This window comes from Pleurodeles waltl, chromosome 7 (genome assembly GCF_031143425.1).
Source record: "Pleurodeles waltl isolate 20211129_DDA chromosome 7, aPleWal1.hap1.20221129, whole genome shotgun sequence".
In the NCBI taxonomy this organism is placed as follows: domain Eukaryota; kingdom Metazoa; phylum Chordata; class Amphibia; order Caudata; family Salamandridae; genus Pleurodeles; species Pleurodeles waltl.
The window spans coordinates 594,899,046-595,475,761 of record NC_090446.1 but is presented as its reverse complement, the minus strand read 5'-3'; the positions used below and the strand labels follow the sequence as shown (position 1 = coordinate 595,475,761).

At 46.2% G+C, this 576,716-nt stretch overlaps 1 protein-coding gene across 3 annotated transcripts; it reads right to left on the bottom strand.

Moving 5' to 3' along the window:
- Positions 1 to 181,735: 181,735 nt before the first annotated feature.
- Positions 181,736 to 560,517, bottom strand: BRD8 (bromodomain containing 8). 3 transcript variants are annotated; one of them, XM_069244463.1, is made up of 22 exons: positions 560,434 to 560,517; positions 526,421 to 526,517; positions 510,804 to 510,873; positions 510,194 to 510,243; positions 504,350 to 504,472; positions 500,593 to 500,673; positions 417,596 to 417,660; positions 391,734 to 391,870; positions 390,825 to 391,040; positions 379,443 to 379,578; positions 378,535 to 378,768; positions 378,111 to 378,385; positions 331,712 to 332,209; positions 330,971 to 331,067; positions 330,797 to 330,882; positions 295,351 to 295,610; positions 286,209 to 286,301; positions 256,144 to 256,212; positions 255,640 to 255,817; positions 252,204 to 252,308; positions 188,377 to 188,421; positions 181,736 to 186,338 (listed from the first exon to the last, which is right to left on the bottom strand). In XM_069244463.1, the coding sequence occupies exons 1-22, from the start codon at positions 560,507 to 560,509 to the stop codon at positions 186,279 to 186,281; spliced, it is 3,051 nt and encodes a 1,016-aa protein (XP_069100564.1). In that variant the 5' UTR covers positions 560,510 to 560,517; the 3' UTR covers positions 181,736 to 186,278. The 3 variants fall into 3 exon arrangements, with proteins under 3 accessions (XP_069100564.1, XP_069100565.1, XP_069100566.1); XM_069244464.1 differs by lacking the exon at positions 188,377 to 188,421; XM_069244465.1 differs by lacking the exon at positions 378,535 to 378,768.
- Positions 560,518 to 576,716: the final 16,199 nt, after the last annotated feature.

Sequence of the window (576,716 nt, the reverse complement as noted above, 5' to 3'; positions counted from 1 at the left end):
TCCACCAGCCCGCTGCTGTCCTGAGCCTGAGTGTTCAGCAATCATCAAAGGATATAAACAGATGTAGGATAACTGATGATTAGTATACTTGCTAAAGAGCTTTATGTTTTGTCTGGTCACGGTTTCGCCTCATCATAAGGTAGTGTAGAGGTTTAATGTGGTTGCGGCAAGGCACCACTTGTAGGGTATACCACCTTTCCTAGGGGAAAACTATGGCCATATTTTCACAACTGAAGATTCGGTAAGGGCCTGCCATGACAATTATACCTATACATGCAATGCCATGCAAAAGCAATTTTTATTTTCAAGATGGCTTTGCTTTCTTTGTTCCAGTTGTCACTCAGGCATGATTAAGGAATCTCTAGAACAGATCATCTCTGGAACAGAGCTTGGAGCACTGACACTCATTCCTTTAAAAATCAAGCACTGCTCTTAACATATAACGTTAATCATTGCATTATGTAAAAACCCCTGGTGCATTGATTTGTACACTCACACGTTTTATATTATCTCTGTATAATATGTTTGTGTGATGTATTGCCATGACACCCTACATTAGGATGAATAGCACTATAAAATAAATTGAATAAAGAATACATTTTTTAAGTGGTATTTATATCATTAGTGTCATTACTCATTCCAAGATACATTTGACATTCTTACAGTACATGCATACCTCTTACGCACATGGGATAAACAAAGTCAAAAACCTCCCTCCAATTCTACTGTTGCTTAACCTCTTAGCTGCTGGGCCTCCCCCCCCCCCCCCCCCCCCCCCCCCCCAGTGCTGAGCCCTTTTTTGGCTATTTGGGATAGTTCGCGCTTAGGCCTTCATAACTTTTTGTCCACATAAGCTATCCACGCCAAATTTGCGTCCTTTTTTTCCAACATCCTAGGGATTCTAATGGTACCCAGAGTTTGTGGTTTCCCCCGGAGGAGACCAAGAAAATAGCCAAAATACAGTGAAAATTTATTTTTTTCCGAAAAAATGGGAAAAAAGGGCTGCCGAAGAAGGCTTGTGGTTTTTTCCCTGAAAATGCCATTAACAAAGGGTTTCTGGTGCTGAAATCACTATCTTCCCACCTTTCAGGAACGGGCAGACTTGAATCAGAAAACCACATTTTTCAACACAAATTTGGCATTTTACTGGGACATACCCCATTTTTACTATTTTTGGTGCTTTCAGCCTCCTTCCAGTTAGTGACAGGAATGGGTGTGAAACCAATGTTGGATCCCGGAAAGCTAAACATTTCTGAAAACTAGACAAAATTCTGAATTCAGCAAGGGGTCATTTGTGTAGATCCTACAAGGTTTTCCTACAGAAAATAACAGATGAAATAAAAAAAATATTGAAATTGAGCTGAAAACAACAGCCATTTTTCTTTATGTTTTACTCTGTAACATTTTCCTGCGATGTCAGATTTCTGAAAGCAATATACCGTTTTGTCTGCTGGACTCTTCTGGTTGCGGGGATATAAAGGGCTTGTAGGTTCATCAAGAACCCTAGGTACCCAGAGCCAATAAATGAGCTGCACCCTGCAGTTGGTTTTCATTCTATACTGGGTACACAGCAATTCATTTGCTGAAATATGAAGAGTGAAAAATAGGTATCAAGAAGACCTTTGCATTTCCAAAATGGGCTCAAGATAAGGTTTTGAGGAGCAGTGGTTATTTGCACATCTCTGAATTCCGGGGTGCCCATACTAGCATGTGAATTGCAGGGCATTTCTCAAATAGGCGTCTTTTTTACACACTCTCTTATATTTGGAAGGAAAAAATGTAGAGAAAGATAAGGGGCAGTAACACTTGTTTTGCTATTCTATGTTCCCCCAAGTCTCCCGATAAAAATGATACCTCACTTGTGTGTGGGTAGGCCTAGCGCCCGCGACAGGAAATGCCCCAAAACACAACGTGGACACATCCCATTTTTTTGACAGAAAACAGTGCTGTTTTTTGCAAAGTGCCTAGCTGTGGATTTTGGCCTCTAGCTCAGCCGGCACCTAGGGAAACCTACCAACCCTGTGCATTTTCGAAAACTAGAGACCTAGGGGAATCCAAGATGGGGTGACTTGTGGGGCTCTGACCAGGTCCTGTTACCCAGAATCCTTTGCAAACCTCAAAATGTGGCTAAAAAAACACATTTTCCTCTCATTTCGGTGACAGAAAGTTCTGGAATCTGAGAGGAGCCACAAATGTCCTTCCACCCAGCGTTCCCCCAAGTCTCCCGATAAAAATGATACCTCACTTGTGTGGGTAGACCTAGCGCCCGCGACAGGAAATGCCCCAAAACACAACGTGGACACATCACAGTTTTTGACAGAAAACAGAGCTGTTTTTTGCAAAGTGCCTACCTGTAGATTTTGGCCTCTAGCTCAGCCGGCACATAGGGAAACCTACCAAACCTGTGCAGTTTTGAAAACTAGAGACCTAGGGGGATCCAAGATGGGGTGACTTGTGGGGCTCTGACCAGGTTCTGTTACCCAGAATCCTTTGCAAACCTCAAAACATGGCTAAAAAAACACGTTTTCCTCACATTTCAGTGACAGAAAGTTCTGGAATCTGAGAGGAGCCACAAATTTCCTTCTACCCAGCGTTCCCCCAAGTCTCCCGATAAAAATGATACCGCACTTGTGTGGGTAGGCCTAGCGCCCGCGACAGGAAATGCCCCAAAACACAACGTGGACACATCCCATTTTTTGACAGAAAACAGAGTTGTTTTTTGCAAAGTGCCTACCTGTAGATTATGGCCTCTAGCTCAGCCGGCACATAGGGAAACCTACTAAACCTGTGCATTTTTTAAAACTAGAGACCTAGGGGAATCCAAGATGGGGTGACTTGTGGGGCTCTGACCAGGTTCTGTTACCCAGAATCCTTTGCAAACCTCAAGACGTGGCTAAAAAAACACATTTTCCTCACATTTCAGTGACAGAAAGTTCTGGAATCTGAGAGGAGCCACAAATTTCCTTCCACCCAGCGTTCCCCCAAGTCTCCCGATAAAAATGATACCTCACTTGTGTGGGTAGGCCTAGCGCCCGCGACAGGAAATGCCCCAAAACACAACGTGGACACATCCCATTTTTTGACAGAAAACAGAGCTGTTTTTTGCAAAGTGCCTACCTGTAGATTTGGGCCTCTAGCTCAGCCGGCACATAGGGAAACCTACCAAACCTGTGCATTTTTGAAAACTAGAGACCTAGGGGAATCCAAGATGGGGTGACTTGTGGGGCTCTGACCAGGTTCTGTTACCCAGAATCCTTTGCAAACCTCAAAACGTGGCTAAAAAAACACGTTTTCCTCACATTTCAGTGACAGAAAGTTCTGGAATCTGAGAGGAGCCACAAATTTCCTTCCACCCAGCGTTCCCCCAAATCTCCAGATAAAAATGATACCTCACTTGTGTGGGTAGGCCTAGCGCCCGTGACAGGAAATGCCCCAAAACACAACGTGGACACATCACATTTTTTCATAGAAAACAGTGCCTACCTGTGGATTTTGGCCTCTAGCTCAGCCGGCACCTGGGGAAACCTAGCAAACCAGCGCATTTTTTAAAACTAGAAACCCAGGGGAATCCAAGATGAGGTGACTTGTGGGGCTCTGACCAGGTTCTGTTACCCAGAATCCTTTGCAAACCTCAAAATGTGGCTAAAATAACACGTTTTCCTCACATTTCGGTGACAGAAAGTTCTGGAATCTGAGAGGAGCCACACATTTCCTTCCAAACAGCGTTCCCCCAAGTCTCCCGATAAAAATTATACCTCACTTGTGTGGGTAGGCCTGGTGCCCGCGACAGGAATAGATCACACAACGGTCAATGTTGGTCCTTACATGAGGCAGCTGTTGACCCTGGGGTGATCCATTCCTGACGCAGGCACTAGGTGTAGGCACTCAAGTGGGGTAGTGTTTTTATCAGGACAGGTGAGGAGTCACTGGGTGGTAGGAATTTTGTGGATCCCAGCATATTCCTGTAGTTTGTGTGACAGAAATGCGAGAAAAATAGAGTTTTTATTCAACATTTCAGCTTTGCAGGGTATTCTGGGTAAGAAAACTTTGGGGAATCCACACAAGTCACACCTCTGTGGACTCCCCCGAATGTCTAGTTTCTAGAAATGTTTGGGTTTAGTGTGTTTCTCTATATGGCCGCCGAACCAAGGACCAAAAACACAGGAGCCTGCCTTACAAAACCAGTTTGTTTTGCCATGGATAATTTTGATGTCTACACAATACGATTTGGGTGGTGGAATTTGGGGCTGAACTAAATTGGGGAGCTCCCAAGAGAGCACTCTCTCTCTCTGCTTGCCGCCGCATTCACCTGCTCTCTGGGTTGGGCTAACCCACTATTACCCAGTTGCACAAACAGCTTGCGAAGGGACAGCAGGACTGTCCTCATCACCTCCCTCATGATGTACTGGAAGAGGAGTTATCGAATGGGACTCCTCCGACTGAAAAATCACTCCCAGAGTCTGCGCCATTGTCCTATCCCTCAGATGCTGTCTCAGTATCTGATGTCTCAGTCTCTGATCCTATGTCAGAGCTGTCCTCTATAACCCGAGTGCCGGCAGCAGTCATACATCAAGATGCCATCTCTGCTATTGGCTAAACTGGTGCTCTAAAACACTAGCCTACGTAGACAGTCACAAAATCGATGGTTTGTGTGAGATACGTGCAACAGTAGAGGCCACCTTACCTGCGCTTCTTCCCTCAATCAGCACGTTCTTTCAAGACCCTCAAAAAACACCTTGTCACATACCATTCGTCACAGTCTTTAGCACCTCCTGCGCCCAGTCCAACAAGCATTATTGGTGCTCCCACTCCCTCCTCCTCGGATTCCCTCATTACCACCCAGCAAAAGTGCCCTTCATCTCTCCATAGCCGCCCTCCACCCCGCACATACATTTCATTGGTATTATAGCGCAGGTAATGGCTAACTTTACTAATGTACTCAGCTATTTACATAAAATACAGATTTGCTCTTTGCAGTAGGCATATAAACCTTCTGCACTTCTTTATGGCACTAAAACTGCCACTAGACAAGTCTGATCCTTTTCCCCCCAGGGAAACCACACACATATTGACAAAAGTGATATATATATGACAGCCAACCACCCGAAACTCAACTCAAGCAAAACCGAAATAATCCTCTTTGGCCCACACAAAAACACCTGGGACCCCTCATGATGGCCCACCACGCTAGGCCCTGCACCCACCCCCGCCAACCACGCACGCAACCTCGGCATCATCCTAGACTCCTCCCTCTCGATGACCCAACAAATCAACGCTCTCACCTCCTCATGCTCCAACACACTCCGTATACTGAAAAAAACATTCAAATGGATCCCCACAGAGACCAGAAAAACTGTCACTCACGCACTCATCAGCAGCAGACTTGATTACGGAAACGCCCTCTACGCCGGCACCACTCTAAAACTTAAGCGTAAACTACAGCGCATCCAGAACTCAGCAGCACGACTCATCCTCGACCTCCCCCGACACGAACACATCTCTCCACACCTCAAATCCCTCCACTGGCTCCCCATTGACAAAAGGATCACCTTCAAGATCCTCATCCTCGCACACAAATCACTCCACAACACAGGCCCTGCCTACCTAACGAGAGTCACCTTCCACACCCCCACACGAAACCTCAGCTCAGCTGACCTCTCTCTCGCCTCTATCCCCCGCATCAAACACACCACCACCGGGGGCAGTCCTTCTCCTACCTTGCACCCAAAACCTGGAACGCCCTCCCAACCCACCTTCGCAAGACCCAAAACCTACTTCTTTTCAGGAAGGGCCTCAAAACCTGGCTTTTCGAACAGTGATCCTCCCAGCCCCTTCCCCCTCCCATCCCCCCCCCAGCGCCTTGAGACCCTCACGGGTGAGTAGCGCGCTTTAAAAATCTCTTTGATTGATTGATTGATATATATATAGATCTATATCTCTCTATATATATCTATCTACATAGATATATCTATAGATATATCCATAGATATATCTACATATATATATCTAGCTATATATATAGATCTATATATAGATCAATTTTTTTTAGTTGTTGTATGGTTTCCTTGGGGGCCAAAATGGCCCCCAGGGAAACCCTACAACATCTACAAAAAATATTACCCCCACAGGTGGTCGCCCTGCCCATGGGCGACCCCCTGTCCATTAATTTTTATTTTGTAGGGGGGGCGCAATCATGCCCCCCCCATGGGGCATCTACCTATTTAAAAAAAAAAATATGCCCCCGGGGGGGGGGTCCGGCCCGTTTTCCAAGGGGGCCGACCCCCCCCAAGTGAAATCCCTGGCGCCTAGTGGTGTTTCCTGGCCCCCGATCGCAGCACAGCTGCGATCGGGGGCCAGGAACCACTTTCAGAAGGTCTTGTAAGAACCGGGGAGAGTCTCCCCTTTCTTACGAGGCCTTCTGAAAGTGTTCCTGGCCCCCCGATCTTACGAGGCCTTCCCGAACGTGGGGAAGCCCGTTTTCCCCATCGGAGCAGGAAGCGGCCGCAAGGCTGCTTCCTGCTCCGATGGGGAAATCAACTTTGTAACGTCAGCGCCCCTCGTGGCGCGCTGACGTCACAAAGGGGCGGGTGGGGGGCAGAGGGGGGGGAGACACGGAAGCTTCCGTGTCTCCGGGGTTAGAAAAAAAAACTAAAAAATCCTCGGGTGCAGATTTATTAACCCCCTCCCTGGTGTCGGCCACTGGTCGTGACCCGCACTTGGGAGGTAGTGCGGGCGTCGGCCCGTGGCCGACGCCCGCATTGAAGGGGTTAAGCACCTATGAAGTGATAATAAGCTGAGTGTCTGTTTACCTCCACTGCATAAATATTTAGCTGTTAGGCTCCAGATAGCACATCAGGACAGGACTCCAACAAAAGGATGGCTGATGACCCATTAAGTGAGGCCATTGTTTTAGGCCCAGATGGAAGTGAGAATAAGAAATCCCCTACAGATTGCTGCTCCCAAATTAAAGCAGACAATGTGCGGCTGCTGCAGAATGTGTTCTGTGTCGGCAAATTACAACAAGACACTGACTCATGGGACTCAGTTCTGAATATGTACTAAATAATAGTCATGTGTTGCATGAAAATAAAACTACAGAAACAACATCTGGAAAAAGCAACATTTCTTATGAAAAAGGTAAAGCATGTGAAATGTAAACAGGGACTGCTTTGTTGCCATGGATTAGTGCAGGGCTTTTACAGTTATTGTTGAGAAATGGATCTGTACTTTTGCCTTTAAAGTTGAGAACATGAATGTAGGTATCCATTTTAAAGTCAGCTTTAGGACCGACACCACGTAAATTCCATTGTGGGTGACAGGTACAGAGGAGGCCCATTAGATTGCTTAGGTCAGCATCTGTGGGATATCAGTACAGCCCAAATGATAAAATGGAATGGATTGGGACGGGACAAGAGGAATGATTACAGTAGTAGCAGTGTTGAGGGAGTGTCAATTTTCAGATCTTGGGGAGAAGGTGTTGTATGGTCTGATAAAAGTGGTCTTTTAGAAACCAAACAGACTTACTTGCTTTATGCCAAGTGTGAAAGCTTTAGCCTAGTTTTGGCTGCAGCATGAAGGAAACCACACACTCCCTAGTTAATGGTTGGTGCCAGTGTACGTGGCCATGATGAAGGACTTTACAGTGGAGGCCAGGGTAGGAAATTAGTCAGTGTAAGTTAAAGTCACCTTCTGGAATTTTCAGTACATTTTAACTGAAGGGATGTGGGCCTCTCATCTCTGCAGCGACCCTCACAGCTCTCAAACAGGATACTTCTCCTTCTAGTATTTTAAGTTTTCACATGGTCCCTTCATATTTAAGTGCACTTGTTACTTCTCTGCCTCAGTGTTTATTTTTAATGTTGTCCCATACTGCCATGAATGCCTTGTAAAATATGCTTTTTTTGTTTAAGTATCCTAAGCCAAATAGATATATCAAACCTTGCCAGAAAAGTCATACTGTGTCATTTCATTATACATTTATCATTGTATGGTGTTCATCTATCATTGTGTGGTGTTCATCCATTCAATGTTCTTTTTTGAAGCCACATTGCTGAAATAGCTTTGATGTTCCCATTCTTAGATCTCCTTAAATGTTGATTATAAAGTGCTCTCGTAGATGTAATTCATGAGTGCCAGGCTCGAGTTTGGATTTGTAATGATAGATGGGCCAATTAGAAGGTCACAGTGGGGAGTGGTTTCCAAAATGAGTTTTTTTGATAGACGTTTGGTATGATTACAGAAGCCCATTGGTGTCCATCGTACCTCCTCCAACTACATGTATTTTAAATAGACTTTAGAATGATCCTAGAAATGTTTCCTGAAAGCTTTTTGCGTAATTTAAGAGTTGCATTTTTGGGCTTATACTTCTCTGCACTGGACGGAATTTGGGTTTGTACTTGGGACAGCTTTGGGCTGTGGACGGGTTTCAAAATCTGGCAACGCTGTCTGTACCAATGCACTGTGATGTTTATAAAGCAATCAGGGCCGGCTTCAGGGCAGTGCGACCAGTGCCACCGCACCGGGCACTGACTACAGGTGGGGGCACCTGTTTGCAAGTATATTACGGTTTTTAAAGCACCTGTGTTTCTCACCTTCACAATTTCCAAGCAAAAATAAAAATGTCACGACAACACCAGTAATTAACGTTCGTCCTTGAGAGAGATCAGAGTTTTGTCTAGTGGAAGTTACGACTCATCGCAAGGTAGCATAGAGGATTAATATGCTTGCTGCAAATAACGTGTCCCATGCAGATCACAAAGTGCATATAATGTAAATAGGTCAGTGGGTTACTGCTTTTGTCTGAGAGATTGTTTTGTTACATGCAGTTTATTAGTTAAAGTCCTAGTATAGAACAGTAAGCTATTAACCGTCATCAAACAGCCACATGCAGACTGCTAGGTATATATTACAGTATTATAAATTTGCCCCAATCTTTCATTATCCTTATGAAGCAAAAAGGGTTAATTCGGATAGAAATCTATTATTATTATTAAGGAGGACTCACAACCATGGCGTTACATTTTCAATTTTGAGTTTATGCCTCTCCAGACCAAGCACTCTTAAACTATACTGCTTATCAGTATGGATGACATGTGACTCCTACACCTTGTAGTCCTCTGTCTTATTTCCTATACACCGATTTACACATGTATGATTGATTGTCTCTGTGTAATGTGTGTGTGTGTGTGTGTCTGTATGTGAGATGTAAAGGGCTCGGGCACCCTGCTCTGATTTGAGTGGCGCTATAAAACTAATTAAATGCATCTGAAATAGAGTGGTTGTAGAGACTTGATAGCCACTGTTACAGGGTGGTAGTGAGGAAATCCATGGTTGAGTTTGTCATTGGGCGCACCAACAAACATTGTCGCACCGGGCTACACCAGCTCTAAAGCTGGCCCTGAATGCAACAATCGGGTAAAGATGGTTGTGTGGACAAGGTCATGAGGCTAAAACGCGTCATGGGTGAATTTCATCAATGAACGGATACTGCACCTCCATAAACCTTAGTAGAATGACTTCTTCTTTGGTATACTGTTTGAATATTATTTCCAAGTGTGGCTCTCTTGGGTGTCGTCACACTTCCGGGTGGTGGGTCACACAAGGAGCTGTCTGGGTAATTTGAATATATACAGTAAACAGGACAGGCCAGACATAGAATTAAGACTAATTTATGGATCAAATCTGTTTATTAGTTTTCAATTATAGAACATCGCATTTGCACTACATCACAAGAATTAAGACTAATTTAGCCTTTTATGTCTGGTTGTCCTGTTGTTGCATCTCAAAATCTGGTCACCGTATCTTTTTTGCTTCACCAATAAGCCAGGAAACCCCCAAAATCCCTGCCTTTTTTGTTAATGTGCTGGCAGATTTCTGCTCAGTTACTGAGCTACTCTTCTTGCTCCGGCTGCAATTCAGGAGGCTGGTGTAAAGCAGGTTCAGGAGTGAGCCATAGACAAAAAGCAAGGCAGTGAGTAGCTTTGAGCAATACAGAGGCGGACAGGAAATCCTCATTATTTTTACCCTTTATGAAGACCAGAAACCTGATGGATACAAGTCAGGGCAGTGCCTGTCCTGCTCCATGGTTCGCTCGCGTCTGAGTAAGCAAAGGATTGGGTTGCACCTGTGCTTCTGCTCAGAGCTTGCGTCTAACACGTTAAGTGGAACTGATGTCACTGCCTGTGAAACTGCATAGAAAGAAACAATTGACATAAAAAGTGGGAAAGCGCCAGCAAGTTTTCGGTGTAAAGTTAGTACAGATGTCCATAGTTTTAGCATTCACAAAGATTTCCAAGAGTACGCTGTTAGAGGAAAATCTATCTATAATGTAAGATAGAACAATGTTACACAATAATATGGTTTTATGCAACTGAGCAATTAGGAAAATCAGTCAGTCTCAAAAAGAGATCAAAATTCATACAGCAAAATATATTGTGGTATCACATTTTCAACCGAAAGGGCCAACACCATTTATCGATTCAGGTACTATGGTGCTCGATAATTTCACACACCTTTTCAAACTGTTTTAGTCTGAGTTTGAATGTTTACATGCATATTTATTATGTTTTCATCCAAAACCAAGCACATCCATTTTGGAAGTTTTTTTTAAGTTAGTGAAATCTTCTAGAAAGCAAGACGCAGGGTAATTTGTTTTAAAAACAGAATTTAAATGTTACATTAGTTAGGAAAACCATATTTGCAAATCATTATGCAGTCCAAATACATTGTTTTAGTAAAATACTTTTTTTCAATTGTTGTTTGTGTTATGCCTCTAGATTTCTAAACTTACACTAAAACATGTTTGCTGCATAACGCTTCATCAATTTCAGAGTATCTGCCAGTCTGTTGTGAGGGCACAGAAATATCCGTATTGTATTGTTTTGTACTGATTGTATTGTGGCATACGTATAGCAACTTTGCACCCTTAATGCAGATATTTTGAACAAGTTGCATATTCTGATTCGCGTTTTGGTCCAAACCAGAACTACACCCTCGTTGTAATGAGACCATAAGCATGGACAGCCAGATTGCAGGGCTGACAATTCAATATAAAGGATGAGGACTGGAGAAAAAGTGATGATTATTAAAAAGGGAGGGAAACAAACAAAATGCAAGACACAACAGGAGTCTGAAAGAAGGCACTTTAGCATACATCTTTATTTACACAAAGTATAAAAGATCAAATGACAAACTGCTAAGCACAGCATCCTCTGCTAAAATGTATGACTCACACCTGAAACCTATACTGGAAAAAAAGGATGTCTTCAGCTCACATATCATCCATCATCTATACCCAAACGACCCCAAAAACGTCTTCTGCAAGATAAGGAATGGCATCTTGGTCACCATGTCCTCAACAACCCAAAATGCAACTGATCAGCTAAAAAAGAGCAAGCAAGAACCTGAAAGAACAGTAACAACCTGGGTGACAGGCGGAACAACCCCAAGGAGACTATCAACAAGGCAGAGAGAAAGCAACAACTTCAGAATGCATCCAGGAATTTAAAAGGAACTTTACATATGCTAAAGTGTGTGCATATTTACTACCCGTGGAGCTCTCTGAGTGATACGTGTGAGAGATAAATGGTTTTGCATATTCCGAGGATTTAGGAGGAGGATTCTCTGCTTAGACCTAGGATCCTATTTGCTATAGAGATTGGAAACCATTCCCCATCATAGATTAAAAAGAGATAGGCTCAGCTGAGATCCAAGAACCAATGCTTTGCCGGGGTTCAGGACTGCATAACCAACTGCATTACCAACTGAGGCAAACATCCAGGTGCTCTATGCTCTGCTAAGATCAATGCATTCTGCTCCCTGCTGACAACTCCATCAACAGTGCCAAATACTCTGCATATATCCTAAACGCCATGCCCTGCCAAACTACAGGATATCCCATTCTCTCCAGAGATCTAAGAGAGTCCTTTGCTCTGCGGAGATCCACAAGCCATGTAACAAGCACTGACAGTCAACATCCTACCTACAGCAAAGGTGTACATATGCCCAGAAAAATACTCTTTGGAAATTTCAAAACTCCTGTCCTGAGAGTTGTGTCAGTTCTGTACAGACATGCAGTGCCACCCCAAACACCAACTAAAATACCACACACAACACACAACTTAAAGATGTTCAAGCGCACCAAATAAAAACTAAGGTCCCACAGGAATGTTGAGACTGCAAGACCTCCAGGTGTCAGAGCAATTCTGACAGCAATCTTCACAACGTTGTGATCATCACATACAGAGACATTCAATCAAGTGTGCACCAGAGTAATTTATCATTGCTATGGCCAAATTTAAAGGTGACAGACTGCAGCATATGTTAATAGAAACCCAAATGGCGGAGTGCACTCTGGAGGCCTCATTCCACAGAAACCAGCCTGTCTCACTGCAGACAATCGCTACACCTGCAGTTCATTCAAGACTAAAGGCTTTACTTTGTTGAGTGATCCTTAGTTTCAATATTCGAGATAGACTGGAGAAGAGGTCACTCAGTGTCGCCAATGATACTGGAGTCCATACGACTACTCATCACCTGCAGAGAGAGACGGACACAATTTTAAAATCATTGTATGCACAACGCACACACACCCTGTTCACAACCTACACCAAAGTGCATGTTGAACTGGCTCCCAGCTCCACACGAGAAGCCCAATGTATTTTACTAACTCCTCTCCCACCTGACCTGTAGTATCTCAGAGATGTCCTTCTGCATTTCCACAGCTTTGAGGTAGACCTCATGGTCAGCAGAATTATACATGATGGCATTTTGGAAGACCAGCATGACGTCCCGCTGGAACTCAGCCATGGTGCGGATGACTCCCTTTGACAGGCTACGCTTGATGGTGGAAAGGTCCATGGGCCTGGGGAAAGCAAGTTACAAATGAGAAGTGGTGGGTATTGCTCTCCAGTATGCTTTAACAGTTTATGGCATTTTTTTCAAGTAAACATAAGTGCAGAGAATATCTTGGGGTAGAACAGCCAACCTCACCTGTCACGCTGTCGATCTTGAGCTCTTCAGTAACTGCAGAGATGAAGAGGCAGGCATGCATGAAGCTTGTCCAGATTACACCTCGACATACAATCAATCACCTTTCACTGTATGGTGTACGCCTATATAACAAAACAGACCAGTACCTCCAAAAGGCAATCAAGGCTGGGGTAGAGTCAGTAATGTCAGGTGAGAGTCTGGCATCTACATGACTAAATCCTATCCAGTCTTGGATGCCTTTCAGAGCCATCAGTGGTTTTTAGAGCCACAAGTGGCTTTCAGTGCCATCCGTAATCCACCAGTGGATCACTGTGCAGGCTAGCCATTTTTTTGACAACTGTTGTTCAAAAAGTTCAGACCCATGGGATTGCACCCAGCAGATCCTAAACAGGCTTCACTTGTTAACTCTAGATAACAGATGACTTCCCCATACCTTTGGGACATGTTAAGCATAGCAGTGACAATTTGTGTCACTTGTACAAGGACTTGAATAAATAACAGCTATTAATATCACAAAACACATTGTTAATGCTCTCATCGACTGCAGGCACAAAGTGACAGGTGGGGTGGGGTGGGTGGTTCAGACTGACCGACTGGATGTGTAATTGATGAACAAAACTAACCTCAAACAGATCAGAATGTCCTGATTCCTTGTCTATTCTCTTCGTAACTCCTAGTCCTAGTTTTCCTCATCCCTGCCCTTACTTGTTGAAAAGTTCTTCCTCCCTGAGACACATAACCCAATAAATCTAGATGGACAGAAGGCCTTTTCTTATGTCTTTATATAGTCTGTCTTGCCTTTCTATATTAACATTTTGCCCTTTATAACTGCCTTCCCTATCTTAAACATCACTTTGTAAAAGCAACAAGAAAGAAATCCCAGATCCAAGCTGTTCAGAGAAGCAGATAAGGGTGGGAAGGTGGGCAGGGGACTGGGACAAAGTAGACCAAGACTTGAAGAAATGGAGATTATGAGTAAGTAATCTGGAAATTACCTCCTCTTCTATCTTTCTTGTCCCAGTCCTTACTTTTTTTTACGACGTGGCCAGCAACTATTTAAGAACACCCAACAGAAAGCTGGGATGAAGTCATAAAGACATTTTATTTATTTATATATCAATTAATGAGCTTACACAAAAAAGGCTTTTGATGAAAACTGACTCATCCTTAGCTGAAATCATCCTAATGATGATAATTAACAACATTATGTCTATCTAGCGGCTCCGGAAGTCTCTCCACTGACTTTTGCTCAAGAGGCTGCTACCCCTTGATGTGAGTTGAATTCCTATTGAAGGGACATTTCCTATTGCAATGATATATCAAATCCATTAACAGAATGTGATTGTTGGGAGCTTCTTCCCCTTTCCAGAACCCTCAAAGGAGACAAATAAGGCATCTGAAAAACAAAAAGAAACAAAAATATGTCTAGTCTAAATAAATGGATAAAGCTCTAGAAACATCTAGAGAATGAGAAGAACCTTGCCCACCATACAAAAACAGGCAAAGTTCTCATCTGAGAATAAAGAGACTCAAATGTGACCTTTTGAATTAACCTTTTCCCATGAGCTAGAACCAATCCATAAGGGAAAATTTGGGACATGACATCACTAAGAACACTATCTCACTTAATCTCCAGAGCACTCAATTTGTCTGTCTGAATACAATGTAACAAATGTATTCCATCTCCCTGAATAGAGTGATTTAGTTGAGGGACAATGAGCTGACAAAATCAACCAGGAGGAATCGGAAAAGGACACAAATGACCCTGTTCCATCTCCATGCATGAAGGTTTTACCACAGGAGATTGTGAGCACAAAGGGAAAGGTAGAGAAGGTCTGTGTACCACACGCCTCTTGGCCAGTCTCGGATGATGAGAATGATGATGGAAATGGCTCGGACCTGATGAATCTTCATTCAGAACCCAAGGAACCAAGTGTATGGGAGGAAACGCATAGTGAAGCGGAAACATAACATCCATTTCAACTGAAAAGCACTCCCCAAGCTCTCTGCAACTTATGTTGCAGGGCATAGCATGCACATCTGTCAATGAGCGCCAACGTGAGAAGTAAAAAGATCCATCTGATGAGTGCCCCACAGGACAAAGATATCTTGAACCAACTCTAAGTGGAAATGTCACTTGTGGTTGGCAAGATGACTGAGGCTATTGACTTTGACAGTGAGTGAATCTGCCAATTGGATTGATAACAGTTATAGCCCCTGTTGCCACACCTAAATCCAGTCTCAGCGCATCAGGACAGAGGATGTGAGACTCCTCCCTGCTTGCTGACATACCACATTGCAGTCATATTGTACATCAAGATCAGGACAGACTGACTACAAAGTGATGAAAGGAAGGCCTTGACTGCCAGCTGCGTTCCCTGAGTTCCAGTAGAATGATGTGCAGTCTCTGCTCTTCTACTGACCAGATGCCTCTCAAACAGTTCCCTGAGATGCACACCCCTTCCAAAGGTGGACGCACCCACAACCACTGTGGTTGCTGCCGGCCAGGGATAAAAATACCTCCCTCTAGACTTTCCTTTATTCCTCACCACTGAAGTCCTCTGCCACGTCTCTGGAGATCACAGTGGAAGCTATCAAATCTCCCTGATACTGGAGGAGCCACTGAATGCTGAGGTACCACTGGAGGGCTCTCAGATGCCAGTGTGTGTAGATAACCAGGAGGATGCAACAAGCCAACAGACCAAGCAAGTGTACAGTCATCAGGACTAGAATCCAAGCTCCTGCCCTGTACCCTCTGTAGAGGAGGGAAGGCTAGGAAGAAGACTGAATTCAGACCACTCTTATGAACAAGAGGCACTGAGAGTGATCAGGGTGAGACTTGGGTACATTGATTAAGAATCCCAAGTCGAACAGCGGGGATACTGTAGCTGGAGGTGGAACAACACTATCTGCATCTAACCAGCTTTAAGCAGCCAGTCATACCGGAATGAGAATACTGTGACTCCTGACTACCCTAGTCAACACCGTGGTGAAGACCTGACGTGCCAAAGTAATCCAACGGAAAGAACCACAAATTGGTGATCAGTGGAATCCCACCACAAACAATAGGTACCGTCTTTGTGACCGCAGGATCAGCACATGAAAGTATGCATCCTGCAGGCTAAGGGACATCATCTGGTCTTTCACATCCATCAGCCAAAGAACCTTACCCAGAGACGGGCTCTTGAACTTTTTCCTGTGCAGGAAAAAGTTTAGAAGCCTGAGATTTAGAACTGTATGATGACCTTCTTGGGGACTAGGGAGTAACCTGAGTAGCCCCCTAATCATTTTCCTGCTAGTACAAATTCCAAAGTTCCCTAGGGAACCACTACCACTTCCTGCTGAAGTATCCTTACATCATCCTTGGATGGAAGGGAATGTCGAGGAGTGGTAGGGGTACACAGCTGGAATGGTGAGGTGTTCCTATTTTCCACAATCTGCAGGATCCACAGGTTTGAAGTTATGGCCTTCCAGGTCCAGAGAAAAGAGAATACCCAGCCTCTAACCAGCATAACATGTTTCTTCGCAGACACACTACTGGAACTTCCCTGGTGGTCCAGGGCTGAAGAAAGAGAAGGAGGAGAAAGAAGGCGGGACTGGAAGGCCCTTCGCTTGTCTCTGCCCCTGTGTGGCCAGATGGTGGGTTTGCAGTAGCAGGCCAACCGGGGTGGATTGCTGTTGCCTGAATGGGAATCCTCTTCCAAAACCTTGGGTCTATGACACAATCAGAAGTCCGTTGTTGATGACTGCTGTCCTAAGGGTCTCACAGTGGCATCACCCTTCTTGAACCATTCCAGCAAGCATCTGTTTCCTAACCAAAGAGACACCTGAAGCAAAGGGCACATCCATTTATGCGTTTTAAACACCCACCCGAGAATCCTGTTGACCACAGCCAGGCATGTCAGCTTAGTGTCACTGGAGAACTCAGATTCCTGGTAATGAAATCAGCTGTTTCCAGGCCCGTCCTGATTATACGGGGGATGCTTCTTGCCCAACTTCCACCAAGTGGCCCCTATGATGCTTAGGTAAGGTAAGGACCACCACACTGCCATATCCCTACCATCCCCACGTTCCTCCCTGGCAAGGGCCATAAATAGCTTTACTACCCACTCATTGATGGCCTTTAGATTAATTTGGGGGAAGAGGTCCTGTGATGAAGAGTTGTGCCTCAAATCAAGGCACCATAGACAATCATCATGTGGGTTTGTAATTGACATCTGCCAGTCACACTTGTAGCAGTGTTTTAACCCTGATTTATTTGGTTTAGACATGTCAGTAGCACTGCACCAAAAAAAAGTTTGGAGACCAAAATTTTCTTACCTCAGAGTTGAGGCAGGAAGCGCAGGACCTGCGTTAAAAGGGGCAGAAAGAACTGAACTAACATCAGGGAGGGTGATGAAGCTTCAGTGACATCACCACAAAGTTACTCCAGTCATTGAAATGGAGCCAGCACTCCCTACTGGCACCGGAGCGCTATGTCAGAAGTTTCCACATACAGCCTGGCACAAGGGATCTTCAATGGTGATAAATCAGCATACAAATTTAATCATCAGAAACCTTGAATTTTTCAACAGTTCTCTTTCAGAAGATGATACAAGGGAGAACAGATGACACAGGTGTTGGGAACATACACCTCTGTTTTCTTGAAGTAAAACTGATGTGAGCATGGTTGTGAAGAGAGTTCCCATAAATATCTAAACCTTGGCTAGAAGCAAGCATGAGTATTTTTATTACAGTGAGAAATCCAGTTATGTCAGACATCAGCACGCTCTCTCGGCCAGAACCAGAAATTAGCCAGTAATTTAAGTCAGGAAAATATTCCAAATGTAAAGCAGCTGACACTGGTGTGAATATCTTGGAAAACTATCCTAAAGCAGATAAGAGGCTAAGTGTACACTACAAACGTGAAGAATGTGCAAATAAGCTTATTTGAGGTCCGAAATTACGCAAAACATCTCTCCTGGCCTCTAAAGGGTATTACTGCCTGTTGAGTCACCATCTAGAAAGGGATGTGGCGTATACAGATGTTCATACCTTTTAACTCCAGGATTGGTGGATAACCTTCCTTTAGTTAGGGAACCAGTAAGTGGATTCAATAGAAACCATCACCCCACTTTTTTTCAGGAACAGGGACTATTGTCTTGTTGGCCCACTGCAGAACTTGACAGTTTTTTGTTCTTGAATAGTCAGGATATGCACTGCTGCTGCACTTCTGACTGGGATTTTCAAACTAGTGCTGCCCCCCCCCCCACCTCCGGCTGGGGCTCATGCATCCAAAGGGGTATACCATATTCTGAGATATTTGAGGTGGTTTCATCAGCGGCTGAAGATAGTAATTGTAGAGTTTAGTAAACTTCTTTTCTTGAGCATACTCTTATCTAACCACAGATTTCTCACGTTGAATATCTCCCATGTTGGGACCAGAGAATTTGGTTGCTGCGCCCTCATGTGCAGATAGGTGTTTCTGTGTGGATGCCCACTTACACCATACTGCCCGAAAGTGGCAGGGCGGTTGCCACAAATAAGCGTTACCCCTGTGTACTTAGGTCAGTTTCTTGGCTTTATCCTTTCAGTGCCCTCAGATGTCGAGCTTGAACAATTTTTGGTAGCAGTGTGCTGAGTAAAAAATTGGGACCTTATTAGATGTTAAAAGTGGTCACTCAATAGGAGGGCGAGTGGGAGTATAGTGAGGAATCTGTGGTTAGAGTATCCACCAGAAAGGGCGTTACAGAAGGCAACTTGTCCATCTGATGGATCCTTCTAACTGTAAATTCCTCACCTCAAAATAGACACCTAAGGAGTACCACCCCAAGGTAGAGTGTCTGTGGAGTGGGCTCAGATCAAGAAGTCTTGCAGAAATGAATGGATAAACTGTCTTCCCGCTTAACCAGGATGTGAAGGCAGTAGTGCTTCGTGAATGCATGCACCAACACCCACATCCCACCTGCAAGATATCAAGGATAAGCACTCCTCAGGCCAATGCAGTGGTAGCAGCTTAGCCCTAGTGGAATGGGCTCTCAGACCTTCTGCGTGCAGCTTCTTGGACAATGCGTAGAATGTCTGAATGCAGAGGACCTTCTTCTGTATTACCTTCTCTTTGTTTGTTCCAGGAAAAGCCCCGAAAAGTTGATTCTCTACTCAATGGTCTTTGGTACAACTGGTGTAAAAATCTAAAGTTTTTTTGGGGCCCAATGAATGGAGCTTCTCCTCCTCATTTGAGAGATGAGAAGGAGCAAAGAATGCTGGTAGAATAATCAATTGGCAAAAGTGGAGTCATGACATTCAGTAAGAAGGCTACCTGAGCCCTTAGCACAAATTTGTCACTAAAAGTGCCTGTAGTTCACTCATGCAATGAGCAGATGTAATGGCAATGATGAAGATAGCCTTCAAGCTCATGAGACATAGCGAGCAGGTCTGCATAGGCTTGAAAGACATACACATGGGGAATGTCAAGAACAAGTTAGGATCCCGCTGTGGCATCACAATAGGTATGGGATGGAACATGAGTCTCGACCTTTTAATATACCTCACACACCAGGTGATTTAAACAACAATAGTTGGTCTGCCAAGCATAGAAAAACCAAAAAGGAAAAAAAAGGTAAAAAAAAGTAACCTTACTTGTTGCCCACTACAAAGCTTTACTGGGCTAAGGAAAACATAAACAAAATGATGCCAGGCAGCCTTGCCTCCAGGGGTCAGTGATCTTGCCACTGTGTCAGTTCTCTGTTCACCACACCAGGGTATTAATATGTTGCAGCTCTCACCATAAATGGATTTTGTGGAGGGGGGACTGGCAGCAAGGATGACATCCATCACTTCAGGAGGTAAAATGAAAGCAGTCAATTGCTGCTGCTTAATCTCCACACATGGAAGTGTAAGTTGCAGGCATTCGGGTGGCAGACCCTGCCCTGCTGCTGAGAATGGAGTGACTCTCGAGGTGCTATCCTGATCGGAGGGCAGATGCCTATGCACAGGAGTTCTGGGTACTGCACTTTCCTGGCCCAATCCAAGGGCACTAAAATGTAGTGGACTTGGTCAGTTCTGACCTCCTATTGAAATCGAAACAGGAGAGGCAGTGTCATGAAGGAAGATAGGAGTCCCTTGTTCCTTTCCAGCCAGAATGCATGCCTCAATTTGTGGAACCTTCAACATTCAAAATTGTTGACACTGCACATTTTTTCTACCCAGGTCTCTTCCCACTTGTGAAAGATGCTCTGCACCACCTTGGGAAGTTGAACTCAGTCATGATCTGCCAAACAGTGCCTGCTCAGTCTGTCCTCTCTGATATTCAGGGACCCTGGTGGTCTAGCCACCTCCAGAGAAGCAAAACATGTTGTCCATGAGACCTACACCAGGCTATCTTTCATGGATAGCAGGAAGGCCTTAAGGGTCAGATGAATGGCCCAAAGCTCCAGAAGGCTGATGCGGACCTGACCCTCTGTAGTGTACATAGGGAAACATTTGCAGAAGACATTGTGACGCAGAAGGGTTAACTAGCTTAGGTAGTCTTGATGAGTGGAAATGTATGCAGAAAACCTGGGCACAGTGTTGAACTTGTGAAACTTGTGGTTTTTTCACATTCCACAGTGTTTTTGACATCTCACAGGTGCTCAAGAGAGACTGTTTATCGTATTAGGCTGCACCAAGTGTATGACGCTTGTGTTTTTAAGATTCTTAGACCATTGCTATCTTATTCACCTCATACCAATGAGGCTATGATGACACCAAGGGAACTTGGGAATAAGATTGATGGGTACCAGGAAGAACGGATGGAAAACACTGATAACAATGCCAGAACCTGAGAGAAGTGAATAGAATATTGTAGAATATTGCGTAAGACAGCTTTTAGTGTATAAAAAGGCTTAGGTGTCAAAGTTCAGGGAAGCCTGAAGATGGAGACCTTTAAAACCGCTGTTGCCCTACTAGCTGCCCCTGCCACTGTGTCCGAAGGAGGGAGAGCAGAATAGTCGCAAAGGGCTTCCCGGTGTTAAGTTAAGTTCCAGGGGTGAAGGGTAAGATTCTCATGCTTTATCGTGATCTATATAATTGTTACGCTGTTTCAGATTAATTGCATTGTGAATGATTACTGTTTCTTTCTCATGTTATCACTGTGCTAGCACTGCACTATAAACACACATGCCACTGTTCTGCATTTATTATTGAATCTAGTGCTTTTTATGCAACCATTCTGTTGTGTTAGTAGTTAGTTCTGTCATATTCCTTCTCGCCTCTCTGATTAACTGCATTACAATTAATTAAAGACCTTGTGTTTTGCTACCATCAAGCTAGTAGTGTACTGTACACCTGATTGTGACCATTGGGTTCAGTATCTATAGTGAAAGGTTGGATTTTCTTGTGTTTGTCTAAGTAACAGATTTACCTTTGTGCCTTAATTCACTGCATCAAGACGGATTACAGCATCATCCTCTAACCATGCTGCTAATGTATACATATATAGATTCATGCAATCAGTCTGCTGTTTGACCATCATGTCGTGGACCAGGACTTCTCAAGCTAAAGGAGTGGCCACAGTTTGGCTCTGGTAGAAGGAGCGTTCAAGTCCTCCAGTGGTTGCTTCTTGGCCAGTGCTTAGCAGATCTTTATGCAGAGCACTATCCATAAGGAGATGGTTAGTTTCTTCCTTCACTTGGCCCCAATGTACCCTACGAAGAGTTGATCGTCCAACTGAAACTCCTGTCAATCAATCCATCAATCAAATATTTGTAAAGCATGACTTATCACCCGGGGGGTCTCAACGTGCTGAAGGGGGATGCAGTCAGCTGAAGAGCCAGGTCTTCAGGTCCTTTCTGAACTGAGCCAGCGAGGTCTTTGCTTGCGAATCCTTCTTAGATGTCCTGGATTTTTCAGTGGAAAAAGGTGGCGAGGTTGTCGCAGAGGTCTTGGGAAGGGGGGATGTCTGTGGTGCCCATGCCGGGTTTTGCGAATTCTTTGACTATGGTGAAGAGTTCCTTGCTGGTGTGCGTACTGGCATTGATGCAGTCCTGAATGGCTGAGTTTCTGGCTGATCTGATAAGCCGGTGGTGCGATGTGACGGCGTCTTTGAAGGCTTTGTGGTCCGTCTTGCTCGTCCTGCTTCTCCACTTTCTCTCGAGTCATCTGCAGGTGCTCTTGGATTCTTGGAGGTCGGGGGAGAACTAGCTGTGTCTCCTGTGGAGTTGATTGCCGGTGGGTCTCCATGGGGGGGGGCTAGAGTTTTGGCGGAGTCAGCGATCTATTGGTGGAGGTTGTGGGCTGAGGTGTTGCTGTCCGTGGTGTCTGGTGGTGGGGAATGCTAGAGAGCGTGGGTGAGTTGGGCTTCGGTAACCTTGGTCCAGTTTTTGCGTGGGGCGGTGTGGTGCCATTTGGTGGTCTTGGTGAAGGAGAAGTGGATGCAGCGGTGGTCAGTCCAGTGGAGTTAGATGTGTGAGAAGGAGATGTGGTTTCTGATGGAGAAGACAGGGTCAAGGGTGTGTCCTGCTGAGTGTGTGAAGCGGGTGACCAGTTGTTTGAGCCCAATGCTGGTGAGATTCTCCATGAGGGTTAATGTATTCGGGTCACTGATGTTGTGGAGGTGAAAATTACGGACACCAAGAAGGATATAGTCCAGAGGAGAAGGCATGGGGAGCGATGAGGTCAGTCAGTGCTTTGCTGAAGGGGGGCATGGTCTGGGGGGTTTGTAGATGAGGGTGGCCTGAAGGGAGTTGTTCGGATTTGTCTGAATCTGAAAGTGCAGGTGTTCAGAGCCTAGGGTTTGGACATTGATGTTGGTTGTAAGGCGGAGTGAGTTTTTGTGGACGATGGTGATGCCTCCTCCTGGTCAGTTGGAGCGGTCTTTATGTATGATCTTATATCCATTGGGGATGGCAGTGGGGATGCCCGGCGCTGAGGTGGTGGTAATCCATATGTCCGTGAAGAAGGTGACATCGGGGCAATGGAGTCGAGTAGATCCCATACTTTTATTGCGTGTTTGACGAGGGACTGAGTGTTGAGTAGTATGCATTAGAGGTGTCTGGGTGGTCTAGCGGTGGGGAGGTTTGGTGTGCGAAGGCAGGTGAAGGTGCAGTTGCGGCCAGAGAATGGACCGTGAGTGTCCTTCGGTGAGACATGTTGGCATGCGGGGATCCCGCGGTGTTGAGGGCATGCAGAATGCAGGCGTCATATAGATGGATGGTGCGTGAACCAGGGTCTCTGGCGCTGGGGGTGGACGGACACAGACAGGCTTGCTTTTGGCACGCTCACTGCGTGTAGCCGCAGAGTGGCTGCCATTAAGAAGGGGAGGGAGGATTTGCTCAGCTGAGAGGAGGGAGGCAAGAGGGGGGGAAATATAGTGCTAGGAGAAGGGCGGGGCCAACGGGGCAGCAGGGGCCGGGGGAAAAGTTGGAGAAAGGGCAGGAAAAAAACAAGAGAAGGAGGCAAAAAGAGGGAGAAAAGTGAAAAGCAAAAGACAGAAAAAAGGAGCAGAAAGGAAGCAAAAGAGAAGACAGAAAGGCCACCCCTGGCCACCAGGGATGAGGTGCAGGCAGGGGCCTGCGGGTGAAGGAGGGCCACAAACGCAGAGAGCCTTTCTTGGGCACCAGCAAATAGTAGGAATATCAACCATGAACTACTTCCGATGCCAAGACCCTCTCTACAGCTTCCTTGGCCAAGAGAGCAGACACTTCCTGGTGGACTAAGAAAAGGTGATGCTCTGTCAACCGGGCATAAGTGGGTGGCACAGGTGAAGGGGTAGCCATAAAGGGGATGGAGTAGCCCGTTAGTACAATTTGGAGAACCCAATGTTCTGATGTTATTGACCTCCAGTGGAGCAGGAGATGGCATATCCTGCCCCCCACTGGATGCCAGTGATGGTTGAAGGGCAAACTAAAGTGGCTTGAAGACTGTGGCTTCCACAGGGGTAGTGGGCTCACCTGACCTCTGGCTACCTTTCCCAAGTGGTCTGTGGGAACCGTGTCGTCAGCCACAAAAAGGTGCAGAAGCTTGCTGGTCGTGGTGGAAGGGAGGGTACTGATGTGGTTGGAAACCCCTTCTATGTCCACAAAAGGAGCAAAACACAGACTAGGGCTTAAAGGGGCCATAGATAGGAGCAGGGACCTGGCTGTAGCCCTGGAGTCCATAAGGCACTCTAGTGCTGGGACCACCTTCTCTCTACGAAAAGGCGGAAGGTATCAAAGTGCATGTCCATAAGTGATGCTTGGGCAGCCCTGGAAAAAACAGTAGTCCTCAGCCAGGTGTGGTGCCAAAGGGCTACCAAAAATAAATTGCTCTGCCAAGCGAGCCGGTTGTGTCCAGACGACAATGAATGGCAAACTTTGCAGCATATCTACCGTCAGCAATAGCCTGAAAAGGTATGGTTCAAGCCTCCTCCGAGACCATAGGCAACACTTGTGTGACTGAGTTCCTGATCATTGGGAGTAATGGCCCAAGAGGCACACCATGTTCACTGACCACAGTGCTAAGATAGCAGAAGAGAAAGTTCTCATTCCAAAGGTGTCCAGCCTCTTGGATTCCCTATCCGGTGGAGTGGAAGGGAACGCGCCAGGGTTGTTTATGGAAGTGGAGGCCTGGACCACCAAGCTTTCCGGGTGTGGGATGCTGAGTGAGGAAACTGGGGTCCCGTGGAGCGGGATATGGTGGCAGGCAATTGTTCTGTGCACAGGAGCCCCTATGCAGGGCGTGGACCCCACCCCTAGGAGGACATCAATGAGGGCTTCATTAACAAAAAGCAATGGTTCACAGGGCCAGTCACAGCTGAAGCACTTCTGTCAAGTGAGTCCCACTGAGGGCAACTGGAGGTCAAAGACCTCAGCTGCCTTATGCTCTACCACAGCAAAAGAGACCCCCCCCCCTCCTCCGTAGCCACAGTAGGACAGGAGACCAGGCCATCGTCAGGTGAGGTGTTTAACCAACTGGCATCCACCATACCAGATGTCCTCAGTATCATAATAACGGCTGGTTATATTCACCAGGGTTGCCATATCCCTTCCATTTGTCCCCTGTTCCAAGCCTGTCAAAGACAAAATGCCCTAGCTTCAACCTAGAAGGCATGGCTCTGGATGGCACTGGAACATGCAATTTGTGACACCGGTCCTTCTCTGTGTCAGAATCGAGGACAACGGGGATGGCGTTGTTGATGGGTGACGGTGCTGCGGGCAACGGTACAGGAGTGGGTGCTGGAGAGGGTCTTGGTCTCGCTAGCAGCACTGCTTCAGATCCAGCACCAGATCCAAGGGGCCCGACTGGCACCAAGGCCCTACCCTCTGTCAGGAATCCAGTAGAAGTCCCTTCCAAACACTTGGGGACGAAGGCCCTTCAAAGGGGTCAGGCTGCCCAAAAATGAGGTGCATGACCTAGTAGAATTCTCTAAGTTGGGCAGGTGTCACTCTGGCTCTGAGAATATCAAGTAAGCGCAGAGCTGACTCCGGGTGTGGCTCCGCAGGAGGTGCAGCACCTCCAATACCGACAATCCCTCATCTCATCAGAAGATTTAGAATGAAGCAGAGAAGTCAAAGGCCTCTTCTGCTTCTTAGATCTTTTTTTGTTACTTACCCGATGACGACTTCAACAAGGATGTCTTTGTGAGCAGTCCTGGGGTCTTACACACATCCAGGATCTAGATCATCATGGGTTATCTGACGGTGGGCAGCAGGGAGCGTGTCCTCAGCCCCATCAATTGCATGGTGTGGCATTCCTCATAGGCCTTCGAGTCATGGTCCTTTCCAAGGCACTATAGAAAGACCAAATGGAGGTCTGTCACCGACATCTGCCTGTGACAGGCACCACGTGGGTTGAAACAGACGTTTTCTTGGGGGACATCCTCTCACACCAGGAGAAAATAATTTATCAAAAAAGTGGTTGACCAAAATTTAAAAAAAGCCAGTCAAAAAATGACTGAGAGGTAGCTCTTCAAGGACCTGTGCTATCTGGCGTGGAAAGGAAAGAACTGACATCACTGAGCCGAGGTGGTGCCTATGTAGGTACCACATACATCACTTCCAATGTGGACAACACAGAGCTAAATGATGCCACCTACTGGTGTGCAGGGGTACTGCTTGAATATTTCTGGAGCCAGTCTGATGCTTGGGTAAAATCCTAAGGTAAGGAATCTGCAGCTAGAAGTATATATATGTCAGATAGTTGTTTTCACTAAATGAAAGGCAGGTCTTATTCTGTTACCTTTGCTGCCCTCCAAACCACCACTGCAAATGAGACATTTTCGTCCATTGGTGGCCAATATGTTTAGTGAAGCTCTGTCTCAGGGAAGGTATCACATCCACATTGTATAAATCAAGGTATGAAGCATAATCAGTATAATAAAGTGGGAGCAAGCCACCCCCTTCACCATCGTCATCATCAATATCCCGATGTCTACACTGCTCTGGCAAAGCAAAGAATCAGAGTCAGAACCAAAAAGATAATGGAGTTTCTCTAGATATATGTGACATGCTAGAGGTTAGAATCAGGCTGCATAGCAACTGTTTGCGCTTTTGTCAGTTCAACAGCAACATAGATCGACCTCCAATCAGTGTTGGATCAGGATGAGACATGGGTGTCAACACCATCAGACACCGGTGGCCTCGGCATTAGAGAGGTGGAAACCAGCATGGATCTCTGGATCCTAGTGGAAGTCCATACCTGAGTCGGTACAGTTGTGGAAACGGGTCGGTCCTAAGGGAACATACAGAGCCAGAGAGAGAACCACTTGCAGCAATCTAACTGGACACCACTGGGATTTAACGGGGCCCAAAGACATTTAAGAGGGAGCAAGGAGCCTCATTGTGCTTGTGGACTCTCCTCTCTCTATTCTGCTCAATCACTGGTTGACACAAATGCCTTCGCAACTCTCCTTTTAAAAATTAGGAGCCCAACAATCAAACTTTGCTCTCATGGTACTGGTATAATTATCCAAAAGAAAAAACATAGAGAAGAAAGTGCTGTCAACAGGGACTGAAATCTGCAGGGACTGAATTGTTCACCTTCACATTCCTAGTCATAAATTTAAGCCTCTGTGCCATTTGGTAACCAACCCACTCCACGCCCTCAATGAGACAGTGAAACTATTCACTTTTCATGTGTTTGAGAGATCCAGCAACAACTCAAGAAGGAACAGGACTACAAGCAGACACATAACAATGGATTCAGTGGGACTTGAGTCCTTAACATTGAAGGAAATAGTCTAAGACCTTACCACTCAGCCAGTGATACTTCACCTACAAATCATTGGCATCAGTTGAATTGAAGGCTCAAGACATCTCCCAGAATGCATCGCAGATACACAAGTGTATGCAATGACAAGGGGTGAGGTGGTGCCACTACGAGACTCTGCTTTGCAAGTCTTTATATATAAAAGATTAACTTTTTATCTACTTTTGTAAAAGAACCAGTTGTAGCTGGGTATGAAAATAAATGTAAATCCTTTCTCCAGAAAAAAGTGAAATGAAACCACGTGAGGTAAAAAATAAACAGAAACCCTGCAGCACTCCTATTTAAGCAAGGCTTTCAGAAAAGGAAAGTTCCAGCACAAAGGTAAAAAACCCTTCACGGAGTTTGTTCACAGATCTCAGAACATGTCTGAAGAAAGGTTTTTATTTGATTTAGGGCCTGAGTTATAGTTTGACAGACGGGTTATTCCAATCACAAACGTGACTGAGTTATCTCATCTGCCAAACTCTAAATCAGGCCTTAAGTCATGGTTTTAACGCTCTTTTAAAGCAAGGACTGGAATGTAATTTAATAAAGTTGTGTCCCCTCTTTAAAGAGAAAAGGCATGAAATAAATATACAAATGCCTTATTGCCGGCTATCAGCAGCGGCTGCCAACTTTTGAAAGTGGAGGGGAAGGTTTAGCATGGAAAAGTTAAATCATATGGTAAAGGACGGACCGACTTAAATCTGTATTGCAGAGGTGATCGGGGCACATTCTATTTACATAGAATGTGCATCGATAACCTCTGGAATAAAAAATTATTTTGCAGCATAATGGGAGTATTGGAATTAAATAAACATAAAAAATAAATTCTATGTCAGGACCGGAGGCTTCGATTATGCTTCTCAATCTTTACTACTCATAAACAGCAGCCAATGAAAAAACAGTAAAAACAGTAAACACGCTATAAACACTGAGGCTTTGGACCACACCTCTATCGTAACCCACCAATGGTAGTCCTGTAGAGCCTACAAAATGGACAGGCACCGTCTTGACTTCCTCTTTTTTTGCTGCTCCGCAGTCAAGATAAGTGCCTCTCTATTTATTTTGTTAACACTATTACAGAATAGTTATTACTATAGCACTGTATATATTTGCACTTGACTTATAGGTTATCCATATTCGGTGACTCGCCGCATTTAGGCCCTCATTACGATCTTAGCGGTTTGGCCCGCCATGCCGGCATTGGCGGCTGAAGCCGCCAGCCAGCATGGCGAGCCAAACGGCCATATAATGGACATGGTGACGGCCGCCAGCGGCAGCCATCACCCACCGCCAGGCTCCCGTCGTCAGGCAGCCTGGGGGCGGGTTGAAACACCATCCGCCAGGGTAGCTGTGCTACCCTGCAGATAATGTTTCATTTCCCGACAGCCTTTTCCTGGTGGGATATCCTACCAGGAAAAGGCTGGCGGAGGGGGTGCCCTTGCACTGACCATGCAATTTGCATGGGCAGTGCAGGGGCCCGGTGCAGAGCCCCGTCGCGCAGGCCACTGCCCGATTTTTGAGCAGTGATCTGCACGACGGGTGCAACTGCACCTGCCGCACAGAGGCATTGGCGGCGGTTCCATGTGGTGCTGCCGTCAATGTCCCGGCCGAGCCTTTCTGTGAGCCGGCTGGCAGAAACAAGGTTTGGCCCAAGCGATCATTCCCGAACACACTTACGCAGCAGCTGCTGCTCCCAAGCCATCTACTTCTCTTCCCCCCTTCTCTCTCCAATTCAGATTTCAAATCTTCTTCCTCTTCCAAAGAATCCTGGAAAGCCTGTAAACGCCCTAAGAAACGCAAACGCTCCTCTTCCCCCTCCATTCCGTCCCCTTTCACGTTTGAACCTTCTGAAATTGTGCACCCCAGGTCCTCTGATTGGTCCCCAGCCCGGCAGTTGCTGAGTACTTGCAAGCCCATCTCAGAAAGGGCTTTGGAAGAGAAGTGAGATCCAGATTGAAATCTGAGTGCCCTCGTCCTGATCTTCTGCATAAAACTGCTGTCACCCCTGAGATTGATGCCACCATGGTGTCTTTCCTAAAGCAATAGAATAAAGGTCCTAAGAAAGGCATAGATAGAACCCTTCAGGCATGTCAAGACAAGCTTCTGGATGTGTCAGGTCCTTTAGCAAAAATTTGGGAATTAGCTCTTCAAGCTAAGGAATCAGGGGCCGCCATTCACCCAGATGTGCTGGCCGGATTGACCCAAAGAGCCATTTATTTATTGGGCAATGCAAACTGTGCCCTAGCCTCTGAACGTCGCAAATCTGTTTTGTTACGCATTGACTCACATCTCGTGGATCTAGCATCTGCTGAAGCAGACCCTCTTGCTGAGGGGCAACTGTTCGGGATTGCGAAGTTCGTGAATACTTTCACCTCAGTAGTTAAATTGCAAACTTCCCTTAAACGTTTGTTCAACCCCCTTTTTGGAAGGGCCGGTCGTATTCGAGGACAAGAGGACCTGTCCCCAGACGCAGAGGTTTTACTCAAGACCCAGCTCAAGCAGGCTTGTACCCTACCAGAACAAGAAGTGCACGTGGCCGTGGGTTCCGTGGCTTCAACTGAGGTTATAAAGCCATTGGCTACACCCCCGCAGTTAACAAACTTTCCTGTTAAATACATTTCAAGGTTATTCCGTAGAGCTAACTGCTATTCCCTTTCAACCAAAAATCCCTCCTCCTCTCCTTTTTCCCCCAACAAGACAAGTCTTTTATTGACTCCAAAATTCAAGAACTATTCACAAAGCAAGCTATCGCCCTCACTTCACACCATCCGAAAAGTTTGTGCAGCAATGTTATTCTAGTACAAAAGAAAGGAGGCGGCCAGAGATTGGTTTCAACCTCATGGACTTCAATCTTTTTGGGCTTTACGGCTATTTCAAGATGGAAGGTATCCACCTTCTGAGAGATCTCCTGCAGAAGAGGGATTGGATGGTTCGTCTAGATCTCAAGGACGCTTATATAGCAGTTCCCATTTCTCCCTCCCACAGAAGATTTCTTCAATTCTGCTGGATGGAAAAATGGTACGAGTACTTGTTGCTCCCGTTTGGCCTGTCATCAGCCCTGTGGGTATTCACCAAACTTCTAAAACCCGTGGTGGAACACCTTCATGGGACCGGAATTCACTTGATCATTTACCTAGACGATATGATTCTATTAGCTCAAGGTCAAGCTCTCCTGCTACCGCGCCTGTCATGGACAACCTCCTTGTTGCAAAACCTGGGGTTTATGATCACCCTCAAAAAATCTTCTTTGATCCCCTCTCAACATCTTGAGTTTCTGGGGTTTCAAGTGGATTCCAACAAGGCTCAACTTCCTCTCCCAATGCAGAAAATGAAGTCAAGAGAGAGTTGAGAGTGACGTTGTCGAAACAGATGGCTTCGTTGAGGGCCCTGGCCCGGATTGTGAGGTTACTCGCTTCCTCGATACAAGTGGTCTTTCCAGGTCCCTTGCATTACAGAGCCGTTCAGAGACTAAAGATCCAATATATGCAACAGGGCCTATTGTACGATCATCTGATTCCTTTATCAGTCGGAGCCTAGGAAGAAATCCACTGGTGGCTTTCTCACATGGAGGCCTGGAATGGCAGAGCCATCTTTGGAGCCTCTCCGAAGGTAGTGATAGAATCCGATGCCAGCCATTGGGGTCAGGGAGCGAGATACGGACGCTTTTCCACAGGAGGTCGGTGGTCTTCCTAGGAGTTAGATCTCCACATAAAATGCCTGGAACTTCTAGCGGGTTCCTTCGCTATCAGGTCTCTCTCACCAGTCAGAAGCAACTGTTGCATCCTCTTGAGGAAGGACAATGTATCAGCGCTCCGGTACATCAACCGGTTGGGAGGGACCAGATCACTCCTATTGGCAAACATTACTAGGCAATTCTGGCACTTTTACCTGCCACAGAGGATCATGGTTGTAGCAGAATTCCTTCTGGGGAAAGACAATCTGGTAGCAGACTGGAACTCTCGTTTTCTGAGGGACTCCAGCAATTGGAAACTTCATCTATCGATCTTCCAGAAGATCATGTCCTTGTTAGGTCCTTGTCACACTGATCTGTTTGCATCTCGCCTCAACTTTCAACTACCAACATGTTTCAGTTGGAGATTGGATCCATTAGCCCTGGCAATGGATGCTTTCCTGCAGATCTGGGCAGGTCAGATGAATTACGCTTTTCCTCCTTTTGCCATGATTCCGAGGCTGACGGCACAAAGGATACGCCAATCTGCATCATTGATTCTTATCACTCCTGTGTGGAAGAGTCAACTGTGGTTTCCATCCGTTCTGGAGTTGTCCATTGCTCCTCCTCTCCTTCCCCCAGTCTTTCCCTGTCTCCTTCAGGACCCAGTAGGATCCCCTCATCCCCTCCTGTTATCGGATCAATTGACCCTTATGGCTTGGAAGATATTGGGAGACATTGCCAAGTGCAAGGCATTTCATCTGCAGCTGCCACTTTTATACAACAAGCTTGGGCTCCATCTACCCACAAGAGATATTCTTTGGCATGGAGGAAATGGGTGGGTTGGTGCCTTCGAGGGGAGGTGGATCCCGTAAGATCCAAACTCAAAGATATTCTAAATTCTTTGTCTGAGTGTGCTGAATCTGGTTTATGTTACAGGTCACTAAATAATTTCAGGTCAACTATCTCTGCAGGACATGACTTGATTGATGGTAAACCAATTGGACAACATCTGTTGGTATGTTAACTGCTTAAAGGCATCAGGGTGACCAATTCTCCTAAACCACGCTATTTGCAAATGTGGGATGTGAATGTAGTATTATCCTTTTTGAATTCCTGGCCGGACAATTTGTTATCTATGAAACAACTGTCAGCGAAATTGACTGTTTTATGTCTAATTTCATGTTGCAGAGTCTCGGATGTGAGAGCATTACATCTAGCAGGTAGGTTGTTTTCTCCTACAGGAGTTTCTTTTCTCATTTCCAGAAGGTGCAAATGTATGTCTACATCTGTTGATTATTCTGCTTTTCCACACAATGATAAGCTTTGTTTTGTCAAATGTTTGAAAGCGTTTGAGGAACGTACCCCCGTCATAGGAATGACCCTTTCGGTCCTCTCCTGATTGCGATTCAGAAACCTTTTCATCCTGTATCAGCTGCTGCTTTAGCCCATTGGGGCCGTTGGGTGATGTCTGAAGTGGGTATTGATATATCTCTATATGGTGCACATTCTAGCAGAGGAACCATGGCTTCAAAAGCTTTTTCTTTGGGTTATAGGTTGGAAGATATTCTTTGTGCAGCTGACTGGCCAAATGATTCCATGTTTACTCAGCTTTGAACCAGCATAATTGGAGACGCCAGTCCTGACACAGAATACAAAATTTTCTAGCTTTACAACAGCAATTTTAGATTCTATTAAGGACACGGAGGCGAAGATTATCCCACCTGTGGCTATGGTTAATCTGTCAGATTATTGGGTGCTTGTTCGCATGGAACTGTTTATATGTATTTCGCCCTCCCTTGATTTAGTCTGTTAAGGCTGAATTGGGATTCATATTTTCTTTTATTTTAGGTTCGGATTCTAAGCAGACGTGAGCTTCATGGACTTGCTGCTCTGCTGTGGAAGGAACGGATTATAAACAGACGTGAAGCTTTCTGAGACTATTGTTGAACGGGCTGGAAACCAGAGTTTGATTGGTTTGCTAGGTTTCAACTGGTTAAGAGAGTTTTTTTATGGACTGCCTTACAAAGAAAAAGAAAGTCAAGATGGTGACTGTCTATTTTGTAGGCTCTACGGGACTATCATTGGTGGGTTACAATAGAGGCGTGGTCCAAAGCCTCAGGATTTATAGTGTGTTTACTGTTTTTACTGTTTTTTCATTGGCTGCTGTTTATGAGTAGTAAAGATTGAGAAGCATAATCCTCGCCTCTGTGTCCTTAACAGAATCTAAAATTATTGTCGCAAAGTTAGAAAATTTTGTATTCTTACCTTGATTTGGCTTGAGGAGCTGATCCTCCCGCTTAGCGTTGATAGTCAAAGATGGGCATGCTGGGTAATAGCATCCCAGCCAATCCATTCACTGCTGTCATGCTGTTTTTACTACTAAACAGCATAACAACAGTGCCAGGATTGCTGGGTCAGGGAAACTCAACGCTCCGTCTGAGCTGCGTAGAAGCTCTTTCAGCTGCCAGCTAGCATTGATTATAGAAGCTTTACTTGTGCATGTCAGGCTGATCACTGTCAAAACACCGGCCAATCTGACATGGCACTTCATTATTACAGCCTCCTTCAGTCCTCGCCAGATTGCTCCGTGACCCCACCCCTACGGTACAAGAACAAAATGCACGAAGATATGGAGTCTGTTTGGGGTATAGTGGCTCGCATAGGGGGTCAACTTCTCCCTGCTCCTATGGATGAGCCTCCCCTTCCGTCTACAGTGAAGCCACAGCTTCTTGTGCGGTTATAACAGGCGCCCATTCCTGTTATGACAAAGCTTTTGCCTTTACAACACACAAAGAAAAAAATAATTAAATACATACATTAAGAAAAACACACCTGTTATGATGAGGTCATCAATCTCCAGGAGTCAAAGAACAAGGTAGTGGAACGTTACGTTCAGGGAGGGAGTTATAAAGAGGTAAGAGAGGGGCAAAATGTTAGGCTTCTTTCTAACTATAGCTATTGGGTAACCTGACTCAGAGAGGAGGGAAGCCTCACAAAAGTCTGTGATGAGGAAGATGGAACAGGAGGTAACTGCAGATTTCTTTCACAATGTGAACAATAAGAGCCCTCAAAATCAAACGGAACTGTAGACCAAGAAGGAGAAACCACAAATGAAATTGTCTCACCGGTGCTATAATGTGACAGAAATAACAGTGTCAATCAATGACAAGATTCAAGGATGATAGCCCGTGTGGCAAAAAACTGTAACATCTTCACAGTCAAGTGCAAAATATTATTTTGTGCGAATGAAGGTAATAGCAGAAATCCCACCCAAACAGTTTAATGGAAGACCAGTAACACGGAAGATATTGTTCAGCGGAGTGATCCATACATTCTGCCTGACATTCAATTCTGAAAAGTAGAAATCTGTATTTAACCGGGCATGACAGGTTTAACGGACAGGGCCCGGCCTGGCAGATAGGAATGAACTGGCCCAAGAGTGATTTGTGCATGGCTGGTGTCTATCTAAAAGGACATAGTCGGAGGAAAACATGATGGCCTAGAATGTGGCCTGACTGATTACAAGTAGCTGCGAATAATTCAAGCATTCCAATTATCACTTGTTTTTTTTTAGCTTTTCCAAAAAGTACAGTGAAACTGATATCTACAATAAGGAAACTCATTTAATTGTATTACAATTTGCAAGAGGGCTCTCTAACTGAATTGGAATATCTCAGAACATGGTGGTATCACTATAAACCTAGAATGGAATAAAAAAGATACAAGCTGGAGATTAAATGCAGAATTACTAAATAGTACAAACGATATTAACTCAATTAATTAAATTTTATGGCAAGAACGGAGGCTCCTATTATGCTTCTCTTACTTGCTTTAATTTCAATAGCAGCAGTCAAGAACTACAACTCCCAACAGGCTTGGAACCCCAAAGCCAATGGGAGCAAAAAACGAAATAACAAATAAACCAATCACAATCCTGAAAGGCAACATATGTCACACTTGACTGCGACCAGCCCTCTTTCTTGCTGCTCGCAGTCAAGATAAGTCACGTTATATTCTCTCTTTTACATGTTTGCTCTTATGTTTGTTTATACGTAAGATTTGATAATATTTTGACAGCTATAGTGTTATGCGCGTTTATTAATTGTATTTTAAGCTTTCCGCTTATTGTGCGCGCCGCGCAAGGCATATTTTTCCGGTCTTCGCACCGGTTCGGCACAGCACGCTCGAGCGCGTCGGAGGCAGTTCTTCTGCCTCCAACGTTCTATCGGACGCGCCCTTCATTCGAAGAGCGTCCGCTCCTCAGCGCGTTGATATTTTCCCTTCGCTTACCTCTCGGAGTGAATTTCCTTTGAATTTCCTTACTTCGAGGTCCCGGCTGGTTCCTTTCGGCACCGGTCCTCGCGTCTTCAACGAGGATATTCCCGGCTGGTTTTTCCTTTCGGCTCTCATTTGGCCACGCCTTTGGGGCGTGTCTTTTCTCTCTCTTTCGGCTGGGATAAGTTTTAACCCTTGCTTTCCCAGTTTACACAGATATGGAAGGGCAATCTCCTTTTGCAGATTTTACCACCAGTAAAGATGTGGGAGCCTTTATTAACGAGGCTGTGTCTAAGGCTGTTTCAGCCTCCATGACTAAAATGTCGAAGAACTTGGAAAGTTCAATGCAGAATATGGTTTTCCAATCCTTTTTGGCCCAGTCTGCAGGGGATAGCAGACAAAGAAAAAATAAGGATGTGGCAAAACAAAATGATGGCGCTTTGGTTGGTGAAGTCTCTTCACCCCTGACTGAGGATGATATGCCTCCCAGGCCTCCTTTGAAGGAGGGGAATATTGTTAACGCTTCTGGAAAGCGTAAATTTAAAGTAAAAAATACAGTTACAGCGCCAAAACAAGTGGTAATCACTCATATTTCTGATACCGATGAGGACATCGGGGATATTGATGAGGATGATGAGGATTCTGACGCATGGGGCTCGCTCTCACAGGCTTCCCCCCATAAAAAGCCTAAACTTGAGTCTTCTACCCCCTATTCTGCTAAACTCATTCTTGACTCTGATGGTACTCCCATGTTCGATCCCTCTTACCTCCACCATCCTAACTCTACCGAGTGGTCCCCTGCGCGGCACGTGGGACAATACATTGCGTCCAGGTTACGGCTTCCCCTGGATAAGCAGACGAGAGCCAAGTTAAGATCTGAATGCCCCAGACCATCTCTCTCCTCAAATATCACTACCACTCCAGTGATTGACGAATCACTTTTAACGTTCTTTTCAAAATTTGGCAAGGATCCCCGTAAAGGGGTGGATAAAGCCTGGTCCAACTGCCAGGATAAACTTTTGGATTTGGTGGGGCCACTGGCCCGTATTTCGGATCTGGCAGAATCAGCTAAATCAGATAATGCGGATATTGACCCTTCAGAGCTTTCCCTTTGGACGCAAAGAGCTTTCTGTTTGTTGGGTAACGCGAATGCAGCCATCACGCATGAAAGAAGAAAAGGGCTACTTCTTAAGTTAGATCCCAAACTCTCTAACTTGGCGTCCATGGACCCTGGAGCCAAAGCGGATGGTTGTCTCTTCGGAAAATCTTTTATCAAAGATTTAGGAAAGTTCGTGGCAACCTTTTCCTCTATTGATAAAGCCCAGCAAAACATCAAAAAAGTTTTCAATCAACGGGTTTTCACCAGGGCCGGTACAGGCAGGAGCCGCTCTACCGGCCGTTCCTCTCATCCGCAAGGATGCAGAGGCTCCTCAGTTGCGTACTCCAATTACGGATACCAATCATACAAGCCCCAGTTTTACCCTCAGAGGGGCCGAGGTTACAGAGGCCGTGGACAACGAGGATTCAGGTCCACCAAACACCAAGGTAAGCCTTTCCTCTGGTCCTCCTCCAGTTGGAGGCAGACTCAGTTTTTTCCTTCAAAAGTGGCATTCTTTAACTTCCGACCCTTGGGTTTTGAATACTATTCAGGGATACCAAATATAATTCTACGCGCAACCTCTCCAAGTTTATTTCCCTCCCCCGCCAGTTTTTTCGGCGGAAATGTCTCTTCTGATTTCAGAAGAAGTAAAGTCGCTCCTTTCCAAAAACGCCGTTCAAATCTCAACTCCAGATCCTTCAGGTTTCCTCAGTTCGTTATTCTTAGTCCAAAAGAAAAACAAAAAATTCAGACCAGTCATAAATCTCAAGTATTTCAACCAGTTTGTGGTATACCGACATTTCAAAATGGAGACAATTCTTCACTTAAGGGATATTCTTCTCCCGTCCGACTTCATGGTTCGGTTAGATCTGCAAGATGCATACCTCTCGGTTCCTATTCATGTAGATCACCGCAAATACCTTCAGTTTCAGTGGCTCGGTTTGACATACCAGTTTTCTTCCCTGCCATTCGGTCTCTCGTCAGCACCCTGGTGCTTCACAAAGCTGATGAAACCGGTGACGACTCATCTCAGAGCTTTGGGCATCAGACTACTCATTTATCTTGACGATATTCTTATTCTTCATCAGAACCGCAACACGCTTCTTTCTCACCTAGAGACAACTTGTTCTCTGTTATCCCAACTAGGTTTTCTAGTAAATGTAGAGAAGTCATGTATGATCCCTCCCAAAGAATTCAATTTTTGGGTTTCGAAATAGATTCTTCTTCCTCTACCCTCCATCTTCCCCTTCAAAAAGTAAATGCCATCAAGTCAGAGATTCGGAGAACTCTTCGGAAATCCCAGATTTCTCTCAGATCTCTAGCCAGGATAGTAGGCCTCTTATCCTCCTCAATTCAGGCCATATTTCCCGGCCCTTTACATTATCGGGCCCTCCAAAGACTAAAAATCCGTCATCTCAGAAAAGGCCTAGCTTATTCGGACATGGTCTTTATGGATCAGGAATACCGCCTCGAACTCCAATGGTGGACAGACCATTTAGATGCCTGGAATGGCAGAACTATCTTTCCATCAGCCCCAGATCTTGTGTTAGAATCCGATGCAAGCCTGACGGGCTGGGGCGCCCGCTGTGGACCAATCTCGACTGGCGGTACATGGTCATTACGGGAGTCCAGATTGCACATCAATTATTTAGAGATGCTTGCAGGTTCCTTTGCAATAAAAAGTCTGGCAAAAGGCAGGGTCCAGTGTACCATCCTCCTCCGTATGGACAATGTTTCGGCTGTCCGATACATAAACCATCTGGGAGGAACCAGATCGAAGCCGTTGGCGGATTTGGCAAAAAGCCTGTGGGAATATTGTCTAAACAACCAGATTTCGCTCAGGGCGGAATATCTTCCCGGTTCCCTCAACCAGACAGCAGATTGGCATTCCCGCTTCCTCAGGGATTACAGCGATTGGAAGCTTCATCCCTCAATTTTTCAATCCATCCTCCACAAGTGGGGTCCCTTCCAGATAGACCTGTTTGCCTCCCGCCTAAACGCCCAACTTCCTCTTTTCTTCAGTTGGCGCCCGGATCCTTCGGCGTTGGCTTCAGATGCATTTCTTCAGGATTGGTCCCATTCGACCAATTTCGCCTTTCCTCCTTTCATTATGATTACCAGAGTCCTGGCCCAAGTCAGGCGCCAAAGAGCGACGCTGGTCCTTGTGGTCCCCTTTTGGCAATCCCAGATTTGGTTTCCCCCTCTTCTGGAATTGGCAATAGATTGTCCCTCTCTACTTCCCTCTTTTCCTTCCCTTCTACTGGATCCCTTAGGGAATCCTCATCCCTTGGTGCTCAACAATACGCTCACTCTATCGGTTTGGAAGGTATCAGGCATTCCTCATCTACCATTCCAATTTCGGAAGAAGCTTCTGACCTCATCAACAAGGCATGGGCCCCCGGTACCAGGAAAGCATATTCTTCCGCATGGTCCCTTTGGTCTAGCTGGTGTCTGGGAAGGGACCTCAATCCCTTTTCAGCAGATATAAATTATGTAATTAATTTCCTGGCGGCCCAGGCTGGCGCAGGTAAGTCCTATAGAACAATTAATCTATATAGGTCTGCTATTTCCATGCGTCACGAATACGTCAACAATAAACCGGTAGGGGAACACCCCCTACTCTGTCGCCTGTTGAAGGGAGTAAGATTTTCTGTTCCTCCATTACCTAAATATTCCAAGTTATGGGATGTCAATTTGGTGTTGAATTTGTTCCTTTCTTGGCAGGACAATGCTGATTTGTCGTTAAAAATGCTTTCAGCGAAACTAACTATGTTGCTTTGCTTGGTCTCTATTAAGCGTTTATCTGACGTCAGGGCACTCGATGTTACTTCTCGGCAGTTTGCCCCCACTGGGGTATTATTTTCCATTAATAAACGCACCAAAACCAATTTACGTACAGTTTTTTATCCATATTTCCCGGACCAACCTAAACTCTGTATGGGACAATGTCTTAAATGTTATGAGGAAAGGACAGCCGATCTTAGAAAGCCCTCAGTTTCCCAACTTTTAATCTCTTTCCAGAAACCTCATAGCCCAGTGTCCGCGGCAACTCTGGCCAGATGGGTTCGTTGGGTTATGTCCCTGGCGGGTATTGATACTTCCTCCTTCGGGGCTCACTAAGTCAGGGGTGCTATGGCTTCTAAGGCCTTTTGGGTTGGATCCAGGTTGGAGGACATTCTGAGATCGGCTGACTGGTCCAATGATAATATATTTAGAACCTTTTATTGTAAACCAGTACATACAGCTACCTCAATAGTGATTAATATGCTTTAAAATAGCATAATAGGAGCCTCCGTTCTTGCCATAAAATGTAGATTTTCCTAGTATATTATGACGGAAAGTCTTAATTTTATTAAAGATACGGAGGCGAGTATTATCCCGCCTCAACAAGGAGATATTTCTGATTTGTCTTGTTTCTTCCCTCCCTTGCAGCTACTTCCACTCCAGCTCAAGCCTCTACTTGATCAACGGAAGGATTTGCTGCATGCCATCACATCGTCAGGAGGTCCAGTTTCTTTCCGAAGCTTTCCTTCTTCTTCTCCCCGGATTCCGGCTTCTTTACGGTTCTGCATTACATTGCTCCAAGACTTTTGTTCTCTGACTTTAGCAATTGCAATAATTTTTGCCATTTTCCCTCTGTTCTCTCGTAACTACTAGCTTTCTCGCATCAAGAAAGAGGGCTGGTCGCAGTCAAGTGTGACATATGTTGCCTTTCAGGATTGTGATTGGTTTATTTGTTATTTCGTTTTTTGCTCCCATTGGCTTTGGGGTTCCAAGCCTGTTGGGAGTTGTAGTTCTTGACTGCTGCTATTGAAATTAAAGCAAGTAAGAGAAGCATAATACTCGCCTCCGTATCTTTAATAAAATTAAGACTTTCCGTCATAATATACTAGGAAAATCTACATTATATCAAAGGACTTCCTAGCCAACTTGAAACATGTCATGTTGTGTAGCTCTGCAGAGCGCACTATCACTCTGGAGGGTATCTTGGTGCCGAGCAGGTGCGAGTCTAGACACGTCTAGGGCCTAGTGAGACTACATGAAAAGCCAGATCTTCAGCTTCTTACTGAATTCAAGAAGAGAGAAGGAGGAGGCTCTTAAATGTAACATGACACCCCACCACACATATTATGAGATGCTTTTAAAGTAACCAGTAAAGTGGTATAAGAAATCCAAAAGTTAGCAAAACAAAGAGCCTCCTCTGCTTAGATAACATAGAAAAAAACAATCAGAACCTAATTTAATACTTGACACTTAAAAAGGAACATTTTAAAAAATAACAGAATCCTCACTAATATAGTGGGTTTATATGTCACGAACCACAAATCAGTGGCACTGTTAATTTAACAGAGTATGTAAGATGCTGGAAAACTATTCAAAATGTACATACTCCAATCACAATCTGCTTTGATCGAAAACAATGTATGTCAATCAAAAACCCAATTAAACCCATCAATCCTCCTCAACAAATGTGCTAAAAATCTCAATAACCTATATTTTCCTTCGCCAAACAATGTTGGATATGTTTTCTACAGAAAACCAGAGCAAATAGCCCCTACTCCCCAGACTTGCCTCTGAGTTGATTATCGACTTTTCTACATATGGATGTTCGGAATCAGTCAATGGACTGGACAGCGCTGGGCGTAAAACTGAGGGACCTACATACTGTTGGGCAACTGCAAACCTTTGAGGAGCTACAGATCACTAATAATTTGCCAGAAAGGCAGTTTCTACTCTATGGAGAGATGATGGCGATGCTGAGAAGGCACTGGAGAGAGGAGAGAACGAACCTAGAACACATAAGGGATTCAACACCATTTGTACCACCACAGACAAATACAAAACATTCACAAGTCTATACAGTGCACTACGAGAGGACAGACTTGTTCCTCTTCATGATCTGAGACACAAATGGGAGATGGATATGGGCACCCCAGAGGCGTGCTGTTGCGTTCTGGATGAGCTGGAGTTTTCTCTGGAGCTTGGCTGTAGTTCCCGTGTAGAGGGCATAGCCGTAGTCCAGTCTGCTGCTGACGAGGGCGTGGGTGACCGTTCTTCTGGTTTCTACGGGAATCCACCTGAAGGTCTTGCAGAGCATACGGAGGGTGTTGAAGCAAGATGACGATATGGCGTTGACTTGCTGGGACATGGAGAGAGAAGAGTCTAGTATGAAGCTGAGATTACGTGCGTGGGTGGTGGATGTCGGGGGTGGTCCCAGGGTGGCCGGCCACCATGAGTCGTTCCATGCAGACTTGTTGGGTCCGAAGATGATGATCTCGGTTTTTCCTGAGTTCAACTTGAGGTGGCTTGCTGTCATCCAATTAGCGATGGCGAGAAGTCCGGTGTGGAGGTTGTTCTTGGCGGTTGAGGGGTTCCTCGTGAGGGAGAGGATGAGTTGGGTGTCGTCGGCATAGGAAATAATGGTGAGACCGTGGGGTCGGACGATGCTGGTGAGCGGAGCCATGTAGATATTGAAGAGGGTGGGTCTGAGTGAGGATCCCTGGGGGCTCCGCATATGGTCTTGGTGGCTTTAGACCGGAATGGGGGAAGGTGAACTCTTTGGGTTCTTTCGGAGAGGAAGAAGGTGAGCCAGTCCAGGGCTTTGTGGTGAATTCCGGCGTTGAAGAGGCGTGTGCGAAGGGTTTGGTGGCATACGGTGTCAATGGCTGTGGAGAGGTCGAGAAGGATGAGGGCAACGGTTTCACCCTTTTCGAGCCTGGTCCTGATGTCGTCGGGGCAGGCGATGAGGGCGGTCTCGGTGCTGTGTTTTTTGCGGAATCCAGACTGGGATATGTCGAGTATGTTGTTGTCCTCCAGGAAGCGGGAAAGTTGGTTGTTGACTATCTCCTCTATGACCTTCGCGGGGAAGGGGACTAGAGAGATAGGTCGGTAATTTGTGAGGTCTTTGGCGTCGGCTTCGGGTTTTTTGAGCAAGGCGTTGACTTTGGCGCATTCCCAGATATTCAGGAAAGTGGCGGTCTCGAAGGAGCTGTTGATGACGGACCGGAGCTGGGGAGCGATGATTTGGCTGGCTTAGTTGAAGACGTGGTGGGGACAGGGTTCTGTTGGAGAGCCTGAGTGGATAGTGCTCATGGTTTTGGTGGTTTCTTCATCATTGGTGGGGGTCCAGGTGCTCAGTACATTGGTGCGGTAGGGTGCGGTGGTGTTGACCGGGTCAGTGGTGGTGGTGGGGGACGGCGTTGCAAAGCTTTCCTGTATGTCTGCGATGTTGCGGTGGAAGTAGCTGGAGAGGGGGTCACAGAGGTCTTATGAGTGGGGAAGGTCGAAGCCGCAGGATTTGGGTTTGGTGAGTTCCTTGATGATGTTGAATAGTTCCTTGCTGTTGTGTGCATTGTTGTCCAGCGGCTCTTTGTAGAAGGATCTTTTGGTGGTCCAGATGAGCTGGTGGTGTTTGCGCATGACTGATTTGAGGGTGGTGTAGTTGCTCATTGATTGTTCTTGGCACCAGGCTTTCTCAGTTTTCCGGCATTCTCGTTTGGAAGCCTGGAGTTCTGCGGTGAATCAAGGAGCTTTCTTGTTGATGCGGGCATTGTTGTTTTTTTGAGTGGTGCGAGGGTGTTTGCGCAGTCGTCGAGCCATCCTTTGAGGTTGAGGGCGGCCTTGTTGGGGTTGTTTGTTTTGGGTGATGTAGAGTCGGCGAGATTGGAGATCAGCTATTCCTTGGAGATACTGTTCCACTTTCGGTAAGGGATCGGATGTTGTTGGTGGTGGGTCGTGGGCTTCAGGAAGGAGAAGTGAACGCAGTGGTGGTCAGTCCAAAGGAGTTCGGTGGTGTGGGTGAAGGTGATCTGGCTGCTGGAGGAGAATATAGGTCCAGCGTGTGTCCAGCTGAGTGGGTGGGCGAGGTGACAAGTTGCTTGAGGGAAGGTTTGCGAAGTTGTCCAGCAGGGCAGTGGAGTTGCAGTCGCTGGCGTTCTCCAGGTGGAAATTTAGGTCGCCGAGGAGCAGGTAGTCCGGGGAGGCAAAAGCATGGGAGCTGATAGTGTGGTGATGGCGTCACAGAATATGGGCCGGGGGCCTGGTAGTCTGTAGACAAGGGTTCCTCCCAAGGTGGTGTTGGCGTTGATGTGCATTTGAAATTGTAGGTGCTCTGCGGCATCCAGGGTGTTGTTGGTTTTGGTGGAAATTCTGATAGAACTTCTGTGTACTATGGCGATTCCTCCTACTGGTTTGTTGATACGGTCTCTTCGGGTGATTTTGTATCCCTCCGGGACGGCTATGGCAATGTCGGGTTCAGATGAGGGGTTCATCCATGTGTCAGTGAGGAAGGTGATGTCGGGTGAGGCTTTCGTGAGTAGGTCCCAGAGCTCGATGGCGTGCTTGTGGACGGAGCGGGTGTTGAGGAGGATGCAGCTGAGATGTTTGGGGTGTCTGGTGTTGTTGTGGTGTTTGTTGCTTTGACTGCAGGAGAAGCGGCATGAGTGACAGGCGAAAGGTCTGTGGGTGTGTCTGTGATCCGCCTGGGCACAGGCAGTGCGTCGTCCGGGGTTAAGAGCGTGGAGCTCTGCGGTGGTGTAGAAGCGTTTAGAGGCGCGGGAGATGCGTGTTCCAGGGGGACGGGCGCGGTCCAGGCGCGGACATGCACAGACGGGCTTGCCTCTGGCGCGCTAGCGGCGCGGCCACGCAGCGGTCGCCATTAAGAAGGGGAGGTGGGAGGGAGGAGTAGCTGGGAGGGTGTGTCGAATGGGGGCTCGAGGGGGGCGGGGCCACAGGGGACACAGCGGCGGGGAAGCCGGAAAGAACCAGAAAACAAAGGAAAAAATGGGCAAAACATGTCTAAACAGCAAACGGAGCAAAACGGAGCAAAACAGGCACAAAAGCAGGAATGCAAAAACACAGGAAAACAAAACTAAACACAATACAATACAAAGCCTACCACTAGACACCAGGGATGAGGCGCAGGCGGGTGCCTGCGGGTGGTGGAGGGCCTCGAACTCGCGGCAGCAGCAAGGGTGGGGTCAGGAGCACAGGGGCAGTCCGGTGGAGCTGCTCGTCGCTCAGAGTGGTTCCCGGCCTTCAGGCAGGTCAGGGGTCTCATTAAAAGTGCAACTTTTTATAATATAGAATGGAAGGCGGCAGCTTATGCTGAAAGAATTCTACTCTTTAGGGAGAATGCAGACTCTTCTATTCTACACACAAAAGGTGATGGGGAGAATGCTTACAATAAGCCTAACCCCTGGCAATTGCTCAGATTAGCATTCCAACCAATCGTTCTTTTGCCTACCATACATCACTATTTTGTACACTTCAGTGCAAGACCCTTAGAGGGATGAGTATGCCTAGATGTGGGTTCTCTGCACACTACGCCACTGGAACAGAGCCCTAATAAGGGTGAAACACATCTTGGGTTGCTTGTGTTCCTGTTTATGGAGGACCTGACCTGGCAATTCGGGCTGGACTGTTCCTAGTTAAGCAGGGTCAAGACTGATTTGCATATGGTTGGGTCCAACCTGAGGTGGCATGGTGTGCTAAATATCAATGGACTAGGACGCAACCTAGGTGGCTGGGATTAGTTCAAGCATCCCACCCATCACTTTTTTAAATGTATTCTATCCTAGCACTAATTATGCCGATCTGCCGCCAAGGGGGGACGAAACCACTAGACACCAGGGATTTTTATTTTTTTTATTTTTTACAGATGGAGAGCGACTCTTTAGGCAAGGGTCGCTACCTTGGGGGGCAATTTTATTTTAGGCCATTTCTGCCCACCTTGGTGGCAGATCGGCCTATTTTTCTTAGGCCAGTCTGCCCTCAAGGGGGCAGAAACCACTAGACACTAGAGATTTTTCATCGTGCGCCAGTTTCACGCAAGGGGAGCGACCTTCTAGGCAAGGGTAGGTCCCCTGGGGGGCAACTTTATTTTAGGCCATTTCTTCCCACCTTGTGGGCACACTGGCCTATTTTAATTAAGCTGATCTTGAAACCACTAGACACCAGTTTTTTTTTTTTTTTTACAGATGGGGAGCGAGCCCTTAGGCAAGGGTCACTCTCTTGCAATTTTATTTTAGGACATTTCTGCCCACCTTGGGGGCAAATCGGCCTATTTTTATTAGGCCAATCTGCCCCCAAGGAGGGCAGAAACCACTAGACACCAGGGATCTTTTTTATGACAATTCCACAAAAGGGGAGTGACCCCTTAGGCAAGGGTCATTCCCTGGGGGGAAAATTTATTTTAGACCATTTCTACCCCTGTTGGGGGCAGATCAGCCTATTTTAATCATCCCGATCTGCCCCCAAGGGTGGCAGAAACCACAAGACACCAGGAATTTTTTCTTGCACCAATTTCACGTAAGGGGAGCGACCTCTTAGGCAAGGGTAGCGCCCCTGGGGGTCATATTTATTTTAGGCCATTTCTGCCCCCCTTTGGGGCAGATCAGCCTATTTTAATTAGGCCGATCTACCCCCGGGGGCAGAAACCACTAGGCACCAGGGATTTTTAAATTTTTAAATTTTTTACTAATGGGGAGCGACCCCTTAGGCAAGGGTAGCTCCCCTGGGGGGGTGGGGGGATTTATTTTAGGCCATTTCTGCCTCCTTGGGGGCAAATGGGCCTATTACTATTGGGCCCATCTGCCCCAAAGGGGGGCAGAACAGAAACCACTTAGGCACCAGGGATTGGTGTGTGTGAATGTGTGTTTTGTTTGGGGGGGGCAGCCCCTTGGTCAAGGGGTGCTTTCCATGGGGGCACATTACTGTTGCCCATTTCTGCCCCCCTTGGGGGCAGATGGGCCTATTTTTGTAAGGCCCATCTGACCCCAAGGGGGACACAAAGCCCACCAGACACCAGGGAAGACTTTTTCAATTTTTTTTAAAAATGGGGAGAAAATTACCCCAGATCCACAACCTGGGGGGTGGGGGTGGGCAGAAAGCCTACTAGATGCCAGGGAATTTAAAAAATAAAAAATAGTGGGGTGGTGTCTACCAACCAATATGGGCATGGTTATACTCCCAACCCAAATGAAGGGGGTAACAGGCTTTCAGCTCTCCCCCCACACACTAAAAGATCTTATCAACGGCAAGCAAGAGGACATTTGATTATTTTGGGTTTTGACTTTACATTTGGGCCATGAGAGCTTGTCTAATTCTCAAAATCGTCCCACTTGGAACGGTGAGGGCACTTTTTGGATTTTGGGATGTTGCCATGTAGAAAAATCTATGAGATGTAGACACATTTGAAAACTAAACATCTCGGTGAGTCCAGGGTGGTGTGCTTCACATGCATCTTGCACCATTTTCTTACCCACAATGCCCTGCAAATCTCCAACTTTGCTTGAAATCACACGTTTCCTACATATTTGTGATGGAACCTTCCAGAATCTGCAGGAATCCACAAAATTCCTACCACTCAGAATTGTCTCATCTATACCAATAAAAATTCTGCCCCACTTGTCAGCCTAAAAAAGTTTTTTTTCAAACTACCCTTTTGGACCCACTTTGGTTCCCCCTAAATTTTGACATGTTTTTGGCTCTTCCATTTCACAGGCAATTCGCCCACCTACACAAGTGAGGTATGATTTTTATCAGGAGACTGAGGGGAAAGTTGAGTGATAGGAAATTTGTGCCGGTGCGGTGATCCCACACAGAAATGTGGGGAAAATTTGATTTTTTTAGCTACATTTGAGGCTTGCTGAGGATTCTGGGTAAGAAAACACTAGGGGATCCATGCAAGTCACCTCCCTGGACTCCCTCAGGTGTCTACTTTTCAGAAATGTCTGGGTTTGGTAGGTTTCATTAGATGGCTGCTGAGCCCAGGACCAAAAACGCGGGTCCTCCTCCCCACCCCTGCAAAAACAGGTAGTTTTGTAATTGATAATTTTGATGTGTCCACGTAATGTTTTGGGCATTTTCTGTTGTGGGCACTAGGCCTACCCACACAGTGAGCAGCACCAAAATGTGAGCAAAAAGTGTTTTTTTGGGCCAAATTTTGAGGTTTGCTAAGGATTCTGGGTAACAGAACCTGGTGAGAGCACCACAAGTTACCCCATTCTGGGTTCCCCTAGGTGTCTTCTTTTAAAAAATGCACAGGTTTGGTAGGTTTTCCTAGGTGCCGCTGAGCTAGAGACCAAAATCCACAGCTAGGCACTTTCCAAAAAACAAGTCAGTTTTCAATGTAAAAATTTGATGTGTCCATGTTGCGTTTTGTGGGTGTTTCCTGTTGCGGGCACTAGGCCTACCAACACAAGTGAGGTACCATTTTTATCAGGAGACTTAAGGGAATGCTGGGTGGAAGGAAATGTGTGGCTCCTCTCAGATTCCAGAACTTTCTATCACCGAAATGTTAGGGAAAAGTGGCCAAATTTTGAGGTTTGCTAAGGATTCTGGGTAACAGAACCTGGTGAGTGCCCCACAAGTCATCCCATTCTGAATTCCCCTAGGTGTCTAGTTTTAAAAAATTTATAGGTTTGCTAGGTTTCCCCTAAGTGCTGGCTGAGCTAGAGGTAAAAATCCACAGCTAGGCACTTTGCAAAAAACAGGTCAATTTTCTTTGGGAAAATGTGATGTGTATATGTTGTGTTTTGGAGCATTTCCTGTCAGGGGCACTAGACTTACCCCCACAAGTGAAGTACCGTTTTTATTGGAAAACTTGGGGGAATGCTGGGTGGAAGGAAATTTGTGGCTCCTCCCAGATTCCAGAACTTTCTATCACCGAAATGTGAGGAAAAAGTGTTTTTTGGGCCACATTTTGAGATTTGCAAAGGATTCTGGGTAACAGAACCTGGTGAGAACCCCACAAATCACCCCATCCTGGATTCTCCTAGGTGTCTAGTTTTTAAAAATGCACAGGTTTGCTAGGTTTCCTTAGGTGCCGGCTGAGCTAGAGGCCAAAATCCCCAGCTAGGCACTTTCCAAAAAACACATCAGATTTCAATGTAAAAATGCGATGTGTCCATGTTGTGATTCCTGTCGCTGGCACTAGGCTTACCCACACAAGTGAGGTACCATTTTTATTGGGAGACTTGAGGGAACACAGAATAGAAGAATAAGTGTTATTGCCCCTTGTCTTTCTCTACATTTTTCCTTCCAAATGTAAGACGGTGTGTAAAAAAGAAGTCTATTTGAGAAATGCCCTGTAATTCACATGCTAGTACGGGGACCCCGGAATTCAGAGATGTGCAAATAACCACTGCTTCTCAACACCTTATCTTGTGCCCATGTTGGAAATACAAAGGTTTCCTTGATATCTATTTTTCACTCTTTATATTTCACCAAATGAATTACTGTATACCTGGTATACAATGAAAACCCATTGCAAGGTGCAGCTCATTTATTGGCTCTGGGTATGTAGGGTTCTTAATGAACCTACAAGCCCTATATATCCACACAACCAGAAGAGTCCAGCAGACGTAGCGGTATATTACGTTCAAAAATATGCCATAGCTGGAAAAAGTTATAGAAAAAAACGTGGACAGAAATAATTCTTTATTTACTTCAATTTCAATATTCTTTTTTATTTTAGTAGTTATTTTCTGAAGGAAAACCTTGAAGGATCTACACAAATGACCCCTTGCTGAATTCATAATTTTGTCTATTTTTCAGAAATGTTCAGCTGTCTGGGTTCCAGCATTGGTTTCATACCAATTTCTATCACTAACGGGAAGAAGGCTGAAAGTTAAATGCCAAAATTGTGTTAAAAAAATGTGGTTTTCTGATTCAAGTCTGCCTGTTCCTGAAAGCTGGGAAGATGGTGACTGTAGCACCACAAACCCTTAGTTGATGCCATTTTCAGGGAACAAACCAACCACATGCTTTCTTCTGCAGCACTTGTTTACCACTTTTTTGGAAAGAAAACTAATTTTTAGCTGTATTTTGGCTAATTTCTTGGTCTCCTCCAGGGGAACCCACAAAGTCTGGGTACCTCCAGAATCCATAGGATGTTGGAAAAAAAAGGACGCAAATTTGGTGTGGATAGCTTATGTGGACAAAAAGCTATGAGGGCCTAAGCGCGAACTGCCCCAAATAGCCAAAAAACAGGTTCGGCACAGGAGGGGAAAAAGGCCTGGCAGCAGAGGGGTTAATGGGCCTTGCATTTGCTTGAATTATCGCTACTGGTGTTGTAAATTCATAACTGGACTTTTCTTGCCACATGAATTGGTCTACCCTTCCTCATATTTTGGTCATTTCCTGCCACATAATTCCAGTGGCCCTGCATATAACTAAAGAACTTCTATTTATCTTCTTCCTCTATCTGCAACCAAAAATGAAAATGTTACCATTTAGCATCCTAATTTAAATCTGCCCTGCTAATTCTAATAAAACACCACTTTCACCATCCCACCACCAGAGTTTCTGGCTGGCTAACACAATTCTCAAAACAAGAAAGCTACAGAGGAGTAATGAGAGAAATAAACTAGATGGGTCACCCAAACATATGAAGGGTGTTCAAACACATAAGAATTCGAGCATGCATAAATGTACGCTGCATACAATAACATTTAAAAATGTAGTAGCACGGATTTTGCACATGCTAACTTCTTCCCATATGTAAAATATTAACCCCTGTGGGGGGGGGGGACATTTTTTCCTACGTCCGCCCAGCACTCGTACGTCACTTTCCACCATTGGAAGCAGCTTTACACGATGCTGCCTTAATATTATGTGCAAGTAACTTGATTTATGGACGCAAATTAAACTTTTATGATTTAGAAATTTGAATTCTTACAAATGTATACATTGCTTTCCCTCTGTGAACTGAAATGTATTGGAAAGACAACAAACACAAACCAGCCATTTCCTTAAAGATCACATTTTGAAAAAGTAAGCATTTGCTTGTGTGACCTAAAAGGTCGTTTCACATTGTTTTAATTCGGCACGCGTTTTTTCATTAATCTTGAGAACATTAGGAAACTGCTGAAATCAAGACACTGAAAAATCCTGAATTTCCATTAAATTGCAAAAAAATTACAAACACAGGCGCCGTTGACAAAATGTTTTCAAGCTAAAATAAGTAAGATCTATCATCTCCTTCACAGCTGTCTGTTTACTAATTCTGCAGGATGCCTCTTCACACGGTAGGCTGGTCTAAATGCAATTACTGAGCTCATCAAAGCATGTATAATTTCGCAGCAGCGCAGTTTATATGAATTTAATAGATAAAAACAGTCCTCAGTGCTTTGTAGCCACGATTCTGATGGTATGATTTACCTTTCCAGAAGGCAGTTTGAGTTGAGTTGTTCCGATTCAAAGATCTCACAGTCCTCCGTTGCTAGCAACCAATAATCTGTTCCAAAAGCTGTAAGAAACAGCAGAACGCAAACACCACCGACAATTCCCACACACACAGGGCTGCTACTCTGACCTTCATGGTGGTACCTGGCCACACATTGGCAAAATGATAAACAGGCCCTAATAAAAGTGTCTGGAGTATAGAAGCGAGGTTTAGAGAGAGGGTGATATTTTAAGGCGCACACAAGTCTTTTGGGTTGGATGTGGATTACACAGGCGAGTGGGCAAGGGTCCATTAAAAGCAGATGACCTTCCTCAGTAAAATGCTTGTGGCATGGAAAACACTCTGGTGTAGGAATGTACCCTCTTTCTTGGCATGGTTACCCCCCCATTTTCTGCCCGTTGTCAGTGTGTTTGACTGTGTTCACTGGGATCCTGCTAACCAGGACTTCTCCCAGTATTCCACGTGAACAGTTTTGGAACAACGGATTTCCTTTGGGAGAGGGGGGTAATGTTTTGGAAACAGACGTTACATGGCTTGGGTATGATTTGAAGGGTACATTTGGTGCCCTCTGTGCATAAACCAGTCTACACCGGTTCAGGGACCACCTGCTCTGGCGAGAAACTGGACAATGGAAAGGGGATAGACTACTCCCCTGTCCATCACCACCCCAGGGGTGGTGCTCAGAGCTCCTCCAGAGGGTCCCTGGGTTCTGCCATCTTGAATCCAAGGTTGGCAGGGACCTCTGGGAGCATCTTAGTGGCCAGGCCAGTAAGGTGACGTCAGAGCCCCCTCCTGATAGGTGCTTACCTGGCTAGGTGACCAATCCATCTTTCAGGGCTATTTAGGGTCTTCATTTGGGGTGGGTCCTAAAATTCGGCTTGCAAGATTTTAGCAGGACTCCTCTGCAACCTTACTTTGACTTCTAGCCACTGTAACCACGACAGGACCCTCCAGGAACTGACAATCTGCATCCACGAAGAAGACTCTTCTTGCATAATTGTTTCCACGGCTCCTTCCAGCTTCTGCAACATTTCCCCGGCTGTGCATCCTCTAAGGGTGGCAAGTCTTCAGTCTGCATGAGAAGGAAGAAGGAAACCCCCACCTTGGAGTGAAGGAGTCACCCCCCTGCATCCCCAGGCACCTACTGCAACGACGACCGTCTGCGTGCTCTCCTCCTGAGCTGCGTGGATCCTGCATCATGGGTCATGTCCTCTCTGCCAGCTGTCCAACTTTGGAGGAGGTAAACCCTTGCCTTCCCACGCAGGACAGTACCCCTGTGCACCACGCCCCTTGCCGCTTCCAAGGCTTGTTTGCATCTCCTCCAAAGGATCTTCAGGCTATCTTTAGTTCCAGCCCCCAGCATTCCTTCCTGCGACGCACAGCCCTCTGCGTGGTTCTCCTGTGGCGTGGGACCCTTCTCCAGTCATGCTGTTTGGGCCCTTCTGCGACTCCTGTGTCCCCATCCTGTGGGATTCCTGTGGGTGCTGCCTCTGTTCCTGTGGGCTCTCTGTGTCACTGAGGGTCCCCTGTGTCTCCCACTCCTAGGTTCATTCCTCCTGGGCCTTGCTGGTCACTGGCAGCTCCACTTTCCGCAAAGCGTGACATTTGCCTTTGCCAAGGCTTGTTGGTGGAATTCTTGCACCAGAACCTGACTGCAATTCTTCTTCTTGCGTGTGATGTCGTCTGCATCCCCCAGGAAATCTTCACCGACTCTAAGGCTGCAGTGCTGACCTTCTCCAAATCACAGTTGACTAACTCCTGCATCCACAGCTGGGTGGGTAGTAGCTCCTACTCCTCCTGGACTCTTCTGTGACTTCTGGACTTGGTCCTCTTCTTCCACAGGTCTCATTCTTCGGGAATCCAACACTGATTTCCTTCAGTCTTGTGTGGGTGTTGCATTTTCTTCTTTTCCTTCCTTTTGGGTGGTTTGGGGAAAATTCAATAACTTACTCCTTTTTTCCTGGTCGCTAGGGGGCACTGTGGTATTTACCTGTGGGGGTTCCTGGTACCCCAAACTCCCCTCTACACATTCTACTTACCTAGTTATGAGTCCTGTGTTCGCATTCCATTTTTTTAGTATATGGTTTGGGTTCCCCCTGGGTTCACTATTGTGCAACTGCATTTGCACTGTTTTCTTCCTATGCCTATTGCTGACAACTAGTGTACATATTTGGTGTGTTACTTACCCCCTATTGGAGTCACTAAAATAAAGTACCTTTATTTTTGTAACACTGAGGCCCTCAATATAACCCTGGCGGTCGGTGACCGCCAGGGCTATAGTGGTGGTAGTACCGGCAACAGGCTGGCGGTACTGGCAGCCTTATCACGAACGTGGCGCTTCTGCCACGGTAATACCGCTGGGACCGGCGGTATACCGCCATGGCGGTCCTGGCGGTATATGACCATGGTGGGGAGGTCCCAGCGGTATACCGCCAAAGCAGTCCCGGCGGTCGTAATCCGCCAGGGCAGTGCTGCAAGCAGCGCTGCCGTGGGGATTTCGACTCCCCTTACCGCCAGCCTGTCCATGGCGGTAGACACCGCCATGGGAAGGCTGGCGGTAAGGAGACTCGGGGTGCCCCTGGGGGGCCCTGCACTACCCATGCACTTGGCATGGCAGTGCAGGGGCCCCCATGCACAGCCCCATTGCGCATTTCACTGCCTGAATTTCAGGCAGTGAAATGCGCGACGGGTGCTACTGCACCTGCTACAAATCAGCATTGCAGCCGGCTCGTTGATGTGATTTTTCCGCTGGCCCAGCGGAAAAGTCGAAATAGGGAGCCAGATATACTGCCAGCATACCGGTGCCTGCAGCCTCGGCAGTCTTTACAAAAGACTGCTGAGGTTGTAATGAGGCCCTGAGTGTTTTCTTTCAAGTGTGTAAGTGCTATGTGACTACAGTGGTATTGCTTGAGCTTTGCATGTCTCCTAGATAAGCCTTGGCTGCTCATCCACAGCTACCTCTAGAGAGCCTGGCTTCTAGACACTGCCTACACTACACTAATAGGGGATACCTGGACCTGGTATAAGGTGTAAATACCTCATGTACCCACCACACACCAGTTCAGCTTCCTACATTGGTGGTGGGATAAACACTTGCAATTGCCTTACCACTCTGTCACTTGGGACTTTCCACGGGAAAGATCACTTACTAGCTAGGGGTAAACACTGTACCTAGTGTCAGGGAAGTAGTCTCTTGTGTTTGGGTAAGCTAGGGGTCTAGGCATAGCCCTTGCTCAAGGTCTTTGGAGAGAACTTTGGTAGAGTAGTTAAGGTCCCTACACCACCCTAGCTAGCTGGCATGTGTTCAGCAGAGCACACCTCTAAGGCCATGGATTCTCCCCATGAGAATCTGACCTTCCAGGAACTTAGGTAGATGTGTGCTCAGAGGAAGCTGAAGACTGGAAGAAATCCCAACAAGACTTTTCTTCTAGGCCTGCTCTTCTGGGATGCCCAGGAACATGCTGGTAGCCAGGGGGAGGAGGAGGAAGTAGACTCTGACCCACCAGTGCTAGAAAAAGAAAATTTAGCTGCCTAGGTAGGTCAGGAAGAACCCAGGGAGGATCAGAGAAACTCTAGGTATACACACAGTCCTGTTGGGAGCACTGTTAGCAGTGTAAAGAGTGGTCACCAAAGTCGGTCCACCTTTGTTCCCAGAGGGCTGGTTGAGAGGGTGTCCAAAAGTAGAAATAGGTCCTCTCTGCCCACTCTCCCATCCCCTAAGTATCTGAGGAGACCCACTGTTCAACTCCAGGGGAAGATTCCCTAGACAGGGAACTCAGGCAACTGAGACTGGAGGAGGCCAAGCTGAGGGTGCAGCAGCAACAGCTAGCCCTAAATAGGGAGGTATTGGCAGTAGAGAGAGGGGCAGGGTTTGGGGTTAGCACCACATGGTGGCAGCAACTTTAGTTTCATGGAACCGAAACTCATGAAGCAATGCTGGGCATTCCAGGGCATATTTTAGCTTTGACTAGGGCATAGGCCAAGAAGCAAAAAGAGCAATGAAACTTGGAGCCTGGAACAATGGCCCAAGACCTTCCAAAACCCAAGGGTAGAAGCGCAAAAGTTGCCTCCCATCCCAGCCTCCAGTGAAGATTCCCCCTTTAAGTGGGAGGAATCTACCCCCTTGCCAGAACCTACACACGAGCAGCTGAAGGCTGATTTAGCTGAGCTCTTACGTGCAGGGGGGCCTGACAGGGAGGAATTCAGTATGGCTCAGAAAACCTGTCCCACACTGGAAGAGTTGAGGCAACAAGCTGTCTTCCAAGAAGCAGGGGGTGTCAATGGCACCCACAAGGTGTACTGGGAAGACAACCTCTTATATTCAGAGCCAAGGGAACCCAAACCTGGTGCCACCAAGAGATTGGTAGTACTTCTTCAATATAAAGAATTTATGTTGACCCTGGCACATTACATTCCCCTGGCAGGTCACTTGGGGCAAAGCAAGCCTTTAACTGGCACCACAAGTCTGAAGCTACTAAGGAGTTTTGTTGCTTCTGTGTCACCTGACAAGCCAGTGGCAAGGCAGGTAGCACTCCAAAGGCCCCCTTAATTCCACTTCCAGTGGTTGGGGTTCCTTTTAGAGGGTTGGGGTGGATATTGTTGGCCCCCTAAATCTGCCCACAGGCTCTGGGAACAGATTAATTCTGGTGGTGGTGGACCACGCCACTAGGTACCCAGAAGCTATTCCTCTAATGACCACTACAGCTCCTGCAGTGGCAAAAGCCCTCCAGGGAATTTTCTCAAGAGTGGGCTTTCCTTAAGAGGTAAGTATCAGACAGAGTTACCAACTATATGTCTGCATAGCTTCAGGCAATGTGGAAGGAATGTGGTGTAACTTACAAGTTCACCACCCCTTTACCACCCCAAACCAATGGTCTGGTAGAGAGGTTTAACAAGACTCTCAAGGGCATGAACATGGGAAAGAGATGGGATGTCCTATTGCCATGCCTCCTTTTTGCCTACAGGGAGGTTCCTCATAAGGGAATGGGCTACAGTCCCTTTGAACTTCTGTTTGGACACCCAGTTAAGGGACTTCTTGCTCTTGTAAGGGAGTGCAGGGAACAACCTGGAGTACATGGAAAAAGCCACTAAAACCTACAGGCCAGCCAAGAACTGCAGAAACAGTGGCATGACCAGAAGGCTGTTCTGACTGTTTACCAGCCAGGGCAGAAAGTGTGGGTCCTGGAGCCTGTGGCTCCCAGAGCAGTCCAAGACAAGTGGAGTGGCTCCCACCATAGTGGAGAAGAAGGGGTGAGGTCACCTACTTGGTGGACCTTGGCACTCCCAGGAGCCCCCTCAGGTGCTTCATGTGAACCACCTGAAGCCCTACTATGACAGGGCTGACATGACCCTGCTCATAGCCACTGATGAGAGACAGGAGGAAGAGAGTGACCCTCTCCTTGACCTCTTCTTCACTACTGCAGCTGATGGCTCAGTTGATGGAGTAATCCTGGCAGACTGTCTCTCTGAATCTCAGAAAAAAGACTGCAGAAACGTCCTGGGACAATTCTCAGAACTGTTTTCTCCAACATCTGGTAAGACAACATGGTGTGAACACACCATTGATACAGGGGACAGTTTGCCCATAAAAAGCAAACTCTATAGGCAACCTGACCATTTTAGAGACTGCATCAAGGCAGAAGTGCAGTAGATGCTGGAACTGGGAGTCATAGAGCACTCTGAAAGCCCCTGGGCTACCCCAGTGGCGCTGGTCCCAAAAAACGAATTCTAAGAATAGGAAAAGAGGAATGAGGTTCTGAGTTGACTACAGAGGGCTCAACGCTGTCACAAAGACAGATGCTCAGTCTATGCCTAGGGCAGATGAGCTAATAGATACACTGGCATCTGTCAAGTATCTCAGCACATTTGATTTGACTGCAGGCTATTGGCAGATCAAGCTATTAGATGATGCTAAACCTAAGACAGCATTGTCTTCCATTAGAGGGCACTACCAATTCACAGTAGTGCCCTTTGGTTTGGAAAATGCAACTGTCATGTTTCAGAGGCTGGTAAACACAGTCCTCCAAGGTTTGGAAGCCTATAGTGCAGCTTATCTAGATGATATAGCTGTCTTTAGCTCCACCTGGGAGGATCACCTGGTCCACCTTTGGAATGTCTTGGAGGCTCTGCAGAAGGCAGGCCTCACTATCAAGGCCTCTAAGTGCTAGATAGGTAAAAGTGGTATATCTGGGCCACCTTGTAGGTGGAGGACAGTTTCAGCCACTACAGGGGAAAATCCAAACTATCTTAAATTGGGTTCCCCCTACTACACAGACCCAGGTGAGAGCCTTCTGAGGCCTCACTGGGTACTACAGGAGGTTCATAAAGAACAATGGCTCCATTGTAACCCCTCTTAATGACCTCACACCCAAAAGAATGCCAAAAAAGGTTTTATGACAGCTAGCTGTCAAAAAGCGTTTGAAGATATGACACAAGCCATGTGCACTGCACTTGTTCCGAAAAGCCCTTTCTACTCCAAGACATTCATAGTACAAACAGATGCTTCTGACTTAGGGATTGGGGCAGTCCTTTCTCAACTTAACTCAGAGGGCTAGGACCAACCAGTAGCTTTTATAAGCAGAAGGTAGCCCCCCAGGGAAAGGTGTTGGTCAGCCATAGAAAGGGAGGCCTTAGCTGTGAACTGGGCCTTGAAGAAGCTGAGGCCATACTTTGTTGTTCGGACAAACCACAAGCCCCTTCTATGGTTAAAACAGATGAAATGAGAAAATCCCAAACTATTGAGGTGGTCCATATCCCTATAGGGAATCGACTATACAGAGGAACATACACCTGAGAGTAACCACTCCAATGCAGATGGACTCTCCAGATATTTCCACTTAGACAATGAAGACTCATCCTGGCATGGGTAGCCTTCTTGCCCTTCGTTTGGGGTGGGGGTCAGGGTGTAGGAAAGTACCCTCTTTCTTGGCATAATTACTTCAATTTTCTGCCTGTTGTTAGTGTGTTTGGCTTTGATCACTGGGATCCAGCTAACCAGGACCCTAGTAATTATGCTCTCTCCTTTCTAACTTAGTTTCTGCATCCCACATTTGGCACACTGGTGCCCCCATGTAAGTCCCTAGTATATGGTACCTAGGTGCCCAGGGCATTGGGGTGCCAGGGAATCCCCTTAAGCTGCCACATGTATGCCACCCATGGGGAGCCCATACAAACCTTTCTGCAGGCCTGCCCTTGCCACCTGCGTGAAAAGGTGCACACACCCTTTTCACTATAGGTCACTGCACCAGGTCACTGTAAGTCACCCCTATGGCAGGCCCTCCTAGCACAGAGGGCAGGGTGTAAGTACCTGAGTATTAGGGCACCCCTCCACTAGCAGAGGTGCCCCCATGAACTCCAGTTCCATTTTCCTGGACTTCATGAGTGCTGGTACGCCATTTTATGCTTGTACTGGACATAGGTCACTACCTATGTCCAGCTACATAGTGGTAACTCCAAACCTAGGCATGTTTGGTATCAAACATGTCGGAATCATACCCCAATACTGTTGCCAGTATTGGAAGTATGATTCCATGCACTCTGGGGGCTCCTTAGAAGACCCCCAGCATTGCTCCTACCAGCCTTCTGGTGTTTTCCGGGCAGCCCAAGCTGCTGCCACCCCTCAGGCAGGTTTCTGCCTTCCTGCTGCTTGAACATCTCAAGCCTAGGAAGGTGACACAAAGTGTAGTGTGGTCGTTTTTATGTATCCTTTGCGCGTTTGCTTCAGGCGTTAGGCCTTCGTGCACTTTGCCCTGGATGTATTTTATTCCTTTGCTCGCAGCATCGGGCCTCTGTGCACTTTGCTCTAAATGCATTTTATTCAGCTTCGTACTGTTATTATTCAAATAGCCAGTTCTATGGTCTTGTTTTATTTTTTATATCACACTGTTTAGCCTACTTCAGCACTGGAGTTCTCAATAACACATTCTTGCTCACTCTGTGCTTCAGTCAAGGATACAGTCTGGTACATTGCCGATAGACGTGGTAGGAGTTTAGTCTTTGGGTTACAGCTTGCGTAGGGACGTTTTGTTCCCACATCAACATGTTAGTTATAAAAACACTTCCCTGTCCTAACACAGGCAAGAGGGAGATTCCGACCAGGGAACCACAACTAGACGCTGACTGCCCTGTTGCTGATGCTGATCCAGATCACAGGCCTTTGCTCAGGTATGAGGGTTGATGTCTTCCCAGGGAATCTGAAAGGCAAGCTTAGAGCTTAACATGCTGTGCTCGAAATAGAACTTACTTAGGGAGAAAAGTAACCTATTAACACTATGATAGCGTTATTCTTATGTTTCACTCTCCTCGTGACTATTTCAATCCTACTGTGTTGTATGGTTCTGGTTATTGCGGCTCACGCCTTATTATCTAAAATGCAGTCATTTTATTAAAAATAATCTATAAAACTTAAACTGCCTTTGTCATTTGTATATGAGATCATACTGTAAATGAGAGAGCTGGTTGGGATCTGAGCGACCACGACTTCCCTGAGAAGTTCTAAAGATGTCATGCGCTCGGCTGCCCAATCATCCCTTCCCCTTGGAAGAGATGAGGCACTGCTAGTTAGCCGGAGCAAAACCGGATTGCAGGTGACAGAGGTCCTTCTTAGTGGGTCAGACTCAGTCCCCCACACCAGGAAAGGCCCTGCTACCTAGAAATCCAGTAGTCTCATTTAGGATAATGAGAGCCCACGCGACAAAAGGATTTCATTTGGGAGACGGGGGTAACACCCTCTCTCTTTGGGGAGTAGGTGTTACATGGCTTGGGTACGGTAACCTCCTTAAGTCACTGGTATGCTTTGAAGGGTACATTTGGTGCCCTCCGTGCGTAAACCAGTTTACATTGGTTCAGGGACCTCCAGCCCCTGCTCTGGCTCCACTCAAAAGCTTTGTCCAGCAATTACGTTTACTTGCTTAGAAAAGAGGAATTCAGTCCAAATTTCTCAGTTAATTTATTGTATAAACATGTAAGGACCATATGGGTGTGGAAACATAACCCATCATTACACATACCAGAAATCAGACACATCCAATGTTACAAAAACAATTTTTTGTCAAGTCTTCTGAGTAAATTAAGGAAGCCTGATATATCATATACTCGCAAGTCCTTGTTAGAGTTAGCCCCTAGGGACAGAAACACGATAAAGGGATGAAATGTCCCAATTGCATTTATGCAGGATGTCCCATATGCTTGATTCAATCTCTTCATTTCAACCAATTAACAGAATCCTCTAGGATGTTATATTGATGCGTTTCGGCCCTGCTGTGACTACAAAAGACAAAATAACAGTATGCCAGCTAACTGTGCCTGTAACGACTGGCTGCTGTGGGAGGAACACTATATGACAAACTTCTCCCAGTATTCCATGTAAACAGTTTTTATTGAGGGATGCCTGGATGCCAACATAACACCAACTACTTTGGAAAGAAGACTGAAAGCCATCAACTGCCACCACTCAGTCTGCATGCATGGGAGGTGTAGGTTGTGCAGGTTCAGGACCTTAGTTTTTCAGCTGAGTGTCTGGTCTTCTAAATCATATATGTAAATTCTGCACTATATAAGTGAATTTTAGAAAACTGTTATATTTTGGAAGAATAAGCAGTTGGCAACGTAGATGTTTGTAAGTTCAAATTTCCTTTAATATTGTTGGTCTCATAATTAGTATGAATCAACCTATATTACAGTCACATCAGGTTGGTACAGCCAACATGTTTCATCCCATTACAGTGCCTGTAAGGCTAGGGCTTTCTCAGGCTTGTATTCACTGTCAATAATAGTTCAAAGAATGTGATATAACATCCAAATGTTCATAGAGAACCATGATCATGAATCCACGTATTATGAGTCAGGAACGGCTTCCAAAGAAAATGTCACTGAGGTCCATTGCAGTGTGTGGTTCAGGACCTTGCCTTGCTGCTGCAACAGAAAGTCCTCCTGAAGAGGCACCTGGAATGGAGGACAGATGCTCATAGCAAGTAGTTCTGGGTACCACACTCTCCTTGCCCAGTCTGGGGCCATTAGGATAACTTGGGCCTGGCCCATCCTTATCTTCTTGGGAACTATGGCCAGGAGGTATAGCAGCAGGAAGGCGTACAGGAGTCTGAAGCTTCAATCGAAGCGAAAGGCGTCTCCGAGCCTGAACTTCCTTGGGAACTCTAAAGAGCTAAAGTTGGGACACTGCACATTCTGTGCGACAGTGAACACATTGACCCAGAGGTCTCCCCATTACTGGGAGATGCCTTGTGTCACACCAGGGCGCAGCAGCCATTCATGATACGCTAGGCAATGCGCCTGAATTTGTTGCCCTGGCGTTTGAAGATCATGCCCGTTGCTTTGCAACCATAGACATGCCCTGGCCATTTAACCACTTCCAGAGTCGCAGACCCTACGGCACAGAACCTATGACCCCACTCCGGCTTGTATGTTACAGTACCACACTGCAATAGTGTTGCCTAAAATAACCTATACCCATTGCCCCATTATGGCCGGGAAGAATGATTTCAGTGCCAAGTGGACCACCTACAACTCTAGCAAGTTGATGTGGAGAGGAGCTTCCACCGCAGACCTGAGTTCTCTGATCTCCATCTCTCCCAGATGACCTCATCAACCCAGCAACAATGCATCCATCACAACGGTTAGCTCTGTGTGGGATAGTTAAAGGGATATGCCACCACTCCAGTTGCAGTATAGCAGCCGCCAGTGCAGATCTTTCCCAGTCTCCTCTGACACCTGGATGGAATCCTAAACACTCCCCTGGTACTGAGCCCACTGAGCCTTGGGCCTAGAGAGCATGCATGTGTCACCTTGCGTGTCCACCAGTAGGATGCAGGAGGCCAAAAGGCCAAGAAGCCTCAGAGCCATTCTCATTGAGACCCATGTAAAAACAGCCATAGTACAAGGCGGCTTACGACTGTTTAGGGCAGGGCCGAGTTCAGTAGCCAGTCATTAAGATGTGGGAAGCCTGGTATCCTCAACCTGTGCAGATGAGCTACGACCACCACCATCACCTTTGTGATCACCCGAGGTGTATTGGAAAAGCCAAATGGGAGTACGGAGAACTGAAAGTGTTTATAGCTCATCTGAAACCGCAGGTAGCATTTGTGGGATACAAATTTGGAAGCATGCGTCCTGCAGATCCAGTGCTACTATCCAGTCTTCTGGATCCAAGACAGAAAAAAATGATCATGATGAGCATTTTGAACTTGTCTTTCTTGAGGAAGAAGTTCAGAGAGTGATGTCTGAGGACAGGACAGAGGCTTCCATCATTTTTCATTACCAAATAGTAACAAGAATAACAACCAGTCCCGAACTCTGATGCTGGCACCCTCTCCATGGCTCCCTTGGTCAAGAGAGCTTAAATGTCCCCTTGGAGTATGTGCCAGTGGTCCTCCGGGAGGCAATGGGGTGTCGGAGACATATCAGGAAGAGACAGGAAAGAGAAGGAGTAATGTTTCTGCACTGTTTGGCACACCCACTGGTCAGTCTTGATGCTCCTTTACCCATGGAGGTGAAAGGACATATGGCCTCCTACCGGGTGTTTGTGTGATGCCATAGGCAAGTTATGGTAGTTTTTCAGCAACTACAGAGGGAGGGGCAAGGAACTGGGTAGTATGTTGCCTGTGGGGCCCTGCACACTGGCATGTTGTTGTTGTTGAGGCAAGGTGTGACGTTACCTCTGCTTGTGTCCCCTTCTGAAGCCTTGAAAGGGGTGAACCTGTACGGGAATCTGCCACAGAGATGGTGCCACCCCAAGAGAGAACAGCTGACTCTGCCTTATCTCCAAAGACACGTGTGCCACCAAATGGTAAGTCCATAAGAGACTGTCCTACTCAACAGTTGATAGTGTCCAGAACAGAGCTGATGGAGCACTTTGCTGTGTCCTGCATACCTGCAGTGAGGTGTTGGAAGTTGGCCAGGATATCAACAGGCACAGCTGGTATGTCGTCTGCCTCCTTGTTCTATAATGCATTGGGGTTATCTCCCCAGGAGGCAGCGAGTGTTCACCGACCTGAGAGTGAGGTTGGCTGTCAGGAGAACATTCTTTTAGGGAATGCATCCACGTTTCGATTCTCTGTCAGGTGAGGTGGTCGGAAATGCACTTGGGTTGAGACAATTAGTGGAGGCCTGCACCACCAGGCTCTCTTGGATGGATTGCTGAAGGAGGAAGGCAGGGCCCCCCAAAGCAAGCCTATGTGGGCCTCATTAAAAGGGAGAACAGGTTTCTGTGTTGTTTGTCCTGGATGGAGCACTTCTGTGACGGCATTTGTTTTGTCCTCAGTGAGGTCTAGGCCCTCCGTCGCTCTCCTAAAAACAGTGACAAAGGAGGTAGATTCTTCAGTAGCCACAGTCGGTAAACGGAAGTGGAAGCCAGTTTCAGGAGAAGTATTGAGCCCACTAGTGTCCAGTAAGTCAGAAAAATAGGTTCTCCCCATTCATACAGGTTACTGCTATCATCATCAGGATCACAATCACGATACTGCATCTAGGGACTGGTGTAAGAAAAATGAAAAGGTGGATTTAACATTGGTGAAGGGTGCTCTTGGTGGGCTTCAGAGTCTGACATGACTGTTGGTTTCCCCTTTGGCACAGGCGGCATTGGTGCTAGCATCTATGTATGGGGTTGGAGCATGGAATGCAGCATCATAAGAGGTGTAGGGTTGGATATCGTGCCCAAAGTCAGGACTGACCTTGGTGTGATGTCAAGTGGCACAGTCGGGGACAAATCCGCCGGTAGCAGACTGACTGGAGCCCATCTTGAATCCTTAGGGCTCACTGGGGCTGCAAAATGATCAGGGTTGATATTAAAATGTTTGTCCATGGCCTCATTCAATTTGCGGAGTTGCTGCGGCATCACCTCTAGACCCAGGAAAATCGGGATGCAATAGAACGAGGACGGAATCGATTCCTAGGATGAAGACAGAGTTCGCAGTCTGGAGGGACCCAGGGCATCATGGTGAGAGGTAGAATGAAGGCGAGCCATGTTTCAACCATTTATTCATTTTCAATTTCTTCGACTTACCTTTTGACCTTGACCTCAAAGATGACAGTTTGAGAGAGCTGCCTCAAAGCGGGAGCATGTGTTTGCTCTCACCTTCGACCAAGAACAGCTTGTATTCAACTTTTGACTGCTCTACAATGTAAAGTTTAGCTTTGCAGTCATGGATAGCCTACGCACATTTGTCACACTACACTGAGTTGTGTTTGGACCCCAGACATCATTGACAGACCTCGCAGAGGTCTGCACTGACATATGCTTTTGGTGGTCCTTACACAGCTTGAAACTTGTTGTTTTTTAAGGGACATATATCTTCCACACGGGTGAAAATATAAAAAAATGCTCTCTGTTAACTTTACAGAATATGAGGGAGCGAGCTCTGGATCCGCGACGGAACTGGGAACAAGTTAAATGTATGAAATTAGAGCTAATCATAGTCATTAAGGAATGCAGTGTTAGGTCAAAGATATGTATCACATGAGGTGAATATGTATTTTTTACCTGGGTAGAAATTAATTAAGGGGCCTTTGTTGGCATGGTTACATTTTCATTAGGCGCGTCTGGGTTTGCATACAATCAGTGCTTGACACTTGATGATGTCCTTTTCATAATTTCTGGATGAGTGCTCCTGTTCCTAGAGCTTCACTTAGCATGACCTCCGGCAAACAGCTTGGGATGACTCACCACATTAGGGATGCCTAAACAACTCATCAGTGATATTAGCTGATGCTGGAAAAAGAATGTGCACTGCACTATGGTACTTCCTGCCCACCCACCACACATGACAGGCGTGAAAGCGCAATAAAATTTGGTAGAAATTCATACAGTATAAGGTTTAAGTCAAAACCTCCATTTCAATGAACAATACCGCCCCTTGAAGGTCTGGTCCGGCGATAGTTCTTCCCTCACACAGAGAACCAACATCTCTGTTCCTCTATCAAAAAGGAAGATTTATTGCAGATCTCCAGGAAACTTTTACACCTAAAGTCAAGTTGGCAGTTGGGTAGTCAACCAACTAAGAGTTAATATGCGAAAAAGAACATTACAATTTTGGCTGATAGTTGTTTTTTGTCAGAAGTGTCTTCTAAACTAGCAGATGAATCAGGATTTCAAAAATGTAATTGTGGCAGAACTCTTATGAAGTTACTTTTTTGAACATGTAGTCATTATAGGCACACTCACTGGAGCACAGTACAACTTAAAATAAATTTTCATACATGGTTCACATTTTCAAAGCAAAAACACGAACCAAAATGCCCCACATGTAGGAGTGCTGATAATGTGGATGTCAGGGTGAACCTAGAAACTCAAATAAGATCACTTTCAGCACAAGTCTTTTCAGTGTCCTATTCTAAACTACATTCCTTCTAACCTTTTGATGAGATCCTTGTAGCCTGGAGCCTGTCTGTCATGAACCGGTTTCATAAAAGACCCAGCAAATCTGAAGAGAAAAGTGAACAAATCATCATTAAAGGAAAAGCCATCAATATAATGCCAAGAATCATTGTAGCATGCACTCCAATGTCAGCAGTATCGCGCTCTCAAAGGAAAAGCATCAGGGAATAATCAACCAGATAACCAACAGCCTACCAGTCATCCAAACAAACAGTCAAGAAATAAATAAAGGAAACAACCAATCAACCAACCGAACAGCAAACCCAGCACTGTTAAGACATTAGGAGCTCCAGCATCAGCGCCAACCAACCAAGCTCTGCTACGATTATTAGACAAAGTACATAAAAAGATGGGACTCTATTGATGAAGAGTAACACAAACGAATCCACAATCTCTAAAATTGCTTGTGGTTCTTAGTTAACTAATGATTACAAAATGCGTGTACTGTGTGGGAGCAGGAATTACAATACTTCTTTATAAACCTCCCTTCCACAGTACTACTGTGATACTCTTAATGATCTGGCCAAGGCAAGGGCCCCCTTGCATAACATAAGTCTGTGCAAGAGGTCTGAGTAATAACCCTTAATTTTGAATAATATCCCTTAATCGGAAAATAGGTGCCATCAAATTTACAAAACGTATGTAAATATATACAAAGATTTGAAAGGCATGTGTCTCTGAAGAGTTGTGGTTGTAAACTAGACTTAGCCTGCAATACAGAACATTATAAAAAAAAGGAGATAGTAAAACAACATTTGGATAAGGTTGGCTTGAAAAGAAAGACCATGTATGTTCTGGAAAATATAAAAAATATCTAATAGGTAATATGACACAAGAGAAGAAACAGTAGTGTCGCTAAGGAAAGAACACACACTTTGCTTTACGATTCACCTTCAAGACAGCAGAACTAACTCCCTGAAAATATTATGAAATATATTTGTTCTAATTCGGAATAAAGTGGCAGATGTCCCGAGGAAAGTGGCACAAACGGGGTGGTCCAAGGAAACACTGTGCTGATGTTTGATACTCGCTGCACAGTGAATGTGCAATCTATACTGCTGGGGAGTTGACTGACTGACTGGAGAGGATGAGAATCAGAGGAGTATTTGTCATTTTAGACGAAAAAAGGCTGAATGTTTAAACCTAATTTTTATATTAATGGATGAAATGCCATTGTATGCTTTTGGGACTTTATAATAAACTAGAAAGCATTCATCAGCTTTCCTTTAACTGCTTCTTTAATAAGAGCAGATGACTCACACTATCATTTCTGTTTTTATTTATTTTTCATGTACAGATAAATATATGTGCATGAAGAATAAGCCCGGCAGAAGTGATTACAAAATTAAGTAACGAGGATATGGGTTTTGTGAGACACTGTACGATTTTTCTCTGTTAATCTCTTTTAGGTGTTCAGCTTTAAAATATACAGATTATCTGGCATACATCTGTCTCCTTAAGTAGTTAAACGCAACAACTTACTTTGGATCAAGACAGGATGTCCAGTTTGTGAATGGAATAAGTTGGTTTTAGAACTAGGATGGCCTAAGGACCTTTTTATCAAGCAAGAGAAACAAACGAATAGTCTCCTAAAAGGGTGAGGCAGTGAGAAGACTACAGGAAGAGAGACATTTTGAGAAAAATTTAGAAATAACTATCGGAAGAAACGAAGGTATTAGGCCACTCTATTCTAAAAGATGTATGTTGAAAGTGGACAGGAGGAAAGACCATTAAATTCGCCCAACCTCTTGGATGATATAATGGAAAAAAGTAAACAGTCTTTACTGTAATAAGCTTCAAGGGACAAGAAGGTATAGGCCTGAATGGAGATGGCATGAGAAACAGTGAGACTAAATCCTAATTATGTGATGGAAATGCACACTGTAGGAACAAGGGACACAGTTCTCAAGTTGTTCAAATGTTTTCATACGATAGATAGGCAATCGAAAAACCAGGACTGTGATCCAAAGAGCAGGCGAGAGCAACCTTTCACTGTTGCAAAGTTGAGACGCCTACTCCTTAAACCAGTTACTCACTGTCGGTAATGCTCTTTCTAGTGGAGACTCTATTGAACTGAAGATTCCTCACTTTTTGAATACTCTCCAGGCGTCAGACTGGATCCTATAACGTTTCAGCAATGCTCCTGGGCTCGGCTAAGTGGTGCCCTGTGGCTCCACACCATTCCACAAATGATGGAGCAGAGCAGCAAATATGAGGCACCCTTGCACGCTGACATCAGTTTCATGCTGGATTCATCTCAAGTCTTCAGAAAATCATTGAAACCAGTGTGCAGTTTCCTAACCTGGGGTTGTGACACCGCAGACTACTGAGGCATCCCTTTTTCGGGCCGTGGCAGGCCGGCAGTCCGCATTTCAGGATGCCAGAATCGCTGCGGCTTGTTTTTTGGTGCTCATTTGGTGTTTTGTGCCACAGTGCGGCCCAGGAGGCACATTTCGTGCTCCAGGTCGCGCTGCAGCCCCTGGCATCCGCCCTGACTTTCTCTTCCCACTTATCTTAATTGGGTCCTTTTTCTTTTTTTTTTATTTAAATTTTCTTCTGTCCTCACGTCTTCTTTCTTCTTGGTCATCCATATTGTCTTCTTTTGTGGTGATTGTCTTCCCAGTATGCCTTGTTCCTTTTCCTTTTCTATTTGGCTTTCTTTCTCATTAATTTCTATGTGGCTTTTCCCAGTCCAAGATGGTGTTGTAGGTTCTTCGTGTTTTGTCACTTCCGGTTTCATGGACTATAAGCACTGCAGCTCCCTCCTCCCTTGCGTTGCAAGCACTTCCGTCCTGGTGGTGATCCACGCTCCTGTTTCCAGTTTCTTCTCGCTCCTGCATTATTCCCTGCAGATTTGATTTCTATTTTTGTCTTTTTTAATTGTTTTTCCTCTTTTTCAGGAGTTCCTGGTATAGAGGTTTTTTTCACCATTACTTGGATTTTTCCTCTGGGACTCCTTCTGGAGGGTACGGTCTGCCTTGGCGTTTTTCTAGTCAGCATGACCCTGGCTACTAGAAGGGGTCGCCCTTATCTTGGCCAGTCCAGAACCAGTAAGGAACCAGGCATCCCTCCAAGTACTGCAGCCTACAGCAGTAAGAGATGTGCGGACTGTGACAGGGGTCTTTGAAGATATTAATTAAGAGGGCACTCCTCAGAACTTGGATGATGGAGGGTGGTGAGGAATCTGATGTTACAGAGTATCTACCAGAACGAGCTTTACCAAAGGTAAGTAACCTGTTCTTCTGAAGGATAATTCTAACTGCAGATACCTCATCTTTAGAATAGGTACCAAACTAGTACTTCTCCTAAGCAGAGGTTCTGTGGAATAGAGTCAGATCAAAAAGCCCTGCAGGATCAAACAAGTGAAATGTCCTTCAAGTATGACTTAGCTGTCAAGGCAGTAGTGATTTGTGAATGTGTGCACTGACGCCCATGTCGCAGGGTGGCAGATGTCAAGGACAGGTACCCCGCTTGCCAAAGAAGTGCTGGCAGCATTACCCCTGGTGGAATAGGCTCTCAGCTGATTTTTGGACAGTGTGTAGTAGATCTCAATGCAGAGGGCTATCCACCATGACAGAGCCCTCTTCTGCACATCCTTCCATTTATTTGCCATTAAGAATGCCACAAAAAGTGATTGCCCATCCAATGGTTGATGGTATTATCACTATAAAATATTAAAGCTCTGTTAGGGTCCAATCTATGAAGCCTCTCCACCTCTTTCAAGGGATCAGGAGAGTCTATTGTGATGAGAGAGTGATGGATTGCTCAGCGACAAAAGGAGTCACCACTTTAGGCAAGAAGGCCACTGAGTCTTTAGCATGAGCTTGTCCACAAAAAAAGAAGCTACAGTGCCCGATGTTCAGTCATGAGACAAGCCAAAGTGATTGCAGTGAGGAGAACAGTCAAAAGGGTCAAAAGAAGCAACAACAGTTGTGCATCGGTTCAAAGGGTGTACACATGAGAAACGTCAAGAACAAAAGATGTGCACATGAGAAACGTCAAGACCAAATTAAGGTCCCATTGTGGTCCCACTGTAGTATCACAATGGTTTGAGAGGAAATGTGTGTCAAACCTTCAATGAACTGCATCACAACAGGTGATTTAAACAAGGATGGTTAGTCTGGTAAATGTAAAAAGGCTGGAAAGACAGACAAAAACCCTTTAAAGGTGGCAGGTCAAATGCAGTCAACTGCCGCTGCTCAATCCCCACACATGCAGGTATAGATTGTGTAGGCCTGGGTGAAGGACCGTGACCTTTTGATACAATAGGAGATGCTCTCAAATTAGGGGCCTGATTTGAGAGCAGATGCCCAGGATCAGAAGTTCTGGGTATCACACACTCCTGGCTCAAACCAGAGCCACTAGGATTACTTGTGACTAGTTGCTCCTGACCTTTTTCAGAACTCATAGCAGGAGAGGAAGGAGCCCCATGTTTCATTCCAGCTGGAATTCACCTAGCAACTGCCTTCATTGAAATTCCAGTGCCCAAAACTTATGAGTCTGCATGTTCTCAATGGTGGCGAAAAGATCCAACCAGGTTCTCACTACTGCTCAAAGATGCCTTGTGCCATGTCGGGGTGCAGGCACCATCCATTGTTCAACAGACACTGCCAGCTGCACTCATTTGCCATAGCATTCAAAGATTCTGCCAGGTGGTACATTATCAGGGAAATATCCTGAGGCCCCAGCCAACTCCAATGGGGCACAGCCTCTTGGCACAGGACCCACGACCCCATTCTGTCCTGGTTGTTGCAGTACTAGAAGGCGCTGGTATTGTCAGTGGGAACTTGTATCAGACTTCGCTTGATGGATGGCAGGTTGCCATCAACGCAAGATGAATGGCCCACAACTCAACAGACTGATATAGAGCAGGGTCTCCATCAGGGATCAGAGTCCTTTGATCCCTACCTACTCCAAATGTCCTCCCCAACCTAGCAGTGATGTACAAGTTACTTACCTTCAGTAATGCTCTTTCTGGTGAGTAGTCTAGCAAACTGCAGAATCCTCACTTTCTGAATATGCTCAGGTGCCTTACTAAATGCGGAAACCAAAAAAGCAGTGCTCCTATGTGCAAATATGTAGCGCCATGCAGCTCGGTGCTGACTTTGCTCCATCCCAGAAGTGATGAAGGGAGCTGTATTTAAGTTCCACCCAGGCGTGCTGATGTCAGTTTCTTTCACAGGCTTGTGCACGCAGTCAGATGCAGAGCCCATCTGCAAACTGGAAGGACCACTGTGCAGATTGTTAAATTGGGACATTTGTTAAGTGCTAAAGTAGACTATTACCCAGAACGGGGAAGTGAGACAGCGGTGTGGAATCTGTGGTTAGGTAGATTATCCACCAAAAACAGCATTACAGAAGATAGGTAACTTCTTTTGATGGATATTTCTAACTGTAGATTCCTCACCTTGTGAATAGGTGTGAAAGCAGTACCTGCCAAGGTGGTGGGGATGTTAAATGGCTTCTTACTTCAGTGGTTCTTACGCCTTCTGACTTCTGTGGACCTAGACTGAATCATTAAGGAAAGCCCCAGCTAAGCAATTTCTATAATTTGAACCTCAAAACAATATACAAAATACAGAATGCGTCAAATGGTGCTGTAATCCTTTCGTCTGGCAATCTATGTATGTGTACCTCAAATACACAAATTATGAAATATTTTATTTATTTCACAAACATATGCAAACATATAAACATCTTTATTTTTATCAGAGGTTTGGAGTTATTCAAAATGTAGTTTTATGTCTTAAAGACAATGGCCCATATGTACAAAAGTTCCATCTTGTGGTACCTATATAGCATCCGAAGAAATCACTATTGGGGAATCACACATTGGAATGTACATAATTTGTGATTTCCTAATAGTGATTCCTATGAAATCACAATTTAGGAAATTGCCAAATTGCGATTTCCTTATAGGAATTCGCAAAATTTGCACAAATGGGCCTATAATGGCCACAGACAACGCTCAATGGCCAACAACATATCACACCATCAGGGTTGGACCATGACAAAGAAGTGGCTTGCGCACCAACATAGAAATGGCCCACATCTGCCAACCACATAGGCAAAATAGTGGCCGAATTAGCCAATAAGGCCAGTCTAGAACAAGTAATGACACACTGTAAGGGTATCATTAAAGGTATGGGACATTGCACCCATTTGTGTATGCTGGGGCAATGCATATGGTAAAGTCATGGACCTCAACAGTAAAAACAAGCATTGCCAATGCCAATAGGTCTGGCATTTCAATAACATTGTATGGCAGTGTAATATATTACCAGCAAATACCATTGTAACAAGTATGTATTTTTGTGGAAGTCAAGAACTGTAGAATAATATTGGTGTAAGTTAAAAGGTATGGTGACGTGTGCCGAAGTCACACCAAAGGCAAGTCTGTCTGCACAAGTCTGTGCCTAGACTGCACCCAGCGCCAGGGTTCTTGCCTACCCCCAGGTACTCCAAGGCGAAACCGAGCCCCAGACCCCAAACGGCGCAGCAACTGCTGCTTTGCCTCACCTCACTCAACGGCAGAGCCTTTCACCTACCACCACTGTCTCTTCACCTGCAACTCAGGACCTCCCACCTTCACAGATACATGTGCTACTCCCACTTTGCCGACCCCAACTCCCCCCCAAAACCTCACCAATGCCTTCTGCTTAACCCTTCTTCTGCCACTGCAACGCCCAACTGCTTCCAGATGGTACACAAAAACAGCACCAACAAACACAGCGGAAGCGTCGCCATCATCCACATACAAAACAATCCGATGTATCGCCACAGACAACGACATCACACCCACCATGGAACACCTTAATTTCCAAATACACACTGACAACAGAGGTGCTCTTGCCGACAGACCCACAGGATCAAGCACTGAGTACTGCGTCACTATCACAGACTTTATCCATCTTGTCTAGGCACTACATCTTCCTCAGAGACCTAAACTTCCACCTGGACGACCCCATGGACACTAACTCTGCCAACCTCCTCGGACACATGAGCAACATCGGCCTGATCCAGCTGGTCACCAACCACACACAAAGAGCAGGACACACAATGGACCTAAGTTTCACTGGCAGCGACAGAGTTGAATATAGACATGCCACAGAACTCACCTGGATCGACCACTCCATCATTCACTTCACCATCGCAGGCTCACCGACTAAGTCAACCCCAACAAACAAGCTAGGACCCGCAGAGCCACCAAACTAGCCAGCTGGTACATGCCAGAACTCAGGACAATGAAACACAGCTGCAAATTAATGGAGAGATGATTGAGCAGCAGCTAAGACACCACAGAGCAAGCAACTTTCGCACGCTTCCCCCCCCCCTAATTAAATGTTTAGGCCAGGCCCGGGGATGGGATCCCCGGGCTGTAATCGACCTGGGGAGGGAGACTGTGGGGGGGTTGGGTTCTTATAGGGGTTGGGCACAGGGACTAGCCTTAGGCCCTGCGGCCAATCCCATTGCACATAGCCAAAGGCTGTGTGCAGCACAGGGTTGGGTTGCTATAGTAGTTGGCTGCAGGCTCTGCGGCCAACCGTCACTGTACATGGCTGAAGGCCACACGGCACTGGTTGGATTAATGTATAATAATGAAAATTACTTTATGTTAAAAAAAATGTAGGAATTACTAAAAAAACAAGTTACAGAGACGTTATAGTTAGGAAATAGAATTTAAAAAAAACATTAAAATGTACTTTAAAACCAAAGGTTACAGGGACGTTATGGTTAGACTCACATTTAAAACATACAAAACCACAGCAATTCACCTGTTAATGTTATTTCAAATAACTATTACTCATTCCCTAAGGTAACTATAACTCGTGCCCTTGGCATGCACTGCTAAATACACCACAAATTATGGCATTCATGACATCTCTGATGAAATCATTGATAATATTAATGTAATATTTGCAGTAACATTTTTGACGAAAATACTGCATGGCGGCGGGCGCAAGTTATAGTTACTTGAGAAAACTGTGGCTCAGTGGTATAAGAGAAATTAAAGGAAAACCAAATTTGTATATCTAGAGGCGCGACGGCTTCGTGAATCCTCCCGATCTCGTGCAGAGATCTAATTCCCTGCCAACACTTCAACCTGTTACGACTCTGTCATCCCATTTGTAGGGGGCGATGTAAAGGGACTGTTGGTAGCCTGGGAATCACCTTGAACACTTACCTAGAGTCCCTTGCTGACTCGTGTTTGTTTCTCTTATCGCTATAGTATGCTTTTGTAGAATTACATATGCTTCCTGGGACTGCAAATCCCATAATTCACAGCCTGGTAGTCAGGAAAGCCTGGATTCTGTTATACATTGTTTTCTATGAGAGAAGTCCAGTTGCTCCTTTTCACCGGATCCTCTCCTCCAAGACTTGCGAGTGTCTGAAACTACACACACCGGAGACCTCTCCTGTGCAGCCCAGTCATGTGATTCCACCTGGGGTTTGCTGCAGGCTGGAACTGCTTATAAGCAGCTATTGCCTCAAGATCCTCATCGTGCATTGGAGTTCGATTCCTTTGTGTTACAGACCCCTTATCGGATGGTGTTCCGGTCTTGTTCCTGTTCTGTTTCAGCTTGAACCTGTTACCTGTTTCTCTGCCCTGTTCCTGATTGTTCCAGCCAGTGTCTGCTCCCTATCTCTTAGCCTTGCACCTGTTTGTTTCTTCCAGTGCCTACTCCCTGTTTCTCAGTCCTGCTCCTGCCTGCTTTCAGCCTGAACCTGCTCTCTGTTATCCAGTCCTGTTTACTGCTTATTCATTCTCCCTGTATTCCAGCCCTGTCCTTCCTTGTCCTAGCCAGTGCCTGATCCCTGTTTCCCATTCCTGATTCTGTTTGTTCCAGCCAGAAGCTTGTGCTCTGTTTTCCGGTCCTATTCCTGCCTTCGCTTTAGCCTGAGCCTGTTCCCAGTTCCTGCCCCTGCCTCCTAGTTTGTTCCTTCTGTTTCCATTTCCACTTGGGTATTTGCATCTGGTAAGTGTTCTATCAGTCTTCACCAGTGTATAACTGTTTTCCTTTGTTCTGGGGTTGGCTCCTGGGTTCCAGGAGGCATTTCCAGTCCCTATCCTTTGTCTAGTGTTATACGTTGTCTTTAGTGCCTAAAAGTGACAGTGTGCTATTGCTGTTTTTGCAGGAATTGGCACTGTGGTTCCAGCTGGACCCACAAGAGCTTGTCTTGTGTATGTAAGTACTATCCTTGTTTGAGCTCTAGGGTCCTGAGACAGAATCACTTCTGCTGCCTCCTTTCTATGGGGCTTGTGGGGTGACTATCTGTAAGAGCAAACTGCACAGAGGCATTGACATTCTCTGGTGCTGAGGGAGGTTCTGAGTCCTACCCTGTGTACAACCTTAGTGGTAACCCCAGTGTGTTTGTCTATTAGTAATCCGTTTCCTGTTTGTTCACACTAAGGTTGCTCTGCTTTTACTTTCCTGTTTCCTGTGCCTGTCCATTGCTGTCCTTTCCTGTGTATGCCTTTAGCTGCTCTTCTGCCCCAGTACACTACCTCTTTGGGTTATTCTGTGACCTCAAGGGGTGACCCAATCAGAGTCCTGATCAGACCGGCCTGAACCGTGACACAACCAGGAAATGTTGGCAGCCATTTTGAGCCTCGGCTTCAGCCAAGTCTAAAAAACAAAAAAGAAAGAAAAGTGAGCAGGGTGCTGTTACCATAACCCCCTATCCTTGGAGCTAGGGTCCTGCAAGAACCCCCAGGGTTAAAAAGCATTTTTTTTTACATTTGCATAAAAAATTGCAAACATTCATGAATTTCGCCATGGATTCCAAAAAAAAAGAAAGAAAAATAGTAAACCTGGTCTCCCGCACTTTCTTTTTATTATGCTCCCGGGTGGGCCAGATCCCAGGGGCATTCTCAAAATATAGGAGGGGCACCTGGGAGCCCCCTCCTAGGGCTTAACAAAACCCTGGTGGAATCAATCTTGATGTATGCAGGGGGGGCCCGCACAGCACGCTGGGGTCCACTACCTCCCCAGGACAATTAATTGTTATGTATCTGTGGGGCCCCTGTGGCCCCCCATGCCCCGGAGAACGCCACCTCCCGAGGGCAATCAATTGTTATATATGTAGAGGGCCTGCAGAGGACCCCCATCCTCCTGGGGCAATAAATGTTATGTAGGCAGGGGGCTCCCACGGCAGCCGCCGTACCCGTGGGACCACCACCTCCCCGGAGCAATAAATGTTATGTATGCAGGGGGCCCATGTGGCCCCCTCGGTGCCATGGGGCCACTTCCTCCTAGGGCAATGCATGTAATGTATGCAGGGGAGCTGCGCGGTCCCTCTGCCCCCCGGGAACCGCCACCTCTCCAGGATAAATAAAATATAAGGAGGGGGGATCCCATGGAGCCACACATGGCTCTGGGGACTGCAACCTCCAAGGGCCAGCTCCTGCTACCTCCCAAGGTGTCCACCCTCAAGAGGTAGCTGTTTGCTTGCTCCAGCCAAACAAAAGCAATCACAACTCAGCTTTCAGCAAGCCAGAGCTGTCAAACTGCTCCCTCTTGCTGATAGCGGATTCTTCATCTCTTTCCCTGCCCACAGTCAAGCGAGCAGGGAAGCAGATGAAATCATTGCTCCCGCAAGCAGGGAGCTGCTATATAAAGCATTTCTCTATTTGTGGGCGCAATGCCAGCTCCTGCATGAGAAGGCAGCTGGTTGGGCCACAGAGCACTTGAGGCTCCCCCTGTGGTTCCCATAACTGTTTGCAGGGCGCCCGAGGTGGAGTCCCTGGGGCAGAAAACACCCTTGCACTCTTTTTAAATTAAGTGTTTGACCCCAGGGAGATGGTAGTCCCCTGGGGGGGCCATGCGGCTCCCCTTAAAAAAAATTAAAAATAGCCCCAAGGAGGTAGTGGTCACTGGGGCCGTAGGGGGGGAGTGGTGGGTTCTGCATGGACCCCCTAAAATGTTTCAAAATGTAGCCCCAGGGAGGTGGTGGTCCCAGGAAGGGGGGTTCTTTCAGCCCCCCATGAATAATTTAAAAAGAGCTCAGGGAGGTGGTGGTCCCTGAGGCCTGGGGGTCAGCGCGGTCCCCGCATAAAAACATTAAAAATAGTCTTGTGGAGGTGGTGGTCCCCAGAGCCCGGGGTCTTTGCTGCCCTGCCTAAGTTTTTTATCAATGCAGCCCCATTTAAGTTTGGAGATTAAAGGGGATTACCGCAGGGCCTGGATGCAGGCCAGGCCTTGCAGTCAACCCCTGTCGCACAAGGCTGAAGGCTGAGTGTGGTGTGGGTTTGGGTAGTTATAAAGGGTTGACGGCCAGGCCCTGCTGCCAACCCCCGCTGCTCACAGCTGAAGGCCATGAGCGGTGGTGGTTGGATTAGCGTCTTGTAATTAAAATGACTTTACGTAAAAAATAAAAAAAACATAGAAATTCACTGAACAAAACACAGGTTTCAGGGACGTTATATTTAGGAAATAAATTTAAAACAAACATAGAAATGCACTTAAAAAAACAAAGGTTACAGGGATGTTATAGTTAGGCTGCCATTTTAAACATACAAAACCACAGAAATTCACCTGCCTTCACCATAAACTGTTAATTACCCCAGATATTACTGCACTCATGACATCCTTTATAACATCATGGATATTATCAGTGTAACATTTGTTGTAAAATTATTAATAAAAAAAACTCTGCATGGCTGGGACGTGAGTTATAGCTATCTTAGGGCACGAGTTATAGTTACATGAAATAACTCTAACTCTAACAAGTGAATTTCTATAGTTTTGTATGTTTAAAATGTGAGCCTAACTATACCATCCCTGTAACCTTTGGCTTTTTAAGTGACTGCATACATATATGTATTTATATGTGTGTGTATTTTACACTTAACCTTATCTTCCAAAGCCACCATTGGGAATGATCCTCATGCATTTTAGAGATCAAAAGCTTTCTGTAGCCTTCTTTAGAATATAAGTACAGAGTTTATTGTGACCAGATTTGTGTTTGACGTAAGTAGGTTTTTCTAGTTCCTCTAAATTTAGCTTGTTCAAAAGTTAATAAGTAGTTGTGGGGAAGATGATTTTAGCGAGGGTGGTTTTTGGTGTCTTGTGTTGGAAGGCAACGAGGTAGTAGTCTGATCAAGAGACTGGAGTAATTGTTTGGAACGTGACTATGTATGAGTTGGCGAAGATGATATCTAATGTAAGTCCAGCGATGTGTGTAGGATTGGGAACAAGCTGTCGTAGGTTGGGTGTGCCTAGGCCAGTGCGGATGATTCTGGGGTGTGGTATATTAGGTTTGTCAAACCATTTGTTGAGGGCACCAAGGATGCATATATAAATGAGTATTTTCCATAAAGGTTCGAGATTGTATCTGCAGTGTGTCTGGGAATGTTGCATTGCTAGGTGGTGGTCTCCAGGGAAGGAGGAAGTAACATGAAAAGTTTGGGATAGGATTGGATCTGACAAAGAGGGTCTCCTAACCTTGTAAAGAAACATCATTAGCTTTGGTGAGGCTTGTTGTTTCTTAAATAAGACAGCTCAGCCGCCTCTTTTTTTGCCTTCGTGAATTTGTGTTATAGTCTGGTATCCTAGTGGAAACAGCTTCATGCAATACTAGTGCCAAATCACCCCCAGACATAATTCAGTTATAAAAAGTAAGTAAAGTTTTGTGTCTATCCTCTTGATTCCATTCAGAAATCCTGGTTGGACAATTGTGTGAATAACAACATGGAGAAATGTTGATGTTTCAATCCTAATGGAAATGAATCCATGGGTATCTTTAGGACAGCACCAGCTGTCTAGAACTTCCACAGATGAATCCAGAGATAACTCAGTAACCAAGCTTAAGTTCTGAAACAGATAAAATTCTGTGTTAGTATCAAACATGTGTGTGTTGGCGGACTGGATGGGGCTGCAATTCCATAGGTCCTAGATCCCGCACTCAGAGGGGTGTGGGGAAGTCCTCTCTATTCATTGTTTTGTGATACTACCACACACCACTGTGATTGTTTGAGTTGCGTGTGTAGATCTGTGCATACAATTTGGACCTATGGGACAATTGTTATGGATATTAGTGGTGTGCAGGAGAATTGCTGAACAGTTTCCAGATCCAGTCTGATATCTGGGAAATATTTTAAAGATAAGTAATGTGCAATTGGGAGTATCCATCAAAATAAATTGACAAATGCTGGAGAAACAGGATATATTCCCCAGATGAAAGCCACAAATATAAAATTAGCCATCTATTAGAATGTGCAGCTTTAGCTAAGTGCCTACTAGCAGCTAGCACTGCTGCTCTAACACCAGATGATAGGGAGAAACATTTTAAGGCTTTCCACTCAGTTTCAAGGCAAGTAAATTGAGGACTTTTATATTTAGGTGAGGAACTGAACAGACAGAGACGGTTACGATAACAGATTATCACTCATTGGCAGAGGTCAAAGTGGCTCTAAACCAAGCTCCAGAAGTTCTCAGTTCCACAATCTCCTCACCTAATATTCATCAGTGAGGATTGGTCGGGCTGAATGCTCCCTGAACTTCTGAATTACCCTTATTATGAGGCAAAGAGACAGTGAGGAAGCATAATGTAGTCTGTGACAGCATCCCCTAGGGCCTTGATTCAAGAAATTACGTTATTCCCACTGCACAAGCAGATCATGCAGCTCGCTTTCAGATTCTTAAAACCTGATCACTGAATTGCAGTTAGCCAAATACTTTTGTCTATGTCCTAATGCTGTAGGTTTTGTATTAGTTTTGGCTTTGAGGTAAACTTTAAAGTATTCTGGGACCTGCACAGTTTTTAACCAACCTGAATGCCGCCAAACCATCCCTGATAAGATAACATTTGCAAAGAATTCAATGTTAGGCTAAAAACTAGTGCCTATCTCAAAGGAGCTACAAAGCTTTTAGGGTTGCGTCTCTGGCCTAAGGGTGCTAGGTTAATACCTTGCTGACCTGTATCACAGCTCAAGCACACTCTATTTGTAACCATAACATTATCCAGTGCCAGATGACCAGTCCATCACCACAAGCAGACATTACTAGAACCCTGTCCACGCGCTCTATCTTTCCTTGTCTTCACTCAGCTCTACCACCATCACATATTCTCTGTCATTTCTCTAGGCTCTCTGAGCCCGGTATCACACCTCACCTTTACAGAACACAGACCTGTGGCTGGCTATCATCTTCCAGACAGGCGTAAGAGCCTTTTTGAGGTTGGCATGGTCCGGCAGGGCATCGTCTGAACAAATGTCAACCCTGCAGTGAGACACAAAACTGCAAAAAATCAAATTATTGTTTTTTCCGTGAAGTCAGATTGAGTTTTGGAGGAATGGTGTTAACTCTTAAAAAAAGAAGAAAGAAGATGTAGTTGACGAATGGCTAAGTCCTTCTGGAGAGGAGGCTCTGGGGCTGGGTGTGAATATTTCATGGTGGAGAGTTGTGTGATCATGTCAGGAGGTGCTCTAAATGATAAGAGGTAGTGGTAGAAGTGTGCGGCATCAGCAGTTAATTGTACCTTGGATAGCTGTGCGCTTAGGGATGAAAATTAGTTACTTACCTGTAACTGCAGTTCTCCAGTATTGGTATCTTTCATAGATTCACATGCTTGAATCATCCCCGTCGTCGAGGTGGGAGCCTCACGGTAAACTTAAATATATAAAAAGCAGTAAGTCAGTAAAAATAAAACCAGTAGGCCCAAGTAGGCCTCATAAGGTATTTTACAGTCTATCCACTTTGTTTTGTGAAAAGACCCAAACTTGAGTATCAACCAATCAGGATTCAGCCCCTCCCAAACACTCCCAACAGAGGCTGAATTCCCTCAGATTTTCTATTAGGAGTGTGAAGTTTAATATCTGTATAATAGGGGAGCCTCTGAGGGGAGGAGGGTGGGTCGCATGTGAATCTATGAAAGATACCAATACTGGAGAACTGCAGTTACAGGTAAGTAACTAATTTTCTTCTCCAGCATTGGATCTTTCATAGATTCACATGCTTGAATCCGAGTAACGAGCAGTAATGTTTTCTTACTTACTGAATTACATTGACTGTAATTCCATCGTAATTCTATACGTGATGTGATTCACATTAGTTCAGTTTTAAATATGCACTTACATATAATTATATTTATATTCACAAACATACGAATATAAAAGCAATAAAATGTGTGTGGCAAGAAATCCTGACACAGTTTATGCTATTATTATGGAGAATACGACACGTTAAACAGTAGAAGAAAATGAACCATTAATGACCATACCTCGAGTGTGGTGGTGGGATGTGTAAGAGGCTCACCTTAACGAAATAGATGCCTCAGCACTGCTTGTCCCACTGCTGTATCGACCTGGTTTGTCTCCTCTAGACAGTAATGTCTTGTAAATGTGTGTTGGCTGGACCATGTTGCTGCTCTACAGATGCTATGTAGTGGTACACCTGCAAAGAGTGCCGCTGAAGTGGCTACCGATCTTGTAGAGTGGGCTCTCACCTTGGTGTGGAGCGGCTTTCCTGCTTTTGAATGGCAGAATTGAATCGCCAGGCCAATCCATCTTGCCAAAGTCTGTTTGGACACCGCGTGTCCCTTCTTTGTTCCGCCGAATGCTACAAATAATTGATCCGACTGGCGGATGGCCTGAGTTTTCTGTAGATAAAACTTTAAACATCTTTTAATATCGAGAGAATGTAATGTTTTTTCCGCCACTGTTTGCGGATTTGGAAAAACGATTTTTAAGATGACTGGTTCATTTAAATGAAATGTTGAGGGAACTTTCGGAATGAATTTAGGATTTGTCCGCAGGATGACACCTGAGTTTGTAAACTGGAGGAACGGCTGTTTGATGGTGAAAGCCTGAATGTCACTGACTCTTTTTGCCGAAGTAAGAGCTAACAGTAACGCTGTTTTCCATGCGAGGAATTTTTGGTCAGCTTTGTGGATCGGCTCAAAAGGAGCTTTCATGAGTTGCATCAACACAACATTCAATGACCATAGAGGCGGGGGTTTCCTAATTGGTGGGAAGACCCGAAAAAGGCCCTTCATAAATTGTTTGACAATTCTTGTGGAACACAAAGAGAGTCTATCTGGTGATCTGCGGTATCTGGAGATTGCTGCCAGATGTACCCGTATGGAAGAATATGCAAGTCCTGATTTTGCCAGGAGCAGGAGATATGGAAGTATCTGTTCCGGAGTAGAAGATAAAGGATGTATATTTTCCGCTGCACACCAAACACAAAACCGTTTCCATTTAAGTCTATAGGTTTTGTTGGTAGTGTCAGCTCTAGCTTTTGCTAAGATGTCTCTACACTCTGGGGAGATTTTGAGATTTAAGTATTCATTGTGTTCAGGAGCCAAGCCGACAAATGAAGAGACGACGGATGTGGGTGTGTGACTTGTCCCTGGTGCATCGTTAAAAGAGTCGGACTCTGTCTGAGTGGTAGATGTGGTCGTTCGGAGAGCATGAGGAGCTCCGTATACCATATTTGTCTGGGCCATCTGGGAGCTATGAGTAGAAGTCGACACCCCTCCGTCTTCATTTTCCTGATGACTCTCGGAATGAGCGGGATCGGAGGAAAAGCGTAGGCATAAACTCCTGACCATCTCATCGAAAACGCATTCCCCCACAAATCTTTTTGGGGAAGCCAACTTGCGTAGAACTGGCATTTCTTGTTCTCGAGAGTGGCAAATAGGTCTAAGTTTGGTTTGCCCCATAATAGAAACAGGCCATTGAGAGTTTTCTGGTCTAGCTCCCACTCGTGATAAGGAATTACTGTCCTGCTCAAGGTGTCTGCTAGAACATTGATCTGTCCTGGCACATGCTCCGCTTTTAGTGAAATATTGTGTTTGATGGCCCATGTCCAAATTTGTTGGGCTAGCTGCGAGAGTTGTAGGGACCTTGTGCCTCCTTGCTTGTTTAGATAAAACATGCTGGTCATGTTGTCCGTCCGGATTAAGATGCTTGAACATTGTATCTTTGGCAAGAAAGCTTTTAGAGCTAAGTGTATTGCTTTGAGTTCTAGATAATTGATGTGGAGCTGGCTCTCTTGCTGATTCCAGATTCCGCTGATTTGCAGGTCCTGGCAATGTGCACCCCATCCTTCGAGAGAGGCATCCGTTGTTACTATGTAACTTGGTGTTTGAAGAAGAAAAGACAGCCCTTTTGAGAAATTGGTTGGAGTCGCCCACCACCTCATAGTGTTCTTCATTAGAGGCGTTATGCGAATCTTGTCTTCGAAGGAGCCGAGGACCTGTGTCCATTGTATGTCCAATTGCTCTTGCAGGGGTCGCATATGGAGCCTGCAATCTGGGACTAGCGGAATGCACGATGATATCATTCCGAGCAACGATTTGTAGATGCGGACTGAAACAAACTTTTTTCTGGATAGGTTGTCTGCCAACGAGGTTAACTTTTGTTTCCTCTCGTGTGATGGGTACGCTTTGCTGCGTACTGTGTCCAAAATTGCTCCCAAGAAACTCAATTCTTGTTTGGGGTATATCTGAGATTTCTGGTAGTTGACTACAAACCCCAGGCTGTGTAACAAATGAAGGCAATAGGAAATATGATTTGTTACTTGGAATTTTGAGGGTGCCTTTATAAGCCAGTCGTCCAGGTAAGGGAAGACCTGGATACCTGCCTGGCGAAGATGTGCTGCTACTGGAGCTAGCATTTTTGTGAAGATTCTGGGGGCTGATTTGAGACCGAATGGTAGAACCCGGAATTGGAGGTGCATACTTCCTACCCTGAACCTTAAAAATTTGCGATGGTTGCGATATATGGGGATATGAAAATAAGCATCCTGGAGGTCTAGGGATGCCATCCAATCGCCCGTGTTTAAGAGACGCAGGACATCCTGCAACGTTACCATCCTGAACGATTGTTTCTTTAGAAACTTGTTTAGTGCTCTCAAGTCCAGGATGGGGCGCCAGTCTCCTGAGGGTTTCTTGAGAAGGAAAAACCGGGAATAGAATCCCTTGTTCCTTTGAGATAAAGGGACTGGTTCTATTGCTCCTTTTGTTAGCATTATCCTTACTTCCCTGAGAAGTTGGCTCAACCTCAGAGGCGGTGTACCCGATGGAGGGACACTCGGTGGTGTTTGGATAAATTCCAGAGTATGACCTCTGGTCACCACATCTAGTACCCATCTGTCCGATGTTATAGCCTTCCACTTGGGGAAATAAGAATTGATGCGACCTCCGACCTTCGATATTGATTGGGGAGGTGTTGAGATTATCCGCTGGTCATTGCTTTCTGCCTGTATCTCTTGCTCGGGCAGCTCCTCTTCCTCTAGCCGGATGTTTGTAAGCTGCGGCTGGTGGTAATCGATAATGCTGCTGTTGTTGATGGTGCTGATGTCCTGGTCCTGTGGAGGAAGATGTATATTGTGACCTGTATTGTTGGTATCCACCTCGAAAGGAGTAATTACCTCTACCCCTTGCTCCACGAAAAGATAGTTTTTTATATTGCAGGGTACCTAGGGATTTTGCCATATCGGTATCCGTCTTGATAGCCTGCAGCATATCATCGACATGTTTGCCAAACAAACTCTCTCCATCGAAGGGCATGTCGAGAACACGAGTCTGGACTTCTGGTCTGAATGAAGTAGCTTTAAGCCACCCTTGTCTGCGCAGGACTGCTGCTCCAGCTAATTGTCGAAAGCCAGTGAGGGAAATATCTATTGCACTGTCTATTATTTCTGCGGAAACCCTTTCTCCCTCCTGCAAGACCTTTTTAGCCTCCACCTTGAGATCTTCTGGCAGTGAATCTACAAAAACGGACATGTCTGCCCACATCTGCCGATCGTACCTTCCCAGGATGGCGAGGGAGTTTGCCGCCTTGACCGTTACTGCAGCAACCGAGGAGAATTTCTTACCGATATTGTCTAGTCTCCTTCCCTCTTTGTCTGGGGGAGACGCAATAGGTGTAGAGGGGTTTTTGGATCGTCGTTGAGCCGCCTGTGATATAACCGAGTCAGGTTTCGGTTGTGAGACTAAACAGGCCGGAGAATCATCTGGGGCCTTGTATTTTTTCTCTAGCCTTGGCATTTGTGAAGGCACTGTTGCCGGGTTTTTCATTGCCTTCAAACCCTCCTGCCATAAGAAATCCACAATAGGTATGGCTCTTACAGATCTCTTTGATGGCTCTTTAAAGTCATACAAAAAACACTCAGTTTCATGGGAAACAATTTCCAGGCCAAAACGTTTCGCCGCTCTCTCTATGATATTATGGAAACCTCCTATGTCTTCTGGAGGAGAATCCACTGGAGCTGCTGGAGGTGGAGATGGTGTGGGAACGAGATAGTCGTCCCATTCACTAGCCGCTGAATCTGCTAGCTCGCCCTCTTCCCTTTCGTCGTCCGACGAGAGGTAAGCTTCCGGAGCTTGGCTAGTTACAGGTCTACTAGCCTGTGGCGTTTCAGAAACATTAGTAGTTTGAGCTTGCTGGTAACTCTGAGGTCTAGGTGGCGTGGACTGAGTTGACGGTGGGAACCTTTTATAGTAGTCCTTCAACATATGTTGTAAATCTGTCACTAATGTGCTAGGCATAGCTAGAGGCGATGGTTGGTTTGCCTGTGGATAAGATGTTGAAGCATAACTATGCTGGTAATGTTGATCCTCTTCTTCATCAAACTCTTGACATTTGACATTTAGTTGAGACGGGCTACTAGCTGCCCCAAACATTCCTTGAACGTCATCATCCTCATCGTCTAAAAGATGTTGCGGTGGGTATGGCAGCACCTTACTTGGTGATGTATGCATCGGCAAAATGTCAGATGGCTTGTCCCCTATATTAATAAGGGAAAGGGGTAAGAATCTGGTGGAGTCCTCATGATGGTATGAGGAATGAGCTGGTGAAATGTCCAAAGGTTTGTAAACTGTTAATGCTGTGGTGATCGTCGGTTCCCTCGTCGACGGTTCCCTCGTCAACGGTTCCCTCGTCGACGGCTCCCTCGTCGACGGTACTGTCGTCAACTGTACTGTCGTCGACGGGTCTCTCGTCGACGGGTCTCTCGTCGACGCTTCCGTCCATGACTGCGTCTTTTCCTTAGTCGACGGTCCCTTCGTCGACGGGTATTTTAGCGACGACGGTCGCTTCGCCGACGTAGTTTGCGTAGATGGGAGTGCCCTGGATGATTTGTGAACCCAGGAGGCCTCCGCTGTCGACGATGTGGTTGCCGACGAAGCTCTTTTGAAGATTTTTGCAGTAATAATCGTCGTCGATGACAAAGGCGACGACGTCATAATCATCGGTGAGGATGGTGTTGTGAACGTCGACGATACCGTGGTCGCTGTTACCGTCGACACTGTCGTCGACGGGGCGGTCGTCGACGGTTGTTTTTTCACCAAAAAGAGTTTTTCTGACTCTTTTTGTGGTGACAGAGACAGGGATGGTTTCTTTGAGGTGCTTTTCCGGTGTAACGGCGTAGTAGGTTCTGAATGAACCTTTTTTGGTCCATGTTTAACTGCCTCTTCAGTTAAGACTTGTTTAGTCTTTTTGTGCATTTTTCTTGGTGGTTCATCCGCACCTCTATCTCTCTCACCTGTTCTTTTCTGAGGGCGAGAAGTTTGTGGTGACTCTTCGCTGTCTGATGAAGGATGCTCTAAGGCTTTCTGTTTTTGCAGCCATAAGAGAAGTCTACCCTCTCGGTCTTTGAGGGTTTTTTGACTAAAGGTGCAACAGATTTTGCAGTCTCTCACCTTATGGTCTGGATGAAGGCAGTAAATACACTTCTTGTGGGGGTCATCAATATGTAGTCTCTTCTTCCCACAGTTGTCACAGTCTCTGAACAGACCCTTCTTTGCCTTTTCAGACATAGTAAAGTTGTAACTAGTTTCCTGAGAGAGAAAACAATCTTCAGTCAGAAAATAGGAAAAAAACTGAGCAGAGCTCAGGGAGACTCCCTTCACACGACGTGCGGTAGAAAATCTGAGGGAATTCAGCCTCTGTTGGGAGTGTTTGGGAGGGGCTGAATCCTGATTGGTTGATACTCAAGTTTGGGTCTTTTCACAAAACAAAGTGGATAGACTGTAAAATACCTTATGAGGCCTACTTGGGCCTACTGGTTTTATTTTTACTGACTTACTGCTTTTTATATATTTAAGTTTACCGTGAGGCTCCCACCTCGACGACGGGGATGATTCAAGCATGTGAATCTATGAAAGATCCAATGCTGGAGAATGGGATATTCATGATGGTGAGAGGGGATAGATGGGCATGCTGATGTGGAAATGGTGCATGTACTTCCAAATATGTGGCACAGGGATTTCACATCACATGTGTTACTAGAGAGCTATATCATAGAAAGCCCAAAAGCACACAGACAAAACATGATTTGAGACAGATTTGCCAGAACAAAGAAACAAAGAGGTATATTATTGGTCAGTGGAGCATCACTACTCTGGTTCATAAAGAATGGATGGGGAGTGGCACGCCACTGTCATGAAACTCACAAATTGTAAAGAGAGTGGTGACCACTGAGGTTAATACTCATAGTACACAGGCCAAGGAGATGCTGACACTAGAGACAGTTTGGATACTCACAGAAGAGAGGAACTTGGGCTGTTGGAAACAGAACACACCAGTTGGAGGGGCACACATTGCATGCTAGCCAAGTCATCACTCTGGCTGATAGAAAGTTTACTGGTCCTGTGGAAAAAACTGCCTCTGCCTGCATCCTCCTCTGATGACTCCAGACTAAGGGCCTTGTTCATCTCATCACTTTCAGATGGTTCCTGACTGGCGGTGTGGTGCATATCATCATCTTCAGGATGTTCCAGACCTACTGTCCTCTCCACCTTATCATCGCTGCAGGGTTCTAGACTGAGCAATTTGTGTAATTCATCTTGCTCCATAGCTTTTACCCTGAGCCTCTTATGCATCTCATCATCCTTGCTGGGGTCTAAACAGAGTTTTCTTTGTGGCTCATTATCTTCTGTGGGTTTTAGACCTGTGGTTCTCTGCACATCACTGATCTCAAGGAGTTCCACAATGGAGATTTTGTGCCTCCCATCCTTCTCCAAAGGCCTCTACATTAAAAGAAGTTGAGTAATAATGAATGTTATCATTTGGAAATAAAACATTGCATTTCAGGAGACCAACCACATATTTTCAGTAATCTCATTTCATTGTTGCACTCCTCCCCAAAATTCCTGTTCCTCCCAGGGATATTCTGTGTCTCAATTTTACCTGTCTCCCAGCAGCACAGAACCTGATCTTCACCACAGAACGCACTCCCAGACCCCTTATGAAAACCAACCTAGTCTCAACTTTAGATCACAATATATATTGAAAAACGCTTCTTCTGAAAAATGAATGCAAGACTCCATAATGACACCCACTGCAATACTACAAATATTTGGAAATATATTTGTTCTCTAGATAAAACTAGTAACACTAATGTTGTACGTGCCATTGTGATGCTTCGTTCTAAGCTCGACTGAACCAACAATGTTGTTATGCTTTTTAAAAAATCAATAAAACTTTTCTTTTTAAATGAGACTTCATGAGCCTTCTTTTGAAAATGGAAAAGTGAAAACAAAGTGTTCTGTCAAACTTTACAAAGAGTATTAAACACTGGGTGTTGATGCTTCCAAACTGACCTTCGGAAGCCAAAGTAAACTCTTCTAGCGGTTCACTGTTAATTAATATTTCTTCTCAATGCATTTAGTATCCCTGAACAACAGACTCTGCCAAGTTTCTTCATATTTGGAGCAGTTGTCTATCAAAAACTGAAAGCCTCCTACAGCATCGGATGTGTTTTTTTCCAAAATATTTTAGTACACTCTTCAAAGGGACGTTGTTTCATAACATCACTATCTATACAATGGGACATATTCTTCTCACGTATATTCTGTTTCCACTTTGTTTTCCCACCCACTACTCTCCTCCATCGCCAAAACTAAAACTAACCCCCCGGGTAAATGTGATCTCTTGTTTGATGCTCCTAGATCCCAGAAATAACAATGAATATCAGAAAATGTTTTGTCTTTCAGCACACGTTTCCCCTGCAGCCAAGCAAACAACTAAAATGGTCTTAATCTATATAGGTATGTCGTATCCCTTTTATCCTTTCCTGTATTATATTGGTATTTGGCATATTGACAGGAAGTTGGTAAATTTGCTTTTCAAATGAGCAGTAAATCTTTCTGATGCCATCATGCCCCTTAATATTACAAATAGTAGCTTCACTGTCACAGCTGCCCCCCTTTTCCAGTGTTTGGATATGACCATTTTAGGAGGTCAGGATGCAGTCAGCTCTACCAACCTTATCTAAGGAGTCTGGCCTCAATTGCAACTGTGTCTAGCTTGGACTTTTAGGGACAGGCTATCAGACTATATTTTTGATAGCCGCCACAGCGCTTTCCATGATCCGGTATCTGAGCAGTTGCCCACCACATGAAGCTAGTGGCATTTCCCCACACAGTATCTCCAGGTTTAATGTGTTGGGTTCCGGTACATAATGCTAAGGACCTGAATTAGAGTTTGACATATGGTTTACTTTGTCACAAATGCAAGATAGCTCAGGTATCTCGTAAGACTTATTACAACTGACATTGGATGTAATACACTTATAATAAGTAGACAGCATACTGGTCATGTTTCCAATGCGGTACCAATCTGACGATTCTAAAACAAGCCCTAAGTCTATCTTGAGGTTAAATGCCACCCACTAGTGGTTTTGTATGCAGTTGTCTGACTCTGGGCTTTTCCCGATTATATTTTCCAAAGCCTGTTGCAATAACCAAGTGTGACCTCTCCTTCTAGCTTGCTCCCTATTTTATACTTCCATTTTTAGGTTAGCTGGCTCTGCTAGGGTTCAATGTAAATGTGAGACCTACCCTATTGTAACCACAGATTTCAAATGGTACCTCTGAGTATGTAGATACAACTCTTGTAGCAAGATACATGATCATGGGCCACATTTTATCATACCCAAGTCTTCCTTTTTCTTTGACGTAAAATCGTGTGGAAAAAGGACTCGAACGAAACAGTGCACACACCTACCAAATGCTCCAGAAATCCCTTTCCCTACCTCAAGGTTGTGGGAAGAACTCTGGGTTGAGGTGCAAGAGGGAAAAGTTGAGGGGACTCAGATGGGAGTCACAGGTGTCCAAAAGGGTGATCTAATAGCAAAATGTAAGCCTAATGTGATATCAAATTTCAAAGTAAACGAAATTATAATGCGCTCTAAAAAAATCTTGACCTCTCCTCTCTGACAAAAAAATGCCTCCAACGCATACTGGATGTGAAATTAAAATTAAGGATATTAAAAAATCGAAGCTAATTTTGTCAATTATAGCTTTTTCCAAACAGTGATACTTCAGCTCATAGCCTGTGCGATAACTTGTGACTATAAGGCAAACAAATCTGTTTTATGTACTTGGGGAAAAGTGGCTGCCACTCTCCTTCTTAGGAACCTTCCTACTTCAAATAGTCAAGAAGCTATCTGGATTTCAGGTTACACGACTGTGATACTCTAATGGCTGCTTGCTGATTACAAATCAGGTGCTCCAGTGCCCCAAGCTGCACTGAGGAATGTCTTAATAGCTGGCACTTATCTAATGACTATCTACCTACAGCTACTTTCCACTGTCTTGTTCTTGCTTTTTCAATTAGAGGATATGAGAGTGGGCTCGCTACTATATTCAATGATCATGAATGCCAGAGAAGAACCCTTGTCAGAGAAGGAAATGTTGTTTATTTATGATCTTAATTCTCCGTCCACCATGAGACTCTTCCTGAATTCACCCCAACCATCTTCAAAAGTAACTATGAGAGTGGACTTGGACCACCTGCCTTCTGTTAGGATCCTTATGCTTTGAGTTTGATAACGATCTGCCAGTCAACTGCTACTGCAGTGCCACCTGGGATTCGAGAGTTAGTCTGGGTGTTTGAAGGAACACTGCAGCCTTTTCTCTATATAAATATGTAACTTCTCTATGCTCAACTTGCTTTCATTATTTCAATTCAGAAAACAGGATATTTTTGTCTTAAGGCCAATGTTGTCTAATACTTCAATTTAAAAGCTGTAATTGTCTCCCTTTAAAATAAAGAAAAAAGGCCTCTAAATGTGCAAATATATTTCGATTAGGAATTTCTCATGCAAAGTGTTCCAAAATTTCACATGCATGTGGAGCTATTCAATGTTCATGAATCCAGTTCGGATTCTCAAAATGGAGGACTAGGATTACAAGTAAATAACTGTTCCTCACTCATCGGGGCGTATCTGATGACACGTGGGATGGTACAACCTCCAAATAAATTCTCATTTGGGTCACACAGCCTGGTGACAGTCGTGACCATTCATCGCGTCGCTACTGCTTGGAGCGTAAGTGATGACATTTTTAGCAGTAAGTATGTGATTTGCAAACGGGCCACACTTGCCATGACCACCCTGTCTGTCATTCATTGTGACCCAGTGATCTGGTGCTCAAGGAAGGACCTCTGAGTTTTGTCCAGCGCTGCAATCATTACATATTAGTGGTGATTTACTTTGGCCTGGGACTGGGAAAGACCTTGAGTCAGGCTCCAAGTAGTAGTATCCCAATGACTGCAGTGTCACTTACAGTTTTTACCAGTTTCTCAGGTGTGGTGCCGCTTTCCCTGTATGTCCCTGCACTTGTGATTTGGCAGTGGGTTACGGGGCCAGAAGTGAGATTTGTAGGAAGGAGATGCTTTTTTACAGAAACCTGTGGCTGTTATGCTATGACTGTTCTATGGCAAACTTGGTGAACAAACACACATGGGACAGAAACCTGGGTTAGACGGTTTGAAACCTCAATATGATGCATCTGTTGACCATAGTATGGCTGTCTATCAACAAATGTGTTAACAGTTCCTTCGGAAAATATGCATAATAGAGCCTCAGGACATATCTTAGTCATCAGGGTTAGGCTGGAGTAAGTGTAAAGTGACTTGGTGTACCCAACTCAAAGAACAGGTAGAGCATTGGGGCAAATACTGCGATGGATAATGGGTGGTGTGTGGAGTGAGCAGGGTATAAGCGTTATTTTGGATGGTGGGAAAGGGCAGCAAGTGCAAGTCAAGTAGAAGCCTGGCTGGGCAGCAGACAAAGGTTGGTAAGGACAGGATGAATCAGAGAGAGCAGGATAGATTAAAACTCTGATAGCAAGAAAATATGTCAAGCATCCAGCAAGGTAAAACTACCTAATGCACTCAAAATCCCGAGGAAAACCAGAAAGTGTGACAATATCTAGCCCATGAAGCTCTAGTACACTATGTTAAATTACATAGCATAGAGAAAGCACCCTCGTTTTTCTTTCTTTCTCTTATTTTACATACAATATAGGAATAATATTCCAAATGCATATATACGAACTAATAGACTTTGTAAAACTTGTGCAGTTAATCATGCCAAAAGGCGTTTTTTATATTTGTACTTTGAGCTCGTGACTGCATCACCCCTAACTATACATGAGCACTTCCCAAATGCAATGCTCAAGGACAGAAGGGGGTGCTGCCCCTTCCCACTTTCATCGGGTCAATCCTTAAGCTGCCCCTACTAGAACCACTATTATTCTGCATAACACTTGCCATGTTTCACAGAAAGTCCCATACACAAGTGTCTGGGACATGGAATCTATGTAACTAGTTCCGATAGTGATTTTGATAGTAGGTTCTATGCAAATTGACTTATCCTTGTTTACGAAAGAGGTATGTTGCAGGAATTAAGATGTTTTGGCAGGATTTGTTCACACAATGCTCTCTACATCCAATAAAGAAGCAGAAGAAAAAGTTGGAAATGTCTTAGACAAGAAAGTTCAAAATCATGCCAAAGTTGAGTTTGATGTTGGAGGCTTCTCTTTGCATCTCCTCTGCAAGTCAATGAACACTGCAAAAGGGTCCCGGGGAGTTCTAATTCAAGACATTCTTATTAATCGTCTTTTAGAAAATACTGTTTTGAACTGGATTAAGTCCTACCTGTCCAGGAATAAGTCCTACCTGTCTAACTGATCTCAAGCAGTTCATCTCCCTTCTCATCAGTCTGATTTCAAGACTATTATTCATGGAGTTCCTCAAGGTTCCATCCTTAGCTCGCCCCTTTTTTATCTATATCTTCATCCTCTAATTAAATTGATCCTTTCTACTGGTCTCAGGCTGATGAGCTATGCTAATGACACACAAATTCTTGCCTCTTTTGGTTGATGACCAGATTCAGAGTGACGATGATGCCTTCTGCAATTGCATGCTTTCAGTGTTTGACTTGATGAGGAAGAACTGATGAAAATGAACCGACAAAACCGAGATCATCATCTTCTCAGGCAAAAACAGACCCCAAAGAGCTCTGGTTAGTCTTTGGCTTCTCCAGGTTGACTCTAGTCCCATGCCTGCTTGAGTGGTAAGAAATCTGGAAGTGCTGGTCCACAGGACCATTCCTTGTCTCCACAGATTGTTAAGCAACTGTCTTCCTGTTTGTTTAGGCTAGAAGCCATTTGCAAGATTCTTCCTTTTATCCCTTGAGTCATGCCACTTAGTGATCCAGGCATCGATCTGTAGTTGCTTGGATAAGTGCAATTCATTGCTTCTTGGTTATCACTTTTTTACTTCAACTGCTTGAACAAATTCAGAATTTTGCTGCCAGGTTGGTGCTTGGTGACCCTGTTACAGCCTTTACATTGGCCTGTTTGAAAATGCTACACCAGATGCCCATCTTCAAGAAGATCCTTCAAAAGGCCACGTGCATTACATTCAAAGTTTACCAATATGGTCCCCGTCTATTTATGACACAAATGTATTAATTATTCACCTCTCAGAAGCTGAGACCCAGTAGCAGCCACAATCTTTCTCAGTTTTACTCCCAACATTGGAATAAGCTCCCTCTGCATCCAAGACCTTCTTAACAGTTATTGACATTCAGGAAACTCCTGAACTACTGGCCAAATGGCCACCTCCACTCATTTTCCTCTCTATATAGAGTTCAGCTGTCTTTAGCACCAGGATAACTTTTAGGTATTTGAGTGCTGTATAAAATTTGAAATCAATCAATCAATCAATCAAAACATGAGTGATACATATCAATTGAGGGGAAAGGAGTAGAGATATTGTGGTATGCCCTGGTCTTACAAGAATTGTTAACTATTTCATTTAATACAAATAACTGGCTCTACAATTTGAAAGGTAAAGCCACACTTGTGTCAATGGTTGATCACTGCAGATGTAAGAAGATACACCACTGGAGAGATGCTTACGGAACATCAACCGCCTTGAAACTGAAACAGGAACACAGAGCATCTCACATTGTCTGAGGTCTTACGAATGGTACTCACTACCATTCCCCGGCCTTCAAACCAATGTTCCTAACCCTGCTCCCCACAAACACCACCCACTGCATAACACACTAACTGTCCCAATGCACCAACTGTTCTTCTGAGTTTGGTTTGCCAATCGCTTGCTGAATTAGCTCACACTCTCATTCCTAATTTTATTGACTAAGATTTGCCCCGTTTCATACTGATTGGGCACGGTGTACTTTAAGCTCCCAAGGATGAAAGTGAAAAACATGCAAGGCATAAAGGGGGTCATTCGGACTTTGGCGGGCGGCGGAGGCCGCCCGCCAAAGTTCCGCCATCAGAAGACCGCCACGGTTATTCTGAGTTTCCCGCTGGGCGGGTGGGCGACCGCCAGAAGGCCGCCCGCCCGCCCAGCGGGAAACCCCCTTCCACGAGGATGCCGGCTCCGAATGGAGCCGGCGGAGTGGAAAGGGTGCGACGGGTGCAGTTGCACCCGTCGCGATTTTCAGTGTCTGCATGGCAGACACTGAAAATCTTGGTGGGGCCCTGTTACGGGGGCCCCTGCAGTGCCCATGCCATTGGCATGGGCACTGCAGGGGCCCCCAGGGGCCCCACGACACCCCTTACCGCCATCCTGTTCCTGGCGGCCAAAACCGCCAGGAACAGGATGGCGGTAAGGGGGTCGGAATCCCCATGGCGGCGCAGCAAGCTGCGCCGCCGTGGAGGATTCCCCAGGGCAGCAGGAAACCGGCGGTACACCGCCGGTTTCCCGTTTCTGAAAGCGGCTGTACCGCCGCGGTCAGAATGCCCAGGGATGCACCGCCAGCCTGTTGGCGGTGCATCCGCGGTCCCCGGCCCTGGCGGATTTTACCGCCAGGGTCGGAATGACCCCCAAAGTGTCTTCTGAGGACAGGCACTGTGGACTGTTTGAAGGATCTTGATTTGCCTACTAGTGTTAGGGCTAATCGTGTTAAATGGTTTGGTTATGCTCACAATGTAGAACGTATGTGGTCCTCTGTGCAAATCAAAGAAAGGATGCGGTCACAGAGAAATCAACTGTAGCTGCACATGCAAGGAGAAGCTGAAGTATACGCTTCTGTGATGGGCGGCACGCAGTGATGCCACCAAGAATCTACAAACCAGCACTGAGTTCTTAGTCATGTCGCACATTGCCGATGAAGGCACTGACTTTTGGTCGCCTTGGGTATTCAGAAACGTTAAGCTGGAAGATTGCTGCACACACTGTCTGCACGTTCGGATTCAGAGATGCTGGGCTACCTTTTGAATTTTGAGTTGCGTACATGCTTTATCTGAGGCAGCCAAGTTATAATGGAGTGTTTTAGAGATGTATTCTAAAGTAGAGAGGCCAGGTACTGCTTCTTACCTGGTTTGCAACTGTACCCGTGGCAGTAATCGGTAAAGGGAAGCAGAAAAGGCAAAGGATTTTGGGTCAGTGCACCGAGGCATGTCTGATCCTCTTCATTGTGACAATGGTTTACCAGCTGAAATGAAAAGTTGTCATACTTTTGTGCCATTGAGCATGCTATGCAAAGCATTCTGCTAGCGAGAAAAAAGGGGAGGTTCTGAACATCTCTGTGCACTGGCGGCGGGGAGGGGGGGCAATAAACTGCACGCTGACACTCTTTTATGCATGTGTGAAGGAGTGTTCTGATAGAAGGTGAAAAGCTGGCACTGGGCGTCAGTGGGAGAAGAAGCTGAAGATGGTGGGACAAGTATTTAACCTCATACGAAGCTCAGCTAGAGATAGTAAAGACGCTTTCCTCTTCTCCCATGTCAAGGAATGCTTCTTGAGAAGGGGGGCTTTGTCATGTTCCCTCTGGCCGGGAAATAACATCAGCCAATGAGTCCAAGGCCTCCGGGAGCAGTCGTAAGATAGCCGCCCCAACCACCACTTGAATGATCGGAGGCAACTTTTGCAGACTCTTTCCATTCTACACCAGTCTACTATACCTCACCAACTGGGTCTGACTCGCAGCGTCTCTGCCCCAATACAGTGCTTTAAGTGGGATGAAAAAACTGGGATGGTCATTTGAAAGGGCGTGTCCTAAAAACACGTAAGCTAAAATTCTGTGCTTAGCATAGTGTGCCACCCAACTGATATTTTGCTGCTTCTTTCTGTCATTGCATCCAGATATATCTGTGATACAAAAACTGACATAACAACTGCAACAAGTTTGGACTAAATCCTTTGTCAATGGTTGTTAATTGCTTAAGGTAAATAGGTAACAAAAACGTCTTTGTTGTATAAATATTGAAAATGGTTCAGTTCTGAAATGATGAGACTGTGAAAGAACTATAATGAGTCTCTTAGAAGTTACATCAAAGGCAGTGAAGGGTGGGACTGGTGCAGAGTTAAGGCTTTTTTTCACACTGAGGTTGAGGGCAAATATGGAGAGCCTGATAGGGACCCGTCTGAGCATGTGCTTTTTAGAGCTGTCTGTGATGGCTCACTTAAAGCTCTGCCCTAATCCCACCACTGAATGAAACCACCAGCCCTTAATTTGTAAACAAAAACATGCTGGTGCCCAAAGCTCTGCTCTGAAACACGCGGCTGCTGCAATTAAATGTGCGAGGACGAAATACTGAGACAGCGTAATCCTGAACCAATCTCGGGCCTCTTTAATCTATTTACAGCCACTCCCTGCCCCTTCAGCTCACTCTTGCAGCTTTCTGCTTTCTCCCTTTGTGACACTTTTCCGTCGTTCTCTTCCTCCGTCTTTCCCATAAGGGTTTTATGCTCGCAGTAAGTGCCTGATGCAGAAAAATAAGAGCAGGCCCTCAAAAATAAGTGCTGGTGCCCCCAACCGGCTCAAATTAAGCAACGGAATCCACTAAGCAGCTAATGGCACGATATTGGCAAAAAAGTATGTATAAAGTGTGGTTATGTATAAATCCACTTAATATCCAGCCACCTCTCATTAAAATCCCAAGAAATGTCCTCTGCCTTCACCACTCAAAACACTCACTCTTCTTCACCACTTAAACTACTCCACAGCTTTAGCATCCCAAACACCCAAACCACTCGTCTTCTTTAAACGTCACCACAAACTACTTCCTTCTAACCCAGAAGCTACTCTTGTTGCGTTACTCCGTCATGCCACTCCTCCTATTTCACTATCCAGCCACTCCTTCTCACCATCTCCTTCTCAACCACCTGCAAAGCAGGCTCCTCTACTTGTCACCCATCCCAGGTTTCACCTATCCATTCCCTTATTACGTACCTTCGGCGCAGGCCCCTCCTCCGCAGTGCTGGGTGAGGCCTCTTTTAGGGTGCAGGCACTAGAGAGAGGTATGTCTGTGGTAAGAGGCGCATTATCTTGTCTCTTCTGTCGCTTCTCACTCTCTCTTTGAGGCGGCCATTTTCTTTGATCTTCATCTGCCTCTTTTCCTCCCAGGCATGACTGTCCTTCGTTATTACTCATTGTTTCCCAGGGGCCTGATAGAGGCTGGAAACTCTCGCTCCCTCCTGGGCTGAGGAGGGATAGGGGTTCGATGAGGTGGCTCACCTGTTGCATGGAAGATTTTGTTAAAAACACCGCATCTGCCCCCTCCCAGTATCATCTGCCACGCAAAAGTCCCACATGTATGCTGCATTCCCTATTCCAAAAGAACTAAAATGTTGCAAAATATGTATGTTCCATCGTTTCTAAATGAAAAATGTACTATAAAACCATGTTTGCTTCAACTTGTTTGTGTTTTGTTAGCAGCATGTGGTGTCATCAGTATTTGAATGGTGCAAGTTTATCATTTGTAAGGCAAAATACTGTATTTGGAGTCTGGGTGCCTTTTCATATTGTTCGGGCTGACTGATTACCTTTTGTTAGTGAAGATGGGTTTGTCTAATGTATTACTTAATAGTGATGAAAACCAACACAGGAGAATGAGAAGAGAAGGCGTACCTACTTATCTTCCCAAAAATTCACAATCTAGTCAACTAAAGGAGGTACAAGGTCATTATACTCAGAGCCTGTTTCTATAATGGCATAGAAAGGATTCAGGCAACGGAAAGAATACCTTTTAGGAACATGACAAAAGAGGAATGGCCGGCACTAGATTAATTGAGCAAAGATGAAAAGCCAATCATAAAACCCACCGATAGGGGGGGAGGAGTAATCATACAAACAAGGCAGGACTACGATATGGAGTGCCATCAACTACTGAGCGAATTATAGAATTACAAAGTACTCGCAATCGATCCAGAACCAGAGTTAAGCAGAGAAATACAAGAGCTGGTGGAACAGGCTGAAGAGAATGGTTAGATTACCAAAAAAGAAGCAGAATTTTTACAACCTAAAAATCTGAGAATACCCTACTTTTATACTTTACCTAAGATACATAGGTACATAGATACATAGAACACTTACACCAGGATGCTCAATAGTTTCTGGAATAGGATCCCTACTGGAGCCTCTATCTAGATACTGTGATTTCTTTCTGAGACCAATAGTACAAAAAACGTGTACTTACTTTAAGGACATCAAAGATTTGTTGAGTCTATCAAAAGATGAGCAATTTTATCCTGAGACAGAATTGTTAATGAGTCTGGATGTGGAAGGCCTATATACGAGCCTTCCACAGGAAGAAACCCTAGAGGTCCTTAGATTTGACATTGGAAGGAGAAGACTTGGCCTTTTTGGCACCAAAAGCTTTGTGGTGGAAGGTGCACGTACAGCATTAACAAGGAATTTCTTTGAGTACAAAGGCACCCTATTTTTACAAACCTTTGGTACATCAAAGGGGAGTACCTTCGCCCCAAGTGTAGCAAGTTTGTATGTCTATAACTTTGAAAAACAATATATCTTCAATGACAACAATCCCTTCAAAGAAAGGATATTATTATGGAAACAATATATAGACAATATCCTGGTGATATGGGATGGGGAGTTGAACACTATTCCCCTATTCATATCTTGGATCAATGAGTGCAACACCAAGTTGGACTTCACTCATACAGTAGACAACAAATTAATAGCCTTTTTGGATGTCACAATATTTGCAGAAGAAGGAAAACTGTCCACCCGCACATTTCATAAACCAACAGGTAAGAACATATTCTTAAAGTATGACAGTTTTCAATGAGGCCCGTACGTGACAATTTACCTTATTGACAATTATTAAGGTTGAGGAGAAACTGTACCTACATCTCAGACTTTAGAGATCAGGCAACAGCTTGACACAGAAACTGAAGGCCAGAGAGGATCACAAGAGCATAATTGTAAAATCCTTGAAACAACCTAGGAATCAGAATAGGGAGGCCCTACTGGAAGATACACCTTGGGGGAAAAACCTACACCTTTGACGTGTGTGACCAATTATAGCTCAATATCCAATCAAGTGAAGAAAATGATAAATAAAAATCAGGCAATATTACGAACTGGGAAACTGGACTGGGAAAAAACTCTCTTTTCTTTTAATAGGGCAAGAAGCTTAAGAGATAGTCTAGTACGGACCAGTCCGCAAAAACACTCCAGCCCTATGACTAGTATACAGGACACCTGTGGTTTACCCAGGATTACAGGTCACTATGCCTGCAGAAAGTGCAGTGTAGAATTGGAACCAGGAAAAACTTGAACGATAAGGGGACACACAAACCGTAACGCAAGTAATGTGATCTACCTGGTAACCTGCCCATGTAACTTGCGTCACAACGGAATGACTAGCAGGAAGATAAAAACTCGTATCTGTGAGCACCATAGCAACATCAGGTGTGGTAGAAGCACTACAAAACTCTTCTTAGAGATGAGTCACACTCCAAATGACATTTGTTGGGTGATCCTAGAGCAAGTAGGAGGGCAAAAGGAAAGTCTGAAACAGAGACTGCTTGAGAAAGAACAGAGATGGATTTACTGCCTCTCTACCAAAGAGGGTTTGAATGATAACATTCCTTGCACTTCAGTGAACCTGGGGTGAGAGGACTTCTCCACTAGTATGATATTTATGTGGAAAATTGGGGAGGGTCGTATTAACTCTTCCCTTCTGAATGATAATAATGAATCCATGAATGATAGATCAAGAGGGAATCCCTAGCATCACCGTTAAATGCAACAGTGCAGATTAGAATATCTTTTAATTTAGGCAATGTTGAATATGCTACGGAGTCTGTTGAACAATATGTTAGGATGGAGTTAACGGCCCTCTTTTTGGAGACAGATGGACTACAACAAGAGAGTGTTACAGTATTATCACTTTGTACAAGAGATGATTTGCAGAGACTGTTCTGTCACTGGAGATGGGCAGGGCTTCAGTAGATTGATACCCCGTAGTCCGGTGAAGTACAACAAAATCATTTTTACAATACCATCACTCTGTACATAAATTGAGACAATTTACGTATTGGGTACGGGCAAGGCTATAGAAGTAGGACGCCCCCATAGACACTAACATTGATCAATATTGGTTCATAATGGGGTAAATGAAATACAAAAAAAAAAAAATGAATTCCATTATTTACATTTTGGACAATAAGAAATGAACACTGTTTTTTACCATCATTCTGGATCACGTAGTTGCCATTTATAAAAAAAAATCCTTTACTTTGGGCATCAGGAAAATAAATATGACATTTATTATCATAAAGGAAAGTGGCCAAATGTGTCACCATTAGGCACTCGCAATGTGCTTTTTCGCTTTAGAAATGTATTTGACAACATAATAGAGATTATAGAAGTAGAGGCAAACGGGACTCCACTGCGAAAACACTTTTTTCTAGGATGAGTAGGGCACACCGTTAAGGGAATGTGCTACTGACGTCATATGTCACCGCAGGTCAGACACGTCCCTAAGATGTCGGACGCGTTCACGCTGCTTTGGCATCTACAGAGCCGTAGAAGGATAAAAGCTCGGGGCAAAGGCAAGAGGGTCAATTTCTAGAGGACCCGGGAACCAATGCAGGTGTAAGGTGGGTGATACCCCTTGAAGAAGTAAGTGGGGATGGCAATATCTGGGCAAAGAACTTGTAACAACCGGATGATCTTAACACCATATACCCATTTGTAGTGTGTGACTACAGGGCTCAACCCTTCGGGACCCCAATGAACTGAGGCCAAAAAGAGGGACTAGTATGCAGAATTATTTTGAAGTATCACTTTGGCATATGCATGTCACGGTTTGCGGTTGGTCATATTTAAAGTGACAGGAGAGAAAATGATTCCCTTATTGTAACGAGCAATATTAAATGTCCAGAAATTGGACATTAGAGTTATATGTCGTTTTTCCGAGGGGGGTGGGGTGGGGAGGGAGGCTAGTTTTCGCACCACAGCCTGACTAAGAGATTCCTCTACACATAAAAAACAAGCAATTTAACATATGGGGGATATTATACAACGCTACTGTGGGGGCGCCTGAGGTCCATAAACACAATGTTCTGAGTTATGAATATTGCTTCGAGCTACTTTTGTGCAAGTGAGTATTGCAGTATATAAATTGACCACATTTTCAGAAGGCTTTAAGCCTTGGGACAGAGAGGCATGACTGAGTTTCCAAGGCCTGGGGGAATGATTGTTAACAATAATTTAATTATGCAGTAACCTGCCGTCTGTGTTTTTTTTTCAGATTCTCAAAAGGAGCTGTGCTACTATGAAAGGAGGATCCGTGAGTAAACGGAATACAGTATTACAACCAGTTTTGGAGAGCGGATGTAAAACGTTTAATAGGTCCTGAAGAAAGCCAAGCTGACCCCTTTAGGGCACATAGATGAATAGCTGAAAACATGTTGACCATGACCTTATATTAGATGAAGGAGCAAATTATAGCTCCAGGTACATCACACATAATTTGTAACCCTGCCCGAGAGCACCTATAATAAAGTGGTACAGGGCGCACTCTAGGCAATCTTAACATCACATTTCTTTTAAGTTGATGCACACTTCATGTTGTAGGTGCACATACACAAAAATATTTGACCTGCTCCGCTGCAGTCAGGCGTGGAAGCACACGCCGGTAGTATCAGGCTCCTGAGCTGGGGCCCAGATGATGAAGCATGCCACCGGTTAGATCGGTGGGTGAGGGGTCTTTTACAAGAGTAAAAAGATTATTTTAGGAACACAGAAACAGGCTCTGAGTATAATGACCATGTACCTGCTGTTGTTAATTAGATTTACTTAATAGTGACTCATATTGGTTAATGTAAAAAACATAACGTCTCCGATCTCATCAGACCACAATGAGTTTTCCAGGCACATCAATCCTAATTTTCTTTATGGATAAATACATCTGAAACGTGACATTATAATAGCTAAGCACAAAATATCGACTGAATAACGTCATAAAAGTAGGCGCTATATAAATACTATTACAATACAATACAATAAACAGTTACCTGGTTGCCAAAATATTACAAATTATGCGAAGTTAATATTCTCAAACCAGTGCTAGCATACTGCATAGAAATCAGTAGCTATTGAGTGTTTAGTCATTTTAAGGGAATACAATTGTTTGCACTAGTGAAACTGATTACAAAATGTTTTGCCATTCAAAACTGTGACCTTCTTATTTAGAGGAGCATGCGTAGTAACAGTACAGACCCAAAATACTGTCACTCCCAAGCCCACCCAGATTACAATTTACAAATGGAGAAAAATAAATATTTGAAATACACAAATATTACAAACATATGCAACAAACTTCACAAGGTGTTGTATAAATGGTCTGTAGTTCGGTACAGTCTAGTCTACAAGTCTCTAGAAAGGAGCACCTTCAAAAACACAAGTCAAATAACAGTGGCCTAGCAAGGTTGCCTAGAACTCAATGCAAGCAGCAAAGTGGTTGAGTGGTAATAGATTGTTATATTTGGGTGCAGTGGGTTCCTCACACTATTTGGGTCACAACCACTTCACTTGCTGCTCTATTTATAGCTATGTCCCTGTCAATCAACATTATGGACAGGTTTGTAGAGACATGGTTGGGGGGGGCAATTTAGAAACTGCATTCTGTAGTATTTTTTTAGTAGTACTACCATAGTACTACTTAAGCAGTACAAAATGCAATTCACTAACCTACGTGTGGAGGTACCATCTCTCCTATTTCTTCTGCACAGAGATCTCCACTCCAACTACAGAGTGTCTGTATATGTAAGTATATGTTTTGTACTAAATGTGAGACAAACAGAGGGGAGTGTGGAAAAATGGTAATAGTTACAAACAAAAAAAGTGGGTAAAAGGAGGATGAAGGACTGGTTTAGGAAGGGATGTGCACCCACCTACAAATGAATAGGCCAATTGCTATTCATAAACTGTACTTCTAAAGTCATTATAGTCAACAAGCTTTGGGTAAGCCAATAGGTCTCACCTATGCAAGAGCTAGTGGCTTGGCCACTGTGTTTTAGCCAAGTTGTACACCAGCGTGGCTGATGTTCAGCATGGCTAAAAGTTAGTGGCATAGAGGAGAATCGCATGGAGTGTCATAGTGGAATGACGAAGAGTGGAGTAGAGTGTTGTAGAGTGGAGAGGCAGATAGTGTTGTGTATTGGAGTGGCATAATGTGGAGTTGCATAGAGTGACATATACTGGAGTGAAAGAGTATAGTGGACTGGTGTTGCAGAGTGCAGTGGAATTGAGTGCAGTAACTTTGAATCTAGCAGCATACAAGGCAGCATTTTAGAATGCAGTGGTGTAGATTAGAGTGGTGCATAACAGAGTGCAGTGGTGCATAATAGAGTGCAGTGGTGCAGAGTGGAGTGGCTCAGAGTGGAGTGGCACAGAGTAGAGTGGCGTAGTGTGCAGTGGCGTAGAGTGCAGAGTAGGGTTAAGTGGCAAAGAGTGCAATTGCATAGAGTGATCCAGATTAGAGCAGCATACTGTGGGGCAGAGTAGAGTACAGTGTCATACAGTGCAGTGGCATAGGGTGGAGGAGTAGAGTGGAGTAGTGCAGAGTAGAGTGGCGTAGAGTTCAATGGCAGAGAATGCAAAGTAGGGTGTTAGAGTGCAGTGTAGCAGAGTGGCATAGAGTACAGTGATGCAAAATAGAGTGCAGTGGCATAGAGTGCAGTGACAGAGTGCAGTTGTGTAGAGTGCACTAGTGTAGAGTGCAGTGGTTAAGAGTAGAGTGGTTTAGGGTGCTGTGGCATAAAGTTGAGAGGTATAGGATGGGGTGGTGCAGAGTGAAGTAGAGTGGCGCAGAGTGCAGTGGCACAGAGTAGATTGTTTCAGAGTAGAGTGAAGTGGCATAGAGTGCAATGGTGCAGAGTAGATTAGAGTGTCGTACAGTGGATTGGCATAGACTGCAGGGGCATAGATTTGATTGTTACAGAATAAAGTGCACTAGCGTAGAGTGTATTGGCATAGAGTGCAGTGGCGTACAGAGCAGTGTTGCAGGGTGGTGTAGAGTACAGTGGCATAGAGTGGAGTTGTGCAGAGAAGATTGGTGAGGCCTAGACTGGAGTGGTGTTGAGTGCAGTGGTGAAGAGCAGAGTGGCGCAGAGTACACTGGCACAGAGTAGAGTGGTAGACGGTAGAGTAGAGACGAGTCGCATGAAGTGGCATAGAGTGGAGTGGTGCAGTGGCATGGAGTGTTGTAAAGTGGAGTGATGCACAATATAGTGCAATGGTGTGGAGTGGTGCAAAGTAGAGCCGAGTGGCACAGAGAGGACTATCCATGGTATGGTAGCGCACTGCCATTAAAGACAGCACATTTTGAATTGAAATGACCATTACATTTGTACAGACATAGTTTTACTAATAAAACTATACAGTGTACAAAAGAAAATGTGTGGAAATTGCATGAATGGTAAAGGTGTGTGTATGGTAAAGGTTTTAAAGGTAAGTACAGGTAAGTATTAAGTGGGTTGATTGATATATATATATATATATATATATATATATATATATGTATAGTATTTAGGGTGGGTAACAGTTATTGGTGGTAATTGTATTTTTTAAAGTTTTAGGGTGGGCATGGGTTTTGGGGTGGTAAGGGTATTTTTAGGTTTTAGGGTGGGTATGGCTTTTGGGGTGGTAAGGGCATTTTTAGGTTTTAGGGTTGGTATGGGTTTTGGGGTGGTAAGGGCATTTTTAGGTTTTAGGGTGGGTATGGCTTTTTGGGTGATAAGGGCATTTTTAGGTTTTAGGGTGGGTATTGGTTTCTGGGTGGTAAGGGCATTTTTAGGTTTTAGGGTGGGTATGGGTTTTGGGGTGGTAAGGTTTTTTTAAAGTTTTAGGGTGGGTATGGGTTTTGGGATGATAAGGGCATTTTTAGGTTTTAGGGTGGATATGGGTTTTGGGGTGGTAAGTGCATTTTTTGTATTTTAGGGTGGGCATGGGATTTGAGGTGGTAAGGGGTGTTTGGGTTTTAGGATGTGTATGGGATTTGAGGTGGTAAGGATTGTTTAGGTTTTAGGGTGGGTATTGGTTTTGGGGTGGTAAGGTCATTTTTAGGTTTTACAGTAGGTAGGGTTTTTGGGTGGAAAGGTGTGTTTGTGTATATACGTTTGTGTATATATATATATATATATATATATATATATATATATATATATATATATACACACACACACACACACATACACATATAGACATATATGTTTATATATGTTTATACACACACACACATTATATATATATATACATATATATATATATATATATATATATATATATATATATATATATATATATATATGTTATGCTTACCTCTACTTTTTACCATGCATATGCCTTCACCAACTATGCATTTACGACAACATTTTTGTGGTAAAGACGTGCGTGGTAAAAGCATATGTGTGGTAAAACATTTCGTGGTAAGTGCATGCGCATGCGTGGGAATGACCATGCATTGTACTTACCAGGTTGTAAGTGCATGCGTTGTTCCATCATGCATCCATATTAAACTATTTGTTTCCAACTCACTTCAGAAATAATACAAAATGTGCTTCACTAGTGTTACTAGTTCTGAGCTACTTACACAGTTAATTTAAATATTGTTGTGTGCCAGAAAAAATCTCTTTCATGCCCCCTCTATCCAGCAAGATTGTCACATAAATCCTCTCACTTTGAAGTCAGAGAAAGAAAAGTAAACAAGCACCCTTGGAAAACAGCACCTGACATTTGACCTTGGCCGTTGAATGCACAACAAATGTGACAAGATAAGAAAAAGATTTAAAGGCCTGTTTACAGAAAGGAAGTTCATGGAAGGATACCGTAAACACGGTTCAGGCAACAAGAGGGATTAACTGAACCTGGAGAGCCTAAAGCAAATAAAGCTAGCAAATAGAAAGTCAGAAAATGTGGGTTACATACCACAAAACCAATGGTACTCAACGGGTGGGATGCGTTCCAAGGTCAACTTTCTGAAAGTACCCAAGATGTCTTAAGCAAACCAGACCGCTGTGCTGTCTGGTAGGCTGCAACCTAAAAGCACCCAGCAGTGTAGTAAATGTACTCCAGATCAGAGCTGAAGTAAGTCCAGCACTGCACATGGCCAGCCACTGATATTGCAAAAACTGCCCATAGAAATAGGAACTAGGGACTCAAAATAAAACACTACAGGAAATGATAAATTAAATGAAATTATTAAAAAATTGAAATATAATTAATTTAATGTTAAACAATTATCTAAAAATAAGACATTGAAGAATTGAAAATATTTAATAACTTTTTACATTTAAAAATAGTGTACCATTATTTTGTATTAAATTAAATTCATTTGAATTAATTCTATTCCTCAAATTTAATAATTATTATTACATAATAAAAAATACAGTATTTTTATTTTGGTTGGATTTTTTTTTTTTTAACCTTCAGAAAAATAATGTTTATTTTTAATATATTTAGATGAATGAAATACTTAATTCAAAATTAAGGGCCTGGTTTAGATTTTTCAGTGATGGATGGCCGTCTGCTAAAATCTACATCCCCCAGGTCATGATGGGATTTATATTTCCGCAGACAGGCTATCGGTCACTGTTGTGACATGTCCGCTAAAATCTAAATCAGGCCTTAAGTTAATAGTGCAGTAGCATTTTTGTATAATTTTGAATGCATCATTAACTTCATTTCGACTTTAATATTTAAATATTACAAAAATGTTAAATCAAATAAAACATATTTTTAAATATTAATTTAGAAATATCCCACCTAATGTGAAACATTTGTGTATACTTATTAAGTATAGACAATTACAGAAGTATTTATAGAATTATTTTAAATGAATGTATTTTTAATTAAAGTTACATTTATTTTAAAATGAAAAAGGCTAACGCATTTAATCACTAAATAATATTATTTATAAAAAATATATTTTTTAACGTTCTGTTTAATTTATAAATACTTTTAAAAAGTTGAAGTAAAATATTTTAATTTAACCTTACCTCCTATGTTGTTCTGTTGTAAATCTCTGCCACCACTATTTTTCATGGGAGGCGTTACAGTATCTGTGGTTGGCAATGTGTGGTGCTGGATACTGCTCCTTTTTAGCTACAGTAAATTTACAACCTTAAATTAGGCTTCACCCCCTGTTTGAAGAGGAGGAGACATGTGAGTCTACACTTTTCAATAACTTTGCACTCGTAAATGGTGAATAGCTAAAAGCAGTAAAGTTACTCAAAAGTGTAAGAGTAAACTCAAATGTATACATTTACTCATGTGGGGGCCTGTATACAAAGGTAAGCGTATATGTGAGAAAATCTACACGTTTAAGTTTACTCTTACACTTTTGAGTAACTTTATACTTTTGGTGGAGGTAGAGATTTACACTAGTAGGTTTGTGAATTGCATTTTGTAGTAAGTAAGAAGTACTACTGTAGTACTACTTTAAATACCTGGAGGAAAGTACCCTCTTTGTTGGCATGGTTACCCCTATTTTCTACCTGTTGTCAGTGTATTTGACTGTGTTCACTGGGATCCTGCTAACCAGGACTCTAGTGATTATGGTCTCTCCCTTCTAACTACCATTTTCACCCCACATTTGGCACACTGGTGCCCCCATGTAAGTTCCTAGTATATGGTGCCTAGGTACCCAGGGCATTGGAGTGCCAGGGTATCCCCATGGGCTGCAGCATGTATTATGCCACCCATGGGGAGCCCATGCAAAGTGTTCTACAGGCCTGCCATTGCAGCCTGCATGAAAGGGTGCATGCCTCCTTTTCAATACAGGTCACAGCACCAGATCACTGTAAGTCACCCCTATGGCAGGCCCTCCTAGCCCAGAGGGCAGGGTGCAAGTACCTGTGTGTGAGGGCACCCCTGCATTAGCAGAGGTGCCCCCACAAACTCCAGTGCCATTTTCATGGACTTCGTGAGTGCGGGGACGCCATTTTATGTGTATACTGGACATAGGTCACTACCTATGTCCAGCTAAATAATGGTAGCCCCGAACCTAGGCATGTTTGGTATCAAACATGTCAGAATCATACCCCACATACTGTTGCCAGAATTGGAAGTATGAGGACCCCCACCATTGTTCCTACTAGTTTTCTTTGTTTTTTCAGGCAGCCCAAGCTGCTGCCGCCCCTCAGACAGGTTTCTGCCCTCCTACTGCTTGAACAGCTCAAGCCCAGGAAGGCAGAACAAAGGATTTCCTTTGGGAACGGGGGGCTAACATACTCTCCCTTTAGAAATAGGTGTTACATGGCTTGAAAGGGGTAGCCTCCCTAAGCCACTGGTATGCTTTGAAGAGCACATTTGGTGCCCTGTGTGCATAAACCAGTCTACACCGGTTCAGGGACATCCAGTCCCTGCTCTGGCGTGAAACTGGACAATGGAAAGGGGAGTGACCACTTCCCTGTCCATCACCACCCCAGGGGTGGTGCTCAGAGCTCCTCGAGAGGGTCCCTGGGTTCTGCCATCTTGAATTCAAAATTGTCAGGGACCTCTGGGAGCATCTGAGTGGCCAGGCCAGGCAGGTGAAGTCAGAGGCCCCTCCTGATAGGTGCCTACCTGGCTAAGTGGCCAATCCCTCTTTCAGGGCTATTTAGGGTCTCTCTCCTGGGTGGGTCCTCAGATTCGGCTTGCAAGATTCCATTGCCTTGGCTGCTCATCCACAGCTACCTCTAGAGAGCCTGGCCTCTAGACACTGACTACACTATACTAATAGGGGACACCTGGCCCTGGTATAAGTTGTAAGTACCTCAGGTACCCACCATACACCAGGCCAGCTTCCTACAATACTACAAAATGCAGTTTGTGAATCGGGCCTGTACAAGTTTACCTTTGGAATAGGCCCTGAATATTTTAATACATAAAGGGCCTCACAAGAATCCCGGCAGACCGCCAATACCGGCCAGTGGCCTCACTCCCATTGTATTATGACGCTTCCGCTGGTCAGCCTGGTGGAAACAGTGCAGTGGCATTGGCTCTCTTAGGGAGCCGGGGCCACTGCCGTCGCACATAAGCACCCTTGAAATCTGCACTGCCTACAGTAGCAGAGAGTGCGCATTCCGAGGGTACTGGCAGTGGGGCTCCTGCACTGTCCACAACATGGTCATGGGCAGTACAGGGGCCCCTGTGGCCCCCAGCACTGGCTTTCCACAAGCCTTTTCATGGCAGGGACCACGCCATGAAAAGGCTGGCAGAAAGTGAAGTCATGATCAACACGGCGTTGCCAAACTCGACTTCAACTGCTGCCAACCCCTCGGGATCCCTCACCCCAGCGGAGGCGGCAGTCTCCTGGCAGTCAGATCACCAGGATCACAATCTGGCGGTTGGATCGCCAGGAGTGCGGTGGTACGACCGCCACTGTGAGTTTGACGTTCCACGGCCCATAAGAAGGCCCACAGATGCTAATGCTGCCACCTGACCAGTAATTAAGCAGCATGGCTGTAAATCATTATGTCCAGGCGAGAAAATCATCAAAGGCATGAAGAAATCACTTCAAACGCATTTTAGCACTGTCTAAAAGATTTCCAAATGATTATTAAATCAAATAGAGTCAGAATTAGAATGTGGATGGTCAACACTAAATTAAGTACCGGCTCCTGGCCATTTTCGAAAAACATGGATAAATGGCCGGTATATTTTTCTCTGACATAGGTAAGGCAGCTTCTGCTGGGACAGAGACAGTCCCATGTCAGATGTGCCATGGAAAGCACTGGTTCTCCAGGGGTGGGTAAGTTATTTGGGCAGTCATATAAGGCATGAACAGTCGCATCCATTTTCCATGGAAAGTGTTTCATTAATTTAATCCCAAGCAGCCATCTAGGAGGTCAATGGAAGGGGGTGATAGGGCTCCTTTGTGTCTTTATCTACGGCGCGAAAACATTTTGTACTGCCTCAGTATCACGTCGCGCCAGTTCACCAACTACCCACTAGCCAGTCCAATTGGGGTTATGTGCTGAATAGCGAAAAAAGATGCAAACAGGGATCCTCGGGGCGGAGCAAGAGGCGCAGTGAGAGCATATATGATGTGGGACATGATAAGTACAGACGTAGGAGGGTGTAGGTAAAGGGAAATGCAACACTTCCGGTTAGACTGGTAACCTAAGTGGTTTATAGAACGCTGTTTGTGCCCCTTCTGGTTAAAGGGATATTTGCCAGGTTTAGTTGCACTAAGGATGACATTGCAAGAAAGGAAAACGACGTGGGGTTGAGGATTATGGATGAGTGAAAAAAAAGTCATCAGGTTCTCTGATTCCATGGCTACGCCCCTGTTCCCAATACAGAAAATAAGGAGAAAAAACACACTTGAAGAAGCACAGACCTCATAAAGAAGGCGCATCATTTGGTCCTGGTCCAGACACTCTGCTTGGTTTGTATCGGGCTCCACCGTCAGAGAGCCCCCTGGCTGGTAGTCTTCCAAGCCTCGGATGTCCTTCTCGCCTACCCGCGACGCTGGCAGACCTTTTCCGGGCTGCATCACTTCACCACTCTCTGTCCAGCAAGCATCGTCCAGGTCCAGGCAGGAGTCCCAGGAGCCGCTGATGGACCAGGGAGGGGACTGCAAGCCTGCGCCCCACTCAGTGCTGCAGGGACTGGCAGACGGAGACAGGACCCACTCAGACCCCATCTGTGCAGGAAGAGAACAGAGAAACCGTCTCAAGCTAGGGAAGCCTCAGAGGCACTCGACGTGCACCCACTTACTGAGCAATGTTCTGGGCCAGGCCTGTGTATACCATTTGTGTGCGTGTGTGAAAGTGAGCCTGTCTGTATTTTTATGGCAGACTTCTTAGCAATTGGTAACAGCACATGCCAGTAATACGCAACTCCCTTTAAAACATTAGCTACAAATCCATATTAGAAACAGAACCACAAAAACGTAAGAAGCTAGGACTCCGTGCATTATAGAGATCATTAGCAACGCCCTCGCTTATAAATTATAAGTAAACCTTTGGTTTATGACCAATGCAAGCAAAACCATCATGTTGGTCGTATGTAGATTCAGCACTGGCAGCGTGGAAACATGTTTAGGAGTAATGATCATGGAGTATGGAGGCACTCTCATCTGTGTCTTGCATTTTTTCTCTGGGCAAGTACCAAAACTAGGCCTACAAATGTGTAACTTTTTTCATAGCAGTGCATGATAAATAAGCACGTCTAAGGTAAGCTGAATGGAAACAACAGCTAATGCTTTTTAGAAAGAGTCAAGGCCTTTGTCAAATGCAAGATGTCAGCTGAAAAACAACAACATATCATGCAATTGTGCAGGACATGCAGGACAAATCTTACGCAGCCCTTCAGGAGTATATAGCGTCATACCCAAACTCTTGAAATACAGCTGTATATGTCTGTAATCAAGGATAACTTTCTTGGTTTGTTGACAGAAACTGGGCCATAAAAAAATAAGTTCTCGATTTACAGTCCCGAGTGCTAGTGGGTCATTTAACTATATAGATAACTGCTGGTGATTTGAGATCAGCAACCCCAGGAGCAAGTAACAGGGACAGCAGTTTTACTATCCCTTCATCCACAAGTGCATTGTGCAACACGTTGGAAGCAGCTGGCGATCAGGATAAGTTTAGGGACAGCTTCTTTAGTGTCACTCTTATTCAACGATGAACTAAAACCATGAAAAAGTATGACTGTGTTCCTAAAAGGAGCCGAGAGAGATACTCGCCACCAGCAGACACATCAAATATTAACTTCAGCACAACCTCTGACAGGATCTTTATAGAGTTTGCCTCAATACACAAGGGAGGCTGGGAATCCAAAACAAAGAAAAAAACAGGAGAGTCTAAAGACTGTGCTGCAACCTTGCGGAAGTCTACTACATGGATGCATCGTGCACTGAGCAATGTTGCTTAGTTGATTATCTGCTATCATAAGAAGGAAAACAAAACAAAGCAGAGTCTTGTGACCAGGAAATCTGCATGCGGCAATATAAACAATTACAGAGTTACAAATCAGTACAAAATGACAGGAGAGATGCAGAGAGATAGTATTAACATCTTTTTAGCATGTTCTCTCTGTTGACAGGATCACAACTCTTTGGGAGGTCGGACTCACTGCTTCTCGGTGAAGATGTAGTTGTGTCGGAACAGCAGCATGCCATCAGGATAAGACGTGGGCATCTGCAGACTACGGTTTACTAAATCTGGGACTGAGAGGCCTCTGGTCTCACTGGCTTGGCCTCAGGCTCACATAAGCAGGGGCCACAGAGGTACATACGCTTGAAAGAATCATCCACAGGAGGAACCCTCAATCAATCTAACCATGATGTGGTCGAACATTTGGAAATCTGACTTTGAAGACAGTCCGCTACCACAGCCTGCATATGAGCAGTTCAATATCTCGGCAGATATTGGCACCCAAGTATTCTACTACCATCGAAAACTCAACCCACTATCTACTGGCATGCCAGAGAAAAGGGGAGCAAATCTTAGGGGTACCTCAAGAGTATAACCTGGCGATTGTAGCTGGAGCAATATAAGCGTATTCTATCACTCCTGGGACATCCAAATGGAGCAAATGAAGGAGTCGAAAGCACGACTGCCCGGGAGCACACCTACTCAAGGGAAAAACAAAGTTTGCATTTATAAAACCACTGCTGTGTGCACCAATCATCGGTTAGGTATATACAAGACGAACACGAGACACACTTAGACATCTGAATCTCGAGTACTCCATCAAAAATGCAGTGTTCAAAGAGTGAAAAGCATTTCCTGCTTTTAGAGTCTCCAATACCGCTACTACCGGCATCAATCTGAAGCAATGGGGAAAGCACCAGGTGAAGACTGCTTGCTGCAACGCAGACTGGAATGAACCACCTCATGTGGGAAGATCGGATGTGGCCTTAATACCTAGTGAATGCTTAGACACCTCCATAGGTTGTACTTTATTGTCCAGATTGAGTAAAGGCAATGGTATGAAACACTGCTTCCTATGTAAACAAGCATTTGCAATGTAATAGGTCTCACATTTGCGCGTTAGAGCTGCTGCCGTTGTAAATGCCTAATCGGACTTTTGTTGCCACATAAATTGGTCAACCCTGCCTTATAACTTGGTCCTTTTCTGCCACATAATTAGACCAAGAGACGGTAAGTGTTGGTCTGTGAAAGGAAGAGGCATGACATAGACTCAATAATGGACAGGCTTGGTGTTTAGCAATGAGCATTCAGCAGTTTCCCTTTCCATGTCCATTTTTGCAAGGCAAGCCTAGGGACAAATGAAAGTGATTGGCGTGAGATGGGTGTGGTTAAACCCCACAAATAGATTACAACTCGTTGGAAAAGTAGCGCTTGTGCGCTGCTATGCTTGACCTAAAAGGGAATTATTTTAGCAAAAACAAAGTCCTGTTAAATTTGTTGATAAAGTTAAACACGTCTGAGGAAATGAAACTGTTTCATGGAAAATAACTTTTGATTATTTGCATCTTCAGGTGTTACTCCTTGTTGGACAACTGAAGTATTTCTTTTTTAAATGAATAATGAACAGACTTTGGAAAGACTGGCACCAACATGGCCAGATTTAACTAAAAGCTATGCCAAAATGCTTAGCCCTCACTCTGGTGTCCCCTTTACAGTCAGCAAAGGCAGCACAAACTAGGTGTTACCTCAAGTCCCTTGCAGCAGCTCAGTGAGTGTGCATCACCACCTCTCTTGCAACAGGACACAAGGGCTTTATCCGGTTACGTTTTTTTTTTTTTTTTGGAGCAGGATGCTTACATCAGTATTGTAAAGCAGTATTTTAAAAGGTAGCGGAGGCTCAAATGTCAGCTCTTATAAGCTCTGTTCAGGTGGCACTGAGCAGCAACAATTTCTGCATTAAAACAGGGGCAGCATATGGTTGTTGTTGAAAATGGCCCTTTTTGCAGGGTTATCCCCAAACTTTATGCCTTCTTCCTTCTATTTTTCAGATCTGTTTTTGCTGGTTTATTGTCTGCGCACTTTACCACTGCTGATCAGTGCTAAAGTGCAAGTGCTCCCTATGTAAATTGTATTGGTGACTGGTTTATCCATGTCTGGCATTTTTGATTTATTAGTAAGTCCCTAGTAAAGTGCACTAGAGGTGCCTAGTGCCTGTAAATCAAATGCCACTAGTGGGCCTGCAGCACTGATTGTGCAACCCACATAAGTAGCCTTGTAAACATGGCTCAGACCAATCACTGCAGTATCTGTGTGTGCAGTTTTAAACTGCCAATTGGACCATCACCTTCCCTTTTACTACATGTAAGGCACCACTAAGGTTAGCCCTAGGTAGCCCCAAAGGCAGGGTGCAGCGTATGTTCAAGGTGAGACATGTACTGTGTTTTACATGTACTAAAAGTGAAATACTGCCAAATTAGTTTTTCAGTGTTGCAAGGCCTAACCCTCTCATAGGTTAACATGGGTTCCATTTAATTATCCTTAGTGTGCAGTTTCCCTTTGAGAGCAGATAGAGGTGTGGAGTTTGGGGTCTCTGAACTCACAATTTAAAAATACATCTTTTGGTAAAGTTGTATTTTAAATTGTTTGCTTGAAAATGCCACTTTTAAAAAGTGGGCATTTTCTTTCTTAAACCATTCTGTGTCTCTGCCTGTTTGTGTATTCCACGTCTAGGTCAGACTGACAGTTGGGCTGTTGGGAATTCCCTCTAGACAGTGACACAAAGGGAGGTGGGGTGCAGCCTGCATATCCTGATGGGCCATCTGGGCTAGAGTGGAGGGAGGAGTGGTCACTTACACCTGAAAGGGCTGTGTCTGCCCTCACGCAATGCAGTCTCCAACCCCCTGGAGTGTCTGGGGCCAGGCCTGGGCAAGGCAGGATCTTGTGAACAACGGAGACGTTCCTTTGAAGTATGCCTACTTCAAAGGCAGAAAGGGGTATAAGTAGTACACCCAAAACCCCAGACTTTTAGAATCGTTATGAATGAAGAGGAACCTCTGACAAGGAAAAGAGCTGAAGAGCTGGAGGAGAAGTACTGCCCCTTTGCTGTGTTGCTTTGCTGGGTTGGGTCCCAGAGTTAACTGCACACACACACACACCACAACTACCCATTCATCCGTCATACACCACACAGCCCAACACATCATTCAACACCCTCTGCACAACACACAACACCCATATCCACACAAAGGCACCCCAATTTCACTGATGAGGAGTTGCGGGTGATGGTGGAGGAAATAGTCAGGGTAGAGCCACAGCTGTTTGGACCACAGGTACAGCAGATCTCCATTGCAAGGAAGATGGAGCTGTGGCGGAAAATCGTGAAAAAGTGTTAAAGGTGTGGGACATTACCCATGCACAAGGGACGACATTTGGAAGAGGTGGAATGACCTACGGGGGAAGGTGCGTGCCATTGCAGCAAGGCAGCAGCTCGCCATCAGCAAGACTGGCAGTGGACCCCACATCCACTCTCATAGTTGACAGCATGGGAGGAGCAAGTCTTGGCAGTACTGCATCCTGAAGGCCTCACTGGATTGGCCAGAGGACTGGACACTGGTGAGTCACCATAACCAACCTACCACCACCCATACCTGCATGCCATGTCACCCCCCCACCCTGACTCCCGTCACCCCACTCCATCCCACACAGTGCACCACCCCAATTACCACACCTAAATGTCTACCCCTGCATGCCATACCCACTGCAAGCACATCCCTCCCAGCTCTGCATGCACACCCACCAACAATGCATGGACAGCATGTAGAACTACCAATCCCACAATCCATCACCATACTCTACCAAAGGTGGGAGGACAACACCATTAACATTGGTAAAGGTAGAAATGCAGAATATATGACAGACAATTACCCTAACAGATCACTTCCATCACCACAGGTCCCCCAGCCAGTGTCAGCGGCGAGGAGGTGCCACAGCAACCCAGTCTCCCACCAGAAGATGCCATCAGTGATGACAGCAACTCTAGAGGTCTTGATCTGGATGAACTCCCTGGGTCATCCGGAACCAATGGCCAGTCGGCTACCACATCCCACAGCCAGTCCACCACAGCCCCCCCTTCAGACTCAAACACCACAGCAGCCAGCCAACGCCCCCAAACCTCTGTCCCCAGGACACGTCAATCAGTAGTGTGCCCACCTGTACAGGGACCTGAGTCGACACCACACAGGCAAGGCGATGAAGGTCCTGGCATAAGTGGGAGTGGGCACACCATTCAGGGGACACAGGCACAAGGGACCAGGGACAGTTGGAGGACAGCTGTGCATCAGGGGGAGGCCAGGCCGAGGGAACGGACTGCCCAGGAGGCACTCACAAATGTCCTGGGGGCATACCAACAATCCCAGGACAGGATGGGTCAGGTGATCAACATCATCCAGGAGAACCAGAGGCAGCAGGGGGAACACCACCAGGACGTCATGCAACAATTGCAGGCCTTGAATACCACCATGGCCTCCATTGCTGGGGTGCTGAGTGACATGGTGAACATCATGTGTGAGTACACAACACACCAGCAGGCCCCTTCCACTAGCTAATATACTGACCAGCCCTCCACATCTGCTACAGCTAGTGGAAAGGAGGTTCTGCCACAGGACTCACAGGCCACCAACATCCCTCCCTCGGCAAAGGTGAAACACCCCGCAAATGTTCCCTGTGACCCAGACAGACACCAGAGACAGTTGCCAAGACCAAGACCAGTGCCAGGAAGTGAACCCCTCCAGAATGTCCTTGTGTTCCACTGGCTCACCTTGTTCACGTTGGACTGCCATTGCTCCTCTTCCTATGACTCCATGGACAATGGACCTGTCCTACAAACAGACTGTGCCACTACACTGGACTTTTCCCAACCATCACCCCACTCTATTGCACTTTCCACTGTTTTTTTGTTATTCAAATAAACACCCTTGAACATAACTTGAGTAATAGAGCTTTATCAGAAATAAATGTGTAATGTATTGAACTGCATTGAACTGCATTATCCTGTGCAAATGTCCTGTAATGTGTGAATCCATCCAACAAATGTGTCTCAGTAGTCTGTAGTCATCACATCACTACTGTTGTAACCACGCCAACATCTGCAATAAAGGAAGGCATAGGTGACAGTCAATTGTGATGCAAAGGTAGTGACTGGCACAACACAACAGCCACACAGCACTTTACTAAAATGGAGAAATGTGTAGATCAACAGTCTTACCTGAGTGTCATTGGAAGTACTGCTGAATGATATGTGTCCTGTTGTCCACATCATCCTCCTCCTCACTGTCCTCAGTGTCCACTGCTGCCACTGGTGCATTGTCACCCCCTCCTCCTGCAGACAGGGCACATGGCGGCTGAGGGCCAAATTGTCCAGCATGCAGTAGACCATCACAATCTGGCAGACCTTCTCAGGGGAGTAGCATAGGTATCCACCTTTTAAATGGAGGCACCTGAACCGGGCTTTCAGGAGACCAAACGTACGTTCCACAATCCTCGTGGTACACCAATGTGCTTCATTGCATCGATTTTCAGCCCCTGTTCTTGGATTCCTAACAGGGGTCAACAGCTAGGACAGGTTTGGGTAGCCACAGTCACCTGGAAGAAGTGAGGGACACACATTAGCCATGCACAATGGCATGGGGTATGACTCCAGTAGGCATACACTGACATACATTGGGTGGGGACTCAAGCTTACCTATAAGCCACACTCTTTGCCTCTGTAGTCATGCCATCACCTCTGGGACACTGCTATCCCTCAAGAAATAGGCATCATGCACAGATCCAGAATACTTGGCAGAGAGATGTGAGATGTACTGGTCAGCAAGGCACACCACCTGGACACTGAGAGAGTGGAAACTCTTCCCATTCCTGTACACCTGCTCATTTGCCCTGGGAGGGACTAAAGCAACATGGGTCCCATCAATGGCCCCAATCATGTGGTATGTGTCCCATTGCATTGAATCTAGCCTTCACAGTGGGCAAATCATCAACCTGGGGGAATGCGATGTAGCTGCTCAAGTGCTTTAGTAAGGCAGCCAAAACCCTTCCAAGCACAATCGAGAACATTGGCTGTGACATTCCTGTAGCCAAGCCCACAGTCACCTGGAAAGAACCAGTTGCCAGGAAATGGAGCACTGACAGCACCTGCACAAGAGAGGGCATTTCTGTGGTGCTTCAGATAGCAGATATCATATCAGGCTCCAATTGTGCACACAGCTCTGTGATTGTGGCCCTGTCCAGACAATAGGTGAGTATGATGTCCCGGTCCTCCAGTGTAGCCAAGCCTACAAAGGGTCTGTACATGGGTGCTTGCCTCCTCCTCCTATTCCTCTGCAGTGGTTGGTATCTAAGTGAGCCAAAAGTAAAATGGGTGTGACAACAGGACCTATGGACACACAACATCATAGTACACAGAGCATGTATGTATGCACGACACTAGAATTGTCTAGATGTGTACAGTCTACACCAATGATGCACATATAAATTCAAAACATGAGTACTAGCAGTTGTAAATTGCAACCGCCTTTCCTGTATGCAGGGACAGGTGAAAGTGACCTCACTCTGTTAGGTGTCATGGCGGAATGCGGTCTGCACCGCCGTGCTATTCCTCATTGGCTAACATGGGGATCTATGGAGTATAGGAACCACTGATGATCAACGCTAGCAGTGACGGTATCCACTACCGCGGATGAGACCGCCATTTTCTTTCTACCACTTCACTTGATTCCTGACTTTCCACTCAACAACATCTCCACTGCGTGTGCTGCTGTGACCTGTGTCTGGAACCTGCCATGGACCGTGCTACAAGGGAAAGGGCCCCAGCCTTCACATCAGAGGAGTTGGAGAAGCTTGTGGATGGGGTCCTACCCTTCTATAGGCAGTTGCATGGGCCTCCAGACCAACAGGTGAGTACAGGACCCAGGAGGCAGAGTCCACTGACGCCGAGGCGACCAGTGGGTGAAGGGCGAGAGGAGCACCACGAGGGAGACTGGAGCAACGAGTACATACTCTGATTCCTCCTCCCATGGAAGCTTCCTGGTGGTGGCGGACCCCTATGGGATCATCTTCCGCCACCCCGTGCCAGTAACTCCCCATCCAGTTGCCCGTGCCCGCTCACCCAGGAAGGTGGGAGTCTCCTTCGCCCCAGGCACCTAAGGCCCTGCCCCAGTCAGCCCTGCTGCCCTCAGTGAGGAGGCTATTGACCTCCCCAGATCCATCTCTGTAGGGCCGTCAACCATGGTGAATGTCATCCAAGGGCTGGCATCCCAGATGCAGCAATGCAGTGGTTTTCTGGAGGGTATTCACAGTGGCTTGGTGGCCCTACAGAGATTGTTTCAGGCTCTGGCCTCTTCTCTGACGGCAGCTAGTGTCCCTGTCTTTTCTGTCCCACCTCCAACTACCTGTTCCCAGTTGCAAGATTCCTCTAGGACTCCTCTGCATCCTCTGCTTCAGCTTCTGACCGTCAGATCAACTGCAGATTGCTCTAGGAACCGCTGGTACTGCAACAAAGTATCCAGGAAGACTTTTGTGACCTGCAACTTCAGCTCCAGCCAGCAATTGCAACGGTTTCCAAGGTGTGCACGCTCTGAGGACTGCCAGTCTTCACCCTGCACCAGAAGAACCGAAGGAATCTCCTGTGGAGTGATGGAGTCACTTTCCTGCTTCAGCAGGCACCTCTCTGCGACGACAACCGGTACTCTGGGGCGCCTCTCCTGTCAACGAGCGTGATCCCTGGAATACAGGTGGTGGACTGAAGTGACCCAGACTGTCCAAAGGTCCAGCTGTCCAAATTTGGTGGAGGTAAGAGCTTGCCTCCCTGTGCAGCGACAGTACCCCTGTGCGCCATGTCTTCTACAGCTCCTTGGGCTTCTGTGCACTTCTTCCAAATGTTCGTTGTGCACAGCGTAGACCAGGTCCCCAGCACTCCATCCTGCAACGCACAGCTCTCTGAGTTGTTCACCAGCGGTGTGGGATCCTCCTGTGTAGTGCTACGAAGGCAGCACTTTGCAACTCCTTTGTCCCTGTGTCCTGGGACTCCCGTGGGTGCTGCCTGGTCTTCTGAGGGCTCTCTGAAGTGCTGAGAGCCCCCTGTGTCTCCTCAGTCCAAGTTGAGACCCCCAGGTCCCTCCTGGGTCCAGGCAGCTCCTCCTTGACACAAACCGCATACTTGCGTGAACCAAGGCTTGTTGGTGGAATCCAGCGACGCAAACAGCCTGCATCCAACAACTCGACATGGGGCATCTTATGCACCAAGCAGGAACCCACAGCTATCTTCTTTGGTGCATTTCTGTACTTTTCTTCCATCCGTAGAAATTACTTTTGCACCTTCTTCCAGGTGGGCAGGGGCTCTTGTTCTTCCTGGACTCTTAATCGCCTTCTGGACTTGGCCTCCTCTCTCCACAGTCTTCAGGTCCAGGAATCCATTGTTGGTTGCTTGCTGTCTTGCTGGGTTCTTGCATAATTCTTCATCACAACTTGTAGTGTGTTCTGAGGAAACTTGCTGTACTTTACTCCTGCTTTTCTGGGGTGGGGTACTTTACTTCCCTTTGGTGTTTTCTTACACTCCCAGCGTCCCTCTACACACTACACTCGCCTAGGGGGGAATTTGACATTCACATTGCACTATTTTAGCATAAGGTTTGTGTTTGCAATCGATTGTATTTTCTACTGTTTGCACTATTCTATGACTGTTTACTTACCTGATTTTGGTTACTAGTGTGTATATTGTGTATAATACTTACCTCCAGAAGGAGTATTGCCTCTAAGATATTTTTGGCCTTCTGTCACTAAAATAAAGTACCTTTATTTTTGGTAGCACTGAGTGTTGTCTTTTATTGTGTATAAGTACAGTGTTACTATACTGGTATTGCAAGAGCTTGCATGTCTCCTAGTTCAGCTTTGGCTGCTCTGCTACAGCTACCCCTAGACAGCCTAAGCTGCTAGACAGTGCCTACATTTCACTAATAAGGGATAACTGGACCTGGTATAAGGTGAAAGTACCTTAGGTGCCCACCACAAACCAGGCCACCTCCTACACTAGGGCCTAGAGCGGTCCCAGCATCCTCCTGCACCTCCTAGCAGCAGTGTATAGCTTGAGGAACCTTCCCACTGAGAATGTGCCCCAGGATTTTCATGGAAGCGGCCCAGCTAGGTCTGGGTGCGGCTTGTGGGACCCCGGTGAGACCTGCTCGTGACCCGACTTCCCAAACTCCCTGTTTGCACTACTCCAGGTCCCCTCCAGGATACCTTTCTAAAGACGGCAGATAACAGTTACCTAACCCTGCTATCCAGCGAACCACACGGCAAGAGTGCAACAAGGTAGCAAGGAACAGAAAGATCAAAAATAGCAGATAGGAAGGCATCTGCCGAATCGGCTAAAATGCATTCTGGAAAAACATGGGGCCCCCTACCTCTGGTCAGAGAAAGAAGCCAAGTCAGGGAAGGAGGGTTGAAACATCTGAAGCCCTAGCAGACATAACTGATCCAGCAGGGCCTTTGCAGGGCAGCAGCTCAATCCCGGCTGCTGAGGTGGAGCCACACATAAAGACTAATCAAACAGGCTCCAGGTCTTTGAAAGAGATCCTTACAGCCACTAAGCGTCAGTCTAAAATTGACGCCAAATTTATTTTCCTCAAGGATCTGATTTCAACCATGGATGTAGCAAACTCAAGCATTACAGGCCTGCTATCCCCTCTGGAGCCAACTATTATTAGTCAAGTAGCCCCTTTTGGTTTAGCTGCAACTACATCATGTAGCCTTAAGCCTGTCGGATGTCTACCAAGCCCACTAACTATCTCATTACCGGAGTCATTGGCTTCTCAAACGACAACTACATCTTCTACAGTGGCACAGGTGCACCGCTTGGGCCTGGAATAGAGTTTCTGTGTACAGGCGAAGCTGATAGTTGTGCAGACAAGCCCATCGTAGCAGAATCCACATATTTTTCTCCCTCCTCCTTGGTATTGTCAGAACCAAGGCAGCCGGCTCAGCTGGCTAGTTCAAACCACTCTCTATCACCAGGCTTGAATCAAAACTACTCATTGAGTCTGCTCTGTGATATCACTCCCAGTACAGGTCAAGTAGACCTAGTGCCTGATCAACATTTACTAAAGGACTAAACGGACAGATCTTGTCTCAGCGACTACCCTCTTGACAGCTCTGCAACCCAGGACAAACTAGTGAGTCGCACACAGCAGAATCCCTCTTCGCTCACCTTCTTGGAATGGGAGGCAATGGTGGCAATTTATGGTGACGGAGATTTAGGGCAGAGCCTGACCTGTTCCAACCTGCAGTCAGCTACATTAACTTGCTCCAACACCAGGCACGACCTGGCATCAGCAAACACCTTGACACCACTGCAGATCCAGATATACTAACGGTTCTGAACATTATACAGAGAACCCTCCAGCTCACTGTTGAAGCCCTTAACTCCCAGTCTAAAAAAATGGACACTCAGATCAAATTGTTAAACACATTGCAGTTTCTACTTCAGGAAATGGCTCAAAAATTGCAGACCTTAATAACTTGATAGTCAGAGCCCAGAAATCTGCCGACTCCTGGCTACCAGGCTGTTCTTCTACTTGTTCTCCAAACTTGGATAAGCTGAGATCCTTACCAGAAATCTTAAGGAGCTGCTTTGAGGATATGAAAAGAGTTTTGACCCAAAATGGGGTAGCCAATTCCAAGTTTGCTAGCAATACCAGGAGTGGCAATCTACCGCAGTCTCAAATAACATACCCCTTTACTCAATCCCCTCTGCCGGGAGCGAGACAGGGGTCTCCTAAGTCACATGAACAGGAACCTACCTACACTAGGGCATCAAACCTCAGCAATCAATCAATCAGCAGAGTCCCCTAAAACACCCTCACAAGTCTCTAACTCATTGAGCAGCCACTCTGGCAAACAGAATTTAGGTCCAGTTATAAGGACTGGGGCCTCTCTGCCTATCACAAGTGGCACTCCAGCCATAAATTGCTTGCCATCTACGCCCCGGAAGAAGTGCAGATGAAAAGGGCAAAAGCACAGGCTAAAAGCACTTGAGAAGAAGACGATTATCTCATTCTTCAGCAATCTAGTAGGGGGGACTAAAATGCCATCCAGTTCCCCACCAGGGTCACAGACAGGGTCTCAGATAGGTCATTTGGATGGCCAAAGCATGACTACCTTGTTAAATACACCTCCAACTCATGCACGCACCCCTCATGCAGGAGTCAAGGGCAGCATCTTAGCCAATCCTTAAGGGTTGATGGTAAAGTCCTCCCGGAGAACAATGCCCAGTCCTACCAAATTGGCGACCCAGTCTAGCTCAATTCCTCTACCAAATCAACCTCAAGTAGGTGTCTCTGATGGAGAGCACGGGAGCTATACCATAGCCAGTTTTCACAAGCTAGCGAACAAGTCAGGTATTTCCTAGATTGCTCCTCTTGATGCCGATAACTGCGTTTCATCCAATGCACTGCTCATTGTTACAACAAATTTCGACAAAAGGTCCCGCCTGGCCAAATTGTGCTTGAATACCTCACATCAGGAAATTCCCAGGTGGAGTGAGCAGGGGAGCAACCATACATTGGCAGTGCCAAGAACTCAGGAGGCTACCAGACTTCAAACTAGGACTTGCAGCAAAATACCCTCCTCTCAGGTCGCCCCCACGGCTCCAGCACCAACTTTCCATAACTATGGCATAAGCTCTACAGGAACTTTGGTGTGCCTGGAATATAAATCGAGGGGCACATTTGACCTGCTGAACCGGCTTCCGAGACAGCTCCCTGAGACGGCAAGTCTCCACTCAGCAGATATGGTATCAGTGGAATTCATTCCACCTTCAGCATCCCAGATGAATGAAGCAACCAAAGTGTCCTGGACCTCTGCTGAGGTAGCAGAGCAAGTACTTGGAGTTGGAGGGTCTTTTAGAAACTGCGGGATTCATGTCACCCCCCCCGTAAGTGACCTTGTCTACCACTATCTTCTACTGTCACAACAGGATGACAGGAAACTCAGCCACTGCCCTGTGCCCCAGAGGCATTTCAAGGAACTCTCAAAGCAAGCTGTTCTCTCCTCAAACAGCCCTGGTAATCAAAGCACCCTTGCCCAGCTCCAAGGCCCCCCCCTCTAATGATTGAAGCCGGCAACCCGGTACTCTGAGCACAGTACCAAGAGAACTATGAAGGAGCAGGCCAACTCCCAGCAACTAGGAAGATAAAAACCAACCTTGCAATATGCCCCTGGAATATCAATGTGCTGCTGGACAAACTGGAGGATAGGAACCTATTGAACTACTGAACATCATTCCAAATAATAGTGCTGCAGGAGACCTGGACGGAAACTCCACCTGCAATCCCAGGATTTGTGAGTTATCACGTCCCGGCAACAAGGAGAGCCCGCTTTGGGTGTTTGAGTGGTGGGCTCATTATATATCTCAGTAATGAAGGGATATCACTATATGTCCCAGACACATACAAAAACCTGATTAAAGTTTTTCTCTCTACGTCACAAGGCCCCTCCATCCTCCATCTAGCTCTAATGAACATCTATATCCCCCCCAGAGAAAGCTTGTAAATTGGAAGCTGTACGGCAACTGAGAGAGAAGACTGAAGAGCTGCTAAATTACACTCCTTGCCGTGAGCTGATCCTATCCGGTGACTTAAACATGAATCTATTGGGCATGGAGCTTTCTGAAGAGGCCACTACAGCGCAGAACACTTTTTGGCAGAACCCTGATCAAATTTAATCTGGAATTTACAAAAGGGACAGGTTAGGGAAACTGCTAATAAAAGACCTTGAAGCAATGGGTCTTCGATCCACTAATAGCCGTTACAGCACAGATTAACCTCCCTCATTCACGTTTTTTAATCAAAAAGCGAGAACGCTAATAGACTTTACGATTCTATCATTGTCTTTGTTCCATCTAATTTCAAAATTCCAGGTAGCAAACATAGGTGAAAGTGATCATCTACCACAAGAGCTGCATTTTGCTCATCCAATTGATCATCATGACCCTACAAATGCGCTGCAGCGTGCAATGTATACAAACAACGGGAGGAAAATCAAATAGTCATCAGATACCAAACAAGACCTGGCAGGAAAAGCCAAGCGAATGTGGTCCTTTAAACTGAACTACACTGACCTTGAGCAAACAGCACAAGCAACACAAGTAGCCTGGGATGAGTTTGTAGAGGAATTTCTGGCATCTTGTCAACAACAATCTAAAGGCACAAAACTGTGCAGTCCTCAAAGACCTCCATTCGGACAGCAAGCAAAGATACTTAAATGCAACCTACACAGAGCCCTTCGCCTCCTTCAAAAAGAGCCCAAAGATGACGCCTTGAAAGCACTGATGTTCACTTCCAGATCTGCCTACAGGGCCCACTTGTATGGTGCATCAAAGAAACAGGGCAGTCGGGTTAGCAGCAAAGCTCCTGCACACACTAAAGTCAAACAGGCATGCACACTTTTGGAAACATATAAATAGCCTAAGTTTTGTAACGCACTCTTGATCCACAATTAACATCTTTAAGTCCACCTGGTATCAATATCTCACGTGCCGCTTTGGCTCCCCGAGTCAGGGGCCCATAGGTGAGAGTCTTCGGCCCCAGCAAAAAACCCAAGTTCAAGGCCAAAGTATTGCTCGCTTTTCTTCACAACTACGCAGCTGCCGTCAAATTCTCTCAGAAACAGCGAGAAAGAGGATCATTAAGTGTCAGAGGGAGGGCCCAATAGTAACCCTGACACCTTGTATAAAGAGGACTCAGACATTTGGGCAAAACATCTTTCAGCACGCTACAACAGCATAATTGCCACCAACATCATTCCGCAATCATGGAGAGGCTCAATCATCTCCCCAATTTTCAAAGGGGTTCGACTGAAGGTCCAGCAAACTACTGACTGATTGCACTCTTAGGCGTCGAGTTAAATCTTTGCAGGGATCCACTTGGAGGAACTTGAAATATGGGCTGCTGACAACAACCTGATCCTGTTCAAACAAACTAGCTTCTCCAAAGGGGTAGGCACAACTGCTAACCTTATGGCTGTATCGTTATAATTCAACCAATGTCAGCACACCAAAAAGCCCCTCTTCCTCTCTTTCATAGATTATAAAGCAGCATTTGATCATGTAGACAGAAGGAAATTATGGTCCAAGCTTGGAAAATGGGGCATCCCGGCCCACCTGTTAAAAGTAATAACCCTTCTCCATACAAATACGTGGGTGAGGGTCAAATTAGGTGTTGGCACGCGCCTCTCAAGAGAAATTCCAACCTCTCAGGATCTGCGGCAGAGATGCGTGCTCACACCTCTTCTTTTCAACCTCTTTATGGCCAATTTACCAACAAGACTCGACAAGGTGAACTCTCATCCATTAAGATTGGGGAAACCTGCTATGGCATGCTTGATGTATGCTGACAATTTTATTCTCTTTAGCCATACCTGAAAGAATTCCAGAGGCTACTCAATACAACGGCTGAATTTTAGAAGAAAATGCTCTTCTCATCAACTTGAGGAAATCAAAAATCATGTCCTTCAGGTCGACAGCGCAGTCAAAGCAACATTGGTACCTGGGCAACAGCAAAATTGAATCAGTGCGCAAATACAAACACCTAGGCATCCTCCTTGATTGCAACGGATCTTTTAAGCCTCACCTGGAAAGTCTCAGCCGGGAATCCATTTCTCTTACTTTTGAATTTAAGCACATTAGAAATGCCACTGGTTGTTTAATATAGCTCCTGCAACTGAAGGTCATTCAAGCCAAACTAATCCCTACAATTACATATGGTAGTGAGGCATTGAGGGATAGAGGAGGGGATCATTTGTACAAAATTATAGTTAACCTCTTCAAGGGACTGTTTAGTCTGCCAAATCGTTCTTCACCGGCCCAGGCCCGTCTTGCGAGGAAGGGGGCATTTATTAACTGATGCTGCAAACTTAAGACAGCAAGACAAGGCATGCTAAGCTCCCTCATCTGGGCTGAAATCTCTGCGCAATCCAATTCTGCTTTCCATCTTTATTTGGAATCCTCTCTGACGGCACTGGGCCTGGCAACTATTTAAACTCAGCTCATAGCAGCTCGTCTAGCGAGTGACGAAAGAAAGTGCCAAATCTTTTTCACAGTTAGTGGACAAAGAAGCCCTATTAAAATGAAGCCCGTCTGTCTCATCTTGTCATCATATGACAGCCTTGTCCCATAGTCTTACCTGGGAGCAGCAATCAACCAACGGATTAAAGCAGCCTTCATGAAATACCAAATGGGGTGTCTTCCAACGTACGCCCATCTCACCAGGTGGATGCAAAATAATGTGATGGGCATCTGCTGGCTCTGCGTGCTGGCCTCAGAAACACTGATCCATCATATATGCCTCTGTAAAAGTACTATGGGGGACTGTAAAAGGCTTCTACGACCAGTATGGCTTCAAACGGGACTACCCAGGTGCAGGCTGGCGATTTTGGCTGGATTCAAAGGGGACGATGTGCAGCATAGCTGAAAACTGGCAAAATGTTTGGGTAAACTACAGAGCCAGCTCCCAGAGATCGAGCGCTTAGGACATGCGTGCATAATTAGTTAGCACGCAAACCTGTAATAATCCACAACTAAACTTGCATACTTTAAATTCGGCCTTTTAGTATTTTGTGATTTTATTACTTGTGTTTATTGTTTGTGTAATGGTTTTAATTAATCGAACACTGTTAAATAAAACTGAAACAGTGCTAAGAAAGATGGTTCAGTGTGAAGGCAGCGAATACCACCTTCTAACTCACACCTGATGAGCAGGGAAAATATACCACACAGCTGGGCCACTTTGCCTCCTTTGCTAATGTCATATTAAATGATGTTGGCTGTTTAATTATACTCTGAATCCCTGCTATAACATATCTTACCTTCCATAATAATCCTCAGAAGCCAAGGGTGTATACAGGGACACCTCTGACCACTGTTGTGCCCAAAATCTGGACCTGAGTAGGATGGTCTTTCTCTTTAGAAAATCTGTCACTTTTTGTAACTGCCCTGGCGACAGAGCGACTGACAAGACCTTCAGTAGAGGGAGAGGTTTGTTCAGTACCCAAATGTCAGGAGCAGGCTGAGCCGGGTTGACCGGTGCTGGGGATAGAGCCACCTGCATAAGCCCAGCCAGGAGGCCATACAGCTTCTTGGGATAGCAGGACAGTGTGAAAGCCACAGTATGTGTCGGGACACTGCCAGCAACTGGAACATTTGGAAATGGATATGGGGGCTCCAGTTTTGAATCTGGTTGATTCCACACCAAAACTGGCTCTGAATACAATGTTGAGGCAGCAGTCATGACTGGACCCACCACCTGAAAGACATAACCCTCAAATGGGAACAATGTTGCAAAGCCAGAGTCTCTCTTGTGGTGCTTCTAGGGTTTCTTTCTGGAGAACTTTTCCAGGCACTTGGAAGGAACACACTTTGTGGATTTGCTTGTCTAAGGAAAGAAAGAGTGGGAACTGATGTGGGGCTTGGACCTGGGCTGGAGATGGGTGCAGCACTCGTATAGGGCCAAAGCATGAAGAGCTTCACCCCCAGCTCCTTGAATTACCTACTGTGCAAGACGTCATGCTTTTTGCACCACGTAGAGTCCTGTTTGGACCAGAAGCAAACATCACAAGGGTCCAAGAGAGAGATCTGCTTGTGGTAGACTCAACATGGTTTAAACACTGAATTTTCCAGGGAGATATTTTGTTGAAAATACTGCAAAAAGACAATTACGGCAGAAAATGTCCAGACTGTTCAGAGGAAAGAAACACTGGATCTGCGAAGGTCACAGAAAAAAGGGAAATAACAGTGTGCTGGGGTGGATCCCAATTAATCCTTCAATTCCTTTGTTTTGCTGGGTGAATAATGTTCTTCATTGCTTGCTAACTTGTGAGAGTATAGTGCATGTTGACAAGACAGAAACTCTGTACAGAGCTTGTGTCTGAGTTAACTTACACAACATTGTTTTTTTGCATATACATAGATATCTGTGCCCAAAATCCACATCCACTTCAATATCACCGGAGAGATTACAACCGCAACAATACAAGCATGTCATCATGAATTTGGGAATATTATGTTACATACAATAATACTTTGGTCAATCTAACTACGTAACTGTCTCCAACCAGATCTCTAGTTAAGGAAGGGATATATGACTGCACAATATGTATTTTACCGTATGCAAAATGAGACGGGCTTCTTTAATAATCAAGCTCCATCATTTATGAAAATAAGATGTATGATGTAAAGCATTCGCTCTACTGCATGTAAATAATTAGCCCATTACAGCACCTGTGCCACATGAGCCATCGTCGTGTCACTACATTATCCTTCAGTCCATGGACTATTTAGGTACAGTATGTGCTTCACTGTAGAGTCTGCCCAATGCTAGCCTTCTTCTCAGAAAAATGAGGATGACATTACCCAGAACGGATATAGAACAATCCCACTTTCTACCTGTTTATGCGGAATCACAGCTGAAGCAATATGGAGCGATTGGTGCTATAGGCAAGAGGACTAGTCCATACTTTTGTGTCTCTCATCTCGACTGTAGGAAACTGGCCCTTGCTGCTGTTACCCCCCACACTTTTCACCTGATATTGATGTTGGCTTGACTGAGAGTGTGCTGGGATCCTGCTATCCAGGCCCTAGCACCAGTGTTATTTCTCTAAAAATGTACCATTGTTTTCACAACTGAAACACCTCTGGCACACAGCTAAGTCCCCTGTAAACGGTACTAGTGTACCAAGGGCCCTGTGGCCAGGGAAGATCCCTAAGGGCTGCAGTATGTGTTATGGCACCCTTAAGGACCCCTCACCAAACACATCCACACTGCCATTGCAGATTGTGTGTTTGGTGTGGAGAAAAAGGCAAAGTCAACATGGCATCCCTCTCAGGGTTCCATGCCCACAAAACACTGCCTGTGGCATAGGTAAATAACCCCTTTAGCAGGCCTTACAGCACTAAGGCAGGGTGCACTATACCACATGTGAGGGCATAGATGCATGAGCAATATGCCCCTACAGTGTCTAAGTCCATTCTTAGACATTGTAAGTGCAGTGTGGCCATATTAAGTATATGCTCTGGGAGTATGTTATTATGAACTCCACAGCTCCATCATGGCTTCACTGAATACTGGGAAGTTTTCTATCAAACTTCTCAGCAAAGTAAACCCACACTGATGCCAGTGCTGGGTTTATTCTAAAAAGCACACAGAGGGCATCTTAAAGGTGCTCCCTGTATTTTACCCAATCCTCTAGTGCAGGACTGACTGGTCCGTGCCAGCCTGCCACTAGCAGACACATTTCTGACCCCATGGGGTGAGGGCTTTTGTGCTCTCTGAGTCCAGAAACAAAGCCTACTCTGGGTGGAGGTGCTTCACACCTCCCACCTGCAGGAACTGTAACACCTGGCGGTGAGCCTCAAAGGCTCAGGCCTCGTGTTACAGTGTCCCAGGGCACTCCTGCTGGTGGAGGTGTTGGCCCCCTGGACAAAGCCCCACTTTTGGCATCAAGTTCGGCAGGAAACTTATGAAAAACAAGGAGGATTGACCACTTCAGCTAGGACCACCCCTAGGGTGTCCAGAGCTGAATTGACCCCCTTCCCGCAGAATCCTCCATCTTGGGTTGGAGGACAGGGACCAATAGGGTTAGGAATGTATCCCCCTCCCCAAAGGGCGTGGACACAAGGAGGGTGTAGCCACCCTCAGGGACAGTAGCCAGTGGCTACTGCCCTCTAACCCCTCTAACGCCCGTAGATCCTGTATTTAAGGGATTCCCTGAACCCAGCTCACAAGATTCCTGGCAACCTGAAAAGAAGGACTGCTTAGCGGAAATCACCAGCAGAGAAGAAGGAAGACGACAACTGATTTGGCATCAGCCCTACCGGCCTGTTTCTTGCCTCAAAGATTCTGCAAATGAACAGCGACGCATCCAGCGGGACCAGCGACCTCTGCCAAGCTCCAGAGGACTGCTCTGCACCCAAAAGGACCAAGAACTCCTGTGGACTTTGGCCCTGTCCAAGAAGAAAAAAACGACTAAAGACTCCCACCTCACTTTGAATGTGTGAGTCCTAATTACTCTGCACCCCATTCCCGTGGCCCATGTCCAGGTGGCCCAACCAGCCAGGAGGTTCTGAGCAAGTGCCCACCCTAGGTTGACCTCTCCACCCTTTCATGACGATGGCTGCAGAGGGAATCTCGAGGGCCCCCCTGACGGCAAAGCTCCGGACGAAGATATTCAATGCCTAAAGACACACTGCACCTGCAGCCCCCAGGCCTTGGAAACCCCGACCTCCGGTGCAGCAATGTTCAGCAGGCTGCCCTCCTCCCTGTCCAGCCTGTGGTCTGCCTGAGACGACACCCTGGACCTCGCCTGCAGCCTCTGAGTGATCCCCGGGATCTCCTCATGGACCAGCATTGGGAGCCTGAAGTTAGGATTGCACACTGCACCCTGCCGCCCCTGTGCCAACGAGGGCGTGTGTTTGGGGCCTACTTGTTGCCCCCCCCCCAGTGCTCCTCTAATTCCCCCTGGTCTGCCCTCCAAGCCATGGGTACTTACCTGCCAGCAGGCCTGATTCCGAGTACCCCCTGTCTCCATAGGAGCCCACGTTACGTTTGCTCATCTTTGACCTCTGCACCTGGCCGGCCCCGTGTTTGGGGTTAATTTAACCCCGAATGGTAGACTTCCTAAAACCCAGGGACTAGAACTGTAAGTCGAATACTTGCCTGTAAGACAATTTAACTTTTCTTCCCCTCAGGAACTGTTTCTGAAAATTGTACTGTGTTCATTTTTATAACAGACTATTGCCAATATTTCAAAAACTGTATCACTTATCGATTTCAAACAAATTACTGTTGATATATGTGTGAAATACAAATCTATTGAAGTACTAGCCTACCGCCTAAATCTGGTGGTTCTAAAAATAAATTAAGAAAATATATTTTTGCTATATAAAACCGTTGGTCTGGAGTTAAGTAATTGAGTGTGTGCTTCTTCTAACAAATGCTTTGCACTATCTCTGATAAGCCTAACTGCCCGACAACACTATCACAAAATAGAGCATTATTATTATCTACTTTAGCCTCTGTTAAGCCTCTGGGGAGCCCCTGGACTCTATGCACACTATATCTCATTTTGATATAGTATATACAAAGCCAGCTTACTACATTGACCAAGCTGTGAGGCCAAAGACCCTCTGGAAGCCAGCCACCGTATGTATATAACAAACACTGTGTATCACTCTACATTTTGGTCAAACTTCACCTGATGGAACCAATGTTTTTACTGTGTTGGATGGTAGTCCATGATTAAACGTTTTTCTAAAGATCCCAAAATTCAAGTTACTTAAGCATTTATGGTAGTAGATGAGATTGTGTGTAGAAACGGGTATCCTATCTGTACATCGAGTGGAATTACCTACTCTCTGCTGCAAACACACTTAACTATAGCTTGATCTAAATTTATTCCAAGAACCGCAAGGGGTTGTAGACCCTAATGCACTTCTAATATTACTATATTGAGGACACAACGACCCCATGAAACCGTTGGGAGTGTTTGGTGACTAGATAATGAGAAGTGGCACAATAGTACACCATCATCTTGTACAAACCTTAACCAGTATCAGCAACAAAAAAAAGGACAATACTTCTGAATTAACAAAATCATATTATCAGGACCAGTCATGACGCTCCAACACAAGACACCATTTTGTGTCTGTATCCATTTAACTGAAGTCTCGTCTTGCTAAAAAGTGCACAACTTAAATGATGCTGAAACATGTCAACTTCTGTGACATGATGAGCCTACACTATGGACCAGTTTGGTTTTAAATTAGTTTTGAGGACAGGAAAGCAGTACGAAAATCATACCAGACAGGCTGCAAACCCTCCACGTATTTCCATCTGCGCAGTTTCTTATACACATAATTCATGCCAAATGTTTACACTTCTTTATCCACTGCACAGTATATCACACGTCAAGTTCATAAGAAAGGATACTGCGGAGAGCTAGACTTAGAACCCGATGATGAAACAAGTCACAATACGTGGGTGAAGGTTTATCATTCTTTTACAATAAAGCTTCATTAACCATCCCTTTATGCAACAGCTTAGACTCTGACATTAGGTTGCCTGCTCTTACAAAAGTTCCATCTTGATAGTATTGCAGAGGACATGCAGTCTACATCTCCTCAGAGTGTAAAATGTAATATCTCATCCATAATTGTTTGACAAGGAGACAATGAATGATAATAGGTTTATAATTTACTAAAGATCACCATTCTGATGAGGTGTGGCGAAGTCCAATTCAAAAGTTCTCGAAGAAAGGAATTGTGGACTTTTTCATATTCTTGATCTCTCCCCATCCTAAACTGAATTGCCCTTGGATTCAGCCATATTAAAGTATTTTCCAAGGAATTGGTGACTTAGGATACTCTCTTCCTTTATTAAAATCTTGAAACCTGGGTATGGAGATAAGATCATCATTGTACACATGTCTTTGTACAAGGAACCATGCTTCCAGTTATAAGCAGACACATTGGGGGGGGGGGAGGTATATTCTTAGCCACAAGATACATGTGAATAAGACAATGTAAATATTGTTGTTTCTATGTACATATGGGTGTGAAAATAGGGATTTATGCCTGCTACTAACCTTTCCTAAGTGTTTAGTGAATACGTATGTATATTTAAAAAAAAAAAAAATTATTTACCTCCAACCTTTATCCCATCCCTCCTCTCTCAAACTTATCCCAACCCTTTCTAACCACTATCAACTCCCAAATATATTTTTCAAACTTCCCCTTCTTTTTTAGCCAATTCACTAAAATAACAGGCCTGCATGCCCGCTACTCCCACTAACAACATACAACTTCCCTTTTTTAACCCACACCATTACCCTGTCCCTTTTCAAAACAATACTAAACACACAAGAACTCAAGAGGACAAACTTAAACTCACCACAACTAATCCACAAGAAAAAGAAAGCATATATTACAAACTGCTAACTACTTAACTCTTAAATCTAAGCCTGGGTTCCGAAGTAGCATGCTACTCACTGCAAAGTGCCTCAATGCCTTTTCGTGGGCAATAAGCACTTTATAAATCCAATTTACAACTACAATCTAATGGTTCCTCACGCACTGTCTTCCTGTGATATTTTTTTCCTGTGGATCATATTGCTCTTCACCATCAGTCTGATCATCCCACTCAACTTCCTCTTCTAACTCTGAATCCCTAGGTGGAGGGACTGATATTTACAGAGCTACTGAAATTGTTGATTGCTAATCTCTGAACTAATTTGTTAACAGGACTATTTTAAAGCCCATCTGAAACAGCCTCATCATAAGTTAACTACTACTTCTTTTACAGTTTCCTCAGAGTATTCAAAGTACATGACTGAGTGCCTGGTGATGTTGTCACTACAGGATGTCTCTCTGGTTATATCTGTATTCTTCTCTGCCTTACTTTTTGTTTCACTGTTTCTTCAAGTATTTCCTATTTTCAAAGCTGTAAAGAACCTTTTTTAGGTCTTGTCAAAGACAGGATATGCCCTGTTGCAACATATGGTTGTCTTCCAGTGGGATTAGAGCCCACCCATTTCTTACCATTGGATGGCTTTACTATCACTCTCATTTGCTTGCTTCTTAGTTGTTAGCTGTGTTGCCTTTCCTATTTCTTCATGTGTCGGTCCCACCTCTTGAGCATGCACACACTACTATGTCCTTCCCCAGGTCTATCCCGCCTTTTGAGCATGCGCACATTACTATGCCCTTCTACAACTCCCTTTTTCAGGTCTTTTTGTTTAAGCACTGTTTGAGAATGCATGGGTTTTCCGCTTGTCTCCCTTGTGTACTCCCTAACCTTCAGTGGTGCTCCATGTCCCTCTATCTCATCCACGTGCTTCTCTTCCACTCACTTGCGCTGCTTTCTCATCTGAGTGTTTTCTCCCCTTCAGATCCTATTTGGTCTTTTGCCCATTTGCTCTGCCACCACTCGTGCCCCTGTGTTGCTTCCTGTACTCACACCCCTGTTTTGCTTTTGTTCCTTGTCAAGTGTTGCTTCTGCCCTACACCAGCGCCCGATGTTGCTTGTGTCACCCTTGTTGCCTTCCTACTGATTTTAAAAATCTGCTGCCTAATCTCGTCACCGATGTTGCTTCCAACACCCACACATCCCACCCACTTTCAAAATAAGAGAATGCTTTTGCATTTTTTCCATTTAGTAACTGATCCAACTCGGATCGGTAATTAAAAAGAAAACAAATAGGTGTGTCATGTTATAGGTTTGTACATGCGTGGTGCATACATCTGAAAAATTGAAGGCTGCATTTTTATAAATCACATTTTATTACACCACCAAGAATGCTGTGCTGCCTATCTAAAACCATTGGCAAAGCTGATGGGTTCCAAAGGCGAGACTTGTTGGCTCTGCCAGTGCTTGCGTGTTTTCAAGCCATTCTCCGATTTGATGCTCTTTTCAAGTTCAAAGCTGCTCCAGAATTCAAACTTATTTTCAAGGTCCAACTTCCTCTAGGGAGTCAATCCTTTATTGACGTCAACCTTTAATGTGGAGTCAGTCCTCTTTTGGAGGCTGAATCTAAAGTCAGTTCTCTTTTCAAGGCGAATCTCCAGGCCAGAGTTGATGCTTTTCTTAAGGATATTCCTTTTGATTATTATTGCCCCTGTCTGATACTTGTTCAGAAGAACCAGGTGGCTGAGTGTATGTGCAAGACTGATGGAAACTGTATGACTTGCATTCTACTTCGGTGCAGTCTCTGTCCTATGCCATATTGATTTTTGAAGAGTATTTTTTCACAATCAGAATCTTCTGCTTCAAGCTGTTATTGCTGTAACTCTGGTCCTCCTCATCCAGAAATATGACCATGGGCAGCTTGGTGAACTCCCTCCTACCAGTCAGCATCAGCCTTCATTTACGTCTTCCTCAAAAGGCACTTATGTAACCATATACTTAGCCCATAGAGGGCGTTTTTAGGGCTAACAGGCCTACTGCCTTCAAACAAAGCCTTTAAAACAAAACTTCTCCCAGCTCTAAAACAAAGCTATGAGAAAGCTTAAAAGACACTGGATGGTGGGAGGGGTTATTATTTTGGGGTCCCCCCTAACCTAGTGTGGGGATCCAGAGATGATGTAGACAGAAAGCGCGTTTTGAAGGTGGTCCAATTGTCCTAAGACCACCACAGGCTGAGTTATGAGCAAAAATGTTTTGTAAAAGTAATACCTTGCAAAGCATTATGGGGCAAGTTTCCTGCCACAAATATTTTAGTATGTTGATATGACTATAATGCTTAGAATAGCCCCCAGAGGACACCACACTGAAAATAGCATTTGTAAGAAACATGGTGTTTTGCTTTCACTAATGACCGAGCTGACAAAAATCTCTGGAATGCACTTCTCAGTTCAAAGAAGACATTTATTATTATGTCACCACGAGGTTCCTAAAAGGAGATTAGTAGGTCGAAAGCACACGTTTAAAAATAGTCACAGCAATGAAAGGAAAATATATCAAAATAATTCTCAACTGCAATGTACACAGCAAATATATGTTATTATATTATAGCATAATTTCAAAGCAAAGAATAAAGTAAAAATGTATCACCGTAGGGCCTGCCAAGCTCTTCATCTTTCTCATGCCAGCAAGAAGAGGACCCCGTTCAACTGCGAGAAAGAGATCCTCACCCTCACGGGACAGATGTCAGGCATTTGGCGTCCAATCCTGACCGAGTTCTCAGAATTCCCTCGCTACTGAGCAGGGCCACCTTATTTTATACCTTGAAAGAACTGAGAGGGCTTTCTGGAAACACCCTCCCATGAAAGAGGAATATTCAAACATGCTGGCTACTGTAGGTCAGAGTTGGAAGAAAAACGTTGAAAACAGGCCTGATTATCAAGGCTCTCCTCCAAAGGCCGCACCGTTCCCTGCACTGTACTTTCTTATAATGTTGACTGACTAACTGTTCGGTGAGAAAGAAATCCGAAAATCAAGCTCAGTTCACCATGTGGAAAAACACAGCTCAACTGCAATTTCTCAACTGCAATGTCTAATGCCACGATAAAGCCAATACGCAGCTAAACTGAATACAAAATGTAATCTGCACCTGGTGAACACTGAACAACTAATATGTAAAGTGGTGCAACACAAAGTCAGTGGTCAAACATACATATTTTCATCACACATGGTCATGTAACTATATAGTTAGCCCCTAGAGGTTATAACCACAGAAAAAGAAAATGGCATTAAATAATGCAGGGTAACCATATGGTTAGCTCCTAGAAGGCATAGTGCATTACACATTTTCAGGACCACCACAGTTATGAGCAAAAATGTTTTGTAAAAGTAATGCCCTGCAAAGCATTATGGGGGGAGGTTCCCTGAGAGCAGTGAATATTGTAGTATCTGCTCTCCCACTGTGCCGAGAGAGCTGCTTTTGCTTTGAGGATTTCTGTTTTACGTAAAGCATTTACCAATTTCAAGTGTTTTAAGGGGAGAGCCACAAGAAATTACTCTGATTAGGTAACTGTGAACAATGTGAACAGCGCTGCAATACCACCAATCGAGTTCACGATGTTGTGCCTGTTTGCGCTGTGAGCGCTATGGCCGCCATGCAGCACGAAGGAGAGAGACAAAAGAAAAATAAAAAAAAAGTAGTTTGCTCACGCTGAAGTATATCGTCAATCGTGCAATAACCCATGTAACACGGGCAGTCTGCAAGGCGAGACAAAAAAAGCCTCAAGGCGGGACAAAATTAAAGCATTTACCAATGACATCAAGTGATTTTTGAAAGGCCAGCCCAGGAACTAATGAAAGTGATGGGCATGAGATGGGTATTGTTAAAAGCCCACAATACTTACAACAGGTCAAAGCACTTGCGCGCTGGACCTAAAAAGGGTCCAAACACTGACCTGTCAGACCTGCCCTTCTGGCACTACCACACTGCCCTATATGCCAGTCCGACCCCGGGTATGTTTCCGCTGCCCACACCCTCCCTTCCACCGTGGAGCCTTCATTATACAATGTCTCAGGCTGTAAAGTTAGTGAGTCAAAAATACTTCAGAGGGAGGCGCTATTCAATAGCTCTGCAGGCAACGGACGAACAAATCTGAGGGAGACTCGTGTGTTCCTGTGCCTTTAAACAAGCGTGACTGTGAGTTATTCGACGTACATCCACAACCGAAACACAGAATTCTCAGTTAGCACCAGGCCCCAGAACCGCTATGTAGCAAGACCCACGAGTTATGCGGCTATCCGGGCCTCTTTGTATGAAACATTAACTGCCAAAGGCATGCTGGGCCTCCCTGTAAAACCAGGGGAGCAGCTTTGAGGGCTCCTCTTTAGGGGAGATGCCCAGTCAACAAAATTCACATCAAAAACTTAAGAATGCAGACGGTACTGAAGGTTTTCTTACAGATGTCGCCAGTCAAGCGGAGACATTTGAAAGTGCATGTATGATTGTTGTTTATTTAATGGCAAAGGTTTTTCTGTGAAGGAAGCGTTATTTATTCATTATGATCTTTTGAGGGCACTCTAATGGGATGCAACAGGACACAAGAGAGCTCAGGTAAGACAATCTGAATTACAAGCACTTCAGGCGCAACCCAATTCATTATAAATGTGCTAAAACAAGGAGCTCTAGGAGTGAAGCCTTACTGGTGAAAAGGCTTGCCCTCAATGAGCAGGACCTCGGTCTTTGTGCTGTTCAAACATAACCAAATGTTTGACATCCATTTTTGTTGACAAAGGAGACAATGAATTTAAGATAACCATGGACTCTTATTCTGCTTTCTAGTTCTTTTGGGATCATGGTGTATACTTTGCAGTCATCAGCACATGTACAGTAGCTGACGTAGCTGCTGAGGACTGCTCCAAAAAGAGTCATGCTGGTGTTGAAAAGTGTGGGTGAAAGGGAGGGGGTACTCAAAGTAGGGCATAGGGCATCTGAGTCATTTCTTTAGATGAATGGATCAAGTTTTATCTGGCGGGTGTAGTTGCTAGGAAATATTTGAACCGCTTCTAAACAATTTGTCTCCAGTCAGGATCAGAAACGGTTGTGGTAGACTGTGTTAATAGCTGCAGACAAGTCAAGAAGAATCAAGGTGCAACGTTGAAAAATATCCCTGGTACAGTCTCTTTCCTTCATGAGCAAGTTTCTAACCTTAGGTAATGCTTTTTCTGGTAGAGACTCTATCTAACCACAGATCCCTTATGTGTCCTCATGTGCAGATTCCATAGGTGTCACACTGAATATGGAAAATATTATGCAGTGCCTCTGCGAGCTCCACATCGGCATCATCTGCGTCAGAAGTGATGTTGCGGTGCCCATATAAGCTCATCCTTGCATACTAACACCAGTTTCTTTCGTGACTATTTCTGCCCAAAAAACGTGAATCCACATAAAAAACAATGTATTGACCAGTGTTCAAACTCTGTTCCCAGAGTGGGGAGAATGGGACGGTCAGTGAGGTTAGAGTCTCTACCAGAAAAAGCATTATCGAAGGTAATTAACTTCTGTCAAAGATTTCTAACTGCAGATTCCTCATCTTACCACAGATACCTAAGCAATACCTCTCTGGAGGTGGGTCTCCACACTTAATAAAACCACAAAGTTCTGTAGGACCAAATGTGCAAATTGCCCATCTTGATAGACCTGACTGTCCAAGCAGTAATGCTCAATGAGCCCATGGAGCGATGCCACTTACAGGTTTGGCAGAAGCCCAGTACAGGTACATCATGTGCTTATGCAGTAGTAGCGGTCTTGGCCCTGGTGGAATGGGCCCACAAGTCCTCAGGAGGCTGCTTCTTAGCTAGTGCATAGCAGGGTACAATCCACTGAAAGATGGGCTGCTTCTGCACAACTTTGCCCTTTCTCGCTCCAGTGAACTTGATGAAGAGCCCATTATCCTCCCGATGTTCTCTGGTGTGATCAGTGTAGAACAAAAGAGTTCTTTTTGGGTCTGGACGATGGAGTCTCTCCTCCATGGAAGGACGAGGGTGAAAAAAGTAGGCAGAGTGATACTCTGGCGGACATGGAAAGAAGTGACAACTTTCACCAAGAGAGAGGTACGTGTGCTAAGAACCAGTTTGTCAATGAAAATGTTGATGAAAGGAGAATGGACTGATAGAGCATGGATTTTGCTGACACTCCCGGGTGATGTAATGTCCACCAGGAAAACAGACTTTAGAGTTAGGAGCCGCAGAGCACAGATGCGTAGTGGCTCAAGGGACAACACATCAGAAATTTGAGGACCAGACTAAGGTCCCATTGAGGCATCATGTGAGGAAATGGGGTGTATTATATGGTGTGGTTGTGTAACCTCACCCTGTAATACACTTACCAACCCCTTTAGGACCAGTAGGTTTAGTTTGCCAAATCCTTAGCTTGGCCTTGCATTGCTATGACTCCAAGCAGTAAGGCTTACACAAAGATACAAATGTAAAACATTTAAACAACACCTAAACAATTGAAGAAGAAATACATGAGACACTCAAGAAACCAGACACCAATTTATAACAAGCATTGACACAGCCAATAGGTCTCACCTCTGGGATCTTAGAAGTGTTTAGCCATGCAGCATTTTATCCTGGGTGCTACAACATCTACTATTACTTAATTTCTCACTGGTGAACGGCCACACACACCCAAGGACGGGCTTTTGTGCTATATAATGAACACTGTAAATGCAAATCATGCCAGACATGGCAAGTCTGTCTGCAACTTAAAGAAGACATGGTGATACAGTGCTGCTGTCTGGTTATCTGGAACACATGGTGAGATAGTGCTGCTGTCTGGTGGTCTGGGGCACATGGTGAGACAGTGCAGTTGTCTGGTGCACTTGGAGACATGGTGAGGCAGTGCTGCTGTCTGGTGCACTTGGAGACATGGCGAGGCAGTGCTGCTGTCTGGTGCACTTGGAGACATGGCTAGGCAGTGCTGCTGTCTGGTGCACTTGGAGACATGGCGAGGCAGTGCTGCTGTCTGGTGCACTTGGCGACATGGCGAGGCAGTGCTGGTGTCTGGTGCACTTGGAGACATGGTGAGACAAAGCTACAGCCTCATGTGCTGGGAGACACAGCAAAGCTGTGTTTGTCTGGCAAGTTAGCAGACACTACATAGACGCTACTCGTTTCTGACATATATCGAGACCTGGCCTTCTAGTTAACAGCACTGTGTATTCTCAGATTTGTAATACAGCGTCTTTCAAGAAACAAATTTTCACTATTATTTTCCAGTAATCCCAGATTTTACAGCTGTACACTGTGGTAGTTAATGTTCTATTCAACTTTAAAAATCACAATTCTTTTTGAGGAACTTTTTGGCGACATCTTCAAAGGCACCTCTATCCCTCTCAGAAATGCTACAGAGGACTCCTAAAAATGTATATCTTACAGCACAATGTTTGCCAATTCCCCAACTACTTGGAAGCTCCCACATCAGTGACCCAACTATTTGTGTCTGCATAGTATTTAAGTATAAGGCTCTGTTGTGTACATTGCCAATATAAATGCTATGTATTAAAACGTTTGGTATTTTGCTCCCACCGGTTACATGTATGCAAAAATCTACACTTGCTTCAGGAGGGGGATTCAGAGGTTGGGGCTGGGGGAAGGTTCGGCCTGTCCTGTCAAGAAATTGAGACTATGGCCCTCATTATGACTTTGGCGGTCTCGGCGCCAGAAGCCTCCCAGTGCTGGCAGTCTTCCGCCCGCCATAATATGGATACCGCTGGATTTCCGCCACATTTAGGGTGGAAATCCGTCAGTAGCCATGCTGGCGGACGAGGCGGCTGGGCGGTGCTACCACCTGCACCGCCCCGCCAGTAGGATGCCGCCAGCTGTATTTTGACCATACAGACTGCCTGGTGGTGTCCTGTAGGCAGGGCGCTGCTGGCGGTAGCAGCGCCCCTTCCCGTTCCCTGCCGGACGACCTCCTCGCCGGTCAAGGTAAGTCATGTATCCATCAGGGGAGGGAGGTGGGAAGGTGCATGGTGTTGTGTGTGAGTGTGTGTTGTCTGTGTGTGTGTATGAATGTGTGCGTGCGTGTGTGTATGCGTCTGTGAGTGTTGTGGTGTATGTGTGCTTGTATGCATGTGAGTGAATGCGTGTATGGATGAGTGTGAGTCAATGTCTGTATGGAAGTGGTGGTTAATGCGTGGTGTGTGGGTGCATGATTGTGGAGTGCAGAGGTTTGGGGGGGCACAGTGATTCTAGAGTAGGGCGCTGTGGGTGGGGGGATGTTGTGATTCTAGGGGGGAAGAGGTGGGGGGGTTAGGTGATTGCCGGTAGCCCTTCCACCATGATTTGCGTGGCGGTGGTACTGCTGCAGAAAGCATGGCAGTAGGCCGGCTCATAATACCGCTGGTGGTCATATGTGGACCGCCGGGTTGGAGATGCACATCTCTGGTGATTCATACCGCCATGGTGGTATGATTGGAGATGTGGCGGGTTGGCCTCAGCCAACCTGCCACACTCATGATGTGGCGGTATACACCGCCAGCCTGTTGGTGGTGATACCGCCACATTAACCCTGGCAGTCAAAAGACCGCCATGGTAAAAATGAGGGCCTATATGCCTGTTCTACTACCTCGCCATCCTGAGGCTGCTATGAAGTTACACCACACCACAAACTTATGTCATCATATGTTGTCCGATTTACTATGCCAGCTGGTCTATACTGCCATTCACAGGTTCTTATGTATGAACATCCTATTTCTCACACTAAATCTTAAATCTGGCAGAAAGTAATGGCATAAACTGCAGAATTAAAGCTCCTACCAGAATGTCACATCATAGGGCACCCACTGTTGAGAGATGGGCTGCTGGTGACATCATTTAGCACATCCAAATATGTAAATATAACAGCAGAATATGGGATAGTCGATGGCATTAGAAATCACTTAAAGTCCACAGATAAAGCAACAGGCTAACCTGGCAGCAGCTGACAAACTAGCATAGGGCACCAAAAGTCTACGAGACAAAGGGACAATATATGTAGAAGCCACAAAAACAGTATGACACCAAAACAATAGTAGGATAAAGAACCTGTGAGGTCTGTGGAAGGTGTTGATCTGTAGAACACCTGGTCTAGGAGTTGACTTGCTACCGATGTTAGGAATTTTGGGCTAGTTGAGCGCAAGGGGAGTGGCAAGATTTATGAAGCTGACCCCCCCTGGAATTGATAGGGGGGCAGATGGGGAATAATGTGGCTAACTGGTTTTAGTGTTCAGGTTGTAAACTGTATTGCTCTAGAAAGAAGGCAGGGGCAGTGCTGGTCTTAGCAGTCCTACTTCCACTAAGAAGTAGATACTCAGACAATGAGAATCTTTCCTTCTATACTTTTATTTCAAGTTGTGAACCGGTCCACATGAGTACCAGTGAGGGTGATCTTGCACTTCTTACCTTGAGGTGATGACTCTAAACATTAGGAACAGAAATACCAACAACTCTGCCCTGCTTTTCAAGGCACACCTCCTGCCGTCAGCCGGCATCCCAGCTTCTACAGCCCTGGCAGCACCACGTGACTGGAGATTGGAGATCCGGTTTCAGTAACGTGACCAGACCCTGGACAGACAGAAAGGACTGTGGATGAGCTACAGCTGTGGTATAATGGCAGATCTTGTGTCCCAACAAGACTGACTTCAGTTCATAGCAGCGGTCGAAGTGCATAAAAAAACAGGAAGGCGACGATAAGCTGATCGTCCATCTTTGAACAGTGTGGTTTCCATTCAAATCAAGTGAACGTTCCCTAAGCAACCAATTCACAAACAACAGGGGAAGGATTCTTGAGTTGAAATTAAATATGTCACAACGTTTATAAACATGAAAAAGGAAACTAGGCAGAATCAAAAGCATACGTTGTGTAGGTAAAAGTTAGGCACACGGCTGAAACATGAAGCACAGTGGCTGTGTAGCGAGCACTGTCGAGAAAAATGCCACCTCCAAAATCACACATGCTTCCTCAAGAATTACAGCCCTGTTTACAGAAAGTCAGAGCTTGGGGCAATGAAAAGAACATAAAATGCAAACAGCTACGGGTTCAAAGCTGAACACAGGCAAACAGGAGCAGGAAAGAAGGTATAGAATAGTACCCTACACTAACAGATCAACAACCAAAGCATAAGGATACAGTACTTGGCTAGTGCTCTGTGGGAGGAAACAAAAGATAAAAGGGAGGGACAAAGAGGAAGGACTAACCATTAGCAAGCAGAGATTTTTAAAGTACACTGACATAAGCAAATGAAAAGCAATGGGAAGACTTGAAGCCCACAAAGTATATACAACAGGTGGCTAGGCAACAGCACAAGCACGATATAGCCTCACCCTAAAAAAAGATTGTATTTTTATGCAATTTTAGACACCAAAGTGAAAAACATCCACTGGAGGGCTCTGGAGATACAGATTTTACCAAGTACAGTAAATATGTATTTTTATTTACTTTACTGTGAACAAGCACTGGCAAATTCAACAAATCTGACACTTAGAAACCTTTGGAGGAAAACTTTAAAATATATCAATTCAGTACTTTGAGTCGCTTTAGGTGACCAACTCAGACAGGAAACCAGTCAGGGGGACCAGTAAAGTCCACAGAAACAGTTACCTCAGGGAAAGCCGCAGTCTACAGTCAGTTCCAGTTGTTGCTATAGACTACTATGGAAGGGGCCCTGACGCAAAGGATACAGATGTACTATGATGTAGAGAAAATTATTATTGTTTTGTATTATACTGTCAAATATAGAAAAGAGATACAAAGTTAAAAATATATTATTCTAATGAAATAAAAATATTTTTGAGAAGATTTTGTTGGGTCAGTGTTCATTTGGGATAAACTCCATGTGTGAATTATAAAGGCTAAGCAGGAATTCTTAGTAGTACTTTAGGTGCAAGGGACACAAGATGTTAAAGATCTCCAAGGATGCTGTGGATGCGGTGTGGTTGAAGGTGGTCTTCCTGCAGCTACTCCTCAGTCCACTGGCTTGGTAAGGAGGTCCTGGCCACAGAAGTCAAAGCCCCTCAAAGTCCTCTCAGGTCTGGCAGGAGTCCAGTCACCCGAGAAGTGGGGCTACCAAGGAGGCTCCTGAAAAACCAGTTTGGCAATTTGTTTCCACGCTCCTTCCGGAGTGCCAGCCTGTCTACCAACATAATAGAGTAGCTCCTCACCTACGTGTTCACCCCAACCCCCAAAAAACTAAAACTACCCTGACCCCCCCACCCCGCCCCTAAAAACTAAAAGAACCCCAATCCCCCACCCCACCATAAAACCTAAAACTACCCTGAACCCTACCCATCCCTAAAACTACCCCGACCCCCCACCCCTGCCCGTAAAAACTAAAACAACCCTGACCCCCACCCCACAAAACTAAAACTACCCCGACCCCCTACCCCACCCCAAAAACTAAAACAACCCCCACCCCTAAAAACTAAAACTACCCCAACCCCCACCTCCTAAAAACTAAAACTACCCGACCCCCTAAAAACTAAAACAACCCTGACTCCCACCCCAGCCCCTAAAAACTAAAACATCCCGGCCCCCCACCCCTAAAAACAAAACTACCCTGACCTCCCCACCCCAGCACTAAAAACAAAACCACCCCAAACTCCACCCCTAAAAATTAAAACAACCCGACCCCCGCCCCTAAAAACAAAAACAACACCGGCCCCCCCCCACCCCTAAAAACAAAAACTATCCCTAACCTCACCCTCGTCCCTAAAAAATAAAACTACCCCTGCCCCTAAAACTAAAACTACCCGACCCCTAAAAACTAAAACAACCCCGACCCCACATCCCTAAAAACAAAACTACTCCAACCCCCCCACCCTTGCCCCTAAAACTAAAACTACCCCAACCCCCCATCTAAAACTAAAACAACTCCGACCCCTCACCCGCACCTTAAAACTAAAACTACCCTGACCCCCACCCCTAACAACTAAAACAACCCGACTGCCAGCCCGTCCCTAAAACTGAACCTGCCCCACCCCTCCCCCTAAAACTAAAAGAACCCTGACTCCCCACCTCAAAACTAAAACTACCCCGCCCCTAAAACTAAAACTACCCCATCCCCCACCCGCCCCTAAAAACCACACTACCCCCACCCCTAAAAACGACCCAACAACCATGCCCCAGCCCCACTTACCTGACCGCGCCCTATCCCGATGATTACTTCGTTTTTCTGTGCCTTAACCATGTATATGTGTTGTTCAGCACATGCGTGGTTAAGGCACAGAAAAATGAAGTCGTTCAAAGCAAGTGATGTTCCGCTTGCATTGTTCAAGACTTCGTTGTTCCGGAGTCGTGGTTTCAGATGTTCCCCTCCCAGCACTAACTCCTGCTCGGCGATCTCAACTTCAACATTGATGACCCCAGAGACAAGACCACCACAACCCTCCTGGAGAACCTCAACATCGGCCTCACCCAACTAGTCAGTGCACTAACACACAAAGCTGAACAAACATTTGACGCCATATTCAGCTCCAGTAACAAGATCAAGTTCACACACACCACAGAGCTCACCTGGACTGACCACACCATTGTCCACTTCACCCTCATAGATGGCGATCAAAAGACTCCCACCTCACTCCATCTGTTGAGGCTGAGGAAAAATCACCAAATCACAATGGACCCAATCCCTTAGTACCTCACAACCCGAAACCGCAGCAGATTTCAACCAGGCTGTCAGGAATTTCACCACCTGGATCATCAACTGCGATGATGAAACCACCCCGCTGAAACCAGCCAAGCCCATCAAAACCTCAAAACGAGCCAGCTGGTTCTCCCCAGAGCTGAGGACTTCCAAGCACAGTTGCTAGCAACTCGAGAAACAGTGACAAGCCTCCAAAAACCCCTCCGACAGAGCCACATACAAGGCAGCCTTCAGCGAATAATACAGGCGCATCAAAGAAGCCAAGAAAACTGCTATCACTAACCACATCAACTCAGCGGCCAATCACACCAAGGAACTCTTCAAGATCGTCAGGGACTTTGCTAACCCTCCTCGCTCAGAGAACGCCATCCACCCCTTCCAGGAGCTCTATGACTCCCTCTCAGACTTGTTTCAGAGCAAAATACCCACAATCTACAACAATTATGACTCCCCAAACCCCCACTCTCAGTGCTGTCAACCACTGGCAAATTAGAACCACTGACAGAACACTCACCACCTGAATCCTCTCACGACACAGACAACCAGGACCATCATGTCATCCATCCACTCTGATGCCCCGTCCGACCCCTGCCCCCACCATCTCTTCAACTCTGGCACTGATCCCATCAGTACAGAACTCACCCACATTCATCTCCACAGCTACCTTCTCAAACAAATGGAAACACGCAGATGTCAGAACCCTCCTGAAGAAGTCTTTGGCCGATCCCAGCAACCTCAGAAGCTACCAACTGATATTCCTCCTTCCTTACCCAGCGAAGATGCTCAAAGAGACCATCAACAAGCAACTCACAGACTACCTGGAACTCAACCAACTCCTCAACTCATCCAAATCCGTATTTCTCACAAACCACAGCAAGGAGACCACGCTGATCGCCGCCACAGACAATATAAGGGCACTCCTCGACCACAGAGAAGCAGCCGTCCTAATCCTCCTAGACCTCTCCACTGCGTTCAACACTGTCTCTCACCACACCCTTATTATTAAGACTCCACGCCATTGGCATTCGATAAAACGCCCTCAAAAGCACCACCACATTTCTATTAGGACGATTGCAAAGCATCCGACTGCCTCCCTTCTCCTCCACACCCAAGAGCATCACCTACTATGAAACCCAAGAATCTTCCCTCAGCCCTACCCCTTTCAACATCTATATCACCCCCCTCACAGACATTGTCAGAGCCCACGGCCTACACATGATCTCTTACGCTTACGACACCAAGCTCATCCTCTTCCTCTTCGAAGACTCAACCAATGCCAGATCCAACTTCCGCAGAGCATTGACTGACGTAACTAAATGAATGAGAGACAGCTGTTTCAAGCTGAACACCGATAAAACAGAAGTGCTAATGTTCAGTAACAACTCCCACACTTGTGACTACAGCTGTTGGCTGCAGAACTAGGTCGCACACCAACAACCGAGGCTCGCAACCTCTGCATAATCCTTGACAGCCAACTGACCATGAAACACCTAGTCATGTCACGTTCTGCCTTTCGCTTACCGCCCTGGTCAGATGAAGCTGGAGGGTGACCTCAGTTCTTTTATGTTCTGGTCTGGCCAAGATTGGGGCGACCCCTTCTGGTAGCCACGGTGCTGCTGACAAGGGAATTCCACAGTAGTCCTGCCTTCCAGAAGGAGTCTCAGAGGAAAAACCCTAAGGGGGAAAAAAAGATTTTTTCGCAGGATCTCCCTGGAACAGAAAAAGGAACATGTCAGGGTACCAGGACTTCAAGGGCTGAAACTCTACAGGATGCGGAAAAAAAAACAAGCAGGAAAAATTGCCATAAGGATAGCAAGCCAGAGCGAGGGCCACCGCCAACTGGAAGTGTTGCAACGAAAGCAAAGCAAGAACCTGCCTACTGCAACAGATGAAAAAGAAGAGCAAAAAAGACTTCCAGAACCAGGACATGAGGTGAGTAAAGGGCTGGTGGGGAAAGGGGACTCAGGAGTTCTGTGGCAATCATCTGTGCTGCGCGTTGAATGCGGCGAGGCCCAACACCCTGCCCAGGGGCTCCGACCTCGCCACAGGCAACAACCAGTACTGTGCCTGAAGACAGAGGCCGCAATGGGCCCAGCAGCCTGAAAAATGGACCACCGACCCCACTGCAGCCTGGGGAGGAGAAACTGTGGGAATCCGCAGAGTAACAGTAGGTTTCCACAAATCCCCAGGTTTGTCGGCAAAAAGACAGAAAAAACGACAAACCAAGAGTGGAGTGTGAACAGAAGAGGCGTCTTCCCAAGAACACTCAGTAAGGGGATAACCTTTGTAATGAATAAGGAACTGGAGGCGGTTACGAAAAAGTCGGGAATCACAAATGTCCTGTACCTCATATTCGGGTTCACCATCGGTCAACAGAGGAGGGTGGCAAGAGAACTGTCTGTGAAGGGAATCAGGTACATAGGGTTTCAACGGGACACATGAAAAACTGGATGTATCTTCCAAATCTGAGGTAGACGGAGATGAAAGGAAACTGGATTTATTACTTGAAGAATCTTGAATGGTCCATAGTAACAAGGTTTAAAGTTGTTTTGAGAGGAGAGGCAAATATTTAGAAGAAGAAAGCCTGACTTTGTCTTCTACTTGATATGACGGTGCCATACACCGTCTAAATGTCTGCAGTTTTCTTCATATGTTGCTTTCATGGATGGGAGGTTGGAATGTATGATTCGTTGGATTTTATGGAGTTGTCAAGCAAACAAAGTGATAGCAGGGAGTGTAGATGATTCTGGGATAACTATAGGAAAAGTTTCAGGATGACAACCATAAGAACAAAAGAAAGGAGTAGCTCTAGATGCACTATGTACTGTATTGTTATAGGAGAATTCAGCGAGTGGTAGATACATGGACCAATTACTTTGTGTAGCATTGCAGAAACAGCGTAAATATTGTTCAAGGCCCTGATTTAGTCGTTCTTTTTGTCCATTGGTTTGGGGATGGAAACTGGATTACAAAGAAGAGTTTATGTGCAGGATTTTGCAAAAATGCTTCAAAAAGATATGAAACATATTGAGGGCCACTATCAGTGATAATAACTTGAGGAAGACCATGAAGGTGAAAGATTTCCTGTATAAAGATGTGACTCAATTCTTTAACAGTAGGTAATTTCCTTAGTGCTGTAAAATGGGCCATCTTAATTCCCAGTCAATGGGAATGAATTGACTGTTACCATTATTACACGATTTCCTGAAGAGGACGGTAATGAAAACAGGAAATTGGTAGACACAGTATGCCAAGGAGCTGGAGGCATGGGTTAGCATTGAAGCAGTCCTGCTGGTTTGGTATGAGGTATCTTGGTTTCTGCGCACACAGGACAAGAAGCAACATAGATTTTGGCATCTTTTTTAATAGTGGGCCACCAAAAAGAATTAAGGAGTAATTCTTGAGTGGTCTTAACGCCACAATGACCGACAATTGGTGAATCATGACACATCTGGAATGCTTCTGTTTGAGCCTTTTTAGTTGGGAGGAACAAAGCATCCATGTGATAGTAATATCCCTTATCCTCGTGTAGGTGCGGATGCAAGTCATCCATTTCTTCTCTGGAGAGGGACATATACTCAGATTTCACTTTATCAAGGAAGGATTGTACTACCCCAAAGATTCTATCTGGATCAATTACGTTTTGTGAGGGAAGAATGCCATTTTCAGGATAACATTGTGATAACACATCTGCCAATATGTTCTGGGATCCAGCGATATAGGTAATGTAGAAGTTGAATTGACTAAAAAAGAAAGCTCACCGGGCGTGACCACTGTTTCAGCATTGAAAATTACAAAGACATTGTAAATTCCGATGATCTGTTCTAACTTCAAAGGTTTCTCTGGTTCCCATTATGAACTTTCTCACAGTAACTGTGACAGGTCCTGAGGTAAGAAGGAAGCCATCACCGTATGAACCTCCTCTGGTGTTTCCTTATGTATCCGAAGGATCCCCTTCTCTTTAGCCCATATCTCATCAAAGTATATTCAGCTGGCTCCACAGTCTAATAATGCTAGTACTCTTTCTTCCCGGCTGTCCGGTAGCTGCAGCGTGACAGGCAAAAGAAAGAGAGCTGTTGTGTTTTCTTTAGAAGAACAAATATAAGGTATCTCAGAACATCCTGTTGCCTGCCTTCTTACAGAGGACGGGAGTTGGCATTTCCCGTTGACTTTGAAGGAAGAGTGGGACATGCACGGATCAGATGACCAGAAGCGCCACAATAAAGGCACAACCCTTTCTGTCATCTATTTTCACGCACGGGTGCGGTTAACGGTCCGTAAGCCGTGTCAATTTGCATAGGTTCCTCTTCAGGAGCCCCTCCGGCCTCGGATTGATTCTCTTCCGAGCGATGAGTGACTGTGCCTGTCTGTGGTTGAACACAACTCTTTCTTTTCTCCAATCTATGTTCACGAAGGTGATATTCTATGGATAGTGCTAAGTCCATTAGACCTTTCATGTCTTCCACTCGAGAGGAATGTAGTAATTCATCCTTTATTTCGTCCCCTTTGAAAATAGGTGACACGGGTGCCTTCTACCCAAGTGGTTTCTGCTGCCAATTGCCTAAAACGTGTAATGTATTGTAAGATGTCCTGGTTACCCTGCTGGATGTCACATAAGGCTTCTTCTGCAGAGGACTCCAATCCAGGACGCTAAAGCATTTGTCTGAAGGCATCAACGAAGGCGATATAGGTAGATAACCGACGATCGTCAGTGGCTACCAAAGGAGTCACCCAAGCCAAAGCTGGACCAGACAAGGCACTGATCAAATATCCCACTTTCATTTTGTCTTGAACGAATTGAGAAGGACGAAATGCAAAATAAACTGTCAAAGCATCAAGGAATTCTCAAGCCAGAGCGAGGACCACCACCAACTGGAAGTGTTGCAGCGCAAGGAAAGCAAGAATCTGGCTCCTTATATATTAATGAACAGGAAGTGACATGCAGGAAGAAGAAAGAATGCCATCTTAAATTGGGAAAAATCCATAGGAAAAAGGCACCATTTTGGAAAGGGAAGAAAAAAGGAAACAGGTGCCTGCAGGGAAGAGAACAGAATCCTGGGAAGGAAAAAACATGGCCCTGCAGCAGAGGAAAAAGAAGAGGAAAAAAAGACTTTTAGGACCAGGTCACCAGGTGAGTAAAGGGCGCTTGGGAGGGGCGCAGGAGACCTGCGGCAATCATCTGTGCTGCGCGTTGAACGCAGCAATGCCTGATGCCCAGCCCAGGGCCTCTGACTGCACTGCAAGCAACAACCTGTACTGTGCCTGAAGAAAGCAGCCGTGGCAGGCTCGGCAGCCCGAAAATCGGACCCTGGGCCCAACTGCGGCCCGGAGACGAATCGCCGTGGGAGCCCGCGGTGCAACAAGTCAACAGTCGCTTCGACATGCTTCCACATCCCTGCATGCACTGAAAGATTTCAGATGGATCCCCATCAGCTTCAGAATAACCGTTACACAGGCCCTCGTCTCCAGCAGTCTCGACTACTACAACGCCCTCTATACTGGACTGCCCACTCAACTTCTCAGGAGACTCCACGCCATACAGAACACAGAAGCTAGGCTCATTCTGGACCTAACCAAATGGACCCACATCATCCCCCCACCTCAGAGACCTCCACTGGCTCCCCATCCACAAGAGATGCCTGTTCAAGACACTCAAGCTCGCCAAAGCTCTACACGACCAAGGACCAACCTATATCAACCGTTGCATCAACTTCCACTAGCCCGAAAGACACCTACGTTCCACCACATTGGCTCTTGCACACATCCGCCAAGAGACCCTTAGGGGTGATAGCATGGGCTCTACAAATTACTGATGGATTACTGATTGAAAACACAACATAGCACACCTCCTGACGTTGAATGCAATATAGGTAAGCCACCTCTACAGCGGGCCTTACAGCCTTAACGCAGGATGCATTATACTACATGTGTGGACATAACTGCATGAGCAGATATGCCGCTGTGATGTTGCAATTGAACAAGGAAGCCATTCGAAGTACATAAGCTGGACATTGGTAATTACGAGTTTCCCAGCTACATGATGGCTTCTTTGAAACCAGAGATGTTTGGTATCAAACATCGTGTATTAATGAGCGCACACTGATTCCAGTAATGGATTAATTAATACATGCACCCAGAGGACACCATAGAGGTAGCCCCTGAAAACCTACCAACTACCTGTGTGCTGGCTTACTGGTCCTGACCCGTCTGCCATAACAAACGAGTTTCTAATACCCTGGAGGTGAAAGCCTATGCTCAATGAGGTCAGAAACAAAGTCTGCTCTGCGTGGAGGTGGTAGCATCTCCTCCAAGCATGATGGCTAGTTATCAGCATATCAAAGTAGGAGGCTTCAAATGCCTCTGCCACCTTTGTTATACGACCCCAGCTTCCCCAGTCAGTGGAGATGCCACCCCCCCTGCCTTGCATCCATATGGCATCAGGATAGGTGGGAAAATTAGCTAGTCAGTAGGCGTGTTCCCTGTCAGGCCAGTACCAACCCCTAAGGTGAGGTACCTGATGTGAACACGAAGCTTTGAATTCCATCACCTTGGCTTTTGGTGGAATTAGGCTCACTGGGTCAGGGTTATGCCCACTCCCCAGAGGAAGTGGTCATGTAGAGGGTGTGGTCACCCTAAACGTAGGCAGCTTATTAGTTACTACTTGTCACTCCTTTCAACGCCCCTAAATTCAGTATGTAGGTGGCACCCCTGATGCTGGAAATTAAAATTCGAAGGATCCAGATGAAGAGGACAAAGAAGAACACCAAGAAAGTGAGAACAGAAGACTTGCTGTGGACTTTTGCACCAAACACTGCCTGCCTGTACCAGTCTTGACAATCGCAAGAAAGTGACTTCTCCTGCATCTGAGCATCTGCCAAGAACCCCAGTAGACTGCCAGCCCTTCGCACATTACCAGCAATCTCCCTTGGTGTAGAGGAGGTACTCCCCTGCAGGCACCGAAGCAGCAGAGTACAAGCCACCATCCTGTAGTTCCCCAGCCAGCCCGGCCCCAGTCAAGAGGTACCTGTGTGCCAGAAGGTCAGCCCTGTCGGCCCATCAAGTGTAAAGACACCAGGACCAACAGGAGCTGTACAGCACCAATACCTAGGGAACAGGACCCTCTCCACCAAACCAAGCCTGTGTGAGTCCAAGCAGCCATCAAGGGGCATCAGCACCAGAGACCCATTTACAGAGTAGCCCAGCTGTCCTGCTCTTGCACCCTCAACCGGCAAGACAGACAACCACGAGGACTTTAGAAGCTCTCAGCCAATCTATCTACACTGCACCTGAGCGCTCCAGCCCAGGTATTGGAGAACAGACTGTGCTTTTTTGCTCCCAGGACCCTTGCGACTGCACCCCCCTTAAGGGAGCTCCAGCACTTGTCCCCAAGTTCCCCTCTGCAGCCTGTTTCCAGATGTCCCCCCTTCTTTCCACTGGCATAGAGTGCAAAACTGCCAACCTAACCAGAGCCTCTGCTCCCAGACTCCCCAGGGCAGGTACTGAGTAACTGCTGGTGGCACTTTGGACCTTGGCTCCCTTTGACCCTAAGTCCCAAAGGACACCTCCAGAAACCAATCGCAAATAACTGTATGCAACCTATGCCTTTTTTCCCCCATGGGAAAGCATCGCTGCGTAAAGACTCATTTAAGTAGGGGGGGCGTGGCCAACATGGCGACCGGAGCGGCAGCATAAACTGCAGCTCCGATCCCTGGCCCAAATAAACATCCTGTTCGCGTTGCCTGCACCTTGGAAGAGGTTCGCGGGCATTGCCTTAAATCGCTGACCCGGGCCCGCGCTGCGGGCCGTGTCCAGAATCCAGACAGTACGCCCGCTCTGCATGCTACGAGCGAGCTGCCGGGAGGCCGTAGCCGTGCTCGCGACCGCGGTCTGAGGTCTCCCAGAACCACGAGCCGCCAACTTCGAACCCGCATCGGCAGCCACATCAGCGACCGGCCCGGAGGCTGAGTCGCGCAAACAACTGCTGCGCTGGTGGAGCCGTCGGCGGCTCTGCTTCCACTGGTGCCCGCGATTACATTCCGGCCGCCGCACCCGCTTCGCACGCTGCGTGCGGGCTGCCGTGCGACCGGTTTTGCATCCACATCCGCGGCCGGGAGACTCGCGAGGACGCGAGCTGCCGGGCTATTGCCCGTTTCAATCACCGCACCCGCGGCCGGCCAGGAGGTCGTGCCGTGGTAATATCGACCCAGCTGGTGGGGCCAAGGGCGGCTCCACACCTTTGCCCACGCTTCGGGGCAGCCGCTCTGGACGAGGCTGCCCCGCTACGAAAACAATACTCCAAGGATAGGGGCCTGCTGCCCCTCCCTACAGCGCACTCCTCCTGCCATCCGCTGGACAAGCTTAACACTGATGTACCCTGGATACTCCGGCTGGTAGTGGGACCTACACCAGCAGCAGCTACTGTACACTGAGCGAAGCGCCCGCCACGCCAGTGGCGTGCGCCCTGCGTTGCGACCGAGCCCGTGACCGAACCTGTGGTTTATATAACAACGCCCCGCTGCCAGTGAACCCACATCGTGGACTGAACTAACGTCCGGCCTGGAGACCATACTACAAAAACCTCAGCCCTGCGGACTACGACCGAGGTGGGTGCGCACCTTTAACTAAGCTGTAAACTGCGTGTTGCGCACGTGGGCACGTGCTTCCATTCCGTACATCAACAACCCCCGTGCAGGGCTGTCACCATTCAGAGAGGGCACGTCTGAAATCCTACAGGGTCCATCGCTTGAGGCCATACCGATGTTCTGAGTGTGGGCTCGCTGGAGTGATGTGCCAGTGATGGAGGTGTAGCGGCCCTCCTACCTGCACTAACACTTGCTAATATAATTGGCCATTACCCACACATTCTTCCTCATTGACCCTCAACTGGGCAGCCTGCCCTTGGCACCCAGGCTGAACCGACCTACGACGCGCTCCTCATCCTACCCAAATGTGACATTTTCAATTATCCTACTGTCCCACTACACCTGTGAGACTCTGGGACAACACCATTTTTTCCGTCTACAGTGGCACAGCGTGCTCATCCCACCTGCTACCAGAAGTTGGGACATGTACTAAACTCGATCCAAGACAGCAGTGCATCCATTTCTCCACCAGATATTCACCAGCTCGCATCTCAATCACGCGCCTACAGACCCGATCCGGTGACGTGTGAATTGTCTCCCACGCTTGGTACGCTATCCTGTGGACGGCACAATATCACTTTGCTTTTAACTGTTACCCTCAGCCCCCCGGAACGGCGCCCTCATTGCATCACAGGTGGCATTTTATGAACGTCCCTCCTGCATCGCTTCCACCCGGTTCTATACTGTCTGGACTCTCCTGAAACCAATTTGCCAAATGGTCAAACCAAAAACCCCACGTGCACCTCCGGGTAAAATGGATCTTGACACCCCCCTCCCATTGACACCCAAGTGTCCATGCAACTGGCCTTGCAGAAGATGGACATCACATTACAATCACACACGTCGCAGTTCGAGAAGATACTGCAAGCTATCCTAGACACTAAGTCTACCCTAGAAGCCAAGATAGGCTCGGTAGCAGAAGACCTTAACATACTCCGAACGGATCAACACGCACTGTCCAACAGGGTATCTGAATTAGAGAAAGACACTGCAATACTACCCCAGTCTGTGAAGGATCTCCAATCGCAATTATCATACCTAACAACGGAGGTGGACCTCTTAAAACGCAGAGCGGAGGACGTAGAGAGCAGGTCTCGACGCAACAATATACGTCTGGTAGGATTTCCGGAGCGGGTCGAAGGCCCCAGCGCAGAATTATTCATAGAACAATGGCTTACGGACACAATTCTCAAAGACAATATCCCGAAGTTCTTTTCTGTCGAACGTGCCCACAGGGTTCCGGGAAGACCCCCTCCGCCTGGCGCTCAGCCTCGCCCGCTGATAGCGAAACTCCTTAATTACCGAGACAGAGACCTCATTCTACAATTGTTTCGCAAATCCGTCCCGATGCGATTTGAAAATGCAATGATCACTGCTTATCCAGATTTTACAGCGGAAGTCCAGAAGAAACGGAGCTCTTTCTATCGTGTCAAAGAATGCCTTCGCAAACACCACATCAAATATGCGTTGATGTTTCCAGCCAGACTCCGAGTACAAGATGACACTCGTGTACATTTCTTCACTACACCAGTAGATGCCTGGACCTGGCTACACGCCAAAGGCTTGGCCGACCCGATAGACACAGACACTCCAGGCAACAGCTGGTATCCACCTAAGACAAGGCGGAAGCAACGTAAAAAACAAGGCGCTAAACCATCACCGGAACAATTACAAACTGAACGCTCCCTTCTCCTGCAAGCCACGTCTAGATTTGTTAATACATCACCAACCGCCCTGTCTAATCAAACTGATGGGGAACCAGACCTCGACCCTGCTTCTGACTCGGCGGAATCCACGCGAGGCCCTACTCTCACGCCGCGCACAGCGGACGATATTTGTTAAGCTAACCGAGTTTCATTCATCCCTGCTTTTTACACCCGATAACGGGACTTCCTCCCCCCGGATGTCTGAGTGAAACCTGGCGACACTGCGGGCCCTTGGACGCGGCGCGCGACCCGATCGCGGGACTGGGCGGCGCACTCAGCATTATAAACAACCTGGACATGGGTGACTTTATCTTATCATTCTGCACTAACGCTTTTTGGCACCCCCCATGCGCCATATGGACTGTTCTCCCATGCCGGCAATAGCCGGAATTTTTTTAATTTTTTCACTATTCTTGTTGATGTTATACACTGTTTTCAAGTGCATTTGTTTTTTTTTTGGTTACTGTCTTTGTCACACGCTACTTCACCGCAAATGCATCCGCAAATACCCACCCCGCATACACCACACCAATAGGCTCACATTTAACAGAGCTGGGAACGCTGCCTGGCTGGTCTCAGAGGGTAATCGTTGTAATATTTCCATAATGGGACCGGGGGACAAACACCTCCCCGTTTTAGTTATATTTACAAACGCATTATGGCTTCTCAAACACAACGGGGAATCTTGAAATATAAGATACTCACATGGAACATCAAAGGTATGGCACCGCCGCAAAGACAAAGGATTCATACATTTCTTAAAAGACAACAAGTACACATTGCCCTGCTACAAGAGACACACCTCACTAAATCCACATTAGAGAATACACGCTTAAAATGGAAAGGACAACTACACGCCACCACCTCCTCTTCCTTTGCTCGTGGTGTGGCGATTTGGATTGCCCCTGGGGTCCCATTTGCTACGACTCACACACAATGCGACCCAGAAGGTAGATATGTGATACTAGAAGGCGTCCTTGACGGATCCCCACTAGCGTTGGTAGTGCTATACTCCCCTAACTCTAGTCAAGGTGACTTCCTGAATACGCTTACCACTGGCAGTCTCAGTGACCCTGCATTAGAGTGCATCTGGGGGGGTGACTTTAATAGCGTCCTAAATACTCAAATGGACCGCTCGTTCCCCCCTCTTGGTGCGGCTTCATCCAACCGAGCCTCACAAGCTTTAGCAAAATGGGCTTCTCACAATGATTTAAGAGACATTTGGAGGATAGGCCACCGCACCCACCGCGAATATTCTTACTACTCCCCAGTACACAAATTATACACCAGAATAGATATGATCTTTGTGTCCGCAACCGTAATCCAGAAAATGTGTAGTACCGAATATCTGGCACGTACTATATCGGACCACAACCCATTATGCGCAATAATGGCCTGGGGCCACATGCATACCCGCATCCCAACATGGCGACTGCAGCCAGAAACTCTCTTAGATCCCCCCTTCCATACAGAAATGTCCAAACAATTGGCTGATTACTTCTTACTAAATAAAAACCCAACAGCATCTCGCGCTATAGAATGGGACGCCCACAAGGTGGTGATACGTGGCCACTGCCTCGCAGCCACAGTGGGAGTAAAGAAGATACTCACTAAAGAACTACAAGACTTAGAGGTCAAGCTCCGTAAAGCGGAGATCGAGGTTTCCAGAGGTGTGGCCACATTAACTGGACTGAACTCGCTTAAAGCTGCCTACAAAGAAGCAGACACTAGACTGGGTAAGCATGACTACAGACACTACATGACACGGCAACACGCAGAGGGGGATAGATCAGGTAGACTACTGGTGTGGCTGACCCGCCAACCCTCGCAATCATCACCAATTGGTGCAATACGTTTAAGCTCCGGCGTCATTGTCAATACTCAATCTGAAATCAACGATGCCTTCTCAACATACTACCGTACTCTATATACACCTCCTCCCCCCCCCATCAGAGCAGCAACTGACTGATATATTAACATTTGTCTCTCACAACCAACATATTATAGACAATGTTACCACCTTGGACAATCCCATTACAATAGAAGAATTGCGCGCAGCACTAACACAAATGGCACGAGGCAAAACCCCTGGCTCAGATGGCCTGCCGGTAGAGTACTTTCACTCCCACGCTACACATCTTCTGCAGCCACTCATAGAAGTATTCAATGAGGCACGTAATAAATTACTATTACCGGAATCCATGCGCGAAGCTCTAATAGTTGTTCTCCCAAAAGCAGGCCGCGACCCTTTAGATGTTACATCATACAGGCCACTCTCTCTTCTCAACACAGACTGTAAACTACTGGGGAAAATACTAGCAAATAGATTACTTCCCCACCTAGACAGTTTAATACACTCGGACCAGTCTGTTTTTATCCCTGGGAGAAGCACCTTTTAAAACATTAAAAGACTGCTTCACATAATGCACAGTAACACAGAACCAAAAGCTGTAGCCCTCTCCTTAGAAACTGAAAAAGCGTTTGATACGCTGAGCTGGGATTACCTTCTACGCACGCTTAAAGCGTTTGGATTTGGCCCCGGTTTCTTACAATGGATCAAAACGCTCTACTCTAAACCCACAGCTCGAGTCAAAAACGGTCGTGTTATCTCTGAGGCGTTTCCCATAGGCAGAGGTACCAGACAGGGATGCCCATTATCCCCTTTATTATTCGCCATAGCTATGGAACCTTTAGCAATTAAACTACGCAGTTGCGCGCATCTATGGGGCATCTCCGAATCCAACACACATCATATTATATCCTTATATGCGGACGACGCCCTGATATACCTGCGTAATCACTCCACCTCCATGGCTGGGGTACTATCAATGCTCGACTCCTTTGCCCTGGCTTCTGGTCTACGCGTCAATTGGTCCAAATCAAGTACCTTTCCTCTCACCCCCATACCAACAGACCTTCACATAACACTACTGCAATATCAACTCCCATGGTCACACAATACCTTTAAGTATCTCGGGATCCAAATCTATCACTCCATTGCTGACTTGAAAGAAGGCAATATTAATAGAGCACTCAGCTCTACTCGCAGCTCAATGTCATTCTGGGGCTCGCTCCCCTTATCTCCCATGGGTCGAGTAGCAATAGCTAAAATGCTCATCCTTCCAAGGTTTTTATATTTTTTTACTGCCCTGCCGCTGTGTCTGCCGCGGGCGTTCTTTAACAAACTGCACTCATTATTAACTGACTTACTCTGGGGCAGAGACAGACGCAGGGTAGCGTTAGCCACGACACAATACCCGCAAGAGGCGGGGGGCTTGGGCATGCCCAACTTCGAGAGATATTATGCAGCTTCTCAGCTGCTATGGGTGTCTACATGGCTCAAAGAGACCCCCTCCCCTGAATGTATAATGCTGCAGACATATTTTGCCCCGCAAACATTGCTGTCCTCACTCTTATCTGGTCCTAACCGCCTACCCTCAGAACTTATATTGCTAGAGGCAGCTCGCTTCTGTTGGCGCAGATACGTTCAAAGTAAGACCTCTGTATCCCATTACTCTCCTCTGTTACCGCTGCTCCAGCTACCGAACACCCAAGCATTATCATTAAACCACGATACGCGGGACATAAGTACTCTAAACATAGGCGACTGCTACTCGAGCTCTAAATTACGCACCCTCGCGGACCTAGTGGCCGCTGGGGTTATGCACACAGGAGCCTTCCTGACGTACAACGCTATTAAACGACTACTTAACAACCTCTGGGGATCCGGCAATAATGAACCTCCCGAATCCCAACTACTTACTGTTATTCTTACCATGGGCAGAGCAAAAGGCATCATAACTAAATTATACGCAGTACTGATGGCGGAGGTCTGCTCCGCGTTACCGCTCGCTAAAGCACGGTGGGACTCTGTCCTCCCTACACCACTGTCACAAAAAAACATGGACTGCGGCTCTTACAACGATTAAGTCAATATCCCGCAACCCCCGGTTGCGTTACACCCAATTCAATTATATTCACCAGGCATATTTATCTCCGGCCCGCATCCAAAGAATATACCCGAACGCAAACCCGACATGCCCTAGATGTGCTACCCCGGCAGCAGATTTCTATCACATGGTCTGGAGCTGTCACCCCATAAACTCAGCCTGGCATCGGGTCACAAATACCACAGCAGACATTGCATCTCACACTCTGTCGCCTGCCCCTGACTCATGTTTACTTGGCATACGTCAAAGCGCCAAAGGCGATAAACATCTGCACAGATTTATTGATTTGGCATTTGTTGTCTTCAAACGCCTAATAGCCACGCACTGGAAAGCCCCACAAGCACCATCTCATTCTGCCTGGCTTCGTGACTTGCACAGCCGCTCACAAGCCAAAGCTCAGACATTACGCTTACTGCAATACAAGGGCCTACTACAGGATGGCCCCGAAGTCTGGGACACTTTCGTGGTAGCGATTGAAAACAGGGATGATACATACCCCCCTTAACAATTGAAATCAAATAAAATAACAACGGCAAAGACATCACCCTCCGGTTTAATAATTATAGTGGGGTACCCTCAAGCCCCCTGCCCACAATCTTTCTGTACATTAACCCCCTCATACCCCCTCCTAACGGCATGTGGCGGCACTTTTGGATACTCACGCAGGGACCACGCCTCCACGCACTCTATGCTTTGCTTTGTTTATCCCTAAAATGGCCCTACGCCCTATTATACCTCACAACCAACATCTCAACTATGTTGCCCCGATCTCCAAGCACAATAATCAGATCTTCTCTCTACTTCATCCCACCTTCCGGGGTTGGTGTATCCAGCATTAGGAATAATACCAGCGGTGTTTAGCTGTGACCTTAGTTAATTAATTAGTTGCATAATTTTCAATGGTGTTCTCGGAACTGTATCGCGCAACTGCGCTGTAGTGACTTATAAATGCGTGTAAACAATTTGAAAAATTATCAATGACTAAACATGTTGTTGTGTGTGCATAATGTTTAATAAACAGATTTAAAAAAAAAAAAGAATCATTTAAGTAAACATTTTACTTACCTGTAAAAATCGATATTTATTAAAGTACTTACCGGACAACGAAGTTCATGGTATCAAAATTTACATAAAAATACATGTTATTTTTCTAAACTGGTCTCCGATTTATTCTTTGAGTGTCTCATTTATTGCCTCTCTGAGAACAATAAACGCTTAGTGTAGGAAGCTGGCCTGGTGTGTGTTGAGCACCTATCGTGTTATCACCTTATACCGGGTCCAGGTATCCCCCACTAGTGAGGTGTAGACAGTGTCTAGGAAGCCAGGGCTCTCTTGAGGTAGCTGTAGATGAGCAGCCAAGACTTATCTAGGAGACATGCAAAGCTTATGCAATACCACTACAGTCACCCAGCACTTACACAAATGAAAGAACCACACAGTGTTACAAAAATAAAGGTATTTTATTATGGTAACACAACTACTAAAATAATGTATAGACAATACTCCACTAGGAGGTGAGTAAACACACTAATATATACACGTCAGTGATTAGCATAGAAAGCAATGGCAAACAGTAAAACAATGGAACATAGGGAAGGCCTTACGGGGAGACCAAGCCATTTACTAAGTAAGTGGAACGTGAAAGGCAGACCCCCACCTAAGGAAGTGAAATCTGTAGAAAGGAGCTGGAGGAGCTAGGAACACCAAAAGGTAAGTTCCAGGGTGCCCCCAGCGACCAGGAGAGAAAAGGTAAGTACCTGGTTTTTCCCCAAACCAACGGGAGAACTTTGGAAAAGGTATGTGCAAAACCCAGACTAGACTGGAAGAAACCAAATGTGGATCCTGACAGAAGAGGACCTGCAACAGAAGGGGACCAAGTCCAGTTCGAGTTGGCGGGTCCGGCTTTGGCAAGAGCCACCACCCACCCTTCTGTGGATGCAGGACCAGGTAGACGGTGAATGAAGAAAGTCAGCAGTGCAGCACAGGAGCAGAAGAGGAGTTCCAGGAGTGATGTAAGTGATGTCCATCGTCGGTGGTCGTGATGCAGCCAGTCAGTGGTGCTGGAGAAGCACCAACAAGCCTCGGCAAATGCAAGAGTCAGTGAAGAAGGTTTTGCAAGGCTGGATAGGATCAGCAAGGCCCAGGGGACTCGACCCAAGGAGGGGAGTCCAAGGTGACCCTCTTTCAGCCAGGAGAGTCACAAGAAGAGGAGGCATCCCCCACAGGTATGCTCACCCAAAATTGATCCCTAACAAAAACGTACCCTTAACACTATACACAGGTCTAAGTTCAAGGCAAAAATAATATTAATGGTTGCATTATATAATTTATTATTTATGTGTCTATAGGGGGATAATTGTGTCTGCAATAGTAAGTAGAAGGTGTTTGCCCAATGTGATTGATTAAATATAGATCCCCTGTTGAGGAAATATGGAACAAATTACAATTTGGATAAATAAGGAAATGAATTGTGTTCTTGTTTTTTTGCCCATAGATTTGAGAAGGAGAGCCAAATTAACAACAGATGACTCATTTTAAGTGACTTTATGAATTTGATGAAATAGTGGAACATAAGGTAAGAGAAGGGGAAAATATTTGGTGATGTTTTTTTGGTTCAATGGTTCCACTGAGCACCGCATGGTATTAACTGTATCCACAAACACTATAACTGGGGGTTAGAGACTGGGCCCCACATGTGGATGGTGAACCAAGGGAGAAAAAATATATAAAAATGGGGACCAACAGGACAGTAGGATCCCCGTGATATGGCTATAAATGTTTATTAATTTGCTCTGCCCATATAGAGGTCATTCGCCTTGGGACAACAGAGGAGTAAGAAATACTCTGGATAAGGGACGATTTGGTGACTATTACTGAATTTTGATACTGGTATAATTCATTATGGATGCAGGTGAGTGTTGTGATACAATGATGATGAACTACATGTTTGGTTTTATCTGAATTAGTATTGATTGGATTGATTACACACACTGGGTGTTCTTATGGAACGTTTTAATAAAGGAATAAGGGTGGTATCCTAAAGGGGTAAGTTTGCTGTGGTTTAAACTAAGCCCTGGTGGAATTGGGAGGATACCGCTGACGATTTTAGGGCTTCTTAAGTAATGGAGTGTAGGATTGGAATTCATGTCATGTATTTTTATTTGGTCATTTGTATTCTTGTATAGATACGGAATGAACGTGGATTGGGAGAATGTAAAATTGTCCTGAGGAAGGTGGTAAAAAGGACTAAAAAAACACTGAAATGCGTCAACGCAAGTTGAATTGCTGGACTCATTGGAATTTGTCAAGAATAGATGAGATATTGGTTGCATGAATCAACTGGCCACTGTATACCTAACTTGGGACAGCAAAAAGACAACAGACCAGGGAGGGTGTCTTGTGGTTGGTCTCCCAATTTCGTTAGGCCAGAAATTGTACAGAGGTACCCTGTGGGGCCTGTTGTCTTTTTTATGATTGTCTCTTTTTAGTGTTTGTTGTTTATATTTCTATTGTGTATGGGATTATTTATTAAATAATTATGTAGTAAATATTATTTTTTGATATTTCTTTATTAAGATTGATCATAAGATTGAATGAGTGTATGAGAAGAGAATTGAGTGGTGGATAGCATGATAATTTCCCCAGGGGGTTATTTCTTTAAATCACCACTATATAAAGAGCCAGCTTCCCACACATTGTTCACCAGCTACGAGGTTTGGCTGGTGGAAGAAAAGATGCACTTCCCAAAGGTATTGAGCTTCTAGGATTCCCTGTCCGATGGAGTGGATGGAAACATATTTGGGTTGACCTTAGAGGGTAAGGCCTGTACCACCAGGCCAAGAGGAAGCCTTGATCCTCTGGGGCAGGGCGATAGGCAATCATGTGGTACATTAAAAGGGATTGAGGGCTCAGCCAAGCCTGCTCCAGGATGAAGCACCTCGATTAAGGTGTTAGCCTTGACTTCAACTGCCAGTAAGTGCAGGTCAAGGACCTCACCCGCCCAGCTTATTATGGTGTTGAAGGATGCACCTTCCTTCGAGACTGGGTCAGGGGGGGAGGAATCATGCCACAGTCTGTGGAAGTGTCCATCCACTGGTGTCACCCGATCCTCATTCCAGTTCTCAGCTGGATCAGTGTCCTTCTGCACAAAAGCCATACTCTTCCTTTTCCACCCCTTCTGGGCCAAAAGGGTTAACAAGTAGGTGGAAGTCCAGGGGTTGGTAGGGCCTGGACGGCGCCTGCAACAACATTGGGCAACATTAGGGCAGTGCTGGCTCAGACTTGGGGATCAGGATGGGCTCATCATCGAGCGGTGCTGGCGACAGCGCTGACAGATGGAGGCAGGGTGGAAGAAGATCCCTGTGCCGGCTTCGCGACGGATCCGTGATCACAACCAAAGGGCCCAGCTGGTATCTGGGCTGGATCCCCCAGCGGTAACATGGGGCCTGAAGACACTCCTGAGGAGTTGATGGCCTAAAGACGGCAGGTATTGCATTATACAATTCTTTTACTTAGGTGGGCATCGCTCTACTTTCGCGAGACTCGGTTTAGAGTGGAGTAGGCCATGATGCAGACTCCGCAGGTGGAGTGCAGAGGCACAGTATATAAGTACAATGTTTGGGGTCTGAAGCTGAAGCTTCAACTTCTTTTTTTCTTGTGCTTTTTCGACTTGGGAGTAAAAGATCTTTGAACAAGTAGACAACCGTCTAAGGGAACAGCTCTGAGAATGGCCCCAGGAGCGCCTCCAAGAATGGCGAGGAGACTTCTTCTTCTGCAGAGCCACCAGGCGCTTCTTTGCCCACTCGCAATTCACCTTGGGGTGTACAGACTTGTGCTCGGTGCAGGCCTTGGAGTCATGATTCAACATCAGAGACAGAGTAAGTGGGGATCAGACACCGCCATCTGTCAGTGACATTCTCCACAAGGCTTAAACCCAGTAGATTTATGAGGGGACTTATCTTTAGCACACTGGGAGCAATAGCTCGAAAAAAGTTCAACTAAAGTAGCACAAAATTGGAAAAAAATGAATGATGTAGGTCTCTGGATCTGCGCTGTTGGCACAGAAAGAAATTAACTGATGTCAGCTCGCCGGGGTTGTCCTTATATGGGCACTGTGACAACACTTCTAACACAGACGATAATGAGCTGATCAATGCTACCTACTAGCACACATGGGTACTAAGGTGAGGAATATGTTTAGAAGTCTCTATCATAAGTTCAATAAGGTAGTTTCTGTGCTTCGCCTAAGGCAAGGATACTCAAAGTACGGCCCGCGGGCCTCATGCGGCCCCTATGACCTTTACATGCGGCCCCTGGGGCAGCTGTTTGCTCGACTCCGCACTAAGAAATATTAAATACACAATCATTTATTTCAAACTTAATTGGTGTTAAAGGAAGTTACTAGGGACTCCTGCACTTGACCTTAGAAACGCCTTCATGTTTAAAGACGTCTTGCAGCATAAGTGTAAAACTAAGACAGTCTCTTCAATATTAATTAAGTGTATTTAGTTAACATGCAGAACGTTTTCGCCTTAGTACAATTTATTTTATCAGTGCATTGAGATGTATTCCTCTTAAAGTGATAGTTTTCAAACATAAATTTGGAAACAGTTATTTCCCTAAGCCTGAGAACACCACTAGTAAATTAAAGAGGCAAGTCACTTGGTATGTGCACTTTATGTATGATAGGAACCCAGGCCACCCATAAACATTATAGTTAATTAAATCAAACATAGAAGCAGGTTTTTTGCAGTGCACACCATGAATCATGTATTTCGAAGTCATCTTAAATGTGATAATGCAGAAAAAGGAGGGAAAGTGACACTAAACAATTGCCTAGGATCATACAATTTGGAAAAGTGGGTAAGCTGGGATTCATTCACAGGTTTTCTGGTTTTCCATTGTTTATTTCAGCCAGTAGATGTATATCCTTTGCTTCCCCTACACCGACCTTGCCACCAAACCCCCTAGTCACCCCACACGACTGCCACCTCCGTGGCATCAATGCGGCCCCCAGGCAAGTCACAGATCAAACTTTTTGGCCCCTGGGAAAATGTTTGCGAGTACCCCTGGCCTAAGGTCTGACACATACCTGGTAGTTACAGAGTGTAAGCAAGTGAATTATTGGTTGTGGTGGATGGTAGTCCACCACAAATAACAAAGTAATGAACCTGTTAGGTCTAGGCAAAGGTTTTTAAAAATGTAAACCTGAACTCTACCCCTCGTATCTATGGCACAGCGCAGACATGCTTAGCTTAGAGAAAACGTGTAAAGCATTAAAAAGTACCCAAACGGTGAAGCAGTTAAAAACAAAACACAATAAAAAATCCCATTCCAATTTATAAAATAGAGTAACATTAAATAAACAAAATGAAAATAATCCAGTAAGGGGAACTGGAGATCGAAACTGTTCCTTATCCTGTAAACATCAGTTCACAGTGTGTAGTGCTCTAGATTCACGTGCTCTCCATACTCCTGTCATATAGTGTTGGGCTTGGAAGCTTGCACATTGACTCCTGTGAAGAAGTCTTTCTAGTCACAAGGAATATAGTGACTCCTCCCTGCTCAGGAATGGACACCAACTCCATGCTTGAAATTGTTTTTTTTTCTAAGGGACAATAAGTAGTCACTGTTCATAGGCAACTGGCCTGATTCCAGGCGGACAATGGTGGAGCATGGGTCGGAAGCGCCAATCAGATTCACTAAAAGATTTTACCTTAGGACCTAGTCTCTGAAATGGAAGTTGTATCCTTTAGTGGGGCAAGATGTATGCAGAATGTATCTAAGAAAATCCTTGAGAAGCCGGACAGCCATTTGAAGAGGCCCTGTTGAAGCTGTTGGTTTTAGAGAGGAATGTTCTGGATGGGAAAAGTTCGCTCCAGCGAGTTCCCACTTCAAATGGAAACCTTTAGCACCTTCACCCAGTCAAGATATCTACTTTCGGGCTTAACCTCTCTTTTGGACCTTAGAATCCTCCAGAGGGACAAGGCTGTACCCAAACAGCTCCACGATGTCAGATACCGTCTGGCCAAGGGCCGATGAGACATATTTGTTTCGGCAGAGATGTTCCAAGTTGGAGAAACTTGTTTCTTCAACGAATTGCACCTTGGCCGAATCAGCTCGACTGGTTAGTCCAGAATTTTTCAAAGTCTTTCAGCATTTCAGAGATTGTAGGAAAGGTCCAGTTAGACACAGCCAGGAGTACCAGGACCCGAGAGGCCGCACTTAGGGGTCAGGACTACTGAGGTACAGGCCACTAATAGGTCCAGTTGCAACTGGTCAGGTGGGCACTTCAGTAAAAATGTTTCTTGCAGCTTATGCCAATGTAGCCACAAAGGTCAGCAAACTGGCCCCTGAAGTCCATTTTTTGGTCCTAGATACAAGTAGAAGCAGGTACAGCCCTTCAGGTGCAGTCCCTCTTCTGCTCTTTCACAGGTTCTGAAATGGTTCTAAGTAGGGTGCCTTGTGGTGTTACATTTATGGTCAGCACTAACTAGTGGGTGAGTATGACCCCTAGCTTTTCCCTAACCAATAAGGTCAATGTTACCAGAGGCAACCCCACCAACTTTTTCAGCAGTTTCTATTTGCCCTACCGCAAACAATCCCACGGTGCACCTTAGTCCTGAAATTCAAGATGAGGAAACCCTTTTTGTCCTTGTGTTGAGCATGTCTGCCCACCCAGGGGTGTGCTCAGGGAAAAGAGTTGCCCTTTCATTAGTGGCTACTCAAAATTGGTTCTGGGGATAGCTTCCCTCCCACTGAGTTTGGAGTCTGCCTGGCTTGGGGAACAAAGGCTTGCTTTCCCCAGGCCTCAAACTTACATTTATTTGTGGAAGGACAGTCCCTCTATAAGTTGATGAAGGTCCTAAGTCCATCCTTACTGGCCTTCCTGCATGAGGAAGTAAAACAGTTTCCTACAACCAGGCCATTGTTTCTGCTCCTGGAGCAGTTTTCACACCTCAGTAAATTCAAGCACTGGTGGGACAGATGCAGTCAGGCTAATGCAAATTAGCCTTGGAGGACTGTAGGCAAATAAGGAAACATTTTAAAAGTCCTTTTCGTAAATATTTATTAAAACTCTGACTTCACCATTCAGCTGGACTTTTAATAAATATTAAAATTAGTGGATGGAATCATACTTGTAGCTTGTCCCAAACCCAAGATAGTATAATTAATGTTGTAATCTGTACTCATTTCCTCACAGGACTTCCAGAAAGTTCCATAGTCAAAATAGCTTTTAGGGGCTTGTCACTGCAGGGACATAATAACAATAATAATTTATACATGTCTCACTTTTAAATACCATGCACGCTACCTTGTTGGTAACAAGGCCTACACAGGGGTGACTTATTATATTTAAAAGGAAGGTTCTTCTCCTGTCAAATGAGATTTTCTGACATGTCAAGCTGCAGATGTAAATAGCAGCAGTCAAGCTACAATGGTAGGCTTGAAGCCATATTTTCCTGTTTCCATGTTAGGGAAATCTCCTGTTAGAGAAATGTTGATGAATCTTGTGAAGAAGGATGCCTCTTCATAGTATCTAGTATGCCTTTTGAGGATTGAAATGCTTTTTCCTAATGACCGTGACAAGCTCATCCTTCAAAGTAGTGGTTGTGAGAGGTTGTCAAGGATGTCAGCAGGGTTTTCTAAAGAAGGGTATCTCTTGTTAACAACAGCCTGAACTGGGTCTTTAGGATGGACTTCTTAATTTTCTAACCCATGATGAGGGAACCAAGGGGAGAGAGGCAGCGTGGCTGCCATATCTGAAGAGAGCTCTCCTCAAAGAAAAAAAGGAAGAGGAAAGAGTCGAACTATGATAGTGGCTGGTACTTAGTGAGGTGCAAATTTGGGACATGTAACAATAGAAGATCCAGCCCAAGACAGACATTGTGTGGGGGAGAATTAATCAATCAGGAGTAGCCCATATTGTCCCTCTTGTCCAGGACTCATTGTGCATTAGAAGTTCAGGAACTCACCAGTGTAAATTTTACATTTCCCAAGATTGAAAGGTCACTTTGAGGAAGATCTAAAGTACTGTGTCATGTCCAGGAGTTCAGCCTGGATGGATTCAGGAGCTTGTTTGGGGCCTGATGGTTGAGAGCAGACACAAAGGAGGTGTAGGACCAGAAATACATTTGACAAGCATGTCATTATAGGACTCGTAGAGGGAGCTTTAACTTCAGGGCAAGTAATGTATTAGTGATGGATTAAGGCCAATTTTCATCCCTATGGTAAAATGTCCGATTGGGGGGATGGTGTTGGCAACCATGTTTCAGTGTAAGAAACTAAAGAAACTAGTTTCTTACTTGTAACAATAGTTTCGCAGCTTGACTCTTTAGATTCACATACTATGCATATATCCCGTCATCTAGTGGTTGGGGTCGGAAATCGCTACTTGTTTTGTTTTAAACCATTTTTTAAATGGGTGTCTGTGAAACCAGATCCTTTTGATTTGGGCTATAACCCCCCTTTGTGTGTGTGCAAGCTCTCAGATTATTTTTATATGCCTCGTGATTGAGTATGCCTGTTAAATGAACATAATATCATATTATAACCTACGTCTGACCCAGGGCCTCCTGACCTTCAGAAAGCGTCTCAATACCTGGCTCTTCGAGCAGTAGCAACCCCCCCCCCAGTGCCTTGAGACCCTACCGGGTGAGTAGCGCGCTTAACATATTACTGATTGACTGAATGTATGTCTTCATTGTGCTGAGTGAGCAGGGTCATTTGAGGACCTACAAAACCCTTTTTTTTTTTAAGCAGCGCTTGTTGTGTGTTCCATATATGTTATAGAATACATATTTTTGGACCACTATCAAAACAATAGTAATATATGTGTTCTAAAATGTGTTCACAAATTTGTTATTATTTATACCTTTATTTATGAACTTTATATTTGAAAAGGTGTGACATCTTTAAGAAATGTCACCTGCTAATATAAGAGGACACATCGAGCATTTGTTTGCTATTAGTTTGTCCTTATAATGTACTTATATACCATCCTAGGTTCAGAAACCCTGTCTGGGTTTTTTTTTTTTTTACCATACCACCTTTATTTTATTTATTTAGTTAATTCATTCTTAAGTCTTCTCCTTCACCACTGAGGTGGGAATCTAGAAGAGTCAAGCTGCAAAATATTGTTAAGGTGAGTAACTAGTTTCTTTTGCAGCATAGACGTCCTCCAGGTTCACATAATATGCATCAATTCCTTAGCGGTATTTACCCATTGTGGAGAAGGGAGTGAAGTTCCAATAGTACCAACAGAAAACATTACTGTGGGGTTTACCACTTGTTCTCTTTGATAGAACATGTGTTCTCCACTGTGTGAACACAGTAGATATCTATATGTCCACACATACAGAGATGTACGTATATATATATATACACACACATAGGGGGTCATTTTGACCTCGGCGGTCTTTTTTAAAGACCGCCAGTGTTGGCGGTTTGCCGCTCGGCCTATTATGACCGTTGGCAGCTCTCCGTCCTTTTACGGACGGAGAGCCGCCAACAGCCATACTGGCGGGAGGCGGGGAAGTGGAGGTTGATCCACCGCCACGCCAACAGAACACCGCCCAGCGAATCACGTCCTGTGATTTGCCGTGGCGGTGTTCTGTTGGTGGTGTGGTGTCGGCGGAGCTGCCCCCATAGCTCCCGTCCCCTCCCGGAGGATCATCGGACCAGGTAAGTCGGTCGTCTGTGAGGGGAGGGGGTGGGGGGGTGTTGTGTGGGTGCATGGGGGTGTGCGTGTGTGTACGTAGACGGGGTGTGTGAGTGCGTGTATGCTTGCGGGGGTGTTGTGTATATGGGAATGAGTGCGTGTATGTCTGTGGGTATGTCTGTATGGATGTGTGGGTGTATGAATGTGGGTGTGCGTGTCTGGCTGTGTGTGTGGATGTAGGCATGTATGTCGGCGTGTGTGCGTGTAAGTGTAAGTGTGTAGGTGGTGCCTGCGTGCGTGTCGTGTGGGTATGGGTGATGTGCTGTTGGGGGTCGGGGTGGGGAGGGGGGCCCTGTCACCTTTGGGGGATGGCGGGGGGGTGGGGGAGACCCCTATCAGTGCCAGGGAAGGAATTCCCTGGCACTGATAGTGCTTACCACCATGGATTTCATGGCGGTTCAAACCGCTGGAAATCCACTGCGGTAAGCCGGGTCAAAATACCGCCGGCGGTATAGTGACGGCCGCCGGGCTGGAGACCCAGGTCTCCAGCCCAGCGGTCGTCTCCGCCCTGACGGGTGGAACGGAGAACCGGCGGATGACCATGGCGTCATAATTCCACCAAGTAAGACCGCCAGCCTGTTGGCGGTCTTACAGCCGGTTCTCCGCCTTCCGCCAGGGTCATAATGACCCCCATACATACATACCTGTATATGGGTGTGTGTAAATATCTATGGACGCAATCCCAAAACCCTTTATTTTGTGGTTACCACCTAGCAGTTAACCAGATGTATGTGGAAATTCTTATATTCCCTTGGCCCATACATCAGGGTAAAGTGCAATATGGTTATCTTATTCCGTGTGTATTATTTTAATATTCTTGTACCAACCACTAGCTCTTTTTTGTTACATGAGCATAGACTGGTTGTAGCTTTGATGACATAATGGGCCAAACCTAAATGCTTTGTGTGCATATGGCTCAAGGGATATTGGGTGCTTGTTTGTTTTATGTACTTTTTTCTTTGATACCTGCTTTTAGTAGCTACCATAAGCTATATGCAAGCCCCTAACGTGTTTTCGTCATATTTTTGGTCTTGCCATAACGTGGAAAGTATTGTATGATTATGTTACTTATACTTGTGTACATGCGAAAATCCCCAAAAGAAGTTGTGCTTCACTTTTTTATATGGACAATACCTTTGTATAGTAAGCCAGTGTTGTTGATATCTGGAAAATTTAGTTTGTACACATAAATATATATATATGATATTCTCCTGCCCAATGTATCACCCCTTATTTATCAAAGATGTCTATATGTACATCTATAGACATTGACCTATGTATGTTTGTTGAAATTATGTTTACATATTGTGTATTAAAGGCCTTTATGCCTGTTTGAGTCACCTTCGTTCTGCTTCTTATATGGGTTTGGAATGTGTCTAGTGCTAGGAAGATTGTCTTGAGTTGTAGTAGACGTATGTGTATAGTTTTTTGATTGTTGATGTATGCTCCCTATTCTGTGTGGGGTGCATCCCTTATCATGGTCCTAGCGGGAGTTGGATATTTGCTATGTAAAAATGTGCACTGTATGCAGATATGTTAGACTGATTCCTGGGCCAACATAAGTGACTATGAAAAAAACGGTTTATGCGATGTGGTGAAGTACTGATGAAGAAACAGTAACAACCGCCACCTGGATCATGGTTACCCTTAATTTGTACTGCAGATTTTGGGCTTTAGACCAAACTATTTGCAATAGGCCTTTTTTGTGGCAGATGAATGTATGCCTTTAGTTTCATTGAATACCCCACTGATAATGGCCAAAGGTGAGATACTGTAACCGTTGAGCATGTTCGGGCCTGACTCTGCATGCACTTATTACTTAGCACGACAGTGTGAAAGGCGCACCTTGTAATCTTTCTGCTTTGCCTTTATGTAGGTTTGTATTTGGTTTAACATAAAAGTAACCTAGTAAAGAACTGTGTTTGTATTGCATTGCCAGGAATAGATTATGTTGAGCAGAAGGCCAGATATTGTGAGGGGCCCTACAGTGTGGTCTCAGTAAGCTTTGCCTTGCTATGTAGTACGCATGTGCGTGCTTTGGAGTGACGTTCACTGTGTTGGTGCATGTGCTTTATGTGGTGGAGGGGTGTCATCCCATCACCTTATGTGACGATTTCAGTGGTTGCGGTCAAACCCTGTTGCCGGCCCTATGTGGCACATTTGGAGATCGAGGTCAAAATCCTTTCAAGAGTCGCCGGCCCCATTATGGTGTCAAATTCAGTTTCTGTGGTAGGCTGACTCACAGTTTCTAGGAATTCACCACACCCCAACCATGTGGCCGTGGTTGGTTGCTCTTTTTTTTTTTTTTAAATCGAAGCTGATTTGTCCCATGTTCTTGTGATAAATAATACCATCAGTGATACATTAGTGTGGTAGGGCCTGCCATGTAAATTTTGTGTTGTGGGGGCAGGCTCGCTTGGTAAAAGGTGCTGTGTTGCCTTTGGGGACGTGATCCCTTAGTAGGGGTTTGTAAGTTCTTCCTATGTGAGATCCATCCCCTCAGTAGAAGTTGACTGCATATATGTAATAGGACAGTGTATAGTTTTCCGTGTGCAAGCTTTTTTCACCAAAAAAAGGTTGGAATTCCACCAGGTGCATACAGGGTTGTGAAGAATGTTAACAGTATGTGTAATTTCCAGCACGACCTTTAAATGCTGTACATCTGAGTTTGTAGAGGGAGAGTTATTATATGTCCTCCGTCTGTGTAATTGCATATATGAAAAACAATCTGCGTTCTTTCGAAACTGTGATTGCATACAGCAATGAAATCAGGCATAATGGAGTGTGTAGCTGGTAAACATGTATTTATTTTTATAAACAGGCATTATCGTGCTTTCTTTGGCATCCCCATCTCAGGGTGCTGAATTTTTTCCATAGTTTACCCTAATGGTGCCATTTTGTTTTGTTGGGATCAGAGAAACCACTACAGTTATAACCCAGATTTTCCCTCCGTGTACATGTGAAAGGAATTTGTAGAAGGGGGAGGAGGGGTGTTTGTGTACACACATCTCTGGCCCATGTACCTATGGGTGAGTAACCAAGCCACACCTGTCCTTAAACCCTTGTTATTGGTTGTTAGGTGAATTTTTGCAATACGCATTGTACAGGTTACTGTACAGAAGAAACAACCCACTGCAACTAGTTTGCAGAGTTTTTGTGGCTCACTTGAATAAGCCGCCAATGTGCATGAATTAGTACTTGTCTTACGATCTTCTGTTCTCCCATTGCATGTGGTAAATGCTATGCAGCCAATTATTTTACCAAGTGGCAGTAGAAAACTGTAAATGTTGCAACTGCACCTCTATTGTGTTCTTTTGGCAAATATGTTGTGTTACTGTGAGTGCTACATGTTATATAGCATAGCTATGGGGAATGCACAAAAACCTATGTAAAATATACTTGTGCAGTTTGAAAGAAATAGTCCCTGCTTTGCCTTTGAGAAGCCCAGGCTAAAAATGTAAACACAATGCTGTATTAAAGGTCGAGCGAAAAGCGCTCTGTCTCTGGTGTAATCTCTCTATGGGCTTTTAACCACACCCATCAATTTGGTTGGTTCATGGGCTTGCCTTTTAAAATTCACTTTATTTCATTAGTGAAAGGCATGCACACCTCAAGCCTTTTCCGGTGTTTAGCCCGCCTCAAGCGCACCAGCCAACTACTGAAAACATTTGAGGCTCCATGTTTTCTGTATGGTTTCTGAACTACTTTTTCTCTTTATTTTGCAGGCAGCACAATCTCGCTGGGCAGTAGTAGAGCGCTTTGCATGACATCGACCCTGTTGCATGGCTAATTGCACTTTTGCCAGTTACATGGATAATTGCACTTTTGCCGATAGGTTTCACTGCGAGTGAACTTCTGTTTCCTTTTGTGTGTCTCCATCACGCCTCAAGGTGGCTGGGGCTCGCTTATAAACTGTTTTATTTTTCAGTTGATGTGGCAAAAAAAAAGTCCGGTCAGGAGTTTAAAACGCGAATAGCTCGTATCCTTTTACTGGGACCGTAATTCGACCTTTCTGTCCTTGTTTTGAGGGCAGCTAAGGAATGTGTTTCCAGGAGATAAGCACATGATTTATGAGGTATTTGTGCTCGCCATGAAGGCCATTTAACAATGTTTACAATCCCCTGATCAACGCTTCCCTAGTGTGGAGCCCCCATGTGTGCCAGACCTGAAAAGAAGTTTTATGATCTTCACACCCCCTTGCCAGAAGCCTTCCAGATCTGAGCTACATATGAGGCTGCATTGAAATTGTCTTGTGCCTACATTCTTGAAAAATCATTTGCAATGCAACAGGTCTCACATTTTCTTGAGTTAGAACTATTGGCATTGCAAATTCATAACTGGAATTTTCTTGTCACACAAATTGGTCAACCCTGCCTCATAATTTCATCTTTCCCTGCCATATAATTACACTGGCCCAGCATTTAACTAAAGCACTTCCTTTAACCTTCTTCCTCCATCTTAAACCACATACAAGTATCATATAAACATTTAACAGAAATAAACTTTTGGCATTAGAGTGTAATGCTCAGAACACCATAAAAAATGTGATTTGGGACGGACTTGACGGTAAAAGGAAAGAGGGAGTCTGGAGTAAAGATGGAGAGGGCAAGTGGCATAGTAACGGTGTCATGGGTCCTGGAGTAAGAAAGGAAAATGGTTGACTTCAATTTTGGTAAGAAAATACAGCAGTAATTTAATTAGAGTTGAGTAAGGTCCATAGGTCTCTGGGCCCTGGTGCCACTGCACCTGTTGCTCAATTGATAACTAGGCCTCAGGAGAGAAAGTGAATGGGGCAGAAAAAGAGAAGGGAAAGGAAGAAAACAGACAAAAGGAAGAAAAAGAAGGAATAGCAAAGAAATAAAAGAAAGAAGGGAAAGAAAGAACAAGAAAATGAAAAAACAACTAAGAGAAGAAAGAGTAAACGTGTGAGACACAAGAAAAAAGGGAAGGAAGCAAGTGAAAGATAAAGAGGAAAAAATAATGAAAAAAGTGTGAAAAGAAAGAAAAATTAACACTAGAGAAAAAAAGAGAGGGTGAGAGAAACAGGCAGCGAAAGAACCAGGGCATGTATGTACTGACACATTTCCCACAGACACAGAATAGGAAAACCACTTTGACGCTTCGGGTCCTGACAATTAACTTGTGGTTTCCACATACAGACAGGAAAAAGAGGGATTTATAGTAAAACATGAATTGACAGACAAAGATAAGAAAAACACCAGAGAAAGGAAGGAAGAAATATCTAAAAAAAATAATATAATGAAAGGACTCATACAGAGTAATAGGAAAGCGCAAATAAAAAAGACAAAGAAAGAATGAAGGGAAGAGAAAAAATAGTGAAATAACGAATGCCTGATGAAGAAAAAAAGAGAGGAACGAAACAAGGAAAGAAATAACCAAGTTTTTGCAAGTTTGAAAGAGGAGGTAGCAAGAGGAAGAGGGAAATAAAAAAGGGAGAGGAGTATAAATAAACAGTTGAGGGAAAGAGCAAAACTGTTAATGTGTGTGTAGGAACTTGTCTCCTTGTTGCGGTTAACTCCCCCCACACACTTTTGCCTGATATTGATGCTGACTTGACTGAGAAGTGTGCTGGGATCCTGCTAACCAGGCTACCATTGTTTCCACAATTGGCACATCTATGGTACACAGATAAGTCCCTTGCAAAAGGTACCAGTGGTACAAAGGGCCCTGTGACCTGGGAAGGTCCCTAAGGGCTGCAGCTTGTGTTGCGCCACCCTAAAGGACCCCTCACATAACACATGCACACTGCCATTGCAGATTGTGTGTGTTGGTGGGGAGAAAAAGGCAAAGTCGACATGGCATCCCCCTCAGGATGGGGCACACAAAATACTGCCTGCGTCATAGTTAAGTCACCCCTCTAGCAGGCCTTTAAGCCCTAAGTCAGGGTGCACTATACCACTGGTGAGTGCATAGCTGCATGAGCAATATGCCCCTACAGTGTCTAAGTCCATTCTTCGACATTGTAAGTACAGTGTGGCCATATTAAGTATATGGTCTGGAAGTCTGTCAAAACGAACTCCACAGCTCCATAATGGCTACATTGAATACTGGGAAGTTTGGTATCAAACATCTCAGAATAATAAATCCACACTGATGCCAGTGCTGGATTTATTACAAAATGCACACAGAGGGCATCTTAGACATGCCCCCTGTATTTTACCCAATCCTTCAGTGCAGGACTGACTGGTCTGTGCCAGCCTGCCACGGAGGGACGAGTTTCTGACCTCCTGGGATGAGAGCCTTTGTGCTCTCTGAGGCCAGAAACAAAGCCTGCACTGGGTGGAGGTGCTTCACACCTCACCCTGCAGTACACCTAGCATTGAGCCTCAAAGGTTCAGGCTTCGTGTTACAATGCCCCAGGGCAGTCCAGCTACTGGAGATGCCCGCCCCCCGGACATAGCCCCAACTTTTGGTGGCAAGTCCGGAGGAGATAACAAGAAAAACAAGGAGGAGTCAACCTCCAGCCAGGACAGTCCACTAAGGTGTCCTGAGCTGAAGTGACACCTTCCTTAGAAAATCCTCCAACTTGCTTTGGAGGATTTACCAAATAGGAATAGGGATGTGCCTCCTTCCCTAAAGGGAGGAGGCACAAGGAGGGTGTTACCACCCGAAAGGACAGTAGCCATTGGCTACTGCCCTCCAGCCCTAACACACCCCTACAATTTAGTGTTTAGGGGCAACCCTGAACCCAGGAAAACAGATTCCTGATGACCTGAAACAAGAAGAAGGACTGCTGACCTGAAAGCCCAGCAGAGACGCCAGAGACAACAACTGACTTGGCCCCAGCCCTACCGGCCTGTCTTCAGACTCAAAGACCCTGCAACAGCAACACTTCCAGCGGGATCAGTGACCTCTACCAACTCAGGGGACTGCCCTGCTACCCAAAGGACCAAGAAACTCCAGAGGACAGCAGCTCTGTCCACACAACCAAGAAGAAACCAACTTTAAAGGGACTCCAGCCTCACTCCGGAAGCGTTAGTGCTCAACACTCTGCACCCGACGCCCCGGCTAGTGTCCAGAAGAACCAACACTTCAGAGAGGACCCCCACGCGACTCAAACGATGTGGACACCCTGAGACGACCTCCCTGCACCCCCACAGCAACGTCTGAAGAGAGAATCCAGAGGCTCCCCCTGACCGCGAGTGCCCGGTAACAAAGAACCCGATGCCTGGAAGAAGCACTGCACCCGCAGCCCCCAGGCTGGAGAAAAACCAACTACCGGTGCAGGAGTGACCAGCAGGCGACTTTCATCTTTGCCCAGTTGATGGCTGGCCCGAGAAGCCCCCCTGTGCCCTGCTTGCATCGCCAGAGTAACCCCGGGTCTCTCCACTGATTTCTAGCTAAAACCCAACACCTACTTTGTACACTGCACTCTGCCGCCCCTGTGGGTGTATTTTGTGTGCCTGTTTCTGACCCCCTCCCCTTCCCTCCCCCCCAGTGCTTTACAAACCCCCTCTGGTCTGCTCCACGAGGACGCAGGTACTGCTAGCAGACTGGAACCGGAGCACCCCTGTCTCCATAGGTGCCTATGCTATTTGGGCCCTAGTTTAACCTCTGCACCTGACTGGCCCTGTGTTGCTGGGTGTTTGAGGTTGACTTGAACCCCCAACAGTGGGCTGCCTATGCCCCAAGGACTGAACTTGTAAGTGCTTTACTTACCTGCTAAACTAACTTGTACTTACCTCCCCCAGGAACTGTTGATTTTTGCACTGTGTCATAGCTTATTGCCATTTTGACAAAACTGTGTACATTACTGTTTTAATTCAAAGTTCCATATTTACCTATGCCTAGTACCTTACAATTTATATATTTACTTGAATTCTGAATCTTGTGGTTCTAAAATAAATTAAGAAAATAATATTTTTCTATATAAAAACCTATTGGCCTGGAGTTAAGTCTTTGAGTGTGTATTCCCATTTATTGCCTGTGTGTGTACAACAAATGCTTAACACTACCCTCTGATAAGCCTATTGCTCGACCACACTACCACAAAAATAGAGCATTAGTATTATCTAATTTTGCCATTATCAACTGCTGAGGGGAACCCTTGGACTCTGTGCACACTATCTCTCACTTTGAGATAGTACATATAGAGCCAACTTCCTACAGTGGGGATTTCAAGAGCTGGAATGAGAAAAGTGGGGGAGAAAGAAAACATTGAGAGTAAACAGAGTTAAGGAACGAAAGGAGTGAAATAGGTGAAACAGACCCTCCCAAATAAAGATGCAGCTAAGAATAGATTTGATTGGCTTCCCCGTGTCTTCAAACAGATGTTGAAGTGTGGAACAGCAGGGGGCACTGCAGAACAGCAGGAGGTGCATTAGCAGAATTGTATGTGAACCCCAATTCAGCAATTTTGGGGCACTTAAGATCAGGATTGGGGGGATTACAGAGCTGTGTTCCGGACCTGTGCTGGAATAAAAGAAAGGCAGCGGGTGAGGAATGAGAAACGGAGCGCCATAAATTCCTGGTATTGGAATAATAGGGTGCTGCAGGTCAGGGCTTAGGTGAACTGACAGTTGTATGTCGGCTGCAGTACTGGAATAGTAACGGGCACACAAGATCAGAAAGGAGGTATGTTAATGGAGCTGTGTGGAACCTAGTAGTGGCGTGCCAGTGTTGCTGAGTGTTAGGCTGCAGGTGTCGTGGTGAGGCTGCGAGTGGGGCCCAGTATAGGAGTGGCATTGCCTCTGAACCACAGAAGCAAGGAGTCCTGAAGGGCGTGTGTCTGAGCCTTAGTACTGACAAGAAATGAACACTGAATGCTAGAATTGATGGATTCTGGCAGAGCTGTGGTGGTTCCCACCAACAGTGGCGTTGGATGTTAGGCTTGAGGTGCACTGGCTGAACTGTGTTTTGCTCTTTTGGGTCCTGTGTTGGCAGTGGAACTGAATAATAGAATTGAGCTGCTGTAATGGAACTGTATGTGAGAGGGGTCCAAGTATAGGAAAGGAAGTGACCTTGCCGGGGAAGAACTGAGGTGCACTGATGGAGCTACACCCAAGGTCCCAGTACTGGAACAGCAGTGTGTACTGACTGTAAGAACCAAGGTGCCCTGGCAGACAGGGTGTGTGGGGTTCCTGGCACTGGCATGGCTGAGGGCTTGGAGTGTGTGACTGAGGAACACTGAAAGAGCTGAGCCTGAGGTCCCAGTACTGGAGCAGCAGAGTGTACTGACTGCAAGAACTGAGGTGCTCTGGCACACAGCGAGTGTGGGGTTCCTGGCACTCGCACATCTGAGGGCTTGGAGTGTGTGAACTGCAGTGCACTGATGGAGCTGTGGCTGAGGTCCTAATACTGGAGCAGCAGAGTGTACTGACTGCAAAAAACGAGGTGCTCTGGCAGACAGGGTGTGTGGGGTTCCTGGCACTGGCACGGCTGAGGGCTTGGAGTGTGTGAACTGTGGTGCACTGATGGAGCAGTGCCTGAGGTTTTAATACTGGAGCAGCAGAGTGTACTGACTGCAAAAACTCAGGTGCCCTGGCAGACAGGGTGTGTGGGGTTCCTGGCACTGGCACGGCTGAGGGCTTGGAGTGTGTGAACTACGGTGCACTGATGGAGCTGCGCCCGAGGTCCCACTACTGGAGCAGCAGAGTGTACTGACTGCAAGTACTGTGGTGTTCTGGCAGACAGCGTGTGTGGGGCTCCTAGCACTGGCCCGACTGAGGGCTTGGAGTGTATGAATTGCAGTGCACTGATGGAGCTGTGCCTGAGGTCCCAGTAGTTGAGCAGCAGATTGTACTGACTACAAGAACTGAGGTGCTCTGGCAGACAGCGTGTCTGGGGTTTTGGAACTGGCACAGCTGAGGGCTTGGAGTGTGTGAACTGTGGTGCACTGTTGGAGCTGTGTCTGAAGGCCCAGTACTAGAGCATCAGAGTGTACGGACTGCAAGAACTGAGGTGCTCTGGCAGACAGCGTGTGTGGGGTTCTTGGCACGGCTGAGGGCTTTGAGTGTGTGAATCGCGGTGAAGTGATAGAGCTGCGTCTGAGGTCCCAGTACTGGAGCAGCAGAGCCTAACTGACTGCAAGGAATGAGGTGCTCTGTCTCTAAGGATTGCAGAGCCCTGGTAGAGCTGGGTACCTAGGCAATCACAAGCGATCCTCCGCACTTGCTCTCAGCACGCAGGCAGTTACACTTGGAAAATAAAATTCAAGCCAAGGAAGGGCAGGGGCCAGGCAGCTTGAGAGAGGGTGCAGAGAGCCCACAAAGACCAAATGTGACCAAGATAACAGCCTGATTTATAGCCTTGTTTTCATCTAATCTCAGAGGAAGAATGCTCTGCAAATGAAAATGGAAGCTTCCCTGGACAGGAGCGGGCAACAAAGTAAAAAGAAAGTCCCCTGCAGACCAGATAAACAGGACAAAGAGTAATTATACAGTAGTTGGTCCCTGCTCCCACACAGAAGGAGGGACAAAGATGCATGACTGACCACTAGCAAGCAAGAATTTTTAAATGACTCAAACTAACAAATGAAATGGCTGGAAGCCCACAGAAGAAGTATACCTAAAAGTATGCAAGAGGGCATATGCTTATGCTCATCCTAAAAAGGCTTGCTTTGCAGCCAGACATAAGCCATATTTGGTGCATTATTGAATGTTTCTTACACCTACATGTTAGATACTTGGATAAAAAACATCGCTGAGCTAAGTATTGTTAAAGAGATCCCTAAAATCTCTTTTTAAGCAAAAACATCACAGCCTTTTTTCACCCAATTTTTGTACTGTCAAACTTTTTTAAGCATAGCGTGCTTATTTGGACTAAGTTTTCGGCGATGTTTGAAACTAAGGAAAGACTAGGAAATAAGTAAACACTCCCAAGAAACACCGTAGTATATAAAAGAAGCAAATTATTTATTTATTTTACAAGTGTTTTTCAGATGTACTTATTAAAAGCTTTAAGTGTGTTCCAAAGCAGTATAAAGCAGCACACGAAGTGTGTAACAGAACAATGCAGTAAGGACAGGAATGTTAGACAAGCTGTTTACCAATTTTTTTTTGCGCTCATAAATGGCGCAGTTCACCTAAGTTCCAGCTCCTAGAATATAGAAAAGGGCAAGTTCTTACCTTGTCCTTTATGGTTTTTGGATTAAGCTTTAGCTACCTGCATATCCTCTCCCAAATACCTTTGAGAGAGTATTTAAAAAGGTAGGTAAAGAGTACTTGCTTGTTGCATGAGAAATAATGTGAGCAGCGCCAAACAAGCTGCTTTGCTCAAGATTATCCCCGCATGCAACCTTTCTTCATACCATCTATCTCCTTGATGTTTCTAGTGGGCTTCCTTTCTTGCATCTCTATGCTGCTGTCTTTTCTTTGCAGTCTGGATGGCACATCAGATCTTCCTGGTGGAAAAAAACGCTTGCACATACTCAAAGAAGGTTGTAGCCCAAACCAAAAGGACCTGCTTTCACAAACACCCATTTAAAAAACAAGCATTGGCATAGCCAATAGGTCTCGCTTTTAGGACCTTATAAGTGTTTAGCCATGCAGAATACTACCATGGGTCCTGTACTGTCAGGGATTGAAGAGCTATACAATTACAACACACTGGATTGGGCAGTTGGATTCAGGAATACATGCTTGCCTTAATAAACAGAATTAAATCTTGCTTGGTGCAGTGGAGCATAGCAACTAGTGTATTTGTGGTCAGAGCCTGTGTGAAGATGTAAGCTATTATTTAAAATTTGCATTACACACAGTATAATATAGACTGCTACAAAATGCACAAACCTGTTTATGATAAAATGGTGCTTCCAAAATATAGTTTTAAATAATACCCAGACTGTACATAATGCAACTTTTGTTTCACAAAACTGTCCCTTCAACACCTAGCCAGGGAAAGAAAGATCTATATAAATACAATTTCAATTGAAAGCACGCATTTTACAAAAATGTGTTTTAATGTTTTGAATTCTTGAAGAAAATGTAAACAGACATGGCATACACAAGTGACATAAGTAATTATTACAATATTGTTTAAATATGGATTATTCCAGCCACCCAGTGTTGTAGAATGGCATGCAAAAATTGATGGAGTGCTATGGGTGAAGGGTTGCAAGTTACAAGAAAGAAAAGTAAAGGTGCAGTGGAATGTACCCCAAAAGCAAGCACTGCTGATGGCAGAAAGTGTATGAGGGGTATCACGAGTGGAAAGTGGAGGGGAGAAGAACACAAAAGGAGTCAAAGGCCTGTGGGGGAAACAGCAATTTGCCAACTAACCGGGGAGTAACGGAGTGGGGTCTCAGGTAGGTGTATACAACAGTCCTTTAGAAGAAACGTTTGGGGTGGGTTCCATTACTCTAACAAGAGGGGAGTGGGCATTCATGCACGACTAACAACAGCAGTATTTGATGCTTTGGGGGGGCTCTCAGAGAGAGGTGTAGAGCAGATACATTTGCGCCAGTGCACGTAGGGTGTAGACAATAGGGCCGCCAAGACTCCACTGCCCTATAATTAATATATACAGAACTCCGTTGTCCATTCTGATTGGAGAAATCCAGTAACACATAAAAACACACACTGTTGTGTGGCACTGCCCCCAAAGAGTTCTTCTAATCAGTGCACTAAGAAAGTCTCCTGGGTTGGACCGAAAGAGATGAAAGTCAACAAAAGCAATCAGGAAGGAAAGTGCCCCATACTGGAGCAAACATCTATCGTACGGTGCAGAAAAGCAGAGAATGAGGCCAGAGAGCACTTACACCACTGATGGAAGGGGGTGCTGTCAAGGCAAAATTAAGGGCCAAGCAGAAAATTCCTTCCACGCTTCTGCTCTCCCTCCTCTCCCCATACATATTTACTTAAAGGAATGAGACACCGCCTCAAGGAAATATCACATCCTGCAGCTAGGTACCATGCACACGCACACACACACACACACACACACACACACACACACAACACAAAGAGGTCCCTCTGCAGCAACATCAATTCAGCCAGGAGGGAGAGCAGCTCCCTTCCATCCATTGAGCAAGGCGGCCAGGGTTTGTAAGAGAGTACGACGGGAGGAGATGCCGAACCCTGGGAGAGTTGGGGGCCGGGAGGAGGTGCATTAGTTGTACTGGCCCTGCACTGATCAGCTGAATTGTGAGAGACAGCAATGCAGGCGAGGGTCAGTCACACTGGTAAGATGACGCTGAGCAGGGTGGGGTGCACAGAAGTGCATGGTATAAGAGTGACGTGGAGCCGGAGGGTGCAGGGGTTGAGAGAAGCATACAATGGCATACCCTGATCGTTGGTTTGGAGGCAGGACTGCCACAGGCCCATAATTTACATGCTTGTCAAGGGAAGCTGTGACAAGCAAACAATGGCATCTTGCACACAGAGGCAGTCTGGGGCTTTTACTTGTCTCTTTGTGGCAGACGCAGAAGAGCAGAGGGTGTGTCAGAGGCTGGTTGTAGTGAGGGAAAGTGCACAAAGGGCAGAGACGTCAAGAGTAAGAAAAACAAGAAGGAATGTAATAAAACAAAAAACAGTGCTAGCAGCTGCATGGCCATGTACCACAAATTGAGTGTGGTGCTGCGCTGGTGTGCTGCCGACACCCCAACAATCCAAGGCCGCTGGACCGTCCTTAGGAGAAGAAGGCACTTAGTTTTTCCTCCACTGTAAGGGGTCAGGAGAAGCAGAAGGAGGGGCAATATTATACAGGAGCCAAAGCTGACCAAGCACCCACAGTGTAACACGTGCAGAAAAGAAATAATAAAATAGTCCCCCAAATGAATAGATAAACAACAAACGTGTAAGAATACAGTACTTGGCCAGTGCCCCGTGGCAGGAAACAAAAGACAAAAAGAAGGGACAAAGAGGAAGGACTGACCATTAGCAAGCAAGGCTTTTTAAAGGACAATGACATAGACAAATGAAAAGCAATGGGCAGACTTGAAGCCCACAGAAGGAGTCAGAGGCCTGTGGGGGAGTATATATAATAGGTTTCGAAGCTCAACCTAAATAAGAGTTTAAAACAAAACAAGGAGCACTTTCCAACTCCAACCACTAGACGGTGGGAATATATGCATAGTATATGAATCTAGAAGACATCTATGCTGCAAAACAAGGAGTTACATCCGCAACAGTGTCCGATGCTGGTGGTATGTTTGACAGTAGGAATCAAGTTAATGAATGCTCCTCTAAGAGAGGCTTTGAAATATGAATAATGTGAAGGGAGGGTCATCATGGTGAGATGGGTGAATGAGGAAGAGTCACAAGCTCAATCTGGACTTTAATAGAAGACAGTGGTTCAGATGTAGGTTGGTGGGAAGGGGAATAGGTCTATATGTGAGTGTTTGTAGGGTTGATAGTTTTGAATGCAGTGAAATCTGAAGAATGTCAGTCATAAAGTCAACAAGAGGGGTAGAGGTCGAGTTGGTGTTAGGACGAGGAAGATTGAGGGCAGTGTCCTTCATAGAATCAAATCTGGTATGGAAACAAGGCAGCTTGTCATGGCTAGCTTGTACCATCACCTCTCGTTATTATACAGGTTAACAGCCAGGAAGAGGCAGGCATCAGGAGGGATGAAGAACAAGAGTTGGTGGCTTCTGGAATTCCTGATGATCTGCCTTGACTGTTCTCGGTCCTTATGACAGAAAGTGGCCCCCTCGCTACTTTTTTATGACTGGCCTGTGTGTATCCAATACAAGACATGGTCAAGAGGACCTGAAACCACCTACAACAAACGTTTTCCTATGGCAGATCAATTCCCAGCATTTCCCTAAATGCAGGCAAGCTCTAGTCCAAGCACACAATAACCATGTTAGCTCAACTACACTGGAGCATGCATTCTCACTGTACGTATCCGTAAGCACAGTAAAACCTGTGGAAAGTCACCCTTTTCTGTAGCTCCACAGCAGACACAATTGTGTAATACTGAAGCTCACTAACAAAACACTAGCTTTCATGTCCTGAACACGTTTATTTATTTTAATATACATATTTACAATTAACTGATAAAAACAGCTCCTGGTCTGTCTTTCAGATGCTGGGAAAGAAAAAAGTATATACTTCTGATCCTGTGCAAGGAATGCAGCTGACAATGTTCAGGTACTACTCTTTCCAGCACAGGGCAGAACTCTCAACTGCCTGCACGTGGACTATTCCCCATCTGGTTAAACCACTGGGTGTTTCAGAAAATGGCAAGCTGATCCTTCTGACCCTGTTCCTGCTGATTCCCTCACATAAGGGAGGTGTGCGGCAAGTGATCTAGCAATGGCCTCCATCACTGCACAGAATTTTCTTCAGTTGTGGTGGGATATGAACTAGGAATCTGGAGGTTTTCCTAGGGCCTTTGTGCACCCACTCACTACCAGAAATACACCATCAGCTTCTGTCAGGTTCTTCATCTGTCCTTATCTTCTGCCTTTACATAGCTCAGGTGCTCACTTCTTCATCTTCATATCAGCCTCGATGGCACAGCGGCGTCCCCTGGTACCTCCATCCTGTCCAATGGAAGAGCAGTGTGGAAATGGAAAGTAAAGAAAATGCAATTAAACATCAAATACAAAATGTGTGCAATCAAACAAACTAGTATTAATGTTCAGCATGGTGTCGGAAATTGTAATAATTTTAGAGGCACAATCTGCTGACATACCTGCCGTGATGGGGCCCTAAGAGGGCTGCTATTCTCTCTGATGCTAATGGTGCTTCGAAGACGCTAGTAGGGGGTCCACCAGCCAAATTAAGCCTGCCTGTAGAGCCTCTCAGCTTCTCTGTCCCAGGAGCTCATCTAGGAATACTCTTGTCTACTAAAGTAAATAAAACCAACACATCTCTGTCTGTTACCAGACAGTGATGGTTTGCCAGCCAAGGTCTGAGAGAACTAGAAAGAGTAATAGCAAATCCAAGTAGTGTTGGGAGACGTCCCAAAGGGAATCAGGCACCGTTCTCTACTTAGAACTCTTAGGCAGAGAGCAATACACCTTGACATAAAATGCTAGAAAATGTTCTTACCTCAATCAAATCCTAGCAAATGATGGTGGGTTGACCACAGTAATTCCAAAGAACAGACAGCAAAAATCCAGGCTGGACAACACTCATTCTTTGCATTTACCACTTCAATTACTAATGTAAAGAGGTGAGTTGGAACCTGAAGGCTGACCTCACTGTGCTGCACTTAGACAAGTGAAAAGTGTAGTGGCCTTTTCTTGAGCTTACTTACAACAGCAAGGAAAAATAGTCCTGCTATGTGTGAGAGTGTATGGCTATGCTTATTTAAGCACAGCTGCTGTTGGTTGGGGGCAGTAGGATTACTGGAATAAGTCCCCAAGAACACTGGTGAGGGGGACCCTGAGGCTACAGTACATGTACAGTTGCACTGAGTCCAGGTGACAAGTCAGGAACTCACAATATTGTATGCAATGAAGCAATAACTAAAGAAATAACTAAAACAATAACTAAAGCAATAACTAAAGCAATAACTAAGAAGTAAGCATAAGTCATTGGAGACATTCCTCCTGCACACCCCACCACAGAATTGGTTGCCTGAAAAAAAATGGTTAAAACCTTTTTATTCACATCACAGAACCCACTAAAGATGGATACACAACTCTGACAGATATCCACTGTGATCTCCTGGGAATCTGTGTACAAAGATGGCATTGCCTAACACAGAAGGCTCTACTGGTGACCCCTCAACCCATCACCTGGAATAAGAGCTTAAGTTATCAGGCCAATTGTTCTGCAGCAACTGCGCAGCTGAGAGCTTAAAAGGATGGCAGAAGAAGGAAATATGACCTCCAATACACCGCAGGGAACAAAAGGAGATCATGTGTGGTATGATTGTCTGTTTAACAAGTTTAGGACACTCATCAAAAGAATGCCCAGCACAGGTCCAGGGAGAAATTCTTTGAGCAGAGAGGAAGCTTTGATGAGGAAACCACTCTGTACGAGAGAAAAATGCAGTGAGCATCTGGGGCTCAGACAGAGATTCACATTATACAAGTGCCCTAAGGGAGGTTCAACACCAAAGTACACTATGGGAACTCAAAACATGCAGGTTCAACACCGGAAGTGACATCAAAATCACACACATTGAGAACATTAAAGAGAGGAGCAGAAAGCAAGCGCTGCCAATGTTGAATAAAGTGTAAAAAGTCACATGCAGCTATAAGGCCACAGTAATTAGCACAGTTACAGACTTCTTAGTGTCAGGCTCCAAGGCGCTGCGGTAAGAATTTGAAATCAACTTAAAGTGACTATCCATGAGCTTGAATTATTGCATCACCTGTTTTCTGCATGCAAACCCTTCAAAGGATGCTACTGTGCTACGACAGGTAAAAATAATCAATGCCATCCACCCTACCCAACAGTCCTGCTGAGCCTGTAGGTCAGTTTCACATGATATCCCAGAACTCTTATCCCACTGTAATTAAGTGCAATGGGGCTGCATCTCAACATCCCACTCTGCGGTGAGTCACCCACCCTTTCAAACACAAGGGGCTCAGCCCACAAAATACATTACTGCTGTGTAATACTTACAAAGAGAGACAGAAGGAAGGCAGGAGAGCCCATAGGGACGCTGTCCTGTGAAAGGACAAACAGAAGCACTCATTAGAATCCTAAGGTATGACTAAGTATAGGAATCGGCTACATGGATGCCAATGAAACTATACTGGTACAGTAATACATGTACACGAGCAACATTATCATGTACACATACAGATACTGTCCAGGATCACAAATACAAAAGGTACTGACATGCGTAACATTATCATGTACACATACAGATAATGTCCAGGATCACATATACAAAAGTTACAGACTTGAGTAAGTTTTGCAAACAGAGATGGTGTACAGGAACGCATGTAGAAGTGCATAGCCATGACCTACAACAAAATATGCAAAAATAAACTGTACTAGGAAACATTTGCAAATATAGGGATAAGGGCAAGGGGTGTGCACAGACATATTGTATAGGGTAAGGTTACCGCAGACACAGCCATGAGCAACACCACCATGTGAAGACAGATACTGTACAGGGACACACACACAGGTACAACATGAGCGAAACCTTGCTTGCAGAGATACTTTACCAATACATGTTCACATACATTCAGACAGGTGCAACACCAACATGTGTAAGGAGACATTATGTGCCAAGGCTCATGAACAGGTATAAAAAACTAACATGTGCAGGCAGGTATTCTAGATGAGAAAACGTCGGCAGGCAGAGACGTGAGCAACATCTTCATGAGGAGTTACAGTACCCACAGACACATGCATGGCTGCAGGCCCAAGCAATTCCAATATGTTGAGAAATATTACAGAAAATGCAGGCATGAGCAATATTAATATGTGAAGATAGAGAATAAGTACAAGGACAGCTACATAGGCCTACACAAGTGCATATAAAGTTACATATTTACATGTGATAATAGATGCACAGAAATAACAAGGACATATTTTGGCCTCTGTATATAAAAGGTCACCAAATGATTAACACTCATTTTGCATGTTGGTAGCTCTGAAGCTTTTTGCCTTTGTATTATATCATGAAACTGGATCTAGAACAGTCCCTTACATATGAACAGGCCGGTGGATGTCTTTAGGTCATTCATATTTTTTTCTGTTCACTATAGCATACAGCATGAGGCAATAGATCAGGGCAGTTCTGCCATTGCTTAGACATTGGTTAACTTTACTCTGAGTGACGGCATAATACTCTTTCATAAGGAGTACATCTGTACATGAAGTAGTTCCCGTCTGTGGCAGGGACTACTCTGGCCAAATGCATTTTTAGTCAAATTCTTTTTATATAGGCGAGAGCCCAGTAGCTGCACCAAAGATAATGTTTTACAAAATAATACTGACAAAGCTAAAAGACTAGCAGCCAAAACCAGACCTACTGGCTTTGACTATGCTTGTTAGTTTTGAGATCATCTACAAATTCTCAGTTGCACCATCAGAAAATAAGGAAAGTTAATTTTACTAACCACGTTTTCCTGTATAGGCTCATTTGGGAAGTATATGAACCTGTGGAGATACCAATCTGGAAAACGAAATGGGTTCTTAACTGTAGGAGTAGTTTTGCAGCTTGAAGGATTTTCTGGATTCACGTGCTGTGTATTATTCCGTCATCTAGTGGTTGTGTCCGGAATTCTAGTAGTAGTCCTTCTTCTCTGTGTTTGTTTGGTTTTTTTTGGGGGTGGACAGTCTCACCATTTGGTGTCTAATCCAGCCTATCCTGATGTCATACACCCTCTCTGGAAGCTTCCACACATGGTCACCATCTTCAGATTCTTTTTTTTTGTATCACTCCCTCATCTTCTGGGGAGGTGGTTGGGACGTATGTGAATCCAGAAAATTCTTCAAGCTGCAAAACTACTCCTACAAGTATGAAATCGTTTTGTTTGGAGCGTGAATGTTTCCTGGATTTGCATGCTGTGCTTTGATTTTGTAACAGTTTTTAACCTTTGGTGGTTGCGTTGAAGATGAGTTAGAACTTGTAAATACATGTTTTAAAACTTTTTGTCCCACATGAGCTTCAGTGTTCAACTGAATGTCTGCGCAATAGTGCCGCGTAAAAGTATGCACTAATGATCAAGTAGCAGCTCTGAAAATATCCTGCAATGGTATATTTACATGAAATGTTATGGTTGCTGCTTTTTTTGCTCGTAGAGTGTGCCCTTCGTTTGAACTGGAGTTGTACTCCTGCTGTTTCATGACACATTTATATAGTGTGTGAGATCCACCTAGAAATGGTACTCTTTGTGACTGGTGGTACTTTGTTGTTGTTTGCAAATGACACATAGTTGTTTTCCTCTTCTTGGTATACTTTTCTCCATGTAATACATTATTGCTCTTCTGGTGTCTTAACGTGTGCAGCACTCTCTACTCGAGATTTTGGATCTTGAAAGAAACTTGGTATTTGAATTGATTGACTGATGTGTAAATATGATATAACCTCTGGTACGAAATGAGGACCTGTCCTTATTACTTTCTTTGTGCATTTGCAAGTATGGTTCTTGGATATTGGGTGCCTGTAATCCACTTACTCTAAGCAGAGATGTAATTGAGATGAGAAAAGCTGTCTTTAAAGTGACATGTTTTAAGGACGTTTTGTGAAGTGGCTTTAAAAGGTTTCTTCATTAGTTGTGTTGGCACTAAATTTACTTCCATGTCGGAGATGGTACTTTTTTTTTGTTGGCACTAATCTTTCTTCTCCCTCCAGAAATCTTTTGATTGCTGGAGTTGTGAAAAAACTCCCTCCTATGTGACCTTTTGAGTAGGCCTCTATTGCTACCAAATGTACTTTCAATGAAACATAATTCAACTTGCTCTCCAGCAGATACGTAAGGCATCCCAAGACTGTTGTGTCTCTAGTATTGTCTTGTAGTGAGGCCAATTTCTGGCACCACCTTGAGTATCTTTCCCACTTGGCTGAATAGCATTTTCTTCTTGCTGTCTTTGTGCTTCCCTGAGAACAGCCATTGTGTTTTCTAGTAGACCTAAGTGTCCAAATTCTATCTGGTAAGGAGCAAAGCCATTGGACTTACCGTTTTTGATTCTGAATGGAGACCTCTATCCCTTGCCTGGAGAGCCGATCCTGTAGACCCAGTAGTCTCAGTATGTTGTCTTGTGCTAATTCTATCAAGTCTGAGATCGAGATTTGTCTTCCCCACTGTGGCAGGATGAGTATTAGTGTCATTCTTGATTGTTTGCATTTTTTGATCACCTTGTGTAATAGTAGGTTCAGGGGAAAAGCGTAAGCAAATTTCTCTGACCAGTCTATCGAGCATTCCCCAGAGACTGGGTGAGGTTGCCTGGACGCACAGAACTGGCATTTTGCATTCTCCAGTGACGCAAACAGATCTATGTTTGGCATTCCCCATTGCCTTAAAATCTGTTTGAGTATTGTTTGGTTGAGTTCCCATTTGTGTGAGGTTGATGATTGTCTGCTCAGCCTACCTTGTCCTTTTTCTGGAAGGTGTATTATGTTATATTTATCTGTCTCTGGATTGCCTACCTCCACATCTCTTGCGCTAGCCTTGACTGTACAAATGATTTTGTTTTACCTCGCTTGTTGAGGTAGAACATTTGTGTTGTATTGTCCGTTTTAATTAACAATGATCTTTCCCACAGCTATTTCTGAAAGGCCTTTAGGGTAAGGAACACTGTCATTAGCTCTAGTACATTGATATATTAAACTTCTTTGTGTTCTTTCCATATTCCTCTGATCTTGAGTCTCCCCATGAGAGCTCCCCAACCCACATCCGAGGCATCTGTGGCAATGGTTACTGTGGGAGTTGTCTCAGAGAATGGTCTTCCAATTGCTACATTTGTCTTGTTCCACCATTTCATCTCTATCTGAACTTTACGCATGACAACCTCTAGATCTTCCCTACTCCCTGTGACTTGTGACCACTGATTTTGAACCCATTCCTGTATTGGTCTCATATGTAGCCTTGCATATGGTATGAGAAGTATGCGGAATGCCATGCTTCCCAGCATTTTCCCCACAGTCCTCACTGTCACAGAATGAACCTTCTGGTATTGGTGAGTTTTTTGCAGTAAAGACACTATTCCTTTTCTTGCAAGGATATATTTTCCCCTCTATTGCTTTGATTCTTGCTCCCAGGATCTGATTTTCTTGTTCCGGATTGAATGATGATTTTTCTCTGTTTAGAGAAAACTCAAGCGTAGGAAGCTGGCCCTTTATGTAGTATGTGAATACCGTGCACAGGATCTAGGGGTTCCCCAGTGAGAAGACAGGGCTTGCTATACACAGTGCTCTAATTAGGGGTAGGGTGGTCGAGCAGCCTAAGGCTTAACACAGTGGTGTGCAAGACATCTACAAATACACACAACAGTCAATAAATGAGACACACGACTCAAGGAGATCCACATCAATTTATAAAAATAGCAAGTATCTTTATGTACGTTTAGGCCTCAGGGAAAAATCGTTCAGGCAAGAAAGTTTTAAAAAAGGAATTCTCTTCACTTTAAAAAGTAGACACTTTAGTGCAAATTCTGAGTTCTGCAATGTTAACCTATAGAGCTGAAACAAGTTCTGCAAACAGGTTGAGTATAGCGACTTACAAGACCAATCTCCTGCAGTTTAGGTGATTAGTGAGCAAGTTCCAAGGCAGCACCTGCAGAACCCTCAGCAGCACAGGAGCGGCCAGGTGTAGAGTGCAACACAGCATCAGGTGCCTAATGCGTTCCTATGGAGATCATTCACTGCAGAAACAGGCTGCAGGCTCTGGCCAGGAGGCCAGTCGGGCTGAACCAACAGTGAGGCTCAGGCCTCATGATGCTCGGGCACAGGTAGGCACATTTGGTCCTCTTCTCCATGGCTCAAGGGCAGCAGGTGAAGAGGTGTCCTTAGGTGTCATGTTTTTCTGACTGGAGTAGTCGCGGTAGATGGTGGTAGGTGCAGAGGCTGAAGTCATCGTTGGGGAGTCCAGGAGGGGTAAACCATGACAGACTCGGACTCTGGAGGGCTGGAGAACCTATTTGGCACCGGTATTCTACTTCAACTCAGGTAGGAGATGGCAGTTGTGACTTCAGGTGTCAGGTTTTGGTGGTTCCAGAGGCTTCAGAGTTCCTTCTTTAGGAGTTTGTTGAAGAACATGTCCGCTATTCACAGGAGGTCTTGAGTCTTTTTCAAAGGCAGACAGTCCTACTGGGTTTCTAGAGTCACAGCTGCAGGACGAGTTGCTTTTGGTGCAGATTTAGATGACTGATGCAGACAGGCTGGCGGGGTTGGTACCAGGTCAGCTACTTCTTTTCTCCTCTTCTGTTCATGCGGTTCTTCAGTGTCCTTGGTCATCTTAGGTGGCCACGATCTGTTTCTCTGGTGCCAGGGGCTTCCCTAAATACTGAATTTAGGGGCATTAGCGGTGAGTAGGGTAGTAGACAATGGCCTACTGACCTTTGGGGTCACTACGCTCCCTATATGACCACTTCCTGCAGGAAGTGGGCATAACCTTGTCCCAGAATTCCTACGTATGACATCACAAAGTGTTCACCTTGCAGTAGCCCACCTTAGGGGTGGTACCAGCCTGGAGTTGGCACACCTACCTGACTAGCTAATTTTCCCACCAGTCCAGGTGCCAAATTGACTGTACAGGGGGGTGACTTCCTCTCCTGTGAGAGGAGAAAGATTCACATTTCAAAGGTTAATCAGCAGGTCATCCTGTGGGAGGGGGTGTTACACCCTCTCCCAGGTCAGACTTTTCCAGCACATGTCTTTTAAATAGCTTCGCTGGTCACTTACTATGTCTGAGAATCGACAAAGACATTGCAGGGGCATATCTGCTCATGCAGATATGTCCTCACATGTAATATATTGCACCTTGCCTTAAGGCTGTAAGGCCTGCTAGAGGGTTGACTTGCATATACTTAATGCAGTGTTAGGGGACATGGCACACAGACTGTGTGCCATGACATGTTTTCACTTTTGTCTGCACCAAGACACACAACCTGCAATGGCAGACTATAATTTGCTTCATAAGGGGTCCCTTAGGGTGGAACAATTCGTGCTGCAGCTCTTAGGGTACCTATTTAGTACCCCAGGCCCTAGGTACCAGGCGTACCATTTACTAGGGACTTACAGAGGGTGCTAAAGGTTTTGCCAATTGGGAAAAGAACTGTGCAGTTTTGGGAAAGAGATATGGCAACTGGGACCTGGTTAGCAGGAACCCAGTGCACTTCCAGTTGGAAATACACCAGCTACCAGCCAAAAAGTGGGGGTAACCATGTCAAAAAGAGGCACTTTCCTACATGACCCCCTCCCAAACTAAAGAGGATGAAACTAACCTTTCCCAAGAGTCTTCAACTTGTAAGTGAAAGAACCTGGAAAGCCATCTGCTTTGGCATGGTCAGACCCAGGTCTGTGTTCCACTGTAAAGTCCATTCCCTGTAGGGAGCTGGACCACCTTAACAGTTTGGGGTTTTCAACTTTCATTTTGCATTTACCATCTGAGAGGCCTGTGGTCAGTGTGAACAAGGAAGTGAGAGCCAAACAAGTATAGCCTTAGCTGATTCAGGACCAGACCACAGCAAAGGCTTCCCTCTCAATGGCACTCCAAAGCTGCTCTCTGGGGAGTAACCTCCTGCTAATGAAAGCAACAGGTTGGTCATGACCATCGTCATTGATCTGGGATACGACTACTCCTATCCAATGTTCAGAGGCATCTGTCTGCACTATGAACTGCTTGGTGTAATCTGAAGCTTTAAGAACAGGTGCTGAGCACATTGCTTTCTCCAGAGTGTCAAAGGGTTTTTGACAGCTCACTGCTTAGTTCACTTTCTTGAGTATCTTTTTGGAGGTCAGTTCTGTGAGAGGTGCCACAATGGTGCCATATCCTTTTACGACCCTCCTGTAGTACCCAGTCAAGCCAGGGAATGCCTTGACTTGGGTGATGGTGATTGGAGCTACCCAGTCCAGAATTGTCTGGATCTTGGGTTTTAGTAGTTGAACTCAGCCTCCACTTACAAGGTGATCCAAGTATACAACCTAACGCTCCCCTATCGGGAACTTGCTTGCCTTGAAAGTGAGGCCTGCACTTTTCAAAGCCGCTAGGATCAGGTGATCCTGCCAGGTAGAGCTAAAGACAACAATATCATCAAGATATGCTTCACTTAAGTCTTCTAGCCCAGCCAGGAATTTATTCATCAACCTTTGGAAGGTGGCAGGAGGATTCTTTAGTCCAAAGGGCATAACAGTAAACTGATAATGCCCATCCGGAGTGGAGAATGCTGAATTCTCTTTTGCTCCAGGGGTCAGACCTATCTGCCAGTTCCCTGAGGTGAGATCAAAAGTACTGAGATATTTGGCTGCTCCTAACCTGTCAATTAGTTCATCAGCCCTAGGACTTGGGTGTACATCTGTTTTGGTCACAGCGTTGAGGCCCCTATAGTCCATACAAAACCTAATTTATTTATTTCCACCCTGGGAATGAGGCTTGGGGACTAAGACAACTGGGGTGGCCCAGAGGCTGCCAGAGTGCTCAATGACTCCAAATCCCAGCATCTTGCTTACTTTAGCTTTGATGCTCTCTTTGACATGATCAGACTGTTGCCAGATTTTTTTTTTGACAGGTAAACTGCCCCCAAAGTCCCCATCATGTGTACAACAGGTAGTCTGACCAGGGGTCAAAGAAAAGAGCTCAGCATACTGATGCAAGATGTGCCTGCAGTCAGTCTGCTGTTGGACAGTGAGGTTGTCTGAAAAGACCACTCCTTCAATTGAGCCATATTTGGGGTTGCTGAAGAGGAGATCAGGGGGCAGATCCACTCTCAGCTTCCTGTCGCTTATCAGTGACCATGAGCATGTTAATCTCAGGTCTTTTTGTGATAGGGTTTAAGGTGATTGATATGGATAACCCTGTTGGGGATCCTGCAAGAGCCAAAGTCCACCAGGTAGGTGACTTCCCCTCTTCTTTCTAGAATAGGGTAGGGTCCAGTTCATTAATCCAGGAGGGCCATAGGAGCCCCAGTCTCCAAAACCCACACCTTTTGCCCTGGTTGGAATTCATTCCACCAGTGCAGCCTTTTGGTCATACCAGAGCTTCTGGAGCTCTTGGCTGGCCTTGAGTTTTTAGATGCTTCTTCCATGTACTCAGCCATTCAAGAGGGAAGGCCAAGTGCCTAGTCCCCAATATCCTGTTTAGGCTGACTAAGAGGTCCCTCCCATTCCCCCTTCTCAAGAAAAAGTGGCCCCCTTACAGGATGCCCAAACAGAAGTTCAAAGGGGAAAAACGTACTCCCTTCTGTGGCACTTCCTTGTAAGCGAAAGGCAGGCATGGAATTAAAACACCCCGTCTCCTTCTGCGTTTTTCAGGGAGTCCATGCCAATCACACCCTTCAATGTCTTGTTGAATCTTTCAACAAGGCCATTGGTCTGTGAGTGATAAGGGTAGTAAACTTATCGGTCACACAACATTCAACCCACAAGTGTTTCAGGTAGCCAGACATGAAGTGTATACCTTTGTCGGACACCACCTCCTTTGGAAAGCCCACTCTAGTAAAGATACCAATGAGGGCCCTAGCTACTGCAGGGGCAGTAATAGTCCTCCGGGGAATTGCCTCAGTTTAACTGGTTGCATGATCCACTACACCCAGTATAAATTGTTTCCTGGTGCTGTTAGAGGGACTAGAGGACCAACTATGTCAATCACTACTCTCTCAAAGGGAACCCCAACCATGGAAATGGAATTAAGGGGGCCTTTGGGTGGCCACCATCTTGCCACAGGCTTGGCAGGTGGCACAGGAGTTACAAAAATCCTTCACCTTCTGGGACATACCTGGCCAGTGGAAGTGATTCACTAACCTACTCCAAGTTTTAGCCTGGCCAACATGCCGAGCTAGAGGGATGTCATGGGCCAATGTGATGAGAAATTCTCTAAATTGCTGAGGCACGACCACTCTCCTAGTAGCACCAGGTTTGGGGTCTCTGGCCTCAGTGTAAAGGAGGCCCTCCTACCAAAAGGTCTTGTGGGAGCCACTGCCTTTTCCTGATCAGCAGCTTGCTATCCCAGGCCTTCAACTGTGGGACAGGCCCTCTGCCCCTGGCACCGATCTTGCCTAGAGGGTCCCACTAGGTCCAAGAGCTCTGCAGTGTAAGGCCCAAGTTCCTGAGGCTCAGTTCCCTCTGGGGCTGACAGGTCCTCTCCCTAAGGAGAGGGGACCTGATCTGCTTTCTGTTTAGAATCTGGTTTCCCAAATTTCTTGCCCTTTCTCTTGGTAGGTTGGGCCATTATTCGTGATTACAACTCTACTTTTTCACCCTGGGCTTTGCACTAGACTCTTGGTTTTACACACACCCATTCAGGTATAGCCAGCATAGTCTTTCTGTCAAACTCAGCCCATGCTGAGGACTCCAGATCACTGCTGAACAGACATTGTACAGGGATTGCACGAGATACCATCCTCTTCTTTTGGCCATTAACCCCACCCCATTGTAAGGATACCACTGCCATGGGATGTACCTTAGCCTGATTATCAGCACTGAGGACTGTGTTTGTTTCACTAGTCATGTATTGGTTTGAGGACACCAGTTGCTCAGTCACCATGGTGACACTGGCACCGGTATCTCTCAGAGCTTCAACTGTAACCCCATTGACATGTGGCTGTTGCCTGTATCCCTCCAGATTACTGGGCTAGACAGCCAGGGCAGCTACATCCACCCCCTTCCTGAAACTAGAGCTGGCTCAGCAGGTTCAATGACATGGGAGGGCCCACCTGGAACTCCATATGGAGGCTTAACAACCATTTACTGCAGGTGCACTAGAGGCATTCTTTTTGTGGGGACAGGTGGGGCCTCCGGTTCAGTGTCCAAAAGCCAAGCCTTTTTGGGAACCTAATGTTTACCTTTGTACCAGCCCTTGGTTTGGGAAGAGTCTCTGGGCCCACCCTACTGAGAAGAGTTTTGGGGGCCTTTAGAAGACTCTTTATTGTTATCCTTTGCTTGGTCAGATATGTCCCTTGAAAGGCTTTTGGCCTCTTTCTAAGGGTTACCCACCCAACCAATTGTACTTCAGGTGACCCTTGTTTTGAGTCAGTGGTTTTCCTCCTTTCCCAACTCTAGAGGAGGAAGTGGACCTAGGTCTACCAGGTACTGATGTAACTTCTCTTGAACACAATTACTTAACAGATGCTCTTTCATAATTACATTACAAAGCCCTTCATAATCATGCACATTGTTACCTCTTAGCCAGACACCTAGTGTTGTCACTGAAAAGTCCAAAGATTTTCGACCCAGATCCAACTCTGGGTTTTTTGATTCTACCTGAACTTGATCCTGCACTCCTCAGTGGTGAGTCCAAACCCATCAATAAGGGTATCCTTCATGAGGTCACAGGACTCAGTATCTGCCTCATTTAATGTCAGGAGTCTATCCCTGAATATACCAGAGAACAGTTCCTCAAAAAGAGAGGCCCAATACTTCTGGCTGACCATCATGTCTCTACAGGCTCACTTAAATGCTGTGAACCATTTGGTGATATCACCACCTTCCTAGTATTTTGGAACAATCCATTTGAGGGATTTTAGTCTCACAAGATTCCTCCACAGATGGGTCATAGGCCCATCTCAGTGCTTTCTTTTTCTATAGCTAAGAGTTTAGTCTCTAGGGCTATCCTCTTGGCTAGCTTCTGAATATCTGCATCTTTAGTATCTATAGCTTCTGAGACACTAAATAGGAAAGTGCCCTTGTTGATATGGTTACCCGCCCACGTTTTGCCTGATAATGATGCCAACTTAGATTGAGACTGTGCTAGGATCATGCTAACCAGGCCCCAGCACCAGTGTTCTTTCCCAAAATCTGTACCTTTGGTTCCTCAATAGGCACACCCATGGCACACAGTTAAGTTCCCTGTAAAAGGTACCCATGGTACCAAGGGCCCTGTGGCAAGAGGAGATCCCCAAGGGCTGCAGCATGTATTATGCCACCCTGGGGGACCCCTCACCGAGCACATGCACCCTGCCTTTGCAGCTTGTGGTGTGTTGGTGTGGAGAAAAAGGCAAAGTCGACAGGGCACACAAACCACTGCCTGTGGCATAGGTAAGTCACCCCTTTAGCAGGCCTTATAGCCCTAAAGGATGGTTGGCCTGTGGGCTGGGGGGGGGGGCTTGTGTAGGAAAATGGCTCCTTGTTGCAGTTACCCCCCCACACTTTTTTGCCTGATATTGATGCTGACTTGACTGAGAAGTGTGCTGGGATCCTGCTAACCAGGACCCAGCACCAGTGTTCTTTCACACAAAAATGTACCATTGTTTCCACAATTGGCACAACCCTGGCACACAGATACATCCCTTGTAAAAGGTACCAGTGGTACCAAGGCCCTGTGACCTGGGAAGGTCCCTAAGGGCTGCAGCATTTGTTGTCCCACCCTAAGGGACCCTCTCACCTAACAAATGCACACTGCCATTGCAGATTGTGTGTGTTGGTGGGGAGAAAAAGGCAAAGTCCACATGGCATCCCCCTTAGGATGCCATGCACACAAAATACTGCCTGTGGCATAGGTATGTCATCCCTCTAGCAGGCCTTAAAGCCCTATGGTAGGGTGCACTATACCACAGGTGAGGGCATAACTGCATGAGCAATATGCCCCTACAGTGACTAAGGCCATTCTTAGATATTGTAAGTGCAGTGTAGCCATACTGAGTATATGGTGTGGGAGTCTGTCATTACGTACTCCACAGCTCCATAATGGCTTCACTAAATACTGGGAAGTTTGGTATCAAACTTCTCAGCACAATAAACCCAACAATGATGCCAGTGTGGGATTTATTGAAAAATGCACTCAGAGGGCATCTTAGAGATGCCCCCTGTATGTTGGTAAAACTGCTAGTGCAGGACTGACCAGTCTGTGCCAGCCTGCCAATTTCAGACGAGTTTCTGACCACATGGGTGAAAGCCTTTGTGCTCTCTGTGGCCAGAAACAAAGCCTGTACTGGGTGGATGTGCTTCACACCTCCCCTCTGCAGGAACTGTAACTCCTTAAGCTGAGCCTCAAAGGCTCAGGCCTCTTGTTACAGTGCCCCAGGGCACGCCAGCTAGTGGAGTTGCCCGCCCCCCCGACAAAGCCCCACTTTTGGCGGCAAGACCGGTGGGAAAATTAAGGAAAGCAGGAACAAGTGACCACCCCAGCTAGGACCACCCCTAAGGTGTCCACAGCTCAGATGACCCCCTCCCTGCAGAATCCTCCATCTTAGTTTGGAGGACAGGGACCAATCAGGTTAGGTTTGTGTCCCCTCCCCAAAGAGAGTGGACATAAGAAAGGTTCAGCCACCCTCAGGGTCAGTAGCCATTGGCTACTGCCCTCTGAACCCAAGTTGTCAGATTCCTGGCGACCTCACAAGACAGAAGAAGGACAGCTAAGCTGAAACCCCAGCAGGGAAGAAGGAAGACGTAAACTAACTTGGCCCCAGCTCTACAGGGCCAGCGACCTCTGCCAGGCTCCAGAGGATTGCCCTGAATCATAGAGGACCAAGAACCCCCATGGACAGCGGCCTTGTCCAAGACGAAGCTACACCTAAGGACTCCAGAGCCTCCCCGGATCTACAAGTCCTGACCATTCTGCACCCCACACCTACAGCCCATGTCCAAGTGGCCCAACCAGCTTGAGAGGATCCCCAAGCGATTCCGAGCAAATGCTCACCCTGGGTTGCCCTCTCTTGCCCCCCACGACGACATTTGCAGTTGATTCCAGCGAACACCCCCGGACCACAAAAGCTCCAAAGATATCTGACGCATAAAGGTACACTGCACCCGCAGTCCCCAGGCCTTGGAGAACCCGACCTCTGGGGCAGCAATGTTCAATAGGCAGCCCTCCTACTTGTCCACCCAGTGTTTTTTCTGAACCAACCCCCTTGACCCAGCCTGCAGCATTGAAGTGAACCCCGGGGTCCCCTCATAGGAAAACATTTGGAGCCTGTTGCCCTGTTTGCTCCCTGCACCCGGCTGCCCCTGTGCCGCTGAAGGTATGAGTTTGGTGCCTACTTGTGGCCCCCGATGCTCCTCTAAACCCCCCAGGTCTGCCCTCCGAAGACGGGGGTACTTATCTGCCAGCAGGTCTGAAACCGAGTGCCCACAGTTTCAATAGGAGACCATGTTAAATTTGCCTCAAATTTGACCTCTGCACCCGGCCAGCCCGTGTTGCTGGTGGTGGGTGTTTGGGGTTAACTTGAACCCCGACCAGTGGACTTCCTAACCCCCCAGAGACTGGAACTGTAAGTGTTGTACTTACCTGCAAATTGTACTAACTTTTCTTCCCCCCAGGAACTGTTCTGAAAATTGCGGTCAACTTTTAAAACAGAATATTGCCATTTATTGAAAAACTGTTCAACTTACCAATCCAATCAAAGTGGTATTGATACATTTGTGAAATACTTATTAATTTATGTAGTTACATGCAACATGAATCTTGTGGTTCTAGAAATAAATTAACAAGAGATATTTTTGCTATATAAAAACCATTAGTCTAGAGTCGAGTCATTGAGTGTATGGTGCTTCTATTGTCTGTGTGTGCACAACAAATGCTTTGTAATACCCTCTGATAAGCCTAACTGCTCGACCACACTACCACAAAAGAGAGCATTAGTATATTCGACTTTAGCCTCTGTTAAAACCTCTGGGGAACCCCTGGACTCTGTGCACACTATATCTCATTTTGATATAGTATATACAGAGCCAGCTTCCAACACACTACTAGTAGTGTTCTCAGTGGAGGTATTGTCTGAGGGGGTTGAAATGGAGTCATCGTCAACTTCATCCACCTCTGCATTTTCCTCCTCTTCCTCACTGGGAGGATATTTACTTATCATTTTCTGCCAACAACTGCTGCAGATGGATTTATGTGGGTTTAGGCCCTGTGGCAAGTGTCCATGGTTTACAGAGCTCCTTGAGTTGGGGTACCTTAAGGTGCTGATAGAGTGCCAGGTTTAGTTTCTATGGGAAGGCCCTTGCTCAGACATGATGTTTAAAATAGTTGGGAGTTTTTTAAAGGACTTACACACATTTGCTAAGGACCTTTCTAAAGGACCTAACTTACTTTACTCTGTTAAGTTCTGAACAGTTTTGCAAAGGCACTTCACAAAGGCCCTACAGCTATTATAAAACAATTAAGAAAAAAAACAAAAATTTAAAAAAATACTTAACTAAAGAAAATATTTTTATTTCTCTGTGGAATCACTTATCAACCAAGAGGTACAGTAGATGTCAAGTCTTGTATCCCAACCACTGCATCACCAATGCAGGAAGCTAGTTCTTTATGTGGTATGTGAAGTAGATGTTGAGTACAGCGACTAACCACCAATCTCCTGGGGATAAGGTGAGTAGTGGGCAAGGTCCAAAGCAGAACCCACAGAACCCTCTTCAGTGGCAAGTGGGTGGGGGGGGTGAGGGGATTGGGGTGGGATGGGGGGGCTGCATGTGCACAGTGCAAAACAGTGTTGGGTGCCTAATGCGTTCCTCTGGAGATCGGTCACTGAGGAAAGAGGTTGCAGGCTCTTGCCAGGAGGCCAGTCAGACTGAACCAACTGCTGGGCTCAGGCATGACGATGCTCGGGCAGAGGTAGGCACCGTTGATTCTCTTCTCCACGGCTCAGGGTGACAAGTGCAGAGGTGTCTTTAGGTGTCAGGCTGAAAGTGACAAGTGCAGAGGTGTCCTTAGGTGCCAGGTTTTTCTGACCGGAGTGGTTGCAATAGAGGGGGGCTGCATGTAGATGTTGTAGGAGTCATCAGGGAGTCCAGGAGGGGTGAAACCACGATGGACTCGGACTCTGGAGGGCACCTTGTTGGTACCAGTGGTCCACTTCAACTCGGGTCAGCGGCGGCGGGTGCAGTGGTGACTTCAGATGTCCGGTTTTGGTGGTTCCAGAGACATCCAAGTTTCTTCTTTTGAGTTTCTTGGAGAACATGTCTGCTTTTCACAGGAGGTCTTGAGTCTTTTTCGAAGGCAGGCAACACTCCCGGGTTTCTGGAGTCACAGCTGCAGGACAAGTCACCTTTGGTGCAGATTTCAACAAGGGGTGCATACAGGCCAGCAGAGTTGGTACCAGGTCAGCTGCTTCTTTTCTTTTCTTCTGCTGTTGTGGCTCTTCCGTTTCATTGGTCTTCTTAGGTCGTCAGAATCTGCTTCTCTGGTGTCAGGGGCTCCCCTAAATAATGAATTTAGAGGAGTTAGGGGAGTGTAGGGTAGTAGCCAATGGGCTACCGACCCTTTGGGTCACTACGCCCCCTATATGACCACTTCCTGTAGGAAGTGGGTACAATCCTGTCATAGAATTCCTAAGAATACCATCACAAAGATGGCTACTTCTGAAAAATCGTGTCCACCTTGCAGTAGCCCACCTTAGGGGTGGTACTAGCCTGGAAGTGGCACGCCTACCTGACTAGATAATTTTCCTGGCTGTTCAGGAGCCAAATGGGCTCTGGGCAGGGGGGGCCTTGACTTCCTCTAGTTGCATGTATTGGTAAATCCAACACTGGCATCAGTGTGTGTTCACCAACACAAGATGTTTGATACCAAACATCTATATCTTCAGTAAAGCCATCATGTAGCTGGAGTACTCATGTTGACCAATGTCCAGCACATGAATTTAAAATTGCTTCCCTGATCACTTACTATGTCTGAGAATCGACAAAGATATAGATGGTGCATATCTCCACTAGCAGCCTGTCGTGCTTGGTGAGGGGTCCCTTAGGGTGGCACAATTCATGTTGCAGTTCTTAGGGACCCTTTACTAGGGACTTACAGAGGGTGCTAAAGGTTTTGCCAATTGGGGAAATAGCTGGCAGCTTTGGGAAAGAGATCTGGCACTGGGGACCTGGTTAGCAGGAACCCAGTGTACTTTCAGTCCAAATTACATCAGATACCAGGCAGAAAGGTGGGAGGGGGGAGTAACCAAGTCAAAAAGAGGCACTTTCCTACTCCCAGCCTGTGTAACGTTGACATTACTGTGTTTATGCGTTATTTGCATTTGTGTTGGGAATTTGCTATTACCAGCCAATCGTCTAAAGAGGGGTATTCGTCTATTTTCTGTTTTCTTAAATGTACCGTCACTGCTGTCGGACACTCAGTAAACACTCCTGGTCCTGATTTTTTTCAGAATGTTAGCACCTTGAACTCATAATGTTCTCCAATTACCACAAAACACAAGTATTGCTTGTGCCTTTGGTTCACTGGGATTTGGAGATTTGCATCTTTTAGATCTACTGTTGCCCTAAAATCTCCTTTTTTGCAAGCTGCAGTATGACTTCCTGCAGAGTTGTTATTTCGAATTTTTGTGTCTTTATGAATTTGTTTTGGAATCAGAGATCTAGAATTGGACAAAGAGCTCCATCTTATTTTGGACTTAGTTTCCCCGGATGATCTGGTCTTTGGGCGCTTTTTCTATAGCCTCTTTTTAAAACAACTGTTGTACTTCCTGTAACAATCTGATATTTTCCATTTTTGTATTGACCACTTCTTTGATCCCTTTACTGGTGGGGTCTTGATTAGTTCTATATAGTAGCCGAATCATATGATATTTAGCAACCACTTCTCTGTTATTTTCTCTCAGTCTTGGCAGAGAGCGCCCTTTTCTCTAGAGGCACTTATCAGATGGTGTTGCAGCACCTCTTTGAGGCCGCGGTCTAACATTTGCTCACCCCCAAAAGGGCTGTTGTGGCGAAGATTGGAATTGCTACTGTTGCACCGGTGCCTGTGCTTGGCTGGAACGTTGCAGCCCTTGATATGAGGTTGTTCCTTGAAAACTCCCTCTCCCTACAGATCTTGCAGTATGAATACTCTTCTTAGGTTTCCCCTGAACTGCAATGCTTCCATGCATTTCACAGTTTCATTATCCTTTTTGACCTGTTGGGAGTATTTCATCCACAGCACTTCCAAAGAGTTGTTCTACATTAAAGGTGTGTTAATTATACTAGCTTGGACCTCACTCTTAAAACCCAACACTCTTAACCAAGTGTGTCTTCTGAGGGTTTCTCCCGTCATATGTCTGCTTTCTGTATCTGCAGCATCTAGAGCTGATTTTAGGCAGCTATTTGCAATATTTTTTACCTCCTCTACAGGGGATGTCACTCTCTTTCGGTAATGCTCCAGGACATGCTTCATGAGTTCTGCCATCTCCTCCCAATCATAAGCATACCTGTTTAGCAGTGCATTAGAGTTGGCATTGCGCCACTGAGTAGCAGCCCTACTTTCAAATTTTCTTCCCACCATGTACATTTTCTTGCGTTCTTTGTCAGGAGCAGGGCTGGACTGCTCTCTTTCTTGCAATTGCTGAAATAATAGAGTCTGCTGGTACAATCCCACTGATAGATGTAGGGTCTTTTGACATATGTTTATATTTCTTTTTACAAGCACCCATGTCTCTGGTTCTTTGAAGGCCTCTCAACTTTCAGCAAGTTTGCTTTGCAACACAGGGAGATACTGGGTCTTACTTTGAGATGGTTACAGAGTCTCCAGTAAAAAAAAAAAAAAAGGACTGTGCTTTTTCTTCTTCCAGCTGTACGTTGCACCTATCAGCAGCCCTCTTAATGAGCTGGTTATACATGCAGATGTCCTCTGGAGGTGAGGGCCTCAAAGGGTAAGTGTATATCCCCTCTTCTGGGGAGTCTGCTTTAAGGTCCTACCACTGGGTCTCGAGTTATTCAGACCCCTCTGTGTCTTAGAACATGCCCTGTGCCTTTCGGTCTTCCTCGAAGAAGATGTCTTGTTCTTCCTCATCCTGACGTTCTGGTATTGTTGAGGGCTTGAGTTCTTTGACGCATCCTTTGTCCTTTCTGATTGTTCCGCTGAATCTTTTAGTAGAGTTCTGGAAATTTTAAGAGATGTGTGGAATTCTCTCTTTTTCTGAAGAATTGCAGCCATTTCAGCTTCAAGATACCTTTTCTTACGTTCAATTTCAGTCAAACAATCTTCGGCTTCGAGCAGAGGCGTTGACTTCCTTTTCGATGTCGAGTCTGTCTTGCTTGATGACTTTTATGCCTTTTCCCGACTTCAGTCATCCCTCAACATCGTAGCCTTCTCTGAAGCCCGAGCGCCTGAGGTGCCCTTAGAATGGGACCTGAGGGGTTCTACCGGCTTCTGCTTACTCTCAGTTTAACGCCGAAGCAGCTTTTGTTGATTTTGAGCCTGATAAACAAGACTCACCCCTCCATGTTTTTTTGGTGTTCCCTGCATTCTTTTCTCCTTTTACTTTCATGTTCCTTGTTAATGTCGAAGACCCTCATCTCAAAATCCAAGCAGTCTTCTTCGGCCACCTTGACGATACCTCAGGTCTTTCAGCAACTGAGTTTCTTTCTGGCCAAGTATGGTGTGGTGTGCCTGCCTCTGTTTCTCACCTTCAAAGTCTTTGATTTAAACACTGCACAGGCGTCACAATCAGATCTTCGGTGATCTATCCGGAGACAGAGGTTACACACTTGGTCGCTATCCTTATGTGCAAACTTGTGATGGTACCTGAAGCTGAAGAAAAACAGTGATAGGGCGATCTTGGTCCTCTGGGGTGCAGGCAGTCTTTTTGAGGCTTTTAAGAGGTCACTGGTTCTGCAGGATGCGTCGCCTTTTGGTTGCAGGGCTTCAGATGCTGGAGACAGGCCAACCCTGTAGGGTTGTGACCAAGTCAGTTGGTGTCTTCAGTCTTCTCTGCTGGGGGTCAGCTTAGCAGTCCCTCTTCTTTCTTCCTGTCCTCTTCCTGAGGTTGCCAGGAATCTGGTAAGCTGGGTTCAGGGAGGCCCTTAAATCCTAGATTTAGGGGCATTACAGGGACCAGTAGCCAATGACTACTGTCACTGAGGGTGACTACACCCTTCTGGTGTCTACTACCTTTGGGGAGGGGGGGGACACAGACCTAACCCTATTGGTCCCTGCCCGCCAAAGATGGAGGATTTTGGAGGGAGGGGGTCACTTCAGCTCCGGACATCTTAGGGGTGGTCCCAGCTGAAGTGGTCACTCCTCCTTGTCTTTCCTAAGTTTCCCACTGAACTTGCCTCCAAACGTGGGGCTTTGACCGGGGGGACTGGCATCTCCACTAGCTGAAGTGCCCTGGGGCACTGTAACAGGAGGCCTGAGCCTTTGAGACTCACCGCCAAGTGTTACAGTTCCTGCAAGGGGTGGTGGGGAGGGGGAGGTGTGAAGCGCCTCTACCCAGTGCAGGCTTTGTTTCTGGCATCAGAGAGCACAAAGGCTCTCACCCCATGGGGTCAGAAACTTGTCTCTTAATGGTAGACTGGTCAGTCCTGCACTAAAGGATTGGGCAAAATACAGGGGGTATGTCTAAGATGCCCTCTGTGTGAAATTTACAATAAATCCCACACTGGCATTAGTGTGGGTGTACTGTGCTGAGAAGTTTGATGCCAAACTTCCCAGACTTTAGTGTAGCCATTATGGAGCTGCGGAGTTTCTGATGACAAACTCCCAGCCCATGTACTTAACATGGGCACACTGCACTTACAATGTCTAAGAATGGACTTAGCTACTGCAGGGGCATATTGCTCATGCGCTATGCCCTCACCTGTGATATAGTGTACTCTGCCTTAGAGCTATAAGGCCTGCTAGAGGGGTGACTTAGCTATGCCACAGGCAGTGGGTGGTGGGCATGGCACCCTGAGGGGGATGTCATGTCAACTTTATCTCTTTCTCCCCACCAACACACACGAGCTGCATTGGCAGTGTGCATGTGTTTGGTGAGGGGTCCCTTAAGGTGGCACAACATAAGCTGCAGCCCTTAGGGACCCTCCCTGGTCACAGGCCCTTGGTACCACTGGTACTTCTACAAGGGACTTAGCTGTCTGTCAGGGGTGTGCCAATTGTGCAACAATGGTACAGTTTTAGGGAAAGAACACAGGTGCTGGGGTCCCGTTAGCAGGATCGCAACACATAGTCAAGTTAGCATCAGATATCAGGCGAAAAGCGGGGGGTACTACAAACAAGGGGCCAGTTTCCTACACAAGCCACCGCAGCCCACAGGTCAGGAGACTCAGCCAAACCTGGGAGAGTCTTCCTAGTCTGTTCAGTGAGGAAGAGTAGGGAAACAGGCTGATTTGTTGCAGGGTCTACTGTGCCTTACATCCTACTGTCCAGGTCATTCTGTCTGGGGAACTGACCTACCTCAATCGTAATAGGACCCAATCTGAATTGACTCTTGTCTGTGTTTTACGGCCTTAGCCTATTCTTTTTATCTTGGGGCCAGAGGTATCCACCTCTGTAACTCCACCTTAGCCAGGGCCACCCCACATCTTAACCAAAGAGGTTGCCCACAGCTGGAGTAACTCCACCACGAATAACAGGGTCAGGGGGCCTATCTTGCTATTTGGCATGGGGTCAGACCACCATGCAAGGGACAGTGCAGCCATAAAGGCTAACATGCAGCAGAGGCCACTGACAGCAGTTCCCAGAACCACACCTTTAGCTCTTCCTGTCTGCTGTGGTAGAGTTGGTGATTGCTACATCTTGTAGCAAACACCCTCCCTTCCACTCTTTCTTCTGTTAGCTGAGGAGCCATCCACTCATGCTTAACAGTTGCTTGACTGGTCAGGACTTCTTGTGGGTCAGGCTGAACTTAATTACTGCCAACCCTGGACTTCTCTCCTAGTGGAGGAGTCTCTCCTTGGCTTACTGGAACCTTGGCTAAAGGCTGTCCACCTTTCCTGAACTGCTTTTCCTTCTGGGGCCTATCTATAGACACTGCAGGGGCAGCACCTCAAGAATCCTTGGGAGAGGAATGGTACTGGACCAGCTCCTCTTCTGGGCTCTGACCAACCTTTGAGTAGTAATTTCCAAGGAGACAATAAAAGGGGAGGTCTGCACTGACTACCACCCTTCTCAAGCTAAAAGCCCCACTCACTCCTAGGGGCACTAAAGCTATGGGCCTATTAGTGACCTCCTCTGGGCTAATCCGTACCCTGCTAATCTCACCTGGAATGTATTGGTTTGAGAACACCAGCCTGTCATGCACAACTGTGTGACTGGCACAAGTGTCTCTCAGGACAGTGGCTGGGATTCCACTCACTAGTAGGTGGTGGAAGTGTTTACTCCCTTCTGGAATTTCTAACTCACCTGTGGGGCCCACTTTCCAGTTACAGGCTATGAGGACTTCCTCATCTGAGGAGTCATCCCCAGTGGCTACAATGGCTACCCCTTGGGGTTTTCTAGTGGGTCTATTTTTGGGACAAGAAGTGTCCTTGTTGTGGTGCCTTGTCTGTCTACAGTTGTGGCACCATGGCTTAGTTGCATACCAGTTTTTACCCTGGTACCCACCTTTGTTTTGTGATGTCTTGGGGCCCACCCACATGGACAGGTTTTTGGGGGCCTACAGAGGAATCTTTTTCTTTATTTCTAGGAGTGTCACCCACTTTCTCCTGGGGAGGCTTTGTAACCTCCTTCTTTTGGTCACACACAGTGGAAGTCCTGGTCACCCTAGTTTTGACCCAGTGGTCTGCCTTCTTTCCCAATTCTTGGGGAGAAATTGGACCAAGGTCTACCAGATACTGATGCAACTTGTCAATGAAGCAGTTACTTAAAATATGTTATTTCATGAACAAGTTACAAAAACCCTTCAAAGTCATGTACTTCATTCCAAGTTACCTAACCACCCAGTGTTTTAACTTAGTAGTCTACAAAATCAATCCAGGACTGTCTCAAGGTTTTGTGAGACCCCTCTGAACCTTATTTTATACTCTTCAGTGGCGAATCCAAAACCCTCAATCAGGGTAGCCTTCATGTGGTCATAGGATTCAACGTCTGCACCAATGAGTGTGAGGGCCCTATCTCTACACTTACCAGTAAACAGTTCCCAAAGGAGAGCTCCCCAATGAGATGTGTTAAGTTTTCTGTTTGCACAAGCTCTCTCAAAAGCTGTGAACCACTTGGTGCTATCATCACCTTCTTCATAATTAGAGACAATCCTTTTGGGGATTTTTAGGACATCAGAATGCTCACTGACCCTATTTGGATTGCTGCCACCACTGATGTGTGCTAGGCCCATTTCTGCTCTCTCCCTCTCTAAAGCTAGGTGTTGCTGCTCCAAAGCTATTTTTTTGGCCAACCGTGCTTACAGATGGTTCTCTTCATTGAGGCTGCCCTCAATGTTTCCAGAGGAACTGGACTCCCCTGTGGAAGATCCAGATCCTGTGAGCACTATCCTTGGAGAGAGAGGCCTTGGGGCCCTGATCCCTAGTTAGGTGCAAGGGGGGAGTGTATCCTCCTCATCTCTTACACCTTCCCTATCTAAGGGGAGGTCTTCCTCCTCAGCAGGGTGGTCCTTTGTGTACTCTGCTAAGAGCTCCTGGAGCTTGACCTTGGTAGGGCTAGACCCTGTTTTAATCATTTTCATTCCGCAGAGGGTCCTAAAGTTTCCCATCCCTAGATGGAGGTATGGGGTGAAGCTGAGCTCCACAACCATCTCCTCTGAGCTGCTTATTATGTTACTAAAGTTGGTGATTACTTTTAGGAACTAAAAACGACTTCACGTTACTTTCCCTTAATTTAAAATAAGTTTTAAATCTAAAAAGAAATGCTCCAGGGGACTTAACCAAGGCCCTAGTAGGACTTTTAAAAATGTAGAAAAATATGCCAAATTCAAAAATCAGTTTCTAAAGGCAATTTTGGAATTTAATTGTGTGATCAGGTATTGGCTGAGTAGTCCAGCAAATGCAAAGTCGTAGACCGCACCGCTGATCCACCAATGTAGGAAGCTGGCTCTGCATATACTATTTCAAAATGAGATATAGGTGGTCATTATGAACACGGCAGAAACAACCGCTGTGTTTATGCTGGCGGTCAAAACACTGACTGCTAGCGACTCTGGAACCCCACCGGCCAGATAATGAACTTTTCTGTGGGCCAGTGGGTGGAAACATTGTTTCCGCCCGCTGGCTCACAGAAAGGCTCGGCCGGGACATTGAGCCGCCGTCAATGCCTCTGTGCGGCAGGTGCAGTTGCACCTGTCGAACAGATTGGCAGTGACCTGCGCGACGGGGCTCTGCACCGGGGCCCCTGCACTGCTCATGCAAAGTGCATGGGCAGTGCAGGGGCCACCAGGGGTGCCCCGGGGCACCCCCTCCGGCAGCCTTTTCCCGCCAGGAAAAGGATGGCGGGAAATGAAACATTATCCGCAGGGTAGCGCCGCTACCCTGGCGGATGGTGTTTCCACTCACCGCCAGGCTGCCTGACGGTGGGAGCCTGGCGGTGGGGTGAGGGCTGCCGCTGGCGGCCCTCACCTTGTTCATAATATGGCGGTTTGGCCTGCCATGCCGGATGGCGGCTTCAGCCGCCACTGCCGGCACTGCGGGCAAAACCGCCAAGATCGTAATGAAGGCCATATTGTGTACTGAGTCCAGGGGTTCCCCAGAAGTTTAACAGAGGCTAAAGTCGAATATACTAATGCTCTCTTTTGTGGTAGTGTGGTCGAACAGTTAGGCTTATCAGAGGGTAGTGCAAAGCATTTGTTGTACACATAGGCAATAAATGAAGCACACACTCAATGACTAACTCCAGGCAAATTATTTTTAAATAGCAAAAATAAATGTTGTTACTTTTTTTCTAGAACCACAGGATTCAAGTTGCAGGTAAGTACATTAGCAGGTAAGTATCCAACACATTTTTCAATTCCACTTTGTTTCAATTTGGCAAGTTAAATGGTTTTCAAGAAGGTAAGTACCCGTGTCTCCGGAGGGCAGACCTGGGGGTTTAGAGGAGCACCAAGAGGGCCACAGGTCAGCACCAAACACACACCCTCAGTTGCGCAGTTGCGGCCGGGTGCAGGGTGCAAACACAGCATCGAGTTCCCAATGCTTTTGCAGAGGGGGACCGCGGGGGCATAAAGATGCTGCAGGCGAAGTCTAGGAGTTTGGTTCCGGAATACCAAAGGCTGGACATGGAGGAGGGCCGACCTGCTAGATGTTGCTGCACCAAAGATCGGATTCCCCAAGGCCAGAGGGCTGTGGGTGCAGGGGGTACCTTCTGGCATCAGGAATCTTCATCCTGTTCTGTCGCGGTCAGGGGGGTCCTCTGGATTTAGTCTGCAGGCTTTGTCGTGTTGGACATGAGGGGTCAACCCAGGGTGGACACTAGGTCAGAATCGCCTGGGGACCAGCTCTAGTCGGTTGGGCCACCTGGATATGGGCCGTGGAAGTTGGGTGCAGAGAGGGAGGACTCGCCAATCTGGTGCGGTTCTGGAGTCCTTTGCTGGTGTTTCTTTCTGGTCAGGGCTGCGGTCCACGGGAAATCTTGGTCCTCTGGGGTGCAGGCAGTCCTCTTGAGCCTTTAAAGGGGTCTCTGGTCCTGCAGGATGTGTCGCCTTGTGACTGCAGGGCTTCAGAAGCTGGAAACAGGCCTGAAGGGTTGGTGTCAGGAATCCCCAAGGTGCCTCCTGCGTTATCTGTCAGCATCGCCAGGGATTAGGGTTAAATCATATCTCTGTTCTTGGTTAAACCGTCATGTTTCTAAGTAAACATAATGTGCTGTGTTACATCATTGGTTTTTATCAATGCTTGTTTTACCAATGTTTGTTTGCTAATGTGAGCAGGTGTAGACCTGTGCTTCTAATTAGGTGTGGTGTAGACATGTGCTTCTAATTGGGTGTGGTGACTCATCCACATGTGGAAACTCAACTGCTTTCCTGATTGGCTATAAATAGCAGAGTGAAGCATGCCTCCCCGCTTGGCTTTGTTTTGCTTCCTGATCTCAGCATCTGATTTGGCAGTCCAGCCCCTGCTGTCATCCTCGTATTCAGGACTTTTGAGGCAATTCTTTCCTTTGTTCCTGTACCAGCTGACACCAGGCATTCCTCCAGCACTCCGGAAAAGACTGCAGCTAAGTGACTAGTATTCTCCAGGGAGTTTGTTCTTTGAGCGCCACGTCATCCTAGGACAGCTGGTGTATTTCAGACCTTGTATTTTGGCAGAGTGCTTATCTTGAAGAGACAAATGCATTTCTGAACATTCTACATTATTATTGTAGTTACTTGCCTAAATGTGCTTCAGGAAATCTGCTTGAGCTCAAGTACTACACAAAGTGACAGTGCAATTTTAAAAGAGCATTTTCGTGACTTTTCTCTCTCTAATAGCATAACTCTTGGATTTAAATTGTGTCATTCATGCCTGTGTTTCAGGTTTGAGAAATCTGCTTTTGAAGGGTTTTTCACACTCACAGTGAAACCAAACCAAACTGTGCCACCCTAGCTGTTTAAACCCAGAGTGGACATTTGTATTTCTTGGATTGTTTTTGTTCCTTTTAGTTTAACCCTATGCATGCAGGAAAGTTATATGTGATATAATAAATGCCCTTGTTTGTCTTTCTTGTGCATGATAAGTGCAACCTCAATTCTAATTGTAGTGTGCAACGGTGAATCTCTTTGAAGCCAGCCCTACTGTCGCAGTACTTATTGTTATGCTACTCAGTTTGGGTTTTTGGTAATGCAGTGTTAGTAATTGTGCCAAAAGTTATTATTATCCAAGAAAAGTGCTGGAGCATCCCGGTGTTCTTCTAACGCTCCTGTGCCCATATCAGAAAGAGAGGTTCAGTTTCAAGGAAGTTGAGTGCACTAACTCTACTATCACTCTGTCAACAACGATATGCCCCGCAAAGATACAGGGTGCCTGGCTGGACCAGCAAGACGTGACAGTGTTTTGTCTCTTTCTCTTCCACTCCCCCTTTCCTTTTGGGACACCTGCCGGGGTTTCTGTGTCCACCAGGAAGTGCCGGGAGGTGTTCCTGGAGGTCAGGGGGCATACCATTGCCCCTGCAGACATCCTGCTTTTCAGGTGAGTGGCCCGTCTCGACAGTTGGGGCCAAGTCAGTTGGTGTCTTCAGTCTTCTCTGCTGGGGGTCAGCTTAGTAGTCTCTATTTTTTCTTCTTTTCTTCTTGAGGTTGCCAGGAATCTGTAGAGCTGGGTACAGGGAGGACCTTAAATCCTGGATTTAGGGGTATTATAGGGGACGGGGGCAGTAGCCAACGGCTACTGTCCCTGAGGGTGACTACACCCTTCCGGTGTCCACTCCCTTTGGGGAGGGGGACACAGACCTAACCCTATTCATCCCTATCCTCCAAATGCAGGGTTTGTTTCTGGCCTCAGAGAGCACAAAGGCTCTCACCCCATGGGGTCAGAAACATGTCTCTTAGTGGCCGACTGGCACAGACTAGTCAGTCCTGCAAAAGAGGATTGGGTAAAATACAGGGGGCATCTCTAAGATGCCCTCTGGGTGCATTTTACAACAAATCTAACACTGTCATCAGTGTGGGTTTATTGTGCTGAGAAGTTTGATACCAAACTTCACAGACTTTAGTGTAGCCATCATGGTGCTGTGGAGTTCGTAATGACAAACTCCCAGTCCATATACTTGATATGGCCACACTGTACTCACAATGTCTAAGAATGGACTCAGCCACTGAAGAGCATATTGCTCATGCAGCTATGCCCTCACCTGTGGTATAGTGTACCCTGCCTTAGAGCTGTAAGGCCTGTAGTGGTTGGTGGGCATGGCACCCTGAGGGGGATGCCATGTTGACTTTATTTCTTTCTCCCCACTAACACATACAAGCTGCCTTGGCAGTGAGCATGTGTTTGGTGAGGGGTCCCTTAGGGTGGTACAATATATGCTGCAGCCCTCAGGAACCCTCCCTGGTCACAGAGCCCTTGGTACCACTGGTACCTTTTACAAGGGACTTAGCTGTCTGCCAGGGGTGTGAAATTGTGGAACAATGGTACAGTTTTAGGGGAAGAACACAGGTGCCAGGGCCTGGTTAGCAGGATCCCAGCACACACTCAGTCAAGTTATCATCAGATATCATTAATAAATTAGGGGGTACTGCAAACACAGGGCCAGTTTTCTACACTCTTACAATCAGTAACATGGGGATTGACTTGAAATATATTCTAAGTGTAATTTCCCATTCAGAGCAGAATAGAGATGTGGAGTTTGGGGTCTCTGAACTCACAATTTAAAAATACATATTTTGGTGAAGTTGGTTTTTAAATCATAAGTTTGAAAATGCCACTTTTAGAAAGTGGGCAATTTCATGCTTAACCATTCTGTGCCTCTGCCTGTCTGTGGAATACCCATCATGATTAGAATTACATTTGGGCTGTTTGTGAATTCACTCTAGACAGTCACAGAATGGGAGCTGAGGTGTGTCCTGCATATCCTGATGAGTCTTCCTGAGCTAGAGTGGTGGGAGGAGTGGACGCTTGCACCTGAATAGGGCTGTGCCTGTGCTTACACACAGCAGTCTCCAACCCCCTAGAGTATGCCTGGGGCCAAGGCAGGAAATGCAGGGTCTTGTGCACTACAAAAACTTTTCATTGATGTTTGCCTACTTCAAAGACAGAAATGGGTATAAGTACTGGACCGCTGACCCCCGCAAGGTTAGAATCCTTCTGGACTGAGAACATTCTGCCAGGAAGAAGGGCTGGATGCCGTATGTGGGACTGCCACTCTGCCTGTTGCTTTTATGTGCTGGCCTACTGCTTGCTGCTTCTGTCATAGGAGTGAAAGGACTGCACTTTGCTTTCTACATCCTGCTTCCAAAGGTTCTCTAAGGGCTTGGCCTGAGCTTGCCTCTTGTTAAGAAGTCTCAGGGACATCAAAGACTTCATCTGCCAGCACCTGGGTTCTCTTGTTGAGGGGCCCAGATTGGCAAGTGTTGCCAAATCCAGTTCCTGGGTCCTTGGGAGTCAGTTCTGATGTAACCAAGAGTAAACAAGCACATCGACTCCAGAGCGACTTCGGAACTGGCGCCTCTGTCCGACTCCGTGCCGCTGCCTGCACCGGAGCCGTGGTCCCAGGCGACCACAATGACTGATGCCGCAGGCCCTACACCGCCGCAGCGCTTCCGAAGTCCTACCACAGCGTGAGTTCTGAGTGCTGTGACACCGATGTCCCTGACACCCGACTCCGACTCCACCGCAACATCTGTGGCCCTCTGGTGTGATCTAAGTAGACGCCTTGCATCTTGACCTGCTCGATTCATCGACCCCGCCTTGACCTAAAGAACCGACGCCTCGTCACAAACACCACATCCCCCATGCAACCAAAAGGAGCCGACGCCTCACCTCCCCTGCTTACCAGTAAGGAACCAACGCCTCACCTTCCCAGTAGCAGTAAGGAACCAACGCCACACTGGCTTCAGTGCCGCTTAAACAGCCAGACTCCGTGCAACATCTGTTCCCTCATTTTCCAAGGTACTGTACACGGGGGTCCCTGCAACTCTATGACCGGCCTGTACTCCTTCGCGGGTGGCATTGGACTGTTAGGAACAACTCCGTCATGATGTTGTGATAGCCCCAGTTGTAGCTATTGTGTTTCTAAGCGCTATACTAAGATTTATTCTTTGTAAATTTGTACCTTTGCTTTTGTAAGATGGACTTTTGTACTTTTGGCTTTACTCAGATAAATATTGGCTATTTTCCTAAACTAGTGTGGAGAACTTTTGTGGTGTTTTCACTCTGTGTGTGCACAAACACTTTACACTTTGCCATTGAGATAAGCCTGACTGGTCGTGACAAGCTACCAAGGGGGTGAGTAGGGGTTATTTTAACTGTGTGGTTCCCTTACCCTGACCAGAGTGAGGGTCCTTACTTGGACAGGGTGCACACCACTGCCAACTACAGACCTTATTTTTAACACCCAAGGAATACCATCCCCGGAGGTAGGTCTGTGAAACAAGATCATACTATGAAGTCCTGCAGGACCGAACGGGCAAAGTACCCATCCTTTCGGACCTGACTGTCCAGACAATACTGTTTAGTGAATGTGGGCAGTGAAGCCCATGGTGCTGCCTGACAGATGTCCAGGACTGAAACTCTGCATGCTAACGTGGTGGTTGCAGCTGTTGCTCTGGTAGAGTGAGTGTGCAAACCCTCCGGGGGTTGCTTTTTAGCCAAAGCGTAGCATGTTTTAATGCAGAGATGGTTCTCTTCTGCAGTGCCCGATCTTTCCTCACATCCACATACCCAACAAAGAGTTGATCATCCACCGGGAACTCTTTGGTACAATCAAGTAGAACCCCAATGCATTTTTTGGGTCCCGGCGGTGGAATCTCTCCTCTTCTTAGAAGGATGAGGGGGGTGTAAAGAAAAGGCAAGGAGATGGACTAGCCTACATGAAAGGGCATGACCACTTTTGGCAAAAAGGAAACCCTGGTGGGAAGCACCACTTTGTCAGGACAGATGGAAAAGTAGGGTGGCTTAGATGACAATGCCTGCAGCTCACTCATCCTGCGGGCAGATGTATTGGCCAACACGAAGACTGTTTTTAATGTCAGTAGCCTGACAACTATGAAGCAGCTCAAAAGGAGCACACGTTAAGAAGGTAAGAAACAAATTCAAATTCCATTGAGGCATTATGAATGGTGATGGAGGAAACATATGAGAAGACCTTTAAGTAATCAACTAACTACAGCATACTTAAACAAAGAGGGTTGGTCAGGTAATCTCAGAAATGCAGACATAGCAGACAAATAACCTTTGAAGTGCCCAATGCAGAGTCCTGCTGGGCCAAGGAAAGCATAAACAGGAGGACCTCAGAAAGAGGCGCAGACCGGGGGTCAACAGACCTGTCTGTGCACCATGCCACAAATTTGTTCAATCAAGAGGTGTATACCGTTTTGGTGTAGGGACGCATGGCTGCCAAGATAACGTTACAGTCTTCGGGGGGAAGGTCAAAAGCTGCCAAATGCCACCACACAATCTCCTTGCAAGAAGGCAGACACTGGACAAGTTCGGGTGCAGAACCTTCCCCTGCTGCGGCGACAGAAGATCCTCCCAAATTGGTAGTCTGATCGGAGGATTGATGGCCGTCCTCAATAACTCGAGATACCAGACTCTTTGTGCCCAGTCCAGAGCCACAAGGATTACTTGGGCCCGGTCGTTCTTGATCTTCTTGAGAAGTGATATGGGCAGAAAGGCGTACAGAAGGTCTGAGCTCCACTAGAGACGTAAATCATCACTGAGTGAGTGCCACGTTGGAAACTCCAATGTCTAAAACTGCTGACATTGAGTGTTCTCTGTGGAAGTGAACAGATCTTATCAAGGCTCTCCCCACTTCTGAAAGGGACCTTGCGCCACCTTCAGGTGGGGATGCAATTTGTTATCGAACAGGCATAGTCGGCTGAGTTTGTCTGCTCTGGCATTCAGAGAGCAGCCCAGGTATTGAATCACCATGAAAATGCCCTGATGTTCCAACCATGTCCAGAGGCGCACAGCCTACTGACAAAGGGTCGACAAACCCAACACGCCCTGCTTGTTGCACTACCTCATGGCGGTGGTGTTGTCCTTGAACACCTGCCCTACTTTCCCTTTGAGAGAGGAAAGGAATGCTTTCAATGCTAGTCTGAATGCAATGAGCTCCAAAAGACTAATGTGGAATCTGGACTCCACCAGAGACCAGACTTCTCTGATCTCCGCCTCTCCCATGTGGCCGCCCCATCACAGGAGTGACAAATCTGTCACTACTGTCGGATCTCGTTGGGGAAGAGAGAGGGATCTGCCTCTGACCCAACTGCGGTTCCAGAGCCACCACTGCAGATCTTGCGCTGCTCCCTGCAAGATCTGGACCATGTTGCAGAGATTCCCCTGATGTTGTTCCCACTGGAACTTCAGGTACCACTGCAGAGCCTGCATATGCCATTTGACATGTGTTAATAGCAGAATGTAGGAGGATATGAGGCACAGCAGCCTCAGAGTCAGCTACACCGAAATCCAGGATAGAGGCTGAAACATTGGTATCACACCCTGAATTTTCTGGACTCGCCGCTCAAGAGGATAATCCCAAAAGTGCACTGTGTCCAGAACAGCTCTGATAAAAGGGAGCATCTGAGAAGGAGTCAGGTGTGACTGCGGCATGGTTATAATGAACCCCAGCAAATGCAAGAGGTCCGCCGTAGTATGGAGGTGGGAGACAACAGCCTGGGCGACCCCACCTTCAAAAGCCACTCGTCGAGGTTGGGGGAAGACTGAAACCCCTGACCTGTGCAGATGAGCTGCGACTACCGCCATCACCTTGGAGAACACCCAAGCGGCGCTGGGAAGGCACGGTTAACTGAAAATGCTCATGGCCTACTGTGAACTGCAAGTAACGACTGTGGGCAGGTAGGATGGGAATATGGAAATAGGTGTCCTGCAAGTCTGACACTACTATCCAGTCTTCTGGGTCCAGGGAAGATAGAACCTGAGCCAGAGTGAGCATTTTGAATTTCTCCTTCCTGAGGAAGATTGAGGGACCAAAGGTCTAGGATAGGGTGGAGGCCCTTGTCATTTTTGGGCACCAGAAAGTAGCGGGAGTAACAACCACAACCTAATTCTGGCACAGGGACTCTCTCTATGGCTCACCTTGACCAAGAGAGCAGTAACCTCCTCATGGAGAAGTTCCAGCTGATCCTTCATCATCCAATCGTAGGAGGATGGCATGGAGGAATAGGGTAGTCTCAAAGGGGAGAGAGTAGCCCCTTCATACTAATTACAAAACCCACCTGCCTGACGTGATGGACTACTAGCAAGGCAGGTGATGGTGATTCTTGCCTGCGACTGGTCCATAGTGGGGAAGAGTCAGACTAGGAAGGTTTGGGGGCTGCCGAAGTGGTGGTGGGACTAGCTAGAACACAGGCTCCCTGATCCACAAGGACTTTGGATCCTACGTCCTCGGCCACGCAGAGGCTGGCAGCATGTGTGGCATGGCGGCCGCTGGAGAACGGATGTGGTTGGGCGTCCCTTCCATAGCCACAAAAGAGGTGAAAAGCAGACTGAGGGGGGTGAGGGGCAGCTGTGAGGCCTAACAACCTGGCCGTAGCCCGGGACTCCTTAAAGCGCATGAGCGCCAAGTCTGCTTTGTCTCCGAAGAGAGGGGCGCCATCAAAAGGCATGTTCGTAAGAGTGGATTGGACAGCCCTTGAAAAGCCAAAAGTCATCAGCCAGGTGTGGCACCTCAAGACCACCGTCGATGCAACAGATCTGTCTAGTGAATCAGTCGTATCCAGACCACATCGTAGGGTGAACTTTGCTGTGTCTCTCCTGTCAGCAACCGCTTGGGAGAGAATGGCCCGGGCCTCTTCCGGGACCTGTGGTAGCTCCTGCGCAACCATGTCCCATAAAGTTTGGGTGCAATGGCTCAAAAGGCAAGTGATGTTCACAGACAGTAATGCCAGGCTGGAGGCAAAAAATATCTTCTTCCCAAGCTGAGTCAGCCTTTTGAATTCCCTATCTGGGGTGTGGAAGGGAATGTGCCTGAGGACCTGGAGTGGGACGATGAAGAATGGGGCTCTGCAACCATTCTCATGACCTTCCTCTCGACTGAGATTGACAGCGACGCAGAGCTGAGCCAAGCGCGGAGCCGCAATGAGCTTTAGGAATCGCTCCCTCAAAGCTTTCGGATTTATGGTTTGACATTTGGAGCACAACTTCGGGTCATGGTTGCGCTCCAAACACCACAAGCACACGTGGTGTGGATCCGTCACAGACATTACCCAATGAAAGGATTCACAGGCTTGAACCCTGTCTTGCATGATGGCATCTTTGACGCACCTGGAGAGTAGACAGTCAAAAATCTTTGACAAAAATTTGAAAAAGACCAGTCAAAAAGTGACTAAGGGGTAGCTCTTCTTTGGATCTGTGCTGGCTGGCACAGAATGAAAAGAACTGACGTCAGCTCACCGTTGTGGCAGGCTTTCTCTCTATGGCAGAGCTCGCCAACCCTATGAGCAGAAAACAAGTCTAAAGTTTATGGTACCATACAATGGAAGTATGCAATGCCATATCCATGTTCAGGATCAAAGGTCAGGCCAAGAATTTAGGTAAAATAAAACTATATTCCTATGAAGGACTTTGTGTTTGTAATAAAGGATGGAGAAATTATGTTGAGTGTGGTCACACTCCACATAATGAAGTATCAATGCACTGTCCAAAAAGGTATGCAGAATAAAAATGACAATCTACATAACAGAAAGCACTTAAGGAATACGAGTGTCAACCACAGTAGAAATTTGCACTGCATCTTAGCCAGAATTACACAACACTAGGTAGGGGCTAGAGTGCAGGAGAGAAGGTATTCCACACACCAGTAGTTGCTTGTATTGTCTTAGATAAACACCATTCATTCACATTCATCCTTTAGGTGTTCCTGAATCCAAGTTTAAAGATGTTATTATTCAGCTACAACAATCTCTATAGGACAAAGAGTGGATGCTGGCTAGGGACATTAATGGTAATCTGTTTGACTATGGTAGAAATGATAGGATAAAAATGCAGAATGAGGGGTATGGAATAGGGCCAGTCTTTTAATTCAAGCAGCAGTCCTGCAAATAAGGAACGTCTATTATCAATTGTCCATATGGTCTTTTAACTATGTATTTTGAAAAGGAAGATTTGTGAATTACATACTGGCTGACTAGTTATTTATTGATTAATATACTGATTGCTGAACGGAGAGTGACCATTATGTGCAGATAATAAAACACTTCTTCAGGTAAGGTAGGCAATTTGATACTGATGTTGGCAGCATCAGTGACATATGAGAGGAATTATTAAGCAAATTACCAATTTCCCTTGAGCTATTTAATATTTCATTAAGTAGGAGGGAGGAAGTTTTCCACAGTAGGCTGTACCATGACTCTAATTCCATAAGTGTTTGGAAGGAGATATAACATTATCTTTGGGAATGTTTAAATTCTAAAACTCAGTTTCAAAAGAAGGCTAAATCGCTTTCAAAGTCAGATCAAGTAAAATTATTCATGGTTTAATGAAGAAGCTTGTTGCCTCTGTAGGATGCTGGCCTGGTTTGTGGTGGGTACCTAAGGTACTTACACCTTATACCAGGTCCAGGTATCCCCTCTTAGTGAAGTGTAGACAGTGTCTAGAAGCCAGGCTCTCCAGAGGTAGCTGTGGGTGAGCAGCCAAGGCTTATCTAGGAGACATGCAAAGCTCATGCGATACCACTGTAGTCAACATTCAGTTGTACAAAAATAAAGGTACTTTATTTTTGGAACACAACACCACAAAATACTAGAAGGGCAATCCTCCAACAGAAGGTAAGTAATACACTAAGCATAGACACTAATAGTCTGAAACAGGCATAGAAAAGGTTAGACAACAGTGCAAATAGCAATAACCATTGTGACCCTAGTGGGAGCCCAAACCATATACTAAAAGAAATGGAATACGAACACAGGACCCCCCACCTAGGTAAGTGGAATGTGTAGAGAGGATCTGGGGGTACTAGAAAACCACAGAGGTAAGTAACACAATGCCCCTCAGCGACCAAGAAAGCAGGAGTAAATCACTGGATTTTTCCCAAACCACCTAAAAGGAAGAAAAATAAGAAAAGACGACACACAGGAAAGACTGCAAGAAACCAGCAGTGGATTCCTGGAGAAGAGGACCTGTGGAGAGAGGGGACCAAGTCCAAAAGTCACAGTGGAGTCCAGGAGGAGTAGGAGCTACTACCTACCCAGCTGTACTTGCAGGAGTTGGTCGACAGTGAGGAAGAACAGGTCAGTACTGCAGCCCTGGAACCAGAGAAGAGTTCTCGACTGATGCAGATGTCCCACGCTGGAGTGAAGATTGTGATGGGTATCGGTGCAGGAATTCCACCAACAAGCCCTGGCAAAGGCAAACTCGCAGTTAGTGGAAAAGTGGTACTGCTGGGGACCAGCCAGCCCCAGGAGGACTCAACCCAGGAGGGGGACTCACAGGAGACCCTCACGTTGCAGAGAGTCCTCAGGAGCAGAGACAGCACCCACAGGAGTCCCACAGAACGGGGATACAGAAGTCGCAGAAGGAGCCCACGCAGCACTACATAAAAGGATCCCATGTTGCAAGAGAACCACACAGAGGGCTGAGCGTCGCAGGAAGGAGTGCTGGGGACTGGAGCTACACGTCGCATGAAGATCCCCTGGAAGAGATGCAAACAAGCCTTGGCAGCTGCAAGAGACACAGTGCACGGTGGTGCTGTCCTGCGTGGGAAGGCAAGTGCTTACCTCCACCAAAGTTAGACAGCTGGCAGAAAGGACCAAGAGGACTACTCCAGACCACCACCCGTGATGCAGGATCCACTCAGCTCAGGAGGAGAAAAGATCCACACAGCCAGTCGTCGTTACAGCAGGTGCCTGCGGATGCAGGGGAGTGACTCCTTCACTCCAAGGGAGATCTCTTCTTCTTCTTGTGCAGGCTGAAGAGTTGCTGTTTTCTGAGGATGCACAGCCGGGGGAAATGTTGCAAAGCTGGCCATGGAAACAAAGTTGCAGAAGAGTCTTCTTAGTTAATAGCAGCGTTGTTGGTTCCTGGAGGGTCTAGTCGCAGTTCCAGTGGCCAGAAGCTGAAGTGGAGGTTGCAGAGGAATCCTGCTGGAGTCTTGCAAGTCGAATCTGAGGACCCACCCAAGAGAGAGACCCCATATAGCCCTGAAAGGGGGATTGGTCACATAGCCAGGTAAGCTAAGATAAGGAGGGGGTTCTGACGTCACCTGCCAGGCCTGGCCACTCAGATGCTCCCAGAGTTCCCTGCCAACCTTGGAAACAAGATGGCAGAACCCAAGGGACCCTCTTGAGGAGCTCTGAGCAACACCCCTGGTTTTTGATGTGGGGATGATCAGTGTTAATGAGTTGTGTTAATGAGCTGTTAGGTAATTACTGTGGTAGGCGTTCCCACTTTTAAGTGAGACTGACACGCAACATTTTAGGTTTATTGCCTTGCTGGATTCAGACAGGAAGATGTAAGCTGGACTTATCCATAGGAATCAAACTGATTGGAGAGAAAGAATCAAAATACTGCCCACTAAACAATTAGGTTTAAAAACAAATTAGGAACAATGAATAAAGTCATGGAAATAAGCGCATGGGTAAAAAAGTGCTGCAGTGTAAAAGCAATGTGGATGATTGTATGGTGGACCTCATGTCAGCCTGTAACAATATTATTTGCAGGCTCCTGTGGAAAACGTTTGATGATAAAGGAATTGAAGGGGTCTCTCAAGGAAATTGCAAGCCTTACATTCCAAGACATGGGTTCAGGTGTGTGGGAAAGGATGGACAGTTTAGTAGGAGAATCTAAACTAATAACACTTCAAAACTGGCTGAATCCTTACAGCTGCCATATGTAATGTGCATTGTGCTGACCTTCTAACTTATTTAACTATAAGTACAGCTAAAACCTTTCCCCCTATAGCAGGTGACTTGCACATTTGTGTCCTAATGTATACCAAAGGTCTGGTCTTATTAGAGGGCACTCCTATGCGTCTCCAACAAAAGGTGGATTATTTGTCAACTTGCTACAGGGACAGTTACTTAAATGGTGAACTTAAACAAAACTAAAATTATTATGTTTGGCAAACAGAGATTTCATTTTGTAGGGGGAATGAACAGCTTTTTGAAATACAACATAACTATGTATATCTTGGTATTACTTTCAATACAACTCTAAACTCAGGTCCACATTGAGAAAGTATAACAAAAAGGCGTACCTGCAGAGGTCTGAACATTTTTAGCAATAGCTATTACGGGCTCTTTGCATTACCTCTCCCAAACTTTTTAAATGCAAATATTGTGTTCATTATGCTGTATGCCTGCCCTATATACTCAGAGAAGACTTATGATAATGTGAACTACACTGTTGCTAGGTGTAGGAAAGTACCATCTTGCCTGGCATGTTACCCCCATTTTTCACTGTATATATGTTGTTTTAGTTGTATGTGTCACTGGGACTCTGGTAACCCAGGGCCCCAGTGCTCATAAGTGTGCCTGAATGTGTTACCTGTGTAGTGACTAACTGTCTCACTGAGGCTCTGCTAATCAGAACCTCAGTGGTTATGCTCTCTCATTTCTTTCCAAATTGTCACTAACAGGCTAGTGACCATTTTTACCAATTTACATTGGCTTACTGGAACACCCTTATAATTCCCTAGTATATGTTACTGAGGTACCCAGGGTATTGGGGTTCCAGGAGATCCCTATGGGCTTCAGCATTTCTTTTGCCACCCATAGGGAGCTCTGACAATTCTTACACAGGCCTGCCACTGCAGCCTGAGTGAAATAACGTCCACGTTATTTCACAGCCATTTTACACTGCACTTAAGTAACTTATAAGTCACCTATATGTCTAACCTTTACCTGGTAAAGGTTAGGTGCAAAGTTACTTAGTGTGAGGGCACCCTGGCCCTAGCCAAGGTGCCCCCACATTGTTCAGAGCCAATTCCCTGAACTTTGTGAGTGCGGGGACACCATTACACGCGTGCACTACATATAGGTCACTACCTATATGTAGCTTCACAATGGTAACTCCGAATATGGCCATGTAACATGTCTATGATCATGGAATTGCCCCCTCTATGCCATCCTGGCATAGTTGGCACAATCCCATGATCCCAGTGGTCTGTAGCACAGACCCTGGTACTGCCAAACTGCCCTTCCTGGGGTTTCACTGCAGCTGCTGCTGCTGCCAACCCCTCAGACAGGCATCTGCCCTCCTGGGGTCCAGCCAGGCCAGGCCCAGGATGGCAGAACAAAGAACTTCCTCTGAGAGAGGGTGTGACACCCTCTCCCTTTGGAAAATGGTGTGAAGGCCGGGGAGGAGTAGCCTCCCCCAGCCTCTGGAAATGCTTTGTTGGGCACAGAGGTGCCCAATTCTGCATAAGCCAGTCTACACCGGTTCAGGGGACCCCTTAGCCCTGCTCTGGCGCGAAACTGGACAAAGGAAAGGGGAGTGACCACTCCCCTGACCTGCACCTCCCCTGGGAGGTGTCCAGAGCTCCTCCAGTGTGCTCCAGACCTCTGCCATCTTGGAAACAGAGGTGCTGCTGGCACACTGGACTGCTCTGAGTGGCCAGTGCCACCAGGTGACGTCAGAGACTCCTTGTGATAGGCTCCTTCAGGTGTTGCTAGCCTATCCTCTCTCCTAGGTAGCCAAACCCTCTTTTCTGGCTATTTAGGGTCTCTGTCTCTGGGGAAACTTTAGATAACGAATGCAAGAGCTCATCCGAGTTCCTCTGCATCTCTCTCTTCACCTTCTGCCAAGGAATCGACTGCTGACCGCGCTGGAAGCCTGCAAACCTGCAACATAGTAGCAAAGACGACTACTGCAACTCTGTAACGCTGATCCTGCCGCCTTCTCGACTGTTTTCCTGCTTGTGCATGCTGTGGGGGTAGTCTGCCTCCTCTCTGCACCAGAAGCTCCGAAGTAATCTCCCGTGGGTCGACGGAATCTTCCCCCTGCAACCGCAGGCACCAAAAAGCTGCATCACCGGTCCCTTGGGTCTCCTCTCAGCACGACGAGCGAGGTCCCTCGAATCCAGCGGCTCTGTCCAAGTGACCCCCACAGTCCAGTGACTCTTCAGCCCAAGTTTGGTGGAGGTAAGTCCTTGCCTCACCTCGCTGGGCTGCATTGCTGGGAACCGCGACTTTGCAGCTACTCCGGCCCCTGTGCACTTCCGGCGGAAATCCTTTGTGCACAGCCAAGCCTGGGTCCACGGCACTCTAACCTGCATTGCACGACTTTCTAAGTTGGTCTCCGGCGACGTGGGACTCCTTTGTGCAACTTCGGCGAGCACCGTTTCACGCATCCTCGTAGTGCCTGTTTCTGGCACTTCTCCGGGTGCTACCTGCTTCAGAGAGGGCTCCTTGTCTTGCTCAACGTCCCCTCTCTCTGCTGGTCCAATTTGCGACCTCCTGGTCCCTCCTGGGATTCAGCAGCGTCCAACAACGCTAACCGCACGATTTGCAGCTAGCAAGGCTTGTTGGCATTCTTTCGGTGGGAAAACACTTCTGCACGACTCTCCACGGCGAGAGGGATCCGTCCACCAAAGGGGAAGTCTCTAGCCCTTTTCGTTCCTGCAGAAACCTCAGCTTCTTCTGTCCAGTAGAAGCTTCTTTGCACCCGCAGCTGGCATTTCCTGGGCATCTGCCCATCTCCGACTTGCTTGTGACTTTTGGACTTGGTCCCCTTGTTCCACAGGTACCCTAGATTGGAAATCCACAGTTGTTGCATTGCTGGTTTGTGTCTTTCCTGCATTATTCTTCTAACACGACTTCTTTGTCCTTAGGGGAACTTTAGTGCACTTTGCACTCACTTTTCAGGGTCTTGGGGAGGGTTATTTTTCTAACTCTCACTATTTTCTAATAGTCCCAGCGACCCTCTACAAGGTCACATAGGTTTGGGGTCCATTCGTGGTTCGCATTCCACTTTTGGAGTATATGGTTTGTGTTGCCCCTATCCCTATGTTTCCCCATTGCATCCTATTGTAACTATACATTGTTTGCACTGTTTTCTAAGACTATACTGCATATTTTTGCTATTGTGTATATATATCTTGTGTATATTTCCTATCCTCTCACTGAGGGTACACTCTAAGATACTTTGGCATATTGTCATAAAATGAAAATGTCACTTACCCAGTGTACATCTGTTCGTGGCATCAGTCGCAGTAGATTCGCATGTTCTGCAATAGCTCGCCATGTGGTGTTGGGCCGGAGTGTTACAAGTTGTTTTTCTTCGAAGAAGTCTTTCGAGTCACGGGACCGAGTGACTCCTCCTTTTGTCTCCATTGCGCATGGGCGTCGACTCCATCTTCGATTGTTTTTCCCCGCAGAGGGTGAGATAGGAGTTGAATTGTAGTAATAGTGCCCATGCAATGGAGTGACTAAGTATGCACCTATTTAAGGTTGAGATGATACATATATAAATAATTGAAGGTAACTTCCAAACTGCTACAGGCTCCCGGGGAGGCGGGTGGGCACATGCGAATCTACTGCGACTGATGCCACGAACAGATGTACACTGGGTAAGTGACATTTTCAGTTCGATGGCATCTGTCGCTGTAGATACGCATGTTCTGCAATAGACTAGTAAGCAGTTATTTCCCCAAAAGCGGTGGATCAGCCTGTAGGAGTGGAAGTAGTCTGAAATAATGTCCTTAATACAGCTTGACCTACTGTGGCTTGTTGTGCGGATAACACGTCTACACAGTAGTGCTTGGTGAATGTGTGAGGCGTAGACCATGTGGCTGCCTTACATATTTCTTGCATTGGGATGTTTCCTAGAAAGGCCATGGTAGCACCTTTCTTTCTGGTTGAGTGTGCCCTTGGTGTAATGGGCAGCTGTCGTTTAGCTTTAAGGTAGCAGATTTGGATGCATTTAACTATCCATCTGGCTATACCTTGTTTTGAAATTGGGTTTCCTGCGTGAGGTTTTTGAAATGCAATAAAGAGTTGTTTAGTCTTTCTGATGTTTTTTGTTCTGTCAATGTAATACATTAATGCTCTTTTGACATCTAATGTATGTAGTGCCCTTTCAGCTACGGTATCTGGCTGTGGAAAGAACACTGGAAGTTCCACTGTTTGATTTAGATGGAACGGTGAAATAACCTTTGGCAAAAATTTAGGATTGGTCCTTAGGACGACTTTATTTTTGTGTAGTTGTATAAAAGGTTCCTGTATAGTAAACGCCTGAATCTCGCTTACTCTTCTCAGGGAAGTAATGGCGATGAGAAATGCCACCTTCCAGGTTAGGAACTGTATGTCGCAGGAGTGCATGGGTTCAAAAGGTGGACCCATAAGTCTAGTTAGGACAACATTTAGGTTCCATGAAGGAACAGGTGGTGTTCTTGGTGGTATAATTCTCCTAAGGCCCTCCATGAATGCTTTAATGACTGGTATTTTATATAGGGAAGTTGAATAGGTAGTTTGCAGGTATGCAGATATTGCTGCAAGGTGTATTTTAATGGAAGAGAAAGCCAGGTTAGATTTTTGTAAGTGAAGCAAGTAACCCACTACATGTTCTGGAGTTGTGTGTAATGGTTGTATTTGATTAATATGGCAGTAGCAAACAAACCTCTTCCATTTACTTGCATAGCAGTGCCTGGTGGATGGCCTTCTTGCTTGTTTTATGACTTCCATACATTCTTGGGTAAGTTGTAAGTGCCCGAATTCTAGGATTTCAGGAGCCAGATTGCTAGATTCAGCGATGCTGGATCTGGGTGTCTGATCTTTTGGTTGTGCTGTGTCAACAGATCTGGCCTGTTGGGCAATTTGATGCAGGGTACCACTGATAGGTCTAGCAGCGTTGTGTACCAGGGTTGCCTTGCCCAAGTTGGTGCTATCAATATGAGTTTGAGTTTGCTTTGACTGAGTTTGTTTACCAGGTAAGGAAGGAGAGGGAGAGGAGGAAAAGCGTAAGCAAATATCCCTGACCAGTTCATCCATAGGGCATTGCCTTGGGATTGTTTGTGTGGGTACCTGGATGCGAAGTTTTGGCATTTTGCGTTCTCCCTTGTCGCAAACAAGTCTATCTGAGGTGTTCCCCAGAGTTTGAAATAAGTGTTCAGAATTTGGGGGTGAATTTCCCATTCGTGGACCTGTTGGTGATCTCGAGAGAGATTGTCTGCGAGTTGATTTTGTATCCCTGGTATAAACTGTGCAATTAGGCGAATTTGGTTGTGAATTGCCCAATGCCAAATTTTTTGTGCTAGCAGGCTTAACTGCGTGGAGTGCGTCCCTCCCTGCTTGTTTAGATAATACATTGTTGTCATGTTGTCTGTTTTGACGAGAATGTATTTGTGAACTATTATTGGTTGGAAAGCTTTTAGTGCTTGAAAAACTGCTAGCAGTTCTAGGTGATTGATATGCAGTTTTGTTTGATGTACGTTCCATTGTCCTTGTATGCTGTGTTGATTGAGGTGTGCTCCCCACCCTGTCATGGAAGCATCTGTTGTTATTACGTATTGTGGCACTGGGTCTTGGAAAGGCCGCCCCTTGTTTAAATTTATGTTGTTCCACCATAGAAGCGAGAGGTAAGTTTGGCGGTCTATTAACACCAGATCTAGAAGGTGACCCTGTGCTTGAGACCACTGTGATGCTAGGCATTGTTGTAAGGGCCTCATGTGCAGTCTTGCGTTTGGGACAATGGCTATGCATGATGACATCATGCCTAGGAGTTGTAATACCATCTTTGCCTGTATGTTTTGTGTTGGATACATGCGTTGTATGATGGTGTTGAAATTTTGAATTCTTTGTGGACTTGGAGTGGCTACTCCCTTTGATGTGTCTATTATGGCTCCCAGGTATTGTTGTACCTTGCGTGGCAGAATTTGGGATTTTGTGAAATTGACGGTGAACCCGAGTTTGAAGAGGGTTTGTATGATCTGATTTGTGTGATTTGAGCACTGTATGAACGAATGGGCCTTGATTAGCCAGTCGTCCAAATATGGGAACACATGTATTTGCTGCCTTCTTATGTGTGCAGCGACTACCGCTAGACATTTGGTAAAGACTCTTGGTGCGGTTGTTAATCCGAAAGGCAGTACCTTGAATTGGTAATGTATTCCTTTGAATACGAACCTTAGGTATTTCCTGTGAGATGGGTGTATTGGTATATGGAAATAAGCATCCTTGAGGTCTAAAGTTGCCATGTAGTCGTGTAGTTTTAGCAATGGCAATACTTCTTGTAGTGTGACCATGTGGAAGTGGTCTGATTTGATGAAAGTGTTCACTACTCTGAGGTCTAGGATTGGTCTCAGCGTTTTGTCCTTCTTTGGTATCAGAAAGTAGAGTGAGTAAACTCCTGTGTTTATTTGTGTCTTTGGCACTAATTCGATTGCATTCTTTTGCAATAGTGCCTGCACTTCTATCTCCAGGAGATTGGAATGGTGTGTTGTTAAATTTTGTGCTTTTGGTGGTATGTTTGGAGGGAATTGTAGAAATTCTATGCAATAACCATGTTGGATAATTGCTAGAACCCAAGTGTCTGTAGTGATTTCCTCCCATGCTTTGTAATAATGACCTATTCTTCCCCCCACTGGTGTTGTGTGGAGGGGGTGAGTGACATGTGAGTCATTGTTTAGTAGTAGGGGTTTTGGGGCTTTGAAATCTCCCTCTATTTCTAGGGAATTGCCCTCCTCTATATTGTCCCCGAAAACCTCCTCTATACTGTCCCTGGTAAGTGGACGGTGTTGCTTGTGAGGTGCTGGCTTGTGTGCTTTGACCCCGAAACCCCCCTCGAAAGGGCGTTTTACGGAATGTGCTGTAATTCCCTCTGCTCTGCGGGGAGTAGAGTGCGCCCATGGCTTTGGCAGTGTCCGTATCTTTTTTGAGTTTCTCAATCGCTGTGTCCACTTCTGGACCGAACAGTTCTTTTTCATTAAAAGGCATATTGAGAACTGCTTGTTGAATCTCTGGTTTAAATCCAGACGTTCGGAGCCATGCATGCCGTCTGATAGTTACAGATGTATTAATTGTCCGTGCAGCTGTATCTGCAGCGTCCATGGAGGAACGTATCTGGTTGTTGGAGATGGTCTGTCCCTCCTCAACCACTTGTTTCGCCCTATTTTGGAAGTCCTTGGGCAGATGTTCAATGAGATGTTGCATCTCGTCCCAGTGGGCTCTGTCATAGCGCGCAAGTAGTGCCTGGGAGTTCGCGATGCGCCACTGGTTTGCAGCTTGTGCTGCGACTCTTTTACCAGCTGCATCGAACTTGCGGCTTTCTTTATCTGGGGGTGGTGCATCTCCAGATGTGTGAGAGTTGGCCCTTTTCCTAGCTGCTCCTACAACAACAGAGTCTGGTGGCAGCTGTGTAGTGATGAAAACCGGGTCCGTAGGAGGCGGCTTATACTTCTTTTCCACCCGTGGTGTGATTGCCCTACTTTTGACCGGCTCCTTAAATATGTCTTTTGCGTGCCGGAGCATACCAGGGAGCATAGGCAGGCTTTGGTAGGAGCTGTGGGTGGAGGAGAGTGTGTTGAACAAGAAATCATCCTCGACCTGTTCTGAGTGGAGGCTTACGTTATGAAATTGGGCTGCTCTAGCCACCACCTGAGAGTACGCGGTGCTGTCTTCTGGTGGAGATGGCTTTGTAGGGTAGGCCTCCGGGCTGTTATCTGACACTGGGGCGTCGTATAGGTCCCATGCGTCCTGATCTTGGTCACCCTGGCTCATGGTGGTGTGAGCTGGGGAGTGAGATGGAGTTTGTGCTGCTGAAACGTTAATCACGGGCGGAGGAGAGGGTGGTGGTGTAATTCTTTTAACCACTTTTGGTTGTGGTGCTTGTTCCGTCTGGAACTCCAACCTTCTCTTTCTCCTAATGGGGGGAAGGGTGCTTATTTTTCCTGTCCCCTGCTGAATGAAGATACGCTTTTGCGTATGGTCCACATCAGTTGCTTGTAGCTCTTCCTCAAACCTATGCTTTTGCATTTGGGAGGTTAGCGAGTGCTCTTCTGTATAAGAGCCTGAAGCTGGGTCGCTTGCAGTTTGTTTCGGCGTCGAAACTTTGTCTGCGTGTTTTTTCGGCTCCGAGGTGACTTTTTTCCTTTTCGGGGCCGAAACCTCTCGGCGTCGATCTGTTTCGGTGCCGCTGTCTCGGCGTCGAGCCGTGTCCACACCGGTATCTCGGTGTCGAGGCTTGTCTCCAGCACTTTCTCGGTCCCGAGAAGGCTGCGTGCCGGTGTCTCGACCGGAGTCGGACGATCTCGGCACTGTTTTGGCCTTTTTCGGTGCCGACGGTCGGTCACCGAATTTATGGGTCGAGCCATGGCCTGGTGGCAGTGGCGTCCCCTGGGCCTTGTAAATGTTTCTCTGTGTGTTTTTCGACGTCTTACTCACGGTTTGTGTATCGTCGAATCCTTCGGAGTCTGAGTCTTGGATCGAGAAGGTACCTTCCTCCTCCTGTTCCTCGAACTCCCGTCGGGCTGTCGGTGCGGACGCCATTTGAAGTCTTCTGGCTCGACGGTCTCGGAGTGTTTTTCGGGACCGGAACGCACGACAGGCCTCGCAGGTGTCTTCGCTGTGCTCAGGTGACAGGCACAGGTTGCAGACCAAGTGTTGGTCTGTGTAGGGGTATTTATTGTGGCATTTGGGGCAGAAACGGAACGGGGTCCGTTCCATCGGCGTTCCTCAGCACGCGGTCGGGCCGACCAGGCCCCGACGGAGGATCGAAAAACTACCCCGAAGGGCACCGGAGCTCTTCGATCTTCGATGCGGTGTTGAATCTAAGTACGCCGATCCCGAACGCAACAATACCGACGAAAATCTTCCGAAATTAACTATTTTGTCCGTTCCGAAACTCGGAGCGACAGGAACACGTCCGAACCCGATGGCTGAAAAAAAACAATCGAAGATGGAGTCGACGCCCATGCGCAATGGAGACAAAAGGAGGAGTCACTCGGTCCCGTGACTCGAAAGACTTCTTCGAAGAAAAACAACTTGTAACACTCCGGCCCAACACCAGATGGCGAGCTATTGCAGAACATGCGTATCTACAGCGACAGATGCCATCGAACATAAAGTACCTTTATTTTTAGTATAACTGTGTATTGTGTTTTCTTATGATATTGTGCATATGACACTAAGTGGTACTGTAGTAGCTTCACACGTCTCCTAGTTCAGCCTAAGCTGCTCTGCTAAGCTACCATTATCTATCAGCCTAAGCTGCTAGACACCCTATACACTAATAAGGGATAACTGGGCCTGGTGCAAGGTGCAAGTACCCCTTGGTACTCACTACAAGCCAGTCCAGCCTCCTACATTGGTTGTGCAGCGGTGGGATAAGTGCTTTGAGACTACTTACCACTCTTGTCATTGTACTTTTCATAAGAGAAAAATATACAAAACAAGGTCAGTGTATATACACATAGCCAAAAAGTTTTGCATTTCCTCTTTTCACTCTTTTCTAAGTGCTGAAAAGTACTTCTAACTTTCTAAAAAGTTCTAAAAAGTTTTAAAAGTTTTTTTTCTCTGTCTTTCTAAAAGCTCTGACAAACTTTTTATCTTTTACTATCACTTTAACTCTCTCTAAAAAAAGTCTGGCACAGGCCAAAATGTTGATCTGTCCAAACTTGCATATGATCACCTTAGCTGGAAAGGAGCAAGGAATCTCTGCATAGAGAGAGGTTTGAGTGTAGGGAAGAATCCTTCCTTAGAACTGTTAATTAACATGCTTAGAGTACAGGATAAGGCCATAAGTGCCCAATCTGTTGAAAAAGTAGCTAATGGTTCTCAATCTGATCCAGGGACTCCCCCAGGAAAAGATTCAGGAAAGAAACTTCCTAGCCTGCCCATTACTAGACAGTCTAGCATAGTTGGTAATGATGATGAGCCACACCATATAAATAGTGTTGTCTCACATCATAGCAAAAGCATTTATTCTCACCATACTGGTAGTGATGTTTCTGTTAGCCAAGCTGTTAGGGTGGCTTCTGTAAGGGACAGGTCTCCTTCTGTCCATTCTCACCATACTTCTGTTTCAAGGCATGTCCCTCCCACCCACCCTGATGACAGATTGTTAGAAAGGGAGCTCAATAGATTGAGAGTGGAACAAACCAGACTGAAGCTCAAGAAGCAACAGCTGGATTTGGATAGACAGACTTTAGAAGTAGAGAAGGAGAGACAGAAACTGGGTTTAGAAACCCATGGTGGCAGCAGCAGTATTCCCCATAGTCATCCTGCAAAAGAGCATGATTCCAGGAATCTGCATAAGATAGTTCCCCCTTACAAGGAGGGGGATGACATTAACAAGTGGTTTGCTGCACTTGAGAGGGCCTGTGTTGTACAGGATGTCCCTCAAAGGCAGTGGGCTGCTATCCTATGGCTATCATTTAGTGGAAAAGGTAGGGATAGGCTCCTTACTGTGAAAGAAAATGATGCTAACAATTTCCAAGTTCTTAAGAATGCACTCCTGGATGGTTATGGCTTAACCACTGAACAGTACAGGATAAAGTTCAGAGAGACCAAAAAGGAGTCTTCACAAGACTGGGTTGATTTCATTGACCATTCAGTGAAGGCCTTGGAGGGGTGGTTACATGGCAGTAAAGTTACTGATTATGACAGCCTGTATAACTTGATCCTGAGAGAGCATATTCTTAATAACTGTGTGTCTGATTTGTTGCACCAGTACTTGGTGGACTCTGATCTGACCTCTCCCCAAGAATTGGGAAAGAAGGCAGACAAATGGGTCAGAACAAGGGTGAACAGAAAAGTTCATACAGGGGGTGACAAAGATGGCAACAAAAAGAAGGATGGTAAGTCTTCTGACAAGGGTGGGGACAAATCTAAAAATGAGTCTTCATCAGGCCCACAAAAACACTCTGGTGGGGGTGGTGGGCCCAAATCCTCTTTTAATCAGAACAAGGAAAAGAAACCATGGTGCTATTTATGTAAAATAAAAGGCCATTGGACAACAGATCCCAGTTGTCCAAAGAAAGGCACCAATGCTCCTACCACTACAACCCCTACTGCTACCCCTAGTGTCCCTACTAATAGCAGTGGTGGTGGGAGCAAACCTACTAATAGCCAATCCAAGGGAGTAGCTGGGCTCACTATTGGTAACTTAGTTGGGGTTGGCCTTGTTAGGGAGGCCACAGAGGCTGTGTTAGTCTCTGAGGGGGCTATTGATTTAGCCACCTTAGTTGCTTGTCCCCTTAATATGGATAAGTACAAGCAACTACCCCTAATAAATGGTGTTGAGGTTCAGGCCTACAGGGACACTGGTGCCAGTGTGACTATGGTCATAGAGAAACTGGTCCACCCTGAACAACACCTACTTGGTCACCAGTACCAAGTAACCGATGCTCACAACAACACACTTAGCCACCCCATGGCTGTTGTTAATCTCAACTGGGGGGGGGTTACTGGTCCAAAGAAAGTTGTGGTAGCTTCAGATTTACCTGTAGACTGTCTATTAGGGAATGATTTGGAGACATCAGCTTGGTCAGATGTGGAGTTGGAGGCCCATGCAGCAATGCTGGGCATCCCAGGGCATATTTTTGCTTTGACAAGGGCTCAGGCCAAAAAGCAAAAAGGACAGGGAAGCTTGGATCCTGGAACAATGGACCAAGTGCTCCCTAAAGCTAGGGCTAGTAGAAGCAAACCACTTCCTACTATCCCTCCCTCTACAGTGGATTCAACTTCTGAGGAAGAAGAATTCCCTCCCTGTGCAGAACCTACACCAGAGGAGCTGGAAGCAGACACTGCTGAGCTTTTGGGTGAAGGGGGGCCTGCCAGAGAGGAGCTGAGTGTGGCACAGCAAACCTGTCCCACATTAGAGGGTCTCAGACAGCAAGCTGTCAAACAGGCTAATGGGGATGTCAGTGACTCTCACAGAGTTTACTGGGAGGACAACCTCTTGTACACTGAGCATAGGGATCCTAAACCTGGAGCTGCCAGGAGATTAGTGATTCCTCAGGAGTACAGAAAGTTCCTCCTAACCCTGGCACATGACATTCCCCTAGCTGGGCACCTGGGTCAAATGAAAACTTGGGACAGACTGGTTCCATTGTTTCATTGGCCTAGGATGTCTGAGGACACAAAGGAATTTTGTAAGTCCTGTGAAACCTGTCAAGCCAGTGGCAAGACAGGTGGCACCCCAAAGGCACCCCTTATTCCACTGCCTGTGGTTGGGGTTCCCTTTGAAAGGGTAGGGGTTGACATAGTTGGCCCCCTTGACCTTCCTACTGCTTCAGGCAATAGATTTATCTTGGTGGTAGTGGACCATGCCACAAGATATCCTGAAGCTATTCCTTTAAGGACCACTACAGCTCCTGCAGTGGCAAAGGCCCTCCTGGGAATATTTTCCAGGGTGGGCTTCCCAAAGGAAGTAGTATCAGACAGGGGAAGCAATTTCATGTCTGCATACTTAAAAGCCATGTGGAAGGAGTGTGGTGTAACGTACAAGTTCACAACACCCTATCATCCACAAACAAATGGACTGGTGGAGAGATTTAATAAAACTCTCAAAGGCATGATTATGGGTCTCCCTGAAAAACTCCGCAGGAGATGGGATATCCTTCTACCATGCCTCCTTTTTGCCTACAGGGAGGTACCCCAGAAAGGAGTGGGATTCAGCCCCTTTGAACTTCTTTTTGGACACCCTGTTAGGGGTCCACTCACACTTGTAAAGGAGGGTTGGGAACAACCTTTAAAAACTCCTAAGCAGGATATTGTGGATTATGTACTTGGCCTCAGATCAAGGATGGCTGAGTACATGAAAAAGGCCAGTAAAAACCTTCAGGCCAGCCAAGAGCTCCAGAAGCAATGGCATGATCAGAAGGCTGTTTTGGTTCAGTACCAACCAGGGCAGAAAGTGTGGGTCTTGGAGCCTGTGGCCCCAAGAGCACTCCAAGATAAATGGAGTGGACCCCACACAATTGTTGAAAAGAAGGGTGAAGTCACCTACTTGGTTGACTTAGGCACTGCCAGGAGTCCCCTTAGGGTGCTCCATGTCAACCGCCTGAAACCCTACTATGACAGGGCTGATCTCACCCTGCTCATGGCAACTGATGAGGGACAGGAAGAAGACAGTGATCCTCTACCTGATCTCTTCTCTTCCACAGAACGAGATGCTCTTGTGGAAGGTGTAGTTTTGGCTGATTGTCTTACTGCTGAGCAGAAAGATAATTGCATAAATCTCCTAGATCAATTCTCTGAACTCTTCTCTACTGTGCCAGGTACCACTTCTTGGTGTGAGCACACTATAGATACTGGAGACAGTTTACCTGTCAAAAGTAAGATCTATAGGCAGCCTGACCATGTCAGGGACTGCATAAAGCAAGAGGTCCAGAAAATGTTAGAACTAGGAGTGGTTGAGCACTCCGACAGTCCATGGGCTTCTCCTGTGGTACTGGTACCAAAACCCCATTCCAAAGATGGAAAGAAGGAAATGCGGTTTTGTGTAGACTATAGAGGTCTCAACTTGGTAACCAAAACTGGTGCTCACCCTATACCCAGGGCAGATGAGCTCATAGATACACTGGCATCTGCCAAGTATCTAAGCACTTTTGATTTGACTGCAGGGTATTGGCAGATCAAATTGTCAGAAGATGCTAAACCTAAGACTGCATTTTCTACCATTGGAGGACATTACCAGTTTACTGTAATGCCTTTTGGTTTGAAAAATGCACCTGCCACTTTTCAGAGGTTGGTGAACACAGTCCTGCAAGGGCTGGAAGCTTTCAGTGCAGCATATTTGGACGATATAGCTGTCTTTAGCTCCAGCTGGGATGATCACCTGGTCCACCTATGGAAAGTTTTGGAGGCCCTGCAAAAGGCAGGCCTCACTATCAAGGCTTCAAAGTGCCAGACAGGGTAGGGTAAGGTGGTTTATCTGGGACACCTTGTTGGTGGGGAACAGATTGCACCACTTCAGGGGAAAATCCAAACAATTATTGATTGGATTCCCCCTACCACTCAGACTCAGGTGAGAGCCTTCCTAGGCCTCACTGGGTATTACAGGAGGTTCATTAATAACTATGGCTCCATTGCAGCCCCTCTTAATGACCTCACATCCAAGAAAATGCCTAAAAAGGTATTATGGACAGCAAACTGTCAGAAAGCTTTTGAGGAGCTGAAGCAGGCCATGTGCTCTGCACCTGTCCTGAAAAGCCCTTGTTACTCTAAAACATTCTATGTCCAGACTGATGCATCTGAATTAGGAGTAGGGGCAGTCCTATCACAACTTAATTCTGAGGGCCAGGATCAACCTGTTGCTTTTATTAGTAGAAGGTTGACCCCTAGAGAAAAGCGTTGGTCTGCCATTGAGAGGGAGGCCTTTGCTGTGGTCTGGGCACTGAAGAAGTTGAGGCCATACCTGTTTGGCACTCACTTCATTGTTCAGACAGACCACAAACCTCTACTTTGGCTAAAACAAATGAAAGGTGAAAATCCTAAATTGTTGAGGTGGTCCATATCCCTACAGGGAATGGACTATACAGTGGAACATAGACCTGGGAGTAGCCACTCCAATGCAGATGGACTCTCCAGATATTTCCACTTAGACAATGAAGACTCATCAGGTCATGGCTAGTCTTATTGTCCTTCGTTTGGGGGGGGGGGTTGTGTAGGAAAGTACCATCTTGCCTGGCATGTTACCCCCATTTTTCACTGTATATATGTTGTTTTAGTTGTATGTGTCACTGGGACTCTGGTAACCCAGGGCCCCAGTGCTCATAAGTGTGCCTGAATGTGTTACCTGTGTAGTGACTAACTGTCTCACTGAGGCTCTGCTAATCAGAACCTCAGTGGTTATGCTCTCTCATTTCTTTCCAAATTGTCACTAACAGGCTAGTGACCATTTTTACCAATTTACATTGGCTTACTGGAACACCCTTATAATTCCCTAGTATATGGTACTGAGGTACCCAGGGTATTGGGTTTCCAGGAGATCCCTATGGGCTGCAGCATTTCTTTTGCCACCCATAGGGAGCTCTGACAATTCTTACACAGGCCTGCCACTGCAGCCTGAGTGAAATAACGTCCACGTTATTTCACAGCCATTTTACACTGCACTTAAGTAACTTATAAGTCACCTATATGTCTAACCTTTACCTGGTAAAGGTTAGGTGCAAAGTTACTTAGTGTGAGGGCACCCTGGCACTAGCCAAGGTGCCCCCACATTGTTCAGAGCCAATTCCCTGAACTTTGTGAGTGCGGGGACACCATTACACGCGTGCACTACATATAGGTCACTACCTATATGTAGCTTCACAATGGTAACTCCGAATATGGCCATGTAACATGTCTATGATCATGGAATTGCCCCCTCTATGCCATCCTGGCATAGTTGGCACAATCCCATGATCCCAGTGGTCTGTAGCACAGACCCTGGTACTGCCAAACTGCCCTTCCTGGGGTTTCACTGCAGCTGCTGTTGCTGCCAACCCCTCAGACAGGCATCTGCCCTCCTGGGGTCCAGCCAGGCCTGGCCCAGGATGGCAGAACAAAGAACTTCCTCTGAGAGAGGGTGTGACACCCTCTCCCTTTGGAAAATGGTGTGAAGGCAGGGGAGGAGTAGCCTCCCCCAGCCTCTGGAAATGCTTTGTTGGGCACAGAGGTGCCCAATTCTGCATAAGCCAGTCTACACCGGTTCAGGGGACCCCTTAGCCCTGCTCTGGCGCGAAACTGGACAAAGGAAAGGGGAGTGACCACTCCCCTGACCTGCACCTCCCCTGGGAGGTGTCCAGAGCTCCTCCAGTGTGCTCCAGACCTCTGCCATCTTGGAAACAGAGGTGCTGCTGGCACACTGGACTGCTCTGAGTGGCCAGGGCCACCAGGTGACGTCAGAGACTCCTTGTGATAGGCTCCTTCAGGTGTTGCTAGCCTATCCTCTCTCCTAGGTAGCCAAACCCTCTTTTCTGGCTATTTAGGGTCTCTGTCTCTGGGGAAACTTTAGATAACGAATGCAAGAGCTCATCCGAGTTCCTCTGCATCTCTCTCTTCACCTTCTGCCAAGGAATCGACTGCTGACCGCGCTGGAAGCCTGCAAACCTGCAACATAGTAGCAAAGACGACTACTGCAACTCTGTAACGCTGATCCTGCCGCCTTCTCGACTGTTTTCCTGCTTGTGCATGCTGTGGGGGTAGTCTACCTCCTCTCTGCACCAGAAGCTCCGAAGAAATCTCCCGTGGGTCGACGGAATCTTCCCCCTGCAACCGCAGGCACCAAAAAGCTGCAGCACCGGTCCCTTGGGTCTCCTCTCAGCACGACGAGCGAGGTCCCTCGAATCCAGCGACTCTGTCCAAGTGACCCCCACAGTCCAGTGACTCTTCAGCCCAAGTTTGGTGGAGGTAAGTCCTTGCCTCACCTCGCTGGGCTGCATTACTGGGAACCGCGACTTTGCAGCTACTCCGGCCCCTGTGCACTTCCGGCGGAAATCCTTTGTGCACAGCCAAGCCTGGGTCCACGGCACTCTAACCTGCATTGCACGACTTTCTAAGTTGGTCTCCGGCGACGTGGGACTCCTTTGTGCAACTTCGGCGAGCACCGTTTCACGCATCCTCGTAGTGCCTGTTTCTGGCACTTCTCCGGGTGCTACCTGCTTCAGAGAGGGCTCCTTGTCTTGCTCGACGTCCCCTCTCTCTGCTGGTCCAATTTGCGACCTCCTGGTCCCTCCTGGGCCTCAGCAGCGTCCAAAAACGCTAACAGCATGATTTGCAGCTAGCAAGGCTTGTTGCCGTTCTTTCGGCGGGAAAACACTTCTGCACGACTCTCCACGGCGAGAGGGATCCGTCCACCAAAGGGGAAGTCTCTAGCCCTTTTCGTTCCTGCAGAAACCTCAGCTTCTTCTGTCCAGTAGAAGCTTCTTTGCACCCGCAGCTGGCATTTCCTGGGCATCTGCCCATCTCCGACTTGCTTGTGACTTTTGGACTTGGTCCCCTTGTTCCACAGGTACCCTAGATTGGAAATCCACAGTTGTTGCATTGCTGGTTTGTGTCTTTCCTGCATTATTCCTCTAACACGACTTCTTTGTCCTTAGGGGAACTTTAGTGCACTTTGCACTCACTTTTCAGGGTCTTGGGGAGGGTTATTTTTCTAACTCTCACTATTTTCTAATAGTCCCAGCGACCCTCTACAAGGTCACATAGGTTTGGGGTCCATTCGTGGTTCGCATTCCACTTTTGGAGTATATGGTTTGTGTTGCCCCTATTCCTATGTTTCCCCATTGCATCCTATTGTAACTATACATTGTTTGCACTGTTTTCTAAGACTATACTGCGTATTTTTGCTATTGTGTATATATATCTTGTGTATATTTCCTATCCTCTCACTGAGGGTACACTCTAAGATACTTTGGCATATTGTCATAAAAATAAAGTACCTTTATTTTTAGTATAACTGTGTATTGTGTTTTCTTATGATATTGTGCATATGACACTAAGTGGTACTGTAGTAGCTTCACACGTCTCCTAGTTCAGCCTAAGCTGCTCTGCTAAGCTACCATTATCTATCAGCCTAAGCTGCTAGACACCCTATACACTAATAAGGGATAACTGGGCCTGGTGCAAGGTGCAAGTACCCCTTGGTACTCACTACAAGCCAGTCCAGCCTCCTACACTGGGCGACTATTTCATCTGTGTCAACTCATTCGATTAGCTCTTTGTTTTGGAGAGATTCGGCCTAACTTGCTGTGCAGACATGGCTGAAAAACATCCGATTGGAAAGGACACCTTTTGGTCACTGTTAAATCATCATTGCTAAAACAATTGGAAGGACAAGTCTCTCATTATAAAGAATAATAACTTTCATGATAATACTGAAAGGTTAATAGTGAAATATTTGTTGTATTGCCTGTTTTTCAGAGTCTTTTATAAGAGCTAAAAATCTGAGTGCTTCCAAAGTACACTGTGTCCGCCTGAACTAAGACCCATAAAATAACAATGGCCAAGGAGCCACTGTTTCCAAAAAACCTGTTGCTGAAGAGCTATAACAACACTTGGAGGTCAATTTTCGTTTCTTAATAACACATTTTTGTGTATATCCTAATTTTAATAAAGCTCTCTCCCCAGGGTAGTCCAGACTGTAGGAAAGTAGCATTTTTCTGACAAAGTTACACTTTTTTGCCTGGTTTCAGTGTGTTTAAATTGCAATCAATTGGGATCCTGCTAATCAGGACCCCAGTGCCTGTGCTCTCTCATCTAAATTTGGTTGCTGGTAAACGTTTATGCCCCACAGCTGGCATACTGGTGCACCCATGAAAGACCCTAGTATATGGTACTTAGGTACCCAAGGCATTGGTACACCCGGGGTCTCCCATGGGCTGCAGCAAGTATTATGCCACCCATGCAAACTGTGTCTGCAGGCTTGCCATTGCAGTCTGCGTGAAATGGGGCATGCACCTCTCACGTCCGATATAAGACTTGCCTTATAGCACGGTCACATCGCTTGGACACTGTAAGTCACCTCTCTGGTAGGCCCTCCAGCCCAAGAAAAGGGTGCATGTCCTAAGTGTCAGGGTACCCCTGCATGAGCCGGTTAACCCTACAAACTCCAGACTCAATTCCCTGGGCTTTGTAAGTGCGGGGAAGCCATCTTAAGGAATGTAATGGACACTGGCCAACACAAGGGGTCCAAAAACATAATGGCTTCTCCGAATCTAGGTATGTTTGGAATCAAACATGTTGGAATCATTCAATTACACCGATTCTAGTGCTAGTTGCATGACACCATGTGCTCTGGGGGTTCTTTATGGGGTCTGGCAGCCAGTCCACGCTGCTGCCACCCCCAGAGACTGTCCTGCCCTCCTGCTGATGAGCCTAACTCAAGAAGGGGAAGGCAGAACAAAGGATTTTCTGAAAGGAAGGGGTGTGACCACCTCTCCCTTTGAAATAGGGGTCTCTGGGCGCGGGTGGGGTGGCCTCTGATCATCACCAGACAGGTTTGAATGGTATATTTGGTGCCCTCCTTTCATAATCCAGTTTACCCCAGTTCAGGAACCCCCAGTTCCCGCTATGGTGAAAAACTACACAAAGGACACAAAAGTAACCACCCCTCTGTCCAGCTCCTTCCCCAGAGAGGTGCATACAGCTCTGCTAGGTGGGCGGTTGATTCTGCCATCTTGGTAAAAAGGTGGGCAGAGGTCCTTGGGAGCATCTCACTGGTTAGACTAGGTAGATGACATCCCTGTCCCCCTCTGGTAGGTGGGTCACTACAGAGAGAGTGACCAACCCCCTTTTAGGATTACTTGAGGGCTCTCCCGAGGGTGGATCCTCAGATTCGTCGAGCAAGACTCTTCTAGGAACTCTCTGCAATATATCTTCTGCTCCTGGCATCCAGAACCACTGCTGGTCCGCTTTTGGAACTGAAACAAGGCTGTATCCAGTTGAGAGTGCTCTCACTGCAGCATTGTTTCTCCAGCTCCTGCAAGATTTCTGCAGCATCCGTGGCTGTGTATCCTCCAGGGTCACAAGGACTCTGCATGCAACCATGAGCAAGAAGTAATCTTCCCTGGACTAAAGGAGTCCCTCCCCTGCATCCGCAGGCACCTCAAGACGACAACTGGTGGATCCCGCTGTCCCACGGACAACATAAAGGCTCTGCTCAAAGTTGGTGGTTCCGTGGTCCTCTCCGGGTCCAACTGGTCTTCTGACCAACTTGGGAGATGTGGACCCTTGCTGCAGCCAATGGAACAGAACCCCTGAACACCGTTGTTGCTCTTGCCAAGGCTTGTTGGCTCTTTTCCTCCAATAGATCTTCAGGCTCCAAGAAGCCCCAGCCTCCAGCACTCTGCAAGTCCAAAATCAGTTTCCGCTTTGCAGCTCTTGCGCAGTGGGACTCCTGTTTTGTTGTGCTGCTGAGGCCCCCCTGCTAATCCCTGTGCCTGCTGCCAGTGGGTCACTTGTGAGGGCTCCTTCGACTGTGGCTGGCTTTCCTGCATGCAGAAGGCCTGCCTTGACTCCGTCCATAGCTCGAGTCACTAGGACCCAGCTGGTCCTCAAAAACCTGCAATCTTCCTTGCATCAGCTGTTAGCATTTGCCAAGGCTTGTTGGTAGTCCTGCTGGCCACTGACCCACCCGCAATCCAGCGACCAACGTAGGACAGCTTGTGGGCAACTCCAAGGATCTCCTGCAGCTCCTGGACTCCGCAGCTGGACTCCTTCCTTCAACGTCCTGCAGGAACTTCACGTCCAAGAGGGTGGGCATTGCCTAGCTGCACTGCCTGGACTTCCCTGAGTGGTCTGGCCACTGTCCCCTTCTTTATCCCCTTCTTTATCAGTTTCTTCACTTCTGGAATCCACCTTTGGGTTCCACCGGCCTGGTCGACAGGTCAGACAGAAGCTGGACAACCAAGGTTTCCAGTGACTTCAACACAGGTTTCTGACACCACTTCATCCCTATACCTGGGCTTCCAGATGTAGGTAGGACGGTCTTCTAGGTATCCAAGGGTGGGGGCACCCTCCAACCTTCTTTGTGCCAACTGGTTTCCTCAGAGCCAATGGTAAAGGTTGTGAATCCATAAAAAACAACTGCAACAGCCCTTTGTTAGGCTATGGGACACCCGGGTTGATAACAACTCTGCACCCGGGCACCTGTGGTATTTCTACTACTTACCTCTGGTAATTTCCTACCATAGGTGTACACCACAGATTGAGCCAGCCTCCAACACAGACTCATTCAGGATACAGCACACCATATGTTAGTGCATCACGGATATCTGGGATAACCTAGATAAATACACTCTGAAACAATATAGGCAATAGCTGCACCGCGAGGGCAACAAATCTGGGTGCCTTTTAGCCTGGATTTTGCGCAGGGAGTGTAGTTGCTCTATTGTGTCATATCTACATACCACAGCCGGTACTAGAGTCACCTCCAGGATGTGATTGCAATGAGAAATGCGACTTTCCACGTTAAATATTGCATTTCACAGGAATGCATGGGTTCAAAAGGTGGACCCATGAGTCTTGTTAAGACGATGTTAAGGTTCCATGAAGGAACTGGTGGTGTTCTTGGTGGTATAATTCTTTTTAGCCCTTCCATGAATGCTTTAATAACTGGTATTCTAAATAGAGACGATGAATGAGTAGTTTGTAGGTAAGCAGATATTGCTGCGAGGTGTATTTTTATAGATGAAAAAGCGAGGGTTGCTTTTTGCAAATGTAGTAAGTATCCCACTATGTCCTTTGTAGAGGCATGCAATGGTTGGATTTGATTGGTATGGCAGTAGCAAACAAATCTTTTCCACTTAGATGCATAGCAGTGTCTAGTGGAAGCTTTTCTAGCTTGTTTTATGACCTCCATACATTCTTGTGTGAGGTCTAAGTGTCCGAATTCTAGGATTTCAGGAGCCAAATTGCTAGATTCAATGATGCTGGGTTTGGATGCCTGATCTGTTGTTTGTGTTGTGTTAACAGATCTGGTCTGTTGGGTAGTTTGACATGCGGTACTAGTGAAAGGTCTAGTAGAGTTGTATACCAAGGTTGTCTTGCCCATGTGGGTGCTATCAGTATGAGTTTGAGTTGGTTTTGACTCAATTTGTTTACTAGATATGGAAGGAGAGGGAGAGGGGGAAAAGCGTATGCAAATATCCCTGACCAACTCATCCATAGAGCATTGCCTTGTGATTCGCGGTGTGGGTACCTGGATGCGAAGTTTTGGCATTTTACGTTTTCTTTTGTTGCGAACAAATCTATCTGGGGTGTTCCCCACATTTGAAAGTAATTGTTCAGAACTTGGGGGTGAATTTCCCATTCGTGGACTTGTTGGTGATCTCGCGAAAGGTTGTCTGCTAGTTGGTTTTGGATCCCTGGAATAAATTGTGCTATTAGGCGAATGTGGTTGTGAATCGCCCACTGCCATATTTTTTGTGTTAGGAGACACAATTGTGTTGAGTGTGTTCCTCCTTGTTTGTTTAAATAATACATTGTTGTCATGTTGTCTGTTTTGACAAGAATGTATTTGTGTGTTATTATGGGTTGAAAGGCTTTTAACGCTAGAAATACTGCTAACAGTTCTAGGTAATTTATATGAAATTTTGTTTGGTGTACGTCCCATTGTCCTTGAATGCTGTGGTGATTGAGGTGTGCTCCCCACCCTGTCATGGAAGCATCTGTTGTTATAACGTATTGAGGCACTGGGTCCTGAAATGTCCGCCCTTTGTTTAAATTGTTGCTGTTCCACCATAGAAGCGAGAGGTATGTTTGGCGGTCTACCAACACCAGATCTAGAAGTTGACCCTGTGCTTGTGACCATTGTGATGCTAGGCACTGTTGTAAGGGTCGCATGTGTAGTCTTGCGTTTGGGACAATGGCTATGCATGATGACATCATGCCTAGAAGTTTTAGCACAAATTTTGCTTGTATCTTTTGGTTTGGAAACATAGCACTTATTACCTTGTGGAATGCTTGAACTCTTTGTGGACTTGGAGTGGCAATTCCTTTTGATGTGTTGATGGTTGCCCCTAGATATTGTTGTGTCTGACACGGTTCGAGGTGTGACTTTGTATAGTTGATGGAGAAACCCAGTTTGTGAAGGGTTTGTATGACATATGTGGTGTTGTTTGTGCACTTTCTTACTGTGTTGGTCTTGATTAGCCAATCGTCTAGGTAAGGAAACACATGTATTTGTTGTCTCCTGATATGTGCTGCTACTACTGCTAGACATTTTGTGAATACTCTTGGTGCAGTTGTTATTCCGAATGGCAACACCTTGAATTGGTAATGTATTCCTTTGAGTACGAACCTTAGGTACTTTCTGTGAGAAGGATGTATCGGTATATGAAAGTACGCATCTTTTAGGTCTAATGTGGTCATGTAATCTTGCTGTTTGAGCAGTGGAATGATGTCTTGTAGTGTGACCATGTGAAAGTGGTCCGATATGATGTAGGTATTTAGTGTCCTGAGATCTAATATTGGTCTTAATGTTTTGTCTTTTTTTGGAATTAGAAAGTACAGGGAGTAAACTCCTGTGTTTTTTTGTTGTACTGGTACTAATTCTATTGCATCCTTTTGCAGTAGTGCTTGAACTTCTAGTCCTAAAAGTTCTAAATGTTGTAGTGACATTTTGCGTGTTTTTGGAGGGATGTTTGGTGGGAATTTGTGGAATTCTATGCAATAGCCATGTTGGATTATTGCTAGTACCCAATTGTCTGTTGTAATCTGCTGCCAAGATTGGTAGAATTGGCTTAGTCTTCCCCTCACTGGTGTTGAGTGAAGGGGTTGTGTGACTTGAAAGTCACTGTTTAGGTGGAGGTGTTTTTGGAGTTTGGAATTTTCCCCTACTCCTTGGGAATTGACCCCCTCTATATCCCCTGAAACCTCCCCTTTGGAATGAACCCTGATAGGGTGTGGTTCTTGTTTGTTGGCTGGTGGTGTCTGTGGGTTGGCCACGAAACCCCCCTCTAAATGGAGTTTTCCTAAAAGAGCCTCTGCTCTGCGGGGAGTAGAGTGCGCCCATGGCTTTGGCCGTGTCTGTGTCCTTTTTAAGTTTTTCAATGGCTGTGTCCACTTCAAGGCCAAAAAGTTGTTTTTCGTTGAAGGGCATATTAAGGACAGCCTGCTGGATTTCAGGTTTGAACCCTGAAGTGCGGAGCCATGCGTGTCTCCTTATGGTGACAGCAGTGTTGACTGTTCTTGCTGCAGTATCGGCTGCGTCCATTGAAGAGCGGATTTGATTGTTCGAGATCGTTTGTCCCTCTTCAACTATTTGCTGCGCCCTTTTTTGGTATTCCTGGGGAAGATGGTCTATGAGAAGTTGCATCTCATCCCAGTGTGCGCGGTCATATCGGGCTAGCAGCGCTTGAGAATTTGCGATGCGCCATTGGTTGGCTGCCTGTGATGCGACTCTTTTTCCTGCCGCATCAAATTTTCGGCTTTCTTTGTCCGGAGGTGGGGCGTCACCAGATGTATGGGAATTTGCTCTTTTGCGAGCTGCCCCTACTACTACGGAGTCAGGTGGTAACTGCGAAGTAATAAACACTGGGTCTGTGGGTGGTGGTTTATATTTCTTATCCACCCTTGGGGTGATGGCTCTTGATTTTACGGGCTCTTCAAAAATTTGTTTTGCGTGCCGTAATATCCCTGGTAGCATTGGGAGACATTGATATTGGCTATGTGTAGCCGAGAGGGTGTTAAATAAAAAATCATCCTCTATAGGATCGGAATGCAGTTGGACATTGTGGAATTCTGCTGCCCTAGCCACCAGTTGCGAGTATGAGGTACTGTCCTCTGGCGGTGACGGCTTTGTGGGGTATGAATCGGGATCATTGTCCGGCACTGGGGTGTCGTATAAGTCCCAAGCGTCTTGATCCTTATTATCTTGACTTATAGTAGTTTGCGCTGGTGAGTGCATTTGTGGCGGAGTTTGTGCCGGCGATGCCTGTTGTGGTGGAGAGGGCGGAGGCGTGACTTTTTTAACTACTTTGGCTTGTGGTTGTGCGTCATCCTTGAGAAATCCGATCCTTCTTTTTCTCATTATTGGGGGAAGGGTTGATATCTTCCCTGTGTCTTGTTGGATGTACAGTCTCTTTTGTGTGTAGTCTGATTCTACACTTTGGAGCTCTTGTCCAAATCTGTGCATCTGGCCACTTATTCCTTGTTCCTCTGTGTAGGAAGGAGGTGTGGAACTTTTCGGCGCCGAGAGAGAATCTTTTTTCGGCTTCGGTACCGACTGAATTTTTGTGGCTTTCGGCAGTGTGTCTCGGTGCCGATGTTTTTCGGTGCCGGCATCTTGTTTTTGCTTCTCGGAGCCGCTATCTCGGCTCCGAGGTTGCTCCATGGCGGTCCCTCGACCGGAGTCGGGTGTCTTCGCTATGGGCGTGCCCTTTTTTGGCGCCTTCGACGGGTCGCCGGTTTTATGGGTCGAGCCATGGCCTGTTCGTCTTACTCACTGTTTGTTGTTGTTGTTCGACGTCGGAGTCTCCGGATTCTGAGTCCGGAACCGAGAATGTTTCCTCTTCGTCGTCGAAACGTTGTTTTGTCGGCGTGGACGCCATTTGTAGACGCCTGGCTCTTCGGTCCCGGAGTGTTTTTCTGGACCGGAAGGCTCGACAGGCCTCACAGGTATCCTCCTTGTGCTCGGGGGACAAGCACAAGTTACAGACCAAGTGCTGATCTGTATAAGGATACTTACTGTGACATTTTGGGCAGAAACGGAACGGGGTCCGTTCCATCGGCTTCGGCGTCACACGCGGTCGGGCCGACCAGGCCCCGATGGGGGATCGAAGCTACCCCAAAGTCTTCCGATGATCGGTGTCGATGTACCTAACTATCCCGATACCGAACGGAACAATACCGACGCTTTCTTCCGAGATTCTGACTAACTTTCCGAACCGAAACACGGAGCGAAAAGGAACACGTCCGAACACGACAGCGGAAAAAAAACAATCTAAGATGGAGTCGACGCCCATGCGCAATGGAGCCGAAGAGGGAGGAGTCCTTCGGTCCCGTGACCAAAAAAGACTTCTTCGAAGAAAAACAACTTGTAATACTCCGAGCCCAACACCAGTCAGCGGACTGTGCTCAACATGTGTATCTGCAGCAACATATGCCATCGAACTATATAATTTCAGTCACGGCTGGAGGGTGGATACACCCAACTTGGGGATTTGTACCCTGGTGAGATCTTCATCTCCTTTCAGGAGGCGTGCAGAGAATTCACTCTCAATCCTGGCCATTTCCTGCATTATGTTAAATGCGCAGAAATAGTCATAGCGACCTGGCCAACACACCCTGCAGCACCCAACCCCTCACAGACACTTGGGATTTTACTAACTTACGGCTCTGAGTGAAATTTATTAACACTGTATTACAGAGCTATACACATTGAAGCCACCGGACAACCTCCTCTGGCACGCATGGCATGGGACTTAGATTTAGACACTACCCTAGAAGATGAAGCGCATGTCCCCAAACCACATGGATGAGTGCTCCTGTTGTGAAGCCAGTGGTGCTGATTTTATGCACCTAGCATGGCACTGCCCTCAGATTCATGACTTCTGGAAGCAGGTTGTTGAAGACATAACGCGCAACACACACCTACACATGACCTTTTCCCCTCAGTGTTGCCTTCTGGGCAATATTAAATGACCAAAAGGCAGGAAGATGCCTTATAGATTCCTACACCTCATGCTGGTGTTGGCCAGGCGCATGCTCGCTATTACATGGATTGGTCAGCGGGTACCTGCAATACTGTAATGGCACAAAGATGTATTGGAATGTTCACTCACAGAGGAAACTCACGTGACACTCAATAGACGAGACGATTAACTGATTGGCGATTTAGACCTGAGTAACACACTCCTTGACCTAGATTCAGATCGTACTTCAATGAAAGAAAATAGTAATGATGAAAGTGAGTGATGAAACACAAAAGGGAACACCATTTCCCAGTCTGTCTGCAGTCAGGGTGTGGGGGGTCCTGGGGTATGAATATGCTTGAATACTGCGGAATATTATGTACTTGAAATATGTATTGTATAGAAATCACGGGTCTCTGTGTGCCCCCGCGTATCATGCATGCACAACGGTCTGCTGTTTTTCTTTATATTGTACCACAAAATTGAAAAATAAAGGTTTACAAAAATAAATAAAGCTCTCTCCATTTTCTAAAGTAATATACAAGACTGGACGCTGATGTTAATGAATGCTATTTACTATGTCAATTGGAACCAATTTTCTAACCGCTTCTACCGTCTAGAGTAAACCCAATCCAAATACTTAACTAACCTAATGGAGTCGAGTGTCTAAAAGAGTAACAAGACTAAGCACCTTGAGTGTACCAGTGGTAAACAACAGGACCCATACACCCTAGTAAAAAATGACTGCCTCTAGACCCCAAGAAAAGTCTTCATATTGTGTTTGTTTTGTCCTGATTTTTATTTACATCCCTTTGCCTAATCATTTTCTCCTCCGTTGGCAGTATCAATGATGCGTACACATTATACCTGAGCCCTATATACTGCTGTTGGAATACTACAGGCTGAATTACAAGTGGTCCATGGTCCTATCCTTCAAGGTAAAGTGGGAATCTCTCGATCAAGTGGTCACTTTAATTGTAGAGGGGACAGCCGATCTGAGGAGGCAACCTACTTGATTACCTACCATAAAGTTATAACACCACCGGCCCAAGCAACAAGACTTCCTCCAGCTTGTATACTCAACTTAAGACAACCTGAGAGGCATACTTTCTGTGAGCTATTCTCTAGGCAAACTTCCTAACGGGCAAATAAAAAGCCTTCAACTATGTAGACAAAGGACAAAATAAGCTCTTCTTTCCCTCTGTCCTGCTCACTATAAAACTGTTGTAAAAAACATTATATTGAAAGGTTTTAAAGGTCTGAGGCCTTCGTAAATTGCTGAGGAATTTGTAAAAATACCGAATGCTTCTGGTTAGTCACAGTTGAGAATGGGAAAATTTGGTGGCTCTCCACAAATTAAAGGTTCCACAGCACCAGTGAGCCACATCATAGCTACAGTTTGATCCTGGCAGAGAGGACAATGGGTGCACTCTGAAGCTTATTGTCACGTTAGCTGACACAAATCATTCTATAGGCAGCGGTGCAGTAGTGAAGGCCAAAAATACAAAATGCATTGTCATTTCTCAACAGGTACAATTGCTCTGTGACTACTTCCTTGTGGTGGTAGCTGTTGTAACCAAAAGCCCAGTGTATGGCCTGGCACCTCACCTTCTCAGAGGCATCCTGCTTACGTGCAGAGTCTCTTCCCCGCAGGCTTTTGGTGCTGATGCCAGACTCCGAGGTCTGCATAATCAACTGCGTAGCCAGAAATTGCTGCGAAAAGAAATGTGAAGACTTTAATTTACAGCCTGAGTTTTCCTTACCCTTGCCTTCCCTCACCTTTGGTGAAAGGTTTTGGAGTATCCCTAAACTGTGGGGCCAGTGTGAGAGACATTCTTGACAGTAAACTGGTGGCGCACATAAGTGGCTCAATGCGTATAGTTTACAAGGGAAATCACTGAAGCACTCCCATAAACCGCAACATAACATACCCAGAAAATAGCACTATTCTCAGCTATGGCATGCAATGCTTAGAAATACACTAAGAGGTGAATATAAGACAAACCAATCACTTTATTTATTAGGTGCAACAACAAAGCAGACACATACATAATGAACACTATCACAAAGTACAAACAGTCAAACACTCTTAGGCAGCAACAGGAAGAGATATATAAAGTGCAAGTGTGTTAATTTGAAAATTAGTGAAAACAGAAAGAAAACATTTGCATACAGTGTGTAATACCAAAAATTCACTTACGTATAACAATGTTTTTGCATTTTGGGTGATATGACAAATTCATTTTATTTGCATTTTGTATACAACAGAAGGGCACAGTAACTCAGCACAAGATGGAGGATCCCTAAAATGTCAGAGGTCCGACCATGGCTTGCAAAAGCTACATCTCTCAATTCTACTTGGTTTGTTTCAGCCTGCCCTATGTTTCCCATATTGGTGTCAATAACCTGTGTTTCCCCTGGAGGGTCTCCTAGATTTGGATAGTAGAGTCTAGGGGCCAGATGTACGACCCTCAGTGTTTGCAACTCACAATTTGCATTTTTTTCCAACTCCCAACTTGTGAGTCGCAAATACTGATTTACAACAGTCTGAGACACTGTTTGCGATTCACAAATGGGTTGCAATTAATATTCAGGAGGCAGGTCGCAATTTGAAACCCACTGGGAATAGCCAGCACTCGCAGGAATGGTGGCCTGCTGGGGTCAGCAGACCACCATCCATGTCTGTAACTGCTTTTTAAATAAAGCTTTTTTGTTTTTTTGGAAATGCAGCCCGTTTTCATTAAAGGAAAACAGAAAGCATTTAAAAAAAAAAAAAAAAAAAAAAAAGACAGGTCTCTCTTTTTTTTTTTCAGAGGAGGCACTGTTCTCTGGGATAAATGCCTAGACACCACTGCCTGCTCTTAAAAAATATTAGTGCCATCATTCACAAAGGGGAAGGGGTACCCAGGGGACCCCTTCTTGTTTGCTATTGGCTTACTGCCTCCTTCACAGAGTTGGTAAAGTATGAATGTTGTGCAACCCCAGTCCGGTTGCAAAACATTCATAAACGCCAGTGCGATTCGGTATTAGGAAGGGATGTCCTAAACATGCCTCTTCTTAACACTGAATCGCGAAAGCAAAACGTGAGTCAGTAACAAGTTACTAACTCGCATTTTGCCTTTGGTACATGCCAAAACGTATTCTACTGGTCGCAAACAGCTCAATGAGCCGTTTGCAACCAGTAAAAATGCGCTGTACATCTGGCCCTAGGTTCTACTGGAAAGGGGTGTACCAAAAAAGCTCCCTCCTCAAGAAGACAATGGCTACTGTCACGTCATTCCAAGGTATGGAGTGGCTGTCAGACAGTAGCAATTAAATGGTTGATAAGCACTATATGCCTTTTTACATGCACCTCTGATGGAGTGCCTGCCTACCCACCAACCATAATATGCAATAAGCACAGGAACCAAATAGAGGGGTCCTTATTTTCACTAATGTGTGTGTGGGGGCATGTAGAGTGTGTACATAATGTAGTGTGTGGTGTTACATATGTGTATGTGTATATGTTAGTCCATGAAGGTGTCAGAGTGTGAGGGGTTAAGAGATCTGTCACACATTATGTGACAATTTTGGAGGACTTTTATGTATTTCTTTTCACTACTGGTCCCCAATATCTATACAAGCTGACCACTTTTATACATCTCAGACACTCAGGTATGGGATGATAATAAAAGATGTCCATCCCAACAGATCTCTGTACTTATCTCTCCGTCCAACCATGCCAGCCCACTGTTGTAACCAGACAAGCACACTATATCACATGAAATACCATACAGAGACCTGCAGAGCTGTTCAAAGATACCAGCATGCTGAAGACAATAAAACTGCACATCTGTTTCTTACATTTCATCATTCAATACCCTGCGTCCCGTAACACGATTAACACATCTCAGCAGTCATCACACACAACATGGAACACTTCCCACACAGGATCAAAACAAAAACAGCATCCTTCCAACTACACACCCTACATGGTGTAGCATGCTTCGGCACCCCACATAGGGGTAGTAAGTGCTACATAAATGCTGCAATGCAAAACAGTACAACGTGAATAGTGTCCGCAGAGGACAGAATATGTGGTTCTGTAATAGGACTAAAGTTCTCTGCTTTGCAAGATTCTGCCTCCCTATCATTAATGTTTTCCTAACCTGCCCTGTGTTTAGACTTGTTCATGAGCAAGCCTCTGGACATTAGCTGCCAAACACCAGAGCCCAGCCGTATTGCAAGGAGGTACACACAAACATGGAGACTGGAGGTTGGCTTGAGCTGAGTGTAGTTCAGTGGGCAGGTACTCATAAACTGTGCCCTTAGTGGGAAGGCTGATTACTGTCCTGCCTCAGTAAAGTTTAGCACAATTCATGAATTTCGGACTTGTCTTTCTCCAAGGAGGCAGTGGGGATTCTCCACAATCATTGGCAGGAGAAGCATCATGTGGCACATTTACATTCTCCATCTTCTTTCTGGCTGTGGCTACAATTACAACCCTCAATACACCAGATGTTATATATGTTGAGATCCTGCAGGCAGAACGAAACAGCATCTGTAAGCGAGGCCAGTGACACACTGGCAGCTAGGCAATAAATTATATCAGAGCTGCAGGAAATATTCAGCTGTACTCCATCAAACACTCAATACTGTGCCAAACCTATTATACGGTCGGTAACCAATGACTGCACTATAATCTAAGATGAGCTGGGCTTTGCAGAGAGCGGTTTACTGTAAAAACTATTCTGTTCACTTCAGGACTGAGGCTGTATAAAGTGACAGTGATGGCTCCGTCGCAAGCAAGCTTTGACCATGGGTAAATATGTGGACGTGATTGATCTGGGTGCAGATCCATTTGTGGGTTGAAAACACTCTCTGAAAGCCTAGATCTAACACTGAAGGACTTCTTAATCCTTCTCTCCTCATACTAGCAAACTCAAACTGTCTCCCCAACTCCCTTCAATATACTGTGCTCTGATACTCTACCACAAGAGTGATTCTACATAAACACACAAACAAATCCATACACACAAGCACACAGAGGATGGCATCTTCTCACCTGGATTTGCTCAAGGACGTCTCTCTGCATCTCCACCGCCATGTGATAGACGTCATGATCTGAACTGTTGTACATGACTGCATTCTGAAACATCAGCATGATGTCACGCTGGAACTCGGCCGTGGTGCGAATCAAGCTTGTCTCTATGTTCTTCTTAATGGTGGAGAGATCCATGGGTCTGAACACAAAGCAAACTTAAAAATGTAGGTCACACATGGCTAGATCACACTGTACCTTAAAAATGCCCCTCCACCCAGCACCCCCCAGAAGTGTTCTTTTCTGCCTAATCAAATTTTATTGAGCTCACATAGCTGGGTGTGCCTAGTGCCCCGCTTCTCAAAATAAAACCTCCACTTCTCTTAATCCACATCCCCCAATAGCTCAGCATAGGAGCAAGAAGTTCTTTTAAACTCCCACTACTGAGCAACCACATAAGGCTCACCTCTGACCCCATCAGCCCTTGTGCACCCCACTAGTTTCTCTTAATCTTGCACATCACGTTACCTCTGGACAATGCTGTGGTACCCAGGGGCGATGTCATCAGTCACTGGCTGAAGGAACACATTGGCATACCTGTATGGTAGAATCAAAGACAAAGACTGTGGGAAGGAGATCGAAGGGGAGCAAGTAAGAACCAAAGGCACAATTAAACAATGAGACTGGAGAACACACACATTACATGAAAGGTAAATTTTCCTGGAAAATCCAAAGATACGTCACAAATGAAGACAGCTCTAAAGTTCACGTCTACCGGCCACCAGGAAACCTTGATTCTTGTATATCTTGACTACATATTGGAGAAAATACCCCTCCCTACCCAAGTTATTACACAAGGCAATTTTAATATTAACCCAGTTCCTTGCTCATCCAAACTATAAAACATGTATTCATCCACTAAAATTTTAATAGGAATTTACTTGATCTGATTCTGATATCCAAAACATCTCCTACCATTACTCACTCAACACTGGATCATGCTATTTTACCAGTCAGCCCTAATCACTTCCACCCCACAAACAAACACATATTTTACAAAACACATTGTCCGACTGTCCCGCCAGCATTTCTAAATCAAATAACTAACTTGTCACTCCCCTTTGAAATCATCTTCTTTTGAACAATTCCATGATGTAATGACCATAGCTTTTCACTTTGGCTTTCTTCTCAGGAATTTAATCCCAGCATCTCCCCCTCAACAGTCAAATGTTTAAAAACAAGAAATTGTGCAACCATTCAAGCGTGGAGGGAAGAACCCACCAGCAAGAATCCCCACATTTTCCAACTTCTTTTAAAGTATTTCATTGCAGGGGCAGCTCCTTTGCAATGGCGAAGAAGCGTCGCCCACCTGGCTAAGCCAGCAGCATGTGTAGGGAGGGGTTGGCTGGGCCATGGGAGAGGGGAGCAGAGTGGAATGCACTTAAGCATGCATGTGTGTTTGGCCGGCCGCTTAGATCGGCCAAACACACATAGGCACTTAGGTTTCTCCGACCCGGCTGTGTTACACAGTTGCATTGGAGAAACTGCCCACCAGGCCACTGTACAGTGGGCACCACAGGCCCAAAAGGGGGGGAGAGGAAATGGGGGGCCTCCCCCTCAGGCACGGACGGTGCCCCCTCCCCCCACAAGTCAGTCTCCAAGCCCCCAGGCTGCCAATCACGCTCTTCAGGCCTGTCCCCCCACACCCTACCTGCGACCAAAGAGGCCTCAGTCCGTAGGGCCCAGATGGTCACCTCGCCACCGTCCACTGCCTTGTTGCTCAGGAGGGTGGCCCTCCTCAAAAGCCTGGGTGCCCCCTTAGCATTGTCCTCCACCATGCAGGGGGGGGGGGGGGTAATTTGCCATCTTCTCCTGGCTGGCGCTACCAGACTGGCAGTCCTAAGGCGGGGGGACTGACCCCAGGGCCCCCTGCAAGGGTGTCCCTGCTCCAGGAGCCGCCGAAGCCCAGGAGCACCGTACACGCCACCCACCATCTCAAGGCCAGACGGGTACTGCGGGTAGGCGTGTCGCACCAGTTCTGCCTCCTTTCCTCCCCTGCGACAGCCGGGTCTGCCCTGTCCTCCGGCCGCCACTGCTGGTCCAGCAGCCCCCAGGACCGTTGGGGTCCATTCGGTCAGGTAGGATTCGGGTGGATGGATGGCGGGCTGCGAAGCCCAGTTAAAACGTGGCAGCCATGTTGGCCTGCGTAGCCACGCCCCCCCAGAAAGGTGTTTTTAAAAATTATTATTCTTTTTTTTAAATTCACCCCTGTGCATGTCCGACCCCCTGCCCCCCACCCGCTCCTCCCCTTGAGATTTGCGGCGGGTGCAGCTGTTAAACTGTCTCACCATCATCCTTACTTCTCACAATCTACTTGTCACCAATCTGATATCTGAGTGCTGCATTTTACTGAAACTGCTTTCTCACATCTGAGCAAGCTCAGCCCACGATAATCACATCTCCTCTACTTCTTGATCTCTCTGCATCATGTGATAACCTTCATCACACCACCTTACTACTAATCAACCTCGATATGACTGATTCTGCAGTCAACAAGCTTACATTCGGCCTCCCTGACCATACCTATTGGTGCTCCTCCCTTGTCTTCTCCACTTCTCTGCCCGGAAGCATCCCACATTTCTCAATTCTATTATCCCTCCTCTTTCCCTTAGCAAATTCACCTCCTCTTTTGGCTTCTCAGAAAGTTCTTTATGCTGGTGTTACTCAAATCTTCATTCCATTCTGTTTTCACCCCACAGCTAAAAGGAACAAATCTCATGCCTCACAGTCATCAGTTACTGCATGCGCATTCGCTCAAATTGAATTCTTCCACAAACCAGCATAATATATTTTCCTGGCATGTCAGCATCCCACCTCTTTCCTTTTCTCTTTACTTACCCCATTACATCCTGACAACAACATCCTCTGCCAGAAACCTTGGTGTGTGTTTTTGTTGTACAACAAAAATGGAAAAGTACATAACCAACAGTCTTATATACAAGATTCCAGTCATTATACAAACGTTAACATTTGCACAGACACTTCTTTCCACACTGTAAAGATACTTTCAATTCATTAGTCTTCAGCAAGCTGGACTATTAATTTCATTTTCCTTATATTTCTCCTACCATCTGAAAATGTTCTAAACTTTGCTTCCTGGACCCTCTATAATATTTCCAAAAACATACTCACTTCTCTCTACCACCCCCAAACTGGTAGGCGATCGACAAAACAAAACTACTTACTAACTTCTAATCTTGGTCTTCAAAGTCATAACTCACACTGCCCAGCTAATTGGTGGCACTAATTCCTTACAACTCACTAACAATCTATGATCCTTTACGTAGTAGGTTGTAATAACCTGGGGCACTACAATGTTATCCTATATGGGGGATCAGTATTTTCCACTATCTTTAGTTTTCTTACTAATAATTTACTCTAAGCTTGGATAGAAATAAAAGTCTGAGTAAAAGGCAATCTTCTTAGGCAGGGGTGACAAACGGCATCAAAAACAAAGAAAACATATTATTGGGAAACGTATTTGGCGATGACTGTATAAAACGGGCTAAACAAAGACTCTGTAAGGTATTTCCGGGATAAGGCGAGCTTGCTGATTTTTGTTTATTAGGGAGGAACAACCAATTGTACGCTGCTGAGTGGTTATGGACAGTAGTATGAAAAATAGTACTCTGAAATTAGTTTTACTTCAGTATGTCCAGCATATTAAACTATGATGTTGCTACCTCTCTTTCCTTCTTTTAAGATTTACTTTTGTGAGATTTGCAAAAATCAAAAAGTAAAAGTTACTTAAACTCTGTAACAATATTTGTATTTGATACATATTCTTCCTGGAGATTCCTCATCCTAAGTATTTCCTCTCAAGCTAAAACTGAACCAGACAATGTTCTTCCTCAGCTGTAGCTCTCTAACACCACTAGGTGGTGCATGTAGCCTTAGCCATGATATCTGTATATAGCAGGCACCTACCACAGTGTGGCGATCACTTCCTAATTCTATTGTCGCACCCGAGCGAGACGTGCAGAGAGGAACCAAGAGAGCATCCATGACAGTGATGATAGCATAAAAAAACACGTTGGTGTACCCCTCAATCTTATACATGGCTCTGACTCATCAAGGAAGGAGGGTCAGTGAGGAACCTGCAAGAAGATTATGTACCCAGCAGAAATATCATTACCAAAGGTGAGTAACTTTTACTTCTGACAGATACATCTTCCTACAGGCTACTCAGCTTAAGAATGAATATCAATGCATTACCCTCCAGGAGAAAGGAATGAGTACTGACACTTAACTTACAATCTCATGCAGCTAACCATGGCAAAGTATCCATAGCTGACTGGTTAGTCTGTGAGGCAGTAATATTTAGCAGTCATATACAGGACGACCAAATGGCCATCCAGCAGATGTCAACCATAGGAATTCCCACAGCAAGATGGGGTGAAGTACCTACAGCCATGGTCGAGTTGGCACACATACATTCCGGAGGGTCTTTCTTGGCCAAGGTGTAGCAGGCCTTAGTGTGCAGGATTATCCAGTATGAGAAGTAATTCTTTCACCATCTTACCTTATCTGTATCAGACAAAACCCACAAAACGTTGGTCATCCACTCTATCCTGTCGAATGGAATCAATGTAGTAGGAGGTGGCATGCCTGATGTCCACTGTCTGCACAAATTATTCCTTCTTAGTGGGACGATTGAAGAATGAGGAAACGGTTATTGACCAGGCCACATGAAAGGCACAAACCACCTTGGGTCAGAAGGCTAGGCAGGTACGGAGGGCCCACTTGTTTGAACTGAAAACCATGCACTGGAGATGAACTGAGAGGGCCTGAATCTCTTTGACCCTATGAGGCTGAAATGACTGGTACCAACAACACTGTATTCAAGGTAAGAAGTCGAAGTCAAACAGGACAACTGTGCATGGTCTTCATTAGGATGCCATTAAGGAAGTTAATGCAAGAGTCAAACCCCACTGAGGAAGAATGAATGGGGTGTGAAGAAATAGGTACAGCAAACCTTTCAGAAAACATACTGGCAATGTAAAGAATGAGGACTGTTCAGGGAGACCCATGGACTGTTCAGGGAGACCTATGAAGTTGAAAGTGCAACAAGGTAGCCCATGTCTGTTGCCACTGGTAGCACTTGCTTTGCAAGAGATCATAGGAAATGCAGGGTGTCAGGCAGACATGATTTAAAAGGATCCAAAACTCCTGGCTCACAACTGTACAAATGTGTTCCAATGATACACATAACTGGATTTTGTAGCCGGTATTCTGGCAGCCAAGGTGTAATCTCCATCTTTGTAAGGGGAAAAAAAAGGAATCGAGCTGGCATTGCTCAATATGCAGAAGTGCACCTGCAGCATCTGCAGATTAGACTGGAGGATAGACCATCCTGCTGAAACAAAGTTTAACTGGCACAGAAGAGGAGAAGGCAGCCTAAATGCCAATAGATCATTGTATCAAACGTTTGTTGTCCAACCTGGGGCGATCAGGATCTGCAGCTTCCAACACCCCCTCCCACCCCCCCAACATTTTCTGCTGGACCTTCAGCAGAAACTGAGTCAATGGGAACACACAGAAGACCCAAAAAGCAATTAAACCTTAAGACATCACCCATGAGCCATATAAAGGGAAATATAGGGCACAAATCAAAGATACCTAATGTTCTGGGTCGTGACAAAGATGTTTGTGGTTGGAGACTCTATTCTGGAGAAGATCCCCTCCTCCATGAGTCAGGTGTAGGTCCCACTCACAGTCTTCCAATGATGAGCAGCCAAGAGTGTCCGCTATCACGTTGAAGGAACATACCTGATGGATGACCTCTGCAAATAGCATCCAAGCCACACCAACATGCTTTATGATGTAATAGATGGTTGAGGTTTTCTCCCACATGATCTGAATGTTGATCTCCGAGACAGAAGGAAGAAACAACTCCATCACAAGATGGACCATTTGCAACTCCTGCATATTTATGTGCAGATGCTTCTTCGATGCGGAACCAACGCCCTACATCATCAATTTGCCCAGTGACGCAGTGTCTGTGATCAGACCTCTTGAGTGGAAAGTTCCATCCCCCAGTGCAGGTTTAGGCACACTGACTGGAAAAATCTGCTGCTAGGCAGAGAGGCTCCTTTGATGTTGAAGCCACCACCACCACCACAGGCACAACTGGAGGTACCTCATCCAGGTAGTGTGTGCAACCAGCAGTATACTCGAGGCCATAAAGAAGAACAGATGCAAGATTTGCAGGACCAGGAGATGTGTTTGAATCAGAAATCTTTGAATTATCTTCAAATATCCATGATCCTGAGGAGAGGGGTAGAAGAATGTCATGGTGCTTGGTCTAGTGTGCAGCAAAACATATTGGTTCTGTACTGCTTACCAGTGGTTCGCGATAAACAAAGACGATAGACAAATAGTTCTAAATCTAAGGTCTGAGCTAATAATACCTTGCCATCACTTGAACCACATGCAGTACAGGACCTGTATTCTCAATGTTACCTGTCAACTGAAGTCAGACTTATGCCAGATTCTGTTATAGCATGGGTACTCACAAACATTTTCCCAGGGGCCACAAAGTTTGGTCTGTGGTGTGACCGAGGGGCGCACTGATGCTAGCAGCGTGGCAATCAAAGGGAGGAGGGGGCCCTGGATGGGGAGGGGTTGTGGCATTATGGTGGGTGCAGGGGGCAGCAAAGCATATAGATCTAGTGGCTGAATCGCTCAATGTGAAACCAGAAAATGTCGCATTAATCCCAGCTTCGTCACTTTACCAAATTGTGTGATCCTAGGCAATTGGTTTATTTCACGTTCCCTTCAGTTTCTTCATTATTGTAGGGAGGAGGACTTCACAATGCATGACTTCAGTATGTGCGCTGTGCGAAGCCTTCTCCTGTGCTTGATTTAATAAACTATGAAGTTATTCATGTATAATAGCAAAACAGGCCAATCAGAGAGTGCAGATAACTGACTTGCCTCTTAATTCACTATTGGCATTGTTATCAAGTTGGGGGCAAGAATGAATGTTCCTGAATTTATGTTTTAAATCTATTGTTCTTAAAAAAAAAAAAAAAAACACTTCTCCATGCACTGATATAATCTGATGTAGTAAAATGAAATGGTCCTGTGTGTAAATGAAATACACTTTTTGAATTTTTAAGAACCCTTATCTTAGTTGCAGACATTTGCTGCAAGATTTCTTAAAAAATGAAAGTGTTCCTGCAGTTAAGCGGTTCAGGACAAATTCCTTTCTTCCTTTCTTTATCTTCAATAGTGTTTAAATAAAGTATTGCCTGTTGAGTCCAGTAAACAGCAGCCTAGTGCTACTGCTGCCCTGGGGGCCGCATGTAAAGGTCAAAAGGGCCGCATGCGGCCCCCGGGCCGTACTTTGAGTATCACTGTGTTATAGTAAGTTTTAAACAACAAATGTAGCTGACTCTTTAAACTAAAATACCGAGAGTTTTGGGCCCCTTTGTTGACCAGGGTTTTTAATATGGTGTGCAGGGTTGGACCCCATATATCATGGCAAACTTCTGTAGTGGTTCCAATTTTTCAAAAAGGCAATACTCTAGACCCTAGGTGTTATCGGCCAATATCGCTGCTCGACTCCTCCTCAAAATTAATGGGGAGGGTGGACTTGGAATGTTTGATCTCTTGGGTGCAGGAGAAAAAAAAATCTTTCTTGGGCCCAATATGGTTTCAGGAAAGGTCTGGGCACTATTGAGCAGTGCCTGAACCTTTATCTTCATAAGGCTAAGTACAAGTATGGGAAGGGTGGGTCCATTCACTTGGCCTTTATGGACTTGTCTAGTGTTATCGATTATGTTAAAAGGGAAAAGCTCTGGGCAATTCTTCTAAACATGATTTTTGATGACGGCCTAGTAGATCTCTTGAGACGCCTTCACCAGGGCCAGAGGACAAAAATAAGGTATGGGTTGAATGGCGAGACCACCTCCCATTTTGGTGTAAGTCGGGGTGTGCCCTCGCCCCCATTCTATTTCTTTTATACATTAATGACCTAGAGAAAACCTTGGTTTCTACAGGAGATGATGTGCCCTGCATACACAATAACGCCATTCTAGCCCTACTGTATGCGAATGATGCAATCTTACTGGCGAGGACTGCAAATGGGCTCAAACTGCTAGTGGATAGTTTTGTTGAGTTCATGAAAAATTTAGACCTTGAAACCAACTGCTCGAAGACCTTTGTAATGGTTTGTGACCCTAAAAATACCAAGACGCACCCTGGCGGATAGTAGAACGAACTTTAACAAAAGTAGGTTCCTTCTCATATCTGGGGCTAGAATTAGACGAAGCATGTAGTTGGCGTCCCTGCTTAAAAAACAGGGTTTTATGCATGGTGTATACAGTGGGTATCACCCAGTCCCTGGCTGCCAATATAGGGTGGAAGCCGATTGCCTCCATATTGGACGTTTATAAGAGAAAATGTCTGCCTGCTGTGACCTATGACATGGGGTTGTGGGGATATAAAGACGTTGGGAACCTTCAGGTACAGGAAAAAACGATTCTGTTGCCGGTTGTTGGGTGTCCCGCCTTCTACTCCCCATTTTTCTGTCCACCAGGAATTGGGTCTTGAATACTTACAGGATAGAACTAGCGTCGCCCCGTTGGAGCTGTGGTGTACAATTTGGCTTAATAAAGAAGCCGTCCACCCCAGCTGATAATTCAGGATTGCCTTCTTAGTGATCCCGCTTGTTCAATCCCATGGATGAAATATATCAACGGACTTCTGAATGAAGTGGGGCTGCCAACATTTGTTTAAAAATCCGCATCTGATTACCAAAAAAGACAAAATGTGGATATGTGACCGCTTCCGTGAGTTAAGGCGGGCGGTTCGTGAATCAAATGAAGTGGTCAAGGTAACTGTCAAAGATTACTGTATGGTACAAATGTGCCCGGACCCAGCCCCTTATTTATTGTTTGTACATAATGTGTATGAGAGATTGCTTTTGACCCACTTCAGACTAGGGTCCCTTCACTGGTTACTGTCCTTTCCTCTAAGAAAATTGCACTTGGTACCTCTGTTTCGAAATTATAGCTTTACCAATTGCAGGGCTGCTTTGCTTGTTCTTCGTCATTTAAATGATTACGAGGTATGTAGCTCTGTGGGCCATTTTTTGACAGGAGTGATGGCCTGTCGTAAGAGGATGCTGTTTTAAAACAGTTGGGATGATTTGTTTGTAGGCGAGGACCTCTAAGTGTTTTTAATATTTTATATGTTTTTACATTTCATGTGATAGGTGTTTGTTTGAATTGAATATAGGGGAGGACCTAAAAGTGTTATTTATATTTTATATGCCTCTTTATCTCGTGTGAATTTTAGTATCTTGAACTTATGTATGGTCTCAGTGATTTGTTTGTATGTTTTCATTGGTGTTTGTTTTGTAGATAATATTATATCCGAATAAAGAAATAAATAATTAAGTACTCCACAAAGGCATTTAATGACGGGACCAGCTCTTTTTCCATAGTCTTTCGATTGCATTACATAATGTCTTCGGAAGCTTGATTTGTGAACAGTATCTTATTCTTTCAAGTTTGGTTGTCTGTAATTATTTCCACAATGCAACAATCTTCAAACACAAAAAGGCTGTTTTTACAAAGAGTACTGGATAGACGTCCAGGGCTCTTTTTAGTTAATTAAAAGAAACTGGCCTATTAAGTGGGAACATAGATAACAACAGAAGCAGGCTAAAATCTGAAAGATGACCCTCTCAATCAAGGAAGAGAAGAATAACTTCAGAGAAAATAGAGACATCTTTGAGAATAGCATTCTTTACATCATCAGTTACACAATTTAAAATATTTGCTGATAAAAACCCAGAAAGCAGTCTTTTTGCAGTTGCCATCTAATAGGATCAGGCCGCTTAAATTCTCACCATTGCACTTTTGTAAGTTCATACCAGTCATCAATTCTCGTCTCCGCTTAGCAGAACATGTGAAATAACTGTAAACTTTGGTCACTCGATTAACAGTATCAAAGTCCATTCTCCCTATGCTGTGTTTGGCTGCGTTGTGTAATATATGAGCAAAACAATTGCTCTGTATTATGTGATCTTCAAACTTCTTTCTGCCAATAATGTTAACACACTAGGATTGCACTCAAAACTGACACTTGTGATATCCAGGCTGTACGTAGGTTTGTTAATTTTTACTTTATTTGTTTTGCAACTGCAGGTTTAACTAATCCCCTAGTAATCATCAAGTAATCTATTACTCCATCCGCAATAACAAAGTAGATAATAACCAACTGAAACAATTTTCTGTTCACTTTGTATGAAGTCTCACTCTCAATGGAGAAATGTCCTCAAGTGTTTGGTCCAGTCAGGGTCTGCAGACACTAATTGGTTGAAAAAAGACGAAACACACTGAATGCTATGAAAGTGGGCTTCAGTTTCTTAGAGCTCGTTTTACAAGCTACATAGCAGTATCAAAAATGTAGTAGCTTTTCACCACTAAGACGCCAGTGACAAACAGAAAATGCTCTACTGTATATGGTACGTTTAGCTTGCTAGTCATTTTCCTTGCAGCCCGCCAGCCAGTGAAAATAGTTTTTCCACTCTGCGATAGACACACAATTGCCTCCTTTTCCTTGGGTCTACTCTTTTTGTAAAGCTGTCTGACCGTGTTTTTGGCAGCTCCTGTAAATTTAGCACAGTACCTCTGCAGTTTAAAACTACAGAAATTCTGGATTCTTAGAAGCAAAAGCAATTGTATTGCTTAGTGGTACTTCTGATCTCAACCACTAGGATTCCTGTACACACATATCAAAAAGAGGAATTGGGGGCTTACTGGAGGTACATATTATAACATTTTATCTGACAGCTGGCCACTTTGCTAGAATTTGAATGCTGGAAGGAAACAGGAGTGGCATTTCAATATGTTGTGCTGCTTCGTGCAAATAATAAGGCTTACCTGCTCTTATGAGCGATCTAAACAAACTGATGTCAAGCTTACTTTAACTGAGGCAGATTTAAAACCAGTCTTAACTTATCAAAAACTGTAAAAACATGAAAGTGGACATCACCTTCTGATTTAGTGTCACCTTCTTTGCCTATTGAAAAAAGGACAGATGATGGACGGAATGCTGGACAATGCAAACATTCACCCCCCAGTCACAAAGATCTAGGTTTAATCCATCGGTTTTTTTGTCCACCACACCACCCCTGTTTGGACCCAGCCATATGGAAATCAATCTTGGCCCTGGTGCTCATGGGAACAGTCCAACCCGAACTGCCAAGCCAGGTCCTCCCTGGACTGGAAACAAGCATCCTAGGACCGGTTTCAGGGTATCACCCCTCATCAGCTAAGCTAGCTTGAATCCAGTGGCGCAGTGAGCACGGGACCCACGTCTGGGCATACCCTTCCCACTGGGGGCGACAATTGCAAAAAGAACAGATGATGGACGGAATGCTGAACAATGCAAACATTCACCTCCAGTCACAAAGATCTGGGTTTAATCCATTGTTTTTTTGCTCACCACGCCACCCCAGTTTGGACCCAAAACTGATGGATTAAACCCAGATCTGTGACTGGGGGTGAATGTTTGATTTGTTCTGCATTCCGTCCATCAACTGTTCTTTTTACCTTCTTTGTCCATAGCACAAACCACTTCCATTTTAAAGAATAGATCTTAGTTGTAGGGGGCTCTCTAGCAATCGTCAGGTATGTTTAGATTACAAACTTCTAAACCTCAGTGAGCCAAGCAGTCACCTGAAGGGATTGAAGGCTGTGGTGAACTATCTTTGGTGAACTATTTGTGCCTTGTTCCTCGACAATAATTGGACGCCAGTCTTGAATTGCACTGGAGTGTGGAAGAACATGTTCCACATTTCCGTGGATCAATACTATTGCAGTGAACCGTGAGCCACCAGCATCACTTTGCACTTCTGCCTCACTTGACTGTGTAAAGGATCCAGAGATTCAGTGGTCTGGAAGTAATGTCGTACATAAACCTTGTGGCCCAGCGCATTATTCAAGATTACAGGTAATACACCTTCTCCCAAACGGGGGACATTGGAGTTTTGTTCCATTATGGACATGTCCCACTGGAAACTTCCACACCTTTTGAACAAAAACTCCAACCACAATTTCTTGTGGTTGTTTGACTTCTTGGTGCTGAGGTGAATTCGCCAATTCATTCTATAAGCCTGGCACACGTTCTGCTGAGAGATCCATGCTGTGCTCAAGAACCCACAGCTGAAGCTTTTGAGGGTCCTGGTATATCAAAAGAGATCTTGTTCCTCCCTTTTTGTGAATGTAATACAGTGGTTCTCATGTCAGTTTGCATCATAAAAGTTTTTATATTTGGATAAGAAGTCTTCCGAGTTAGTTTGAATGCTCAAAGCTCGAGCAGACTGATAAGAGATGACTGCTCTTTGATCCTCTGAAATGCAGGTTTTGTACATGCATCCCACAAGACGCTAGTCACATTTGATGCTTTCCCCTCTCCACAGACAGAAACATTATTCCTTCTGGAGCAAATTCTGGCTCTAATAAATATGTTCTTCGATAGACTTAGGATTGATTTCCTTATATTAAATGTAAAACCCAAGTTTGTCAGTGTCTTTGATGGCTTTTTTGGAATATTCAAGGCTTCCTGGTGAGTAGGTGCTCTGAATAACCGATCATCTGGCTGAGGGTTGACAATGCAATCTTTTCTTCAAAGATAAGCCACATCAATGCCAAGCATTTAGGGAAAACTAGGGACTCTGCCTTCAGCCCTAGTATAAACATCCTGAGCTAGAAATGGTAGCAAGCACTATGAAACAAAGTAATTTCCTTTGCTCTGAATGTATTGGAATGTTGAAATAAGCACATATCAGAAAGGCCCTTTCATGATGAACGGCAGTAATACATTGAGAATGATCAAGAGAAAAATCATTTTTTAGGGATATTTGTAGAGACGTCTTAAATCTAGGTGCGACAGCCAATTGCCTGATTTCTTTAGTATGAAACAAATCTCAAATAAAATCAGAGATTCTTTCCTGAAGCTTGCACTTCCTCTACCGCACTTTTTCTTACCACCTTGAAAATCTCCAAATTCAGTACTCTTAGATGTTTGTGCTTCTCCTACTTTATAAAATGAGTTAGTGATTTCTCCAAGAATTCTAGAATGTGTCCACAACTATTGTCCAGTACCCCAGCTGCCTGCAAAGTTTTTTAAGAAGCAACCTTTTCTGTCTCCCAGTAGCAAGAGGGGGTAAAACAGCATGGTCAAGTAAGGATTGACATCCTTTGTCTCCTAACTTTGAAGTTTTGTTACCGCTATTCCTTTGGCTTGCTTGCTGAACTAGATAAGTTGATGCCTTTGCTGACATGATAAAGATGACTAAACACATCATTCCTATATTGACTGTTTTCATGAAAATCGGATCCCTAGTGAAATGGTCTTTGATTTTGCTCCTTGTAAAATTTGATGAGTATGTAGTGAGCATGAGGATCTTGCGATCTCTGTGTTCCTGCTTTGAATACTTGCAAAATCATGTCTTCCTTCTTGCCAAAAACATTCTGGCCTTCAAGAGATATATCCCTAACCTTAGACTCTAGTTCATATCTAAAAGCAGAATTTTCCAGACACCCAAAACAACTCATAACTGTGGTATTACCAATTTGACGAAAAATATATATGGAAGAATCCATAGCATAGATCAAAGTGGATGAGGTCTGCACACCACCTTTTAAGATTGTCCTTTCTTGAATCCTGCCTTCCTACGAAAGCTTATCAATTAACTTTTGACCCTTCATAACTTTACGGTCATACCAGCCTACAGCTGCAGAGGCAATGGGAATTTCAACAATGTCCACTGCTATAACCTTGACTTATTTTTAACCCAATTTATCAGTGGGAAGTGTAAATGGTGCTGGAGGATTCTGTGATTTGTTCTGTGCAGACACCAAGACAATCAAATCAGCTTTAAGATGGTTAAGGATACAAGCAGAAGCAGCCTCATTTGCCTTCTATTTAATTTCAATGTCTGATAAAGTCACTGATGCAGATGCTGGATTCTTTACCATGTCTTCCTATCGAAGCCTATCAATGAATATTTTGACACGCCATAGCTTTAAGGTCATACCTGGCTTAACAATGTCCATTGCTATAACTCTGACATTTTCCAATGGAGTCCCATTTTTGACACTATCAGTGGGAGCAGTACATGGTGTTGGAGGATTCCGTGATTTGTTCTGTGCAGCCACCAAGATGCTGTTGTTGGATTAGTCATCATTAGCAAGCCCACCGCCCATACATGGTCAAGGATGGGAAATGCTGTCTCTCCCCTGTGAGACTTCTCCTCAAAGACCAAAAAAAACCAAACAAGTCTTCTGGAAAGTAGAACCAGGCAGATTGCAATGCTGTTACATTTTCTCAATCAGCACATGTAAATTGCTGATGTCATGAGGGGAAAATTCCTAGGCATAGATTCTGGACTTGCGTCATCAGGAGCAGCAAATTGATCCAACTCAGTCTTTGCTAGGTGCTTTTGCACAATGGGCAGTAGATGATTCTGTGCTATAACTGTTGTCATCTTAACCTGATGACCTGTCATTATCATCATCTTAAATAAAGTCACCTTAATGCTGGAAGTCACTGTTTGAACCTATTCTGTTATTGTTGCTATTAGCATCACCATAAAGCACCTTCTGGGAGGGCTGATGAGCGGATGGTACAGACTTAAGAGACTGATAAAGTGAGGCTTGCTGTCCTGGAGGCACTGGCAGAATAGGTTACTGAACAGAAGGCTTTGGGGTCAACCCCAATCCCTGATGTGCTTGTACCTTGGTACCACAGGTAACATCTGATAAATGCCCCGCCCCACGCTTTGCAAGGTGGTCAATATTCCAAGTTGTACCTGCACTACAGGCATCGTATGAGAGAATGCCAAATAGTCCTCGGCATGATGCAGTCTTACTGGAGGCGACTTTGTTGACATTTACAACTTGCTGCAGAAATTCTGTCTTCTTCATCATCTGATAAATGTCCCGCCCCATGCGTTGTAGGGTGGTCAATATTTCAAGCTGTACCTGCATTAAAGGCATTGTATGAGAGAATGCTTAACGGTCCTCTGCATGATGCACTCTTATTGGAGGCGACCCTATTGACATTTACAATTTGCTATAGAAATTCTGTCTTCTTCTCCTTCATCTTTTGTATCCAATTATTGAATGTGCAAACCAGACAGTTCAGTTGCTTTTTGAACCTCGATATGGTCCTCTTCTTCACTAAAGAAGGATTCAATTGGATCAAAATCTGGCTCCTCAGCTTGGTTATACCCCTTTTGAACAGAAGATATATACAGTAAAATTTTAATCTGGGTTTGTGACTGGGATGGTGAAACAAGCAGAGACTGTAGCGGCACAATAAAGCAGAGGAGAAATTGCTGAGGCTGACAACGCATAGGAAACAGCCACTGAAAAAGATGGAATTATGAAACCTGGAGAAGACTGCATGAAATCCATCACCAATGCGTCACTGGCAAGCAAACTGAATGGTTGCAAATCTGCCACTGTACAGCTATATTATGCTGATGATGGGAATTTGTTTGTTGACAAGTGTATCGCTGTTCACAAAGGTATTGTCAACAATGGAGCAGCAACCATCAACGGTTGTGCCACGGTTGATAGTGGCTGGTTATTGTTGACCGCAATGCTACAGATGCAGACCAAAGATGTTTTTTCATCTGCATTCGCATCATTGCCAGGCCTCTGTCGACGGGGTAGAAGGATGTTTTGCCAGGGTCCTCATCACAGTCACCTCTGTCAGCCAATGCCACCTCTAAAGCCTCAGTCGTCTCATAAGTGGAAAAACTCAATGAGGAAAACAGAGCATAAGACTGGCTTACTGCCTGAAAGCAGATCTGAAGCTGTAGAAATTGTAAATCCAGGTGAAAAAAGCCAAATGGAGATAGAAAGGACACATGATTCACTGAAAGAGCAATGAAAAATTTGGCAGTTGGAAGCCTTGTCACGGGGGTGTTGTGGGCTGTGGTGTCTGACTGGCTGAGGTTCAGGTCAGGCAATGAAGTGGACCAGTGGAATTAAGTCTACGGCTGTTTTCAATGTTATTGAGTGCAATGGTACATTTGCATTTTAACACTGATAACCAAGGGTTTCCTGTATGATGACTGGGATAATCCAAGCAGGCAAACCTATGAAAGATCCAATGCTGAAGAATCTTCTTTAGGTCTGAAAGTAGGAGCTTGATGTAGGAAGCTGGCCTGGTGTGTGGTGAGCACCTATGGTGTTATCACCTTATAACAGGTCCAGGTATCCCCAATTAGTGAGGTGTACACAGTGTCTAGGAAGCCAGGACTCTCTAGAGATAGCTGTGGATGATCAGCTAAGACTTATCTAGGAGACATGCAAAGCGTATGCAATACAACTACAATCACACAGCACTTACACACATGAAAGAACCACACAGTGTTGCAAAAATAAAGGTACTTTATCATGTTAACACACATTCTAAAATACTGTACTTGCAATACTCCATTAGGAAGTGAGTAAACACACTATTATATACACCTTAGAAGTCAGTGATAAGCATAGAAAGCAATAACAAATAGTGAAAACAATAGAAAATAGTGAAGGCCGTAGGGGGAGACCAAACCAATTACTAAATAAGTGGAATGTGAAAGGCAGTCCCCCACCCAAGGATGTGGAATCTGTAGAGGGGAGCTGGAGGAAGTAGGAACCCCAAAAGGTAAGTACCAGTGTGCCCTTCAAAGCAAATTTGTGGCTTGGGGAGGCTAGCCCTCCACAAGCCATGTAACACCTATTTCCAAAAGAAGAGGGAGTTGCCGCCCTCTCCCAAAGGAAATCCTTCGTTCTGCCTTCCTCTGCTTGAGCAGGCAGGAAAAAACTGATCTGTGGGGTGGCAGCAGTGCGGGCTGCCCGGAAAACCTCAGAAGACTGGTAGGAGCAACGCTGGGGGTCCTTGCTGGTCCCCAGCAGCTCCACTTTTGCTTCTCCGCCACTTCTGCCTTTGTCAAGGCTTGTTGGTGGCTCTTCCACGCCACTGACCGACTGCAATCTTCCATCTGGCATGGGGCGTCGACTGCATCCTCCAGGAACTCTTCACTTGCTCTAGGACTGCATTCCTGACCGTCTTCGTCCTACCATCAACCAACTCCTGCAACCACAGCTGGGTGGGTAGTAGCTCCTGCTCCCCTGGACTCTACTGTGACTTCTGGACTTGGTCCCCTTCTTCCACAGGTTTTCCTCTTCAGGAATCCACCGCTGGTTTCCTGCAGTCTTGTCTGGGTATTGCATTTTCTTCTTTTCCTTCCTTGTGGGTGGTTTGTGGAAAATCCAGTAACTTACTCCTTTCTTCCTGGTCGCTAGGGGGCACTGTGGTACTTACCTTTGGGGTTTCCAAGCAAGTGCCCCAGCTCCCCACCAACACATTCCACTTACCTAGGTGGGGTCCTGTGTTAGAATTTCATTTTTTTAGTATATGGTTTGAGCTCCCTCTAGGGTCACTATTGCCTATTTGCATTTGCACTGTTTTCTATCACCTTTTATGTCTTTTTTGATAGCTAGTGTACATATCTAGTGTGTTTACTTACCTACTATTGGAGGGATGCCTATCTAGTATTTTGGTACTGAGTTACTGTAAAAAAGATCCTTTATTTTCGTAACACTGAGTGTTTTCTTTCGTGTGTGTAAGTGCTGTGTGATTACAGTGGTATTGATGAGCATTGCATGTCTCCTAGATAAGCCTTGGCTGCTCATCCACAGCTACCTCCAGAGAGCCTGGCTTCTAGACACTGCCTACACTACACTAATAAGGGATACCTGGACCTGGTATAAGGTGTAAGTACCTCCGGTACCCACCACACATCAGACCTGCTTCCTACAATAGTCCATTCACTGCAGGGATACAGATCACCTTAAAAGTTTGGGATTTTCACCTTTTATCTGTTTTAACCATATGAGGGGCTTGAGGTCTGTTTGAACAAGGAAGTGAATGCCAAATAAGTATGGCCTCTGCTTCTTCAAAGCCCAGACCACAGAAAAGGCCTCCCTCTCTATGGCTGACCCAACGCTTTTCCCTGGGGGTCAACCTCCAGCTAATGAAAGCTACAGATTGATCCTGGACCTCTTCATTTAGTTGAGATAGTACTGCCCCTATCCTTACCTTAGAAGCATCTGTCAGCATGATAACCTTCATGGAGTATTCAGGGCTTCCTAATATAGGAGTAGAGCACATGGCCTGTTTAAGGTCAGGACAGCTTTTTGGCAGCTAGCTGTCCACAAAACCTTCTTTGGCATCCTTTTAGAGGTGAAGTCATTTAGAGAGGCTACAGTGGAGCCATAGTTCTTAATGAACCTCCTGTAATACCCTGTTAGGCCTTGGGAGGATATGACTTAGGTTTGTGTAGTAGGGGCAGGTCAATTCAGAACAGTCTGGATTCTGCCCTGTAGTGGTTGGATCTGGCCTCCACGTACGAGGTGGCCAGATAAACCACTTTTCCCTGCCCTCTCTTGCATTTTCAGGCCTTGATAGTGAGGCCTGCCATCTGCAGGGCCTCCAGTATATTCCCAAGGTAGACCAGATGGTCCTCCCAGGTGAAGCTAAAGAGAGTTATATCGTCTAGATAAGCTGCACTGAAGCTTTCCAGGCCTTGGCGAACTTTATTCACCAGACTTTGGAATGTGGCAGGTGCATTCTTTAGTCCAAAGGGCATCACAGTAAAGTGATAGTGCCCACTAGCAGTAGAGAATACAGTTTTTGGGTTTAGCATCCTCTGACAACTTGATCTGCCAGTAGCGAGCAGACAGACACTTGTCATAAGCCAGTGTATCTATGAGCTCATCTGCCCTAGGGATAGGATGAGCATCTGTTTTGGTAACAGTATTGACACCTCTGTAGTCTACACAAAACCTAATTTCTCTTTTGCCATTCTGAGAGTCGGGTTTTGGGACAAGCACTACAGGACTAGCCCAGGGGCTGTCTGAAGGCTCAATGACTCCGAGGTCTAGCATCTTCTGGACTTCAGGCTGCCTGTAAATTTTGCTTTTATCAGGTAAGCTGTCACGTGTCAATGGTGTGTTCGCACCATGTAGTCTGGCCAGGTGTCAGGGAGAACAGCTGAGAGAACTGTCCCAGGATGTTTCTGCAGTCATCTTTTTGTGACTCCGAGAGGCAGCCTGCAAGTACAACCCTATCTACTGAGCCATCTGTTGTATTGTGGGAGAAGAGGTCAGGGAGAGCGTCATTCTCTTCTTCCTGTCCCTCATCAGTTGCCACAAGCAAGGTCATGTCAGACCTATCATAGTAGGACTTCATGCAGTTCACATGAAGCACCCTGTGGGAACTTCTAGGAGCGCCTAGGTCAACCCGGTAGGTGAGCTCACTCTTTCTCTCCACAATAGTGTGTGGTCCACTCCGTTTGTCTTGGAGAGCCCTGGAAGCCACAGGATCCTGGCCCACACCTTCTGTCCAGACTGGTAAACATTCAGTACAGCCTTCTGGCCATGCCACTGTTTCTGCAACTCTTGGCTGGCCTGAAGGTTTTTAGTGGCCCTCTTCATGTACTCGGCCATCCTTGATCTGAGGCCAAGTACATAGTCCACAATGTCTTGTTGGGGAGGCTTGAGATGTTGCCCCCAGCCTTCCTAACAAGAGCAAGGGGATCCATAACAGGGTGCCCAAACAAGCTCAAAGGGGCTGTAGCCCACTCCCTTCTGATGTACCTCCCTACAGGCGAAGAGGAGGCAAGCTAACAGGACAATCCACCTCCTTCTGAGCTTCTCTGAGAGTCCCATTATCATGCCCTTGAGAGTTTTATTAAACCTCTCAACTAAGCCATTTGTTAGTGGGTGGTAAGGGATAGTGAACTTCAGAAGGATTACCAGTCTCCTGGTGGCACCAGGTTTAGGGTCCCTTGCTTCTGAGTAAAGGAAGCTGTTACCCCAGTACATCTTATGAGTGCCACTGATATCCCCTGCCTTTTGTGCTGCAGCTTGCTGCCTTAAGCCCTCCACTGTGGGACAGGTTTGCTGTTCCTTACTGAGTTCCTCCCTGGTGGGCCCCCTTGCACCCAAGAGCTCAGCTATGTCAGCTTGAAGCTCCTCTGGTGTAGGTTCCACCCAAGGAGTGGATTCTTCTCCCCCAGGAGTGGAATCCTCACTGGAGGCTGGAGCAGGGGTACCTTTTTACCCTTCCTGCACTTTGGTTTAGGGGTCTCCTGGATGATTGTTCCAGGCTCTAGGGTTCCTTGTTATTTTTGTTTCTTGGCCTGTGCTCTAGTGAGGGCAAAGATGTGCCCAGGGATGCTCAGCATTTCTGCATGGGCCTCCAATTCCACTTCAGCCCAAGCTGAAGTCACCAAGTCCTTACTAAGCAGACATTCTACAGGTAGATCAGAGGATACTACAACCTTTTTAGGGCCAGTAACATACCAAAAAGAGGGTAGTTTCCTACATGGTACGTTAATACCGTGTAAAGGCTCAAGGGGTTCCCCAGTCAGTGGACAGGGCTTGCTATGCAATCCCAAAGTGCTTTATTTAGGCATAGTGCAGTCGAGCAGCCTTAGGCTTAACACAGAGGAGTGCAAGAAATGTACAAATGCACACAATGGTCAATACATGAGACTCACAACTCAAGAAGGAGATCCACACCAATTTATAAAAACAGCAAGTATCTTCATAGATGTTTAAGCATCAGAGAAAAAGTATTCCAGTAAGTATGTTTTTAAATAGGAATTCTTTTCACGTTAAAAGTGGCCACAGTGCAATTTCTGAGTTCTGCAATGTTATCCTATGGGAGGAAAATGAAAATGTCACTTACCCAGTGTACATCTGTTCGTGGCATCAGTCGCAGTAGATTTGCATGTTCTGCAATAGCTCGCCATCTGGTGTTGGGCCGGAGTGTTACAAGTTGTTTTTCTTCGAAGAAGTCTTTCGAGTCACGGGACCGAGTGACTCCTCCTTTTGTCTCCATTGCGCATGGGCGTCGACTCCATCTTCGATTGTTTTTCCCCGCAGAGGGTGAGGTAGGAGTTGAATTGTAGTAATAGTGCCCATGCAATGGAGTGACTAAGTATGCACCTATTTAAGGTTGAGATGATACATATATAAATAATTGAAGGTAACTTCCAAACTGCTACAGGCTCCCGGGGAGGCGGGTGGGCACATGCGAATCTACTGCGACTGATGCCACGAACAGATGTACACTGGGTAAGTGACATTTTCAGTTCGATGGCATCTGTCGCTGTAGATACGCATGTTCTGCATAGACTAGTAAGCAGTTATTTCCCCAAAAGCGGTGGATCAGCCTGTAGGAGTGGAAGTAGTTTGAAATAATGTCCTTAATACGGTTTGACCTACTGTGGCTTGTTGTGCGGATAACACGTCTACACAGTAGTGCTTGGTGAATGTGTGAGGCGTAGACCATGTGGCTGCCTTACATATTTCTTGCATTGGGATGTTTCCTAGAAAGGCCATGGTAGCACCTTTCTTTCTGGTTGAGTGTGCCCTTTGTGTAATGGGCAGCTGTCGTTTAGCTTTAAGGTAGCAGATTTGGATGCATTTAACTATCCATCTGGCTATACCTTGTTTTGAAATTGGGTTTCCTGCGTGAGGTTTTTGAAATGCAATAAAGAGTTGTTTAGTCTTTCTGATGTTTTTTGTTCTGTCAATGTAATACATCAATGCTCTTTTGACATCTAATGTATGTAGTGCCCTTTCAGCTACGGTATCTGGCTGTGGAAAGAACACTGGAAGTTCCACTGTTTGATTTAGATGGAACGGTGAAATAACCTTTGGCAAAAATTTAGGATTGGTCCTTAGGACGACTTTATTTTTGTGTAGTTGTATAAAAGGTTCCTGTATAGTTAACGCCTGAATCTCGCTTACTCTTCTCAGGGAAGTAATGGCGATGAGAAATGCCACCTTCCAGGTTAGGAACTGTATGTCGCAGGAGTGCATGGGTTCAAAAGGTGGACCCATAAGTCTAGTTAGGACAACATTTAGGTTCCATGAAGGAACAGGTGGTGTTCTTGGTGGTATAATTCTCCTAAGGCCCTCCATGAATGCTTTAATGACTGGTATTTTATATAGGGAAGTTGAATAGGTAGTCTGCAGGTATGCAGATATTGCTGCAAGGTGAATCTTAATGGAAGAGAAAGCTAGGTTAGATTTTTGTAAGTGAAGCAAGTAACCCACTACATGTTCTGGAGTTGTGTGTAATGGTTGTATTTGATTAATATGGCAGTAGCAAACAAACCTCTTCCATTTACTTGCATAGCAGTGCCTGGTGGATGGCCTTCTTGCTTGTTTTATGACTTCCATACATTCTTGGGTAAGTTGTAAGTGCCCGAATTCTAGGATTTCAGGAGCCAGATTGCTAGATTCAGCGATGCTGGATCTGGGTGTCTGATCTTTTGGTTGTGCTGTGTCAACAGATCTGGCCTGTTGGGCAATTTGATGCAGGGTACCACTGATAGGTCTAGCAGCGTTGTGTACCAGGGTTGCCTTGCCCAAGTTGGTGCTATCAATATGAGTTTGAGTTTGCTTTGACTGAGTTTGTTTACCAGGTAAGGAAGGAGAGGGAGAGGAGGAAAAGCGTAAGCAAATATCCCTGACCAGTTCATCCATAGGGCATTGCCTTGGGATTGTTTGTGTGGGTACCTGGATGCGAAGTTTTGGCATTTTGCGTTCTCCCTTGTTGCAAACAAGTCTATCTGAGGTGTTCCCCAGAGTTTGAAATAAGTGTTCAGAATTTGGGGGTGAATTTCCCATTCGTGGACCTGTTGGTGATCTCGAGAGAGATTGTCTGCGAGTTGATTTTGTATCCCTGGTATAAACTGTGCAATTAGGCGAATTTGGTTGTGAATTGCCCAATGCCAAATTTTTTGTGCTAGCAGGCTTAACTGCGTGGAGTGCGTCCCTCCCTGCTTGTTTAGATAATACATTGTTGTCATGTTGTCTGTTTTGACGAGAATGTATTTGTGAACTATTATTGGTTGGAAAGCTTTTAGTGCTTGAAAAACTGCTAGAAGTTCTAGGTGATTGATATGCAGTTTTGTTTGATGTACGTTCCATTGTCCTTGTATGCTGTGTTGACCGAGGTGTGCTCCCCACCCTGTCATGGAAGCATCTGTTGTTATTACGTATTGTGGCACTGGGTCTTGGAAAGGCCGCCCTTTGTTTAAATTTATGTTGTTCCACCACAGAAGCGAGAGGTAAGTTTGGCGGTCTATTAACACCAGATCTAGAAGGTGACCCTGTGCTTGAGACCACTGTGATGCTAGGCATTGTTGTAAGGGCCTCATGTGCAGTCTTGCGTTTGGGACAATGGCTATGCATGATGACATCATGCCTAGGAGTTGAAATACCATCTTTGCCTGTATCTTTTGTGTTGGATACATGCGTTGTATGATGGTGTTGAAATTGTGAATTCTTTGTGGACTTGGAGTGGCTACTCCCTTTGATGTGTCTATTATGGCTCCCAGGTATTGTTGTACCTTGCGTGGCAGAATTTTGGATTTTGTGAAATTGACGGTGAACCCGAGTTTGAAGAGGGTTTGTATGATCTGATTTGTGTGATTTGAGCACTGTATGAACGAATGGGCCTTGATTAGCCAGTCGTCCAAATATGGGAACACATGTATTTGCTGCCTTCTTATGTGTGCAGCGACTACCGCTAGACATTTGGTAAAGACTCTTGGTGCGGTTGTTAATCCGAAAGGCAGTACCTTGAATTGGTAATGTATTCCTTTGAATACAAACCTTAGGTATTTCCTGTGCGATGGGTGTATTGGTATATGGAAATAAGCATCCTTGAGGTCTAAAGTTGCCATGTAGTCGTGTAGTTTTAGCAATGGCAATACTTCTTGTAGTGTGACCATGTGGAAGTGGTCTGATTTGATGAAAGTGTTCACTACTCTGAGGTCTAGGATTGGTCTGAGCGTTTCGTCCTTCTTTGGTATCAGAAAGTACAGTGAGTAAACTCCTGTGTTTATTTGTGTGTTTGGCACTAATTCGATTGCATTCTTTTGCAATAGTGCCTGCACTTCTATCTCCAGGAGATTGGAATGGTGTGTTGTTAAATTTTGTGCTTTTGGTGGTATGTTTGGAGGGAATTGTAGAAATTCTATGCAATAACCATGTTGGATAATTGCTAGAACCCAAGTGTCTGTAGTGATTTCCTCCCATGCTTTGTAATAATGACCTATTCTTCCCCCCACTGGTGTTGTGTGGAGGGGGTGAGTGACATGTGAGTCATTGTTTAGTAGTAGGGGTTTTGGGGCTTTGAAATCTTCCTCTATTTCTAGGGAATTGCCCTCCTCTATATTGTCCCCGAAAACCTCCTCTATACTGTCCCTGGTAAGTGGACGGTGTTGCTTGTGAGGTGCTGGCTTGTGTGCTTTGACCCCGAAACCCCCCTCGAAAGGGCGTTTTACGGAATGTGCTGTAATTCCCTCTGCTCTGCGGGGAGTAGAGTGCGCCCATGGCTTTGGCAGTGTCCGTATCTTTTTTGAGTTTCTCAATCGCTGTGTCCACTTCTGGACCGAACAGTTCTTTTTCATTAAAAGGCATATTGAGAACTGCTTGTTGAATCTCTGGTTTAAATCCAGACGTTCGGAGCCATGCATGCCGTCTGATAGTTACAGATGTATTAATTGTCCGTGCAGCTGTATCTGCAGCATCCATGGAGGAACGTATCTGGTTGTTGGAGATGGTCTGTCCCTCCTCAACCACTTGTTTCGCCCTATTTTGGAAGTCCTTGGGCAGATGTTCAATGAGATGTTGCATCTCGTCCCAGTGGGCTCTGTCATAGCGCGCAAGTAGTGCCTGGGAGTTCGCGATGCGCCACTGGTTTGCAGCTTGTGCTGCGACTCTTTTACCAGCTGCATCAAACTTGCGGCTTTCTTTATCTGGGGGTGGTGCATCTCCAGATGTGTGAGAGTTGGCCCTTTTCCTAGCTGCTCCTACAACAACAGAGTCTGGTGGCAGCTGTGTAGTGATGAAAACCGGGTCCGTAGGAGGCGGCTTATACTTCTTTTCCACCCTTGGTGTGATTGCCCTACTTTTGACCGGCTCCTTAAATATGTCTTTTGCGTGCCGGAGCATACCAGGGAGCATAGGCAGGCTTTGGTAGGAGCTGTGGGTGGAGGAGAGTGTGTTGAACAAGAAATCATCCTCGACCTGTTCTGAGTGGAGGCTTACGTTATGAAATTGTGCTGCTCTAGCCACCACCTGAGAGTACGCGGTGCTGTCTTCTGGTGGAGATGGCTTTGTAGGGTAGGCCTCCGGGCTGTTATCTGACACTGGGGCGTCGTATAGGTCCCATGCGTCCTGATCTTGGTCACCCTGGCTCATGGTGGTGTGAGCTGGGGAGTGAGATGGAGTTTGTGCTGCTGAAACGTTAATCACGGGCGGAGGAGAGGGTGGTGGTGTAATTCTTTTAACCACTTTTGGTTGTGGTGCTTGTTCCGTCTGGAACTCCAACCTTCTCTTTCTCCTAATGGGGGGAAGGGTGCTTATTTTTCCTGTCCCCTGCTGAATGAAGATACGCTTTTGCGTATGGTCCACATCAGTTGCTTGTAGCTCTTCCTCAAACCTATGCTTTTGCATTAGGGAGGTTAGCGAGTGCTCTTCTGTATAAGAGCCTGAAGCTGGGTCGCTTGCAGTTTGTTTCGGCGTCGAAACTTTGTCTGCGTGTTTTTTCGGCTCCGAGGTGACTTTTTTCCTTTTCGGGGCCGAAACCTCTCGGCGTCGATCTGTTTCGGTGCCGCTGTCTCGGCGTCGAGCCGTGTCCACACCGGCATCTCGGTGTCGAGGCTTGTCTCCAGCACTTTCTCGGTCCCGAGAAGGCTGCGTGCCGGTGTCTCGACCGGAGTCGGACGATCTCGGCACTGTTTTGGCCTTTTTCGGTGCCGACGGTCGGTCACCGAATTTATGGGTGGAGCCATGGCCTGGTGGCAGTGGCGTCCCCTGGGCCTTGTAAATGTTTCTTTGTGTGGTTTTCGACGTCTTACTCACGGTTTGTGTGTCGTCGAATCCTTCGGAGTCTGAGTCTTGGATCGAGAAGGTACCTTCTTCTTCCTGTTCCTCGAACTCCCGTTGGGCTGTCGGTGCGGATGCCATTTGAAGTCTTCTGGCTCGACGGTCTCGGAGTGTTTTTCGGGACCGGAACGCACGACAGGCCTCGCAGGTGTCTTCGCTGTGCTCAGGTGACAGGCACAGGTTGCAGACCAAGTGTTGGTCTGTGTAGGGGTATTTATTGTGGCATTTGGGGCAGAAACGAAACGGGGTCCGTTCCATCGGCGTTCTTCAGCACGCGGTCGGGCCGACCAGGCCCCGACGGAGGATCGAAAAACTACCCCGAAGGGCACCGGAGCTCTTCGATCTTCGATGCGGTGTGGAATCTAAGTACGCCGATCCCGAACGCAACAATACCGACGAAAATCTTCCGAAATTAGCTAATTTTCCGTTCCGAAACTCGGAGCGACAGGAACACGTCCGAACCCGATGGCGGAAAAAAAACAATCGAAGATGGAGTCGACGCCCATGCGCAATGGAGACAAAAGGAGGAGTCACTCGGTCCCGTGACTCGAAAGACTTCTTCGAAGAAAAACAACTTGTAACACTCCGGCCCAACACCAGATGGCGAGCTATTGCAGAACATGCGTATCTACAGCGACAGATGCCATCGAACACATGTTTTTCAAACAGGTCGAGTACAGTGACTTACAAAACCAATCTCCAGGAGTTAAGGTGAGTAGTGGGCAAGGTCCAAAGCAGCACCAGCAGTACACCCTCAGCAGCATGGGGCGGCCGGTTGCAGAGTGCCAAACAGCTTTGGATGCCCAATGCATTCCTATGGAGATTGGTCACTGCCAAAAGAGGCTGCAGGCTCTGGCCAGGAGGCCAGTTAGGCTAGGTCAACAGCAGGGCTCAGGCCTCACGATGCTCAGGCACAGGTAGGCACCTTTGGTCCTCTTCTCCATGGCTCAGGGGCGACGGATGCAGAAGTGAACTTAGGTGTTCAGTTTTTCTGTCCGCAGAGGTTGCGGTAGAGGGGGCTGCGTACAGAGGCTGCAGGCATTTTCGGGGAGTCCAGGAGGGATGAAACCATGATGGATTCGGACTCTGGAGGACTGGTGAACCTTGTTGGCACCGGTGGTTCACTTAAACCCGGGTAGGAGGCAGCTGGTGCAGTGGTGAATTCAGGTGTCAGGTGTGGTGGTTCCAGAGGCTTCAGAGTCCCTTCTTTTGGAGTTGGCTGGAGAACAGGTTAGATTTTCTCAGGAGGTCTTGAGTCTTTTTCGAGGGGGAGGCAGTCCTCCCGGGTTTCTGGAGTCACAGCTGCCCATGGGCTATTACCCTACACTCCCCTAAGACCCATAAATTCAGTATTTAGGGAAGCACCTGGCACAAAAGCGGCAGATCCTGATGACCTAAGAAGGCCAAGGACACTGAAGAGCCACGACAGAGAAAAGGAGAAAAGAAGAAGCTGACCTGGTACCAACTCCACTGCCTATCTGCATCCCTCGTCAAAATCTGCACAAAAGGCGGCTTGTGCTGCAGCAGATGCTTTTAAAATGGTTTCCCTGATCACTTACTATGTCTGAGAGTCAACAAAGACATAGCAGGGGCATATCTGTTAGTGTAGATATGCCCTCACATATAATATAATGCACCCTGCCTAAGGGATGTAAGGCTTGCTAGAGGGGTGACTTACATATACTGCCCACAGGCTGTGTGTCGTGTTGTATTTTCACTTTTGTTTAAACCAAGACACGCAGCCTGCAATGGTAGCTTGTCATGTGCTCAATGAGGGGTCCCTTAGGGTGGCACAATTCGTGCAGCAGCCCTCAGAGACTCTCTTTAGCACTTCAGGCCCTAGGTACCAGGAGTACCATTTACAGGAGACTTACAGAGGGTGCTAAAGGATTTGCCAATTGGGGAAACAATTGTATCATTTAGGGAAAAAGATCCGGCACTGCGGACCTGGTTAGCAGGAACCCAGTGCACTTTTGGTTGAAATCACATCAGCTACCAGGCAAAAAGTGGGGGTAAGCGTGTAAAAATAGGCACTTTCCTACAGCTATAACATGTTTTAAAGTCATTAGTGAAGCAAAAAGGCCATCGGCTTGGGTAATGTATCTCAGTGGTTGAGGTTTCTGAACCAATATTCATGTTTGGTCACCTATGTGGAATTTAAACCAGGCTTTATCAATTTATGAAACCCCCTCTTGAATGAAAGCACAAGTATGCACTTAAAATATTTGGCATTTCTATGCAAATATTCTATGCCCAGTAAATGAACTGTAAGCACTGACTATGCACAAACCACAATTTATAGGGATAGAACATAATTTGGTAAAAGGAGTTAACTGTAACTTTGTATCAAAAGTAGTTTCTCATTTTTGTCAGGTAATCCATACAGTTACCAGCTTTCTTTAGGAAACTAAAAAGATCAGCAGAAAAGGCACTTTATATCTTATGTGTAAGCAGAGTAGTTATGTAAACTGTAAGCTTTCACATAGGCACCACAGTTATCTGTGCTACATGTATCACAAGGTAGAGGACTGCCAGTCAAAAACTACTATAGCAAGGTGGATTGTACAAACTAGACAGTTCACTGCTTGACATAAAACTGATGTAAAGCCAAGACTTCACAAGAAAGAAATAGATCACCTTAGCATACATGGCCTTCCCTTTGCTCAGTGATACATACAACAGTCACATGATTTTCAGTACACATGTTTACAAAGTATTAATGTACAGAGGTACAAGCAATGGTGGAATCCCATGTGGTTCAGAAGGCCTTAAAGTAATTATTCGCCCTCACCTGCACTTCACTCCCTCCTCCAGGGGGAAAAATGCAGATACCTAATCTATGCATAGCATGTGAATCTAGAACAGGTTCAGAATGCATAAGAAAGAGACTGAGGATGACAACTGGATGGAGGCAATTCAGAGCCCCATGGAGATCGCCATAAGGGCCTGTTTCAGGTTAATACAACTCAGAATCCTACACAGGGTCATTGCTGCACCGACTGGGGAGGTGTGCATCTGACCGAGGCGCCAGGGCATGTGAAATAATAGGATCCTTTTTGCACATCCTTTGGGAATGCCCGATGGTGCAGCAGCACTGGAGGAAATACCACAAATTATGTCCAAGGTTACGGAGCTCCAGATAGAGCTGGAGCCCAGGTGGCTACCGCTACACATTACGGGGGAGGAAACATGGCACAAACATCTGAAAATCTGGTTGTGTGTGGCGGTGGGGATGGCCAAGAAGAAGACTGCAAGACTGTGGGGTGCAAATGGGTTACCGGGGATCCCTGACTGGGAGAGAGATCTGGACTAGTGCCAGTGGGCAGAGCAGGTTGTCTACCAGAGTTGGGGCTGCCCGAAGAAATATGAGAAAATATGGTCACAGTGGTCGACATACAGAGACTCAGAATGTCAACTAGGAGGGTGCGGGGGAAGGGCCTTGGGGGCGGGGAGAAAGGGGGGGGGGGGGGGCTCTGGCGCTGACTAAGCCACAATTTGGTATGTTCCATGTGACACTGAATTATCTCACTGTCATATTTGTTGTGGTTGTTAGGTTACTTGGCTGTAACGGCTATATTTTGTACTGTATGAACCAAACATTGTATGCTGAGCAATTGTTTCAATAAAAAAAGACATTAAAAAAAGGAAAAAAAGGAAACAGGTTGTTTACTGTAACAATAGTTTTAGAGCATGGAACACCTGTACATTCATGTGACCCCCTCACTTCCTCAGTGAAGGAGGTGGGAGAGATGGTGGCACTTCAGACACAAACTAAACAAAGTTATTTTCTATCACACCTCCATCACCTTTTGAGGTAGAGAAGAAGCCTAGATCTCACTAACGGCTCAAAATATGTATTCTCTAATCATCCAGTTATCAAAGCACGAGGGGTAAAACAACTGCCTCCTTGGTATGTTGGCAACTTCCCTCCTACTAGAGAAACTGATTTTTCCTCAAAGCTCTTTCTTTAACTTAGATCACCAGGAATCGATATGTTTCTCTCCAGCTACAATAACTTAAGCAGGGAGCTCCTGCTTTTGCCTCTGAACTCAATAGTGGAAAAAATAATATGAGGATGGCATATACTGGCGCTTTGGTAACTTACACTCATTTTCACAGTAAGTCAGGATGACTCCTTCAATAGTTGACACCCAAAATAAAAAAAACTATGGGGGTTATTACAACTTTGGAGGAGGTGTTAATCCGTCCCAAAAATGACAGTAAAGTGACGGATATACCACCAGCCGTATTACGAGTTCCATAGGATATAATGGACTCGTAATGCAGCTGGTGGTATATCAGTTACTTTACCGTCACTTTTGGGACGGATTAACACCTCCTCCAAAGTTGTAATAACCCCCATTGTTATAGAAGAGAAGGTTTCTGGACGCAACCACAAGATGACAGAATAATGCACAACATGTGGAAGCTGAGTAGATTCACTGCAAAACTAGGTACTGTGTGGAGGTCATAATTATTCTGTCACTGGCTGATTACGAGCTTGTTGCTAGCTACTACTTCCACTGCTAGGCTACAGACCTGTGGTTGGCTGCTGCTCTCCACACCAACATAATAGCTTTTTTCCAGATTTTTTGGGCTTGAAGTGCTTCCTGATCCTCACTGCAGACGGACCTAAAACAAGAGAAACACTTCAGAAATAACTAACACATACTTCAGTGCAGGCCGTCCATTAATTTAGCACTCACTTATAAAACACACAGCACCAACAAAACATAGCCTTATGATGGTTGCTTACAAAGCACTTAGTACAACACAGAGTCGACCTCATATTGCAAGGAGGCCAAGAGGAATCATGATTCATGGGAGAGGGAGTGAGGGAGAAGCTTTATGAAAAGAAAAGCTTTCCCAAACATCCATGCAACTTTGACTGATGTAAGAGTAAAATGCAAAAGGTAGCACTTTTAGGAATCTGATTGGCTGGAAAGGGGAAGAAGAGGTAAATACAGGTGCTGTAGTACAAAGCAGGCAGGAACAAAGCAATGAAGTAAGATGTGTCGTGGGGTAGGAGATAGCAATTAAGGTGGAGAATCGAAGAAGGAGAAAATGAAAGAGGAAAGAAAGATGGAGAAACTGCCTTTGCCTGGAGTAGCTGTGTGAATACTACAAAGCACAACTGGAATAACTGAAAGATTTTGTGCCATCAATGTAATATATTATAGCTCTTTTGACAAACATTGCAAGCAACGCTATGCTGTGGACTGTGATCTAGTGAAGAAAGATGGTAGCTCCATGGATTAATATGGAACTGAAAAACAACATTAAGTAAGAATTTTGAATGTGCATACAATACTACTCTGAGCCTGTGGAGCTGCAAAAACACTAATTCAAGGGTCTGGACGTAACTGACTGCTTAGCAAATTTATAGCAACTAGAAAAACAACCTTGTAGGAACAATTCCTTCAAACCACAGGAATGCAATTGTTCAAAGGATGATGACCCCATTAAGCTTGTAAGGATGGCATTAAAATCCCACAAAGCCTTGACTAATTTTAAATGTACACTGACACTAAATGAAGATGGACTGATAAGTTAGCTAACCCAGTTTGGTTAATCAACAGAGATAGTGAATATCTTGGACTGATACAGGAACTGTACTGTGTGGCCTAAAGTGCAAAGGTCTGCAGTTTTTGCACTAAGCTACTGACAATGAATGTGTTGATATGCAATCCGCTCTCTTAGGATTCTCATGTATTCTTGGCATAAATTAAGATAGCCAAACTATATTACATCAAAGCCTATATGTCTAAATTTAGTGAGTCTAACACTTATCCTACGTGTTGGGTGAAAACGTACAAGACGACGTTTCCTGCACTAACAGTTTAACAAGATAGACAAACCAAGGTTCCATACCCATGTTGGTGCAATGGCAATAATGGCAATTAATGTTTGGCACATTTTCCTGACTATATATAGTAGGATGGGTAATGAGGGAAAATATTCATCCCTGCCTAATTTCTCCACAGAGTATTGCCCTGAAATCATGGTGTTGTGTGCATGGTAGTGAAGTTTAGGAATTCTGCATTTATTTTCTCATCGCAAATAAACATTTAGTGTTGTACAATTGCTAATGTACTAATGTAGAGGCAACAAGATTATTAAGCTATTCAGTTCTTTCTTCAATTTAGGGGGGGCCCTTGTAGGAAGCTGGCCTGGTGTGTGGTGGGTACCTAAGGTACTTACACCTTATACCAGGTCCAGGTATGCCCTCTTACTGAAGTGTAGGCAGTGATTAGAAGCCAGGCTCTCGAGGTAGCTGTGAATGAGCAGCCAAGGCTTATCTAGGAGACATGCAAAGCTCATGCAATACCACTGTAGTCACACAGCATTTACACACATGAAAGAAAACACTCAGTTGTACAAGAATAAAGGTACTTTATTTTTGGAACAAATCACCACAAAATACTAGAAGGGTAACCTACCAATAGGAGGTAAGTAATACACTAAGTATATACACTAGTAATCAGAAACAGGCATAGAAAAGGTTAGAAAACATTGCAAACAGTATTAACTAATAGTGACCCTTGGGGGAGCACAACCATATACTAAAAAAATTGAATGCCAATAAGGTATCCCCACCTAGGTAAATAAAATGTGTAGAGGGGAGCTGGGAGTACTAGAAAACCACAGAGGTAAGTAACACAGTACCCCCCAGCGACCAGGAATGCAGGAGTAAAACAATGGATTTGCCCCAAACCACCCAAAAGGAGGAAAAGAAGACATCCACACAAGGCTGCAAGAAAACCAGTGGTGGATTCCTAAAGAAAGAAGACCTATGGATAGAAGGGACCAAGTCCAAGAGTCACAGTGGAGTCCAGGAGGAGTAGAAGCTACTACCAACCCAGCTGTAGTTGCAGGAGTTGGTCGACGGTGATGAAGAACAGGTCAGCACTGCATACCTGGAGCCGGAGAACAGTTCCTGATGGATGCAGATGATGTCCCACGCTGGAAAGAAGATTGCAGATGGGTGTCGGAACAGGAATTCCACCAACAGGCATTGGCATGGGCAAACATGCGGTTAGTGGAAAAGTGATGCTGCCAGGGACCAGCAAGGCAGAGGGGGACTCAACCCAGGAAGGGGAGTCAAAGGGGACCATCTGCATCGCAGAGTCCACAGGAACAGAGCCAGCACCCACAGGAGTCCCACAGGACGGGGACACAGGGGTCGCAGAAGAGGCCCACGCAGCACTACTAAAGAGGATCCCACTCTGCTGGAGAACCACGCAGGAGGCTGAGCTTTGCAGGATGGAGTGCTGTGGGCTGGAGCTACACATCACCTGAAGATCCCTTGGAGGAGATGCAAACAGGCCTTGACAGCTGCAAGAGACAGTGCACGGGGTACTGTCCTGCGTGGGAAGGCAAAGGCCTATCTCCACCAAAGTTGGAGAGCTGGCAGAGAGGACCAAGAGATCTACTCCGGATCACCACCCGTGATGCAGGATCCACACAGCTCAAGATAAGGGGAGATCCACGCAGCCGATCGTCGCTTGTTGTAGGTGCCTGCAGATGCAGGGGAGTGACTCCGTTACTCCAAGGGTGATTCCTCCTTCTTCTGGTGGAGGCTGAAGAGTTGCAGTCTTTTGAGGATCCGGGCCCGGTGAAATGTTGCATAGCTGGCAGGAGACGTGGAAATAAAGTTGCAGAAGAATCTTCTTTGTTGTAGCAGCGGTCAGTATCTGGAGTGTCCAGTCACGGTTCCAGTGGCCAGAAGTCGAACTGGAGGTTTCAGAGGAGCCCTGCTGGAATCTTGTAAGCTGAATCTGAGTACGCACCCAAGAGAGAGACCCTAAATAGCAGTGAAAGGGGGATTGGTCACCTAACCAGGTTAGCACCTATCAGGAGGGAGCTCTGATGTCACTTGCCTGGTCTTGCCACTCAGATGCTCCCAGAGTTCCCTGCAAACCTTGGAAACAAGATGGCAGAACCCAGGGACCCTCTGGAGGAACTCTGACACCACCCCTGGGGTGGTGATGGGCAGGGGAGTGGTCACTGAACCGATGTGGACTGGTTTATGCACGAAGAGCTCCAATTGTGCCCTTCAAAGCAAACTAGTGGCTTGGGGAGGCCAGGGGCTAGTGCAGGGGTGTCCTCACACACAGGTACCTGTACCCTGCCCTCTGGGCTGAGAGAGCCTACCATATTCGGTGATTTACAATGACTTAGTACTGTGACCTTTAGTGAAAATGGGTGCATCCACCCATTTCACGCAGGCTGCAATGGAAGGCCTGAAGAACCCTTTGCATGGTCTCCCTATGGGTGGCAGAATAACTGCTGCAGCCCATAGGGATCCCCAGGAACCCCAAAGCCCTGGGTACCTAGGTATCATATACTAGGGACTTACATATGGGGACCAATATGCCAATAGTGGGAAGAAAAAGGTACAGTTTAGAGGAGAGAGCAAAACTACTAGGGTCCTGGATCCCTGTAGACACAGTCAAACAGGCAGAAAATGGGGGTAACCATGCCAAGAACGAGGGTACTTTCCAACTTTTCCTACAGCCCTATTTGCAAATGTTTCTGCGAAGATATCAGGAAATGGAACAAATGGTGATGACCAAAGCACAATTCTTTTTTCTTAATCACATTTTGAAATATTCTATTTCTTAGCTCAGGCAGGGCTGAGATGACAACGGCATTTCCACCAATTCAAGGCTTCTAATCCCTTTTGGGGTCTGTAGGCAAGACAAACTTGCATTGGTTATCAGCTTGTATGTCTTCCGGAGAAGTCAGCACATCTTCCTTAGCGTTTAGTATGTTCTCTGCATACACTGTGCTTGGACTCCTAGACCTCGCAGATGGCACAGTAGTCTCTATGTGGCTACCCATGTACGGTTTTACAACCTGTGAAGAAAGTCCTGTGAGCCAAGATACTCTGCCCTGCCTGACGTATGTTTACAGGGCCATGTTTATGCCCAGCGCCATGATTTATGAGTAATGGGGGACTAATCACAGAAGTTCTACGCGATAGTGGTAATCTGGGTCTAGTAAACCTTGACTTAGTCCGTCTTGATTTTGTTCTGCAGGCTTATTTACCTTTGAGACAGAGGACAAAGAATTGATTGAATATATGAATTTGTAGCTTTACTCAAAATTCAAACACTATCATCCATGTGTGGCAGCACAGCAGCGTATAGCATTTTGCTGTAGTCAGGCCTTGCCAGCTGCATCCATTGCAGTACATATGCCATCTTCTATAAGGCTTTGCCTTCTCACACAATATCCATCTGCACTTTTCCACAAGCCTCAGAAAAGTGCTGGAATATGTATTTCCTGCCTTTCCATTAGTATTAATTGTATGGGCTCAACAAAGCTTGCAAGTTGGTTGTTAGCCAGCTCGTGGATTAGCGTATGCCCATTAAAAAATACATCCATGCGTTTGCTCTACTTATATAGCAGACGTCGACAGGTAGCCCCAGGGTTTAATGGGCTCTTAAGAACAGTGTTTACATCCATGGAGCCAGCCTCCACATGGTCTGAATTTTAACTGGGTATTGCAGGGAAAACTTCAGAATGACCGATCTTGTTTTTGTAGTACTGGCAAAATTGCTTATGCAGACTTGAAAACAGCTTTTAGCATGGGGTAATATAGTTTGGTTCTTTCTGTGCAAGTTTCAGATTCAAATCAGAAAGAAAGTCATCTTCCCCTTTCTACACAGTAACCTTATGGTGGGTGGTTCCCGACATAACAATGTTTCATCTTAAGGGGATGGTAGATCTGGGGTAGGAATTCAGCCATTTCTCAATTGTTCCATGCATAATTTATCCTTCCCCCTGGCAACGTATTAGTGTCCCTCAATCCTCACGTTACACACAATTAATATAAAGAACAAAATATCAATTCATAGCCATGGCACAATCCTTTTAACAAATCCCATTAATGCAAACATACAGCTATAACCAGTCTTCCATCAATACAAAGCACACACAAGCTATCCACACTCACTCAACAGACAACATATGCTATCTCCACAACCACTTACAATTTGTTTCATTTTAAATTTGCATGTACTTCTCTAGAGAAATAATTGCCCCCCTAAAAGGAGAAACAACTGCATGCCTCTGAGGAGAGTGGAGTTCAAAGTCTCTTCCCCACAGTTTTGGATGAACGAAGAGGTGGACAGACTGCACAATACAAAGTGTTGAATTAGTATCATGAGTACACTATTTAACAGCCCTTAAAGTGGATTGTCAGCTCGTGGGGAATAATTCAAGTATGGGAATCTATCAAGGACTGCAATGAAGGTGGGGAAGGAACAGTCTTGCTGTGCTGTGTTTTGTAAACATCAGTAGGGAGAGGATACCCCCAACCCCCAAATACATTGGCTTAAAGCAGATGATGCTTCCAAATTGTTTCTTCTAATTAGTACAATTGACTCAACATTTTCTTATTAGTTGACTACAAATAATTTTACCTCATTTTCATGTTATGTACATGCAGTCTTTTATCAGTTTAGTCTTTCTTCCACAGTCTTTTTTTTTTTTTTTTTACTCAAGGTCATATGTATACAATCTTTTCACATGCTACATAATATAACTTTGCAGTCCTCTCTGCAAACTGGACAAATACTGGCCCTTGGAGCCACTGTGTGGCATACATTTTGGATGTTTCAAGGGAATATGTGCATCAGTGCAGAGCAAACATGTTGCCAGGCGCAAAACCTCTGCTGGGTTGAAGCTCTCAGGCACTTGATAAATACATGTCTGGACACTTGAGAAAGAGAAGAAGTTGTTGACTAGCCCTGAAAGGGAATAAACTGAATTGCACCTTCAAGGACAAGCTGCTGGACCCCAGTTTGACCTGCACAAAGCTCAAAAGAATGGATAATACACCTGAAACATGCCCACGACAATGTTAGTGACCAGAAGATCCCTACAATCAAGAGAAGAAATAAAAAATCAAGGTAACAAATTGGACATGTAGGTTTGGGTGTAGGATGCTTTCCAGTTTTTGGGAGGGCAAGTTCTTCCAATGAGGAAGTCAGACCAAGAATACACAATCAAACTCATTAGGTAGGAGGATCAGACCTTTGGAGCCCAGGCTACCGGGATGAACTGAGCTTGGTCTCTCCAGACCAGGAAAAACATCAGCAGAGAAGGGACTGCGTAGAGAAGATGAAGTACTACGGAAAGCGAACAACCTGGAGGCAAGAATGGTCTGGACAGACTGGTGCATGGGCTCAGAGGGCCATCTATGGGAGTAAACCGGCCTCCAGGAGTCACTCCATGGTAACCCCAAAAACTCCAGTATCACTGATGGAAGTGGGGGGCCAGTTACAACAAGCCATGGACTGGGCTGAAGCACAGCTAACTATAAACTTCTCCAAAGCTGAATCAGCTTTGACTCCAAACAGCCTGAAGTATCAAAGGGCATTTCTATGAGGGATGCCTGCACATTCCCTAAGAAACATGGGCACACATCCAGGTGTATCGATGAATCGCCACACCAGCTGCCCAGAGCACGGCCTGCCCAGTCTGTGGTGTCCACTTCGACCTGCAAAATGTATTTGGCCATGTCCTGACTGTCATTGATTGTTTGTGCAAAGATGTTTCAAAACTCCTTAGGATGGTTCAACAAGATCTCATTCACCATATCTCAGAGGGCAAGTGTACCTGGCCAACAGGCACACAGTATTCAGAGATCCCAATGGCAAACTTCCAGAGAACAACCTTTTGCCAAGCCCCATTATTGTACTTTCATTTTCTACAGGGAGAGCGATAATTAATACATAGGGTTTATTAGTGCTGGCAGAAGCCTGAACTAGAAGACTTTCTGCAGTTGAGTACTGAGTCAAGAAGGCTGCGTCTCAAGGAGGTCTATGGCACCTGGTGAAGGGGCAACTTACTAGTGACAACGAGTGAGGTGGGGACAACACAGCAGTCAAAGTATTTGGTATCATTGAAAATAAGCAAAGGATCTGAAGCTGAAGGGCTAGGTTGCAAATGTTCTGTAAGCAGATTAGCCTTGGCAACTGTAGTAACAACACTTTTGCTGCTCCATGTACTACTACAGCAAATGCAGCACCTTCCTCTGTGGTGGCACCAGTGGAGAGTCAAACCTGTGCACTCTACTCTGCACCGCTCTATGCTACTCCATACCATTCTACACCACTGCACTCTAGGCCACTCGACTACTCTGCACTTTATGCCACTCGAGTCTACTCTGCACCACTCTATGCCATGCTACTACTTTCTACGCCACTGCACTCTACACCACTACACTCTACGCCACTGCACGCAATGCCACTGCATGCTACTATGCACCACTCTATCTACATCACTGCACTGTACCAAGCTGCTTTGTATGCCGCTGAATTCAATGCCACTGCACTCTACACCACTATATTCTGCAACAATCTATGCCAAAGCACTCTACACCACTCCAGTATATGCCATTCTACATGACTCCACAGTATGCCACTCCAATACACGGCAATTGCTGCCACTCCAAAACACTCTTTGCCATTTCACTCTATGACACTCTCCTCTATGCCACTAACCTTTAGCCAGTATAAATAGCAGCCACGTTGGTGTACAACATGACTAAAATACATTGGTAAAGCCAAAAGCTCTTTCATAGATAGGCAAGACCTACTGTCTGTGCCAATGCTTGTTAGTCTTGTTTTGGCAGGTACATATCCATGAGGCTTAACATTGTATGAGGACATCTCCTTGACCTGCGAATATGATCAAAATTCCCCCAAACCACCTATGATGTCTTTACATAGTCTTTTCCAGAAAACACCCTATACTCCATATCCAACTCTTTAAGCATCTCCATTTTGTCTAGTACGCCAAAATAATTTTATCCCAATGTTTTAGAGTTCTTTGTTTAAACTGTTAACATGGATAGAAGCTCTCTGACAAAAGGTCCTGTGGTAAAGATTCCATATACATTGAGTGTTTATTGTTTAAGGAAATCGACCTGTGGTATATTTGGACAGAATTTAAACAATATGGGCGTGTTCTATTAAATAGAACACAAGAGACTCAATAACATCTTCCCCGATTTTCTTTCTCCAACCTAGTAGAAAAACCACAGTAAAAAAACATTTTTACTTGATTCTTTGCTGATAAAGACCACCCAAGTCATCTTTCTCTTGAGAGCTCTGGAAGAGCACCTCTGACCTAATCAATACAAAAAAAAAAATCTAAATCTAAAATTGAGGGCAAGTTTTGGGGAATTGTGGGCTTGCAGTCGACATCATAGAGAGTAAAATGGGCTCCAACCATGGCCAATTAAAAACAAAAAACACAATATATGTACACTTTTGGACCCAATCAACTAGATGGTGAGAGACCATCCCCAAAAGGAACGTGAAGGGGAGGTTACAAAGACGCATTAAAGGAGACTACTATGAAGGCTGCCTAGTTGAACCATGACAGAATATCTAACATAAAAAGCATGTGATAATACTACAGCAATGAGGAGTGGGAATGCACGAATTGAGATCTTCCTCACATTAATTATAAGGTGAGGCTCCATACATACACGAGCAAGCCTTTTTATTGAGCCTGCGTAAGTGAACTATGAGACAATATAGAGGTATGCATACTACACTAACAACATGGTGGGGATGCACAGGTGAATTATTTGAGAAAACAATAAATACTGTACAGATACATTGTGAGAGAGTATATCAAGATTTGTATAGCCAAAACTCACAGTAACGAGGAGGCAGGGCTGCTGGGGATGGAATCAGCCAGCGTGTGGCCCTGCAAAGGAGCATTATGGATGCTGTAGCCATCGTCGCTCTCACTTATTGGTGGTTCATTGTCTGTCTCGGACAGGTACCCCTCCCCTGCTTCTTCTTCAGGAGGCTCCTCAGGGCTGCCAACCTCACTCGTCACTTCCTCCTCCTCTTCCTCGTCATCCTCTTCCTCCTCTTCTTCCCCTTGGGAATCATGAGGAACTGGAGATGCATCCTTGGGGAAGAACACAACAGACTTTTAGAAACCGAAATGCTGCAAGCAACCATCCTATTTTGCATCCCAACCCCCACTAGTTTCCCCCAGAATTGGTCATTTGCCAGTTTCCTTTCACTAACCATCTTGCTCCTTCCAATTTTATAACGTGATGCACCAGGGCCAAGTTACATTGGTGGGGAGACTGGTCTTGGTGACTGAAGAGGTGTTAGCTGATGCACCTTGCTTCCACCCAGTTAAACAGATCCTCTCTACAGTGTTTCACTCCAGAAAGGCTATTTCATTGGTGGAACGAGACAGTTCTTGTGCTGGTTTGACAAGTACCTGGACATGATTGTGTTTTCATTTTTAGTCATTGTGGCTACGTACGAGGAACAGAGTAAGGCCTCCATATTTATCTGATTGGCTCATTGCCACTAATATTGAAGACTCTACGCTGATGAGTGCTGCTGGTTCTACAACTTTTAACTGCCTGGAACTCACCAACACTTGCAGGTGGCCTGCGAGTTCTTCAAAGTATTGTCTGCGACCAACAGCTTTGATATTTAAATGGGAAAGGCTCAAGTCCTTCACTCCCTCACATGTCATTTTGATTTTTTCAGGACAGCTTTTCATGGCATAGTTTTGTTCTCCTAAAGTGTGATTTGCAGCACTAGCTACTGTTTGGGATTGTGTTGTGACCCAGCAATAAAGCTCTGCTGAATTTCTGTACCCCAACTCCCTTTTCAAGTATTTGTCATAGAGGTTCCCTTCATATCCTCTGCTTGATAATAATATTTTAAACATACTGCAGTAACCAACATCCCAGATGGTGTGATTAGCGGTAAACAATACAGCAGGGAGGGTAAAATGTGCTGTAAGTCTGGAAGGGTGAAGCAAGCAAGGCAAAGGCGCTTGTGCAATCTCTGCTCACCAGTTCTACTGGACTAAAGCTTTTGAATTGTCTGCTAATATTAGGGGCCTTTTTTTAGATCTGCTTTGGTAATGCTTCAATCAGTCAACCTTATGTGAGCAATAGAAAAAGAGCTTTATGAAGCACTATGTAGAGAGTATTTGGCTCCAGTGACATGGTGATTTCCTTCTTAGACTATGTGATTAATCACAAGTTGTGTGTGTAGGAAGTTGGCTCTGTATATACTATTTCAAAGTAAGAAATAGTGTGCACAGAGTCCAAGGGTTCCCCTTAGAGGTAAGATAGTGGCAAAAAGAGATAATTCTAATGCTCTATTTTGTGGTAGTGTGGTCAAGCAGTAGTTATAAGAGGGTAGTGTTAAGCAGTTGTTGTACACACACAGGCAATCAATGAGGAACACAAACTCAAAGACTGATTCCAGGCCAATAGGTTTTTATATAGAAAAATATATTTTCTTAGTTTATTTTAAGAACCACAGGTTCAAGATTTACAAGTAATACTTCAAATGAAAGGTATTTCACTCAGGTATTCTAGGAATTTTGAATAATCACAATAGCAAGTACAGTTGTGACAATAATGGCAATAAGCTATTTTAAAAGTGGACACAGTGCTAAAATCAACAGTTCCTGGGGGTGATAAGTATTTGTTAAGTTCACAGGTAAGTAAAACACTTACAGGGTTCAAAGTTGGGTCCAAGGTAGCCCACCGTTGGGGGTTCACGGCAACCCCAAAGTTACCACACCAGCAGCTCAGGGCCGGTTAGGTGCAGAGGTCATAGTGGTGCCCAAAACACATAGGCTTCAATGGAAACAGAAGTGCCCCGGTTCCAGTCTGCCAGCAGGTAAGTACCCGCGTCCTCGGAGGGCAGACCAGGGGGGGTTTTGTAGGGCACCGGGGGGGACACAAGCAGGCACAGAAAGTACACCCTCAGCGGTACAGGGGCGGCCGGGTGCAGAGTGCAAACAGGCGTCGGGTTTCAGATAGGAATGAATGGGGAGACCCGGGGGTCTCTACAACGATGCAGGCAGGCACGAGGGGGGGGGGGCTCCTCGGGGTAGCCACCACCTGGGCTAGGCAGAGGGTTGCCTGGGGGTCGCTGCTGCACTGGAGTTCTGTTCCTTCAGGTCCTGGGGGCTGCGGGTGCAGTGCTGGTTCCAGGCGTCGGGTTCCTTGTTACAGGCAGTCGGGGTCAGGGGGAGCCTCTGGATTTCCTCTGCAGGCGTCGCTGTGGGGTCTCAGGGGGGTCAACTCTGGCTACTCACGGGCTTGCAGTCGCCGGGGAGTCCTCCCTGTAGTGTTAGTTTTCCGCAGGTTGAGCTGGGGGCGTCAGGTGCAGAGTGGAAAGTCTCACGCTTCCGGGGGGGGAAACGTGTGGTCTTTAAATGTTGCTTCTTTGTTGCAGAAAGTAGAAATTTCTTGAACAGGGCCGCTATTCTCGGGAGCTTCTTGGTCCTTTAGATGCAGGGTAGTCCTCTGAGGCTTCAGAGGTCGCTGGACCCTGTTGGATGCGTCGCTGTTGCAGTTTTCTTCGAAGTGCGGAGACAGGCCAGTAGGGCTGGGGCCAAATCAGCTGTCATCTCCGTCTTCACTGCAGGGCTTCAGGTCAGCAGTCCTTCTTCTTCTTTAGGTTGCAGGAATCTATCTTCCTCGGTTCTGGGGGCCCCTAAATACTGAATTTAGGGGTGTGTTTAGGTCTGGGAGGGCAGTAGCCAATGGCTACTGTCCTTGAGGGTGGCTACACCCTCTTTGTGCCTCCTTCCTGTGGGGAGGGGGGCACATCCCTAATCCTATTGGGGGACTCCTCCTTCTGCAAGATAGAGGATTTCTAAAAGTAAGAGTCACCTCAGCTCAGGACACTTTAGGGGCTGACCTGACTGGGGGGGTGACTCCTCCTTGTTTTCCTCATTATCTCCTCCAGCCTTGCCGCCAAAAGTGGGGGCAGTGGCCGGAGGGGCGGGCATCTCCACTAGCTGGGATGCCCTGTGGCGCTGTAACAAAGCGGGTGAGCCTTTGAGGCTCATCGCCAGGTGTTACAGTTCCTGCAGGGGGAGGTGAGAAGCACCTCCACCCAGTACAGACTTTGTTCCTGACCACAGAGTGACAAAGGCACTCTCCCCATGTGGCCAGCAACATGTCTGGTGTGTGGCAGGATGGCAGAAACTAGTCAGCCCACACTGGAAGTCGGGTATGTTTTCAGGGGGCATCTCTAAGATGCCCTCTGGGTGTATTTTACAATAAATTGCACACTGGCGTCAGTGTGCATTTATTGTGCTGAGAAGTTTGATACCAAACTTCCCAGTTTTCAGTGTAGCCATTATGGTGCTGTGGAGTTTGTGTTTGACAGACTCCCAGACCATATAATCTTATGGCTACTGTGCACTTACAATGTCTAAGGTTTTGCTTAGACACTGTAGGGGCATAGTGCTCATGCACATATGCCCTCGCCTGTTGCATAGTGCACCCTGCCTTAGGGCTGTAAGGCCTGCTAGAGGGGTGACTTACCTATGCCACAGGCAGTGTGAGGTTGGCATGGCACTCTGAGGGGAGTGCCATGTCGAGTTAGTCATTTTCTCCCCACCAGCACACACAAGCTGTGAGGCAGTGTGCATGTACTGAGTGAGGGGTCCCCAGGGTGGCATAAGACATGCTGCAGCCCTTAGAGACCTTCCCTGGCATCAGGGCCCTTGGTACCAGGGGTACCAGTTACAAGGGACTTACCTGAGTGCCAGGGTTGTGCCAATTGTGGAGACAAAGGTACAGTTTAGGGTAAGAACACTGGTGCTGGGGCCTGGTTAGCAGGGTCCCAGCACACTTTAAAATCATAACTTAGCATCAGCAAAGGCAAAATGTTAGGGGGTAACCATGCCAAGGAGGCATTTCCTTACAAGCTGCAACCACCACCATCACCTTGGTGAACACAACCGAGGGGTGCTGGTCAGGCCAAAGGGGAGCAAAGTGAACTTAAACTGCTTGTGACTTATTGTGAACCGCAAGTATTGTTTGTGGGCAGGCAGGATGGGAACGTGAAAATAAGCGTCCTGCAAGTCCAACGCTACCATTCAGTCTTGTGGGCAGACCAGACCTGAGCCAACATGAGCATCTCGAACTTCTCCTTCTTGAGGAAGATATTGAGAGATCAAAGGTCGGGAATAGGACGACGACTCTTGTCCTTTTTAGGGACCAGAAAGCGGGAATAGCTACCACAGCTTACTTCAGGCACTGGAACCCTCTCTATAGCTCCCTTGGCCAAGAGAGCTTTGACCTCCATGCAGAAAAGGTACAAATGATCCTCTGTCATCCGATCGTAGGATGGTGGCATGGATGGAGGGGTAGTCTCAAAGGCGAGAGAGTAGCCCCTTGGGACTATCGGCAAAATCAACCTGTCTGAAGTGATGGATTGCAAGTGGGGCAGGTAATGGTGAATCCTGCCGCCAACTAGTCCTTGGTGGGGGGCTGGCAGACTAGGAGGGTTTAGAGGCTGCTGCAAAGGGGGTGGGGGTGGACTGACCAGACCGCTGGCCACCTGATCCATGAGGTCAGTGGGTCCTGCGCCCACGCCACACAGAGGTCGGGCAGCAGGTGCGGCAGGTTGGCTGACCAGGAATGGGCATGGTTGGAGACCCCTTCTGCAGACATGAAAGGGGGGAAAGGCAGACTGAGGGGGACGAGGGGCCACTGTGTAGCATAAGGACATGGTCGAAGGTTGAGAATCCTTAAAGGGCTTGAGCGCACATTCTGGCCTGTCTCCGAAGAGGCGGGTGCCATCAAAGGGCATGTCCATCAAAGAAGCCTGGACATTCCCCGGAAAGCCAGATGTCCTAAGCCAGGCAGGGCACCTCAGGGCCACTGCGGAAGAAACTGATCTACCTAGCGAGACAGTCGTGTCAAGTCTGCAACAAATTGTGAACTTTGCCACGTCCCTCCCATTGACAACAGTCTGAGAGAGTACAGCCCCGGCCTCCTCAGGGATCTCTGGCAGCACTTGTGCAACGATTTTCCGCACCGTGTGGGAATAACAGCCCAAAAGGCAGTCATGTTTACAGACCACAATCCAAGGATGGTGGAAGAAAACATCTTCTTCCAAGTGAGTCCAACCTTTTGGCTTCCCTATCCAGGGGAATGGAAAGGAACGCACCATGGAAGGAAGAGGCTTGGACCATCCAACTTTCAGAGCTGGGGTGTTGCGTCAAGAAACATGGGTCCCCAGTTGCAGGTCGATGGCGGAAGGCAATCGTCCTGTTCACAGGAGCCCCTGTGCTGGATTTGGACTAGGTACCCAGCAGGATGTCAGTGAGGGCATCATAGAACGGGAGCAGGGGTTCTGAGGTGGAAGCTCCAGGTTGCAGCACCTCGGTCAAAATATTAGTCTTGATGGCCACCAAGGGCAATTGAAGTTCCAGGGTCTCAGCTACCCTCCTCACTATCATAGTGTAAGCTCCTTCCTCCGTAGCCACGGTAGGGGGAAAAAGCATTCCAGTATCTGGAGAAGTGTCCTTCTGCTGGCCTCACCCAAGTCTTCATGCCTGCCCATTTCTTCAGGTGGCTGGTAGTCTAAAGGGTGCAGCGACCCTTCCCATTCATCCCCAAAGCCTAGCCCAAAAGAACAGGGCTCAGGATCTAAATGAGGTGGCAAGGGTTCTGCTGGCGCAGGAGGCTGCAGCGTACAACGCCCATCCGGCTCCGTGTCTGAGTCAGGAATTACAATGGGGATGTGTCGCCCATGGATGCGGACGACACCGGGAGCTTCAGGACAGGCATCGGTAAAGGTGGAGGTGGCATGACCAGCGCCGGTCCAGAACTAGGACTTGATCCCTAGGAGCCCCTTGGTGACGGGGCCAGAGCCGCCAGTGTGGAACCCTAAGAGGCCCCCTCGAACCACACAGGACCTGAATGCTTCCAGTAGGGTCAGTCTGCCCAGAAATGAGGTGCTTGGCCTCATAAAACTCTCAGAGTTGGGCAGGGGTCCCTCCAGCTCCCGGAAACTCGCAGAGGTGCAGGGTCGGCCTAGGCACAGGCTCGGCATAACGAGGCACAAAGCGTTGACGCTCCTTCGTCTTGTTGGTCGATGGAAGAGGAGAAGTGAAAGAGTGCTTCCACTTCTTGGACTTTATCTTATGCCTTGACTTACCTGATCGCCCGAGGACTTGGAGTGGGATAACCACGACTTCGGACTCCACAACTGGTCCCGGGACCTTCCTCTCTATTGGGACTTCAACTTGTGTGGTGTCAAGCGTCAGGCCCCCATAGCTTTAGTCCAGACACCAAAGACACACGAGGTGTAGATTAGATGCGGACACTGCTCGATGACAGGATCTGCTGCGCTTGAATCCTGTCTTCTAGAACACATCCTCGACACAACAGGAGTTAAACTCGAAAAAGTCTCGACAAGAAGTAAAAAAAGCAAAAACAGTAAAAAATTGACTGAGTACCTCTCTTTGGTTCAGTGCTTTGCTGGCACGGAAAGAAAAGAACTGACGTCAGCGCACCTGAGTGGTGCCTATATAGGACCCGCAACTACATATCAGGCGTGGCCGACGATGGACACGGAGGCGATCGATGCCACCTACCGGTGCGCAGGGGTTCATGAAAATCTTTCAGATCTAGTCTGATGCCTGGGTAGAATTCAAAGGAAAGGAATCCGCAGCTAGAAGTCTCTATCAGATCCAACATTTACATTCTTGTGTCTGAACCACTAATGGAGTTCATTGTGGAACAGAAAGAGAAAGGTTGCATTTATCACCCCTGGTTTTCTTTCAGAATACAGGGTCACCTTGCTCCAACACATTTCCACACCCATCTAAGTTCCTTTCATCCATGACAGTGTGTGTTTGGGGGCGGTAGACAGCAGCATCAGACGTCCTGGCGTAGGAAGGGGGAGGCAACGAGTCCAAATGAATATTGGCACCAATGATCCTTTCAACCCAGCAACAAACCCTAACAGCAGCAAGCCTTCAGTGCTACAGGGGTGTGATCATGATACAACATGCTGGAGGGAAGAAAGTGAGCTGTGGGTCTGATTAAAAATTGGAGCCGGCAGCCCTACAACTGCCATAATGACATATACAACAGCAAGGAAAGTGTTATAAGGTCTCAAAAAGCAGCAGGCCAGCAAGAGTCTTCCATGTGGAGCTAGTCATTGGGACATGGAAGCTCGACTGATGGCTGTAGAATCAAAGTCGGGTTTCAGGTATCACCTACAGACAGCTCTATGGTTCGACACACGGGCCCTTGTGTATACTCTCGGACACATGCCTTTTCTGGGTTGGGTTTAAGGGCTTGTGGCCACATACTTTACGGCAGCCTTGACTAGCCCAGGTGGATTTACTCTGACAGATCGGCTCCAACTGTCTGTCTCTTTCCAACACAGTTAGTGGTCTACAATCATGGATGCATCAGGGACTGTTGCCTTGCAGCAAAGGATGCATCCCTTTTGCACTGCAATAGCACTGAGCCAGGGATGCAGGGCTGTAATCCCGACCATCCCCTGTCTTATCTGCACCAGCTGCACCTGCTCTCCCTGTGTAAATAATCCGGTTTGTGTTTACCAATCCTAGAATTCTGCTGACCTCCAACTCCCTGCATGTATGGGTGATGTAGCTTCTTGGCCTAATAGCAGGTCTCCCTAATCACGTTATCCTCACCAGCCTCTGAAAATGTCAGCCTGTGAATATCCCAGCCCCAGGAGATTACAGCTGCATTCAGTAGCCCAGTCATCAGACAAATGATCATGCCTGCGCAACTGCACCCTCTTCATCTTCCTTGTCAAGGATTACTGTCAAGAGGGTGATCATGGATCTGTGTAAACAGAGCAGCACTACTAGTGCCACACTATCACCTATCTACAGGAAGCCTTGCAAGTGCTGTAGCTCCACTGTAACATCACATTGGCGGTGTCCATATGTGCAAAATAATATCAGTGTACAATTCCACCCACCTACACACTTTGCCCACTGTCATTCTTAAGTGCAAGTGGAGCATGGACAGATGACTAGCCAGCCAGAGCTGTGAGCTGTGGGGGTTAGAATTCCGCTTCTTCTGTAATTATTAGAAATTATACTTTTCTAAGTGTACAGCAACAGCGGTGCCTTTTGAGGGTCATGAGATTACCGGCTGAGGTATGTGCCTGAATGAGTGCAGGGTGAAAGGTGTGCCTGTTTTTACTGCAGGATGAGAGGTGTGCCCAAAAGATGTGTACCTTAATGGGTTTAGCATGCAGCACATTAAAAACAAACCTACTACCATTGCCATCAATTGTTTTCCTCTTGGGTTTTCTCGTTCACAAAGGACGCGCATCTTCAAATGTTGTGAAATCTTTCGGCCACTATAAGGGGCGGAAAGCGGCTCTTCCCAGTAGAAAGGATGCTACTACAACAGACTGTTATGGACACTCCTTCAGGTGAAAGGATCTGTTCTTTCTGGACCAGATTCAGAGTCACTCAGTATTGAGGATCATTGGACTATATTTGCTACAGTGTATCCTCTCACTTGACAACCAAATTACAGGACCTGGACATGGTTCTGGAGTTTTTAGCTTGTAGAATCCACATCTAGTCTCTTATCTCATCCTCCCTGTTCTCCTGTGTCTATTTGGAAGGGAGACTGGCTGCTCTACATTGGATAAACACCTTTGATTACGTGCTTCAACTGAGGCTCTCATCCTATAGAAGGGTAAGCTGTTTGCAGAAGCCAATTCAGAGTGTCTGTTGCCAAAAGAGAGCTCATATACAGCCTGATACTGCCTTTATATTTGGTTTTTCAAGCTATGAGTTTTATCAGACCTCAAATGAAATTCACCATGTTATTTCAGTAATTCATTTTTGAATCTCTTAGAGCGCACACAGTATACTTCCCATCAAGTTGCCTGTTGCTTGATGACACATTTCCTGGGCTATTCTTTTTGCTGGAGCCCCATTTAATTTGTGTATGTTGATGTGTGGGGCTGAGTCTGGGGCCTGACCAGGTGGCTGGAGAACCACGCAGGAGGCTGGGCTTTGCAGGATGCGAGTGCTGGGGACTGGAGCTACACAACGTATAAAGATCTCTTGGAGAAGATGCAAACAAGCCTTGGCAGCTGCAAGAGACGCAGTGCACGGGGGTACTGTCCTGCGTGGGAAGGCAGAGGCTTGTCTCCACCAAAGTTGGAAAGCTGGCAGAGAGGACCAAGAGGTCTACTCCGGATCACCACCCGTGATGCAGGATCCACGCACCTCAAAATAAAGGGAGATCCAGGCAGTCAGTCGTCGCTAGTTGTAGGTGCCTGCGGATGCAGGGGAGTGACTCCTTCACTCCAAGGGAGATTCCTCCTTCTTCTTGTGCAGGTTGAAGAGTTGCAGTCTTTTGAAGATCCACGGGCGGGGAAATGTTGCAAAGCTGTCAGGAGACGTGGAAACAACGTTGCAGAAGAGTCTTCTTTGTTGTAGCTGCGTTGTCAGTTCCTGGAGGGTCCAGTCACAGTTCCAGTGGCCAAAAGTCGAACTGGAGGTTGCAGAGGAGTCCTGCTGGAATCTTTTAAGCCGAATATGAGGACCCAACCAAGAGAGAGACCCTTAATAGCAGTGAAAGGGTGATTGGTCACCTAACCAGGTAAGCACCAATCAGGAGGGGGCTCTGACATCACCTGCCTGGCCTGGCCACTCAGATGCTCCCAGAGTTCCCTGCCAACCTTGGAAACAAGATGGCAGAACACAGGTGTTGCAGTTACCCCCCCCCTCCACTTTTTGCCTGATATTGATGCTGATTTGATTGAAAAGTGTGCTCGGATCCTGCTAACCAGGTCCCAGCACCAGTGATCTTACACCTAAAAATGTCCCCTTGTCACCACAATTGGCACAGGCCCTGGCACACACATAACTCCCTTGTGAATGGTACCCCTGGTATCAATGTCCCTGGGGTCAGGGAAGGTCTCTAAGGGCTGCAGCATGTATAATGCCACCCTGGGGACCTCTCACTCAGCACATGCACACTGCCTCACAGCTTGTGTGTGCCGGTGGGGAGAAAAAGACTAAGTTGACATGGCACTCCCCTCAAGGTGCCATTCCAACAACCCACTGCCTGTGGCATAGGTAAGTCACCCCTCTAGCAGGCCTTACAGCCCTAAGGCAAGGTCACTATACCTCAGGTGAGGGCATAGCTGCATGAGCACTATGCCCCTACAGTGTATAAGCCAATTCTTAGACATTGTAAGTGCAGGGTAGCCATAAAGAGTATATGGTCTGGGAGTTTGTCAAACAGGAACTCCACAGTTCCATAACAGCTACACTGAACACTGGGAAGTTTGGTATCAAACTTCTCAGCACAATAAATCCACACTGATGCCAGTGTGGGATTTATTGAGAAACACAGCCTTAGAGATGCCCCCTGTATACCAGCCCAACTACTAGTGTTAGGCGGACCAGTTTCTGCCAGCCTGCTACATCCAGCCAGGTTTCTGGCCACATGGGGTGAGTGCCTTTGTACACTCTGTGGCCAGAAACAAAGCCTGTACTGGGTGGAGGTGCTTCACACCTCCCCCCCTGCAGGAACTGTAACACCTGGCGGTGAGCCTCAAAGGCTCAAGCCTGGTGTTACAGCGCCCCAGGGCACTCCAGCTAGTGGAGATGCCCGCCCCCCAGACACAGGCCCCACTTTTGGCGGCAAGTCTGGAGGAGATAATGAGAAAAACAAGGAGGAGTCACCCTCCAGCCAGGACAGCCCCCAAGGTGTCCTAAGCTGAGGTGATCCCTGCCTTAGAAAATCATCCATCTTGCTTTGGAGGATTTCCCACAATAGCATTAAGGATGTGCCCCCCTCCCCACAGGGAGGAGGCACAAGGAGGGTGTAGCCACTCTCAGGGACAGTAGCCATTGGCATTGAGTATTTAGGGGCGACCCTGAACCCAGGAAAACAGATTCCTGATGACCTGAAACAAGAAGGAGGACTGTTGTGGTTGTGTGGTCGAACAGTAGGCTTATCAGAGGGAAGTGTTAAGTATTTGTTGTACACACACAGGCAATACATGAGAACACACACTCAAAGACGTAACTCCAGGCCAATAGGTTTTTATATAGAAAAATATAATTTTCTTAATTTATTTTAGAACCACAAGATTCAGAATTCAAGTAAGCACATAAATTGTAAGGTACTTGGCATAGGTAAATATGGAACTTTGAATTAAAACAGTAATGTACACAGTTTTGACGCAAATGGCAATAATCTATGACACAGTGCAAAAATCAACAGTTCCTGGGGGAGGTAAGTACAAGTTAGTTTATCAGGTCAGTAAAGCACTGCCAAATTCAGTCTCCGTGGCATAGGCAGCCCACCGTTGGGGGTTCAAGTCAACCCCAGACACCAAGCAACACAGGGCTGGTCAGGTGCAGAGGTCAAAGTAGGGCCCAAATAACATTGGAGCCTATGGAAACTACGTGTGCTCCGGTTCCAGTCTGCTAGCAGGTAAGTACCTTTGTCTGACTCACAGGGGTACCATATACTAGGGACTTACATGGGGGGACCAGTATGCCTTATTGTGGGAAGAAAAGGGTAGTTTAGGGGAGACAGCAAAACTACCGGGGTCCTGGTTAGCAGGATCCCAGTGAGCACAGTCAAACACAGACAACAGGCAGAACATGGGGGTAACCATGCTAAGAAAGAGGGCACTTTCCCACAAATTGCAAAAAGGAAGGCTAACTTAAGTGGAATGAATTTTATATCACAAGAGTATAGTGGCTCAAAAAGAAGTCCCTTGAGTGTCAAGAATAGAACATATAGTTCGCAAGTAAGGGCCAGTGGAGCTTTAGGAGGGATAATTGTTTTTAAGCCCTCTATAAAGCTAGATATGACAGGTATGCCCAAGAATGACAGGTATCTGGAGCAAAGACGTTTGTTCTCTATTTTGTATATGTGCTGCCAAAGCAGATAGATGTAATTGGATGGAAGTGTATGCTAATCCAGTTTAGAAGAAGTAGCACATAACACATGCTATCCTGCACGATGCAGCTAAGGGTCTGTACCTGTTTGCTTATACAGTAATGGACAAATCTTTTGCATTTTGCAGCATAGCACACCCCAGTGGTCAGCTTGCATGCTTTATGCTGGACTTGCATATACTCTGGAGGTAGTTTTGAGTAGATAAACTCCAAGACATCGGGTGCCAGATTGATATGTTGTTTTCCATGGGATTTGAATGCCCAAGTTGACCCTGGTGCTGAGTCAGAAGGTTTAATATGATGGGTAGACTGACATTTTCAGAAGCACTGAATACCAAGGCTGTCTCACCCATGTTGGGTTGACCAGAATAACAGACATGGATGTTTGCTTCATCTTCCTCACTAGGTATGGGAGAGGAGGCAGTGAAGGAAACACATAAGGAAATATCCCTGACCAGCTCATCCATAGTGCATTGCTCGTTGGACTGAGGGTGTGGGTATCTGGAGGTGAAGCTTGGGCATTTTGTATTTTCAATCAGTGGCAACAGAGTCGACTGTTGGCTCTCCCCATTTCTGAAAACACTGCTGCAGTGCTTGGGGATTCATCTCACCTGAGGAGCAGCGTCAAATGCAACTGCGGAAGGCCCAATGCGAAAGGGCTGACAGTTGGGGAGAGTGTGTACCTCCATTTCTGAATGTAGTACATGGCGGTCATGTTGTTCATCTTTGCTAGGATTGTTCTCTCTCAAGTGTGTAAAACACTGGAGCCAACTAAAAAGTCATCAACTCCTGCAAACTGATGTGAAAATCTGTCTGTTCCAGCATTAAGGTGCCCTGTACTGTCATGTGTTTGAGATGTGCTTCCTATCCCGTGAGATAATGGGGCATCTGTGGTAACGGTTACCTCTTATTGGAGACTTCTAGAATGATCTGCTGAGTGAAAACATTTTGCTGTTCCATCATTTGAGGCTTAAACTGAAGTCTGGGCTCCACTAACACAAGATCTTACAAATGATATGCCACTTGTGACTATTGCCGCGCTAGACACCCCTGTAATGAGGGCATGTGCAATCTTGTGTGTGGAATTGTAACTATGCATGAAGCGATCATCCTAAACAATTTCATAATTGTGCTGACAGTTAAAGGAATTTGTTTCTGAAAAGGAGATAGCTGCCTTGGAATCCCATCACCCTCTTGGTATGAAATGGCCTTGTCTGTAATAGAGTTTAATGAAGCTCCTAGAAACAGTTGTATTTAATGTGGGTTAAAATGCAACCTTTTTGCAAGGACTTTGAACACTAACCTCTGTAACAACAAAATTGCCTACTAAGCGTGTTAGCCACTGCTGTTTAACAAGTCACCTACCTTCAGTAACGCTCTTTCTGGCAGAATCTCTTAATAGCCACAGATTCCTCACCTTTTCAATGTTCCCTAGGCATAAGACTGGATCCGTTAAGTTTTCCATAGTACCTCTGCACACCAGATAGTGGCACAATGCGGCTCTGCACTGACAACATTCTGCGCTGGAAGTGACGTGCGGGGCCTATATAGGTGTCACTCCCATGTGCTAAAACCAGTTGCACTCAAGACTGTCCACTCCCTCAGACGTGGAGCACTAAAAGCAAATTGACAAACCAGTGTGTGGATTCCTAGACATGTAATCTTATTAATGGTTAGAGCAAAAGCACAGACCGGGGAATATGGGAAGGTTGATAAGGAATCTGTGGCTAGAGTCTCTACCAAAAAGAGAGTTCCCGAAGTTTTGGCAGACAAACTTGTTCTGCCACATGTGACTCACCTTTTGAACAGATACTAAAGCAGTACCTACGGGAGATGAGCTGTGAACAGACTTAAACCAGAAAGTCCTGCAGAAACAAGTGCCCTTCTTGTCAGACGAGGCTGTTCAGACAATAGTGCTTTGTGGACATATGGAAGGACACTCACGTAGCTGCCTGGAAAATGTCTGTGTGGTAATACAGTGGTAAGCAGCTTTAGCCTAGATGGAGTGGGCTTGCAAGCCTTCTGGAGGATGATTCTTTGCCAATGCGTAGCAGTCTTTAATGCAGAGCAAAATGCAGAGGGAGATGATATGCTCATGCACAGCCTTGCCTTTTTTCGCTCCAGCGACCACACAAAAAGCCAATTGTCCACCTGTTGTTCTTTGGTATGAACGATGTAGAAACTGAGCACCCTTTTGGGGTTACAGGAGATGGAGTCTCTCCTCCTCCTTAAAGGGGGGTAGCAGCACATAGGACACCGACAGGGTGATGGTTGACCAACGTGGAATGGCATCACACCTTTCAGTAGAAAGGAGGCTCTAATTAGCAGAATCAACTTATTTGGAAAGAAGGTGATGTATGGTGAATGAACATACAAAGCCTGAAGCTCACCTACATGCTATGCAGAGGAGACCGCAATCAGGAACAAAAAGGACAGTTGTGGAGGAGCTCAAACAGAGAACATGTTACCTAAAGTCAAGAATGAGGTCCCAATAAGGCATCACAAACTGAGAAGGAGGAAAGTGCTGAACAGTGATATTGACCATGGGGGACAGTGGGCACTGCGGCTTCTGTCACAAAACTGTTGGGTTCCCTGCTGGGGAGGGACAGGCTGGCAATAAGGAATGCCTTGTGAAAAGTCACGTAATTAACCTCAAAATTGTTGCTGGTGAGGCTGGGAAGAAAGGCCCAGAGAGCAGGCGATAGCCCTACTGTCCTTGAAATGTTCAAGGGCAGAATCAGCCTTGTCCCTGAACAAGCAAGTCCTTTCAAACGGCATATCCATCATGGAGGATTGGACGTTGCCCTAGAACCCAGCTGATCGCAGCCACGTTTCGCAATAAATACAATACTTGCGCCAATAAGTTAGCCCATCACAATCAGTCATGTCCAAGCAACAACAAATTGTGAACTTGGCCACATCACGACCATTGTGAATCCTCTGTGACAGAGCAGAGTGAAGGTCTTCTGGAAGAATTACGAGGACTTATGCCATTGTGACCCAAAAGATATCAGTATAGCAGCCCAGCAAACAGGAGGCGTTCACTGACTGCAAGTCTAAACTGGCTGGGGAAAATAAGCAATTTTCGAAAGTCTCCATTCTCTTTGATTTCCTATTAGGGAGAAGGAAATTATTAGGTGGGCTAGCTAGTGGAAGCTTGCACCACAAGACTCTCTGGAGAGGGGTGCTTTGACAAAAAGGTCGGGTTGCCTGGAACATGACAATGGCACTGGGTAATTTGCTGGTTAAATGGAGGGCTAGTACAAGGCGTAGCCCAAGCTCCCAGGAGGGTATCTGTCAAGGCCTCATTAAAAGGGATGATGCTCAGAAGCAGTACGCTCAGGCTGCAGGACTTCGGTCGGGACGTTCGTTTTCACCTCAAAGGTAAGGAGGTGGAGGTCAATACGATTTCAGCCATCTCATACACATAACTGTGGCATACGAGGGAGACTCTCAAGTCTGCGCCAGGGAAAGGGAAAAGGGCTGTCTTAGGAGATGTATCTAACCCACTAGCTTACTGCAAGTTCTTATACCAATTGCCATTGGCACAGTTTTGAGTGAAGTCATCTCCTTGGTCGTAATAATTGTCTGAGTCCATTTAAAAAAGGGAGTGGTAATGAATGTTTTCTGCCTTTTGCTAAAGCCAGTGCAGAAACCTTAATCAGATTTGCTTGCGTTGTCAGTCGAGTATGGACCGGCGCTGGAGAGGACAATTGGGGCTACCTCTTCAGGCAGCGAAGTCAGCGTCAACGTAGTCAAAGGTGCCGGTGCTGGACCAGGACTGAAGTCAAGGACAAAAGTGGTACAGATGATCCAGCTGGCACCAAGGGCAAACCAGACAGCAGAAATCTAGGTGGAGGGCCTCTCTGCTCCATGGGGTGCAAAGGCACATCAGAGTGAGTCGGTAAAGGTCCAAAGAGCTGGAGCATAGTTGCGTGGAACTCTTCGATCTGGTGTGGTGAGACCAAAGGCCCTGGAAACTCAAGTTGTGCTGCAACCAGCTATGGAATCGGCTCTGAAGTTGTATGACTTCAGAACAGGACTGTTGGTGTCAGCCCACGGGCAAAGTCAGGAAAGTGGGAACGGCGTAAAAAAGCAGACCTCCGCTTCCATTTCTTAAGTTCTTCTCTGCTTACTGGTGGACTTGGAACGTGACTGGCCCTGGACTTGGGGGGGGGGGGGAATAGAGCGGACCCAGCACTGCGTCTTCTTGTGGTTGGCAACAGAGTTTCGCTTTGGGTTACGTGATGGCTTTCGGGTTCACTGATGCCGTCCCTGCAGGTCTCGGACACGTGGCTTGATCTCACACACCAGAGGCCAACCTGTTGGGGATCTGTCACAGGCAGCCCATACAAACTTTAGAACCTGAAGTCTTATGGGGTGATATTCCTTGCACACTGTTGAGAATATTGAGAAAAAAACTGTCTCTAAGAGAAGAAAGAAGTTCCTGATTCGCATTTTGAGGCAGAGAAAGAAAGGAACTGACATTGACATGCTGCGCTGCAGATTCACATGCTGTGCATTATCCTGCCATCTAGTGTTGGGCACGGAGTGTTACAAGTTGGTTTTCTTCGAAGAAGTCTTTTCGAGTCACGAGACCGAGGGACTCCTCCCTTTCGGCTCCATTGCGCATGGGCGTCGACTCCATCTTAGATTGTTTTCCCAGCAGAGGGTGAGGTAGGAGTTGTGAATATAGTAAATGTGCCCATGCAATGGAGTAAGTCTGTATGTACATAATGTGTATTAAAATAGTATTTATTTACAAATTTACAATTTTCATTCAACTTATCAAGGCTACAGGCGCATGTCAATCTGCAGCGTCTCATGCCACGAACAGATGTACACTGGGTAAGTGACATTTTCCGTTCGATGGCATGTGTAGCTGCAGATACACATTCTGTGCATAGACTAGTAAGCAGTAATCTCCCCAAAAAGCAGTGGCTTAGCCTGTAGGAGTTGAAGTTGTCTGAAATAATGTTCGTAATACAGCCTGTCCTACTGTGGCTTGTTGTGTTGTTAACACATCTACACAGTAATGTTTTGTGAATGTACGAGGCGTAGACCATGTGGCTGCCTTACAAATTTCTGTCATAGGTATATTCCCTAGAAAAGCCATTGTGGCTCGGAGTGTTACAAGTTGTTTTTCTTCGAAGAAGTCTTTTCGAGTCACAGGACCGAGTGACTCCTCCCTTTCGGCTCCATTGCGCATGGGCATCGACTCCATCTTAGATTGTTTTCCCGCATAGGGTGAGGTAGGAGTGGTAGAATGAGAATAGTAAAGATGTCCATGCAATGGAATAGATATGTATGTACATAGTTTAGTATAAAGGAATGTTTATTTACATATCTACAGTTTTCTAATTGCAACTTAAACGGCTACAGGTTCCCGGGGAGGTGGGAGGGCGTATGTGAATCTGCAGCGGAACATGCCATGAACAGATGTACACTGGGTAAGTGACATTTTCCGTTTGATGGCATGTGTAGCTGCAGATACACATGCTGTGCATAGACTACAAAGCAGTAATCCTCCCAAAAGCGGTGGTCAGCCTGTAGGAGTTGAAGTTGTTTGAAATAATGTTCTTAGTACAGCCTGTCCTACTGTGGCTTGTTGTGTTGCTAACACATCTACACAGTAGTGTTTGGTAAATGTATGAGGTGTGGACCAAGTGGCTGCCTTACAAATCTCTGTCATTGGGATGTTACCTAGAAAGGCCATTGTTGCCCCTTTCTTCCTAGTGGAGTGTGCCTTTGGTGTAATGAGTAGTTCTCTTTTAGCTTTTAGGAAACAAGTCTGTATGCATTTAACTATCCATCTGGCTATACCTTGTTTGGATATAGGGTTCCCAGCATGGGGTTTCTGGAATGCGACGAACAATTGTTTAGTTTTCCGAAATGGTTTTGTTCTGTCTATATAGTACGTTAGAGCTCTTTTAATGTCTAATGTATGCAGTGTTCTTTCTGCTACTGAGTCTGGCTGTGGGAAGAAGACTGGAAGTTCCACTGTTTGGTTTAAATGAAACAGTGAAATGGCCTTTGGTAGAAATGTTGGATTTGTGCGGAGAACCACTTTATGTTTGTGTACTTGTATAAAGGGTTCCTCAATAGTGAAAGCCTGTATTCCGCTAACTCTTCGTAGTGAGGTGATAGCCACTAGAAATGCTACTTTCCAAGTTAAGAATTGGATTTGAAAAGAATGCATGGGTTCAACGGGTGGGCCCATGAGTCGTGTAAGTACAATATTAAGATTTCACGAGGGTACCAGTGGTGTTCTTGGCGGTATGATCCGCTTTAGTCCTTCCATGAAGGCTTTAATAACTGGTATTCTAAATAGTGAGTTTGTGTGTTTAATCTGCAAGTAAGCAGAGATTGCAGTGAGATGAATTTTGATGGAAGAAAAAGCGAGATTTGCTTTTTGTAGGTGTAGTAAATAACCCACAATGTCTTGTATGGAGGCATCTAACTGTGTGATTTCGTTTGCTTGGCAGTAGAAAACAAACCTTTTCCATTTATTAGCATAGCAATGCCTTGTGGTAGGTTTTCTTGCCTGTTTAATGACTTCCATACACTCATTTGGAAGATTTAGAACTCTAAGACTTCAGGAGCCAGATTGCTAGGTTGAGCGTTGCTGGATTGGGGTGTCTGATCTGTTGTTCGTGTTGTGTTAACAGATCTGGTCTGTTTGGGAGTCTGATGTGAGGTACTACCGAGAGGTTCAACAGTGTGGTGTACCACGGCTGGCGTGCCCACATTGGTGCTATGAGTATTAGTTTGAGTTTGTTTTGACTCGGAAAGGAATGAGTGGGAGAGAGGGAAAAGCGTAAGCAAATATCCCTGACCAATTGATCCATAGTGCATTGCCCTTGGACTGAGGGTGTGGGTACCTGGACGCGAAGTTTTGGCATTTTGCATTTTGTTTTGTTGCGAACAGATCTATGTCTGGTGTCCCCCACTGGTGAAAGTATTCTTGTAGTATCTGGGGATGTATTTCCCACTCGTGAGTTTGCTGGTGATCTCGACTGAGATTGTCCTCTAATTGATTGTGAATGTCTGGAATATACTGCGCTATTAGGCGAATGTTGTTGTGAATTGCCCAATGCCAAATCTTTTGTGCTAGGAGGCATAGTTGTGATGAGTGTGTTCCCCCCTGTTTGTTTAGGTAGTACATTGTTGTCATATTGTCTGTTTTGACAAGAATGTGTTTGTGAACTAGAAGAGGTTGAAATGCTTTTAGTGCTAGGAAGACCGCTAGCAGTTCTAAGTGATTTATGTGTAGTTGTCTTTGTTGACTGTCCCATTGCCCTTATATATTGTGATTGTTGAGGTGTGCTCCCCACCCAATCATTGATGCATCTGTTGTGAGAATGGCGTGAGGCACAGGGTCTTGAAAAGGCCGCCCTTTGTTTAAATTTACAGGGTTCCACCATTGAAGCGAATAGTGTGTTTGGCGGTCTATCAACACTAGATCTTGGAGTTGACCCTGTGCCTGCGTCCATTGTTTTGCAAGGCACTGCTGTAAGGGCCACATGTGTAGCCACTCGTTTGGGACAATTGCGATGCATGATGCCATCATGCCTAGGAGTTTCATGACAAATCTGACTGTGTAGTGCGGATTTGGTTGTATGTTTGATACCATGGTTTGGAATAATTGTACTCTTTGTGGGCTTGGAGTGGCAATCGCTCATTGAGTGTTGAGTGTTGCTCCCAAGTATTGTTGTAGTTGGGATGGTTGTAAGTGAGATTTTTTTAATTTATAGAGAACCCTAGTCTGTGTAGGGTATCTATTACATACTGTGTGTGATTTTGACACCGTTGTTGAGTGTTGGCTTTTATTAGCCAATCGTCGAGATATGGGAATACGTGCATGTGATGTCTCCTTATACGGGCTGCTACTACAGCGAGGCATTTTGTAAATACTCTGGGTGTTGTTGTTATCCCGACGGGCAATACCTTGAATTGGTAATGTTTCCCCTGTATGACAAACCTGAGGTATTTTCTGTGAGATGGATGGATGGGTATATGGAAATACGCATCTTTTAGATCCAGGGTTGACATGTATTCTCCGTGTTTTAGTAAGGGGACTACATCTTGTAGTGTGACTATGTGGAAGTGTTCTGATTTGATGAATAGGTTTAGAGTCCTGAGATCTAAAGTTGGTCTTAGTGTTTTGTTCTTTTTGGGAATAAGGAAATATAGGGAATAAACCCCTGTTCCCTTTTGTTGGTGAGGTACTAGTTCTATGGCTTGTTTTGTTAATAGTGCTTGCACTTCTACTTGTCACATGTCTAGATGTTGTGCCAACAGTTTGTGCGCTCTTGGGGGAATACCTGGAGGAAAATGTGTGAATTCTATACAGTAACCATGTTGGATAATTGATAGGACCCATGTGTCTGTGGTTATGTCTGACCAATGTTTGTGGTAAATGTTAGTCTTCCCCCCACTGGTGATGTGTGTTGTGGAAGGGTGACAGGCAAGTCACTGTTTGTTAATAGTGGCCTGCTTAGTGGGCTGAAACTTTCCCCTTGACCTTGGGAATTGTCCCCTGAAGAACCCACGAAATCCCCCTCTCTGATATTGGGATTGGTAGGTGGGTTTTGCTTGAGATGTGGCGAGTTGGCAATTTTTCCCTGGCCACTTTAGCTCTTGGCTGATCAGTCTCTGATTGTTCCTGGAAAGCCAGTTTTCTCTTGAATTTGAGAGGAGGGGCAGTTTGGATCTTCCCAGTATCCTTATGGATCTGTATCCGTGCCTGTGTTTGATCAAACTCTTCAATTTGAAGCTCCTCCTCGAATCTGTGCCTCTCTTTTAGCTGCTTAGAGAGCCCATGTTCTTCGGTGTACGTGGTCTTTTTCGGCTCCGAAGCCGGTTTTCTTGGCACCAAAATGCCCATGCTGATGGAAGGCCTCGGCTCCGAAAGGCTCTTTCGAGGCTTAGTCGACTCGACAGGTCGGTGTCGAGGTTTTTTGACGCCGGCATTTTCGGCTCGAGTCCGAAGACTTTGGCACGATTTTGGCCTTTTTCGGTGCCGAAGGTGTTGCTTGGTCACCGCTTTCTTTTTTATGGGTCGAGCCATGGACTTCAGGCAGTGGCGTCCCTGAGGCCTTATGTTTCTTAGGCTGACTGTGGGGTTGGGTCGGGGCAGGCGTACTCACTCGTTGGCCTGCTGTAGGTGGTCGGTCTCTGTCGGAGTCGTCCGAGTCCGATCCCTGGATGGAGATAGCCATCTCCTCCTCTTCGACGTCGAGGTGTTCCGAAGTTGTCAACGCCATCTGCATCCGCCTCGTCCTCCGATCCCTCAAGGTCTTCTTTGATCGAAAGGACTTGCAGGCCTCGCAAGTATCTTCTCTGTGCTCCGGTGACAGACACAGACCCGATGCTGGTCTGTATAGGGATACTTAGCATGGCACTTCGGGCAGAAACGGAAAGGGGTCCGGTCCATTAGGCTTCGACGACGTCTGTGGTCGGGCCGACCAGGCCTCAGCTGGGCGCGGAAGCCCTGAAGGGCCACCAAAACTGTGTCTCGTCTGTGTCGATGGAACATGTTTCCCGGTCGCAAACAATACCGACGCTTTTCTAGGATTTATAGTATTTTTCCGATTCGTATAACAGAGCGAAGAGGAACACGTCCGAACCCGATGGCGGAAAGAAAACAATCTAAGATGGAGTTGATGCCCATGCGCAATGGAGCCAAAAGGGAGGAGTCACTCGGTCCCGTGATTCGAAAAGACTTCTTCGAAGAAAAAACAACTTGTAACACTCCGAGTCCAACACTAGATGGCAGGAACAGTGCACAGCATGTGAATCTGCCACTACACATGCAAAAAACAATCTAAAATGGAGTCGACGCCCATGCGCAATGGAGCCGAAATGGGAGGAGTCCCTCGATCTCGTGACTCGAAAAGACTTCTTCGAAGAAAAACAACTTGTAACACTCCGAGCCCAACACCAGATGGCGGGATGTGCACAGCATGTGTATCTGCAGCTACACATGCCACCGAACATATATATATATATATATGGAAAATGTCACTTACCCAGTGTACATCTGTTCGTGGCATGAGACGCTGCAGATTCACATGCTTTGCACATCCCGCCATCTAGTGTTGGGCTCGGAGTGTTACAAGTTGTTTTTCTTCGAAGAAGTCTTTCGAGTCACGAGATCGAGGGACTCCTCCCCTTTCGGCTCCATTGCGCATGGGGGTCGACTCCATCTTAGATTGTTTTCCCCACAGAGGGTGAGGTAGGAGTTGTGTATTATAGTAATAGTGCCCATGCAATGGAGTAAACATGTATGTACATAATGTACTTTAAAGTGATATATTTACAAATTTACAAATGTTCAAGATCAACTTCGAAACGGCTACAGGCTCCCGGGGAGGCGGGTGGGTGCATGTGAATCTGCAGCGTCTCATGCCACGAACAGATGTACACTGGGTAAGTGACATCTTCCGTTCAATGGCATGTGTAGCTGCAGATACACATGCTTTGCATAGACTAGTAAGCAGTTATCTCCCCAAAAGCGGTGGTTCAGCCTGTAGGAGTTGAAGTTGTTTGAAACAAAGTTCGTAGTACTGCTTGTCCTACTGTGGCTTGTTGTGCTGTTAACACATCCACGCAGTAGTGCTTGGTAAATGTATGAGGCGTAGACCATGTGGCTGCCTTACATATTTCAGTCATTGGAATGTTTCCTAGAAAGGCCATGGTAGCACCTTTCTTTCTAGTTGAGTGTGCCCTCGGTGTAATAGGCAGTTCTCTTTTTGCTTTGAGATAACATGTTTGAATGCATTTAACTATCCATCTAGCAATGCCTTGTTTGGAAATTGGATTTCCTGTATGAGGTTTTTGGAAAGCAACAAATAATTGTTTTGTTTTCCGAATTTGTTTTGTTCTGTCAATGTAGTACATTAATGCTCTTTTGATGTCTAATGTATGTAGTGCTCTCTCAGCTACAGAATCTGGCTGTGGGAAGAACACTGGTAGTTCTACTGTTTGATTCAAGTGGAACGGTGATATGACTTTCGGTAAAAAATTTGGATTTGTCCGTAGAACTACTTTATGCTTGTGTATTTGAATAAATGGTTCTTGTATGGTAAATGCTTGGATTTCACTGACTCTTCTTAGAGATGTGATGGCAATTAGAAATGCAACTTTCCATGTTAAATATTGCATTTCACATGAGTGCATGGGCTCAAAAGGTGGCTCCATGAGTCGTGTTAAGACAATGTTGAGGTTCCATGAAGGAACTGGTGGTGTTCTTGGTGGTATAATTCTTTTTAGGCCTTCCATAAAGGCTTTTATGACTGGTATCCTAAACAGTGAAGATGAGTGGGTAATTTGCAGGTAAGCTGAAATTGCAGTAAGGTGTATCTTAATGGATGAAAAAGTTAGTTTTGACTTTTGCAAATGTAGCAAGTAGCTTACGTTGTCTTTAGCAGATGCGTGTAAGGGTTGAATTTGATTATTATGGCAATAATAAACAAACCTTTTCCACTTATTTGCATAGCAATGTCTAGTGGTTGGTTTTCTAGCTTGTTTTATGACTTCCATACATTCTTGTGTAAGGTCTAAGTGTCCGAACTCTAAGACTTCAGGAGCCAAATTGCTAGATTTAGCGATGCTGGATTTGGGTGTCTGATCTGTTGTTTGTGTTGAGTTAACAGATCTGGTCTGTTTGGTAGTTTGATATGGGGCACTACTGAGAGGTCTAGTAGTGTTGTGTACCAAGGTTTTCGTGCCCAAGTTGGTGCTATTAGTATGAGTTTGAGTTTATTTGGACTCAATTTGTTTACTAGATATGGAAGGAGTGGGAGAGGGGGAAAAGCGTATGCAAATATCCCTGACCAATTCATCCATAACGCATTGCCCTGAGAGTGAGCCTGTGGGTACCTGGATGCAAAGTTTTGGCATTTTGCGTTTTCTTTTGTTGCAAATAGGTCTATTTGCGTTGTTCCCCACCTTTGGAAGTATGTCTTTGATATTTGGGGATGAATTTCCCATTCGTGGATCTGTTGATGATCCCGGGAGAGATTGTCTGCTAACTGGTTTTGAATTCCAGGTATGAACTGCGCTATTAGACGAATGTGGTTGTGAATTGCCCAATGCCATATTTTCTGTGCCAAGAGACACAACTGTGTCGAATGTGTTCCTCCCTGTTTGTTCAGATAATACATCGTTGTCATGTTGTCTGTTTTGACAAGAATGTGTTTGTGGGTTATTATAGGTTGAAATGCTTTCAGCGCTAGAAATACTGCTAGGAGTTCTAAGTGATTTATGTGAAACTGTCTCTGCTGAGTGTCCCATTGTCCTTGGATGCTGTGTTGGTTGAAGTGTGCTCCCCACCCTATCATGGAGGCATCCGTTGTGATTACTTATTGAGGCACTGGGTCTTGAAAAGCCGCCCTTTGTTTAAATTTATAGTGTTCCACCATTGAAGCGAGGTGTATGTTTGGCGGTCTATCAACACTAGATCTTGAAGTTGACCCTGTGCTTGTGACCATTGTGATGCTAGGCCCTGTTGTAAGGGCCGCATTTGCAATCTTGCGTTTGGGACAATGGCTATGCATGAGGACATCATGCCTAGTAGTTTCATCACTAATTTTACCTGTACATTTTGATTTGGGTGCATGGCTTGTATTACGTTCTGAAATGCCTGTATCCTTTGTGGACTTGGAGTGGCAATCCCTTCTGTTGTGTTGATTGTTGCTCCTAAATATTGTTGTATCCGACACGGCTGTAGGTGTGATTTGTTGTAGTTGAGTGAGAAACCTAGCTTGTGAAGGGTTTCTATAACATACTTTGTGTGTTGTGAACATTGTTCTTGCGTATTGGTTTTGATTAACCAATCATCTAGGTACGGGAACACATGTATTTGCTGCCTTCTGATATGAGCTGCCACCACTGCCAGGCATTTTGTAAAAGCTCTTGGCGCTGTTATCCCGAATGGCAACACTTTGAACTGGTAATGTACCCCTTGGATTACAAACCTTAAGTACTTTCTGTGGGAAGGATGTACAGGTATATGGAAATACGCATCCCTGAGGTCTAGTGTTGTCATGTAGTCTTGTTGCTTGAGCAATGGGATCACGTCTTGCAGTGTCACCATGTGAAAGTGATCTGATTTGATGTATATGTTTAATTAATGTTCTGAGATCTAGTATAGGTCTTAGAGTCTTGTCTTTTTTGGGTATGAGAAAGTACAGGGAGTAAACTCCTGTTCCTTTCTGATGAATTGGTACTAGCTCTATTGCCTCTTTTTGCAACAACGCTTGGACCTCCAGTTGTAAGAGATCCATGTGTTGTTTGGACATGTGTGTTTTCGGTGGGACATTTGGAGGGAATTGAAGAAATTCTATGCAATAACCATGCTGGATAATGGCTAGGACCCACGTGTCTGTTGTTATTTCTTCCCAGTTGTTGTAGAAATTGGTTAGTCTCCCCCCCCACTGGTGTCATGTGTTGGGGATTTGTGACGTTGAAGTCACTGTTTATTTTGTGGAGTTTTGGGGCTCTGGAACTTCCCTCTACTCTTTGGGAACTGTCCTCCTCTGTACTGTCCCCTAAAACTTCCCCGCTGATATTGACTTTGATAAGTGGCTCTTGTTTGTGAGGCTGAGGGTTCTGTGCTCTGTCCCCGAAACCCCCCTCGAAAATGTATTTTCCGAAATGTGCCTCTGCTCTGTGGGGAGTAGAGTGCGCCCATGGCTTTGGCCGTATCTGTGTCCTTTTTAAGTTTTTCTATGGCAGTGTCCACTTCCGGCCCAAACAACTGCTGTCCGTTAAAGGGCATATTCAGGACTGCTTGTTGTATTTCCGGCTTGAATCCTGAGGTTCTTAGCCATGCGTGCTTTCGTATGGTCACTGCTGTATTTACAGTCCTAGCAGCTGTGTCGGCTGCATCCATTGCTGAACGTATCTGATTGTTCGAGATACTCTGGCCTTCCTCCAACACTTGTTGTGCTCTTTTTTAGAACTCTTTGGGCAGGTGTTCTATGAAATGTTGCATTTCGTCCCAATGAGCCCTATCATATCTCACCAGCAATGCCTGTGAGTTGGCAATGCGCCATTGGTTGGCTGCCTGTGCCGCAACCCTTTTCCCCGCAGCGTCGAACTTGCAACTTTCTTTGTCTGGAGGTGGGGCATCTCCTGAGGTGTGTGAGTTCGCCCTTTTACGAGCTGCCCCTACTACCACTGAGTCTGGTGTTAATTGCTGCGTGATGTACACAGGGTCTGTTGGTGGCGCTTTGTATTTTTTCTCCACCCTTGGAGTTATGGCCCTGCCCTTCACAGGCTCCTGAAACACTTGTTTGGAGTGTTTGAGCATTCCTGGTAACATAGGGAGACTCTGGTACTGGCTATGTGTAGACGACAGCGTATTAAAGAGAAAGTCATCCTCTATAGGTTCTGCGTGCAGAGTGACATTATGAAACGCAGCTGCTCTTGCCACCCTCTGTGTAGGCAGTGTTGTCCTCAGGTGGTGACGGTCTCGCTGGATAACAGTCGGGACTGTTATCAGATATAGGCGCATCATAAAGATCCCATGCGTCGGGATCATCCTGACTCATCCCTGTGTGAGTTGGACACTGCATCATTGGTGGAGTGGCTACTGGTGATAGTTGTGGTGAACGTTGTGGAGATGGTGGCGGAGTCACTTGTCTTGTCACCTTAGCCTGTGGCTGCTTGTCTTTCTCTTGGAAGGCAAGTCTTCTTTTCCTTCGTATTGGAGGGAGAGTACTGATCTTCCATGTGTCCTTTTGAATGTGGAGCCTTCTTTGAGTGTAATCCGGCTCCACTGCCTCTAGTTCCTGTCCGAATTTGTATCCTTGCATCTGTGAGGACAGGCCCTGTTCCTCGGTGTAGGAACTCGATTTCGGTTCCGAGGCCAGATGTTTCGGTATGGAAACTTTTTCGGCAGTCTTTTTCGGCTCCGAAGACACTTTTAAAATTTTCGGCATACTGATCTCTCGATGCAGACTCATTTTGGTGCCGCCCTCGCGGTGTCGAGCTTGCTCTGTCCCGGTGTCGAGTCTGCTCTGTGCCGGTATCTCGACCGGAGTCGGATGATTTCGACACATGCATGCCCTTTTTCGGTGCTGATGGTCAGTCACCTATTTTTCGGGTTAAGCCATGGCCTGCTGGCAGTGGCGTCCCCTGGGCTTTATCGATTTTTCCGTGAGTTTTGTGCTGTGACGTCTTACTCACGTTTTTCGGCGTCTGTTCGGGATCGACCTCGTCCGAGTCCGAATCCGCGATGGAGAAGGTTTCTTCCTCTTCCTCCAAGTGTTGCTGTCCTGTCGGCGCCGACGCCATTTGTAGTCTTCTTGCTCTTTGGTCTCTTAACGTCTTCCTTGACCGAAACACTCGACAGGCCTCACAAGTATCCTCTTTGTGTTCTGGAGACAAACACAAATTACAGACCAGATGCTGATCTGTATAAGGATACTTGTTGTGACATTCGGGGCAGAAGCAGAATGGGGTCCATTCCATTAGTCTTGAAGACGCACGTGGTCGGGCCGACCAGGCCCCGCCGGGGAATCGAAAACCCCGAAGGGCCACCGGAGCTCTTCCGAAATCGGTGTCGATCTGTTGTAACTAGCCCGATACCGAACGCAAACAATACCGTCTAATTTTCCGAGATTTTTACTAACTTTCTGAACCGAGACGCGGAGCGAAAAGGAACACGTCCGAACCCGATGGCGGAAAGAAAACAATCTAAGATGGAGTCGACGCCCATGCGCAATGGAGCCGAAAGGGGAGGAGTCCCTTGATCTCGTGACTCGAAAAATACTTCTTCGAAGAAAAACAACTTGTAACACTCCGAGCCCAACACTAGATGGCCGGGATGTGCACAGCATGTGTATCTGCAGCTACACATGCCATCGAACATATATATATGGAAAATGTCACTTACCCAGTGTACATCTGTTCGTGGCATTAGTTGCTGCAGATTCACATGCTGTGCACAGTCCGCCGTCTGGTGTTGGGCTCGGAGTGTTACAAGTTGTTTTTCTTCGAAGAAGTCTTTTCGAGTCACGAGACCGAGGGACTCCTCCCACTTCGATTCCATTGCGCATGGGCGTCGACTCCATCTTAGATTGTTTTCCCCGCAGAGGGTGAGGTAGGAGTTGTGTATGTCAGTAATAGTGCCCATGCAATGGAATGAATACGTATGTACATAATAAAGGTTAAAGTAATATATTTACAAATGTACAAATGTTCAAGATCTACTTCTAAACGGCTACAGGCTCCCGGGGAGGCGGGTGGGCGCATGTGAATCTGCAGCGACTAATGCCACGAACAGATGTACACTGGGTAAGTGACATTTTCCGTTCGATGGCATGTGTAGCTGCAGATACACATGCTGTGCACCGACTAGTAAGCAGTTATCTCCCCAAAAGCGGTGGTTCAGCCTGTAGGAGTTGAAGTAGTTTGAAATAATGTTCTTAGTACAGCCTGACCTACTGTGGCTTGTTGTGCAGTTAACACATCTACACAGTAGTGCTTGGTAAATGTATGAGGCGTAGACCATGTTGCTGCCTTACATATTTCGTTCATTGGAATATTTCCTAGAAAGGCCATGGTAGCCCCCTTCTTTCTAGTTGAGTGTGCCTTTGGTGTAATAGGCAGCTCTCTCTTTGCTTTAAGATAGCAGGTTTGAATACACTTAACTATCCACCTAGCAATGCCTTGTTTTGAAATTGGATTTCCTGTATGAGGTTTTTGAAAGGCAATAAATAGTTGTTTTGTTTTTCTAATTAGTTTTGTTCTGTCAATGTAGTACATTAGTGCTCTTTTGATGTCTAATGTATGTAGTGCTCTTTCAGCTACAGAATCTGGCTGTGGGAAGAACACTGGTAATTCTACTGTTTGATTTAAGTGGAATGGTGAGATAACCTTTGGTAAAAATGTAGGATTTGTTCTTAGAACTACTTTATTTTTATGTATCTGAATAAATGGTTCTTGTATGGTAAATGCTTGAATCTCGCTCACTCTTCTTAGAGATGTGATGGCAATCAAAAATGCAACTTTCCACGTTAAGTATTGCATTTCACAAGAATGCATGGGCTCGAAAGGTGGACCCATGAGTCTTGTTAAGACAATGTTGAGGTTCCATGAAGGAACAGGTGGTGTTCTTGGTGGTATGATTCTCTTTAAGCCTTCCATAAACGCTTTAATGACTGGTATTTTAAATAGTGAAGTTGAATGAGTAATTTGTAGGTAAGCTGATATTGCGGTGAGATGTATTTTTATGGAAGAGAAAGCTAGATTTGATTTTTGCAAATGTAGTAAATATCCTACTATATCTTTTGGAGATGCGTGTAATGGCTGAATTTGATTATTGTGGCAGTAATACACGAATCTTTTCCACTTGTTTGCGTAGCAGTGTCTAGTGGTAGGTTTCCTAGCTTGTTTTATGACCTCCATACATTCTTGTGTGAGGTGCAAGTGTCCGAATTCTAGGATTTCAGGAGCCAAATTGCTAGATTCAAAGATGCTGGATTTGGATGTCTGATCTGTTGTTTGTGTTGTGTTAACAGATCTGGTTTGTTGGGTAGTTTGACATGAGGTACTACTGACAGGTCTAGTAGTGTCGTGTACCAAGGTTGCCTCGCCCATGTTGGTGCTATTAGTATGAGTTTGAGTTTGTTTTGACTCAACCTGTTTACTACATATGGAATGAGAGGGAGAGGGGGAAAAGCGTATGCAAAGATCCCTGACCAGTTCATCCATAGAGCATTGCCTTGGGATTGATCTTGTGGGTACCTGGATGCGAAGTTTTGGCATTTTGAGTTTTCCTGTGTTGCAAATAGATCTATTTGAGGTGTTCCCCAAATTTGAAAGTAATTGTTTAGTACTTGGGGGTGAATTTCCCATTTGTGGGTTTGTTGGTGATCTCGAGAGAGAGTGTCTGCCAACTGGTTCTGAATCCCTGGAATAAATTGTGCTATTAGGCGAATGTGGTTGTGAATCGCCCAATGCCATATTTTCTGTGTTAGGAGGCACAACTGTGTCGAGTGTGTCCCTCCTTGTTTGTTTAGATAATACATTGTTGTCATGTTGTCTGTTTTGACAAGAATGTATTTTTGGGTTATTATGGGTTGAAATGCTTTCAGCGCTAGAAATACTGCTAACATTTCCAAGTGATTTATGTGAAACTGTCTCTGATGTATGTCCCATTGTCCTTGGATGCTGTGTTGATTGAGGTGTGCTCCCCACCCTTTCATGGAAGCATCTGTTGTTATGACGTATTGTGGCACTGGGTCTTGGAAAGGCCGCCCTCGGTTTAAATTTGTACTGTTCCACCATAGAAGCGAGATGTATGTTTGGCGGTCTATCAACACCAGATCTAGAAGTTGACCCTGTGCTTGTGACCATTGTGATGCTAGGCACTGTTGTAAGGGCAGCATGTGCAATCTTGCGTTTGGGACAATGGCTATGCATGAAGACATCATGCCTAGTAGTTTCATTACCATTCTGACTTGTATCTTTTGTGTTGGATACATGGCCTGTATTACTTTGTGAAATGTTTGAACCCGTTGTGGACTTGGAGTGGCAATCCCTTTTGCTGTGTTGATTGTCGCTCCTAAGTATTGCTGCGTTTGACACGGCAAAAGGTGTGACTTCGCGTAGTTGATGGAGAAACCTAGCTTGTGAAGGGTTTGTATGACATATTTTGTGTGCTGTGAAAACTGTTTTAGCGTGTTGGTTTTGATTAACCAGTCGTCTAAGTACGGGAACACATGTATTTGCTGCCTTCTGATATGTGCAGCTACTACTGCCAGGCATTTTGTAAAAACTCTTGGCGCAGTTGTTATTCCGAATGGCAACACTTTGAATTGGTAATGTATTCCTTGGAATACGAACCTTAGGTATTTCCTGTGTGAAGGATGTATTGGTATATGGAAATACGCATCTTTTAGATCTAATGTTGTCATGTAGTCTTGCTGTTTGAGCAGTGGGATTACGTCTTGTAATGTGACCATGTGAAAGTGGTCTGATTTTATGTAGGTATTTAGTGTTCTGAGATCTAGTATTGGTCTCAGAGTTTTGTCTTTTTTGGGTATTAGAAAGTACAGTGAGTAAACTCCTGTGTTTTTTTGTTGAATTGGTACTAATTCTATTGCGTCCTTTTGTAGCAATGCTTGAATTTCTAGTCCTAGAAGATCTATATGTTGTTTTGACATATTGTGTGTTTTCGGTGGGACGTTTGGAGGGAATTGGCGAAATTCTATGCAATAACCATGCTGGATAATTGCTAAGACCCAAGTGTCTGTTGTTATTTCCTCCCAAAGTTTGTAAAATTGGCTTAGTCTTCCCCCCACAGGTGTTATGTGAAGGGGGTGTGTGACTTGTGAGTCACTGCTTATTTTGAGGGGTTTTGGGGCCCTGGAATTTTCCTCTATTTTTTGGGAATTGGCCCCCTCTAAATTGCCCCCGAAAACCTGCCCTCTGATATTGACCCTGGTAGGTAGGCCTTGTTTGTGAGGTTGTGGTTTCTGTGGGTTGACCTCGAAACCCTCCCCTAAAAGGTGTTTTCCGAAATGTGCCTCTGCTCTGCGAGGAGTAGAGTGCGCCCATGGCTTTGGCTGTATCGGTGTCCTTTTTGAGTTTTTCGATGGCAGTGTCTACCTCCGGCCCAAACAATTGCTGTTCATTAAACGGCATATTGAGCACAGCCTGCTGGATTTCCGGTTTGAACCCAGAAGTGCGCAGCCATGCGTGCCTTCGTATTGTGACTGCAGTGTTTATTGTCCTTGCAGCTGTATCTGCTGCATCCATGGAAGACCGTATCTGATTATTTGAGATACTTTGTCCCTCTTCCACCACCTGTTGCACTCTTTTTTGGAACTCCTTGGGTAAGTGTTCGATGAAATGTTGCATTTCATCCCAATGAGCCCTGTCGTATCTTGCCAAAAGTGCTTGTGAATTGGCAATACGCCACTGATTTGCTGCTTGTGCTGCAACCCTTTTTCCCGCAGCATCAAATTTGCGGCTCTCCTTGTCTGGAGGTGGTGCGTCGCCTGAGGTATGAGAGTTGGCTCTCTTACGAGCTGCCCCCACAACTACTGAGTCTGGTGTTAGTTGTGTTGTAATATATATTGGATCTGTGGGCGGTGGCTTATATTTTTTCTCCACCCTTGGAGTTATGGCTCTGCCTTTAACTGGATCCTGAAAAATTTGTTTTGAATGTCTTAGCATTCCTGGGAGCATGAGAAGGCATTGATACTGGCTATGGGTGGAGGATAGGGTGTTAAAGAGAAAGTCATCCTCAATTGGTTCCGAATGTAAGGAGACATTGTGGAACTCGGCTGCTCTTACGACCACCTGTGTATAGGATGTACTGTCCTCAGGTGGTGACGGTTTTGTAGGATAAGAGTCTGGGCTATTGTCAGACACTGGAGCATCGTAGAGGTCCCATGCATCGGGATCATCCTGACTCATTGTGGTATGAGCTGGTGAGTGCATCAGTGGTGGAGTTGTTGCTGGTGATGCATGTATTGATGGTGGTGGAGACGGTGGTGGGGTTGTTTTCCTTGCCACCTTTGCCTGTGGTTGCTTGTCCTTTTGTTGAAAGGCAAGTTTCCTTTTTATTTTGATTGGGGGAAGAGTGGTTATCTTCCCTGTGTCCTCATGAATATGAAGCCTTCTTTGTGTGTAGTCAGGCTCTACAGCTTGAAGCTCCTCTCCAAATCTATGTAATTGGGAGGTTAATCCTTGTTCCTCTGTATAGGAACTACTTTTCGGCTCCGAGGCTGGCTGTTTCGGAACCGAAACCTTTTCGGAAGTCTTTTTAGGCTCTGAAGAAACCTTCTTTGTTTTCGGCGTGGTGTCTCGGTGCCGAAATTCTTCGGTGCCGCTGTCTCTGTGCCGAAGTTTCTCTGAGCCGCTGTCTCGGCTCCGAGGTTGCTGTGTGGCGGTATCTCGACCGGAGTCGGATGACTTCGACACCAGCATGCCCTTTTTCGGTGCCTTGGATGGGTCACCTATTTTTCGGGTTAAGCCATGGCCTGTTGGCGGTGGCGTCCCCTGGGCTTTTGTAGACTTCTCGTGAGTCTTGATTTTCGACGTCTTACTCACGGTTTTGGTTGTTTCTTCGGCGTCAAGTTCTTCCGAATCCGACTCGTGGACGGAGAAAGCTTCTTCTTCCTCCTCGAAACGATCTTGACCTGTCGGCGTGGACGCCATTTGTAGTCTCCTGGCTCTTCGGTCTCTCAGCGTCTTCCTCGACCGAAACGCTCGACAGGCTTCACAAGTATCCTCCTTGTGCTCGGGGGACAAGCACAAGTTACAGACCAGATGGTGATCCGTATACGGATACTTGTGATGGCATTTTGGGCAGAAGCGGAATGGGGTCCGTTCCATGAGCCTTGAAGTCACACGTAGCCGGGCCGACCAGGCCCCGACGGGGGATCGAAAAAACCCCGAAGGGCCACCGGAGCTCTTCAAAATTCGATGTCGATTTGTTCTAACTAACCCGATACCGAACGCAAACAATACCGACGTTTTTTTCCAAGATTCTAACTAACTTCCCGACCCGAAACACGGAGCGAAAAGGAACACGTCCGAACCCGATGGCGGAAAAAAAACAATCTAAGATGGAGTCGACGCCCATGCACAATGGAATCGAAGTGGGAGGAGTCCCTCGGTCTCGTGACTCGAAAAGACTTCTTCGAAGAAAAACAACTTGTAACACTCCGAGCCCAACACCAGACGGCGGACTGTGCACAGCATGTGTATCTGCAGCTACACATGCCATCGAACATATATATATATATATATATAAAGTGTGGCAAAAGTTTGCGCAATAAAGACATGTGCGTGGTAAAGGTTCTGTGTGGTAATGACAGTGTTGTTAATGCAGTTTCCCCTCAGAGCTGTTGTCTTGAGGTTTCTCCGAAGCCCAGGAAGGCTGTCTGTGCCTATCAGGCTCAATGCTAGATGTTGAATCCTGAGGTCGATGTCTTCTGTGGTCAGTCTTAGGGCTTGATGCCCAACTCAGAAGCAGTGCTCCGCCTCTGTTTGAGACTGCTTTAAAGGTCCATCGCCAGCGGGTGGATCTTTGGGAGTGGGTAGAGGAATGGTGGTTCTAGTTACAGTCTATGTCCTGGTTCTCGCTGTTTCAGGCAGAGGGGCAGGCTGTTTCTAGACTTCAGAGCCCTCAGAGAATTTCGGAGCTCTTCTGTTCTTGAGACGCCTGTATACTAGATAGGCCCTAATTGTATGCTCCTCCTGAGTCTTTGGAGCAGGAATCAGAAGGCATGTGAATGGGTTTTCAAAACTGTATCTTTAACAATGCCCTGTGAGAAACGTTTTAGCGCCTTTCTTGTTGGCTCGAGGAAGTTGCATGCGTTGCATATTTACTGCTGATTCGACCATCGAAATTTGGATTACACTTAGGGCAGAATTGAAATGGCATACTTTCCATGCTCGTCCCCCGAGAGTCATTCTTTGGAAACTGCTGTGGTTTAGAATAGGAAGCAGTGAAATCACAAGTGATGTTTAACCATGGTTCAGGATCACTGACAACTTAAGCTGAAAAGAATGGAGAAGTGTTCACAAGTACTAGAGTTCAAGCAGAAATGTACAAACCAGATGGTGGATAAAACATAATCTGAAATGGAGTCTCTGTCCTGGTGCACTGTGGGGTGAGGGAGGAGTCACAAGATGTCTCGAGACCAATGACATCTTTGAAGAATAACAACTTGCAAAACCAGTTCGTAGGAGTATACAGAAGCTGTGATCTAAAGGAGCATATGCTACAAAAATGGGAGAGAAGGAGAAATGAGGAAAGAGAAAGAGAGAATGGATGAGAGGAAGTGAGAAGGAAAGCGAAGGAGAACCAGAGGCAGAGAAGGGAAACAAGAAGTAAAGAGAGAGAGATAAGGTAAGTGATGGATGTGCAAGGAAGGAGGAAGACAGAAGGCTGGAGAAGATGACAGAACAAAAGCAAAGGGGAGAGAGAAGGAAGGGAGAGGGAGCAATACAAAGAGGAAAAGGAAAAACAACTAGGTGCAAGGAAGGAATGAGGCAGAAGGAAAGAAAGGATGAGAGTAAAGACTGGAAGAAAATGAATAGAGAGAAGGCACAGGGCAGAACACTAGGAAAGGGATGGAGAATGGGAACAAGGGAAAGAGAAGGGAAGAGAGGGAGAGTAATGGTAAAAGATAGAGAGCAAATGGAATACAGAGAGATTAAGTATGAAGGGAAAAGAAAAGATAAAATGAAAAAGAGAGGGATAGTGTCCAAAGAAGAAAAGAATAAACTGAAAGAATGAAAGAGGGAGTAGAGAGGCAACTGGTACAAGTGCCTATGAAAATGCACTGAACACATTGGAATATCTCCCAGAATTGAAGTCAAGCGATGCATGCAAATACCTTGTTCTGGCTCTCACATGGTGGCTCTGGTTCCTGCTTCAAAGAATCTAACAGAGCTGCTGGCTCAGGCTCCTCCTTCAGAGTATCTAAGAAGACAAAACCAGAATAAGCTAGTTTCTCACTCTACCAAAATGCCCCAAACCTTTTTAAATGGCTGTTCGCCCCTAATCATACCCAATACTTCCATCTTTGGAGCTGCTTCTGACTCAGCAGGCATCTCTTCGCTCACTGGTTGAAACACAGGCTCCTGAGATGCATGATCAGGGGAAGACTGGAAGAAAGAAGTGAACAGCAACAGAGAAACAATTTAAATATGAATGTACTTTCCTAGGGTACTCTTTTCGTCCAAAGTAACAGAGCAGTGTGTGTGGACCACAACCTCAAATAACTTACAGTTGCCCTGCCCCACCAAAAGATAAAGAAGGCAAAGCAGTTAAAATAATTCTCAATTGATGGTCCAATGATGATACTTCAGTACTGTGATCCCAGTGCTCACCTATAAAATGGATAGTACTCTGATCCTATTACTAAACCCTTTACAAAGATTCTGTTTCCGATCTCAGTGGTGACCCTTTCAATGTTCAAGCTCACAAAAACCCAACACCAACTCCCTTGCATGCTCCAATCTCCACTGCCACTGATGAACCTGTTACAATACTTCAAAAATGTGATCATTTTGCTGTTACCTTGATTGCACATATGCCTCTTGATTGCTTTACAAATTCTTTAAAAACGCTTCCCCTCATTGTGCCAAAACTGCACTCTTTACAATCTTCTGAGCTCTCTAATCCTATTACTAACCTCTTTATGATTCTCCAGCTCTCTAATTTCATTAGTGAACCCATCCCTTTCTTCCTTTTCAATAATCCTATTGCTGACCCACTAGAAGAGCTCCAGTACTCCAAACTGCTGTACCTCAAGCTTCACTTGACAAGGTCCTTCATCTCCTTTCCCAGATTCTGTCTCAACTTCAGATCGCTCCTCTGTGGCTCCAAATTCTTCTTCTTGGCTCCGGTATTCAGACACAGGTGATGTGCTCACTTCTCCTACTTCCCCTACTTCCTCTTCCTCCTCCTCTTCCTCCTCCTCTTCTTCTTCTTCTTCTTCCTCCTCTTCATCTTCTTCCACCTCCTCTTCCTCTTGTTCCTCCTCCTGCTCACTCGGCTCAGTTTTGATTTCAGATGGCACCTCTTCAGCAGCTGGTACCTTCTCAGTAGCCTCCTCTTCTGGCTCTTCCGGCCGCTCTTGTTTGATGGTGACCGGTACATGGCTAAGTGCTGGGGGCTTCTCTGGAGGGTCCTGCAGAGTTTGATCCCAGGGGCCGGTCAAGGACTGAGGGTCATCATTATCAACACAGAATGAGAGTGCAGCCTCCACTGCAGCCACATCTAGTACCTCCGGGTGCTCATCAGCCTGCAACAAATTAGATGAGGGGCAGACATTAAAAGAGATAGGATAGATATAGGGAATGCTAGGTCGTATGTGGAAGCCTCTGAGCGGGGTTTCAGAGACGAATAATCAAATATTTAACAACAAAATGTAGTAATGTGAATTAATGAACATTGCGGAAAACTTAAAATATACACAGATATTGAAATGTGAAATGTACGGGCCTGCAGTGGTTCACAAAATGGAGATTCACACTGGCTCTCCGGTTCAAGCACTCAAGCACACCCTCCCTGAAGTTCCACTCTGATCTACAACTAATAACCAACTGGGGTAAATACACTGTAATTTTATTTTGGCAGAACTTGGGACAAAAACAGGGTCTATGTCCGCACCAGTATCACAATGGGGCCATGAAATTGTGTTTCACTAATCCTAGTATCAAGGAGCTTTATCTGCTCCTCTGGTGAGAATTTCAACTGAAACAACATGGTGCAACATGATTTTTCCCCTTCTTGCCGCAATACCGTTTTCCATGAAATGGCATGCACTTCATTGGTCTGACACTTCATTATAATAGAGTACAGAGTTTGGGTAGCACAACGTGGTAGTCTTACAGAATATAATTTCTTTCATTTTACAACTTTTTAAGTAAACAATTATTGTTGCTAATGTCCTAATGATAAGGTGCAGCATAGGGGACAAGGAAAAACAAAGCCACGGCAATGGTTTAAATTCTATATTGAAAAATACGTTTCTTATTATCACAGTCTGAATTCTCTAAAAAAAAAAAAAAATGGTTACTTAGTTCTGCATTGCAGGAAACGTGATTTGAGACATAGATATTAAAAAAAATCCTAGTGTGCAGGACCCCTAAACAAAATGCATTATCGTTTTCTAAATAACTTTGGCACCGTTTACAAATCTGTACAAAACTTTCCAAAAACAGTTAATTTACTTTGGCTCCTGCAAGGAAAGTTTTGTGCTAATCCATCAAGCGGAGGCCAAGAAAAAGGAGGTGGGGGGGTTGTTCATATAGTATGATTTCCAGTTTTGATCTCCATAGGAAATGCTGCTCTATGATACAGAAAAAACAAGCAGAACAGAATCACACCAAATTTGTCAGAAGGTTAGACCTCTACTCAAAAAGCATACTTTCTACGATATTTGTGTACATTTGTTGAACTGTATTCGAGAAATTAGAATTTAAAAGGTGCTCAGGGTGAGCATGAATGGTTTAACCCTAGTAAAAAGTTAGACACATCTGGACTATTGGTGTCCAAATTGCTGGCCAATTCAGAGTTGACCGGCAGATCCTGATTGGCTGGCAACAACTGGAAAATATTTACATTACAGGCCTCTGTGACTCAGTCCCTTAGATGTGGGGAAAAAAAAAAAAAAAACAACTATGGTCATTTAAGGGGACAGGGTAGGCACACACTCACACCCAGGGCCATCTGGCGGGGCCTCAAAGGGATTTTAGGACCATGTGGGAAGGTGGGATTCCCAAAGGGAGTCCCCAACTAAGTGAAACATTTAAAATAAATATATTTCAGGTCACAGGTACAAGGATATCAAGCACAACATCCACTGTGGTATTATGGGATGTGGTTGTGAGACCTCACCATGTAATAACGTCACAATCTCCATCAGGTCCAGTTAGATTCTTTAATAAAACGTTTCACTCAGTCCTGTGTAGCTGTGGCACACAGCCGTCAGGCCTAATCAAAGGAACACGTTAAAAACACTTAGAACTACCAAAACAGATAATGTGTACGAAACACAACAAAATAAAAATCTGACACCAATTTATAAAAATAGGGTAGATTCTAATCTCTTTAAATAGACATCAAAATTACAGAAATCTGTCAAGGGAAACCGGAGATATGATTTTTCAACGATAAATAAGTCACTGTGTTTCACTCTTTGCAAAGCAACAAATCATTGCAAGTAGTGTAGCAGTCTGAGCCAACATGCAAGAACAGCTACTAAACCTCTCTTAGACAGGCCACAGCAGGTTGGGAGCCAGTCACAGGGACCACTGGTGACAGTTACCTGTCAGGCCTAGCAGTCTCAAGGTCCTCAATGTATTTTTATCCATTAACAGTTCAGCAAAAGAGTGGTCCTGATGCTGGGGATGGATGCTGAGGACACGGAAGCTGCTCACGATACTGAAGAAGTGCAGCGAACCTTCCTGGGACCACCCCTGGACCACCCATGAATGTCAGGAGTCATCACCGGCGTTAGGACTCTATCTCTTACAATTCACAAGTGCAGTGCAGTGCAGAAACCTCGGATTCATCCTGGACCCACTTCTCACCATGACCAAACAAGTCAACGCCGTATCATCTTCCTGCTTCCTCACCCTCCGCATGCTCCGAAAGATCTTCAGTTGGATCCCCGCCAACACCAGAAAGACTGTGACCCACGCCCTCGTCACGAGACGCCTGGACTACGGAAACACCCTATACGCAGGAACCACCGCTAAACTCCAGAAACGTCTGCAGCGAATACAAAACGCCTCGGCCCGCCCCATCCTCGACATACCCCGCAACAGCCACATCTCCGCCCACCTGAGACACCTACACTGGCTTCCCGTCAACAAAAGGATCACCTTCCGGCTCCTCACCCACGCACACAAAGCCCTCCACAACAAGGGACCCGAATACCTCAACCGTCGCCTACATGCCCACCCATCAACTTCGCTCCGCCAACCTCGCACTCGCCGCCGTCCCTCGCATCCGCTGCACCACGGCAGGTGGGAAATCCTTCTCCTACCTGGCGGCCAAGACATGGAATTCCCTCCCCACCAACCTCAGCACCACCCAGGACCACCTTGCATTCCGGAGGCAACTGAAGACCTGGCTCTTCGAGCAGCAGTAACCCCCTCCCCCTAGCGCCTTGAGACCCTCACAGGTGAGTAGCGCGCTTTATAAATGTTTTTGATTTGATTTGATTTGATTTGATGTCCAGGCTCAACTGGTCAGCTGGTCTCCTGGTTACAGCAGTCTTAACGATTACAGGTCCCAGGATGCTTGTTTCCAGTCCAGGGAAGACCTGGCCTGGCAGTTCGGGCTGGACTGTTACCATGGAGAGCAGTGTCAAAACTGATTGGCATATGGCTACGTCCAAACTGGGATGGCATGGTGAGCAAAAGTACAATGGATTTAACTCACATCTGTGATTGGGGGTGAGTGTTTGAAAAGTGTCAGCACTCCGTCCATCATCCTTTTGTGCCACTTTGACTCTAGCCACGGGTTCCACGATCTAAGAGGCAGCTCATGTAGGTCAGGATTCCGTCTGCCAGGGTGCACTTTAGCGTCCAGCGGCAGGCAGTCATTCCTGGGCAGCTGAGCTCTGGTGGATGCAGGCTTCCCTAGTTTTGTAGTCCCGAGGCCTAACAGGCGGCTAACCACCGAGCCCTTGGAGTCACTTCTTCAGTTCAGGCACAGATGAAGCACTTTTCCACAAGTGGGTAGAGCAGGCACAGTCCTCTTTGTGAGTCCCTCTGGTACAGTCCAGTCTTTGGTGCAGCTCTCTTTGTTGTGTCCAGTAAGCAACAGGACAGTCATTCTTGTGTCTTCTTTCCAGTCCAATCTGAGGACTTTGTGCCAGGGATGCCACTTTTATGCCATCTTTGTGTTTTTGGTGAGGGGAGGACTCACTGGCCAGTGGGACAATTCCCAGGGGACAAACCTTACCAACGGACATCAATTTCTAGGGGAGGTTGGCCAGTACAAATTTCAGTGTACCCTTCTCTGCCTGAATCCAAGATGGTTCAGGTCTATGTCCCCTGTGTGGAGATACGGGCACACCCCTAAAGTGTACCCAGCATAATGAGGCACTCTTCCTGGAAAACTGGTCCTGCAACAGGCTTTCCCGCTGTGGAGGAGCTGCCAGCCTGTTTGGTGACACAAAGGAGCAGGTAAGCTTTATGTGGGATCAGCCTTTGTCTCACTGAAGTGGTAGCCTCTTTGAAGCTAGGCCATCTGTGGCCACCACATGGTAGACACCATGCTGTTGGGGGGGGTCACACATGCACCCATCAGGATCTGTCCTTATTCCCTGTTCCTGAGCGTGCTCCACACTTCCTAGTAGGGGGTAGTCTGTTGACTCCAGTGACAACAGCTGCAGATAGAGTCCCAATCCTCTGGTAGCCCTTTCTAAGTAAGTGGAGACTTTCTAAAGTCACCTTACTATTAAAAGTTATTTTAAATCGTATCACAGCAATGAGTCAGGTTTAATGTAACAATTGATTTGATATCTTGGAGTAAAATCTTTGGTGGTCCCAAGTGGAGGATAGCACTTAACGCTGTGGCTAGTGTAACTCCATGTTAGGCAATCAGGCAAATACCCTTACTACAGAAAAAACTGCAATTTTCGGTTTTCACTGTCAAAGCATATAAAAAAGAAGAGGAATATGCCATTATTTTTGCTATCTAGCACCCTGGCTCGTCAGCTACCATGGCCTTCCCTAGGGGTAACCTATGAACAATAAAATGGAAGGTTTTGACTGGGCAAGAGGGTTTATTTTGCCATGTCGAGTTAGCATTTGGAAGGAGCTGTCCAACTAGGCTGCAGTGGCAGACCTAGAGTCACATTTTCATCTTGACACTGTAGTGGTGGCCCAACTGAATGCTGCAGTCCACTGGTGACATGTAACTTACTAGCCCTGGGTACCTTCTGTACCATATAGTAGGGACTTATTAGTAAGATAAGGAAAATGTCACTTACCCAGTGTACATCTGTTCGTGGCATTAGTCGCTGCAGATTCACATGCTTTGCATAGTCCGCCGTCTGGTGTTGGGTCGGAGTGTTACAAGTTGTTTTTCTTCGAAGAAGTCTTTTCGAGTCACGAGACCGAGGGACTCCTCCTCCTTTGGTTCCATTGCGCATGGGCGTCGACTCCATGTTAGATTGTTTTCCCCGCAGAGGGTGAGGTAGGAGTTGTGTATGCTAGTAATACTGCCCATGCAATGGAATGAATAAGTATGTACAAAATGAAGATTAAAATAATATATTTACAAATGTACAAATGTTGAAGATTACTTCCAAACGGCTACAGGCTCCCGGGGAGGCGGGTGGGCGCATGTGAATCTGCAGCGACTAATGCCACGAACAGATGTACAATGGGTAAGTGACATTTTCAGTTCGATGGCATGTGTAGCTGCAGATACACATGCTTTGCATAGACTAGTAAGCAGTTATCTCCCCAAAAGCGGTGGTTCAGCCTGTAGGAGTGGAAGTAGTTTGAAATAAAGTTCTTAGTACAGCTTGACCTACTGTGGCTTGTTGTGCGGATAACACATCTACACAGTAGTGCTTAGTAAATGTGTGAGGCGTAGACCATGTTGCTGCCTTACATATTTTGTTCATTGGAATATTTCCTAGAAAGGCCATGGTAGCACCTTTCTTTCTGGTTGAGTGTGCCTTTGGTGTAATAGGCAGCTCTCTTTTTGCTTTAAGATAGCAGGTTTGGATCCACCTAACTATCCACCTGGCTATACCTTGTTTTGATATTGGATTTCCTGTATGAGGTTTTTGAAATGCAATAAATAGTTGTTTTGTTTTCCTAATTAGTTTTGTTCTGTCAATGTAGTACATTAGTGCTCTTTTGATGTCTAATGTATGTAGTGCTCTTTCAGCTATTGAGTCTGGCTGTGGGAAGAACACTGGTAATTCTACTGTTTGATTTAAGTGGAACGGTGAGATAACCTTTGGTAAGAATTTTGGGTTGGTTCTTAGAACTACCTTATTTTTGTGTATTTGAATAAATGGTTCTTGTATAGTAAACGCCTGAATTTCACTTACTCTTCTTAGAGATGTAATGGCAACGAGAAATGCAACTTTCCACGTTAGGTATTGCATTTCGCAAGAATGCATGGGTTCGAAAGGTGGGCCCATGAGTCTTGTTAAGACAATATTGAGGTTCCATGAAGGAACAGGTGGTGTCCTTGGTGGTATAATTCTTTTTAGTCCTTCCATAAACGCTTTTATGACAGGTATTCTAAATAGGGAAGTTGAATGAGTAATTTGCAGGTATGCAGATATTGCTGCGAGATGAATCTTTATGGAAGAGAAAGCTAGATTTGACTTTTGCAAATGTAGTAAATACCCTACTACATCTTTTGGAGATGCATGCAATGGTTGAATTTGATTATTATGACAGTAACAAACAAATCTTTTCCATTTACTTGCATAGCAGTGTCTAGTGGAAGGTTTTCTAGCTTGTTTTATGACCTCCATACACTCTTGAGTGAGTCCTAAATGTCAAAATTCTAGGATTTCAGGAGCCAAATCGCTAGATTCAGCGATGCAGGGTTTGGATGCCTGATCTGTTGTTTGTGTTGTGTTAACAGATCTGGCCTGTTGGGTAGTTTGACATGAGGTACTACTGACAGGTCTAGTAGTGTGGTATACCAAGGTTGTCTTGCCCATGTTGGTGCTTATCAGTATGAGTTTGAGTTTGTTTTGACTCAATCTGTTTACTAGATATGGAAGGAGAGGGAGAGGGGGAAAAGCGTACGCAAATATCCCTGACCAATTCATCCATAGAGCATTGCCTTGGGATTGCCGGTGTGGGTACCTGGATGCAAAGTTTTGGCATTTTGCGTTTTCTTTTGTTGCAAATAGATCTATTTGAGGTGTTCCCCAAATTTGGAAGTAATTGTTCAGGATTTGGGGGTGAATTTCCCATTCGTGGACCTGTTGGTGATCCCGAGAGAGATTGTCTGCTAGCTGGTTCTGGATCCCTGGAATAAATTGTGCTATTAGTCGAATGTGGTTGTGAATTGCCCAATGCCATATTTTTTGTGTTAGGAGACACAACTGTGTCGAGTGTGTCCCCCCCTGTTTGTTTAAATAATACATTGTCGTCATGTTGTCTGTTTTGACAAGAATGTATTTGTGGGTTATCATGGGTTGGAATGCTTTCAATGCTAGAAATACTGCTAACAGTTCTAGGTGATTTATATGAAACTTTCTTTGATGTACGTCCCATTGTCCTTGGATGCTGTGTTGATTGAGGTGTGCTCCCCACCCTGTCATCGAAGCATCTGTTGTTATCACGTATTGTGGCACTGGGTCTTGGAAAGGCCGCCCTTTGTTTAAATTTGTACTGTTCCACCATAGAAGCGAGATGTATGTTTGGCGGTCTATCAACACCAGATCTAGAAGTTGACCATGTGCATGTGACCGTTGTGATGCTAGGCACTGTTGTAAGGGCCGCATGTGCAATCTTGCGTTTGGGACAATGGCTATGCATGAGGACATCATGCCTAGGAGTTTTAATACCATTTTTGCATGTATCTTTTGATTTGGATACATGGCTTGTATCACCTTGTGAAAATTTTGAACCCTTTGTGGACTTGGAGTGGCTATCCCTTTTGTTGTGTTGATTGTCGCTCCTAAGTATTGCTGTGTTTGACACGGCACAAGGTGTGACTTTGCATAGTTGATGGAGAAACCCAGCTTGTAAAGGGTTTGTATAACATAATATGTGTGGTGTGAACACTTTGATAGCGAGTTGGTCTTGATTAGCCAATCGTCTAGGTACGGGAACACGTGTATTTGCTGCCTCCTGATGTGTGCAGCTACTACTGCTAGACACTTTGTAAAGACTCTTGGCGCTGTTGTTATTCCGAATGGCAACACTTTGAATTGGTAGTGTATTCCTTTGAATACGAACCTTAGGTATTTCCTGTGCGAGGGATGTATTGGTATATGGAAATACGCATCTTTTAGATCTAATGTTGTCATGTAGTCTTGCTGTTTCAGCAGTGGGATTACGTCTTGTAATGTCACCATGTGAAAGTGGTCTGATTTGATGTAGGTGTTTAGTGTTCTGAGGTCTAATATTGGTCTTAGAGTTTTGTCTTTTTTGGGTATTAGAAAGTACAGTGAGTAAACTCCTGTGTTCTTTTGTGGACCTGGTACTAATTCTATTGCGTCTTTTTGCAGTAATGCCTGAACTTCTAGTCCTAGAAGGTCTATATGCTGTTTTGACATATTGTGTGTTTTCGGTGGGACGTTTGGAGGGAGTTGGAGAAATTCTATGCAATAACCACGTTGGATAATTGCTAAGACCCAAGTGTCTGTTGTTATTTCCTCCCAAGATTTGTAGAACTGGCTTAGTCTTCCCCCCACTGGTGTTGTGTGAAGGGGTTGAGTGACCTGTGAGTCACTGCTTGTTTTGAGGGGTTTTTGGACCTTGAAATTTTCCCCGGTTTCTTGGGAATTGGCCGCCTTTGTATTGGCCTCGAAAGCCTCCCCTTTGGTATTGTCCCTGGTAGGTAGGCGGTGTTGTTTGTGAGGTGCTGGCTTGTGTGGCTTGACCTCGAAACCCTCCTCTGAAAGTGGTTTTACGAAATGTGCCAAATGTGCCTCTGCCCTGCGGGGAATAGAGTGCGCCCATGGCTTTAGCTGTATCAGTGTCTTTCTTAAATTTTTCAATTGCAGTGTCCACTTCTGGGCCAAACAATTGTTGTTCATTGAACGGCATATTAAGCACTGCCTGCTGTATCTCGGGTTTGAAGCCGGATGTGCGCAGCCATGCGTGCCTCCTTATTGTTACAGCAGTATTTATTGTTCTTGCAGCTGTATCTGCTGCATCCATAGAAGAACGGATTTGGTTGTTGGAAATGTTCTGTCCCTCTTCAACCACTTGTTTTGCCCGTTTTTGGAATTCTTTGGGGAGGTGTTCGATGAGATGCTGCATCTCGTCCCAATGGGCTCTATCATATCGCGCTAGGAGTGCCTGCGAGCTGGCGATGCGCCATTGATTTGCAGCTTGTGCTGCAACCCTTTTCCCCGCTGCATCAAACTTGCGGCTCTCCTTGTCAGGAGGTGGTGCGTCGCCTGATGTGTGTGAGTTGGCTCTTTTACGAGCTGCTCCTACGACAACTGAATCTGGTGTCAGTTGTGATGTAATAAAAGCAGGGTCTGTGGGCGGTGCCTTGTATTTCTTCTCCACCCTTGGAGTTATAGCTCTGCTTTTCACTGGCTCCTTAAAAATTTGTTTAGCGTGCCTTAGCATCCCCGGGAGCATAGGAAGGCTTTGATAATTGCTATGGGTGGATGACAGGGTGTTAAAGAGGAAGTCATCCTCGATAGGCTCTGAGTGCAGCGATACATTATGAAACTCTGCTGCCCTAGCTACCACCTGTGCATATGCCGTACTGTCCTCAGGCGGTGAGGGCTTAGTGGGGTACGACTCAGGGCTATTGTCTGATACTGGAGCGTCATAGAGATCCCATGGGTCCTGATCATCTTGGCTCATGGTGGTATGAGCTGGTGATTGTGGCGGAGTCTGTGCCGGTGATATATGAGTTGTCGGTGGTGGAGAGGGTGGTGGAGTTACCTTCTTTACCACTTTTGCTTGTGGTGTCTTGTCTTGGTTTTGGAAATCTAGTTTTCTTTTCCTTCTGATTGGGGGAAGTGTGCTGATCTTCCCTGTCCCACTTTGTATAAAGATCCGCTTTTGCATGTGATCTACGTCTGTTTCTTTTAATTCCTCCTCAAATCGGTGTCTTTGTAGTTGGGAGGACAGTGATTGTTCCTCTGAATAGGAACTGGCTTTCGGTTCGGTTGCTGGGCGTTTTGGCACCGAACCGTGCCTTTTGTTATTTTTGGCTCCGACGAGATTTTTCTCTTTTTCGGCGTCGCACCCTCTCGGTGTCGACCATCTTCGGTGCCGTTATCTCTGTGCCGAACAGCTTTGGTGCTGCTGTCTCTGTGCCGAGCAGCTTCGGTGCCGCTATCTCGGTGTCGACCCTTTTCTGCGGCACTTTCTCGGTCCCGAGATTGCTGCGTGCCTGTGTCTCGACCTGAGTCGGACGATCTCGGCACCGTCTCCCCCTTCTTCGGTGCCGATGGACGGTCACCTACTTTATGGGTTGAGCCATGGCCTGTTGGCAGTGGCGTCCCCTGGGCTTTGTCTGTTTTTCCCTGTGATGTTTGTTTCGACGTCTTACTCACGGTTTCTTCGACGTTGAATTCTTCGGAATCCGATTCGTGGATGGAGAATGCTTCTTCTTCTCCCTCTTCCTCGAACCTTCGTTGTCCTGTCAGCGTGGACGCCATCTGTAACCTTCTGGCTCTTCGGTCTCGGAGCGTTTTTCTCGACCGAAACGCTCGACAGGCCTCACACGTCTCTTCTTTGTGCTCGGGTGACAGGCACAAGTTACAGACCAAATGTTGGTCTGTATAGGGATATTTACTGTGGCATTTAGGACAGAATCGGAACGGGGTCCGTTCCATCAGTCTCGATGTTGCACGCGGTCGGGCCGACCAGGCCCCGACGGGGGATCGAAATTACCCCGAAGGGCTACCGGAGCTCTTCTGGATTCGGTGTCGACTCTAATCTAACTCGATACCGAACGAAACAATACTGACGAATTTTCCGTTGATTCTGACTAACTTTCCGACCCGAAACACGGAGCGAAAAGGAACACGTCCGAACCCGATGGCGGAAAAAAAACAATCTAACATGGAGTCGACGCCCATGCGCAATGGAACCAAAGGAGGAGGAGTCCCTCGGTCTCGTGACTCGAAAAGACTTCTTCGAAGAAAAACAACTTGTAACACTCCGACCCAACACCAGACGGCGGACTATGCAAAGCATGTGTATCTGCAGCTACACATGCCACCGAACATATACTAATTAAGTATTAGCCAATTGTTCACATACTTTGAGGGGTCAGAGGACATGCACTGGGGCCTGGATAGTAGACCCAGTGCATTAAAGAGCCAAAAAAACAGCACCTATTATCAAATAGTGGGGGTAAAAAGTGGAGGTGAACCTGCAAAAAACTGGTTCCCCACAACAATTGTTACGTTTAGTACGCATTCCGTAGGCAAAAACAGCCCTTCACACTTCTCAAAGACTCTGAAAGCAATTTCTAAACAGATTCGGCAGGCACCCCTCAAAGATTTCTTCTAAGAATACAGCTAAATAGTAAAACAAACTTATAGCATTTTCCACAAGAAGATGTTTTGAAAAATATACAGCAAAAAAGGTGCATTTTTGATGCAAAAATATACATCTGAAATACTATTAGAAAGAGTAGATTATGTGGTTTACCTTAATAGACCCTCAAAACTCGTACTCATTTTACAAGCACATTTCGTCTAAAGCACAGTGATCACAGCTCTGTCCTTAAGATCACCAAAAACAACTCTTGCTCACTATCAGTAGGTCCTTCAGGACCTCATGTAATGGACAGCATCCCAAATTCAGTTTTAGAAGCAAGACCAAAGAAAAAAATGAACATAGTTAAAACGTGAAATCACATAGCTTGTCCTGAACTACATCTTCATCTGAGTTTCCAATGTAAAAGTATGGATCAACAGCAAAGTAGCAACTATGCATTTCTACTTTGCTCATGAAAGGGCTTTTTGGGCTGTATGTTGCCCCTGGACTATATAATGCTGCATCAGTGCAGTAAAAGAGTAATAAAAATAAGAAAAACTCTGAGAAGGGTCGCTCATAGATAGACCTTTGGCCAGCCACCACTGAGCTGACAGGCAGTGAGCAGTGTGGGATGGCTGCCTCCAGTGGGTCTGGCGCAGGGCCAACCCGCTGGAGAATACTGTGCACAGGTTGGGAGTCCAGGAGGGGTTGATCACCAGCTGTGGGGTTTGTTGCAGGACCTGGAGACAACACTTGTGCGGTGGGACCAGACCTTGAAGTCAACTGCCGTAGTGCGGGACACAGGCTGTGCACAACGGGGACTGGGCGCAGGGACAGCCCACCGATGTGCACAGATTCAGGCTTTATGCAGTGGAGTTGGTGCAAGAGTCTGTCCGGCACAGTCAGCTGCAGCTAACCCCTTGTGCACAAGGCTGAAAGACGTGCACAGCACTGGTTTATACACTCACAAGATAAAAGGCACAGAGGATTGGTCACAGTATTGATTTGGTGCCCGTGAGGGGACGGGGCAGAGAGGACCAGAGGTTGGGTACCTGTGGGGGCTGGACACAGTAAAGAGTTGGATGCAGAGCCTGGCCTGAGGCCATACCCTGTGGCCAAACCCTGAATCGCAGTACCAGTACTGATACTGCAGTACTGAAAAAAACATTTGAAAAAGAAAATGAGAAGGGTCTGGTCATAAACAAGGACCTGCGGCCAACTGCCATTGTGCAGGCCATACACTGTACACTGTACGCAGTGGGGGATGGCTGCCTACAGTGGTTTGCGTAGGGGGTCAAATCAATGCAGCGCACAGCGCACAGCTGAAGGCCATGCACAGTGTGTGCTGGGTGCCCAGAGGGGATTGGAAGCAGAGCCTGGCTGCAACATGCCAGTGAGGTTGGTTGCATGGTCAACTTTGAATATGATTTTTTTTTAAACACAGGACTTCACAGAAAAAAAAAAAAAAAGATTAAATTATGTTATAGTTATGTATGGATACAAGATCTTAGCTTACATTATAAAAGCAGCAGTTCGATGAAAAAACACAAGTGCTAAAGTGATTTTATAGTTAGGCGTTGAAAGGAGATAAGAACTAATGTTTAAAAAACGAAATACCACTGAAATTCACTATCTATAATTCAGCGAAATAACTATAACCTGCCCCCTGTCATGCACTGCTTATGACCTCACATATTACATCACGCATGATATGTTAAATAACATCATTAATGACATCACTGAGTGTAGGAAAGTACCCTCTTTCTTGACATCGTTACCCCCCCCCCCTTTCTGACTGTTTTCAGTGTGTTTGACTATGTTCACTGGGATGCTGCTAATCAGGACATCAGTGATTACGCTCTCTCCCTTCTAACTTGGTAACTTGTACCATTTTCAACCCACATTTGGCATACTGTTGCCCCCATGTAAGTCCCTAGTATATGGTACACAGGTACCCAGGGCATTGGGGCACCAGGGAATCCCCATGGGCTGCAGCATGTATTATGTCACCCATGGGGAGCCCATACAAAGCCTGCGTGAAAGGATGCATATACCCTTTTTCATCATAGGTCACTGCATCAGGTCACTAAAAGTCACCCCTATGGCAGACCCTCCTAGCTCAGAGGGCAGGGTGCAAGTATCTGTGTGTGTGGGCACCCCTGCACTAGCAGAGGTGCTCCCACAAGCTCCAGTGCCATTTTCATGGACTTCGTGAGTGCGGGGACGCCATTGTATACGGGTACTGGACATAGGTCACTACCTATGTCCAGCTACATAATGGTAACTCCAAACCTAGGCATGTTTGGTATCAAACATGTCGGAATCATGCCCCAATACTGTTGCGAGTGTTGGAAGTATGATTCCATGCACTCTGGTGGCTCCTTAGATGAACCCCAGCATTGCTCCTACCAGTCTTCCAGGGTTTTCCAGGCAACCCAAGCTGCTGTCACCCCTCAGACCGGTGTCTGCCCTCCTGCTGCTTTAACAGCTCAAGCCCAAGAAGGCAGAGCAAAACATTTCCTTTTACCCCCCCCCCTCCCTTTGGAAATAGGTGTTACATGGCTAGGGAGGGGTAGCCTCCCAAAGCCACTGGCAAGCTTTAAAGGGCATATTTGGAGCCCTGCATGCATAAACCAGTCTACACTGGTTCAGGGACCTCCAGTCTCTGCCCTGGCGCAAAACTGGACAATGGAAAGGGGAGTGACTACTCACCTGTCCATCACCACCCCAGGGGTGGTGCCCAGAGCACCTTCAGAGGGTCCCTGGGTTCTGCCATCTTGATTGCAAGGGTAGCAGGGATCTCTGGGAGCATCTGAGTGGCCAGGCAGGTGACGTCACAGCCCTCTCCTGATAGGTGGTCACCTGGCTAGGTGACCAATTCCCCTTTCAGGGCTATTTAGGGTCTCTCTCTTGGGTGGGTCTTCAGATTCGGCTTGCAAGATTCCAGCAGGACTCCTCTGCAACCTTTCATTGACTTCTAGCCACCGGAACCGCGACAGGACCCCCCAGGAACTGACACTCTGCAACCATGAAGTAGACTCTTCTTGCAACATTGTTTCCACGGCTCCTTCCAGCTTCTGAAACATTTCCCCAGCTGTTCATCCTCTGAGGGCGCCAAGTCTTCAGCCTGCATGAGAAGGAAGAAGGAATTTTCCTTGGAGTAAAGGAGTTACTTCTCTGCATCTGCAGGCACCTACCGCAACAACGACTGGCTGCGTGGATGTCCTCTCATCATGAGCTGCATGGCTCTTTAGTGGTCCGGAGTAGTCCTCTTGGTACTCTCTGCCAGCTGTCCAACTTTGGTGGTGGTAAGCCCTTGCCTGCCCATGCAGGAGAATACCCCCGTGCACCGCGTTTCTTGCAGCTGCCAAGGCTTGTTTGTATCTCCTCTAAGGGATCTCAAGGCTACGTGCAGCTCCGGCCCCCAGCACTCCTTCCTGCGATGCTTAGCCCTCTGCGTGGTTCTCCTGCATCGTGGGATCCCTTTCTGAAGTGCTGCGTGGGCTCCTTCTGCGACTTCTGAGTACCCGTCCTGAGGGACTCCGGTGGGTGTTGCCTCAGCTCCTGTGGGCTTTCTGTGTCATTGAGGGTCCCGTGTGACGTCCTCTCCTGGGTTGAGTTCTCTTGGGCCTTGCTGGTCCCCGGCAGCACCACTTTTCCACTAACCGCAAATTTGCGTTTGCCAAGGCTTGTTGGTAGAATTCCTGCACCAACACCCGTCTGCAATCTTCATTCCACTGTGGGACATCTTCTGCATTCCTCAGGAACTGCAGTGCTGACCTGTTCTTCCTCACCATCGACCAACTCCTGTAAGTACAGCTATGTGGGTAGTAGCTCCTACTCCTGCTGGACTCCACTGGCACTTTAGGACTTGGTCCCCTCTCGCCACAGGTCTTCTCCAGGAATCCAACGCTGGTTTCTTGCAGTCTTGTCTGGGTGTCTTCTTTTTTCTTTACTTTCCTTGTGGGTGGTTTGGGGTGAATCCAGAGATTTACTCCTGATTTCCTGGTCGCTGGGAGGTACTGTGTTACTTACCTCTGTGATTTCCCAGCTCCCCTCTACACATTCCACTTACCTAGGTGCGGGTCCTGTGTTTGCATTCCCTTTTTTTAGTATATGGTTTGGGTTCCCCCTAGGGTCCCTATTGGTTATTTACATTTGCACTGTTTTCTATCCTTTTCTATGTTTATTGCTGTTTATTAGTGTATATAATTAGTGTATTACTTGCCTCCTATCAGAGGGTTGCCCTTCTAGTTTTTTGTGGTATTGTGTGAGCAAATATAAAGTACCTTTATTTTTGTACAACTGAGTGATTTATTTCATTTGTGTAAGTGCTGTGTGACCACAGTGGTTTTGTATGAGCTTTGCATGTCTCGTAGTAAGCCTTGGCTGCTCATCCATAGCTACCTTCAGAGAGCCTGGCATCTAAACACTGTCTACACTTCACTGATAAGGGATACCTGGACTTGGTATAAGGTGTAAGTACCTTAGGTACCCACCACACACCAGGCCAGCTTCATACACTGATGACCTCTCAAATGATATCATCCACCACACTGCTATTCAAAACACTCCATAAACCCTTACAACACTGTTAGTAAATATACTATAGTCATATGCTGCAAAGAATCACTGTGTGTACACATTTGGGTGCACTGAATGTAAAAAGCATAAGTCCTGGAGGCAAGTGAGGCAACAAGCAAGGCATGTTGAAAGTTGTATGATGCACCATTTACTAACCATTAACATCTGAGGTACAAGTAGTACACTATGTTAAACAAGGTAAAGGCTGAGCACACCTTGTGTGGATTGCACAGGCATCACGCAAAGTAGTACTACTCTTTTGAAATTATGGAACGGCATTTCAGTAATTGATCAGTCTTCCACCATGAACACAAAAGAATATTTGTACTTATTTGATGAAGTGCAAACAAAACGTTCTTTATTTTCTTCAGTTGACATTTCTTGACATCATAAGCCAACGTGTTTCGTAAAGGCCAATCTGCCTCCTATGCTTCTTCAGGGCTAAAGTAACATATAAAACGCATAATGAGTAACCCAGTCACATGATTCTAACCATCACCAATATCCAAGAGTGAGAAAGTAGGGAAGGTGTGAGAGAAATGATTACAAGTGGATCAGGTTCCATGGGATAGATCAAACCCCACTAGGTCCCCGACAGGGAAACAGGAAGCTTACGCTCCGCAGACCAGAAGCCTTACGGATTTTCAGATTACGAGTGGTGGAGAAATACGAATATTGCTCTTTTGTGCTCACAGTGGAAGACTGATCACATATTGGGGCACTGCTCCAAGTTTGTGACAGAGTACAGTTAATTTGCAGAGCTCTAGTAAAGTCCAGAGAATGTAAGGAATGCTCTGATAGAGATGACAGGTTAACAAAAAAAAAAAACACAACTGTGAAATCAGAGGAAAACATGTAGTGGTGCCCATGACCAGTTAATCAATAGAGCGTTGTCCAAGGAGTCTGTCTTTGACAGTCTGGAGACGGGTTCTTGGCACTGTTTTGTTCTGAGATGTTACCAAAAGATCTATTATTGAATAGCCACAATCTGCAAAGAGTAGATGAAGAAAGTAATCATGCAGAACTTCTACAACCAATTAGCTTAGGAAATCAGGATTTTGGTTTGGGATTCCTGGCAAGCATATTGCACTTACTGATATACTCCTAAACAAAGCCAAAGACCTGATCTTCTGCAACAAAGGTCTTGATCTTGGGCCTCTGGCTAGTTCACGTAGTGCACGGTCATTGAGTAGTCTGTTGGAATCAGAACCTTGCTTGTCATCAGAGATGGTAAGAAGGCCTAGAAAGCTAGGTGGACTGCTCCAAGTAACTGACTGATGTGAAGGGACCTCTCCTTTTCTTTCAAATTGCCTTGCACGGACACAGCTCCTGGATGAGCTTCCTATACTCGGTTACAATCAGAGAGTTCCGCTTAAAGGAACACCTTGGGATAATTTTTTTCTTTTGTAACACTTTTTTGTTGGCATTAGCAGTCACGGTGCACAGGTATAGCAAGACTATGCGATGGTACAAAAACAGTAACAAAGTACCATTCTGCATAATGATATATAGTGGCTAGGGATATGTAACAGGAGTGTGTGTGGGGGTAAGGATGCGGAACCATTCAATTGTGGGGGCAATGAAAGTGCCTCCTCCTGCAAGTTAGGTCAGTTATGCAAAAGCATACACAAAGAAAACAATCAGTGTGGAAGCATCAGTCTTGTATGCTGTGTCTCTCTGCTGAAATTACCAGTATCTCTCATTGGGCCACCCAGCATTGGGTATCCAATGCCACCCTCATTGGGTATCTCTCATTGGGACACCCAGCTGATCATATCCCTCACCGAAGATCCCGACACAGCCAAAGCTAACCTCCACCGAGGAATGAAGGCCATAGCCGACTGGATGAAGGACAGCAGACTGAAGCTGAACTCAGACAAGACGGAGGTCCTCATTCTCGGACCCACCCCATCAGCCTGGGACGACTCTTGGTGGCCCACGTCACTAGGCCATCACCAACAGACTCGACTACGGGAACGCCCTCTACTCAGGAACTACAAACAAGCTCCTGAGACGACTCCAACGCATCCAGAACGCCTCGGCCGACTCATCCTCGATGTCCCCCGCCGCAGCCACATCACACTCCACCTGAGAGGCCTGCACTGGCTCCCCATCAACAAAAGGATCACCTTCAAGCTCCTGATCCACGCACACAAAGCACAGCACAACACCGGACCCACCTACCTCAACAACCGACTCAGCTTCCACACCCCCACCCGAAGCCTCCGCTCAGCCAACCTCGCCCTCGCCACAGTCCCCCGCATCCGAAAAACCACCGCCGGCGGCCGATCCTTCTCCTACCTCGCCGCCAAGACCTGGAACACTCTCCCCACCATCCTACGACAGACCCAGGACCTGCTGGCCTTCAGAAGACTCCTCAAGACCTGGCTCTTCGACCAGTAGCACCCCCCCTCCCCAGCGCCTTGAGACCCTTGCGGGTATGTAGCGCGCTTTACAAATGCAGTGATTGATTGATTGATTGATTGATCCAAATAACTTTGTTCTGTTGCATAATCATGGCACAGATTGTCTTGCATTTGTTGACATGTAGAGCCTGTCATCCCAGATGTTCTCCTTTGAGATCACTGATCCTCTAGACACTGTTGAAAGTCTCATATGTAGACTGACGTACAGGTCAAAGGAAATGTAGGAAGCAGTGGACTCTAGTAGCAAGGAGACTTGAGCTGTCAGATTGGAAGACTTCAAGAGAAGCTGACATTTCTCCTAGAATGATGCAACTCTCTCCTCTGAAGGAAATACTTTTCCATGCACTGTGTTTAACGTTGCCTTAGAGGTGTCCCCTGAAAACCAACAGTGTGCAGACAGATTAGTTTTAGCCAGCCAGGCACCACCAGACATGCTTCTGACCACCAAGGGTGAGAGCTTTTGCTCTTGGGTGGCCAGAAACAAAGCCTGCTCTGGGACAGGTGTTTAAAAACCTCACCCAACAGGATGACCTGCAAATCTGCATTCCAAAGCAGGGGGCTTCAAAGAATCCCACTGTCCATGTTATAAAGATCTAGCTTCACTCAAAGAGGAGATGCCGACCCCCCTGCCCCAGGGCCCATTTAGCACCTGGACTGGAAGAAAATTTAGTATTCAAAGAGGTGTGTCCATCGCTGAGGTCAGTCCTACCCCTAAGGTGCGCTGCCTGATGTGCAAACAACATTTAGAAATCTGCCATCTTGGTGTTGGCAGAGTTAGGATATCTGGGCCAGAGTTATGCCCACTTCCCACAGGAAGTGGTCATTTAGGGAGTGTAGAGAACCCAGGGGTAAGTAGACTATTGGCTACTACCCTACACTTCCCGAAATGCTCCTAAATTCAGTATTTAGGGGAGTCCCTGGCACCAGGTAAAAAGATTCCTGCTGACCTATGAAGAAGGAGGACACCCAAGAGCTGCAAAAGCAAAGACTCAGGAAGAAGCACCTGACATGGCCCCAGCCCTGTCGGCCTGTCTGCTGTCCCCGCCAATTTGCACCAAAGTCGACTCATCCTGCAAGCTGCTGACTCTCCAAAAGCCTGGGAGTACTGCATGCCTTCAACAAAGACCCAGGAACTCCAGTAGAGCAGCGTAGCTGCTTTCCTGCCTCTTGCAGGCGCCCCAAGGGACCTGAAAGGACACCGAACTGCAAAAACCTGACACCAGAAAGCACCACTGCACCCGTACCATCTAGTCTGAACTTAAGTGGGCCAACGGTGCCAACATGGTCCCCCAGCCCTTCAGAGACCGATCCCACCTGGGACTTGCCCACCATGGATTCCCCGATACCGCCTGCAGGCCGCCATAACTGCGAGTGCTCCCAGTGGAGAAAACCCAATGTCTCAGAACGCCTCTGCACCTATCACCTCTGGCCCATGGAAAAGAGGATCTAGAGTGTCCCCACGTCCCAGAGCATCTCAAGACTTGAACTCACCTGTTAGTTCTCCTCAATTTGACTCCCTCTCCAAACCTGCAGCCTCTTTTCAACTGGATCAATCCCTATTGACTAAGACTGGGCACTCAACGCCATACTACAGCTCTGCATCCGGCCGCCCCAGTGCCGCCCGGTGTGACCTGTTGATGTGCCCCTGACCCTTGTCCAATACTTACCTTATGTCCAGGAGATAGGTCCTGTAAGTCGCTGTACTCTACCTGAGTGTAGTACTTGTTTTTCCTCCATAGGATAATATTGCTGCTTCTGAACAATGTCGCCTTTTGAAACCTGCAAGTATTTTTCTTGAAAAATGTACTTACCTGATCGTATTGATTCTGGTGCCTAAATATATATAAAGACACTTGTTATTTTAGAAAATTGGTGTGGATCTCTTTATTGAGTCTTGTGTCTCATTTATTGATTGTGTGTTACTTGCAGATGCCTAACACTCCTCTCTGATAAGGTTAAGGTTGCCCGACCACAATACCCCCAAAAGAGCACATTGGGACTCCTGGAGCAAGCCTCTGTCCACTGGAAAAGGGATTTCCTGGACTCTTTGCACAATATATTGCATTTTGATATATCATCTAAAGAGCCAGCTTCCCACATCTATGAATCACAAGTATTTCCTGTGTTTTTTTTTTTATATTAGAATGTGAAAGTATGCACCTTGAAGATCTACGCCACACATCCAATCCCTTTGTGTGAGGTAAGGAAAAAAGTGATGAAGAGCTCAAATACAAACATACAAAACCTTTGCCCTTTTGATCCATTTGTTGGCCATGATTAGATCCAATACTGGTCTGAATTCCATTGTTGAGGTTTTTTCTAAACCAGAATAGATTCCTTTTCCTCTGTGTGGGATAGGGACTGGTTTGACAGCACGTTTCTTTTTTTTTTTTAGTCGTCTGGAGTTTTTTCCCCAGGTTGACCAACTGAAACCTCAATGTGGTGGGAATGTGGGGAGCTTAGATGGGAAAGACAGTGGAAGTGAAATGTAGAGGCTGCCGAAATGCTCAAATGGTTACTGCCCTCGTACTTTGTGATCTTTTCATTCTTTTTCAGGAGCAAAAAGAATGTTCACCTGCTTAAGTGGTGAACAAACAGGAAGGCGTTAAAGTGTTAGTGAATAAGCAGTATTAACTTTAGAACATGCTTCTTCAACAAGTAGCTCGTGAGATACTGGTAGCTCTCCATCTACCTTTAAGTAGCTCTCCTGTGTGCAGCCCAGTGAACTAAATTAAAAGCTTTTGCTTGGAAGAATTAAATGGAAATTGTTACTTACCCAGTTGACATCTGTTCGTGGCATGTATTGCTGTAGATTCACATGCTTTGCATAAGTCCACCATCTAGTGTTGGGCTCAGAGTGTTACAAGTTGTTTTTCTTCGAAGAAGGTTTTCGAGTCACGAGATAAAGTGACTCCTCTTCTCGGTGATAGTGCGCATGGGCATTGAGTCCTTTGTTAGACTGTTTTCCTGCATGAGGGTGAAGTAAAGAGTGTGCAAGGGTATATGTAGATATATAGTAAAGAAAAGAGATATCCATGCAATGTATATGAAAAAGGTCACTTACCCAGTGTACATCTGTTTGTGGCAGAAAGTGCTGCAGATTCACATGATTTGCATAAGTCCACTATCTAGTGTTGGTCTCGGAGTGTTACAAGTTGTTTTTCTTTGAAGAAGTTTTTTCGAGTCACGAAATCGAGTGACTCCTCCTCTCGGTGATAGTGGGCATGGGCATCGAGTTCTTTGTTAGATTGTTTTCCCGCAGGAGGGTGAAGTAAGCAGTGAAGAAACGTATACGTACATATATATAGTAAGAAAAGAAGCTGTCCATGCAATGTATATTGAAAATGTCACTTACCCAGTGTACATCTGTTCGTGGCATTAGTCGCTGCAGATTCACATGTTGTGCATAGCCCGCCATCTGGTGTTGGGTCGGAGTGTTACAAGTTGTTTTTCTTCGAAGAAGTCTTTCGAGTCACGAGACCGAGGGACTCCTCCTCTTTTGCTTCCATTGCGCATGGGCGTCGACTCCATCTTCGATTGTTTTCCCCGCAGAGGGTGAGGTAGGAGTTGTGTGTGTTAGTAATAGTGCCTATGCAATGGAGTGAATAAGTATGTACCAATTAAGGTTTAAATAATATATTTACAAATGTACAAAGTTGAAGCTAACTTCCAAACGGCTACAGGCTCCCGGGGAGGCGGGTGGGCACATGTGAATCTGCAGCGACTAATGCCACGAACAGATGTACACTGGGTAAGTGACATTTTCAGTTCGATGGCATGTGTAGCTGCAGATACACATGTTGTGCATAGACTAGTAAGCAGTTATCTCCCCAAAAGCGGTGGCTCAGCCTGTAGGAGTGGAAGTAGTCTGAAATAAAGTTCTTAGTACGGCTTGACCTACTGTGGCTTGTTGTGCGGACAGCACGTCTACACAGTAGTGCTTAGTAAATGTGTGAGGCGTAGACCATGTGGCTGCCTTACATATCTCGTGCATTGGAATATTCCCTAGGAAGGCCATGCTAGCGCCTTTCTTTCGGGTTGAGTGTGCCCTTGGTGTAATGGGCAGCTCCCTTTTTGCTTTAAGGTAGCAGATTTGGATGCACTTAACTATCCATCTGGCTATACCCTGTTTTGATATTGGGTTTCCTGTATGAGGTTTTTGGAATGCAATAAACAGTTGTTTAGTTTTTCTGATGTCTTTTGTTCTGTCAATGTAGTACATTAGTGCTCTTCTGATGTCTAATGTATGTAGTCCCCTTTCAGCTACCGAGTCTGGCTGTGGGAAGAACACTGGTAGTTCTACCGTTTGATTTAAGTGGAACGGTGATATAACCTTTGGTAGAAATTTAGGATTGGTTCTTAGGACTACCTTATTTTTGTGTATTTGGATAAAAGGTTCTTGTAATGTAAACGCCTGAATTTCACTTACTCTTCTTAGAGATGTGATGGCGATGAGAAATGCAACTTTCCAGGTTAGGAATTGTATTTCGCAAAAATGCATGGGTTCAAAAGGTGGACCCATGAGTCTTGTTAAGACGATGTTGAGGTTCCATGAAGGAACGGGTGGTGTCCTTGGTGGTATAATTCTTTTGAGGCCTTCCATAAACGCTTTAATGACAGGTATCCTAAATAGTGAAGTTGAATGGGTAATCTGCAGGTATGCAGATATTGCTGCGAGGTGTATTTTAATGGAAGAGAAGGCCAGGTTCGATTTTTGTAAGTGTAGTAAGTAACCCACTACATCCTTTGGAGATGCGTGTAATGGTTGAATTTGATTATGATGGCAGTAGCAAACAAACCTTTTCCATTTGCTTGCATAGCAGTGTCTAGTGGATGGTCTCCTAGCTTGCTTTATGACTTCCATACATTCTTGTGTGAGGTTTAAGTGTCCGAATTCTAGGATTTCAGGAGCCAGATTGCTAGATTCAGCGATGCTGGGTTTGGATGCCTGATCTGTTGTTTGTGTTGTGTTAACAGATCTGGCCTGTTGGGCAACTTGACGTGGGGTACTACTGATAGGTCTAGCAGTGTTGTGTACCAAGGTTGCCTTGCCCATGTTGGTGCTATCAGTATGAGTTTGAGTTTGTTTTGACTCAATTTGTTTACTAGATATGGAAGGAGAGGGAGAGGGAGAAAAGCGTACGCAAATATCCCTGACCAGTTCATCCATAGGGCATTGCCTTGAGACTGCCTGTGTGGGTATCTGGATGCGAAGTTTTGGCATTTTGCGTTCTCCTTTGTTGCAAATAAGTCTATTTGAGGTGTTCCCCAAAGTTTGAAGTAAGTGTTTAGAATTTGGGGGTGAATTTCCCATTCGTGGACCTGTTGGTGATCTCGAGAGAGATTGTCTGCAAGTTGATTCTGGGTCCCTGGAATAAACTGTGCTATTAGGCGAATGTGGTTGTGAATTGCCCATTGCCATATTTTTTGTGCAAGAAGGCACAGCTGTGTCGAGTGTGTCCCCCCCTGTTTGTTTAGATAATACATTGTTGTCATGTTGTCTGTTTTGACAAGAATGTACTTGTGGGTTATGATGGGTTGGAATGCTTTTAACGCTAGGAAAACTGCTAGCAGTTCGAGGTGATTTATATGCAGCTTTGTTTGATGTACGTCCCATTGTCCTTGGATGCTGTGTTGATTGAGGTGTGCTCCCCACCCTGTCATGGAAGCATCTGTTGTTATCACGTATTGTGGCACTGGGTCTTGGAAAGGCCGCCCTTTGTTTAAATTTATACTGTTCCACCATAGAAGCGAGATGTATGTTTGGCGGTCTATCAACACCAGATCTAGAAGGTGACCCTGTGCTTGTGACCATTGTGATGCTAGGCACTGTTGTAAGGGCCTCATGTGCAGTCTTGCGTTCGGGACAATGGCTATGCATGAGGACATCATGCCTAGGAGTTGTAATACCATCTTTGCCTGTATTTTTTGTGTTGGATACATGGTTTGTATAACTTTTAGGAAATTTTGAACCCTTTGTGGACTTGGAGTGGCTATTCCCCTTGTTGTGTCTATTGTTGCTCCTAGGTATTGCTGTACTTTGCACGGCAGAATGTGTGATTTTGCATAGTTGACGGAGAAACCGAGTTTGTAGAGGGTTTGTATGACCTGATCTGTGTGGTGTGAACACTTTGTCAGTGAGTTGGTCTTGATTAGCCAATCGTCTAGATACAGGAATACGTGTATTTGCTGCCTTCTGATGTGTGCAGCTACTACTGCTAGGCATTTTGTAAAGACTCTTGGTGCGGTTGTTATACCGAACGTCAATACTTTGAATTGGTAATGTATTCCTTTGAATACGAACCTTAGGTATTTCCTGTGCGAGGGATGTACCGGTATGTGGAAATACGCGTCTTTGAGATCTAAGGTTGTCATGTAGTCTTGTTGCTTTAGCAATGGTAACACTTCTTGTAGCGTGACCATGTGAAAGTGTTCTGATTTGATGTAGGTGTTTAGTGTTCTGAGATCTAGGATTGGTCTCAGTGTTTTGTCCTTTTTTGGTATTAGAAAGTACAGTGAGTAAACTCCTGTGTTTATTTGTGTACCTGGTACCAGTTCTATTGCGTTCTTTTGCAGTAATGCTTGAACTTCTATTTCCAGAAGGTCTGAATGCTGTTTTGATATATTCTGTGCTTTTGGTGGTATGTTTGGAGGGATTTGGAGAAATTCTATGCAATAACCATGTTGGATAATTGCTAAGAGCCAAGTGTCTGTTGTTATTTCCTCCCAAGAATGGTAATGAAAATGTCATTTACCCAGTGTACATCTGTTCGTGGCATCAGTCGCAGTAGATTCGCATGTTCTGCAATAGCTCGCCATCTGGTGTTGGGCCGGAGTGTTACAAGTTGTTTTTCTTCGAAGAAGTCTTTCGAGTCACGGGACCGAGTGACTCCTCCTTTTGTCTCCATTGCGCATGGGCGTCGACTCCATCTTCGATTGTTTTTCCCCGCAGAGGGTGAGGTAGGAGTTGAATTGTAGTAATAGTGCCCATGCAATGGAGTGACTAAGTATGCACCTATTTAAGGTTGAGATGATACATATATAAATAATTGAAGGTAACTTCCAAACTGCTACAGGCTCCCGGGGAGGCGGGTGGGCACATGCGAATCTACTGCGACTGATGCCACGAACAGATGTACACTGGGTAAGTGACATTTTCAGTTCGATGGCATCTGTCGCTGTAGATACGCATGTTCTGCATAGACTAGTAAGCAGTTATTTCCCCAAAAAGCGGTGGATCAGCCTGTAGGAGTGGAAGTAGTCTGAAATAATGTTCTTAATACGGCTTGACCTACTGTGGCTTGTTGTGCGGATAACACGTCTACACAGTAGTGCTTGGTGAATGTGTGAGGCGTAGACCATGTGGCTGCCTTACATATTTCTTGCATTGGGATGTTTCCTAGAAAGGCCATGGTAGCACCTTTCTTTCTGGTTGAATGTGCCCTTGGTGTAATGGGCAGCTGTCGTTTAGCTTTAAGGTAGCAGATTTGGATGCATTTAACTATCCATCTGGCTATACCTTGTTTTGAAATTGGGTTTCCTGCATGAGGTTTTTGAAATGCAATAAAGAGTTGTTTAGTCTTTCTGATGTTTTTTGTTCTGTCAATGTAATACATCAATGCTCTTTTGACATCTAATGTATGTAGTGCCCTTTCAGCTACGGTATCTGGCTGTGGAAAGAACACTGGAAGTTCCACTGTTTGATTTAGATGGAACGGTGAAATAACCTTTGGCAAAAATTTAGGATTGGTCCTTAGGACGACTTTATTTTTGTGTAGTTGTATAAAAGGTTCCTGTATTGTAAACGCCTGAATCTCGCTTACTCTTCTTAGGGAAGTAATGGCGATGAGAAATGCCACCTTCCAGGTTAGGAACTGTATGTCGCAGGAGTGCATGGGTTCAAAAGGTGGACCCATAAGTCTAGTTAGGACAACATTTAGGTTCCATGAAGGAACAGGTGGTGTTCTTGGTGGCATAATTCTCCTAAGGCCCTCCATGAATGCTTTAATGACTGGTATCTTATATAGGGAAGTTGAATAGGTAGTCTGCAGGTATGCAGATATTGCTGCAAGGTGTATTTTAATGGAAGAGAAAGCTAGGTTAGATTTTTGTAAGTGAAGCAAGTAACCCACTACATGTTCTGGAGTTGTGTGTAATGGTTGTATTTGATTAATATGGCAGTAGCAAACAAACCTCTTCCATTTACTTGCATAGCAGTGCCTGGTGGATGGCCTTCTGGCTTGTTTTATGACTTCCATACATTCTTGGGTAAGTTGTAAGTGCCCGAATTCTAGGATTTCAGGAGCCAGATTGCTAGATTCAGCGATGCTGGATCTGGGTGTCTGATCTTTTGGTTGTGCTGTGTCAACAGATCTGGCCTGTTGGGCAATTTGATGCAGGGTACCACTGATAGGTCTAGCAGCGTTGTGTACCAGGGTTGCCTTGCCCAAGTTGGTGCTATCAATATGAGTTTGAGTTTGCTTTGACTGAGTTTGTTTACCAGGTAAGGAAGGAGAGGGAGAGGAGGAAAAGCGTAAGCAAATATCCCTGACCAGTTCATCCATAGGGCATTGCCTTGGGATTGTTCGTGTGGGTATCTGGATGCGAAGTTTTGGCATTTTGCGCTCTCCCTTGTCGCAAACAAGTCTATCTGAGGTGTTCCCCAGAGTTTGAAATAAGTGTTCAGAATTTGGGGGTGAATTTCCCATTCGTGGACCTGTTGGTGATCTCGAGAGAGATTGTCTGCGAGTTGATTTTGGATCCCTGGTATAAACTGTGCTATTAGGCGAATTTGGTTGTGAATTGCCCAATGCCAAATCTTTTGTGCTAGCAGGCTTAACTGCGTGGAGTGCGTCCCCCCCTGCTTGTTTAGATAATACATTGTTGTCATGTTGTCTGTTTTGACGAGAATGTATTTGTGAACTATTATTGGTTGGAAAGCTTTTAGTGCTTGAAAAACTGCTAGAAGTTCTAGGTGATTGATATGCAGTTTTGTTTGATGTACGTTCCATTGTCCTTGTATGCTGTGTTGATCGAGGTGTGCTCCCCACCCTGTCATGGAAGCATCTGTTGTTATTACGTATTGTGGCACTGGGTCTTGGAAAGGCCGCCCCTTGTTTAAATTTATGTTGTTCCACCACAGGAGCGAGAGGTAAGTTTGGCGGTCTATTAACACCAGATCTAGAAGGTGACCCTGTGCTTGAGACCACTGCGATGCTAGGCATTGTTGTAAGGGCCTCATGTGCAGTCTTGCGTTTGGGACAATGGCTATGCATGAAGACATCATGCCTAGGAGTTGTAATACCATCCTTGCCTGTATCCTTTGTGTTGGATACATGCGTTGTATGATGGTGTTGAAATTTAGAATTCTTTGTGGAGTTGGAGTGGCTACTCCCTTTGATGTGTCTATTATGGCTCCTAGGTATTGTTGTACCTTGCGCGGCAGAATGTTGGATTTTGTAAAGTTGACGGTGAACCCGAGTTTGAAGAGGGTTTGTATGATCTGATTTGTGTGATTTGAGCACTGTATGAACGAATGGGCCTTGATTAGCCAGTCGTCCAAATATGGGAACACATGTATTTGCTGCCTTCTTATGTGTGCAGCGACTACCGCTAGACATTTGGTAAAGACTCTTGGTGCGGTTGTTAATCCGAAAGGCAGTACCTTGAATTGGTAATGTATTCCTTTGAATACAAACCTTAGGTATTTCCTGTGCGATGGGTGTATTGGTATATGGAAATAAGCATCCTTGAGGTCTAAAGTTGCCATGTAGTCGTGTAGTTTTAGCAATGGCAATACTTCTTGTAGTGTGACCATGTGGAAGTGGTCTGATTTGATGAAAGTGTTCACTACTCTGAGGTCTAGGATTGGTCTCAGCGTTTTGTCCTTCTTTGGTATCAGAAAGTACAGTGAGTAAACTCCTGTGTTTATTTGTGTGTTTGGCACTAATTCGATTGCATTCTTTTGCAATAGTGCCTGCACTTCTATCTCCAGGAGATTGGAATGGTGTGTTGTTAAATTTTGTGCTTTTGGTGGTATGTTCGGAGGGAATTGTAGAAATTCTATGCAATAACCATGTTGGATAATTGCTAGAACCCAAGTGTCTGTAGTGATTTCCTCCCATGCTTTGTAATAATTACCTATTCTTCCCCCCACTGGTGTTGTGTGGAGGGGTTGAGTGACATGTGAGTCACTGTTTAGTAGCAGGGGTTTTGGGGCTTTGAAATCTTCCTCTATTTCTAGGGAATTGCCCTCCTCTATATTGTCCCCGAAAACCTCCTCTATACTGTCCCTGGTAACTGGACGGTGTGGCTTGTGAGGTGCTGGCTTGCGTGCTTTGACCCCGAAACCCCCCTCGAAAGGGCGTTTTACGGAATGTGCTGTAATTCCCTCTGCTCTGCGGGGAATAGAGTGCGCCCATGGCTTTGGCAGTGTCCGTATCTTTTTTGAGTTTCTCAATCGCTGTGTCCACTTCTGGACCGAACAGTTCTTTTTCATTAAAGGGCATTTTGAGAACTGCTTGTTGAATCTCTGGTTTAAATCCAGACGTTCGGAGCCATGCATGCCTTCTGATAGTTACAGATGTATTAATTGTCCGTGCAGCTGTATCTGCAGCGTCCATGGAGGAGCGGATCTGGTTGTTGGAAATGGCCTGTCCCTCCTCAACCACTTGTTTTGCCCTATTTTGTAAGTCCTTGGGCAGATGGTCAATGAGATGTTGCATCTCGTCCCAGTGGGCTCTGTCATAGCGCGCAAGTAGTGCCTGGGAGTTCGCGATGCGCCACTGGTTTGCAGCTTGTGCTGCGACTCTTTTACCAGCTGCATCGAACTTGCGGCTTTCTTTATCTGGGGGTGGTGCATCTCCAGATGTGTGAGAGTTGGCCCTTTTCCTAGCTGCTCCTACAACGACAGAGTCTGGTGGCAGCTGTGTAGTGATGAAAACCGGGTCTGTAGGAGGCGCCTTATACTTTTTGTCCACCCTTGGTGTGATGGCCCTACTTTTGACCGGCTCCTTAAAGATGTCTTTTGCGTGCCGGAGCATACCAGGGAGCATAGGCAGGCTTTGGTATGAGCTGTGGGTGGTGGAGAGTGTGTTGAATAAAAAATCATCCTCGACTTGTTCTGAGTGGAGGCTTACGTTGTGAAATTGTGCTGCTCTAGCCACCACCTGAGAATACGCGGTGCTGTCTTCTGGTGGAGATGGCTTCGTAGGGTATGCCTCCGGACTGTTATCTGACACTGGGGCGTCGTATAGGTCCCATGCGTCCTGATCTTGGTCACCCTGGCTCATGGTGGTGTGAGCTGGGGAGTGTGATGGAGTTTGTGCTGGTGAGACGTTAATCACGGGCGGAGGAGAGGGTGGTGGGGTAACTCTTTTCACCACTTTTGGTTGTGGTGTCTGTTCAGTCTGGAACTCCAACCTTCTCTTTCTCCTAATGGGGGGAAGGGTGCTTATTTTTCCTGTCCCCTGCTGTATGAAGATACGCTTTTGCGTATGGTCCACATCAGTTGCTTGTAGCTCTTCCTCAAACCTATGCTTCTGCATTTGGGAGGTTAGCGAGTGCTCTTCTGTATAAGAGCCTGAAGCTGGGTCGCTTGCAGTTTGTTTCGGCATCGAAACCCTGTCTGCGTGTTTTTTCGGCTCCGAGGTGACTTTTTTCTTTTTCGGGGCCGAAACTTCTCGGCGTCGATCTGTTTCGGTGCCGCTGTCTCGGCGTCGAGCCGTGTCGACACCGGCATCTCGGTGTCGAGACTTGTCTCCAGCACTTTCTCGGTCCCGAGAAGGCTGCGTGCCGGTGTCTCGACCGGAGTCGGACGATCTCGGCACTGTTTGGGCCTTTTTCGGTGCCGACGGTCGGTCACCGAATTTATGGGTGGAGCCATGGCCGGATGGCAGTGGCGTCCCCTGGGCCTTGTAAATGTTCCTCTGTGTGGTTTTCGACGTCTTACTCACGGTTTGTGTATCGTCGAATCCTTCGGAGTCTGAGTCTTGGATCGAGAAGGTACCTTCCTCTTCCTGTTCCTCGAACTCCCGTTGGGCTGTCGGTGCGGACGCCATCTGAAGTCTTCTGGCTCGACGGTCTCGGAGTGTTTTTCGGGACCGGAACGCACGACAGGCCTCGCAGGTGTCTTCGCTGTGCTCAGGTGACAGGCACAGGTTGCAGACCAAGTGTTGGTCTGTGTAGGGGTATTTATTGTGGCATTTGGGGCAGAAACGGAACGGGGTCCGTTCCATCGGCGTTCTTCAGCACGCGGTCGGGCCGACCAGGCCCCGACGGGGGATCGAAAAACTACCCCGAAGGGCACCGGAGCTCTTCGATCTTCGATGCGGTGTGGAACCTAAGTACGCCGATCCCGAACGCAACAATACCGACGAAAATCTTCCGAAATTAGCTATCTTTCCGTTCCGAAACTCGGAGCGACAGGAACACGTCCGAACCCGATGGCGGAAAAAAAACAATCGAAGATGGAGTCGAGGCCCATGCGCAATGGAGACAAAAGGAGGAGTCACTCGGTCCCGTGACTCGAAAGACTTCTTCGAAGAAAAACAACTTGTAACACTCCGGCCCAACACCAGATGGCGAGCTATTGCAGAACATGCGTATCTACAGCGACAGATGCCATCGAACTACTGACTTATTCTTCCCCCCACTGGTGTTGTGTGGAGGGGATGAGTGACGTGTGAGTCACTGTTTGGTTGCAGGTGTTTTGGGGCTTTGAAATTTTCCCGTTTCTAGGGAATTGTCCTCCTCTGTACTGGCCCCGAAAGCCTCCCCTTTGGTACTGTCCCTGGTAGGTAGACGGTGTTGAATGTGAGGTACTGGCTTGTGTGGCCTGACCCCGAAACCCCCCTCTGAAGGTTGTTTTGCGGAAGGTGCCGAAAGTGCCTCTGCCCTGCGGGGGATAGAGTGCGCCCATGGCCTTGGCAGTGTCAGTGTCCTTTTTTAGCTTCTCAATTGCCGTGTCCACTTCAGGTCCGAACAATTGTTGCTCATTGAATGGCATATTGAGCACCGCTTGCTGTATCTCCGGTTTAAAACCAGATGTTCGTAGCCATGCGTGCCTTCTTATGGTTACTGCTGTGTTAATTGTCCTTGCAGCTGTGTCCGCTGCATCCATAGAGGAGCGTATTTGGTTATTGGAGATGTTTTGTCCCTCCTCAACCACCTGTTTCGCCCTTTTTTTGTAAATCTTTGGGTAGATGCTCGATGAGGTGCTGCATCTCGTCCCAATGGGCTCTGTCATATCGCGTTAGGAGCGCTTGAGAGTTAGCGATGCGCCACTGGTTTGCAGCTTGTACTGCGACCCTTTTTCCGGCTGCGTTGAACTTGCGGCTTTCTTTATCCGGGGGTGGTGCATCGCCTGATGTGTGAGAGTTGGCTCTCTTGCGAGCTGCCCCTACTACAACTGAATCTGGTGGCAGTTGTGAGGTGATGAAAGCAGGGTCTGTGGGCGGTGCTTTATATTTATTTTCCACCCTTGGTGTTATTGCTCTACTCTTGACAGGCTCTTTGAAGATTTGCTTTGCGTGCCTTAGCATTCCTGGGAGCATAGGCAGGCTCTGGTAGCTGCTATGGGTGGAGGAGAGGGTGTTGAAAAGGAAGTCATCCTCGACAGGTTCCGAGTGTAGCGACACGTTATGGAACTCTGCTGCCCTAGCTACCACCTGTGAATACGCTGTGCTGTCCTCTGGTTGTGAGGGCTTGGTAGGATACGCCTCCGGACTGTTGTCTGACACTGGGGCGTCGTATAGGTCCCAAGCGTCCTGGTCATCTTGGCTCATGGTGGTGTGAGCCGGTGAGTGTGACGGAGTCTGTGCCGGTGATATGTGAGTTACAGGTGGAGGAGAGGGTGGCGGAGTTACCTTCTTCACCACTTTTGTTTGTGGTGCTTGTTCCTGTGTTTGGAACTCAAGTCTCCTTTTTCTCCTAATAGGGGGAAGGGTGCTGATCTTCCCTGTCCCACTCTGTATGAAGATCCGCTTTTGAGTGTGGTCCACTTCAGTGGATTGTAACTCGTCCTCGAATCTATGTCTGCGCAATTGAGAGGACAGTGATTGCTCCTCTGAATAGGAGCTGGTAGTTGGCTCGGTTGCCGGTCGTTTCGGCACCGAAACTATGTCCTTACTCGTTTTCGGCTCCGAGGCGACTTTCCTCTTTTTTGGAGTCGAAACTTCTCGGCGTCGATCCTTCTCGGTGCCGCTGTTTCTGCGTCGAGCAGCTTCGGCTCCGCTGTCTCGGCGTCGATCTTTGTCGGCAGCACTTTCTCGGTCCCGAGATTGCTGCATGCCTGTGTCTCGACCCGAGTCGGACGATCTCGGCACTAGTTCGGCCTTTTTCGGTGCCGATGGGCGGTCACCGACTTTATGGGTTGAGCCATGGCCTGTTGGCAGTGGCGTCCCCTGGGCCTTGTCTGTTTTCTTGTGTGCTGGCTTCGACGTCTTACTCACTGTTTCGTGGACGTCGAATTCCTCCGAGTCCGATTCATGGATAGAGAAGGCTTCCTCTTCTTCTCCTTGTTCCTCGAACTCTCGGTGTCCTGTCGGCGTGGACGCCATCTGTAATCTTCTGGCTCGCCGGTCACGGAGCGTTTTTCGGGATCGAAACGCACGACAGGCCTCACAAGTTTCTTCCTTGTGCTCGGGCGACAGGCACAGGTTACAGACCAAATGTTGGTCTGTATATGGGTATTTGTTGTGGCATTTAGGACAGAATCGGAACGGGGTCCGTTCCATCAGCTTCGATGTTACACGCGGTCGGGCCGACCAGGCCCCGACGGGGGATCGAAATTACCCCGAAGGGCTACCGGAGCTCTTCACGATTCGATTCGGTGTCGATTCTATCTAACCCGATCCCGAACGCAACAATACCGACGTAATTTTCTGAATTTTTAACTATCTTTCCGTTCCGAAACCCGGAGCGAAAAGGAACACGTCCGAACCCGATGGCGGAAAGAAAACAATCGAAGATGGAGTCGACGCCCATGCGCAATGGAAGCAAAAGAGGAGGAGTCCCTCGGTCTCGCGACTCGAAAGACTTCTTCGAAGAAAAACAACTTGTAACACTCCGACCCAACACCAGATGGCGGGCTATGCACAACATGTGTATCTGCAGCTACACATGCCATCGAACACATATTTACAGAAAGAAGGTACTACAACGGCTACAGGCTTCTGGAGAGGAGGGAGGGCGCATGTGTATCTGCAGCACTAACATGCCACGAACAGATGTACACTGGGTAAGTGACATTTTCCGTTCAATGGCATGTGTAGAAGCAGATACACATGCGTTGCATAGACTGAAAAGCAGTCCCCACCTAAAATAAGCGGTGGCTAGCCTGTAGGAGTTGGAGTAATTTAAAATAGTGTTTTAAGCACTGCTTGACCAACATTTGCTTGTTGGCAAGATAGCATATCCACACAGTAGTGTTTAGTAAATGAGTGTGGTGTGGACCATGTGGGAGCTCTGCATGTATCACCCATTGGTATATTTCCTAAGAATGCCATTGAAGCTCCTTTCTTTCTAGTAGGATGTGCTTTAGGAGTTACTAATAGTTGCCTTTTAACTTTAAGATGGCAAGTTTGAATACACTTTACTATCCATTCGGCCAATCCTTGTTTTGAAATAGGATTACCCTATGAGACTGTTGAAAAGCCACAAAAAGTTGTTTACATTTTCTAAAATATTTTGTTCTGTCTATATCATACATGAGAGATCTTTTGGGATCAAGAGTGTGGATAGCTCTTTCAGCAACTGAATCTAGTTGTGGAAAGAAGACTGGCAATTCCACTGACAGATTGATGTGAAATGGTGAAACCACTTTGGGTAGGAATTCTGGATTTGTCCTAAGTACTCTTTTGTGTTTGTGAATTTGGAAGAAAGGTTCTTCTAAAGTGAATGCTTGAATTTCACTAACTCTCTTAAGGAAGTAACTGCTACCAGGAAAGCAACTTTCCATTAGAGAAACTGAAGAGCGCAAGAATGCATGGGTTCAAACGGTAGACCCATAAGCCTTGTGAGCACAATGTTAAGATTCCAGGCAGGAGCAGGTGGAGCTCTAGGAGGAATAACTCTTTTAAGACCTTCCATAAAAGCTTTTATGACAGGAATTCTAAACAGAGAAGTTTGCTGTCTGTTTTGGAGGTAAGCTGACATTGCTGTTAAATGAATTTAAAAAGATGAATATGCAAAATTAGCTTTTTGTAAGTGAAGCAAATAACATACACTATCCTGTACTGATGCTTTAAGTGGATCAATCTTATTGAGATGACAGTAATATACAAAACGCTTCTGTGTAGCTGCATAGCACTGCCTAGTTGTAGGTTTACGTGCTTCCTTTAGAATGTCCATACATTCTGATGAAAGCTGTAGATATCCAAACTCTATGAATTCAGGAGCCAAATCGCGAGGTTGAGCATACTGGGATTAGTATGCCTGATTTGACCTTTGTTTTGAGTCAATAGGTCTGGTCTGTTTGGAAGTTTGTGATGTGGTACTACAGATAGATCCAATGGTATTGTTTACCAGTGTTGAAGTGCCCATGTGGGAGCTATGAGTATCATAGTGAGGGAAGTGTGACGGATCTTGTTGACAAGAAACGGAATTAGTGTGAGAGGGGGAAAAGCATAAGCAAATATCTCTTACCAATTGACCCATACAGCATTGCCCTTGGATTGAGGGTGTGGGTACCTGGATGCAAGGTTTGGGCATTTTGCAGTTTTGCTTGTTGCGGAAAGGTCTATGGTTGGTGTTCCCCACATGTGAAAGTACTGTTGAATCACCTGTGGGTAAATCTCCCATTTGTATACATTTGTTGTTGCGTCCTGCTTAAGAGGTCCGCTAATTGATTGTGTATCCCTGGGATATACTCTGCCACTAACTGAAGGTGAGTGTGAATTGCCCATTTCCAAATTGTCTGTGCTTGAAGGGACAACTGAGATGAATGCGTCCTCCCCTGTTTTTGCAGGTAATACATTGCATCACATTGTCTGTCCTTATTAACACTGTCTTGTGTGTGATTTGTGTCTGAAAATCTTTGAGTGCTAGGAATACTGCTAGTAATTCCAAGTGGTTTATGTGATAAATCTGCTGGATTGAGTTACATTCCCCCTGCATAGTGAGGTTGTTGACATGAGCTCCCCAACCTAACACTGATGCATCTGTTGTGATTATGCTTTGAGGCACAGGGTCCTGAAAGAGCCGCCCTTTTGATAGGTTGGTGTAATTCCACCATTGCAGAGTGATAAGTTTGGCGGTCAAACAAAACTAGATCCTGAATTTGATTGTGTGCCTCAGACCATTGTTGAGGGGAACATTGCTGTAGTGGTTGCATGTGGAGTCTGGCATTAGCTACTATTGCTATGCATGAGGCTATCATCCCTAATAGTTTAATCACTAACTTTACTGTATAAGTGTGGTTGTATTGTAGTTGTTATATGAGACTGTGAAATGCCTGAATCCTGACTGGGTTTGGATATGCCAGTGCTGACTGAGTGTTCAGAATTGTTCCTAGATACGGTTGTATCTGTGATGGTTACAGGTGAGATTTTTGATAATTGATGGTGAATCCTAGATTGTGTACGCTGTTTATAGTGTATTGAGTATGTTGTTGGTTAACTTGAAGCATACTGGCTTTTATGAGCCAGTCGTCAAGATATGGGAAGACATGTATGTGTTGTTTTCTGAGGAATGCTGCAGTTGTTACCACGAATGGTAGCACTTTGAATTGGTAGTGTTTTCCTGCTACAACAAATCCTAGATACTTTTGATGTGCTGGATGCATTGGAATGTGGAAATAAGCATCCTGGAGGTCTAATGCTGTCATGTGATCTTGTTTTTGTAGTTGGGGAATAATGTCTTGTAGAGTGACCATATGAAAGTGTTCTGATAGTATGTATAGATTAAGGGGTATGAGATCGAAGATTGGTCTGAGAGTACCATCCTTTTTTGGTATGAGGAAGTATAGTGAGTATGCTCCTGACCCCTGTTGGGATATCTGTACTATCTCTATGGCTCCTTTGAGCAGTAGTTATTGGACCTCCTATTTTAATAGAGTGAGATGCTCCTGAGTAAGTCTGTGTGAACGAGGAGGAATGTTTGGTGGAGTGGAAATGAGTTCTAGACAATAATCATGTTGGATAATTGATAGAACCCACTGATATGTAGTGATGTTGTGCTATTGTGGATAGAAATTTACCAGTCTTCCTCCCACAGGAGATGAGTGCTCTGTGGGGACGGTGAGAAAGTCACTGTTTATTTGAGTGAGAGGAACCTCTGGAAGTGGACGGTTTGCCTCTTCCTCTATTGTTGGATCCTCTACAGTAGCCTCTAAATGATCCTCTAGTGTAGATTTGTGAGGATTGTTTTTGTTGGGAAGTTGCTGTTTCTGAAGCTGATGGTTTGAAACCTCCTCTAAATTGTGGTCTACGAAAAGTACCTCTGGTGGGTGTGGTGTACAACGCACCCATCGCTTTGGCTCTCAGAATCTTTTTTAAGTTTAATTATGGTTAGGTCAACCTCGGGCCAAATAGATGTTTGTCAAAAGGCATGTTTAACACTGCCTGTTGTATTTCAGGTTTGAACCCTGAACATCTTAACCGGGCAAGTCTTCTAATAAGCGCACTGGTGTTGATTGATCTAGCTGCTATGTCAGCTGCATCCTTAGCAGATCTAATAGCATTATTAGTTATTGCGTGCCCTTCATTTACTAGTTTTTGTCCCCTCCTTTGGTGTTCTGGAGGGAGGTACTGTAATAGTTCTTCCATTTCATCCCAGTGTGCCCTATCATATCTAGCCAAAAGAGCTTGCGAATTGGCTATCCTCCAATGAATTGCAGCATATGAAGCTACTCTTTTACCCGATGCATCTATTTTCTTACTCTCTTTGTGTGGAGGAGGGGCCTCTCCTGTGGACTGACTGTTGGCCCTTTTTTCTTGCTGCGCCAACTACAATTGAATCAGGTGGTAATTGAGTTCTTATAAACGCTGGGTCTGAGGGTATATTTTGTATCTACTCTAGGAGTGATAATGCTGGCTTTAACAGGTTCCTGGAAAATATGGCATGTCTGAGCATTCCTGGTAGCACTGGAAGACATTCATATTGTTTATGTGTAGACACTAGTATGCCAAAGAGGAAATCTTGTTCTGTCTGATCTGTATGCATTTGCACATGATGATAGGCCGCAGCTCTAGCCACTACTTGATTGTATGCAGTAGTGTCTTCTGGTGGTGAGGGTCTAGCAGGATATAAGTCTGGATCACTTGGTAGAATGGAATCAGGATCATATGTATCCAATGGATTTTTATCCTGCTGGTCATCAGTAAGATCATGCCTGTGTGGCTATAATGAGGATGTGTGTGGTGGCAATTGTGCTTCATATGTGGGTGATGGTGGTGGTAGTGGTGTGGAAGGAAGAACAGGGGAATATGGTGGTGAAGGCTGTTTGTTTTGTAGCCTCTTCCTGTTGTTTATCCTTGGAGACCTTTTTTGATGGAGGTACGTCCTTTAAAGTGTCTTCAAAAGTTAATTTCCTTCTAAAGGACATTGGTGGGGAGGCAATTGTTCTTCCTGTGTCCTTTTGAATGTGTATTTTTCGCTGTTTAGCGTCCATCACCGCTAAAACCTGTTGTATGTCCAAGGATTCATGGGTAGAAGTCGTTTGCTTTCTACCTGTGTCTTTCGACACCAAAGGTTTGTGTTTTGTTCAAACCAAAAGCATCGGCTGCGAAGGTGGTGTAGATTTTTTTGGCTCCAAAGATGTGCTTTCTAATTTTCGGCTCTATACCGAGACTGTTGTTGGTGTCTGTCTGGTTGATGCTGAATGCACTCTAGTCTTTAACCTCAGGGCCAAACCCGAAGGTTGGCCATCCGGACTTTCTTTTCGAATCCAATCATGGCCCGAAGGCAGTGGAGGATCAACACTAGTGCTGGAGTCTCTTTAAGTATGTTTGTGTGGTGTGATGTGGCAGTTGTACTCACGTACTGAGCCGGCAGCACGTAGTGGCTATCATCATCAGAGTGTTGATCGGAGTCCGAGTCTCGGATGGAAAGCGCTGCCCCTTGTCGAACTTCTTCCTGGGTGTGTTCTTCACCGAAGATATCAGGTGTGTCTTCTATGGACTTAGACGCCATTTTGAGACGACGAGCTCTATGGTCCTGGAGAGTGTTTTTAGATCAAAATGATCGGCAAGCGTCGCAAGTTTCTTCTCGGTGATCTGGAGACAGACACGGATTATACACGGAATGTTGGTCGGTGTATGGAAATTTAGAGTGACACCGAGGATAGAATCGAAACAGAGTTCGTTCCATCAGCCCAATATTGAAGTAGGCCCTAAATGGGCAAGGTCATTGTAAGGGTGAGAATTTGACCTCAACGATCTAAATCAGATCAAGTATAGATGGAAACAATACCGACGATAGTATAGGAAAGGTGGAATAAGTTCAGAAGTACCAAACCGAGATCAGCCGAGCGAGAGGAAACAAGTCCAAACACAACAGCGGAAAGAAAACAATCTAACAAAGGACTTAGGGGGTCATTACAACCTCGGTGGTCTGCATGGCAGACCGCCGAGGTTGCGGGCGCCAGAATACCGCCACTGCTGGCGGTATGGCTGGCTCCCTATTTTAACATTTCCGCTGGGCCAGCGGACGGTAACAGAGTTACCGTCCGCTGGCCCAGCGGAAATGTCACATCAACATTGCCGCCGGCTCGTAATTGAGCCGGCGGCAATGCTGATGTGCAGCGGGTGCAGTAGCACCCGTCGCGCATTTCACTGCCCGAAATTCAGGCAATGAAATGCGCGACGGGGCTCTGCCTGGGGGCCCCTGCACTGCCCCTGCCAAGTGCATGGGCAGTGGAGGGGCCCCCAGGGGCCCCCTGAGTCCCCTTACCGCCAGCCTCTTCCTGGCGGTGCAGCGCAGCCCTGGCAGATTAGCACCGCCGGGGCTAAAATGGCGGTATACCGCCGGCCCCGGCGGTGCGACCGCGGCTCTACCGCCACGGTCCAAATACGCAGGGAGGCACCACCAGCCTGTTGGCGGTGCTCCCGTCGTTTTGGCCCTGGCGGTCATAATACCGCCAGGGTCATAATGACCCCCTTAATGCCCACACGCACTATCACTCAGAGGAGGAGTCACTCGATCTTGTGACTCAAAAACCTTCTTCGAAGAAAAACAACTTGTAACACTCCGAGCCCAACACTAGATGGCGGACTTATGCAAAGCATTTGTATCTACAGCTACACATGCCATCGAACATATGTTTAACAAAGCTGAAACGTATTTGATACGAAAATGCGTGTTTTTTTCAGAATTCATAAGCTAATGGTTAGAGGAAAACAGCTGAATTTCCCAAATTTATTTAAAGCTAATATTTGAGTGATGAAAATCAAACTAATTTTATTAACTTGCTGCTAAGAGCACGGCAGAGATGGCTACTATGTTCTAACTATCTGCAGGCATTCCAAATTGACAAAGCATTTATCACATTACTGCTGGCAACGGCATCTGATGCGCGGAGGTGATCGCTGCTGGTGATCGTGCATAGAGGAGGCCACTTATGCAATCTTTTCTGCTGTAGTTACTCTGATATTAGTAGCTAGTGAGAATTTTCAATTAACATAAGTAACTGCTACTACAAAGAAGCTTGGAGATCCCCCATTTTAGAGCCCATGTGCTGACAGGGATATCTCTGGCCCTGCTGCAGTGTTGCAGATCGGCGCGGCAAGAGAACCGAACTCTCCGAGACTAGCAAAAGCAGTCTCCATGACTGTACTGGGAACTGAAGATTTTTTCTCCTCTTCCACACACACGGCCTTCAGTGTCTCATTTCCAACTTTCCTCCTCAGTATGCTGCCCAGAAAAAGAGTCAGGGAGATCAGGAATTTTAGTTGTGAATCATGTTTTAGCATGGTGAGGTGCAACTAAGATGAATGATGCAGGGTTGCTCCATGATGGTATAATGATGCTGCCAATTCTGCTATGTCTAATACCACACAAATAACTTGCCTGGACACTAATGAGCCTTCATTCATCATCTTTTCAAAATGTTGCCTCTGGTGCCTTGGCAGATCTTCCACAAAGGATTTGAGGCTGCTCCAAGTTTCTCAGCCACAGCGACAAGGAGGGAAGTGGCACTGGCTAATTTTAGACCTGCAGCCACTGTTCTGAAAATGTTCCTACCAGTTTTATCCATCCTCTTGCTCTCCCTGTTAGGGGGTGTGCAAGAGTCAACACCAGAGGAATGTTTCCTTCTAATGAACAGCAAAATAACAGAGTCTGGTTTGAGGTCTGTTTTAAAAAAAAATCCAAGTTTTGCTGAGAATGCTTGTAATTATTTAGCAGCCTTGCTGTTGCTGCTTTGACAGTGTCAGGTGTGAGGTATTTCCCCTCTGCAAATTCCAGTAAAGCCAGCGCCAACAGAAGGAGAAGCCCTGCTGAAGCGCCCAGATGAAGGGTCTCCATAATTACAGACAATTATTTGTGATGCTTCAAAGGGGTATTCACTTTTGAGGCTTTTATTACCAAAACATCAAGAAAGGTGGCTATATAGTCCACTGAGAGACACTCTTGGGGAGCCTGCAGGTGATGTTAGTGTGTATGTACACCTTGAATTCCCATCAATTGAGCCTAACCAAGAAGGTGATACAGACACACTGTGGGCTGTATCTCCTAGGAGTGTGTGAACAGCTCTAATCACTCAAAGGAGAATGCAGAGCTTGAGATACAACCCGGGCACTTGGAGCACTTTGTATAACAGTAGCATCTCTCAAACAGGTGACGTTGATGGAGAATGGTGAAGAGGCCACAGTGGGGCCTGTGATGGGTCCTCAGAAAGGATGACAATAGTGGTGGCCCGAAGGGCTGCAGTTAGCTGCAGCTGGTGACAGTCTCAGTTTCTGCTAAGGAGGAGCAGGAGAAAAAGTCGATACTGAAAATATAAATCGCGGCTATGTCGAGAGTTGGCATGATATGGTACAGTGGCAATTAATGCAGTGGTGACCTCTACTGGACAGTATGACTCAATGACGTACATCTGGAAGACTTTGTTGTTGACGCTGTTGAGTGTTCTGATGTCAAAAACTTGCTAGAGTGGTGTCATTGTAGGAAAGCACCCTCTTTTTAGCATGGTTACCCACACCTTTTGCTTGATTGTCAGTATGTTTTGACTGTGTTCACTGGGATCCTGCTAACCAGGACCCCAGTGACTGTGCTCTCTCCCTCTAAATGTGGCTGCTGGGAATTCACACACTCCACATTTGGCATACTGGTGCCCCAATACAAGTCCCTAGCATATGGTACCAAGGGCATTTGGGTGCCAGGGGTTCCCCACGGACTACAGCATGTATTACGCCACTCATGGGAGCCCATGTAAAATGTGTCTGCATGCCTGCCATTGCAGCCTGCGTGAAATGGTGCATGCACCCTTTCACTTCAGGTCACTGCACTAGGACACCCCTATGGTAGGCCCTCCCAGCCCAGAGGGCAGGGTCAGGAACCTATGTGTAAGGACACCCCTGAAGGAGCAGATGTGCCCCCATGAATTCCAGCTCAATTTTCCTGGACTTTGTGAGTGCGGGGAAGCCATTTTTACCCTTGTACTGGACATAGGTCACTACCTATGTCCAGCTACATAATGGTAACTCCGAACCTGGGCATGTTTAGTATCAAGTATCAACCAGTATTGGTTTTATGATTCCATGTACTCTTGGGGCTCCTTAAAGGACCAGCATTGCTCCTACCAGCTTTCTGGAGTTTTCCGTTCAGGCCACGCTGCTGCCACCCCTCAGATGGGTTTCTGCCCTCCTGCTGCTTGATCAGCTCTTGCCCAGGAAGGCAGAAAAAAGGATTTCCTTTGGGGAGGGAGGTAAGACCCTTTCCCTTTGGAAATAGGTGTTACATGGCTTGGGAGAGGTAGCCTCCACAAGCCAGTGATATGCTTTGAAGGGCACATTTGGTGCCCTCTATCACCACCCCAGGGGTGGTGCCCAGAGCCCCTCCAGGTGGCCACTTGATTCTGCCATCTTGGATCCAAGGTCGGCTGAGGCCTATGGGAGCATCTGAATGGTGGCCAGGTCAGGCAGGCAATGTCACATACCCCTCCTTATAGGTGGTCACCCTGCTAGGTGACCTATTTCCCCTTCCAGGGCCTCCTCTGCAACATTTACTTCAATTTCTGGCCACTGAACCACAACTGGACTACTACAATCTGCAGCTATAACTGTGCATCCTCTGGGGGTGACAAGTCTTCAGCCTGCACAAGAAGAAAGAAGGAATCTCCCTTGGAGTGAAGGAGTCACTCCCCTGCATCCATAGGCACCAACTGCAACAACAACCAGCTGTGTGGATCTCCTCTCCTCCAGAGCTACGAGGATCCTGCATCACAGGTGGTGGTCTGGAGTGGTCCCTTTAGTCCTCTCTGCCAGCTGTCCAACTTTGGAGATGGTAAGTCCTTGCCTCTCCACGCAAGACAGAAACCACATGCACCGCATCTCTTGCAGCTACGAAGGCTTGTTGGCATCTCTTCCAAGGGATCTTTGGGCTCCGTGTAGTCCCAGCCCCCAGCACTCTTCCCTGCGACGCACAGCCCTCTTTGTGCTTTTTCTGCATGTGGGACTCCTTCCTAGGTGTGCTGCTTGGGCCTCACCTAACTCCTGTGCTTGCTGCCTGTGGGGGCTGCCTCCTCTTCCTGAGACTCTCCTCACTACTGAGGGTCACCCGGGACTTCCTGACATTGAAAGAGTCCCCCTGGACCTTGCTGGTCCCCGGCAGCCCCGCATTTCTTCTCCAAAGACATTTGTCTTTGCTAAGGCTTGTTGGTAGTTTTACCACACCACTGACCGACTGCAATCCTTCTCCCGGCATGGTACATCGACTGCATCACCCCAGGAACTCTTCATCTGCTCCTGGACTGCACTACTGCTCCAACGTGAACTAGACTTGGTCCGGTTCTTTTCCAGGTCATCCTCCTCCACGATCCACCGTTTCTTGCAGTCTTGTCTGGGTCTTGCAATATCCTTCTCTGAAGTCCTTTTGGTGGGTATGGGAAAAAACAAATACTTACCTCTTTTCTCTGGGTCACTGGGGGCACTCCGGTACTTACCTTGTGGGTTTCCTTGTTCCACTAGCTCCCCTCTACCGGGTCCACTTCCTTGGGTGGGAGACTGCCTTTCACGTTCCACTTTCTTAATATATGGTTCGGTCCCTCCCTAGGCCTTCAGTATTTTCTATTGTGTTCACTGTTTTCTATTGTATTCTATGCTAATTGCTGACAGCTACTGTACAGATAATAGTGTGTTTTATTACCTCCAGTTGGGGTATTGCCTTTACAGAGTTTTAGTATTTGTGTCACTAAAATAAAGTACCTTTGTTTTTATAACACTGAGAGGTTCTTTCATGGGTGTAAGTGCTGTGTGACTACAGTGATATTACATAAGCTTTGCATGTCTCCTAGATAAGTCTTGGCTGCTCATCCACTGCTACCTCAAGAGAGCCTGGCTTCCTAGACACTGACTACCCCTCTCTCATAGGGGATACCTGGACCTGGTATAAGGTGATAACACCATAGGTGCTCACCACACACCAGGCCAGCTTCCTACAGTCATTGACATCGAGACGATCTTAAACAGGGTATGTTGTAGTTTAGGCATTCAATGGCAAAGTTGTGGTGTCCATCAGCGACAATGATGATGACAATGTCATTTGTTATTTATCTCTCAACTTTTCCAGACTTTCTCTCCCTGGAACTCCCTCTGTGGGTGCCCTTTGGGGTTGCAAGTGCTGTCCCAGTGGAAACAAAGTGTTTCCTGGAGGGCTTTTCTGGTCTTTTGTTTCCCTTCTCCCTAGGATATTTTAACTGCAGTGGAGTCTTATTCCTTCTCCCTTCTTCAGGGTCCTTGTTTCCAGAAAATCACAGTCGTTTATGGAATGAGAGGAGGGCAGACACAAATGCGCATACTTGGTATGGGGCTGATTCAGCATTCTTTCTCCCAGAAAAAAAATTATTTAATGAAAAGAGAAAGCACTCGGAACTGTAGAAAAGGGAAAAATACTCTTTGAGGAATCCGCCAATACAAAAATTAATTGCTAGGAAAAGCTACTGGAGCCTTAATGGAACAGGATGCCTTTTTTAAATATCATATTGTAATCCATTCGAGCTGCACCACAGGAGCTGCAATGTCCTCTTGTGAAAAGGTTTTGGTATTACACACTCTCTAAAATTCAGAAAGTATTCTCTGTAGTAGTAATTTGGAGGGTGTTTCACAATATGCTGGACTCTTTTCTATTGATATATGAATTGTGCAGTCTGGTCCTGCTGCGCTCTTCTTTGTAAATCCATTGATTTTGACCACCATGAAAAGATCAACACCAAATTTGCCACCCATTTAGCATAGTCATATAAGATTCGGCATGTCAAACAACGTGCAGCTCCGTGCAGGGTTAAAAAGTTAATAGGGACATGGATGGGAAGCAGGGGTAAACAAAAATGTTTTACCATTTTAATTCCCAATGAGGATTTTGTTCATGTCTACCGCCAAAACTTCTAACCAGATTTACACCATTTCTGGCACAAAAGTTAACCTTTACTCAGAAAGCGTGCTTTCTGTTCAATAGCATGTGAAAGCCAGGTGGGCTTCAAAGAATTAACATTTTTATATATTTGATCAGTTCACAAGCCTTTTTTTTTATTTGCTTATAACTTTTGCACAGCTTGATGACTACATATCAAATATGGAAAACACCGGGTTGAGATTACTCTTGATAACCGCCAGTTATCTTGTGCAGCGCACAATGTGCACCAAAATTCATGCCGCAACTGCGCTCAGTAGACCCCTTATCCCAAAAGCATGCCAAAAAATAAAAGACTATCTACAAACAGCAAAACATAGTGAGCGTGAGTTATGGTGTGCATAATTCGCTAATTTCATGGCTTTTTCAGTTTTGTGTTTGCTGATTCATAACTAACCTTTAACTTTGCATTTCAGTGAATATAAGTAAACAGGCAGATAAGCAGAGAGGCTGATATGAGGTGTTCCGAGTCCCCACATGCAGAGAGTAACTATACTAAGATTTTGGACTAAAAATTAAGATCCTAAGAGCCAGAACTATCCTTATGTTTTTTCATTTCTTTAAAACCTTTCTTCATTCAGCATTGAGTATGAAGCTAGATGAACTCTGTGGAAAGCAGTGAATGAAATTAGTTGCCTCTAGTTATCAGCAGTAAACTAAAGTATAAATCAATATGAGGAAGCAAAAAAACCAAACATGGGCAAAGTCAATCGGTCTACTCTGCCAAAGCATGTTTTCTGCCAGTATTCACTTTCTCAATCCTTGCAGACCTGCTGAGCAAGCACTGGCAAAGCCAGTATCAGCAGACAGGCATCGTGGGGAAATCTAGATGCAATGTGTCCGCATCTTGAAAGTATAGAAAATAACATTCCAAGATGGCCACTTGTCGTTTTTGGCAACCAATTTTACAGCACCGGCAAAGTAACAACAGCAGACAGAAACGGCCTTAGAGAATGTAGAGGAAGAAATAGGTGGTGAAGTGAGATACTGTGACAGTGGAGGTGGGGGATTCAAGGATGACTCCTATTGACTTCCAGAGTAGAAATGCCCTAGACACATGCAAAAAAATAGTTCCCCCCGACATCAGCCATGGAAGGATATACTTCAAAATGATCTGATGATGGTGGCGTGGGGGAGGAGTGGTGAAACAAACCCAATAAAAGGGAAGAAAGCAATTTCATCAGGAGAAGGTTACTGAAATAAGAGGGTAATCTTTGATTTTGGCGTTGCTGTGTGTTGAGGAGAACCGTGTACACCTTATCAGAATATTGGATGCTTCTAGCCCTAAATATATTTTGGAATTCTAATTTAGAACTTTCCGTCAGTCACTCAGGAAGATGTGCACTTTTCTCATTTGTTAGCCACCACGCTTTTCTATTAAAATATTTTCCCATTAATACCCTGTGCTTTCAAATCTCATAAAAAACGCTTTACCATGCCCTACCTTTTCCTCTATGATGGCGATGATGTCACCCACAGTCTCAAAGTCCAGCTCTTCGCAGGTGTATGAGTCCATTCGGTCAGAAAGATCAAGATCATCCTTGGGGTCTGCCAGACTGCTGCTGCGGTCTTTGGGATCCTCAGAATCGGTGCCGGTGCCCAAGCATTCTTTATTAATGGAGTCCATGATCATAGAGATGTCACTGCTGTCCACAGAAACCCCCAGTGAGTCAGGATCCACCATTGAGTCCAAAGGAAGGCAGGCCTCCTGCAAGCCCACTGCAAAAACAGAACACTTAGAGAACAGGACAGACATGAACACCTGCCACCATCCCGCTCACACACCCAAGCTCAGTGCTAGCCAGCAAAGCAGGGCAAGGCCAGGGAAAACCCAGCTAGAAAGGAGGAGGGTTGGGCTGAAGACGCACCTGAGACTGCTGCAGCTGCTGCTGTTGCCACTGCACTTCCTGGAGCTGCCATTGGTGGAACCAAGCCTGGTGTTGGCATTCTGGACATCATGACCATGGGGGCTGAGGACACAGAATCTACCAGGGAGAGTGGAGCTTTGCCCGGTGACTCATTGCTGACAGCAGAGAAGGAAGCTAGAGGCAGGGAGAACTGCGCTGGGGCAGCTTCTAACAGTCGGGATAGGGTGGGAGCACCTGACAGACAGAGGACAAGAGAGGAGGAAGAAAGCTCAGAAGAAGCAGCAGCAGCCATCCCATCTCACATCCTTTAAGCTTTTTTGCATCTCAGCACCTCCGGCTGCACAAGTAAACACTGCATTGGGAACATCACTTTCATCTTCCAGTACACCCCCGTTCTCAGCACCACACAAAGAGTGGTGCCATCTACACACTCCTCCTCTCCTACAGCTCTGTATAACTACAGGCAGCTTCTTCAGCACAAGCTCCAGAGCTCTACCCTCTGTAAAATCCAAAGTGCATTGGTTTGTACACTGCAAACCGTTAGTGCATCACACCCTTTGCACAACCCCCAGAAAACCTTGTATCACTACAATGCTTGATCTCTACCACCTGTATAATACTCAATGCCTTCTGTCTCCGCACAACCATGAGGCTACATCATCCTTCCCCAAAAGCATGACCTCTGCCCTTCACATAACCTCTGGAGCATAGCTTTCTATAAAAGGTTTTTCTAACACTACAACCTACTTTGTTCACGCAATGTTCACATCCTCTCAATACAACCCTCATATCTCTCCTCACAAGCCTTAAAGTTCTGTACTTCATGCAAACCTCACTAAAACAACTACAGCATGGTCTGCTGGGCCATACATCTCTGCTAAGACTGCATATTAAACAAGGGAAATTACCAGAGGCAGCAGGTGATGAGCCCTGCACTAATTGTAGATCCGCTCCATGAAGTAATGGAAGGGTGCCTCCAACCTCCATTAAGGCACCTGACCCACTCATGTGACCACATGCCATTGCCATCTCGCTCTCGCTGGCCTGCAAGAAAAACAGTGTTAGAAGTCTGAGGACGGTAGAGAAAATCTGGTAAAGACAGAAATCCAATGGGATAGGAAATGATACAATGACATTAAAGTAAACCAAAGAAAGGGCTAGATTCCAGGACAAGAGAGAAATGCCTCTAAAGAAAATGAATGTGGGAAGAAGAGAAATTAGAGAAAACACTGGACATCAGGTCAAAAGAGGAATACTATGAAAAGAAGAGATAACCAGACAAGCGATAAAAGTGATACGCAGACAAATGGAACCACCTGAGGGAGAGGGATACCAGGACAAGTAAGGAATATATCCAGAGGACTGGTTTTGGGACAAGTGAGTGATGCTTCAGTAAAGAAAGGGATACTGAGACCAGAAAAGGGACGATAGATAGGAAAGAGTTCCTAGGATGAGAAAATAAAACTGGGACAAGAGGGGAATTCCTCAAGTGAGAAATGGAAACCTAGACGCAAGGAAGGTATGCCAGGAAAAGAAAGGAATCTAGAGAAATTGAGAGGGGATAGAAATCCTTCAACAGAGAAAAGAATACTTTCCCAAATGAGGAGTGCAGAAATAGGGAGAGGAACAAAGGACAAGGATGCAATCAATAGAAGAGGAGGCAAATCAATACAAGTGAGGAATCCCACTAAAAGGAAGGGACACCGTTGACGGAAGAGGACATCTGGAAAGACAAGGAATACAGGCAAACAAGAGACAAATTCAGAAAGAGAAAAGGGGACACTAGAACATGAGAAGGCGAGAGAGGAAAAAAGAGGGTCGAAACACCAGGAAAAGTAAGGATTTGTACGTAAGTGGAGAAAACATGTGCAATTGAATAGAAACAAAATGGTAAAGAATACCAGCAAGACTGAATCAGACAATTGATGCTTCTAGACAAGAAAGATACAGATATTCTGTAGTAGACAAAGACACAGGACAGATAACAATAGTCATATCAAGAGATTTCATAACTGGTGGGAAGATACTTAAGAGTATGAGGTTGTGTTCAACTGTGCTAGAAGGGGAGTCGCATATACCAAATGACAACATTTGAAATCAATAAGACTGAAGTCCTTTCATCAGTATAGAACATAATGTAAGGTTTTGATAAGGCATTTTGATAGAACACGTAACTACATTTAAGTTTTTAGAGTCTAAATCTAGGATGGATGATAAACAAAGCTACTTAAAAAGTGTGCTGCACATTTTCTGTGATTAGTGGCACATAACACCCCGGGGGCTAAAAATCACTTATAGAAGAGGACAAAGGTGCAAAGGGCATGATTTAGAGTTTGACAGATGATTTACGCAATCATAAACTTGGCAGATATCCCGTCCACCATATGGCAAGTGCATTATATCCAATGGCACTTGTGGTATGGCAGACTGGATATCCATAATTCCTGTGACCAAATAACCTGTCTGCCGAACTCTGCATCAGGCCCTAAGTCTGAAACTAAAGAAACAGTGGGTAAGAATTTAGAGAAATATAAGTTCCTAGACAAATAAGCATGTATTCTAACTAGCATGGTAATCCTTATGCAGCAGGTGTTACAAGTGAAATATATGAATCTACCAATGACTTGACACTTAAAGGTGGGTAGTTAGGGAAATCTATGAGTTAAGTCCGGCAAGACTGCATTAGCTTATGGCAAATAATTAACAAAATAACTCTAAATTCAGTTCTTCTTGCAAGCTCCATATTCTCCCTCAGATCTCATGCTATCGCTGGAAAAGAACTGATTAACTAGAAAATAAGTAGTGATAAAGTTGACAGGATCATGTGGTTTCTTCTCCTATGTGCCTTCTTCTTGGATATTATCTTAGCAACAGTCAGCTCTCAATTATCTCTCTGTATGCAAGGTTTGCCAGGTTTTGGCACTGTGTTTCTTTTGGTTAAATGAACTACTTTGCCCATTTTTATATTTTCTAATGGACTCAACTTCAACTTCCATTCCACGGTGGGGGTGCTTTCAAGATGTGATATACTCTGTTCATGTTGTTTAAAACTTGTATTCACCCATGGGCTTGACAGTACTTTCATTTCCGAATAAGTCTGCGCTTCAGCAAGGGCAAAATCTTGATATCGTTATATTGGTCTTTTATGTATGGCTTCTCAGCAATGGATTATAGGCCAAACTTGGCCACTAGTGTTTTCTGGAATTCTCTCAATCTCTTCCTCAGGATGGCTTGGTGCTTCATCAGTCAGGGAGGAGATGCAGTCTTCCTTCTCAGGACCTGTTTGGGACAGATTTGGCCTGTCATCTTCTTAACGCTGGGTGCCAAAATTACCATGGTTCTTTTTTTCAGTGAGATGCTTCCCACTGTTATTTGGATCCTGCTTCCTGCAATCCAATCTACAATTATAACCATAGGTAGTCCCCCTAGAGAAAATGTCCTACAATTCTTTATCGTGAGGAAAACGTTCCTGTTCCTTAAACAGAAGGAATGATGCTGGGCAGGTGTGGCATTTAGAATCCTCTTCAGGGTAGTGTGGACCCTTTCACCTGGAGTTTCCTACTTGAGTCAATAATTCCTTAAAACGGAATGTCTTTCCCTGATTTTCAATGTAGCATCTCATTTTAGTCCTCCATGAGTTTTTCAGTACATCATCTGATTTTAGCCCCCATGAGCTCCTCAGCTCCAGACTGCTGCTTGGCTTCAGTTAGCTTCGCTAACTTCCTTAGCACCTCAGCTCGTCAACTCTAATCAGGTCCTATGTTCCGACAATCTACCATTTTGTATTTTGCTATGAAGTGTGTATAAGAGGCATAGTGGGCGGAAAATAGAGATGAAGCACAAGATAAATACGAACATAGGGATGATGACCACAATGCTAACGACAATAGACTATACTCGCCCAGTGACTAACACGGGCATCTTCTCACGGTGAAGCCTGATCAGCCTGCAGAATGTTCCAGTGCTGCTCTGGTACTGGGCCAGTCATGGGTACATGACCCTGTAGGACATTGCAGCGTTGTTTATATGCTAAAACAGCTTTTCGGAATGGTGCACCTTTGTCTTGCCTGACATCAGAATTGGAGAATTAAACCCTCAGAACAAGTGGGCAAATTTATGCAACAAAAACAGGAGACTAGAAGAAGATTCTGAAAGTTTTGGAAGGAAATACAGGATATGGAAAATGTCACTTACCCAGTGTACATCTGTTCGTGGCATTAGTCGCTGCAGATTCACATGCTGTGCACATCCCGCCATCTGGTGTTGGGCTCGGCGTGTTACAAGTTGTTTTTCTTCGAAGAAGTCTTTTCGAGTCACGAGATCGAGGGACTCCTCCCATTTCAGCTCCATTGCGCATGGGCGTCGACTCCATCTTAGATTGTTTTCCCCGCAGAGGGTGAGGTAGGAGTTGTGTATGCTAGTAATAGTGCCCATGCAATGGAGTGAATACGTATGTACATAATGTAGTTTAAAGTAATATATTTACAAATGTTCAAGATCAACTTCTAAACGGCTACAGGCTCCCGGGGAGGCGGGTGGGCGCATGTGAATCTGCAGCGACTAATGCCACGAACAGATGTACACTGGGTAAGTGACATTTTCCGTTCGATGGCATGTTTAGCTGCAGATACACATGCTGTGCATAGACTAGTAAGCAGTTATCTCCCCAAAAGCGGTGGTTCAGCCTGTAGGAGTTGAAGTTGTTTGAAACAATGTTCGTAGTACTGCTTGACCTACTGTGGCTTGTTGTGCTGTTAACACATGTACACAGTAGTGTTTAGTAAATGTATGAGGCGTAGACCATGTAGCTGCCTTACATATTTCGGTCATTGGAATATTTCCTAGAAAGGCCATGGTAGCACCTTTCTTTCTAGTTGAGTGTGCCTTTGGTGAAATAGGCAGTTCTCTTTTTGCTTTAAGATAACAGGTTTGAATGCATTTAACTATCCATCTAGCAATGCCTTGTTTAGAAATTGGATTTCCTGTATGAGGTTTTTGGAAAGCAATAAATAATTGTTTTGTTTTTCAAATTAGTTTTGTTCTGTCAATGTAGTACATTAACGCTCTTTTGATGTCTAATGTATGTAGTGCTCGTTCAGCTACAGAATCTGGCTGTGGGAAGAACACTGGTAATTCTACTGTTTGATTCAAGTGGAACGGTGATATGACTTTTGGTAAAAATTTAGGATTTGTCCGTAGAACTACTTTATGCTTGTGTATTTGAATAAATGGTTCTTGTATGGTAAATGCTTGAATCTCACTTACTCTTCTTAAAGATGTGATGGCAATTAAAAATGCAACTTTCCATGTTAAGTATTGCATTTCACAACAGTGCATGGGCTCAAAAGGTGGACCCATGAGTCGTGTTAAGACAATGTTGAGGTTCCATGAAGGAACTGGTGGTGTTCTTGGTGGTATAATTCTCTTTAGGCCTTCCATAAACGCTTTTATGACTGGTATCCTAAACAGTGAAGTTGAGTGCGTAATTTGCAGGTAAGCTGAAATTGCGGTATGATGTATCTTAATGGAAGAAAAAGCTAGCTTTGACTTTTGCAAATGTAGTAAGTATTTTACGATATCTTTGGCAGATGCGTGTAAGGGTTGAATTTGATTATTATGGCAGTAATAAACAAATCTTTTCCACTTATTTGCATAGCAATGTCTAGTGGTAGGTTTCCTAGCTTGTTTTATGACCTCCATACATTCCTGTGTAAGGTCTAAGTGTCCGAACTCTAGGACTTCAGGAGCCAAATTGCTAGATTCAGCGATGCTGGATTTGGGTGTCTAATCTGTTGTTTGTGTTGCGTTAACAGATCTGGTCTGTTTGGTAGTTTGACATGAGGCACTACTGAGAGGACTAGTAGTGTTGTGTACCAAGGTTGTCTTGCCCATGTTGGCGCTATTAGTATGAGTTTGAGTTTGTTTTGACTCAACTTGTTTACCAGATATGGAAGGAGTGGGAGAGGGGGAAAAGCGTAAGCAAATATCCCTGACCAACTCATCCATAACGCATTGCCCTGAGACTGATGTTGTGGGTACCTGGATGCGAAGTTTCGGCATTTTGCGTTTTCCTTTGTTGCAAATAGATCTATTTGTGGTGTTCCCCAGCTCTGGAAGTAAGTGTTCAGTATTTGGGGGTAAATCTCCCATTCGTGGATCTGTTAGTGATCCCGAGAGAGATTGTCTGCTAACTGATTCTGAATTCCTGGAATAAATTGTGCTATTAGGCAAATGTGGTTGTGAATCGCCCAATGCCATATTCTCTGTGCCAGGAGACACAACTGTGTTGAGTGTGTCCCTCCCTGTTTGTTTAGGTAATACATCGTTGTCATGTTGTCTGTTTTGACAAGAATTTGTTTCTGGCTTATTATGGGTTGAAATGCTTTCAGCGCTAGAAATACTGCCAATAGTTCTAAGTGATTTATGTGAAACTGTTTTTGCTGACTGTCCCATTGTCCTTGGATGCTGTGTTGATTGAGGTGTGCTCCCCACCCTATCATGGAGGCATCTGTCGTTATTACATATTGTGGCACTGGGTCTTGGAAAGGCCGCCCTTGGTTTAAATTCATACTGTTTCACCATTGAAGCGAGGTGTATGTTTGGCGGTCTACCAACACCAGATCTAGAAGTTGACCCTGTGTCTGTGACCATTGTGATGCTAGGCACTGTTGTAAGGGCCGCATGTGCAACCTTGCTTTGGGACAATGGCTATGCATGAGGACATCATGCCTAGGAGTTTCATCACCATTTTGACTTGTATTTTTTGTTTTGGATATATGGCCTGTATTACTTTGTGAAATGCCTGAACCCTTTGTGGACTTGGAGTGGCAATCCCTTTTGCTGTGTTGATTGTCGCCCCTAAGTATTGCTGTGTCTGACACGGCAGAAGGTGTGACTTTGTGTAGTTGATTGAGAAAACTAGTTTGTGGAGGGTTTCTATGACATACTTTGTGTGTTGTGAACACCGTTCTAGCGTGTTGGTTTTGATTAACCAATCGTCTAGGTACGGGAACACATGTATTTGCTGCCTTCTAATATGTGCAGCTACGACTGCCAGGCACTTTGTAAAAACTCTTGGCGCAGTTGTTATTCCGAATGGCAACACCTTGAATTGGTAATGTACCCCTTGGAATACAAACCTTAAGTACTTTCTGTGTGAAGGATGTATCAGTATATGGAAATATGCATCCTTTAGGTCTAGTGTTGTCATGTAGTCTTGTTGTTTGAGCAGTGGGATTATGTCCTGTAATGTCACCATGTGAAAGTGATCTGATTTGATGTAGGTATTTAATGTTCTGAGGTCTAATATAGGTCTCAGACTCTTGTCTTTTTTGGGTATGAGAAAGTACAGAGAGTAAACTCCTGTTCCTTTCTGTTGGTTTGGTAGTAATTCTATTGCTTCTTTCTGTAGCAATGCCTGAACTTCTAGTCCTAGAAGATCTATATGTTGTTTTTACATATTGTGTGTTTTTGGTGGGACGTTTAGAGGGAATTTGAGAAATTCTATGCAATAACCATGCTGGATAATTGCCAGTACCCAAGTGTCTGTTGTTATCTCCTCCCAATGTTTGCAAAATGTGCTTAGTCTCCCCCCCACAGGTGTTATGTGTTGGGGATGTGTGACTTGGAAGTCACTGCTTGTTTTGAGGAGTTTTGGGGCTTTGGAACTTCCCTCTACTTTTTGGGAACTGTCCCCCTCTATATTGTCCCCGAAAACTTCCCCGCAGATATTGGCTCTGATAAGTGGGCCTTGTTTGTGAGGTTGTGGGTTCTGTGCTTTGCCCTCGAAACCCCCTTGAAACTGTCCATAGCATCCGAAAGGTAGTCAAGTAACAAAACGCCAACACGTGTTTCGTCTAATGAGATATAAATCTCCAAGACTTCATCAGGGCTAGAATAAACAAAGATAATGTCTAAGAAATGTGATACGGTAATCTCTGATTCATAATAAACAATGAGTGACAACAATATGTCACCCCCACCGTGACGTTTGTGTGATTCACAAAGGAAAATTGCAATATGTGACATATGTGAAAAGAGCAGAGAAGAATTAAACCTTCACCCATACGGGTATTAACAAGCAAAAATTGATACAACGTGAAACGGAAGGAAAAGGAGGTCAATTCTTGTGAAAATGCAAAAAAAATACAATAAAACAGGACAGACGCTGTCGGTACGAACATTCATTGTAAAGGCTAATACACGCTAAGATTTGTTGTGTCATGATTGGTGCACGTCCTCAATTTTAGATTGTGATGTAGGTGAGAACATTCAAAAAGACTCAAATTCAAAAGGCCGGTATGTCAAAAAGCAATTGCTATTGTTGCAATTACAATGAATGTTCGTACCGACAGCGTCTGTCCTGTTTTATTGTATTTTTATTGCATTTTCACAAGAATTGACCTCCTTTTCCTTCCGTTTCACGTTGTATCAATTTTTGCTTGTTAATACCCGTATGGGTGAAGGTTTAATTCTTCTCTGCTCTTTTCACATATGTCACATATTGCAATTTTCCTTTGTTAATCACACAAACGTCACGGTGGGGGTGACATATTGTTGTCGCTCATTGTTTATTATGAATCAGAGATTACCGTATCACATGTCTTAGACATTATCTTTGTTTATTCTAGCCCTGATGAAGTCTTGGAGATTTATATCTCATAAGACGAAACACGTGTTGGCGTTTTGTTACTTGACTACCTTTCGGATGCTATGGTCACGGATGTGTTGACCTTAAGGATTGTTCTTCCATCACTGTGATGTAACCTATCTTTCAAGAATAAATTGAAGATTCCTGTTTTCACGATTTCCGGTCTCACAACGAAATTCTCAATTAGTATTTTATGGACACTAAACACATCTTATGTAATTGTTTTTTGATTCATAAGTGCCCTGACTTCCAACTTTTCTATGTTCGGTCTCTTCGGAAACCTCAGAGGATTAGGGAAGATCCTCTTGCCAGGAGCACCGTGCCCTATCTGCTATGTATATCTATTACCTTGTGGATTCATTGTGAGCGCCCAATTTCTATGTTCTTTCTTCCTGGTTGCTAGTGCTTTGGTTTTCCCCCTTGAAACTGTGTTTTTCGAAATGTGCCTCTGCTCTGTGGGGAGTAGAGTGCGCCCGTGGCTTTGGCTGTATCAGTGTCTTTCTTAAGTTTTTCGATAGCAGTGTCCACCTCCGGCCCAAACAACTGCTGTCCGTTAAATGGCATATTCAGCACAGCTTGCTGTATTTCCGGTTTAAATCCTGATGTACGCAGCCATGCATGTCTCCTTATTGTCACTGCTGTGTTGACAGTTATAGCAGCTGTGTCTGCTGCATCCATTGCTGACCGTATCTGATTGTTGGAGATACTCTGTCCTTCTTCTACTACTTGCTGTGCTCTTTTTTGGAACTCCTTGGGCAAATGTTCTATAAAGTGTTGCATTTCGTCCCAATGAGCCCTATCGTATCTGGCCAACAAAGCCTGTGAGTTTGCAATACGCCACTGGTTTGCTGCCTATGCCGCCACCCTTTTGCCTGCTGCGTCGAATTTTCGACTTTCTTTATCTGGAGGTGGTGCATCTCCTGAAGTGTGTGAGTTCGCTCTCTTGCGAGCTGCCTCTACTACAACTGAGTCCGGTGTTAGCTGTTGTGTGATGTACACGGGGTCTGTTGGTGGCGGTTTATATTTTTTCTCCACTCTTGGAGTAATGGCCCTTCCTTTTACAGGCTCCTCAAACACTTGTTTGGAGTGTTTTAGCATTCCGGGTAGCATGGGAAGACTCTGGTACTGGCTGTGTGTGGACGACAATGTATTAAATAGAAAGTCGTCTTCAATGGGCTCTGCATGCAGGCTGACATTATGAAATGCCGCTGCCCTCGACACCAGCTGTGCGTAGGCTGTACTATCTTCTGGTGGCGACGGTCTAGCTGGATAACAGTCAGGACTATTATCTGACACTGGCGCATCATAAAGGTCCCACGCGTCAGGGTCATCTTGACTCATACCTGTATGAGTCGGGGATTGCATCATAGGTGGAGTGGCTACCGGTGATGTTTGCGGCGATCGCTGTGGAGATGGTGGCGGGCTTACTTGTTTAGCCACCTTTGCCTGTGGCTGCTTGTCTTTCTCCTGGAAGCCAAGTTTGGTTTCATTCTAATAGGAGGGAGAGTGCTGATCTTCCCTTTTTCTTTTTGGATGTGGAGCCTTCTTTGGGTGTAGTCTGGCTCCATTGTCTCCAATTCCTGTCCAAATCTATGTATTTTCATTTGTGAGGACAGTCCTTGTTCCTCTGTGTAGGAACTTGATTTCAGTTCCGAGGCCGGATGTTTCGGTATCGAAACCTTTTCGGCTACTTTTTTAGGTTCCGACGAAACCTTTTTTATTTTCGGCGTCGTCGTCTCTCTGTGCCGATTCATTTTGGTGCCGCTGTCTCGGTGCCGTACTTGCTAGGAACCGCTATCTCGGGCCCGAGATTGCTGTGTGGCGGTATCTCGACCGGAGTCGGATGACTTCGACACAAGCGTGCCCTTTTTCGGTGCCGATGATCGGTCACCTATTTTTCGGGTTAAGCCATGGCCTGTTGGCGGTGGCGTCCCCTGGGCTTTTGTGGTCTTCTCGTGAGTTTTATGTTTCGACGTCTTACTCACGGTTTTCGGCGTTCCTTCAGGATCGATCTCATCCGAGTCCGATTCCTGGATGGAGAAGGTTTCTTCTTCCTCCTCGAAATGCCCTTGTCCTGTCGGCGCCGATGCCATTTGCAGTCTTCTTGCTCTTCGGTCTCTTAGTGTCTTCCTGGACCGAAACGCTCGACAGGCTTCACAAGTATCTTCCTTGTGTTCTGGCGACAAACACAAGTTACAGACCAGATGCTGATCTGTATATGGATACTTGTTATGGCATTTTGGGCAGAAGCGGAATGGGGTCCGTTCCATCAGCCTTGAAGAGACACATGGCCGGGCCGACCAGGCCCCGACGGGGGATCGAAAAAAAAACAAAGGGCCACCGGAACTCTTCAAAAGTCGGTGTCGATCTGTTATAGCTAACCCGATACCGAACGCAAACAATACCGACGATTTTTCCGAGATTCTAACTAACTTTCCGAACCGAAACCCGGAGCGAAAAGGAACACGTCCGAACCCGATGGCGGAAAAAAAACAATCTAAGATGGAGTCGACGCCCATGCGCAATGGAGCCGAAATGGGAGGAGTCCCTCGATCTCGTGACTCGAAAAGACTTCTTCGAAGAAAAACAACTTGTAACACTCCGAGCCCAACACCAGATGGCGGGATGTGCACAGCATGTGTATCTGCGGCTACACATGCCATCGAACATGTATATACACCAAAATAACATAAATACTCAGGATTTCCCCAGCAGAGCAAGGGACAGAAATATTAAGCGTGTCTTAGAGCTTCTTGAAAAGGGGAAAGTGGTGGAGGTTAAATGGGTGGGAATCAGTTGCCATTCACGGAGGCAGAATGTAGCGATTCTTAAAATTACAACATTTAAAACACCATTGTTAAAAAGTATACGGAACAGGAAATTGGTGTACAGCAACAAAGCTGACTGGTTAAGGCACACAAGTGATGATAACAACTATAGATACATGGATGAGAGGCAGTAAAACAGGTGAACAAATATACATATGTAAGATGACAAATAAGGCCAAGCAAAACATACATCGATATCACAAGCAGACAATTAATATGTAGGAAACATCAGAGGAAAGCACTGAGACAGAGAGACATAGGGACACCATAAGTAGACATCAAGAGTGACATACAGATACACAGGGACTCAAGCGGTTGACACAGAGGCAGATACGCAAAGACAGACACACATCATAAGAAAACACATGGACAGTCAGTTAATAAGACAGGAACAAAACTGTCACAGAAACATGCTTAGACAAACAGATAAAGTGACATCAGAAGAAAGCACTTAGAATGAAAGGTAGCTACTGGCATATCACAGAAAGGGTCCAACACTGTTAAGGCATCTGGCGCTGGGCTAGCATGGTACAAGTCCTTCATTACATAACAACTGAGACAAACAGTGAGCAGCAAAGAGACATCGGGGAAATGCTGCAAGTAGGCAGAGATACACGGCAATGACAGAAGATTTTGTTCAGGCAAGAACACACAGGGATACCCTAGGAAAAGGACAAGATACTGAGATGTTAGAAATAGCCTCTGGCATGGGCGTGTGTCTATGAGACAGAGAGAAGTCGTTAGTACATATACTGAGAAGTAGGGCACACTCCCCAACAGGCTGTGTGTGATACAGGGAGTGTAATCCATACCAGCCGGGGACTCGAGGGCAACAAACTGCCTTTCTTCAGCAACTCCGACAGCAGCGGGGAAGAGGGTGGAGTCACCTTCTGTGTCATCAGCTTTTTCTGGGGGGAGTCATCAGCAAGTGGGGTGAGGGGATCTTCCAAGGGGGCTGAAGCAAGAGGGCCATCAGAAGCCCCAATAAAGGAGGCGAGTGGGGGGCTCTGCAGAGAACCCACACTTACCTAGAAGAAAAAAAACAATTAGGGAATCAGATACAGTCCATATATCCATGTATATTTGCAGCTTTTGGTAAATATATCAGATTTACAAATATGTATTTATATGTACACACACACACACACACTGTCCCTATTCATAACTGATGACTGAGGAAACCATCAATGTGCATATGCACCCCAGTCTAACCTAAAAGATTGACGGCAGCATAATAGTTCAAGACATTTGCCCCAGCACAACCTAAAAGTCAAAGTCAGCATACTAGCCCAAGAGAACATGGAGTGAAGTAAGAGCCCAGGGCTGGTGTCAAACCTCAATCTAAAAGACTGGGATGCAATGAGGCCCAGAAGACCTGCAGCAGTGTCTCAGCCCAAGAGAATGGTTGCAGAGGTCACACCCAAACTAATGAATGCGTGGCAGCATTCTACACAGACTATGTGGGCAGATTCCAAGCCAAATGGGCAAGAAGAACATGCAAATAAAGGAGACTGCTAGGAAATGGAGGATTCTAATCCATGAGAGCGAGGCAAGAGGGGTGGAGAGTTCATAACCGCAACATGGACAGAATGCAGCCTAAAATGTTTTGAGACTGTTGCTCTAGGAAGCCTTTCCAGACTTGCAAGGAGAAAAAGACAGGTAGTAGGTGCTGTATACTATCTCACTATTGGTGTCTCAGGCTTTGAATTCTTTGTACCCACCCCTGAACTGCCCTCCTCCACAGCAGACTGAGACATCTCCCCAAGGTTGTATTCTCCTCCTGGTGATGATGATTCTAAAGGAGAGCGTCCCATTGTCACAGTCAGTCTCCGTGGCATGTTCTTAATAGCCTGGCGAGCTAGAAGAAAAAAAGAGCAAACGGTTACAAGATGATATGAGCATCAAGGCAGTTTTCCTTCCAACATTGGACTTTGCCAAAAAGCATTGCTCCATCGCTGTGACAATAATACACCCTTCATCAGAAGTCTTCAACGAGGAGCTGGGAGCTAATGGTAGCTCATCCGCACCCTCAAAGTAGCACTCAAAGGTGAAGTCAAGCCCAGTATCTCTTTTAGAGATTCTGTGCTGCTAAAGAAGGCATCACTGTTCATTTCAGCACAGCCAGCCAACCCAAAGGCAGGGTCTCATGATAGCACTCAAATACACACTGTGTCTGCCTATGGGGGCTGCTGCATGACCATCTGCATCCACTCTCAATCTAGCAACGTCACAAGGAGATTGGCCATGTCATAGGTCATTCTTCATCAGTCGCGCCATGCGTGTGAACAATGCACCATGTAGCCTAAGCATTAACCGGCACTGACCCACTGAAGTCTGAGACTGCATGTTAGTTGGGTGCATGATCAGCCCACAAGCTGAAGAGAGCATGGTATGGATCCATGGCAGAGAAAAGTAAGAGCCTCGTCTGCATTAATTTATGTGTGTATCTGAGTGACAGTGTGTCCTTACCCAATTAATAGTTTCATTCCCTGGTCACTACGCCTCGTTCAAGGACTGCCAAAATTATATTCTAGCCTCTATGAAAAGGATTTAATCTCTGGCACAATTGTATCTGTTCAAAGCATAATGGTGCGAAGCTGCATAATAATGTTCAACCTTGACTATTCTAGGCAATCTTGTGCTAGTTGTTGCATGTTGGCATCCATCACTGTTAAATTAACAGTATGGCCGGTGTCCTTTAAGACATCCCTGCATAATGATGGTGGAGCCACCATCCTAATTAAGGCCATGACTGATATATGGTGAGCATCCTGGCCATTACGGTGCACAGCCTTGGCATATGGTGGCCCTTGAATAATGGCAGGCATTACTGGCATAATGAAGGCATTCTTGATGTTATGGGAAGCATCCATCGGCTATGACTGAATTATCTTGCCAATGGAAGCAGAATCTGTCAATGTGAGGCATTTGTACATTCGAGTACTTGAAAATTACAAGCTTATGTTTGGGGACTGTGCATTTCCTAAAAATGAAAACTGCTATTTTAAAGGCAAAAATGCTTTATCAGAAAAGGTATTTATTTCTTCTGTGAAACTGAGTTTGTTTGCCAAAAACTGAAAGTAGTAGACAAATATGTGTATTTTCAGAAACAGATATGCTGATGACGACAAAAGGGTGCAATTTCAAAACACATTTAAAATTGAGAGTTGATTGATAATTCATGCAGAATTACGGAAACCTTGTGCTGTAAATATGTTATTTGTGCCAGATGGCATGTAATGATTTGTGTGTTACTTCACCAGTCAGGTAGAGACATTGAATATTGATAAGCTTTTTCAGGCATTTCCTCATGTAATGTTGCTTGGAGTGCTTGTGCAGTCACTACCCATAATCCTGCTTACAGTGGTCATAGTGTAATTGTAACACACATGGTCATATCTTACAGTGATAAAATCTGTTTGTATCTCAGGAGGATTTTCGTTGAACAGAAGTAGCTGTTACTATGGAAAAGGTTGGAGACCCCCTGCCCTACACCAATCAGTGTTTACCCACACCAACAAATCAGAAACAATCCAAATTGCAAATGGTCCAAAACAGAGGGGGAAAAAAGGACCAAAGTACAAAATATGACCCATCCACAATTAAATCGAACTATGAGCCAATCATAATCCAGTAAAATATGAGCCAACCAGGAATAACCCAAATACAACACAACCATAAATCCAACTAAATGACGGTGGTATGACTTTGGTAGCCAATATGATGGTTTTTTTTTGATAATGCTCCAGTCGTTTCCCTAAACATTCTGCAAAATATCCGATAAGAAGCAACCATACCCAGCTCAAACTGCTTAACACGGTGGTGGACCGCACACGCCACTACTACTTGGTGGCGAAGTTTGCATCTAAGTACAGTCTGATGGCTCACCTTGGACCTGTCCTTGTTGTGCCCTGAAGGGCCTAACATGGTGGTGTGAGAAAGTAGCCTCTTTCTAGCCTTGTTACCCCCACTTTTGGCCTGTTTGTGAGTGTATGTCAGGGTGTTTTCACTGTCTCACTGGGATCCTGCTAGCCAGGGCCCAGTGCTCATAGTGAAAACCCTATGTTTTCAGTATGTTTGTTATGTGTCACTGGGACCCTGCTAGTCAGGACCCCAGTGCTCATAAGGTTGTGGCCTATATGTATGTGTTCCCTGTGTGGTGCCTAACTGTCTCACTGAGGCTCTGCTAACCAGAACCTCAGTGGTTATGCTCTCTCATTTCTTTCCAAATTGTCACTAACAGGCTAGTGACCAATTTTACCAATTTACATTGGCTTACTGGAACACCCTTATAATTCCCTAGTATATGGTACTGAGGTACCCAGGGTATTGGGGTTCCAGGAGATCCCTATGGGCTGCAGCATTTCTTTTGCCACCCATAGGGAGCTCTGACAATTCTTACACAGGCCTGCCACTGCAGCCTGAGTGAAATAACGTCCACGTTATTTCACAGCCATTTTACACTGCACTTAAGTAACTTATAAGTCACCTATATGTCTAACCTTTACCTGGTAAAGGTTAGGTGCAAAGTTACTTAGTGTGAGGGCACCCTGGCACTAGCCAAGGTGCCCCCACATTGTTCAGGACCAATTCCCTGAACTTTGTGAGTGCGGGGACACCATTACAGGCGTGTACCACATATAGGTCACTACGTATATGTAGCTTCACAATGGTAACTCCGAATATGGCCATGTAACATGTCTAAGATCATGGAAATGCCCCCTCTATGCCATCCTGGCATTGATGGCACAATTCCATGATCCCAGTGGTCTGTAGCACAGACCCTGGTACTGCCAAACTGCCTTTCCTGGGGTTTCACTGCAGCTGCTGCTGCTGCCAACCCCTCAGACAGGTTTCTGCCCCCCTGGGGTCAAGCCAGGCTTGTCCCAGGATGGCAGAACAAAGGACTTCCTCTGAGAGAGGGTTACACCCTCTCCCTTTGGAAAATGGTGTGAAGGCAGGGGAGGAGTAGCCTCCCCCAGCCTCTGGAAATGCTTTCTTGGGCACAGATGTGCCCAATTCTGCATAAGCCAGTCTACACCGGTTCAGGGGACCCCTTAGCCCTGCTCTGGCGCGAAACTGGACAAAGGAAAGGGGAGTGACCACTCCCCTGACCTGCACCTCCCCTGGGAGGTGTCCAGAGCTCCTCCAGTGTGCTCCAGACCTCTGCCATCTTGGAAACAGAGGTGCTGCTGGCACACTGGACTGCTCTGAGTGGCCAGTGCCACCAGGTGACGTCAGAGACTCCTTCTGATAGGCTCCTTCAGGTGTTAGTAGCCTATCCTCTCTCCTAGGTAGCCAAACCCTCTTTTCTGGCTATTTAGGGTCTCTGTCTCTGGGGAAACTTTAGATAACGAATGCAAGAGCTCATCCGAGTTCCTCTGCATCTCTCTCTTCACCTTCTGCCAAGGAATCGACTGCTGACCGCGCTGGAAGCCTGCAAAACTGCAACAAAGTAGCTAAGACGACTACTGCAACACTGTAACGCTGATCCTGCCGCCTTCTCGACTGTTTTCCTGGTGGTGCATGCTGTGGGGGTAGTCTGCCTCCTCTCTGCACTAGAAGCTCCGAAGAAATCTCCTGTGGGTCGACGGAATCTTCCCCCTGCAACCGCAGGCACCAAAAAGCTGCATTACCGGTCCCTTGGGTCTCCTCTCAGCACGACGAGCGAGGTCCCTCGAATCCAGAAACTCTGTCCAAGTGACTCCCACAGTCCAGTGACTCTTCAGTCCAAGTTTGGTGGAGGTAAGTCCTTGCCTCACCTCGCTAGACTGCATTGCTGGGAACCGTGACTTTTGCAGCTACTCCGGCCTCCGTGCACTTCCGGCGGAAATCCTTTGTGCACAGTCCAGCCTGGGTCCACGGCACTCTAACCTGCATTGCACGACCTCCTAAGTTGTTCTCCGGCGACGTGGGACTTCTTTGTGCGACTTCGGGTGAGCACCGTTTCACGCATCCTCGTAGTGCCTGTTTCTGGCACTTCTCCGGGTGCTACCTGCTGCTAAGAGGGCTCCTTGTCTTGCTCGATGTCCCTTCTACCTCCTGGTCCAATTTGCGACCTCCTGGTCCCTCCTGGGCCACAGCAGCATCCAAAAACGCTAACCGCACGATTTGCAGCTAGAAAGGCTTGTTGGCGTTCTTTCGGCGGGAAAACACTTCTGCACGACTCTCCACGGCGAGGGGGATCCGTCCACCAAAGGGAAAGTCTCTAGCCCTTTTCGTTCCTGCAGAAACCTCAGCTTCTTCTGTCCAGTAGAAGCTTCTTTGCACCCACAGCTGGCATTTCCTGGGCATATGCCCATCTCCGACTTGCTTGTGACTTTTGGACTTGGTCCCCTTGTTCCACAGGTACCCTAGATTGGAAATCCATCGTTGTTGCATTGTTGGTTTGTGTCTTTCCTGCATTATTCCTCTAACACGACTTCTTTGTCCTTAGGGGAACTTTAGTGCACTTTGCACTCACTTTTCAGGGTCTTGGGGTGGGCTATTTTTCTAACCCTCACTATTTTCTAATAGTCCCAGCGACCCTCTACAAGGTCACATAGGTTTGGGGTCCATTCGTGGTTCACATTCCACTTTTGGAGTATATGGTTTGTGTTGCCCCTATCCCTATGTGTCCCCATTGCATCCTATTGTAACTATACATTGTTTGCACTGTTTTCTAATACTATTACTGCATATTTTGGTATTGTGTACATATATCTTGTGTATATTTGCTATCCTCTTACTGAGGGTACACTCTGAGATACTTTGGCATATTGTCATAAAAATAAAGTACCTTTATTTTTAGTATAACTGTGTATTGTGTTTTCTTATGATATTGTGCATATGACACTAAGTGGTACTGTAGTAGCTTCACACGTCTCCTAGTTCAGCCTAAGCTGCTCTGCTAAGCTACCATTATCTATCAGCCTAAGCTGCTAGACACCCTATACACTAATAAGGGATAACTGGGCCTGGTGCAAGGTGCAAGTACCCCTTGGTACTCACTACAAGCCAGTCCAGCCTCCTACAGGTGGCTAACCAGACGTGCAGCATGGACATTGGCAAGGGGGCGTCCTAAATTGAGGACAATTTATAGATGTGGTAAGTGCTGGACAGCGAGTTGTCCTTTGCCTTCCTGGCTTGCTACTGTAGCCTCGAAAACTAGCTTTGCCCTGGAAGACAGCTGGGACGGGAGCAACCCAAGCTGGTGGAGAGAGTCACAGCTGAGCGAATATGAGGTTCTGGGTGTGTTATACCACAGGAAGCACAACCAGGCCAGCTCCTTGAGGGAAGAAATGGAAGGACAGAGCACGACCAATGTAGAAGACATTGTGGCGGACCCGGCTTCTCGTGCTGCCTGCAACATGACACTCTGGATTAGTGAAGCAAGCAGACTAGATATCTTTCTCCTGTACTGGGGTGAGACCACAAGTAACTTGCTTCCTTCACACCTCTGTGGAGGTGTTGGAGGGAACTAGCGCACTACAGCCTTCACCGGTAGGAAGGGTCTGTGTCAGCAGACCTTGTGTTGGGGCAGTGTCAATGAGAAAGCTACCTCCTTACCCATCAATTCCCTTACCCCCGCATCCTACCCCATGGGATACCACTAGAGATGTGGTAGCCCAGTAAACCTGCTCAAGGTACTCATCACATCGGGGAACAGGGTAGATATCTGGGTACTGGCGGAACAGAATGAACCTGAGAGACTTCACTGTAGCTCACTGATCCTAAATATATTCCTCACCCAAGGCTGTAACTTAATGGACCTCTCTGAACCATTGTGAGCAGCCATAACGCTGACACTGCTCACATCGGACTCACCCTGGTTTTGCTTATGTCTTTCTCTTGCAACACCTAATCTGTACTGTCTGGCTTCAGCATCATGTCCTTGACCTCCCAAGCAAGCACCCTTATCAGTATAGGGAAATGTGCGGAAGACATTGTGACGCGCAGGGTAAATTAGCTTGAGCAGTGTAGATGAGCGTGATGCCTGCTGAAACCCCCGAACAACGTGGAAAAGTTCATAATATTATTTTCAAGCTTGTCTGTGTAGGAGACTCCGTCTCAACCTTGAGAACGAGAGTACAGGGAGAAGATGAAATGAAAATAAAGGCTGGGGAAGGGCAGAGCAGCCAAGAGACAAGTGCTGATAACATAGCTAGAAAATGCCGCCAGAAAGAGATAGAATCCAAGCTTCGGGTTATTTAAGCACTGAAGTGCAGGTGAGGGATTTGAAGCTCCCAGATGGGGTTGTGAAAGCTGCCATCTTCAGACCCAGTGCTGCCTCCCTGTTTGCTGTTCAGAGACCGTGATGCTTGAGAGGGGTTGAGGTCCAAGCGGGCGGTAGAGGGCTTCCCAGCATTTCGTGAACTAAGTTAAGTTCCACACAGGGATGAAAGGCCTTTGTTTCTCTGCTCTATTATTATGATTGATTATTATGCTTGCACTGTGTTTATAATCTGAAGTATTCAGCTTGTTTATACAGGGAGTGCAGAATTATTAGGCAAGTTGTATTTTTGAGGATAAATTTTATTATTGAACAACAACCATGTTCTCAATGAACCCAAAAAACTCATTAATATCAAAGCTGAATATTTTTGGAAGTAGTTTTTAGTTTGTTTTTAGTTTTAGCTATGTTAGGGGGATATCTGTGTGTGCAGGTGACTATTACTGTGCATAATTATTAGGCAACTTAACAAAAAAAAAATACATACCCATTTCAATTATTTATTATTACCAGTGAAACCAATATAACATCTCAACAGTCACAAATATACATTTCTGACATTCAAAAACAAAACAAAAACAAATCAGTGACCAATATAGCCACCTTTCTTTGCAAGGACACTCAAAAGCCTGCCATCCATGGATTCTGTCAGTGTTTTGATCTGTTCACCATCAACATTGCGTGCAGCAGCAACCACAGCCTCCCAGACACTGTTCAGAGAGGTGTACTGTTTTCCCTCCTTGTAAATCTCACATTTGATGATGGACCACAGGTTCTCAATGGGGTTCAGATCAGGTGAACAAGGAGGCCATGTCATTAGATTTCCTTCTTTTATACCCTTTCTTGCCAGCCACGCTGTGGAGTACTTGGACGCGTGTGATGGAGCATTGTCCTGCATGAAAATCATGTTTTTCTTGAAGGATGCAGACTTCTTCCTGTACCACTGCTTGAAGAAGGTGTCTTCCAGGAGCTGGCAGTAGGACTGGGAGTTGAGCTTGACTCCATCCTCAACCCGAAAAGGCCCCACAAGCTCATCTTTGATGATACCAGCCCAAACCAGTACTCTACCTCCACCTTGCTGGCGTCTGAGTCGGACTGGAGCTCTCTGCCCTTTACCAATCCAGCCACGGGCCCATCCATCTGGCCCATCAAGACTCACTCTCATTTCATCAGTCCATAAAACCTTAGAAAAATCAGTCTTGAGATATTTCTTGGCTCAGTCTTGACGTTTCAGCTTGTGTGTCTTGTTCAGTGGTGGTCGTCTTTCAGCCTTTCTTACCTTGGCCATGTCTCTGAGTATTGCACACCTTGTGCTTTTGGGCACTCCAGTGATGTTGCAGCTCTGAAATATGGCCAAACTGGTGGCAAGTGGCATCGTGGCAGCTGCACGCTTGACTTTTCTCAGTTCATGGGCAGTTATTTTGCGCCTTGGTTTTTCCACACGCTTCTTGCGACCCTGTTGACTATTTTGAATGAAACGCTTGATTGTTCGATGATCACGCTTCAGAAGCTTTGCAATTTTAAGAGTGCTGCATCCCTCTGCAAGATATCTCACTATTTTTGACTTTTCGGAGCCTGTCAAGTCCTTCTTTTGACCCATTTTGCCAAAGGAAAGGAAGTTGCCTAATAATTATGCACACCTGATATAGGGTGTTGATGTCATTAGACCACACCCCTTCTCATTACAGAGATGCACATCACCTAATATGCTTAATTTGTAGTAGGCTTTCGAGCCTATACAGCTTGGAGTAAGACAACATGCATAAAGAGGATGATGTGGTAAAAATACTCATTTGCCTAATAATTCTGCACTCCCTGTATTTTGCTTTCTGAACATCGTAGTGTGAGCTTGCTGCAGTAATTGAAACATGCATTTTGGTATGCAGTTAATCAAAGCTAATCCGAAGTATTCAGCTCGTTTATATTTTGCTTTCTGAACATCGTAGTGTGAGCCTGATGCAGTAATTGAAACATTCATTTTGGTGTGCAGTAAATCAAAGCATATCTGAAGTATTCAACTAATTTATATTTTGCTTCCTGAACATCGTAGTGTGATGCATTTTGGTATACAGTTAATCAAAGCTTATATCTGTCAATGAACTCTTTGCTTATATATCTATATGCATAAATGCTCTTTGTAGTGTACTCATATATAAATAGATGCTTTCCATTGCTATTCTTATTCTACTATTGTTGATGTGCTAAATGCATACATTTACCTGAAATTCTAGTAAAGCTAAATTGTATTCATAATTGGCGTGTGGTCCTACATTGAGCGTCCTTATTGACTTATACCGAACAGGTGTCAACCAGTCACCTGGACAAGACACACCCTCTCGCACATGCACGCCCGGAGAGCACCTTTTATTGTTATCAGTTACATTGTTTCCTTATTCTCTTTACGATTTATTATGTATATACGCAACTCATGGTTAGTGCAAACATACACTACATAGGATAATCCTACACACAACAAGTAGCAATGATGAGTGTGCTAAGTACTAGTACACAAAACTAAAGGGTATGTAAGGTTTGTATACTGTAATTGCCGGACATATTATGATATGAGATAATCTTTGTATTGTACACTTCTACGAAAATGAAGCTTGAACGTTGTATTGCATAGATGTGCACCATACAGCTGTTATCCAATTCCCAAAACTAATAAAGAGATATAAAAAAAAAAATACCACTTCGTGTTGGAAGTGGGCATAACCCTGTCCCAGAATTCCTAAGTATGCCATCACAAAGATGGCTTCTTCTGAAAAATGGGGGTGGTACTAGCCTGGGGGTGGTACGCCTACCAGACTAATTTTCCTGCCTGTCCAGGTTCCAAATGGTCTCCTGTGAGGGGAGCCACGTTTGCATTTCAAATGTGGCAGCCCTGTCTTAGGAAGGCTAATTAGCAGGTTATTCTGTGGGAGGGGGCGTTACACCTTCTTCCCAGAGAGGTTTTTGTTCTGGGCCTCCTGAGAGAAAAGGCTCACACCCTAGGGATCCATAACGGTGTCAGGCTGGCAGAAACTGGTCAGTGAGCACACCAGAGGCCGGTAGTGTTTCAGGAGGCACCTCTAAGGTGCCCTCTAGGTGCATGTACTGGTAAATCTAACACTGGCATCAGTGTGGGTTCACCAATATGAAATGTTTGATACCAAACATCCCTATCTTCAGTGGAGCAATCATGTACCTGGGGAAGCCGTGTTGACCAATGTCCAGTACATGCATTTAAAATGGCTTCCCTGGTCACTTACTCGTGTAGATATGCCCTCGCATGTAATATAATTCACCCTGTTTTAGGGCTGTTAAACCGGCTAGAGGGGTGACTTACATATATTGCATGCAGTTTAAGGGGACATGGCACACAGCTGTGTGCCATGTCATGTTCTCACTTTTGTCTGCACCAAGACACGCAGCCTGCAATGGCAGCCTGTCAAGTGCTTGGTGAGGGGTCCCTTAGGGTGGGGCACAATTCGTGCTGCAACCTTTAGGGACCCCATTTAGTACCCCAGGCCCTAGGTACCAGGCGTACTATTTACTAGAGACTTACAGAGGGTGCTAAAGGTTTTGTCAACTGGGGAAATAACTGTGCAGTATTGGGAAAGAGATCTGGCACTGGGGACGTGGTTAGCAGGAACCCAGTGCACTTTCAGTCAAAATCACACCAGATACCAAGCAAAAAGTGGGGGGTGACCATGTCAATAAGAGCCACTTTCCTACACAGAGCACAAGCCATGATGGATAAATACACTCAAACAGCTTCAGGCTCCTTTTCACTGCCTGGTGGAAATACACAGCAGCTTCTTAGGCAATCACCCACCAACACCATCTTCAAGCAATCCAAAAGTCATGCATGGCCCTACAGGATAAAGTAAGAAGAATGCAATAGACATCTTGCTGTTCAAGGAAGACCTATAGAGTGTGATTGAAACAGTGACTAAGGTAGAGGCTTTCAAGACACAGTTCAGAAACTTAAGTCCATAGTGCCCCACTTGTCTGCAGCATCTAAAACCTTGGAAGAAAGAGAAAACGTTGATGAGAGGGTGTGAAGAAATAATCACAGTTTTTTAGGGTTCTCTGTGACTGTAGAGGGTACCTAACCTGAAAAATCCATGGAGACATTAATTACTTTGTTGGTACCTGCAGGTAAGCATTCATCCGGCTTCATCCCTGTGAGAGCATACTAGACACTAGTGCACCAGCCCCTCACCATGTGGGGGTTGTTGTGGTCGAGCTTTGGGGGAGCAGGGTCATCTTTTCTTCTTTTTGCCAAAATCATAAGCTACAGGGACAGAGATGTCATCCTCGAGGTGGTCAGAGTCTCCAATATATACCGTATGAGGTAGCGGAAGTCTTTTGACACACTTAAGCAAAATTTGCAGGCCATGAATATAAAGTATATGCTTATCTTTCTTCCAGGCTCAAGGTCATATGTGGCTTGCAGACCATCTTCTTTAATTTACATGAACCTGCTTGGGATTGGGTGGAGGAGAAGGAGGAGTTGAGGAGACAGTTGGATCAACCTTGAAAAGCAACACCCCTATGTACGACACAGGAAAGCGGTTCCCAGGCAGCAGCGACAACACCACAGATGGGGCACAGCAGAACAGCTGGGAACTGCTGACTCAACTGAAACTGATGGGGACAATCTGGGAGGTACTATCACTGCTGACTCAACACCAAGTCCAAGTGGAGTAAAAGTCTTGAATCCCAGAGGTGGAACGGACCTCACAGGTTCAACAAGCAACTCTGTCAAGCCTTGGTGCAGTAGCCAGGAAATGCAGGGACCTTCTTATCTGTTACTGGTTGGTTAACAGTATTCCTACTTGGGCCACTCCACAATCCTGTAGCATGGTGTTTAAAATAGGCAACAGATGCTTCAAGGATGGATATATCACTGAAGGAGTTCTGGGGAAGTGTGGGTGTTTTAAGGGTTTGTTTAGTTGGCTCCAACATTGTTCTGTGGTTTACAAGGGCACACATTGATTCTAAAACTGAAATTGAGGGAGCAAGAGATGCTGAAAACGAGGGCCAGGTTGCAGCTTAGCTGCAAATAAGAAGTGTAGCTGTTGAGAGAGGCACTCGGAGATACTTGCAACCTGCATGGTGGGGAGCTTCAGAGACTCCTATTGGGGTGAGTGAGCAGAAATGCACTGCCATAGGTGGATAGAACATCCATGAAAATGTTGTATTGAATGTTTCTCCCAAACTCCTTACGCTTTCGGCCCACTTGGTGATACAATTAAATTAAGACACTCTTATCCAGGACCAGGAGTCATTGTCTTTAAATAATAGTTGCCTCACGGTTGCCTCCGTCCCAATTGCAAAGGTTCACTAGACAGAGCAGTGTCTTGATCTGGGTATTTATCCCTACAGCAGGTTTTGTTTCCAATTTCTCAAAAATAGGCTTTACGATATGGTTTAAGGATGTAATACACTACTCGCAAGCATTTCTCGTCTGGTTTAGGACAGACAAAATAAGGATACTTCATATTTGAAGCATGGCTCAATGAAATGCATAGTACACGAGGTAGTAAGTCCTAGAAGTCTCAGAGTGTCAAATTCTCCTTGGGAGACCTTATCTCCACACAGGAGAAATGTCTCTTCGATTTCTACAGCAAAAATATTTTTTTATGAAATTCATCCAATGGAACAGAATCATCCATTGCAACAGAACCAGTGAATGTTTGGCTTTGTTCAACAAAAGCTGTGGAAACGCAAGGTTTAGAGAACCAGTGTAGTTGATCATCCACTTTGAAGAAAATCTCATAAGGTATGAATCTCAGGTGGACTGTCATCAAGGCTTGACCTGGAAAAGTATTACAGAAGCAACATTCAGGCAAGATATTCATGCGTGACCCGATAACATACAGAACTTAAGCCACACCTTTCTTGCGGATGGCATTATTTTGCATTTGAACCTTACCTGTAATGTGGAATCAGATGTCTTAAAAATCTACAGTAAAGCACCTATCCAATTACTGAAGAAATCACAGAATTCCAGGATGCTGATATCAATCATGAACAGTCCACAGACAGTAATCATGGGGCCTAAGAGACCCCATAGAGCGTTATCCTAAGCCAAGCCTAAGGTGGTCTGATATTTAAACCTAGAAAATTCAAGAGAACGTTCAAGTATGTTTACTGCAGGCCAAGAGGGAGTTCAAGGATAGATGAATGTGCTCTGAGACAGACTATCAATAGCAAGAACACATCAGTCTCGGAGCTCATACTACAAAAATCCGAACCTGATGGTGAAAGAAAACAATATGAGATGGAGCCTGTTTCCTCGAGAATTGTAAACTATATGGGAGGGGTCTTAACAGTTTTCTTTACTCTGACTTCTTTTAACAAAAACATTAAAAACCCAACACTAGATAGGAAGAATATGCACAGTGAGTAGCTACAGCCGCACATTATACAACTATTTTATGATCCAAAAGGGTAGACTGGTATCCCTGCTCTATGGAAATATCACAAGGCAATCCTTTTGCCATTTTGTGTCACATAGACAGGCACCATATTAATAAAGGCTGGTGCATGAAAGACCATTGACTGCGTATCAAGCCCTTGTGGGAGGTGCTCTGCCTTCCGAGGGGGCAGAGGGATCCAATACTCTAAAACAGAGACCACTGCCACCTCCTCTTTCTTTTCTGTGTGAGGTTCTCCACCAGCACAGTAGATTACTCTACACACCTAAGTATACCTTTTTGTAGTAGATGTGGAACAGACAAGAAGTGGGTGAAAAATGGGGAATACTGACAGCAATATGGTATGGGTTGTGGGTGAAGTATGGTAGGGGTCTAAGAAGGAGAAAGAAGCAGTTTGTGGGGGAACATGCTAATACAAACAGCCACACACAAAAGGGTAAGAGAGGGGTGTAGGAAAGTGACCTTGTTGACATCCCCCCCCCACACCTTTTGCCTGATACTGATGCCAACTTGACTGAGAGTGTGCTGGGATCCTGCTAACCAGGCCCCAGCACCAGTGTTCTTTCCCAACAACTGCACCATTGCTTCCACAATTGGCACAACCCTGGCACACAGTTAAGTCCTTTGTAAAAGGTACCCATGGTACCAAGGATCCTGTAGCCAGGGAAGGTCCCCAAGGGCTGCAGCATGTATTATGCCACCCTGAGGGACCCCTCAACAAGGACATGTACACTGCCATTGAAGCTTGTGTGTGCTGGTGGGGAGAAAAAGAGAAAGTAGACATGGCACCTCTCCCAGGGTGCCATGTCCACAACCCACTGCCTGTGGCATAGGTAAGTCACCCCTCTAGCAGGCCTTACAGCCCTAAGGCAGGGTGCACTATACCACAGGTGAGGGCATACCTGCATGAGCAATATGCCCCTACAGTGTCTAAGTCCATTCTTAGACATTGTAAGTGCAGTGTGGCCATATTGAGTACCTAGTCTGGGAGTTTGTTATTACGAACTCCACAGTTCCATAATGGCTTCACTGAACACTGGGAAGTTTGGTATCAAACTTCTCAGCACAATAAACCCACACTGATGTCAGTGTTGGATTTATTGAGAAATGCACCCAGAGGGCATCTTAGAGAGGCCCCCTGTATGTTAGCCAAACTGCTAGTGCAGGACTGAACAGTCTGTGCCAGCCTGCCACTCCAGCTAGTGGAGATGCCCGCTTCCCCTCAGACAAAGCCCCACTTTTGGTGGCACGTCCGGCGGGAAAATTAGGGAAAGCAGGGAGGAGTGACCACCTCAGCTGCGACCACCCCTGAGGTGTCCAGAGCTGAGGTGACCCCCCTCCTTGCAAAATCCTCTATCTTAGTTTGGAGGGCAGGAACCGATAGGGTTAGGTCGGTGTTCCCCTCCCCAAAGGGAGTGGACACAGCAAGGGTGTAGCCGCCCTCAAGGACAGTAGCTAATAGCTACTGCCCTCTGACCTCTGTAACGTCCCTAAATCCAGGTTTTAAGGGCTCCCCTGAACCCAGTTCGTCAGATTCCTGGTGACCTAACAAGAAGAAAGAAGAAGGACTGCTAAGCTGAAACCTCAGCAGAGAAGACTGAGGACGCAAACTGACTTGGCCCCAGCCCTACAGGCCTCTCACCAGCTTCAAAAGCTCTGCAAGAAGAAAGCGACGCATCCTGCAGGTCCAGCGACAGCTGAAAAGCCCCCAGAGGACTGCCTGCATCACAGAGGACCAAGAACTCCTGTGGACAGCGGCCCTGCCCAAAAAGAAACTCCATCTATGGACTCCGGAGCCACCCTGGATTCACAAGTCTTGTCCACTCTGCACTCAATGCCCATGGCCCGTGTCCAGGTGGCCTGACCTACTAGAGCTGGTTCATAGGTGATTCTGAGCAAGTGTCCACCTAGGTTGACCCCTCTTGTACAACACAACAACCCCTGCAGCCTGAATACGGAGGACCCCCGTGACCGCAACAGAAACGGACTAAGATACAAGTCACCAAAAGGTACTCTGTGCCCGCAGCCTCCGGGCCTTGGGGAATCTAAACTCCGGTGCAGCAACATCCAGCAGGTGGCCCTCCTCCTTGTCCAGACTGTGGTTTTCAGGAACTGACCACCTGGACCAAGCCTGCTGCACCTGGCAGGCCCGTGTTACTGGGTATTTGGCGTTAACTGGTACCCCTACCAGTGGATTTCCTAACCCCCAGAGACTGGAACTGTAAGTTGTGTACTTACCTCGAAACTGTGTTAACGTTTCTACTGTTTCTGAAAACTGCACTGTCAACTTTTAAAACAGATTATTGCCATTTATCTGAAAACTGTATAACTTGCCAATTCTAACCAAAGTGGTATTGATACACATGTTGAATACTTACTTATTTATGTACTTACCTGCAACTTGAATCTTGTGATTCTAGAAATAAATTAACAAAATATATTTTTGCTACATAAAAACCATTTGTCTGGAGTTAGTCATTGAGTGTGTGCTTCCTTTATTGCCTGTGTGTGTACAACAAATGCTTTGCACTACCCTCTGAAAGTCCTAACTGCTCAACCACACTACCAGAAAAGAGAGCATTAGTATTATCTACTTTAGCCTCTGTTAACCCTTTAAGAACCCTTGGACTCTGTGGCACACTATATCTCATGTTGATATAGTATATTCAGAGCCAGCTTCCTACATGAGGTCTTCAATCATTTTGCTCTGAGCACCCTACCTAAAATGTTTTTAAGTCCCGCCAGCTCAAAAATCTTCTGGATAGAGTTGGGGGAGTGGAAGGTGCAGGGCTTAACACAGGCAGACAATGCTTGCAAGATCATTTCAGGCGTACTTTTTTTAGTAGCTCATAATTAACACTAAATGTGAGACCTATAAAAGAGCAAATAATTTAAAAAACTGAAATAGACAAAAGAACCTCATCCCTTTGCCCCTTGGTAAAACTCCCACATCCTGTGTTCTGCCACCTCTCCAAAGGCCTAAGCTGAGGTCTCTCCTCTGCTTCAATTTTCACCTCTCTTGGGCAATTGGTCTGATGCCCAAAGCAACACTGGCACAGTAAAGGTGCACTGACCCCTAATACAAGCAAGGCATGACAATACCTTTAACAGGGGTATAGTTGGGCCCTCACTCCCCGAGGTTCCAGTTCCATTGCACTTGCAGTACCAAATATACATACTCCTCTGCCCCACTCAACTGGGTCATCAGTCCTAGGCCTAAGGCCCAAAGCAGACTGCCTGTACCTGTGCGTCATAAAAGTAGAAAAATACCCACATCTCGCACCTTCACTGCTTGGGAACTGTTCCGTGCGCAACCAAGGGTGATTTGGGCCCCAATGCTAACAAGGAAAATGTCTCTTCATCCACTCTGTGCTAGTAACAGATCCACAACTGGAGTGAAAAGGACCCTCACACCAATGCCCTAGAGCCACTGCACCTGCTGCACTAATGGTCGTGGAGGCTGTTCAAAAATAAAATGAGCCTGCATTTCTTAACACTTTCTTCTGGGCGTCTCTCTGGGGAAGTGGGAAAGCTGTCTTTTTCCATTTGTAAATGAAAAAGATTACCCCCCACCCCCCAAATGGAGACCCCCCCTTCGCTGGGCCATATCTTTGAGGTTATACATGGATTTCTCTCCTTTCTCTGGGGTTTTTATTCTCTACGGCTCCAGGGGTCTGGACGATCAGGGGTCAGAATATGACTCTGTTGGCATCCTTCCTGCCATCCCTTCAACTCACCTGAAAGGACTTCTGCATGTAAACAGAGATCGAAATTGGGTGTGGAGTGCCAGAGAGCCGGGCAGCATGATGTCTGCCACTGAGTGAGGCTTTGCCAGCTCGAAGAATAATCCAGCATTTCTCCACACAGGGTGGTGCCATCCATGCTCTCCAGCACTTGGTGGACTCGACACAGAGGCTTTTGAGCATTCGGGTGTGGACCTGGAGCCGATTGGCAAAGCAGGATCCTCCAAATGTGTAAGGGCCAACGCAGCAGCAGCAATGCTAGTCGAGCACTGTGGCTCCTCCCTGCGGGAGCAGGCCTCTGTTTACAGCTCCCCCGCCCGCACTGGTATTTGGGCCAGTGTCAGAGGCTGGTATCTGCAGAGGTGTTGGTCGTGGCCCCCACCAGTGTTTGGCTGTGGTGGAGTCCACTGCTGACGGATTGTCTAGTGGGCTGTTCATGGTCCCTGGGGAGTCCAGGCCGAGGTTGAGCTGCCTTCAAGACTGAGTTAACCGCAGGAGCACACAGCCCAAGAGAACACTGCTGCCTGATCCTGACAGCACTCATCAGCACCTCTGGTCTTGGGTTGGAGGGAGGGTGAGAGGTCCCACTGTTGCCTATTCTGTTTAAGCCAGCTTGTGCCCCTAGGAGGACTCAGATCGAGGTGGGCCCTCATCACTGCTGCACAACGCACTGGGCCAGCTGCCTGTGGCCCCGAGCAATCACACCCAGACTACACTTCCTGGGCAGCCTGACTGTGTTCTACGGGGCTGAGGCTCCCCAGTAAAAGAAATCACACACCACAGGGTGACCCAACACCAAAGCTCCCTCATTTCCCCGCTTGCACAAATCCTGTGGTCTCTGTGCTCCTTTCTGGACCGATGATGGGGAACTGAAAAGGCACCAGGCCAAGTTGTCTTCGATAAGCGGCGCACCCCGAGAACCATGGAAGATGACACCTCCTGAGAGTCGGCTCCCGGTAAGTATCTAGGCAACTAACATGGCATCCTGGAATTCAAAGATCTGCTTACACAAGTGCATTAACAGCCTAAAAAATGTTGACTCCAAGACTGACACTTATGAACCGACTTGACCACATGGGCAACCTCCTTGACAAGCACGATGAGTGCCTGGCCCAGCTAGAACAACATGTTTCTGATTCGGAGGCTGAAGCGGCGACATGCACAAAGCGACTTCTACATATGGAAAAGATTCTTGATGTTATTAAAGCTAAAAATTAGGATTTAGACTCGTACTCCAGGCGTACCAACATCAGAATCCTGGGCCTTACCAAATTCCTCTACAAGATCACAGTGGAGGACACATGGCATCTGTCCTTGAGCACTACTTGAAGACCACTTGACCATCATTCTCTTAGTGGAGCAAGTGTACAGATACTTGAGCCCGCGCCCGCCGCAACCCATCATAGTACGATTACTACACTACAGAGTCCAGGATGTTATCATGTGCCTTGCACGCAAATGGGGAGGGTTCCAGTACCAGGGCAACAGAATATCGATCTACCCCGACTTTAGCCTTACTGTGCAGTCTGTCCATAAAGAATTCCTCCCCGCAAAGCAGGTGCTGATGAAGTCAGGTATCTTTTAGGCCCTCTTTACCCAGCCAAGCTTTGAGTCACTTTTAACTGCAAAGCTCACTTCTTCACAGATCCCAAGCTAGCCATTACATTTTGCCGCAAACCCAGGAGACAGACCTGCAAGCTGATAATGATCTGGACAGCTCCTCAACAATAATGATTAAAATCCTCACTCGTAGCACTTGATATGCCCACTCTGGCCCCCCTACCCCTAATGTGAGATAGGGAGTTGAAGGGATGGCAGGAAGGATGCCAACAGAGTCATATTCTGACCCCTGATCGTCCAGACCCCTGGAGCCTTAGAGAATAAAAGCCCAAGAGAAAGGAGAGAAATCCTTGTATTACCTCAAAGATATGGCCCAGACACCCGCACACAGCAACTGAATCGGGAGACTGAAAGCATGCAAAGAGTGCCCTAGTGGGCTGGGGAGGTTCACAAACAAGTACAGGAGCTTGGCAGCACCACCATTGTAGCAATGGTGACTTGCCTGGAGCATTCCATTTGCAGTCTGATCCACACCGGGGCTTGATCCTCCAGCCACTCCACCACCCTGCATAGTTCTCTTGCCAGACTTGGGTAATGTCCCTGCTCCTCCGGATCCCGAGGTACTGGACCCTCTCATCAGCCCACTCAAGAGGATATTCACTGGGGAAGCATTCTGTGCACTCATTGAGTGGGAAGATTGTCAACTTCGGTCAGTTAATAGTAATTCCAGCCAGTGTTGCAATGAGTAGAAATTTGTGAAGCTGGGCCCCTTACATATATGGTTACGTCTTCCCCGAACATGCTTTCAGTTTCCCGATTCAATTGCTGTGGGTGGGTGTCTGACCTTGGGAGGTAGTGACTTTGCCCTTTGAGCAGAGGGGGGCGGGGGCCTGTGTGCCCCCAATACTGAATTGTTCTATTTATGTGCACTGGCTCACTACGCATACTACTGGATAATCACACTTAATACCTTGTCACACAGTGATAGAGGCGGACAACGCAACAGCATGCCCCCTGCAAACAATGATTTGCACCACTCCAGTGCATCCATGAGAAGGAATCGTCAGAATCTGATGCACTATGAGGTCCTGGCATTGTCTCTGCCACAAAGCACGGATAGACTGCATCTATTCTGCTGTCCTCCCAATCGCCAATAACCTCGCATTGTCTCCCGTTAGAGATGAGTTTCCTAAGCAGCAGCTGCATAGGTTAGGCCTGGAGACAATGGAAGACCTCTAACCAAGAGGCAAAATCCAGTCCCTACCAGACCTGCAGGCCCACGCCTGCTTCACACCTGTAGACAAGCTCCTATATTACAGATTGTGCAGTGCCTGCAGGGCTGCACGCAGCTCATTTCCCCACAACCCCACCACACCACAAGCCGTAGACTGTGTACTTGATTCCCCCTCCCCTAGGAGACTGATCACCCACATATATTCCTCTATGCAAGATAAGGCTCCAGTGCTTAAAACTAAGGCACCGGTGAGGTGGCAGGCGGACCTAGGGAAGCACCTGACGGCAGTGCTTAATTTGTAAATAAAAACGTGCCGGTGCCCAAAGCCCTTCTCTTAAATACACTGCTGCAGCAATTAAATGTGCGAACACGGAATACTGAGGCAGCGTAATCCTGAAGCCTTCTCAGGCCTCTTTAATCCATTTACAACCACTCCCTGCCCCTTCAGCTTAGTCTTGAAGCTTTCTGCTTTCTCCCATTGTGACGCTTTTTTGTTTTTATCTTCCTCAGTTTTTCCCATAAGTGTCTTTTGCTCGCAGTAAATGCTTGAGGCAGAAAAATAAGCGCCTGCCCTCAAAAATAAGTGCTGGTGCTTTGCACTGGAAACAAGCAGCACACATTAAGCACTGCCTGACAGAAGAGAAACTGTAGTACCACTCCTCCCAAACTAACATGCTGTCACCCAATTATAGAATGAAGCTCATTCATATGAAATTCCTGTATCACATACCAGACACATACAGCCCTACAAAGTATGGGCCTGGTGCTTGGCCCGCTACATGCGCAGGGGAGCCACGGGCACAGATTTAATGTACCTTGCAAGGAGATGTGCCAAAGTAGCCGAGTACTGGACAGCAGTTCTTAAAAGCATAAACTTGGTGACAGTGGGCTCCATGCCCAGGTTGCCACTCACAGCACTATTAGGATATGTTAGGGATGTCTCGGCCAGCACCAGCCGCCAATGCTGATAATTTTTGCAAAGAGAAAGGCAGTGATACACTGGGGAAGATGCAGAAGTAGTACCCCTTAATTGGAAGGCGGGCTAACAGATGGAACCTACTGCCAGAAAAGACTAGAGGAGTATTAGGTGGTAATGCCAGTGACAGCCCGCCCCAAAGACATTTGGAGTCCCTTCAGCACCTCCTTAGCACTCCATGCTGGCCAAGAACCATACTCACAAATTCAGAACTGCCCGCCTATAACACTACAAGAACTGCCATGAATGCATGTTTTTTTGTTGTTTCTTTTCTCAAATGATCAGGAGCGTTAGCATGTTTATTATATAACAAAGAGAAACCCTCTATGTAAATTTTGGAACTTCGAAGGGTACTTTTTTCTATGTTTTTTGTACTTATTATACAATTTCAATAAAATCAACACTGCGGAAAGAAAACAATCTAACAATGGAGTCGATGCCCATGCACACTGGAACTGAGAGGAGGAGTCACTCGATTCCGTGACTCCGAAAAGACTTCTTCGAAGAAAAATAACTTGCAACACTCCAAGCTCAACACTAGATGTCGGAAGAGCTATGCATATAGCATGTGTAGCTACAGCTACACATACCATCGAACATATAATTGGCCGGGTGTACAGTTCCCATATTTTTTTGTTAAAAACAAAATTATTAAGTTGAATTGCTAATGGGGATCTGGAACTACCTCTGCGGGAGAGTGAAAGAGGGGGCAAGTCAAATGTGCTTTTAATTATGGAGTCACTTGAAGCACCGTATTGGCAAAGATTTATTATTTTTGAGAAGTACTGTAAGTATCTCCAGTTTTGGAAAGTGTCCTTTTAATGGGCTTTTAAAAATGTCTACACTAGGTAAAGTCTGGTTAGATATTACTAATATGCATTCTTTGAAAGCACTTGTTTTTATCATATACACTAAGGCCCTCATTCTGACTTTGGCGGGCGGCCTGTACCGCCGTCAGAATACCGCTGCGCTGTCAAAAGACCGCCGCGGTTATTCTGAGTTTCCCGCTGGGCTGGCGGGCGACCGCCAGAAGGCCGCCCGCCAGCCCAGCGGGAAACCCCCTTCCATGAGGATGCCGGCTCCGAATGGAGCCGGCGGAGTGGAAGGGGTGCGACGGGTGCAGTTGCACCCGTCGCGATTTTCAGTGTCTGCTTGGCAGACACTGAAAATCATAGTGGGGCCCTGTTAGGGGGCCCCACGACACCCGTTACCGCCATCCGGTTCCTGGCGGCAAACACCGCCAGGAACAGGATGGCGGTAAGGGGGTTGGAATCCCCATGGCGGCGCTGTTAGCAGCGCCGCCGTGGAGGATTCCCCAGGGCAGCGGGAAACCGGCGGGACACCGCCGGTTTCCCGTTTCTGACCGCGGCTGTACCGCCGCGGTCAGAATGCCACGGAAGCACCGCCAGCCTGTTGGCGGTGCTCCGGCGGTCGTTGGCCCTGGCGGTCCATGACCGCCAGGGTCAGAATGACCCCCTAAGTCATTGTGTGGTAGCCTATCTTATACTGTGTGTAGTACCATTTTAAAATAATGACTTACATAGTCACAGTGCTTTCTGTTACATGCTGGGACCTCATAGCATAATAAATAAGTCACTATTTTTCACTGCACCAGCCAGGATTTAGTTCGGTGACTCTCTGGTCTCACCAACAGAAATCTGCAGTGTTCGCAATCATGTAAAAGAGTTAATTTCCCTCCAATTAGTTTAATTTGCATTTATTTTTCATTTAAGACGTTTGCATTCTTTTATATGTAGCTGCTGTGATGGTGAAACACAACAACATACTTATAGAATGTTTTGTTGTTTTTAGCCATATCTTTGACCCCACCATCACAGAGCTCAGGATCACAGCTGCCATACTTTTGTTATGCACTTCAATAGCTTCATGTAAACGTGAAATATAAACAAGGATTGCTCTTTCAGGACATCTTCCTTTACAAGTATTTACTAAACAGATTGGCGTCCCGCTGAGAATGCTGCTACATACCCCCCGGGGTGGGTCCTACCAGTTTGAAGATCTCTGGATAAGGTCATAGCTACTTATATACCACACTTCTAAAGTTACTACAGCTTAAAAGCTCACAAAACAGCAGTGTATGTGCTACAGCCCAGCCTTGGAGCAAATTTAGAATGATGTATGGTAACTTTTAGATACTAGAACTCACTCCCATAGAAAATAATGGAGGCAGAGACTTACTATAACATCCCATAGGATATAATATTAAATACAATAAGTTGTATCATATCTCATTGTCGGAAGCCATTAAGGCTTGAAACATCTCTCAATCGTGTGACCATCCACAATGGAGTCCCCGGGGTAAGGGACCCCTCCATCCCATCTCTCTGTGTATCTCATGCCACAATGCCACAATCACCTTTGTCGTAGGAGGGGTGTTCTCGTTCAGATTTCCACCATAAAGGACATGCAAATAACAACTAATCTCCCATCATCTCTCTGTCTCCATTGGTGCTTATGCCCAATCACTGACTAAACTTAGATGTGCCACCACGTAGTATCATTTAACATTAGGCAATGCTATCCCTCCTTCATATGTGGAGAGCTGTAGGGTGGAAAGTTATATTCTCAGGGCACCCCTGCCACAATAATTTCCCCAGTAAAGCATCTACATCTTTAAAAAAAATCATTTGGGAATTCTATAAGGGCTAGTCTGTTATACGTAAGTAAAGCATAGGAGAGTCGCCATTTTGCACAATGCCGCCTTACTCATTAAGGAAGGAGGCAGCACTCCCCATTGTCAGCCAATCAGAAAGGCAGGTACAAATCTCATCACTGTAGGAAAGGTGTGGTTACGGAATCCTGAGCCCACTTTCACTTAAAACTTTTCAGCCTGCTGACAAGGACAGCCAACAAGGACTCAGAGTTTGGCCCTTTACTGCTACTGGCTTGAGGTGTGTTAATAAAGAAACCTTTTTACTATCCACATAGCCAACACACGCATGCACTAGTGTTCAGGGAAACAGTGAAGCTGCAACATGAGGGAAGAGAAATAATTGCAGCACTTTGTAGCACACACACCATATCTGGTAGAGGTGGAGAACAGGAACTGCACTGGGTGAAGCTCTTTGATTTCCAGAGCCTCTCATGAATCCAGTTTACATTGCACACCCGGGTCCTCTTTACTCCTGCCTTTCGTGAAACTCCAACCCTTTGGCTTCAAGTGCTTGTCAATCAGGCCTCTCTCGTTGTTCTTTGTTGCTGCTGTGCCACTTCCTTAGTTGTTTGCTTCTCCAAGACCTCTGATGCTGAAGAAGCAATCATTCTGCAGCAGTAACAGATGTCTACTGGGAAGCCTCGAGCAGCTGGATAATTATGATCTCGACATTAGAGTTGTGAGAGGCATTAATTTGTTCAAAAAGTGACTATCAGGCAGGAGAAGTAGTAAAGAAGGTGTGCAGAACAAAATAGCATTTGAAAAATATTTTCAATAGCTTTGGAGACAATAGGAAGGATTGTGAATACCTGCCATTCTTGTCCCTAAACCTGGGTGTCCAAACACCTTTAATTGAGCTTTCTGACCCTGTGTTAGCTTGATTAAATATGTGGTCAATTTTCCCTTGCGGGAACCCTTACTCATCAGCAGATTTTTAGCCATGTTCCCACTCCAAGACGCCAGTACATCCTCATCCCAATCATCATAACGGTACTTATAACACTCTGTTACCCTGTCAGCAGCCTAAACCATTGAGGTGGTGAATCTGCTGTACAGTAGGCCTGCTGTAATTAAGCATTTCTTGCAGAAAGCATTCTGAATATGTGTGTGTCTGCTGAGGGTGTCTCGCCACAGAGTGGAGGAGTGTGTACTCATCTGTTTGCATGTAGGGAGTGTGTCTGTCTGTAGGCTAGTTCCAATGCGTGTGCAGGAGTAGGTATGTGGGTGCGTGCTTACAGCAGGGGGGAGGAGTCTGTGCAAGGATGATGTGTGGCTCTGCACAGTGCAGGTGTGTGTGTGCAAAGGGTGTGTTTGTTTCCATTTAGCTGTCTGGCCGGCTACGATTCCCATTACCCTACATCTTTAGTTACAGTCAGGTCTCAAATTATTGCAGTAAAAAGACCATAAACTAGGCAAAGCCTTGCTGCGATATACACACTTCAGACACACACTGCAAATGCTTGCATCCCCTATACAGTCATATACCCCTTGGCTCTCCTTCAGAGGCACACACATTCCCAGTCTTTCGTGAACCTGACTGTCTGTATGGCAGTCACTCATCAACTACCTGGTGTTATTTGCAATAGAGAGTGCGGGGTGTGTCACAATATTCGTAGGTTGCATATGCATTATTTATTTATGAACATTCATATACGCCCTGTTGAGCTTTGCGAATGATCCAGAGTGCAGTTAGTTTCTCTCTGCAGAGCATGTTTGTGTGTCTGGAAAATCTGTGGGTGTTTTTTATGTTTATTAGAGTAGTGTGTACATTTCTATTTGTGCTGCAAGTCACAAACTGTTAAGAGTGTTTCCTTCTATCACATAAAATAGGTCAAGGTATTTCAACCCAAGCGTTCGTATTAAGCTTCCTAAGGTTAATAACATCTGGTGAAGTAACTCTTCTAAAGTGTCATGTCTAAAGGTATTTGTCAAATAATTTGATAACAGAGAGTGAACAGCTTGTGCAATGAGAACAATAATGACATATTCTCTAATAGCTTACTCAATAAAAAGAGTAAACACATCAGAAAACTGTCTGCCAAAGACAAGCCAAATAACTGTATATTCAAAATTATAGATCAACACAGCACCAACGTTAAACAATTTCACTGAGCAGCAAAACACTAGGGGGGTCATTCCAAGTTTGGCGGGCGGCGTTTGCCGCCCGCCAAACTTACACCGCCACTTGGCCGCTCCGCGGTCAAAAGACCGCGGGGGCCATTCAGACTTTCCCGCTGGGCTGGCGGGTGCCCGCCAAGGGAGCGCCCACCGGCCTAGCGGGAAAGGCCCTGCAACACAGAAGCCGGCTCCGAATGGAGCCGGCGGTGTTGCAGGGGTGCGACGGGTGCAGTTGCACCCGTCGCGATTTTCACTGTCTGCTATGCAGACAGTGAAAATCATGCTGGGGCCCCCAGGGGCCCCACGACACCCGTTCCCGCCATCCTGTTCCTGGTGGTAAAAACCGCCAGAAACAGGCTGGCGGGAAGGGGGTCGGAATCCCCATGGCGGCGCTGCTTGCAGCGCCGCCATGGAGGTTCAGCCCAGCCAGGGGAAATCCGGCGGGAAACCGCCGGATCCCCTTTTCTGACCGCGGCTTTACCGCCGCGGTCAGAATGGGCAGGAAAGCACCGCCAGCCTGTTGGCGGTGCTTTCCGTCGTTCACGGCGGGTCGGAATGACCCCCTAGGTGTACAAAACATGAATAAGCAAAATAAACAGGTCAGACAAATGACAAGAATAAAGGTCACATTGTGTTACCCTGATAAGCAGCATCAGTAGCCTTCCTTTTCACCTCTGCTTCCTCATCTTCAAACTTCTTCTTCCTACAAAAAATGAAAGTAAAAAAAAATCACATGCTTTGGCAGATCATACATTGATCAATGAAGCTCCTACGATGAAGACTCAGTCCTAGTCTTACACACACACACTCACACACACACACACTTGCCAGTAGGTACTTATAGATAGAACCATGTTTCCATAGGAAAAGGTTTTTCGACATGCCTATATCTTTGGCACCATTTGATGAATCTTCGCTAATTTTCCCAAAAAAAAGTGTACTGTGATTCTTGTTGTGCATGGGAAGTTTAAGGGTGATCCGTCAAGCAGGGCAGGGGCTGAGAAAAAAGGGGAGGGGGTAAAAAAATGTGTGTTTCCCATAGAGATTTTAGACACCACTACAGCCCGAACTGCTGGACGGAATTAGACCAAAGTTGGCAGGAAGGTAGCTCTTGGGTCAGAAAGAGTGCTTTTTGTTATATGGTGTAAATCTGTTCAGTAGTTTTTGAAATATTAAAAGAAAACTAAATATAGATATCTGGAGGTGCGAACACTTAGCCATTGGCTGACTGCAACCTAATCTGAAAGTTGGGGCTGCAATTTTGTAAAATGGGAAACAGTCTCTGGGGCTGAAATGAGGTGGGAAAAAAATCAGCAACACGGGATTAGGGGTCAGGGTGGAGGTACTCTGACCCCATGAAGGAAGTGGGAAAGTGATATTGTGACAGGTTATCCGTTTTAAAATGGGAAGGTGTTTTTTGGGGGGTGGGGGGGTTTAACGACGTGGATATTTGCGAATCCGCCCAGAAGTCCAGTGCAGGCCCCCTGTGTAGTGTCACGGCAAATTCAAGAAAATCAGGAAAAAACACGCATAAAAAAAACACATTGGCATACTCATCCACCCACTCAAATAGTCATGCAGATACTCAATGAGGCTCTCAGACAGTCATGCCCCCACTCACTCACTCAGACTCACTCGGGCACTCATGCACCAATTCACAGACCCACTCAGAAACTGACAGACCTACACAATCACACACCTATTGACAGACACACAAACACCCACTCACTCACACACCCACTCATAGTCCCACTCAGAGGTTCATGCACCCACTCACAGACCCACTCATGCACCTACTCAGACTGACACACTCACTCACAGACCCACTTAGATACTCATGCACTCACTCAGACTCTCACACATTCACTCACAGTCTTACACAAAAACACAGACCGATCCAGAAACACTCACACCCAGAGACACACTCTTACACCTACTCTCACACCCAGACAGACCCACTCTAACATCCACACAGACCCTCTCACACCCACTCTCACACCTAGACAGACACACTTACATCCACTCACATGCAGAGACACCCTCTCACACCTATTCTCACACTCAGAGAGATGGGCCCTGCGGCCAACTCCCCCCGTACACGGCTAAAGGCTGTGTGCAGCGCAGGGTTGGGTGGCTCGTACGGCCTTCGGCTGTGGTTGGATTAATGTACAGTAATATAAAATACTTTATGGTAAAAAAATAAAAAAACATAGAAATTCATAGAAAAAAACAAAGGCTACAGGGATGTTAAAGTTAGGAAATAAGCGTTAAAAAAAACATAGAAATTCACTTAAAAAAATAAAGGTTACAGGGACGTTATAGTTAGGTTCTGAATTTACTCGTTATAGTTGGAGCTATTTCAAGTAACTATAACTCAAGGCCTAAGGTAACTAAAACTTTCACTCCCGCCATGCACTGCTAATTACCCCAGATATTACAGCACTCATGACAAGTTTTATAACATCAATAAAAATATCAAACATTAGAAGTCAAATTATTGAATAAAACACTGTGCATGGCGGGGGCACAAGTTACAGTTACCTTAGGCCGCGCGTTATAGTTACTTGAAATAACTAACTATAACTGCTGAATTTCTCTGGTTCTGTACGAGTAAATTCAGATCCTAACTATAACGACCCTGTAACCTTTGTTTTTTTCTCAAAGTGAAAATATATATATATATATATATATATATATATATTTATATTTATATATATATAAAATGTTTTTCAAAATTTTCCTGATTCGAATTACGGAGCGAAGAGGAACACGTCCGAACCCGATGGCGGAAAGAAAATAATCTAAGATGGAGTCGATGCCCATGGGCAATGGAGCCGAAAGGGAGGAGTCACTCGGTCCCGTGACTCGAAAAGACTTCTTCGAAGAAAAACAACTTGTAACACTCCGAGCCCAACACTAGATGGCAGGAACAGTGCACAGCATGTGTATCTGCAGCTACACATGCCATCGAACATTATATATATATATATATATATATATATATATATATATATATATATATATATATGGAAAATGTCACTTACCCAGTGTACATCTGTTCGTGCCATTAGTCGCTGCAGATTCACATGCTGTGCACATCCCGCCATCTGGTGTTGGGCTCGGAGTGTTACAAGTTGTTTTTCTTCGAAGAAGTCTTTTCGAGTCACGAGATCGAGGGACTCCTCCCATTTCGGCTCCATTGCGCATGGGCGTCGACTCCATCTTAGATTGTTTTCCCCGCAGAGGGTGAGGTAGGAGTTGTATATGCTAGTAATAGTGCCCATGCAATGGAGTGAATACGTATGTACATAATGTAGTTTAAAGTAATATATTTACAAATATACAGATGTTCAAGATCAACTTCTAAACGGCTACAGGCTCCCGGGGAGGCGGGTGGGCACATGTGAATCTGCAGCGACTAATGCCACGAACAGATGTACACTGGGTAAGTGACATTTTCCGTTTGATGGCATGTGTAGCTGCAGATACACATGCTGTGCATAGACTAGCAAGCAGTTATCTCCCCAAAAGCGGTGGTTCAGCCTGTAGGAGTTGAAGTTGTTTGAGACAATGTTCGTAGTACTTCTTGGCCTACTGTGGCTTGTTGTGTCGTTAGCACATCTACACAGTAGTGTTTGGTAAATGTATGAGGCGTAGACCATGTAGCTGCCTTACATATTTCGGTCACTGGAATATTTCCTAGAAAGGCCATGGTAGCACCTTTCTTTCTAGTTGAGTGTGCCTTTGGTGTAATAGGCAGTTCTCTTTTTGCTTTAAGATAACAGGTTTGAATGCACTTAACTATCCATCTAGCAATGCCTTGTTTAGAAATTTAATTTCCTGTATGAGGTTTTTGGAAAGCAATAAATAATTGTTTTGTTTTGCGAATTAGTTTTGTTCTGTCAATGTAGTACATTAACGCTCTTTTGATGTCTAATGTATGTAGTGCTCTTTCAGCTACAGAGTCTGGCTGTGGGAAGAACACTGGTAATTCTACTGTTTGATTTAAGTGGAACGGTGATATGACTTTTGGTAAAAAAATTGGATTTGTTCGTAGAACTACTTTATGCTTGTGTATTTGAATAAATGGTTCTTGAATGGTAAATGCTTGAATCTCACTTACTCTTCTTAAAGAAGTGATGGCAATTAAAAATGCAACTTTCCATGTTAAGTATTGCATTTCACAAGAGTGCATGGGCTCAAAAGGTGGACCCATGAGTCGTGTTAAGACAATGTTGAGGTTCCATGAAGGAACTGGTGGTGTTCTTGGTGGTATAATTCTCTTTAGACCTTCCATAAATGCTTTTATGACTGGTATCCTAAATAGAGAAGTTGAGTGCGTAATTTGCAGGTAAGCTGAAATTGCTGTAAGATGTATTTTAATGGAAGAAAAAGCTAGCTTTGATTTTTGCAAATGTAGTAAGTATCCTACGATGTCTTTGGCAGATGCGTGTAAGGGTTGAATTTGATTATTATGGCAGTAATAAACAAATCTTTTCCACTTATTTGCATAGCAATGTCTAGTGGTAGGTTTCCTAGCTTGTTTTATGACCTCCATACATTCATGTGTAAGGTCTAAGTGTCCGAACTCTAGGACTTCAGGAGCCAGATTGCTAGATTCAGCGATGCTGGATTTGGGTGTCTGATCTGTTGTTTGTGTTGCGTTAACAGATCTGGTATGTTTGGTAGTTTGACATGAGGCACTACTGAGAGGTCTAGTAGTGTTGTGTACCAAGGTTGTCTTGCCCATGTTGGTGCTATTAGTATGAGTTTGAGTTTGTTTTGACTCAACTTGTTTACTAGATATGGAAGGAGTGGGAGAGGGGGAAAAGCGTAAGCAAATATCCCTGACCAACTCATCCATAACGCATTGCTCTGAGACTGATCTTGTGGGTACCTGGATGCGAAGTTTTGGCATTTTGCGTTTTCCTTTGTTGCAAATAGATCTATTTGTGGTGTTCCCCAACTCTGGAAGCAAGTATTCAGTATTTGGGGGTGAATCTCCCATTCGTGGATCTGTTGGTGATCCCGAGAGAGATTGTCTGCTAACTGATTCTGAATTCCTGGAATAAATTGTGCTATTAGGCGAATGTGGTTGTGAATCGCCCAATGCCATATTCTCTGTGCCAGGAGACACAACTGTGTTGAGTGTGTCCCTCCCTGTTTGTTTAGGTAATACATCGTTGTCATGTTGTCTGTTTTGACAAGAATGTGTTTGTGGCTTATTATGGGTTGAAATGCTTTCAGCGCTAGAAATACTGCCAATAGTTCTAAGTGATTTATGTGAAACTGTTTTTGGTGAGTGTCCCATTGTCCTTGGATGCTGTATTGATTGAGGTGTGCTCCCCACCCTATCATGGAGGCATCTGTCGTTATTACATATTGTGGCACTGGGTCTTGGAAAGGCCGCCCTTGGTTTAAATTTATACTGTTCCACCACTGAAGCGAGGTGTATGTTTGGCGGTCTACCAACACCAGATCTAGAAGTTGACCCTGTGCCTGTGACCACTGTGATGCTAGGCACTGTTGTAAGGGTCGCATGTGCAATCTTGCGTTTGGGACAATGGCTATCCATGAGGACATCATGCCTAGGAGTTTCATCACCATTTTGGCTTGTATTTTTTGTTTTGGATACATGGCCTGTATTACATTGTGAAATGCCTGAACCCTTTGTGGACTTGGAGTGGCAATCCCTTTTGCTGTGTTGATTGTCGCCCCTAAGTATTGCTGTGTTTGACACGGCAGAAGGTGTGACTTTGTGTAGTTGATTGAGAAACCTAGTTTGTGGAGGGGTTCTATGACATACTTTGTGTGTTGTAAACACCTTTTTAGAGTGTTGGTTTTGATTAACCAATCGTCTAGGTACGGGAACACATGTATTTGCTGCCTTCTGATATGTGCAGCTACTACTGCCAGGCACTTTGTAAAAACTCTTGGCGCAGTTGTTATTCCGAATGGCAACACCTTGAATTGGTAATTTAGCCCTTGGAATACAAACCTTAAGTACTTTCTGTGTGAAGGATGTATCGGTATATGGAAATATGCATCCTTTAGGTCTAGTGTTATCATGTAGTCTTGTTGTTTGAGTAATGGGATTATGTCTTGTAATGTCACCATGTGAAAGTGATCCGATTTGATGTAGGTATTTAATGTTCGGAGATCTAATATAGGTCTCAGACTCTTGTCTTTTTTGGGTATGAGAAAGTACAGAGAGTAAACTCCTGTTCCTTTCTGGTGTTTTGGTACTAATTCTATTGCTTCTTTTAGTAGCAATGCTTGAACTTCTAGTCCTAGAAGATCTATATGTTGTTTTGACATATTGTGTGTTTTCGGTGGGACGTTTGGAGGGAATTTGAGAAATTCTATGCAATAACCATGCTGGATAATTGGCAGTACCCAAGTGTCTGTTGTTATCTCCTCCCAATGTTTGTAAAATTGGCTTAGTCTCCCCCCCACAGGTGTTATGTGTTGGGGATGTGTGACTTGGAAGTCACTGCTTGTTTTGAGGGGTTTTGGAACTTCCCTCTATTTTTTTGGAATTGTCCCCCTCTATATTGCCCCCGAAAACTTCCCCGCTGATATTGGCTTTGATAAGTGGGCCTTGCTTGTGAGGTTGTGGCCTCTGTAGGTTGACCTCGAAACCCTCCCCTAAATTGTGTTTTGCGAAATGCGCCTCTGCTTTGTGGGGAGTAGAGTGCCCCCATGGCTTTTGCGGTATCAGTATCTTTTTTGAGTTTTTCAATAGCAGTGTCTACTTCCGGCCCAAACAACTGCTGTTCATTAAAGGGCATATTCAGCACGGCTTGTTGTATTTCCGGCTTGAATCCTGACGTACGCAACCATGCGTGTCTCCTTATCGTTATTGCAGTGTTTACTGTCCTTGCAGCCGTATCTGCTGCGTCCATTGATGACCGTATCTGATTATTGGAGATACTTTATCCTTCTTCTACCACTTGTTGTGCCCTTTTCTGGAACTCTTTGGGTAAGTGTTCTATGAAATGCTGCATTTCGTCCCAATGAGCTCTATCGTATCTTGCCAAAAGTGCTTGTGAATTGGCAATACGCCATTGGTTTGCTGCTTGTGCTGCAACTCTTTTACCCGCAGCATCGAATTTGCGACTCTCCTTGTCTGGAGGTGGTGCATCTCCCGAGGTATGAGAGTTTGCTCTCTTGCGAGCTGCCCCAACAACCACAGAATCTGGTGTTAATTGCTGCGTAATATAAACAGGGTCTGTTGGTGGTGGCTTGTACTTCTTTTCCACCCTTGGAGTTATGGCTCTGCCTTTTACAGGATCCTGAAATATTTGTTTGGAATGTTTTAGCAATCCCGGGAGCATAGGTAAGCTTTGGTATTGGCTATGAGTGGAGGAGAGTGTATTAAACAAAAAGTCATCCTCAATTGGTTCTGAATGCAAGGTGACGTTATGAAACACAGCTGCCCTTGAGACCACCTGCGTGTAGGATGTACTGTCTTCAGGTGGCGACGACCTCGTAGGGTAACAGTCTGGACTGTTATCTGATACAGGAGCATCATAAAGGTCCCATGCATCAGGATCATCTTGACTCATTGCAGTATGAGTCGGGGATTGCATCAGTGGTGGAGTGGCTACCGGTGATGTGTGCATTGATGGTGGTGGAGTTGTTTGTCTTGCCACCTTTGCCTGTGGCTGCTTGTCCTTTTCTTGAAAGGCAAGTATTCTTTTCATCTTAATTGGGGGAAGAGTGCTTATCTTCCCTGTGTCTTTTTGAATGTGGAGCCTTCTTTGAGTGTAGTCTGGCTCAACAGATTCAAGTTCCTCTCCGAACTTATGTCCTTGCATCTGGGAGGACAATCCCTGTTCCTCTGTGTAGGAACCTGTTTTCGGTTCCGAGGCTGGATGTTTCGGAATCAAAATCTTTTCGGTCGCCTTTTTGGGCTCTGAGGAAACCTTCTTTATTTTCAGCGTCGTAGTGTCTCGGTGCCGAACCATTTCGGTGCCACTGTCTCGATGCCGAATCTGTTCGGAGCCGCTGTCTCGGGCCCGAGATTGCTGTGTGGCGGTATCTCGACCGGAGTCGGATGACTTCGCCACATGCATGCCCTTTTTCGGTGCCGATGATCGGTCACCTATTTTTTGGGTTAAGCCATGGCCTGTTGGCGGTGGCGTCCCCTGGGCTTTTGTTGTCTTCTCGTGAGTTTTATGTTTCGACGTCTTACTCACGGTTTTCGGCGTTTCTTCGGGATCGAGCTCGTCCGAGTCCGATTCATGGATGGAAAAGGTTTCTTCTTCCTCCTCGAAACGCCCTTGTCCTGTCGGCGCCGACGCCATCTGCAGTCTTCTTGCTCTTCGGTCTCTTAATGTCTTCCTCGACCGAAACGCTCGACAGGCTTCACAGGTATCCTCCTTGTGCTCTGGAGACAGACACAAGTTACAGACCAGATGCTGATCTGTATATGGATACTTGTTATGACATTTTGGGCAGAAGCGGAATGGGGTCCGTTCCATCAGCCTTGAAGAGACATGTGGCCGGGCCGACCAGGCCCCGACGGGGGATAGAAAAAACCCCGAAGGGCCACCGGAGCTCTTCAAAAGTCGGTGTCGATCTGTTATAACTAACCCGATACCGAACGCAAACAATACCGACGATTTTTCCGAGATTCTAACTAACTTTCCGACCCGAAACACGGAGCGAAAAGGAACACGTCCGAACCCGATGGCGGAAAAAAAACAATCTAAGATGGAGTCGACGCCCATGCGCAATGGAGCCGAAATGGGAGAAGTCCCTTGATCTCGTGACTCGAAAAGACTTCTTCGAAGAAAAACAACTTGTAACACTCCGAGCCCAACACCAGATGGCGGGATGTGCACAGCATGTGTATCTGCAGCTACACATGCCATCGAACATATATATATATACATACATACATATGACCTTATAGTTAGGACCTAGTTTCTAATGAAAAGCATTTTCTGACTTGGCTATATCTTTGGCATCATTTGACAAATTTTCACAAAATATCCCAAAAAAGGTATCAAGTTGGGTCTCGTCGTGCATGGCAAGTTTCGGGGTGATCCGTCAAGCGGGGCAGAGAAGAACGAGAGCGTAAAAAAAATGTGATTTCCCCATGTTAATTCCCGTAGGGAATTTAAACACGACTGCAGTCTGAACCGCTGGATGGAATTACACTAAATTTGCCAAAAAGGCAGCTCTTGGTCCAGGGCTTGGCCTGACTGCCAAAGATGGCAGACACATAACCTGGGTGCTCCACTCCGGCCTAATTAAAATCCTGCAACATCATCCATCCCAGGGACCTGCAGTCACCAATATCTGCCCGATCCTCTGCGGTTATGCCCACTGCTGTGTGACTTGGTGGTCGGGGTGAGGCTCAGCAGATGGTGATTGGCGTGGGGTGCCTGCCGGGCCTGTTTCCCGCTAGGAGCAGGCTGGCCTTGAGGCGGCTGTGGGTGTCCCGTGGCCTTTCAGTCCTCTAAAGGGTGAGCCAGGGGACCCGGGACCACTGCAGGACCTTGGTGTAGGAAAGTGTCCCTTTTGGCATGGTTACCCTCTCTCCTCCCCCCCTCCCCACACACACACTTTTTGCCTGATATCTGATGCTAACTTGACTGAGTAAGTGCTTGGATCCTGCTAACCTGGCCGCTGCATCTGTGTTCTTTCCCTAAACTGTACAATTGCTTCCACAATTGGCACACCCCTGGCACACAGCTAAGTCCAATGTAAAAGGTACCAGTGGTATCAAGGGCCCTGTGGTCAGAGAGGGTCCCTAAGGGCTGCAGCATGTATTGAGCCACCCTAAGGAACCCCTCACCAAACACATGCACACTGCCATTGCAGATTGTGTGTGTTGGTAAGGAGAAAATGGTAAAATCGACATGGCATCCCTCCCTGGGTGCCATGCCCACAAATCACTGCCTGTGGCATAGGTAAGCCACCCTTCTAGCAGGCCTTATAGCCCTAAGACAGGGTGCACTACACCATAGGTGAAGGCACAGCTGCATGAGCAATATGCCCCTGCAGTGTCTAAGTCCATTCTTAGATATAGTAAGTGCAGTGTAGCCATATTGAGTACATGGGCTGGGAGGCTGTCATTACGAAAACCGCAGCTCCATGATGGCTTCACTGAAGAATTGTAAGCTTGGTATCAAACTTCTCAGCTCAATAAATCCACACTGATGACAGTGTTAGATTTATTTAAAAATGCACACACAGGGCATCTTAGAGATGTCCCCTGTAACTCTCCCATCTCTCTAGTGTGTGGCTGACCAGTCTATGCCAGCCTGGCATCAGCAGATAAGTTTCTGACCCCATGGGGGGAGAGCCTTTGTGCTCTCAGGAGTCAGGAACAAAGCCTGCCCTGGGTGGAGGTGCTTCACACCCCCCACTGCAGGAACAGCAACACTTGGTGGTGAGCCTGAAAGGCTCCTTCCTTTTGTTCTGCTGTCTCAGGGCACTCCAGCTAAATCAGATGCCTGCTCCCCTCACCCTCCCCTCAAACCAAGCCACACTTTTGGTGACAGGTCTGTTGGGAAAATTAGTAAACACCAGGAGGAGTGCTCACCCCAGCAGGGACCACCTCTAAGGTGCCCCTAGGGAACCCTCCTTGCAAAATCCTCCATCTTGTTTTGGAGGAAGATAGTCAACTGGGTTAGGTATGTGTCCCCCTCCCCAAAGGGGAGCACACGAAGGGCGTAGCCACCCTCAGGGTCAGTGGCCATTGGCTACTGCCCTCTGACACCTGTAATGCCCCTAAATCTACTATTTAGGGGCCCCCCTTGAAACTTGCTCTTCAGATTCCTGGAGACCCTAAAGAAGAAGAAGGACTGAAGAGCCGCACCAGCAGTAAAGATTCCAGATGAAAACTGACTTGGCCCCAGCCCTACCGGCCTGTCTGCAGCTTCAAGACTCCTGCTACAAGATGACGACTCGTCCCACTGAGCCAGCGATCTCTACAACCCCAAAGAGGAGTGCCTGCCTACCCAAGGACCAAGATCTCCAGAGGACAGCAGCCTTGTTCACAAAGAAACCCCCAACAAGGACTCCAGAGCCCTCCGGATAGGCGAGTCCTGCCCACTCTGCACCTGACGCCCACGGCCTGAGTCCAGGTAGCCCACTTGACCAGAGAGAGTCCCCAGGTGATTCTGACCGTGAGTCCACCCCGGGCTGACTCCTCCTGGTCACCACGGCGACACCTGCAGTCTGAATCCAGAGGAGCCCGTTCCCCCCCCCCCCCAGACCATGAGTGGATCTGGTGAAGATACCAGATGCCTAAAGGTACCCCTGCACCCGTAGCCCCCTGGCCTTTGGGAACCCAGCCAATGGTCCATCACATCCAGAGGAGCCTAAACCTACCCGTCCAGCCACTGGTCTTCTTCAGCCGACCCCATGGACCAAACCTGCAGACCAGGAGTTCCTCTTTGAAAAGCATTGGGCTCCTGATGCTGTGTTTGCACCTTGCACCCAGCCGCCCCTGTGCCGCTGAAGGTGTGTTTGGTGCTTACCTGTGGTCCCCCGGTGCTGATCTAAAGGCCCTCCGGCCTATGACCTGACCCCGTGGGTACTTACCTGCAAGCATTTCTCTTTTGAGTGCCTCCAATCTCCACAGGATTCCATTGGATGCCCAACACCAACTTTGACCTCTGCACCCGGCAGGCCCAGTGTTGCTGTTGGTGCACCCTTGGTGCCTTCCTAAACTTTGCCCTATGGACAACTTAACCCCCGAAGACTGGGACCATAAGTACTTTTTCCCACCTAGGACTACATTACCTTCACTGAAAACTGCAATTAAGTGTCAACTTTTGAAACTGAAAAGTATTACTCACACGAAAACTGTTTTAAATGTGAATTACAAACAAAGTGCATTAGATACCTGAAACTGATACATTCTTGAAACTGTACTTACCTGCAACAAAGATCCTTGTGGTTCTACAAATAAAGTAACAAAGTATATTTTTTGATACATAAAACACTGGACTGGAGTGTACAACAAATGCTTAACACCACCCTGCTACAAAAGGCGTCACATCCTGCAGGACCAGTGACCTCTTAGAAGCCTCAAGACGACTGCCTGCACCCCAGAGGACCAATATCTCCTGTGGACAGCGGCCCTGTCCAGAAAGAAACTCCAGCAAAGGACTCCAAAACCACCCCTGATCCACAAGTCCTGCCCACTCTGCAGCCAATGCCCAAGGCCTGTGTCCAGGTGGCCAAACCAACCAGAGCTGACCTAGTGTCCACCCTGGGTGACCCCTCCTGTCCAACACAACGAAGTCTGTAGCCTAAATCCAGAGGAACCCCTGACCGCGACAGAACCGGACGGAGATTATTGATGCCTAAAGGTACCCATGCACCCGCAGCCCCCTGGTCTTCAGGAATCCAACCACTGGTCAAGCAATGTTCAGCAGGCGGCCCTCCACCCTGTCCAGTCTCTGGTTTTCGGAACCGACCCCTGGACCTAGCCTGCAGCATCTTTGTGACCCCCAGGGTCATCTCATTGAAAAGCATTGGGAGTCTGATGCTGTGTTGGCACCCTGCACCCGGCCGCCCCTGTGCCGCAAAGGGTGTGTGTTTGGTTCTGACCGGTGCCCCCCCCTCACCCCCAGTGCTCACCTAACTCCCCCAACCCCCCCAGGTCTGCCCTCTGAACACAAGGGTACTTACCTGCAAACAGGCCTGATTCTGAGTGCCCCCAGTCTCCGTAGGACTCCATTTTAAATCCTGCATCATCTTTGACCTCTGCACCCGGCCGGCCCCATGTTGCTGGTGGTGGGTGTTTGGTGTTAACTTGAACCCCGACCTGTGGACATCCTAACCTCCATAGACTGGAACTGTTAGTCTGATACTTACCTCAAAAACTGTACTAATGTTTCTTCCCCCAGAACTGTCTTTGAAAATTGCACTGTCAACTTTTAAAACAGATATTTGCTATTGAAAACCACTTAACTTGCCAAACTGAAACAAAGTGGTGTTGATACATATGTTTGATACTTACTTACAAATGTACTTACCTGCAAACTGAATCTTGTGGTTCTAGGAAAAAAGTAACAACATTTATTTTTGCTATTTAAAAATATTTGGTCTGGAGCTAGTCATTGAGTGTGTGCTTCATCTACTGCCAGTGTGTACAACAAATGCTTTGCACTACCCTCTTGTAGGAAGTTGGCTCTGTATGTGCTATTTCAAAGTAAGGAATAGCATGCACAGAGTCCAAGGGTTCCCCTTAGAGGTAAGATAGTGGCAAAAAGAGATAATACTAATGCTCTATTTTGTGGCAGTGTGGTCGAGCAGTAGGCTTATCCAAGGAGTAGTGTTAAGCATTTGTTGTACCTACACATAGACAATAAATGAGGTACACACACTCAGAGACAAATCCAGCCAATAGGTTTTTATATAGAAAAATATCTTTTCTTAGTTTATTTTAAGAACCACAGGTTCAAATTCTACATGTAATATCTCATTCGAAAGGTATTGCAGGTAAGTACTTTAGGAACTTCAAATCATCAAAATTGCATGTATACTTTTCAAGTTATTCACAAATAGCTGTTTTAAAAGTGGACACTTAGTGCAATTTTCACAGTTCCTAGGGGAGGTAAGTATTTGTTAGGTTAACCAGGTAAGTAAGACACTTACAGGGCTCAGTTCTTGGTCCAAGGTAGCCCACCGTTGGGGGTTCAGAGCAACCCCAAAGTCACCACACCAGCAGCTCAGGGCCGGTCAGGTGCAGAGTTCAAAGTGGTGCCCAAAACACATAGGCTAGAATGGAGAGAAGGGGGTGCCCCGGTTCCGGTCTGCTTGCAGGTAAGTACCCGCGTCTTAGGAGGGCAGACCAGGGGGGTTTTGTAGGGCACCGGGGGGGGGACACAAGCCCACACAGAAATTTCACCCTCAGCGGCGCGGGGGCGGCCGGGTGCAGTGTAGAAACAAGCGTCGGGTTCGCAATGTTAGTCTATGAGAGATCTCGGGATCTCTTCAGCGCTGCAGGCAGGCAAGGGGGGGATTCCTCGGGGAAACCTCCACTTGGGCAAGGGAGAGGGACTCCTGGGGGTCACTTCTCCAGTGAAAGTCCGGTCCTTCGGGTCCTGGGGGCTGCGGGTGCAGGGTCTCTCCCAGGCGTCGGGACTTTAGGTTCAAAGAGTCGCGGTCAGGGGAAACCTCGGGATTCCCTCTGCAGGCGGCGCTGTGGGGGCTCAGGGGGGACAGGTTTTGGTACTCACAGTATCAGAGTAGTCCTGGGGTCCCTCCTGAGGTGTTGGATCGCCACCAGCCGAGTCGGGGTCGCCGGGTGCAGTGTTGCAAGTCTCACGCTTCTTGCGGGGAGCTTGCAGGGTTCTTTAAAGTTGCTGGAAACAAAGTTGCAGCTTTTCTTGGAGCAGGTCCGCTGTCCTCGGGAGTTTCTTGTCTTTTCGAAGCAGGGGCAGTCCTCAGAGGATGTCGAGGTCGCTGGTCCCTTTGGAAGGCGTCGCTGGAGCAGGATCTTTGGAAGGCAGGAGACAGGCCGGTGAGTTTCTGGAGCCAAGGCAGTTGTCGTCTTCTGGTCTTCCGCTGCAGGGGTTTTCAGCTGGGCAGTCCTTCTTGTAGTTGCAGGAATCTAATTTTCTATGGTTCAGGGTAGCCCTTAAATACTAAATTTAAGGGCGTGTTTAGGTCTGGGGGGTGAGTAGCCAATGGCTACTAGCCCTGAGGGTGGGTACACCCTCTTTGTGCCTCCTCCCAAGGGGAGGGGGTCACAATCCTAACCCTATTGGGGGAATCCTCCATCTGCAAGATGGAGGATTTCTAAAAGTTAGAGTCACTTCAGCTCAGGACACCTTAGGGGCTGTCCTGACTGGCCAGTGACTCCTCCTTGTTTTTCTCATTATTTTCTCCGGCCTTGCCGCCAAAAGTGGGGCCTGGCCGGAGGGGGCGGGCAACTCCACTAGCTGGAGTGTCCTGCTGGGTTGGCACAAAGGAGGTGAGCCTTTGAGGCTCACCGCCAGGTGTGACAATTCCTGCCTGGGGGAGGTGTTAGCATCTCCACCCAGTGCAGGCTTTGTTACTGGCCTCAGAGTGACAAAGGCACTCTCCCCATGGGGCCAGCAACATGTCTCGGTTTGTGGCAGGCTGCTAAAACTAGTCAGCCTACACAGATAGTCGGTTAAGTTTCAGGGGGCACCTCTAAGGTGCCCTCTGGGGTGTATTTTACAATAAAATGTACACTGGCATCAGTGTGCATTTATTGTGCTGAGAAGTTTGATACCAAACTTCCCAGTTTTCAGTGTAGCCATTATGGTGCTGTGGAGTTCGTGTTTGACAGACTCCCAGACCATATACTCTTATGGCTACCCTGCACTTACAATGTCTAAGGTTTTGTTTAGACACTGTAGGGGTACCATGCTCATGCACTGGTACCCTCACCTATGGTATAGTGCACCCTGCCTTAGGGCTGTAAGGCCTGCTAGAGGGGTGTCTTACCTATACTGCATAGGCAGTGAGAGGCTGGCATGGCACCCTGAGGGGAGTGCCATGTCGACTTACTCGTTTTGTCCTCACTAGCACACACAAGCTGGCAAGCAGAGTGTCTGTGCTGAGTGAGAGGTCTCCAGGGTGGCATAAGACATGCTGCAGCCCTTAGAGACCTTCCTTGGCATCAGGGCCCTTGGTACTAGAAGTACCAGTTACAAGGGACTTATCTGGATGCCAGGGTCTGTCAATTGTGGATACAAAAGTACAGGTTAGGGAAAGAACACTGGTGCTGGGACCTGGTTAGCAGGCCTCAGCACACTTTCAATTGTAAACATAGCATCAGCAAAGGCAAAAAGTCAGGGGGCAACCATGCCAAGGAGGCATTTCCTTACACAACCCCCCCCAAACGAAAGAGGATGAGACTAACCTTTCCCAAGAGAGTCTTCATTTTCTAAGTGGAAGAACCTGGAAAGGCCATCTGCATTGGCATGGGCAGTCCCAGGTCTGTGTTCCACTATAAAGTCCATTCCCTGTAGAGAGATGGACCACCTCAACAGTTTAGGATTTTCACCTTTCATTTGCATCAGCCATTTGAGAGGTCTGTGGTAAGTTTGAACTAGGAAGTGAGTCCCAAAGAGGTATGGTCTCAGCTTCTTCAGGGACCAAACCACAGCAAAGGCCTCCCTCTCAATGGCACTCCAACGCTGCTCCCTGGGGAGTAACCTCCTGCTAATGAAAGCAACAGGCTGGTCAAGGCCATCATCATTTGTTTGGGACAAAACTGCCCCTATCCCATGTTCAGAGGCATCAGTCTGCACAATGAACTGCTTAGAATAATCTGGAGCTTTGAGAACTGGTGCTGAGCACATTGCTTGTTTCAGGGTGTCAAAAGCCTGTTGGCATTCCACAGTCCAGTTCACTTTCTTGGGCATTTTCTTGGAGGTGAGTTCAGTGAGGGCTGTCACAATGGATCCATATCCCTTCACAAACCTCCTGTAATACCCAGTCAAGCCAAGGAATGCCCTGACTTGAGTCTGGGTTTTTGGAGCTACCCAGTCCAGAATAGTCTGGATCTTGGGTTGGAGTGGCTGAACTTGGCCTCCACCTACAAGGTGGCCCAAGTAAACCACAGTTCCCTGCCCTATCTGGCATTTGGATGCCTTGATAGAGAGGCCTGCGGATTGCAGAGCCTTCAAAACCTTCTTCAGGTGGACCAGGTGATCCTGCCAGGTGGAGCTAAAGACAGCAATATCATCAAGATAAGCTGTGCTAAAGGACTCCAAGCCAGCAAGGACTTGATTCACCAACCTTTGGAAGGTGGCAGGGGCATTCTTTAAACCAAAGGGCATAACAGTAAACTGATAATGCCCATCAGGTGTGGAGAATGCTGTTTTCTCTTTTGCTCCAGGTGCCATTTTTATTTGCCAGTACCCTGCTGTCAAGTCAAAGGTACTTAAGAATTTGGCAGCACCTAATTTATCTATGAGCTCATCAGCTCTTGGAATTGGATGAGCATCTGTCTTGGTGACAGAATTGAGCCCTCTGTAGTCCACACAAAACCTCATCTCTTTCTTTCCATCTTTGGTGTGAGGTTTGGGGACTAAGACCACTGGGCTAGCCCAGGGGCTGTCAGAGCGCTCAATTACTCCCAATTCCAGCATCTTGTGGACTTCCACCTTGATGCTTTCCTTAACATGGTCAGACTGTCTAAAGATTTTGTTTTTGACAGGCATGCTGTCTCCTGTGTCCACATCATGGGTACACAGGTGTGTCTGACCAGGGGTTAAGGAGAAGAGTTCAGGAAACTGTTGTAGGACTCTCCTACAATCAGCTTGCTGTTGGCCAGAGAGGGTGTCTGAGTAGATCACTCCATCTACTGTGCCATCTTTTGGGTCTGATGACAGAAGATCAGGGAGAGGTTCACTCTCTGCCTCCTGATCCTCATCTGTTACCATCAACAGATTCACATCAGCCCTGTCATGGAAGAGTTTAAGGCGGTTTACATGGATCACCCTCTTGGGGCTCCTGCTTGTGCCCAGGTCCACCAGGTAGGTGACCTGACTCTTCCTCTCTAGCACTGGGTAAGGGCCACTCCATTTGTCCTGGAGTGCCCTGGGAGCCACAGGCTCCAGAACCCAGACTTTCTGCCCTGGTTGGAACTCAACCAGTGCAGCCTTTTGGTCATACCAAAACTTCTGGAGCTGTTGGCTGGCCTCAAGGTTTTTGGTTGCCTTTTCCATGTACTCTGCCATTCTAGAGCGAAGGCCAAGTACATAGTCCACTATGTCCTGTTTAGGCTCATGGAGAGGTCTCTCCCAGCCTTCTTTAACAAGGGCAAGTGGTCCCCTTACAGGATGACCAAACAGAAGTTCAAAGGGTGAGAATCCTACTCCCTTCTGTGGCACCTCTCTGTAAGCGAAAAGCAGACATGGCAAGAGGACATCCCATCTCCTTTTGAGTTTTTCTGGGAGCCCCATGATCATGCCTTTTAATGTCTTGTTGAATCTCTCAACCAAGCCATTAGTTTGTGGATGGTATGGTGTAGTGAATTTATAAGTCACTCCACACTCATTCCACATGTGCTTTAGGTATGCTGACATGAAGTTGGTACCTCTGTCAGACACCACCTCCTTAGGGAAACCCACTCTGGTAAAGATACCAATGAAGGCCTTAGCTACTGCAGGGGCAGTAGTCGACCTAAGGGGAATAGCTTCAGGATATCTGGTAGCATGATCCACTACTACCAGGATATACATATTTCCTGAGGCTGTGGGAGGTTCTAGTGGACCAACTATGTCCACACCCACTCTTTCAAAGGGAACCCCCACCACTGGAAGTGGAATGAGGGGGGCCTTTGGATGTCCACCTGTCTTACCACTGGCTTGACAGGTGGGGCAGGAGAGGCAAAACTCCTTAACCATGTTGGACATATTGGGCCAGTAGAAGTGGTTGAATAACCTCTCCCACGTCTTGGTTTGTCCCAAATGTCCAGCAAGGGAAATGTCATGGGCCAATGTTAGGATGAACTTCCTGAACAGCTGAGGCACTACCACTCTCCTAGTGGCACCAGGTTTGGGGTCTCTGGCCTCAGTGTACAGGAGTCCATCTTCCCAATAGACCCTATGTGTTCCATTTTTCTTGCCTTTGGACTCTTCAGCAGCTTGCTGCCTAAGGCCTTCAAGAGAGGGACAGGTTTCTTGTCCCTTACACAGCTCCTCCCTTGAGGGTCCCCCTGGGCCCAAGAGCTCAACCTGGTAAGGTTCAAGCTCCAAAGGCTCAGTTCCCTCAGAGGGCAGAACTTCTTCCTGAGAAGAGAGGTTCCCTTTCTTTGGCTGTGTTGTAGTTGGTTTCCCAACTGACTTTCCTGTTCTCTTGGTAGGCTGGGCCATTCTTCCAGACTCCAGCTCTACTTGTTCACCCTGTGCCTTGCATTGTGCTCTTGTTTTCACACACACCAGTTCAGGGATACCCAGCATTGCTGCATGGGTTTTTAGTTCTACCTCAGCCCATGCTGAGGACTCCAGGTCATTTCCAAGCAGACAGTCCACTGGGATATTTGAGGAGACCACCACCTGTTTCAGGCCCTTGACCCCTCCCCATTCTAAAGTAACCATTGCCATGGGATGTACTTTTCTCTGATTGTCTGCGTTGGTGACTGTGTAAGTTTTTCCAGTCAGGTATTGGCCAGGGGAAACCAGTTTCTCTGTCACCATGGTGACACTGGCACCTGTATCCCTCAGGCCCTCTATTCTAGTCCCATTAATTAAGAGTTGCTGTCTGTATTTTTGCATGTTAGGCGGCCAGACAGCTAATGTGGCTAAATCCACCCCACCCTCAGAAACTAGAGTAGCTTCAGTGTGGACCCTGATTTGCTCTGGGCACACTGTTGATCCCACTTGGAGACTAGCCATACCAGTGTTACCTGGATGGGAGTTTGGAGTGGAACCTTTCTTGGGACAGGCCTTGTCTCCAGTTTGGTGTCCATGCTGTTTACAGCTATGACACCAGGCCTTTTTGGGATCAAAGTTTTTACCCTTGTACCCATTGTTTTGTGAAGAGGCTCTGGGCCCACCCTCCTGTGCAGGTTTTTGGGGGCCTGTAGAAGACTCTTTACTATTTTTAGTTTTGGTTGTCTCATCACCCTTCCCCTGGGGAGTCTTTGTGACCCCTTTCTTTTGGTCACCTCCTGTTGAAGTCTTGGACACCCTTGTCTTGACCCAATGGTCCGCCTTCTTTCCCAATTCTTGGGGAGAAATTGGTCCTAGGTCTACCAGATGCTGATGCAGTTTATCATTGAAACAATTACTTAACAGGTGTTCTTTCACAAATAAATTGTACAGCCCATCATAATTACTTACCCCACTGCCTTGAATCCAACCATCTAGTGTTTTCACTGAGTAGTCAACAAAGTCAACCCAGGTCTGGCTCGAGGATTTTTGAGCCCCCCTGAACCTAATCCTGTACTCCTCAGTGGAGAATCCAAAGCCCTCAATCAGGGTACCCTTCATGAGGTCATAAGATTCTGCATCTTTTCCAGAGAGTGTGAGGAGTCTATCCCTACACTTTCCAGTGAACATTTCCCAAAGGAGAGCACCCCAGTGAGATCTGTTCACTTTTCTGGTTACACAAGCCCTCTCAAAAGCTGTGAACCACTTGGTGATGTCATCACCATCTTCAAATTTTGTCACAATCCCTTTGGGGATTTTTAACATGTCAGGAGAATCTCTGACCCTATTTATATTGCTGCCACCATTGATGGGTCCTAGGCCCATCTCTTGTCTTTCCCTTTCTATGGCTAGGAGCTGTCTCTCTAAAGCCAATCTTTTGGCCATCCTGGCTAACAGGAGGTCATCTTCACTGAGAGCATCCTCAGTGATTTCAGAAATGTGGGACCCTCCTGTGAGGGACTCACTATTTCTGACTAACACAGTTGGAGACAGGACTTGAGGGGTCCTGTTCTCCCTATTTAGGACTGGAGGAGGGACATTGGCCTCCAAGTCACTAATTTCTTCCTCTGTGATGTCATCATCAGAGGGGTTGGCTTTTTCAAACTCTGCCAACAGCTCCTGGAGCTGAATTTTGGTAGGTCTGGAGCCAATGGTTATTTTTTTGATATTACAGAGAGACCTTAGCTCCCTCATCTTAAGATGGAGGTAAGGTGTGGTGTCGAGTTCCACCACCTGCATCTCTGTATCAGACATTATTCTGCTAAGAGTTGGAATACTTTTTAAAAAATCTAAAACTGTTTCTAGAATCTAATTTCAAACTTTTAACAAACTTTTAAACTCTAAAAGACAATGCTAAACAGGGACTTAACACACAAGGCCCTAGCAGGACTTTTAAGAATTTAGAAAAATTTCAAATTGCAAAAATGAATTTCTAATGACAATTTTGGAATTTGTCGTGTGATCAGGTATTGGCTGAGTAGTCCAGCAAATGCAAAGTCTTGTACCCCACCGCTGATCCACCAATGTAGGAAGTTGGCTCTGTATGTGCTATTTCAAAGTAAGGAATAGCATGCACAGAGTCCAAGGGTTCCCCTTAGAGGTAAGATAGTGGCAAAAAGAGATAATACTAATGCTCTATTTTGTGGTAGTGTGGTCGAGCAGTAGGCTTATCCAAGGAGTAGTGTTAAGCATTTGTTGTACCTACACATAGACAATAAATGAGGTACACACACTCAGAGACAAATCCAGCCAATAGGTTTTTATATAGAAAAATATATTTTCTTAGTTTATTTTAAGAACCACAGGTTCAAATTCTACATGTAATATCTCATTCGAAAGGTATTGCAGGTAAGTACTTTAGGAACTTCAAATCATCAAAATTGCATGTATACTTTTCAAGTTATTCACAAATAGCTGTTTTAAAAGTGGACACTTAGTGCAATTTTCACAGTTCCTAGGGGAGGTAAGTATTTGTTAGGTTAACCAGGTAAGTAAGACACTTACAGGGCTCAGTTCTTGGTCCAAGGTAGCCCACCGTTGGGGGTTCAGAGCAACCCCAAAGTCACCACACCAGCAGCTCAGGGCCGGTCAGGTGCAGAGTTCAAAGTGGTGCCCAAAACACATAGGCTAGAATGGAGAGAAGGGGGTGCCCCGGTTCCGGTCTGCTTGCAGGTAAGTACCCGCGTCTTCGGAGGGCAGACCAGGGGGGTTTTGTAGGGCACCGGGGGGGGACACAAGCCCACACAGAAATTTCACCCTCAGCGGCGCGGGGGCGGCCGGGTGCAGTGTAGAAACAAGCGTCGGGTTCGCAATGTTAGTCTATGAGAGATCTCGGGATCTCTTCAGCGCTGCAGGCAGGCAAGGGGGGGATTCCTCGGGGAAACCTCCACTTGGGCAAGGGAGAGGGACTCCTGGGGGTCACTTCTCCAGTGAAAGTCCGGTCCTTCGGGTCCTGGGGGCTGCGGGTGCAGGGTCTCTCCCAGGCGTCGGGACTTTAGGTTCAAAGAGTCGCGGTCAGGGGAAACCTCGGGATTCCCTCTGCAGGCGGCGCTGTGGGGGCTCAGGGGGGACAGGTTTTGGTACTCACAGTGTCAGAGTAGTCCTGGGGTCCCTCCTGAGGTGTTGGATCGCCACCAGCCGAGTCGGGGTCGCCGGGTGCAGTGTTGCAAGTCTCACGCTTCTTGCGGGGAGCTTGCAGGGTTCTTTAAAGTTGCTGGAAACAAAGTTGCAGCTTTTCTTGGAGCAGGTCCGCTGTCCTCGGGAGTTTCTTGTCTTTTCGAAGCAGGGGCAGTCCTCAGAGGATGTCGAGGTCGCTGGTCCCTTTGGAAGGCGTCGCTGGAGCAGGATCTTTGGAAGGCAGGAGACAGGCCGGTGAGTTTCTGGAGCCAAGGCAGTTGTCGTCTTCTGGTCTTCCGCTGCAGGGGTTTTCAGCTGGGCAGTCCTTCTTGTAGTTGCAGGAATCTAATTTTCTATGGTTCAGGGTAGCCCTTAAATACTAAATTTAAGGGCGTGTTTAGGTCTGGGGGGTGAGTAGCCAATGGCTACTAGCCCTGAGGGTGGGTACACCCTCTTTGTGCCTCCTCCCAAGGGGAGGGGGTCACAATCCTAACCCTATTGGGGGAATCCTCCATCTGCAAGATGGAGGATTTCTAAAAGTTAGAGTCACTTCAGCTCAGGACACCTTAGGGGCTGTCCTGACTGGCCAGTGACTCCTCCTTGTTTTTCTCATTATTTTCTCCGGCCTTGCCGCCAAAAGTGGGGCCTGGCCGGAGGGGGCGGGCAACTCCACTAGCTGGAGTGTCCTGCTGGGTTGGCACAAAGGAGGTGAGCCTTTGAGGCTCACCGCCAGGTGTGACAATTCCTGCCTGGGGGAGGTGTTAGCATCTCCACCCAGTGCAGGCTTTGTTACTGGCCTCAGAGTGACAAAGGCACTCTCCCCATGGGGCCAGCAACATGTCTCGGTTTGTGGCAGGCTGCTAAAACTAGTCAGCCTACACAGATAGTCGGTTAAGTTTCAGGGGGCACCTCTAAGGTGCCCTCTGTGGTGTATTTTTCAATAAAATGTACACTGGCATCAGTGTGCATTTATTGTGCTGAGAAGTTTGATACCAAACTTCCCAGTTTTCAGTGTAGCCATTATGGTGCTGTGGAGTTCGTGTTTGACAAACTCCCAGACCATATACTCTTATGGCTACCCTGCACTTACAATGTCTAAGGTTTTGTTTAGACACTGTAGGGGTACCATGCTCATGCACTGGTACCCTCACCTATGGTATAGTGCACCCTGCCTTAGGGCTGTAAGGCCTGCTAGAGGGGTGTCTTACCTATACTGCATAGGCAGTGAGAGGCTGGCATGGCACCCTGAGGGGAGTGCCATGTCGACTTACTCGTTTTGTCCTCACTAGCACACACAAGCTGGCAAGCAGTGTGTCTGTGCTGAGTGAGAGGTCTCCAGGGTGGCATAAGACATGCTGCAGCCCTTAGAGACCTTCCTTGGCATCAGGGCCCTTGGTACTAGAAGTACCAGTTACAAGGGACTTATCTGGATGCCAGGGTCTGCCAATTGTGGATACAAAAGTACAGGTTAGGGAAAGAACACTGGTGCTGGGGCCTGGTTAGCAGGCCTCAGCACACTTTCAATTGTAAACATAGCATCAGCAAAGGCAAAAAGTCAGGGGGCAACCATGCCAAGGAGGCATTTCCTTACACCTCTGATAAGCCGAATTCTTTGACCACACTACGACAAAAGAGATCATTAGTATTATCTACTTTAGCCTCTGTAAAGCATCTGGGGAACATCTGGGATCTGTGCACACTATACCTCACCTTGGTATTGTATATACAGAGCCAACTTCCTACATTGGGGGGGCCAACAACGAATAACCCGGGCTGTCAGGGGTCTGAGCCCGCAACACCACCGATGGGGACCTGGGTGCACCAGGCTGGTGATCAATGGTGACTGGGGTGCCCTGTGCTAGCGAAGCATCCTGAGCACGGGCGTAGGGCCCAACCTCAAATCACCTCACCTCACACGTCTGCAACCTGCTGGGCCTCTAACTGCATAAGCAAGTGAGCACGCTCGCTGCGCACCTTCTAAGACTGGCCCCTCAGAGTTGGAAATCTGCCCTTCACAGAACAGAAGCAATCCCAGAGGAATCCCCAGCAGTTTCATGGGACCCACTGGATCGAATGTAAGGTGCTCTCATCCTAGACAGAGAGAAGAGTGATACACTGAAGTGCACGGGGGGATTTAATTAGGTGGATGGCCAACGCAGCGCTTGCAACACACAGAGGCCAGAGAGAATGAATGATGAGTCCAGGGGTGCGCACAGAGCAGCTACATAGAGTGCCTTGACCATAGAGGAGATCCCTATCCGAAAGGGGCAATAATTCTACGCTGATGCAGGAATGCTCAGTGCCTAGGCCCAGAACAGAAGAACCTAGCCACACCTGGCCACTAATCCTCCCTGGCTGGGGGACACTTTTGAAGGAAACACAACTGATATCCCTAAAAACGACATCTTGAAACTTCGGCCTGGCAGCCTGGACTGCCCTAACCGGAACAGTCAAACTGGTAATCAGACGAATAAACCATGGGGAAGTCCAGAACCAAACAAGATGACACCCAGATGGGAACAACAGAGCTGGAAAAACCCATGAAAAGTGCACTGGGGGAATCAGGAGATATGGTCCCCACACTACAAACGCAATTTGATAGAATCCTGTCGGTAATAGCAGACACAAAAGCTACACTCCAAAAAGACATTGGGGCATATCCGTGGGCCTCAGCTTACTGAGGGCAGAACATCATAAACTGGCAGAGTGAAGGAAATAGAGACGGGCTTAGGGAGATACAGCCATCTCATTAGACCTATGTAGGAAGTTGGCTCTGTATGTGCTATTTCAAAGTAAGGAATAGCATGCACAGAGTCCAAGGGTTCCCCTTAGAGGTAAAATAGTGGTAAAAATAGATAATACTAATGCTCTATTTTGTGGTAGTGTGGTCGAGCAGTAGGCTTATCCAAGGAGTAGTGTTAAGCATTTGTTGTACATACACATAGACAATAAATGAGGTACACACACTCAGAGACAAATCCAGCCAATAGGTTTTTATATAGAAAAATATCTTTTCTTAGTTTATTTTAAGAACCACAGGTTCAAATTCTACATGTAATATCTCATTCGAAAGGTATTGCAGGTAAGTACTTTAGGAACTTCAAATCATAAAAATTGCATGTATACTTTACAAGTTATTGACAAATAGCTGTTTTAAAAGTGGACACTTAGTGCAATTTTCACAGTTCCTGGGGGAGGTAAGTTTTTGTTAGTTTTACCAGGTAAGTAAGACACTTACAGGGTTCAGTTCTTGGTCCAAGGTAGCCCACCGTTGGGGGTTCAGAGCAACCCCAAAGTCACCACACCAGCAGCTCAGGGCCGGTCAGGTGCAGAGTTCAAAGTGGTGCCCAAAACACATAGGCTAGAATGGAGAGAAGGGGGTGCCCCGGTTCCGGTCTGCTTGCAGGTAAGTACCCGCGTCTTCGGAGGGCAGACCAGGGGGGTTTTGTAGGGCACCGGGGGGGACACAAGCCCACACAGAAATTTCACCCTCAGCAGCGCGGGGGCGGCCGGGTGCAGTGTAGAAACAGGCGTCGGGTTCGCAATGTTAGTCTATGAGAGATCTCGGGATCTCTTCAGCGCTGCAGGCAGGCAAGGGAGGGATTCCTCGGGGAAACCTCCACTCGGGCAAGGGAGAGGGACTCCTGGGGGTCACTTCTCCAGTGAAAGTCCGGTCCTTCAGGTCCTGGGGGCTGCGGGTGCAGGGTCTCTCCCAGGCGTCGGGACTTTAGGTTCAAAGAGTCGCGGTCAGGGGAAGCCTCGGGATTCCCTCTGCAGGCGGCGCTGTGGGGGCTCAGGGGGGACAGGTTTTGGTACTCACAGTATCAGAGTAGTCCTGGGGTCCCTCCTGAGGTGTCGGATCTCCACCAGCCGAGTCGGGGTCGCCGGGTGCAGTGTTGCAAGTCTCACGCTTCTTGCGGGGAGCTTGCAGGGATCTTTAAAGCTGCTGGAAACAAAGTTGCAGCTTTTCTTGGAGCAGGTCCGCTGTCCTCGGGAGTTTCTTGTCTTTTCGAAGCAGGGGCAGTCCTCAGAGGATGTCGAGGTCGCTGGTCCCTTTGGAAGGCGTCGCTGGAGCAGGATCTTTGGAAGGCAGGAGACAGGCCGGTGAGTTTCTGGAGCCAAGGCAGTTGTCGTCTTCTGGTCTTCCTCTGCAGGGGTTTTCAGCTAGGCAGTCCTTCTTCTTGTAGTTGCAGGAATCTAATTTTCTAGGGTTCAGGGTAGCCCTTAAATACTAAATTTAAGGGCGTGTTTAGGTCTGGGGGGTTAGTAGCCAATGGCTACTAGCCCTGAGGGTGGGTACACCCTCTTTGTGCCTCCTCCCAAGGGGAGGGGGTCACAATCCTAACCCTATTGGGGGAATCCTCCATCTGCAAGATGGAGGATTTCTAAAAGTTAGAGTCACCTCAGCTCAGGACACCTTAGGGGCTGTCCTGACTGGCCAGTGACTCCTCCTTGTTGCTTTCTTTGTTCCCTCCAGCCTTGCCGCCAAAAGTGGGGGCCGTGGCCGGAGGGGGCGGGCAACTCCACTAAGCTGGAGTGCCCTGCTGGGCTGTGACAAAGGGGTGAGCCTTTGAGGCTCACCGCCAGGTGTCACAGCTCCTGCCTGGGGGAGGTGTTAGCATCTCCACCCAGTGCAGGCTTTGTTACTGGCCTCAGAGTGACAAAGGCACTCTACCCATGGGGCCAGCAACATGTCTCTGGTGTGGCAGGCTGCTGGAACTAGTCAGCCTACACAGACAGTCGGTTAAGTTTCAGGGGGCACCTCTAAGGTGCCCTCTGGGGTGTATTTTGCAATAAAATGTACACTGGCATCAGTGTGCATTTATTGTGCTGAGAAGTTTGATACCAAACTTCCCAGTTTTCAGTGTAGCCATTATGGTGCGGTGGAGTTCGTGTTTGACAGACTCCCAGACCATATACTCTTATGGCTACCCTGCACTTACAATGTCTAAGGTTTTGTTTAGACACTGTAGGGGTACCATGCTCATGCACTGGTACCCTCACCTATGGTATAGTGCACCCTGCCTTAGGGCTGTAAGGCCTGCTAGAGGGGTGTCTTACCTATACTGCATAGGCAGTGAGAGGCTGGCATGGCACCCTGAGGGGAGTGCCATGTCGACTTACTCGTTTTGTCCTCACTAGCACACACAAGCTGGCAAGCAGTGTGTCTGTGCTGAGTGAGAGGTCTCCAGGGTGGCATAAGACATGCTGCAGCCCTTAGAGACCTTCCTTGGCATCAGGGCCCTTGGTACTAGAAGTACCAGTTACAAGGGACTTATCTGGATGCCAGGGTCTGCCAATTGTGGATACAAAAGTACAGGTTAGGGAAAGAACACTGGTGCTGGGGCCTGGTTAGCAGGCCTCAGCACACTTTCAATTGTAAACATAGCATCAGCAAAGGCAAAAAGTCAGGGGGCAACCATGCCAAGGAGGCATTTCCTTACACAACCCCCCCCCCAAACGAAAGAGGATGAGACTAACCTTTCCCAAGAGAGTCTTCATTTTCTAAGTGGAAGAACCTGGAAAGGCCATCTGCATTGGCATGGGCAGTCCCAGGTCTGTGTTCCACTATAAAGTCCATTCCCTGTAGGGAGATGGACCACCTCAACAGTTTAGGATTTTCACCTTTCATTTGCATCAGCCATTTGAGAGGTCTGTGGTCAGTTTGAACTAGGAAGTGAGTCCCAAAGAGGTATGGTCTCAGCTTCTTCAGGGACCAAACCACAGCAAAGGCCTCCCTCTCAATGGCACTCCAACGCTGCTCCCTGGGGAGTAACCTCCTGCTAATGAAAGCAACAGGCTGGTCAAGGCCATCATCATTTGTTTGGGACAAAACTGCCCCTATCCCATGTTCAGAGGCATCTGTCTGCACAATGAACTGCTTAGAATAATCTGGAGCTTTTAGAACTGGTGCTGAGCACATTGCTTGTTTCAGGGTGTCAAAGGCCTGTTGGCATTCCACAGTCCAGTTCACTTTCTTGGGCATTTTCTTGGAGGTGAGTTCAGTGAGGGCTGTCACAATGGATCCATATCCCTTCACAAACCTCCTGTAATACCCAGTCAAGCCAAGGAATGCCCTGACTTGAGTCTGGGTTTTTGGAGCTACCCAGTCCAGAATAGTCTGGATCTTGGGTTGGAGTGGCTGAACTTGGCCTCCACCTACAAGGTGGCCCAAGTAAACCACAGTTCCCTGCCCTATCTGGCATTTGGATGCCTTGATAGAGAGGCCTGCAGATTGCAGAGCCTTCAAAACCTTCTTCAGGTGGACCAGGTGATCCTGCCAGGTGGAGCTAAAGACAGCAATATCATCAAGATAAGCTGTGCTAAAGGACTCCAAGCCAGTAAGGACTTGATTCACCAACCTTTGGAAGGTGGCAGGGGCATTCTTTAAACCAAAGGGCATAACAGTAAACTGATAATGCCCATCAGGTGTGGAGAATGCTGTTTTCTCTTTTGCTCCAGGTGCCATTTTTATTTGCCAGTACCCTGCTGTCAAGTCAAAGGTACTTAGGAATTTGGCAGCACCTAATTTGTCTATGAGCTCATCAGCTCTTGGAATTGGATGAGCATCTGTCTTGGTGACAGAATTGAGCCCTCTGTAGTCCACACAAAACCTCATCTCTTTCTTTCCATCTTTGGTGTGAGGTTTGGGGACTAAGACCACTGGGCTAGCCCAGGGGCTGTCAGAGCGCTCAATTACCCCCAATTCCAGCATCTTGTGGACTTCCACCTTGATGCTTTCCTTAACATGGTCAGATTGTCTAAAGATTTTGTTCTTGACAGGCATGCTGTCTCCTGTGTCCACATCATGGGTACACAGGTGTGTCTGACCAGGGGTTAAGGAGAAGAGTTCAGGAAACTGTTGTAGGACTCTCCTACAATCAGCTTGCTGTTGGCCAGAGAGGGTGTCTGAGTAGATCACTCCATCTACTGTGCCATCTTTTGGGTCTGATGACAGAAGATCAGGGAGAGGTTCACTCTCTGCCTCCTGATCCTCATCTGTTACCATCAACAGATTCACATCAGCCCTGTCGTGGAAGAGCTTAAGGCGGTTCACATGGATCACCCTCTTGGGGCTCCTGCTTGTGCCCAGGTCCACCAGGTAGGTGACCTGACTCTTCCTTTCTAGTACTGGGTAAGGGCCACTCCATTTGTCCTGGAGTGCCCTGGGAGCCACAGGCTCCAGAACCCAGACTTTCTGCCCTGGTTGGAACTCAACCAGTGCAGCCTTTTGGTCATACCAAAACTTCTGGAGCTGTTGGCTGGCCTCAAGGTTTTTGGTTGCCTTTTCCATGTACTCTGCCATTCTAGAGCGAAGGCCAAGTACATAGTCCACTATGTCCTGTTTAGGCTCATGGAGAGGTCTCTCCCAGCCTTCTTTAACAAGGGCAAGTGGTCCCCTTACAGGATGACCAAACAGAAGTTCAAAGGGTGAGAATCCTACTCCCTTCTGTGGCACCTCTCTGTAAGCGAAAAGCAGGCATGGCAAGAGGACATCCCATCTCATTTTGAGTTTTTCTGGGAGCCCCATGATCATGCCCTTTAATGTCTTGTTGAATCTCTCAACTAAGCCATTAGTTTGTGGATGGTATGGTGTAGTGAATTTATAAGTCACCCCACACTCATTCCACATGTGCTTTAGGTATGCTGACATGAAGTTGGTACCTCTGTCAGACACCACCTCCTTAGGGAAACCCACTCTGGTAAAGATACCAATGAGGGCCTTGGCTACTGCAGGGGCAGTAGTCGACCTAAGGGGAATAGCTTCAGGATACCTGGTAGCATGATCCACTACTACCAGGATATACATATTTCCTGAGGCTGTGGGAGGTTCCAGTGGACCAACTATGTCCACACCCACTCTTTCAAAGGGAACCCCCACCACTGGAAGTGGAATGAGGGGGGCCTTTGGATGCCCACCTGTCTTACCACTGGCTTGACAGGTGGGGCAGGAGAGGCAAAACTCCTTAACCATGTTGGACATATTGGGCCAGTAGAAGTGGTTGACTAACCTCTCCCACGTCTTGGTTTGTCCCAAATGTCCAGCAAGGGGAATGTCATGGGCCAATGTTAGGATGAACTTCCTGAACAGCTGAGGCACTACCACTCTCCTAGTGGCACCAGGTTTGGGGTCTCTGGCCTCAGTGTACAGGAGTCCATCTTCCCAATAGACCCTATGTGTTCCATTTTTCTTGCCTTTGGACTCTTCAGCAGCTTGCTGCCTAAGGCCTTCAAGAGAGGGACAGGTTTCTTGTCCCTTACACAGCTCCTCCCTTGAGGGTCCCCCTGGGCCTAAGAGCTCAACCTGATAAGGTTCCAGCTCCAAAGGCTCAGTTCCCTCAGAGGGCAGAACTTCTTCCTGAGAAGAGAGGTTCCCTTTCTTTTGCTGTGTTGCAGTTGGTTTCCCAACTGACTTTCCTGTTCTCTTGGTAGGCTGGGCCATTTTTCCAGACTCCAGCTCTACTTTTTCACCCTGTGCCTTGCACTGTGCTCTTGTTTTCACACACACCAGTTCAGGGATACCCAGCATTGCTGCATGGGTTTTTAGTTCTACCTCAGTCCATGCTGAGGACTCCAGGTCATTTCCAAGCAGACAGTCCACTGGGATATTTGAGGAGACCACCACCTGTTTCAGGCCATTGACCCCTCCCCATTCTAAAGTAACCATTGCCATGGGATGTACTTTTCTCTGATTGTCAGCGTTGGTGACGGTGTAAGTTTTTCCAGTCAGGTATTGGCCAGGGGAAACCAGTTTCTCTGTCACCATGGTGACACTGGCACCTGTATCCCTCAGGCCCTCTATTCTAGTCCCATTAATTAAGAGTTGCTGTCTGTATTTTTGCATGTTAGGCGGCCAGACAGCTAGTGTGGCTAAATCCACCCCACCCTCAGAAACTAGAGTAGCTTCAGTGTGGACCCTGATTTGCTCTGGGCACACTGTTGATCCCACTTGGAGACTAGCCATACCAGTGTTACCTGGATGGGAGTTTGGAGTGGAACCTTTCTTGGGACAGGCCTTGTCTCCAGTTTGGTGTCCATGCTGTTTACAGCTATGACACCAGGCCTTTTTGGGATCAAAGTTTTTACCCTTGTACCCATTGTTTTGTGAAGAGGCTCTGGGCCCACCCTCCTGTGCAGGTTTTTGGGGGCCTGTAGAAGACTCTTTACTATTTTTAGTTTTGGTTGTCTCATCACCCTTCCCCTGGGGAGTCTTTGTGACCCCTTTCTTTTGGTCACCCCCTGTTGAAGTCTTGGACACCCTTGTCTTGACCCAATGGTCCGCCTTCTTTCCCAATTCTTGGGGAGAAATTGGTCCTAGGTCTACCAGATGCTGATGCAGTTTATCATTGAAACAATTACTTAACAGGTGTTCTTTCACAAATAAATTGTACAGCCCATCATAATTACTTACACCACTGCCTTGAATCCAACCATCTAGTGTTTTCACTGAGTAGTCAACAAAGTCAACCCAGGTCTGGCTCGAGGATTTTTGAGCCCCCCTGAACCTAATCCTGTACTCCTCAGTGGAGAATCCAAAGCCCTCAATCAGGGTACCCTTCATGAGGTCATAAGATTCTGCATCTTTTCCAGAGAGTGTGAGGAGTCTATCCCTACACTTTCCAGTGAACATTTCCCAAAGGAGAGCACCCCAGTGAGATCTGTTCACTTTTCTGGTTACACAAGCCCTCTCAAAAGCTGTGAACCATTTGGTGATGTCATCACCATCTTCATATTTTGTCACAATCCCTTTGGGGATTTTTAACATGTCAGGGGAATCTCTGACCCTATTTATATTGCTGCCACCATTGATGGGTCCTAGGCCCATCTCTTGTCTTTCCCTTTCTATGGCTAGGAGCTGTCTCTCTAAAGCCAATCTTTTGGCCATCCTGGCTAACAGGAGGTCATCTTCACTGAGAGCATCCTCAGTGATTTCAGAAATGTGGGACCCTCCTGTGAGGGACTCACTATTTCTGACTAACACAGTTGGAGACAGGACTTGAGGGGTCCTGTTCTCCCTATTTAGGACTGGAGGAGGGACATTGGCCTCCAAGTCACTAATTTCTTCCTCTGTGATGTCATCATCAGAGGGGTTGGCTTTTTCAAACTCTGCCAACAGCTCCTGGAGCTGAATTTTGGTAGGTCTGGAGCCAATGGTTATTTTCTTTATATTACAGAGAGACCTTAGCTCCCTCATCTTAAGATGGAGGTAAGGTGTGGTGTCGAGTTCCACCACCTGCATCTCTGTATCAGACATTATTCTGCTAAGAGTTGGAATACTTTTTTAAGAATCTAAAACTGTTTCTAGAATCTAATTCAAACTTTTAACAAACTTTTAAACTCTAAAAAGACAATGCTAAACAGGGACTTAACACACAAGGCCCTAGCAGGACTTTTAAGAATTTAGAAAACTTTCAAATTGCAAAAATGAATTTCTAATGACAATTTTGGAATTTGTCGTGTGATCAGGTATTGGCTGAGTAGTCCAGCAAATGCAAAGTCTTGTACCCCACCGCTGATCCACCAATGTAGGAAGTTGGCTCTGTATGTGCTATTTCAAAGTAAGGAATAGCATGCACAGAGTCCAAGGGTTCCCCTTAGAGGTAAAATAGTGGTAAAAATAGATAATACTAATGCTCTATTTTGTGGTAGTGTGGTCGAGCAGTAGGCTTATCCAAGGAGTAGTGTTAAGCATTTGTTGTACATACACATAGACAATAAATGAGGTACACACACTCAGAGACAAATCCAGCCAATAGGTTTTTATATAGAAAAATATCTTTTCTTAGTTTATTTTAAGAACCACAGGTTCAAATTCTACATGTAATATCTCATTCGAAAGGTATTGCAGGTAAGTACTTTAGGAACTTCAAATCATAAAAATTGCATGTATACTTTACAAGTTATTGACAAATAGCTGTTTTAAAAGTGGACACAGTGCAATTTTCACAGTTCCTGGGGGAGGTAAGTTTTTGTTAGTTTTACCAGGTAAGTAAGACACTTACAGGGTTCAGTTCTTGGTCCAAGGTAGCCCACCGTTGGGGGTTCAGAGCAACCCCAAAGTCACCACACCAGCAGCTCAGGGCCGGTCAGGTGCAGAGTTCAAAGTGGTGCCCAAAACACATAGGCTAGAATGGAGAGAAGGGGGTGCCCCGGTTCCGGTCTGCTTGCAGGTAAGTACCCGCGTCTTCGGAGGGCAGACCAGGGGGGTTTTGTAGGGCACCGGGGGGGACACAAGCCCACACAGAAATTTCACCCTGAGCAGCGCGGGGGCGGCCGGGTGCAGTGTAGAAACAGGCGTCGGGTTCGCAATGTTAGTCTATGAGAGATCTCGGGATCTCTTCAGCGCTGCAGGCAGGCAAGGGGGGGATTCCTCGGGGAAACCTCCACTCGGGCAAGGGAGAGGGACTCCTGGGGGTCACTTCTCCAGTGAAAGTCCGGTCCTTCAGGTCCTGGGGGCTGCGGGTGCAGGGTCTCTCCCAGGCGTCGGGACTTTAGGTTCAAAGAGTCGCGGTCAGGGGAAGCCTCGGGATTCCCTCTGCAGGCGGCGCTGTGGGGGCTCAGGGGGGACAGGTTTTGGTACTCACAGTATCAGAGTAGTCCTGGGGTCCCTCCTGAGGTGTCGGATCTCCACCAGCCGAGTCGGGGTCGCCGGGTGCAGTGTTGCAAGTCTCACGCTTCTTGCGGGGAGCTTGCAGGGATCTTTAAAGCTGCTGGAAACAAAGTTGCAGCTTTTCTTGGAGCAGGTCCGCTGTCCTCGGGAGTTTCTTGTCTTTTCGAAGCAGGTGCAGTCCTCAGAGGATGTCGAGGTCGCTGGTCCCTTTGGAAGGCGTCGCTGGAGCAGGATCTTTGGAAGGCAGGAGACAGGCCAGTGAGTTTCTGGAGCCAAGGCAGTTGTCGTCTTCTGGTCTTCCTCTGCAGGGGTTTTCAGCTAGGCAGTCCTTCTTCTTGTAGTTGCAGGAATCTAATTTTCTAGGGTTCAGGGTAGCCCTTAAATACTAAATTTAAGGGCGTGTTTAGGTCTGGGGGGTTAGTAGCCAATGGCTACTAGCCCTGAGGGTGGGTACACCCTCTTTGTGCCTCCTCCCAAGGGGAGGGGGTCACAATCCTAACCCTATTGGGGGAATCCTCCATCTGCAAGATGGAGGATTTCTAAAAGTTAGAGTCACCTCAGCTCAGGACACCTTAGGGGCTGTCCTGACTGGCCAGTGACTCCTCCTTGTTGCTTTCTTTGTTCCCTCCAGCCTTGCCGCCAAAAGTGGGGGCCGTGGCCGGAGGGGGCGGGCAACTCCACTAAGCTGGAGTGCCCTGCTGGGCTGTGACAAAGGGGTGAGCCTTTGAGGCTCACCGCCAGGTGTCACAGCTCCTGCCTGGGGGAGGTGTTAGCATCTCCACCCAGTGCAGGCTTTGTTACTGGCCTCAGAGTGACAAAGGCACTCTCCCCATGGAGCCAGCAACATGTCTCTGGTGTGGCAGGCTGCTGGAACTAGTCAGCCTACACAGACAGTCGGTTAAGTTTCAGGGGGCACCTCTAAGGTGCCCTCTGGGGTGTATTTTGCAATAAAATGTACACTGGCATCAGTGTGCATTTATTGTGCTGAGAAGTTTGATACCAAACTTCCCAGTTTTCAGTGTAGCCATTATGGTGCGGTGGAGTTCGTGTTTGACAGACTCCCAGACCATATACTCTTATGGCTACCCTGCACTTACAATGTCTAAGGTTTTGTTTAGACACTGTAGGGGTACCATGCTCATGCACTGGTACCCTCACCTATGGTATAGTGCACCGTGCCTTAGGGCTGTAAGGCCTGCTAGAGGGGTGTCTTACCTATACTGCATAGGCAGTGAGAGGCTGGCATGGCACCCTGAGGGGAGTGCCATGTCGACTTACTCGTTTTGTCCTCACTAGCACACACAAGCTGGCAAGCAGTGTGTCTGTGCTGAGTGAGAGGTCTCCAGGGTGGCATAAGACATGCTGCAGCCCTTAGAGACCTTCCTTGGCATCAGGGCCCTTGGTACTAGAAGTACCAGTTACAAGGGACTTATCTGGATGCCAGGGTCTGCCAATTGTGGATACAAAAGTACAGGTTAGGGAAAGAACACTGGTGCTGGGGCCTGGTTAGCAGGCCTCAGCACACTTTCAATTGTAAACATAGCATCAGCAAAGGCAAAAAGTCAGGGGGCAACCATGCCAAGGAGGCATTTCCTTACACAACCCCCCCCAAACGAAAGAGGATGAGACTAACCTTTCCCAAGAGAGTCTTCATTTTCTAAGTGGAAGAACCTGGAAAGGCCATCTGCATTGGCATGGGCAGTCCCAGGTCTGTGTTCCACTATAAAGTCCATTCCCTGTAGGGAGATGGACCACCTCAACAGTTTAGGATTTTCACCTTTCATTTGCATCAGCCATTTGAGAGGTCTGTGGTCAGTTTGAACTAGGAAGTGAGTCCCAAAGAGGTATGGTCTCAGCTTCTTCAGGGACCAAACCACAGCAAAGGCCTCCCTCTCAATGGCACTCCAACGCTGCTCCCTGGGGAGTAACCTCCTGCTAATGAAAGCAACAGGCTGGTCAAGGCCATCATCATTTGTTTGGGACAAAACTGCCCCTATCCCATGTTCAGAGGCATCTGTCTGCACAATGAACTGCTTAGAATAATCTGGAGCTTTTAGAACTGGTGCTGAGCACATTGCTTGTTTCAGGGTGTCAAAGGCCTGTTGGCATTCCACAGTCCAGTTCACTTTCTTGGGCATTTTCTTGGAGGTGAGTTCAGTGAGGGCTGTCACAATGGATCCATATCCCTTCACAAACCTCCTGTAATACCCAGTCAAGCCAAGGAATGCCCTGACTTGAGTCTGGGTTTTTGGAGCTACCCAGTCCAGAATAGTCTGGATCTTGGGTTGGAGTGGCTGAACTTGGCCTCCACCTACAAGGTGGCCCAAGTAAACCACAGTTCCCTGCCCTATCTGGCATTTGGATGCCTTGATAGAGAGGCCTGCAGATTGCAGAGCCTTCAAAACCTTCTTCAGGTGGACCAGGTGATCCTGCCAGGTGGAGCTAAAGACAGCAATATCATCAAGATAAGCTGTGCTAAAGGACTCCAAGCCAGTAAGGACTTGATTCACCAACCTTTGGAAGGTGGCAGGGGCATTCTTTAAACCAAAGGGCATAACAGTAAACTGATAATGCCCATCAGGTGTGGAGAATGCTGTTTTCTCTTTTGCTCCAGGTGCCATTTTTATTTGCCAGTACCCTGCTGTCAAGTCAAAGGTACTTAGGAATTTGGCAGCACCTAATTTGTCTATGAGCTCATCAGCTCTTGGAATTGGATGAGCATCTGTCTTGGTGACAGAATTGAGCCCTCTGTAGTCCACACAAAACCTCATCTCTTTCTTTCCATCTTTGGTGTGAGGTTTGGGGACTAAGACCACTGGGCTAGCCCAGGGGCTGTCAGAGCGCTCAATTACCCCCAATTCCAGCATCTTGTGGACTTCCACCTTGATGCTTTCCTTAACATGGTCAGATTGTCTAAAGATTTTGTTCTTGACAGGCATGCTGTCTCCTGTGTCCACATCATGGGTACACAGGTGTGTCTGACCAGGGGTTAAGGAGAAGAGTTCAGGAAACTGTTGTAGGACTCTCCTACAATCAGCTTGCTGTTGGCCAGAGAGGGTGTCTGAGTAGATCACTCCATCTACTGTGCCATCTTTTGGGTCTGATGACAGAAGATCAGGGAGAGGTTCACTCTCTGCCTCCTGATCCTCATCTGTTACCATCAACAGATTCACATCAGCCCTGTCGTGGAAGAGCTTAAGGCGGTTCACATGGATCACCCTCTTGGGGCTCCTGCTTGTGCCCAGGTCCACCAGGTAGGTGACCTGACTCTTCCTTTCTAGTACTGGGTAAGGGCCACTCCATTTGTCCTGGAGTGCCCTGGGAGCCACAGGCTCCAGAACCCAGACTTTCTGCCCTGGTTGGAACTCAACCAGTGCAGCCTTTTGGTCATACCAAAACTTCTGGAGCTGTTGGCTGGCCTCAAGGTTTTTGGTTGCCTTTTCCATGTACTCTGCCATTCTAGAGCGAAGGCCAAGTACATAGTCCACTATGTCCTGTTTAGGCTCATGGAGAGGTCTCTCCCAGCCTTCTTTAACAAGGGCAAGTGGTCCCCTTACAGGATGACCAAACAGAAGTTCAAAGGGTGAGAATCCTACTCCCTTCTGTGGCACCTCTCTGTAAGCGAAAAGCAGGCATGGCAAGAGGACATCCCATCTCCTTTTGAGTTTTTCTGGGAGCCCCATGATCATGCCCTTTAATGTCTTGTTGAATCTCTCAACTAAGCCATTAGTTTGTGGATGGTATGGTGTAGTGAATTTATAAGTCACCCCACACTCATTCCACATGTGCTTTAGGTATGCTGACATGAAGTTGGTACCTCTGTCAGACACCACCTCCTTAGGGAAACCCACTCTGGTAAAGATACCAATGAGGGCCTTGGCTACTGCAGGGGCAGTAGTCGACCTAAGGGGAATAGCTTCAGGATACCTGGTAGCATGATCCACTACTACCAGGATATACATATTTCCTGAGGCTGTGGGAGGTTCCAGTGGACCAACTATGTCCACACCCACTCTTTCAAAGGGAACCCCCACCACTGGAAGTGGAATGAGGGGGGCCTTTGGATGCCCACCTGTCTTACCACTGGCTTGACAGGTGGGGCAGGAGAGGCAAAACTCCTTAACCATGTTGGACATATTGGGCCAGTAGAAGTGGTTGACTAACCTCTCCCACGTCTTGGTTTGTCCCAAATGTCCAGCAAGGGGAATGTCATGGGCCAATGTTAGGATGAACTTCCTGAACAGCTGAGGCACTACCACTCTCCTAGTGGCACCAGGTTTGGGGTCTCTGGCCTCAGTGTACAGGAGTCCATCTTCCCAATAGACCCTATGTGTTCCATTTTTCTTGCCTTTGGACTCTTCAGCAGCTAGCGGCCTAAGGCCTTCAAGAGAGGGACAGGTTTCTTGTCCCTTACACAGCTCCTCCCTTGAGGGTCCCCCTGGGCCTAAGAGCTCAACCTGATAAGGTTCCAGCTCCAAAGGCTCAGTTCCCTCAGAGGGCAGAACTTCTTCCTGAGAAGAGAGGTTCCCTTTCTTTTGCTGTGTTGCAGTTGGTTTCCCAACTGACTTTCCTGTTCTCTTGGTAGGCTGGGCCATTTTTCCAGACTCCAGCTCTACTTTTTCACCCTGTGCCTTGCACTGTGCTCTTGTTTTCACACACACCAGTTCAGGGATACCCAGCATTGCTGCATGGGTTTTTAGTTCTACCTCAGCCCATGCTGAGGACTCCAGGTCATTTCCAAGCAGACAGTCCACTGGGATATTTGAGGAGACCACCACCTGTTTCAGGCCATTGACCCCTCCCCATTCTAAAGTAACCATTGCCATGGGATGTACTTTTCTCTGATTGTCAGCGTTGGTGACGGTGTAAGTTTTTCCAGTCAGGTATTGGCCAGGGGAAACCAGTTTCTCTGTCACCATGGTGACACTGGCACCTGTATCCCTCAGGCCCTCTATTCTAGTCCCATTAATTAAGAGTTGCTGTCTGTATTTTTGCATGTTAGGCGGCCAGACAGCTAGTGTGGCTAAATCCACCCCACCCTCAGAAACTAGAGTAGCTTCAGTGTGGACCCTGATTTGCTCTGGGCACACTGTTGATCCCACTTGGAGACTAGCCATACCAGTGTTACCTGGATGGGAGTTTGGAGTGGAACCTTTCTTGGGACAGGCCTTGTCTCCAGTTTGGTGTCCATGCTGTTTACAGCTATGACACCAGGCCTTTTTGGGATCAAAGTTTTTACCCTTGTACCCATTGTTTTGTGAAGAGGCTCTGGGCCCACCCTCCTGTGCAGGTTTTTGGGGGCCTGTAGAAGACTCTTTACTATTTTTAGTTTTGGTTGTCTCATCACCCTTCCCCTGGGGAGTCTTTGTGACCCCTTTCTTTTGGTGACCCCTTTCTTTTGGTCACCCCCTGTTGAAGTCTTGGACACCCTTGTCTTGACCCAATGGTCCGCCTTCTTTCCCAATTCTTGGGGAGAAATTGGTCCTAGGTCTACCAGATGCTGATGCAGTTTATCATTGAAACAATTACTTAACAGGTGTTCTTTCACAAATAAATTGTACAGCCCATCATAATTACTTACACCACTGCCTTGAATCCAACCATCTAGTGTTTTCACTGAGTAGTCAACAAAGTCAACCCAGGTCTGGCTCGAGGATTTTTGAGCCCCCCTGAACCTAATCCTGTACTCCTCAGTGGAGAATCCAAAGCCCTCAATCAGGGTACCCTTCATGAGGTCATAAGATTCTGCATCTTTTCCAGAGAGTGTGAGGAGTCTATCCCTACACTTTCCAGTGAACATTTCCCAAAGGAGAGCACCCCAGTGAGATCTGTTCACTTTTCTGGTTACACAAGCCCTCTCAAAAGCTGTGAACCATTTGGTGATGTCATCACCATCTTCATATTTTGTCACAATCCCTTTGGGGATTTTTAACATGTCAGGGGAATCTCTGACCCTATTTATATTGCTGCCACCATTGATGGGTCCTAGGCCCATCTCTTGTCTTTCCCTTTCTATGGCTAGGAGCTGTCTCTCTAAAGCCAATCTTTTGGCCATCCTGGCTAACAGGAGGTCATCTTCACTGAGAGCATCCTCAGTGATTTCAGAAATGTGGGACCCTCCTGTGAGGGACTCACTATTTCTGACTAACACAGTTGGAGACAGGACTTGAGGGGTCCTGTTCTCCCTATTTAGGACTGGAGGAGGGACATTGGCCTCCAAGTCACTAATTTCTTCCTCTGTGATGTCATCATCAGAGGGGTTGGCTTTTTCAAACTCTGCCAACAGCTCCTGGAGCTGAATTTTGGTAGGTCTGGAGCCAATGGTTATTTTCTTTATATTACAGAGAGACCTTAGCTCCCTCATCTTAAGATGGAGGTAAGGTGTGGTGTCGAGTTCCACCACCTGCATCTCTGTATCAGACATTATTCTGCTAAGAGTTGGAATACTTTTTTAAGAATCTAAAACTGTTTCTAGAATCTAATTCAAACTTTTAACAAACTTTTAAACTCTAAAAAGACAATGCTAAACAGGGACTTAACACACAAGGCCCTAGCAGGACTTTTAAGAATTTAGAAAACTTTCAAATTGCAAAAATGAATTTCTAATGACAATTTTGGAATTTGTCGTGTGATCAGGTATTGGCTGAGTAGTCCAGCAAATGCAAAGTCTTGTACCCCACCGCTGATCCACCAATGTAGGAAGTTGGCTCTGTATGTGCTATTTCAAAGTAAGGAATAGCATGCACAGAGTCCAAGGGTTCCCCTTAGAGGTAAAATAGTGGTAAAAATAGATAATACTAATGCTCTATTTTGTGGTAGTGTGGTCGAGCAGTAGGCTTATCCAAGGAGTAGTGTTAAGCATTTGTTGTACATACACATAGACAATAAATGAGGTACACACACTCAGAGACAAATCCAGCCAATAGGTTTTTATATAGAAAAATATATTTTCTTAGTTTATTTTAAGAACCACAGGTTCAAATTCTACATGTAATATCTCATTCGAAAGGTATTGCAGGTAAGTACTTTAGGAACTTCAAATCATAAAAATTGCATGTATACTTTACAAGTTATTGACAAATAGCTGTTTTAAAAGTGGACACTTAGTGCAATTTTCACAGTTCCTGGGGGAGGTAAGTTTTTGTTAGTTTTACCAGGTAAGTAAGACACTTACAGGGTTCAGTTCTTGGTCCAAGGTAGCCCACCGTTGGGGGTTCAGAGCAACCCCAAAGTCACCACACCAGCAGCTCAGGGCCGGTCAGGTGCAGAGTTCAAAGTGGTGCCCAAAACACATAGGCTAGAATGGAGAGAAGGGGGTGCCCCGGTTCCGGTCTGCTTGCAGGTAAGTACCCGCGTCTTCGGAGGGCAGACCAGGGGGGTTTTGTAGGGCACCGGGGGGGACACAAGCCCACACAGAAATTTCACCCTCAGCAGCGCGGGGCGGCCGGGTGCAGTGTAGAAACAGGCGTCGGGTTCGCAATGTTAGTCTATGAGAGATCTCGGGATCTCTTCAGCGCTGCAGGCAGGCAAGGGGGGGATTCCTCGGGGAAACCTCCACTCGGGCAAGGGAGAGGGACTCCTGGGGGTCACTTCTCCAGTGAAAGTCCGGTCCTTCAGGTCCTGGGGGCTGCGGGTGCAGGGTCTCTCCCAGGCGTCGGGACTTTAGGTTCAAAGAGTCGCGGTCAGGGGAAGCCTCGGGATTCCCTCTGCAGGCGGCGCTGTGGGGGCTCAGGGGGGACAGGTTTTGGTACTCACAGTATCAGAGTAGTCCTGGGGTCCCTCCTGAGGTGTCGGATCTCCACCAGCCGAGTCGGGGTCGCCGGGTGCAGTGTTGCAAGTCTCACGCTTCTTGCGGGGAGCTTGCAGGGATCTTTAAAGCTGCTGGAAACAAAGTTGCAGCTTTTCTTGGAGCAGGTCCGCTGTCCTCGGGAGTTTCTTGTCTTTTCGAAGCAGGGGCAGTCCTCAGAGGATGTCGAGGTCGCTGGTCCCTTTGGAAGGCGTCGCTGGAGCAGGATCTTTGGAAGGCAGGAGACAGGCCGGTGAGTTTCTGGAGCCAAGGCAGTTGTCGTCTTCTGGTCTTCCTCTGCAGGGGTTTTCAGCTAGGCAGTCCTTCTTCTTGTAGTTGCAGGAATCTAATTTTCTAGGGTTCAGGGTAGCCCTTAAATACTAAATTTAAGGGCGTGTTTAGGTCTGGGGGGTTAGTAGCCAATGGCTACTAGCCCTGAGGGTGGGTACACCCTCTTTGTGCCTCCTCCCAAGGGGAGGGGGTCACAATCCTAACCCTATTGGGGGAATCCTCCATCTGCAAGATGGAGGATTTCTAAAAGTTAGAGTCACCTCAGCTCAGGACACCTTAGGGGCTGTCCTGACTGGCCAGTGACTCCTCCTTGTTGCTTTCTTTGTTCCCTCCAGCCTTGCCGCCAAAAGTGGGGGCCGTGGCCGGAGGGGGCGGGCAACTCCACTAAGCTGGAGTGCCCTGCTGGGCTGTGACAAAGGGGTGAGCCTTTGAGGCTCACCGCCAGGTGTCACAGCTCCTGCCTGGGGGAGGTGTTAGCATCTCCACCCAGTGCAGGCTTTGTTACTGGCCTCAGAGTGACAAAGGCACTCTCCCCATGGAGCCAGCAACATGTCTCTGGTGTGGCAGGCTGCTGGAACTAGTCAGCCTACACAGACAGTCGGTTAAGTTTCAGGGGGCACCTCTAAGGTGCCCTCTGGGGTGTATTTTGCAATAAAATGTACACTGGCATCAGTGTGCATTTATTGTGCTGAGAAGTTTGATACCAAACTTCCCAGTTTTCAGTGTAGCCATTATGGTGCGGTGGAGTTCGTGTCTGACAGACTCCCAGACCATATACTCTTATGGCTACCCTGCACTTACAATGTCTAAGGTTTTGTTTAGACACTGTAGGGGTACCATGCTCATGCACTGGTACCCTCACCTATGGTTTAGTGCACCCTGCCTTAGGGCTGTAAGGCCTGCTAGAGGGGTGTCTTACCTATACTGCATAGGCAGTGAGAGGCTGGCATGGCACCCTGAGGGGAGTGCCATGTCGACTTACTCGTTTTGTCCTCACTAGCACACACAAGCTGGCAAGCAGTGTGTCTGTGCTGAGTGAGAGGTCTCCAGGGTGGCATAAGACATGCTGCAGCCCTTAGAGACCTTCCTTGGCATCAGGGCCCTTGGTACTAGAAGTACCAGTTACAAGGGACTTATCTGGATGCCAGGGTCTGCCAATTGTGGATACAAAAGTACAGGTTAGGGAAAGAACACTGGTGCTGGGGCCTGGTTAGCAGGCCTCAGCACACTTTCAATTGTAAACATAGCATCAGCAAAGGCAAAAAGTCAGGGGGCAACCATGCCAAGGAGGCATTTCCTTACACAACCCCCCCCCAAACGAAAGAGGATGAGACTAACCTTTCCCAAGAGAGTCTTCATTTTCTAAGTGGAAGAACCTGGAAAGGCCATCTGCATTGGCATGGGCAGTCCCAGGTCTGTGTTCCACTATAAAGTCCATTCCCTGTAGGGAGATGGACCACCTCAACAGTTTAGGATTTTCACCTTTCATTTGCATCAGCCATTTGAGAGGTCTGTGGTCAGTTTGAACTAGGAAGTGAGTCCCAAAGAGGTATGGTCTCAGCTTCTTCAGGGACCAAACCACAGCAAAGGCCTCCCTCTCAATGGCACTCCAACGCTGCTCCCTGGGGAGTAACCTCCTGCTAATGAAAGCAACAGGCTGGTCAAGGCCATCATCATTTGTTTGGGACAAAACTGCCCCTATCCCATGTTCAGAGGCATCTGTCTGCACAATGAACTGCTTAGAATAATCTGGAGCTTTTAGAACTGGTGCTGAGCACATTGCTTGTTTCAGGGTGTCAAAGGCCTGTTGGCATTCCACAGTCCAGTTCACTTTCTTGGGCATTTTCTTGGAGGTGAGTTCAGTGAGGGCTGTCACAATGGATCCATATCCCTTCACAAACCTCCTGTAATACCCAGTCAAGCCAAGGAATGCCCTGACTTGAGTCTGGGTTTTTGGAGCTACCCAGTCCAGAATAGTCTGGATCTTGGGTTGGAGTGGCTGAACTTGGCCTCCACCTACAAGGTGGCCCAAGTAAACCACAGTTCCCTGCCCTATCTGGCATTTGGATGCCTTGATAGAGAGGCCTGCAGATTGCAGAGCCTTCAAAACCTTCTTCAGGTGGACCAGGTGATCCTGCCAGGTGGAGCTAAAGACAGCAATATCATCAAGATAAGCTGTGCTAAAGGACTCCAAGCCAGTAAGGACTTGATTCACCAACCTTTGGAAGGTGGCAGGGGCATTCTTTAAACCAAAGGGCATAACAGTAAACTGATAATGCCCATCAGGTGTGGAGAATGCTGTTTTCTCTTTTGCTCCAGGTGCCATTTTTATTTGCCAGTACCCTGCTGTCAAGTCAAAGGTACTTAGGAATTTGGCAGCACCTAATTTGTCTATGAGCTCATCAGCTCTTGGAATTGGATGAGCATCTGTCTTGGTGACAGAATTGAGCCCTCTGTAGTCCACACAAAACCTCATCTCTTTCTTTCCATCTTTGGTGTGAGGTTTGGGGACTAAGACCACTGGGCTAGCCCAGGGGCTGTCAGAGCGCTCAATTACCCCCAATTCCAGCATCTTGTGGACTTCCACCTTGATGCTTTCCTTAACATGGTCAGATTGTCTAAAGATTTTGTTCTTGACAGGCATGCTGTCTCCTGTGTCCACATCATGGGTACACAGGTGTGTCTGACCAGGGGTTAAGGAGAAGAGTTCAGGAAACTGTTGTAGGACTCTCCTACAATCAGCTTGCTGTTGGCCAGAGAGGGTGTCTGAGTAGATCACTCCATCTACTGTGCCATCTTTTGGGTCTGATGACAGAAGATCAGGGAGAGGTTCACTCTCTGCCTCCTGATCCTCATCTGTTACCATCAACAGATTCACATCAGCCCTGTCGTGGAAGAGCTTAAGGCGGTTCACATGGATCACCCTCTTGGGGCTCCTGCTTGTGCCCAGGTCCACCAGGTAGGTGACCTGACTCTTCCTTTCTAGTACTGGGTAAGGGCCACTCCATTTGTCCTGGAGTGCCCTGGGAGCCACAGGCTCCAGAACCCAGACTTTCTGCCCTGGTTGGAACTCAACCAGTGCAGCCTTTTGGTCATACCAAAACTTCTGGAGCTGTTGGCTGGCCTCAAGGTTTTTGGTTGCCTTTTCCATGTACTCTGCCATTCTAGAGCGAAGGCCAAGTACATAGTCCACTATGTCCTGTTTAGGCTCATGGAGAGGTCTCTCCCAGCCTTCTTTAACAAGGGCAAGTGGTCCCCTTACAGGATGACCAAACAGAAGTTCAAAGGGTGAGAATCCTACTCCCTTCTGTGGCACCTCTCTGTAAGCGAAAAGCAGGCATGGCAAGAGGACATCCCATCTCCTTTTGAGTTTTTCTGGGAGCCCCATGATCATGCCCTTTAATGTCTTGTTGAATCTCTCAACTAAGCCATTAGTTTGTGGATGGTATGGTGTAGTGAATTTATAAGTCACCCCACACTCATTCCACATGTGCTTTAGGTATGCTGACATGAAGTTGGTACCTCTGTCAGACACCACCTCCTTAGGGAAACCCACTCTGGTAAAGATACCAATGAGGGCCTTGGCTACTGCAGGGGCAGTAGTCGACCTAAGGGGAATAGCTTCAGGATACCTGGTAGCATGATCCACTACTACCAGGATATACATATTTCCTGAGGCTGTGGGAGGTTCCAGTGGACCAACTATGTCCACACCCACTCTTTCAAAGGGAACCCCCACCACTGGAAGTGGAATGAGGGGGGCCTTTGGATGCCCACCTGTCTTACCACTGGCTTGACAGGTGGGGCAGGAGAGGCAAAACTCCTTAACCATGTTGGACATATTGGGCCAGTAGAAGTGGTTGACTAACCTCTCCCACGTCTTGGTTTGTCCCAAATGTCCAGCAAGGGGAATGTCATGGGCCAATGTTAGGATGAACTTCCTGAACAGCTGAGGCACTACCACTCTCCTAGTGGCACCAGGTTTGGGGTCTCTGGCCTCAGTGTACAGGAGTCCATCTTCCCAATAGACCCTATGTGTTCCATTTTTCTTGCCTTTGGACTCTTCAGCAGCTAGCGGCCTAAGGCCTTCAAGAGAGGGACAGGTTTCTTGTCCCTTACACAGCTCCTCCCTTGAGGGTCCCCCTGGGCCTAAGAGCTCAACCTGATAAGGTTCCAGCTCCAAAGGCTCAGTTCCCTCAGAGGGCAGAACTTCTTCCTGAGAAGAGAGGTTCCCTTTCTTTTGCTGTGTTGCAGTTGGTTTCCCAACTGACTTTCCTGTTCTCTTGGTAGGCTGGGCCATTTTTCCAGACTCCAGCTCTACTTTTTCACCCTGTGCCTTGCACTGTGCTCTTGTTTTCACACACACCAGTTCAGGGATACCCAGCATTGCTGCATGGGTTTTTAGTTCTACCTCAGCCCATGCTGAGGACTCCAGGTCATTTCCAAGCAGACAGTCCACTGGGATATTTGAGGAGACCACCACCTGTTTCAGGCCATTGACCCCTCCCCATTCTAAAGTAACCATTGCCATGGGATGTACTTTTCTCTGATTGTCAGCGTTGGTGACGGTGTAAGTTTTTCCAGTCAGGTATTGGCCAGGGGAAACCAGTTTCTCTGTCACCATGGTGACACTGGCACCTGTATCCCTCAGGCCCTCTATTCTAGTCCCATTAATTAAGAGTTGCTGTCTGTATTTTTGCATGTTAGGCGGCCAGACAGCTAGTGTGGCTAAATCCACCCCACCCTCAGAAACTAGAGTAGCTTCAGTGTGGACCCTGATTTGCTCTGGGCACACTGTTGATCCCACTTGGAGACTAGCCATACCAGTGTTACCTGGATGGGAGTTTGGAGTGGAACCTTTCTTGGGACAGGCCTTGTCTCCAGTTTGGTGTCCATGCTGTTTACAGCTATGACACCAGGCCTTTTTGGGATCAAAGTTTTTACCCTTGTACCCATTGTTTTGTGAAGAGGCTCTGGGCCCACCCTCCTGTGCAGGTTTTTGGGGGCCTGTAGAAGACTCTTTACTATTTTTAGTTTTGGTTGTCTCATCACCCTTCCCCTGGGGAGTCTTTGTGACCCCTTTCTTTTGGTGACCCCTTTCTTTTGGTCACCCCCTGTTGAAGTCTTGGACACCCTTGTCTTGACCCAATGGTCCGCCTTCTTTCCCAATTCTTGGGGAGAAATTGGTCCTAGGTCTACCAGATGCTGATGCAGTTTATCATTGAAACAATTACTTAACAGGTGTTCTTTCACAAATAAATTGTACAGCCCATCATAATTACTTACACCACTGCCTTGAATCCAACCATCTAGTGTTTTCACTGAGTAGTCAACAAAGTCAACCCAGGTCTGGCTCGAGGATTTTTGAGCCCCCCTGAACCTAATCCTGTACTCCTCAGTGGAGAATCCAAAGCCCTCAATCAGGGTACCCTTCATGAGGTCATAAGATTCTGCATCTTTTCCAGAGAGTGTGAGGAGTCTATCCCTACACTTTCCAGTGAACATTTCCCAAAGGAGAGCACCCCAGTGAGATCTGTTCACTTTTCTGGTTACACAAGCCCTCTCAAAAGCTGTGAACCATTTGGTGATGTCATCACCATCTTCATATTTTGTCACAATCCCTTTGGGGATTTTTAACATGTCAGGGGAATCTCTGACCCTATTTATATTGCTGCCACCATTGATGGGTCCTAGGCCCATCTCTTGTCTTTCCCTTTCTATGGCTAGGAGCTGTCTCTCTAAAGCCAATCTTTTGGCCATCCTGGCTAACAGGAGGTCATCTTCACTGAGAGCATCCTCAGTGATTTCAGAAATGTGGGACCCTCCTGTGAGGGACTCACTATTTCTGACTAACACAGTTGGAGACAGGACTTGAGGGGTCCTGTTCTCCCTATTTAGGACTGGAGGAGGGACATTGGCCTCCAAGTCACTAATTTCTTCCTCTGTGATGTCATCATCAGAGGGGTTGGCTTTTTCAAACTCTGCCAACAGCTCCTGGAGCTGAATTTTGGTAGGTCTGGAGCCAATGGTTATTTTCTTTATATTACAGAGAGACCTTAGCTCCCTCATCTTAAGATGGAGGTAAGGTGTGGTGTCGAGTTCCACCACCTGCATCTCTGTATCAGACATTATTCTGCTAAGAGTTGGAATACTTTTTTAAGAATCTAAAACTGTTTCTAGAATCTAATTCAAACTTTTAACAAACTTTTAAACTCTAAAAAGACAATGCTAAACAGGGACTTAACACACAAGGCCCTAGCAGGACTTTTAAGAATTTAGAAAACTTTCAAATTGCAAAAATGAATTTCTAATGACAATTTTGGAATTTGTCGTGTGATCAGGTATTGGCTGAGTAGTCCAGCAAATGCAAAGTCTTGTACCCCACCGCTGATCCACCAATGTAGGAAGTTGGCTCTGTATGTGCTATTTCAAAGTAAGGAATAGCATGCACAGAGTCCAAGGGTTCCCCTTAGAGGTAAAATAGTGGTAAAAATAGATAATACTAATGCTCTATTTTGTGGTAGTGTGGTCGAGCAGTAGGCTTATCCAAGGAGTAGTGTTAAGCATTTGTTGTACATACACATAGACAATAAATGAGGTACACACACTCAGAGACAAATCCAGCCAATAGGTTTTTATATAGAAAAATATATTTTCTTAGTTTATTTTAAGAACCACAGGTTCAAATTCTACATGTAATATCTCATTCGAAAGGTATTGCAGGTAAGTACTTTAGGAACTTCAAATCATAAAAATTGCATGTATACTTTACAAGTTATTGACAAATAGCTGTTTTAAAAGTGGACACTTAGTGCAATTTTCACAGTTCCTGGGGGAGGTAAGTTTTTGTTAGTTTTACCAGGTAAGTAAGACACTTACAGGGTTCAGTTCTTGGTCCAAGGTAGCCCACCGTTGGGGGTTCAGAGCAACCCCAAAGTCACCACACCAGCAGCTCAGGGCCGGTCAGGTGCAGAGTTCAAAGTGGTGCCCAAAACACATAGGCTAGAATGGAGAGAAGGGGGTGCCCCGGTTCCGGTCTGCTTGCAGGTAAGTACCCGCGTCTTCGGAGGGCAGACCAGGGGGGTTTTGTAGGGCACCGGGGGGGACACAAGCCCACACAGAAATTTCACCCTCAGCAGCGCGGGGCGGCCGGGTGCAGTGTAGAAACAGGCGTCGGGTTCGCAATGTTAGTCTATGAGAGATCTCGGGATCTCTTCAGCGCTGCAGGCAGGCAAGGGGGGGATTCCTCGGGGAAACCTCCACTCGGGCAAGGGAGAGGGACTCCTGGGGGTCACTTCTCCAGTGAAAGTCCGGTCCTTCAGGTCCTGGGGGCTGCGGGTGCAGGGTCTCTCCCAGGCGTCGGGACTTTAGGTTCAAAGAGTCGCGGTCAGGGGAAGCCTCGGGATTCCCTCTGCAGGCGGCGCTGTGGGGGCTCAGGGGGGACAGGTTTTGGTACTCACAGTATCAGAGTAGTCCTGGGGTCCCTCCTGAGGTGTCGGATCTCCACCAGCCGAGTCGGGGTCGCCGGGTGCAGTGTTGCAAGTCTCACGCTTCTTGCGGGGAGCTTGCAGGGATCTTTAAAGCTGCTGGAAACAAAGTTGCAGCTTTTCTTGGAGCAGGTCCGCTGTCCTCGGGAGTTTCTTGTCTTTTCGAAGCAGGGGCAGTCCTCAGAGGATGTCGAGGTCGCTGGTCCCTTTGGAAGGCGTCGCTGGAGCAGGATCTTTGGAAGGCAGGAGACAGGCCGGTGAGTTTCTGGAGCCAAGGCAGTTGTCGTCTTCTGGTCTTCCTCTGCAGGGGTTTTCAGCTAGGCAGTCCTTCTTCTTGTAGTTGCAGGAATCTAATTTTCTAGGGTTCAGGGTAGCCCTTAAATACTAAATTTAAGGGCGTGTTTAGGTCTGGGGGGTTAGTAGCCAATGGCTACTAGCCCTGAGGGTGGGTACACCCTCTTTGTGCCTCCTCCCAAGGGGAGGGGGTCACAATCCTAACCCTATTGGGGGAATCCTCCATCTGCAAGATGGAGGATTTCTAAAAGTTAGAGTCACCTCAGCTCAGGACACCTTAGGGGCTGTCCTGACTGGCCAGTGACTCCTCCTTGTTGCTTTCTTTGTTCCCTCCAGCCTTGCCGCCAAAAGTGGGGGCCGTGGCCGGAGGGGGCGGGCAACTCCACTAAGCTGGAGTGCCCTGCTGGGCTGTGACAAAGGGGTGAGCCTTTGAGGCTCACCGCCAGGTGTCACAGCTCCTGCCTGGGGGAGGTGTTAGCATCTCCACCCAGTGCAGGCTTTGTTACTGGCCTCAGAGTGACAAAGGCACTCTCCCCATGGAGCCAGCAACATGTCTCTGGTGTGGCAGGCTGCTGGAACTAGTCAGCCTACACAGACAGTCGGTTAAGTTTCAGGGGGCACCTCTAAGGTGCCCTCTGGGGTGTATTTTGCAATAAAATGTACACTGGCATCAGTGTGCATTTATTGTGCTGAGAAGTTTGATACCAAACTTCCCAGTTTTCAGTGTAGCCATTATGGTGCGGTGGAGTTCGTGTCTGACAGACTCCCAGACCATATACTCTTATGGCTACCCTGCACTTACAATGTCTAAGGTTTTGTTTAGACACTGTAGGGGTACCATGCTCATGCACTGGTACCCTCACCTATGGTATAGTGCACCCTGCCTTAGGGCTGTAAGGCCTGCTAGAGGGGTGTCTTACCTATACTGCATAGGCAGTGAGAGGCTGGCATGGCACCCTGAGGGGAGTGCCATGTCGACTTACTCGTTTTGTCCTCACTAGCACACACAAGCTGGCAAGCAGTGTGTCTGTGCTGAGTGAGAGGTCTCCAGGGTGGCATAAGACATGCTGCAGCCCTTAGAGACCTTCCTTGGCATCAGGGCCCTTGGTACTAGAAGTACCAGTTACAAGGGACTTATCTGGATGCCAGGGTCTGCCAATTGTGGATACAAAAGTACAGGTTAGGGAAAGAACACTGGTGCTGGGGCCTGGTTAGCAGGCCTCAGCACACTTTCAATTGTAAACATAGCATCAGCAAAGGCAAAAAGTCAGGGGGCAACCATGCCAAGGAGGCATTTCCTTACACAACCCCCCCCCAAACGAAAGAGGATGAGACTAACCTTTCCCAAGAGAGTCTTCATTTTCTAAGTGGAAGAACCTGGAAAGGCCATCTGCATTGGCATGGGCAGTCCCAGGTCTGTGTTCCACTATAAAGTCCATTCCCTGTAGGGAGATGGACCACCTCAACAGTTTAGGATTTTCACCTTTCATTTGCATCAGCCATTTGAGAGGTCTGTGGTCAGTTTGAACTAGGAAGTGAGTCCCAAAGAGGTATGGTCTCAGCTTCTTCAGGGACCAAACCACAGCAAAGGCCTCCCTCTCAATGGCACTCCAACGCTGCTCCCTGGGGAGTAACCTCCTGCTAATGAAAGCAACAGGCTGGTCAAGGCCATCATCATTTGTTTGGGACAAAACTGCCCCTATCCCATGTTCAGAGGCATCTGTCTGCACAATGAACTGCTTAGAATAATCTGGAGCTTTTAGAACTGGTGCTGAGCACATTGCTTGTTTCAGGGTGTCAAAGGCCTGTTGGCATTCCACAGTCCAGTTCACTTTCTTGGGCATTTTCTTGGAGGTGAGTTCAGTGAGGGCTGTCACAATGGATCCATATCCCTTCACAAACCTCCTGTAATACCCAGTCAAGCCAAGGAATGCCCTGACTTGAGTCTGGGTTTTTGGAGCTACCCAGTCCAGAATAGTCTGGATCTTGGGTTGGAGTGGCTGAACTTGGCCTCCACCTACAAGGTGGCCCAAGTAAACCACAGTTCCCTGCCCTATCTGGCATTTGGATGCCTTGATAGAGAGGCCTGCAGATTGCAGAGCCTTCAAAACCTTCTTCAGGTGGACCAGGTGATCCTGCCAGGTGGAGCTAAAGACAGCAATATCATCAAGATAAGCTGTGCTAAAGGACTCCAAGCCAGTAAGGACTTGATTCACCAACCTTTGGAAGGTGGCAGGGGCATTCTTTAAACCAAAGGGCATAACAGTAAACTGATAATGCCCATCAGGTGTGGAGAATGCTGTTTTCTCTTTTGCTCCAGGTGCCATTTTTATTTGCCAGTACCCTGCTGTCAAGTCAAAGGTACTTAGGAATTTGGCAGCACCTAATTTGTCTATGAGCTCATCAGCTCTTGGAATTGGATGAGCATCTGTCTTGGTGACAGAATTGAGCCCTCTGTAGTCCACACAAAACCTCATCTCTTTCTTTCCATCTTTGGTGTGAGGTTTGGGGACTAAGACCACTGGGCTAGCCCAGGGGCTGTCAGAGCGCTCAATTACCCCCAATTCCAGCATCTTGTGGACTTCCACCTTGATGCTTTCCTTAACATGGTCAGATTGTCTAAAGATTTTGTTCTTGACAGGCATGCTGTCTCCTGTGTCCACATCATGGGTACACAGGTGTGTCTGACCAGGGGTTAAGGAGAAGAGTTCAGGAAACTGTTGTAGGACTCTCCTACAATCAGCTTGCTGTTGGCCAGAGAGGGTGTCTGAGTAGATCACTCCATCTACTGTGCCATCTTTTGGGTCTGATGACAGAAGATCAGGGAGAGGTTCACTCTCTGCCTCCTGATCCTCATCTGTTACCATCAACAGATTCACATCAGCCCTGTCGTGGAAGAGCTTAAGGCGGTTCACATGGATCACCCTCTTGGGGCTCCTGCTTGTGCCCAGGTCCACCAGGTAGGTGACCTGACTCTTCCTTTCTAGTACTGGGTAAGGGCCACTCCATTTGTCCTGGAGTGCCCTGGGAGCCACAGGCTCCAGAACCCAGACTTTCTGCCCTGGTTGGAACTCAACCAGTGCAGCCTTTTGGTCATACCAAAACTTCTGGAGCTGTTGGCTGGCCTCAAGGTTTTTGGTTGCCTTTTCCATGTACTCTGCCATTCTAGAGCGAAGGCCAAGTACATAGTCCACTATGTCCTGTTTAGGCTCATGGAGAGGTCTCTCCCAGCCTTCTTTAACAAGGGCAAGTGGTCCCCTTACAGGATGACCAAACAGAAGTTCAAAGGGTGAGAATCCTACTCCCTTCTGTGGCACCTCTCTGTAAGCGAAAAGCAGGCATGGCAAGAGGACATCCCATCTCCTTTTGAGTTTTTCTGGGAGCCCCATGATCATGCCCTTTAATGTCTTGTTGAATCTCTCAACTAAGCCATTAGTTTGTGGATGGTATGGTGTAGTGAATTTATAAGTCACCCCACACTCATTCCACATGTGCTTTAGGTATGCTGACATGAAGTTGGTACCTCTGTCAGACACCACCTCCTTAGGGAAACCCACTCTGGTAAAGATACCAATGAGGGCCTTGGCTACTGCAGGGGCAGTAGTCGACCTAAGGGGAATAGCTTCAGGATACCTGGTAGCATGATCCACTACTACCAGGATATACATATTTCCTGAGGCTGTGGGAGGTTCCAGTGGACCAACTATGTCCACACCCACTCTTTCAAAGGGAACCCCCACCACTGGAAGTGGAATGAGGGGGGCCTTTGGATGCCCACCTGTCTTACCACTGGCTTGACAGGTGGGGCAGGAGAGGCAAAACTCCTTAACCATGTTGGACATATTGGGCCAGTAGAAGTGGTTGACTAACCTCTCCCACGTCTTGGTTTGTCCCAAATGTCCAGCAAGGGGAATGTCATGGGCCAATGTTAGGATGAACTTCCTGAACAGCTGAGGCACTACCACTCTCCTAGTGGCACCAGGTTTGGGGTCTCTGGCCTCAGTGTACAGGAGTCCATCTTCCCAATAGACCCTATGTGTTCCATTTTTCTTGCCTTTGGACTCTTCAGCAGCTAGCGGCCTAAGGCCTTCAAGAGAGGGACAGGTTTCTTGTCCCTTACACAGCTCCTCCCTTGAGGGTCCCCCTGGGCCTAAGAGCTCAACCTGATAAGGTTCCAGCTCCAAAGGCTCAGTTCCCTCAGAGGGCAGAACTTCTTCCTGAGAAGAGAGGTTCCCTTTCTTTTGCTGTGTTGCAGTTGGTTTCCCAACTGACTTTCCTGTTCTCTTGGTAGGCTGGGCCATTTTTCCAGACTCCAGCTCTACTTTTTCACCCTGTGCCTTGCACTGTGCTCTTGTTTTCACACACACCAGTTCAGGGATACCCAGCATTGCTGCATGGGTTTTTAGTTCTACCTCAGCCCATGCTGAGGACTCCAGGTCATTTCCAAGCAGACAGTCCACTGGGATATTTGAGGAGACCACCACCTGTTTCAGGCCATTGACCCCTCCCCATTCTAAAGTAACCATTGCCATGGGATGTACTTTTCTCTGATTGTCAGCGTTGGTGACGGTGTAAGTTTTTCCAGTCAGGTATTGGCCAGGGGAAACCAGTTTCTCTGTCACCATGGTGACACTGGCACCTGTATCCCTCAGGCCCTCTATTCTAGTCCCATTAATTAAGAGTTGCTGTCTGTATTTTTGCATGTTAGGCGGCCAGACAGCTAGTGTGGCTAAATCCACCCCACCCTCAGAAACTAGAGTAGCTTCAGTGTGGACCCTGATTTGCTCTGGGCACACTGTTGATCCCACTTGGAGACTAGCCATACCAGTGTTACCTGGATGGGAGTTTGGAGTGGAACCTTTCTTGGGACAGGCCTTGTCTCCAGTTTGGTGTCCATGCTGTTTACAGCTATGACACCAGGCCTTTTTGGGATCAAAGTTTTTACCCTTGTACCCATTGTTTTGTGAAGAGGCTCTGGGCCCACCCTCCTGTGCAGGTTTTTGGGGGCCTGTAGAAGACTCTTTACTATTTTTAGTTTTGGTTGTCTCATCACCCTTCCCCTGGGGAGTCTTTGTGACCCCTTTCTTTTGGTGACCCCTTTCTTTTGGTCACCCCCTGTTGAAGTCTTGGACACCCTTGTCTTGACCCAATGGTCCGCCTTCTTTCCCAATTCTTGGGGAGAAATTGGTCCTAGGTCTACCAGATGCTGATGCAGTTTATCATTGAAACAATTACTTAACAGGTGTTCTTTCACAAATAAATTGTACAGCCCATCATAATTACTTACACCACTGCCTTGAATCCAACCATCTAGTGTTTTCACTGAGTAGTCAACAAAGTCAACCCAGGTCTGGCTCGAGGATTTTTGAGCCCCCCTGAACCTAATCCTGTACTCCTCAGTGGAGAATCCAAAGCCCTCAATCAGGGTACCCTTCATGAGGTCATAAGATTCTGCATCTTTTCCAGAGAGTGTGAGGAGTCTATCCCTACACTTTCCAGTGAACATTTCCCAAAGGAGAGCACCCCAGTGAGATCTGTTCACTTTTCTGGTTACACAAGCCCTCTCAAAAGCTGTGAACCATTTGGTGATGTCATCACCATCTTCATATTTTGTCACAATCCCTTTGGGGATTTTTAACATGTCAGGGGAATCTCTGACCCTATTTATATTGCTGCCACCATTGATGGGTCCTAGGCCCATCTCTTGTCTTTCCCTTTCTATGGCTAGGAGCTGTCTCTCTAAAGCCAATCTTTTGGCCATCCTGGCTAACAGGAGGTCATCTTCACTGAGAGCATCCTCAGTGATTTCAGAAATGTGGGACCCTCCTGTGAGGGACTCACTATTTCTGACTAACACAGTTGGAGACAGGACTTGAGGGGTCCTGTTCTCCCTATTTAGGACTGGAGGAGGGACATTGGCCTCCAAGTCACTAATTTCTTCCTCTGTGATGTCATCATCAGAGGGGTTGGCTTTTTCAAACTCTGCCAACAGCTCCTGGAGCTGAATTTTGGTAGGTCTGGAGCCAATGGTTATTTTCTTTATATTACAGAGAGACCTTAGCTCCCTCATCTTAAGATGGAGGTAAGGTGTGGTGTCGAGTTCCACCACCTGCATCTCTGTATCAGACATTATTCTGCTAAGAGTTGGAATACTTTTTTAAGAATCTAAAACTGTTTCTAGAATCTAATTCAAACTTTTAACAAACTTTTAAACTCTAAAAAGACAATGCTAAACAGGGACTTAACACACAAGGCCCTAGCAGGACTTTTAAGAATTTAGAAAACTTTCAAATTGCAAAAATGAATTTCTAATGACAATTTTGGAATTTGTCGTGTGATCAGGTATTGGCTGAGTAGTCCAGCAAATGCAAAGTCTTGTACCCCACCGCTGATCCACCAATGTAGGAAGTTGGCTCTGTATGTGCTATTTCAAAGTAAGGAATAGCATGCACAGAGTCCAAGGGTTCCCCTTAGAGGTAAAATAGTGGTAAAAATAGATAATACTAATGCTCTATTTTGTGGTAGTGTGGTCGAGCAGTAGGCTTATCCAAGGAGTAGTGTTAAGCATTTGTTGTACATACACATAGACAATAAATGAGGTACACACACTCAGAGACAAATCCAGCCAATAGGTTTTTATATAGAAAAATATATTTTCTTAGTTTATTTTAAGAACCACAGGTTCAAATTCTACATGTAATATCTCATTCGAAAGGTATTGCAGGTAAGTACTTTAGGAACTTCAAATCATAAAAATTGCATGTATACTTTACAAGTTATTGACAAATAGCTGTTTTAAAAGTGGACACTTAGTGCAATTTTCACAGTTCCTGGGGGAGGTAAGTTTTTGTTAGTTTTACCAGGTAAGTAAGACACTTACAGGGTTCAGTTCTTGGTCCAAGGTAGCCCACCGTTGGGGGTTCAGAGCAACCCCAAAGTCACCACACCAGCAGCTCAGGGCCGGTCAGGTGCAGAGTTCAAAGTGGTGCCCAAAACACATAGGCTAGAATGGAGAGAAGGGGGTGCCCCGGTTCCGGTCTGCTTGCAGGTAAGTACCCGCGTCTTCGGAGGGCAGACCAGGGGGGTTTTGTAGGGCACCGGGGGGGACACAAGCCCACACAGAAATTTCACCCTCAGCAGCGCGGGGCGGCCGGGTGCAGTGTAGAAACAGGCGTCGGGTTCGCAATGTTAGTCTATGAGAGATCTCGGGATCTCTTCAGCGCTGCAGGCAGGCAAGGGGGGGATTCCTCGGGGAAACCTCCACTCGGGCAAGGGAGAGGGACTCCTGGGGGTCACTTCTCCAGTGAAAGTCCGGTCCTTCAGGTCCTGGGGGCTGCGGGTGCAGGGTCTCTCCCAGGCGTCGGGACTTTAGGTTCAAAGAGTCGCGGTCAGGGGAAGCCTCGGGATTCCCTCTGCAGGCGGCGCTGTGGGGGCTCAGGGGGGACAGGTTTTGGTACTCACAGTATCAGAGTAGTCCTGGGGTCCCTCCTGAGGTGTCGGATCTCCACCAGCCGAGTCGGGGTCGCCGGGTGCAGTGTTGCAAGTCTCACGCTTCTTGCGGGGAGCTTGCAGGGATCTTTAAAGCTGCTGGAAACAAAGTTGCAGCTTTTCTTGGAGCAGGTCCGCTGTCCTCGGGAGTTTCTTGTCTTTTCGAAGCAGGGGCAGTCCTCAGAGGATGTCGAGGTCGCTGGTCCCTTTGGAAGGCGTCGCTGGAGCAGGATCTTTGGAAGGCAGGAGACAGGCCGGTGAGTTTCTGGAGCCAAGGCAGTTGTCGTCTTCTGGTCTTCCTCTGCAGGGGTTTTCAGCTAGGCAGTCCTTCTTCTTGTAGTTGCAGGAATCTAATTTTCTAGGGTTCAGGGTAGCCCTTAAATACTAAATTTAAGGGCGTGTTTAGGTCTGGGGGGTTAGTAGCCAATGGCTACTAGCCCTGAGGGTGGGTACACCCTCTTTGTGCCTCCTCCCAAGGGGAGGGGGTCACAATCCTAACCCTATTGGGGGAATCCTCCATCTGCAAGATGGAGGATTTCTAAAAGTTAGAGTCACCTCAGCTCAGGACACCTTAGGGGCTGTCCTGACTGGCCAGTGACTCCTCCTTGTTGCTTTCTTTGTTCCCTCCAGCCTTGCCGCCAAAAGTGGGGGCCGTGGCCGGAGGGGGCGGGCAACTCCACTAAGCTGGAGTGCCCTGCTGGGCTGTGACAAAGGGGTGAGCCTTTGAGGCTCACCGCCAGGTGTCACAGCTCCTGCCTGGGGGAGGTGTTAGCATCTCCACCCAGTGCAGGCTTTGTTACTGGCCTCAGAGTGACAAAGGCACTCTCCCCATGGAGCCAGCAACATGTCTCTGGTGTGGCAGGCTGCTGGAACTAGTCAGCCTACACAGACAGTCGGTTAAGTTTCAGGGGGCACCTCTAAGGTGCCCTCTGGGGTGTATTTTGCAATAAAATGTACACTGGCATCAGTGTGCATTTATTGTGCTGAGAAGTTTGATACCAAACTTCCCAGTTTTCAGTGTAGCCATTATGGTGCGGTGGAGTTCGTGTCTGACAGACTCCCAGACCATATACTCTTATGGCTACCCTGCACTTACAATGTCTAAGGTTTTGTTTAGACACTGTAGGGGTACCATGCTCATGCACTGGTACCCTCACCTATGGTATAGTGCACCCTGCCTTAGGGCTGTAAGGCCTGCTAGAGGGGTGTCTTACCTATACTGCATAGGCAGTGAGAGGCTGGCATGGCACCCTGAGGGGAGTGCCATGTCGACTTACTCGTTTTGTCCTCACTAGCACACACAAGCTGGCAAGCAGTGTGTCTGTGCTGAGTGAGAGGTCTCCAGGGTGGCATAAGACATGCTGCAGCCCTTAGAGACCTTCCTTGGCATCAGGGCCCTTGGTACTAGAAGTACCAGTTACAAGGGACTTATCTGGATGCCAGGGTCTGCCAATTGTGGATACAAAAGTACAGGTTAGGGAAAGAACACTGGTGCTGGGGCCTGGTTAGCAGGCCTCAGCACACTTTCAATTGTAAACATAGCATCAGCAAAGGCAAAAAGTCAGGGGGCAACCATGCCAAGGAGGCATTTCCTTACACAACCCCCCCCCAAACGAAAGAGGATGAGACTAACCTTTCCCAAGAGAGTCTTCATTTTCTAAGTGGAAGAACCTGGAAAGGCCATCTGCATTGGCATGGGCAGTCCCAGGTCTGTGTTCCACTATAAAGTCCATTCCCTGTAGGGAGATGGACCACCTCAACAGTTTAGGATTTTCACCTTTCATTTGCATCAGCCATTTGAGAGGTCTGTGGTCAGTTTGAACTAGGAAGTGAGTCCCAAAGAGGTATGGTCTCAGCTTCTTCAGGGACCAAACCACAGCAAAGGCCTCCCTCTCAATGGCACTCCAACGCTGCTCCCTGGGGAGTAACCTCCTGCTAATGAAAGCAACAGGCTGGTCAAGGCCATCATCATTTGTTTGGGACAAAACTGCCCCTATCCCATGTTCAGAGGCATCTGTCTGCACAATGAACTGCTTAGAATAATCTGGAGCTTTTAGAACTGGTGCTGAGCACATTGCTTGTTTCAGGGTGTCAAAGGCCTGTTGGCATTCCACAGTCCAGTTCACTTTCTTGGGCATTTTCTTGGAGGTGAGTTCAGTGAGGGCTGTCACAATGGATCCATATCCCTTCACAAACCTCCTGTAATACCCAGTCAAGCCAAGGAATGCCCTGACTTGAGTCTGGGTTTTTGGAGCTACCCAGTCCAGAATAGTCTGGATCTTGGGTTGGAGTGGCTGAACTTGGCCTCCACCTACAAGGTGGCCCAAGTAAACCACAGTTCCCTGCCCTATCTGGCATTTGGATGCCTTGATAGAGAGGCCTGCAGATTGCAGAGCCTTCAAAACCTTCTTCAGGTGGACCAGGTGATCCTGCCAGGTGGAGCTAAAGACAGCAATATCATCAAGATAAGCTGTGCTAAAGGACTCCAAGCCAGTAAGGACTTGATTCACCAACCTTTGGAAGGTGGCAGGGGCATTCTTTAAACCAAAGGGCATAACAGTAAACTGATAATGCCCATCAGGTGTGGAGAATGCTGTTTTCTCTTTTGCTCCAGGTGCCATTTTTATTTGCCAGTACCCTGCTGTCAAGTCAAAGGTACTTAGGAATTTGGCAGCACCTAATTTGTCTATGAGCTCATCAGCTCTTGGAATTGGATGAGCATCTGTCTTGGTGACAGAATTGAGCCCTCTGTAGTCCACACAAAACCTCATCTCTTTCTTTCCATCTTTGGTGTGAGGTTTGGGGACTAAGACCACTGGGCTAGCCCAGGGGCTGTCAGAGCGCTCAATTACCCCCAATTCCAGCATCTTGTGGACTTCCACCTTGATGCTTTCCTTAACATGGTCAGATTGTCTAAAGATTTTGTTCTTGACAGGCATGCTGTCTCCTGTGTCCACATCATGGGTACACAGGTGTGTCTGACCAGGGGTTAAGGAGAAGAGTTCAGGAAACTGTTGTAGGACTCTCCTACAATCAGCTTGCTGTTGGCCAGAGAGGGTGTCTGAGTAGATCACTCCATCTACTGTGCCATCTTTTGGGTCTGATGACAGAAGATCAGGGAGAGGTTCACTCTCTGCCTCCTGATCCTCATCTGTTACCATCAACAGATTCACATCAGCCCTGTCGTGGAAGAGCTTAAGGCGGTTCACATGGATCACCCTCTTGGGGCTCCTGCTTGTGCCCAGGTCCACCAGGTAGGTGACCTGACTCTTCCTTTCTAGTACTGGGTAAGGGCCACTCCATTTGTCCTGGAGTGCCCTGGGAGCCACAGGCTCCAGAACCCAGACTTTCTGCCCTGGTTGGAACTCAACCAGTGCAGCCTTTTGGTCATACCAAAACTTCTGGAGCTGTTGGCTGGCCTCAAGGTTTTTGGTTGCCTTTTCCATGTACTCTGCCATTCTAGAGCGAAGGCCAAGTACATAGTCCACTATGTCCTGTTTAGGCTCATGGAGAGGTCTCTCCCAGCCTTCTTTAACAAGGGCAAGTGGTCCCCTTACAGGATGACCAAACAGAAGTTCAAAGGGTGAGAATCCTACTCCCTTCTGTGGCACCTCTCTGTAAGCGAAAAGCAGGCATGGCAAGAGGACATCCCATCTCCTTTTGAGTTTTTCTGGGAGCCCCATGATCATGCCCTTTAATGTCTTGTTGAATCTCTCAACTAAGCCATTAGTTTGTGGATGGTATGGTGTAGTGAATTTATAAGTCACCCCACACTCATTCCACATGTGCTTTAGGTATGCTGACATGAAGTTGGTACCTCTGTCAGACACCACCTCCTTAGGGAAACCCACTCTGGTAAAGATACCAATGAGGGCCTTGGCTACTGCAGGGGCAGTAGTCGACCTAAGGGGAATAGCTTCAGGATCCCTGGTAGCATGATCCACTACTACCAGGATATACATATTTCCTGAGGCTGTGGGAGGTTCCAGTGGACCAACTATGTCCACACCCACTCTTTCAAAGGGAACCCCCACCACTGGAAGTGGAATGAGGGGGGCCTTTGGATGCCCACCTGTCTTACCACTGGCTTGACAGGTGGGGCAGGAGAGGCAAAACTCCTTAACCATGTTGGACATATTGGGCCAGTAGAAGTGGTTGACTAACCTCTCCCACGTCTTGGTTTGTCCCAAATGTCCAGCAAGGGGAATGTCATGGGCCAATGTTAGGATGAACTTCCTGAACAGCTGAGGCACTACCACTCTCCTAGTGGCACCAGGTTTGGGGTCTCTGGCCTCAGTGTACAGGAGTCCATCTTCCCAATAGACCCTATGTGTTCCATTTTTCTTGCCTTTGGACTCTTCAGCAGCTAGCGGCCTAAGGCCTTCAAGAGAGGGACAGGTTTCTTGTCCCTTACACAGCTCCTCCCTTGAGGGTCCCCCTGGGCCTAAGAGCTCAACCTGATAAGGTTCCAGCTCCAAAGGCTCAGTTCCCTCAGAGGGCAGAACTTCTTCCTGAGAAGAGAGGTTCCCTTTCTTTTGCTGTGTTGCAGTTGGTTTCCCAACTGACTTTCCTGTTCTCTTGGTAGGCTGGGCCATTTTTCCAGACTCCAGCTCTACTTTTTCACCCTGTGCCTTGCACTGTGCTCTTGTTTTCACACACACCAGTTCAGGGATACCCAGCATTGCTGCATGGGTTTTTAGTTCTACCTCAGCCCATGCTGAGGACTCCAGGTCATTTCCAAGCAGACAGTCCACTGGGATATTTGAGGAGACCACCACCTGTTTCAGGCCATTGACCCCTCCCCATTCTAAAGTAACCATTGCCATGGGATGTACTTTTCTCTGATTGTCAGCGTTGGTGACGGTGTAAGTTTTTCCAGTCAGGTATTGGCCAGGGGAAACCAGTTTCTCTGTCACCATGGTGACACTGGCACCTGTATCCCTCAGGCCCTCTATTCTAATCCCATTAATTAAGAGTTGCTGTCTGTATTTTTGCATGTTAGGCGGCCAGACAGCTAGTGTGGCTAAATCCACCCCACCCTCAGAAACTAGAGTAGCTTCAGTGTGGACCCTGATTTGCTCTGGGCACACTGTTGATCCCACTTGGAGACTAGCCATACCAGTGTTACCTGGATGGGAGTTTGGAGTGGAACCTTTCTTGGGACAGGCCTTGTCTCCAGTTTGGTGTCCATGCTGTTTACAGCTATGACACCAGGCCTTTTTGGGATCAAAGTTTTTACCCTTGTACCCATTGTTTTGTGAAGAGGCTCTGGGCCCACCCTCCTGTGCAGGTTTTTGGGGGCCTGTAGAAGACTCTTTACTATTTTTAGTTTTGGTTGTCTCATCACCCTTCCCCTGGGGAGTCTTTGTGACCCCTTTCTTTTGGTCACCCCCTGTTGAAGTCTTGGACACCCTTGTCTTGACCCAATGGTCCGCCTTCTTTCCCAATTCTTGGGGAGAAATTGGTCCTAGGTCTACCAGATGCTGATGCAGTTTATCATTGAAACAATTACTTAACAGGTGTTCTTTCACAAATAAATTGTACAGCCCATCATAATTACTTACACCACTGCCTTGAATCCAACCATCTAGTGTTTTCACTGAGTAGTCAACAAAGTCAACCCAGGTCTGGCTCGAGGATTTTTGAGCCCCCCTGAACCTAATCCTGTACTCCTCAGTGGAGAATCCAAAGCCCTCAATCAGGGTACCCTTCATGAGGTCATAAGATTCTGCATCTTTTCCAGAGAGTGTGAGGAGTCTATCCCTACACTTTCCAGTGAACATTTCCCAAAGGAGAGCACCCCAGTGAGATCTGTTCACTTTTCTGGTTACACAAGCCCTCTCAAAAGCTGTGAACCATTTGGTGATGTCATCACCATCTTCATATTTTGTCACAATCCCTTTGGGGATTTTTAACATGTCAGGGGAATCTCTGACCCTATTTATATTGCTGCCACCATTGATGGGTCCTAGGCCCATCTCTTGTCTTTCCCTTTCTATGGCTAGGAGCTGTCTCTCTAAAGCCAATCTTTTGGCCATCCTGGCTAACAGGAGGTCATCTTCACTGAGAGCATCCTCAGTGATTTCAGAAATGTGGGACCCTCCTGTGAGGGACTCACTATTTCTGACTAACACAGTTGGAGACAGGACTTGAGGGGTCCTGTTCTCCCTATTTAGGACTGGAGGAGGGACATTGGCCTCCAAGTCACTAATTTCTTCCTCTGTGATGTCATCATCAGAGGGGTTGGCTTTTTCAAACTCTGCCAACAGCTCCTGGAGCTGAATTTTGGTAGGTCTGGAGCCAATGGTTATTTTCTTTATATTACAGAGAGACCTTAGCTCCCTCATCTTAAGATGGAGGTAAGGTGTGGTGTCGAGTTCCACCACCTGCATCTCTGTATCAGACATTATTCTGCTAAGAGTTGGAATACTTTTTTAAGAATCTAAAACTGTTTCTAGAATCTAATTCAAACTTTTAACAAACTTTTAAACTCTAAAAAGACAATGCTAAACAGGGACTTAACACACAAGGCCCTAGCAGGACTTTTAAGAATTTAGAAAACTTTCAAATTGCAAAAATGAATTTCTAATGACAATTTTGGAATTTGTCGTGTGATCAGGTATTGGCTGAGTAGTCCAGCAAATGCAAAGTCTTGTAGCCCACCGCTGATCCACCAATGTAGGAAGTTGGCTCTGTATGTGCTATTTCAAAGTAAGGAATAGCATGCACAGAGTCCAAGGGTTCCCCTTAGAGGTAAAATAGTGGTAAAAATAGATAATACTAATGCTCTATTTTGTGGTAGTGTGGTCGAGCAGTAGGCTTATCCAAGGAGTAGTGTTAAGCATTTGTTGTACATACACATAGACAATAAATGAGGTACACACACTCAGAGACAAATCCAGCCAATAGGTTTTTATATAGAAAAATATCTTTTCTTAGTTTATTTTAAGAACCACAGGTTCAAATTCTACATGTAATATCTCATTCGAAAGGTATTGCAGGTAAGTACTTTAGGAACTTCAAATCATAAAAATTGCATGTATACTTTACATGTTATTGACAAATAGCTGTTTTAAAAGTGGACACTTAGTGCAATTTTCACAGTTCCTGGGGGAGGTAAGTTTTTGTTAGTTTTACCAGGTAAGTAAGACACTTACAGGGTTCAGTTCTTGGTCCAAGGTAGCCCACCGTTGGGGGTTCAGAGCAACCCCAAAGTCACCACACCAGCAGCTCAGGGCCGGTCAGGTGCAGAGTTCAAAGTGGTGCCCAAAACACATAGGCTAGAATGGAGAGAAGGGGGTGCCCCGGTTCCGGTCTGCTTGCAGGTAAGTACCCGCGTCTTCGGAGGGCAGACCAGGGGGGTTTTGTAGGGCACCGGGGGGGACACAAGCCCACACAGAAATTTCACCCTCAGCAGCGCGGGGGCGGCCGGGTGCAGTGTAGAAACAGGCGTCGGGTTCGCAATGTTAGTCTATGAGAGATCTCGGGATCTCTTCAGCGCTGCAGGCAGGCAAGGGGGGGATTCCTCGGGGAAACCTCCACTCGGGCAAGGGAGAGGGACTCCTGGGGGTCACTTCTCCAGTGAAAATCCGGTCCTTCAGGTCCTGGGGGCTGCGGGTGCAGGGTCTCTCCCAGGCGTCGGGACTTTAGGTTCAAAGAGTCGCGGTCAGGGGAAGCCTCGGGATTCCCTCTGCAGGCGGCGCTGTGGGGGCTCAGGGGGGACAGGTTTTGGTACTCACAGTATCAGAGTAGTCCTGGGGTCCCTCCTGAGGTGTCGGATCTCCACCAGCCGAGTCGGGGTCGCCGGGTGCAGTGTTGCAAGTCTCACGCTTCTTGCGGGGAGCTTGCAGGGATCTTTAAAGCTGCTGGAAACAAAGTTGCAGCTTTTCTTGGAGCAGGTCCGCTGTCCTCAGGAGTTTCTTGTCTTTTCGAAGCAGGGGCAGTCCTCGGAGGATGTCGAGGTCGCTGGTCCCTTTGGAAGGCGTCGCTGGAGCAGGATCTTTGGAAGGCAGGAGACAGGCCGGTGAGTTTCTGGAGCCAAGGCAGTTGTCGTCTTCTGGTCTTCCTCTGCAGGGGTTTTCAGCTAGGCAGTCCTTCTTCTTGTAGTTGCAGGAATCTAATTTTCTAGGGTTCAGGGTAGCCCTTAAATACTAAATTTAAGGGCGTGTTTAGGTCTGGGGGGTTAGTAGCCAATGGCTACTAGCCCTGAGGGTGGGTACACCCTCTTTGTGCCTCCTCCCAAGGGGAGGGGGTCACAATCCTAACCCTATTGGGGGAATCCTCCATCTGCAAGATGGAGGATTTCTAAAAGTTAGAGTCACCTCAGCTCAGGACACCTTAGGGGCTGTCCTGACTGGCCAGTGACTCCTCCTTGTTGCTTTCTTTGTTCCCTCCAGCCTTGCCGCCAAAAGTGGGGGCCGTGGCCGGAGGGGGCGGGCAACTCCACTAAGCTGGAGTGCCCTGCTGGGCTGTGACAAAGGGGTGAGCCTTTGAGGCTCACCGCCAGGTGTCACAGCTCCTGCCTGGGGGAGGTGTTAGCATCTCCACCCAGTGCAGGCTTTGTTACTGGCCTCAGAGTGACAAAGGCACTCTCCCCATGGAGCCAGCAACATGTCTCTGGTGTGGCAGGCTGCTGGAACTAGTCAGCCTACACAGACAGTCGGTTAAGTTTCAGGGGGCACCTCTAAGGTGCCCTCTGGGGTGTATTTTGCAATAAAATGTACACTGGCATCAGTGTGCATTTATTGTGCTGAGAAGTTTGATACCAAACTTCCCAGTTTTCAGTGTAGCCATTATGGTGCGGTGGAGTTCGTGTTTGACAGACTCCCAGACCATATACTCTTATGGCTACCCTGCACTTACAATGTCTAAGGTTTTGTTTAGACACTGTAGGGGTACCATGCTCATGCACTGGTACCCTCACCTATGGTATAGTGCACCCTGCCTTAGGGCTGTAAGGCCTGCTAGAGGGGTGTCTTACCTATACTGCATAGGCAGTGAGAGGCTGGCATGGCACCCTGAGGGGAGTGCCATGTCGACTTACTCGTTTTGTTCTCACTAGCACACACAAGCTGGCAAGCAGTGTGTCTGTGCTGAGTGAGAGGTCTCCAGGGTGGCATAAGACATGCTGCAGCCCTTAGAGACCTTCCTTGGCATCAGGGCCCTTGGTACTAGAAGTACCAGTTACAAGGGACTTATCTGGATGCCAGGGTCTGCCAATTGTGGATACAAAAGTACAGGTTAGGGAAAGAACACTGGTGCTGGGGCCTGGTTAGCAGGCCTCAGCACACTTTCAATTGTAAACATAGCATCAGCAAAGGCAAAAAGTCAGGGGGCAACCATGCCAAGGAGGCATTTCCTTACAACCTAACACAACAGATAGGAGTGCTGACTGAAAGAGTGCAGACACTGGAGCACAGGGCCAAAGACACCAAAGGTATGCATAGTAGGACTTCCTGAGGGCATGGAAGGTGACGACATGGTGGCATACTTAGAAAGATGATTCACAACCGTGGTGGCTCCGGGACGCCCAACGCCCTTTTTTGCCATTGAGCATGCACACAGAGTTCCCGTCAGACCCTGACACCAGGGAGACCGCCACGTCCGGTAGTCGCAAGACTCTTGCACTTTTAAGATCGTGACTCCCACCCTCAGAGGGCAAGAGAAGACACCCCGTACAACATTGGTTATGGGAAAGTAACACTCTTCCCTGACTACACGCTGGTAGTCCAATCTAAAAGGGACTCCTTCATGACTGGTAAGAAGGTGCTCCAAGAAGAAGGGATAAAGTACTCACTGCGGTTCCCAGCCAAATTGAAAATTATGCTGGATGATAAGACCCATTGTAGGAGGCTGGCTCAATTTATGGTGTACACCTATGGTGTGGCACCATAAACTGAGTCCAGGCAACCCTTAGTGCTACTGAATAGGTGTCGAGATAGCAAAAGCTCTCTAGGGATAGCTGAGGCGAGCAGCTGAAGCTTATCCAGGGGGAATGTAAAGCACCTGCAATACCACAGTAGTCAGACAGTAACTTACTCACAAGAAAGAACCACACAAGTGTTGCAAAAATAAAGGATAGTTTATTACAGCACTACTCCTAGACTAACATTGGTATATCTCCCTCTGGAGATATCTACACACAATATGTACACAAAATAACCATCAGAAATAGCATAAAAATACACATGGCCCTAAGTGAGGGCCAAACTATATAGGTGGAATGTGAAATAGTGACCCCAACCAAAAGAAGTGTGGTAGTTAGATAAGGGAAGATAGAAACACCAAAAGTAAGTACAGTAAGTGTCCCCAGCAACCAGGTGTAAGGTAGTTACCCACCCAGCTGTCACACAGACTAACACAGGAAGTAGTGGTTGGAGTTTGTGTAATTCAGGACCCTTCCCAGTGGACCCTGAGGAAACCAGCACACAAGAGGATGACTGGAGAGTGCCCCTACCCCAGGATAACCAGACAACAGGAGTACCTACACCAGGGACCTGGATGCAGAGGGGAGAAGGGACTCTCGCTGAAGTCAGTGGAAGCCTCAGATTGTCCAGCTGCTGTCACGACCCATGGGCCAGGCCGGTGGAAACCAGGGACGGATTCCAGACGAGGGGAAGGTGAAGTTCCTGCAAGTCGGAGGAAGAAGAAGTCCAGCTGTGGGGTCCAGGAGCTGCAGAAGATCCAAGGAGTTGCTTACTAGCTGTCACTCAACGGTCACCGGAGTGCAGGAGGGTCACTGACCAGCAAGGTCACCAACAAGCATTGGCAAATGTAAACATAAGCTGAAGAAGAGTTTGCAATGTTTTCGGGGACCAGCAATGTCCACGAGCTCTGCCCAGGAGGAGAAGTCAGGACTGGCTCTCAGCACACAGGAAGGCCAGCAGAAGTCATTGAAACCCCCACGAGTGACCCACAGGCGATGGACACAGGGAGTCACAAGGAGGACTCACCAGCACACAAAAAACAGAAGTTCCATGTTGTAGAAGTTGCAGGACAAGGGCTGATCTTCACAATGCACAGTACTGGAGGCCAGGGCTTCTTGGAGCCTTAAGATCTCTCAGAGGACAACAAGCCTGGGCAAGAGCAACAGTCACGATGCACATGGGGTTCCTGTCCAGCAGCAGGAGCAGGTGCCCAGAGTTTCCCAAGTTGGTTAGAAGACAAGCAGGACTCAGAGGAGGCCATAGAGGCCTACCTGCGTTGCAGTCATTAGATGTCCGTGGGACATCAGACCCCACCAGCCGGAGGACGTTGGTTTAAGATGCCTGCGGATGTAGGAGAGTGACTCCTTCACTTCGAGGGAGATTCCTTTATGCTTCCAGGTTGAAACAGAGTCCTTGTGACCCTGGAAGATACACAGACTTGGATGTTGCACAATTCTGTCAGGATCCGGAGAAACAATGTTGCAGTGGGCGCCTTCCCACCAGATGAGGACGTGTTTCAGTTCCAAAGCACACCAGCAGCGGTTCCAGAGGCCAGGAGCAGAAGATGTCTTGCAGAGAGTTCCTTGGAGACTCGTGCTTGACGAATCTGAGGACCCACCCACAGGAGAGCACTTAAGTAATCCTAAAAGGGGGTTGGTCACTCTCTTAAGTGACCCACCTATCAGCGGGGTCTCTGCCCATCTTGTTTCCAATATGGCAGAATCAAGTGGCCGCCTGGCAGAGCTCTGAGCACCTCTTTTGGGGAGGAGCTGGACAGGGGAGTGGTCACTCCAATGTTCTTTGTGTAGTTTCGTGCCAGGGCGGGAACCAGGGGTTTCTCAACTGGTGCAAACTGGAATATGCAAGGAGGGCACCAAATGTGCCCTTCAAAGCAGTCTGGTGGTGCTCAGAGGCCACCCCACCCCCAGCCCTTACACATCTAATACACAGGGAGAGGTGGTCACACCTCTCCCTTGCAGGAAATCTTTTGTTCTGCTTCTCCGACCTGAGCCTGTCACACCAGCAGGATGGCAGAACAGTCTCTGGGGTCAGCAGCAGCGTGGGCGGCAGCTAGACCCCAGAAGGCTGCAAAGGCGTAACTGGGGGATCGTCTAAGGAAAACCCAGAGTACATGTTGTCATGCAACTAACACTGGACACAGTGTTAGTTGCATGACAACATGATTGCATGATTCCAACATGTTTGATACCAAACATGCCTAGGTTCAGAGAAGCCATTATGTAGTTGGACCACTTGTGTTGATAAGTGTCCACTACATACCTTAAGATGGCTTTGCCGCACTTACAGAGTCAAGGAACTGGCCTGGGGTTCGTAGGGGCATCCTGCTCATGCAGGGGTACCCTCACACTTAGGGACACGTACCCTGCCCTTTGGCTGAAGAACCTATCAGAGGGGTGTCATAGTGTCTAAGTGCAGTGACCAGGTTAGGTGGTGAAAGGGTGCATGCACCATTTAACGCAGGCTGCAATGGCAGGCCTGCAGACAGTTTGCATGGGCTAACATGGGTGGCACAATACATGCTGCAGCCCATGGGGGACCCCTGGTGTACCCATGCCCTGGGTACCTAAGTACCATATATAGGGACTTACATAGGTGCAGCTATATGCCAATTGTTGGTGTAAAAAGTTTACCAACAACCAAATTTAGGGGAGAATGCACAGTCACTGGGGTCCAGATTAGCAGGACATCAGTGAGCTACAGTCTAAATACACTGACATCAGGCAAAAAGTGGGGGTAACTATGCTAGAAAGATGGCACTTTCCTACATCCATTTCTATGAGGACCCCACAATGGCAGGTGCAGCTCCTTCCAGAACCCGTGGACGGAAGGACAGAGAGTATCTCAGTTCTAGGAAGAGACCTCAGAGGGCACAAAATAGGGGGACCCCAAAGAAATCGAATAAGATGGAGACAGTGGCTGCTATACAGGTGGTGGTGGCCATCAAGAAAAGACAGGATCGGATTCTAAGCAGGATTCCTTATCGGGAAAGGTTTCAGCAGACTCCAAATCAGATGGATCAATTATGATGCAAGGGTTTTTGACTGGAGTGACACCGCAATCAATTGAAGACTTGATCTGACTCTGCCCAACACGCACATAGACCGTCACCACGAAAGAAAATCAACCACACTGACCCACCTAAGGGTTTCATGACCCATTCAGCACCATCAGGAGTACCACGTATTGCAAAGCCTAGAAACTAACAGATGACTGGATCGAGTCACCCTCTCTTTCAAAACTACCAATGGGAGATGGCCCCTGAGACGTAGCCATGTGTTGGTTGGAGCGGCCCGTGGTACCTCTTCTAGCACCCCCCCTACCTGACCCACTGTAAGAGTTGGGTGAAGTTGACATGATGTACTTAGTTCCTGATATTTGTACGTTTGGGATGGGGACTCAGACTACTGGAGGATAAGCCAGCTGCCCAACATGGCACTTTCAACTAGAGACACTGGAGGACCTGACTTATAGAGAGACACTACACACACCTATTATTGAATACTTTGACAATGTAGGAAAGTGACCTCTTTCTTGGCATGTGTACCCACATTTTCTGCCTGTTGTCAGTATGTCTGACTGTGTATGACTGTGTCTACAGGGTTCCTGCTAACCAGGACCCCAGTAGTTTTGCTCTCTCCTCTAAATTGCACGTTATTCTTCCACAATTGGCATACTGCCCCCCCCCACGTAAGTTCCTAGTATATGGTACCTAGGTACCCAGGGCATCCCTATGGGCTGCATCAGTTGTTCTGCCACTCATGCAAAGGGTTCAGCAGGCCTGCCATTGCAGTCTGCGTGAACCGGGGGCACGTACCCGGTTTCACTACAGGTCACTGCACTAGGTCACTATAAGTCACCCCTTTGGTAGGCCCTCTCAGCCCAGAGGGCAGGGTAAAGGGACCTGTGTGTGAGGGCATCCCTGCTCTAGCAGAGGTGCCCCCACGAACTCCAGCACCATTTTACACGACTTCGTGAGTGCGGGGATGCCATTTTATATATGTACTGGACATACGTCACTACCTATGTTCAGCTACATAATGGTAACTCCGAACCGAGGCATGTTTGGTATCAAACATGTCGGAATCGTACCCCAATACTACTGCAAGTACGATTCCATGCACTCTGGGGGCTCCTCTGAGGACCCCCAGCACTGCCACCACCAGTCTTACAGGGTTTCTCGGCAGCCCATGCTGCTGCCACCCCTAAGACAGGTTTCTGGCCTCCTGCTGCTTGAGCTGATCAAGCCCAGGAGGACAGAACAATATATTTCCTTTGAGAGAGGGAGGTAACACCCTCTCCCTTTGGAAATAGGTGTGACTGGCTTGTGAGGGGTAGCCTCCCAAAGCCACTAGCTTTGCTTTGAAGGGCACATTTGGTGCCCTCCGTGGGTAAACCAGTCCACACCAGTTCAGGGACCCCCAGTCCCTGCTCTGGCACGAAACTGGACAATAGTAAGGGGAGTGACCACTCCCCTGTCCATCACCACCCCAGGGGTGGTGCCCAGAGCTCCTCCAGAGGGCCCCTGGGTTCTGCCATCTTGATTCTAAGGTTGGCAGGGAACTCTGGGAGCTTCTGAGTGGCCAGGTCATGCAGGTGACGTCAGAGTCCCCTCCTGATAGGTGCTTACTTGGTTAGGTGACCAATCCCCCATTCAGGGCTATTTAGGGTCTTTCTCTTGGGTGGGTCCTCAGATTCAGGTTGCAACATTCCAGCAGGGCTCCTCTGCAACCTTTACTTCAACTTCTGGCCCCCAGAACCACAACTGGACCCTCCAGGAACCTACAAGCTGCAGATCCACGAGGAAGACTCTTCTGCAACATTGTATCCAAAGTTTCTGCCAGCTTTGCAACAGTTTCCTTGCTGTGCATCCTCAGAAGACTGCAACTCTTCATCCTGCACAAGAAGAAGAATCTGCCTTGGAGTGAAGGAGTTACTTCCCTGCAACTGCAGGCACCTATAACAAGCGACGGCCGGCTGCGAGGATCCCCTCTCCTGCTGAGCTGCGTGGATCCTAAATCACAGGTGGTGGTCCGGAGTAGTCCCCTTGGTCCTCTCTGCCAGCTGTCCAACTTTGGTGCAGGTAAGCCTTTCCTTCCCATGCAGGACAGCACCCCTAGGACTGCGTCTCTTGCAGCTGCCAAGGCTTGTTTGCGTGTCCTCCAAGGGATCTTCAGGCGACGTGCAGCTACAGTCCCCAGCACTCCTTCCTGCAAATGCCAGCCTCCTGCGTGGTTCTCCTGCAGCATGGGATCCACTTTTGTAATGCTGCCTGGGCTTCTTCAGTGGCTTGTGTCCTCGTCCTGTGGGACTCCTGTGGGTGCTGCCTCTCCTCCTGTGGACTCTCTGCGACGTTGAGGGTCCCCTGTGACTCCCCCTCCTTGGATGAGTCCTCCTGGGCCTTGCTGGTCCCCGACAGCACCTCTTTTCCACTGACCGCACGTTTGCCTTTGCCAAGGCTTGTTCGTGGAAATCCTGCACCGACTCCCGTCTGCAATCTTCCTTCGGGGGTAGGACATTTTCTGCATCCATCCGGAACTCTTCGCCTGCTTTTGGACTGCAGTGCTGACCTGTTCTTCAGAACCGTCGACCAACTCCTGCATCCACAGCTGGGTGGGTAGTACCTCCTACTCCTCCTGGACTCCACTGTGACTCTTGGACTTGGACCCCTCTCTCCACAGGTCTTCTTTCTTCAAGAATCCACTGCTGGTTTTCTTGTAGTCTTCTCTAGGAGTTTTTCTTCTTTTCCTCCTTTTGGGTGGTTTGGGGAAAATCCAGTGATTTACTGCTGCATTCCTGGTCGCTGGGGTGGTACTTACCTTTGTGGTTTTATAATACCCCAAGCTCCCCTCTACACATTTTACTTACCTAGGTGGGGGTACCTTGTTCGCATTCCATTTTTTTAGTATATGGTTTGTGTTTCCCCTAGGGTCACAATTGGTTATTACTGTTTGCACTGTTTTCTAACCTTTTCTACACCTACTTCTGATTGTTAGTGTATACATTTAAGAGTATTACTTACCTCCTAAGGGTGGGTCATGTGTCTAGTGATTTGTGATAATCTGTGCCAAAAATAAAGTACCTTTATTTTTGTACACCTGACTGTTTTCTTTCATTTACTAAGTGCTGTGTGACTACAGTGGTGTTGCATGTTCTTAGCATGTCTCCTAGATAAGCCTTTGGCTGCCCATCCACAGCTACCTCTAGAGAGCCTGGCTTCTAGACACTGCCTACACTTCACTAAGAGGTGATACTTGGACCTGGTATAAGTACTTTGGGCACCCACCACACACCAGGCCAGCTTCCTACAGACAAGAACAAGGGAACAGCATCCCCCCTCTTACTAGAGTGGGAGGCCTTTAAAATAGTAGTCAGGGGTCACTGTACTGGACAGTCAGTGGGCATTAACAGGGAACTCCATGCAGAGCTCCGCACATTAGATAAGACACTTAATACACTGAGGATCTCCTTGAGCACAGACGCCGCTACAGCCCAACAGTTATTTGGCGGAAATAACAGTATGGATTAATTCTGGAAAAGCTGAGATGCCATGATCACAAGTTGTTAGCGTGGCTAATTCGACCTGAATCCCAGGGTTCCCCGTCACACACCTGAAGACAGAGGCAGGAACACAGGTTCACCCAATAGGAGAGATAGACCAAGAATTTCAGAAATATCACGAAGCTCTATATAGCAAACCAAGCATTCCTTTGGGCCACACAATTCATTATTTTCTAGATGGGCTTGATCTTCTGATTTTAGCATGCAAAGCGAGGACACCACTGAGAGGCCCAATGACGGCTCTAGAAATTAGACAGGCCATCAAAGAAGTGGCAAGGGGCAGAAACCCAGGCCTGGAAGGACTCCTGGCAGAGTTCAATACAATGTATGTTACCTTAATGGCGCTGAAATTGGAAACGCTTTACGCGGAATCCTTAAGATGTGGCTGCCTCCCTGATACAACCCGTAGCCCCACTGTTGTACCCCTCCTCAAGACTGCGACACCGGGGGCCCCCGTTACTGCATTTTGTCCATTATTGACACCACATCACTTACCAAGACCTGTAAAGCACAAGGTAGGCACAAGGGTCATAGACCTGACCCCTGCTTAGGCCAAACGCAAGATTGCAATGGCTTGAAAATACCAGTCGGAGCAAGCAGAAAAAACCTGGGTGAAAGCCGTCTCCAACTGGGCTAAGGCGGAAGAAAGAGTACTCCGTTGGGAGGATGCGAAGGGCCTCAGGAGACAATCTATGGCGGAGCTGTGGTCTGAGGTACTGAATAGCTAGGACACTCCAACAGAGCTACTGGTAGATAATGAGTCAGACACAACAGATGATGAAAGAGCAAGTGGTGGACACAGTGCAGTGGGCTTCTAATACAGGAATCAGACAAGACAAACTAAGGGCAGATGTAGGAAAATGGCTCCCTGTTGTAGTTACCCCCCACTTTTTGCCTGATATTGATGCTGACTTGACTGAGAAGTGTGCTGGGACCCTGCTAACCAGGCCCCAGCACCAGTGTTCTTTCACTTAAAATGTACCATTGTTTCCACAATTGGCACACCACTGGCACACAGATAAGTCCCTTGTAAAAGGTACCAGTGGTACCAAGGGCCCTGTGACCAGGAAAGGTCTCTAAGGGCTGCAGCATGTGTTGTGCCACCATTAGGGACCCCTCACCTAACACATGCACACTGTCATTGCAGATTGTGTGTGTTGGTGGGGAGAAAAAGGCAAAGTCGGCATGGCATCCCCCTCAGGGTGCCATGCTCACAGAATACTGCCTGTGGCATCGGTAAGTCACCCCTCTAGCAGGCCTTACAGCCCTAAGGCAGGGTGCACTATACCACAGGTGAGGGCATAGCTGCATGAGGAATATGCCCTTACAGTGTCTAAGTCTATTCTTAAACATTGTAAGTACAGTGTGGCCATATTAAGTATATGGTCTGGGAGTTTGTCAAAAACGAACTTCACAGCTCCATAATGGCTACACTGAATACTGGGAAGTTTGGTATCAAACTTCTCAGAATAATAAACCCACACGGATGCCAGTGTTGGATGCATTAAAAAATGCACACAGAGGGCATCTTAGAGACGCCCCCTGTATTTTATCCAATCCTTCAGTGCAGGACTGACTAGTCTGTGCCAGCCTGCTGCTGAGAGACGAGTTTCTGACCCCATGGAGTGAGGGCCTTTGTGCCCTCTGAGGCCAGAAACAAAGCCTGCTCTGGGTGGAGGGGCTTCACACCTCCCTCCCTGCAGGAACTGTGACACCTAGCAGTGAGCCTCAAAGGCTCAGTCTTTGTGTTACAATGCCCCAGGGCACTCCAGCTAGTGGGGATGCCCGCCCCCTGGACACAGCCCCCACTTTTGGAGGCAAGTCCAGGGGAGATAATGAGAAAAACAAGGAGGAGTCACCCACCAGTCAGGACAGCCCCTAAGGTGTCCTGAGCTGAGGTGACCCATGCCCTCAGAAATCCTCCATCTTGATTTTAGAGGATTACCCCCAACAGGAATAGGGGTGTGCCCCCTCCCCTCAGGGAGGAGGCACAAAGAGGGTGTAGCCACCCTCCAGGACAGTAGCCATTGGCTACTGCCCTCCCGACCTAAACACACCCCTAAATTCAGTATTTAAGGGTACCCCAGAACCCAGGAAATCAGATTCTTGCAAACTGAACTAAAAAGGACTGCTGACCTACAAGCCTGCAGAGACGACGGACGGCAACAACTGCTTTGGCCCCAGCCCTACCGGCCTGTCTCCAGATTCGAAAACCTGCAACCAGCGACGCATCCAACAGGAACCAGCGACATCTGAAGCCTCAGAGGACTGCCCTGAATCCCAGGACCAAGAAACTCCTGTGAGCAGCGGCTCTGCTCATCAACCAGCAACATTCTTGCAACTTTTCTGCAACTTTCAATGACCTCACTCTTCCCACCGGAAGTGTGATACTGCACCCTCTGCACTCGACACCCCCCGGGTCGAGATCCAGAGAACCAACCCCACAGGGAGGACTCCCTGGCAACTGTGACCCCGTGAGTAGCCTGAGACGACCCTCACAGCGACGCCTGCAGAAAGAATCCAGAGGCTCCCCCTGACCGCGACTGACTGTAACAAGGGACCCAATGCCTGGACCAAGCACTGCACCGCAGCCCCCAGGACCAGAAGGAACCGAACCTCAGTGCAGGAGTGACCCCCAGGCGACCCCTGCCTAGGTGGCTGGCCCGAGAAGCCCCCCTGTGCCCTGCCTGCACCGCTAGAGTGACCCTCGGGTCCCTCCATTGAAACCAATATAAAACCCAACACCTGCTTTGCACACTGCACCCGGCCGCCCCGGTGCCGCTAAGGGTGTGTTTTGTGTGCCTGTTTGTGTCCCCCCCAGTGCTCTACAAAACCCCCCTGGTCCGCTCTCCGAGGACGCAGGTACTTACCTGCTAGCAGACTGGAACCGGAGCACCCCTGTTCTCCATAGGCAACTATGTGTTTTGGGCACCTCTTTGACCTATGCACCTGACCGGCCCTGAGCTGCTGGTGTGGTAACTTTGGGGTTGCCTTGAACCCCCAACGGTGGGCTGCCTATGCCCAGGAACTGAGACTTGTAAGTGTCTTACTTACCTCACAATCTAACCATTACTTACCTCCCCCAGGAACTGTTGATTTTTGCAGTGTCCACTTTTAAAATAGCTTATTGCCATTTTAACAAACACTGTATATGTTATTGCTCTAATTCAAAGTTCCTAACTTACCTGTGTGGAGTACCTTGCATTTTATGTATTTACTTCAAATCTTGAACTTGTGGTTCTAAAAATAAATTAAGAAAATATATTTTTCTATATAAAAATATTGGCCTGGAGTTAAGTCTTTGAGTGTGTATTCCTCATTTATTGCCTGTGTATGTACAACAAATGCTTAACACTACCCTCTGATAAGCCTACTGCTCGACCACACTACCACAAATTAGAGCATTTGAATTATCTAATTTTTCCACTATCTTACCTCTAAGGGGAACCCTTAGACTCTGTGCACACTATCTCTTAATTTGAGATAGTATATACAGAGCCAACTTCCTACAGCAGAGATAGGGGAGAATTTGCAGAAGCCTTGTACATGAACATGCCCCTTCCTCTTACCCCATACACGGAGACTATGCTGAGAGAGGACAGGAGCGCGTCCAATCCGAAACCTCACCTACATACCCTCACAGTAACAATAACTTCTGCCATAGGCAGAGAGGCAAAACAGATGCCTTCCTCCTGGCCATATTAAGATGTTATGTACTCTACTCCCAGAGATGTTTAATTCAGTTCGTAGTCTAAGTTTAAGAGACAAAAACATAAGTGATTAATGTCCTCTTCCCAAAGCATGCACTCCCCCATAAGAGCCGACGGGCAAGACACATTCAAATCCTCACAAACTGGACGTGCATTGCACCGCCAGATGCCCACACACAACCAAATCCACTCTGGGTAGTTATACTGAGCCCTCACTAACAAGGTATCCATCCGTCTAACATCCCATTCAGTTGACATACTGGAGGAGATAAGCTTTGATGGGAGACAATTAATAGGGGCAATGTCTTACCTGAATATTATACCAGAATATTGTTATCTGCCCAATGCATGTTACATGAGATGTAGGAAATGTTGTCAAAACGAATTGAGACTGTAACTGTATATGGAAAATGACCATAAAGATATATTTAAAAATAAATAAAAAAGGTAGCCCTTGGTCCAGAAGCTCCCTTTTTCAATTTGGTGTAAATTTGTTCAGTAGTTTTTGAAATATTAAAAGGAAACCAAATGTGTATATCTTGAGACGCAAACCCTTTGCGAATCCTCCCCATCACGGGCAAAGATCTGATTGGCTGAAAACACTTCAACCAGGAAGTGAAGCAGCTATTTTGGGACTTGGCTTTAACCGAGCACCCAAACAAAAAGATGAAAAAAAAAAATAAGAGAGCAGAGTAGGAATACCCTGAGCCCCTAGCCTTGGTCCAAGGGTCCCCCTGGGACACAACCAGGGCAGAAAAAGCATTTTTCTTTAAATTGACATCCAAATTCATGTTTTTTTTGTTTTTTAAAGCAAGCGCAGTCTCCTGCGTTTGCTTTTAATATTGCCCCCAGGTGGGCCAGGTCCTGGGGGCATATTTGGTACAATTATGAAGGAGATGGGGCGCACGAGGCACCCCTCCAAGGGCTTTCCAAAGCCCTGGGGAGTACCACCTTCCCGGGGCTACATGTAAAAGAAATGCAGGGGTAAACACAGACCCCACCACCAGGACCCGGGAACCGCCCCCTCTCCGGGGCAACAACATGAAAAGATGTGGGGAGCCGCGTGGAATAAAATTGTGCATGAAAGCAGGGAACTGGGGAGGAATAGAATCTCAGCCACCGTCATAGAAAGATATCTTGAGGCAACAGAAAGGTAGCAGGGAGGATTACTGACCTTGAGCACTGCACTACAGACAATCAGTGAGCCCCTAAGTTTCAATCAACACTGCAAGGAGTTTTAGAAGGCACACTTCACATATCACCACATAGATGCTGCAGGGGCAAAGATTGGTGTTCACTCACATAACTACATGGCCACGCAGATCATAACAGGGGGACTGTGAAAGTACAAGTAGCATGCCGCACTGAAGACAAACTGCGAGGGAGTATGTCACACACAACACCACAAGTAGTCAGGGATACAGTTCACATAAAAGCACCCAAACAAACACTAATTGATCACAACAAAGCAAGGAGGCCCTATATGTACATGTTGTACACAGCACCACACAGATACAACTTCGTGGTAGCAGAGGGAATACTTGATGATGTTTTAGTCACATCTGCTATAAAGGAATATGGTAATTACATAATGGCTACTGCTATAATACATTATTCTGATAGATTTGTCGAGAACACATTTGAGCATAACATGAAACATGTCAAATAATGTATTAGAAGGTAATGTGGACATGTGTATAAAGGTGTCTGATGGTTTGTATTATTATCTGTTGTGTGCTACAAAATTGAGAATCTAATTAAGACATTTGATAAAAAAGCTTATACTCTTGCAACTTTAACTCATGTCTCCAACATGTGTTTAAATAGATGATTTTGATAACCGAGCCATGGGGCACAGATAATGATCAATATTTTTGCCTTTCTTACAACTAATACACATGTTTTAAATTAAAACAAAAATCACTAAAAATTGTGTTTTAGAAAGTAACTAGAAAACTCCACAGAAGCACAGGAGATTCTACAGGCAATCAAATCCATTCTGTCCATAACAGCCTGCATCGACTGCCAGCAGACAGAGGGCAAAGAAAGCCTTTAATTCGAGGAGACTGATGTGGTACATCTGCTCCTTTGGGGAACGATGTCTTCTAATCACCAAGGTCTCCTAGTGTGAATTCCACCAGAGTATGGAGGCATCCATTACCACTGTGGCTACATATGGGGGTGGACAGAATGGCCCCTGCAAGTCTAATGGCTCATCACTGACCACCACTGAAGAGCTCCTGCTGCCTCTGGAGAAACCCAGATCACGTGTGTCAGAATACCCAATGCTGAGCCCAGTACAAACAGTAGCACTGCTGAAGGGCCTTCATATGCCAATGTCAGTGGAGTAACAAAACTTGAGGGGGCCCATCTGTGAAGTACATGGAGGGGCCTCCCTTCGACCCAGTCAGGAGATCTTAGGCAAGGGGCCCAGTGTACTGTGCTGAGATGGCCCCCTGGAGCTCAAGCTCCCCACACAAGGGGGCTGCGGGAGCTATTGTTACACCTGTGGCCAATGTGCATGGCAGACAAGCAGAATGCAGGAGACATACAAGGTACCGGGTAGTCAGAGCCAGAAGAAGAGCTCCCTACAGATGCATTGGGATATCCCAAATCCTCTGGGAGGAGCGAAGGCTCTAAGAGGATGTTGGTTCCATAGCTGTTTTTATGAAAAAGATGCGCTGAGAGGACTCTGAGTACCATTTCATTAAGCTGACAGAGCCGGAAAATAAAGGGAAGCAATGCTGTGATGCTTAGGTGGTCTGACATCAGCTGCAGCAAACCCAACTTCAGAGCCTATCATCGAGGTATTGAAATACAAAGACCCCACCCCATCCTGCAAAGATGCGTTGCAACCACTGCCACACTCTGGTGAAGACCCAAGGTACAGATGTCAACCCAAATGGGAGGACTGTGAATTGCTAGTGGATGGAGCTTACAACAAAACACAGGTACCACATGTGCAATTGCAGGAACTGTATGACTAAATATGCACTCTGCAAGTCAAGGAGACCTTCCAGTCTCCCAGCTCCAGAGCCAGCGAAACCTTTGCAAGGGACAGCATCTTGAATTTCTCTTTGCAGGGAAAGGAGTTCAAGACCTGAAGGTCGAGAATAGGACAAAGCCACCTGTCCTTCTTCGAGGCAAGAAAGTAACAGGAATAACATCCCCTTCCAATCTCATGATCAGGAATGAGCTCCACCGCTCCCTTGCTCAACAGGACTACGAACTCATGCATCAGAAAGCAGCCATGTTTGGGAAATGTTCGAGAAGATGGGGGGAGGAGATTGAAGTGGAAAACACCTGGAAAGGAATGGCATAGCCATGCCCAAATATCTGAAGGATCCAGTAGTCCAATGTGACAAATGGCGACACACACACACACTTCCACAGGCCACAAGTGCTCCTCAGGAGCAAGTTACCGCAGTTTTGCGGGTGGGCTAAACAGGAACAGAAAGAAGAGGGCGAAGAAGAGGGCTGTTGCTGGTTGTGGAGGCCTCAGGAACCACTGCCCTCCTATACTGGTGGAGAAATTGGTTTGGCTGGGTTGGGTTTGCCAAAATGGTTTTCTCCACAAGAACCTACTAGCCTTGCTGTATTCCCTGTGGAATTGATGGGAGAGGGACACCAGCTCCAGGGAATGAGCTGTAGCCTTCTGCTGCTTGAACCTTTCCAGGGCTGTCTCAGCCTTCTCTCCAAACAATCAAAAGACATTTCCATTAGTCCTGGATGTCCCCTTAAAATCAGGTGTATTATAACCAAGCCTGTCAGCAGATGGCGACAGATTCCATTGATCATGCCACTGAGTCAACCGTGTCCAAAGTGAGCCTACATCCTGTTGACCTCAAACCAGTTTAGTGAATTGACCCTTTAACTGATCATCTAAGCCAGCTCCCATAGAGCATGGGAAATATCCTGCAAAGGACACAAGTCTCACTGGAAAACCAGAGAACAAGGTTCCCTGAAAACTACTTTTCCCATGGCCTTGAGTCTGCTCGAATCACAGTCTGGAGTAGCTGTAGGGAACAAGCCAGGGTTTTGCTTGGAGCAGGAGGATGCCTGCATAGGACTACGGTATAGGATGGGCAGTCAAAACCATAGAGTCACTAGCTGCTGAGCAATGAGGGTGGGCAGCCTTGTGGTTCACAACTGCAGCTGAAGTAGACTTGCCCCACGCGGCTAAAATAGGCTACATTAATGCCTTGTCAAACAGCAACAGAGGCTCATTAGCTGAGAATCGGCTGCAGAATCTGTTAGGATATTTGGCTTGTTTTACTGCACCTGAGGTCTTTCAAAGGAGAGCCATAAAGGAGGAGGGACTGACATCCTATGTCTATTTGTTTGACAGTATCTAGTCACTCGAAGTTTGCACTGCCAGATAATCAGCACTGTCTGTGTTTAAAGGATGGAGAAAATCACTTGCGTCACTGCCATCATCTTTATGTTTTACTATCCCAGGTATATGTGTCTAATCTGACCAAAGACATTTATTTTGCCAAAATATTTATGTCTACGCAGGAGCCTGCATTTCGAATCCTCAACCTACCTCTGAGCCTGTCAGCAACAGGAAGCCAGTATGGTCTTTGTTTTGGAAATTTCTGCCGCCTGGGGTAGAACCTCCAAAGACAGCACGAGCAACATTACAGGCACCACTGGTAATGCCTCTGGAGGCAGGACAGGCTCCACTCGCACTGTAACGGAGTTGGTAGAAGTCCAAGGGGGGTGACTTGCGCGAAGGGATGACCCACCAGAAGAAGCCCACTCAGGAGTCACAATGTCTCCATGGAGTCAGAGTGTACGCCAGACGAAGCACAGCAGAACAGAGCCAGCATTGTTTGTGTGAAGGCCGCAAACTACACAGGGTGAGTTCCAGTGGCTGGAAAACCCACAGAAGGATCCCGAGTGACAACCAGCTCTGTCTCCAAAGATAAAGCCAGGATTCTGGGAGCTCAACTGTCACTACTCTGAAGACCTATCATGGGTGCTCAAGCAGCACCTTGGCACTGAAACGGCCCTCCTCTGGTGCTTCTTATCTTTCTTTTTTTATTCATCTCTCTACATCTAGGCCAACTTGCTTGTCAATGGCAATCAAGATGTTCTTCAGCAGGACCAGGATCCAGAACACTTTTGTGCTTCATGGGTGTCACGGCCTGGGCGACCAACAACTTCATTTCCTCTTCTCTAATTAATGGCCATGGGATGCATGAGGCAGCATTTATTGTATGACCCAAAGTTTTATCTTAATCCCAGACACTAAAGGCACACCTCAGGAGGCAGAGAGATACAAATGGGTATCTGCTTAAGGCAGGATTGGTAGTGATTTAACACGAACGTTAGGGGTGGGGCCATCTTGTCAGTACAGAATACTAAAATCTTTGCTAATTTGAAAAACAATCATAAAGGAGAGCACTACGGATCCATGTCAAAATGCATGGGAAGAAAGAACCAAAATAGGTGTGCCGGGGTAGTACTACATGGCTGTGGTGATTTCATATGGAGGAGGTTTCTGCACCGAAAAAGAGTTGAGAACCATCTCCATCTGTCACCATGGGAGAACTGTTTCAACTCTTCCAGATCCAGTCTGGAGCCTTGAGTAGATTCAAATGGTGAGGAATATGAAGGTAGAATTATCCTTCACAAATCTGAGAACTATCATATTGCTTTATTTTTGTATTCAGTATACGCCATTAAAATTAAGGAGCACTTATTTGGTATTTATTTATTTTAAAAAAAAAATTCTATCTGCATTTATCCTTGTTTTCTGTTTGTTGAAAAAGTGACGTTGCATTTAGTATATTTCCACTTCTATTTAAGGGGTAAGGGCACACTCACATTTGGAAGCTTGATGTATTTCAGGACACATAAGGTGCATCACTGATGTACAATAGGCTGATGTAGCAATGTAGTTCTAACACTGGAAGCTTAGAAAGCATTCTATCTTTTTAAACTCATCAGTCAGCACAGCCATTGGCCTGGCAGTCATGATTAACAGCATTAAAAATAACCCCAACTATAATTGATAGCATGGTCCAAACATTCTTATTTTTAAGACAAAAAAATAGCACTACATGGAAATTATTATAGCACAGCTCACATACAATGCGACACAGAGACTGCAAGGCCACATGTCACAAACAGCACCACACGGAGAGTACAAAAGCACATCTTACAAACTGCAGCACATTTAATCTACAAGGGCACACCATACACAAAGCACCACAAAGAGGCTACAAAGACACACCTCAGGCAAAACGCCATCCAAAGGTTATGAAAGCACACATAACACACAGCAGCACGAGGTTAAGAGGGTGCATGTCACATATAGCAAAACATGAAAGTTATTATGGTTATAGGTCACAAGGGGTCCAACAGAACAGAGGTCAATACAACTGTATTTCAGCTGCTTTCAATGCATGCCAACATTTATATCAGAATAGTGGGGTAAACAGAAGGACTACGCACAGTATAATTTCATTCCAAAGATCCTCCAGCTTGCTGTCCATGTGACCAGTCTGGATAATTTCAGCTTCTTTTTTCAATTTCCTGAAAATACAGAAAAACAAATATTAGAGGCTGGTTTTATTTTCTCACACATATAACACCAACTGTAAGCTGTGAAAAGATATGCCTCAGTTACTCACTCAACAATTCATGTCGTAGTGCTAACCAACAATATTGTGATGGCAATTAAATATACAAGTTCCATGAACGCTTTGGAGAAGAAGCATATTTAGCAGCACTAAGAGTGATCCTAATGTCAATGTGCCCATCTGCTAACCAAGTATTTCAGTGTCAAGAGAAGGCTCACAAACATTAGAATCGTGAACACCCCAAACAATTTGTTGCCTATAAAACAACTGCCATTAAATTCCAAACACCCAAGCTCCTGAGCCAAACAACAAAAAAACGTACTCTTACACAATTCCATACGTAAAATAGTAAATAAGCATGGTGGCCTAGCACTCAATGTGCATAGCAAGTGGACAGTGGTAGAAAACTCGGCAAGGATATGGTCTTTAGGGGCTTGAGGCTCCAGTCCATGCCCATTACCTTGGTCAACATGGGAGAAAGAGAAAACCTCAAACTTGTGGTTGATCCATTAGGAGGTATTCAAGGCAACTAGCATCTGCATAATCTGTGTGCTAGGTCACACCAGTCCTGTTTTTGTCTTGGGCACCTATTGGTGCAGTGGACTGACCAGATGCAAAATCAGCCCAACATAGAACGCTTGGTATTTTCCTGGTACAGCATCTGGCATCAGACTTCTTCCTCCTTAGTGCCTCAGTCATGTATCCCCACATGTGGGCACTTCTGCAACTGAAAGTCAATCCAGTGCGTTCATTATTCAGTAGCTTTTTCATTTCACAGGAAACTGAGATTGGGCCACCTTGTGCCTCAGGATCCGGTCCCGTGATTTGACCCAACCATGGAGCAAGCAATTAATGATGTTCACTGAAGGGAGCTCTTTAAAAAGTAGAGGATTCCCAGTAAGAAATCCCTGGAGAGGTTTGGGAGTAAAGATTCCTAGACTGCAGTTGACATGCCAGGCCAAATTCTCACTTGTGAAAGTCTGGCTTAGTATCACAAGCTCTTAATTCATCCTTTTTACAGTTTGTCTGTTTGCACTGCAGATATATGTGTTGTTTAAAGTCTGAGAAACTCTGGGGTTTAATACTACTTCAGTATTGCAGCAGATTCAGCAGAAGAGGCAGAGTTGTATGTGATGAGCAACCAATTCACTCTCAAAAAGGAATAGTCTTTGTAGGAAAGTGCCCTTTTTGACATGGTTAACCCCACTTTTTGCCACTGGTACTTAGGTTTTTCGACTGAAGCTGCACTGGGGGTCCCTGATAACCAGGTCCCCAGTGCCGGTGCTCTTTTCTTAAAATAAGGTAAAATGGTCTAATTGTATACAGTTGGCACACATTGTAGCACCCCTGTAAATTCCTAGTAAATGGTAACCCTGGTACCAAGGGCATGGGTACCTAAGGGCTGCAGCATGTATTATGCCAGTCTAGAGGAGCCCCCCACACACAAAAATTGTACGCAGACTGCCACTGCATGCTACGTGATATGGTGCAAACCATGTGTGAAAACACGACAAGGCACACTCATTGTGTACCATGCAAAAGTCACTGCATATAATATATGTAAGTCACCCCTACAGCAGGCCTTTGAGGCCTAAGACAGGGTGCATTATATTTTATGTGAGGACATATTTGTTGGAGCAGATATGCCCCTGTGATATCTAGTTCGATTACTAGATATTACAAGTGAACAGGGAAACCATCTTAAGGTACTGGGCACTGGTCATTACAAGATAACCAGCTACATAATGGCTTTACTGAAACCTACGGTGTTTGGTATCAAACAACTTGGTATAATAAACCCATACTGGTGTCAATATTGGGTTTACTATGACATGCAAGCAGAGGGCACCTTAGAGATGCCCCCTGAAAACCTATTAGTCTTCTAGTGTGCTGGCTGACTGGTATCCACTGGCATGTCACCACATTCATGTTTCTGACCCCCTAGAGGTGGCTCTTCAAGGCTAATGCCTGCTCCGGAGGAAGGTATTATCACCTCCTCCAGCAGGATGGCTAGTAAATCAGAATTTCTGAGCTGCAGACTTCAAAACCTCTGCCGCCCTTTGATATGTGACGCTTGGCTTCCCCCAGACCTGGGGGAATGCCACCAACCCTGCCCTTCAGCCCATTTGGCACCAGGACAGGAGGGAAATCAACTATACAACAGGCGTGTTGCACCTCCAGGTTAGTCACACCTCTAAGGTAGGCTGCCTAACGTACCAACAGGGGTTCCACCATTTTATTTTTGTTGGAACTAGGAACTCTGGGACATGGTTACCCCACTCCCCACAGGAAATGGTCATATAGGGGGCGTAGTGATCCCAGAGGTAGGTAGCCCACTGGCTACTACCCTTCACTCCTGCTGTTTTTCTTTTCCCTCTTCTGAAGGTGCACCAAGAGCTGTGACAGCCTCAAACTCGCCAACCTGCCAGACAAAAAAGTTATGCATCTGACCCCCCCGCCCAAGTCCATTGAAACTAACAGTATCTTTGTGGATCTGAAACCCTCAAGAGCCGAGCACCCCTTTGAGTTCTGCCAGACAAGTCCCTCAATCCCCACTTGCAGCCATTTTCTTACAGGTACTTTCCCCCATTGATTTTAGTGTGTAGCATCCAAGGGTACCACTGCTGGAACCACCTCTGCACCCAGACACCTCAGAGCAGGTAAACTCGAACAGTTGGTGGTTCTGAGGACCTTATCCCCTACTTACCTTAAGCCCTGAAAAACAGCCCTGTAGGTCGTTTGCAAGTGACCCTATGCAATGTACTTTTCTCCCATAGGGTAACATAAGCGTGCTCAAGGATTATGCCTCAAATCTGACAGCTGTATTTGCTGTAATTTTAAATATCATTAACTTGAAAAGTACTCACCTGATCCCGAAGATCTTGGTGTCTAAATTAACATAATAATCAATGTTATTTTTTTAAATTGGTGTAGGATTTCCTTATTTGAGTGTGTGTCTCCTATATTGACTGTGTGTGAAAACAAAATGCCCAACATTCCCTTTGATAAGCCTAAGATTGCTTGACCACAATACCACAAATAGGGGACCGTGGGACTGTTAAAGCAAGCTCCTGTACACTAGTGAGGATACCCGGACTCTCTGCACAGTGTAACTCATTTTGGTACACTATACAGAGAACCAGCCTCCTACAGTCCTCCATTATGCTTCATCAGTTAGCCTAGGAAAAGTGGCAATGTTACACATTCAGCCTGGACCACCGCGGACTTTTAAACCTGAACACTCCCAAACTCAACCCTACACAATCGCAGCTTAAGCGTTGTACTAACGCTAACTTTTAACCCAACTTCTCCAGCCCGAACACTGTGAGACATGGACAGTACAAGCCAAGTCTTGAACATTGTCAAACCAACATCTGGCGTCACCAACACTATACACCCAATCAAGCTTTAACATCACTAATATAAGCCCAGAACACCCTTAAGGTTTCGAGCGTCAGGGTGCTGTAGAACTTTGAGGTGGTGACCCCCTTCATCTCCACCTTGGTGACCGTGATCACAAGTGAGTATTTCTGAACCACTGTGGTTCTTCTCACCAGTGGGCAACACCAATATACCATGGTGACCAGGATCATACAGTCACCCCAGATCCCCAGTGAACTGCCTCTTACCTGTAATGCTCTTGTGTATCTTTAATCAACTTCTTCAGTTCGTCAATTCTCTCTGCAGTAAGCTTGCGAACTATGACGTCTTCCACTGTCTCCACCACCTCACCCTTCTCACCACGCTTCCTCCTAGCAAGAGAACCAGACCCAGTAAATTGACATGAGTTCACGTGTTGTAACCAAAACTTCCAAATGCTCACAATCATCTACAACACAACAGTGTAAAACTGCCCAGGTAAGTCATTACATATATATATTTTTTAAAGCATTCGGTCACTTAAATAAAGTAACAATTAACAGATCACCTTCTTATGCCAATTCTATAACCACTTGTATGAGAGACCTGCCTTCAGTGCAAGGTTAATGAAGGGCTAATAATAGTTTTATTAGCTCTGGAACAAAGCAAATAAAGGTGATTCTTATAAACAAATGAATTCATAAAGTTAAAATGGATATGTTATTTTTTTATCCTGGGATGGTGTTGATTTCTTCTCAAATCTTAAGTGACCCTTACTATCATCATGGGGCAGAGTAAAGTGTTGACCTCTGATCAAAGTTCTATCTTTTCTGAATGAGTTTGCAGGAGGTGTTAGGAAATATCTTATTACCCTTAGAACATTTCAGAAAAGCTAAAACATGATTGAAGGACCTGCTACGATGTTCTGCCATATTTTTACAGTGGCTTACTCTTACTTTCTTCCAGCAGAGTCCCTATAAAATCGTTTTTTAAGTATAGAACACATTTTAAATCTGATACTCTTCTAGAGAGGCCAACCCCTTTGTTATAAAGCAAAAGGCAAATGACCAATGCATTGGTACTCTCAGAGATTACAGGTTTCCCGCCGACTGTGTTGCTTTAAAGCATACTTCTATCCTGCGACTCACGAAATCTGTGTGAACTCTGTCACCTTTTCATTGCTTAATGTTCAGTGTTGTTGTGAAAAGGAAGGCCTACCCTCTACAGAGGACAAGGTAGATTATTTGTACGCAGAAGTGATTTAACTAGTGTTAGGGAAACCCAGTTGGTGGTAGTCAAAGTGCCTGACTGGGGTGATCTTTGTTACAGGAACTATTGGACTTGCTCATTTGTCCACCGACCTGTGCAGGCAACAAAAATGTCAAATAGTGGGAGTAAGTATTACACAAAGTACTCTTTCTAGAACACATGTTTTTAAAGTCTGATTACATAGAATATTCTACAGAATATGTCTCCTTAAAAGGAGAAAGTCCATACACCTACAAGTCTGAACTTCCTTATATTTCTGACATCCCAATCCCTGTCTGTCTGACACCACCCTCAATCATGACATAGTCAAATCACATCCAACAGATGCTTCACAGCTGCAGAAACCCTGAGCTGTGACCTCTCCCCATCCCTAGCATGAGCCAGGACATCAGATTCTTTAAAGAAGCCTACATACATACCTATGTCGATTGCTCAGCACCCACATATTATGAGCCTTTCCATACATACCAAAATGCCTGCAATAAAATGTCTTGTACCCCTTTATTACGAGTAACTGTTTTTCATTTTTTTGAGCTCTCAAAGATGCTCCTGCATGGCTGTAGTAAATCTGAAGTCTGAATGTGTCTGGGTTTGTTATCAATAGGTTTCTGTCAAATATGCTACTTATTTTGCTACATCACTTCCTAGTCTGAATATATCTTGGGGTTGGTGCAGGCTTCCTAATCCCCCATATAATCCCAGGGCAAGTTGATCTCTGAATTCCTGCAACAATGTTGGCTAGGTTTCTCTATGTTGGTCAAACAACATGAATCCAGTCCTGGTGTCTCTTTTACATGTTGTCTATTTTTCAAGAGTGTTGAAGACTGAGTCAACTAGATCGAACTACTACATCTTCCAGACACACTGATTTGTTAATTGCAAGTCTAGATCAGGAAGGAAAATGTTACCTGTAACAGTCTTACAGCTTGAAGCAAATCTAGATCTTGATGCTATTCCTTATCCCATCATCTAGTGGTTGATTCAGAAAAACATCTAAGAAAATGCTTTTGGGAGACAGTGATACGCAGTTCCTATATGGCTCCCGATAGTCCACTGTAAACCCACAATGATCCACACCTTGATAACCATGTTCAGATTCTACTTGTCTAGTGTAGAATAAGAAATCTCACCACACCTGTGACAGAAGGTTAACTGCTGGATTTCATCATTCTACCTGTAGCAGAAAAACTGCTTTGTAACTTGACTTATACTTATGCATCACATGGGATATAGTGTAATTAACATATGTAAACACATGTTTGATTTTTTTGCAGAAGTTCGAAGTAGTTCAGACTGAGGGGCATACGGTCCAATATATCCAGCACAAAGGAACCGATTGTAACTGAACACATGGATAGATATCTGACCTACTAATGCTCCAGCGACTGTAGAGCTTGGAGATGAGCATGTCATAAAATGTCTTGCACCATGAAGCCCAGCTAACAGTTTAAAGTTTTACAGGATAAATCTGGTCAACTTTGTGTGGTGAAGAGGCACCATTCGCCAACATAATCAAGGTGATTATCTTGCTTTAAAAAATGGTATTTGAGCTAAATTTGTTCCTTCAGAACTTTGAACAGTCCCATAATTTCTTGAAAGCCTCTGGCAATACATAATCTGCTCAGTGGCTGTGAACAGTTAAGTTAAGCCTTCTGGGTATTATATACAGTTTTCTGGTTTCTCTGCATTTGGATCTCTAATTTTTGCTTTTCACATTAATACTGTCTAATATCAACAGAAATTCAGCAGCAAACGTGGATTCAAAAATGTTCTAATTAAAATTGTTTTCATTAGTGTACACTTTCTTTAAATTGCATTGTACTGTGTCTATGTGTGTGCCATCAATGAACTAAAATGCCAGCTTCATAAACTCCACCTCCACAAGCAACTTGGATTAGGTTTGTTTTTTTCTCATAACAGTTAGACATAAACATCACTAATTTCGAGACCAGGTTTCTGGACATCAGTGCCCAGTGAACATCCAGCATACTGATGATCTGAATGAGCAATGTAAATTTTTCAACCTCTCTGATGTGGAAGGAACCCAGAGTCTGAAACGTCCTTAAAAACAAATTATGGTTTCCCAGTGCTCTTTCTCTTCTTTATCTCTGGGACAGACTACAGCTGGAAGTGCAGTGAGGTGAGTAACAGAAATTGTTTTTTTGATGACTGAGATACTGAGTGACACTTAATCACTAGGGAGAAGAGTTTAATGTAATGAGTTCAGAGTAACAATGCACATATGACATTGTGTGGAGTGGATCAGTGTTTATGTTAACCTTTACAAATTACTTTGTTAGCTGAGAGTGTGTGTATTTTACAGGTGCCATCTGATGAGGGGATCTCTATTACACAGTACTTTGCAAGGTAAATAAGGTACTGTGGTCAATATTGAGTGCCAGCTTTAGTTTTGACCATCCTATGGTCCTGACAAGAGCACCTGACATTTGGCAAGGGTGATTTAGGAATGGCTCGTCCTTTACCACATGATTTTTAACGGGTGTGGAGTTTTATAAAATATCTACTTGTCCATGTGACAAGTTGCTTCATAGATCTACTTGCGCCGTCAAAAAAAATCCACTTGTCCCTCTGGCGCCATGTAGTGCGACAACAAATTATGGGAGCAATGTCATAATATAAAAGCTCTAATAATACTCTTATGGCATTGTTCATACTTTAGTAAGGACTGAATACCAGCATTTGGGCACTTTTCAGCAGATCTACATACGGCACCTGGAGATAAGGGAAAGCAATAGTTCTAGGGTTGGAATGCTCTGATGCAGTGGTTGCCAACCTTTTGAGATCTGTGGAACCAAACATATCATTACTGGAACCCGGGGACCCCCAATTGAATCATTATTGGAATCCGGGGACCTCTACTGAGTCATCACTGAAAGCTGGGGACCTAATTTGTTAATATTATTTAGGGGTTTTCATCAGCTCTTCTCTAATCTTTTCCCATACAGAGAAAGGTTGAAAATGTACTCCTGGAGTAAGTAAAACTTCCTCTAGGGTTGGAAAAAAGGGGATGGAGGGAAAGTGAACTTGTAAACGCTTAACAGATTTTTTGCCTGAGCAAATCTACACATGCATATTTGCTTGTGCTAAAATACAGTTCAGAATTATTTTCTAGGAGTACAATTTCCTGGCCTACTTCTTTAAATTACTGTTAATTCATGAAAGTTGTAAATTTGCACTAATGCAAGGACATATACTAAGTGTGCACTTTTGTGGTTTTCATTAAGAACTGCATTCCTAATTGGTTATTCTAGACCTTTTGTTTGTATTAAAATTCTATCTCTCTCTCTCTGTTTATCGTTTGGATTCACTGAGTGACAGCATTCTACTCTCTCATAAGGTGCATATTGGTGCATAAAGTAGTTCTGTTCAGTGCACTGGTGTGCTTTTTGAGACCATAAGTATTTTTGCTTTTGCCAATATTTATGATGGTGAGGGTCCGGCACCTCCCACAATAACGTTTTACAAAAACTAAGTCAAAACAAGTCATGCGTTAAAAAAAACAAAATCTGACCATCAATGTCAGGCCTATTGGCTTTGCCAATGCTTGTTTAACTTCTTGCCCTTGTCCCCAAACAATATGTACTGGGCACCAGGCTATAGAACTTCCACACCCATCTTTTAATCTGTGGAGACTCACCAGGAAATAATAAAGTAGATTGCTGGAAGGCTACTCACACTATTTTAGACATTAAGCTATTTTGCATTCAATAAGACCCTTCTTCTGAAACCCTGCCCCTTCATTGAAGGACGGAACAGTCAGGTACAGAACACAATGTGACAACACCCGCACGGTTTGGTAATAGAGGAAGTGATTGAAGGTGTAAGCAACGGAAAAAGACATCAATCCTGATCATGTGGCGTTTGGAGTTAACTGACTGACTGCCTACCTCTGTATAAATAGTCAGGGGAGAAGAGGCTCTATTTATCAGGAAATTCGGACCTCAAAAAGATTTTGGCCATGCCTTCCCCTAAGCACTGTCCCCTCTAAGCAATGTAAACAGACAACAGTTTGAGTTTGAGAACTAAAAAGTTTGAGTTTGAGAACTAAGGATATTTGTAGGTTATAATTGATTTGGATGCTCTTTTAGCAGTAAATACCACTCAGAAAACTGTCTCACGCCAGATTCCTCATATGATTTTTAGGGAATTGATTAACTTAATGCTTATCAATGTGCCTCAATCATTAAAACAGAATAATTGACCTTTGTGAAAATTAGGTCCTTTTTTGTATTTAGTTATCCTATGTGTAGTTATCCTAAAGGCCCTGATAAAGCGACATCATAAGCTTCAAAACATATGTTGGCATATTTTCTGCTTGATGTAAACACTAGACTTGCTGTGAAAACATTCTCAATAAATTAAGATATCTGAGAAATTGGAAACGTTTCCTGAAATGTATTTCCTACTAGAAGAAAATATAAATGAAATATTAGATACAAATATCGTCCTTAGTTCTAGACCTCAAACTTGGTCTGTTTGTTTATGTATATATATAAATTGTGCCAATTACGGCAGTGTAGCACATCTAATACATGAGAACGTACGGTGATCGATTTGTTCAAGGCTCATGAGGTACTTTTCCTGACATTTTTCATACATGTTCTATGGACAGGGACAGTTTGAAGCTAACCTGCTTGGGTTGAATGGTACAAAGATTTTGTGATACACAATTAGGTCATGTAGGTAACTAAGATTTTAAGATGGACAAAACCATAGAGAAGTGAAAGGGTACTTGGCCCATGTGAGTTGTGCAACAAGGCTTCTGTGTGTATTTAAATGTAACTTGCATTTCAGACCACTGCTATACATCCAGGCATACTCACTTTGGAGTTTCTGTGGTTTCCAGTAGCTCAGAATACTGCGAGGCACAGTGCTGCAAAAAGGAAGGTGAGAAAGACTGAGTATACAAAAGAACACAATATGAAGGGAAGCACACTTAGAAAGGCTGTAGAAACAAGACATGCTAAAAGAAGGCAGAGGACAGAACAAATAAAAGACAGTCGAGAGAGCTGAGAACAACTTCAGACAGAGAGAAAACAACATGGCAGGCTTAGACAGCATAATAAGATGGATAGAAAAACTGCATCAAGCTTAAAGTCTGAATTCCTCTATCTAGCATTCCACTTTCAACTTTGCTATGCAAAAAAACGAAAAATACAGTCCAGAGTGTGACCAGGCAAGGTCGAGTGGGGAGAGAGACCAGTGAAAGCAAATACACAAAGTTATTTCTCCAACAAATCAAACAGATCGCACAATGAACTAAAGTGTCCAGATAGCAGAAAAGTGCAGAGGATGAGAAGTCAACAGAGGAAATTCCAAAGACAATGTAAAACAAACAGAAACAAACCTGAATAAGTATAGTCAGGAGATTGCACATGTCTCTCCATAGGAGGTATTCTGTGCTGAGTCTGAAAGTAGACATATTTAGCTTACCTTCTGAGAGAACCAGTCAGGTGGACGTCCTGGCTCTGCGAATGGCTTTATGGCCCTGCTCACTGAAACCCTGCATAAAACAGGAAAGGTATGCTCAACACATGACAGCATCAGTCTAAAGTGGATGTTTTGTATAATTCTTGCATGAGTCCTCACAACAGGCAAGAACAGTTGGTATCTAATGTTATTTCTCATTAGGCATCAATCCTTCCACTGACAAAGAAGCACGCATGCTTGCTTGCTTTTCTCCCTGAAAGGCACAAGGGCATGATTCCTTCTCTGTTCCAATGTCATCAAAGAACATGCCAAGCTCTGGAAACTTTTCATAGCCTACGGACAGCTACATTTTATAAACCTAATAACGAAGACATTTCTGTGAAACTGCTCATCATTTAAATCAAGGATAAAATATTAACTGCATCAGTCCTGAAAACTGTGTGAGCCTTAAAGAGCTATTATTTGAACATGTAATGTCTCTTCTGTTACATGTTGTTGCCTGGATCCAGAAATCTCATATTACAAGCACAAAATACCCTTTTCCAGTTCGATCCCGCACCAGAAGATTCAGTGTATTTCAACTGAAGGATCCTAGTTATGACACCATGCCAGAGAAAATCAGCCTGGATCGGCTGTAGCATACTTAAGGCATCAAAAGGGGGGTAGCGATTGGCTTGTGAATGCTTCAAGGCCAACTACCCTTTATTTATCTGCTACATCCTTCATGGATTCCACAAATAGGGTGTTTCTTTTTTTAATTCTTTCAGCCTTTTTTAATTTATAGATTTTGCATAGCATGTCTTTATGAAGGGTTTTTGTTTTTCTTTTCTTGTTTTGTTGGGAAAAGGGGGAGGTGTATTATGATCTCCCTTGGTATGTATTTCTTTTCTGTACATCCATTATGTGCTGATATAGAACCTCAACTCTCCAGGCACATCCGCTCAACCCTAACATATATATTTTTTTTTAATCTCCCCGATCACTTGTTAATAATCGCGTAAGACTCCAAACTATGCACAGCATTACAAGAGGGTGTCCCGCAAGGCTCAGTGCAGTGCCCACAGTTATTTCCGCTCCCTTTCTGAGATCTTTCTTGGTGATATTTCTTCTTTTGGATTTTCCAGTGACCTCTCCTAATCGTATTCTCCTTTCCTCATGACTCGCCCTTCCTTTAGTCACACCCTTCAGATTCGCTCAGAGACATGTCACTGATGGCGCTTTGATCCTTCATGCTAAACTGATCAAAGGTGAAAGTGCTTTACTTCCTCTACTGCATCAATCTGTCAGTTCACTTCCATACCAACACCCTGACATTTGCCTCCTCTGCCAGAAATCTTGATGTACTTTTCAGTCCTACCGCACCAATGAAACCATTAGCACTGCCACAGCAGAACAGAATGTTTTAAATATACTAAGGAAATGCCTTCTACACATTAACGCTCTGATAAATGCCATGTGATGTAGTGCACTTGATTACTATAACAGTTTGCTAGTGAGCTTCTCTCAATACTCCTTTGACCTCTTGGACAAGGTCCCAAGTTTTGCTGCAAGAATACCTTAAAACGACCCTAGACATTCTACCGTCACCAGACTAGCTGTATAACAGCACAAAACAAGGCCTTTACAATTGATTGATGCTTGTTTCGTTTACAGCTTTTCCAGACTATCTATCACACTGATCTGCTGTACAACAACTTGTGGTCTATGATCTGCCAATAATACTTCTGATTTCACCAACACTGCCCAATGTTTCATGTAGATTATCGTCCTTCTACCTTCAGAGTCCCTGTGGGAAACCGGCTTGTGTGTGGTGGGTACCTATGATACCAACACCTTATACCAGGTCCAGGGTTTCCCCCATCAGTGAAATGTCGGCAGTGTCTAGAAGCTGTGGATGAGCAGCCAAGGCTTATCTAGGAGACATGCAAAGCTCATGCAATTCCACTGTAGTCACAAAGCACTTACACACATGAAAGAAATCACTCAGGCCTTCATTACAAGTTTGGTGGGTGGAAAATGCCACCCGCCGAACTCCCGCGTTCAGGAGGAAGACAGTGGGGTCTCCTTCCTGCGGCCCCTATTCCGAGTTTCCCAGCCCACAACATTAATTACGAGCCGGCGGCAATGTTGCAGTGCTTCGGGTGCAGCAGTCCCGTCATGCTTTTCACTGTCGGCTGAGCAGAAAGTGAAAACCACGACAGGGCTGTCCATGGGAGACCCGGCACTGCCCATGTCAAGTGCAACCGCCATGTAAACGCCAGCGGAGCGGGGATTCGTATTAAGACTGCCGGCACAAACAGGCCGTCGAAAAAGTGGCGGTGCCGGCAGTCCAACTGTGGCGCGTTCACCACGGTCATAATGTGGAGGTTGGACAGCCGCACTGGCGGTAGTCTGACCACCACTGCGAGTCTGACGGTCCTAGGACTGCCAGACTCGTAATGAGGGCCTCAGTGTTACGAAAATAAAGGTACTTTATTTTAGTGACACATCACCAAAAAGTACCAGAGAGGCAACCCTCCAATACGAGGTAACACACTAGATAAGTACACTAGTAATCAGAAATAGGCATAAAAAGCAATGGAAAACAGTGCAAATAGAAATAGACAATAGTCACCATAGGGGGAGCACAAACCATATACTAAAAAATGAAATGCGAATGCAGTCCCCCCCCCCCCCCCCACCTAGGTAAGTGGAGTGTGTAGAGGGGAGCTGGGGGAACTAGACCCCAAAGGTAAGTACCACATTGAGCCCCAGGGAAAGGAAGAAAGGAGTAAGTTACTGGATTTTCCCAAACCACCCAAAAGGAAGAAAAATAAGATATTGCAACACCCAGACAAGAAACGAGCAGTGGATTCCTGAAAAGGAAGACCTGTGGAAGAAGGGGACCAAGTCCAGAAGTCACAGAAGAATCCGGTGGGGGCAGGAGCCAGTACCCACCCAGCTGTGGTTGCAGGAGTTTGTCGACGGTAGGACGAAGACGGTCAGAAATGCAACCCTGGAGCTGGTGAAGAGCTCCTGGAGGATGCGTCGACGTCCCACACCGGATGGATGATTGCAGTCGGTCAGTGGCGTGGAAAATCCACCAGCAAGCCTTGGCAAAGGCAGAAGTAGCAATGAAGCAAAAGTGGAACTGCCAGGGAACAGGAAGGTCCAGGAGGACTCAATCCATGGAGTCCTAAGAGGACCCTCAGCAAGGCAGAGAGTCCACAGAAGAAAAGGCAGGCCCCAAAGGAGAACCACTGGACGAGGAACCAGGAGTCGCAGAGGAGCCATCGCAGCACAACTGGAGAAGGGTCCCCCCACACTGTAGGAGAAGCATGCAGGGGGCTGTGGGCCACAGGAAGGAGTGCTGGGATATGCGGCTACATGGAGCCTTAAGATCCCTTGAAGGAGATGTCAATAAGTCTTGGTAGCTGCAAAAGACGTGGTACACAGGGGTACTGTCCTACTTGGAAAGACAAGGGCTTTACTCCACCAAAGTTGGACAGCTGGCAGAGAGGACCAAGAGAACTACTCCGGACCACCACCCATGATGCAAGATCCACACAGCTCAGGATGAGAGGAGATCCACGCAGCCAGTCGTCGTTGCAGTTGGTGGCTGCAGATGTAGGGGAGTGACTCCTTCCCTCCAAGAGAGATTCCTTCTTTCTTCTTGTGAAGACTGAAGACCTGCCACCTGCAGAGGATGCACATCTGGGGAAATGTTGTAAGCGGTGGAAGGAGGAGTGGAAACAATGTTGCAAGTAGTCTCTTCGTCGTGGATGCAGATTGTCGGTTCCTGGAGAGTCCAGTCGCAGTTCCAGTGGTCAGAAGTCAGAGTAGAGGTTGCAGAGGAGTCCTGCTGGTATCTTGCAAGCCGAATCTGAGGACCAACTCAGGTGGCCACCTATCAGGAGGGGGCTCTGATGTCACCTACCTGACCTGGCCACTCAGATGCTCCTAGAGGCCGCTGCACACCTTGGATACAAGATGGCAGAACCCAGGGACCCTCTGGAGGAGCTCTGGGCACCACCCGTGGGGTGGTGATGGACAGGGGAGAAGTCACTCCCCTTTCCATTGTTCAGTTTCACGCCAGAGCAGGGACTGGGGGTCCTTGAACCGATGAAGACTGGTTTATGCAAGGAGGGCACCAAATGTGCCCTTCAAAGCATACCAGTGGCTTGGGGAGGCTACCCCTCCCAAGCCATGTAACACCTTTTTCCAAAGGGAGAGGGTGTTAAGCCCCCCCACCCCCAAAAGGAAATCTTTTGTTCTGCCTTCCTGGGCTTGAGCTGATCAAGCAGCAGGAGGGCAGAAACCTGTCTGAGGGGTGGCAGCAGCTTGGGCTGCCTGGAAAACCCCAGATGGCTGGTAGGAGCAATGCTCCATGAAATCATACTTCCAATAGTGGCAACAGTTTAGGGGTATGAATCCAACAAGTTTGATACCAAACATGCCCAGGTTCGGAGTTACTATTATGTAGCTGGACATAGGTGGTGAGCTATGTCCAGAACATGCATAAAATGGTGTCCCCAGCACTCACAAAGTCCAAGAAAACAAAACTGTAGTGCAGGGGTGCCCTCACACATAAGTACTTGCACCCTGCCCTCTGGGCTAGGAGGGCCTACCAAAGGGGTGACTTTCAGTGACCTGGTGCAGTGACCTGTGATGAAAAGGTGCATGCATCTTTTCATGCAGGCTGCAATGGCAGACCCGCAGACACATTTTACATGGGTTCCCTATGGGTGGCATAATACATGCTGCAGCCCACTGGGTTCCCCTGGTACCCCAATGCCCTGGGTACCATATACTAGGGACTTACATAGGGGCACCAGAATACCAAATGTGGGGTGTGTATGGTCCAAGCAACCAAATTTGAAGGGAGAGAGCATAGTCACTGGGGTCCTGGCTAGCAGGATCCTAGTGAACACAGTCAAACAAAAGGATAAACAGGGTAAAAGGGAGGTAACCATGCTAAAAAGAGGCCACTTTCGTACAGTCCCTATCACTAGAACTCAATTTCACTCAATTCCCCCCGAGTTGCACAAACCGCTGCTCACTTTGGGGAAAATTGCGTGCTTTTTAACTGTTTGCTTTCCGCGTGTTCAGACACGCTAATCTGATTTCGTTGGCCAGGGGAACCAATCGGTTTGCTGGTGCGCAGAGTCTATAAGAGCTCTGAGCCCACAAAAAGCTGGCAGCAGCACGAACAAGTTGGCACTAGGGGTATAGAACTTTTTCACTGTTTTAGCCTGGTTTTATCTTGTATGTGCACATATTCTGCTGAATTGCACAAACCGTTTCCAACTTTGGGGAAAATTGTGTGTTTTTTAATTGTTTGCTTTTTGCTTGTTCAGGCATGCTAATCTTGGTTCTCTGGCTAGGGTTGAACAAATTGGGTTGCAGGTGGGCTGGCCTTGTAAGAGATCCGAGCCCACAAAAAGCTGACGGCAGCGCGGATGTGTGCAACAGGTGAGCCACAGGCGTGCCAAAGGCAAGCCAGTCTACCCTGTCTGCGTCAGTCCGTTTGAGAGCAGGGACCAGCCATTATGGACAAAATTTGGTATATTCCTCAAATGATCTTAGCTCCTGGTCTTTTAACAAATACCAACTTGAGGCTACCTCCTGCAAAAACTTGATAATTTAGGTATTTTAAAACTCAAACTGCCAGACAACACACAGACGGAGAGTCTGCAGGCATTTAAAACTACTATGGAAAATGAAACACGGAAATCGCCCGAGCCGATAGCAAACAATTTAACCACTGTCTATCTTAATAGACGCTCACTGGTTGAACACCAACTCAAGATATTTTATATCCTAGATTTCAAATTCCCTGACATATTGTCCCTAACAGAAACTTGATTAACAGAGGACTCTATGCCTGGTATTCTAACGGCGCCCCCAGAGATTTATTATATTCTCAATTATAACAGACCTCGGGGGGGGGGGGGAAGGTGGATGGGTATGTGAGAAAAGGCCTCTTTTTGACATGGTTAGCCCACACCTTTTGCCTGATGTTTGATGTAGCCTAGAAGTTGTAGTGCCCAGGGCCCCTGCTAACCAGGTTCCCCGGCCCAGAGCTCTTTCCCTAAAATTGTTGTGATGCATTGGCACAATTGGATACACGCTTAACTACCACCATAAGACACTAGTAAATGAGCACTTAGGTACCCAGGCCATTGGGTACTATGATAGGCCCCTGAAGGGAGCAGCAGTGATTGTGCCACCCTTTAGGGCCATGCATCCAGCACTGCCATTGCAGGCTGAGTGTCCTGGTGCAAACCTAAAACACAAACTCGACATGGCACTCTGCCTGTGTGCCCTGTCCACCATACACTGCATTTACTATGAGAAGACACCCCTCTGGCAGGCCTTACAGTCCTAAGGCAGGGTGTAACATATTATATGTGAGGACATAGCTGCATGAGCAATAAACCCCAAACTGTGTCCTTGCCAAACATGGGACTTGGTGAGGGAAGAGAGCAGCCATTTTAATACATGTGCAGGTCACTGGTCAACACGAGTTTACCAGCTACATGATGGTCACTCTGAACACTGGGTTGTTCGGCATCAAACAACTCAGAATGATAAATCCAAACTGGTACCAGTATTGGATTTGTCCCTAAATGTACCCAGGGGCCACCTTAGAGGTGCCCCCTGCAAAGCTAACTACCCTGGCATGGTTGCTGACTGGTTTTATCCAGCCTGCCACCTCCAGACAGCCCTGTCTCTCTGGTTTGTAAAACAATGCCCTTCCTGGGTGGTGGAGCCAACACCCTCTCCCCTCAAGAATGTGCTCTGCCCTGGCAGTAAGCTTCAAAGGGCTTACCCCCTTGGAGCCCCTAAGGTGCTGCCTGCAATGTGGACACTCCATTTCATTTTCCTCCATCTTAGATGGAAGGAAAATAGCCAATCAGGGTTAGGGAAGTGGCCCTTCCCACAGAAAGTAGTCGCTACAGTGGGTGTAGCTACCCAAAAGTAAGTGTCCCATTGGACACTACCAGGTACCCCTAAAACGCCCACTAAATTCCGTATTTAGTGGGCATCCCTAGAGAAAAAAACAGATTTGAAGGAAAAAAAGAAGACCAGCACAAAGAAGATCCAAGGCACCAGACACGTGGACCTGTTGCACAAAGAAAAGGCGCCAAACTCTGCCTGCTGCACCCAGGACTCGACAATCGCTGCTGCGGAGAAGATGGACACTAGTCTGGTCTCAAGAAACCCAGAGGACCTCCAGGCTTCATCAATCGCCCAAGAACTCCCTCCAGAGTGGAGGTACCACTCAGCAACATCAATGAAACCAGCAACCCAGTGAGGGTCACTTTATTGACTGGCCCCTAACTCCCAAACCGAAAGTAACAGCCAGAACCGACAACACACTGATGACGACAAGGACAAACCCTGCAAGTGTGCCATGTTTGGTGGCACTGCGCCCTCTAGTGGCCGAACTGTACCAATACACTGGGTACTGGTCAGCTGACACCGGACTCCCAAAAAAACAGCCTGCCCGGGGCTGAAAAAGGACCAGGAGGAAGCCCCAGTCGAGGGACTTCAGGAACACCCCAGACCTCTCACTAGAGTGCCCCCGTTGTCCTGCAAGCAACCCTTAAAGAGACTTACCTCCAGATTCAAAGGACATCTTTGTGCACAACTACTGGATCAATAAGTCACTCTGCACCCGGCCGCCCTGTGTACTGCAATGAAGAACCTGTTGTGCCCTAAGGGTCCCTCACCCCTTGCAACCTCAACACTCCAAGGGGACCCCAAGGAACCAGCTCTAAACTTACCTGTGCAGTGTTTTTCCAAGTGGTCCATCACAGTTTTTACAGCTAGCAGTCCTAAAGCAATGATATTACAATCAAAGCCTTTAAAACAAAACTTCTCTCAGGTGTAAAACAAACATTTTAGCCGTGAGAAAGCTTAAAAGACACTGAATGGTTGGAGAGATTATTATTTTGGGTTCCCCACTATCCTAATGTGGGGACCCAGAAATGATGTATACTGAAAGATCACATTGTGGTCAATGTTTTGAAGGTGGTCCCACTGTCCTAGGCCACCACAGGCTGAGTTATGAGCAAAATTGTTTTGCAAAAGTAATGCCCTGCAAAGCATTATGGGGCAAGTTTCCTGCCAATTTTATTTTAATATGCTGATTTGACTGTAATGCTTAGAACAGCCGCTAGAGGACACCACAATGAAAATAGCATTTGTACGAAACAAGGTCATGTAACTATATAATTGGCCCCTATAGAGCATAACCACACAAAAAGAAAATGGTATAAAGTAATGCACTGTAGCCATATATTAAGCCCCTAGAGAGCATACTACATTACACATTTTCAGGGCTGACAACTATATTACAAACAAGGCCCTTAAAACAAGGCTGCAAAACAAACGTTCCGGCCACAAGAGCTTAAAATGCACTGACTGGTGGGAGGGGTTATTATTTGGGGGTCCCCACTAACCTAGTGTGGGGACTTAGAGATGACCTAGACAGAAAGAGTGTGTCATGATGAACGTTTTGGTGGTGGCCCCATTGTCCTAGGGCCACTACAGGCTGAGTTATGAGCAAAAATGTTTTGTAAAAGTAATGCCCTGCAAAGCCTTATGTGGTGATTTTCCTGAGTGCAGTGAATACTGTAGTATCCGCTTTCCCGCTGTACTGGAAGAGCCGCTTTTGTTTTGGGTATTTCTGTTTTACCTAAAGCATTTACCAATTGAAAGTGTTTTAAAGGGAGAGCCACAAGAAAGGACTGATTAGGTCCTGTGAACAATGTGGCCAGTGCTCTAATACCACCAATCGAGTTCACGCTGTTTTTACAGTTTGGGCTGTGAGCGCCATGGCCGCCATGCAGCACGAAGGGGAGCCAAAAGAAAAAAATAGTTTGAGAATGAAACAGGAGCCAGCAGGGCTGTTCTTTTTAAGCAGTCTGTGACATCAACAGCTTTGCACGAGGCACAAGTATGTGAGAGAAAATCCTGCATGTTCTGACTAGCAATGTCTGTGAATGTACACAGAAGATGCGTGTATGCCCATAATCTTTACCAAGTACTCACTAGTGTTGTGCGGACAGACAAAAAAAAAAATAGTTTGCCCTCGCTGAATTATATCAGCAATCAAGCAATAATCCATGTAACAACTGCAGTCTGCAGAACGTGACAAAAACAGCCTCAAGGCAGGGACAAACGTAAAGCCTTTAGCAATGACATCAAGTGATCTTTGAAAGGCAAGCCCAGGAACAAATTAAAGTGGTGGACAGGAGATGGGCATGGTTAAAAACCCACAATACTTACAACAGGTCAAAGCTCTTGCACGCTCAACCTAAAAAAAGTCCACATTTGCAAATTGGGGTAGTTTTGACTTGTAAACACATGCTGCCTCAGTATTTTGCAAGGTCTGGAAGACTGCATCAACTTGAGCTTGCTGCAGGCAATGTTTGTTTTAATATCAGACAAATCAACATTAACAACTGACAGACCAGACTATAAAAAACCCACACACAGATGGGTTGGTCTTATGTGTCAGCCCAACCCATCGAGCACTGCCCGATTGCCCTCTAGGCCAGTCATACCAGACCAACACATCTTTTGGCTTGTAAGGGCAAATAAGCCTAGGGCTTTTTCAAGACTTAGAAAAGATTGCATACGCAGAAGGCAATGAAGACAACAACAACCAAATTACATATAACAAAGAGAGAAAAGAAATAAGGAGACTATAAAGGTATTCATTATTAAATATGTCACACTTACTAAATAATTGTGAGATATGCTCTGTGTAGCATTCTGTGAAACAGTACAACCAAGTGTTGATTCATGATGCATTTGGGTGAAGGTTTAGTGCAGGAAAGAGTGAATGATCTGGAAGAAGAGATGAAAGTAGATAATGTCTGGTGGATAATTTGATCGAAGAAAACAAAAAACAGGTCAATTGGTGGAGGTCAGCAAAACTATCTATTAGAAGGTGATCCAGGAGGCTCGTCCTGGATCCACCTTGGAACTTTATTTGGCATTCCAATTCATCCACCCCCCAGCAAAAAGCAGTATATTAAGCTGCAAATTCAGAACAGTTACAGCTTGGAGAGTGACATAGCAAGCTTCCCTTACATACGAATATAAAGGATAGGGAGCAGTGTGAAATCTAAACTTCAAACTCCTTGTACACATATACAAAGCCCTCAAAGACCTAGGACCCGCCTACCTCAACCACCACATCACCTTCTACTCCCCCACCAGACCTCTCCGCTCAACAAGCACTAGCCACTGTACCTCGCATACGGAAGACCTCGGCTGGTGGGAAACCCTTTGCCTTCCTTGCGGTAAAGAGCTGGAACACCCTGCTCCTGCACCTCAGGCAGTAACCATTGCTGCATCAGTTCAAGAAGTGCCTTAAAACCTGGCTCTTCAACTGAAGCTCAGAGGACAAACCCCTTCAGCGCTTTGAGACCCTTACGGGTGAGTAGCTGCGGTTCATAAACATTGATCTGATTTGATACTACCACAGAAAGTTAATGGCACATGTAACAAACCGCATTGCAAGGTTTCTTCTTGCAAAACAGCAGCCATATCGTAAACAAAATGCAAGCATCAGACACACAGTAAGTAAACATCTCACGCAATCACAGTGTAAGTTTAATTTACTACTAAAAGGCTCAATATTGGCAACAGTGTGACACGCTTTGTATACACCAAGAAAAGTCATAATAAATGAAGAAGCAATGTAGGTTTCCATTAACAGCAGAATAAACAGTGTGAACGACTGACCATTACATTGCATTAATCCTCATTCTTTCAAAACGTGCTCAAATATTTTAGGAATAAAAGCCCAGCCACGTTAGGGACAAGAGAATAGAACATTTTTAAGCATTTGAAAATGAAAAAGTGAGGCATTAATGCTAATAAGAAGAGAGACAACTCTGTAGCAATTCAGTGAAGTTAATAGATTTGGACAAAGAAAAATATTCCACAAAAGGGTGAGTTTACTTACAGGTCTTAACATCACTGCAGTTATGTTCCAACTTGCAACATTATATACAAACCTAATTTGCCTCATTCATGCATTTTCTCCTTCACCCTTGAAACAAAATAGGTTTCTCTGGAGTATATTTTAAAACCAACATTTCTCCAATTACAACCTTGTACCATAGGGAGTCACGGAGTTCTGGGGGTCGCAGAAAACAAAGGGCCTGGCATCAGACATAGGTGCAATTAAGTTCTTGGAGGCGATATCTCCATGTCTTGATCTCTTGTCAACACAAGAGAAAGGACAGCAGTATGGGACGAAGTAAAACAAGGCACCCTTTTAGTGGTATAGACTCCAACTTGTCACAAATGTCCTGTACAATTACACACCAAAAAACACTGAACACATGAAGGCAGCAGAGCGGCCAACAGAACTTCACCTTTCAAACCAAACTCAGCGGATAACAAGAGAGCACAATCTAACTGTTGGCATGCTTGTGCTTGGCACAGTGTTAAATGAAATGCACTGCATGGAAGCTGTGACAAAAATGCCATATTCTGAAGGTAATCCAACTCATGAACATAACAAGGTTGTATCTAAAGTTCCATCACTTGCAGCACCCATATTGTAATACAATAATATCAAGAGTCAACACCAAAACGATATAACAAACAGCAACGCCTAATGAATGTAAATAATTGTGGGAAAACATCTGCTATTTGGCAATAAAATGACAAGAAATCAAGACTGATGTAAATTTCTTTGTTGTAAATAACCTATTAATCAGAAGGGCTGTTTGTGTGGCAGGGATGGCACTTTGTGGTTAATGCGGTTTCCTTTGGAACGGGGTTGGAAAATTGGCCCCAACTCAACACCCTGATATTCTGAACAAATCACATAATGCCCATGTGCTTAAAAAATGTGTAACTTTTGCCTTCTTGCAAAGTGCTGTAATGTCCTCAGGATCATATTTTCGCTGAATAGATGGTACAAAAAAGGGGGGTACGTGGAAGGATTAACCGGAGAGGGAACAGATCTAGAAACAAGACTTCTAAATGCCAATGGTTACTGGCGAAGGATGTGGTCAATAGGGAGCTGATTCAAAGTGCCACCCTGCCATGAGCATGAGCGAGAAGGAGAGACACAAAAGGAAAATGAAGTTTTCTTGCAGTGAAATATATCGGCAATCGTGCAATTATCCAAGTAACAGGGTCAATGTCCACAGCAGTAACAAAACTGCCCCAAGGAGGGCCTAACGTAAACATTTACAATTATAACAAAGGATTTTTGAAAGGCAAGCCCATGAACAAGTGATAGTGATGGGCGTGCCGTGGGCGTGGTTAAAAGCCGATACCATCATGCTCAACCTAAAAAAAAAAAATAGGAAACACTTTATTCCAGAAGCCATCATTTAGACTATTATTGCCCTTGCTATGTCCTGTATTGATTACGCTAACTCCCTCTATCTGAGACTTCAAAGGAGATTGAGTCAGAGGCTGCAGTTGGTTAAAAATTAGGCAGCTAGGCTGGTACAGCACCTGCCCAAATATTGCCGCATCAAACCGCTGATGGCAAAATTACACTGGCTTCCAGTTGCGCAGGAGACCTCATTTAAAAGAGGGTGCCTCATCTTCAAATCTCAACACGGAAAAAACCCAACTTTTGTGACCTCTAGAATCTGGAAAAACAATCCCAAAAGTAATCTTAGACCAGCTCACCAAAATCTCTTAAAAGTCCCCAAATTCAACAGGAAAAGACTGGGTGGTACTAGGCTATCTATGCTTGCCCCAAATTAATGGAATTCTCTTCCTCCACACATTAGAGTCACAACTCTTTAGACAGGCTTATGGCTAAGCTTTTGGGTCTTCCATGCCTTTAAGCCTCAGCTGCATGAAGTCTTTTTGATGTACATGCACTTTATAAATATGTTGTAACACAACATAACAATCAGAGACCGCCCCTTAATTCAGGATTTCAAATCAACCTTAATGAGGGTAATGTATGAGAGCTGAAGGCAAAGTATGAACTGTGCGTCCCACAGACTGTACATAATGTACATGTTGGATTTGGCCCTTTTTGCAGGGTTATCCCCAAACATTGTACCTTCCTCCTCCTGTTTTTCTGTCCCTCATTTCGCTGGTCAGTGCTAGAGTGCATGTGCTCTCACCTTTAATCTTCGTGTGATTGGCTTACACCTGTTTGGCACATTCAATTTACATATAAGTCCCTTGTACAGTAGTATCTCATATATCCAGGGCCTGTAAATTAAATGCTAATAGTGGGCCTGCAGGGCAGCGTGCGCCACCCACAGAAGTAGCATTTCAAACCTGTCTCAGGCCTGGTACTGCAGGGCCTGTTTGTGCAGTTTACTGCCACACTGACTTAGCATTTAAAGGTACTTGCCAAGCCTAGAACTAGCCTTTTTACTACAAGTAGATTATCCCTAAGGTAAGCCCTAGTTAGCCCTAAAGGGCATGGTGCTATGTAGATAAAAGGTAGGACGTGTGCCTTCATTGTGTGACAGGTCCTTGTAGTGACAAACTGTCTATTTGGTTTCTCATTGCTGTTAGGCCTACTCCTCCCATAGGCTAGGGAATTTCCTTAAAAGTACTTAAGTGGTAATTTCTGATCTATGAGGAGTAGCGCTGGCATGTTTGGATTGTTTGGAATGATAGTGAGAAATCCAGCTTATGGGTGTAGGTGGATTTTGTTATTACTATTGTGGAATTGCCACTTTTAGAAAGTGGGCATTTCACTGTGTTTATGACTCTTGTGTTTTGCAGCCTGACTCCAATACACATCTAGAGTAGAGTGGCAGCTGGGCTTTGTGCATACTTTCCAGACAGCCCTCACACAGGGAGGGTGGGGGTGTAACAGGATTACAACTGCATACTGAATTGTCTTCCTCGACTGAGAGAGAGGGGGTAGGTGCACTTACATTGGTATAGGCTGTGTCGTGCCCTCACACAAAGGGCTCAATTACCCCCTAATGATGTCTGGAGTCAGGGCAGGGGCTGAAGGGGGGTGTTGTACAATTCTGAGGCTTTTGAAGTTCCTCTCGATCAAAGGCATTTTGAGTATAAGCAGAGGGGCTGTGATCCCATGTTTATAGACACTGTGTGGATTTGTAACCAGAAGCTGCTGGTTCTGTACACTGCCAGAAGGAACTGTTATGCTGCTAGGAGGAACCGCCATTAGGACTGACCTGCTTGATTTGCTGACCTGCGGCCTGATGGCTTGCCAGGAGGCTTGCATTGGGAGAATCGTATTTCCCCTTGTGGGGGGGGGGGGGAGTCTGCAGTGGCTCCAATGTTTTTTTCATTATTTCCTACGCGGGGGACCCAGCGAGGTCTCACCACCACCAGAAAAAATGTTTGGGGCCTCCTCTGGCAGCTACCTGTTGGGGGAGGCACTCACCGAGTTGGGGCTTGCAGGACAGAAAGGAATCCTCAGCGGAGGTCCCGTTACTGCTGTGCCCTCCATTACCATGAATACGGTGGTAGGAGCTCCTGTGCCCAATGTTGTTTGTTTTAATTTTCATACAATAGGGTGTGGAGTCTCTTTTGTGGTGTGTTTATTGTGTCACTGGTGTGTGTGTTTTGTGCAAACACTTTACATATTGCCTCTGGGATAAGCCGGACTGCTCTGGCCAAGCTACCAAGGTGGTAAGCATGGGGTTATCTTGGGTGTGTAGCTCCCTTACCCTGACTAGAGTTTTGGGGTCCTGCCTGGCTTAGATGCATAGATGAGACAACCAGAAACCCCATTTCCAGCAGTATAAATATATATAGGAATTGTTCAATTTTGCCTCTTTTAGCTGTAGTTTCTCCATTTATATTTATGTCTGGCACTGCACAAAAAGGTGTTGTTTACCATTTCCTTAAATCGGCAACCTAATTTTGTGTAAACTGCCCATTTATCTCAGTTACTATGTAACGTTTACTGGTCTTTTGCAAAATGATACTGTATGAAGTGCTACTACCAAATGAATAAATAACATTTCAGCTTTTAACGGCTAGCAGTTGAAATCACTGGTGTTTACTGTGCAGAGTGCATCTCTCAACTAAATCATTTTCTTGAACCAAAGTGGGTCTTCTCAGTTTCAGAATCCTTTGCTATTGCTGAAGTTTTCTTGGCACTGTCTGTCATGCCAATCCTAGGTCAAGTGCTGACCAGCATCTGTAATTCTGTTTTTTTTTGTTTTTATTATTTTCTTAATGCTCGGGTAATGGGTGCTTTTGCTTGTAACCTCTCTCTGGGTTTGAAGGCCATAGCATCTGGTTGGTGGGATCCATATCCAAACTGTTTTGATTTAAGCCCATTAAAAAAAATACATTTGTGGTTTGTCAGGACATCAATTAGCACACAAATAGTGTATTGGGCATGTCATGGTGCTCAAGAGACAGGAACACACTTTCAGGCTTGCCAAAATGCAAGCCCGATTTAATACAAACACAGTAATTCCAGAATACACAACTTATTTTGAAAAGTTTCCGTGCTTCCCAGTGCACAGGCCAGTTGCAGAAGTCTATCAATGGCCTATCAGGATCTCAATCTCTGCGCTCAGTCCTACCATTCTGTTCAAGAAGGGAAGCAAGATCCAAATTGGTGCAACAGATCTAACAAGTAATGTTGGTTACCATAAGGATTATGAGACATTGGAAAGAACCATACCCACCAATTCTGGTCACCACTTCTCATGACAGATGAGGCCAGGCACAGTTTCTCTCGAGTCGACCATGGTTCTGTTGGACCAGCACTCAGCAGCTTGTGTTCTTTAAGAAAGATACAGAAAAAAATCCTTAGCAAATAAAAAACAGGGATTCCTCATTAAAGATCTCCCAACATGCAACATTATCTAGGGCTCAACAGACAGCACTTAGTAAAGCAACAGTGGCACCTTCACTGCTTTAAGACTGAAGTAGATAAACTGATACACGGGCTAAAAAGCCACAGTAAATATTATAAATATTGCTTTGTAATGGCAACATGAACAAAAGGTATCATGTAACAAGGGTTGAAAAGGGGCTTGTAGGAGGCTGGTCTGGCTTGTAGTGGGTACCAAGGGGTACTTACACTCTGTACCAGGTCCAGTTATCCCTTATTAGTGTAGAAGAGGTGTTTCTAGCTGCTTAGGCTGATAGAAGGTAGCTATAGCAGAGCAGCTTAGGCTGAACTAGGAGACACGCAAAGCTCCTACTATACCACTGGTGTCATATGCACAATATCATAAGAAAACACAATACACAGATATACTAAAAATAAAGGTACTTTATTTTTATGACAATATGCCAAAAGTATCTCAGTGAGTACCCTCAGTATGAGGATGCCAAATATACACAAGATATATGTACACAATACCAAAAATATGCAGTAATAGCAAAAGGAAGTAATGCAAGCAGTGTAAAGTTACAATAGATTGCAATAGGAGCACATAGGTATAGGGGCAACACAAACCATATACTCCAAAAGTGGAATGCGAACCACGAATGGACCCCAAACCTATGTGAGCTTGTAGAGGGTCGCTGGGACTGTAAAAAAACAGTGAGGGTTAGAAAAATAGCCCACCCCAAGACCCTGAAAAGTAGGTGTAAAGTGCACCTATAACCCCCAGAGAGCACAGAAGTCGTGATAGGGGGTTTCTGCAAGGAAGACCAACACCAGCAAAGCAACCAAAGTGGATTTCCGGACCTGAGTACCTGTGAAACAAGGGGACCAAGTCCAAGAGTCGCGACAATGTCGAGAGTGGGCAGATGCCCAGGAAATGCCAGCTGAAGGTGCAAAGAAGCTGCCACCGGATGATAGAAGCTGTGGATTCTGCAAGAACGAAGAGGGCTAGAAACTTCCCCTTTGGAGGATGGATGTCCCACGTCGTGAAGAAGCTTGCAGAGATGTTCCCACGCAGAAAGACCGCAAACAAGCCTTGCTAGCTGCAAGGGTCGCGGTTAGGGTTTTTGGGTGCTGCTGTGGCCCAGGAGGGACCAGGATGTCGCCACTTGGATGAGGAGACAGAGGGGGCGCCCAGCAAGTCAGGGAGCCCTCACAGAAGCAGGCAGCACCCGCAGAAGTATCGGAACAGGCACTTAGAAGAGGAGTGAACCGGAGTCCACGCGAAGTCACAAAAGGGAGTCCCACGACGCCGGAGAACAACTCAGAAGGTTGTGCACTGCAGGTTAGAGTGTCGGGGACCCAGGCTTGGCTGTGCACGAAGGAAATCCTGGAAGAGTGCACAGGAGCCGGAGCAGCTGCAAATCACGCGGTACCCAGCAATGCAGTCTAGCGTGGGGAGGCAAGGACTTACCTCCACCAAACTTGGACTGAAGAGTCACTGGACTGTGGGAGTCACTTGGACAGAGTTGCTGAGTTCCAGGGACCACGCTCGTCGTGCTGAGAGGGGACCCAGAGGACCGGTGATGCAGTCTTTTGTTGCCTGCGGTTGCAGGGGGAAGATTCCGTCGACCCACGGGAGATTTCTTCAGAGCTCCTGGTGCAAGAAGGAGGCAGGCTACCCCCAGAGCATGCACCACCAGGAAACAGGCTAGAAAGCGGCAGGATCAGCGATACAAGGTTGCAGTAGTCGTCTTTGCTACTTTGTTGCGGTTTTGCAGGCGTCCTGAGCAGTCAGCAGTCGATCCTTTGGCAGAAGGTGAAGAGAGAAGTGCAGAGGAACTCTGATGAGCTCTTGCATTCGGTATCTGAATGCAGAGACCCTAAATAGCCAGAAAAGGAGGTTTGGCTACCTAGGAAGGAGGATAGGCTAGCAACACACGTAAGAGCCTATCAGAAAGAGTCTCTGACGTCACCTGCTGGCACTGGCCACTCAGAGCAGTCCAGTGTGCCAGCAGCACCTCTGTTTCCAAGATGGCAGAGGTCTGAAGCACACTGGAGGAGCTCTGGGCACCTCCCCTGGGAGGTGCAGGTCAGGGGAGTGGTCACTCCCCTTTCCTTTGTCCAGTTTCACGCCAGAGCAGGGCTGGGGATCCCAGAACCGGTGTAGACTGGCTTATGCAGAGATAGGCACCATCTGTGCCCATCAAAGCATTTCCAGAGGCTGGGGGAGGCTACACCTCCCAAGCGCTGACACCTTTTTCCAAAGGGAGAGGGTGTAACACCCTCTCTCTGAGGAAGTCCTTTGTTCTGCCTTCCTGGGCCAGGCCTGGCTGGACCCCAGGAGGGCAGAAACCTGTCTGAGGGGTTGGCAGCAGCAGCAGTGAAACCCCGGGAAAGGCAGTTTGGCAGTACCCGGGTCTGTGCTAGAGACTCGGGGGATCATGGAATTGTCTCCCCAATGCCAGAATGGCATTGGGATGACAATTCCATGATCTTAGACATGTTACATGGCCATGTTCGGAGTTACCATTGTGACGCTATACATAGGTAGTGACCTATGTATAGTGCACGCGTGTAATGGTGTCCCCGCACTCACAAAGTCCGGGGAATTTGCCCTGAACGATGTGGGGGCACCTTGGCTAGTGCCAGGGTGCCCACACACTAAGTAACTTAGCACCCAACCTTCAAAAGGTGAAGGTTAGACATATAGGTGACTTATAAGTTACTTAAGTGCAGTGGTAAATGGCTGTGAAATAACGTGGACGTTATTTCACTCAGGCTGCAGTGGCAGGCCTGTGTAAGAATTGTCAGAGCTCCCTATGGGTGGCAAAAGAAATGCTGCAGCCCATAGGGATCTCCTGGAACCCCAATACCCTGGGTACCTTAGTACCATATACTAGGGAATTATAAGGGTGTTCCAGTATGCCAATGTGAATTGGTGAAATTGGTCACTAGCCTGTTAGTGACAATTTAGAAAGCAGAGAGAGCATAACCACTGAGGTTCTGGTTAGCAGAGCCTCAGTGAGACAGTTAGTCATCACACAGGGAACACATACAGGGCACACTTATGAGCACTGGGGCCCTGGCTGGCAGGTATGGCCTCAACTTCTTCAGTGGCCAGACCACAGGAAAGGCCTCCCTCTCTATGGCAGACCAACGCTTTTCTCTAGGGGTCAACCTCCTGCTGATAAAAGCAACAGGTTGATCTTGGCCCTCAGAATTGAGTTGTGATAAGACTGCCCCTACCCCTAATTCAGATGCATCAGTTTGAACAATGAATTTCTTGGAGTAACATGGGCTTTTTAGGACAGGTGCAGTGCACATGGCCTGTTTCAGCTCCTCAAAAGCTTTCTGACAGCTAGCTGTCCACAATACCTTTTTAGGCATTTTCTTGGAGGTGAGGTCATTAAGTGGGGCTGCAATGGAGCCATAGTTCTTAATGAACCTCCTGTAATACCCAGTGAGGCCTAAGACGGCTCTCACCTGGGTCTGAGTTGTAGGGAGAACCCAATCTATGATAGTTTGGATTTTCCCCTGAAGTGGTGCAATCTGTTCTCCACCTACCAGGTGTCCCAGATAAACCACTTTCCCCTGCCCTATCTGGCACTTTGAAGCCTTGATAGTGAGGCCTGCCTTTTGCAGGGCCTCCAAAACTTTCCACAGGTGGACCAGGTGATCATCCCAGGTGGAGCTAAAGACAGCTATATCGTCCAAATATGCTGCACTAAAAGCCTCCAACCCATGCAGGACTGTATTCACCAACCTCTGAAAAGTGGCAGGTGCATTTTTCAAACCAAAGGCCATTACTGTGAATTGGTAGTGCCCTCCAATAGTCGAAAATTCAGTTTTTGCTTTAGCATCCTCTGATAATTTGATCTGCCAATACCCTACAGTCAAATCAAAGGTGCTTAGATACTTGGCAGATGCCAGTGTATCTATTAGCTCATCGGCCCTGGGTATAGGGTGAGCATCAGTTTTAGTTACCTGGTTGAGACCTCTGTAATCTACACAAAACCTCATTTCCCTTTTTCCATCCTTGGAGTGAGGCTTTGGTACAAGCACCACAGGAGAGGCCCATGGGCTTTCAGAGTGTTCAACCACTCCCAGTTCAAGCATTTTCTGAACTTCTTGTTTTATGCAGTCTCTGACATGGACAGGCTGCCTATAGATCTTACTTTTGACAGGCATGCTGTCTCCAGCATCTATAGTGTGCTCACACCAAGAAGTGGTGCCTGGCACAGTAGAAAAGAGTTCAGAAAACTGGCCCAGGAGATTTATGCAGTTGTCTTTCTGCTCAGCAGTAAGACAGTCTGCCAAAACTACACCTTCCACTAGAGCATCCTGTTCTGTGGAAGAGAAGAGATCAGGGAGAGGGTCACTCTCTTCTTCCTGTCCTTCATCTGTTGCCATGAGCAGGGAGAGATCAGCCCTGTCATAGTAGGGTTTAAGGCGATTGACATGGAGCACCCTAAGGGGACTCCTGGCAGTGCCCAGGTCAACTAAATAGGTGACCTCTCCCTTCTTTTCAACAATGATGTGGGGTCCACTCCATTTGTCTTGGACTGCTCTTGGGGCCACAGGCTCCAATACCCACACCTTCTGTCCTGGTTGGTACTGAATCAGAACAGCCTTCTGGTCATGCCATTGCTTTTGGAGCTCTTGGCTGGCCTGAAGGTTTTTACTGGCCTTTTTCATGTACTCAGCCATTCTGGATCTTAGGCCGAGTACATAGTCCACTATGTCTTGCTTAGGAGCTCTTAAAGTTTGTTGCCAACCCTCCTTCACAAGTGTTAGGGGACCTCTTACAGGGTGTCCAAATAGGAGTTCAAAGGGGCTGAAGACCACTCCTTTCTACGGTACCTCCCTGTAAGCAAAAAGGAGGCAAGGTAACAGGACATCCCATTTCCTCCTGAGTTTTTCAGGGAGTCCCATTATCATTCCTTTGAGAGTTTTATCAAACCTCTCTACCAGTCCATTTGTTTGTGGATGATAAGGTGTGGTGAATTTGTATGTTACACCACATTCCTTCCACATGGCCTTTAAATATGCAGACATAAAGTTGCTACCCCTGTCTGATACCACCTCTTTTGGGAAGCCCACTCTGGAAAAGATTCCCAGGAGGGCTTTTGCCACTGCAGGTGCTGTAGTGGTCCTTAGAGGAATTGCTTCAGGATATCTTGTGGCATGGTCCCCTACCACCAAGATAAACCTATTGCCTGAAGCAGTAGGAGGGTCAAGGGGGCCAACTATGTCAACCTCTACCCTTTCAAAGGGAACCCCAACCACAGGCAGTGGAATAAGGGGAGCCTTTGGGGTGCCACCAGTCTTGCCACTGGCTTGGCAGGTCACGCAAGACTGACAAAAATGCTTTGTGTCCTCTGACATCCTAGGCCAGTTAAACAGGGGGACAAGCCTTTCCCATGTTTTGATCTGACCCAAATGTCCATCTAAGGGAATGTTGTGTGCCAGAGTTAGGAGGAACTCTCTGTACTGCAGGGGAATGACCAATCTCCTGGCTGCTTCAGGTTTTAGGTCCCTTGCCTCTGTATACAAGAGGTTGTCCTCCCAGTAAACTCTATGTGAGTCACTGACATTCCCATTTTGCTGTTTGACAGCTTGCTGTCTTAGACCCTCTAATGTGGGACAGGATTGCTGTGCCACACTCAGTTCCTCCCTGGCAGGCCCCCCTCCACCCAAAAGCTCAGCAGTGTCTGCTGCCAGCTCCTCTGGTGAAGGTTCTGCACAGGGGGGGAATTCTTCTTCCTCAGAAGGAGAATCATATGTAGAGGGAGGGATAGTGGGTAGGGATTTACCCTTAATAACCCTAGCTTTAGGGAGCACTTGGTCCATTGTTCCAGGATCCAAGTCACCCTGTCCTTTTTGCTTTTTGGCCTGAGCCCTTGTCAAAGCAAAAATATGCCCAGGAATGCCCAGCATTGCTGCATGAGCCCCCAACTCCACTTCTGCCCAAGCTGATGTCTCTAAATCATTTCCTAGTAGACAGTCTACAGGTAAATCTGAAGCAACCACAATTTCTTTGGACCAGTAACCCCCCCACCCTAGTTAAGATTCACAACAGCCATGGGGTGGCTAAGAGTGTTGTTATGAGCGTCTGTCACTTGGTACTGGTGACCAAGTAGGTGTTGTTCAGAGTGGACCAGTTTCTCTATTACCATGGTAACACTGGCACCTGTGTCCCTGTAGGCCTGAACCTCAACACCATTTATTAGGGGAAGTTGCTTGTACTTATCCATATTAAGGGGACACGCAACCAAGGTGGCCAAATCAATGGCACCTTCAGAGAATAACACAGCCTCTGTGGTCTCCCTAACAAGACCAACCCAAACTAAATTACCAAAAGTGAGCCCAGCTACTCCCTTGGATTGGCTATTAGTAGGTCTGTTCCCACCACCACTGCTATTACTAGGGGCACTAGAGGTTGCAGTAGGGGTTGTGGTAGTGGGAGGCTTGGTGCTTTTCTTTGGACAACTGGGATCAGTTGTCCAATGGCCTTTTACTTTACATAAATAGCACCATGGTTTCTTTACTTGATTAGAAGAGGATTTGGACCCACCACCCCCACCAGAGTGTTTTTGTGGGCCTGATGAAGACTCATTTTTAGATTTGTCCCCACCCTTGTCTGAAGACTTACCATCCTTCTTCTTGCCACCCTTGTCACCCCCTGTATGAACTTTTCTGTTGACTCTTGTTCTGACCCATTTGTCTGCCTTCTTTCCCAATTCTTGGGGAGAGGTCAGATCTGAGTCCACTAGATATTGGTGTAACAAATCAGACACACAGTTATTCAGAATATGCTCTCTCAGGATTAGATTGTACAGGCTTTCATAGTCAGAAACTTTACTGCCATGTAACCACCCCTCTAAGGCCTTCACTGAATAGTCAAGGAAGTCTACCCAGTCTTGTGAGGACTCTTTTCTGGTTTCTCTGAACTTAATCCTGTATTGTTCAGTGGTTAAGCCAAATCCATCCAAGAGTGCATTCTTTAAAACTGTAAAATTATTGGCATCACTTTCCTTCACAGTAAGGAGCCTATCCCTACCCTTTCCACTGAAAGACAGCCATAGGATAGCAGCCCACTGCCTTTGAGGGACCCCCTGTACCATACAGGCCCTCTCAAGTGCAGCAAACCACTTGTTAATGTCATCCCCCTCCTTGTAAGGGGGAACTATCTTATGCAGATTCCTAGAATCATGCTCTTTCACAGGATTACTATCAGGAATACTGCTGCTGCCACCATGGGGTCCAAACCCCAACCTCTGTCTCTCTTTTTGTAAGTCTAGCGATTCCCTGTCTAGAGCCAGCTGTTGCTGTTTAAACTTCAGCCTGGACTCTTCCACTCTCAATCTATTGAGTTCCCTTTCTAACATTCTGTCATCAGGGTGGGTGGGTTGGGAATGCTTTGACACAGAAGAATGATGTGAATGAACAGAGGGAGACCTTTCCCTAACAGTTGGCACCCTAGCAACCTGGCCTGCAGGAACAAAAATATCCCTACTGTGATGGGAGCTTCCATTACTACCAGCTATGCTAGGTGGTCTGTTAAGGGGCAGGTTAGGAAGGGCACCCTCTAACACTCTTACTGGGGGCTCTCCTGAGTCAGAGTATGAGCTATCTCCTAACTTCTCAATTGAAGTGCCAGCTAAGGCCTTATCATTTTCAATAAGCATGTTAGACAATAATTCTCTAGAGGGGTTCTTTCCTACCACTAAACCTCTATCAATGCAGAGACTCCTTAAGCTCTTAAAGTTAAGGTGGTCATAAGCTGTGCTGACCAAATTAAGAGAAGTTCCTACATCAGACACGATAGCAAAGGTTTAGGGACAGATAAAAGAGAGAAAAAGTTTTAGGACTTTTTAATGAAACAGGAAAAAAAAAACTTTCAACTTTTTAGAAACTTTTTGAAAGTTTAAGAGTACTTTTCAGCACTTAGCAGATAGTGTAAGAGAAGAAAAGCAAAATTTTGTGGTTAGGTGTACATACACTAAACTTGTTTTGTATTTTTTTCTCTTATGAAAAGTACAATATGACAAAGTGGTAAGTAGTTAGAAGTACTTATCCCACCGCTGCACAACCAATGTAGGAGGCTGGCCTGGCTTGTAGTGGGTACCAAGGGGTACTTACTCCCTTATTAGTGTAGAAGAGGTGTTTCTAGCAGCTTAGGCTGATAGAAGGTAGCTATAGCAGAGCAGCTTAGGCTGAACAAGGAGACATGCAAAGCTCCTACTATACCACTGGTGTCATATGCACAATATCATAAGAAAACACAATACACAGATATACTAAAAATAAAGGTACTTTATTTTTATGACAATATGCCAAAAGTATCTCAGTGAGTACCCTCAGTATGAGGATGCCAAATATACACAAGATATATGTACACAATACCAAAAATATGCAGTAATAGCAAAAGGAAGTAATGCAAGCAGTGTAAAGTTACAATAGATTGCAATAGGAGCACATAGGTATAGGGGCAACACAAACCATATACTCCAAAAGTGGAATGCGAACCACGAATGGACCCCAAACCTATGTGAGCTTGTAGAGGGTCGCTGGGACTGTAAGAAAACAGTGAGGGTTAGAAAAATAGCCCACCCCAAGAACCTGAAAAGTAGGTGTAAAGTGCACCTATAACCCCCAGAGAGCACAGAAGTCGTGATAGGGGGTTTCTGCAAGGAAGACCAACACCAGCAAAGCAACCAAAGTGGATTTCCGGACCTGAGTACCTGTGAAACAAGGGGACCAAGTCCAAGAGTCGCGACAATGTCGAGAGTGGGCAGATGACCAGGAAATGCCAGCTGAAGGTGCAAAGAAGCTGCCACCGGATGGTAGAAGCTGTGGATTCTGCAAGAACGAAGAGGGCTAGAAACTTCCCCTTTGGAGGATGGATGTCCCACGTCGTGAAGAAGCTTGCAGAGATGTTCCCACGCAGAAAGACCGCAAACAAGCCTTGCTAGCTGCAAGGGTCGCGGTTAGGGTTTTTGGGTGCTGCTGTGGCCCAGGAGGGACCAGGATGTCGCCACTTGGATGAGGAGACAGAGGGGGCGCCCAGCAAGTCAGGGAGCCCTCACAGAAGCAGGCAGCACCCGCAGAAGTACCGGAACAGGCACTTAGAAGAGGAGTGAACCGGAGTCCACGCGAAGTAACAAAAGGGAGTCCCACGATGCCGGAGGACAACTCAGAAGGTTGTGCACTGCAGGTTAGAGTGTCGGGGACCCAGGCTTGGCTGTGCACAAAGGAAATCCTGGAAGAGTGCACAGGAGCCGGAGCAGCTGCAAATCACGCGGTACCCAGCAAAGCAGTCTAGCGTGGGGAGGCAAGGACTTACCTCCACCAAACTTGGACTGAAGAGTCACTGGACTGTGGGAGTCACTTGGACAGAGTTGCTGAGTTCCAGGGACCACGCTCGTCGTGCTGAGAGGGGACCCAGAGGACCGGTGATGCAGTCTTTTGTTGCCTGCGGCTGCAGGGGGAAGATTCCATCGACCCACGGGAGATTTCTTCAGAGCTCCTGGTACAAGAAGGAGGCAGGCTACCCCCAGAGCATGCACCACCAGGAAACAGGCGAGAAAGCGGCCGGATCAGCGATAACAAGGTTGCAGTAGTCGTCTTTGCTACTTTGTTGCGGTTTTGCAGGCGTCCTGAGCAGTCAGCGGTCGATCCTTTGGCAGAAGGTGAAGAGAGAAGTGCAGAGGAACTCTGATGAGCTCTTGCATTCGGTATCTGAAGAATTCCCCAAAGCAGAGACCCTAAATAGCCAGAAAAGGAGGTTTGGCTACCTAGGAAGGAGGATAGGCTAGCAACACACGTAAGAGCCTATCAGAAAGAGTCTCTGACGTCACCTGCTGGCACTGGCCACTCAGAGCAGTCCAGTGTGCCAGCAGCACCTCTGTTTCCAAGATGGCAGAGGTCTGGAGCACACTGGAGGAGCTCTGGGCACCTCCCCTGGGAGGTGCAGGTCAGGGGAGTGGTCACTCCCCTTTCCTTTGACCAGTTTCGCTCCAGAGCAGGGCTGGGGGATCCCTGAACCGGTGTAGACTGGCTTATGCAGAGATGGGCACCATCTGTGCCCATCAAAGCATTTCCAGAGGCTGGGGGAGGCTACTCCTCCCCAGCCCTGACACCTTTTTCCAAAGGGAGAGGGTGTAACACCCTCTCTCTGAGGAAGTCCTTTGTTCTGCCTTCCTGGGCCAGGCCTGGCTGGACCCCAGGAGGGCAGAAACCTGTCTGAGGGGTTGGCAGCAGCAGCAGCTGCAGTGAAACCCCGGGAAAGGCAGTTTGGCAGTACCCGGGTCTGTGCTAGAGACTCGGAGGATCATGGAATTGTCTCCCCAATGCCAGAATGGCATTGGGGTGACAATTCCATGATTTTAGACATGTTACATGGCCATGTTCGGAGTTACCATTGTGACGCTATACATAGGTAGTGACCTATGTATAGTGCACGCGTGTAATGGTGTCCCCGCACTCACAAAGTCCGGGGAATTTGCCCTGAACGATGTAGGGGCACCTTGACTAGTGCCAGGGTGCCCACACACTAAGAAACTTAGCACCCAACCTTTACCAGGTAAAGGTTAGACATATAGGTGACTTATAAGTTACTTAAGTGCAGTGGTAAATGGCTGTGAAATAACGTGGACGTTATTTCACTCAGGCTGCAGTGGCAGGCCTGTGTAAGAATTGTCAGAGCTCCCTATGGGTGGCAAAAGAAATGCTGCAGCCCATAGGGATCTCCTGGAACCCCAATACCCTGGGTACCTTAGTACCATATACTAGGGAATTATAAGGGTGTTCCAGTATGCCAATGTGAATTGGTGAAATTGGTCACTAGCCTGTTAGTGACAATTTAGAAAGCAGAGAGAGCATAACCACTGAGGTTCTGGTTAGCAGAGCCTCAGTGAGACAGTTAGTCATCACACAGGGAACACATACAGGGCACACTTATGAGCACTGGGGCCCTGGCAGGCAGGGTCCCAGTGACACATACACTAAAACAACATATATACAGTGAAATAAGGGGGTAACGTGCCAGGCAAGATGGTACTTTCCTACAGGGCTCTATCACGCTAATTTAACAATGCACAGAGAGCAGTTGATATGATGATGGGCTGCACTCAGGGCAGTGTGCTAAATTGTAAGAACAACATTAAGGGCTACAATAAGAGCATATGCTGTTGTTATATAGCACTGCACTACAGTATTCTTTCATAAGCACTACACCTGGTGTTATGGTGTAGCACTTACACACACACTCACTGTAATATAGAGACTGCATTAAGGATAGTGTTTAGCTTGCAATGAGGACAGAAATTACTGTGATGTATTTATGTAATTCTAAATTGTATTTATATAGCACTTACTACCCCTGATGAGGCATTAAAGTGCTTTGCAGCAAATAGCATGCTACTCCGAAACCCAAAATTAGAGTTAAGTAGTTAGTAGATTAGTAAAACATGCCTCCTTTTTTCCTGGTGGATTGTTTGTGCTCTCAAGGTCTCATGCATTAGTAGTGTTTGGAGTAGGGCTGGAATAATGGGAGTGGATTAGAAAAGGGAAGTTGTGAGTTGTCATTGGGAGTAGTGGATGGACGTGTGCCTGTTTAGTTGGGTGAACTGGATAAAAAGGTGGGAGACATTTGAAAAGGATGCTTTAGAGTTCATAACAGTCAGAAAGTTTTTTAATGAATCAGAGAGAGAAACAACGGTATAAGGTTGAATGGAATAGAATTTCATTTTTGTGGAGGGGGGTTGTAAGGCATTTTCTTACAATCATCTAGCAGAGAGTGGTAACAGTCAGGATCCTCTACAGATAGTTTTGTTTAACATGAGTATCCCAAGGCCACCAATGCCATTGCAATCCAAATGAATAACATGGCTACTCACTTTAGTCACTAGACACTCCAGGGGTAGCAAACCTTTGCAGTTTAGAAGATGGTAGGGATTAGAAACTCAGCTAAGGGATTCAGAAAAGAACACTCAAACTCCAATGTACAGGAAATGCTATGTTTTCAAAGAAGAATAGATCTTTAATTCAGATTAGCGAAGACTACCTCACAACGGGAAATTAGACTACACAAAGGGAAACCACAAGTTGTTAGAATCTTCCTGGTCCAGGAAACAACCCCAAACAGATGTTTGGCCCAGGTAACATAATGCTTAAAAGCATTTAGACACAGCAAGATTAGTTTTCCAGAATTATCCTGACTGATTGCGAGTTTAATATACAAATAGTTAATTAGTATTCAGAAATTGTGTGTTCGATTCCTAGAGAAGATCTGAGCTGCTTTTGTAGTAAGTTGTGTCTAGTGCTGCACCATTTTTGTAAACTCACATAAGACACTTCAGGTTGTGAAAGCAACACAAAGCATAGAAAGTGCTTTGGAATTCCACAAACATGGCTGCACGAATTTGATGCTGTTGCAGCTTTCACAAAGTGCGGGACAGAAATAGGAATACACTCAGTTGCGGTTCGCGGAAGGGGCGGGGCGGCGCGCGAGTGGGGTGTAGGAGAATAAACATTTAATTTAAAACCCACTTACCTTCACTCGCTGCTGCGCCACTCCTTTGTCGCCGTCTGCAGGCACAGGATCCGAGCTAGCCCTGTGGCCAATCTTGACGCTGCTCAGTGCATCATCAGGATGGGCTGGGAGGGCCCAGCCAGGGCGCTCCCAGGCAGACAGTTGCCCGGGCTGGAGAGAGCCTACTGCACATGTGTGTTTGGCCAGCCCGAGACGGCCGGCCACACACACATGCACTCTGAGTGGGAGTGCTGTGCACTCCCCTTTACTGCTCGCCACCCCGTGGCCCTGCCCCTTTACAAAAAAACGATAATAAATTCAGTTTACCATTGTTTTCTTGTAAAGGTTTTGCAGCTGCCGCTTCTGGCAGGGGAGAAACATTCCTCCGCCCTAACGGAGGAGCCGCCCCTGAATACACTGTGTAATGAACACAAACTATGTGCTGGACCGCCCCTAACCCTGCCATCATAAGAGAAGCTGAGAAAGATTCTGCTTGTGCATTGGTTGAAAAAATCTCAAAGACTGTTTTGGGAAAGCAGAGCCAGGCCTGGACTGCTATTTACTAATGAAATCTCAGTCAATGCAACAGTTGAGGCAGACACAAGAAACAAAATACAGCAATTTTGCTATAACAGGCCTGGTGCTCTCTATCAATTGTCCTTGCCTCTGAGGGCACCTGGGCATCTCTAGACAGTCACGATTCTAGTTAGAAAATACTCAAGCCCTAAAAAAACAAGCACTGGCAAAGCCAGTTGGTTTTGCTTATAAGAGAGAGCTATTGGCTTTGACACTGTGTTTTAGCCATGTTGTACACCAGTGTGGCTGCTGTTAAGCATGGCTAAAAGTTAGTAATGTGGAGTGGAGTGGGGTAGATTCGAGTGGGGTAGAGTCGAGTGGGATAGAGTGAGGTATATTGGGGTAGAGTGAAGTGGGGTAGAATGTAGTGTAGTAGAGTGGGGTAGCCTGGAATGGGATATTCTGGAGTAGGATACATTGGGGTAGACTGGAATGGGGTGAGGTTGAGTGGAGTGGGGTAGACTGCAGTGGTGTGTGATAGATAGAAGCGGTGGATTGATGTTGAGTGGAGTTGGCTATACTGGGGTAGTGGAGTGGGGTAGAATGGAGTAGGGAGATTACGGTGGATTGGAATTGGGTAGATTGTGTGGATTAGTGTAGGGTAGATTGGAATGGAGTGGTGTAGATTGTAGTAGACTTGAGTTGAATGGGGTAGACTGGAATGGGGTAGATTGGAGTTGGGAAAGTTTGGGGGAGCATGAGGGGGTAGGGTGAAGGGGGTAGAGTGACGTGGGGTACAGTAGAGTAAACAAGTGGAGCAGATTAGAGAAGACTGGTGTGGGGTACATTGGAATAGGGTAGATTGGGGCGGAGTGGGGTATATTGGAGTGAGGTACATTGGAGTGGATTATGATTTTTTTTGCAGTATGATCAAATTCCATTATATCATACTGCAAAAAAATAATATACCATTTGTCACAATGGCTCACAAAATCTCAGGCTCCATGCTGTCTTTAAACAGAATAAATTCTTGTCATTCTTGGTTCATAAGAAAGCAGCACATGTTTCGAGGTAAAAACATTGCTTCTTCAGGGCTCAAAATGTATCTTTAATAGTACAACTGTCTGTTATTAATAAACACCAATTGGAAGGTCAACTATGTCATCCCCAGTAAGATTTCTGATTAGATCTGCACATCACTGCCTACAATTCACCCCATGCAAACATTGTAACAGAACAGGGTATTAGAAGAAGACCCAAAACTCCAGACTGTTAGAATCTTTTTTAAATCAAGAGGAACCTCTGCCCAGGAGAAGAGATGAAGGGCCGAAGGAGGAGTACTGTCCTTTTGCTGTGTTGCTTTGCTGGACCTGCCTGCAGTTGCTGCTTCTGCATGAAAAGAGTGCAAAGGGTGAACTTTGCTGTGTGTCCTGCTTGACAAAGTTCTCCAAGGGCTTGCCTCCCGTTGGAAGTCTCTGGGACACCAAAGACTCCAGTTTCCTCGACCTGCAGCACTGGGAGCTGTGTGTTTTGTGCTGTTCAAGAGGAGAAATTACTACGATGCCGGCAACGAAGCCACTGGCCGCACAGTGACAAGCCGATGCTGCACGGAGTCGCATACCCCCGCTTCGCACAGCGACCCTCGTCTCACTGATGCCGTCATCAGATGACTTCACCGAGCTGCTGCTCGCACCGCAACCTGTGGGCCACGCACTCCGGCATGGCCTGCTCACACCGCAGCCTGGGCTTCCCCAATGACGCCACTCCTTCTGACACTGGCGCCGCTGTCTGCACCGTGGCCTGTGGGCACTGCTCGTGAGGAGCACGAAGCACCATCCCGTTCCATACTGCAGCCCCGGTCCACCGATGCCAGCACCATCGACTCCACTGTCTTCACCAGGCATCCCTGCCTGCACCGTGGCCACCGCTCGTGAGGGTCATGAAGCACCGTCCCATCCCGCACCAGTGACTTGGGCCTACTGACGACAGCGCTTCCGCAACGGCGACGCCGCTGCCTGCACCATGAACTGTGGACACCACAGGTTGCAACGTCCCACTTCACACCGCAGCCCTGGTCTCACCGATGCCGCTGAACGTCATCACCGAGCCGCTGTCTGCACCGTGACCTGTGGGCACCGCTTGTCACATCCTCCCGCTTCACACCGCAGCCCCGACACCATCGCTCCTGACTTCATCAGCCCGGAGTTCGATCTGCAACGCGTGTAACTTCAAGGGCACAACGACTCCTGCACCAACTCTGGAATCAACACCGTGACGTCAGAGACACCGCTCTCCGGGGCTCATCGCGAGGATTACGATGCCCTACAAATCCAAGGTACTGTTTGCCGGTCTTCTCGACACCGTGGCTGGCCCACGAAGCCGCAGCCAGCCTGAACTGTTGGTTTTGTTGATCACAACACCGTGATAGCCCCAGGTGGAGCTATTGACTTCAAGGAACTGTATTTTTGAGTACATCTTGCAGAATTCATATTCTTACTACTGTATGTAGGATTTTTATCGTATTTGGTCTTGTTTTAAATAGACAAATATTGGCTATTTTTCTAAAACCGGAGAGGTGTCCTTTTGTAGTGTTTTCACTGTGTTACTGTGTGTTATGTGTAAATGCTTTGCACATTGCTTCTGAGATAAGCCTGACTGGCCGTGCCAAGCTACCAAGGGGGTGAGCAGGGGTTATCTGAGCGGGTATCTCCCTTATCCTAACTAGAGTGAGGGTCCCTTCTTGGACAGCCAGCTAGAGACCCCATTTCTAACAGTGGCCATCCCAAGACACAGGGGGAATCAAGAAATTTGAGCAATACCACAAAATGTAAGTCAAGTATGGGATTAGATGATAAAGGGCAAAGCTCCCTGTTCTGCAGTCAACAATTTAGGTGCTAGACTGCACCTTTATATGATCCTCCAGAAACATGAGCATATGCATTTTTGTACATGGACAAGCTGTTCGAAAAAACACAGAATGCAGCGTTAAAGTTTGCACTCCTTAACCAGGGCTCGAATAATCTTCTCGACCACTCGCATTGGCGAGTTTTGTTTTATGAGATCGAGCTATTTTTAGATTCCACTCAACCCTTCTGGCAAGTGGACAAAGAACAGGTGTTCTGTTCAGTCAGAAACTGAATTATCAATTAAGATGCCTTTAAATCTCATTCTTGTCACATTTGCTCTGCGTTCAGAGACAGAGGTCAAATGTCAGTTTGTCTTCTTGCAAGGGAAATACTTTTCTTTGTGACTGCAGAGTTCCAGGATTTTGTGAGGTGAACTCTTTGAAGTGAAAGGCTTTTGGTATCAGCTTTTTCCAAACACAACAACATTTATATAACTAAGACAACTTTACAAACATTTCAAAATATATTTCAGTAGCTGTGAAAGACAATTTTTGGTACTTCTGTGTGATGAACCCTTTACTTGATGATGTGCAAATGAAAAATGTTTTCTGAAACCGAATTTTCACAGATTATTGTTAATATATTATATAGTTTTATCAGTAAAGCTGCAAGTTAGTGGGAAGGTTTTTGGACATTTCTTGGAAACTTACTGTCTGTAAATGACAGTGCGTTACCACATCATGCTTTAGTAATATATTTATTACAAGTGAATGTTTAAACATAAACTGAGAAACACTCCTGCTCTGATGGCAAAGCTATAAGTAAACGAAGAGGCAAGTCATGTATGGATAATGTGTACCCTATACATGTGCTAGATTTATTATACATGGAGCAAACGTTTAGTGTATTTAATCAAACAAAAGAGGATTTTTTTTTACACCAGAAATGCTGAACTCACATATGTGAAGGTGCACTCATATGTGAGAATGAAGAAAAACACGACTGTAAAATACAATATTTGCCTAGAATCACACAATTTGAGACCCGTTCCTGGGTCAAGTACATCACAGTTAGGTCGAGTAGATTATTCAAGTTACCCAACCTGCAGGTCTAGTAACATTTTCATGATTTTTCTAGGCCTGTTAACCATCGGGAACTTTGTTTAGATACTGTAAGGAAATGCCTTCCTTGGCATGGTTACCCCCTGATTTTTTGCCTTTTGTTGATGCCAGTTATGACTGGAAGTGTGCTGGGACACAGCTAACCAGGCTCGAGCACCAGTGTTGTTTCCCTAAACTGTACCTTTGTTCCCACAATTGGCACAGCCCTGGCACACAGATAAGACGCTTGTAAATGGTACCCCTGGTACCAAGGGCCCTGTTGCCAGGGAAGGTCTCTAAGAGCTGCAGCATGTCTTATGCCACCCTGGGGACTCCTCACTCAGCACATGCACACTGCCTCACAGCTTGTGTGTGCTGGTAGGGAGAAAATGACTAAGTCGACAGGGCACTCCCTCATGGTGCCATGACCACCGCTCACTGCCTGTGGCATAGGTAAGTCACCCCTCTAGCAAGCCTTACAGCCCTGGGCGTAAGTGCATGAGCACCATGCCCCTACAGTGTCTAAGCAAAATCTTAGACATTGTAAGTGCAGGGTAGCCATAAGGAGTATATGGTCTGGGAGTCTGTTGAACACCAAAACCACAGTTCTATAATGGCTACACTGAAATCTGGGAAGTTTGGTATCAAACTTCTCAGCACAATAAATATACACTGATGTCAGTGTGGGATTTATTGTAAAATACACCCAGAGGGCATCTTAGAGATGCCCCCTGAATACCAGTCCGACTCCTAGTGCTAGGTTGACCAGTTTCTGCAAGCCTGCCACAATCAGATGAGTTTCTGGCTACATGGAGTGAGTGCCTTTGTCACTCTGTGGCCAGGAACAAAGCCTGTACTGGGTGGAGGTGCTTCTCACCTCCCCCTGCAGGAACTCTAACACCTGGCGGTGAGCCTCAAAGGCTCATGCCTTTTGTTACAGCACCCCAGCTAGTGGAGATGCCTACCCCTTTGCCCACTGTTCCCACGTTTGGTGGCAGGCTGGAGGAGATAATGAGAAAAACAAAGAGGAGCCACCCACCAGTCAGGCCAGCCCCTAAGGTGCCTTGAACAGAGGTAACTCCTGCCTTTAGAAATCCTACATCTTGAGATTGGTGGATTCCCCCAATAGGAAGAGGGATGTGCCCCACTCCCCTCAGGGAGGAGGCACAAAGAGGGTGTAGCCACCTTCCAGGACAGTAGCCATTGGCTATAGACCTAAACACCCCCCTATATTTAGTATTTAGGGACGACCCTGAACCCAGGAAATCAGATTCCCGCAACCTACAACAAGAAGAAGGACTGCTAACCTGAAAGCCCCACAGAGACGAAGGAGACAACAACTGACTTAGCCACAGCCCTACCAGCTTGTCTCCAGACTCAAAGAACCTGCACAGTGATGCACCCGACAGGGGCGAGCAACCTCTGAGGACTCAGAGGACTGCCCTGAACCCGAAGGACCAAGAAACTCCCGAGAACAGCACCACTGTTCAAAAACTGCAACAACTTTGCAACTTTAAAGCAACTTTCAAAGAACTCCCTTTTCCCACCGGAAGCGTGAGACTTCACACCCCACACCCCTGGCTCGAGCTCCAGAGACCTTGCAGAGAGGACTCCCAGGTGACTACGACGACGTGGGTAACCTGAGTCGACCCCCCTGCACCCCCACAGCGACGCCTGCAGAGAGGATCCAGAGGCTTCCCTGACTGCGACTGCCTGGTAACAACGAACCCGACGCCTGGACCAAGCACTGCAACCGCAGCCCCCAGAACTGCGAGGAACCATCTTCCAGTGCAGGAGTGACCAGCAGGAGGCCCTCTTCCTAGCCCAGTCGGTGGCTGGCCCGAGCAGCCTCCCCGTTCCCTGCCTGCATTGCCTAAGTGACCCCAGGGTCCCTCCATTGCTTTCAATAGCAAACCCAACGCCTACTTTGCACACTGCACCCGGCCGCCCCTGTGCCGCTAAGGGTGTGTTTTGTGTGCCTGTTTGTGTCCCCCCCAGTGCTCTACAAAACCCCCCTGGTCTGCTCCCTGAGGACGCAGGTACTTAACTGCTAGCAGACTGGAACCAGAGCACCCCTGTTCTCCATAGGTACCTTTGTGTTTTGGGCCCTCGTTTGACCTCTGCACCTGACCGGCCCTGTGTTGCTGGTGCAGTGACTTTGGGGTTGCCTTGAACCCACAAAGGTGGGCTGCCTATTCCCAGGAGACTGTGTAAGTGCTTTACTTACCTGAGAAACCTAACTAAACTTACCTCCCTCAGGAACTGTTGATTTTTGCAGTGTCCACTTTTAAAATAGCTTATTGCCATTTTTACCTAAACTGTGTGTACTACTGTTTTAAATCAAAGTTCTATACTTACCTGTGTAAAGTACCTTACATTTTATGTACTTACCTCAAATCTTGAATCTTGTGGTTCTAAAATAAATTAAGTAAATATATTTTTCTATATAAAACCTATTGGCCTGGAGTTAAGTCTTTGAGTGTGTGTTCCTTATTTATTGCCTGTGTGTGTACAACAAATGCTTAACACTACCCTCTGATAAGCCTACTGCTCGACCACAGTACCACAAAATAGAGCATTAGTATTATCTAATTTTGCCACTATCAACCTCTAAGGGGAACCCTGGGACTCTGTGCACACTATCTCCCACTTTGAGATAGTATATACAGAGCCAACTTCCTACAGATACATTTAATTCTGATATACGTCACTGTCTTATTCACTGTTACACTCTGTAAGAAACAATAGTGCATGACCTTCCTGTACTGTGGCCATAGAACACAGTTAGTCATCACATGACAATTACACAAGAATCACTGCTCTGTTACAGAGCACTCAATAAACTGAATGACCTCTAGACGCTAGGGGCTATTAACACCCGACTTAATGGTACTGATCGTATCGACCTTAGAAGACTGAGTGACTGAGTCTGCAGTGGAGTGATACACATCTGTTTCGCCCAGTTACAGGTAGGTTTCTACAGTAAACGCCCTCTTCCTCTAAGTTGTTTCGCCAGCTGCACTGGAATGGGTGCCATTTCCAAGAGACCTGATTGCACGTTCCATAACACACTGTAATATGGTAAAAGTGATGTGGCTTCCCACCACGGCATTATTGCAGTAGCCTGAATAAATGTTAGTGAATGTCACTGGCAGCAGTTACATCCCCAAGGGACATGTCAAATGTGTCCACATCAGCGCAGTATGCAGGGGCAAAATAAAACTAACTCGTCTTATATTTGTTGTTGTTTGCTTTTCGCACTTCGCCTCGTTTCGCGGCTACATCGGTCTTGGTGCACTAACAACTGGGGATATGAGTGCACATTTGGAGGGCTCGCATCACGGGATGTTCCACACTTTGGTAAACTACCCTGAAAACAATGGCTGGCGCCAGAACTGGAGAACAGTTTTTCTCAGGCTGCCCATCTCGTTAACAGGCACATGCAGCCCCTGGGCTGACACCATCATTTTCACCGGAGGCAATAAATGGGGGTCTCCCCGAAATATGCAGAGCAAAAGAAGGGCTCCAGGAGGTCACTACATAGCTTTCCTCAACCTATCTTCAAATGGAACAGCAGCTGGTTTACTTACATTCTATTGCCTGCTTGTGATACCCTGGACAGAGAATATCAATGACTCTCCATCTGAGGGCGGCATGAGATCAGTGAGTGGAAGGCAATTTTTAAAAAAAGCATTTCTTAGAGCATATCAATATACATAAATAAATAAACCAATAAATAAATACAGATAAATCAAAAGAGCCACACATGACCACATTTCACTTAAAAGTATTTTAAAGGTAATGGCTACTTATGATGAAGCACGCCTTTCATGCTGAATGGACACTTAACTAGTAATGTCATCAACGTGTATTGCCGTGGTACTGTCTGATTGATCATTTTAATAACATTAAAGGACATTTACAGCAGAATAGTTCATTGGTTTAAAGGATTTAAGACAGAAATATAGATGTGTGTAACCACGTACTAAGCCTACCAACATTGACAGTTCAGTATAACAAGGCACAGAGTAGTGATACATGGTTCTCTCCTTCTCTCACAACAACACAAAGCACTCTTGTTGTGATGTTGAAAACCCTGTTTATTTCAAGACCTCTGAAAGCCAGCCCACTTCAGCTATTGAGATTTACAGTTAGCCCTTGGGATTGCAGGAGTTTCTTCCATGCTTACACACAAGAAACAAGGATAATATTTCATGTAGATCCTGCGTTAAAGTTTGAAGCTGACAGCCCCCATTGTAACCAGGCCACTGCTCTTTCACATGATAGAAAACTGACTCAGAGTTCAGCAAGAAACAAACATTTTAAGGACATTTTTTTTTTATTACTAACATTGCTGTGCCCTGCACACGCTGTTGCTTGCCACCTCTCGTCCACAAAAGAACATTGAGAAAGTCAAATGGCTATCACATATGCAAGAGCTTTTTGGCTTTGTCAATATTCTTTTAGTCACAGCTGCAGGGAAACACGGCTAAAAGTTTTAAAAAATGAAAGCGCTATGACATACTGGATGTTTCATATAGCTTTCTTCTTTCTTTACTATCAGTCATGTTGCACGGCAGCCATGCTCTTGTGCTACATGGCTAAAAACATTGACAAATCTAAAGGATGTTGTATAGGTGAGAACTATTGGCTTTGCCAGTGCTTCAGTTTTTTTATTTGTATTGCTCCTTCATCTTCTGGGGATGTTGGTAGGTTGCAGATGATTCCACAAAATTCTTCAAGCTGCAAAACTACTACTACAGGTAAGAAACCATTTAATTTGCAGGGAAGCCTCCACAATGCTCACAAAAGGTCATAAGCAAACCAGACAACTGCGCTGTCTGGTACGCTTCTACCTAAAAACACCCACCATTCAAAAATAGGTACTCTATCCATGTGAGGTAAATGGACTTTTTACAATTCCGAGACTCCTGATTTTCAGTTCCAGCGCTACTAGAGATCCGGTAATTTACATCTAGTCAGAGCACATCTGAATTAATAAATCAGTTAAGGGCTAAAAGTCTTCGCATGGCGGGGCACCTTGGGACTGGGGCAACAATTACATGCCATGGCTTTACCAGCTACAATTAGAACTTAACTACATGGTTAGACATTAACCCCTACTCCAAGTGTAGTACTGCTGGAATAAGGATAGCTACTGAATCAGGACGACCAACTCCAGCCAAAAAAATTCTACTGGCCTTTGCGGTAAAAAGATGAAAGATCAGTGGTTCTTTCTGCAATTGTAAAACTGCATTACATACAGAGTCGAGGTGTATGGTGTGTTTTAGGGACAGTGCAAGCTCATCATCTGTGAAGTGTCACTGCGGCGCCATAACTCACGTAATGTCTTGTATTTTCTCTAACCAATTTGGGTCACGCATGACCACTCTTGGTGTCTCAGGAAGTCTTCCAGGTAGATTTATCAGTCAGGTAGGCCTGGTAGAAAACTTTCATGTAGTCAGTACCTCTCTTTGCAGCGCTTCCAAGCACTTCTTCCTACAATCTGTGGTCACAATAGTAATGTGATCCAGGATTCCAGACTTGATCCCATACGGAGCGTGGACAGCAACTAGCAAAGGTTCTGTCCCTGGTACTGGGGTGCAAGGTCTTCACAACAGATGAGTGGCATACAAGTTAGCAACTCAAAATGGGCATTTATTTAAGTTTAGAAGCACATGCACATTTCTGCTGTATTTAAAACATAAAGTTCATACTCGGTCACAAAGAAAATAATTTTGCTAGTTTGCTCCTAAATTTTTAGACTCTGGGTGCAAAATTCAAAGTCTAGGCCAGTTGTAACTGATCAATGTGTGGACATATATTGGCTCCGTAGTGAAACAGGCAAAAAGCCTTAACTGACAGGTGACAAACACAATAGAGAAACAAGCATTTGCAATGCAACGAGTCTTGCATTTTCTCGAGTTAGAGCTATTCACGTTTTAAACTCCTAACCAGACTTTTCTTGCCACATAAACTGAAAAGTAAAACGGTTAAAAAAAAAAGAGAGCCCACGGCCACCATAAAGCATGACAAAGACACACAAAATGAAACTTGCAGTGAAACATTTTGCCAAAAGTGCAATTATCCATGTTACTAGCAATTGTGCAATTAGCCATGTAACATGGTCGATGTCATGCAAAGCTCTGTACTACTGCCCAGCAATATAAAGAGAAAAAGTTGTCCAGAAACACAGAAAACATGGAGCCTCCCATGTTTTCAGTAGTTGGCCGGTGCGCTTGAGGAGGGCTAAACACTGGAAAAGGCATGACGTATGCCTGTCTTTCACTAATTAAATAAAGCGAATTGTAAAAAGTAAGCCCATGAACCAACCACACTGGTGGGCGTGATTAAAAGCCCATAGCGAGATTACACCAGGGACACAGCACTTTGCGCTCGACCCTAAAAAGGGGGGTTTCACTGAGGCAGGCGAAACAATAGCAGGGATGGGGAACTTTCATCCAATCAAAGGTAACACCAGATTCAGGAAGGGGTCATTTAGCAACAGGGACGTGCTATCTGTGAAGTCCAAAATGAAAGGAGTACAACTGGAGGAACGACTACCATCTTGTGCAGTCACACATAAGAAGTCCCAAATGGGAACCCTTCATTAATTGTTACAGTGAAGAACTAACAGACAAGACACACTATACATGTGTTACACACTTGAGGATACATAAGGACCACACTACGGGGGTCTAGTGTGCTTGAATGACTTTTAAAGGGGAAAGCCAACTGAGAATCTCCCCACAAGCGTTACATCTTCAACAAGCAAGTGATCAGTTCATATGGCACAAAAGCTAACCTCGAATTAAGAGAAAGGTTTTACAGGTCTCTGAGGAGAGTGGCAGTCAAAATCTACAAGATACTATGCTGCGGCACAATTCTGCATAGCATTTGAATGGCCACTTACGGAGACAGAAAAGAATTGGCCTATAATGGAAATGCACTTGATGGGTAGAACTTTGTGGGATATATCCTGGCTCCTGAAGGACAACAGACCAAGGGTGGCGTATGCATCAGATGTAATGAGGCCACTCACAGAAATGTGGAACTCGCCAAGTCTTCATCAATCACATCATTTCCCTCCTCGTTTACACCACTGATCTGTAAACTGCTCACTGGGCAAAAAACACAATCAATATGCAGCGTGGAGTTTAGGCGATGGCTTCATTTCGCAGGATTTATTCTTGTAGAAATCAATTAAATCCTTTACTCAGTGCAAACTGGGATTTGGGGTATCAGAGAAAAAGATACTTCACTATTGTCAGCTGAGACACTGGGCCCTGTATCCGTTAAATACAGAGGCAGGCGCTAGGGACCTAACTCCATTTGAGAAGCTATTTCCTAGCTATGAGTCTATGAAGGGTCTAATTTCCATTATAAATAAGACAATGAAAACACTATAGGAGAAGCATAAATGGTTCTAAATTAATAAATGGGACAAAGTACTTGGGCGCTGATACAACAAAAAGTGTGGGGTGCTCTGAAAGGATACACCTAAGACAGTACATATACTGTTATATGGGAAGCCCTGAAGGGAGAGGTTATTGTAACGTAAGACTGCATTGAACAAACCCTCGGGAAAATCCCAGTGTGCTCAGGTTTCTGCTAGGGGTGGGGGCAAAGCGGGATTAGGGCAAACCCCGGGAAACAAATGCACCACCTCTGTCACTTCTATCAGGCCTTATTTTACATTATCATACCCATGGCCCAATGTCACTTTCAGAATCACTTGACTTGAGTTTCCTCAAAATGCTGGTGCGATGGTTGTGGTGATATAAAATTACACATGCAGACAGGAAACTGCGTACCACAGGCAAATATCACAAAGTTACAGGTTTAACTAACCAAGGTGAGTTAGTGTGCAGCACAAGCATAAACAGTAGAATACAGCAAGTTATGTAAGCACAAATTACCAGGTAGGTTAAAATTTGAAATTGCTTACACATGCTAAATCACAGGGAGTGGAAACAACTCAAGTGCTAAGCAATTAGCACTCACTTGATCGTCATTTTAAAATACAGCTTTCAAGTTCATTGTTATTTTTAACTTTAAAAAATACCAGTTTCTTTAATCCTCCTGAGTAATCAAGTCAATGCAAGTTTTGAGTTGGACCAGTATTTTAGCAGCACTCTGTATGGTTCCAGCTTGCCACAGGGACAGCTGTGTTCCAAACCTTGCACTTTCAAGCAATTAATGCATCCAGGTATTTGTAGTTGTGCTCTTGGATCACTCCAAACGAATCAAACAGATTAAGACACCTGGCAGAATTATTAGAGACAGGTTTGGAAACTGATTCATTGGGACGCATCTCAAAACATTTTTTACTGGCACCATTTCATGTCACTGGTGGTAAATTAAGGCAGAACCTGGTACAAACACCTTTTACAGCACATTATAAAAACAGGATTCTGGAGGAGGTAGTGTGTGATAAGAATGTATTTGCATACTTGCTGAGGTAGTGGTGTGTTCTCTTGTATATGTGTTTGTGCTGCATTAGAGCGCTGCGATTTTGCTGTCTTGTACTGAAGCTTTAGTTTTGTATTATATTTTGTTGTCATGTATACTGTTATATTGCTTTGTGTATGCTATAGTATTATGTCATTTACTTTAGGTATGTGAACAACTGGTGTTATATTTCCAAACAAAAGCAGCAAATGCCATAAAGGTTCCTGCGTTGATCAAACATTTACCACATAGGCCCTGATTCAAAGTTTGTCAGAATCCAGGAGCTATTTATCGCACCCCATAAATAACGATACATTAGGATAAGTTATTTACTGGACGTAGTAAATAGCATCTACTCATAATTCTTATAGACTAGCCTAGTCCGAATTTTCATGGACCAGTCTGAATTTGTATAAATTAACATGGGGATTTTGGTGCCTAATGTACCAAAATCATGGCCTTAGGTCCCGATTATGAATGGGTCATTGTATTCTGACCCATGCGAAAACCCCTCTAAGTGCACAAATCGGAATTACAAGTTGAATGTGATTTACTGCATTTGATCATTACCATATGCGTTAAATTTCAACAGGTCAAACGTGACAACATTTTTTATGTGAAAAGCGTATGGTATTTACCACACCCGAGGTGGGCGTTTGTTGTGGTAAACACCAAAATCCTTGTTATTTATCACCCCTGATAAATAACGTACTGAGGGGTATCGTTATTTATAAGGCAAGATAAATAGCACTTTGTTTTCCACCCCACTAGAAATCAGTCTTTTATGTTGGTAAAATAGCACCACGGCTCGAAAAGTCTACTATGGTGAGTCATAATTAAACAGGGCAAGCTATTTTTAGGACTCACTCACCCCTTCTGGCGAGTTGACAAAGAACAGGTGTTCTGTTCAGTCAGAAAGTAGAGGGGAAATAAAAGATACCTTCACGTCTTGTTCTTTAGCTACATTTGCTCTGTGTTCAAAGGCAGAGGTCAAACGTCAGTTTGTCTTACAATGAATTTTCCTTCTGACTGCAGAGTTCCAGGACTTTGTAAGGTGAACAGTGCAATCTGCTGTTTAAAGTGTAAAATAAAAGGATAAAAGGTGTCAGGCTTTTCCTAACCCACAACATTTAAATGACTAAGTCAACTGTACAAACATTTCAATATATACTTAAGTAGTTGTGAAAGCCCATTTTTTTGTATTTCTGTGTGATGAAAAATATATTTTAATAGGATGAAAACAGATCGGAATACTTTACGTGTTGATGTGCAAAGGATGTTTTCTGAGACCCAATTTTCACAGATTGTTATTACACTATATAGTTTTTAATCAGTAAAGCTGCAAATTAGTGGAAAGGTTTTTGGACATTTCTTGGAAATTTACTGTCTGCAGATGACAATATGCTGCCAAATCAGGGTTTAGTAATATATTAATTAACCCCTTCAGTGCCATGGACGAGCTGGTCTTCTCCTCTGTATGGGGGCAGGGAGGCATGAAAAGGAAAGGCTTTTCCTTTTTGTGTCTCTCTGAGCATTCCTGCAGCCTGATCACATAGCGATCGGGCTGCAGGAATGCCCACTAGACACCAGGGACTTTTTTTTTTTTTTTATGGACATAAGGGGAGTGGCCTCTGGGCAAGGATTGCTCCCCAGGGGGGCAATTCGGCCTATATTAATTAGGCCCACCGGCCCCCAAGGAGGGCAGATACCTCTAGACATTAGGGAGTCTACTTTTTTTTTTTTTTTTTTTTAACACAGGAGAGGAGCGACCCCTTAGGCAAGGGTCGTTACCCAAAGGGGCAAATTTATTTTAGGCCATTAACCGCACCGAAGGAGGGCGGAAAAAACTCAACACCAGGGATAAAAATAAAAAAAATAAAAAAAAATCTTTTACAGGAGAGTAGGGACCCCTTAAGCAAAGGTCGCTACCCTGGGGGCCAAATTTTTTATTTTTTTTATTTTCTTACAGATGAGGAGCGGCGCCTTAAGCAAGGGTCGTTCCCCGGGGGGTGGGGGGGAATGTATTTTAGGCCATTTCTGCCCCCCAAAGGGAGGGCAGAAACCACTTAGGCACCAGGGATTTGTGTGTGTTTTGTTTTGGGGGCAGTCCCCTGTACAAGGGTTGCTCCCCATGGGGACACATTACCGTTGGCCATTTCTGCAGATCAGCCTATTTTTGCAAAGCCCATCTGCCCCCAAGGGGGGCAGAAAGCCCACCAGACACCAGGGAAGAATTATTTTTTTTTTTTTTAAAAGAGGGCGGGGTATGGCCATACTGCCACCCCAAATAAATGGGGACAAAGTTGTTCTGCTCACCGGTAGGCAGATGGGGCAATTACCCTGGATCCATTCCCCAGGGGGGGGAGCAGAAAGCCTACTAGATGCCAGGGAATTAAAAAAAATATATATATATATATTGTGGGGTAGTGGCTACCACCTAGTATGGGCATAGTTATGCCTCCACCCCAAATGAAGCGGGTTCCAGTCTTTCAGCTATCCCCATGCACACTAAAAGTTCTTATCCCAACGGCAAGCAAGAGGACATTAGATTATTTGGGGTTTTAGTTTTACATTTGGGACATGAGAGCTTGTGTAACTCTCAAAATCGTCCCACTTCGAATGGTGAGGGTTGCACCTTTTGGACTTTGGGACGCTGCCATGTAGAAAAATCTACGAGACCTAGACACATCTGAAAACTAAACATCTGGGTGAGCAAAGGGTGGTGTGCTTCACATGCACCCTGCGCCATTTTCTTACCCACAATGCCTGCAAACCTCCAACTTTGCTTGAAATCACACATTTTTCCCACATTTTTGTGGTGGAACCTTCCAAAATCTGCAGGGAATCCACAAACTTCCTACCACCCAGCATGGTCGCATCTATACCGATAAAAATGCTGCCCCACTTGTCAGCCTAAAAATTTTATTTTTTTCCAAACTGCCCTTTTAGACCCGCTTTGGTTCCCCCTCAGTTTCAACATGGTTTTGGCTCTTCCCTGTCACAGGCACTTTTCCCACCTACACAAGTGAGGTATCATTTTTATCGGGAGACTGAGGGGAACGTTGGATGACAGGAAATTTGTGCCGGTGCGGTGATCCCACACAGAAATGTGGGGAAAATGCAAGTTTTTTTTTTTAGCTCAATGTGAGGTTTGCTGAGGATTCTGGGTAAGAAAACACTAGAGGATACACACAAGTCACACCTACCTGGACTCACTCAGGTGTCTAGTTTTCAGAAATGTCTGGGTTTGGTAGGTTTCCCTAGATGGCTGCTGAGCCCAGAACCAAAAACATAGGTGCCCCCCCCCCCTCACCCCACCCCCAGTAAAAACAGGTTGTTTTGTATTTGATAATTTTGATGTGTCCAGTGAGTGTTTTGGAGCATTTCCTGTCGCAGGCACTAGGTATACCCACATAAGTGAGGTACCATTTTTATCTGGAGACCTGGGGGAACGCTGGGTAGAAGAAGGTTTGTGGCTGACCTCAGATTCCAGAACTTTGCAGCACCGCAATATGAGGAAAAAGTGTTTTTTTGCCAAATGTTGAGATTTGCTTAGGATTCTGGGTAACAGAACCGGGTGAGAGTGCCACAAGTTACCCCATCTTGGGTTACCATATGTGTCTAGTTTTCAGAAGGGTCCTGGTTTGCTAGATTTTCCTAGGTGCCAGATGAGCTAGAGGCCAAAATCCACAGCTAGGCACTTTGCAAAAAACAGGTCAGTTTTCTTTGGGAAAATGTGATGTGTTTTGGGGCATTTCCTGTTGCGGGCACTAGGCCTACCCACACAACTGAGGTAACATTTTTATCAAGTGACTTTGAGGAATGCTGGGTGGAAGGAAATTTGTAGCTCCTCTCAGATTCCAGACCTTTCAGTCACCGAAATGTGAGGAAAAAGTGTTTTGTGAGCCTAATTTTGAGGTTTGCAAAGGATTCTGGGTAACAGAACCTGGTGAGAGCCCCAAAGTCCCTACATCCTGGATTCCCCTAGGAGTCTAGTTTTTAAAAAATGCACAGGTTTGGTAGGTTTTCCTAGGTGCCTGCTGAGCTAGAGGCCAAAATCCACAGCGAGGCACTTTGCAAAAAACAGCTCTGTTTTCTTTGGAGAAATGTGATGTATCCACGTTGTGTTTTGGGGCATTTCCTGTTGCGGGCGCTAGGCCTACCCCCACAAGTGAGGTACCATTTTTAATCAGGAGACTTGGGGGGGGGGGGGGGGGGGGGGGGGAGTGGAACGCTGAACGCTGGGTGGAAGGAAATTTGTGGCTCCTCTCACATTCCAGAACTTTCTGTCACCGAAATGTGAGGAAAAGGTGTTTTTTTTGGCCAAATTATGAGGTTTGCAAAGGATTCTGGGTAACACAAACTGGTGCGAGACCCACAAGTCACCACATCCTGGATTCCCCTAGGTGTTTAGTTTTAAAAAATGCACAGGTTTGGTAGGTTTCCCTAGGTGCCGGGTGAGCTAGAGGCCAAAATCCACAACTAGGCACTTTTCAAAAAACACGTAAGATTTCAATGAAAAAATGTGATTTTTTCATGTTGCGTTTCCTGACGCTGGCATTAGGCCTACCCACGTAAGTGAGGTACCATTTTTATCGGAAGTCTTGAGGGAACACAGAATAGCAAAACAAGTGTTATTGCCCCTTGTCGTTCTCCACATTTTTTCCTTCCAAATGTAAGACAGTGTGTAAAAAAAGACTTCTATTTGAGAAATGCCCTGTAATGTACATGCTACTATGGGCACCACGGAATTCAGAGATGTGCAAATAACCACTGCATCTCAACACCTTATCTTGTGCCCATTTTGGACATACAAAGGTTTTCTTGATACCTATTTTTAATTCTTTATATTTCAGCAAATGAACTGCTGTATACCCGGTATACAGGGAGTGCAGAATTATTAGGCAAGTTGTATTTTTGAGGATTAATTTTATTATTGAACAACAACCATGTTCTCAATGAACCCAAAAAACTCATTAATATCAAAGCTGAATATTTTTGGAAGTAGTTTTTAGTTTGTTTTTAGTTTTAGCTATGTTAGGGGGATATCTGTGTGTGCAGGTGACTATTACTGTGCATAATTATTAGGCAACTTAACAAAAAACAAATATATACCCATTTCAATTATTTATTATTACCAGTGAAACCAATATAACATCTCAACATTCACAAATATACATTTCTGACATTCAAAAACAAAACAAAAACAAATCAGTGACCAATATAGCCACCTTTCTTTGCAAGGACACTCAAAAGCCTGCCATCCATGGATTCTGTCAGTGTTTTGATCTGTTCACCATCAACATTGCGTGCAGCAGCAACCACAGCCTCCCAGACACTGTTCAGAGAGGTGTACTGTTTTCCCTCCTTGTAAATCTCACATTTGATGATGGACCACAGGTTCTCAATGGGGTTCAGATCAGGTGAACAAGGAGGCCATGTCATTAGATTTCCTTCTTTTATACCCTTTCTTGCCAGCCACGCTGTGGAGTACTTGGACGCGTGTGATGGAGCATTGCCCTGCATGAAAATCATGTTTTTCTTGAAGGATGCAGGCTTCTTCCTGTACCACTGCTTGAAGAAGGTGTCTTCCAGGAACTGGCAGTAGGACTGGGAGTTGAGCTTGACTCCATCCTCAACCCGAAAAGGCCCCACAAGCTCATCTTTGATGATACCAGACCAAACCAGTACTCCACCTCCACCTTACTGGCGTCTGAGTCGGACTGGAGCTCTCTGCCCTTTACCAATCCAGCCACAGGCCCATCCATCTGGCCCATCAAGACTCACTCTCATTTCATCAGTCCATAAAACCTTAGAAAAATCAGTCTTGAGATATTTCTTGGCCCAGTCTTGACGTTTCAGCTTGTGTGTCTTGTTCAGTGGTGGTCGTCTTTCAGCCTTTCTTACCTTGGCCATGTCTCTGAGTATTGCACACCTTGTGCTTTTGGGCACTCCAGTGATGTTGCAGCTCTGAAATATGGCCAAACTGGTGGCAAGTGGCATCGTGGCAGCTGCACGCTTGACTTTTCTCAGTTCATGGGCAGTTATTTTGCGCCTTGGTTTTTCCACACGCTTCTTGCCACCCTGTTGACTATTTTGAATGAAACGCTTGATTGTTCAATGATCACGCTTCAGAAGCTTTGCAATTTTAAGAGTGCTGCATCCCTCTGCAAGATATCTCACTATTTTTGACTTTTCTGAGCCTGTCAAGTCCTTCTTTTGACCCATTTTGCCAAAGGAAAGGAAGTTGCCTAATAATTATGCACACCTGATATAGGGTGTTGATGTCATTAGACCACACCCCTTCTCATTACAGAGATGCACATCACCTAATATGCTTAATTGGTAGTAGGCTTTCGAGCCTATACAGCTTGGAGTAAGACAACATGCATAAAGAGGATGATGTGGTCAAAATACTCATTTGCCTATTAATTCTGCACTCCCTGTAGAATGAAAACCCATTGCAAGGTGCAGCTCATTTATTGGCTCTGGGTACCTAGGGTTCTTGATGAACCTACAAGCTCCATATATCTCTGCAACCAGAAGTGTCCAGCAGACGTAATGGTATATTGCTTTAAAAAATCTGACCGCAGGAAAAAGTTAGAGTAAAAAGTGGAGAAAAATGGCTGTTTTTTTAACCTCAATTTCAATATTATTTCATTTCAGCTGTTATTTTCTGTAGGAAACCCTTTTAGGATCTACACAAATTACCCCTTGCTGAATTCAGAATTTTGTCTACTTTTCAGAAATGTTTAGCTTTCCGGGATCCAGCATTGGTTTTATACCCATTTCTGTCACTAACTGGAAGGAGGCTGAAAGCACAAAACGAAATAGTAAAAATGGGGTATGTCCCAGTAAAATGCCAAAATTGTGTTGAAAAATTGGGTTTTCTGATTCAAGTCTACTTGTTCCTGAAAACTGGGAAGATGGTGATTTTAGGACCGCAAACCCTTTGTTGATGCCATTTTCAGGGGAAACCCCACAAGCCTTCTTCTGCAGCCCTTTTTCCCTTTTAAAAAAAAAGAAATGCTGTATTTTGGCTAATTTCTTGGTCTCCTTCAGGGGAACCCAAAAAACTCTGGGTACCTCTAGAATCCCTAGGATGTTGGGAAAAAAGGACGCAAATTCGGCGTGGGTAGCATATGTGGACAAAAAGTTATGAGGGCCTAAGCGCGAACTGCCCCAATTAGCCAAAAAAAAGGCCTGCCACCTGAGGGAGAAAAGACCCGGCAACAAAGGGGTTAAGAAAACAGAAAAACATTCCTGCCCTGATGGAAATGCTGTAAGTAAACTAAAAGCAAGTCAAGGGTCATGTGTCCCATATATGTGGGCTAGATTATTGTCATACATGTAGCAAACTTTAATCTACTTAATCAAAGAAGAGTTTTTTTTGTACTGCAGAAAAGCTGAGCGCACATATTTGAAGGTGCAATCATATGTGAGAATGAAGAAAAAGGTGACTGTAAGCTATTTGCCTAGGACCACACAATTTGAGACACGTTTACGTGTCAAGTACATTACAGTGAGGTCGAGTAGATTATTTAAGTTACTTGACCTGCTGGTCTAGCAACATTTTAATGATTTTTCGAGGCCTGAGCGCTGCTACAACTCTTCAACTACTGACAACACAAGACATCCTAGAATTGTGGCAAAAACTTTGTGTTCACATGATATAGAGACATATAGTTATTTTAAATTTATGCTTGATTAGCAGAACCCTGTAAATAAAACATAGTGGCCCACTTGATAATTTCATGGAGGATCTGCAGCCAGATTCGTTTTTTTGTGTCTTAAAAGGTTTTACTAAATACCTTCGTACAAAGCCAGAGAGTTTAGTGCTATTAAATGAAATAGGACCGATGGCAAAGGGCGTAGGGAGGGGTGTAGTTTACAACTATGGAACAACTACACATACAGTAGCAGGGAAAGAATTCATATATGGCCGTTGAACGCAAAATTACTTTCTCACTGATAAGGAAAAAGGAAGAGAGGCATTACGTTGACATAATTAGAGAAGCAGTCTCGACATGATAAATCCAAATGTGTTGCATACAGCCTGTCTACTCCACCTATCCCAACAAGGCTAAGCTTACACGTCAAAACCGGCGCGCAACCTTAGGTTCACCCAATGGGCTTAAGTAGATCGCTACAGCTGACACAGACAAGGGACTAAAGAGTGTCCGAATCCCGATTGTTTCCAGTCGTGATCTAGACGCTCTGTTCGATGAGTCCTCCAGATGGTCTATGGTGTTTTTGTTCGCGCTATGCAACGGAGTGGTTCGCGCTGTTTCTAATAACGGGGGGGAGGGTAGAGGAGCTTTTCTCCCTCCACTACCTCTCATATAAAAGACACTGCGAACCCGAATGCTGCACCATACCCACATACGCCCCCTTGCAGCGTTAAGATACTCACTGCCGCTCCCTGTCGCCATCTTTGCTGCGGTCTGCTTTCTTGTGTGGGGTGCTGGGAAATGTAGTTTGATTGCCATATCTAGCGCCATTGTTCTGCGTGATCTGCTCTCTGGCCTGTTGGGAAATGTAGAATGGGCCCCTAAGCATTTTGGGAAATGTAGTCGAAACTGCACCAGCATTTTGTACCACGGGAAATAAAGGGGGACGTTTCGCAGGTCACGTGAAATAAATTAACACCTCCAATTGCGTTTAGCTGCATTAAACTAATTTAACGGGAAAGTCATGAGACAGCTTTCTTTTTTAATTAAAATAAAAAACGCCTTTGGACTAATTTTGAATTGGATGGTAATCAGGGCCGGTCCTAGGGTTTGAGGGGCCCCCAGCAGAATAGGAACTTGTGCAGCCCCTCTAAAATGTGTCATCATGGTGATTTTCGTGTTCATTCAGGATGTGATCATGGAGTCAAATACCAGCAGATGGGGTTGGGTTGCGGGATGTGGATCTTTGGAGACAGGAGAACGATGGTCAGTGGAGGAACTCAAGTACCATATCAATTGTCTGGAGTTTCTTGAAGGCTCCTTTGCAACCAAAGTCCTTTCCCCTCTCAGGATGAAGTGTTGCATCCTACTTTGGATGGACAATATTTCAACAGTGAGATATATAAACAAATTGGGGGATACTCCATTCGCACCTTTTAGCAGGAATAATCAAGGATTTCTGCTATTACTGTCTAAGTTATAAGATTTCTTTGACAGCGGAATATATTCTGGGCAGAGTGAACTTGATTGCAGACTGGAATCTCTATTATTTCGAGATTTCAGCGATTGGAGACTCCATCCTTAAGTTTTTCATTTCTGAACTGCATATGGGGTCCATGCCAGATGGATCTCTTTGCATCACGGCTGAATTCTCATTTTCCTCGGTTTTACGGCTGGAGGTCGGGCCCTCTGCAAGTGAGTTTAGATGCCAGCCTCCAGTCTTGGATAGGGGGCTTGTCATGATTCACAGAGTCCTCTCTCAGGTTCGACAACAGTTAGCAGAATTGATTCTGGTGACCCCGTACTGGAAGGCAAAATCTTGGTTTCCAGTGGTGATGGCCCTGTGCTATGCCCCTCTGATTTGGATTCGGTCTTCCCCAGACCTTCTTCTGGATCCAATGGGCTCTCCTTATCCATTAATTTTGGAGGATGAATTGTCCCTCATGACTTGGAGAATTTCAGGAGATATAAACAAATCTTGGACATTTCAGATCAAATTAAGTTTTTCTTGTAACAATCCTGGTCCCCTACTATTCATAAACAATATGCTTCAGCCTGGAAAAGATGGGCTGGTTGGTGCCACCAATGTAGTGTGGATCCCTTGGGGACCAATGTGCAAATGACTGCAAATTGTTTGTCCCGTTTAGCGGCCCAAGGTTTGGCCTATAGAACTGTCAACAAATTTCAATCAGCTATTTTGGCAACCCATCCTCAGATAGGTGGTAAACCAGTAGGTGAACACCCCATGTGGGGTATGCATGGTTTGTCCCCAAACTTTCAAATACTCAGTTCTTTGGAATGTAGATGTGGTCTTAAAATTTCTACAATCTTGGCCTACTGATGAAGATCTCTCCAGAAAGCAATTGTCTGCAAAGTTGACACTTTTACTTTGTTTGGTTTCTTGCCAGAAAGTGTCGGATGTCAAGGCTCTGGATACAACTGATAGAGTATTTACTCCCACAGGAGTCTCCTTCCATATTTTGAAACATACTAAGTCTAATTAGAAATGCATAAGTTACCGACGTTTTCCGAACAATTCAAAATTTTGTGTTGTTAAATGTATTAAAGTGTATGAGGAAGTTACATGTGAATTGCATAGAGATCAGAGTGGCCAATTATTAGTGTCTCTCCTGAAGTCATTTGTCCCTGTCTCTTCAGCGACCTTAGCGCGCTGGGTCAGATGGCTTCTAGGAGAAGTTGTAATTGATGTTTCTAGGTTTTGAGCTCATTAGGTAGGGTGATCCAGGGCTTTTAAAGATTTTTCTTCAGGCTCCAGTTTGGAGGATATAGTGGCAGCAGCTGATTGGTCATCAGACTGTACCTTCAAGTTGTTCTATCATAAACTTATTGTTGATGTGGCTTCTGGAGTGGTTGCACAGCTTATAACAGCATTATCCGAAGCCTCCTTTCCTGACATAGAATGTGAAATTATCTAGCATTCGCATCACGAATTTTTAGTTCTATTAAGGACATGGAGGTGAGGATTATCCCACCCAGAGATACTCAATAAGTATATATGTATATTCTTGTTTGATTTAACATATGTCATTCATTTTGTTCCCTACCCATTCTCCTGTTCAGTGTCAGTCAAGAAGTCTGGGATGTTACGACGATTTTTTCTTTTCCAGATTCAAAACCTGCTTAGGTATTGGAGATCATCCCAGTGCAGCTCTTGAGGTGCGGAATGGAGTTCAACTCGGAAGTCGACCACAATGGTGCCAGTCATGCAGATGTGACATGAGGCAGTACAGGATAGTCCGGAGTTGCAGTTGCAAGTTGAATTCTTACTTTCGCATCTTGCCTCCATATGCTGCTGTTACCACTCTTCTCACCCCAGTCTCTTACCTTATTTTAGCTGTTCTCTTCCTTTACATTCATCTCTCCTTTTCCAGACTCATACACTGTGAACATGCTATATATTTTTGCATGGATTCTGACCCTCCTAACATTAATCTCTTTTGTATGCTATTATATAGGTGGGCAAGCCACTGAAAACATGAATCGGAGTCCTGGCTCTGCTCAGTTCAAGGTCCTCTTGGAACCTTTAGCCCAAAATGAGCCAAGGTTTCAGAAAAGGCAATGTGGCCTAGTGGCCACAGCTGCCCACCATACACCAATGGGAGCTAGGCTTCAATCCCGGTCTCGGTTGGTGTCCTGTTAATTCCAGGTGCTGGAAAACATTTACTGTAGTCTGTGTCTGTTGTGAAGCACTCGTCCATGGCCAACATTTGTGCTATGAAGAGCTATCAAAAATACAGTGTGGATGCTGCCTGTCACCCTGACTCTAATCTCATCCCCTAAGAACTAAGGATGAAGTATTAAGCTTTTATGTCATAGAGAGATACCTATATAGTGGTCGAATTGCACAGTGAGAAACTGGAAAATCTAGGCTCAAACCCAGCTTCCCTGCTTGACCAGATTGAGTCTGTGTCTGTTGTGAAGCACTCATCCATGGCCAACATTTGTGCTATGTAGAGCTATCAAAAATACAGTGTGGACGCTGCCTGTCACCCTGACTCTAATCTCATCCCCTAAGAATGATGGATGAAGTATTAAACTTTTATGTCATAGAGAGATACCTATATAGTGGTCGAATTGCACAGTGAGAAACTGGAGAATCTAGGCTCAAACCCAGCTTCCCGGCTTGACCAGATTGTGTGATACTAGCCAAACTTCACCACCCTCTATTTTGTTCATTATCATACATCATAGCACATTCAAATATGTGCAGTCAGGGTTTGTGCTGTGGAACACCTCTTGTGTTTGATGTAATAGACTAATTTTGCTCTATATTTAATAAGAATTTAGCCCACACATATGGTAAATATGAACCTTGACATGCCTCTTAGTCAGGGTCACTGGCATTATTTGATTTTGTGGTTGCTGCATGTTCCTCATAATTATGGATTTGCTGCATTTTCCATTTAGGCTATATGTTGCATAATCTGCAACTTTTAGCAAAAAAAAAAAATTGTTTCGACCTCAAATGTTACTAAAACACAGCACTTTTTGCTGCACAGTGGTAAGCCCTTCACAAAGGTTAACTGGTCATCTTTCTTTTGCTCATTGCTGTATTAGGGTGACTTACAAAATAATGAGGTAATACTATCACATAATGTGCCAGTTATGCCACATAATTTGCCTTTTCTTGCCACATAATTTACTAAACCCTGCTGCCTAATTTGGTCTTTTTGGCCACATAATTACTGTGGCCCTGCTTTTAGTTCACTAATACTAATACCATCAGGGCAGGGGCAACAGTGTTCTCGGTTCATGTTTAAAAACTCTAACTTTTGCTATATGCATCTCAATGCAGTGATATAGCTCCATGTACTACAGTAAAACACTTCACTGTGTTAAAGCAATGTGTTTTTATTTTTTATTTTGATGACACGTCTCCCTTTCCTGCATCCTAGGCGATAAAATATGATTATTTCTTATGTTGTTAGCCCTGCAGGACACACTGCTTTACATTCAGGCATGGCTCACTTCCCACCTAAGGGCACTTCAAGTGCCAATCTAATCGCTGTTTTCATGCAGATGCAGCAATTAGATTTCTGAAGCTCTTTCAGCCAATGGATGTGAGGCCCAGGGGAGGGGCCCCCTCGCTACCTCCCCTGGGCCTCGCAACACTGCACCTCAGCTGCTTCCGAGGCCTTGTAACACTGGAGTCCCTTGAAAGGCAGTTCCGGGCACCTTAATTGTGAGCAGGAGCAAGCCCTGGGCAGCTGCTCACATGGTCCATGCCTAGCGCCGGCCCTGCTAGTAACGGATAGGTACTATATTAATCTGAAGTGGAATTAATTATTATGCAGTTTTATATAACACAAAGTCGACTCAAATGTATTGAAGCACTTTACATGAGCTCCAGTTACATAACACAAGGGTAGTTTATTTCCTTAGGCAGTGGGAGTTTAGGACCCAGATTACAAGTGGGTGTGCTATTTAGCACACCTGATAAATAATGATAACACAGGGTACATTATTTATAGTTCAACCCTGTTTTATTGAGTATTGAAACAAAGGTAACACCTACTTCCACCTATATCTGCAGGTAATTGGGCTAGTCAAAGCTGCCTGAGGTAGGGAGAGGGATGTGGTGCTGGGCTTTCTCGCTGGCCAGTACATTGCGCGCAGAACAGACACTTAGAAATGTGGTGTTAGTGGTTTTCTGGTCTAGTGCATGATAGCTGGAGCACCGCATCAGACCCTTTTTCATTGTAACACTCATGACCAAACTATGTTGGCAAGTTGGCAGGGGTGTCCTCAGATCACCCCTCTGCAGATGCACTAGATAAGTAAACATTACATTCCCCCTTAACTGTAATTAAACAAAACCATTACATGAAATCACAACATGTCAGGAGTGTAAAACTTCAACAGTGATAGCTTGTAACCTAACAGGGCTTTCAAATGAGGTAGATCTTTAAGGAGGTGTATGGCGCTGGATTGTTCCGCAGACAGTATCGGAGGTGACCACCCCTTCATTCAGAGTCCTGGGGAGACAAGACAGGTATGTGAACTTTTCCTGCGGCCCCCAAAGAGGTGAATGGGGATGTTCCTGCCGGGTCGGGGCAATCGGGGTTCTCGGCTTGGACTGGTGCTGTAGGTGACGAGAATATAGGGACATCGCTCTCTGGAAGAGGAGAGGTGGACGTGGAGCGTCTGTATTCATCACTAAAGTCTCCTTGAGCCTGCTTAAAAAGTGAGATACACTTTTGTTACATGACAATCCAGGGATGGAGCTCAAATGGCAGTCTAAATTTACTTCCCAGATGCCAGTCCTTTATGAACACTAGGTCACCAAGGCGAATTTTGGACTGATGAGTCCTTCAAGTGGTACTTGCTCAGTAATTGGTGCTTTTCCTCGTCTGAAAAGTTCTGGCATCGTCGAGCGGTGATCCCGGTTCCAGCATCCATTCCAGGTGTTGTGGGATTGTATTGGTGACAACTTGCCCCATATTGACATGCCCAGCCCTGGTGGAGTAGAGAGTCTGATGTAGCAATGCACAGATGGCTCATTCTGTTGATTGGTGATTGGTTTGGGCAATGCGTATTACCTTGTTCAGAGTGGGCATTAAACATTCCACCTCCCCATTAGCTTAAGGCCAGCGGGGAGTTACCTTGCGGTGGTGAATGCCCCAGGACTGTTAGTAGTCTGCAAACTCTTGGGTTTGAAATGGCGTCCCATTGTCAGTTTTGAGTTCTTTTATGAGACGGTGTCTTGCTATCATCTTCTTTGTCTTCAGGATGACTTCAGTGACAGTTTGAGATCCCACCAGCTCTATCTCTAGGTACTTCGTGTACTCATCAATTAAGACAAGGGTGTAGCACACATCAGGAAGGCACCCGAAGTCCAGGCTGGCACACTCTGAGGGCTGCTGGGGGCCAGGTTTGGTGAGTATAAGGGCTGGTGCTTTTGGGGCCCTGAAACGTGGCACCCTTGACAGGATCCCACTGCAGCTTCCACCATCTCGTCCATCCACGGGAACCAGACCATTGTCCTGAGCTGATTCTTGGTCTTGAGGTATGGTATTCTGGCATCTGGTACCTATAATGAGCAAAATGTAACTGAGCCAATAAGTAATATAATTGGATATCTGGAACACCAAACCCCCTTCGGTAGTAGGGGAGAGTGAAAGTGTCCCTTCGAATGCGGGGTGAGCAATAGGCCCATATAAGCAGTATTAATAGCCCCCGCAAAAAAAGCGGCTGGTCTTTAAGAAGAGATATAGAAATCGTAGAAGAACTATCATTTTGATGAGGTCAGTATGCCCAGCTATTGCCAGTAGCAATTTGATCATTCTATCTGAGCCATTGGCTTGTCTGTAGCAGAACCATAGCTTCATTGCATCACCTTTAATCTGTCCCTGTGCAGAGAAATGGCCAAATATTTGGGGGGTCATTATACCATTGCAATGGATATTCAAGGTTGCAAGGCACTGTGGAGTCTGTGAGAGGGAATAATTCTGTTTTATTCCAATTGATTACTAGACCCAAGAAGGTCCCAAAGCGTATCACCTCTCGAATAAGGGGGGAAAGATTGGTAGGTGGGTTGTGTATAACATCTGCGTATTGGGAGGCCAATAATGTACCATGGGGTATTCTGAGGCCCCTCTCAAGGTGCCGCTCTTATAGATGCCTGACTAGGGGGTCCATGACAATAATAAAAAGGGGGAGAGTGGGCAGTCCTGACAGATACCTCTCATTAAGGGCAATGGCTCAGAAAGTGTGGCATTAATTTTAAGGCATGCCAGTGGAGCTTTATAGAGTAACATAATGAGGTTTTTGAAGCAGTTGGGGAATCCCAATTTAGTTAAGGTGGCATACAAGAATGAATGTATAGTAATGACAGCTTTACACAATGTGAAGGGGAGGGTGCCCTGCCCAAGAGATTCAGCAGAAACCTCTAATAAAGGAGGGGCCAGAACAGTTATATGTGCTTTGTTGAAGTTTCAAGTGAAACCATCGAACCCAGGTGCCTTAGAGCAACTGAGGGCAACAATGGCCTGTGATATTTCCTCACAGGTAACAAGGGCAGGTAGGAATTGTCGCTCTCCGGACTCTAGCCAAACCATGGCAAACTCAGGTAAATAGTCAGATAAATCGGGGTAATTGTCGCCTACTGGAGATGTGTACCGTTGCTTGTAATCTGTTGTAAATTCAGTGAGTGGTGTTATTGGTAATGATTGTGCCACAGGCCTGCCGAAGGCTAGTCACATATGTTGTGTGGTATGACAGTTGCAGGAGATGAGCCAAGTTAGGGCCCAATCTTTCACCCTCACCATATCTATGTGCTCTGGCATACTTACCCAGATGGGCAACATCCTGAGTAGCAAGGTCCTGAAACTCCTGCAGGAATGTGGGTCTGTCTAGGAAAGGTATGATATCTGTGGCAAACATGCCCATCATGTCAATGTCTCGCAGGTTTCCCTCTATTTTAGCAAGGTAATTCCTAATAATCTGAAGGTCCCGGGCATGTTTGGTAATGCATATACCCCGATATAGGCCTGGAAAGCCTCCCAAAGAGTGGAGTGATTCTGCAGAGTCCCGTATTAATTGCAAAATATTTGTTTATGGCATCATGGATTTCGGTGTGGAAGACCTCATCATTACGTAGTGCATTTTCAGTGAAGCGCTAGTGTCTATCTAAAGGAGTTTGATATGGAATATGCAATGTTGACTTCACAGGGGTATGGTCCGAGAGCATGTAAGGTTGGTATGCAATATCTCTGAGTCATGATAGCGCCCCTTCGGTTGAGTTGTCGGTTTTGCCGCAGGTCCACGTGAGTGGAAAACATGGCTACGTACATTAGGTCGGGTTGTAGAGTCAGCTGGTTTTACCCCATGCGAAGATTAACTTTCGAAAACCATCTTTCTCCGTTGTGCTCCCCTGTTATGTCATTAACTGTGGGAGTCAGATGGCTTTCCCATTTGATTGCGTCATTTTGGAGCCACATGTCAATCACGTGTGGACTCTTCCGGGTTGTTTTTGTTTCTTTGCTACCACTATGGGGGATACCCATGGTGTGGAGCCGGAGACTTTCTCAATGATTCCAGCACTCTCCAGTTCCTCTAACTCTTCCTCTACCTTTGGCTTAAGGTGGAATGCAATGCATCAATTTCGACTGAAAGTGCACTGGGTTCCTGCTAAGTAGGTCCCCAGTGCCAGATCTCCTTCCCTAAAACTGTACAACTTTCCCCCAAAAAACAATATCTTTGCCTCCCCCATAAGTCCCTAATAAATGGTACCCCTGGTACCTAGGGCATGGGTACCCAAGAGGGTCCCCAAGAACTGCAGCATGTATTGTGCCATCCTCAGGGGGTTCATGTAGCACATACAGACTGCTATTGCAGGCTGCGTTTCTTGCTGTAGTTATAAATGAAAACGCAACATACCACACAGCCTGTGTGCCATGTCGCCTAACACTGCACGCAATGTATGTAAATCAACCCTACAGCAGGCCTTACAGTCCTAAGACATGGTGAATTATGTTACATGTGAGGATATATCTGCAAGAGCAGATATGTCACTTCTATGACTTTGTCAATTCTTAGACATAGTGCTTGAACAGGAGAGCCTTTTCAAGTACATTTGCTGGACACTGATCACTAGGAGTTCCCCAGCTACATGATGACTTTGCAAAAACTAGAGGTGCTCTGTATGTAACAACTTGTATTAATAAACCATCACTGATGCCAGGGGGGTTGGGGTGGTGGCAAGGCCAGGAGGCCGATGGAGTAGGTCAGAGAATTCCAGATTCCCGAGGAGTCGACCCTCATCCGACCCATCTTGCACCTGCGGAGCCATCCACGGGGACCCTATCCTTCCTGGAGAGCCGGTGGGATCCCAGGGGCTGCATACCAGCATAGACTGTGCCTGCACACGATTGAATGAGGTGTCCAGACGGCGGCTGGAATTGCTGCGTAGGCACCCAAGATGGTGGCCGCCTCTCCCTTTTTAAGGGGTACACCCCTCCAGAGCCCGGGGAGAGATATTGGAGCCCCCCCCCTTGCACTACTGAGGGGCTCCATACAGCACAGAGGCAGTGACGATGGTGGCGGCCGGCGTTGTGGCTGGGAGTGAGTCCTCTTCCAGGCTTGCATAGAAGAGGACCTCGGGAGGAGCGCTGTGGGATCCTGGTAACTGGGCCGGACAGCGGCGTCCGGTACAGAGTGGTGGCCCCTCCCTTTTTTTTAATTGGAAAACAATACCTGCTCTTCTCCCCCACCCCCGATAAAGGAAGGTCACAAAATGTGTTAGGTGCGATAAGGGGGGGGAGCAGGACTTTGGCTAGGCTCGGGGCGGCCGCCTCGATTGACGGGGACTCACCACCTCCTGATGGGAGCACTGGGGTCACCTCTGCACTGAAAGTAAAGAGGGGGGCCCTTGAGACAGTAGATCCGAGCCAGAGGCGGTAAACTCATTGGGAAATAGACAACAAGACCCGTGTCTTGTCCTCAACCTATTGGAATGCAGTGGCCGGGTGACAGTTTCTGGTCGGAACCGGATCATCCCTGTCAGTCATTTACTACTTCCCCCCTTGAAGAGAGCCAAGCACTGCACTGGGAGCGGCACATGGGGTGGGGGGTTGTACTCCTGCTGGGCCTGGTCGGCCCTTAGTACTACTGAGAAGCGGTTGCAGAAAATATAGACATACCGCATTTGGAAGGAAACCATGGGGCACCCCCCAGGATGTAAGGGAAAGGGGGGACATGAACCTGCAGGCCCGATCCCGCGGGGGTGTCCCAATAAGGGGACAAACAACTTGGCCCACGGCCCATCCTTGGCTTATGGGGACGCGGAACAGGAAAAGCGAACCGAGTGATCCCTGGGGCCAGACTAGGAAGCGGCAGACGGAGTGACGCAGGAGATCAATGAGAGGAGCAGGCAGTGGCTCCCAGCTGGAGCAGAGGAATACCAGAGTAGAAACAATAATGCCTACTTCTCCCCCGCTGCAAGAAGAACTGGAACTCGTGACAGAAGCTGTGTGGAGCAGAGCCGCTGGACACCTGCAGGATTTGTGCGGCCTTTCTCCCTGGTGAGAGCGTGGGTTGCCAGGAGAGATCCTAGGGGCAGCCTATACTAACAGATCAAGGGTCCTTGGAGAGGCCCCCGCTGGGGAACCTATACAGGCAAGTTTGGTCATTAAGGAGAGAACATGGATAAAACTAGTAAAAAGCATGACACATGGTGGGGGACCAGGTGAGGGGATCCCCGAGATCTGGTAATATGACACAGGATGGCCTCCCTGACATGGAAGTTGAACATCACACTTCCACGCTTCAAGATGTCTTGCAGGCTATTGCGGCTTCCTGGGAGGCCCTGGAGCTGAAAATAGACGCCCTGAGTAGAGACCTGGGACTTTTATGTGATGATCATAGGTGCCTGACGGAAAGAGTATCCACAATGGAGAGAGACCTTTCGGAGACAACTCCGGTGGTGGCTGAGACCAGTAACTGGTTGAATGGCATTGAATCGCACATGAAAATCCTTGAGGCTAGAGCAGAGGACGTGGAAAATAGGGCCAGCTGCTACAACATCAGAGTGGTGGGCCTGCCAGAAAGGGTGGAGAAGGGTGATCTGGCGTGATACTTAGAGACATGGATGAGTCAGGAGGTGGTGCCAGAGGGGCTTTCGCCATTATTTGCATTTGAATGGGCCCATCGGGTTCCCGCCAGAACACCTCACCCGGGGGCACCACCACGCACAATAGTGGTAGGCATGCTTCATTTTAAAGACCGGGACCTTATCCTCCGACAGGCCCGCCAAAAGGAAAACATAATGATTGAAAATTATAAAGTGCTGTTCTTCCCGATTTCTCAAGGGAAGTGCAGCGACAGCAGGCGGCCTTTAGCACAGTGAAAAAGAAGCTGCAAGAACTGGGAGTGGCATACACCATGACGTTTCCAGCCAGACTCCTTGTGGTCATGCCAATGGGAGTACTATTCTTCCTCATGCCTCAGGAGGTCTGGGCTTGGGGGGGAATGCCAGCCCAGCCCGGGCACTAATGGGGAATGAATCACTGGGAAATGAAGGTGTTGATCACACTCCCGGAGCCGAAGGGCCCTGGTGGTGATTGGGTCCCCTACAGCAGCTGAGGTGCAGGGTTAAAGGAAGAGGGCGGTTGAAGAGGTGGCTTCCATCAGTGGAACACTGCCGGGAGAACAGACTATCCCCCACGAAAAAATGTGGAAAGTTCAGATTTGGAAAATGACTCTAATATGTTGGTTCCATCCAGTGTGTGTCTGCCGGTGATGACCCCCCGAACAGCTGCTGAACTGATAAGGAAAGATGTTGATCTACCTTTTGGACTGAAATGGAGTCATTGATTATGCACCCTGGGGGCTCTTGCAGGCCTTTAGAATATTTAACTCATGTCCCTGAGTTGGAGTGACACAGGCAGTTGAATGCCAAAATGTAGGTTAAAGTTGGGTGGGGGCCAGGCTCCTTGGGACCGGCTCCTGCTTGGCATTATCTCTCCAAAAGTTTATTATTGATAAGAACTGTTGATTGATATTTAGTTTGGATGGGTAGGATGTTTCCCCCTGTCTTGGGGGTGTGGGAGTTGGGTCGAATGTTTCTCAGTTGTAGTTGGGGATAGTTGGGTTCACCCGCTGAGTTGGGAACTGGAGGCGCCATAATTTAATGCTGAGGGGAGCAATGAACAATCTGTCATGATCTGAATGCTTCTTACCACAATTATCTGTCAATCTCGAGGCACCACATGGTCTCTTGCTGGTTCTGGACTGACCAAGGTAAGGGCGATCCTTTCCAGTAGCCACGATGCTGCTGATAGAGTGACACCAGGCAGACCGTGACCTCCAGAAGGAGTCCCAGAGGAAAAAAAACAATCTTGGGAAAAACCTCAGAAGCAAGGAACTCCTGAAAAAGAGGTAAGAAAAAAGAGAAGCATAATATGAACTGGAAACGGCAAAAACTGCAGACAAGAAAAACAGGAGAAGTCCAAAAAATCACCGGATACAGGAGCGAGGAGCACCACCAGAACGGAAGTGTTGGCAACGCAAGGAACAGAAGACCAACTGAGCTTATATAGTGACAAACAGGAAGTGACACGCAGGACGTTCCGAAGACACCATCTTGCATTGGGAAAAGCCACATTAGAGTGAATGGAAAAATAGCCATTGTGTAAAAGAGGAAGCAAAGCATGCAGGGAATGAAACACAGACTCCCGGGAAGAAGAAAAGATGGCTAAGAGGGAAACCACAGAGAAAGAGAAAACAAGAAAAAAGACAGAAAAATTAGGTAAGAGAGATTATAAGGGCAAAAGGCTGGCGCAGCTCAAAGCAGCGCCCAAAGAAAGATGTACCGGTCGCGCTGTGGACCGAAAAATAGACAGCGGCCTGAAACGTGGCTCAAAGCACGGCCCGCGGCAGAAACGGCTGTCCAGGACACAGACCACCGATCTGACCGCAGTCTGTAAGTGGGGCGCTGCACGTCCTCGCGCCGTCACACAATCACTTATTGGTAATATGGAGGAATAGCCTGCTAACCAAACAAATAATGACTTGCTTATGGTACAAAAACAATGTTATAAGATAATATCCTGGAACATTAGGGGCATTCATACTTTAACTAAGCGTTACAAGGTTTTTATGTATTTTTAAAGGCGGGGTAGGTATTGCATTTTTGCAGGAAACACACATCACTGCCAAAGAAGGCGCAGCACTGCAGCGATGTTGGTGAGGGCACCTTTACTATACAGCGTTCTCTGCTTATGCACGAGGGTATTGATATGGATCAAAGCAGGATTGCCCCTCTCGCTAGTGTGCACTGAAGTGGATCCAGAGGGGAGATATGTGGCAGTAGTGGGCAGACTAAATGGGCAGGATGTATCATTGGTCAACATTTATGGACCCAATTCTAACCAGTCTGCCTTTTTTGACCAACTAACAACACGGTTATCTCACATATTGGTGGGAAGGGTGATCGTTGGGGAAGATTTTAATTGTGTGGTGGACCCTTAGTTAGACCGATCCCACCCCCCCTTGCCAGACTCACCCACACATCGGGCGGCAAAGGCACTTGATGTTTGGCACGTACACTGGGGGCTCCGAGACAGCTGGCGCATTCTTCATTATCTGGAGAGGGATTATTTATTTTTCTTGCTGATGCATGAACTGCATGTCCGTCTTGATTTTTTTCTGTGCTCCACAGATGCTCACATCATGATTAAGGGAATTGAGTACCTCGCCCATACCTTATCAGAACACAACCCGGTACTGCTTCGTCTGGCATGGGGAAGACCTCTCACACCAATTTCAATGTCGAGGCTGAGGCGGAAACTCTTAAAGAGCCTCCGTTTCAGGAGACTGCATGTCAACAAATAGTGAATTATTTTTCTGTCAATGAGGGCTCGGCCTAAGACCCTCATATGGAGTGGGAGGCGTTTAAAGTAGTGATCTGGGGTCATTGTATCTTGGAAACTGTAGGAGTTCGCTCCACATTGCTGAGAGACATTAGTGTTGCAGAATCTAAACTCCGATCCTTGGAGTCGGACAGACCCGGCCACCCAGACCTGGAGCCAAAGTTACAAGAAGCCCAGGAGGAAGTGGCAGAGCACACAGATCGGCTTTGCTCTTTCGACTACAAGGCATACACTGAAAAAATGCATGCTGAGGGAGATCGAGCGGGGAGACTGCTGGCCCCGCTCGCTAGTCCGGCCCTTCGAGCCTCCGATAGTGAAATTAAACGCGAATACCGGGGAGCCCCTGGAGTCATAGTAAGAGATAAACGCCAGCTTTGTCTCTTTTTACCATATCTTTTATTGTTGTAGACCTCCACTTGATATAATCCACCAAGCTAGATTTTGCGTGATATCGCTGTCCCGCAGCTAGGTCCGGCAGAGGCAGATGCCCCGGGGGAGGAAATTACCTTACCTGAGGTCCTGGGTGTAATTAAAATAATAGCTTGGGGCAAGGTCCCAGGGTCGGATGGCTTACCGATCTAATTTTATAGTACTTACTTATAGAGCTGGCTCCAAGATTAGTGAAACTGTTTAATGAGGCCCGTACGCTTGGCTCTCTGCCTCCAACTAGCAGGAAGGCAGTGATTATTCCTCTGCTCAAACCTGGGAAACTGAAGTGGACGAATACCGTCTGCTTTCTATGTTAAATGTCGATTATAGGATCCTGAGTGGCATTTTGGCCTCTCGGCTCCTTCCCTTTATGGCTACTTTGATGCATCATGATCAAACACGTTTTATCCCCGCAGCACTGCAGTTAATATCAGACGGCTTTTGACTATACTTGAAGACACTTCATTTGATAGGACAGCAGCCGCCATATTAGCTATAGATAGCGAAAATGTATTCAACAGCCTTGAATGGGACTATCTATATGAGATTATGGGGGTCATTCTGACCCTGGCGGTCGGTGACCGCCAGGGTCACCGACCACGGGAGCACCGCCAACAGGCTGGCGGTGCTCCGTCGAGCATTCTGACCGCGGCGGTTCAGCCGCGGTCAGAAACGGAAAGTCGGCGGTCTCCCGACGACTTTCCGCTGCTCGGGAGAATCCTCCATGGCGGCGGAGCGCGCTCCGCCGCCATGGGGATTCTGACACCCCCTACCGCCATCCTGTTCCTGGCGGGTCTCCCGCCAGGAACAGGATGGCGGTAGGGGGTGCCGCGGGGCCCCTGGGGGCCCCTGCAGTGCCCATGCCAATGGCATGGGCACTGCAGGGGCCCCCGTAAGAGGGCCCCAAAAAGAATTTCAGTGTCTGCCTAGCAGACACTGAAATTCGCGACGGGTGCTACTGCACCCGTTGCACTCCAGCAACTCCGCCGGCTCCATTCGGAGCCGGCTTCATCGTTGCTGGGTCTTTCCCGCTGTGCTGGCGGGCGGCCTTTTGGCGGTCGCCCGCCAGCACAGCGGGAAAGCCAGAATGGCCGCCGCGGTCTTGTGACCGCGGTGCGGTCATTTGGCGGTAACCGCATGGTGGGCGGCGACCACCGCCCGCCGCGGTTAGAATCACCGCCTATGTGTCTCATGGGGTTGGGTCAGGGCTTTGTGGACTGGACGCGACTATGGCCAGTGTACGGATGGGTCAAATCATTTCAGAGAGTTTTGGGGTGGAACAAGGCTTCCGCAAGGGTGTCCACTGTCCCCTTTGCTATTGGCTATTGCCATGGAGTCTTAGGCAGTGTTGGCTAGACCGGGGATGTTCTTTGAGGGCCTTAGGGTGGGAGATTGAGTACAACAGATTGCACTTTACACTGATGACCTTCTACTTGCCTTACGGGATGGGGAGAGACTTGCAAGGGGCTAAATCTCTGTTGGAGAACTTTGCGGAGGTTTCTGGACTAAGAGTGAATTGGTCCAAAACGAACTTTTTCCGGTTGAAGAAACTAGGATCCCAGATGACTTCCCCAGGGACTTGGAGTTAGAACCATGTTGTTTGCCATACCTTGGTATACAAATGTACTGCACCACTTGGGATATGTTTGGAGGGAAGTACGGGTTGGCCCTCAGAAATTTGAAGTCATCCATCGTCTTTTGGCAGGTACTTCCTATTTTAGTGGCGGGTAGAATTGCCCTTCTAAAAATGGTAGCCCTACCCCTGTTGTTGTATCTGTTCGGGGCACTCCTACTGTGGGTACCCCAGTCCTGTTTTACAGATCTAGCAGCAGTTAGCACAGCATTTATATGGGGAGCTGGGCGGCGACCAGTGGGGCTTGCTATGCTCTGACATCCAGTGCATCAAGGAGGACTGGCGGTCCTAGATTTCAGGTTGAATTACTTGGCAGTCCAACTATAATGGCTGGCAAGGTGGCTCGAAGTAGGCATCATCCTGATCGGCCTATGGGTGGGTTTACACCAACTCAATGCACATTCCTTGGGATGATCCTAAGAACTGATAGCCCCGCCAGTTGCACTTGCAAGCCCATAAAAACATGCAGAAATGCTGGAGGAAAGTTATGAGGAAATCAGGTATCCAATTGTCATATTCCCCAGAAGTGCCCCTTGCTACTTTACTGTTGCTGAGAGGAGGGAATGGTAGAAAT

Bases quoted from the DNA above. Each gene is read 5' to 3' on its own strand.
- BRD8 (XM_069244463.1), bottom strand. From the start codon at position 560,509: ATGGCAATCAAACTACATTTCCCAGCACCCCACACAAGAAAGCAGACC. The intron at 504,473-510,193 runs GTGAGTATGCCT...TTCTCTTGCTAG, and splicing joins GAAACCACAGAAACTCCAAA to GAGGAAGCGTGGTGAGAAGG. The intron at 391,871-417,595 runs GTAACACAATGT...TTTTTCTTCTAG, and splicing joins TACTGATGCTGCTTATCAGG to CTCGCCAGGCTATTAAGAAC.